Raw genomic sequence first — 576,716 nt, 5'->3', positions numbered from 1 at the left:
TTTACAGGTTGGTTTGTTTACCCTTTATATGATTGACTTAAAAGAATGGGGTCGATAGATATAACTCACCATACAGAAGGGACAACGTGATTTGCACCTGCGTCAAAAACTCAGATACACATTTTTTGACGGCAGATGTTTTAATTCAGGCGACCCTAATATATGTCAAATAATCCCCAACTACGATGTTGCCCTCTGGGGAGGAAACACTGTACTAATGCAGATGACACCATTCAACGCAGTGCCTACATTTTATTCAAATACTGTCCTTCTTTCAGACGCAATGAAGTTTAAAGTTCAATTTCTTTGTTTACAAAGTATATTTAATCAAACGTTATATTTTCCCTTTTAAAGTTCGTTATACCTGCAAAACTCTTTTCAAAACTGTAAATTTTATTTGACAAAATGAGCACTAAAACATCGTGATCCTTAGATGAAAATGTTACAGCATATGGTGTTCAATTTTTTCGACAATTTAAATATTACAAACACATCGTCAAAAAGTCACTTGTAAATTATTGTAAAACTTACGACCGCAGAATAAAATTTACAAAAGCATTTACTTTCGTAATAAATATATTACATAAGATATGTCAATGGCGAATATCAAGCAATCAGGCATGGTTGATGAGACAGCACTGTTTATAATAGCTTGAACCCCCCCCCCCCCCCCTCCCCCACAGACAATTCAAAAGGATTTCCAGTAATGTTCAGGGATTTCACAACATATTTACTGGTATTCATAGTAAATTTAGATATTCCCAGTAAATTTACTAGTATTCCCAGTAAATTTACTAGTATTCACAGTAAATTTACTAGTATTCACAGTAAATTTACTAGTATTCACAACAAATTTACTAGTATTCATAGTAAATTTATATTCCCAGTAAATTTACTAGTATTCCCATTAAATTTACTAGTATTCCCAGTAAATTTACAAGTATTCACAGTAAATTTACTAGTATTCACAGTAAATTTACTAGTATTCAGGGCAGATTTACTGATATTCATGGTAAATTTACTAGTATTCATAGTAGATTTACTGATATTCATAGTAAATTTACATCTTCACAGCAAAGTGCAACACTTCATGACAAACTCCAACCTCTTGACAGTAAGATATCCATAACTTTTAAAAATTCTGTCCGATGCTGTCTGACCAACCATGCCCTCTTTTAATAAATTACAAAACTACTCGCACGCACCAACTAATACAGCAATATCTTGAACGAAGCAAGATATATAATTACGATTAACAACGGGTCTGAAATCTCTGTATTGAGAAATTCTATGGATTTCAGGATTTCACTGAAGTGTCCAAATTGTAAAATAATTACCTCGAGAGTCATTTTGTGCAGCCCGACATCACGTCATATTAACTAATCTTTTCAGCATCAATAACACAAAATTTTACGAAAAATTGAAAACAAAGTTTCAACAGTTATTGAAACTAACTATCCAGTAGTTCCCATTCTTCTCAAAAGAGGGAGGGGTGCACATCAATCCATGTATCAATGCATGTTAGTTTGTTATTATGGTGACCCTGTTCACCCTAATGAGTTCACAATTCGGATATTCGTGAACTATTTCAAGCAGACAGGGTCACCAAATGTGCTGACAGTGCAAAATTCAAAAGCACCACAATTATTTATTACTTTGTTAAACACTCAACTAATTATCCCAAGTTATCAATCTCTTAATTATATAATCAGGCGTAAATTATTGTTAGTCAGCAGTGTTATAAACAGTGGTCGCATGTTAACCCCTCCCAGTTGAAATCCACTGCAAGAAAACTGTCAACTGTGAAATTTTCGCGAAAATTTTGGTGAAAAATGCTCATTTTAAATTCGCTATAGACTAAATACCGCGCTGGCTCCCAAAATCAAGTTGAGTTGAAATGTTCACGGTTGTTATGTCTGTGTTTGAAAATGGGAAAATGTCCCGAAAATTTCACAGATTCAAGATTGCGGAAGTCGTCTGTTTCTGTTAAAATGTTAGCCAGATTTCGAAGTGTTACGGTTGCACTTTCCCCCATCCCATTATGGGTCAACCATGATACCCGGTACCTGTAGGTATTTAGTACTACCAACAAAAGAACGATAATTTACATTATAAAATGCCGTTTTCAATTCTAGAATCAGGTGACGTAGGCCTATACACCATAGCAATACATCACATACACAATATCAAAACCTCCAAAAAGCTTTACAAATACGTTTAACCCTCTAAGGACTGAGACATGAAAGTATGTTATCGATAAAAATACCAAAACTGGTCCTCAATGGGTGCAAAGCTTCCGTTCAGATCGTTAACCCCTTCACACATGTGAATCGTATGTAAACCCAGCCTGCTTGTTCAATGCTGTCAACTACAGTCTAGTTTAATGAGTAAAAGGACTTTACTCTTTGTAATCTTTGAGTAAAAGCCAAATTCTGAATTTCCCTGTCTCAGTCCTCCAAGGGTTAGGATATCCTTACAATAGGCATTCGTCAAAAATCTTGTTTACAAACACACAATTCTTACGAAAATGAATCAATGAATGCTTGATGATTCTTGTATTGTCCACAGGAGGCGCTGAACACCGCCCTTTTTAAGTTCGCACGACACGCTGGCTTATACTGCCAAGCATGCACCAATTGCATTGTCCTAGTAACCACGTAGTCCAATAGGTGGAGACACCTATAAAGTTTGGCACATCGCGCATAACAAATGCACTGTAATCTCGTCCCCAGGGTTCTCCTGCCCCTGCTGTCGAGGTTGTGACCCACATACTATGAACACCTTGGGACGAGGCTCGACAAATGCAAGAGTCCAAGTCGCAACCTCGTACCAAGGTCACTGAGACTCCTGTTTCAAGTTCATGTCTCATTCCATCATTTGGTTACAAAACGTCCTTTTGCGCTATTCCAACCTCGAATCCAGTTCAACCAACCTCACAAACAATCCAAGAAATGGAACTTTTTTGACGATTGAATCCAACGCGCACAGTTCAAGACGAGATTTTGCACACTTTTCAGAAGTTGATCCCTGATTTGCTAAACGGTCACAAATGACACTGCTAATAGCACCAGTGATTGTTCGGTGCCGTTTTCAGCTGGCCACCATGTTTACCTAATGAAATATGGTACAAATGGCACCAAGTTATTTGTGCACAGTTTCATGAGTATTTGAAGACATTTTGTTATTGGCGCTCATTTTTGCATTTTTTGTTGCGCAAGATCGCAAAAGCAAAGTTACATATTCCACGATGATTCTTTTGAATATTGCTCAGATTGTGGTATCGCTCAGACTGTATAGTAGTATCGCTCAGATTGTATTGTAGTATCAGCCAGATTGTATCGCAGTATCGCCAACGAAGTTCGTCATCATTCTTAGCGATTGTTGTGACTTTGAAGACAACCGATTGTGACTTGTAAAACTAAACATCTTTATGAATATGGCCATTGATTTAAGTACCCAAACCTTCCCATGACACACGGAGAGGAAAAATCACATTTTGAAATGTGATTGTTTAGTCCGGTGATGAATCAAGACTGTTTAAAACTGCAGTGGTAGGGTTGAATATGATTTCAAATGGACCCTAAGTATGTTTCCAACATTAGTCAAAACTGGAACCAGAAGAGGTGCGTCGTGAAGTTCCATTGATCAACCACCCGTAAGATTGTCCAAAATGCACTTTTGATGAATTCGCGATGAAGAAATGAACTGTAATGAACACGACTGTTGAATCCTTAAAGCAGAATGGTGAGTTTTTGTCGCTTGAACGAATGCTTAAAGGTGAACTGTCCATTTTCCGGCGGCTAGCATTCGAATTCTGATTGTGTGATTGCGTTCAGATCTTTCATGATTCCCTCCAAGTTAGCCATCTCTGCTGATAACTCCTCCGTGCTCGATGATCGCTGAAATCGACAAGGTATACATTTCATTTTCCAAAGCAGACAAAATATTCAAGACAGTAGAACCTCTCTATTAAGAACACCGATGGACTTGCAAATGTTATCCTTAATGGAGAGGTGTCCTGATAAAAGAGGTCAATTTGAATGGAAATACAGTACATCAATCGCTTTCTTCTTCAAATGAGACTCAAGCCGATTTTCTTTGCGTCTATGCCAGGGGAGACTGAATAGCTAGCACTGTGTGGGGTGGGGAGGGGGGGGGCAATAATGGAAGACCCACAAATACTCACAGGTAAATCCTCGCCTTTTTTATGATGTGATTTTATCGCGGCATCGGGTGCGCGTGGAGAGATTACGGGCAGAGGTGATCGTGACTTCATGGGACCAGATTGACCTGACGAGGTCGGGACTGTCTTCTTATATGGACTAGTGGCTTGTGTCGGTTTTACTGAAAATGAGAAGGAGACATTCCAGAAATCTTTGGTAAGAATAAATTTCAGATTATTTTGAGGGCATGGATGTTTTTGACTAGAGTGAGAGTCCAGTGTAAGTCTGTGTGGTTGCATTTTTGACTGCCAGATCCCATGTTAGCCCAGTTTTGTCACTCTGTTGGCCTCTTTAGGCTGTATCTCCATTACTTTTGCCTTGTGAACAACAGTTCTTTATGAACTTGTGGCATTCTTTCCATTGTCCTCTTTGCACATTCCCTGGTACGACCAACAAAGGCTTATTCTGTGTTTGGCAAATCACATCACAACTTTTCCCCAAACACCGGATCCTCACTTGAAACACATCATGTAACCACTGGAAGACCTACTGGAGTCTAACTTGGGTCTCTTTACATTGAAACCTTACTGGAAATACAGGAGAACCACTGGATTACCACTGGATTCTATCTAGGGTCAGGGGAGACGAACTTCTCAAAAGCTGTGAGGTGCAGGGCTACGCTTCTACCAGAGTGCAAAGTGCGGGTGCAAACCAGAACTTTCAACACCATGGGAACAGACTCACGATTTTTTATCATTGTTATCAAAAGCATGATCCAAATAGGACCTTTGATTTTTCAAAATTGCTTTTTACAAAATTCTCTTTAAAAAATGCCTCAAATGAAAATTCTTAATTGAAGAAATTTGAAAATATCAAAAATATTTACTGATTAAAAAAAAAAAAAAAATTTTTCTGTTAAATTTGGAAATTACAACAATAAGTTAGTATTTAATTTCAAAACTTGTTGAAGCATACCAATTGAAATCTGAGCACAAATTTATATTACAACATCGAGTTTGATCAGGATAACAATAGACAAGGTTCTTGGGGAAATCTATAGAAAAGGAAATTCAAGATGGCTGCCATAGCTGCAATTCAAAATGGCTGCTATAGCTGCCATATTGGAAATCCAAACTGGAAATGGCTGATTTCACATTGGAGAGGTCAACAATTTGACCAGAAATTTCACTCTGCCATAACTGAGTTGAATTTACAACACAAAATGGGTATTTGGGTCCTATACAATCTCGCAATCTATGCATCAACACTTTGACAACATTCTTTACTACTTTCATTCGATATCGAGTTTACGACTCTAAAAGCGTACGCTAATTCACTGTACAACATTGCTTGACACTGAGGAATGCTGGGAATATGAGTAATGCGTACTCAGTTCAATAAGTGAACCAAATCGGCCAAAACAAAATAATGTTAACCGCAAAATATACTCATTTTTTGGCAATTCGAGAGAATTTCTTCATACTGTGATCAGAGAAATGTTCACCAATTGCCAAAATTGCCAAATTCACGGATACAAATGCTCACAAAGATTTCACCATTTACTGCCTTATTAATTTCCTACCTAGACCCAAAGGATCCAAAAAATGCAAAAAAAATTTTTCTGGACATAAAAGGGACAGAAAGTTCCTTAACTTAGCCAAGGAGACACACTGAGTATAATGCAGCTGAGTCAAATATCCGCCTCAGAAACAAACAAAAGGTCAGAACACAAAATGATTAGTTAATTAATGCACAAATTGAAACTTAGTTCATTCTATAACACACCCAAAACAAGATGTTTCTGTCAAAATTTTCTATTCCGATACAAAAATTGTTCTGGTATGTACATACTCCCTACATTTTTGGTGACAATTCATGAAAAAATACACCGAGTGTCATTTTCGGAAAAAACCAGTACTAAATGTGCTTATCCCCCGATTCTAGGATTATACATGTCTAAATTAAATAGTTTATGTGACCCCCCCTCACTCCCTTCCCTTCTTGAGCATGTCAGTCACTGGTATTAGTGAAGAGTAACTCACAACTGCCAAAGGAAGTACATCTGCAACCAGGTTGGTACCGGAAACCCTTCCCCTGTGTTGCCCTGGAGAAGGAAAACCCTAAATTCTTTACGTAAGGTACTCTATCCTCATTGGAACTAGGGTCCCAATCTAAATAAGGTAACGGGGTTGGAACCAACCTAGGCAGCAGGTGTACAGAAGCCTTGGGATGAGGTTGTTTGAAATTGGTTCGCTGGAGCCTTAAGCTGAACTCGTAGGCGCGTATGCCGATAGTGAAAGTGCTTACGGCATAAATGTGATTACTGTACGGGTCAAAGAGTAGGAGAGATTCCTGCTCAGCTTCTCCTTCAAAGAAAACATGAAGTCAGTTAATACGACACATCCCCCTTTCTTCAAGTGACCATAGCACCACACAGTGAGAAAAATAGTGTTCATTTTCACTTTTAAATGTGTTATTTCCCAATCAGATTTTGCTGGAAGTACGGAGCCACCTATGTGCCTGGGAAATATTTGAAATTCACAGCCTATATGTTTATGGAATGCAGTGCTGTGCGCTGCGAGGAATTACTTATGAACAGAACAGTATTCAACCAATATATGAATAGTTTCATCGCCATATCCAGCAAATTCTTACAATGACTGATCCGCCCTCAAAATTTCAGAGGATTTTGGCCAACAATAAGACTTTTTGTGAAATGTTTTTAGTCAAAAGCAAGAACTTCCTAGAAGTGGCAAAAACAGATATATCTGGCTTTACGATGCAACTCTTATACAATCCCAATAGTTTTGTGATAGTGATTGCAAACTGTTGGACTGGTGTGATACTCGATATTTGAAACGAAAATCATACAAATTATTTACGAATGCCATCATGTTTTTCACGCAGAACTCAAAGATTGTGAGCTAAAGCGAAGTTGTGGCTTCAAGTAAGTTCTGGCCTAGAATAAAGACCACGAAGACCTTGGTCAATTGAATTTTCGATATTTATATGATTTTGAAAAATGATGGCATTTTTATAATTTGCAAAGTTCCCGTCACTCTATAGGTTGTAACTTTACATGATGTGAAGATTGAAATGTGAATTGTTTCTATTGAAAGGACAGCAAAACAGAAGACTGGTTTCGAATGTTTGACTTTAACAAGTTACGCAAAGGAAAATCGCGATGATTACATATACAATTTGGTCCAACACCTCGGCAAATGAAGTCGACGACAACTGACTTATGGAAAAACTCAATGCCAAGTTCCGAATACTGTTTATGTAGCCTAACTGTCAGCAATTTGTTGGCAATTTTTTTTGTGGTTGCTTTTTTTGCCAAAAAGTTATGTTGTGGCTGAAATAATGCCTTTCATCAACCGTACCGCTTAAAACGCATTGCGCCACCTATCAACAAACATCGAAACCCGTCTTCGAAACACAACAGTAGACAAAGTGAAGGAGCAATGAGTTGTAATATAAACAGGACCGGAAGGGTTGGTGTGGAAGAAGGACTCGGAGGAAGTGGAAGTTGGAATCTAAGGCAGCGCTCGATAGGACATGCATGCATACAACACTAGAAATCTGGATTAAGTTGATATGTTATTCTGATGGATGATTTTTGCTCTTGATGTGCTGGGGTGAATTTTGATGGGTCTTGAGGTTCAGCATGTTGGTTGGCAACAGCTGGTAGAAGTCTTGACAACATGTGCTGCCTGTCCTGACAACAGGGGTTGTCTATCCTGACAACGGGTGCTATCTGCCCCGACTATAGGGGCTGTCTGTCCCGACAACAGGTGCTGTCAGTCCTGACAAGAGTTGATGTCTGTCCTGACAGGTGCTGTCTGTCCTGACAACAGGTGCTCTCTGTCCTGACAACAGCTGCTCTCTGTCCTGACAACAGCTGCTCTCTGTCCTGACAACATGTGCAGTATGTCCTGACAATGTCTGTCCTGAAAACGGCTTCGACTGTCCTGAAAACAGGTCTCCTCCAGGTCTACCTCACAAGAGATATGCCGCAATCATGGACAACTCTCTGCAACAGGTATTGTCCAGCCTTATAGAAAGTTTTTTTCATCCCCATGACACATGTTGCTTTCCTGACAACTGGTATTATCAGCCCTTCACAGTGTTGTCGTCCTGATGTACCAGGTCTTTTTCTCCCTCCCTCCGTCAGTTCTCTCTGGATGGGGTTGCACCCCATTTCCACAATTTCTGGATCTGTCACTGTTTTTGCAGACCTTGCTCACATGCAGGTTTTAGTTCTCATGTAGATAAGTAGTCACAGACAGATGAAGTAAGAATTTGTATGTACATGATAGATTTTAGTATCATGCTCATGCGTGTGCGGTCTAGTTGAGTTAAGCCTTCTGTTCAATCAGTTGATTCATAACCAATTCTTTATTTCACAAATTCGATTTCATAAAACTGTTACAAAGATCCTCCGTTTACTTTTTACTTCACTCATTCTTATCATAAATCAACTGCAAAAACAAAAGGCAACATTCAAGAGCAAAAAATCATCCAAGATCAAAACCAAAATTTAGTCAGTTGAGTGACTGAAATTGTTTTCATACCTATATGTTTGGGTGTTGGAGTACCAGGGGCGCTACCGTTGGGCGGCCCGGGGACCGAGAACGATTTTAACGGGTGCCCAGGCCGGTGTGGTAGACTTTTCGTCGACTCCGTAGGAGTCGAAGAGTTGGATCCAGAATGGTTCGTCAGCTGATCATACGGAATTGGTGCTTGTTGGTTGTAAGGGCACGGCGATTCGGGCGAAACGGGGCCTATTTTGGGGAAAAATTCAAAAAATGAAATTGTTTATAAATTTTCTGTCATTATATGATTGACTTGTTTAGTTAATGAAAAATTTCAGTTAAAAATGTTGCAGTTTGTTTCTTATTTTTTCGGTTGCCGTGGTTACACTAATGTTGCTAGGTAACAACACAAGGTTGCTATTGTGATAGCTTTGTCTTTACACACCCAACTACGATTGCGTCAGGTGACTAGACAGAACAACAGTTGTCATGTTACAAGCACTGGTTGCTATGGTGAAACCAATGGTTGCCAAGGGCTTGTGGTTGCTACGGTAACACTCCAGCCATATTGAGGTGAGAATCAAACAAAGACAAGACGAGGACAGACAAAATGAACACTTCCCAAAAACTGGGTCAAATTGTCATAGTCAGCGTAACAAAATACATGACTGGCTGTGACAATTTTTCCTCTGTGTGAAGATACACCTAAACATTACCACATGTGTAGAGGTTTAAATATTTTGTCAGGTGCTTGGATAAAAGGAAATCATGGGTATATATGTCTGATTATGTTATACAATAACTATGTGCTCATTATTATGTTTCTCCACAATACTCAACAGGTCAAGGTCAAATATCAAATGACCTTCAGATATCAAAGGTTATTTGGTGAACCTTGAACTTATAAATTGTTAAACCTGATAACATGAAAACCACAGTCACAACCAACAGAACACCTCAGCTGAAAAAGAAATTCCCTAAACCCTCATTAAAGGCGAGTGCAACACTGTGATAAACAAAAATATCTGACCTTGAAAGGTGAAGGTCGTACATAATGTGACCTTCAAATTTTCAATGATCAAAACCTCAGAACATGTCTACATCTGACATGATCAGTTTTTAAAACTGTCTGACCGCATGACCTTGTGTCAGTCAAATATAACAACTGACCTTAGTCAAGGTCATTTTCGAGACAGTGGCATCGGCTAGCAGCAAAAGGTCAAGGTTAGTATGCTTATTGGGTCAAGGTCATAATGAAATGTGCTAGCCTAAAATAGAGCGTGGGGTATAATTTGGCAAAAGTTTCAATTGCAGATTATCAAAAGTGTGAAGATCGCTAAAATGCATTCCACAGAAGCTAACAACATAGTGATGGACTGTCAATTGCATCTACTAAACATTCCAAAACATCAGCTACCATATGGTGACACAAGGTGGAGACACTGTCACAAATTAGCCATTAAAATGTTAGAATAGAGAACCAACTGTATTTTGATGTCAAGGTCAAATACCAAATGACCTTCAAATACTCCAAGGTCATTTGATAGCAAAAGTTCACAATTTCACATTATCTCGACTTTAAAGGTGAAAAGTCTACAGTAGTCAATGCAAATGTCAAATTTGAAAGAGTTTTTGGAGAAATGTTTTTTGTTGTGACGAATGTTCCTGGTGAAGCCATACGGTAGTGGTCAAGTGACCGTGAACAAAGAAATAAGATTTCTACTAAACAGACAAGCACATTTCAATATATAACTGCTCCGGCCATTCGCGTTAGTACCCTCTGTCCTTCTGACCAAAGTTTTGGCCGCATTTTGAGTCGAGTTGGCTGTTAATTTGTAAGAAAGATGGGAAGGCATCAAGCCAAGCAGTATTAACCTTTCTGTTTTAGGTTGGTAACAAAGATTGTCCGCCCCTTTGGAAAAGAACATGACTTTTTAAATTTCTGAAGTTCCAAATTCTTTCTTTATCAATTCTTGGCAACATCAAATAAAACTTTGCAAACACAATCTTTAGGTTAGAGGGTAAACACACCAATGGCCGCAGCAGACGATAAGGCGTTTGTAAATAAACAAGGGCGGCACCTGATCTTAGACTGTCTCGACTCATATGACGCTGGAGGCTTCGGCGATCGAATGTGCAGCATTCATCTTTTGGGGGAAAAACAAAATCGAAAACGAACTTAGCAACGTAAAAGAAGCTGGAAATTAATGAGCCGACTTTGGTTTGGAAGGTGTCGTCATGTTTTGTGTCAAATTGTCCATTGCGCATAAAATTGGTTCCCAACTATGTCACTAGGGGTCGTGAGCACAAGTATGAAATGTCACTCTCAAAATCATATGTAAATCATGTTTAACTACCTTTTGCTTTCTATTCCCTTTGATCACAACAACAATACACCCAACTACACTTTTTTACAGCTAACAATTGTCAATATTTTGTAAAGAACTGTACAAAACTCGATGAATACCCAAAGAAAAACTACCAAAAACACTTTTTTCTTGGATTTCCTTGCAGTGATGGACAACATCAATGAAAATATTTCAAATCTTTAGTGAGCAGACGACACCTTCCAATCTGGTCTATTAGTGGAACGAACGTAAACAAACGGCGGGCAAGCCCAAACAGAACCTATAAGCAACATAACATTCTACTTGGGGCTAAATCCTACGCTCCGTAACCCTATGTACAAAAGGGTATCAAGATCCCAAAAGGTGGCGCTGATTTTCACTAGGATATGCATCAAAATGAGGCCAAAGCCATCTCTACCATGATTATCAGCTTTTATGAAGTGATCCTTTGATAAATTTGATTATTTCCAGGCAAAGAAATAAGGATGAACAAATAAAGAAAACCGAAATAACATTTTTGGAATCCCACAATTTTTCACTTTTGAATTCAACGAAAACATTTGTCATTAAAGGTAACTTTTTCGAAGTTAATTTTGTAAATATTTTCAAATTGAAATGAAAGTGTTATTTTCATTCAGCATTCCAAGCAATCTACAGCCCTTGAATCTTTTTTGAGGGGGGGGGGAGTGGGTACTTGACAAATACAAACAAACACTGGTATTCCAGCTAGTAAGGGTTAATAACTTGGATGAGGGGAGCAATCATTTATACAAAATCTTCACATTTCCATACCCCACCCTTGCAGGCAAAAATGGGCCATGCTTCACTTGACATTTTATGTACAATGGACAAGACCTATTCAAAATTTCAGGGGTGATAGGTGTTGTTGAAATCAATACCTCCCTTTTCAACTAAAATGGGCAATGCCCAACAGCAGATCTCAATCAAAATGGACAGAACCATTCAAAACCTAAGGGGTGTTTACCTGAGCTTGGCTGCGAGATGTCTCCTGCGTGAACACGTGGGGGAGGATTGTTGTACTGTGCGCTGTATTGGGTACGAGGATACATGGGTCGTACCGGCATGGTCGTTGATGATAACAGCGACCCGCCAGAGTCTATAATATGACCGTTAGGTATTGCAGTAGCAGTTGCGATCGCTAGAAGAAAACAAGTCCAATTTTGAGAACACTGTCACACATTATCTTTTTTTAATATATGTTCAGTTTTGCAGGAATTTTTTATACTTTCACCATGAATTTTGATGAAAGAACAAGAGGTGCAAAAGCCTGTCGCTCAGCTGATCAACATTTTGTTGTGGCACATGAGACTCAGCTGATCAACATTTTGTTGTGGCACATGAGACTCAGCTGACCAACATTTTGTTGTGGCACATGAGACTCAGCTGACCAACATTTTGTTGTGGCGCATGAGACTCAGCTGACCAACATTTAAAACAGTTAGTCAGGATTTTTCATTTAGCTGACTGATTTCACTTATGCAATAAAGGTAATCACCAGGTTATCAAATTAGTCTTCACATGTTATTAAATGGGGCATGGGGTCCCCAAGGAGGGTCACTCAATCATGGATGGGGTCCCAATAAATCCACAGGCTGTTATGTTAAGAAGCGAAATGAATTTGGTGACTAATGAACGTTGGTTAATTCTTGCAAAACTGAACGAAAAATTATCAATGAATGATTCATGCAGTTTAGTCCTTATTCTGGATGAGGATTGATTTCTGATTGTCCCACATGAGAAAAAATCAGACCATTGATAAAGATGATATGTGTGACGTCATAGCTGACAGCGTAAATAAAGTGACAGAGCCACGTCACGTGTGACATCTTGTGGAAATTCGACAGATGTCACGTGGAACTGTTGAGTTTCTGGACGCCACCTGCCATCACATCATATCAATCACCTATCGCCAAACTTTTCTGATAATATAATATAATGCAATATCCTTTAGTTATTTGGCAATACTGATAATCAAATTGGCCCTCTAGTGGGACAACCAGGAACCAATCTAAGTCTAGCTGGTGCCAGTGTCCTCAAATATATCTACAAATTACAGCTGAAATTAATAGAATTCGTTAATTCAAACGATCAAGACAATAATTTGAAGTCGTTGGAACAGTTCTAGAAAACCTCGGCTTATTCTTATTGGACAAAGAACGGCAATGTAACTTATGAATATGATTTTGCAACAATAGTTGAACACGATTCTCTTCAATTGTTACTTCCTTAGTGTTCAAGTTACTTTTTAGAGCTTCACTACAGAACCTGGCCTACATCTCTTATAAACCTGGCTGTCGTCTCATGAAGTGTTAATCTAAATTACTTCAAAAGTTGAGTATAATACTCAAGGGTTTAAAATAGTTGTGACGATATGTCTTGCCCGATGCAAAGATTTCAGGAAATAGAACACAGATCGTAAGTGATAAACCTGTACATTTCATTTGCGTTTTGAAAATGAAAACTCCACTAAAACTGAAAATATAAGTTTTTACAAATTATTTCACGATTTTAACGAAAAATTTTCACGTACGTTCTCGCGGATGTTGATCCACTGGGAAGGTGATTGGCTTACGTGGGACTGGTCGCCGATATCTGTCATCGTCATCCGACCGGTGACCATGACGATCTTGACTCTGCCGACGATCGTAGGATGAGTCACCTGGAAGGGAGATTATGAGGAAGAAATGAAGGACCGTTGATTGATAGTTTGAGCGGGACAAACCAATGTCACTTTTCATGATCCTGCTCTGCACTCACTAAGTCAGTATTGCTACTGATGATATCGGTCCTGTTTACGTTTGAGAGTAGAAGAAATCTGTAGCAATCCTCGTCTTTTTCTTCTAATCTGAGTGCTTTAATGAAGTTGATTCAAAGAGTTACAAATACAACACAAAAACTATACCTAAAGTGAGCTAATACTTTTTTGAATGAAGCCCATAGAACGATGATCAGTCATAACCAACATTTGGATTTAGGAATAAATAAATAAGCAATGAGCAGAAATAAGTGTTAAGAATTATCAAACATCGACATTACTATTCATCGGAAAGCTCTCAATGAGCACTTTCTGATGGTACCATTTGTAAACCTATTGACATGACCATTCATTCGAAAGCTCTTGATGAGCACTTTCTAATGGTACCATTTGTAAACCTATTGACATGACCACTCATTGGAAAGCTCTTGATGAGCATTTTCTAATGGTACCATTTGTTAACCTAGTGACATGACCATTCATTGGAAAGCTCTTAGTGAGCACTTTCTACTGGTACCATCTGTAAACCTACTGACATGACCATTCATTGGAAAGCTCTGGATGAGCACTACATGCTGGTACCATTAACTATACAATTTAAGGTCAAATAAACAAATAAATCAGCAAAAAGCATAAATAAATTAGCAAAATAACCAAAGTACACAAACAACACTAATAGAGCATTGTAACCATGTGTACCTGTGGAGTGTGTCGAGTACTCACTAACAAATGAATTACGTCTCTTTTCTAACGTGGAATCACCGCAGTTTATATCCTGGGAATTCCGCGGGATCGGCGTAACCGTCATTGATGGGTCGCCATTGCCTTTATCGATGGATTTCAATTCCATTTGCTCATGGTGGATCCAAAGATCGGGCGGTTTGACGTCTTTTTGCGGGATCATTTTGCCTTTTGTTTTGCTAGAGGGTTTGTAGCCCGACCTGAAAGAGTTAAAGTTTTAGAATAATCGTTTTGAAAAATGCTTCAAAATTTTTGAGCAAAATGTAAACAAAATTGTTTTTTTAGCAACATTCTGAGGTCTCAATGCTTTGGGAAGTAGAGTATCACAGGTTGGGCTTCCAAAGGAGTTACATTTTTCACTTGTCGTGATTCAGGTATCACTTGGCCGTTTTTGAGAAGGAGCATATCTGTTGAATGATTCACGGGAAATCCAAGAAGTGATATGAGAGATTCTACGGACTTTGAATTCTTCGACCTGGACTATACACTGATCTGGAAACTCAGCGTGGATCATAATCAAAGAACGGGCGAAGGATCAGGTTGGAAGGACCAAACAATGATGGCATCAAAACTGAATCATATTGTCACTTACTTTCTGGGCCCGCCACGCGTCGACTGTCGTCTTTTTATTATAACGGCGACAATCGCAAATATTGCGATGACGGTGACACCGATGACGCATGCGATGATGATCCATAATATATTTGGTGATTTATTATCTCCACCAGCTGAAATGATGAGAGTTATAGGTGAGAGATGTTATATGAAAGCAGGAAAGGTTACCTTCCAAATACTTCTTTAAACGAGTGGATTCTTACGTAGACATTTCACAAAAATCTTAATTTTTTTACTCAAACAGGAAATTTTCGTAACTCGATTGAAGTGCAGGAAGCGCGTAGGTTGTGTGTACATTGCGCGTACCATAGGAACATTTGGGGATGTCAATTGTGATCGGGACTGTAGGTTTTAATTTCATGCAGTAACCTCTTGGAACTGAAGTTGAATTAGGAGCCATGCCACAAATTACAACACATTTTATAACTACAACAGAACATTGAAAAATTTGGAATAGTTTGAGTTGACGATATATTCCAAAAGAGTACTTTCTAGAAGTTATCAAAAATAATCACAACAGAACCACGAAGGGAGCATGCTCACAACAGTCATGAGAGATTTTAATTGATAACGTCAAAGACTGTAATATGAATGGGTACAAGTCTGATCATGCAAAAAAAACTACTTAATGTTGTAAGAATTGAGATTTGAAGGGGAAAATTGATCGGCTGACAAAATCAGTTCAAGTGCGTTCATCTCCTCACAGAAAGTACATTTTCTTCACTTGAAATCTGATGAAGGAATGGAACTGTCAACTCAACCAGGAGCCATCACGCCTCTTAAGGAGTCGGCACTTGTCCTGAATGACTTTACAGTCCCTAATCTTGATTTGTTTATTCTTCTTTTAAAGGAGGAGTAGGCTAATTTCTTTGAGCATTGTATTTTTTCCTGTTGCAATTTGCAATAATGTTTCAGCAAGTTTTAGAGATTTTATTCATGAGTTGTAGAATATAGTGTTACATTCCACAGCTGGCAAAGAGAAAACTAGTTTACACTACCAGGACATCAGCTCACAACAAAGAGTCCGCTCGTTCATTTTTATATGATTGTTGAATGTAGTTGCCGGCACATTTTAAAGGACCACTTTACAATGAAGAGGTCAATAAGTCTACTCCTCCTTTAAGACACAGGAACAGAAATGAAAACAGGAAACAGGCAAGCCACATTACCACTGCATGCCAAGGTACATACTACTAGCGCTACCTTTCTCCGTTTGAAAAACAACAGTGGGTGACATCGGGCCGTAGCCCTTACTATTCCGGGCCTGTATCTTGAAATAATACGTCGTATCGGGATTCAAATCTCGGATGGTCGTGGAAAGTTTATCGCCGAGGACGCCAGCGACGGCCCATTCTCTGTCCTTCCGTGTCGCATCGATCGTATAGAAAACCAGATAGCCTGAAATTGGGAACGAAATATGAGGTTTTGTACGAATGATTTTTTGGTCATTGATATAAATCACAGAACCCAAACCATTTTCAAATCCTGAAGTTCTGAAAGTTAGTTTAGTTTAGATAAGACGTACTGGACACGACAGTTCTGACATACTATTTAAAACATTTTTGAAAACTTGGACGAGTTCTAGACAGATCATATTAACGTATACATTCCGATAAAAGTAGTACTAATATTGATAACATTCAGATTTAGCTACTTGAACAGAGAAAGGACATTCCTCAGAAATTATCACACAAATTCTAACAGTTATTGTCAACCTTTGTTCCTAACAAGAGGCCCAAGAGCCGGACACTCTGCTTGTAGATTATCGGAAGAATATTTAGAACACTTTCAACATAATTCTAAATTTACTTGTCAATAAGGCATGATTTTCAATTTCAACGTTCACTATTTTAGTCACAATGTTAGAAAACACCACCCAAACACACTTCTACCAGAAAATTGGACAAATTGACAATGTGTTCAACTCTCCCGCAAGGAGTCAAAGTGAAGACCTCAGAGTTGAAGAGTTGAAGATAAAAGTTGTTGTTGTTGTTGTCTAGGTGTCAAATATCTTCATTGTCTATCTGTTGTCAACTATTCTTCTGCCTTAGCTACCCTACCCTTATAATCTAAGGGCATGTGTCAAGGCCATCGAATGCATGCATGCGTCAAGGCCATTGAGCGCATGCATGTGTCAAGGCCACTAAGTGAGTGCATCAAGGCCATTGAGCGAATGCGTATGCGCCAAGGTCAAAGGTCCTTTTCAAGGTAATTTTTGCGCATGCGCCAAGGCCAAAGTAATTTTCAAGGTCAAAGGTCATTTTCTTGTGCAAAGTCAAGGTCATTTTGCGCATGCGCCAAGGTCAAGGTCATTTTTGCGCATGTGCCAAGGCCAAGGCCATTGAGCACGTGCGTCAAGGCCATCGAGGGCATGGATCAGTCCAAATTTGGTGTATTGAAATCTGGACAGATTCATTTTCAAAAGGTGTTAATAATTGTATGAATGAGATGTTCATGTCACTGTTTCTGTGCAAGTGCAGTCAATTAGGAGCAAAGAAATAGTGCGAAGTGATTGGCTGAAAGTGGAGGAAGTGCTCAGAAGGAGAGAGATGATTGGCTGATAGTTAGGAAGCATGGCACTGATTGGCCGATAGATTCGAGATATGATCTTTGATTGGTTGATGTTGATGAGTGGCATCCAATAGAATGTAGCAACACAGATGACATTGGGCTATGAGAATCTAACACGGTTTCTGATTGGTCAGTAAGATAGTAACACAGATTCTGATTGGCTGATGCCTTCTAACACTGATCTGTGATTGGATAGTTGATAGTTCAGAAGATACAATATCAAGAGTGATAGCCTTCGTGTTAACCAAATAACCTGAAACCGAAGATGTGGTATTGGAAATTTCAAAATTCAGATTTCTCTTGAATCAGAATTTTCCTTCATCCTAAATTGGGACTAATCTAGGGGAGGTGTGTGTGGTCCTGTAGTCAACTGATATACAATATACAGGGTGTCCCCAAAAATGTTAAACTATTTCTGCTTTGGTTACTTCAGTGAATCTGAACACGCTGCATTTCTTTTAGGCCTACACAATACCCTCAAAACATTCAGACTAGAATTCACCAACGCAGAAAAGACTTATGTATTTTCGAAACACCCTGTATAAATTGAATTGCAAGATAAATTGGTTTCAAGTATACGATGTAACGAAGTGTGAATTGTTTTTTCTATGACCGCTACACAGCACACAGAGACATAACAGATGGACGGACAGACAGACACGACCACAATTCAGGAGGAGGGTCGGGGTCTGTAGGGTGGTGCCCCCTATGGAGGAATGATGTACCTAAGGAGAGTGGAGGAGGGAGTGTGTAAGATAGGAATCTGACATGTCAAAGTAAATTTCATTCGGGCTGCTCGATTGAATTTATATCCATTTATCTCAATATTAAAAAAAATTCAATTCTAAATCAATTTTATACGTTTGCATTTGAAACCGGTAGTTAAATTCATTTAATAAATTTTGATTCTTACGGTTCATTTTCAAATTGACATATCATATCAAGGTCAATTTAAATTCCATTTTACGCAGTTTTTTTAGCTACTTTACTTCAATTATAGTTACTACTAGTACTACATGTATAATTTACTTCAATTATAGTTACTATTAGTACTACATGTATAATTTACTTCAATTATAGTTACTATTAGTACTACAAGTGTAATTTACTTCAATTATAGTTACTATTAGTACTACATGTATAATTTTTTAACTTTTTTCAATTTCACCAAATCAATTAATTCCTTTCGAAATTGAAGTTGAAATGTACTGGTGCAAAATCTGAAACAACAGTGTTTAGTATATGTGCTAGTGTTGAAAACAACATTTTGTGTTATTGTGAAATTTTTGTTTAGTATGTGCATGTGTGTATGTCATTAGCAACATTTTGTAAACTACATTTAGTTAGTTCAAAAGATTGTCTAAAACTTGTTAATGTGGAGGAATGGTTAATGCATTTGGATACAGTGTTTTTCAAATAAGATATTGGCACACGAACAGAAAAGTTTATTAGTCAAAATATTACGAATAGTTTTGTTACTTGAGTATTACCAAATATTACTCAAGTTGGAAAATTATCGTCTAATAAACTATTTGTTAAATCTATATATTTTTCAAACAAGAGAGCCATTTCAGTTCTACAGGAAGGTTTTAGCTTAGAATTGAGAATAATTGGGAAGCACTTTGAGAATGTTGTACACACTATAAAGCGCTATAGCTTAGACTTGAGAATAATTGGGAAGCACTTTGAGAATGTTTTACACACTATAAAGTGCTATAGCTTAGACTTGAGAATAATTGCAAAGCACTTTGAAAATGTTGTGCACACTATAAAGCGCTATAGCTTAGACTTGAGAATAATTGGGAAGCACTTTGAGAATGTTGTGCACACTATAAAGCGCTATAGCTTAGACTTGAGAATAATTGGGAAGCACTTTGAGAATGTTATACACACTATAAAGCGCTACATAAGAACTTGCGTTTATTTATTCATTTACGAGGAGTTCTCAGCACAAAGTCGATTTTGGTTGTAAACTATTTAACTGCCTGATCAAGCATACCTAAGCTTTCTACTCTGTCCGGAGCCTTCAAGTCAAGCTATGCAGATTAGGACTCTCAAACCCTCCCACAACAGGGACGGGCCGATACCGACTTCCGGAAATCTGGGACAATCTTCTTTCAGGCATGCGTAAGAAGTGATGCCACACTCTGATGAAAGCTCTTGATAGAGTTGAAAGCTTAGGCACGCTCCTAAACTTTTTATGCAGTAAAAATGGTTTAAACAATTTACCAGCTGTATATATGAAACTTTTCAAAATGATCTTTAATATTCGTTAGTAATTCAATAGGAATTTCTTTGACATGCAGACCATATCAAAACACACTCGACACTACCAAGAACCTAGTTGAGATGCCTATAATCGGTACAGAAATACGACGATCGCATTTTGTAACTTTTTTATCTTCTTTCACCGAAGAGTTCGTTCCTACCTGTAACATCTTCTGTAAATTACGGCAGCGTTCGGGGATAGAAATTAAGAACGCAAATTCGTTAAGGTGGGAAAAATGATTGTGGGGGGGATGTTGGGAGGGGTGATGAGATGACGAGAACGGAATTGGTCTAATGAGGCGAAGAAAAAAAAATTAATGAAAACTAATTAATGAAGAAAAAAATTATATTATAAGAAAAAATTTCAGTTGGGGAAAAGTGAATATTTCTTTTTAGAGAAATTCAAAGAAATGTTTTTAAAGTTAACTGTTAGCAGAAAACCTTCAAGATGGAAATGGAAAGACGTTTTCTTGTGGGTTAAATTCCCAGGTGACACATCGGATTAAAACCGCTTTCTCGCCAAGAGCCTGGCATTCGAGGTAGGAGTTTGGACGTAAACAGTGTCTCATGGGCCAAATCGGGCAGGCCCTTTCATTGGGATGACACTATAAACAAACTTTACTTTTGTTATACGTTTGTAAGTGTCAAATTTATTTTATTCTTTCAACTACTGCAATGTAGACCCACCCCATGAGTCATGCTCTTTAGACTGGTTATAGTGATGTGCAGATAACTATTCTATTTCCAAAAATCAGGAAACAATAAAATATCAGTAACGTTCGTTAGTTCTGTGAGGTATTGTTATATTTCCGAAAGTCGTGAAGAAAGAAACGATCATTTAGGATCAGAAATATATTGAAATGATTAAACACATAGACAAGAAATGAGAAGAATAGTTTGAAGCAAAAGGAACACATTTTGGGTGAATTATGAAAAATCAATGAACGTATTTTTTTGAAAACTATGCCAAAATGAATGTTGGTTAAAAATGGGTCTAAAGCGTGCAAGGCAGAAAAATAATTGGAACTATCGGAATCGAAGCGATAATGTGCTGAGGTCAGCGAAATTGTTTCGAAGTTGACATACATGGAAATCGGGTAATTGGCAGCCCAGTGCAAATATGGTTCTGATGTGCGAGAAATATAATCTGGATGCAATTTTCACAGGCAATGGGATAGCCAGGGATCATTCAATCCATTGGATTTCTACTCCATTGCCTGTGAAAATCATAGTTCTTTTCAGTTTCTGTGTTTAATGTGCCCAAGCCTTGACATTGGATTGAAGGCCGGTTTCCACTATAACGAGAGATCATGCTGCTTTCACAGGCGTTGGATTAAATGCAATGTAAGTTATCAGCTCTGGCCAGTGTAATTGACCACAAAGCCTGTGAATGCGGCAAAACTGCCACTTTAAACTGCTGTAGTGAAACCAGATCTGAACAAACACACAAGTGCCGTCACAACAACCCAAAACATAATTCCTAGTAGAAATCCAAGGCTACACAACCCTAACTAAACCCTACTGTCATGCACCTAAAACAGGCCGCGGTAAATTAAGTGCATCCGCGGTAAATAAAGAGTATCGGCGGTAAAACCAGGAGTATCTGCATTCCCTGCTGGTTGAACAAAAATATCCGGCATGCTGGTGGAGAAATGAAGATCTGGGTAGAAATGGATAATTCCGGCTGAAAATGTAGACAGCAGTGGATTTGGAGGCAGAGATTCTCTCTCAGGAAAGCTGGAGTCAAAGAATTTCATAGAGAGTTTTGAGTTCAAAAGGATAACCAGGTCAATCGCTTCACCGCAGTGAACCAAAAATCTGACAGTGCTTCCATCTGATGGGAGGGTGATGAACTGCTAATTGGAAAGCTCTTTCATCTTGTGGCACAGTGATGAACAGACAATAGAAAGTAGTTCTAGTTGATGTCCAAACCTATTTACATGACCATTCATTGGAAAGCTCTCGATGAGCTCTTTCTGCTGGTACCATTTGTTAACCTATTGACATGACCATTCATTGGAAAGCTCTTAGTGAGCACTTTCTAATGGTACCATTTGTAAACCTATTGACATGACCATTCATAGGAAAGCTCTGGATGAGCACTTTCTAATGGTTCCATTTGTAAACCTATTCACATGACCATTCATTGGAACGCTCTCAGTCTGCTCTTTCCAACTACACCACTCATTTCATGACTGACTGTATTTTTAGGGGGGTAAAATCACACTTTTTCAAACTTTTTTTGTTTCAAAACTGCCCGTTCGATGGCGAAGGTGACTTCAAATCTACTGCTGTCCAAGTAGGGTTAAGGTGAAAAGAATGATAACGTAATATAGGAGGTGAACTCAGTCGACAGGTGGAGTCTGAAAAGGGGAATTAAAACTGTTAATTGTTAATAAATTTGCAAATCCATGGAACAACTGGGCTCAGTTTGAGATCCTTTCATCGTAATGAGACCAGTTGTGTTTCATGATGAGCATTCCAGTAGCCAGTAACCAGTAACAGTTGTCTTTCCGAGCCTGTTCCTTGGTGTATTTGGTTGGCTACGGCTGTCTACGGGGTTGTTGGTTCAGACCAATGATGTATCATCATGTAGTCTACAAGGAATTGTGGTACTGTGCTTATTCACATCAACAGACTGGTATCTCAGTTCGTTGTAGCATGGATCATGTTGCTCCAGCCCAAAATACTGGTCTGTGGTATGGCTAAGTTCCCCAGAGTCATTCAGAGGCTGCCTCTAATGGCCAGGCCAGTGGCCTCTTGCCTGTGTCTTTTAAGACACTGAATTACACCACTCCACACATTACCAAGGTAGGAGTTGAAAGCATCCCATAGATACCCACTAACTTCTTACTTTCCCCAAATAATGAGGTACAGGTATGTGATGAAGACCTTTTGGGTTTCATTCTAAGACAAAGTGACCAGCAAGCCGTTCCATGTTTTGCAAACAAAATAAGAAAAATCAGTAAATATTTTCATTCATAAATGGTGGAACACATGAGGTCCTGAAAAAAGAATCACAGTAGAATCTGTCAAAACTAAGCCAAGCTAGAAGACTACCGTAAAATTTTGATAGGCATTTACTTTTCTCGCGTTGAGCGGGCATTTTGTAAAACTGTTTACGAAAAAGCTTGGTTTGACAAATTCAACTGTGTTACAAATTATCGCAAATCCATCTAGCATTCCGCATGCAGTTATGGGACAAAATCGATTCAAACACAACACATTTGTTTGTTTCACAACATAGGAACGGGTTCAATGATTATGTTGTCATGGTAATGATGACATGTTGCCATGGCAATGCTGATGATCCTCCAATCAGGTGACAGGATGATATTTACAATGAATGAAATGGTTGGTTATAAAATGATGGAAGGAGAGAAGGGGTCGAATCAGTGTCGAATGCCAAGCCTGTAGCTAGCTTCTTGGAGCATCTGAAAAACACTTTTTTGTGGTTGTGGGGAATTTGCAATTCTATTTGTCAAGCATATTCTATTTTCTGAGAACTTCACTGGTCTATGCTTTCATTCTCCAAAGCAGTATTCAATTATTTAAAAAGTTTGACCTGTTCAATGGATTTGAATTTCATGTTCATTGTCTATAGTTTCACCAGTGTCCGTAATGGCTTCTCCAGGACGTTGTTCTAATCTAATCTGGCACCTTCCCATGAGGAGACACAGCAGCTTAACCTGATGGCACACCTGGGACCAGGCAGTGAGGGAAATGCTGGCTAGCTTCTCACGGGAAGTTGCGAGATTGATGTGAACAAGACTAGTCCTGAAGAAGACTCAGTGGAGAGGGTGGCTTTGCCGAAATAGACTGGTAGCGTAGGTTCGAGTTCACAGGGAATGAGATGGGGTTTGTTCGTCACAGGGAATGAGAGAGCGTTTGTTCGTCGCTTGGGATGTACACCACAAGACATTGACGAGACATCAGCGGCAAGAGGGGGACAGGAACACAGGGGAGTGATGAAGTCGATGAAAATTGAAACCTAACCCTTTGGGTTTCTGGATATAATGAGAGAGAAAGCTAATTGACAGGTGCCAATCACCAAAACCATCTAAAGTGGATGCCAAAAATCGTCAAAGGATTTTAGTTTCAACTGTCGAAGGATTTAAGTTTGAAGAAGTACATGAAATATCCCATGCAATGAAGAAAATTGGTGCTTATTCCGTGCATTCCTGTGTTTTTGCCACTATTGCTTTCACCTTTTTACAAAACTCAGCAGAATTGGAAAGAAAACTTCATGGCCATCACTGTATGATGCTTCCTATCAATTTTGAAACGCCGCAGAATCGTTTACAAGATTCAGCAAATTGAAATTCAACCAAGATTGCTAAAATTCAACAAGGGCCTGGATTTTAGTGTTCAAATGTTCCACAAATTCCAGAGATCGATTTTTTTGTTTCTTTCCAATTCTGCATCATCCTCCCTCTTCCTGCTGAACATTTAACAAGACACACGGACAATCCATCAAAACGTGACAAGCACAATAACACTGAACATCCAATACATTTCACACGAAGAACATACATGTATATGGTCACATTATCGTCATGTGTTTCTCAATACTCTTTAAATTTCACATTCAGTAGAAATTTTCAGCAGAAGGTTTATGGTACCATCACATGGGGTAACTCTGACCCCCTGAAGGATTTGTTGTGATGAGAAACACCTGTAACTGGGTGTTCAAAGTCACCCCATGTGACGGCTCCCTAAAAACTATCACGATTTCTCAAATAACCTTCCCAAAAGACGCAGCTCAAAACTAATTTTCATATCCTGATCTTCCTATAAAAAGGGTCCGGAAATTATTTCAAATTACTGAGGAATCAAAAAGGGTTTAAAATATGGTGGGCACAGCACATCATTCTTTACACCACCAAGTTTCACTGTAAAAACTTGATCAACTAATTTGAAAAGTGCAATCAAATGCAAGGTGTGATCCAATTCTGTAAATTTTGAAGGAAAACACAAGAAAATCATTTTCTGGTGACCTACCCGTAATCTGTCCGTTTGGTAACCTTGGCGGCTGCCAGTTCAGGGTCACGGCCAGTGGCATGTCATCTATACCGATGGGTGTCAGGTCTCGAGGAGCAGAGAATGGTGCTGTAATGATAAAACAATTTCAAAGATAAGTATTCAAGTGATGGTGAGGTGACCTACTAAATCATGTTCTGTGTCTGCTCTAAAAACCCTGACAAGATTACTATCTTAACAGATACTGGGTGGAGAGCTTATCTAGATCTGGAGTAGGCCTACCCTGTCAAACAGAGCCCCCCCCCTCCCCCTCTCTATCACTTGAATATACCAGGACCAACAAGAATCCAACCCCGGACCTCGGAGATGACAGATGTTGTCTCCATTGTGCCACTGTGACAGCCCAAATCATCAGATTACCAGACTATCTTTTAACATAAGGCAACGGCATCAAAGACTTGTTGTGATCCACCCCTTATCAGCAAAACATCACCTCGGGGACAAATCTGGCCCAAGATAACCGGTGTATCACTACATATTGACATCCAAACTCAAGCCCTCAATGCTTTGGATCGCCCCCACTTCTTCCCGAACAAACAACTTAAGTTGCCAAATGAAGTAAGACTGGAAAGAAACTGTGGAGAACACTGCATGAATTTCTTCTTCTTCTTTGGATAATCCTGTCCGTCAGGCTTCACGCTTTTGAGGAATTTGCCCAGACTGCTAACTTTGTGACCTTTCCAGAAGTAAGAATTTGCGACGGCTAATATCAATGTTGAGAAGAAGTAATCAACATCGATCTTACCATCCTCAAAAGTTGCGTTAACGACGCTCAAACTCCATGTAGATTTCCTTCTCCCCTTGATCACTTTCACCATAAACTCATACTGCTGATTTGGCCGCAGATCATCGATATGAGCGTTCAAATCCGTCGAGTTGACGTATCTGAATTTGCGGGTGTTTACAGGCGTGTATCGGACCGTGTAGTAGCGGTTGTCGGTGATGTGCTGGTTGCGGCCGAGGGTGGTGTCAGACCATGTGACCAGGATCGTGTTTGGTGATAGGACGATTGCTCGGAGGCCGACAGGAGGGATCATTGGGGTGGCTGGCTCCGGTGCTGGAATAAGAAAGTAGGAATTAGTGTTTGTTTGTAGTAACTGGGTTCTTCATGCAGGCTGATGGTGAGGAGCCTCATAACCTAGTAGTTAACACTGCTGGCTACCACACAATATGGCTTGGGTTCGATCCCAAGGAGAACCAAGGACTGTTCTTCCCGAAGAATTCGCCCGACTTTAAAGGAAATAAAATTGCCCTTCAAATGAGACAGTTCCTTGTGTCTGGTGTCTCTACCAGGACAAGAACAAGACCCTACCAAGTGAGAAACGTGAGTAGCTTGCGTGGACTCTACCTCTGGTTGAACACAGAGTCACTAGGCCAATAAATCCAGTTGGCACAGAAAGGAGTGGCATGAAATACTGCACGGAAATACTTACTCGTTTCCTCCCTAGTAATGACTGTCTCGTATATCGGCCGGCCATCTCCAACTTTGTTAAAAGCTCGCAAACTTATAACGTATTCGGAAGCAGGTTCTGCAAAGACAAGGGAACGTATCTCACAGTGAAAGAGATTTGAAAGTCTGTTAGCAGGACAGGTGGACCATCAGGGCCGGTTATTCAAAGCTCTGTTATCTACTAACATTGGATTGGCGACCGCAAAACCACTGCTATCTCAGCGTGCTGCCAAGTTTGTACCATAAGGCTTAGCTGCTGCCAAGATAGCAGAATCTCAAGGACTTCGCCATAGGGTTCTGCTAAGATTTAGCAGCTCCCGAGGGTTCTGCCGAGTTTAATAGCAGTCACTAAACCTGAACGGCCGTTTAACTAAGCAAGATGTGCCTCAGCCTGCTGGATAGCATCGATACAGTTTATAAGCCTTCCTTTTTGATTCACCGCATAACAAATACGACACTTGAAACTTACTTAAATCTTCAATGGTGTATAATCTCTGCTTGGCATCAAGAACTTGGCTATAGACATCGGGGATGCCAATACCGTAGCCGAGGGTATACCCCCGCACTTGGATGTCAGAGTTGTGGGGCGGTGTCCAACTCACAACGATGGAATTGGTGAAGGGCCGGACTCGAAGTGAGCTTGGCTGCCCTGGAACTTTGGTTTCTGTAACAAATGAGATGCTTTAGCGGAATGCAAACTCTTGAGGGTTTTCCCATTACAGCGGGCGAGTGAAGGATAGAGTTTTGCGTGAGAGAGCAAAATGAGATCAAAACTCAGTATCAAAAAAAAAAATAAAAAAAAATAAATAGAATTTGTAAAGCGCTATTCCAGGTCACCCGGCTCAAAGCGCTACTTCCTCTATTTTTTGAAGTGAAGATTGAACAAGTGTGTTTTAAGAAGGGATTTGAATTGGGTGAGGGTCTTAGCAGATGTAATTGCTTTGGGGAGTCGATTCCAGAGATAAGGGGCAGCCACGGAGAAACTGCGATCCCCGTACTTTGATTTTGAGCGAGGTACAAGGAGACACTTTGAACATGATGTCCTGTCTCTAATACATCACTTCAATACCCTAGTGGCAGTCAGTACCATATAGCGATGGCTGAGTTTCCCTGGTTTCCTTTTGGTCATGATGCAACACTACACTCACCATCCCTGTCTGTTGAGAACGTTGTCGCAGCCTTCCAATCGGTGGCCGGGCCTGACCCATTCACGTTAATCGCGGCAATCTTTATATGGTACTTGGTACCGCGGTCCAACTCCGTCAAAACATACAAGCGTCGATTTCCGTCTGTCGTAGCGGACTTTGTGCGCCCTGATTTAGCTTTCTTGAACTTGATCTTGTAACCTGTGATGACGCCATTCTGGAATTCTTTTGGCGGCGGTTCCCAGCGGACTATAACGCTCTGAAAAGACAAAGAGACGATTACAATAAACTCACGGATGTATTGAGTGCATCGTCATCTTATTTTTGTTCATCTTATTTGTTGACTGGCACAGTGTGCCGCATAAAGTGGTGCCGTGTTAGACTTTAGTGTTATAACACGACATCACCCACAGCAGGTCACACAGTTACAGTCTATACAGAATTCACCTCTGTTAGCAGTACGACCTCTCAATTGGGGACTTGATTTCAGTTCCAAAAGGGTAGTTTCAATTTCACTTCTGTAAAAGGACACCTCACCAATGTGGACAGCATTCGTCATTCCCAAGAGTGTCCTTACTAGAGAGGTTCTATGACGTCTATACACAGGTACGCAGGATTAGGAGTAGGAAGCAACTCACTACTCCACAAGGAAATTAGTTTTGCCTGAACATCATCAACATACCATAGAACTAGCAGTCTCTAGTGTGACATTCATCGGCGTATCGGACGGTTCGGCCGAATACGTCTTGGCCGCGTAATCCTCGGTACTCATTCCTCGGCCGTTGCTATTATAGGCCACAATCCGAACATTGTATCGCGTGAATGTTTTCAAATTGGTCAAAGTGTACCCAGTGCCAGTCACATCGATATCTTTTTCTTCTTTGGCGTTTACTTCATAGTAGTACAGTTTATAATGCGTGATGGCGCCACCCTTGGTGTCAATTGGCTCGTCCCAATCGACACGGATGCTTCTGGGACTTTCGACGACCACTCGGACGTTTGCGACGGCGCCTGGGACGTGGACTGTTGGAGGAAATGTAAATGTAAATGCATGCAAATTTATGTTAATTTATGAAAATATATGCAAATATATGCAAATTTATGCAAATTTATGCAAATATATGCAAATATATGCAAATATATGCAAATTTATGCAAATTTATGATACTTGCTCATTTATGCACTTATACCCTACTTTAATCATTTTGGAAAAGCTGGGTAGCTGAGTGTCCACTTGGTGTCTCGGACTACAGGTGGTATGTACAAGATGATGGAATATTCATTGTTTGTGCGGAGTATTTACACCTGTTGTGTCAGGTGTTCCCCATGTAACGCCATGGGCATGGATGTGTTGATGTATGCATGGAACAGTGCCGTTCAAAATTAACTGCCATGTAACTGCTCTCGCAAAATAAATCTGAAATATTTCATCATGCTTTTTGTTGAGTACTGTTCATGCAGAGAAAATGGGATTGAACTGAATCTATCCCTGACATATTTCCTTCAAGAACTGAGAAGCTGGGCAGAGAAATATCAACTCTGGGGGACTGTCCAATCAAAACAGCCACATTCTGCATCACGGAGATATGAGCCAATCAGAAAGCTCTACTCTTTTGAAAATTGGTTTGTGGAAATTTCAACCAGTTCTTGAAGGTACATGTAGGTTTTTGGGACTACTGCAACATTTAGCACTTGGCAACAATGTCACTATCAGTCCATGAAGATTTAAAAAGATATTCTACTCTACTTTACAGGATAGAGGTCAATAATTTCAGATCTATCGACCTATTCCATGCATACACCATTCAACTTAGTAGTTTCGATATTGAGGAATTCAGAGGTTTATAAAAATATTTCTGCATGGAAATATATGTTAATTTGCACAAATATATGCAAATCTATGCAGATTTATGACACTATTTGCTAATTTATGTACTAATGCCCAACTAGTAGTTTTGATACTGAGGAATTTAAAGGTTGATAAGCTAATTTCTTTGTTTTGTGTAAAAAGGGCAGGCAAAACATGATGTGAGAAGTTGAAGAAGTATTAAGCCAGAGAACAACATAAATATTTGAGTTTTTGAAAACAGAAGTAGGCCTTGTTCTTGCAGGACTAATCACCTCTGAATATCCTCAACTGTTATTTCTTACAAGCAAAAAACTTTTGAATAAAACTGGGAATACTTTTTGTGTGTCTGAAAGAAATTACTGATATGAGTGGAATTTTGTGGCAGTATCTATTGTAGTGCATATGTGAGGTAGAGGATTTCTGGTTTGAAGAAGAGCGATTGCTTTTCAGGATGAGATGACTTTCAGGAGAGATGAAGATGCTGTCGAACTCTCAACAATAAGATTTAGATATTTCAATCAAGCCATATGACGCCAACATGAAAAATTTCAAATTTTGTTCTTTTTTCTTCAAATTTCATCTTCTCCCGAAACTGTTACAAACCTTCTGGTTGCGTCTCCAGCTGCGTGTTGGCGAACGCCGTCCCCGGGCCAAGGCGATTGTACGCCAAGACACGGAATTCGTACTTCGTAGCTGGTTTCAGATGCTGGATGTTCGCCTCCGGTGATGTAGTGTTGAGGACACGCTCCCTGGATAAGATGAGGCGATACAAGTTCTTTATCTTTTGAGAAACATTGGTCACTTTTGATGCTTCGGTGCAAATGGCGATCCGGTAATAGGATCCCAAAGGGTGCCGCTGAGTTTCAATAGGGTATGCATCAAAATGACATAAAACTCAGCCAAAATTGACGTCATGTCTCTCTCAGAACAATGAAATACCCTAGTGCCAAGTCGAGGTCGCTGTTATTTTGCTTGGGCTCAATTCTTGGGACAGGAAAGGTCCTACATGGAGTTAGTGAGAAGGTGTTTTTTCAGGTTGATGTCATCACGTCGATTGTTTCGTATCACTGTTTCTAGAAATACCAGATATGAAAGACACACCTTCGCTACATCATTCTCGTATCAAAATCTGTCTAGTAGGCCTACATCTTAGATGCCTGGATGACCGAAAGCGTACACTAGCATAACTAGACCTCTACTCACCTTGCCGAGCGCTGTTCCTTCCAATACACCGAATAGGCGATAATCTCAGTCGGCCCGGTACGTTGAGGAATCTTCCACGTCAACGTCACAAAACGTGTCGAGACGATCACCGGCTTAAGATCCATCGGCCCCGACGGTAGATCCTCCGTTTTGGCCTTGGTGTCACCTACATTATTTTCGGTCGTAAGGGTGGGTTGGGTCGGTTGAGATGTGTCTGTGTGTCCCGGGGGAAAACGAACGGAAAAACAACAAACTAAAACCAAGCTGACAAGCACATGCATACAGGCGCGCCTCCTATACCACCGTGTGTGAACTAGGGATGCTTCGCGCAGCAGCGCAGGTGGCTAGACCTAGCGTCTAGCTTTGATAGCAAACATCGCAGCAGTATCGACAGAATTAGATTTTGATAATTTTGGAATTTAGTTCCCACAAATTTACCCAACAATTCATCATCTCCAAATATAGTCTAATTGCATTTAGGAAACTGTTTATGTGTTTGATTTGTTTTGGAAGTTACTTCCTTACGAGTCAACCGAAAGCCGAGACCCCACAGGTTGAGAGCTTAAAGTGTAGAAACCTTCTCAGCAGATAACAAGTCGACTAATGGCTTCTTTTGGCCCATTTATGTTTCGCTGGCCATTCCCACCAAAAAAACCCACGCTGTCTATGAAGGTCGTCATTTACATTGTGTGACATCACAGGATTGAATATTTTGTGAGATCGACCTCTGTTGTGGTGAGTTGCGTCATTTTTCGCCAGTGCCTGACCGTCGGCAGACCAATGACGTCTTTTGGAGGACTAAACATGGTCTGTTTTCGTTAAAACCAATATGGACATGTATGTTTTGGGCGCAGAGACGTGTTTTTTTTCTTGAACAGACATATTTTTTGTATTGCTGTGTTTCTGTCTATCAGTCTTTGTCTAAAACTATTCTCGCTATTCTATCTAAACAATGCATCGCTAAGTTTTCAACAAGTTCATTTCTACATTCGTCTACCATTCATGAAAGGGTTAAAATAACTAAACATCGCATTCGCCAAAAAATTTTTTAAAGACGGTGTTGTTGTCATCATCTGATGACATATAAACGTAACCTTATAGGTCATTTAGGTTAACGATTAAATTAGAGCTGTGGTGCATTTAAAAAAGCCACTGCTTGGACTGCTGATGATAACAACACTGATGATGTCATAGGTCTGTGCACCAGAAGTGATGATGTCGTAGATTAACAACACCAAAAGTGCTGATGACATAGATTAACTAAACCAAAAGTGATGATGTCATAGATTAACTACACCAAAAGTGATGATGTCATAGCTTAACTACACCAAAAGTGATGATGTCGTAGATTAACTTCACCCAAAGTGATGATGCAACAGTTTTGTGTACCAAAAGTGATGATTTCAGAGGTCTGTGTGCCAAGAGTGATGTTTAAGATTAATTACACCAAAAGTGATGATGTCATTGATTAACTACACCAGAGTGATGATGTCGTAGAATAACTACACCAAAAGTGATGATGTCATGGAAAGTCGCGCAGGTGGTGTGTCCGCGGCGCTGCAGCGCGCACATATAAAGTACAAATATTCAAAATACACCGAGATATAAGCATAGATATGAGTCGCTGTGCTGAGGAAATGCACAATCATAACAGCTAACGATGTACATTGCAAATCTTGAAAAGGATGTGCAAAAATTGCAAGAGTCTGTCCTAATACTTCAGATGGAACTTTTGTTTCTAAATCTACTGGTCTCTATATTAACCTAATGATATTCCAAATAATCTTTAATCATACTTTTTATCAAAATATAAATTATGCAAATTTCGTAGCTCAACATTCTGCACAAAGAGGTATAAGCTAAGATTCCGATTCAGATCAAAATTCTAAATCAACTTAAAACATTTTTTTAAACAAAATTTCCATTTTCATAAAATTTACATTCAAAGTCAAAATAATTGTCTTTTATAAAAGTAATCAAGGGGGGTTTACGTGATAAGATCATATTTAATTTTTTTCAAAATTCAAAATTGAGGTCAGGATTCAAATGCAAATTAAACTTTAGGATTTTAAACTAAGGGGGTACTTTTAGATAAAATGTTGAAAATCTTGAAATAAATTTCTTTTCATGTTATTAACCCTTGTCAGTGTGTATGTGAGGTGCTCCGAACATAAAAGGTAAACAAAAAATAATTGAGGGTTAGGAAAATGAAATAAATAATTTCGGTCGGAATTCATGCATTTTTGAGAAAAAATACTATGTTAAGATGCAGCATGCAATGCGTGCGATTTTAACCCTTCCATGCCGACATGCAGACATACAAATGCAAATATCTGAGGAAAAGCCCAGGTTTTCAAATTGACTCGAATTGATTCTTGACGACCCAAATTAACAGAATCACTCGTTCTGCTATTAATGAGCTTACCTCAATTGCACAGAGCATTGCTTGCTTTTCAAGTTGGCCAAATGTTATGTTTGACAAGAGAACAGTAACTGAGCCCAAGATCATCAGCAGTCCCCAGTAACTTTATTCCAAGAGATTTGATGGCAACTTTTCCAAATTTCTACAATTGAAACAACCGACTCGCGATTCCAGTCCAATCTGTTAATTTGTTAGTAAATTTGTAAGAGCAATTCTTCAAGATCAAGCATTTGAGTCAAGTGATCTCTCAAAGATTATAGCACTGCTGCCGTGATGTTTTTAAAAGGCCTGCACATTTTGTGTCCATCGAATGAGGTCTATTTTTTCATCACATTATTTTTGTATTTTTGTCTTCGTGTGTTTGTAACTCTGAGCCCCGTTCAGCTTTCTTTGTCCGTCATTTCTTGACGCTGATGTTGCCTTTTTTTCCATGTTTCACCCACCACCAATGCAAGCTAGGTCTTATATGCATTCTACACCAACAAACTACGCACTTCAGAATAAATAGCAAATTTCAAAATACCCAGGAATAACTAGGAAAATATAATATCTGAACATGTTCATGTGGCCAAATATTGAAGTTCTGGTCACAATTTTCACCAAGACTCTCATCATACTAGAAGAAGAATGTTTTTCATTTTCAAAGCTCCTTACAAAATATCTATCGGTGAACACTGAAACTTGAGCAAGAGAAAATTCAAATTTGTTATATTTTTCCTGAAATACAACAATCTAAGAGGTTTTGAACACGTTCAGATATTTCAAAAAATTCCAAAATTTCAAAATATCGGTGCACAATAAACAAATACCAGTCCAGGAGGCAAGTGCAATGAAATCAATGGTGTGTATAAAACAGTACAACACTCCTCGGGCGATCCTGCCCGTGGGTAATGGTTGTGCTTGCCCACAAGACTACACCTTCAAACACTGATTGAAAGAAGCACAATTTTGGATTTTTTGGTTGATGGCAATGAGCGTGAAATGGCTGCACCAAACAACGCCATCTAACTGTCATCTCGAAACTGTGAATCATTCAAAGCAGCGCTTCAGGTGTCCAAGGTTGTGGGCAGGCACAATCACCGGAGGGGAGTGCAAATATTGGTGCGACACGACGTGTGGGTTGGGATCAGTCGACACTCCTCTAACCGCCATTAATACCCACAATGCATTGAGAGAGGGCTCGGAATTTGCTCATTTGTGAAACTCAGTAACACTACTAAGATCAGTGAAGATGGCCAGTGGGGTTAAGTTGGACATCTAGGAGCCTGTAATAGGATCCTGTTTGGTGATCAGCTTTACCCCACTGCCCAACTTCACCCCAGCCTGCAGAAATATTTGTACATGATGAATCATTTTACAAATTTTTCTTGCTGTTTTTGAATTTTGACTGAATAGGAAGCCCAATCTTAAAACATGATGGTACAGTAACAATTATTTGAAAGTAAAATGGTGATAAGCTCTACTACAATCCAAAATGTGACAAATTTCTGTTTAATTAAAACCAAATCTTCATTAATTGATATCATCTGTGATCATGCTGAGTGCATGAGTGACGTTTTATGAGTGCTGAGCTCAGGTGTCTAATCCTTGTGAAGTTAATACACTCCTCATGCTTTTCCTTGCCTAAAATTAACATATTTCCATAGCAACTGCCTGGTTGCTATGATTTTCCACTTAGATTTACATATTTCCTTGGCAACAGTGTGGTAACTATGGCAACCTTCAGTCACCATGGCAACAACACGTAAATTGGTGACATCACAAGATTAGGTGCGCACGAAATGATGACATTACATCAAATTAAGGGTTTGAATGACTACTTTTTGTGAAGGACAGATTGCAAACCAGATAAAACTGTAAGAACAAGAAGGGGCTTAAGAAATTAGACAAAGTTACCTTACAGTTTTTTTAGGAATATTAATAAAACGAGAAATTATCAGTACAAGGTTTCATCCAACAAACAGATAGTTTCAAAGAACATAAAAATAAATTGTTAATTAAGCATAATTGGTCTTCTTAGATGCACAGAGTCATCTGTTGTGTTTTTAATTAATTAGAAAGATTGTTAGTTTTAATTTTAATGTTGAGCAATAAGCTGTACTTTTTTACAAAATGTTATCGCTCAAACTGAAACTCAACAACAAAATCATACTACAATATTTGTATGTATTGGTGTATGACGTTTTGTAAATCGTATTGCTCAAGTTTGTTTTTAATATATATAATTTTCATGGCAAATTTCTAAAAAAATTTCAAGGCAAATTCAAATTCTTTCCGTTGGCGTCCTGATTTCTCCCACTCACCTTGTTGTACAATTATCAACTGAGCGCTGGCCTGGACATTTCCCGCGCTATTCTCCGCAACACACTGATAAATCCCCTCGTCCGAGTTGACCAAGCCAAGAATACGCAAACTCTGGCTGTCGATGATTTGGAAATAGTCGTTCGGGATGATGATGTCACCGTTTTTTATCCACTGGATGGTAGGTTTTGGATTCCCGCTGACTTCACAGTCGAACTGGATGTCCTTGTTGACTTGTGCGAATGTGTTTTGAGGTGATCTGATGAATTTTGGCGGCTCTGTAAAATAGATTATGGCTTTCAAGGAACTGAAATTCCTGGCTTTTTCCTGTCCTTTGAATGAGATATAAAACCAAGAGGTGCCATGTATCAGGTGTCTATGCTAGGGCAAAAGACCCACCAATTGAGAAACATGAGTAGCTTGCGTGGACTCTCCTAGGGCCAAAGACGGAGTCAGGCCAATAAACCCAACTGGCACCAAAAACCTCTCATAATGGAATTCAATTGTAATGACTCATGCATCATTTTGGAAGTTACATTCATACTAGCTTTCCACTCAGGTACTGAAAATGAAGGGGCATTGTACCAACAGGTAATATTCACTTAAATCAAGTGTCCGTCATATGTTCGTCAGAAGACCAGCGACGTTCCCCATGGAAGAAGGTCGGCCAATCCATACAAGTCGTAACTTACCGTTGACAGTTAAGATGGCGTCTGTATCCGTTGATTCTTCCAAGTTTCTCGCCCGACATGTATAAGCACCAGCGTCGGCGAGCGTGACGCCATCGATTTGTAAGCTGCCTTGGCCTACGATGCGGAACCGACTGTCAAGATGGCTGAAATGTAAAACACTCAGATTTAGATACAAATGACTTTTATCGATTCCTTAAAGTTTTGCCTTCAAAAGGTCAGATCAATAAATCCTGTTGATTGTAAATTATTGGAGGTAAAATTTAGCATGTGTAGCTCCACTTCATAAGATTAAGGAGGTTGCTCCCCAACAAAAAATTCAAGTCGCAGCTCCTGAGGGTAAAGATTCGGTTGGAACTTGTAGCTTCGCAGTAGAAGATTTAGGTCGTAGCTCTGGGCTGCAGCTCACCAGCCTAAAATTTGCATCTGGCAAACGAATTACACAAGATTTCAGTAGAAAGTTTAGCAGATTTGCTTTGAAGAAACTGTACTTACGACATATCAATAGTGGCGCCATCTTTTAGCCACGTTATCGTTGGCAGTTGACCCTGTCGATCACGACCGTTAGCACCACAGAAGAGTTTGACAGTACTGCCGACGAGGACTGTTTTATCACGCGGCGACATTACAAATAGCGGGTTGACCCCCTGGTAGGAAGCTGCAAGAAAATAGGTGGTGTTACTTGTATTTTCATTGAACATTTGTTCTGCTAAAGTGTTTTTCATATCGTTCTGGCAAAAGGTACTTACGGTAGTTGAACTCAGGAATGTGACAAGATCACGTTTACCAAAAGATAGTGGTGTTGCACAGCACTACATTGGCCTTTAAGTAGGCCTTACCAATTGGTTAGGGGGTCACGGTGATCAACTATGACACCGGCTGCCCAAGGCAGTTTACTTTTCGTGATCACACTTTAACAAGTTGGTGTCGGCGAGTACGTTCACAGTCCACACAAAAAAATAATGCGACTCTTTCACAGACAACACTGATCACTCTCAACTTAAGATTCACAACTTCGCACAATATCTGGGTAAATGAAAGAGCACAAGGCTTCCATTTTGATCAGTAGCAAGGGATCAAGCCAAGCCTAGCTAATTTAGTTGCTATCAGAGTGGGACAGAAGGAAGGGTGCGACTCTGACCCAGACACAGACCTGCCGACCTCAAAATTGATATAGGAGTACCGTCTTGGTGCAAAATCAACGACCTATGGTGTAAAATTACAACTAATGGTGTAAAATCACGATCAATAGTGTACAATTTGGTAACTTTTGAAAATATTGCATGATTTTCAAGTATTTTGGGGACAATTCTTTCAAACAGACTAAAATTTGGTGGACAATGGCCCAAAAAGTGTTACTGCAGACAGTCCTATCATGATACTGTTGCAGCCAGCCCTCCCCCACACACACGCACACACTCTACTCTTTTGACCCTTGGTCCCCCCCGGCCCTTGGTGCAGAAGAATAAAAGGTGAAGTGATACACTTAGATAGTAGAAAGTCACAATGTGTTGAGGAGGATTTCAGAAAGGGAGGGAATTGAGGAACAACACCGATATTTCAAACTGGTCATCCGAAGTTTCAAGACTGATTCAATTTTTAACCAGAATCAAAACATTTCTTGGATAAGTATTTCTTGCACGACCACGTCTGTAGGCCGATTGCGGAAGAAACTCAAATTTTCACTCTGCTGGCTGGTTATCAGATTACACTCATCTAGCTGGTTATCAACTAGCCAGCATTGCACTCCTCCAGCTGGTTATTGATTCACTCTTCCAGTTGGTTATCAATTAACACTCATCCAGCTGGTAACTTTTACTCTTCAATATCGTTAGTGATGATCAAAAGTGATGCTTCCTTTTCACAGAACAACAAAAAATCATTAAATCTACAGAATATCACTCCACAATTCAACTCTAACTAAACATTGGACTGACCAGAGTGGAGAGAATTTCAGACGGACTTACCCCCCTCCAGACCTCCTGATTACAAAAAACATGCAAATGCAATTTTTTTTAACAATTTCGAAGCATTCTTCTCAAAATCTTAAAAAATCGTTTCACAAAAATAACAGATAATGCATCAGCACAGGCCTGGTTCTCGCAGCTTAAACTTCGAAAACAACCACAGACTTTCATCAAATCTTCTGCTGAGTTAGCATAAATGACAAATCAACCATCAAACATTATGCCAAAAATACATCAAGTTTGAGGCATTTTAGGAGTAGATTGCCACCTCACTGTAGGTAGTGGTTGCCTAGCCAAATACATCTTGGGTAGAATTGACGTTTGGCCCAAACCTTGGCTGCCACTGATACAGGAGTCAATAAATGTGAGGAGTTTTTAGAATAGAACTTGATACCTCACTGTTGGTACTGGTTGTCTTACTAAACACCGCTCAGCTGTCGTGTAAACCTGAGTCAATGAACGGGCATTCTCACAACACATGACATGTGACAGTGTTTGTGACACGTGACAGTGCATGTGACAATGACAGTGTATGTGACACGTGACAGTGTTTGTGACACGTGTCAGTGTATGTGACACGTGACAGTGTTAGTGACATGTGTCAGTGTTTGTGACACGTGACAGTGTTTGTGACACGTGTCAGTGTATTTGACACGTGACAGTGTTTGTGACACGTGTCAGTGTTTGTGACACGTGTCAGTGTTTGTGACACGTGTCAGTGTATTTGACACGTGACAGTGTATGTGACACGTGTCAGTGTATGTGACACGTGACAGTGCATGTGACATGTGTCAGTGTATGTGACACGTGTCAGTGTTTGTGACACGTCTCAGTGTATGTGACACGTGTCTGTGCATGTGACACGTGTCAGTGTATGTGACACGTGTATGTGTATGTGACACGTGTCAGTGTTTGTGACACGTGACAGTGTTTGTGACACGTGTCAGTGTTTGTGACACGTGACAGTGTTTGTGACACGTGTCAGTGTTTGTGACACGTGTCAGTGTTTGTGACACGTGTCAGTGTTTGTGACATGTGTCAGCGTTTGTGACACGTGTCAGTGTATGTGACACGTGTCAGTGTATGTGACACGTGTCAGTGTATGTGACACGTGTATGTGTATGTGTATGTGACACGTGTATGTGACACGTGTATGTGTATGTGACACGTGTCAGTGCATGTGACACGTGTATGTGTATGTGACACGTGTATGTGTATGTGACACGTGACAGTGTGTCAGTGTATGTGACACGTGTCAGTGTATATGACACGTGACATCCTGGACTCTACATAAACGCAGCCTTGGACCCTTATGTCGTCACATACACCACATACCATAGCTGAATCTGGGTATAACAGGTGAAAAGGGGGACAACTTGTACAACACGACTGTAAACACAACACAATGAAGCTATGAAGCAGTCAAATAGATCCTGAAATCAGGGCTTTAAATTGACTTTAAATTTCAGAATAGTTTTTCAGTTTTCATCACTTTCCCCAAAGAATTGTATTCAGAGGGGGTCACAAACGCCTGTTTTTTAGGGCACTGGTATTTTGTTGAAGAGTGTATGTTTTGGGCGGGGAATAATTTTTGGGAAGGGGGTCTAAATTAGCGTCAAATTAAATACGCACCAACATCCGGATTCTGCCGCAGCGCCGCAAACCGGCTCGTCCGTATACGCTCAGAATTTTTGGCCTGGCATTTATAATTTCCAAAATCTTGAAAACGTATATTTAAAATTTCTAGCACGCCCTCTTTATGTATTCTAATGTTTATGTTCTCCTCTTCGGTGAGTTCCATTTCCTCCTTCAGCCATGAAATCTCGGCCGCCGGGACCGCGTCGACGAAACACGGAATCATGGCGGTGTCGCCAAGATGCATGACGAGGTCGGCAGGCTCGGCGGTGAATGCGGATAAATCTGAAATAGGAAGGCAACAAAATTGAAGAGGTTGATTAAACGAACTTTCATTCTTTTGCGGTTTTGAGAAAGTTATTGAGCATAAGATGTGGGATGACATTTTTGTTTTACTTTTCAAGGTGGTCACCAATACTGATTTATTCCAAGGATGATTTACACTCTTCCAGCTGGTTATCAGTTTTCAAACTCACACTCTTCCAGCTGGTTATGCATGTAGACAGGCCATCAGAATAGCACACTGGTAGGATGGATGTTCAAAATTTACACCAGCACCAGACACCACTGCGGTCCTCAGTCCCCCCTCCTCTCTCAAACCAGATTACCTCCTCATTCGGGCCACATCCTCACGAGATAGATAGGGTGACTCCCTCTGTCAGTGTAGGATTCCTAGGGGTACTTACATGAGATTTGTAGCGTGGCAGATCGTGAAATGATGGAGCCTAGCCCGTTAACGGAAGCCACGCATTGATAAACGCCCTCATCTGGTCGATTACCACGTGTGTGGACGATGGTCTCAAAATATAACGACCCATTTTGTAATTTGTGCCTGAAATAAAGTGAAATAGAGAAGCATAAGCCTTGTTGGTTCTCAAGTCGAAATATTAGTTCAATCAAACTTTCCTAGATGGCATCACACGTAACTCGTCAACATCAAACCCGGGCCCTATTGTGTGATAGCCAGCAGCAGCAACCACTAGGCTATGAGGCTCTTCTGGCTACGAGGCTCGAACAGTTAGCACGTACCTTCTCGTATCGGCGTCAAAATTCATAAACTCGCCGTCGCGAATCCATTGTATATCGGGCGTCTGTGTGGTGTGTTTGGCTGCGCAGTTCAGCATGGCTGCTCGACCCTTGTCCACCACGGTGTTATTGGGTTCGATGGTGAAAGTGAATGCGCTGAAAACTGGCGTGCCACTGACTGTAAAATAGGAAGATTAAAACGAGCATTAGTTGAGAATTGTCATTCTGAAATCACAGGTGGTAAGGAAGGGAAAGGGTTAAACACATTGGCGGGGCTAGGGGTGCTCCAGTTGGCGCGAATCTCTGCTGATCTGTCGAAAATCTCCAAACTGACGTTGAATTTTGGGAATCATTGTCATAATCTGTCACTGATCAAATATTTGCCTCGTAAAATCTCTTCCACTTCTAGGTCAATATTGTTACCGAACTGAATTGAAACCGCAACGAATCCAAACATCGTAAAATATGAATGAATCCAAGTGTACCCTTAGTCAGGGTCAAACCATTTAACGGCTGCGTTTTTATGCAGTTCGTCACTCTCTGACAACAGCAGTTTAACTAATGAAGTCGCGGCCACATGAGTAATCCGACTGGCGACGGCCGGCAATGACTTTATAGGATCTGTCACGTTTGTGTGGCCGTGGTGTGAAATATAGCGCTTTGCGGCAACGCGTTGCGTTATCGACGGCAAGATGACAACTTGGTCTGTTTTCTCCGCAAGTCTGAACGACGGACGACTAGCGATGAGTCTACGAATGATGAATGTCACTTTCATGATCTCAGTGTCGCTTTCATGAGCTCATATCTACTTAATGGCAATATACTTGACTTGGAAATTAACCCTTTGAAGTCGAGATATCCTGAATTATTCACAGATTTAATTTTCCTTTGTTTTCTTTTTTCTGCATTTCCTTCCTTGTATCATGTCATGAGAATTCCCAATGAGGAATCAGACATTTGATAAATCCCTAAAGATTGCATAATGTACCTTTTTTCAGAGTCCCAAAGCCCCCCCCCCCCCCCCCCCCACTGCTACCAACAAAGGGTCGCCTGCATCAGTTCCACTCATTCCAACCCAGATGACTCCTCCTCTCTCAAACCGGAGTACCTCCTCATCAACACATCAAAAACGAAACCATCAAATTTGTACAAGCCTGTCTTCCCCCCTACCAGCATAGCATCGATAGGATTATTTCCTCCCTCCAACCCTAATGACCCCCCACCCAAGGAAAACGAGTCCCTCAACCCAGATTACTTCCTCATTATCGCATCAAACAACGAAATCCCCTCCCCATCACAATCATCACAACTGATTAAAAATTCCATCTAATTTACTCGGAAAAGCTCGATACCTGAATACTGTAGAATGACTCATCGGCCATTTCTGTATTGTTCAAGTAAGTTCCGAGCATTCAATTCCACGTCCCTACTCAATTACTCAATCTCAATGGACAAACAATGCTATCATTAATTCATTTCGGTGCACGATATTTGTATCAAACTTCACTGGCAATATTGATATTCATTTCGTCCGAAGTCGGGCGTGATCTGCATGCATTTTGTACAGCAATGTGACACAATGTACAAGAGGTTTCTGCAAGGTTTTATTGAAACACACCCACCAGGAGAGTCCTACACTGTTAATTTGAATGTGCAAGGATTCCTAGAATCGTTGGGAATTTCACGCCTGTTTCATGGTGAATGGACCACAGACAATGAATCTGGACAATGATATTAATCGATTTGTTTTGAGATCCAATAATGTTCTGTGTATCAAAGATTCTGATATTGCCAGTGAACTTTAATCACCCTTAACCCCTTAACACCGAGTTTGCATTCTGAATCCAAAAAGTAGTCGATAAAGTTCCACAACATAGAACACAGCATGGAATTGAACCCATGACCTCACCGCCAGGAGTCCTAAATACAATCACACAACGGTGCCAACATATTTCTTTTTTAGGACAAGATCTCTCAGAAGATCATCTCAAAGAACGAAAGAAACAATGAAACCGAATCTGCCCTTAGAGTCACTGGGCCAGTTATACCCAATCGGTCCCTAACCACAACCAAGAATTCATGTGAGGAAATGTTAAGGAACTTCATGCCAGTTGTCAGCAAAGTTAAAGAGGCCCAGCCATAGCAAACGATACCCAGTAAATCAACAGCATCACCTAGCAATTGATGACAAACCATACCCGGCCCGCGCTGACTGTCACAAATGAACAGAGTAGCACTCTTTTTGTGAATTCAACCTCCTGCCGAAAGCCACCCTCAACAACACAAGTTTTAAAAAGAAAGAAAGTAGGCGAACAAAAAGAACACAACCAGAACCAACGACGCCCGCTAAATCCACACGGCACCAGTAGCATCACTCAGCAATTGACAAACTATCCCACATATTAAGAGGCTCTATGGTTCATTTTCTTGTGCGGGTTTTTATCTGACGAGATCGTAGACAGATTGCGCAATAATGGCGGCGTATGGCGATAGTCGATCTCCTTTCATTCGAGATGATAAATTGTTTTTCCAGCGATTGTGGCAGAGTTTCTTCTTTCGACGCCACATAACCTCTTAAGGGAAATTTGTGTCTGTTTTGCAGCTTCTTTATCGAGATTACATTTCGCTTGGCGACATGTTGCTTCATTGAAGGAAGAGGCTTTAATCATTTCCGAGCTGGGCAATGTTGAGAACATTTCAAAATGTAAATGTCTCACTTAACACTATATACGATCATGCCACAAATGGTACCATTAGGAAGTACTCATCGAGAGCTTTACAATGAATGGTCATGTCAATAGGTTCACTGATGGTACCATTAGAAAGTTCTCATCAAGAGTTTCACAATGAATGGTCATGTCAATAGGTTCACTGATGGTACCATTAGAAAGTTCTTATCAAGAGTTTCACAATGAATGGTCATGTCAATAGGTTCACTGATGGTACCATTAGAAAGTTCTCATCAAGAGTTTCACAATGAATGGTCATGTCAATATGTTCACTGATGGTACCATTAGAAAGTTCTCATCAAGAGTTTCACAATGAATGGTGATGTCAATAGGTTAACTGATGGTGCCATTAGGAAGTTCTCATCAAGAGCTTTACAATGAATGGTTATGTCCATAGGTTCACTGATGGTACCATTAGAAAGTTCTCATCAAGAACTTTTAAATGAGTGGTCAGCGTATATTTAACCCATACGGTATGTGATTTCAAGACTATTCGCAAAGGAGAAATCACATAGAACTGGTGCCACAAAGTCCAAGCAATTGGTTGCTCAATGTCCAAGCTTTCTGCATTGAATACAGAAACTATCAGCCAACCACTTGATGAATTGAACAAGTCATGGTCAAGTTTAGATTACTCAGATCACGAGATCTAAGTGAATATTTTTCAGATAATGACCAAGTGGACCTCGGAGATTCATCAAAGCAATCATGTCTTCCTAATATGGCGACACTGCAGCTTATCCAGACTCTGTCTCCGCCAAACCGGAGCCTAATCTCAGATTGAGATTCCAACCAACGCAAAGATGAGCATGAGAAAATCGTCAAGGAGATAACACCACATCCTGATGTGCCAAGGAGTCTGGGACCGAATGTACCGCAGTGGAGACAAATGGGTCTGAAGGATGAACCCAACGATCAGAGATGCAACAATCTGAATGTCTGATTGATTCCTCCGGCGCAACAAGTCGTTGCCGCGATGCTGAGTCAGCGTTTCTTAATTCGTATCTACTCGATGATCATTTTGTCCAATTCGAATCTAGCTCGGTCCTGATTAGGGAATGATTGATGGAATGCAACAGGCAGTTTGCTGACCCTTGATTTAAGTGGATTTAGCGGACATTGGATAGTTGGACATTAGGATGGATCAGGCTGAGACTTTCGTGCTCCTAGTTGAGGAGTTTGGGGATTCAATAAGCGATGAGAAAATCTCAGAATGTAACACGATTTCCCCAACCCTTGATTCAAGTGGATTTCGCCAGACTGGCTCTAGTGGAAGAAGCAAGGACCCAACAACATCAAGTACGATAGGAGAGGATTTTCAACCTTCAGACACCAGTAATGGTACCATGGGATCAATGATTGGGGAGGGGGGCAAGGAATACAGTGAGATGATGAAGAAAGTCAGCTTCATTACCAACACAGAGCTGAGGAACCAGCCAACATTACAATCAAGCAGCTAACAACTGAAGAAATCGACAAACTTTCCGATGCAACAAGTTGCACCAAAATCCTCAAAGTGCTGACTCAGCATTTCTTAATTTGTATCCGTTTAGTTCGATTGAAACCTCGCCTGGCCGTGATTAGGTTGTGATTGATTGCGGGATGCAACAGGCAGCGGAATTAAGGTCTAAGATACAACTTGTTCCATCTGCCAATCAGGAAATGGGTTTAACCGTTAAAGGACGGCCAGGCTATATTATTCAGATCATCAAGAATTCATCAAGTCATATTTTGCCAATCATGGTACAGTGGCACCCCGGTCGGACCCTTACCCTAACCCTGAAAAAATGTCGAAGTCCAAAAAATTTTTCATTTTTTTTTTTTCTGCTCAAAATGAAGCAACATCATCAGTCCCAAAACATTTTTGACTTTGAAAATTTTTCAGAATTTTGAACCATCTCTGAAGGATGAAAACATTTCTAAGTCCAAATATTTTTTTCACTTGTTTTTTTTTCTGCTCAAAATAAAGCAACAGCATCAGTCCAAAAACTTCGTTGACTTTGAAAATTTTCAGAATTTTGAACTTATGAAAACTTTAACTCTGAAGGATGAAAGGTCATTTTTTCATATCCTTCCACTTCAAATATCTCAATCAACTTGTTAAATTCCCAATTGTGACATTCCACCAAGTGGATAACATTTCATCAAGACCATCAGCCGTGATCTCACGCCCCACAACGACATTCTGTCAACTTTAACTCCTAGCGACAAGCAACTGCCTCGTTAAGAAAGTCACCATTACACAACAAGTTGTGTAATTAACGTCTTAATTACCCTAATTAGTAAAATCTATACAGAGTTTACGGCATCAGAATTAAACGTTAGATGGGCCGTTAAATGACTCAGACGCTCTGCGCCCGTTTTATAAGATTTACTTTCGATTCATGTTAATCTTGCTGTATTTATTCGGTAAACTTTGACTCAGTGTGAAAAAATGCCATGTCGGCAAATTAAGTGGATTTGCGTCTTGTCATGGACGACAGCGCGTGACTTCTGAAGAATTAATGGCGGAATCCTAACGGGACTTGTTGGAGAGAAGCGTCACGTCGAAAGCAAATCCAAAGAGATGCTTGCAAAATTCTTCTTTCATATGGTGCTGCACATGGTCTATTGGCTGAAACTCTTGGACAGTGATCAAGGGTCCCTTCTGTCGCGACCTCTGAGGAATCAACACAGGATTCCTAACTGGACTTGTTGGAGAGAAGCGTCAGGTCGAAAGCAAAACCAGAGAGGTGTTCGCAAAGATCTTCTTTCATATGGTGCTGTACATGGCCTATTGGCTGGAACTCTTGGACAAGGGGTCCCTTTTGTCGCGACCTCTGAGGAATGAACACAGGAATCCCAACAGGACTTGTTGGAGATAAGCGTCACGTCGAAAGCAAAACCAGAGAGGTGTTTGCAAAATTCCCCTTACGTATGTTGTTGTACGTGGTCTCTTGGATAGTGGTCAAGAGGTCGCTGGTTCAAACCGCACAGTTGCCTTGGGACAATAAACCTAAAACGTTATGTCTCATGGCCTTTGCTTTAAAACCTTTGAAATGGGCTATCAACGCTGTGAAAGCCTTCCCTCCAGTGGCCATTGAGGTTAATAGGCCATTAGAATTCCCTGTTTGACTATTTTGTTTTGAGAAATGATACTGCGACTTGTCATAGATGTCTTCATCGCACATCAAAAAGCTGAAAAGCTGCCTACACCATCATCACTTCAAACTCTGTTGGAGAGCGATCATAGTCTCGATGATATCAAAGATGGTGAAGCCAAGGACAAGGATACCCTTAAACCGGGACTAACCCAAACATATGTTCATGCACCATGTTTCGTGAAACCACTTTGAACAGCAACTCTATGAGAAATAGGAAGTCGACCTCCAAGGATCAGAAGAACCAAGGGTTAAGCTGATCATTTCCATATCAGTACCAAGGCCACTGACACCCTCACTCCCAAAGGGACCAGCCCGCCTCATATTTACATTTCAGTCTCCAATATCTATTCATACAATGTGGATGGGTCTCCGAGGGATTTGGTGGAAGGGCGATGAGTAGGCTGCCGAAGTGATTACCGCTCCTATGGTAGATCATATTCAGTATCTTATACATATGATATACAGCTTTGATTTGTGGTCCGGATTCTGGCTAAATGGTTATGAACTATGCTGACTGATATGGATAGGATTTCAGCAGATAAGAAAATGATGCGTAAATGTAAGTTTTCCGAACCAATTGAGTCCAAATCCTGGATTTCAAATTTTGTAGTTTGAAGCTGAACCTTTAAAATTTTCAGATATGTAAATCCATGTCGATTACAGATATCAACAAAATAATGTTCTTGAGGCTTTAGGAGGGCCAGACCCAAATGGGTTAAAAATGACACCTTTTCTAGAGAAAAGGCGGAAAAACTTGTGCAGGATCTCAAACCCCACACCAACAACAAAACTCATCTCACAGATCCCAGCAATTGTACGAATATGCGCCCATTTCGATTGGTCGAAATAAGATGCTCAAATACACATCGTCGATTCACCGCCGACGGGTAAAACGGAGAATCAATACCTCGTCGCGACGGACGATCGCGACCAATGATAAGAGGCTTTGATTGGGTTTAGGCCGACTGTACTCCAAACATCGGCGAAGGCACTCAGCAGAATTAATAATCCGGACGGGCACTTGCCCTTGCCAATAAATTGATAGTATGTTATTTATGGGTTGTGCATCCAGCTAGTGTTTCTGATACACGCATTGAGTGGCACAGAATATTGCCATTTTCATCCTCAGCTTCTCTGAATGAACTCTCATCATCATCATCGTGTTTACCAGCATTGTAATTTTATTGAATTTGAGTAGACTGTACGCCACTCTCTACATATGATGGATCTTTTACTTGTCCTAGACGTTGACTTAGTATTGGACACAGCACTGGCCAGCAGTGGAGTGCCAACTCTAGCCCACATACTTCAGGATTGCCACGATTTCTCAGCCAAACTTTGAAAGACGTGTCCAGAGGAAGCCAAACTGAAGACCAAGCTGTGGGGATCACTGGATGAACTTTCCATACCACCACCTCTGCGACTGTACAGAATTGAGAGCAACGTTGCCATAATCAAATGCAGGAGAAGAAGACCAAGACTTCTCAGCCAAACTTTGAAAGACGTGGCCAGAGGAAGCCAAACTGAAGACCAAGCTGTGGGGATCACTGGATGAACTTTCCATACCACCACCTCTGCGACCGCACAGAATTGAGAGCAACGTTGCCATAATCAAATGCAGGAGAAGAAGACCAAGACTTCCCAGCCAAACTTTGAAAGACGTGGCCAGAGGAAGCCAAACTGAAGACCAAGCTGTGGGGATCACTGGATGAACTTTCCATACCACCACCTTTGCGACCGTACAGAATTAAAAGCAACGTTGCCATAATCAAATGCAGGAGAAGAAGACCAAGACTTCCCAGCCAAACTTTGAAAGACGTGGCCAGAGGAAGCCAAACTGAAGACCAAGCTGTGGGGATCACTGGATGAACTTTCCATACCACCACCTCTGCGACCGTACAGAATTGAGAGCAACGTTGCCATTATCAAATGCAGGAGAAGAAGACCAAGACTTCCCAGCCAAACTTTGAAAGACGTGGCCAGAGGAACCCAAACTGAAGACCAAGCTGTGGGGATCACTGGATGAACTTTCCATACCACCACCTCTGCGACCGTACAGAATTGAGAGCAACGTTGCAATAATCAAACGCAGGAGAAGAAGACCAAGACAAGTCAATAACCCAGCTGAAAATTCAGCTGCAGATGTTCTTTTGAATGACATGACAGATTGTACCTTTCCTCTCATGAAGGAGTTGGAATGTGATGAGTCATGTGTCCCCCTGCCATGACACCAATTCAGGGGAGGCAACCATCCCTCCGTAATGCACCATCGCTTAAATGCGACATTAAATATTGATAAACTGAGTTCACAGCGATTAAGATGATGCACATTGATGACTACGTCAACCTTGGAACTGAAACGAACCCTTAACCTTTTCAGGGCGGACACGCGATGATGGAAACGACGGGTGGATTCTTCCCAACACTCGAGTAGAAGCATCAAGTAAATCATCCAGACGGCGCTGCAGTTATTGCAGCTGAATCGTGAAAAATACAATTACTACAAATCCTCATTAAGACAACATTATTTGGGCCATAACTCTTGCGTTATGTCTCCCTTGGTGGCAGTAGAGCGAGATGGAATTCACAACATTCGTTAAACTGTTCGTTCCTGAGTCATGCGCAGCAATAAGCGACTGTTGAATGCAAAAATGAATGTTTCCTGCAGCATGGTGTTAGACGGAACCAGCGCCTTATATTAGTTTACTTTTTACATTTTCACCACCTGAGAAATGGTACCTCCTCATTTTCTGACAAAAAGTCCAGCGCAGATCAGTCGGCCTGACATGCGGAGAGTAGGGCCCGAAATAGAGTTCCACTCACACACTTGCGTATGACTTGATCATCCATCAGTTGATTTGATACAGACTGAGGTGCAGGAAGGACATTGCAGTGCTTGAACGAAATTCGTTTCAACATTTTTGTATGCCAGATGTTTAAATCTGATGTGTACTTCTACATGAATGACTGAGTTAGAGTGTTCAGACAAGTTGAAACATCTAAACCTCTCCGTAATTTCAAAATCTCACCAAAACAAAACTTTAAAGTTTTTCAATTGATAAGACATCATGCATGACGAAACTGTCGTCTTGTAAGCTGTGTCATGTCACCAAGCTCGGCATGTGACTCACGAGATTCCAGCAGATTGTGTTCCAGAGCGGAAACTATGAAATGTGAAGGGCCACAGACTTGATGATGTCATTCGGGTTCAATGACTTCACCTTGGAAGAAGAATTTCACCCGCTGGCAGAACTCCCCACAGGGTTTTCTCAAGGTAGGGTGGTACCCTTGATATTCAAGAAGTTTTGTCAGTGTGCAACACAAGGTAGGATGGCCAGCAATTTGAGGTAGGGTGGCCCTGTAGAAACCCTTTACCTATTCTAGAGCAAAGGTGGGTGGCTGTTCCAAGGTAGGGTGGTAAGCTGCCAGGGTAGGGTGGCTCTTTCAAGTTAGGGTGGTAAACTGCCAGGGTAGGGTGGCTCTTCAAAGGAAGGGTGGTAAGCTGCCAGGGTAGGGTGGCTCTTCCAAGGTAGGGTGGTAAACTGCCAGGGTAGGGTGGCTCTTCAAAGGAAGGGTGGTAAGCTGCCAGGATAGGGTGGCTCTGCCAAGGTAGAGTGGTAAGCTGCCAGGGTAGGGTGGCTCTTCCAAGGTAGGGTGGTAAGCTGCCAGGGTAGGGTGGCTCTTTCAAGGTAGGGTGGTAAACTGCCAGGGTAGGGTGGCTCTTCAAAGGAAGGGTGGTAAGCTGCCAAGGTAGGGCGGGCCACCCTGACAAATGGCCTTGTGGAGAACACTGGGAAGTAGGTGACAACTTTGAGAAATGAATTTGCATTCAAATTCCGTGACTGAGAATCACACAGTGTTTCCCTTGGAGAAATTCCATATCTCCATAAAAAGATCAGTGACCCTGACTGTCGTATCGCAATGTGACTAATTAGATCAGCATTGGACTTGTCGTTATCTTTATCGGTATCCATAATCCCTCGTAATGGTTCGGGATTTATGCAGACCACGCAACATGTGTCCAGCTCCAGCACGGAGGGATTTCATTTCGCCAAGGCCACTCCATATCTCCGGCCAATCGGCTCTCTTACAGTCCATCATGCAATCTATGTCCACTGCAATATGAGTAATGAGATCAGACAGACTTGCCATAATCTGCATCTTAAGTCCATCATAATGGTGTTGGATTCATGCAGACCAGTGTCCGGGACGCAGACATATAGAATCTAAGTAACGCGATCACTACAGATGGACTTGCCATAATCCTCATCCTAATGACGCAGAATTTATGCCGACAATGCAACTAGTGACCAGCAAAGAAAGTGTCTGGAGACATAACGTCATCCAGCTGTTAGAAGGGACAGCCATTCTCTGGCATCCAGGAAGAAATGATGGTGTTTCTTTAGTTTAGAGAAAGAAGGGACAGCCTTACTTTGGTTTGGAGGAAGAAATGACACTGTTTCTCTGGTGTAGAGGAAGAAGGGACAGCCTTTCTTTGGTTTAGAGGAAGAAGGGACAACCATTCTTTGGTTTGGGGGAAGAAATGACACTGTTTCTTTGGTGTAGAGGAAGAAGGGACAGCCTTTCTTTGGTTTGGAGGAAGAAGGGACAACCATTCTTTGGTTTGGGGGAAGAAATGACACTGTTTCTTTGGTGTAGAGGAAGAAGGGACAGCCTTTCTTTAGTTTAGAGGAACAAAGGACAGCCTTTCTTTGGTTTGGAGGAAGAAATGACACTGTTTCTTTGATTTAGAGGAAGAAGGGACAGCCATTCTCTGGCTTTGAGGAAGAAATGATGGTGTTTCTTTGGTGTAGAGGAAGAAGGGACAGCCTTTCTCTGGCTTTGAGGAAGAAATGACACTGTTTCTCTGGTGTAGAGGAAGAAGGGACAGCCATTCTCTGGCTTTGAGGAAGAAATGATGGTGTTTCCTTGGTTTAGAGGAAGAAGGGACAGCCTTTCTCTGGCTTTGAGGAAGAAATGACACTGTTTCTCTGGTGTAGAGGAAGAAGGGACAGCCATTCTCTGGCTTTGAGGAAGAAATGACACTGTTTCTCTGGTGTATAGGAAGTGGGGACAGCCATTCTTTGGTTTGGAGGAAGAAATGATGGTATTTCTTTGTGTAGGGGAAGAAGGGATAGCCTTTCTTTGGTTTGGAGGAAGAAATGATGGTATTTCTTTAGTGTAGGGGAAGAAGGGACAGCCATTCTTTGCCTTTGAGGAAGAAATGATGGTGTTTCTTTAGTTTAGAGGAAGAAGGGACAGCCTTTCTTTGGTTTAGAGGAAGAAATGATGGTGTTTCTTTAGTTTAGAGGAAGAAGGGACAGCCTTTCTTTGGTTTGGAGGAAGAAATTACACTGTTTCTCTGGTGTAGAGGAAGAAGGGACAGCCTTTCTCTGGCTTTGAGGAAGAAATGATGGTGTTTCTTTAGTTTAGAGGAAGGGAGAGCCTTTCTCTGGTTTGGGGGAAGAAATTACACTCTTTCTTTTGAGGGAAAAACGCAGCGGTCAAGGACACCTCACACAGTCCTGTGTTGACTAAACCACTCGAGTTATCAAATCTCGCATACAACTTAAATCATGTACGACGGATCTAGGATGCAGATCACGGCAGGTTCATTTATGCTACGCCACGTGTTGCATCTAATAAATCCTGATTCTATTTGCGTTGGATTACGTCCAGAGATTACGGCAGATTTCATCCAATCTAATTATGGGAAATTGCGATTGGAAAACATGGCCGATCAGATCTCCGTCAATTTTTTCCCAATTTGTAAGTGCGTTTGATTTGATTGAGTCAATTTATGACAATTTGCAAAGCGAGGCTTTCCAATTTCCACGATTCGAACTGATTAGGCATAAAGAAGCACAAAATAACTTTTTCTGGATGTACATGAGCTGTCTAAGTCTCATCTTCAAGATTTTAGGTTTCTCTCTGCAACAGTTAAAGGCCAGATTCAATCAATCTAAATTTGAAATTGAATTTGAGAATATCACCGATGGAAATATGGACTGAATACAAACAACCATGCAGCACTGTGTACATTGATATAAAACACAACGCATGCCAAGTTTCAAAGCATTTGCTTGCATAACAACGGCAATGAATACAGCTATTTTGTAACTAATTACTAGCGGGACACAGGTAAACCCCGTAGACAAACAACACCTAGTGGGGAAATCAGGAACTAATATTTGTTCCAAAACAAAAAGATAACATTGCCATGTAGACGCTAATCTGGAATGCTGTCACTCGGGAGTAGTTTAAATACAGCCAGACGCATCATATTTTCTAAATCAAATCTGTCGCGGCGTAATTGAGTTATGTTATGCTCACTTATGGTAATTAATACATCAGAGAACTCCAGGGGGCACCAGTGCTGCTCTCGATGGGTTATTGGGTATGATAATTCAACAGTTGGTAATCTTCTTTTTTTTTTGTAATATATATTTTTATTTCCCTAGTACTTTCTTTTTTACATTTTACATTTTTCTTTTTTTGCTATATTTACATTTCATGATTTCATGAGAAAAAAACCTTTTTGTGGAGGCGGAGTATGGAAAGGGTAAAAGGATTATTAGTATTCTTTAAAGTCCTCAATTATACATAGGGAAAGTTTTGAAATATAAAAGTGCACTATTGGTGCATGTGCAGAGGTGCAGGTGCATGAACCATGTTTGTTTGTTGTTTTTTTAATTGATTGTAAGGGGTTGGACTCTATTTGTTTAAAACAATTTTTTTTTTTTTTTTTTTTTTTTTGGTAATCTTGTAGCACTTGATAATTGTAGATTGTTAGCTTGGTTTAAGACGTACAACAGACAATTTCAGACCTGGGCCTGATTGTTCAAAACAGGTTTGTCACTTACGCTGACATTACGCTGACATTACGCTGACAGTTAATGCTAGCATTAGCGACAGAAGTTTGGTTTGAAGAACTGGGCCCTGATTTTGAATGGAGCATTCTGACCTCAGCGTGAACACTGCGCTTGGCCCCAACGGTTATTCAGTTATCCCAAAATACCTGGTGGTGAGGTTGTGGAATTCCAATACTAATTTTTGCTTGCCTGTCATTTGAATTACCAAATACCCACTGGGGTAGGGCATAGTTTTCATGCAAACTTGGGCAAAATACCATCTAAATATCATCGTCCTTACCTGTTATCAGGAGTCCCAGCAAGAAATACGACACCAGCAGAATATCCATTTTTCTCCTCGTTCTATGCGTACACATCGGGACTTTCTTCGCTTTTACCACATATCTAGAAAGATGAAGAGAAACGGAAAATTATAATCTGATCTGAAGTTTTCATCACGACCTTAGACGAAATATGAAAGAGGGGTGTCAATAACTTTTTCAAATTGCCATACTGGCAGTTGAATTAGAATTGCCCCAAATTCAACACTGATTTGCCAGTCATAGGATTGGAAGATGGGGTATAGACTATTCATTCCATGCACCTTGGGGAGATGGGGGGAGAGGTTGACGACTTCATACCTGCAGATAAAGTAGAATCGGCCAGTCATAGGACAGAAGGACACAGGAAATAGAGAATGCAGAAGTAGCCAAAATTCAAATCCAATTTGTAATCAAAGGACAGAAGGACAGAGGCTGCCCTTTCCCAATTCAACTCTAATTCAACATACATGTACCTACACCCTAAAACTCCAAGTAGGAGAAAAGCAAATAAATTGTGTAAACATAGTTAAGGTCAACAACTAGAAACAACAGGACAATGCTCCTGAAGATTACAATGGTCTCCCCTACCCTCATACTCTGCCCTGCCCCCTGCAGTTCCTGGGACAATTGCAATAACAACACCCTTCTGGGAATTTTCTACTTATAAGTATTGGTAAACATAAATTCATAATCGTTCTTAAAAAAACAACAAATCTGTTATTCTTAAACGAAATGCTTCTGAAGGCCCCCCTACCCTGGTGCTACCCTCAGACCTGGCCCCCTTGCAGTTGCTGGGACAATTGCAATAACAACATCCCTTATAAGCATTGGTCCGTTCCCCAGATGGAAATCGTTTGTGCTGTGTTCAAACTGTTTGTACAGCTTTCTTATTGGGTTTATCCCAATCAAATCAACATCCTGTGTGAAAATCTTCGCATTTCTATCAGCTAAATCACCACAAAATCAAGATTCCGATTGCCATCTCTTCTAATGAATTCTTTCCGTGACTCTTGTTCCATATCTCGTTCAGAAATGCCACCCTCCACCAACTCTGCACCCTTATCATGAATATCAGGATTCCCCAATGTTCTTGAGTCACTTCCAATAAATTCTGTGATTAAGAAGTTGTTGCAAGGTTTGTACTCTAGAAGTTTACGTCGAGTAGAATATGACGCTTTGCATGTGTGATTTACTTTGGATGGAGGTTTTCTCGTACTGCCTTCAATAAACTCTCTGGATAAGAACTTGTCGCAAGATTTGCACTTGTTTTGAGTGGAAAATAGCACTTTTGCATGCACCACCCTGCCTAAGAAATCCTGGGCCCAGTTGTTAGTCAGCATGTAAGCTCGCAACTTCACATAGACATGTTTTGACATGTACATCGATATTCAATGTTGTGAAGAGCTATCAGGCTGTCTAACAACTGTGACCATGAATTCTTTGGCAGGGAGGTTATCTGGTGTTTTTGTGGTAAAATAAAGCTTCAGAAAAGCCTTGGAACATTTTACCTCCATCATTTTTGCCTGACGGCCAGAGCATGCAGTGGCAATGCTAAAACCAAGGTCCTGACGTAAAGATCAATTCTTAGGGCGCCCTTTTTGACTGGTGCTCAACCTTTGTATTTGAGCCACAAAGCACAGCCTTCAAATTCTCCTAAACCATCTTTCCAAGATTACCCTACAACGTTCAAACATCAATCACTCTTTCTATCTTTGTGCTTTTCTTTTACCAATTCGTGCCGTTTTTGAACCAGAAATAATCAGCGTCAGGAAAAGTCGCGTAAACTCCCATAAAACTGGCAATAATCTGACTCACCGCGTAGAATAAATCGCGAATGCTGTGAGCGGCCAATATACTGCGGAAAAAGTACCCACAATGCAACAGGCACGGCATGAAAATGGGCCGTTTTTGCATCGGGCAGCTTGTCAGAGTTATCGTTGGGTCCTAACGAGGTTAGGGAAGATATTGGTTTTATGCAGGAAACGTTACGACCTTGTGAGTCATGCTCAAAGTCAAAATGAAACGGACAAAAAGAGAGATTGCCTTACCGCCTTACTTTCTATAGTCTATTTCACCAGGAAATGTCATTCTGATCTTTCGGCGATTTCGCACAGAAAATGCAACATTTGAACATAATGTTCTACTACATTTGAAACATCAAATCCAAAAGTATCTAAAAATATTCACTTCGGGTGAATCGGACTCAGCATAACCAAAACGAGCCAATTAAGCGAAATACTGACAATTTTCTCAGCCATTTTGTCCTTTTTTGGTGTGCATGCCATTTCTTTTGAAAGGGAGTATAAACTGATTTACTCTGACATTCATAGACTGTGACAAAATCCAATAAAGCCATTTTGAACAGCTGCCTTCCAAAGAGAATTTGCATCATTTTCTCAAACTCAACTGAACGCTCGACACAACAGGCTAATGGACATGTGATTAGCATACTTCATTTATGGCGGAACCCTTTACGACCCAACCCATGAGTCACCGACATCGTGAGTTATTGAAGGCACCAACACTTGTGGAGTGTAAAGTAACAACTTCATTACACTCCTGGGACTGGAGTCAGGCGGAAGGTCTTAGAGCTGCCAATCCTTGAAGAGTTCGCATGAACTCTCTCAAAAGCATCCTTTTCTTCAGACTTTGACCTTCTTCTTCTTCTTCAGCGTTCGCTCTGCACTTGGAGGGGCCATTCCCCTAGGAGCAATCCTCCTCCAAGGCGGGATGAGCGTATCCTGCGTGCCACTAAGGTTAGGCGCCAATTGGGTTTATTGGCCTGGTGGTCCGACTTTGGCGAGAGAGATAGAGTCCACGCAAGCTACTCATGTTTCTCACTTGGTGGGGTCTTAGCTTGCCCTGGTATAGACACCAGGTACAAGGAACCTCGGTGTTGAGTCTCATTCGAAGGACTATGAAGAGCCAGGAATTTTAGTTCCTTGAAAGCCACGCCGGTTCATCCAGACATACGATCATGGGTTCTCCCCGGGATCGAACCCGGGCCCTATTGCGTGGTGGCCAGCAGTGTAAACCACTAGGCCATGAGGCTCCTTAGACTTTGACCAAAATATCAGTACTTTCAGTATCCTCACAAGTTACCTTCAGTACTCCTAATGGACATTCAAAGGACAATTCTGGTGGCTCTAGTGCCAATTTTACAAATATCAACAAATTCAGAACTACTGAGAGTACTACTGCGTTGACAGTCCTGCATTCCTTTGATAAGAAATTCCCTTCTGCTGCAGCGAGTCTTCTGAAACTGAACAACGAAAATCACTCATCTCTCAACCTCAAGAGACCTCTTCACTTCCATTCTCAATCAGCAGGAAAAATACACTGCAGCTCTTTCAATCAACTGTGCTGGGATTAACGTTCTTATAAGACAGCTGGCAGTGACGCTACCAGGTTGACATATCAATGCAACATGCAGTAATAACCATGGTGATTGGTGTACCGGTTGTTTCCAACCATTTTCTCCGCTTTTTCTCCAGTGTTTATTTTCAGCAGACTCTTTCTGTAAAGGCTCGAGTCTGTTCGCTGAGGAATGATGAGTCTTTTATATATCGCAATTCCGTGACACTATAGTTCTCGCTCAAAGCACTTTGGGATATCATATTATTACCGCGGTCTCCACAGAAATCAATCAGGGGTTTCAAGGAGCAACAAGAAGGTGCTCACTTGAACTCAACAAGTAGGGGAACTAAGCAGTGATTCGGCCGGGAGTCGAACCCACGACCTCCTGATCATGAGGCCGACTCTCTTCCACTGCGCTACCGCTGCCCCTGAACATATGGTTTCAACATCAAAGCCCCCGCCTGTTCCGAAAGAGGCACATTGGGACAGAGCTCTCTCAGGTCACGCGGATCTTAGCAAATTCCGCACAACTGGACTTGAACAAATTCTTCGACTGTCACCACCTCTTCCTCTCACGACTGGCAAGGTCAAATCATCCAAGACTAACCAGATCAGTGATATAAATCATTGCATCGATGGCCGTACTGATTAACTTTCCTCAGATACGATTCCAATGACAACTTGACTGCATCCCCCTTCCCAACGTGCTTTGACCTTCTACCCAGGAGGAAACTAACCCCATTTGTGATAGCGAGCATTGTGCATGAAATCAATTCATCGGTAACAGCAATGATTAGCTCTACAAGAATATTGATTGTGATCTCTTGGTGTAATTGAGATTACAAATCAATATCGTGATTGACTTTTATGCAATCGCTCACTGATTCTCGTAACAAACCAGCTTTGCTATACATGTACGTCTTTGAGTTGAAGTGAATGTATGTATTGTAAAACAGTCGTATAAATCCCACTGCTACAAAGTCGGTTTTACTGCATGTCAACCGCGGTACTGATTAGCTTTGGGATAGCATGTCTATCATCAAATTAAGACATCTGGACCAAGTAACACAGCTATTGCATTATGTTACCAACGCCCCTGAGCAATAGCACAATGGACATTTTTCAACCTGTTGCAACTGATATTCTCTGTGAAGAACAACCCTATAATCTTTCACATAATATGTAATCTAGCCAACTGTCTGCAGTAACATCACCGATAATGTCATTCGGTAATCGTATATTCAACATGTCACTTGCAGCAAAACGGAGATTACACGCGATTCGATTTTGCGCATCACGCTGCAGGAAATCAAGTTCTGCTAATCAGCCTTTGAATGCAATTTTCTAAACTGTCACTTGCAGTAGTTTGACGCAAGTGATAATTCATTAAATGTGTGAATTGTAAAAAGATTTGTCTTCAGCTAGTTGGTATTGTGGACGGTTACTTGATGCAGTTAGCCTGTCTTCGTTGCAGTTAGCCTGTCAGTTCCTGCCTCAAGCCGTGGGGCATTATTCAGGACTGATCAGCTTGTTGCTGCACCGACGTGCGTTTTTGCCCCTCGAGGCTTCACCAGGCTTGGGTTGCCATGTTCAAAACCACACTGCGTCATGATGTCATTCACAATGTGAACCTCGAACAAGACAGATGCAAGTCAACCCCAGCCACCTTGATGAAGCCTAGAGGGGCCAAAACAACGGACGGTGAAGAGCCAGGAATTTTAGTTCCTTGAAAGCCACGCCGGTTCATCCAGGAATACAATCCTATCCTGGCCCTATTGCGTGGTAGCCAGCAGTGTTAACCACTAGGCTATGAAGTTCTGTTGATGAATCCCTTCGAAAGCTTGAGTAACTCTTTCGGAAACCTTTTCATATATTCTCCTCATACAGGTGGAGACAAATATCTAATATCCTTTACTCAATTGCTAAAATGAGATCTGTGTACACTTTCGTGGCGAGAATATTAAATCATGGTTTGGGAAATTGAGGAACATTCTCTCACAATTTGACAAATTTATGACAAGTACCATCTAATTGGAAATTTGGGTATCGTCGAATTTCTGAGTAAGTGAATTTTGGGAATATTTGGCGAGTATTGCAAATTGAGTTCTGTGATGAAATAGGCCTGTGGCATCAGTTGATACCAAACAAATACAGATATTAGGCAAGAGTTTTTTACCTTGTTTAGCGAACCTTTTATTCCAAACTTTTTTAGCGGCTGTTGGAAAAAAAATGTAAAATTTTTTTTTGAGATTTTTTTATTTCACAAACGAAATTTTTTTTTCATGAACGAAAAAAATAATTATTTTCACAATTTTTACATTTCTACGGTGGCGGGTTTGATTCGCTAAGAAACCTGAAAAAAATTTTTTTTTTTTTTTTGTCATTTTCGTAAGCGGTGGGTTCGCGAAACAAGGTATAAAAAACTCTTGCCTCATCAACTCACTCCAAATATACCAGGGAATGATGGCAAAGTTTGCAGCTCAGTTCTTCCAAAATTATTATTAAACCAACTCTAGAAGATTTCATCAATCGACATCCGACAGTTTCGAAATCGAAAGTAATGACATCAAAGCTATATTTTCAGACCCAAAATTGAAAAAAATTTGATCCTCCATAAATGAGTATGATTTCAACTTCAAGAAAAAAAAATCTGCCGTTTCAGAAACCAAATAAGATTTTCAGGTAGAAAGCTATAAATCTGATATGATGACTATAATATAAATAGCAGATAACTGGTTTCCAATTGTAATAGCGAGTAATTGCAAATTTCAGACCTCATTGAATCCTCAATTTTTTATAGCCACCGCTGAGAACATTGGAGATCAATCCACAAGTTGGTTCCAACTTAAGTTGAAAAGATTGTGTACATCCATTGTGCAAATTGTGCACTGAACTACATAAGATTCCAGCCAACCTGTCATGAAATGAATTCTTAATTGGTTAGCCTCTATGGAGAAGCCCATGGATCGCAACGGCGCCCAACCGAGATGAACCGACAGATGCAAATTCTGACTCCATAGTTCCAAGCTATGAAAATAACGTTCAACGCTAGAAAAATATCACGGGATATAAGGTGTGTGTCGAGCATAGAAATTGAATTCTTGGGAAGGGTAGGGTTGGGTAGGTTCTGTGATGGGCAATTGAGTTGTACAAAGCACTTCTTAACTTGAGCAAGCTTCCTGAAATTCTGACGAGATGAGAGGTGCACATCTGGCAGGAAGGGGTTGCGTCACACTAACCAGCGATGTGTTCTTTCCGTGGGCCCACTGATATCGCCGGCTGTCCTGTGATGGGCAATTGAGCTGTAGAATGCAAGGAGTTTTCTAGACTTGAGAGAGGTTCCTGAAGATATCTGACCAGCTGAGTGGTGAACAGATTGGAGTAGTTATCAGGCAAGAGTATGTGGGACAATGATTTGATTAAGGTACAGGAGGGCACCCGTCCATTCACTGGTGTAGCCCACCATGACACGGGACTAACTAAAAACTGCTTGCCACACCGATAAACACTGGAACCACATTAACACAAATATCCATCCTCTGTTTCTAAACCACCAATCTTTTTCGATTCGAACATAATTCAACCACAAGCTTTGTTATGCTCTTTCACACCTGACCACTCGAACCTGCAGGTGCCTTCCGATAATATTATCGGGTCTGAAACCAAAATATCCCCCCTTGTGATCTTTTGAGATGAAGATGTTTCATTATCAAAATTCCGCTGAGCTATCAGACTCCAGGGGCGAAAAATATTAACACTTTGCAAAAAATTATATTCAAAGTGGTAGTTTCTGTGGTTCATAACTGCGCATCCCGCCACCCTGAGTCACATCTTATCAGCGCCACCGTACAGGTGTCAGTGATACTATTATCTAACCTGAATCCAAAACGTTCTCAAAACTGCCCATCAAACCTTCGAGATGAGCGCACTTAACATACTCTCGCAGATAGCGCCCAAGACCTGGTGCGAGTTGAGAGATTGCTTATCGTGGGAATGCGAGATGATATTTCAGTTGATCAGTTGAAGTACTAAAGTTGTTCAAGGCAAATGTCCGTAAAAAACTTGATCAGATCTAAAGCTTTTCAAGATACCACCTTTTCTTGGTGGTTGGGTTTCAAGATTTCTGTACAGTTGTTGGGTGATGCTGGTTCAGGATATCAGCAAGAAATGAACTGGAAAACTTCACTGACCCCATGCAGCATTGCCCAGTTGAGGAAGTACCGCAAACAGGAGTGTTCAAGACAAAGACAATGTTAGAAACTACAGTCATACTCAAAACAAATCTCGAAGAAGTTATGAGAAGGTGGCATTAGCGAGGAGTGGTGGTTGACCCAAACTGTAGCTCAACCTTGGCTTTGGTACGGCATTCACTACACCTGGAATCCTCTACTAATAAACAATCCAGAATGAATCACTTTTATATCAGCAGCGATAGCTGCGATGAGTTAATCACCAACAAGAACATAATCATTTTATACCTAGCTGGTACATCTGGTAGCTCAATGGCTTTTCTATGCCTTTTACTCTGAAATGCCTCGGTTTAACATTGCTGGAACATTCGCTTGTTGGTTATCCAAGGGTTATACAATATCTAATAGTCTTAGAGGGCGTAATCTATCAGTAACGGACTGGGAGAATAAGTGGAATATTTTCGAGGTTCCTCCAGAAGTCAGGTCATTTTGTGTCGAATGCCCACATAACAGGGCTACTGGAGGTAACTGTAGTGTTTCTTCTCAATGACAATAGAATGGCCGAGCACCCTGCCCCTAGAATAGTCATCAATAAATGCAGGAATACTCGTCCAGCAAGCCTGATATATTGATACCTCATATTCTAATATCCGCTATGATTAGTGATATCTATTTGATAGAATTTTGGAGATAAGGCAGGATTCTGTTCCGTATAAATCATGGATGACTAAATTGCCAGTTCGATACGCTATGATTTGGGCCTCGGGCAATTGGGCCCATGGGATGATGTACTAAAAGGGGTAAAGGCCTTCCTCACCATTCATGGGTTACGCTGTGTATTCCACTCAAAACCTCGAGTTTCTGCTCTGAGGGAAGTCTATAGGCATCAACCGAGGGACGGCACTGCCCCACTTCACCCTGACCTCTACCTGAGGGACGACACTGCCCCACTTCACCCAGACCTCTACCCGAGGGATGGCACTGCCCCACTTCACCCTGACCTCTACCTGAGGGACAGCACTGCCCCACTTTACCCAGACCTCTACCCGAGGGACGGCACTGCCCCACTTCACCCTGACCTCTACCTGAGGGACAGCACTGCCCCACTTTACCCAGACCTCTACCCGAGGGACGGCACTGCGCCACTTCAGCCAGACCTCTACTTGAGGGACGGCACTGCCCCACTTTACCCAGACCTCTACCCGAGGGACGGCACTGCCCCACTTCAGCCAGACCTCTACCTGAGGGACGGCACTGCCCCACTTCACCCCGACCTCTACCCGAGGGACGGCACTGCCCCACTTCACCCCGACCTCTACCCGAAGGGCGGCACTGCCCCACTTCACCCAGACCTCTACCCGAAGGACGGCACTGCCCCACTTCAGCCAGACCTCTACCCGAGGGATGGCACTGCCCCACTTCACCCAGACCTCTACCCGAGGGACGGCACTGCCCCACTTCACCCAGACCTCTACCCGAAGGATGGCACTGCCCCCACTTCACCCAGACCTCTACCCAAAGGACGGCACTGCCCCACTTCACCCAGACCTCTACCCAAAGGACGGCACTGCCCTACTTCAGCCAGACCTCTACCCGAGGGACGGCACTGCCCCACTTCCACCAGACCTCTACCCGAGGGACGGCACTGCCCCACTTCAGCCAGACCTCTACCCGAGTGACGGCACTGCCCCACTTCACCCAGACCTCTACCCGAGGGACGGCACTGCCCCACTTCAGCCAGACCTCTACCCGAGGGGCGGCACTGCCCCACTTCAGCCAGACCTCTACCCGAGGGACGGCACTGCCCCACTTCACCCAGACCTCCACTCAAAGGTCTGTTCATGCTACAATATGCAAATCTGAAGTCATTTCAAATCCCTCCTCTGAAAACCGATTTAAACCAACTTTAAATTTGATATCAACAGGTAATATTTCACCACACAAACTAAGCAACAAAAGAAGCCATTCATCTAAGATGGATGAATGATTGAAAGTTTTGATTAATTAAGATTTAGAATAAGAATCTTTTCAATTTCGCTAATGGGTAGCTTGTTGATTTCAAACATGGTATCACCTGCTGGAGCTGTGGGGGTTACGATTGATAATACAAGGAGTCCGATTACTCGGAGTGCTATTTGAGTAAACGCAGCGCCGTGTGAGACGCTAATAACTTCTTGAGAGTTATCTTGAAATGAAACAGATGCATTGGAGATTTTTATAAGAAAATATCGAAATATTTCAAGACGATGAATTTTGAGATGCTTGGTAGTGAAAAGAGAATGTGGCATAGTCGTTCTAAAAGGGCCAAGCTTATACTCTTGAGGTTGTGGGTTCAACTTTCTGAGGGATCAAAACAGTTCCATCTCAACCTTCATTGCCTTCTCCTTCAAATCAGACTTGAGTATGAGGTCCATTTACTGGTACCAAATAGCAAGCAAAAGACCTCATCTGAGTGGAGAGTGGCTAAACTGGTCTACTGAAACATTTCAAGATTTTACTTCTTGAATAAATTGCAGACGAAAAAGCAACCAACATTTCCAAACACTATACTCATCTGGATTGCATCAAAACACTCCACGCAAATGCGGTACTTAAGCTCTCCATCATGTAGAAAGTACAAGTGGTCACATGAGAAAGGCAGACACTGGGAAAAAGCTGCAGAATTTAGAGACAGAATAGCTCTCTGTCTGTGATGCAATGTGGAGCTTATCAAAAACCACAGAAGAAGGGCCTCTGGAACACATCAGCGCATCGCAACGAGAAGTGGTACTTCAGCTGTCTAGCACGCCGTGAGAGAACAAGTGGCCAATGAGAATCGCTGAGTGGTGGCTTGATTGAAAGAATGGTTCCCAAGATGGTATTCATTGCCGTAAAGTGTCATAAAAATGTCCTTGGGGGTGAAACTGTCGGGAAATCTTATTTGGGTCAAACTATGATAATTTTAGCCCATTGAGCCTCCTTTAATATCTTTTTGGACAGAGATTCAGTTGAAATAGAAGATTTACCATGTATGGTTCAAGTTGAAGGGTGAAAAGTACATCGGACAACTTCACCCCACTTTCGGCCAATGGCACCTTTTTACAGTAAATGATAACGCAAAACGTAGCACAGGAACTTTACAGAATGCAACACAGCAAAAGCGATTGTAAGGTCATCATCACTGGTACTTCTGTCGCCTATTATGAGGCAGAAGTCGAGAAAAATCACAAGCAACGAAATGACTTCCAGGTCAAAAGTGTCAAAAAAGTATACTTACAAATTCACAAATTCTGATGTCTGACAATATATTCCTCAGAGTTGCAGTATTCCTTAACAATATTCCTCAGTAATCAATCAATATTCTCTGTGTTATGAGAACCAGCATGATCCCATCAATGTATTCCACAGATGCAGGCAGAATATCACAAAAGACGAGGCTAGCTTATCAAAAGAACCAATATGGTATCACTTACAAAGGCCTACTTCATGACAAATCCTATATGAATCCAATGGCAATCCAGTAACTGCTTTGAAGTCAAATCCCTCTCCGACTATTCCAGCACTACAATATCATGTACCCAAATGTCCTTCTCTTTATTCAATTCCACAACACATGTACCCAAATACCCTTTCCTTAGTTCAATTACACAGCACATGTACCCAAATACCCTTTTCTTTATTCAATTCCACAGCACATGTACCCAAATGCCCTTGTCTTTATTCAATTCCACAACACGTACCCAAATACCCTTCTCTTTATTCAATTCCACAGCACATGTACCCAAATACCCTTCTCTTTATTCAATTCCACAACACATGTACCCAAATACCCTTCTCTTTATTCAATTCCACAGCACATGTACCCAAATATCCTTCTCTTTATTCAATTCCACACCACATATACCCAAATGTTTATTCCAGATTCACATCACCACAGTATTTTGAAGCCAAATGTCCCTATCTATATTCGATTCCACAGCAACACACCATACACATGTACTCCTCTTTACTGCTTCCTAGTAACTGAGCGCTAATACGACCACAGACATCTCGGCTAGCTATCGTACTGATAGTGGAAGCTTTATAGCCTACAGTCAGAGTCGACTCATCTCCTGTCCACCTGCAGTCAGCTGTGGAAACACTTCACCAAGCAGAGAGCGGCTGAGAGCTATCATTCCTTCATTGAGGATCCTTGACCTATAACGAATGGTAGAATAGCTCCAGAATATGGTAGAATGTTCCTTCAGCACAGAATGGCTGAGAGCTGCTCAAAGATGAAGTCCCTGAACATCATTTTCCCCCTGTTGATGAATATGACTTACCCAGAAACCATGGAGCGCACAAACTACACTACATTTGACCATTTCAGACCAGTTGAATGCTCCAAGTGGCACTGGTCGAGTGTCGAACCCATGTTTTTAGAATAGAAGGTGTTCATCCCCCTATCACCTTTCACGCTAACCTTGAAGAAATGAGATTGAAGGAATGAGACATGTCTCCATCTGCGCGCATCCTGGATACGGAAGTCGGGAAGCGCCACGAGTAACTCAATTAAGACCCAACGCAGAATGTTTAGACGAAAGCTTTCAACAATAACACGCCTTGGAGGCTTCGTGGCCAGATTTCATGGATGCTGGCGATGGACATTGGCGCTGGAGCAAGGTAGCGTAGCATCACGGTCGTGGATGAATCATGGAACATGTTTGTGGAATACTGATAGGGCCAGTGCGGAGAAATGGAGCTGAGTTGGTCACTCTCTCCTCAGTATGGGCATCAAGGTTCAACACAGGTCAACTCCTAAAGCAAGCCTGGTACCCACTTAACTCCAGGAAAGAAAGCAATACTGCGCTAGGTGTCTTGCCCAAGGACACAGAGATGAAACTGCACTGAACAAGAGACTTGATTCTCAAAGCTACTCTTGATTTCAACAGAAGTCGTCATCGAATATAAAATGTTCGAAATATCTTTTCCCTCAAGAATTTATGACAACAACCACCAGCTCTAACGAACAATACATCAAACTAGCTCGAACCAGTCAGAGAAGCACAAGAAAATATCTTTTAATATCTTCATTATTCAAGACCAATAACGTCATCCCCTGCTGTTATGAACAATCACCTTTCCACAGATCTCGAAATAGCGGAGAAAATAAAACGAGAAAACGAACCTAATTTGAATGTAGCGTCTTTGAATTTGACACGACTACCTGATGCTTGCGATGACTCAGACACGAAAATTGAAACTTTCCCTCGCTTGTCGCTATTTTATAGCGAGAAAAACTGGCTTTGAATTTTTATATCTCGAGTTCAAAACGGGAAAATGGCATGATGAAATTGGCTGGGTTGGCGGTCGATGATTTCAAAGTGATTTCGCGACTGAAGTCGGTAACTTAGAGATGAATTTGATGGAAAAATATCTTTATAACTTGAAAGAGGAAATAGACTTGGGGTTGATATTTAGATTTTTAGATATCTTACTAGATTGTAAACGTTTGAAGTGATGTTTGAGGTTGAATTTCAGAAGTAAATCTTCCAGTTGAGATTCCTCGACAACTTGAACTGACAACTTGAATCCAACATGCTTACAATTAGGCCAACTAAAGTCTCAATCAGTTTCAACCTATCTTTTAGATCAGATGCAATAACACATTGAACTGCCAATCCAACATCCTGACACTTCGACTCACTGAGGTCACAATCAGCTACAAACTACAGTGGAACCTCCCTTAGCGGACACCTCTCTAATATGGACAACCTCTCTAATAAGGACACTAGTTGTGGTCCCAAAGTGGTTGTTTCCATTCAATTTGACCTCTCTAATCCGGACACCTCACAAATAAGGACAGCAATTGTCAGTCCCGCGGATGTCCTTAATAAAGAGGTTCTACTGTATCTCTAAAATCAGATGCCTCAAAAAGTTGAGCTAAGAATCCAACCTGCTTACAGTAAGCCTATCTAAAGTCTCAATCAACTACAACCTATCTTTTAGATCAGCTGCCTCAACAAGTTGAACGAACTGACAATCCCACATGCTAACACTTAACAATCAGCAGCAAAAGCATGCAGGAACAGCAACCACATGTACCTCCTTGAGATATCTTTTTTGCACCAAAATCACCAGACAAGTTCAATTTGAATAACATCCATGGAAGTGACGGATTTTTTCAGAACATGTAGCCACTTTGGAGAGAAATCAGCAAGGAATTTCAATTTTCTATGCAGGTACCATTTTCTACTGCCCCCCGCTGTACCGATGAACGAAAGAAGTTGACAGAACAATCTGTACCTCCTACAAACATCTACTTTTGAAAATATCCACCAAAAATTATCTACAAAGTTAAAGGGGTTGAATAGCGCCTCCAGAAGCAAGCAACAGCGCCACCCGTAGCAGAAATAAGAACTGCTTAGTGACGTCATGGTTTCCATATACGGCATCTCATTTGCATATTTTTACAACCTTATTTACCACGAGTTATAAATATGCCAGTAGCACGTGGATCATGCCGGGCGGCGCTGTTAGGTGTTTCCACTATGGGTTACATAATCAGCTACAAAGAGGCCAGAATGTTAGTGTATGTTACGCAGTCAATAGCGATAGTAGTGAGTTGGAGAGAGGAGAAAATGGAAAATGGAGAGAATAGTAGTATGGATTTCGAGTCCCAAGAAGAAACTTTGCAAAGTTTTCATCAAACTGATAATCATATTCCTTCCTTCTCTGTCTCCAACAATTAAAAGTTGCTGCAGTCAATCTGATGCGTTTATCCGCGAGCGAATCGACGAGACGAGGCAGTTTTCAAGCATCCGAATGGTACCTTACAGATCCGCAAGGGGCGCGTTACCGAAAATGTTGCAAAAATCAATAACGTGATCGTAAATATTGTCATATTTTTCAAAATGAGAGTAAGTAAATGATACGCAGACGGTAAACCAATGAAAGGCCAGTATCTATTGAACCTTACAAGTGATTTGGGGGCCTTGAAACTCCTTATATTTATCAATGAAACCTTATTCCCGCCTAAGGTTTTGACCGGGCCGTCCAAAACTCCCCATTTTTTGACGGGCCATTCCCTTTAACCTATAGACTCAAGTCGCCTATCTAAGGTGGCTGAACACAGTTCCCTATCATTCCCTCCTTGAGCACCACAGGTGAAGATCTTATAGTGCATCAGCCTTAAGCACTTGGTACTATGCATGACCTGGCTATCATGACGAGTGTTATGTTACCACCGGACAGTGATTCCCTGTCATCACAAATGTGACAGTTTTTGAAAGCGGAACGCACTTTGGCAATAGAAAACCAGTAAAATGGTCGGTTGTGACTAATACACTAATGATTAAATGCATCAGTTTATCAATTTTTAAGACCTCTCGATCCTTCCTCACTTTTTATACCTCGATGTTAGAGCATGCTCAGTTCATTAGTAACACGTCGAACATGGTACGATATCGCATCTAATCACTGCAGAGACAAGTGTACCGTTAAACTACACAATGTTAGTGTCAGTTTCGATGATTCACCTGACAAAGTGCCGTCATAACCAAGCAAACACCTAATAACGTTGTGTTCTATACACTTACACAAGTTGTTTATCAGTGAAGCAAGTCAGCAACACATACAACTACTTTTTTATCACCTGCCGCCCTAAATGCTGGCAAAAATATGCTTTGGGGATTTCTGAATACTGATATCTGCGACCTTGTTTCATCGCATCTCTACAAGATGACATGACCTGCACATAAGAAATTTGAGCTCTTGCCATCTTTAGCCTATCCAACACCAGCAAGGTCAAACCATTTTTCTTCAATTACTTTCAATCTCGCTGTCAAATTACACATCTTTGGAGTCGATGTCAAATTTCATGTCACCTCATCTCCCAAATTATAGTAATCATGACCACATTTTGCATTTTGAACCCGATATTTAAATCGGCAACAGAATTCATCTAAGTGTCTCATCATGATAAGTTCACATGAAGATTCATGTATATTTCAACGTGGAAATGTACCTGTTACATTTGACGCGCTAACATTGGCGTTTGACTCTAAAAGCAACCCGATAGGCAAGTCAACAACCTTCCCTCACCCACTCTGATTTCAGACCCATCATCTGATTTCAAATCTGCAGCTCCAAAACTGTTTGAATCCTTTTTATCAAAGTCAGCTTCTGACAAACTTTTTGAAAACGGTGCTTCAGAAATTTCTATGAAATAAATTTCATCCCTGCAAAAAATATTCTGTCAAATTTGGTTTGAGATTCAAACGTTTACCCTTCTATCACAAAATTTTCCAAAATCTACAAAAAAATGCATACTTTATGAGTAAAATTTTCAAAAATCTACCAAAAAAATGCATACTTTATGAGTAAAGTTTTGCTCAACATAGAGCCAGTCAATTCACCTGAGCACAATGACTCAGAGAATATCATTACAGAACGCTTTCTTTGCTTTTTGCAACAAATGTACAAATTGGTTGAATGTCGAAGTTGTAGCAATTTAATTGGCTAGAACAAGCAGATGCAGCCGAGATGGCTAGCCGAGAATATTGCCGTCTTGGCTAGTTTCAACTCATCCAGCCGACAAAGTGCACAGAGTTGTGTACAATGCACATCAGTGCACACATGCACTGACAGCAAACTTAGCTGAGATGGACGAAAAAGTCAATCCATTTTAACTTTACCTGATTTCGTATGGTAATATGCACAATAATTCCTGATTTCTTGAATTCATCTTAAAGTGAAATGGATTTGATCTTTCTGCCCCTGGGACATTTTCAAAGACGACAACCCAAATACATTTCAGTCAGTGCATGTTCAATACTTCGATTGGCGACGCACTGATGCTCAAATGAAATCGACACTGGCGCTAATCGGCGTGAGTTTTTTCAAATGGAGTGTTTTCAACTCATAGCTGGTATCATGGTGTAGTTCTGGAAAGATGTTTTTATAAGATAGAACATTTTTGCTGCATGTTTTGAGATTTCAGCTCCATTGGTGGTTGCACTTGTTGGCCTCAGGCCATTATTTAGTTCATCATACCACTGGCAATGCCAGCAAGTCAATTTCTGATCCAACTGCACATGAAGTAAGAAGTATGTTTTGACTTCACTGTCAATATCAGACAATACAGAAGCTTTTATGAAAATACAGTCAAAACTCTCTCTAAAGACTCCCTCAGTGCTGTCCTTAATAAACAGGTGTCCTGATTAGAGAGGTTAAATAGAATGGATACAACCAATTTGGGACCAAAAACTAGTGTCCTTAATAAAGTGGTGTTTGCTTAGGGAGGTTCAACTGTACTGTAATACACCACCCCTTTGTCAGGATTTCTCAAAACTCTTGTTGATAAAGGGTTAAATAAAGCTGCCAGTCTTTTCAATTGCAGTCTCCACGGATACAAACAAAAGTCTATAATATCACAATAAGTGACACGTGGTACTATCGTAATCCCACAGATTCCAACTCATGCATATTTCGAATTGTAAAGACGTGTATCACTGGAGAAGATATAGTCGATATTGATCTTGGTTGGTTTGACTGGCGCCGTGGCGAGCCACGACATGAGGCGGGCGTCTGGTGGCTTGGGGTTGTCCTTACGGGAAGAAATGATCGTATCATAGGTCACACAACACTTGAGCATCATATTTTGGACTCAGAAAAAAGTTTTTCAGCTTCTTAAAAAGAACAGGCAAGTATAAAAACTGGCTTATTCTAGTAACAACTTACTGAACATTACACTAAAGGATTAGAGGACTGATGGCTTCTTGGTTTTTATTTCGACCGTTTTCCTGTCAATTAGATGACAATTTTGAACCAGTTTCAACACATGAGTGTTAAGCAACATATGTGATTCGCTCTACCAAAACTAGGCGCTTGTCGCATCTGAACTCGACAGGTTGATACGGACTTGCTGTTCATTTCCCTATTGTAGACCTTTTGTGAAATCTATTACAAACTGATTTGGTCACATTTCACAAAAGGTCTACAATAGGGAAATGAACAACAAGTCCGTATCAACCTGTCAAGTTCAGATGCGACAAGCGCCTAGTTTTGGTAGAGCGGGTCACATATTTGGTACAAATATATTTTAGTACCCTTACCGGCAGCACTGCTACTGGTAGTCATTTCAAATGTTCTGACGTTGTACCCAAGCAATGATCATCCCCATAAAAACTATCGACTTTGCTAGAAATTGTCGTTCTTCAGATTCTTCCGAGTCCTCCCGTATTGATCTTCTCAAAAAACATGCCGACTGATGGGATGTTCTTGAAATCTCATCTCGTGTTCAACACTGCAGGATCGCTTGTTCGACCTTGAGAGACTCCAAGGTCATGAATGAAAAACTACGGATCGAATGTATAGCGATGAGAGGAATCAGATGATAGAAATTGCAACTGTTTTTTGAAGATGTCTTTTTGAAGGTGTTTTTATGCGACATTACAATTATCTGCCTCCTGATTTGACTGTTGAGAATAAGGAGTTGATACTGAACTGGAGGTATTGGTTGTCTTACCAAACATAGCGAGAGTGGCGCTGAAATGTTAGCAAAAACAGAATTGGCAGCTGAGGTCTTGGACATTTCACCCACGCGGTGTTTGCTCAGACAACCATTACCGATAGTGAGGTATCAAGTTCTATTCTTAAACACCTCAAACTAAACAATGAAATGAGACTTTGACTGCGTTTTTACTACGTCTATATTTTGCACCGATTTCAAGAAAATCTCATCATATCAAACCTAGTGTCCATAACAGCTCATTTAGTATCCCTCCAAGGTGGAGTTGTAGGCCTTACTTCCAGCATGCTCCATCAACTTGTAGACATGAATCTGCCAAAGCATTGGTTTAGTTTAGTTTAGAGTTTATAGTCTGATATCAACTACGATACAGGTTATCATCTGACTTTCAGTTTAACCCTGGTTTGTACTGAAACCTTTCAGTAGACCACAGATGAGCTGCTCAACCAGCGCGATAATCTGTGCATTTCTGACCGGTACCCATTTATACACCTGGGTGCAGAGAGGCAAGTAAGACAGAGAGACCAGCCTACAGTCTCACGCCGACAGTGGGGATCGAACCTGGGACCTCTTGACCGCTGGTCGAGAGTCCAAGCCACTACACCACAGCGGCTCCCATTAGCGGCTCCCATTAGCAGCTCCCATTAGCGGCTCCCATTAGCGGCTCCCATTAGACCATGACAATCTGCAACCAGACACTCTCAACTCGCAACCATTTCATTTGAAATAAAGAATTTAAATCTCAGCATTCGAAACCAATTCCCAGACAAATCTTATGAAATCAGACCTGTCAACCACAGAATCTTCCTGGCGCCAAAAAACTTCAAAACATGAGAACAAAAACAATCGATATTAAATGCTAATGTCGCCAAGATAAAGTCACGGATGATGGTTCTTTCGATTTGGTTTCATATCCGGTTTGCTGAATGGTCTGGGTACTGTTGTACAACTTCTTACAACTTACACACCAAGACAGACAGAGTCATGAAGGACATTTCTTTTGAGTTATTGCTGGACACTGGCCTGTGCATTTTGAAACCAGCTGACTTGACCATATTCTCAAGAAGCTCTGTCAAAGTACCATTTGTCTTTTTGGTGAGTTTTTCATAACAAAGTTCTGCCAAAGAGTTCAACCTGGCAAAGCAACAAGTTGAACTTAATGGATGGATAACCTTTGTATCTGAGAGCACCATGTGGTTGAACTGTCATTAAGCATGCTCATTTTTCAAAACAGCCAACAGGGAGCGCAGTAATCTCTCCGTAAGTATAAAATACATAAGCTAGGAACCCACAATCGCGATTAACAGTCCCGAGGGATTTAAAACTAATATATTAATGGAAGGGCATGCTAGGTGCCGCACGACGCCTTTGAAGGCCTCTTGGCAATATAAAACATGCACATACTCATGTTAAGTGTTTTAACCGAATGCACTCTGAGGTGATGGCAGTAGTTTAAAGGCAGTATTCATCTGGCATATACCTGCAGATCTGCAATTAGCAGCACTGTCTAGCTGATCAGAGATTCAATTCAGAAACCCCTCTCATTTGATGGCAGTGCACCAAGCAGTGTTTACATAATGAAGCAGCTTCTATTTTGTGGACACTGCTTTTCAGCTAATTCATGGAACCTAAAAGGAAAGCAGAGCACTGTAGGAAAAGTGCAACGATCATTCGTTTGACAGCAACCAAACATGAGGATGCTGTGAGTACAAAAACTCTCAGCATCAATTCGGAAAATTATTTTTCATGCAATTTTTTTAGACTTTTTTAGACTCTGCAGCCACTGGTACAAACAATAGATGATGAATTGAAATTGACAGGGAAAACTCCATTAATCTTAACTCGACCCTCGGAGTACGGAACGCGCCCTAGACTGGCTCCTAAGAAACCCGCTCGCCTAATCAGAAGTCACACAACCATACCACAATAAAACGGATGAGTCCTCCCGCGGCCCTCAGGGACTGTCGTGCCATGCCGCCATAAATAAGAAGCAATATCTCGTCGGTCGGTGGTCGATATTCGCCAGACTTACTGGGACCTGTTCAACGTTTTTATAAGCGGCGAGGGATAATCTTCTGATCTTTTGATTATATGACTGCAGTATATGATATACGATCATTAACCCTCTGCGTCCATCTTGAAGAAATTCTGAAAATTCGTATCTCCTGAAAGAATTTCAATCAAGTGCTCACTGCAAGAGCTTTCAAATGAATCTAAGCTCATCTCGGCTGTTGAACCGGTACATCTCGAGTACTGTCATAATGGTCGGTAAAAGAACTAGGAACTGCAACTGTGAGTCCAGCAGATCACTTACGCAACTCCCTCTGTAAGCATGTGGACCAAACACTCAATGACAATTAAACAACCACCAGCCTCAACCTTGCAACTAAAAGGTTTCATTAACCGAACCCAAGGACAACTCATGAATATTTACGCCGATTCAGATAACAGTAGCTTAAAGGAGAAGTAACATTCCATTAACCTTGCGGCTTGACCATCTGACAAAGCATTCATCTGGTTCCCATGGTAACCCTCGGGGTAGGGCGGAAAAGGGAAAATAGTCATGCTGATCTCGTGACGATCGTCTAGGCGAGCATGGCTGAATGGAACGAAGTGGTGAATGGTGGTGTGGTGACAAGAGTATCAGACTGTCACACGAGAGGTCTGGGGTTAGAATATCTTCCAATTTGAACATGGCAGAGAATTCATCGAGGTTACTCAGTTATTTTCAGGGTAGGGCAATAAAGTTGTCAGGTACCTCCTGACTTTGCTCTGGTCCAACAGTTCAATTGGCACGAAATTGCAATATTTCGGTTGAGCCCCATATTGGCTCTCTCTAGCACAATCTTACTGCAGTGGAACCCTGGTCGACGACCACTCTTATGAATAAGTTCAACAACTTTGGCGGAAAAACTTAATCATGCATGTTGTCCCCAGATTTTCAACTTCACTAACGCGACCACCTTGGTAGTATGACCATTCCATCTCGGTGTCATGAGTGGTCGTGTTACCGGGGTTCCACTGTACAATGTTCCTACGATTACGGGGCAACTCGGCCTATTACCAACTCGGCCCACCAACTCGGCCTGGGTTATAAATCATCGGTTTATTGGCATATGTTTTCCTTATATTGTTTTTTTTCTGTTGCTATATATATAGGCCTACTATTTATTCATTCCTGGTGGAAATTTGAAGAGAATTCATCAAGATTTGGAGGAGAAATCCATGAAATCACAGTCATGAATGTGCATTTGGAGTGCTGCCGCGACTTTTCCACACTCGCCGCCGTTATTTCATGGATTTCTCCTTCAAATCCCAATAAATTTTCTTCAAATTTCCAACAGGAATGAATACATAGTAGGCCTATATATACCAACAAAAAACAAAAAAATATAAGAAAAACTTATGCCAATAAACCAATGATTTATAACCCAGGCCGAGTTGGTAGGCCGAGTTGGTAATAGGCCGAGTTGGTCATACACCATCAGCCCTCCCTTAGTGTTACTTCTCAATAACAGGCCACTTCCCTTCACCTTGGAAGGCTATTCCGTTTTTGACTGGAGGACGGCAAGGAGATCTTGCCAAAGTGTGTAAAGGAGCACTGGAGTCAGATTGAAGAGGACTGCAACAGCCCCAAGTATTTGTGGCCATACTACTCTTGACAATATCAAGTGGACAAGAAGGAAGTTTTTCCCCAACAATGACTGGAGGGATTTGGCAATTCACTGCCATTTTCGAAAAAGGTCATAGCCTTGATTGAGTGATGAAATAAGAGGCATTTTATCATGCTTATAGAGCAAACTTCAGTCATGATGAATGCGATAGTCATGCCGGTCTACATACCCTGGTTCTAAAGAATGTCTCTAAAGTGTTGAATCCTTTACTGAGTCGCTTCAAAAATGTGACTTTGTCCTCAGAATGAATCTCAAATCGATGGAAACTACAAAACCACAGAACTCACTTCCTAAATGTTAACATGCTCTAACAGTCAGTTCCTGAACATGCTATGCAATATGAATATGGACTTCTTACTGCCTTAAACATGTAGTTTCAGCTGGGGCAAGGGATGAATGTCCTTTTTACCAGGAGCGATGGGCAAACATTGATTGAAGACAATGCACACAAAAGGTGCAAACAACAGGGTCGTTATGCAAACTACAGGAAGCCATCAGTAATTAGGCCCTTTATCTGCAGGGATCCCTGGGAGCTTTGGCCACTTGAGCCTAGATAGACAATAAGTCTGCTGATCCACTCTAATCCCTTTTGTTCAGATCATCCTGGTGTGATAATCCTTACTCTCCTGATGATAGATACCATCAGGATGATTGGACCCAGAAAGTGCCCCCTCCCAGCCATTCTGCACCTCATGGTCCTGGCAGAAACCCTTAGCAAAGGGTAACCATATAGTTTTTGCCTGTTTAAAAATAATGGCCTCATTTTATGATCTGTGCACAGCATTTTCATAAGTTCACATCAAATGCCAACCTCCGCTAAAGCTTAAGCATGCGGTAACCATCTAGTTTTTGCTTGTTTGAAAATATAGTTTTATTTTATGACCTGTCAAAATATTATTTGTCTATGAACTTCCTTTTTCAAAACTTCGTCAAATGCCAACATCTACAATAGGCAAAGGGTAACCATAGTTTCTGGCGGTTTGACAGGAAGTTGGAAACCATCACAGAGGTTTGGCATTCATCTAAGGTTGTTAATACAAACAGCCCTGAGGCTGCATGATAAGGTCAATAACCAGACCAATGCAGGATTCATTGAGAAGTCAGAAACTGGTAGCTGGGACAGAAGCTCGGTGTTCATAGTGCCTGGTTATTAGATACACCACATGACCCAAGGCTCATCAGCAAAAAGCCGATAGTTTTGAATAACAAGCCCAAATGTTCGGATGACATTCAAAACAATGAGAGGATGACATCTTCATGCTTGGAAAAATTTGGCATGACATCTCAACTAGCTTCTGCGTAGGCCCGAGAATAGGCCAACTCAGACACGGAGGCAATATTGCCAAAGGTTCAAGAAATGTTGCCAAAGGCCTACTTATCCCCAATGAAAGAGTATCCACACTAGCTTCTGCATAGGCCTGAGAATAGGCCGACTCAGACACAGAAACAATATTGCCAAAGGCTAAAGAAATGTTGTCAAAGGTCTAGTTAATTATCCCCAGTGAAAGACTATCCACACCCATCAACACCTACCCCAACCTATTTTGGTCTTATCAACAAAGAGAAAGCTTTCTTGTTGTGGATGGGATGGTGCTGTGAAAGGCTAAACCAGAGCAACCCTATCAAAATTCTACAGAATTTGTCTCTTAAGGAAAGGAAATCCTATCTTAGGCCTGGAAAGAGGAGACTGAAGTAAGCTTATTAGGCGCCCACAGACACTGAGTCAGTCTCTGTAACCAAAAGAAAAGGTTTTTATCATAGTAATACGCCAATAAAAAGTGCTTTCAAAGGCTAACCAAAGCAAGCTGATCTTCTTCACCTGTTCCAGTAGGCCCGAGGAAAGTATGGTCTACTTTTAATAGCTGATTGTTACTTTCGTAATCATCTGCAGACTACTCTGAAAGAGTAACCAAAAGAAGGCATCAAAATGCCCAGAGTGACCTGTCTCTCCAATTGGATTCCAAACATCCCCAGTATAGGCTTAGAAGAAGATGGTGTACTTTTTCAAAGCTGACTGTTACTTTCATTGTCATCAGGGGAAAAACTTCGGCAGGGCAACCAAAAGAAGTCTATCAAACGCCCACAGAAAACTACTTTGGACTCGCAGACCAGATTCCAATTCTCCCCATTAGGCTCAGGAAAACATGGTCTTTTTAATTTTTCATAGCAGACTGTTACCGCTTTGTCATCTGGGGACAACTCTTAAAGGGCAACCATAAAAAGTCCATCAATTTGCCTACTGCTATGGTCTCTCAAACTGGATTCCACATCTACCCAGGAGGCCAGCACGGCGACTTCTCTTGTGGACTTTTGTACAATAGTTCACATGACCTTTCCCGAGTTTCGGTGGCATTTAACAGATCCAAAAGCCAATACAGGAAGCAAGCGAGCACCTTTTTTCACGAAAATGACACGGTTTCACGTCTCTAATCGACGCTGAAAGCACGATGATCAAGTTCCAGATTTCTTCTTTTCTCCATCGCAATAAGGTAACAAAAGGTCCCTGGTGGTCAGACAAGACTGAAAACAATAGATAAGCAAATCGACAGCTTTATATAGAGCTGAGGGAGCTATGATCAGAATATCAAAAGGCGCCAAGATGTCAAAAGTCATATTTTTTTGCTACATTTTTTCTTAGCAGGACAGGCAGGTGTGTGGAATGTAATGATAGATACATAATCTGATTAATGCTAAAGCGAAATATCGATATATCAATGCTAATTAACCATTTATTCTTCTAAATATTACGAAATGACAACTTCGACATAGTCTCAAAATATCAACATTTTTTGAAAATTTTCATCATGACATGGAAGATAATGTCTGTCTGAGTACTGAACCAAGATTTGGGGTGAAAACATCAAAGATGACAGAAACGAGAGACTGCCACTTTTTCACAAAAGCCCCACAATTTTCCCAATGCAATCTGATGACGCTAAAGACGCATGTTTCTGCTATCGATTTTTCTGCCAAATGTAATTTCATGCTAAGTTCAGCAGAATGCCATGTGCATTTCTATACACATGCCTGAACCGAATGTATCAAAGTTCAATCGAAGTTAAGATGGAACACACTCAACCAATTGATGAACCTAAGTTGACATGGTTTCCAAGTACATTTTACATACATAACTTAATGGAATGTACAGACGTTTGAGGCCAAGTAAAGATGACACAGACTCGGATGTAAAAGGAAGCCAGAAGTGCTGACTCTTTCTATTGCATGCTGAGGTGACCTCTAAACCTGTGCATTGCGTGTATAAATGAAATTAACATGGTCAGCAGAACATATGAAACAGAATGCACTTTGGAGCATGCAACAGGTTTCTGAGTTGCACAAAGGATCCGGCTAACATGAGAAGCGATGAAAACCAAACGTGCATCTCCAATAGTAATATCTAATTTCAATGTCAAAAGTTAGCCAGATACTAACAAGAATGATTCTCTCGTATGAATGTTTTGAATGCATTCTATCTCTGTTGGAGTAGATTGTGTATTTGTATAGGTTAACTGTATGCTGACTCAACAAACTTGTGTCATCATTAAACTTGGCTCGAAATGAAACTGACTTCTTTCTCAGATGACAAGTGAATGCCTAGCAAGGTGGTCTGTGCAAGCGAGTGGTGTGGGCAACCATGCCACGCCAAAACCAGTTCAGTTGCCGACTTCTGTGCCTTTTCAATTCCATCCTAAGATTCTAACAGTCTTCTTAGAAAGAAAATGTCTACTGGATCATAATGGTTTCCCTTATGACTATTCATTGAAGGAGATTACAAATAGGTCAACATGACCTACTTGAACGTGAATGGTGAAAGTATGTGCTCAGTGCTGTCCCAAGAGATGTGATGTCCTTGAAACAAACACACGATAAAAGTTCTCAGCCCTGTCTCTGAAGATGTGATATCCTTGAGAGCTAATGGCCTGGTGTTTACTATCCACTTCTGAGGTGCCGGACATCAAATACGGCCAAATGAGTGACCTTCTAGCACGGAAGTTGCGGATCAGATCACGAGGACTGACTCATTCCGAAAAAAAGTTGATTGTCAAAATATAACAACATGACTCTTCTTTGGAAAGTATTTGATGAGGACTATTTGATGGTACCAGTTGTAAACCTATTGACATGGCCATTCATTGGAAAGGTTTTGATTAGCACTTTCTGATGGTACCAACTGTAAACCTATTGACATGACCATTCATTAGAAAGCTCTTGGTCAGCACTTGCTAATGGTACCACTTGTAAACCTATTGACATGACCATTCATTAGAAAGGTTTTGATTAGCACTTTCTGATGGTACCAACTGTAAACCTATTGACAAGACCAATCATTAGAAAGGTTTTGATTAGCACTTTCTGATGGTACCAACTGTAAACCTATTGACATGACCATTCATTAGAAAGGTTTTGATTAGCACTTTCTGATGGTACCAACTGTAAACCTATTGACATGACCATTCATTAGAAAGGTTTCGATCAGCACTTTCTGATGGTACCACTTTTTTATGGTTTTGATGAGCACATATGTGATGGTACCAACTGTAAACCTATTGACATGACCATTCATTGGAAAGGTTTTCATTAGCACTTTCTGATGAAATAGGGTAAGGAGCATCACCAAGTCCGTAAAGGGTCAATACTGAAAGTATTCAGCCCTGTCTGTGGACCTGTGATACCCTCAAGAGCTAATGATCTTGTTTGTCGTCCCCTCCAAAGGTGCCGGACATCAAATACAGCAAAATGAGTGACCTCCCAGCCCGGAAGTCACGGATCAATTTCTCCAGGACTGACTCATTCCCAGCAAATAAGTATTTGGACAGTATGATGGGCTAATCAAAAGATAGGATATCCACTGATGAAATCTGTGTTTTGATGTTTGCTGGGACGGGGTTATGAGAATATGACAGTAACTTTACACCAAGTGGAGAACATTGGAGGTGTTATTAACTTGTGGGGAGGGTTGACTTGGTGCCGTGGTGAGAGGACTTAATGTCATTCTTCATGACAAGTGTCCTCATAAATTCTCTGCAGTTTAAACAGCCCTCATTGAGTACAGTAGAACCCATCCTGTTAAGGACAACCTTGAGACTCTTATACAGAGGTGTCCTGATTACAGAGATTAAGCTGCATAGACCCATTTGGGACAAATAACACAGTCACTATAAAGAGGGTGTCATTCTTAGAGAGGTGTCCACAAAGGGAGGTTCAACTATATTTCCTAATGGTAGGTACCGAGTGTTTCACCTGTCCGATTCATAATTTTGGAATTTTCTCAAAACTGTATGTCATGAAAGGGTTAACACTATAAAAGGAAAAAGATCACTTTCTCAATATCCAGTGGTTTCGCTAACACACCATGACATCACAATATCACCTCCCCAAACTCCACACCAAGTGCTCCACGCACCGCGAACACAATCCTAAACTTTTTCGCCTCTGTCCACTTCAGATCTCTTTCTTCATCCTCAAAGTGACTCATCGATGCAAAACCGCCACTAAGGACGGTAATTTCTCTGACCGTTAGATCGAGTTTCGTATAAATTGATTGGCGAGATGTGAGGAGGAAGTGATGTAGCCAGTGCCCCTTTCAACTGGACTCGGAATATTTTTTCCGGTTTCTAAGCTGCTTTTATACTTTTTCTCATAAGAGTGAGTCACTGTGTTGTGAGGGCTCTTCTTTGGAGTTTGACCGCCCGCAAACAGGCAATCTATATCCCCACGACCTGTAATCACGATCACATTTGACAATATTGCTGTCCAATCCTTTTGTCATTGGTGTTGATTTATCAGCAATAGACAAGACTCATCTGAATCAAAATCACACCATATCGCCAAATATCTCCACATATCTCCCTCGGACTCCACACCCCGTGGTTTGATTTCATTACAGCCGCATTACGCGGCCCGATTCAATCTTAACGTAATTATCGGTCTGGGACAGCGAATGATATGTTCACACCAGAAAAATCTGATAGGGAGAATGACTTGCTCATGACCAACGAGAATTTGACCCCAGTTGTTGAGCGCTGACGTATTCAGACAAAATCAATGTCGGACTGCAGACGATATTGTGAAAAAAACATGTATTTTTCAGAGTATTGGTCAGGTATAATGGACTTGCTGCTTTTTGGCCTAACGGAAGTGCTCGCAGTGCCAAAAGTAACATTTTCAGGACTGGTACAGATCGGCGACAAAAAATCGCTTGTTTGTAACTTAAAATGGGACTATAGGCAGGAGCAGAGGGGCTAATTTGGCCATCTTCAGGTGACTAGTATACACTGAAAGGGCCCCAGGTCATGTCAGACTCAACACTAAATCTATCCCGCGTACAATTATGAATCATTTTGACGTACTGTGAGATGTGGGAGACCCCTATTGGCGACTTTCTGTAACTTTATCTTGCCTGCCTAGCTGCTGCCTATATTGTTCCTTTAAGAGAGAATTTGACTTACACCAACCTGCAGATTTATCATTATTTCACCATCTTAAAAGTTTGCACATACCTGAAAAGATAAAAGAAACGATTCTTCAATTTATGATCATACATGTATGTGAGAGAGTAACATTTCAAAATCAACATTCGTCCTTAGTATGAAATACACCTCACCTAAGTTTAACTACAAAACTGAAAAACATCACATATTTTCCCCGAAAGCATCAATAATATAAAAGATGCAGGTTATTGAACCTCGGAAGCAAAAAGCCAGTCTAAAATAAGCTGCGCTTACACCACGAAATATTGGTGGACCAATTGCACTTACACCACCACATTGCCGCGACAAATTGGTTCGGCAATCCATTGCCGATACAAATTGCCGAGCGAATTTGTCCCACCAAGCTTGATGGTCCAAATTCGCCCGGCTTGTTAAAAGCTCGGCTTTGTCGTGGTGTAAGCGCAAATGGATCGGCAATTAGCTAGTTAGATGGTTCGGCTCCAGGCGGCGCTTTCGAAATGGCGCTTTCTGCCAAGGCTTTCCGCGTTCTGCTTATTGTTTGCGCGCCATCTGTAGCCGGATTTTATAACTAGCTGCAGCGCTGGTGTAAGCGCTTGGTGGATTTTCGATGGTGCGGCATTGGTTCCCGAACCAAGATTGGTGGTCCATTTTCAGGTGGTGTAAGTGCGGCTATAGGCTCTAAGTGCCATAAGAGCAGTAAACTTAACAAAATGTCAATTCCTGCAGGCCCAACACAATCTAAAATGCAAAACATACACTCCCACATTACGATTTGAAATACACACTCCTACGTTTATCGTTGAAGTGCACTTAATTGAGAAAGAATGGTGACAATATATTACAGAAAAAAATCATCGAGTAGGAAATTCCAAGGTTTCTGAAATCGATGATTTTTTAGTTTCCGTATGGAAGAAGCTAAATTTAGACGGCGTACTGAACTTTTGAGATAATTTCAAAAATAATGTTATTGAGCTCTTGTTTCTCATCAGGAATTGATTCGAGATTGCAAGTGACCAGCAAGTTCAAATATCCAGCATAAATGCAGAAATTCTACTGATGTGATCTCGGAGTCTTGTGCGTCAAGATGCTTACTACATCATGTAGTAAACTACATAACACAAGTTAATCCCCAGGCACGAAGATTCAGATGAATCCGAGTCTTACAAGAAATAATTTGAACTTTTTCACGCACTCCCTTAATTAAATTAGTAATACCAAATATAGATCAAACAGGCGCATCCATCATTGATAATACTTATACCATCTTGCCACGAAGACACTAATCCACTACCAAGAACTAATCAGCACAAAATTGAAAGTCACTAATTAATTAGATAATTTTTCATGTGTCCTGACATATTTTTGACAGATTTCGTACCAGTATGTCAAGACTCAGACACCAATTGAATACAACATTACTTTACGCTGAGCTCCACGCAAACGAACCACTCATACAAAAAAAAAAAAAAAAAAAAAAAAAAAAAGTTCAAATTTAGCAGTGTTCTCTTGGTGTTTCAGCTAAGAACTTTAGCACTCATATAGCAGAGTTGACAGGAGTTCTCCAATGTTTCAGCTGCCCCGGCCTAGCACCCTGCCTTTTTTCAATTTTCCCTTTTGCACTGCCCTTTTTCAAAAGTGGCTAAGCATTTCCATAAAAGCAGGGTGCTACACCATGTCTGTTTCTCGATTTCTTCCAGAAACACGATTCCAACAGGCCCTATGTCTGGAGTCTCATGCAGCCAGATCTTGATCTTGACATGTCAGCCGATTGACTCTGACATCCATCCTTGCCCCTCTTCCCCGAGCATGTCCAAAAGAGTTCTGAGCACACTACTATAGTGACCATACTCATCTTCATTTGAGTCGGTACCTATCTGATCTTTCCCGTAGAAGTACCTTGCATCATTAATCAAAGACACTCTGCTTCCTAAGGACTAAATCAGGAAACAAAATGCACCATCCCACGCAAAATAAATCAGTTCTCGAGTAAATCTAATCGCCCCAATGTCAAATACGAAAAGCCGACTAATTTATTGTTTAATCACGAAATGAGGAGCTCAAGGACAGGGGTTACTGAAATGATATTTACCGCACATTTTGGACGATGAATGCTATTTGTAACAAGTGAATGATAACATATTGACGTGATTTACTATACTCAGTGTTTTGCCTGAATCAAGTTTTTAACGAGTCTGACCTTCCTGTACTTTATCACATTTCTGTGTGGACGCTAATTTTGTCGGTGATTTGAACCCAAGTCACCATCGCTCTCCGCAAAATTTATCATCAGTTTTCATTGATGAACCGACCACTTTATATCAACGGACATAATATATCAGGGCAAAGTTTAAGCCATATGATAATATTTTCAAGGACATGAGCACGCTTTGATAGCGAGTTAAGAAGTAATCAATACTTTTCAATCAAAGACAGCATTTCTGAATCAAAAGTGACTTAATATGAAATCTGAACAAGTTGAGGGATTAATAGGATATTTAGAGGGGGGAAATTTCTAATTGCTGACATCAATGGTACACAGACCGGTCAGGCACGAGATAATATCAGACTGGCATCCCTGAGGATTTGAGTAAATTCAAGATGGCTGCAATGTCGGCCATCTTGAATTGTGTACCTGGGAAGCGACATGCTGCAGATGGTAATGATTTCTCTTCCTCATCCCCATCATCTGCTACCTATAATGAGCCTTTCAATATGGATTCTCATTGCGATACATGCTACCATATCATCACGATATATTCTTTCATATCGCGAATGGGTTCTTATCTCATAATACATTTCTTCCGAAATCCCTGATGTGCTGCCTGGCTGTATTCAGATTCATTCTTTCGTAATCCTTATGTTTTCTGGCGATGTTTGGATTCACACATGTGCAGATACATGAATTAGTTGTTAGTATTCATGTGCATAAGTCTACAGAGCAAATATTACATCATGAAGAGTGAGGTCTATAGTCATTCAAAGGTTTCAGACTCACAATCCAAATGTTGTAAGTTCCATACCCAAAGACTGACACAGTGTTTGTGATCTGGAGCAAGTTACTTTACTCTAATAGCTTGTTCAAAGGTTTCAGACTCACAATCAAAATGTAAGTTCCATATCCAAACACTGACACAGTGTTTGTGATCTGGGGCAAGTTACTTTACTCCAATAGCTTTGTCCTACGTGCGCTATCGACTGAGCAACAAAACGCACTACTCATTACTCCGACTCGTGAGAAATCGTCAAACTTTTCCCCGGCAAACCTTTACCATTTGTTAATAACAGATCAAGTATGTTAGTCACGGCAGCATAAATACGCAAATTACGAGGTCAATTAGGAAAATATCGGCAAAAATATCCTCAATAGCAACTTTTCCTTTTGTTATTGAAATGTTATGGGAAGAGATCCCATGCTTCTTGTTTACTCTGCATGTGTTTTATTTACAAAGTTCTCTCAGCTTATTGGTTTGTTGACTTTTTGGTCGCAAGAATTGCCTGTTGCACGATTTCAGATAGAAATCTGGACAAATTAAACGGCACTTGAAGTAGCATGAAATGATCTTCGTATCACTTGAGTGATCTTTCTCCGACATTTTTCCACTTGCTGCTCTTTTTTGATTGGTTGACGCTAGTTGTTGACATTACTACTAGCTGCGAGCTGTCGTACGTTAATATCGAACAACCAGTGAGAAGTCATCTTGACCACAGAGTTTTGACTCCACTCTGCCGACACAGACTCCATTACTCCACCGTATCAGGGCAGGTTATGGACGGAGGACCTCTGATGGTTCAGAATGGTGTGACAACTATCCCTTTGCGGCTACATATACTTTTTTGTGTAGTTGTCAACATTGATATTTGCTGCTAGCCGTCGTACATTGATATTTACAAGCAGGGTGAAGTCAGTCAGGTTCCATATTATGCAAATTCCTTCCATTATCACAGTGAAACACTGAGAAAATGCATCTCTCCCTGTTATTTAGGTGACCTTGACTGGTGAATCCAAGGGGTTAACACAATCTAAACAAAATGGTACCAATACTCCTCTCTCTCTATTCAGATGACCTTGACTTCAGATGACCTTGACTTCAGGTGACCTTGACCGACACCAACCACCACCTGATTAGCATGTAACATGAATGCACTCTGTTGTATCAACGCGATTGCTCTCGTTGTCTTAATATCATGATCGATGATGCTTCAATCCTCCTATCGCATCATCCGTCATACTTAGCGATGCACGGAGAACGCTATCTTGGCACGGAGAGCATCTTATGTAAATGGAGGGTACACTTGTTGGGGAAAGTGCAACGTCAAATACCGTATCATATAGTGGAACCCCGGTCGGCGACCACCCTGTTATGACGACCAAGAATCGCCAGTCCCGAATGGTTTCCTCTCTAATTATCATTACAAGGCCGCCGGTAACACGACCAGCCCGGTACCCAGACCACGACCACTGGATTGGGCGGTCCCTATGACTAAATTCACCCCTCTAACCCGACCAAAGGGCCTAATTGCCGTAAACGGTAAGGCACCAATTGGGTTTATTGGCCGTGTGACTCAATCTTTGGCCAGGTCGTTATCAGTTGCAAACCATGGCGTATTTTCACACTCACAAACGCTTCTCAACATCCAAACTTTTTTCTCCAGAAATCGTATCCGCACCCTAACACCACTTTCAACAAATTGTTCTAAATGAGCCGTACTCAGCAGAATCAATCCACAGGGCGTTAATCTCACTCAATCTTTGCTTCCATTGACTGAAGTCTAAGGTGAGACTTTTATGAGCGAACGTACCGGTACGAAATCTCAAAGGAAGATTTTCAAGATTTTCAAGTAGACGCGCTGGCACCTTAAACGTTTGATAAGGATGAAAGATTACTTTAACGACCGACCCAGCATGATGTTTAAACCATTCCGTTTCTTAAACAGTTGTTTTGAACTTAACCTCTGAAGAAAAGTAAAGTTACATTAACAGCGACTTAGTCATAGGGAGTAACAGTTAGCACTTCCAACAGACTTGGCAAACACACAAGTAGGCTGATTTTCAACTTTATCAATCAGTTTTTAAAATACCACAAATCCAAATATTACCAATGAATAGTACCAAGTTTTCAGTATTCGATTGATAGTAAAACTCTGAATTATCGGCTTTACCCACAAACGTGCAATCATTTTACCACTCATTACAGCGATCGCGATAATTGTCGCAGCGACAGAATTTATCCGTTTGCCGCGCTTAGATTCTGGGGTTCAGACAGGCGTTGCATAAAGACGTGTCCATGTACGTAAATCCAATCTTGTTACTTTAAACTCAAGCTTTCTTAAGTTAAAAAATCTTCCATTAAAATTCTCAAATATTACTCACTCTTTTCTGTCCATCATCACCATTCACTCTCGGTTGTCTATCATGGCGACTGGATGGCGTCGGAACGCATAACTTTCTTTCAATGTTGTGAGTCACTTGTAGCGATAGCCCAGACCCAGGGGGTGAACAGTGCGACCAGACTGTTATGAACTTCTTAGCGTGATTTTGCAATGGAACATGTTGAAACTTTTTTGAACCTAGAATCCAACAGCCTCTTGGTCGGTGATTAGGCAATCTCAACAATTCCATCCAGTGATTGATCTATGGTCTGTGGCCGCGTCTAAATACCCATATTTCAATATTGCCATCCGTCAATTGGTGCCAGAATGGCTAGGCCAACATAAAACAGGCAATGTTTCTTCTGACCAATACAGTTGAGTTCCTCCTCTCATGTATGATCGATGATTTCTGGTCCCATTTGAATAACCATCTTTTGACAACCATAGCCTCATATATCACTTGGTGCCAGTTTGGCTAGGCTAGTTAGTCACCCCTACTCAATATTGATAAAAGCATTTTAAGTATTTGGGTACGAAAACAATTTGGCAATACTTCAGAATTGTGACTAAATGAGTATCATCCGGTCAACACTCCAGACGGGTACAGCATCAACATTAACCTACAGCACTACAATTGATCACCTTCAAAACTCCATAAACAAACAAACAATTAGCACCAAGGGTAAAAAAAGTCCTGTTATCTCCCGACGGAAAATACGACCCGCTTCGATTGTAAGCTTTTTCCTGCTGGTTTCATCCAATTAGTTCCGAGCTTGTTAGAACATGCTGTTTTCAACAGCTTCTGTGCAAAGATGTTAGGTTGGATCTATACCAGTAGATTCTGTTAGCGCCAAGCGATATTTTTCTGTCACGGCTGGCCAAGATAGCGAGAGGAATTGTTATCTGATCGACAAAGTAGCATGATAACGCGATGGAGTTAGTGTGACTGGGAATGGTATAGGGGGAGGTGCACTTGCTTTTAGCGCCGTGTGATTTAAATTGCTGCCACCTGCACATGGGAGATAGATCGGTAAGGTCCCTAAGCAAATACCGGTAAATTTATAGCCAATGGTCTTCATGGAACTTCTGCAATGACTCGACCAACGACCGCCATCTCATAGTATGATAAATGTTGAAGAAACCTGACTAGAATGGTAATCCAGGTTTTACGGGCTTGGTATATCATGATCATGACTGCGCAGGTCTCAACAAGACCATTTGTCAGGGTGGCCCACTCTACCTTGGCAATTTTACCACCCTACCTTGGAAGAGCCACCCTACCTTGGCAGTTTTACCACCCTACCTTGCAAGAGCCACCCTACCTTGGCAGTTTTACCACCCTACCTTGCAAGACCACCCTACCTCCCTCTAAAATATCGTTACGGGTTTCTATGGGGCCTACCTACATTAAATAGCTGACCTTGAGAAAAACTGGTGGAGGTTCTTGTCTCACCGAACTGCTTCAGCAAAGTCATTCCATCAAATACCAATGTGTTAATTATAAAGTGCTGAATTCAGGTAAAATATGGTTGTTTTGTCTCCTGTCATCCAATTAAGTTGCTGTTGTCAAGGGAGCTGCCTGGCAACAATGCTCTGGCTAGCGACAGCCGACAGCCATCTCCCAGCCCAGCCCATCCATCTCAATACAATTTTTTTCTCCCCAATGTCACATTAACAGCTCACTGCTCGCTGGATCAACAATTTCCTAATGGCTAAAAAACGCACCCAAACTGATGTGAGCGACTCTGGCAGAAGCTTATGTGTACTTCTACGCCGTTTAATTTGCAATGAGGAAGAGTCCCTGCTTATTCATGAACCGTCTTAGCGAGGAGAAATCCTGTCGTCGTAAATTTTTGCCGAGGATGACGCAGCCTTCTGGCTCTTTGGGTGTTTGTAAAACATGTCCCCGGTAATCCGTCTGGTTGATATTGGGATTAGTAGGGTGACGGCTGAGGGCTAGGGCACAAGAAAATGAATCACTTTTTAACCCATTTCTTTTCAGTTGGGGAGCTTGGAGACCGAGTGGAAGGATGTCACATCCCAGAAGGCAGGCCACAATTTTGACAATCATCAGAGCACAAACCAACTGACATGGTTGTGTTTGGTAGACTGGTTATGTTTATGCCCAGGCCTTTCAATTACATGGAGACCTCTACACCCTGTATTTCTTTAGCCTATTTTGGGGACATGTTTTTTTTGCTTTTAGCTTAATTTGGGGACATTTCGTCGTGCCAATTTGCCTGAACATCGACGTCCTTATTGACTGACATTGTCACATGCACCTGAAAACTCATAATTTTAGGATGAAAAGTATCAAATTAGGCCATTTAGGATGAGATTTGGTCATTTAAGGTGTCAAAAAACGCTTCAGGGGGTCAATTACCCCTTAAAAAAAAAAAAAAAAATTCTTTTTTTTTTTCTATTTTGGGGACATTTTTTCAGGGCCTAATTTGGGGACATGCCAAATTTCCTACACCGTATAGCGGTGTGAAAATGATGTAATCGAAAGGCGTGTATGCCCTGGAAGGATATTCATCTAAACGCTTGGTTTATTCCCATTGAACTCGTAGATGTGCTTTAACTGCTACAGTGCCTAACAACAACAAAGGAGAGCTGAATCCAGAACATAATTTCCATTTCAGTACTGTCGAACTATCACTGTCTATTTTCATTCCACCTCATAGGAGCAAAACAAAAACATTCCATAGCAACATTTTCTAAGCGCATTTCGCTTTCACCGCTAATTAACGAACCACCGAATAAAGATACATGTCATGAGAAACCGACGTCTGTTTCTCGAGGTGGTTGACACCGGTTACCATGGCAACGCGAGAAGCTGCAACTCCCTGGAAGCTGTACCTGTGTTTCTTAAACATACGATGCGATGATTGAGATACGTTTCATGAGAAGATTGAGTTGTGTGTGTGCACAGGGTTTCTTCTAGTCTCCTTGCGCTGGACCGAAACTCTATATTTGATCACGTGGTTCCGTCCCTGCTTGAGTTGGCCACCATTGCCGTTGATGTAAATGGTATCTTCAATGTTCTTTCTTAAATGGTTGAAGGAAGCGACACCAAGTGGAAGTGTCGGCTGTCTCACCAAATACTGCAAGAGTGGAGTTCTAGGCCAAGACGGAGGCAGCTGCTGAATGTCAGCTCAAAGAAATAAGCCAATAGCATGTCAATTTCACCTGTTGACGACATGCTACCGCACGCTTTCATCGAATATCTACTTATCTTACATCGGTTATTGGATAAAGCTTAGCATGCTACTAAAGTAAAGCAACGTGACTTGGTTATTTTTGCAAACTCCTGCTACACGGGAAGCATTCACCACGTGACTTTGTCATTTTTCAGATAAACTTGAGCATGCTCCGGGTAACCTCAAATTGATGTCACCTTTCACATTGATTAGAGAAGTGTGACTTGTTTTTCTGCAATTCCCAGGGAAGCATTCAATTCTCGTATTTCAGAAAACCTCATATGCTGGGTACTTCAACTTGCTTCGCGTTACCTCAAAAAACTGTCTCACCTTTCTCATTGATTAGTTGATAATGTTAAGCATGCACCTCACTGATGCATTTATCCTTTTTTATGAACACCAGTTGAACTTCGTATTATCACATACTTCATATTACCGCGAAGCATTTTTTATAATGTGTGATGGATTAATACAGCCGAGCGCTTCATATCGAATATTCTTTCAACCAAGGTGCATGTAGAGCGGTTATTGGTGATTGGATAATAATGCAGCATGGAGCTGGAAAGAAAGTGATGGGTGTTTCAAGCAGTTTTTAGAGGCAGTATTCAACTACAAAACAAACCTGTTGCTGGCACACGCGTAGTGACTCTGATACTAAAGTTACTCCACAATTGTTGCCATTGTTATGAAAAGCGGTATTCAATATCAACTATTCCTTTAACCTGAAGTCGATATCAAGGCAAGGCACACGTTTGGTGGTTCAAGTCAAACGTTTGATGTGGGGAGGTTTGAAGTGACACGCCACATGTTGTCCTTGGTGTTGTATCACCAAAGGTTTGTGATGCTTCTGAGGCAAATCACTGACAACTTTATCAAATCTTTGATGGTTATTAATATCCGAGATGGTTGATGAAATCCATGGTGCTTGCTCAGCCGTTTCATTCACATGTTTGATGCGGGATGTCGTTTGAAAATGACACCGACTCATAACACATCATGCTACCACTCTCGTCCGACCGAAGCCACCTGATCCACTTCTTCCAACGACCTTGGCGATAATCGCTACCTGCTGTGGCCGCCATCTTGTATGCCATTCCGTGCGGCCACAAACACTTCAAAATTTACATAAACGAATTACGGGAAACATGAGTGGAATAACACGGACACAATCCACGAAATCTTCCCCGTTACCAAGGTTACGTGTTAATGCAGTTAGTCAGGATAATGGAGTTTGATAGAATTTATCCGGTGGTACCTTGAGTGAGTTGCGAGTTGCCACAGTGATGAGTCAATGAGCACCTGTGGCGAGACTCGTGGAAATACTCATCAGATATTCTCGTCGCGTTGAAAACGAAAATGATTTCTGTCGGAATGAATAGCTGCACACTGCGTGACATGACCCATCTTAAAGTTAATGGGATCCTAGGGAAAAAGATCGGGAAGACATTTTTCCTGGGATGACTCAGGCTTTCGACCTGTGGAGAGGTCGATCAAGACTCTCGTTGGGTCCAAGCAGGGTGATGTCCACCCAAATGAATTTTGATAAGGTTTTTTTAAGAGCATGACGCAGAGATCAAAGCACTTTCTCTGAGCACTTTTTATCATAATGCACAGTTGCTCAAGCAGGGTAATAGGGTGATTGAGATCAGGGACTTATCACGGATAGAAATTTCACAAATTTGTCCTTTTTCTACAGAGTTTTATCCGTATATGTATAATGATCTTTGATAAGCCGCTGTTCTCAACCACCCTATTGTCTAATGGGTTCAACTGGAGGAGATAACATAAGACCAGCAAAACCCTATCTTGAACAACCGCACTGACGAAGATTAAAAACAAAACTCAAATGAAGCAAATCGAGAGATACCAAGGAACACGATTTTATCTCCCAACACACACAAAGGCTGGACCCACTGGGACCTTCATCTCGACTCCTCAAACAAACCAGGGATACATCGGCGCCGTTATCAAACATGGATGCTATCGCTCGTCACGCAAATATCAATTTCATTTACAAACGGCCGACAGCAGATCAAACCGAATGATTGTGAAAATGATCGCATGTTGTGCGATGATTTTCATGGAGGTGGATGCATCCTCCTATTCGATCAATTGCATGAGTGTCGCACTGGCGATCCATGCTTTCACAATCATCGGGGCGGAATTGATCAAACTCATGGTCACCCTGAATCAATTTTAACCCTTTTTTAGTCTGTTTTGCAACAGTGTCAAGAACACAAGAAATAGACTGTAGTTCATAGCACACGGCATGAAAATTCACTGAAACTTGGTAGTTGCACAGTGGAACCTCCCTAAGCAGACACCTCTCTATTAAGGACAACCTCTCTATAAAGGACAACCTCTCTATTAAGGACAACCTCTCTATTAAAGACAACCTCTCTATTAAGGACAACCTCTCTGTTAAGGACAACCTCTCTATTGAGGACACTAGTTTTGGTCCCAAATTGGTGTTTTCCATTCAATTTGACCTCTCTAATCAGGTCACCTCTATATTAGGGACAGCACTTGTCAGTCCCGAGGGTGTCCTTAATAGAGAGGTTCTACTGTATTTGAATATCGGTCCAAACAACAGCATTGTTGAAATTCATATTCAGAGAATATGTACACTATTTTCGAACTCAACTCTAATTTGCCGACTTTGAAACAATCCGAAAGAGCTTCCCAAAGTGCTTGATTAGCACATTAATGTCAAATTCTAATTAACACATCTTTTCAACAAGTTACGATTTCTTTCAACGGTTTCAAACATTCACCAGGTGGACTGAGTCATTGTGTGACATCGCTATTCTGATGATAAAATAATGACGTTATTTTTTTATCATTTATTTGAGTAACATGCCCAGGAAAACATTAAATGCGTAAATTGTCATTTTCGTCCGATTCCATGTGTCATAATAGATTGAATGGGACGGAAGATTGCTTAATGGCGTCGTTAACATGTTGCATTGTGGGTACAAATGATGCATCGTGGGCATAAATGATGCATCGTGGGATATGACATGTGTGAGATTATTCGCATAAAATCGCCATTTGGCCGATTCAATATTTCATGATGAATTGAATAGAGATGAGCTAGAGGATATTTGTGGCGGTGTCATGACATGTTGCATTGTGGGTACACGGGCAGAGGTTTCCATCAAGGAATCTATGACGGAGCTTAACCCTTGAGGTTAGGGATCCAAGGGTTAACAGCAGCAAAAGCAATGCTATGACTCTTTGTCTCTCCACAAAACTATTCACCACTGGAAAGAGACTCCAATTGTTGTTAAGTGCCTTGAACAAGGCTACACAGTGACTCATAAAATCACTCACAATGGGAATTGCAAACACTTTGTGAAATCATTTAATGTTTCAGCGGGCAATATTTATTTTGCACAGACCCCGGGCCCTTTGCTCTCGCGGTGAGTCAACTCCTTGACCCTTTAATTAAGCAATGGCAACAGCCTAAATGACGATATTTCGATTCGCTAAAAACGATTGCAATATCACGCTATTTGTTTTGATGGCGGCCATGTTTATTCAGATGACTTTTCTCCTCCACATTGTGGAGAGTGAATACCAAATCGATACGATTTCCTGATCTTTTGTGAATGGAGATCTTCAGGTTTATTTATCCAAATAGTTTGTGATCTTAGACCGATTCATGCAGGTCCTTGGTTCTGATATTATCGGTTTGTAATGTGTCTTTTTCAAGCAAGATTCTACACAACATCTCAAGAGGCCCAAAGATCATAAATCATCTCGTATAAATGTCTGCAACGCAGAAAAGCGCTGTTCAGAATTGGCAATATCGTAACACGAATGTACTTTTTTGCCTTTTGAATAATTCATTGACAGTGAAGTGAAGAGAACGTCTAGCCTTTAGCCATGAAGCGTTTGAATAGCTAAGTTTTCTGATGCTTATTTTGACACCCGCAACCTAAAGGCAACTTAGACTATAAAAAAATGCCAAAGATTGAGCACTGGTACAGAAGAAAAAATCTTTTAATGACACCCTCGAGACTGACAAGTGCTGTCCTCAATAAAGAGATAGTTCAAATGGATGGGGAATCGGATGTGCTGTTGCTAGCTCTTGTCTGAGAAAGTCTGCATCTTTACTGGCTTTGCAGATGGGAAGCACACCACTTTGACTGTTGATTACTTTCATATGGAAAAGTGACCATCTGTCCTTCAAAGTCCACCTGCGTCAACCATGTACCAGCCATCATGTCGGACCAAATAGTCTCTTTGCTATCTCCATTCCATCTGTCTTGGTCCCATTAGCATAATGTTATGGCTGAGGTCTGTCCATTAAAGGAGCATGCCTGGTTTGTGTCAACCACATTCTGTCGCCAAAGTCAAACTGGACTAGATGCACGTCAGCCAGCATACTCAGCTGCAAACTAAACTAGAGGCACGTTAGCCAGCATACTCAGCTGCAAACTAAACTAGAGGCACGTTAGCCAGCATACTCTGCTTCAAACTAAACTAAACGCACGTCAGCCACCTTACTCAGCTGCAAACTAAACTAGAGGTACGTCAGCCAGCATACTCAGCTGCAAACTAAACTAGAGACACGCCAGCCAGCATACTCAGCTGCAAACTAAACTAGAGACACGCCAGCCAGCATACTCAGCTGCAAACTAAACTAGAGGCACGGTAGCCAGCATCTTCAGCTGCAAACTAAACTAGAGGCACGATAGCCAGCATACTCAGCTGCAAACTTAACTAAAGGCACGTCGGCCAGCATACTCAGCTGCAAACTAAACTAGAGGCACGTCAACCAGCATACTCAACTGCAAACTAAACTAGAGGCACGTCAGCAAGCATACTCAGCTGCAAACTAAAGGGTCAATTCGGACTAATTCAAGATCATGTTTACCATCTCCAAAAGTTGCCAAGCGTCTTTCCACAACATCACTTTCACAGCAGAATATCGCAAAGCTGAGAAATATTTCCCCATGTCTACCACACTTCATTGTTTAATGCCAACTTGACTTTCCATCAACTGTAGTTTCCATATAAAAACAACCACCCCAAGGCAAGTAATGTCACTCCATAATCAGCACTTTGAATCTTATTTTTTGTTTTCTGGAATGTTCACAGGGGAACACTTTTATCAATGTTTTAATCAGCGTTCGGTATGTATGAGAACGTGTGCTCAGGGCTTTTGTAATTTGGTATAAAGAATATTTGAGATATCTTGCCTCGCAAAGTCAGTCTGACTTAGTGGATGTTTTTTAATACAGTGAAATGTCTGCGTGAATAAGCAGTTCTTGACTCTACTGTGTATGTCAAAGAACTTGAACAATTAAGGGAGGGGAATTCCACCTCGCAATTTTTGACTTCAGAGACTGAGAAATAGGATGAAAGGCTATAATGGTTTTTCAGCTTTTGGTAAACATTTAGGGTCTTTTAGCCAAACCAAATATGGAAGCTCAACAACAACCTGTAGGGGTGTATCTCTGTTGGTTGAAAAACCCGTGAAGATTTCCCCAAACCCCTTATTTCTAAGGGTGTGAAGCTCCTCTAAAGTCTTGATAAGTTTAAAAGTCCTTTGTCTTACTGATTCAGTCTGTGACGACAGATGTCAAGAAAGTTCCCGCACTCATAACACACCTTTTTCAAAGAAACTTGGCCATAAAACTCAATATTAGCCAACCCATGCTGGGCCAACCTGCCCTTGGCACCAGTCACACATGGTAATTGCTAAGTTCCTGCACTTACTTGAAAGAAAACACCACAATTGGTCTCATAGGAAGCAGGAAGGAGTCAGTTGGAGTGTGGGCAATTTCGGCCCCCAATAGGTTTGACCTTTCATTCATATGACAAAAGTTTACGACCACGAACCACACTCCAGGAAGTAATCAGTTTTACTATCCTAAAACACCTTGGTTACAATGTTTCATTTTTATAGTGGGTTGTGTACAGCCTCGTTTTGATTAGAGAGGCTTTGGTGAGAGGAACATAACCTCTTGCGTTGGTGTAAGATTTGTCAAAAGGAGATTCTCGATGGATTATGCGTAAAATATATCAAGTTTGAGGTGATTTAGAATTGAAATTGATACCTCATTGTTGTTATTGGTTGTACGCCAAATACTGCTCAGGTGGAGCAGACGTCAAGGTTAAGAGCAAAACGACAGCTCAACCCGACTGATGCATTTAACCAGGCCAAGGCACCTCCCTTTAAACCGGCCACGCCCAATTTGATGAGACAATCAATACCTCCAGTTATCACATCCAGCTTGTCAAACAGTACTGCAGACTAGCGATTGTTGTCACATATGAAAAATATCGCACAACTGCGATATAGATTACTCATCTGCTGCAAGCTTGATTCGAGTTCAGCTTTCTGACACTTATTCCACAAGCTCCTCAATAAACTGGTACATGTTTGAAACTTGCATCACTTTAACAAAGTCAGTCAATTGTTAAACCAGACATTTGATGGAGGAGAGTTTAAATATTCACGATGTTGATGCAAGTTGGTTAACTTCAGTAATATAACTCCCCGCTTGTCAATATCGGCACAAACTCAACTGAACAATGCATGGAGGACTCCCGCTCACTTTACAGTTTATTACGACAGTAATCGATGAATTCGTACTCTTGTTGTGGGTGTGAAATGTTTTCACACCATGTACATTGTATCAAGAATAACATAAGCCCTTAGAGTACAGTAGTACCTCTCTATTGAGGACACCCTCGGGACTGACAAGTGATGTCCTTAATAGGGAGGTGTCCTTATTAGAGAGGTCAAATTGAATGGAAACCACCACTAGTGTCCTTAATAGAGAGGTTGTACTTAATAGAGAGGTGTCTGCTAAGGGAGGTCCCACTATAGTTGTGAAAGTTGACCCATACTAAGCCTTTTAGTCATGGGGGGAACATTTACTTCGACATTTCCCAAAAGTGCTAACGTGACGTGGTTAAGTCCTCTACAAAAATTGCTCAGGAATTTTTTCACTAAAATTACATTAAATTTGTCCTTGAGGAGCTTCCTTCCGCTCCGAGTCACTCAACGAGATTACAAATCATCCTTAATGAACATCGAATGGCATCCACTCCAATGAAGCCAAGATGGGGGAGCTACACTAAATCAGCGTAAAAAGGTCACAAAATCACTAAAAGGACTTGACGATTAATGACGCCTTTCAGTGCAACATCCTTCTCCGTCACTGAAGGTGATTACAAAACGTCTAATGAGCACCCAAGGTTTTTATCGTAAGGTGCAAAGGAAGCCATCGACGGTTGCATTCGTAAGAAGCTTTGGAACGTGACTCATTCCGAGCGATACTGCCGCAGACTGCTCGACGCCTGTGCTTGGCGGAAAACGTGAACGCCTCCTTTAATCATCCAATCGCAATCGCAATCGGATTTACGATGCACACACCAGATGATTATCAATTCCGATTGCTGGGTTCCGCGGCGTGTCTTCCGTGCAAGATTGAGATTTCTCACGACTTTGATCTCGTGGGCACTTGTACATTTCACTTTCTTAGATGCCGTTTCCTGATTCAGGCGTGCATAACAAATGGATTCGGCCACTTTGATCTCACTTATCAGCACTTCCTTCAGACAACGGGAACACACTTGTGCATTGCACTTTCTTCATCACCCCAGTATTCACGGCAACTCATTAAGATAGCACTGGCTTGACGAGTTCCATCAACGTCTTAATGAGTTCGTAATGAATGTGAAGTCTTGCTTGGAAGAGATAGTAATATTGTAATTGGTTGTGTGGATTCCTGAGGAGCAAAGTGATACATTGCGTTGAATTGAACTGCACGTTTTCATTCAACCAAATCCACTAAGTTTTTATTTTTTCTCGGGTGGAATTGAGCGAGATGTTATATCATCTCGAAAGTATGATATATCATACTCATGATATATCATACTTAGACAAAAAATGACAAGTTGCACATTTATATGAGAAACCACCAACTGCAAAACAATTTCGAACCCAAAACTCCCCACTACAAGTGATTCGAAGTTATCTACTTCACGAGCAAAAAAAATTCCGACATCTTAAGTGTTGACATTGCCCCAGATATTGTCAATTTCTCAAACGATGTCATTTGTGACATAAGGTAAGGAGTACATTTTTCACAACATATCATACTCTTAAGCTACTTATGCAGTTATTTGAATGCTATCAGCAGTTAATTCGAAGCAGTCTAGGCCCTTTGCCAGATACTCCGGTACCTCCTAGGGTCGGGCAAACAAACCATCTTTACAAGGAACTAGTTCAACAATTTTGGCAATTTTAAAACTTAATCATGCATTTTGTCCCCGGATTTTAAACTTCACTAATGCGACCTCCCCGTAAAGCGACCATTCAACCTCGGTCCCATGAGCGGTCGTGTTACCGGGGTTCCACTGTACATCTACTTCTAAAGCCACTTACATAACAAGACATCGGAAAATCTGTCATGTATATGTATATGCTAACTAAGACTTGTTGCATTTATACAAAGATATCTTCAGTTTGATATGTTACAAGTTATCATCAACACCACATGTTAATTATCTCCATCTCAAACTAATTGCCTCTATTGAATTGACAAACTTTCAACTTGGATGAAGATGCATCGTGCTTGTTGCTTTCATTATTAGTATATTGTTCCAGAAATCCACTTCAGATCGTCAAGGAGTTTCCTTATTAAGGCACCCTGGAGAATCAATACAAGATAGTCTGTCCGTTTTGGTAAGAACAAGTCGGCTGTCCTAGAGAGTTCCACCACAGAGCCCCAGAGCCTTGTGGTCAGGGTGGTGTCCTTTGGCCAGTGTTCCTCTCTGTTCTTCATTAGGGAGCAGGTCTGAAGCCACAGAGCCCCAGAGCTTTGTGGTCAGGGCAGTGTCCTTTGGCCAGACCTCCTCTCTGTTCTTCAATAGGGAGCAGGTCTGAAGCCACAGAGCCCCAGAGCTTTGTGGCTAGGGTGTTGTCCTTTGGCCAGCATTCCTCTCTATCTTCATAAGGGGGCAGGTCTGAATACACAGACCCCCAGAGCTTTGTGGTCAGGGTGGTGTCCTTTTGTCAGTACATGTACTCCTCTCTATTCTTCATTAGGGAGCAGGTCTGAAGCCACAGTGCCCAGAGCTTTGTAGTCAGGGTGGTGTCCTTTGGCCAGTTTTCCTCTCTATCTTCATTAGGGAGCAGGTCTGAGGCCACAGAGTTACAGAGCCTTGTGGTCAGGGTGGTGTCCTTTGGCCAGTTTTCCTCTCTATCTTCATAAGGGAGCAGGTCTGAAGCACATGAGCTGGAGCCAACTGCATCCTCCCAGACTGGTCTCTGTTCGAAAGCACGGCGGCGAACGACCTGGCTGAAGGATCAAAGCGTCAAGAAGAGAAACAGTAGGGAGTCAAGGAAGACCTTAAGGCCCGATTCGTGAGGTCAACCAACCAAAGTATTTGATACTGTCGTCTTATGTAAAGAAGTAGAGGATTGGATTCCCGTCAGTTTGCGATGTCTTCGCTGCTGGTTCTACGAATCAGGACCATGGAACTAACAGAGTTGCTCATAAGAAGTTCAAACTCATGACCTCTGGGTCACAACTCACTAGATATAAAGTGACGGTTCAGCTTTCAGGGCGAAAATAATTACAAGAATGATTTGACGTATTGGCAAGTTGTTGTCAGACTCTCAAAGGACGCTTTGTAATAATGATTGGGGAGCTGACAGACAGGGGTCCATACTGGTTCCCAACGGAATCATCCTAATGAAGTGATGATTGCTTTCCTCTAAACTTGACATGTTGACAAATTTGTCGATATTTAGGTATTTATCTCGAGGTAAGACATGCGAAATAACCTTTCCACCACCACATAAATACAAAGATGTTTCGAAATCACGATTTCCATCAATGATGAAAGGACTATGAGATATGACATTTAACATCAAACTGAGCACCAATTTGCATTTCTGCCTCACCAAATAGTCTTTTGGTAATTAAGACTTACGCAATGAATGAAGCCTTCCATCTCCCCGTAAAGACGGCCATGTCCCCAAATCACTATTTCCATCAACCATGATCAAAGTGAGGTGAAATCAAGCAATTTTAGCGAGCATCACGTAAAAAATATGGCTTCCTCTAAAAGCGGTAACGACAACCTCGTTTGGATATCAAAGGGGGCGTAATCTTTCATCTAGGGATGGAAAACCAGTAAATAATGGCGTATTAATTGGACGTCGGTGGTTCAGTTACAGACATATTAACACACTAGGGTGGGGCGGATACCGTTGTGGCTCCAGACCTGCTTCCTAATGAAGAATAGAGAGGAATACTGACCAAAGGACACCACCATGACCACAAAGCTCTGGGGCTCTGTGGCTTCAGACCTGCTCCCTAATGAAGAATAGAGAGGAGGTCTGGCCAAAGGACACCACCCAGACCACAAAGCTCTGGGACTCTGTGGCGAAACTCTCCAGGACAGCAAACTTCGTTATCGAAAACCGAGGAGCGAACTAAGAAGATGTTCCTTTTCATCCATCATCGCGTTCTCATTGGTTGGTGAGCAGGTGTCCCTGATCGATCCCTTGCGATGAAAATGACAACAAACCACCTGCTCATCGGAAGGAGAGAGATCTAAGAAGGCTTAATGAGGGGAACAGGTGGGAGGCAGTAGATCACGATTATGAGGGGTATCTATCGAAGTTCTTGGCCTTGGATTCCTGATTCTGGTATCATGAGTCCGATAACTGATATGGGCTCAAAGATTGTGACCGTTAACAAGTCACACAACTTTGAATGCCACATGTCGCGGACATAAGCCCGGCCACTCTAGACGATGGTTTGAATCGGTGGGTGGAGTTCAGGCTCTGAGCCTGTCCCATCCTATGACCCAGAGCAAGTCTCTGAGGTCTGAGGACAGATGTTTCCGGTGGATATCCAGTTATTGCCCAGAGAGGTCCAGAAGCAGGAGCTCCCTTGTCTAAGCGGCAAGGCTTTCCAATGAGCTTGGTGTTGACATTCAAGATGCCATGTTAGGTTCATTCCTTCTACATTCCTTTATTCAAAGTACTAAGAAATGGCAGTGCTACACATCACAGTCGAAGTACAAACGCAAAAGGAAAACACTAACAGAAAGCGTCAATTTTGTGATTGATCCACAAACGGTGACTCAAACCACACAAAACCTTCTCCACGAAGATCGTCCCGACCACCTGCACTCTCCCACGTTATTGGAAACATCTTCAACATAATGACGAGCGTAATCAATGTCATTCCATCACAGGTGACAGAACACGCATCTGTAGCATCTCGGGGTGACTCACCAATATTGGTGATTAGTGGTGACATGCAAAAACATCACCAAGAACATGAGAAATAAGTTTCCAATTGATCTTTTGCATGCACTCTGAGAAAAAGTGCATGTCAGTGTTCTTTCTGGTGCCTTCCTCCAGGACCTACAGTGTCTCCATGGGTGCCCACCGCACTGACACGACACTGACATTATCTCGTGTGACACCTCGATCTCCTAGGGCCAGAGGTTGTCAATATATTCAATCAAAGTGTGACAAGTTTTCTGGGGGAAATTGACGAATCTATACCAGTGCTCTAGATGCGTTTCACAGAAACCTGCCTCCAGATCTTCACTGACAAAAATACCACTTGAGGCACAAGCAATCCTTCCCCAAGAATACCTAGTCAAGCTCTGATTGGATGCACCCATCCCTCAGGGTTTATTTGATCGGATTCCCAGCGAACCGCTCTCGATGCCGAGTCGGCACATGTCTCGAGTAGCAAATGTGATTACCGAGTAATCAGCTGCGATGGATGCGCAGCCATGCGTATTTTTGATGACCCAAACCGAATTATTCCGAGCGATGCGCCGCTCGATGTAAGTTACGGTGATGAGATTGGCGCCAACTTGGCAACAACGTGAAAGCACGACTGCCTGGGTAGGGTCTTGCCATGGTAGGAAGCACTTTCCCCCACAGAGGTCGGAATTATTCATGACAGGAGCCAGTTCTGTTGAAACTATGAAAACGAATATGGCAACAGCCAAGAGGACCTTTCCATGAACCGCACCAGAGCACCTTTTTCAATGTTCTGTTTGACCCCTCCTGCCCTTTTCGTGCATAGGGGAAGATATATTTGGGTGCAGCTTTCCACATTCCAAGTTGATGTTGAATCTGCAGCTGCCACTCAGGCAAACGTCCTCTCGTACAGGATGGTTGAAGGGGTGAAGAAGAATGCTCGTGACCAAAAACAAGAGGGCCCTTTAGTTTTGAGAGGGTGGTTGAAGTTTCTTGAAGAAGCACTAGAGACTGACAAAGACCCTTCCGACTACAAGGACCACTGAAGGCTAGCTGTCACCAACAAAGACTATATTTTTGACCAAATGACAATAAAATGGTCGACGAATTCCATCAGATGATCTAACAGACAGGATGCTTGAAAGAAGATGCTCGAAAGAGGACACAGGACACACTGCTGACCGAGGCAATACGATATGGCCTTTGGTATCATTACGCAACTATGAAGAGATCTGGGACACTTTGGCTCCGGAGTAGATGATTTCGTAAACTGCTATATTTGTGGAAAGAGTGGACACAATGACAAAGAGTGTCAACACGCTGGAGTGGCACCAGGGACTGGCCTGAAGGACCCAATATGGGATGTATCATATGACACAATACGATCAGTTTACGATGTTGTCATATGACCCAACAGTGGTGTGGACACTGAGACAGGAAACTGTCTCATTTGTAGAAAGGGAGACCACTATGCCAAAGCGTGTCAACAATACGCCAGTGTGGCTCCAGGGTTGAAACCAAGGACCCCTTGTGGGATGTATCAAATGACAAGATACGATAGCCTTCACATGTCGATGTATTGTGTCATTGGGAAGAGGACTCAGACAATATGGCCCCTGCCAGAGCGTTTGGGATATTGGCAGTGAATGCGTGGAGAGTGTTTGGAAGCACTAGAGGTCCAATATAACCTCGGTATCAAGAGGACAAGGCTTTCCTCCCACAAATGCAGTATCTTAGAAATCATTCCAAATGGAAACGAAATGTGTAATTTTATAATTGGATAATGGGTCTGCGATGGTGTCAATGATACAATAAACAACACAAATGATTTCCCTTTTGACACGAACAACGATTATGTGCAATTTGGCCAATTGTCGAGACGTGCCAATTGGTACCCGCAGAAAATTATTGCGTGTTGGGAAATACTAGCGGTACGCTTTGAGTAAGGTTGTAGTTGTATGAGCTGTAGGCCAACATACAGTCATTTCACTGATTTAAGACCATTTCTGAAACTCAGTAACAATGATGGCACCATCTTTTAACCCTTGGTGCAGCAAGATCGATTGAATTGGAGTAGAAAAGAGAGAGTCAGGTGAATTACCAAAGGACATACCCAAAGGAAACTGCATCAGACTTTCATTAACTCACCTGAAAAGACAAAGAAGAAAATAACATTAGATTCATGAGGAAAGAAAATTCGGTCCTGTTCATGCCCTCTGATGGTTAATATCAGCTGTCATCTCAAATCACGTCAAACCAAACCCCATTTTCATCATTCAACGTGATGGCATGTGCAAACTGAATGCTTCGCTAGCATTCACCGCTAACCAACACACTCACTGTAATAGAACGAAACGCACTCATGCAATTTCGATCCTCGATTCATCAATAGTAACAACCATTCCAGATTTCATGGCCGATACGAGGTACATTTCCTACAAGGTCCACAGATATTTCAAGCCAATTTAGAGTGACATCGTTAAAATCACAACCAATCACTATTGACAACTTCAGACAAACCCCGCCGGGACATTTCAATCTAGCAAGACCGAATACAGTAACACAAATGGACCAAAAGATGTACTATTGTTATGTTACGGTGAGAAAATCCATCACTCCTGGAACCAAAGTAGCTTTGACGTTTCTGCATGCTTCATCAATAGGAAACTTTAGATTCTACAACTATGAAATAATTTTCCAATCGAACTTGGCAAAATGAGTCGACACAGGAATACGCTACAGTTTGATTACAATGTTTAGTTGGTAGACTTGGGTCTCTTGGGACTTGACATAAGTGGGTGTGCGTTTCGAAACTTTGCAAGCTGCTTCAGTAGGAATTGGCATATCCAATGCTCCTACTACCAGACAATTTTTCAATCTAACGAATCAGGTTCCCTGGGGATCAGACTCGTGTGAGAATGCTTTGATATTCGGTACGCTCCATCAGTACGAAGAACATAAAAGGGATGAATGATCAATGAATCTGATACTGACGATAACTATCAATAACGCTAACAAAATTCCTGATCATCCAGTGAGTAAAGGCGAGTTTTGATCATCAAACCTTACAGATGATGCAGTAGAATTTTGACTCATGTAAACGTGGACAGCTAATACCCTGGGGAACACAAACGCATGCAGGTTGCATGTTTCATAAATAACGAAAAAGCATCGAAGATCCACGAAAGATTTCATGCTAAGTTCATCTGACATCTCCATGTTGACTCTGAAGAATATGTACTACACCTCTGGGTCTAGTTATATGAAATCGACAGCCTGGGGATGTGTTGTGTGGAAGTATGCTGCAACATCTTCGCATGCTTGACACTTCTGAATACGATTCCACAATGAACTTGGCCGAAGTTTGTACACAAACACATCAGATGATGTACAGCAACTCTCACTCAACAAGCATGAAACGGAAATACCCTTGAGGATACTATTCATGTGAATGCACCATTTTTTCATCTTACGTCTCCCGAGTTTGTGGACACGCAGATTTGCGGAGACGGAAGAATACGTTTATGGTAGACCATGAGTCACTGGCCGGATTAGCGGGAGAAAAGGTTTCTGATTATCCTGTGTGACCACTGTCGCCACATATCTCTAAAGACTGTTTCAAATTTGATATCATCAGTTATAGGTTGTCACAAAACTCAAAACTCTACATCTTTAACCTCTTGAATCCCAAAACTTGAAAATTCCGGGATCCCAGGGTGGTCACGTGGTTGCGAAATTGGGTCTGACTTTCACGATGTATAGCGCCCGCATACAACTGCCAAAGTCCGGTACCGGGGCGCCATTTACCCAGGCATGCTCTAACTGACCCAACTGTACATTATACACGCTAAAACAAGCAATTAACTAGCGTCCCAGCTCAAGGGAATAAAAATATCACTGTGACTGACCTGTCGGTCGTTGGGAAAAAATTTATTTCAAAATAACCGACTGGTCGGTCACCGGGATTCAAGAGGTTAAACAAGTATTTTGTTGATGGCATTAACCTATTTTCAATTGGTGTTACTTCCTTTAGTTAAGTCCAGTAGACAGAAGGCCTAGTTAAGTTAACACCAGCAACAGCATCAAAACTTGCTTTGAACCACCGGGCCCCTGACTATTTTACAAGAGACACAGTAGAACCTCCCTTAGCAGACATCTCTCTATCAAGGACACTAGTTTTGGTCCCAAATTGGTTGTTTCCATTCAATTAGACCTCTCTCATCAGGACACCTCTCTATCAAGGACAGCACTTGTCAGTCCTGAGGTGTCCTTAATAGAGAGGTTCTACTACAGATTGAATTTGTTCAAAGTGTACTTTATGGACCTGTGTAACTCCTGACTTCAGACTCCAAGTCTACATTATAAGGAGCAAATTATCGCATAATGCCAGCCTGACCTGGGACTGCTGTTAATATCATAATAATACGGTTATTATGGAGAAATTATACAGGAATTAAACATGAGTTATCATAGTCCATCAATGATATTTAGACTGTCTGCGTATTGGTGGGAAAACACGCTTAGTGTAGAAGGCAAAACGATTGCAAATCTAACATTGTATATATGATTTTGTCGTATATTTATTCGTACGAGAAGAATGGTACGTTATTAGCAGAAAGTTGCTTTCTAATAGTCTTGTTATCCTCATCATCATCACAGAATCATTTCTAATATGATTCGATGCTTCCGTTTTATAATTCTGATTGACGTTTCTGGCGCCATCCAGCCGAGTTTAAAGTAAATACAGGAAACTTAACCCATATAGACTGGAAAATACAGACTGGAAGATTTTTGAGCTGTTTTAAACGTAATTTGCGAATATTTTGGAAAAAACGAAAAATGAAATTGGTGTAAGACATCAGGTTCAGGATGTAACTTCTCGAGCAAGGACACAACTGAGATTTGCAAGGAAATTTAAGTTCCACAAACCAACACTAGGTGGCGAGCCCTCAAATCAACAGAAGACGAAGACAAATGACAGCGGATACTCGGATTTTAAGGGTCGTACTAGAGGGGGAGGGGAAGGGCTGGCAAATGTGCCTCAAGAATCACCGAAAAATATGTTGATCAAGCTGATTTTGGGCAAATTGCAGACTGACGGAGAACAAAAGAGGTGCCCCCCCTCCCTCCCCCCAACCATAGTCAATTGATTTCTTTCTGGTGATCACCATTGTTCTCAATAGCGAATCAGGCCCCAGTACAAACAATAGTTTTTCATTCATGCTGAAAGAAAGACCCGGCTCAGGTGTGAAGTCCCTGTGGTCTAGTGGTAAGTGAATGGGATTTAGAGTCAGGAGACCCAGGGTTCAAACCCAGGAAGCCCCAAGGGATGTTGAAGAACCTTTTTCATTTTTTTTCTTCTTCTCATCAATTTTTTTTAAAGGCAGGAAGAAGTTTAAGTAAATTAACTTCTCACTTGGGGTTGTGCACTTGGGGTTGTGCACTTGGGGTGTGCACTTGGGGTGTGCACTTGGGGTTGTGCACTTGGGGTTGTGCACTTGGGGTGTGCACTTGGGGTGTGCACTTGGGGTTGTGCACTTGGGGTGTGCACTTGGGGTGTGCACTTGGGGTGTGCACTTGGGGTTGTGCACTTGGGGTTGTGCACTTGGGGTGTGCACTTGGGGTTGTGCACTTGGGGTTGTGCACTTGGGGTGTGCACTTGGGGTGTGCACTTGGGGTTGTGCACTTGGGGTTGTGCACTTGGGGTGTGCACTTGGGGTGTGCACTTGGGGTTGTGCACTTGGGGTGTGCACTTGGGGTGTGCACTTGGGGTGTGCACTTGGGGTTGTGCACTTGGGGTTGTGCACTTGGGGTTGTGCACTTGGGGGTTGTGCACTTGGGTTGTGCACTTGGGGTGTGCACTTGGGGTGTGCACTTGGGGTGTGCACTTGGGGTGTGCACTTGGGGTTGTGCACTTGGGGTGTGCACTTGGGGTGTGCACTTGGGGTGTGCACTTGGGGTTGTGCACTTGGGGTTGTGCACTTGGGGTTGTGCACTTGGGGTTGTGCACTTGGGGTTGTGCACTTGGGGTTGTGCACTTGGGGGTTGTGCACTTGGGTTGTGCACTTGGGGGTTGTGCACTTGGGGTGTGCACTTGGGGTTGTGCACTTGGGGTTGTGCACTTGGGGTTGTGCACTTGGGGTGTGCACTTGGGGTTGTGCACTTGGGGGTTGTGCACTTGGGGTTGTGCACTTGGGGTGGTGCACTTGGGGTGGTGCACTTGGGGTTGTGCACTTGGGGGTTGTGCACTTGGGGTTGTGCACTTGGGGGTTGTGCACTTGGGGTTGTGCACTTGGGGTGGTGCACTTGGGGTTGTGCACTTGGGGTGGTGCACTTGGGGTGGTGCACTTGGGGTTGTGCACTTGGGGGTTGTGCACTTGGGGTTGTGCACTTGGGGTGGTGCACTTGGGGTTGTGCACTTGGGGTGGTGCACTTGGGGTGGTGCACTTGGGGTTGTGCACTTGGGGTGGTGCACTTGGGGTTGTGCACTTGGGGTTGTGCACTTGGGGTTGTGCACTTGGGGTGGTGCACTTGGGGTTGTGCACTTGGGGTGTGCACTTGGGGTGATAGGCATCAAGAAGAAGATCCAAATGTACATCAAAACTCTTCCTGCGTTCTCGACATAGGTCTTTACTCTGGAAGGTACATTCGACCTTTCAGCTTTAGGTCAACTGGCTTCCTATGTAGAAACACACAACTTCCAACAATCTGATAATGACATAGCATAGAAAGAAGCAAAGATTGTTCCAATCTCCAAGAGCAATTTTAGTCTGGGATAATGAACACAGACTGCCAGACAAAATGCCAAAGTTACTTTTAGTTAGCAGCCGATTGATTCCTCTCTGGCGGTCAGCATTGTTCCTGACAGCGAATCAGGCCCCAGATCCAACAATAGCATTTCATTCATAGTGAAAGAAAGACGCTATTCAAGTGTGAAGTCCTGGTGGTCTAGTGGTAGAGTCAGGGATTTAGAGTCAGGAGAACCTGGGTTCAAACCCCGGAGGCTCCAAAAGAGGCGAGGGGAATTTTACTTTTTTTCTTCTTCTCATCAAATTTTTTTTTAAAGGCAGGAAGAAGTTAAAGTCAATTAACTTCTCCCTGCCTTGATCATTCATAGACAACCTGCTTATCATGCCACAGACATTTCAAGCCCATGGGGTGTCTTTTTCTGGAGTTGCAGTCTGGGATGTAAAATCCAAGATGGCCACCCGGCAACCATATTGAAGACTTTCCCTACACAGCCCCTTTAATTTCAATTTCAATTTCAAGAGGCAACAGACCATTAAAAATCAACTAATCCTTTTTTAAAAGAAGATAATCCAGAATATTCTGATTGAAAGAAGTCCTGCTTGCAAGACAAAGGCCAATTACCGTCCTGACGGCCCGGCTAGTCAGGTAACGAGCATGACTGACATGGTCTGGGGACTAATTGGTAAGAATAATTGGTCCACATCAATCATCTCCGCTGAATCAGATCGTGGGCGACTTAAAATGTGATCAGCGGGATTTATTTCACGGAGTTCTTTGGAGACAATTTTCGTTCGCTGTGAAGCATCGCTGAATTCTGGCAGGAGGGGCGTCTGAACCCCTCTAAACCCTCACAGATATCTACAGTAGAACCCCTCAAATAAGGACACCCTCAGGACTGACAAGTGCTGTCCTTAAGAGACAGGTGTCCTGCTAGGAGAGGTCAAATTGAATGGAAACAACCAATTTGGGATCAAAACTAGTGTCCTTGATGAAGAGGTTGTCCTTAATATAGAGGTGTCTGATAAGGGAGGTTCCACTGTTGTATGTGATTTGCTTTAGAAACGCTCCTTCACCCCCGCTCCCCTCATCTACCAACTCCCAAATGTTGGGACACGAAGGTACTTCTCAGCACCGCAAATTAGAAGTGAGAAATGCTGAGATGACACGACCCAGTATATACCTTAATTACAATTCATGATTCACGATAGGTGATCAGCAGGATTTATTCCGCACAGTTCTGGGAACAATAACATAAAGCATGGAACAGACAGTTTAGCTTGGGGCTTGAATAATAATGTATCGGGATTGAACATGGGAAGGAATTACGTGGGTTCCGGATGAATCAGGCTGGTTTATTGGCGTACTGATCCGGCTTTTCAAGCAAGGGATATCCCCCATTGCGTAATCTTTTGTGCTATTCTCAACCGTGCAAAAAGCCACGGGATTTCCGCACTGAATGAAAAATTGTAAGCGAGTTTGAAAAGGATGACGGGAAATCTATTGATCGGGAAAGACGTTTTTGAATGTGGCATTGTTTGTAGATTACATGACAATGACGCTGAAATCGACTACACACCAGACAGATACTGTGAAGTGTAACAATGCTAATCGCATTAGCGGGTTGCTGTATGAATATATATCGGTTAGAATGAAACTTTAAGGCTTGTGTTTATCAAAGTGATATTTCATGATGAAGAAAAGTATCTATGAAAGGGCGGTAAAGGCAGTAGATGATGGTGCTATCTTTTTCCGCGGATGCTGCCAAGGGGTGACAGAAATAGAAACAAGGCAGATTTTTGTATTATCCCCTTTCAGCAGCAGTGGAATGCTGGTTCTGGTATTAACCCAAGCATCAATCAACAGGACCAGGCCTCTAACCAGCAGCAAGTGTGCAGATGAAAACATAAGTCGTACTTCCACCTATCAAATGCCCGTGTCTTTTGCGCTTACACCTATGAATTGCCGTGTCTAAATAGACCCGTAAGTCAAATCCCCGTGTCTATTAGCCCCATCGAGCTCGATGGGGCTAATTTAGACCCGTGTTCAACACAGGTTTTTTGGTAGGTGGAATCTGAATAGACATGGCAATTGCAAGTTCTAAGATCCGGCGACAGATGGTGCGGTGTAGTTGCCTCGGTATTGCGCTTGTGAAATTCCCCCCAACGGGAAAGAAACACAGGAGAGCTCCCTGCCTACAGCGCACCTGTCGCTGGGGCTATTAACCATTATCTAACACCACTGATAGGTGTAAGTGCGCCCCGGGTTTTTTGACACACGGCGAAGACACGGGTCTTGAAAAAACACGGGGTTTTATGATAGGTGGAACTATGACTAGAGTCTCCTCAAATGCAAACTAGCCGAATTCTTATCTCCAGAATGCTGCAAATGAGGTCTATAGATGCATTCTTCAGAAGTAAACATTTACCTTACCAATCAACATAACTTCACATCAAAAGCAATAAAGTAGACTAGTTGTCTTCACAGCAACAACATGTCAAATTCCTACAACATTAGTATAGCCCGCTTTCAACTAAGTAAATTTCAACACAACGGTTCAATATGGTTCTCAACCAAACAGTATCTTCAAATACACCAAATGTTTCAAATCTAAAATACTTGTATATATCACTCATCAACAGTTCACAGCAGAATGCAACAAATTAGATGCTACATGTAGGTGATTGTTTTTGCCAGAAAGCTGTCAAACGAAAAAAAACGAATTTCGCTCCACAAGAAATATTTGAATATCACTCAATGGCAGTGCAGCAACCTGCCTGATTACAGAGCACAGCAAACTTTTCCAATTCATGAAATAGTTGTACCTCTCAACACTCACTACTGCAGTAAATATGCAAAAGATAAACAAGATGTTAGGTGGTTCTTGCCAAGTACAGAATAAAACAAACTTTGTTAACTCATGAAATACTTGTATCAATCAACAGCAGAGCAACCTGTCTGGATACAAACTGCACCTTAGTTTTTCATCTCAAGAAATAGTTGTACCTCTCAACACTTCACTGCAGCAGTAAATGTGCTTTGAATAAACATGATGTTCGATGGTTTTTTACACCAACAACCTGTCAATTTCTCATCTCCTCGGAGATTACGAAACTGTACGCATACAGAACTAAACCAACAATGCTAAATTAGCTTGAGTTAGCCAGTTCAGTCAACATCTGACTTCAACTACCCAATCAGCACCGACAATGTTAGGGCAGAAAATGTTAACTGCATTGATTGATGAAGATTTAACTGTAGAGACTTCCCTTTGGAATTGGGGATAGCAAAATTGAAACAATTTATTAGAACAGATTCAGTTTAGAAACTTCCCTTTGGAATTGGGGATAGCAAAATTGAAACAATTTATTAGAACAGATTCAGTTTAGAAACTTCCCTTTGGAATTGGGGATAGCAAAATTGAAACAATTTATTAGAACAGATTCAGTTTTGAAATACACCAAAACTGGCAAGGTTCTTGAACTTATACTTCTACTCGAAGCTGTTTGGATGTTATGACCCATTGGATGTTATGACGCCAGGATATGAGAGTGCTCAAACGCCATCTGTCCTACTCTTACAGTTAGCAGCCATGGACTATCTCCCAATCAGGCCAATTTCAGATGTCGTGTTATGCAAACAAGGCGCACCAATCGAACCATTTGGCGGCGTCTACCAAAACAATCGGACGCCCTTGAAACCAGATGAATTGCACTCGAGGGCAGCTGTGCATGCATGCCTCGTGATACGTCATTTCAAGTACACCAACTTCAATGTACATTTACTGTAAACTTATGACTGAAACTTATGACTTAACAGACCGATTTTCATAAAATTGTTATTTAGAGAATTTTCTTGGTTTTAGATGTGGGACTGACTATTCCTCAGTACTTCTTCACTTATCACAAAGTATTTTTTGAAGCCTTGCCTAAATTGAATATGACACCAGGCTATGGTAAATGATATGTAACCAGGAAAACAAGGCCACCAACTGTTTGAAAGTAAACAATTTGTTTTGCGCTAATTGGGGCTAATGGAACCGCTTAACCCCTTCTGATTTGTCACCGTGCATACAGCCCCCATGAAATATCAGATAGGCCTGCCCCAAAGTCACAAAAACAAATCAACAGACAACGTTTTGCAGAACTAGAAGTAAAAGTATTAAATCGAGAAAGTAAAAGTAAAAAATCGAGAATCACGCCTGCACCTGCTAAGTAGTTTGGTTCTGACGATTTCTACTTGTTTGAACTGAGAGAAAATAAATACAGCAAAGACCTAATTTCTCGCACATCAAGATATCTTTCAAGCTGTGTCAATAACTAATCACATTTTAAAATCCCCGAACAAACATATTATTTGTCCCGTCTTGAATAAACGACAAATCTACTCACAGTTTACCGCCGAACAAATAACAAATTTCATTTTGGTATCCGATTATCGTGAGCCCGGGGTCAAGAGTCATGTGACATTGTCAAAAAGTCCTTAGAGGAGAGACATCAAGGTTAAGATGTCGGGTCGGCCTGTTTGCCGATGACTAAATTCAGATTGCGACGACTGTGTCGTCTTTTGTAGCTGAGGTCTCAATGCTTTCGTTTTGGGTAAAGGTCTTTCGGTCAACAAGAACATAAGTTATTTTGGTAAAATGAAAAATACTTAATGGTTCTTGAGGTCCTGAAAAACCTCTACGTGACACATATATGTCTTGGCTGCAAAAATCATTCAAGGTTTTTCAAAAGCTGGTTTATTTGTACGATAAAATCTGTTGAACATACAATAACAGTGCATAGATTTTCATAAATAACTTTTTTCTGACTTGCGTGGACTGTAAATATAGCAAGTTTGGGAGAGATCTTGACTCGATAACTTGGCAACTCCGGCCTCAGACTATCAATCCGTTCACCATTGCACTCCACTGGGTAAACAAATCGTCAGCATGCAGCCGCTGATAGTTCGTGTATCTAAATGTCAAGGTCACAATGTTCGCTGGATTGTTTGGCAGCAACTAAATTTAGACAGCAAACATTCTCTTCTTCTATTGTATTTCATTTTGATTGTCTGGGTGGCATAATGTCCGTGGACAGACGCTTCTGTGTACATCTCATTAATAGTGTCACTCCAACTGTCATGTGGCCGACTCCGCATGTTAGGTAACTTTGCATAGAGAACCCATCAGGCCCGAGTACTGTCCTATACTGTCCCCAGTTTCGCAGCTGGTCGGTGTACATCTCAAGCATCATGTCGCTCACAGTGTCATATGGGTGCAGACTCCAGATGTTAGGTACCTTCGCATAGTCCTCATTAACCCTTTAGGTTCTTGGACTGAATGTCCTACATTGTGTACTGTCCCTGTCTAACAGCTGATTCTGTGTACATTACTTCCTTGCATTAGAAAAGAAATCGGCTTGATCAAGAAGTCACAAAAGGGATATTAAATCCATTTCAGAACAAAATCAGGTCAAGTCGATTCTGTCAATTAATTCATGGGAAAGTCGTATATGAAGTACTCTTGAAGTATTATACAAAATTACTTCTTCCTGTGCAAGTTTCCTGACACTTAGACAGGGAAGTTGTTCACGAGAATCCATTTCCTAAAAATAAAGCTCCCGAGAATCCATTTCTTAAAAATAAAGCTACAACCCCAAATATAAACCAGTGGACTTGCCATATTTTCCTCATTTCAACTTTAGTGGGAAAGTCCACTCTGCTGAAATAGGTGTACCTGAGTAGAAAACTTGACCTAGGTTTCTTGGAATCCAATTCAACAAGTGCTATTAACTAATGGATCAGACTTTTTAGATTTTATGAGATTTTGAGTTTGACTTCGAAGCCGTCTATTTTGCTCAGAGTCATATGCCGAAATAATAGGAGAAATTAGTGAGAGCTTGCTAAAGATTTCTAAGTGTTTAAAGCCATTGTACAGACAGATATATCAGGAGCCGTTCTGGTGTAGTGACTTGGGTCTCTGACCAGCCGTCAAGAGGTACCTGGTTTGATCCCCATTGTTAGTATGAGACTGGCGGCAGGTCTCTCTGCCTTACATGTCTCCACCAAGGTCCATATGAAATGCTCAAGTTGTAGCACTGATTGAGCAGCTCATCTGATTTCCACTAAAAGGTTCCAGCTTCGACCGCGGAACAGCAAGGATTGTTACTTCCGGCCTGTACTGTATAGAGTAACAGATGGTTATGATAAGTACGACAAAGTACAGTCTATAAGTAACGTGCTTGCTATGCTATCCTCCCACCGAGTCAAAGTGCAGGCAATTTACAAAACAACAAGGACAATATACTTATGACCAGTACTGTACATACAGGAACAGATGTACTATTTCAAGTTAACTACAGTAATATGTCAGCTTTTGTAATAAATCAGATAATATTTCCCCTGAACAATTATCTATCAATTTACCTAAGCTGAAAAAACATGATTTATTACGCCATTTTGTCTCAAAGGTAGATTGAGTAAATGAGTACATTACCGATGTTTTTCACGGTTCATTTGGAAACCTGATGAGAGAAAGGTACTAACGGACACCTCTCTATTAAGGACACCCTCTCTATTAAGGACACTATTATTGTTCCCAAATTGGTTCTTTCCATTCAATTTGACCTCTCTAATCAGTACACCTCTTATTACAGAGGCTTGAAGGTACGGCAGCAGAGAGTACTACCATCCAAAAAATTTAAACGATTGCTTTTTTGGGGCAAGTGCACACACAACTCTTCTTCACAGGCGCCGTTGATACAGTTTTCCAATTCCATTCTCTGTGGAACTGCCTTTCCACTCAGCTGGCTTACCCATCAACTCCCCAGAGATGCCAAACAGCCAACTATCCCTCTGAGGAAACTGATACTAAAATACTCCATTAGCAAAGCTGGCTGGGCCCGGTGCCCAAATACCTGAGTTGTAAATGTAAGACTTTTTTTGCAGACACTTGCATCGCCACAAAACTATGTTTGGCCCCAGCGGGTATTTAGTAATGCAAATTGCACTTTTGCCTCAAAAATCAACATGGCCGCCAAAATTCAATATGGCCGCCAAATACAAATACCTAAAACTGAATATTACAATATTTTGCAATATTTCCCAAAATCATCTGCCTCACAATAGTTAAGCTAACATAAGGCTATAAGTTAGTTAAGGATACAGCCTCAGGCTACCTGTTAGTTTGCTAGGCCTACTTGTAGAGTAAACAACCCATGAATAACTATATGTTACTTGATGTTAAGTACACATGTAGTTGTTTGTACATACATTTCTGACATCTTTTTTTTACCTCGTGTATTTTGCTTCCTGAACAACGTTTCATCAGTTACAAACCAATGGAAGGGATTTGCGGCAGGTTGCAGAAGTTGCCAAGTCTATTAGCAAAGGCTTTGTTAGCATTAGTCATTAACATATTTGCTAATATCTTTTTCTGTGGTTTTTTGGAAGTACGCCTCTGAATAAATTGCTGAAAAATACAGCAGAACCTCTCGAATAAGGACACCCCTGGGACTGACAAGTGTTGTCCTTAAGAGAGAGGTGTCCTGATTAGAGAGGCCAAATTGAATGGAAACAATTTGGGACCAAACCTAGTGTCCTTAATAGAGAGGTTGTCCTTAATAGGTAGGTGTCCACTAAGAGAGATTCCACTCTATTAAGAGGTAAATTTCGTAAATCAAAAATGAAGATCTTGGTTAAGTAGGGAAAATTGGTTTCACAGTTTGATAGTTTGAAAACATGTTCATCTCTTGTGGTATTTGTGGCAGCCATTATGAAAGATAATCCACATCGTCTGTGGAGAATAAATTTTAACACTGTCAATGTCTATCACTGTTCTTGATATGCACTGTGTTTGATATGCACATGACTGAAACTTATCGATCATGATACAACAGAAAGTCGGCCAAAATCCCTGCTAATCGGGGAACATCTGGCCTGACAATGCCCCAGCCAGACAATGAGTCTTCTTGACACCTTTCCACAAGCTCAATGGCAGCTCAGACATGACAATAGGTTTCAGCGCAGGGTCAGGTTCAACAAAGTACATGACCAGCATCATTTTATGCACGTTCGTTGAATGAAAACGATCTGTGAAGCAGAAAAGGTGACAGTTCTCTGCACTCTTGGGAATCGGCTGCAACATCTCTGAGGATCTTCCACCTCTCCGAGTCATGGCCAACCACCTCTCCGAGGAAATCAAGCCTCAAAATGAAGACCAACTATAAGCAAGGATCATGCACTCTTTGCTTGGACAGAGATTTTTTTGATTACGCCGTGGAATGAATGCAATTGCAAAGTTCTCAGATTTGTATGTTTTACAGTATAAAGCACTAAAAGAAGTTCATTTAACAACCATTTGGTATCCCACACGCAACTTCAAATCGATTCTTGAAAACAATTGAATCGAACTCTAGTGCAAATCCGTCATTGGCGCCGTCACTGGCGCCAAAACTTATTTCTCTTGACCTCGATTCAAAAGGCTTTTCAAAAAGGCCATTAAAACGATAAAATCAACTAAAAATATTCTTTATCAACTTTTTGAACTATATAAAAACGAAACTTGGAGCAAAGACTTCACAAATATCGAAACGTAAGATTATTTTGAGGAGAACTATTTTGCCCGATTCACTCTGCCACTTGCGCGACCTCGTCACAATTGTCATGTGGTGACGATTTTTCGTTATGGCGACGCCGAATAGTATAAGAGGGACCACGTCTGTCCCCTAACCTCACCGTCCCCAGTACCCCCTCTAATCTTAGTGTGTTCATACCCAACGTCAAAATATGATGCCAAATCAATCTTACTAAAATCCACACAAGTGCTGCCAACTCTAAAATATCAAGATTCGATCAATTGATTCTGACTCCGCAGCAAAAGCTTGCATTATTTTCTTTTAATTTCCCTCACATGAAGGATAGACGTACACATTCCAAGCATCAAGCATCAAACAACTTACAACAAATTTAACATAGTTCTGGCAGACTACCAGACAATCTTACTGAAATCCACGCAAATACAGCAAACACTTCACGCTGAGATTCGATCGATTCGATTCCCAACTCCGCAGCGAAAGCTTGCATTGTTTTCTTTTCATTTCCCTCACATGAAGGGTAGACATCTACACAATCGAACCCCAGCATTGAACAAATTAACAGAGTTCTGACAAAATTTGACAAGTGAAGGGTTCTTGACAAGGAGCAGCACACAATCGCAGAATTCTTCCTTTGTTTTCTTTTAATTTTCACAGTGGCAAAGGCCGACAGTTTTCGCATTGAACTCGTCCCCTGACGTCTTCCAAAGCCACAGACCACTGAATCTTTTGTTTTCATTATTAGTCATAGGGTTCTGAGGGATTTTACTCTGTCAACCTCTACAACGCAATATCACCAGGGAATTTATAATTGATTCTTTAACTTCAGGCTTTCCGTAGTTTAAAGCAAATTTCGCACAAGGAATATTACAATGACCTTAGCAATACGATGCCCTTTTTGAACCTCAGTCAGAACCAGAGCAAGTGATACATCATAGTCATCCTACTATGGAATTTCCATATGTGAGTTTCTAAATGGAACCCTCTTGTCCACATGTTCAGCAAGAGGAATCTAGTTAACTTATTTGGATAAGACTTTTGAACAGGAAATCAGAAGGTTGTACATTATCTCGATGGTGAAACCATTGAAAGTTGGCTAAGATGGCCCTGGTCATGTGAAATCCCCTTTAACAGTCAACAGTCAACAAACTGCCATCACTTCCCAAATTCTTTGGACTTTATGATATTTCAAGAATAAAGCATGATTCCCCAGACGGCAAACTACCAGAGATGGCACAGACAGACCATACACGATATCTTCTGCACCGACTGTCAAACCTCACATGCATTGCACACACACAAAACACTGCTATCTTTCCAAGCAGTACAGCACGTGTAGGCAAGCACTGCCAGCCTCCAAGTGCATACTGTCTCACTCCCATGACAACAGAGCACGCATCACTCGCAAACAAAGCCACGCACAATGTCGCTACTTCATTAATTGGCTCCGAACAATGGTGACTCCTGCTGGCCAATGATCATGCTACTTCAGGTTGGATACCTTCTCCTTTGATGAGAGGCCACATGATGTTTACAGAAAAATAGCGATTGTGACGATTTCTGAGACGCGGTTGGCCAACGTCGCAAAAGTTCGTTTTGAATTGTGCGTATAATTTGCTAGGCGTCCTTGTCAGGCACGTATCCATGGAGGGCTGACTCCAGCGAGGCAAGTCTACAGGAAAGGCACTTCATTTCTTGTCCTTTATCTTGTAGACAGCCAATTAGGAGACATCAGGGGTCCAGGACCAGTGTTTACAGAGAAATCAGAGCTGCACTGGTTACACTTCTGGCATCTTGACCCTCAATGTATTGACATTGCTCAAGTTCGAGACAATGTGCGTAAGGGGGGAGGCTACGGGGCAATACCGCTGGAAGTTCGGTATGACTTTCGGAGGCGATGAGACAAGTGTCAAGCAGTACATATGTTGAAAGTAGGTCTACTGCGGTACAAAAGTTTATCATTTTCACGGATCTCAACTCTGCTCTATGAAACCTGTCCGGATGGAGAGACCAGAGGTGGTTCGAAGAACTTTCGGAAGAGGTGTTTCAATCAGGGCTGTCACAGAGAAAATACTTTGCTGGGTGTTTTTCGGATGAGCTATGGAGTGCCAGTCCAGTGAGGAGGCTCTAGCATCCAAATTATCACTGTATCACGGAAAATGTGATGGCCAAGTTGAAAAGCAACATACTAGTGATTGGAAGGTCATGGGTTCAAGGCTAAGCCGGTACCACTGTACTCACAATTGGCCTGAAATGGTCAAGTCCAGCACAGTACAATTAGGTTGACAAGAACACAATGCCAACATTAACTATTCCCAACGATGAACGGTTAATCGCCAGCAAGCATGAGAACCACCTCCCTTCATGACTGAGGTATCCGTCAATTCCCTCAGGGAAAATCCGATAAATTTTATTCCGAGATATTCCAAATACGGCGTAGTCTGTGAAATATGATTAGGACGGATAGCGCTCGAGGCTATAGGCCACATGAAAGAATGTGAAGAATGGGGTTAACCCTCTCAGAGCCAGGGGCGGAATTGTTTGCATGACAGCTCGCTAAACTAAAGCTTCTACAAACCCCGCAGGTGTCATTTCGACCCTCAAATTTTGGAGTTCACTTCGCCACCTCAGACTTCGTTGCACCAACCCGAACTCGACATTAAGATTTCAGTGATGTGTAATCTTAACTGAGGAACAAGATATGAGAGGATTTTTTCTGATATTCACTCGAAAAACACATCTTTTAATTTCAATCTGATTGTCAATCAGAACAAGTCGGACAGATGACAGGCTGTTCGAACTGCCATTCCGATGGATCGGTATAAAAAATGGAATCGCAATGGTTGGATATAAAAAGTGGAACTGCGGATAATCGCTACGATGAGCAACAAGCTGTCAGATTTATACCACCCGGTGTCTTCTGGGGATGGCGTAAAATGTGGAATCGTGACGGACGGGTATAAAAAGTGGAATTACAGATAATTGCTGTCATGTGCAGCGCTTTAGATTATCGTGTTGGTAGTCTTTTAGCGCTGTTGCATAATTGGTGGCTTAGCTGGGATTGACCTTCGACAGCTACTTTTTGCTGAGGTCAGCAAAAAATTGGATTATTATCTAGTACTGTCAGTCAAGGTGACAGATTGTTATACAAATTGTGCATGTTTGGAAGTCTGACAAGGATTTTTCATGGATGAATAAATGTCACGTCAGAGGAGGCTTTAGATGGTGCTGGAACCACAGGCCATTGAGTCACATTAAGTTCAAAGTGTGTAGCATATCTGTGTTGGTTGAAAAACCTTCAAAAATGTTTATTTTTAAGAGTGTACATGCCTATCACTGCCTAACTGTCAATATTCACAACCAAAACATGGCAGAGTGACGAAGACCAGACCAACGACCCCCCAGCAAGAAATTAAGTTTTTGCTGAATCTTTATAAATATTATATATTGTGTCAAGTAAAGATTTATATAAACTTCATATGTATAAATCATTGCCGTTTGGCCGAAAAGGCTGCGGTAACCTAATTCCTTGTTTTGGTCAGACCAGCACTGAAATTTGCCTCTTTCGTGATCAGCGCAGATCGGAACTCTGTTGTGAGAGCAACAAAATGGCCGACTTATGAGGTCAGCTTTTGATGTTTTCGAGATTACGTCAGATGTGACGTCCAAATTAACAGCCTGACCCGAACTGGGCAAAAATCTCCACGCCAAGAGGTGAACTGGGCTAAGGACACCAAGCAGTTGCCTGGCTCATAACCCAAAGAGTTAGGAATCAACTCCTGGAAGGACCACTAATGGATTCAGTATCCTTGAGCAAGAGACTTAACCCTGTAGCTGCTTCACTCAACCCAAATGGGTAGGCCTACCCGTCAGAAAGGATCAAGTTCAAGTTCCGCATGAAAAGTTACAGGAGAGCAGGGCTTTTGCCAGTAAAGTATTTTTTGTCTTGGATATGGCAAATGACCTTTCCAAGATGTTTTTTGTCCCAAACACTCTGTAAATTGGCTCCGAATGCTTCAATTTTGACATCACAAAGCATGGAAATTTCTATTCAGATTGTGAAACAGACTTTTGTCCTCAAATATATGAGTCCGACATCCCCTTGATTCATAAGTAACTACGTAAAAAACTCCACATTCAAGTTTTTAATAACGCCGAAGGACCCCTGGCTAACAAGTAATTTGTTGCGGCCTAAGTAATTATTAGATACCTTATCTCGCCAAAATCTCGCCTCAGACTAAATTATATGTTCGGGGAAATACCACGTTTGCCAAGCGTTCAAATCTAATAACATCACTTTGAGGCACCTGAATCGTAGCGACACGTCTTGAATAGCTCGAGAAGAAAGGACTACCGGCGCCTACAATGGCACTGTATGTCACTCTCCTTAGCGGCACCGCCGGTGAACATCTCGGGTCGCTCGAGCTTTGTTATGGTGTAAGCGGAGGGCACACTGGCGACAGATGATAGCACGTCTGAAAGGCGTTTCTGTGAGGTAAATGAAGCGTTCGATCTCAAGGACCAGATAATGTCGCTGGGAGCTCTTGAGAGTTCGTTTGTGTGGGGCAGGCGGGGCTTGCGAAGTAAACACATACATTGTGGGCTGGTAGCCAAATCAATGCCTGAGACTGAAAAATATCCTTCTGACTCAACCTGCCAAATGTCAAGGGACAAAGGTTTTGTCAAACCGAGAGGGATCCCAAATCCTCCTCACTAATCCTCCTCACACCTGTACAGCATCAGTTAGGTAAAGATGCCATGTCCACAGGTTGCAAACAGCTCCCCCCCACCACAAGTCAGTTCGGTTGGACTTGGAAGTTGACTGTCCAAGACTTGTGTTAATACTCGGGACATTTTGTAGCAAAGTGCTCCACAAAACAATGATTTTTGCCCCTTCGACAAAGCCATGACGATTGTCACTGGAAGTCAGCCACCAATTTGGTTGAATCACAATCAATCGTCATATTGAAATGTCATTGCACCGACAACAGCAATCAGTGTTCTCCACAGGGTTATCTCAAGGTAGGATGATACCCTTGATTAGCATGACATTTTACCAGTGTGCAACACAAGGTAGGGTAGCCAGCAATTTGAGGTAGGGTGGCCCTATAGGAACCCTTTACAAAGTTCTAGAGCAAGGTAGGGTGGTAAGCTGCCAAGGTAGGGTGGGCCTCCCTGACAAATAGCCTTGTGGAGAACACTGCTGATTCATTTTGCAAACTGAAGAGAGAGCTCTACCTTTAATTTGGTATGCGACTTGGATAAGATTCAACCTAATTTCCTCCCGGAATGATATGCAGTTCCAACGAAAACAAAGTACTTTCCCAATCACATTACATGATTGATATTACTCTCACTCAATGTTACTATTAACTCTGGTCAGAGTTTATGAAAAACTTATCTCGGCATTTTTCCGTTGTCTAAATGTTAGCGCAGCTCAAGTTCCGGTATAAATAGCGGGCACTCAGCGTGGCGCCGAACGTCTGTGCGTCTACCTGGGTGTGTATAAAATGGGGGCGAGTATCAGTGAAATGGACGAAGGTTAGCAAAATATCGGCTTGACTCGGACGGTTTTGTCTGAGATGAGTCAAAGAGTTAAGAACAACCAGATGATAAATTGAGCAAAGTTTGTCTGAACTTTAGCTGACTGTTTGGATAAAACTGGTATCACTTCGTCTGGTACAAATGGGTTTCCATCTGTGGGTGTAAAGTTTCTCTTGGGCCTTTTTTTCAACTGAAGAAAAGCTCCAAGTAACCTGCACAGAAGGATTGCCAGACCCGGCACACTGGTACCAAGCTGTTATATATTCTGCCTGGAGCCTACAGCCCTATCTCTGTTGTCATTTGTTGACTCCACGATGGTTGCAGCGCTAGAGAAGATTCTTAGCACTGCCTATTTGTTTCAACTCCATGCAGTTGCTTCCCTCATTTCAGCAACATATTTGACCTGTTCATCACGATAGCCCAAATGCAATTTATCGGAATCATTATTTTTTGCCCTGTCTCAATCAAACCAAGAATCCCCTTCGACATTTATGATCCTTTCTGTGTCAATGGCAGAGATTGCTTCCACATGCCAATTACATCGCTGATGCCCTTTTTATAGCCATCCAGTCTCTCTTTTTATAAACAACCGTACATTCCACGGAAATTGGACAAAAGTGGAAAACAGATTGTTTTTTCTGCACTGTGATGAGATTGACATCCAGACATTGCCCATCAGGGCCGACCAAATTGAAACTCCGATAGTGCTGACAGGACCTAACAGAGTATAGTGTAATGGTTAAATACTTTACACTATTCTCTGTTAGGCCCTGTAAGCGCTATCAGTGTTTCGATTCGGTTGGCCAGCAAGAAACTTTACCTCAACTTGACTGATGGGTTAATTGGAAAACAATGCTCCCAACACAAGCACCCCATCTGACAATAGTGTGATGCTGACAGAGCATACTCAATATGTGACTAATGCCAATTATACTCTCACTATGATGATAATTCAATTCTAATAAAATATGTGGATGCACCTGTGATTTTGAAGGCGGCATTTTAATTACAGACAAGATCGAACAAAGGATTTGAATGTGCACAGATGTTAAGGCTGTCAGAGCGGTAGACGAAATCAAAATTTATATCACTAAATGTCACCTTGGAGGCTCAGTTCCTAATTGTCCTGAATGGGGACCAAGGTTGATAAATATTATACACTTACAGTCCCTTGAAAGTTATTTGTGATCATCATCAAAGATTCTAACATGGGTTATATGATTCTTATCTTGACCACCAAGGTTTTTGCATCTTAGCAAGATATACCCAGCTACGTTTCAAGCGAGTATAGACCATGACATTCAGGATATATGCTTCTAATACGCAAATCTTTGCAGGCCCACCTGATTGGATTCAACCATGATGCTCTGCTTATGAAAGCATAGGCCTTTTTAAACCGCCCCAAAGCCATTTCTACGCCAGGATCAACCTGCTTACCAGCTGAAGCTATAGTGATTGAAGTTCCCCCAAGTCAGGCTGTAACATCTTACAGGCTTACTGCAGCTTTGGTATGATGTAACTTGATATTATCAAGAATAAATAAAAAGTCATCTTTATGAGCTCAAGTTTGAATGATATATCGTTCTTACTTTTGGTTCCATTGGTGCTGTTTTGATACGAAAGAAAACCACGTACCTGCAAATACACAAGATGAGAAAGTATGAATATAGAGAAATGACTGAAACATCCAAAATCAGTTTTCAAGTTATATTTTCGAGTTCAGACCAAGTTTGCGGATCCGAGGATGAAGCAGACCAGCAATCTTTATCGCACATCAATCACTCATCGCGTTTGGTGTACGCCAAATACAGCAGTTCAGCTTAAATCTTCGAGAATGTTCAGAGTCAACAATGTGAACCCAATCAGTTTAATTAATCAATGTGTTTGGTTTAAGCGGTAGTTTAATCCACGGGCCATTGAACCTAATGAATTCATGATCTTGTGGGATTAGGGTTGTTATTGATAAACAAAGCCCATGGTTAAGATCGTTAAATCTAAAGGCCTATGTAAGGCTTCTACCGGTAGCAAGTCTTGTATGTAACGAATATAAACGGTATTACGTTACATCATAACAGGAAATAGCGGTTGGTTTAACATAGGTATGCGCTTCATTTTGTACAAGGGTGAGTGTGACTTGTCACACCTTTTGACACAAATATTAGGCCCTTTCATTGACCCTTTTAAGGCTAGGTTCAGGGCCATTTTGAGGAAACTCCCAAAATGGATGAGTTTACCCCTTTTACTCCCCTACATGACTCGTCATTACCCTTTCAACAATGTTGGCCAGTGTCCCACAGGGTGACTCATGACTCGTGAGGGCTCACAAGTTCTACCATCCCTGTCGTTCGCGTGGCTTTGTTCCCCGCAGTTGAGCTCAAGTGGGTCGCACAGTGATTACAGTGACAGCTTTATAACCAGGCTGCGCAGGTTCATCTATCAGATCAGATCAGCACTATTTCATCATTGTGTCCTTGAGCAGGGCACTTAACCCTACTTGCTTCTTTCCACCCAGGAGTAAATTGGTACCTCGGTAGCCAGATGTGAATGTTGACCCTCAAGGCTAAGTGGTAGCTCTAGGTAGGACTTATTCCAAGAGAGCGGAGCTTGAGTCATGAATGCTCAGGCCAACGGCAACAAAGCGCTTTGAGCAATGAAACCACACTTGATAAAGTAACTGATATCAAACTTGAGTTATTGGTTTTCTCAACAAACACTAGCCGTACGTACACCACCTGAAAATGGACCACCAATCTTGGTTCGGGAACCAATGCCGCACCATCGAAAATCCACCAAGCGCTTACACCAGCGCTGCAGCTAGTTATAAAATCCGGCTACAGATGGTGCGCAAACAATAAATTGCATGCGCAGAAAGCGCCATTTCGAAAGCGCCGCCTGGAGCCGAACCATCTAACTAGCTAATTGCCGATCCATTTGCGCGTACACCACCACAAAGCCGAGCTTTTAACAAGCCGGGCGAATTTGGACCATCAAGCTTAGTGGGACAAATTCGCTCGGCAATTTGTATCGGCAATGGATTGCCGAACCAATTTGTCACGGCAATGTGGTGGTGTACGTGCAATTGGTCCACCAATATTTCGTGGTGTAAGCGCAGCTTATGTGAGGTTGGAGATAAAATGTTTACCAAAACCAAGATAGCAGCCAAGGTTTGGGTGAAGTGAGAGCTTAATTTGAGAAGCCACCTCCCAAAGTCTATCGGACAGAACCAGCAGTCAACCACAATCAAAAGCAAAAGGAATAAATAAACTAAAATTCCCCATAACAATAACATTAAATGCAAATAGTAAAGGCCTGTTTGCGTGGTTAACGACGCCAGTCTGTCTTTCAAGTATTTGTCGAAAAATCTTGGCGATTGTCGAGTTATGTTTTTAGGACATGACCCTTGTAAGGAATTCTAAGCTACAGGGCCTAAGGTTATTGCAAACGCTACCAGTATTGTCCGACCAAAGGTATGGCTAACAGATGGCTCCTGGGGAGCTTTTGAAAATGGTTAGAAAACGATAATATTTGTGTGTTAAATGTTGTTAGGCTTATAATGGACTACGCATGTTTATCTGCATGTGTAATAGGCATGTTTTTGGTGAGAGAGTTAGCCAAGGCCTTTGGAGGTGAAAAGTCTTAAGTGGGGAGTTCTAAGAAGTTTTCCTTTCTTCCAAAACTATGAAATATTTGGTCATTTCAGTATGTGATGTCAGCATCTAATGCGACAGTTCAGCTTTAAGAGTTAGTTTCAAAGGTGGCACCATCAACCAGTTTGTGACCTTGGACAAGTAATTTAACTATAATGATACCCTGGTACACAAAAGAAATCAACCAAGTTGACAGTATCTTGTAAAGAAATCCTCCAAGACTGAAGAAAGGTCACTAGGCAGACGACCCCAACGGCAGTGGCACACCTCCCAAGAGAGAACATTCCTTTTGTCTTTATATCGTAAAGAATTGTCAATGCCGTCAAAGGGTTAAAGAATAAATGATCAACGACTTATACCAACAATGCGAACATCATCTTCCGTCGACATGTGACTCCGCCCTGCAAAGCCTCATGGGATAGCAATGGCGGATTAGATTGCGATTAGTTGTCGAGCACGTCCTTTGTGTGGTTCGTGATCGCTGGTCTCTCGTGACAGGTTGTCAAGTTAGAAACGCCAGAGCGTGATTATAAGAGATGAAACGGTATATATTTACGTGGAAATGTGCATGATTCTGAGCTATCGGTTACTTTCTATGAAGCATTGCAATATGGTAGTCTGTGGACGAGGTTGATTGTCGAGGTTCATTTGTCCACAGGACCAAACAACTCATGTATACCTGTACGTTGAACCTGATCACATGGTCTCAAACCAACTGAGCAATTCAGCAGCTTTTCAAACTCACAACACAAGCTGCATTGTCACTAAGGTTTTGTCACTGCATCACCAGCCACTGTGGTACAAAGCTCTAGCCAATAGCTTGAACTCATTCTCTCTTTTATGTCAGTTGTCTCATGGTGACCCAACTAGCCACTTCACTAGCTCTTCAAACTCACAACTCAGGTGTATGGTGTATTGTCCCTAAAGATTATCATCGCCCTCTCCCGGGCCTTGGTATTGTCACTGCATCTCCAGCCTCCGTGGTACAAAACTCTAGCCAGAAGCTGAGCTCACTTCCTTTTATGTAAGTTGTCTCATGGCGACCAAACTGATCACTTCACCAGCTCTTCAAACTGACAATAAGGTTGCATTGTCATTAAAGATTATCGTCGGGCTCTCTTGTGTACTGCCAAAGCAACGCCAGCCAGCCACCATGGTATGATGACTAACCATCCTTTTGTCATTCACAGACATCTTTATGCAATGATTGAATTTCCAACTTATTAATTTTACTTTGTGCGGCGTATTGAGTTTTGGATAGTTTTCCATTCTCAATTAGGCAGCAGTTATTGCCGAATTCAATTACCAGTATTTTATGCATCATTCTATTTGGATTGTTTTCCAACTCCAATTAGAAATAAAATTCATGACAACAAATTTCAAAAGACCTGCCTTTACTCATAACGTATAATTTGCTTGATTTTCAATCCCAAAACTGAAAAGGAGGTGACAAACCTGAGATGAAAGTTGTTATGAAATGACACAAAGCATCATATCTTTGATGTGGCAGACCAACATTGACTGCCACATCTACATCAAACTGTATGGCTTCTGTCCCTTGTGGCTTTCCATGCCAACGGCAACACAAATTACGTCGTGCTGATTGCAGCAAACCAACTTGATTTGGTGACTATGCGACATCACCGACTTCAATCAGGGTCCCCAGCGTGATGACAGAAATTCAACATTTGAGAAGAACGCTTCCATCTATGATCGATCTCTATCTACAAAGAATGGCATCCCACCTCTCTACCAAGTTATGGCACGAGGCAATAAACCTAACCAGATGAATTGGAAGCTGTGCCATCTTCAAAAACAACAAACTCAAGGTCCCAAGCCCCATGCAGTGCCTCTCTGCATGATATTATCAATCTCTCTCTACAAAGAACGACAACCCAACCTCTCTACCAAGTTATGGCATTCTCCACACAAATTCAAAGTCCCAAGTCCCTCTCCGCACGCTACGAGTCTACGACCAATCTCTCTTTACAAAGAACAACATCCCCACCTCTCCACCAAGTTATGGCATTCTCCACACAAATTCAAAGTCCCAAGTCCCTCTCCGCACACGCTACGACCAATCTCTCTCTACAAAGAAGAAGATCCCCACCTCTCTACCAAGTTATGGCATTCTCCACACAAATTCAAAGTCCCAAGTCCCTCTCCGCACGCTATGACCAATCTCTCTCTACAAAGAACGACATCTCCACCTCTCTACCGAGTTATGGCACGCAGCAATAAACCAAATCAGATCAATCGGAAGTGGCGTATAAAAGCTCTGTGTCATCGTTGTTTAACTTATAAAACCTGGTCATTGTCACAAAAGATTATCGGAATTGTCTCGTCTCCAGTGGAGGAATGACTAAGCGCTCCTTCGTGTTTCTGGTGAAGAGGACATCATCGCGACATCTTGGCAATATGACTGTTTACTTTGCGGCATCAATTTTCTTACCAACTTCTCAACATTGTTTTCAGCAAATGAATCCCACCAACTTGATATGGCTGTACTGTCTGAGGACCTGGTCCGCGGCCTTGAAGCATTTTGCACTCCTCGAAGCGGTTTACATTCATTCCTCAGCCTAATCCCAAAACTTTCCTGCAGAAAGCGCGCACACACTCGGCAAAACATGGCCATTTCAGGCCAGTTGAAAGTACCAATTGGTCATTCAGCCTTGAACACATCACCTTCCGATCACAAAACGGACATTCTTCCACTATGCTTCCCTCAAGAGAAAGAACCCGGGAGCTTCCGACGAAGACCCAGGGCCTTGGTTGTTCAAAACAAGTTGTGTCACTAACCCTGGCATTAATTTAACTTGGCCTTAAGGGCTTAACTGAAGGAGACAACGTTAAGTTAAGTTAACGCCAGTGTCGAGAACACAAAGCACTCAACTATGCAACCGCTCATCAAGCGGTTAAAACGTCATCAAATCTTATCGCCGTCACTGAACATATTGACATCTTTTCATATTGTCTCCTTCGACAATGACTAATCATCTCTGGACATCTTCAAGCATTGATTGAGTTATCATAAACGACGATTTCCGATATCAAATTGCTCTTCGCTCACAAGGATGAGATAAAGTTTAGTCACCAATTTATAGCGTGGAATCACCGGTGTGGTCTCACAGGAAAAAAATGGCCGATATAAATTTACGACTGGATCTAAACATGATAAACTCAATTTGTTTTCTTTCCAAATGCACAACCTGCAAGGTGTATTTTGGAGGAATCAAGTCAGGAGGGAAACTTACATCAAGTTCAAGATCTGATCACAAACAGGGACACTACTATCGATGTACACTTTCATGCACTCACATTTGCCAACATCACATTCATAATCATAATTACACGTAGCTATGGGACATCACATCCGAACGTATCTCGGGTCCTTCTCAATCACACTGAGAGCATGTCAGACACTTCTGCGGTGACAGCCTCCGGCCACATACCTCTATGACTAACCCAAATCAACGCACTATTCGTACATCCGTGAGGCAAAAATCAATCTACATCGCGACAGTGCAATTAGATGCGAGGTGCAAACAGACAAGATTTCTTGCGGGCAACGTCAATGTTGTCATTGTCAATTCATGAGGCAATGGCGATAGCGATGTGAGAATGAACATATTCAAGTTTTAACCCTTGGAGCTGTTCAGCTCATCAGCAGCGAGAAGTGAACATTTTGAAATGTCAACCCTGGTGTCTGTCAACACTTGTTCAATTCCCAGTTCGAATCGTTCGTAACATGATACTGATAGAGAACCCTTCTTCCCGATAACGCAAGTTTCTACTGAAGGATGCGAGGAGGACCGAAAATGAAGAATTACAAAACATAAACTCAGCCTTCTAAAGTACGGTAACCCAATCAGTCACTACTACTTTTCAATTTGTTCAGGAAGTTGAGTTGCTGGTGTTCTTTCTTTCTGCCAGATGTCTACCACTTCTCAATTTGTTGAGGAATCTATACCACCAAGTTTCTGGCATGCCTGATTTACCTTTGAGATGACTTTGAAGGGAAGATGGTGTCTTTCTTTCTGCAAAGATGCATTAGACAGTCTCCACCACTTTTCACTTTGTAGAAGAAACTAATACCACCAAGTCTGCCATGAGTGATGCACCTCTGAGACGACTTTGAGATGAAGATACTGCTAGCCTGAGGACATAGCCTACCGCCCATGACTCAAGAAGCCTCTCATTTAGCCCCAAGAAGAGATGATGAGGTGGGCAACATGAGAACCAAGTCAGACAAGCTGCGAGGTGGTAACTGCCACAAGAAAATGAGGATGCCAGGTGCTTTTTACCTTCTCAGCTGGCTTAGAAGTTGGAGGCTAACGTTAGCTTGTAGCAGTTAGAAGTACAGCTATCCTGGCTGCTTCCTACATGATGTAGCGAAGTGTATCCCGTCACCTGTCTTGGAGAGTAACTGGTTGAAATGAATGCTTTGCTGGCTACTTCCGACATGATGTAGCAGAGTAGGCCTGTTTGTGTATTGCTGGTTGGTCAGCATAAGCCGTAGACAGTACAAGGTTGAGAGCAAAGCTGCAGTCAGTTGCTTTTGAAATGTTCTCATATCAAAAGAAATGAGATAACCAGATGAGGTATAAGAGATGACCAGCCATCCACTCTGGGAGGAATTTCCTTCATCACCTTTGTCATGTAGTTGTGGTTGATGTCCTCAAGTCAGCCGAAGCTCCTAAAGGCCCATAGCTAGAGGGGGCAGGGGCAAATGCCCTGTCCAGGATTAGCAAAAACAATTTTCGCCACGCACCCAACTGCGATCAAAAGAAAATCATCTCAAAGCACAAAGTCTTTTTTTGCGTTTTAACCGACACCTCAGGAGCGAGAGAAGAAATATCGCCAGTGATTCCCTCAATTTCCTCCGAAACCAGACAATGCTAATTTTTTTCGCCAATTTGCCAAAGAACCTCACTGCTAGGAGTCTCGGATGAAACCCAACAAAAGATTTGAAAACAATGGGGCAACATCAAAAAAATTTCTTGAATTTTTAAGATTTTTAAAACAAATTCGGTGACATCAAAGTACGGAAGTTGATGGCTGTCTCGCTGAATCTGAGATAATTTTTTGATATTTTTTTCCTGAAAAGTAGTAATTCCCTTCATTTTCTACCACTTCTGATAGCCCCTTAGGTGTCTTGAAAGAAATACCCGGTACCACAAAAGCTCGGATCACAACGGGAGACCAAACTTCAAAAGTCAATTTCTGGAGTAGCAATTAGATATCTCGATTTCACAGAATCCTGCCGCGTCCTAAGTCTCACCTTAAAACTCGGACACAATCTGGCAGCATCAGCATTCTGGATCTTTTGTCCACGGAAAATCAGCACTGAAAACAGCAAAACAGTTATGTTTTTGCAATCCACAAAATTACTGATAAAAAATAAAGTTTTCAATCTCCATTTCGGTGGATTACAAAATTGCCTTGGCTTTTCAAATAATTTTTTTTGTCACGATTTTCATTTTCGAGGTCATCATGAAATCTGTGAAAAAAACACCGGGAAATATTTGGTATTTAACTCTTATGATAAGATATTAAAATGACTGCATCCCGTGATCAGAGATTTCAAAATCATTTTCTGGTGCCGAGTATATAATTAGAGGAGATTTTAATCAAAAAATCGACTTATTGGTACCCAACGTACTCTCACCATGAATTGTAATCACACAAAATGTGGGTCATTTCAACTTTACTTTTCAATGATTCATTAGATACCAGTCACTAAAATGAGAAAATTGCAGGTTATTGCACCGTGGATAATTGTTGTGTTTTGAAGAGTTCGATGAGAATGTGACGCCACCCGATATTTGGCTGCAAGTTTTATAAGGTCAACGGAAAGAACTCGGTCACCTTAAGCGCACTGCAAACAAGAAATTACTGCTGCAGCAACCTGTAACAATTGTTGCTGCAATGTGCGATAAAAATATCACTAGTCTCTATCTGATGGTAACCGGTAATCGCTGAGTTAGATATTGACCGCAAGTCGCAGCGATCGCTGATTCTTGTCGCAGATACCAGGGATGACCATCGTAAACAAGAGATTTTCGTCGCAAATGATCAAGATCGCAGGTCGCAGCTACGATAGTTTCTTGTTTGCGATGGTGCTTTAGATATGTTACGGAATAAACAGAGCAAAGTTTTGTCATTCTATAACTTTACATTTTCAGCAGGAATGACACAAACCCACAACATAAGTTTAGAATGTTTTGATAGTCTGACATCAAAACGTGGGAAAAAGGTGGAAAACAGGAATTAGGCACAAAGACACGACAGACTTCCGATTTCATCCTTGGACGGTATATTTCAAACTTGACAGCAGACGTCACCAGTCTGTCATAGCGTTTTGGATGCGTTGCACTGTGGTCATCCGACTTCAGCATGCTATTTAACCCATAGCTGGAGATTGGATTAGTGAGTGCCAGGGCGTGTCCACATGCCAGTGGGCCTGCACACTGCACTTCTGGGGCTCCAATCTGCTCCGAGATCCCCAGCAGATTCTGCCTGGAGCCGCAAGGTGTCCAGTTACCGCAGGCCACCACGAGTAGGTACTGCTGGAGTCTTGATAGAGGAGAGGCTGTGTACTGGCAGGAGGAGACTTACGCCACCAGTTAACAGGGTTAATTTGGACCCTTTACTATTGATGAATGTGGCAAAAGTACCTGGCGTATCCACTCCGATCTTACCAATCAATATCCACCACTCGTGAACCAGCTAATTCATGTTCATGTAGCTACGTAGCAAGCAGCTAGCGCTGGATTCCTATATGGACGATGGTAGCCATCATTTAACACTAGCGCATTAGTCAAATAGTGTTGAATGATGATTTGCACCCAATGGGTTGCTTAGCAAATGTATTTTCGACCCAGAGTGCTTTCTAATAGCAGCACTAGATCATTAAGTATGACATCTAAAACACATTCACAAATCATGCTACATTGACTGAAGCAGTATTGATTAGCAGTTACAGGAGTTGCGGAGAGACAATGCTAATTTCTTCTCAAACCAAGCGGTGGGGTAGGACAGTTGTCTTTCCAGACTCTCCGTCAGCTGTTTGGAAGACATTACAAAGGAGTTTGTTTCAACCCTTGCCAAAATATTTGCCAAAGCAACCTCTAATTTTGGACGCTAACAAATTATTGAAAAACGCCCCATCACTAGGACTCTCATTCTGCAATAAATATAGTCCCCAAGCCCAACTCAACCTATTTCCATGCAACTCAAGCACTCTTCAAACTTGGATGACTTTTTAGAAATCATGCTCGTCGTGCACGGAATCCGTGTTTAATAATGCGTGTGATGTGCATAGGGATATTCTCCAATGTGGCCGCACCACTCGTGTTATTGTATTTTTTCCATTTCTGAATTTTTGTTGCTGTTGAATGCATAAGTTGTTATGGCAAGGTCTTTGCAGTAGTACTGTTTGTTGCTGTTGAATGCATGAGCTGTTATGGCATGGTCTTTGCAGGAGTACTGTTTGTTGCTGTTGAAAGCGTGAGCTGTTATGTCATGGTCTTTGCAGGAGTACTGTTTGTTGCTGTTGAATGCATAAGTTGTTATGGCATGGTCTTCACAGGAGTACTGTTTGTTGCTGTTGAATGCACAAGTTGTTATGGCATGGTCTTCGCAGGAGTACTGTTTGTTGCTGTTGAATGCATAAGTTGTTATGGCATGGTCTTTGCAGGAGTACTGTTTGTTGCTGTTGAATGCATAAGTTGTTATGGCATGGTCTTTGCAGGAGTACTGTTTGTTGCTGTTGAATGCATAAGTTGTTATGGCATGGTCTTTGCAGGAGTACTGTTTGTTGCTGTTGAATGCATACGTTGTTATGGCATGGTCTTTGCAGGAGTACTGTTTGTTGCTGTTGAATGCATACGTTGTTATGGCATGGTCTTTGCAGGAGTACTGTTTGTTGCTGTTGAATGCATAAGTTGTTATGGCATGGCCTTCGCAGGAGTACTGTTTGTTATTTGAATGCCATCAGCATCTTGACTACAGTAGAACCCCGGTCAGTAGCCACCTCAGTAACACGACCACCCTTCCATGGTGACCAAGATTCTCCCGAATGGTTTCCTCATTACCATTAACATTGTTTCCCGATTCTCAACCTCACTAACGCGACCACCACAGTAATACGACCATCCAACCTTGGGCCCATGACTTGTCGTGTTATGGGGGTTCCAGTCCATTTGAATTTAGAATCAGGAACTAGAAATGAAAAAGAAGAACAGTCGACCTTTGACCTTTAGAACTAATATTGGGAGAATTGGTACTAGGACAGAAATCGCATTAAATGGCTTAAAAACAGCGCCCATTGAAATCAACTTCAAACAACTTGCCAGGTGTGTAATGCTACTGCACCTTCCTTTTACAAGTTTCATTCCATTCACTTTACCCAGACCAATATAAATTTTCAATATGTCAGACTCCTGGAAGCCTGGTCCTCCATTGGGTGACAGATTCCAGTCTCTTGCCCCACTCGTTAATTACAATACCACGTTTGATCACCCAACCAGACGACAATGGGCCAGGAATTATCAGCTGTCAAAATCTCATCCAGTATTCACAGTAATATCCCTGTGTTTTACTCAATGTTAGTCACACCGCCTCTGGCCCGAGAACAGCCATTCTTCTTATGAAAACGTTGATTTGACTGCAATTGTGGAGTATGCAGATGTTTTTATGGTACGTATGGGTTTGTTACAAAGAACTTCCTGCTTCAGGGCTCCATGTAGGGAAAGGGGCAGAAATCAGCCAGTCATGCTATGAAAATGTTGATTTGATTCCAGTTGTGGACTTACAAAGGTGTTTTCATGGTGAAGTATGAAGTTGCGCACGGCAGGCTCAAAGTACATCCTGCTGGAGGGCCAGTGCACGGAAATGGGCAGAACCGCTCGGTCCTCTAATGAAAATGTTGACACGACACCTCTGTGGACTGTATAGTATATGGCACGGCTTAACCCGCCGGCCATGAGGGAATTCCTTTATGGCCCAGTGGTTGGCGCGTTGGCCCCAGAGTGGAAGTTGAGCAACGTTGAGCGCGGTCAACCTTTGGATCGGTGACCGGCGCGTATAATACATGGACCAGCAGATGTTTTTTCAGTCTGAATGCGAATTCGTGCCGGTGATGCCAAGGACTTCCTACCTCAGGGTTGGAGTCAGACACTGACCAGATATGTAGCTAGAGGGGGAAGAGGGGAAAATGCTCTACGCGGGTCACCAAAAACGAATTTTTCATGCAGATCTTAAGCGTTTCTGATAGAAATAGAAGGATGCAGCATACTGCCCCTCTAAGCGTCTTCAGATGAGGTGCATTCTCCATTACAGACAGTTCTTCACTCTGCCCCTTTTCGAAGTTCACCATCCCTTTTTCTTAGCCGATTCCCAAATTCCATGTCTTTCAAAATTTCCTGAAGAAATACCAGTTTGGGCCGATTTTCGGAGTGACATAGGAAAAAATATGTTCTGCAGTCTTCTGGCAAAACCCCTGGACATGCAACCAGCTTGGCCGTCTACTATTAATTGATTCTTGAAGAGCTGTGACTTCCCAATAAAGAGAGCTCTAGGCTGTCATGTACTGGTGTGCAAGTACATTGTCCAATGTAATTGGGATATGAAGCCATGCTGAAGTAGGTTGAAGAATTGAGCTTGGAGTAGGTTGAAGTATTGAGCTGGTTCTATTACCATAGCACAACATGATATTGAAGAAATATCCAATTGCATAGGCCGTGGCATAAAGAATACAGGGTTTTGGCCACACTGACAAACCACAGAGGATATCAGTAAGAATGTGTGGTGGGAACTTCTTACAGCAATGCATACTGGGTCTTTGCATGATGGTGGCGTAAGGGCATGGACCTATCCATCCCGACGTGAAGGGGCGAGATTCTGAAAATCTTAAACCACATCATGAACAAACCCGAAACCTACATTCACCCGAGGCAAATAATGAGGATGGTTCACAGGGGAATTACCACTATATACAGTGGAACCTCTGTTAGCAGACACCTCTCTATCAAGGACAACCTCTCTATTAAGGACAACCTCTCTATTGAGGACAACCTCTCTAAGGACAACCTCTCTATTAAGGACAACCTATCTATTAAGGACAACCTCTCTATAAAGGACAACCTCTCTATTAAGGACAACCTCTCTATTAAGGACAACCTCTCTATTAAGGACACTAGTTTTGGTCCTAAATTGGTTTTGTCCATTCAATCTGACGTCTCTAATCAGGACACCTCTCTATTAAGGACAGCACTTGTCAGTCCTGAGGGTGTCCTTAATAGAGAGGTTACTGTATTTCCAAGAATACTGTTTTAAAAGAAAGTGTCACAACAGCCTTGCACTATATCCTGGCAGGCTCAGGTAGATGACAATGGGTCATGAACTCAATAGCTATTTACTGCACCATTGACATACATGTAGCAATCACACCTTACATATGAATGGTGCTATGCTGGGGGTCAATGTGAGTAAGGACCCTAAACCAGGAAGTCCTTGTGGAGAAGACCTTTTTCTCCTATGTTTCCTGAACATACAGGCAGTCAGCGGTATATGACTGCAGAAAGGTCTCCACAAATAACAGCATGGAAGATCAAAAGCTGTCAAACTTTGAGAGATATCAAGCATGTACAGTAGAACCTCTCTATTGAGGACACCCTCGGGACTGACATGTGCTGTCCTAATAGAGAGGTGTCCTGATTAGAGAGGTCAAATTGAATGGAAACAACCAATTTGGGACTGAAACTAGTGTCCTTAATAGAGAGGTTGTCCTTAATAAAGAGGTGTCGGCTGAGAGAGGTTCCACTGTACTTACATGTACTTTAGGCCTTGGCCCCATGCAGTAACTCCGAGAAGCTCTTCGCTGCTGGAAGCCCAATTTTTTGTTTTTATTGGATAAGCAATCTATGTCAATAAGGTAATACTATGCAAGCAAGGATACTGAATACTGAATAGGCTTGACCGACTTGAGTACAGGGATAGCTTTGAAACCTGCAAAGCATTGAAAACAGAAAAGACTTTCTGATTACCAGAGGAAAGAAGTCAGAAGCAGGTCATCTTGACCCCCCACAGGATATACTCATTCCGCCAAAAAATGACTGACCATAAAACCACGCACTACCAACATTTTTTTTGGGAGTACGGCAATGATTTGGTGCAATGCAAGGATACAATCGGCATGTTTTAGCATAAGTCTATTTTCTCTTTTATGGATGTCGTGCAATAATATAGATGACATCTTTCAATGAAAATGGTCTTTATTCGCACAATATCACATATCCCACTACACTCATTTAAAAGTCGGGACATGCAAGTTATAATGGAACAGTGTTTGACGTTCGTGCTTCAACAATGAGACGGCCTTTTCTGACATATTTGATAAACAAGCCAAGCCAATAACACGCATCTCGATGCACAAAGCTCCGAAATTGCAAAGTCCCTAACAAACTCTCGCGAATGCGTGCGAGTAAGGAGGATTTCGGAGAAGTTTGTTTGGGTGCTGATCAGTCATACGCGAAGGGTCACAGTGACTTCGGACATTGTCCGAGGTTTACTTAGGCCTACTGATGTGTTCCGAGTGTGCGTATACAGTAGAACCTCTCTATCAAGGACACCCTCGGGACTGACAAGTGCTGTCCTTAATACTAATAGAGAGGTGTCCTGATTAGAGAGGTCAAATTGAATAGAAACACTAAAACTAGTGTCCTGAATAGAGAGGTTGTTCTTAATAGAGGTGTTCGCTCAGAGAGGTTCCACTGTATCTGTTTTTTGTGCCCTGGTTTGTATTTGTCGAAATGGTCCATTATGGGAAGAGCAGTGCTACAATGGAAGAGTGTTCGACTTGTGATCGGAAGGTCGTGGGTTCAAGGCTCGACCAGTGCCACTCGGGAGTGTCAACTGGGCTAAAACAGCCAAACGGGATGCAGCCCAAGTTCCTCCACCAAGCCAGCCAGCCAGCTCAAACTGAGATACTGGGCCAATGGACCTTTTCGACAAAGACAAAGTAGGGCCAAAACATTAAACAAAACAAATGAGCACACTCAGAACAGGTGGGATGGCTTAAAGTGATATGATGTGATTTACAACTTTGCGGAAATACGTCCGTTTTTAATTGTTGATCACAAATGTAAAGCTCAAATTTTTCATTTTTGATTAGATTTATTATAAAATCGCTGAATGTAAACCACCGCGACCGCGAAAATGTTCATGTTGTGACGTCATCAACAAAAACGGCATCGAAGCGAGCCGTCCGGGCGGGATTAAACCATCAATTTCTAGAAAATGTGCATTTCGATTCGAAAACCTTGCCGATTTATGAGAAAGTGACGTAGTCATTTGTCAAAAACAGCTAAAACATTATATGGTGAAATTTGACACGAGTTACCCTTTAAGCCAACTTTCAACAATCCCATAAGCCACTGTGAGGCTTCGTTCCAGGTGAAAGGCATGACTGGGAGCGCCCTAACAATCTTCTTCAACATTGACGGAGCTGGCCATATCAAAACGGGATAAGACAAGTTTATTCATAACTGGCGAAAGGAGATTGACCCCAATATTCGCATCAGGGAAGGATAGAATTGAACAATTGAGGCCTCCCACCCTCTGGCAGCCAGACAGTATTGAGCTATTTTAGGAAACAAATATTGGAAGAACCCCATGCTCAAATATCTAACAATCTCTTCTATCCGTTACCAAGGAAACGAGGGATATATAAAGTTGATCTAGTCCAAATTGTCCAATTTATCCATGGGATATGAACTGAGATAAGAACTTGTGAGATTTTGAAAAGTTTGAGACATTATTTACAATACAGAAAACCAGGACATTTTCGGGACAGAACAGAACAATTTCACTTTTTTTGTCAAAAATTTGCTGCGTTTAAAATTTGGAACGTTTCAATCAATTTTACAAGGTCATGGTCTATAAATAAGCCTCCCTTAGCGGACACCTCTCTATTAGGGACAACCTCTCTATTAATGACACTAGCTTTGGTCCCAAAATTGGTTGCTTCCATTCAAATTGATCTCTCTAAGCAGGACACCTCTCTATTAGGGACAACCTCTCTATTAAGGACAACCTCTCTACTAAGGACAACCTCACTATTAAGGACACTAGCTTTGGTCCAAAATTGGTTGTTTCCATTCAAATTGACCTCTCTAAGCAGGACACCTCTCTATATATTAAGGAAATTGAATTCGGACATTTTGTGCTCTGTACGGTTTGTATCTCGACCAATCTGGATGAAACGTTCAGGTTATTAATTTTTGTGTCAATCAAAATCATTTGACAAGAATGAATGAGAAATATCCAGAAACAAAATAAGGCGTATCCAGGCAACCCACAAAATGACCGTTGAACTTGGGTGAAGAAATTTTTTTATTTCTGCATTGAGAATCCTCAACTCCTAAAAACCTGTTTTGTTTTGCTGCAAGGATCAATAAAAACTAAACTTCAGAGAAATCCATCCGGTAGTTCGCCCTCCAGAGCCCCAAAGGCTGTCCTTAATAGAGAGGTTTTACTGTACATTGTGTACGCTTATCCACTATCCACTATATATTTAGGCTTGTGAAAATCTACTGTTTTCTATCACACATAACTCCATAGCTAATGCATTATATAGCATAAAATTTACATAAATCTATCTGAAATTGACGTGGCAATAAGATAATTCTGACATTTCGCACTGAAAATGAATTTGACGGCTCTAAAATAGGACATTTATGGCCAACGCATGAATTTTTCCCACCCGTTCTCGGAACAAAAGACACACGGATTTGAGAAAACATGCGTCTTAAACTATCAAATTTTACAAAATCAGAGCAAAGACTCACTGAAATAAAACATACATTTAATAAATGAGACAATATTACATTAATATATGCTTAAAACTATTGGAAAATTTGTTGCAAAGTCGAGAAAAAATGGTGTGAATATTACCTGAAAATTTTCCCGAGGAAAGAAAACCGCACACTAAGCGAGGTAAATCCAAGAATTTGACTAGCGCGCACCTCCAACTTTCAAACCATTTGCACCCATGGCGGGTTATCTTCGAGAGAATTTCACACTCAATGTTTGTCCAGAATTCATAAGGCTGTGATATAAAATTTAGTCCTATCCGAATATGAGAAGATGGCTAAAATCGGGGTTTTAATGACAGTTTCCGCACACATACAACACCGACTTCCAACACACAGCGCGAGCGCAATGCATTTACTGTATCGTTTTCCATATTAGGAGGCTCATTTGCATACGTAATTGTCAGGACAGGCTGATAGATGGCACTTTGGCATAAGCTACTTGCTAGTGTGTATGAAGTGATATAAAATGAAGATTAGCAGTGGTCGGATTAACTGACCCTTTTGTCCTATGCTTGATAATACTTCGCTGCAGAGAACCAACATATTGTTGTGGTCAATCAATTCATACAAGGAAATACAAAATGAAGGTTTTATTTGATAATTGATTTGACAATGGTCAATATGAAGAATTAACTCTTTTAATTCTGGTCAAAATTTATGATTGGTTTGTTTGGTCCCAGCCGCTTTCGAACAACAAAATTGTTAGTTGAGCACTTTCTCCTCAACAGACTTTTTGAACAATGTCATCCCAATGGTCTTGATCAATGCGTCTTGTACCATGTTTCTGTGAGAATTTTCCTCTCCTCCATTGAGAACGTTAGAAAACAGAGTGAATTGTGCCATATTGTGCGTCTCTTTACCTATGGCTTATACCAATGTGGTCACATTAACCCTATTCCCGTTCAGCGCTATTTCTTCCCGTGAAACAGCATTTAGTTTCTTTAACCAATAACTCCGTTAATATCTATCGTATAGGTAAGTGGTCAAGATGATTATGATGAATCAAGATTGGTGCATTAAACCATCAATTTATCATGTAATTAACTCAAGTTCTACTTGACTTCATTATGACCAATAATTAGCATTATTTAATCTTGCCATTGTCCCGAGATTGAGGACCGTGATATAAATATATCAGAGAGGCTGAGTCATTGTCTTAGCATTGTCATTACGGTACCAAAGTTACTGGGTATGACTACCAATCGGACCATCGAAAACTATATGAGGCAGTTTTTTTTCAGCGGAACGAAACAAGTCGAAAGCGAATGAGCGAAACGAAACAGTTATTTCCCTGGGGACGCGATACTAGCAACATAATTGCGTGGAGCCGTACCGATTGGAGACGGGCATGAGTTTCCAACGTATTCGCTCAAACGTCTGTAGATTTCCTAAATATTTCGCCCAGCGCAGTCAGTCTTTCAACCCGGCAGACGGCAAGGTATAGCTCCGGGAGAGTTTAGTCAGACAAGTTTTAATCATATCTGAAACAACGGCGGAAACATTATCCAGGTTTGCAGCCACTCATTTAATCTTTATGTATGCGAACCCATTCTACCAATATCATTTAAAACAATCCAAAAACAGACAACAATGGCGATTAAGAACCTATCGTCTGATTCATTACCAGCTATTGCGGGCCTAGCCAATTAAGCCAATTAGTGCACCTGCTAAATTGGTCCTGGCAAGCCTAATGGAAAATGCATAGGAAATATCAATAAAGTTGGCTTTTTGGGCGGGGTGTTAAAATAATCCCAACTCCCGACTTCTGACACAATTCTATATATGTCTAGGTATTTACTGGCAAAATTTGGAGTGATTTGGATGGAAATTCGATGTGTCCATCTATAGGTTGAAAATTTTGGTAAATCTCTAATGCTTCACTCGTAGCCCGTAGTGTAAATTCCTGAGAAAGTGGGTTTTGGGGGCTTTTCTAGCTGCGCTAGCTCCGAAACTATACATTTGATACAAACTCCCGACTTCAGACGTGGTTGATATAACTCTTAGGATTATATTCCCAAGATTTCAGCTTTATTGGAGAAAAATTCATAGTGTCCATAGGGGGGTTGAAAATTGGAGGATTTTCAATTTTTTTCCCAACAAATATGCGAAAAATATTACTTTCCACCTAGAATTAATCAAAATTTCGCAAACTATCATAAAGTACTTCCTTGCAACAATCATTTGTGAAGCTTTCAAAACTTTTGGCTGATTTATTTGACCCTAAATCAGCAAAAACCAAACATTTTAGTGTTTGTATGCACCAATGCACAGGAGGCTAATTGCCAGATTAATTCACACCTTTCCAATCTCAAACAATAGGAATGATGGAGTCTCCCTCTATTCAAAACAGAGTGTGCTAGGCCCGCAATAGCTGGTAATGTGATTAGCCCCACGTGACACGGGTCACGCAACAAGATGGTACTAGCATTGTTGTAATGGCAAGTATCGTCCCCAGGGGAGTGAACTCTTTTGCCATATGTGTATTTGGTGTATGTGTCAACTCTTGTCTCAGTCCTTAGTGACGAGGATGACGGCGGATTGCCTCGGGCCAGATTGAATCATCGGGATTACGGCACCTGCGTTGATTGTTTTAAATGATTGATGGCCACTTCTCATGCAGACCATATTTTACGACATTTTATGGAGTCATAGAAATGGCAATGCAAATACTTTGAGAACAAGGACAAAGAAATTTATGACGTGGGGTAAAAACCCCCATCCTCGAGACAAATTCGAGTACCTGTATACATGGTGTCCCTCCTCCCTGTTCTTGAATTAGCAGGACGAGCATTTTCTTCTCGAGAGCTGAGGAAAAGTGCCTACACTTGAAGTGGGCCGTGTCTCCCCGCGTCATAAACAACCGATCGACAGCACAACCGTTCCGGCTGACACAATCTTTGCAACCCGCTAGCCGCATTGTTTATCATAACAACCAAATGAGTATTGTTGATGCGATATTGAAATGTTGAAACAATTGTAAACTTCAGCCTGACATACACGATAATACCCCACAAATGCATTCTGAACTAACAGAGGTACTCCGTCCGTAACCTCCCCTCGGGTGTAACGGAGTCCGGAGTGGGTCCAAAACTTGAGGGTCAAGATGCAACAACCTTGACAACGTCTTGGGCTTCGCACAGACCCGGACTCAGTAGCTACGGACGGAATAGCTCTGATTGTTCCGAATACTCTGGCCACTGCCACAACGAAATTAAATTTTAATACGGAGCTATTAACGCGGGTCATTAATTAGTGATTACGACACGCCTTCAAGCGTATTGTCGTCTGCCGCCGACGCAATGGCGCCAAAACTTAGTCATTTTATGTTTTATGGACATTTTTATTTCAGTCATTGTTTGGATTAATGACAATTGCGTTTCTGTGTTGTCGGGGAGGATAATTAATTGATACTCGTTGGTAGTGAGATATCGAGCAGTTGTCAAGTTGGTACCCGACCCGACATCATGCAAAGCGGCCGCACTTTACCGTCGGTATTTACCACCATCTTTTACGCCATACTGTGCCATATATGCACCCACTTTTCTGTACCACCCCCCCCCCCCCCCCCAGCTTGTCCCTCACATTGCATGGGAATCTCTCTACTGGTCTAATTTCGTCACATTGCCATGGTAGTGATACCGACGCGCACCTGACAACTCGCGCACGGTGCGCGGCGGAAGCTTCTCGTTCTTCTCCCATGTTTTTTCCGGGAGTTGAGGCCTCTGCTGCGCTGCGTACTCCTCTCATGGGGGTTTCTGTTCTACTGACGCCCTTTCAAGTTGACGCATCATTGGCCATGTTCCACATCCTGGCACCAGTTGTTTTCAATAGACTCCACCTATCGATATTTCAAACTTTTGTATACGACATAGGAGCAAAAAACCGTCTGATCTCAGGATGGTTTCAACCATGATTCGCCCAGACAACAAAGGAATGTCAACCAAGGCACGCCCGCCAGTGTTGGCATCAATCTCCAAGCCTCGTCATTGATAACGGTTGCTATGTGATACTTGCATCGTATAGTAGCTTCCGGTTTAGGAGGCAATGTACTCGCACGTGAAGTACATGTAGTCCTCCTCTCATTGGGCATAGGGACCCGGTGTGACGGGGATAGTAGTCCTAGGGCTGATAGTCCGTGTAACAATAGCCCGCATTGCTAAATGTTTTGGTTAGGGTTAGCGGTACAATAGATCATGCTGCTTAATTGGTCAAATACAATGCTACCGGACTATGACTCCAGGGGGACTATATCCGCTGTCACACCGGCATTGTGATATAAGCTTCGTAGATGGCGCTCGTGAATGATAACTGGGGCATGCGCAATCGTGAAGACAATAAAAACAAGCTTTGACTAGGATTGATCAGGAGGGTTGGTTCGACTCAGGAAGACTCACCGCTGTTGCCTACGGCAAACAGTAGTCCGTAGATGATTCGATCCAAGTAGACACCAGCTATAAGTAAAGATAGGCGGAGCTTTTCATGACTTTTGGTACTGACCCGAGCAGGGCAAGGCCGTTTCCGACGTCGATCTGCCTGGTTTCGGGTGTAGCTCACAACTTCAAGCTGGTTTTTGAACCAAATTAACTGCACTGAAGGCAAAGCGAAAAACATTTTCGGTAGTCAGGATTTTCCGCCCGATCAGGCGCACAACGCGAGCCGCCAAATCGAGAAGGAACTGGTATAGGTCTATACGTCCGATCGGGATCCAAAGGCGATGTTAAAAAATCATGATAGTAGAAATAGTTTAGAATATTGCTTGAGGTAACTGTCCACAATGTCTTTACAAGGCCTTTATTGGCTACAGCGTCTAAATTTTTCGCTTTATTAATTGTTACAGCGTGAGCATTTGCATTCTAATTGTTTTGGCGGTGCGAGCGTTAGGCCCGATCGGAAAAAGACAATTGTCAGTGTCAAACCAGTAGGAAACAGCCAGTTGCATCTAATTGGTTTGAATACATTTAATAAAATGTCCATGCGTAGTAGATACTGTGTCAGCTGGTTATTTATTAGTATGTAAGTTGCGCTGTTGATTTACATAATGTTGCTGTGTCTCGTTGACCATTAGCCCACTTGCTGCTTGCAGATGTTGGTTCCGGTTTTTAGAAAACGGGCAAAGTGTATGATTTTCCTGATTGGTGAGACGGGCTGTATACGAATTACTTGTGTGCGAACTTTAGGTCAGTGCCCAAGGTAAGTTCTCCGCTTCTTTTGTTCTTCGCTTATCTTGTAAGCTATACCTAAATTAGTTTCTGAACTTCTCACCCGACAAAAATGCCCGTCAAATTGATAGCGAAGGGAAATGGAGCTTTTATGCACATTAATTTCCTGCATGTATAATTTGGTATAATGTAACTTATTTGTATGGTTTCAGTTCTGGGACACCACAGTTAAATGGAGAAAGTGAGATAGGGTGATTATGGGATGGGTCTACCATATAGGACACACAATTTGATACCGCCACTATAATATCGAGATGCAATAAGAAAGAAGGACAATGAGATATATTGAAAATTAAACTCCTGGGGCAGTCCATGCCTTGCGTCAGTGATGCGGTAAATTAAGTAGGCCTACATTGGCCTAATGCTTTTTTCTCGATGGTTTCATATGCTAATAGAAAGAAGTGTGTCATTCAGATTGCTGCTTTTGAACTGTGACGTACAAATGACATGAATTATTATCCTTTTTTGACAGATTACATGAAAATAGGGCATTTTCATAACAAATTATGTCTCATAGTGACGTTTTCAACCGGCCTATCCTCAATATCTAAAACAATAATTGGAATACATAGCAGGCAGATGAAATATAAGGTTGTCATGGTCACAATCGGAGCAACATTGGACCATCCTCGTACATAAATGAATCAATGTTGCCGAAGGGCTTGTACATTTCCCGCCATTTGAAAGGTTCGATTGTCGACTTGGGTGTGGTTCGAACGCGTTTTTCCGTATGGCAGCGTCATTTGGCGGTGGACGAAACTCGAAAGGAAAGTAGAGAAGTGTCAATGACGAAATAAGGCACTCATCTTTTCTGGTCACTTTTAAAACTATAAAACATTAACTACGTCGAAAAAAACTACTAGATATATGGGATTTGTTGAACACCTCACCGTTTGCTAGAGCTAGAATCAAATTATTTGACATATTCGGAGTTGATGTTATTCCACTTTCTGGCAGTTCTCCAAAAGTTTATCACGGCGCTAAATTTGATTTTGAAGTTTTTGCTTCATTATCATTATCACAATTTCTGACTAGTATGAACTGTTTCAGGTAGTTTTTGAAAATCAAGAACTTAATGCACACAATGAAGAGAATTCTATGCTGGGGAAGATGTTGGTTCCATCCTGGGTTAGTCAAGAATTCGCCTCGAAGAGTGAGTTCAAAAATATCCGTGCTTTCGTATTCATTTCAGGATTTTGCATGCAGTATATCATTATGTACACTGATACACTAGGCAGATTCGTGAACCTGAAAGACTATCACATACCTTCAACATTGTTTACTGAACCCTGATTTGGACTTGATATAAATTAGCAAACAACAGTTTTCATTTTATTTCAAGAATTGGGTTTCAGACTTGTAAAAATTCACCCAGTAGGCCCTATCTCTAAAACTCTTCCCCTTCTTAACATTAAACATGGAGGCAGAGCATCAAAGTTTAAAAACAAAATACTTAGGCATATCTTATCTGATCTCTTTAAGAGGGCATCAACCACTTCTTCACAATGGCAGAATACCCAGCAAGTGTCAGAAAATTATATGGATCATGTGACTAGCCCAGTGGAACAGTTGGATCCCTTGATATCGCCAGTTTGGTCCTGCAATGAATGGGACCCGTTGAAGGAGGTGATTGTTGGACGACCAGAAAATGCCACTGTGCCAAAATTTACAATTGAAGTAAAAGTAAGTTGAATGTAGTCGACCGACTCCCGCCCTTGAAATTGGCATTCACTTTGTTTTGAACGAGTTCTAATCGCTTTAGGATTTCAAGATCTTGCCCAAATGGTGGTGCCTACAGTCAACTCTTAGAATTCAGGTATTGTACAGGGGTTCCATTTAATAGCAGCACCCCTCTTACATATCAAAGCCGCCTCTCTTAAGTTAAAATGCCAACCAATGCGTTCAATGAACCTTTTTCACCCCTCTTCGAGTCTTGTAAAATTTCCATGGCAAACACACTTTCAGACCGTATTTTATTTTCAGGCAAATACCAATGAGAAGCATTGGCCATTCTACGAACAACATGGTGGTCGTCCTTTCCCTAGCGAGTTTATCGAGCGTGCAACCAAGGAGATTAATGAATTTTGTCATATTCTGGAACAAGAGGGCGTGAAGGTGCGCCAACCTGATGTGGTAGATTTTGGATCTGAATACGAGACACCAGATTTTCAATCTCGTGGTAGGTCCCCTTTTTGCTCAATATCTGGATGTAGCCTCAAGTAGCCTCATAGCCTAGTGGTTAACACTGCTAGCTACCATGCAAAAGGCCCGGGGAGAATTCAGGATTGTAGTTCTGGATGAAACAGCATGGCTTGAAATTAAAATTACTGGGCATGGGTTCACTGATCTTGGACCACTTGGTCCAACAATATTTGCACAAAGGTCCAGGCCATGGGAGAATTGGTTTTGCCAAACCATTCCCTGTCCAAATTGAACATGTTAACTGCACCAAAGACCACATGCTCATTTTGGAGCATGACTTGGATATTCGAAGTGGTCTTATATCAATGAAAGCAGAGTGGAGTGATAGTCGAACTAAATTTCAACCTCGATTCCAGGTTTATACGCTGCAATGCCTCGAGACATCCTGTTGGTCATTGGGGACGAGATTATCGAAGCACCAATGGCGTGGAGATCGCGCTTCTTTGAATACCGCGCTTACCGTAGTCTGATGAAGGAGTATTTTCTCAACGGCGCAAAATGGACAACTGCACCGAAGCCAACTATGTCGGATCAATTATATGATCAGGTTCGTATCGATATGGGCCAGTTGACTGAGAAGACTAGAGCTTGCAAGGGCCAAAATATGAGCCATATTGTCTTGGGTAAAAGGGCTATACAGTAGAACCTCCCTTAGCGGACACCTCTCTATTAAGGACACCCTCTCTATCAAGGACACTAGTTTTGGTCCCAAATTGGGTGTTTCCATTCAATTTGACCTCTCTAATCTGGACACCTCTCCAGTAAGGACAGTGCCTGTCAGTCCCGAGGGTGTCCTTAATAGAGAGGTTCCACTGTATTTTCTCACACACCACTGTAGATAGATCCACATGTTGTGAAAGTTTTGTGTGACCTTCAAACTCGTGAGCAGCTGTGAATAATGACATTGCGCCTGGATGTAAGGTCACAGGGCAACTGTTCACATAATGTTTTTTCTCTAGGGAGGTGCTTGGATTACAGATGGTCATGTAATTATTTGATATGCAGTGGAACCTCCCTTACCAGACACCTCCCTATTAAGAACAACCTATCTATTAAGGACACTACTTTTGGACCAAAATTGGTTGCTTCCCTTCAGTTTAACCTCTCTATAGAGGATACCTCTCTATAAAAGACAGCTATTGTCAGTTCCGAGGGTGTCCTTAATAGAGCGGTTCTACTGTACTTGTATATCACCACCATTGTGGGCAACATTTTATAATGATTCCATTTGTTCCAGAAATACCCTATTTCTTCAGTCACTGAGCGCAACAAACTTGCTGCCAGTGACAGATTTGTGACAACAGAGTTTGAGCCATGTTTTGACGCTGCTGATTTTATCCGCGCTGGCCGTGATATCTTTGTCCAGAGGAGTCAGGTAGGTTCTCCCTCTTTGATCACACTGAGTCTCCTTAGAGACATGATGTCTCCTCAGAGACAAGATGTCTCCTCAGAGACAAGATGTATCCTTAGAGACAAGATGTCTCCTCAGAGACAAGATGTCTCCTCAGAGACAAGATGTCTCCTCAGAGACAAGATGTCTCCTCAGAGACCAGATGTATCCTTAGAGACAAGATGTATGCTCAGAGACAAGATGTATCCTCAGAGACAAGATGTATCCTCAGAGACAAGATGTATCCTCAGAGACAAGATGTATCCTTAGAGACAAGATGTATCCTCAGAGACAAGATGTATCCTCAGAGACAAGATGTCTCCTTAGAGACAAGATGTATCCTTAGAGATAAGGAGCCTCTTTAGAGACCAGATGTCTCCTTAGAGACAAGATGTCTCCTTAGAGACAAGATGTATCCTCAGAGACGAGATGTCTCCTCAGAGACAAGATGTATCCTCAGAGACAAGATGTATCCTTAGAGACAAGATGTATCCTTAGAGATAAGGAGCCTCTTTAGAGACAAGATGTCTCCTTAGAGACAAGATGTATCCTCAGAGACAAGATGTATCCTTAGAGACAAGATGTATCCTTAGAGATAAGGAGCCTCTTTAGAGACAAGATGTATCCTCAGAGACAAGATGTCTCCTTAGATACAAGATGTCTCCTCAGAGACAAGATGTATCCTCAGAGACAAGATGTATCCTCAGAGACAAGATGTATCCTCAGAGACAAGATGTATCCTTAGAGACAAGATGTCTCCTTAGAGACAAGATGTCTCCTTAGAGACAAGATGTATCCTCAGAGACAAGATGTATCCTCAGAGACAAGATGTATCCTTAGAGACAAGATGTATCCTCAGAGACAAGATGTATCCTCAGAGACAAGATGTCTCCTTAGAGACAAGATGTATCCTTAGAGACAAGATGTCTCCTTAGAGACAAGATGTATCCTCAGAGACAAGATGTATCCTCAGAGACAAGATGTATCCTTAGAGACAAGATGTATCCTCAGAGACAAGATGTATCCTTAGAGATAAGGAGCCTCTTTAGAGACAAGATGTCTCCTTAGAGACAAGATGTATCCTCAGAGACAAGATGTATCCTTAGAGACAAGATGTATCCTTAGAGATAAGGAGCCTCTTTAGAGACAAGATGTATCCTCAGAGACAAGATGTCTCCTTAGATACAAGATGTCTCCTCAGAGACAAGATGTATCCTCAGAGACAAGATGTATCCTCAGAGACAAGATGTATCCTCAGAGACAAGATGTATCCTTAGAGACAAGATGTCTCCTTAGAGACAAGATGTCTCCTTAGAGACAAGATGTATCCTCAGAGACAAGATGTATCCTCAGAGACAAGATGTATCCTTAGAGACAAGATGTATCCTCAGAGACAAGATGTATCCTCAGAGACAAGATGTCTCCTTAGAGACAAGATGTATCCTTAGAGACAAGATGTCTCCTTAGAGACAAGATGTATCCTCAGAGACAAGATGTATCCTCAGAGACAAGATGTATCCTTAGAGACAAGATGTATCCTCAGAGACAAGATGTATCCTTAGAGACAAGATGTATCCTCCGAGACAAGATGTATCCTCAGAGACAAGATGTATCCTTAGAGACAAGATGTATCCTCAGAGACAAGATGTATCCTCAGAGACAAGATGTATCCTCAGAGACAAGATGTATCCTTAGAGACAAGATGTATCCTCAGAGACAAGATGTATCCTTAGAGACAAGATGTATCCTCAGAGACAAGATGTATCCTTAGAGACAAGATGTATCCTTAGAGACAAGATGTATCCTTAGAGACAAGATGTATCCTTAGAGACAAGATGTATCCTTAGAGACAAGATGTATCCTTAGAGACAAGATGTATCCTCAGAGACAAGATGTATCCTCAGAGACAAGATGTATCCTTAGAGACAAGATGTATCCTCAGAGACAAGATGTATCCTCAGAGACAAGATGTATCCTTAGAGACAAGATGTATCCTCAGAGACAAGATGTATCCTCAGAGACAAGATGTATCCTCAGAGACAAGATGTATCCTTAGAGACAAGATGTATCCTTAGAGACAATGGCTGATATGAATAAAGTCTAGCAAATGCTTTTACTTCAATTTTGTACAGAAAGAAAGGCCGAGTGTAAATGTACACGGAGTTTTAGATAAAAGAATTTGCTAGTCTTTATTTAAATCACCCCTTTTAGAGACAATATGCCTCTTAAGATAAAATGTGCCTCTTTAGAGACAATGTCTCTGTGCCTCATCAGAGACAATGTCTCTATGCCTTTTTATAGACAATGTGACTCTTTAGAGACAATGAGTAGTATATGTCTGTAATGTCAGTTTCCTTCTTACCAGGTGACGAATAACATGGGCATAAACTGGGTAGAGCGCCACCTATCCCCAAAAGGAATACGCATCCATCGTCTGAAATTCCAAGATCCCAATCCGATGCATATTGACGCGACATTCAACATCATTGGTCCCGGCCTTGTCATCGTGAATCCTGATCGCCGATGTGTTCAATGGGACATGTTTGAAAAGGCGGGATGGAAGTTGATTGAAGCACCTAGGCCTGTCATGGGGGACGGTAAGTTGGAGTCCACATCTCTCCAAGCTATGGAGAACAGAGGCAGATTTTTGGCACACTGCCATGTTCTTGAGGACCAACAATGTTAAAGTTTGACCAGTCAAACGCAATAAAAGACTTGACAAGCTCGGGCCTCAATCGTGGCAGTAAATTCATTTCTTTATTCTTCAGACCATCCCTTGTGGATGTCGTCAAAATGGCTGTCAATGAACATCCTCATGCTGGACGAGAAACGTGTCGTCGTTGATGCAGAGGAGATACCGACACAGAAGATGTTCGAGAGTCTTGGAATCAAGTGTATCAAGCTAAGCATCAAGTAAGTTCTGAGGACTGTGAACATGATGAATCAGCGTAGATGCTCCAACCAGAATATCTGTCACGAGTGACATGCCTTGTCTCATTAGTGACAACTGTTGAACACGACTCATAGTCATACAGATTTCGGCCCTTCTGGCATAAAAAGTGGTGCCCCCCCCAACCAAAAAGTTAAATACCGCCCTGCTTTCCCCCCCTATTATTATTTTCTTTTTTTCCAGACATGCCAATTCATTCGGCGGAGGTTTTCATTGCTGGACTGCGGATGTTCGTAGGCAAGGGATGATGGAGTCCTACTTTAATCTGGAGTAGATTCAGTCCCGACTTTGTGTTCAGATGTTAATGAGATTGCCCAAATAGTTTGGTGATATTCGAAACAGAGTGATTTAAATCACAGCCTCCGGTTCAAATGACCATTAAAAAAGTCACTGTATTCAATTGTTTCACTAGTTTCTTACCACAAGCTATAATTATACTATACAGTACAACCTCTCTATTGCGAACACCCATGGGACTGGGCGTTGGTGTCCGTAATGTAGGTGTCCTTAATAGAGGTTATACCATTATTGTCCAAAAAGGATATTCATGTGTATGAACACAGGGTTTGTGAAGCCTGCATATTCCATATTCCATGTGGATTCATGTGTATGAACATGGGGGTCATGAAGCCTACATATTACATATTCCATTTAATTGTAAATATTAAGTACTTCAAAGAATTTGATACCATTTATATGCAAACTTGAAATTACTTTATTGGCATTTTTTAGTGGACGTAATATTAATTTGCCAACATTGATATATGCAAGTTGTGTTAATTAGGAGAGCACCGGGCACTAAATTCATTCCACCATGTAATTAACTGAACTTAGTGTGGATTTATGTTCATCAATTACGCAAACTTCCCACCCAATTAGGTCAAATCGACTACCTAAATGGACTCGGGAAGCCATTGTTTGCGTTTACTGTCCGTAATTGCGAGATAATTGGATCAAAAAGCCACCTTGGCCGTAGTTTTGCCATTTCGGAAAGGACTGGACACCGGCACACACCACAAAAGGGTCATTCAGCTGAATTCATCCACCAATGGCACGAAGACAACATATCTTATCGGATCTTAATTTTCAACACAACATTTTATTAAAACCAATCATCATTTGAACATCGAATTTGATTTACAAACACAATCGCAAAAAACACCCCCCACACTGCAGTTGGTTGTACAACTGTTAAATCAGCTCCATGGCTGGATACCACAAATTGTGAAATGTTCAATTCAGCATCTCAATGGAATTTTAACCAGGACATGATAATACATTTTTATGATTCATTGCAACAATACCGGTACAGAGTCCGTTGACAACACACTTCTAAATGATTCCTCAAAACAGGAATCTTTTCTAAATAGAGCCAACCAGCAGCTCACTAAGACATAGGTGCCTGCATCCACACATAATCTTCAATTCCAGGGAGTGACCATCATGCCGAGTTTCAACATTGGAACCTCCCTTAGCAGACACCTCTCTATCAAGGACAACCTCTATATCAAGGACACTAGTTTTGGTCCCAAATTGGTTGTTTCCACTCATTTTGACCTCTCTAATCAGGACACCTCTCTATTAAGGACAGCACTTGTCAGTCCTGAGGGTGTGTCCCTTATAGAGATGTTTTAATGTATTTACAAACAGAATTTCTAGCTTCTGGAGACATTGCCATGCAATTGCAACAAGTCTTCTCATTTAGAAATTGGTCTGTAGGTCCGTACTAGAGTCCGTCACATCATGGCCAAATGATGTCAAGGTCATCATGAATTCTTGACACAACCTCAAGATGTCATCTCACCAATTTACTCCCAGAATATTAGGCCCGCAATGCAACAACCTTGATATACACAAACTGGGCTAAAATGGAATATGTCGTATTGTATAAATCTTATGGAAACAAATTGTCAACTTCAAAAATGTTCTCCTAATTTCCCCATTCTAAAGCCTTCACAAATTCCTCTTCTGAAAACTGCAGCATCTTAGCAGCCTCTATGTGCATCTGAAAATAGACAACATTGAATCATTCTCAACATGTATTGTTCTTAACACCTTCAGCGCCGAACCACGTAGATCTACGTGGCCCAAATCCCCCTCCCCTTTGAGCTGGTTATCGGAGTCTCATGGACTTCATGGAAGAACTACGCCATCGCCATCTTCAGGGCAAGACAGGAACCAAACGGTCCTTTCAGTTCCATTCGTGCCCTGAAGATGGCGATGGCGTAGTTCAGAACTTTAAATGACTTCATGAAAGAACTACGCCATCGCCATCTTCAGGGAAAGGTAGGAACTGGAAAGACATCTTCTTGTCTTTTCAGTTCCTGTCTTGCCCTGAAGATGGCGATGGCGTAGTGCTCTCATGAAGGAACTACGCCATTGCCATCTTCAGGGCAAAGTAGGAACTGGAAAGACCTCTCTTGTCTTTTCAGTTCCTCCCTTGCCCTGAAGATGGCGATGGCGTAGTTCTTTAATGAAGTCCATGAGACTCCGATGACCAGCTCAAAGGGGAGGGGGATTTGGGCCACCTAGATCTACGTGGTTCGGCGCTGAAGGTGTTAATAGCCGCAAGTATTCTAATTGAAACTAATTTTCAAATTGACTGTATTCCTCTGTTGGTGTTCAGGGACCTGACAGGGTCAAATGACATAGGGACCACTGGACTTTTGTTTAGACTACAGCTAAGACACCCAGCTATGATTCTACCGCTCTGATTTTCCGTAGCGCTGTTGCACTTTCCGTCACGAGCCACCTGTTTCAACAACACAGCCGCAACAAAGCCTATAACGTCACAACGTCATTGAAAAACCTCCCTGCGTCATGATGTCATTCAAGCAGTAAAGAGACTACATTCTGTCATGATGTCATTCTACCTGTGAACTTCAAACAAGGCAGATGCAAGTCAATCCCAGCCACCCTGATGAGGCCTAGAGGTGCAGAAACGTGCGTCCGTGGAGGAACAACCCAACAAAAGGGACCACTGGACATTGCTATACACTACAGTTATGGTATCCAGTTCACTTCAACTATTCAAAAGACACAATGTACCTTACCAAGAATGAAATATTCCACAAACTAACCTTTTGTCGTTTGAGAATATCGATCAGTTTCAACTGCTTCTTGAATCCCGTCATCAGCTCATTCTTCTGTTTATCAAGGCGTTTATTTTCTGCCAACAGCTGCTCGATTTTCCTTTTGTCTAGTTCGGAAGTATCCTTAAACCAATAAGAGACAAATTATGCACAGGCCTATCAATCATATCAGGTGTGTTGGGCTTGAACTGACTAAATTTAAAAAAACAAGACCAGACTTGGCTTAACTCATTCAGTTCCAATTGCTACTGTAAGACGGCAGCACCAATCTGAGTTTTTTTCTCTACAGGGTGTCCAAGAAAACATTCCCCTCACACAATCGATACGCAACAGAATTCTATTGTGCAAGGGAAAAGTTTTCTGTGCCACCCTGAAGAGGCAATGCAAACTGTCACACACAACAAACTCGATCGATCCTTTAGACAGGCTAGAAACATTTTGCACCACATTTTCTTTTCGGTTCCTTAACTTTTACTATTGGATAACTTTTGCTTGAGTACATTTTGGGGAACTATGGGAGCCGTAATGCAGAATGGATGAAGTTACATTTTGTGCTTGTGAGCTTTGCGGATCAGGTCTGACAACATTTTTCTGGATTACTGTTACTGTTACCAGTAACTTACTTTTGTTGATGATTTAAACCTCGTCATCTGCTGTTTATATTTCTCAACCTCCTCCAACGCTCGGTTCAGACGGACCTCGGTCGCACCCTGACTGGAAACTTGTTGCTTTTGTGAACGTTTCAGACTTTCAAGATCCTGGAAAGATGAAAATATCGTTAGTCCAGTTCGAAAAACAAATTGTTAAGATAATCATTTGTGAGGCACTCCACAAAAAGCTGACATTTGGAGCCAAAGTTTGAAAATGAGTTTATGATGGGTCAATTTTGCAGGGTTAGGGTTAGGCCATTTTTAATCAAAAGAAGAAAATACCTGCCCATTTCTAATCCTGGCAGAAGCACTAGGTTTATTTATTTTGTACCCATGTAGGACAGGATATTACATGGGTAACATTTACCCAGGAAGGGTAATTTGCTACCCATTTTGGACAGGGTCACTTCATGGGCCACATTTACCGTGGAAGGATATTTGGCACCCAACTTTGACAGTATCTTTTCATCGGTCACATTATCCCAGGAAGGATATTTTGATTCTTTACCTTCTTATTAGAATTCAACTGATTCTCCAATAAGTCTGCCTTAGCCTTCGACTCCTCCGATAACTTCTTATATTTTTCAATCTGTCCCTGTTGCTGGGATGCCGTGCGACTGAATCGTAACCTCTCATCCTCGGCATCTTTCAGCTTAACCAGCAGAGACGAGTTCTCTTCATCCTGAAATCGAAAATTCTAAGTTCTACAGAGAGAGCAGAGCCATAGACCTTTCCATTCCTGCTGCCGAATTAAACCCTTTTTAGGAGGAGAAAAACCTTTAAGATTCCTTGGAAAATCATGTCAAAAGATTCAGTTTACGGCAAAAGCCGTTATTTTCAAACAGCATTCGGCTTCATATAAGAGATTTTCAGAATTGTTCAGAACAAGTTATGGACCACTCCTCTCAGAAAGATAGGGGGGTGATCACAGCCTTTTACCTTCTTCCCACATTCATGAGCTAGCCTATCGACCTCCTCCTGCATGACTCTCAACTTGGCTTTCAAGAAACGAATCTGGGCCTCTGGAATCCACAAAACAATTACTTAATTGATCAGAAATTCTGGACAAGCTGTGTAACCAATGGCCGTTGCAGCCAGCAAGGTACCCACGTGATCCTGGGAAGAGAGAAGCAAGTAGAGTCAAGTGCTTTTCTCAAGGCCACAAATATGAAACAACTGATCTTTCCGATCACTAATTTGACATGCTATTATAGTGCTTTGACCTGCTCTTAGCAATGAGGCTCTGCCTCTAGGAAAAACTTTTGCATTCCTACCTGTTCCCATATCTTTTGCAGCAGATGGCAGAACATCGTCATCTTCCAACTCCCTCGGGTCGAATTCCCCTTTATCCAACTTCCCTTCTATATTAGATATGGTCTTCTTCAAACTGTAGTCTCTAAACTCTGTCACAAATGCATCATCGGGGACAGCAACGTCATCTGCTAGATTTGACTTTGTTTTTTTGGACTGGGTCCTTAAAAAAGTTGAGAAGACAAAATATTGTAACGAAGGTGAAATTCAACGACGCAAAGTACAGTAGACCTCACTGATCGGAGTACATTCGGAGCTAAAGCATGAAGTGGGGCTGTGCTATCATATTGCGAGTTTAGCGATTCTGCTACACTCACCTCGAGGATGGCCTAGCTTTTGCCGAGATTGGACGTGCGGCGGTCGTCGGCCGACTGTGGTTGCTAACTTTAGATGGCGGACGGGTGCTACGTTGAGTTGGTGGCCGGGACTCCTGCCCCTGATCCTCGTCACTTTTATTTGACAACGACTCCTCATCTTCCCAATTCCTGCAGTTGAAATTCATTGGAAATTAATCTGGAGTATATCTACCTGTACCTCATGATAATAATTCGCATCAAAATATCGCATCCAAGACAAAAAGGGGTAGTCTTTGGTAGACTCCTCACGTCATCAAGCAAATACTCAAGTTCTTCCTTCTGCAGGTTTTACTCTGTACTTGGAGATGTTATTCTCCAGGGAGTATTCCTACTCCAAAGCGGGATGGGCATTTATTTACCACTACGGTGAGGCACCAATTGGGTTTATTGGCCACGTGACTCCGACTTTGGCCAGATGTGGAATCCACTCGGTCGGGTCCCTCACCTGCGAGAGATCACCTGAACAAATACACACCTGAGAAAATCATCAGCATTTATGTTGTCAAGGAGGGACGGCCTGGACAGGGCGGACTCTTGCCCTTTCTGAAATTGGAACAAGAAATACTGCAATCAAAGACACCATTTTCAAACACCCTACAAATCTAAAACAAGGCCATTATCTATATGAATGCACCGAAGGAATTTCTTTCTCTTTGGAACTTAACTTTTCAGATTCAAATTCACCTACAACTAGTCTTTCTCTAACTTCAGATTACCGGAATACGCATCAAGGTAGAGTCTTCCAAGGAATACTAGCAGCCACTACTTGGAGCACTCAAGAGACTATCAAATTAACAAGAACAATCTAAGTGCCTCAGAAGAGATTTGACCCATGACCTCTTGGTCGGTTGGCTGAAATATCTTTCTTCAAAGTCCAATCCTTCCTTACCATCACTTCTTCAGCTTCATTTAACAGCGATGCAGTCTTTGCTTCCAGTTCAGCATTGAGACGTCTGAAATGTGACAAATATTTGTATCAACACACGTACACTCCATTATCTGGAATAATTTTGAAGTTATTAGATGCATTCAAAGACGTTTGGGTTTTTAAATGGTAGATCGCATGACTGGCCTAGGACTATGGACCATGTGGTGGAAAATTGCCACCAATATTTACTCCTATACATGCTACCCGAAATTGGTGGCTTGCATTGGAACTAAATTTTTCCCCTTGTCCGTCATTAAAGGCATTCAAGTGTGTTGGTCAACCATGTCTATCTCCTTTGTCCCTCCACCATAAGGCCTAGTTTCCCCTTATGACATCACTATTTTGGACACTTAGCGCCCCATTTCTGGAAAGGTGTATAGTATAGGCCTTTTCGAAGAAGACGAATTGGAGTCTTAACAATCAAATGCGCACACTCAGAACATGTCAGAAGGCCTAAGCCGACTTCGGACAATGCCATAAGCCACTGTGTCCCTTTGTTCCATGTGAAACGCACGACCAAACCAACATCTTCGAAAAGGTCGATTTATTTAAACATACTTATATTCCTCCTCCTTCCGAAGGAGATCATTGGACGGTTCCAAGTTGTTCCTGATGTTGGTAGCAGACTTCCTTCCACCTGTGGCAGGGCGTCCACCACGAGACTGAAAAAGATGTCATAGTTACTGTGATTAATGTTTACATCAATATTTCACCAAATACCTTCGCAAGCATAGAGACTAGAGTTGAATCTACTACCCAGGGCAACAAAATCCACATATTCCTTATGTACAGGACCTTACGACACAAGCAATGAGAATCTCTCAATGCTTGTGGCTATGTCTGTACACGTGACCTGGTGACTGTGACGAATTCTTCTTCGTGAGATTCTTTCATCATCATATTGTCTATTGATATTTACAAGGAAACTGGGTTTTCAGATGGCGTCGTCCATTACGTCACCTTTATGTTATGCATTTGCATGAGCAGCCAGAACTGTCAGTGACAGTTTCATTGTTGCTCACCATAGGCATAGGCCTACTCATCATTGCAGTGAGTGTGGGCCTAACTACAGAATAGCCGGGACAGTAGTAGCTCTGTACATTATGTACACCCTGTCCCTCTGTACATCACATTATGTACACATTCCTATCATTTAGCACAGAGTGTCCCGGGTATTCTGCAGTTGCTCCGCAGTGTGTTGTGATGTGATGGGGGGTAGGCCTACCTAGCCTACCTCTAGTTAATAGTTTCATTTTGATTTTTGACACTCCATGATTTTCATTTACTGAATACTTCTGCAAATACAGGCATCAGAACTTAATTTTATGTTCTAAACGTTGGTGTCATGATCGAAGGCAGTTCATCAAAAAGTCATATATATCAAAGTTAACTTAAATCATCAATTAAAGCACAGAAACCTGAGAATTTCTCCCAAAATTTGATTGCTCCGCCATGGCAATTTCGCTAAAGTTCCGATTTGCACCAATTTTGTGGGGAAAGTATTTTCTCATTAAATCTATTTTTAGACCCAAGTCGGGATAATGTGACCTGAGCGCCACCATCGGTGCTGATATAAACCAGGCAGCTGAGTGAGAAATTGTTCAAGTTTTTTGGCGGGAATAATTTGAACTGCGCAACATGTGGTCATGAGTGAATAAGAGAGTTTAGTTAACCCGCCTGGTTAGTGTCCGTTCTAGGAGTGGGGTGTGCGTGTGTGTTTGGGGGTGGGGTGCAATCACTGTCATATAATTATGGATTTATTATCTCTTTATTACTGCATTAGGGGCAAGTAACTTAAACTGTCTTATTATCCCGGCATCTCAATTCAGGCACAAGTTTTTGGGGGCGGTGAAGGGGTGGCATATTCATATACCTGGATATTCGGAGGTAACGGAGCAATCACCTGTTGGTCAAGATGATAAGGCCCAGTCAATCACTAGACAAGTATTAGACACTGAGATTCCCCATCAGATGCATCCTGACATCAGGTTTTCTTCACTCCTATGTCGTATTTCGAGAGGCGGAGTATATTGAAAATGAAATGGCCAGGGCCATTGTGCTCACCTCATGTGGAGGAAAGATGGATGAAGAGCATGGTATTGTGTCATGTAGTGTTAGGCAAGGACAGACGCCTCTGAACTAAGCTACTGGTTTGACAGTGGATTTCTGAATTAGATGACTTTGGTTAGTTTCACAACGCATGGTGGGAGCAGTGAGTTTCTACACATCGTCAGATGCCATTGTTAGTGCAATAATAAAAAGACAACAATATTTGGATATAGAGATTTTAATGATCAAATAGATACGAAAATGATGCCAGAAACACAAATACATGTACAGAATGGACTGGTTGACAAGACTGGAGCAGGTTTCACAGGCCAATGTTAGCCAAGGTTGACAATTACTCGCGAGAAATACTTGGATTTGACCACAACAATCGACATTACCCACAAGCTAGCACCCAGGTCGGAGGTGATTGAAATGGAACACTGGTTGGTATGATCAAATTATGCCAACAGCCTGTAAACCTGTGTTAATGTGCCCTAGTGTCAAGGACACGGGCCATTAGTCCATATCAAGTGATGTACATTTCATTCAGCTTTCCCCGCGGACGAGCTAGTGGGTAATGTTGATTGTAATGGCAAATCCATTGAACTACAGAAAAACCTCCTTGAGGGCAGGGCATCTTCTCTCCTAAGGACACTTACTTTGGTCCCCAATTGGTGTTTTCCATGTGTTTCATCAGTGTGCCCCTTACTGCGGAGTGAACCCTTATCAATCAAGCCCTATGCCGCCAAGATCATTTGTGGCTAGTAGGTTATGTAGCTGCTCGTGCTTAGACTCCCTGGGCAGCCCATTGCGTCATCCTTATTTGGTCTCCTTATGGTGAGGAACGAGGCCGGTCCACTGCGTCGGGAGTGTACTCATGCTGAGTACAATGAGAAATAGATCATGTTTGCATTCCAAACTTGATTGTTATGATGGCGTTAAGAATGGACCAAGCCCAGCTTCACTTGACAACAGGTCCAACAGAAGAAATCAAAGTTGGAAATCGAAATCAAAAATTTGATCACTGAAAACTTCATAACCTCTGAAGAAAATTGATCATTTGGACAAGACACATTTTTAAAAGCGTAACAATTTTGCATTGCAATCCCAACATACACCTGAGATGCAATGTAAACCATTTTTTCCCTATTTTTGAAAAACGTAACCCCTAAAGCCTACTGTGCAAATTAGTTCAAAATTTTAAAATGAATTACATAAATCTACATATCTACATATGCCAGTTTATTTGCTAGAAGCACTTTGATGGCTGAACAAAAATGCAAATTCACAATCCCCAGGTCCAGTTGACAATGAGCCTCATTCACAAAATGAGAAGTGAGAACAGATATTTCTTTGAAAATCTGTTCAGCCATCAAAGAATTTTTGAAGTGACTGACTTGATACGGTGCCATACTTTACCATATATATAGTTTTTACATATTACAAAAGCACATACATTCATTAACCCATCCACCCTCTGAACTCAAAGTGGACCATCCCATTTACAGTTTCAGGAGAGTCTACTCAGTACTATAGGGTACATTAAGATCACCATTTGAGCAGTTGCTAAGGCAACCAAATAATCAGTCGCTATGGAAACAAATGTTGCTATGGTTACATTGACTTTTTGAAAAATTATGCGCCAAACTTTTGAAAAAGATGAATGCATGATGAAAATTTTGGACCAACGAAAGGAGTTGAATTGTATATCAGACAAAACTGAGAAAAAAACTGAGAAAAACACAACATAGGCTGTCAAAATTGAGAACAAAATACACGGCTTACAATGAGTTTGAAAGTTTCCGGAATGTCAGTCTTGTCATGGCGTTCGGATAGGGTGAAATCGACAACGGCCCAAAATTTCCACATTTGGAAGACGCACATAAAGCACAGCATTTACAATGTATTTGCTCCAAAATGAAAACAAACCTTGCCCCACATCCTAACAATCAACAGATCTATGTACATTCTCCTTGATTATTTATCACCTGAGGGTGAGGTTTGTTTTTATTTTTCAAAATGCGCTGTAGGCAAAGCAGAGATTATGAATTGACGATATTATGAAATTACATTTTACACCTTCAGTACTGAATTTGGCATTGACCGACAGAATGAATCGACCTCCAATGGAATTGACCACAACTTCAAATATCTGAAACTTTGTTGATTTAAAGGAATTGTACCTCAAAGCATCCGACAAAACCATGACTTTTAACCCTTTCGCTACCCAAGACGTGCATAACCTGTCATGCCCCACCAAATTTCAATTCAACAGCACTTGGTCGACCCTCTCTGAACATGTCTAATACATTCAGGGAACATTCGTTTCAGCCTCATAGTATAGCTGGCAACACTAGAGTAGAAGGTACTGGAATAGTTTTGGTTGTACAGATTTAGAAATCTCATTATTTAGTATTGATATTCACTGTCGGCACAAGATGACACTGGCCAAAAAATGGCTGCCTCAGCGAAAAGGTTATAGTCTTCAACTCTTGAAAAAAAAGTTGGTGCACAGTTTTCCCTTTGCAATTTACGTTTGGATCTCCCCTTTAAAAATCGTTTACAATTGGTTTCTTGGTTGATTCAAGTACTGCAACATGGCCGCTTCCTGTCCGAACTCGAATCCGTCAGCGGAATTATGGGCTGGCTGTTCGAACCCGGCGATTCTGTGTCGGATCCATCACGGATTTGTTTCTGTGAGACTATGCGATAGATTTCTGAAAAAGAAACAAGGGATGTGATGTTTAGTCTGTTTGCGAAACCAGGCCGCAAGTCATGCAAGATCCCTCTAAATCTTTTTTAAAAGTTTCCACGACCCAAGATTGTGAAAATTTGAGGCAATCCCGACATGCAATACTTTCAAAATGCCCCCTTATTGGCAAACATGAGACCCAAGTAAGAAAATGTCCACTCAAATGTGAGACAGGCTCAGGCTAAAGTAGGCACTTTCGCCAAAGACAGATATTGAGTTATTGACAAGAGCAGACCATGCAATAAATTACCTTTAAAATGACATATGACACTTGTCAGTTGCTTGAGAATGGATTGAGATAGACACGAAAAAAATTTGAGAATTTTGTTTTCTAGTTTTTACTTTTTTCTATTCTTTTCATGATGCAACAGGCACCTAAACTTTTCAAGGGTTTGGTACATTACTACAATGGGTGAATCTAGAGCAAGGACAATGCAGAAAGTTGTAAAAAACACTAAGGATTGAACTAATCTACGTGCATGCTAAAAGCAAAGACTAGCAGGGGAACAGATGGTAACAAAATTGACATGACGGCTAGAATAGAAGAGGAACTTGTCATTAATGTCAATTTCTACAGCTAACATTATGGCGAAAACATAGTGCAATTCAAAGCAAAGCAAAGGCTGCCTAGCGATATCTACCAACACCGAGCCATGCGCCACGTCAGAAAATTCTGAACCACTGAAGCTATTCGGAGGAAAAACACAGACCAATGAAAAAATCAAATGAAAAGCTCAGACCTTGTTTGGATGGACGGTCCATGGCTGAAGCTCCATGAATAGGACGATTGTTTCCTTAAACTGTCATTGCCGAGTTCCTCCAAGCATTGCTGCATAACTTGGGGTGGAAGGGGGGAAGGTCGACCGGACTGGGTCAACTTGCTAATGGGCTAAATTCACTTTCTGGTCCTTAACTAAACATGCTTCCTCCGTTTCTAAATCTATTAGAAGTAGGAATCTCACCAAAAAGACGGGCTATGATTCAAACTTCTGACATTCTGACTTCCACATTTCAGTAGACCCTTTCTTGTTCTGGGTGAAATCCAATGAATTTCGGATTCCTTCCTGTTCCAACTTTCAGACTGCCGTCGATTGTTTTCTTTTGTAGGACATTTATCGCCGAAGGCAGGAAAACAAGGCATTCTGAATTCCATTCAATTCAATTATTTATTATTACACTAGTATAAGTCTGTACATAAGGAAAATAACACTGTTCAGTGCTGCCACCAAGCAGAAATTGGTGGCACTGTGCTTCACCTAGTGGGTAAATCAGAAACTAACAGGTCTTATTTTGTCAAAAGTTGGATTGGAATAACTTCAGTGTGATGTTGCGTTAAGACGGATCAGATGTGTTCAATACTTCTGACTACAGAACAAAACATTCACTTCATATGTCATCGCAGACTTTCAAGCATAAAATCACAATGAGGTTATTATTCAAACTACTTTAACAAAGTCAATTTGGTTCCATTTAGTGGCAGAGAACGCCTGATGGGGGGGGGGGGGGGGGGGAGGAGGGTGTCACGGAATGATTCCAGTGGTCCCAAAAACAAAGCCTACCAGAAAATCCGTCATTTTCCCCAACTACAGAGCTTTACCACTAGGTGGCCAACTGATGCCAGTGTTAACAGTCGTGTGGACACAAAATACAGTAGCTAAGAACCTAAATTATATTTTTCTTAAAACAGCAAAAAATTCAGTGCAAAATTTTTACAAATCACAGAGCGTAACCCAGAAACCAGATAAGTTTTATTTTATTTCGAGGATGAAAAATTAACCCCCTCAGGACTGACTCCCTTCTTGTATGAACATTGTCTTAAAAATTTCTTTCAAACTCTTGTAAATTTTACGCAATTCTGAAATGAATAACAAGCCCAATAACGTAGGTATTCATTTCGAAGTGCTTGGAATGAATAGAAGCATGGTACTAAGTTGATCCTAATTTTGTTACGTTTTTACCAATTTTTTTTTTGGGGGGGGGATATCCTTGAAAGCACACAGTCCCTAAAGGCCTCTAAGACAAAAACAAGCACAGACAGGGGCTAATCCTAAACTTTCAAGAGTACTAGCAATTTCACAAATTAAATAAATATGTTACAGCCATTTCATAAAAATCACACATCACCGCATATGACATTAGTTTGCGATGATGGCGCAAGTTTATACAAATGAAAAATCGCGTACAGGATTTCAAGCTTTTAGCGGACACTAAATCAAAGTTCACATCACCGCCATTAACATTAGTTCGCGGTGATGGCGCGAGTTTATACAAATGAAATATAGCGTACAGGTTTTCAAACTTTTAACCATTTCATAGCCAAGACGAAACTATAGTGGCAAAGTGTGATTGCCCCGCTGTGCAAAATTGTTAGACTGCTTGACAACAGCCTAAAGACAATAGTACAGTGTAACCTCCCTTAGTGGATACCTTTCTATTACGTACAACCTCTCTATTAGGTACACTAGTTTTGGTCCCAAATTGGTTGTTGCCATTCAATTTGACCTCTCTAATCAGGACACCTCTCTATTAAGGACAGCACTTGTCAGTCCCAATGGTGTCCTTAATAGAGAGGTTCTACTGTGGTGTAGTTCAGTGTTTCTGTAAAACTGAAGCAGGTCTGAAGTGCAGGAGTGCATACTTCAAATTCTGGCTATGAAAAGACTAAAAGGTTGATTTGATACAATTTATAAGCGTATTTACACAATGTCTGTCCGTATGCAAAATGACTTTATGATGATATGTCGCCGTCCCAGCTTTCTTCTCAACCAATCAGATTACACCAGCAATGCATTCTGGGATGTTAGGTTACAGTCACTTTTGAAAATGTCCAGATTTTGCAATCAGTTACGCATGCACATTGATAGGTAAACAAGCCGTAACTATGGATACATGCGCATGCATATAACAGATGCAAATTCTGGACATTTTGTTCCAACTTCTGTTGACCGTGTTGGCTGGTTATGAGTTTGGACAACAGATGGCACGGAATGTGACAAAACACACAAGAGATCCACATTTTCCACACTTAATAGCACATTTTCTCTTTTCTCTTGTTATTAATCCATACCCTGCAATTTCAAAACACATCACATATCGCTGTAGCCATCTGGTGTCAAAACCACAAACCAACAAAACATCTTCAGCCAATGCAGAGCAATACACAACCAGGCACCCCTTAGTTCCCAAAATGGACCAACCAAACATAAACAAATGATTTGATGAGGACAAAACCACTTTGTAGAATAGGGGTGTCACAAACAGAAACACGTTGACTTGGAATATAAATTATTGATTATAAAAAAATCATGTTATATTACAGAAACTTTCTTATTCATTCGGACAATGTGCCACGCGGATCAAACAACCAGCCGTTTTATCTTTCTGGTACAATTTCAAAGTTTGTTTCGAAAGGCATCTGCGCCAAGAAACGATTCTTTCAAATACGAGGCAAGGGCTGTCGGCATTGGCAAAGGTGACATCTACACCAGTCACCTCTGTGGCCCTGCGTTCAATCCCAGTACTGAGTACACTAACATTACAGGAGAGACTCTCTTCGACAGTGTAGTTTCCTCCGGGCTACCCAGTTTCCTCCTACAGTATACACTGCACGACTAGTGTCTTAAGAGACACTATGGAGCTCACACTATGTTACCTCATATGCTCACAGCCAACTTTTTTTAAAGCAACAAATCATCTGTTAAATGGTCTTTGTCCATTACAATAAATTAAAGGAGTTAGATTAAAATCGACTGGTGAGATAAGGTATCACCGACAGCAAAGACAGGACCTTAAAATGGGATGGCATCTTTGAGCATGCTTTTATGTCAATTCTTAAAAAACATTTCTTGAGGAAAAAATTTAAAGGAAAGGAAAGCTGTATGGAGTAACCTGAGCAGATGTGAGATCTGAATGAAAAGTTTACCGATTTGTGAATTCTCAAAAATGTTCTCGAAAGATGGCGCCCATATGTTTACAAATGTCGATCACTGCTGTTGCCATGGTAACCAAAACCCAGCCACATAGCGAGTCCATATCACACTCACCCTTTCTGCATGGTTATCTATTTGATCTAGGTTAAACTGTCAGCGCCCCTCAGACCTTTCAACAAGTGTCGAATTTGAAAAACCCACCCCATCTCGACCCGACGTAGCTGAGTGCCAAACAAAGGTTCTTACAAAAATTTCGGGCAGAAAAAAGCAGATTTTAAATGACGGACACAACTTGGTTCCAAAAACGGTCAGTTTGTCAAGTTCGTGACAGAGTCAAGCGAGCCAAATTTCCCTGGCAGAAAATCCGTCTTCCACAAATCGTGTCCTTGCACTAATTGGTTACATTCAAGTCAGTACAGTCCCAAACAAGTCTTCGATCAATCGCACTTTTCACACACATCATCAATCCAGTAACTGCTCTCCTCTGGGATTTCTAAATGGCGCCCCCTGTCTTCAGATTATGTACTACAGCACGCACGTTTTTGGCTGCCGCCCGGCTCGGTCGGTTCCACTTTAATCGGTTGTACGCTCGTGCTAAGCTGGTCGTCGTCGCCTGGTGAATCGTGGATTTGCTTCTGAGAAACAATCCGGTAGATCTCTGTCACGGGACGAGAAAAACAAACGCATGCAGAAGATGGAACAAAAAATTTGAGTCAACGAAAAAATTGTTGGAAAAAATTTGATCAAAAATATTCTATACCAAGTAGGCCTATATCAAGGGGCGCTATGAAAATCATTACAAGTAGGCCTACATATTTTGTGATTTTAAATTCCGAGATTAAAAAAAATCTGGGTGTCTTTTATAGCTCATGTGTTTTCCCATATGGAGAATGGGGATTCCTCTGAAATGGCATTGCTAAGAAGACTTGTCAGACTATTTCAGGATGGATATTTTTCGACGACCAGAAAGTTTGAACGTCGAAGTTTTCTTGGGAGAACATGCAATCTCCAAAGGTGGCGAGAAACAGAATGGGGAATCCCGTTTATAAGAGACAGCAAACTAATTTAATAGGACAGAAAGCCTGAATACTGAGCTAGTTCCCTTCAAGGGCTGTAGTTTTGAAATCTCCCAATGAGGGCGTTACTTGGACACCACAGGAATGTTACTTTTCAGTTTGACGATGAAATGTTTTTGCTTCGGGATAAATTTTAAAATTTCAGTCCTTGAAGGGCGAGGGTTCAAAGCATAGGATGCAACTCATAAAGAAATGCCACGAATATGGTTAGAGCCTTTATGCACATAATACAGGGTTATGCACACATAACACTCAATTCATTCCGAATTAACTCTGAAATGCACAAATTTCAAGCAAACAGCGGAAATTTCACAAATTTACAATTTTTTTCTCTCGAGCGAATTTTACATGCAGCATGGATTTTGTTAGTAACACGCCAGGTGGTCAGTAATAACTGCTCAAATGTAGTTTATTTAGACTACGTGCAGTGCTGCTATTCTCTACCCTCCAAGGACTGATATCACTATTTTCTGACAAAATATTTTATTCAAAGTGTTGTAAAGTTGAACAAGGACTTAAGGAAAGGCCATGTAGGCCCTAGTTGGTCAGTTGAGCATCTACATTGGGGCAGGAAGGCCTACATAGCTAACAGAATTGAGGGAAAATGTTGAAATTTCATCTCAGAAAATAGAGCCTCCAGTCCTTGTGGGATTGCTTCAGGAAGTATGTGAATTTCTGACGGCCATCATAACTCATACACACTTCCTGTATAGAGGGCATTACTGGGTCCATCAGAAACATGACAGATCAGGTGAGGTGCTACAATTACAGTCTTGGTGCAATTGTAGCTCCTCAGTCGACCCATCTGTCAATCACCATTAGGTTAGCTCCGCCCATCTGTCAATCAATTTATGTCAGTTTCCATGTCAATCAATCAACTCACCTGTTAAGATATTCTGGAAGGCAGCCTCTACATTCGTGGAATCTAAAGCGGAGGTTTCAATAAATGATAAGTTATTCTTCTCTGAAAAAGAAGAAGGGAAACGTTATAGATTACATTAGAACCTCTCTATCAAGGACAGCCTCGGGACTGACAAGTGCTGTCCCTAAGAGCGGTGTCCTGATTAAAGAGGTCATTGAATGGAAACAACCAATCTGGGAACAAAACAAGTGTCCTTAATAGAGGGGTACCTGCTAAGAGGGGTTCCACTGTACAAGTACAGGTGAACCTCTCTATCAAAACTAGTGTCCTTGATAGAGAGGTTGTCCTTTAGAGAGAACACTGAAGTAGAAGTCAGTTGGGAGGGCAAGGATATTTCTTTCAACATCGACCACTCTCACCTAGGGGATCTGATTGTGCAATATCTGCTCATTCTTACCGGCAAAAGCACGAGCCTCCTCTGTCGGTACGGCGCGCAGATGGCGTAAATCACATTTGTTTCCAACTAACATAATGACAATGTTGTTATCGGCGTGGTCGCGTAATTCCTTCAACCATCGCTCGACGTTTTCATACGTTAAATGTTTGGCGATGTCGTAAACTAATAACGCCCCTACAGCTCCTCGGTAATATCTGAAAGGACAAGATAGGGAGTTAGACACGCGTCAGAGGAATCATTCCAGGCGGACATCTGCGACCCTTCAGAACAAAACCAGGCACAGGTTGCTCTGCCTCTGATGAAGTCCGAGGATTCTGCCATTGTCTCCCGGTGTCATTTAGGCTCATCTTCTGTGCGACATGCACCTAGTTTTGCAGTGACCAGGTCACACATGCGATGTAATTATGTCAGAAAGTTGTCTATTGGGTTGGCCTACTCTTTAAAGAAACAGGTGGCTTGCTACTTCGGACAATGCCTACAGACATGGCAATCCTCTGTTCAAGATGAAACGCATGACTGGTCAGCACCAAAACAAACTTCTTCGAATTCGTCTATACTTTACAAACTTGTTAGCTTGATATCATTTTTGTCCGCTGTGTCCCGTCAGATCTTGGCTGTGATAGTCTTACAACCGTGTACAGGGTGTCACATGATACTTACGCACTAGTTATAGCCCGATATCGCTCTTGTCCCGCTGTGTCCCATATCTGGGCTTTGATAGTTTTACAGTCTACTTGTATACTCCTGAAGAACAAGATACAAAACAATTCATGACGCTCTGTATAAGGAATAACTAGGTAGACACTGAACCACAGATGGAGTCAGAAGTTTGCTTATTGACTGCATTCGGGAGTTCTTCACTACTTCACGACATCTAGATTTCTCATGAACTGAACACATTTACAGTAGAACATCTCCATTAAGGAGGACATCCGCAGGGCTGACAGGTGCTGTTCGCAATAGAGAGGTGTCCTGATAAGAGGTAACATTGAATGGAAACGACCAATTTGAGACCAAATCTAGTGTCCTCAATAGAGAGGTATCTGCTAAGGGAGGTTCTACTATATTTACAGAAGAATTAGATCAATTTGGGTGAGGTGCACCTCAAACAGAGGCAGATAAGATAGCATGGATTTTTTCCGAGGTCTAAGAGGAGACTCCAGAGGGAATGCCTAAGGATGTTTAGAATGGTTCGGACGTAGGGCTGTCAGATAAGCGCAGGAGGACGATATTCCAGGGAGAAGGCTTGAAGCATAATGCAAGAGTACCCCCTAGTGGTGGGTTCATGAACTAATATCAATCACTTACCTAGTTGCAAATTCTACTCCTATTGTGCTCTTGCTCTCCAAGTTGAATTCGTTTCTCGTAAATCTGGACAATAGATTACTTTTGCCGACACCAGAGTCCCCTATTAGCACAACTGCAAAACATAACGGGAAGGTGGGATCAATCAAGCGTCACTCGGTAATCATGAGGTATACCCCTTCCGCTTGGGGCAGAATAAAAGCTATAGAAAGAGGTGGGATTGTTCAGGAGAAAGTGACAGGTGTCGGGTGTCAAAATTCCGAATCATGTGACATACCGAGTACAAAAATCAACGCCAATTGTCTTTTTTTTATTATCTGTTTTACAAAACTGGTGGATGAGGTCTGCTTTGTGAGTACCAGTATCGCCAATCACTATAACTGCAATAGGGAGAAATGATTTAAAACCCCAGACTGAAATCCAAAATGACTGTCCTTCCAACGTCACTGCTCAGCCTAAATAGACACTTCACTTTTATTAGGTTGGCAGTGTTCTCCATAGGCCATTCGTCAGGGCGGCCCACCCTACCTTAGAAGAGCCAGGCTGCCTTACTCTAGGAGTTAGTAGAGGGTTTTTAGAGGGCCACTCTACCTTTAATTGCTGGCCACCTGTTGTGTTAGACACTGGCAAAACTCGAATATCAAGGGTACCACCCTACCAGAGAAAACCCTGTGAAGAACCCTTCTATGGCCAGGCACCCAAAAGAAGTTTGAAGTCCCTGCTCGCGAACTCGCGTACCTTTCCATATCATGTGATAATCCTCATCACAATACAGCTGGTTCGCCGTATAACGTGTCGTGTAATCCACCATTTTGGTTTTACGCAGCTGTTTTGGCGAGACGTGTTTGCTGCGGACTTGGTGATAAGTCGAATTGGACAACATCAGGAATTTTACAGTAACGAACTAATAGTTTTTCTTCGAAGGTCAGCTATAGTATACTCTATCCACCGAAAAAGATTTTCCCTCAGAAAAATCGCTGGAACCCTGAATTTAGTTCTTGAAATTGAGCAGATATGATCTCATTCTCAAATCATAAGAAATGCTGAATTCAAAATCTCTATGTCTTCGTCACAAACTTATCAAAAGGCAACATGTGATGTAGGCCTCTGTCTAGGAATGATGAAAATGATATTTCTGTCCTACCTATCTTATTCCCTAACACACCCTGTCCTCTGAATGATTTTAGAAAATCACAGGAAAAGTGATACCAGATTAGTGGAGCACTAATTGGCTTTGATTGACAGTCAATTATATCCTTGATTGACGGCCAATTGAATATAATCCAATTAGTATAGTATAGTATTCAATGGTGAAAACTAATTGGTCATTCAGGTTTTGATCCACAAATAGAAGAGGAGAAATCCTGGGAATGTTCAAGTACTGAAGTGGTTCAAGTACTGAAGTGGTTCAAGTCGGCCAGATTACAACACACCACCAGTCGGGCGGGGGGGGGGGGGTCTCGAGGGGTCTGGGGGGTCTGATCTGATCAACGGAGACCAGCAAAAAGGTCAACTAAAATGTCCTCACAGTGAACTCAAACCCGAAGACCCAAAATTAGTGCATGACTGTTCATCCAAGGCGAATTTCATGTTAAAATCCAGAAAGGAATGGCACAACTGGATCCAACCTGAGTCAGCTGTCTCAACTCAAAAAGGTGAAAGCAGTGGAGGTGATGGCACACTACGGAAGTGGATTTTAAATGTCAATATCCACCACAAAAAATGTCTAACAATGTGTTGTATACACAGAGAAATATTAATACATGTAGATCCAATGTCACTTCAGTATAATGAATTTTCCTGAGTTACAAAAAACATGAGTGTCTCCCGACAGCAGTTCAACTACATGAAGAGTATCACCATACTAGATGCAAGTGTAAATTACACAAATGTCCTCTCCATGTGTATCCCGTGCTGTGAATCTATAGCAAATATCAACGGATCCCACGCCACATATTGCAACTTCGATAAGTTTTCAATGCAACAGCTTTATAAAACACAGCCCATTTATACGATCAATAACGGATCGTATGCCATCAGAGCCGTATAAAGCACGATGTCATTCCAGTTTATCTCAATCTGATTCATAAACCAATACGCCACATGGAGGTGTATTATTTCACCGACAAAAATCCATATGACTCATATTTGTTGAACAAAGCTTGGGGCTGATTATGTTTATACCTGCGATGTTGTACCTGCCCAAAAGGGGGCAGCAGGGGACAACTCTGTCACAGCCCACTGGCACTCGGTTGTCCCATTCACCATTTTCTTTTCAATCAGTTTCGTCCAAGCAGTGAACAAAAACAGCAGAACCTCTCTATCAAGAACACCCTGGGCCATTGGATTGACAAGTTCCGTCCTTAATTTAGAGGTGTTCTGATTATAGAGGTCGATTTCAATGTAAACAAACAATTCGATATCAAATGCAGACGCAACTTTCACCAACATGATGAGTGGATGGCATAATCACGTTCAACTTCTGATTGAAAACAGGTGACATTTGTTGACATTTGTAGTTTGACAGCCAACAGACAGGAGCAGCACCCATCATTCAGAAACAGGTTCCCACCCAATCCATCGGAATATGTCCTTGGTGCAAATAGATGAAATACACTAACAATTCCTGGATTCCAATCATTCAAGTAATCAATAACACACTGGTCACCGCCTGGTTTATGAATATCAATACACGCGTACCACCTTGTTACAGCTAAACATAGCGTTGACAAATAGATTCTTTCAATCAATCTACATGTAGTTCCAACCTGGAAGTTTTGAGTTGGGTTCACTTGACGAGTCCATACCATGACTCATTGTAAAGCACTAAAGCCATTGTTTGGCAAGTGGTAGCCTTTTGTACTTTTCAGACCTCTATTTTTGGAAATTACAGCAATATTATTTTTAAATAGGTCAACCAGTAGTTCACTGAACCAGAGCATAAGACCAGCCATGCAACAGAACTGGACTTACTGATCAAATAAACACCCGTTTGAAGCACCTGGCTTGAGGACCTTTGCTAAAATGATCCATGTAGCAGCCTAACTTGCCCTGCCGCGCAAAAGAACTGACTGTGCAAATCACTTCTGCAACCCAACCTGAGGGCCAATGCTCGAGAAATCCTTGTGGGAGCCAGACTAGCCCTGCCATGCAATAGAAGTGGCAATAGTCGTCTGTTCAAAACCACTTAGATGCAGTATAAATGCAGAACAATTGGTTCAGGAGCCAGACAGCCCTGTCACTCATGCAATAAAACTGGTGATAATCACCCGATCAAAGTGCAGAACATGAGAAAACAGCCTGTGCAGCATCAAGACGAGCCCTACTATGCAATAGAACTTTGATGATTGTCTGTTCAAAAACAGATCAATGCAGAACAATCGAGAAGTGGTAAGACAGGCTGTGCGATGCAATTTGAAATTGCAACAGAAGTGGTGATAATCACCCGTTCAAAAGGCAGATTGATCCATCATGCAAGAATCCAATCGCATCCTAAAACATGTTATATCCATGAATCACACCTGTTGATGAATCCAGGGACCTGTACGACCCACACACCGACATACATGATACTACACAAGGGGTTAGGAAAGAGACTGCTTTTTAATCCGACAATACAATACTAGACTTCTGATCATAATGCCTTGTCATTTGAGACATGATTAGAACGCATCTTCCAGGGCTGGTGCTGGGTCGAAATTCTGATTAGCCACAGCGACTGGGAAATGCAGTAGCCTTTAAATTCATGATTAAACTTTCAAGCTCCACTTGAGTTGGGTGTCTGTATCAATTACAGGTCTGAGCTGCAGCTACTCGCAATCGGAGTACAAACCGCAATCACCAACCTATACAAACTGTACACAAACTGAACGGACCTGAAATTAACAATACACCTTCCTCCCCAACAGCCCCACAGAAGTCTGAACTGGAAGTCATACAGACATAAAGGAAGTCGTACATACAACAGGCTTGAGGACAACCTTAAGATCTTTTTATTCTTTGCAAGTTCATTTCAAGTTTTCCGAATACATGTCATACATGAAACATGACACATAAACCAACATTAAAACAAACAGGGAAGTAGGCCTACATGATGTATTTGGTAACATTTCGACAGCCTCAAATGCTAGATGAAATATCATGGGTCCTTGTTTGTCTTAGTAGGAAAGATCAATGGGCAATACATGACTGTTTATCAAGCTGGCAGGTCTCGAGGCCAAAGGCTGTCAAGACACCTCAGATGAGGAGCTCAATCAGCGTTACTCAATCGCCCTTTTTAGGCAAGGCAATGAGTCTCACGCCAACTGTGGGGTTCGAAACAGGGACCTCTTGACTGCTACAGTCACCCGATCCACTGAACCACAGTGGCTCTTGTACTTACTACTGCAACATGTCACAAGTACTATTACACAAGCGCTGATTGAAGGACATGGGCAATGATTCCACATTGTTACTGTACACAATTGAATTAATAGTCAAGTGTACGGCATTATTAACTGTGCCTGCAGGAAGTATGCAAAGCATGCAAATAAATTAGGCCACAATAGGTCTATATGTAGGGCTATCAACTTGAAGTAAATGGAATACAGTGTACAGCCGTCAGTGTAACTGGATTGACTAGGTCTGCCTGATATTGACAGAGGTTCAATCCACAACACTATGATCGATCAGTCGTATTCATGTGTATGACAGTCAACGCTCTCCACCACAAATTTCTTTGGCCCAATGTCTCATACGCCATCGGCCATTCTGCTACTGTGCCTTCATTTTAGTTTTAGTTAGGGTTGTGAGCAAAAATGCTCCCTGGATTTCATCCGAGTTACTAGAACTATGAAACCCAGACTGGATGACTATGATTCAACTGTCTTGAATGATATGATAAACAGCAGGAATTAGTCAGAAAATTCCATTAGACAATGACATCCATCAAGATGTCAATTGATCAGATCAGACATCAAATGTGGTAGTACGCAAATCTGAGTGCAGTCTGACGTCTTGTAGATTTCACTTGTTGTATGTATTGTATAGATACCCTTTATACAGGGTGAAGGAAGCCACTGCTGACCACAACAAACAAGCAGCAAACAAAAGACTACATTGTTGCACACCACATGATCTTTTGTTCGTTTTGCCTATACTATACCATGTATAGGCCTAGGTTTGTTTGGGCTAGCAGCGACTTCCTCTGACTGATGTAAAGTGATGTAGGCCTATGAAGCAGAGCGGTAAATCATTATAATACGACACTCAATCAAGAAGATGGCCTGGGAATGATTGCATCCTCGCTTTGCCAGCTGGCAGATTTCACATTTTAGCAGTCTCCCATTGTCTAAAGTGTACTGTTGCAACTTCAGCGCCAACTTCTTATAAAAGTGTCATACCCGTATAGGCCTATTGCTAGGGCCTATGCGATAGCCAAAGTATAGCAGCTAGCTACTATCCAACTTTGCTGGAGTTGAGGAGATGTTTTACAGACATCGTCTATTTTCAGCCAGTTGTCTGGATTTGACCATTTCATTGGACTTGTTGCACGATCGTCGTTTTATTACTCAAAATAAAATACAAACATTTTTTTTGACACTGCGACTGACCTGACAGGGCTTCCGGATGCGTCTAGAAACTACAACAACTTCGCTACTGAAGCACATCTTTGACAGAAACATTGATAGCATTCATAGAGGCAAAGTTGCTACCATTTACATTATGATAGGGCGTCTATTTTATGAAAAAACGCGACGCCAAGTCACCTAACTCACCTTTGAATAAGTAATCGTATTCGTCATCCTTGGTGCCCATTTTGTTCAGTATCCCAAATCTATGGGGACCTCTGAAATTCTAGCCTCCTATAGAGGATGTTTTACACAATTGGTGGCAAAACTAAGTCTTATGATGGATAGAAAACTACTTCTTGTTTCACTTTTTTGATTCAATTTTACAATAATCGCCAAGATGACGGTGATATCCAAGGATTTATCGGAGTTACGAATAGCAAAACAAATCCCCGGAAGGAACCAATATGGCGATTATAACGCCCCTCCAATCTGCGCAGGTCCGTGACGTCATTCTGCGCAAAGACGGAAGTCATTTTGGATTAGTTCTCTCTTCTGAGGAAAGGTGGCAGCCAACCGTCACTAAGGTCTCGTTAGGGAGTTTTTCCCGAATGTACGCGATGATGACGTGCCCCATTACCAGGACGTAACATTTATTTTATAATGCGTTTCCAAAGTGATTGCATGAGGACAACCCATTTGTGTCGTATATCACTGGAAACGCCCGATTCCCCTGATTCTGCAGGATGTTAAATCAGGCATTTTATTTGTTTAAATAAATCATAAGCTCTGTTCACCATCCCAAATGGTAATATTGCCAAGATAGTTGCTTTCGCTACACAAAAATAATAAAAAATCGAGGGTCAACCGTTGAACTTTTGAGATATGTTGAATTTTGCACAAATCAGCGAAAAACCCACCAACTGGCACTGTGGACGGCATTTCAACACGGGGCCGAGGCACATCCCAAGTTCAGTGTACACATACGTCGGCAACAACAGTAAAATGCGTAGTTTCTTGTTAGCCGCCTATTAAATAGCACTCTAGGTTTAAAAAAACACGTCTTTGCCAAAACAACTGCTAAATCAACACTGGAATATTGTGAGGACCAAGAAATCAATGATTTTTAAGGAACTACGGTTAGCTGCGCATGAATACAGAAAACTCCCTAATGAGACCTAACAAAGGGCCAAGAATTGTTCCAGTTCCATGATTTAGACCTTATGTCCGTTAATACCCCATGCTTCGATCAATAAAGCACACATTACATTGTAAATCAACTAACTAATAACTGTTAATTACATCTGGACTAATTAATCCTAATTGGTTGTAGGATAACTATGCCTTTAATTGCACAATGAACAAACACGTGCCGTAATGTTTACGTGCTTAGTTCATCATCGTTCCTGAAGGTGGCAGCATCGTAGGGTAACAAATTTTCTCTCAGCTGATGAGTAACACATTTTAAAACCACTAATAATTCGATCGGAGGAGGACAGTCTTTATTGGCACGTGGTCAGTTCTCAAACGATTATTATAGAGACGTAGACACCAGAAACTCTGCGTCAACAGACGTTTAAGGGTGAGAAAAATCCCATTATCAAATTCCTATTTGTGTTTCTGTACTTACTGTATGTAGTCAATGTGTAGTGTATAGGTATACAATGTTTCCCTTTTCAAGGCCTGAAGGGGAAATTCAAATGGGTACCTGCTCGCCACCCCGTCGTAAAAAAGGGGAGTGGCCTCATTGCGTTTCCTGATTAGCAGTATCAGCTGACTCCTGACATCCTCTTGCTCTTGCTCAGCCTCTGCTTGTCCCGAACCCAACAGCGACTGAGGGTAGTAGTTCCAACTGGTTGTGGCGTATCCCAAAAAAAACATTTTCCTCTACTTCTACCGCTTGTTTGAGGAATTGATACCAAGATTGTGGTCATAGGTTGTCGCATCAGGACCGCTAGGATAGACTTGAAATGCAGAACAAAATTTGAAGCGGCAGTTGAGGGTTTATAATGGACATACAATGGGACCTCCCCTCCCCTAACACCTCTCTATTAAGGACAACCTCTCTATTAAGGACAATAGTTTTGGTCCTAAAGTGGAAGTTTCCATTCAATTTGTCCTCTCTAAACAGGACACCTCTCTATTAAGGACAGCACTTGTCAGTCCCCAGGGTGTCCTTAATTGAGAGGTTCTACAGTAATTGACACACCAGTAATATCAATAATTTTCCATAAGAAGGGGTGCCCACACCCCAAGCCCCCCTCCCTCGCTTGAACCATGCCTTGCCAATCTGACCTCATAATCTTTCAACATCTCAATATGATTAGGATAGACGTGGTGTTCTCCCCATGCTCCAAGAAGCCATCAACTCAACAGTCTAGCCGAGACAGTATGAGTCATGGCTTACATGTATTTATACTATCGCTAAGCCTGTCATGAATACCAAGGCAGCGTCTCTGTGAAATTCTGAGATGGATCAGTCGATACAGGCATCATTCGCATAATAATTTAAAGGCACAGTGCTGTACGGTTCTTTGACATGCTGGAAGGCATAGAATACACCGGAGTTCTTCTCGACAGTAGACCTCTTTGTGAATTTTAAGGAGTGGCTATAGCCAGGAGCCAGGTAGGTCAGATTATGTTACACAAACTAGTTAATAGGGCCTCTCCCATCTGACAGTACTATGTTATTTTTTCAGACACCAATTCATGTACCACAAAATAGAAAGTGAATGACAGCATAGCGTTGCAAGACTAGTTAGGAAATATGGCTGCAGCAGGAGAAAAACCAAATGTCCTCATCCTGGGTGGTAAGTTTTTTAAAATGAAGTGGCTCTACACAGCCTATACTGCCATTGCAGAGGGAGTAAAATATGTCAAATTTTCTTATTTTTGTTTCCCCATACCTCTCTTGTGTTGCAAAGGTAAACCAATTTGTTTATTCATTGTTTATTTAATTGTTTATTTAATTGTTTATGTGTTTATTTCAGGAGTTGGGTTTATTGGACGAAATTTAGTCAACTACTTGGTCAAGAATGACTTGGCGAATAAGGTCAGTTTTCGAAATATTTTGACATCATAAGTCCCCCCCTGATTATGAAATGATATGCATTCAGTATTAATGCCCTGAGTGACATAGAATGTAAGTGTTTCTTCTAAGACAGACTTGCTTGAGCAAGTTTGAATAAACTATGACAGGCTGTAAGCAGTTGAACCTCCTTCAACCAAAACCTCTCTATTGAGGACACCTCCCTTTTATGGACTCCCTCTGTGTCAAAGACACTAGTTTTGGTCCCAAATTGTTTGTTTTCATTCAATTTGACCTCTTTAATCAAGACACCTCTCTATTTAGGACAGCATATGACAGTCCCAAGGGCGTCTTTTTATGGAGGTTCAACTGTGGCTCCATTTTGTTCTGATATTCTCAAGTTCATTGAGGGTTTCTGTATGAATTGAAAGTGAGAATACTAAGAAGGTGGCTTGGTTTAGTCTGATAACACTGTTTGTTGACCCTGATGGCCTAAGAGTACTTGAAACAAGTCAATTAGGCCATTGATACTATAAATCTCAATTTTGATGAATTAAAGCTGAACTGTCAAAAGTTTAAAACTGATGATTTCTTACCCCTTTAAAGATGAACTTGTGTTTCTTGTAGATTCGTGTAGCAGACAAGGTCCCCCCCACCATGGCCTGGCTGAATGATGAGCAAAAAGCCGCATTTGAAAAAGTGGAGTTCAAACAAGCTAATCTTATACAGGAGAGTAAGTTAAAGAGAATTCTTGCAGTTCAGCTTGCCCACAGGGTAACTACAACCTCACATCCATTTCCTTGGCATCCAGTATGGTGTTCTTTCAAGTAGTTGAACAGAATAATCTACCATCTGTCATACTCAAGGTCATGACGTCAAGGGACAGGTATTTCTGTCTAACAGAGCGTGCATCATCACATGTTGGACCGAAATTCTGATCGACGATAGCGAAAGTGTTTATAATGATTTGTTGTCCTCCTTCAGGTCGAGTCGAGAATGTGTTCACAGACGAGAAGCCGTTTGATTTTGTGATAAACCTCGCCGCCGAAACAAAGTATGGACAGGAAGAGTCGGTAGGTCAAATATTCTACCTTCAAGATGCCCTCAAAGGGGTACACCGTTCGTTATTACTCCAGCTGGGGCTGTCATTTCACCCTCGGTTGCCTCAGTTGTGATTTACATTTTAGCTCCCCCTCGTGTTTGGAGAGCAAACCAATATCCAGTTTGGTATAATTTGACCTGGTCATATGCTCCATTTCTTGACCCACTCTCTGCACACCGTGGACATGTTAATATCAGCAGCAGTTGATAAAAGGCTGTATTCATCTGGCCTATGCCTGCAGATCTGCCCCATCTGCCTGAGATGATATTCTGTTTATAATCCCTACTCAGTTGATCCCAGTGCATCAAGCAGTGCTTACATGATAAGGTCGCCAGGTTTGAGGCTGCGTGGCCTTTCAGTTTCGAATTTATTTTTCAGATATACGAAGATGGCGTCTACCGTCTCAGTGTCACGTGTGCTCGTCAAGCCGCCAAACTCAAAACCAAACGCTACGTTGAATTATCGAGTGGTCAGATGTTGTCGTCTGAAAAGGTACATATAATCCAGTTATTTCCTGAAAATACTGAAAATATATTTTCTTAACCATGAAAATGAGAACAAAGCTGTGCCCAATTTTACAGCAAATGTCTGATTAAAAATCAGGAAGTTGTTATCTGGGTTAATAGACTTGTTTGGGGCGGTTCTCTACAAGCTGTGGTTGTGATTGTTACTCTAAAAACATGCTACACTTAGACATAATTGTTATCCTGAACTCAATATATTATTAATTCATAAAAATATTACACATTATCAATGTGTTCGATAGCTTTTTAACCTACAAATCATACCCATCAAGTATGTCCAAGTTTGAATTGGGTTGTGTGAAGTGGGTCTCCCATTGGCATGGTTTGAAATCAAGTATCAGGTTTACGGTAAAACAACTTGTTAACCCTTTTGCTGCGGGTGACGGCCCCATGACGTGCGGTTGACATACACAGCACGTCATACCCTACGGAAATGTAAATTCACCAGCACTTGGCCGCACCCTCTCTTAAGATGCCGAACTTCAGAGGAATATTAGTTTCATCCTCACGGTCGCAACGCTTTTGAGTAGTTTCGAGTAGTTTCGAGTAGTTTTGAGTAGTTTCGAGTAGTTTCGACTGTTCTGATAAAAGTTAGTTTTTTGTTCATTATTGGTGTCCACTGTCAGCGCAGGTGACACCTGCTGAAAATGACTGGATTAAAACCCTGCTAAGATGTTCCATCTTTCTCTAGTTCGAGTTCAAAGTCCTTAACGGAAGAATCCGAGATGGCATAGCACTTTTAGCAAGGAACTGTCAATTTAAAAGTCCTTTCTCAGAAATCGAACTTTTCAATTCTTATCGTTTCAGTCAGCGTTCGCAGAAGACTCTCTAAAACTTGATCCCTGGACTCTTGTCGCTCGTTCAAAGTTAAAGGTGGAACAAGAATTGTCAATCATCGAGGGTCTTAATTACGTCATCATTCGACCAGCAATTGTGTACGGAATCGGTGATAAATTGGGAATAAGTGAGTGTTAAATTGCAACAAACAGTAGGCCTACACTAGAACAGAATGTTCAAGAAGAGCTACCCCAAATATGTAAATTTAGCAACAGTTAGCATTCTTTGTAAAAGAACCTGTTTGGTGGCAGTGGTAGCGCATCCTGCTCGAGATCGGAGGGTTGTGGGTTCAACTCCCAGCTGAGTCACTTCTCAGTTCGAGGTCGACTTCTGTTTTGTCGAGTTCGAGGAATGCTTTGTAGATGCATGCTCTTCGAAAACCCAGTTCTTATTTGGAGACAGCTGGTTAACAGTGATCCTTAAAGCGCTTTAAAAGATAAGTAACTGAGAAGCGCTATGTGGATGTGTGACTTTGTAACTTTTTTGTTAACTTTTTTTTCCAGCCCCTCGATTAGTTGTCGGTGCCATCTACAAACACATCAAGGAAAAAATGAAGATGTTGTGGACGAAGGATTTGAAGATGAATACGGTCCACGTGGAGGACGTCGTGAGGGGGATCTGGCATTTATGTTCCCATGGCAACAGTGGAGAGGTGTACCACCTTGTGGACAGAAATGAAACTAGTAAGTATCATTTTGGGATTCAGGAAGGGCCTGCTTCAGCACTATGATGCAGTGTGTTGCTGGAGACTTTGCTTGCCCTGGTCTAGGCTCCGGGTACGGATTATCTCCTTCTTAGTCTAAATGATGTTGTCTTCGTCTGCGCAGCCAGACATTTACACTTCCAGCAATCAAAAAATTATGTTGCTTTCTTCTTTGGTGGCAGTCTTTTACCCTTTCAGCAATGCCCAAGTGATGTTGCTTTCTTCACAGGCAGTTCTTACAGTGTCAATCACACCTAAACGGTTTCATTTTTTTCCACTTTCAGCTCAGGGTAATGTGAGTGACTTGGTGTGTGCAATTTTCAACATAAAGCACGACTACGTTGGGTCGCTTGTGTCAAACATGGCCAGGGTAAGTTTTGACATCTTCTTCTTCCCCTTCTCTGTGTTCACCAAACACTCATTCCCGATCTGCTGATGAATTCAGCTATTCCATGTCTCTTCCCACTCATCTTATCATTCAATTTTATTTCTGACTATGCTACAGAATCAGGCCTATGCTCTGAAAAACCAAGCAGTCATTTCTTGTTCCTAACTCGATCCCCAGAGCTTTGTCTCGATTGATGCACCGTATGACCACGTGGCCAGTCTCTCGGTGTCCCAGAGTGGGCTGTTCTGGAGCATCGCAAGAGGATCACACTGTAAGAACCAGGCCTATGTCTATAATAAACCTGACTGTCGTCTCTTGTTCCTCCCTTGATCCCCAGAGCTTAGTCTCCATTGATGCACCATATGGCCACGTGGCTATTCCCTCGGTGTCCCAGAGTCGGCAGTTCTGGATCACATGCTCTGGTGTCTGATCAGATATGTTCCACTCGCTCGGCCCAATCTCAAGTTTCCTCGGGCCAAATGTTGTTCTGAATAGATTTCCATTTTGTTTCCAGCTCAATATGTCCGGCGTCGTCGACGATATAAACGATAAACATCTTTTACCGTGGGCCGAGCTTTGCCAGGAAAAACACATCGCAAACAGCCCCCTTACACCGTACTTAGACCAGGAGTTGCTATACAATAAGCATCTTTACATGGAAGGGTCCAAGATCGAGACAACAGGGTTTGAATACCTGTATCCTCACGTGACTAAGGAACTTTTGACAGAGGTGAGTTTTTTTTGCTATCATATCCTTGTCTTCTTTTGCATTCGCTCTGCACTTGGAGGTGTTACACCCTGAGCGCCACCGTAGAATCTATGATGGCCCATGGTACACTCCTGATGGCCAGGGATAGGCCTAAACATTTAACAAGCCACTTCAGCTTGGCGCAGTTGGATTTATTGGCCTAGTGTCTTCGGCCATAGGTATAGTCCAGAGTCCAGAGGTATATGGTGTGGTCTTTTATAGCTTGTCTTGGCATAGACACCTCATACAAGAGGCCGCAGTTTTAGTGTCATTTGAACGACGAAGCATTTAAGGGTCGAGTATCAAGGACACACAGACAAAACAGCGGTGATCCTTCCGAGAGTCGAACCCACGACCCGAGTATGTTAATCAACACTTGACTCACGAACCTTTCGATTTGACTTTCCCGTATTTTCAGGTTCTAAATGACTACATCAAGATGGGGATTTTCCCGGATGAGAGTTGACGTGTTGACTTCCCCATGCGAGGTCTCACTCGGACAGGTGGTTGACCAACACCAATGCAAACGGACGTGACCTGCAAGCAACGCTTTAAGGAGAAGCCAAAACATTGCCTTCTGATTTCCATGTGCTATTGCTATTGTAAACTTCTAAGTCACAATTTCGTTTTTGTCTGGTTTTGATGACAGTGCTAACCCTCACAACCTTTGGATTGTTGGCACCCCGCCTGATCAGATGTTGTTGATTTGTGTACATTCCTCAAAGTGGTAACCAGTATTTATACATGTTATTCTTGTGAGGGTTCATGTTCTTGAAAGACTGGTGAAAAGTAACCGACAACAAACAGGACGCTTTAATGACAGTTGTTGTGAAGCACCATGGTCAGTGGAAAGCGCTACGATATATAAAAAATATCACCACTGAGTAACATGAACATGTAAACCTTTGTGTTGGGTTCAACCCGCTTGCTTCCATTGTTATCGCTATTGTTAAACTTGGATCACAAAAGTCTTGCCGATTTTTAGTTAAAGAGAATTTCGCAGGAGCAAACTTATGCCCATCCTGCCCCTCAGTCTGTATCGGAGCAATAGATACAACATCAAGTCATACGCGGGTTTCTGGATGGAGCCCTATTGCGGGCCTTTTGCCTACATGTTCATCAGGCCAAATCTAGCTAACTGATTTGTGCCAGACCTCTAAACAGGAAATGATAGGTACATTTTCACCGCCCGAGAAAAAGTAAATAGTAGACTGAATTGATGGTGTGAAATCCTCTTTAATCTGGGTTCAACGACTTGTATTGTAGCTGACATTATTTGGCAGACTTTGCCATTGCTGTTTAAAATTCGTAGTGTTCCCTGTCTTATTTGTAAAACCTATGCATAACCAGTGAATTATACTTAGTATTACCAGTGAATCAATCTAAGCATAACCAGTAATCAAAACTCAGCATAACCAGTGAATAAAACTTGGCATAACCAGTGAATGTAATTGCGCATAATTGAGTCACAATATTGAGAGCATAATTTGAAGAATCAAGCTATTATTGAGAGATGTGCAGCGCTTGTGTTAAAATTTCATTTAGGAAATGTACTTAATTTGAAACTGAGAGAGGGAGAGCTAGAATATAGGCACCTGAACCATTTTGGCATCGGGTTTGTAGCGGAATTTGATCTCCACCAAATGGTCTCACTTTTAGTACAGAGGCCTACAGTGTGGTGTTAATTTCGATTCTATCACACCTAAACTTTAATGAGTTATCTGTACAGAACATATTGAAAACTCTTGTTTTGACTTTGTTCTGTCGATCCAATACAGCACATGCAACTTCATCACACTGTCTATGATATGTTTATCGAAAAATCTAGACCAGTGGTGCAAACCTGTGTATGAGGCATTCCACATTGCAATCGTGGTGTGCCTGTTCAAATGTGTACAGGTAATCATTGTTATTATGCATCAAAGATAACACTCGATGCACTATGCAAGTGTGTGTCACTGAAAATTTCCGCTAAAGAGAAGAAATACCAAAACCTATTGACATGACCATTTGTCTGAAAGGTCTCAATGACTGCTTTCGGAGAGTGCCGTTTCTTTAAATTTTGGACTGCTATATATCCTCTATAAAGGGTTAAGCCTATCCAAGAATGATCTCACTTTGTTTTTCGGTGATGACTTGATTAATTTGTTTTGATAATTAGTTAGTTAATTAGTATGTCTACTAGGTGACCATTTACGTTTCCAAAAATGATGTGCAGTGTGGGTTTGTTGCAAATTATGTCTTTTTAAAAACTGCCATGAAATTGTGATAAAGCATTATTGAAAAATTACGATCTCGTTTAAGTTTAGAAGTTTTATTGATAGTTCGAGAGTGCATAATTAAGTTTATGTATAAGTCACATGTCACCCATGATGTGTAATGCATGACCTGTATGTAAACTGACCTTAGGCTTACATATAGTTTTAGGTATTCCTTCAGTTCACATTTGACCTTTTACACTTAACGCATGACCTGTATGTAAACTGACCTTAGGCTTACATATAGTTTTAGGTATTCCTTCAGTTCACGTTTGACCTGTTACACTTAACACATGACCTGTATGTAAACTCAGCCTTAGGTGTAGATAAAGCTGTAAGCATTTGTGACCCGCTCTACCAAAACTAGGCGCTTGTCGCATCTGAACTTGACAGGTTGATACGGACTTGTTGTTCATTTCCCTATTGTAGACCTTTTGTGAAATGTGACCAAATCAGTTTGTAATAGATTTCACAAAAGGTCTACAATAGGGAAATGAACAACAAGTCCGTATCAACCTGTCGAGTTCAGATGCGACAAGCGCCTAGTTTTGGTAGAGCGAGTCACATTTTATCAATTCACGTTTGACCCGTGTTGCACAAAACATGACCTGTATGTAAACTTGGCCTTGAGCTTACATATAGTTCTAGGTTTTCCTTCTGTTCACGTGTAACGCCTGATGCACAACACGTGAAACTTGGCCATAACTGTTCGCACGTAGCTGTAGGCATCCATCAGCTGTAGTGCAGATCCCACAGAACTCTTCAAATACATTATTGTATACTCTCATAGCTTCAGGTTCTATTTCTAGAGAAGGCGAGTTTAATTTTGACATTTTCAATTCTTAATGTGTCATAACAGGCGTTGCGCAGACCAAAGTATGATCCATACCACGTAAGGTAAAGTGGTACAATTATAGTCCCTGCTTAATGTGTCATAACAGGCGTTGCGCAGACCAAAGTATGGTCCATACCACGTAAGGTAAATTGGTACAATTATAGTCCCTGCTTAATGTGACATAACAGGCGGTGCACAGACCAAAGTATGATCCATACCACGTAAGGTAAAGTGGTACAATTATAGTCCCTGCTTTGTTTAAAACGGCTTCAAGTACACTAAATGCACTCACAGGATAAAGTGCTGTTCAGACAGATCTGGCCCAAGGTATTTGGCTTACCTCTTGTCACTGATCTGTAAAAGTGTGATAACAAATAGTAATGTTACACAGCCCTGGGTAGCCTGTGTCATATAGTTGACCGTCTTCAGTTGACACAGAGAAAGACTACTATACTCCTTTTCGAAATCGGAGGTAGAATATTAACCAAAAGTTGGAAACGAAAGGAAATTACGATATGAAAACCACTTTATAATTGTACCAAGGCTATTTCTTACTTAACTGATTCCATTTTCTTTCATTCCAAGTCTAATGATATTGAGGCTTCTTTTGCCCTTGCTATCGTGTTCTGAAATGTGCATTCCATTTGAATTTTGTGCAAAAATTCTTTTAGACTTGTCTTTCCAACATTCAAGTCCGATTGTCGACTACTCAATGTGAAATTTACTTCACCTTATAAACATTTTAGTATCAGCTATGGAGCAGACTTGAAAATTTGGATCACGTATTAAATTTTATTTCCTGTATTTGTGTGACCTAAATTGCCTAGAAGTGAAATATGGAAACATGAACTCTGGTGTAAAACCACTTATAGGACATTGTTTTTTGAACACCCTGTATATTGTGCTAATTTGAAATGTATTTTCTTACCAGTGTCTATTGGACTAATTGGCAAACGTATCAGTGATATGATATCAAACAGTTATGTGCAAAATATACTATAGTCCTTGTCTCTGTTTGTACTGTAAAATCGCCCAGGAGTCCTCATCATTACAGCAAGTCTTTTTGGTAATGAGGTCCTCAACACAGTTGTTCAAGTCCCTTCCTCAGGTTTAGCTACCAAATAAAGGCCTTTTGAAAATCAACAAAGTTGGTAGACAATGGACCCAGGGGAGGAAAGGGGGCATTCTCAAAACAATGCGTAGGACATCCTGGAGTTTTTGATAAACCCTCTCCAGCAGGCACAAAAGCTAGTTTCAAATGCTTACCTGCCTGTTGCTGTTGGGGAGAGAATGGGTGATATGAATAAAGACTAGCAAATGCTTTTATCTAAAACTCCATGTACATTTACACCAGGCCTTCGTGTACAAAATTGAAGTAAAAGCATTTGCTGGTCTTTATTCATATCATCCATTGTGACATGGATGTGACAATGATGTGACGTGTCTTCCACCCAACCTGTGAAGAGGTGCTGTATTTCTACACGACAGCTAGCCTACTTCACCGGGCCAAATGTGAATCAACTAATATGGCCCTGCACTAGGAATGCAGACTCAACAAAAGGTGGGACATATTCAGGGGAAATTTTTGCATGACGGCCAGCCTATTTTCACCGGGCCGAATGTAACTTTCTTTAAATAAACTAATTATGACCCTGCACTTTAATAGAATGGTCTTCTACAGGCGGCGACATATTCTATATGAAACAATCACAAATAAGGAACCAAGTTACCAAGTCACAACCACCTCGAGTTGTCTCAGTCTAGGCCCAGAAGGTGCTGCCTCCTATACCAAACCAGTTGAACTGACCCAAGTCCCAAGAAAATTTTCACATGACGGCTAGCTTATTTTTACCGGGCCGAACTTTCTTTAAATAAACTAGTTTTGGCCCTGCGCTATAGGAATTAGGACTTCTGCAGAATGTAGCGACATATTCTCTATCAAAGGACAAGTTAAGAGTACATCATCACCTGAAAGACCAACCTATCACAACCAACCCATGGTCTCAGAAAATAGGTCGAGGGTGCTGCCCCTATATAACACAGGCTATACTAGCTTCATATGGGCGGTTATTTCCGCATTAAATGGTCCTAAAACGCGTCTTTATAACTGGCAACTCGTGTGTGTGTGTGTGTGTAGAGCAACCCGTGCGTACAGAGCAAAACGCGCGTATCTAAACTCGCGACCCCTACAAAGAACATAACCCGAATGTATAACTACTGTCGCATAAACGTGCCGTCGGATAACTAGTGTCGGATAAGTGCTGTCGGATAACTGCTGTCGCATATAAGGTTCCTCAGCCTCCCGCATCGCGGCGCTCTTGTGTCTTGATGATTATTGTTTTTGCTCTAAGCGACATACGATTTACCAATTGGTAACTGTGATGTAGTAGGCGCACTTCAAATGGCCTTGCTTTTGCACTTAGCAGACCGTGTTAAGCGCGTTCTCGTTGAGGTGGAAATATGTATAGAACGACAGGTAAATTTAGAGGAATCTGTGATTTTCATGGTTGAATCTTTGGCTAGAGACTGTGCTGAAATATGCAATCACAGATTCCTCTAAATTTACCTGTCGTTCTATACATATTTCCACCTCAACGAGAACGCGCTTAACACGGTCTGCTAAGTGCAAAAGCAAGGCCATTTGAAGTGCGCCTACTACATTACAGTTACCAATTGGTAAATCGTATGTCGCTTAGAGCAAAAACAATAATCATCAAGACACAAGAGCGCCGCGATGCGGGAGGCTGAGGAACCTTATATGCGACAGCAGTTATCCGACAGCACTTATCCGACACTAGTTATCCGACACTAGTTATCCGACGGCACGTTTATGCGACAGTAGTTATTCATTCGCGTTATGTTCTTTGTAGGGGTCGCGAGTTAGATACGCGCGTTTTGCTCTGTACGCACGGGTTGCTCCACACACACACGAGTTGCCAGTTATAAAGACGCGTTTTAGGACATCATTTAATGCGGAAATAACCGCCCATAGCTTCAAATTACAGGTGCGTGAACTGCAAACGTTTACCCTAAAATAGGTTTAATCTGGGAATTCGCCATATTGAAAAAAAAGTCTACGGCCTTTTTCCACTTTTGGCGCAACGATAAAGCAATCAGATCCAGATATAGAACACGTGACTCGCTCTTGACACTAGCCCCTTGTTTTCTGCACAAGAAGGGGCACACTGGGCTCACCCTGGCCTATCATTCCTCTTAGATCAGTCCAACATCATCCTGGCACCAGTTGTTTTCAACATACTCCGCCTCTCGATATGAGTGTCAAAAACCTGTATCTCAGGATGGGAGGTATCATTTTGACAACTTGGTAAAATAATGGAGGAATTTGATAAATATATTTGCATGGTGTGAAAATAACACTATGACTTTTGGTCTTATCCATAATGCTCAGACTTTTATCATTTGCTTCACCTTAAAAAGCAAATATTAGTATCAAACCGTGACGCAATCACATACAGCATGAGGTCACACGATAAGCAATTAATCGTGACGTAATGTAAGCTGAATTCAACTCAAAAGGAACTGATCAAAGCCAGGTGATGTATTTCGATTGAAACTCAAGCGCAATCATGTTTTTCAGCAAACTTGCGGGTAAGTCAACACCATTTCAATTCACCATGGTGAGCTTACAGCATTTCAGTGAATCCAAGATCTTTTTCGTAAGAGGCCTGAGCCTGCCACCATTCGCCGCCAATTGTAGTTTCCACTGATGCTGATCTCTGATGATGATTTTCACCAGCGTTGCAAGCATTTTTGGATGTGGGTTTAGATAATTTCAGCCAGGCTCCTGGTTGCACCCCGTACTATAGTGCATTGTTTAGTGTAGTTCAGTGATTTTTCCATTATACCGTTTGTTTGGAGAGGTCACGGTCCTGCTGGAAGTGTTTTTGTAGGAAAAACCAACATATCTCCTGCACAAGTGGCCCCTTTACGGAATAATTCGGCCTCGAAGACATCACTGGTTTTTCCAGGCAAAATCTTGCAGACCAAAGGGTCCACTGGTACTGATGCGTTGCCTATTGCTAAATGCTTTCACTGGTTTCACAGCCCGTTATGTGTGTTTCAGGCGTCCTGGCCCTGGCCTTGGCCGTCAATTACTGCTCCGGTGCTGTTGTCCTCACGCCCGAAAGGAAGTAAGTTGACTTTCAATATACCATAAATGAATAACTCGTAAATAGACAACTCGATTTATGACGGGTAATATTCTTCAGTTACTCACCACGTCATACTTAAAGGGGGATTGTGAGCAGAATCCAGGGTAGTCCGATGTTCGATCGGTGCTCGTGCTAGCTCTAACTTGCCTATTAAAGGGACAATATAGGCAACAGCTAGGCAAGATAAAGTTACACAAAGCCACCAATAGGGTTCTCTCACATCTCACAGTAGCTTGACAATAGTGACACCTATTGGATCTCCGTCTAACTCAATCTGGCTAACCTGGCTCCCATACCCTAACTGCATGAAATGTCGTTTCTGTTTTTGTAGAGACGTGCTCAGCAGCCTTTCTAACGCTGCCATCTCGACCTTATCCTCGTCCCTACCCTACCTCCAATCTGTCGTCCAAGATTCCGGCAAGTTTATCGGAAGTGCCGTTGCAACTGTCTTGTCTTTTGTCAGTGATCACGATGGCGACGTAAGTACATAGCATGTCAATAGATGTCGCTTTAAGGGAAGATAAAAAATAAGTTCTATCTGAAGTATTGTATCACTACGCATTTACGGGAAGGACCACAGGTGTAAAATGCTGTCTGGCGCGTAAGATCTCATTACATTTTCTATAGAGGATAGCTAGCATTAGCTTCGAAGTCTATCGCTAGCAACCGTTACCGATGGCGATACTTGGAGGTTTCTTTATATGCGTCCTTCTTTACAGATTAACATCCCAAATTATGGTTACGTCAACTACCACCTTGACGCGTGCACACTGTCATTGGGTAAAAGGGAGGAAAAACGCTGGTTAGGGTCAGTTTGGAACACCATCAGTGATGTAGTCGACACGGTAAGAACCTTCTCTGTTTTCACCTTTCATTAGGCCAGTGAAAGGAAATGATAAACGGATGCCAGGAAAGCAGATTAAGTTGCACGAAGGCGCCGATAGGGGTCTTTCCAAGCTCACGGTACTTCAAACCTGTTTCCGCTGTATACGAAGAATACATTTATCGCAAAACCAAACGCGATTCAGTTTCTCCTGCTCCATGTTCTCTGTGACTTACTTCCTTATCTTTTGACCTCTCCATGGACCGTGTTGGTGCTTCACACTTGGTCCTCGACAGTTCTTGGCAACGGTGTTCACAGCATCAGCTGCTATGGATCCATGCTCTGGATGCGATTGCAGCAGCCCCTGCCGGCTTGTCAGTATAACACTCATCTCACTACAAAGCGCCTTTTGCTAGCTTTAAAGACACAACTGGCGTGGGATTTACCTGGCCAGCAGGATAATATACTACTTGCCACGCACCATAAAGTTGTGGTATCACACTAATGCTGATATCTCATGCCCAAGTTGTCCCTTTTATAACTTCGGATTCGCATTTTCGATTCTCATTTTTCTTCAGGTTGTTGACACTGTCGTCCCCGAAAGGAAATGCAAGGCTCGTGTCTCAGACCCTCTGACTGGGTTGAGCCGGTCCGCCACCAAAGGCTCTCCCGAAGACGCCCTGAAAAGCGCCCTCACCGGTTTGTTTGAAGATATTGTCAAGCTTGCTCAACAGGTCCAGGGATAGACCGAGGTTGATTTGTTACCAACCTCTATTCCCAGGGGTCAAAGCGCACCCCCACTTCCGGTGCTCTACCGTGCAGTCATGTTGACTTGCTAATCAAAGTAGTGCCCGGATGTAGAGGTTAGATTTGTAACTAATTTCGAACTTTTTGTTTCTTGGTCTACTCATTCCAATAAAAATAGGCACGGTATCGTTAAAATGCGTAGCTCGTTTTTTTTCTCTCTTTCGAATGCCTCGGCAATCGTAGAAATCATTATACATGTACATACTGTATTCAAAGTCTTCGCAAGATTCCACGAAACGCCAACGTGATCGCCTATCTCATAGTTCGACCCCACGATTAAGATGACGATGTCGAACAAAGGGATAGGTGTTCTCGTGGACGTTTCGGGGGCTTTGCGAAACTCCCCATTATTAGTGGACAGCAATCGGATCCTCCTCCTCGCGCAGGACCGCGACCGGGACTCTATTTATTGACGAAGTCGGCCGTCCCTGCTTGAATTGATCGCCATCTTCTCATTCTCCAAGCAGAATGTCCTCGACTATCAGTCGCTTGGTGTCTATCATGTTTCAAGTGCAGTTGGTCGTTTGGTGGTCGGGCGCTTGTGTTTTCTAACTTGGCCGTAAGGGGTCTTATGCATGCATGTTAGCTCGTGGACGTTTACTTTCTGGAATGACTGTACTCCAGAACACGAGCCTTCTGGGCTTCCGTATATACTGATCCGCTCGGGGTCCAACTCCAGATCACGCCCAACTCGGCCGCCGGGGACGAAATAAAACGACTCCACACTCCACGCGGGCATTATACATGTAGTATCAAAAGCTCCAAGCAGATATACTAATATACTAATACTATAACTTTGGGTCTTGCCAGAAAAACTTGGTATTTTTTGGTTGTGAAAAGGTCTTCCAACCTCACAAGATGTTCCATCGTCAGTCCTGTGGGGGTCTCCCTTCATGTCCCTCAGCATTTACAATACGGGGACATAGATGAAATACATGTATAATAATTTTGTCGCCCCCCCCCCACGCAACACAGGGTAACGAAATCAGCGCCTCTAGTGTCAAGATTGAACGTACGGGCTCACTCATTTCAGTTCCTCAGATTTCCTGCAGATAGCAGCACTATGTACAGCCTTGGGATAGCTATCAATGATGACCAATTTGAAATGAATGGTACCGCAAAATCTCCGTGATCTTGGTGAGGTTACTTTTATGCGTTTTTTTTTAGAAAGTGAAATTCATTTCCACAGCCCACAAAATTAGTCTCCCCAGGCTGCCTAGTTTCGTCATCATATTCGTACTGACTCATAGGGGAGGGGCGAAGACACCCCTGTGTTCAGAGTATAAATACACCTCGAGTGATATCAACATATCTGGATAAGAACACTTTAATGCTAATCCTAATCTCCATCAATGTCATTGCATCTCACGGTGCCCCCTGGGATGAAGAAAGTGCAATGTACGACACCTGAAGACAAAAGACGCGCCAACGAGGTGTCAATTTAATGTCGTCTGCTCAATGTCACGTGATTCGAAAGTGTCATCTGCTTAGAAGACAATAGAACAACAGACGAGAGATAATTAAAATGGCGCCGACGAGCTGTCTTCTAGGGTTTCCTGGTCTCTTTTCTCGGTGTAATCACGCCAGGTCGTCATGGTGATTACAAAAACAACACCCTGGTGAGGAGAAACACAATGGGGCAGGATCTAATCGCTGTTCGCCGAGATTGCGTCTTTTTGTACCTGGATAAGGCGAGTAGTTTTACCAGCGTTGTCTTAAAGGCGGTTTGACATTGCCTTCCGTGCGACCCTTCTCGGAATTCTGGACATGTCATCGGGGGTCGATGTAACAGAAAGCCTACTGATAGATCTTGCCAAAGCCCGCAACCGGTTGCCATTGTTTTGGTCACTGCCTCAAGCAAATAAACACGGAACGATGGAGACAGACCATCGCCGCACAGACGGCATGGCGGCTGACATGGACGGTTGGTTATATCAGAATAATCGTGCTTGGAAAAGACAATTAATCAAATTAGGAATATTTGATCGGATGTTCTGGTCATTATCAGTTGGCTGGGTGCATGGGGTTACTGAGTACAATCGTACTCGCAACAATCGGACTAGGCCCTGCTGGACATCGGCTGCCGTCGCCTCCTGGGCCTCTGCAAGTCAATGGTCTCCTGTCGTGCAAAATTGCTCCAACATAGGGCGGGACGGTCATGCGGCTCCTATTTGGACAGTAACCGGCACAATCTCCACGACTTGCAGACGACAACTCTGCGGGGGGCAACAAACGCCAAGCGAACAGCTGCGCATTGGGCTCATAACCTTATTGTTTCAACATAATCATCTTGTAATTCCCCTCCCCCTGCTAGTATAACGCCACCTTGCAGCATTTTTTACCCTTCCGCCAGCTGCTGCCCGATAGGCCTATGTTTTTAATGATTTTCCGCATGGCCGATGGACTGGCTTGTCGCGTGCCACAATGGCGCCTGCACGCGCGCCAATTGCGCCATTCTGGTCTTCGTGGCGCCTAAAATTAGTGGTTTTATAGACATGAACAGGAGCAGAGGCACTGAGGGGATCAACATCAGTGAAAATCATATACACTAAAATCCAGTGACATAGAAATCGAATCCCGGAATCGCCGAATTGGGCCCATCCTGAAGCTCAGACGACCGAGCTTACGTAGGGGAGGAGGATACGACTGACTCTGGATGTTCTGGGATGGATTGGCCCCTTCGGCTCTGGTAATCATGATGAGTAAATGCGTTTTGTTCGCACTTGCCTGAGGTCATTCTCGAGAAGAAATTAAGCGACTGACAACCAGCGCCGGGAATTCGGAATGGGACATTTTTGTAGATTCACAAGCCATACTCCAACCCAGTGATACTAGTCGTGTGACGAGGCGGTCCCATGTATGATGTCTTGAATATTATGTCTGCTTGGAGAATGGTTCACAGGTTGAGCCATTCCATGGAGGTTGGGTTTTGTAATGACCATTGGGATGAAATCACGTGACCCCATGTCATCACATTACCCCGTTGTCATAGTCAGTTCGATCTGTGAGGTTTGTCAAGGTTCTCCTTGGGTTTATACACCACCCTGGATCGACCTGGGGTCAAAATGACAAACATTTGTTTATTCATGAATTCCTTACAAAGGAATTTAAATATACATGATTCGTTGAATAATTTGCATGATTCTGAATGGCTTGGCTACACGAGGTCTGCATCCCGACGCGGCACTTGCTAATTTTTGCAAATTGTACTTTTTGTTTCGGACATCTGGGAGTCAGTGGCGCCGTATTGTAGTGTTGCTCGACCTCGTCCCGCGGTTAATTTATTCATCTTGCAATATATTGATACAATGATATCTATTGACTAAATGTACCTAGGGGCCGAGGTCCATGTTGAACCCTCGTATTCAGACTTGATTTCTGCATTACAATGCATGGATTTACGTGATCTATAAGGTTCCTTGGGCGAGGTCGTGATTTGTTCTTATTCATTATGTAACAGTACACCGGACCTGAAGGCCAACACTGGCAGAGAGAAAATACGTGAATATCGTGTCTGGTTTGGAGAATGGAACGCATTGGTAACAATGATGCGCGTTCATGGAGGGTCGCTCTCCCACATAAGGGACTTAGGTCTTCACCCTTGACGTTATCCGAGTTGACAGGCTTTGACATCCCATCTACTTTTGTCGGCTGCTCCGCTCAGTCCAACAATCCGTTTCGGCGCCAAGGTGATGACACAGCAAACTTAATAGTTTGTCCAGCTGTTTCACTTCCAATGAAATTCGAAAGGCATTTCGCAGGTGTTCCTGGCACCATGGCCGCGCCGTTGCGGGGATAACAGCGACCAACTACCCACGCCCATGCCCATAGGCTTGTTTTGAAATACCGAGAGTATATCCAGACTGGTATATCGGAACAGCGCCAAGCTAGATTTCGTCATCTTGGTCGTCATGACGACAGGACGATGCCGGTCCACTGTGTCCGGAGTGTACATCCAGCGTGCGCTGCTAGCGGACGGACAGACAACGTCATGCGCATACACCCATGCACATTCGCAAGGATGGACAATCACCTCGATGACTGATTTTACCCGCAGACAAGAAGTTGTTTTATCGCTCGTCGCAGCGGCGATATTTATCACAAGTCGCTGTGAGTGTGTTTGCGGGAGTTCTTTATATACTTGATTCCTGAGAAAAACGAAAGAGTCCCATGGGTCTGCACTACTGACGCACTGGACCGGCCTCGTCCCTCACCCATAAGGAGATCCAATTTGGATGACGCTCGGAGTGTACACCAGCCTGGCGCAGCTTCTGGGACTACGTGTAGGCGTTTTATCACGAGATCTCTGGTTCATACCATACCGGCTGGTCCATGTCTTGATTGTTGGACGCGACATTAACAATAATCAACAATGTTCTCACAACAATCACAAAATGATTTATCGTGTTAACAGATTGCGACATGATAAAATCAGTTTTAGACCGGACAATACGTATTTTTGTGTACATATTTTCTATTAAATCCCAAAGAGTTGAAAGTTGCATTGATCGAACAGTTTTCATGACAGTGAAATGATTTTAATTCTGAAATGGAATGTGCGGGAAAGAGAGAAATTTAGGCGCCAAATATCCCGATGTCATCTTTGGTCGGAACACGTACGCCTGAAACTCCCGGGAAAACTACTGGTGCGTTCGGGCCTATCCCAGGCCACTGTTGCGTATGATTGCTACGGCCCATCTGTTGCATATTTGATGAGATTTGTTCAATATTTTCTTTTATAAACTCGAGTACAATAATCTTGTCCCGGCCGGCCATTCCCTCTCGCTGCGACATTTTAGACTCCGAGGCAGTCCATCGCGTCACCTCAGGTTGAGGGACGAGGCCGGTCCACTGCGTCCGGAGTGTACTGCAATTGCGTCAAGTCAGTTGACGTGAGTGCACACCGTATACGCACTCTCACTGTCAAGACTGCGTCCGGAATGTACTCTCACAAGGACCAGAGTATACATTGGTTCTCATGTATCAGCGGTCCCTGGTGAAAATGGCAAGGAGTGAAAAAAGCTCCTAAATCTGATATGATTTGAAGGCACTACGAGATTGTTTGTTTCGGTGGGGTCGGCGCGAATTCCTTGCCTTTGCTGGTGGAAACCGATACTATATTTGTTATTTCGGTATTTGTGTTGATTGAAAACTGTCTGCAGAAAAAAGGAATCGATGAAATATACATTCAATTAATATTGAAATCGGCAGACGATATTGGCGCCATCGAAAATAAAATTAACGCGGGAAAAAATGCAGTAACAATGGCGTTCTCAAATTCTCGTCCCAAGGGACTATTGGGGATATCACTATGCATATTTCAAATACGTATGTTGCGGAAAAATGGCCTGGGGCGAGGCATTGGATATTTGGGATATATATATATACATATCTCGTTGGGACAGGAGACAGGTGTCAGCGACTTTGGCGCCTTGATTGTCCGGCGGCAGAATATATTTAATGTTATTATTCCTGTCAGGAAAATATGTCGCAGTTATTGGAAGGCACGCGCAAATACTGATATAAAGTCACCAAAACGCAAAATAGTATTGTCGTGTTAATTTGCTTATCATAATCAAATAGTTTGAAAACGGTTAAAATTTGAATAAAATTCAGAGTTATTTCCATGACGTTGCCGGCGCTGCTGCTTTGAAATGAAAGCCGCCGCACCTCCTGAATTTATCGTGGCGTTTGGAGAGACGCCGCCGCACGGAGCCACTCCAGAAGGAGCAAAGCGGAAGTGCGTCACTACGGAATTCCTCGTGTAGACTTTACGTGACAATTTTTAATGGGATTAACTTAAAAAGAAACAAGGAACCTCGGTTTAAGTCGCATAACCGAAGATGTAGAATAGATGAGATTCTGGTGCGAGTACGAATGGTGGAGTGCTGTCAAACTATTCCAGTTTTTACCAAAATGGCGGCTATAAATACGGTCACTTTTCCAATATGGTCGCCACGGCAGCCATCTTGTTAAGACGATCGTTCCGTCTGAACGTTGTCAATCATACTTTCTGTTGGTGTGCGGGACGTTGCGCTGTCAGTTTTCATTGTGATTAATTATAATTAGTTAATTAGCATTGTTTAATTAGCAATTGATCCTGCCAAACATAAGATTAGTTGGTCACTGCCACCAACTCTGTGTCTGCAACTGTGAAGACAATCATGTTGTCAATCAGTCTGTTTTGGAGAATGCCCGCAAAACTGACGAACCTCGTATGAAATATCGAGAGGGGGAGTATATTGTCAATCACTGGTTACGTCAGGATGGAGCGCTTCATGCTGTCGTTTGTGCGTAAATCCATAGGATACTTTATAGGCCTGATGTTCACCGCCGATATTGGCGATGTGTCGACATAGAGCGCTCAGGCATATGGTATGTCAGGGACAATAGTTGGGTTTTCGGGCCTCAGTACCAAATCCGGCCCTTCCCTGGGAATAGGTCGTAATGGGTTAATTCTGAGCGGGCTAGATGACAGAGATACGCTAGTGTGCACCAGCGCCATACGAAATCCGACGCCAATGCATTACTCCGTTGGTTTATTCTCGTGGACAATGTGCCACAATGTATAGGAAGGACGGGCCAAGATTTCTAGATAGCATTGACAATTTTGCCCCGAGCAATTTCTGCCATTGTCGTCGCGTTTTATGGTCGTTTTGATGGTGTTCGAAACATGGCAATTCAACTGGAAAGCATTTAGGTTCGGAGCGCACAGTGGGGCGCGCAAAACCCGCAAATAACTCACAGAGTTAGAGAAGTTTTGGAAATTCTGGAAGAGGGGTTGCATTTTCTAAACTTTTCTTCGAAAGTTTCGCATTTTCTTGAATATGTTTTGTGCGATTTGGGATTTGTACCCGGAGACTCAGAAAATGCCTACCGCGCCAAAATGTCTAGACCAGTCACGTGGGCTTAATTAGCCAATCAGCGTAGTGGTTCTATTGCAGGGGTTTTAGCGTGTTTAGGTTCTGTCATTATTTATGCAAAGCGTCCAAATTAAGGGGTGTTTGGTTGTGAGTGTCTTCAAATCTGACTTGTCCATTTCCTCATTGACAGCTAACGAAATGTTTCCATGCTGTCAAAAATTCGTGTAAAACAACACCCCTTGCGACAACTGCTTTAAAAACTCTACCCCGTTACGCGAAACCCTTGTTCGTGTGTTGTGACAGCCCGCCACCCCCATGAATAATGGACCGGTCTTTCAGTAAGCATTACAGCCTATCAGGTATACTATGGTCTAGACTGGTGTCGGTGCTGCTGTCAGGAATTTTGACAGAAATCATCTAATATCTCCAAAACGGAGAGGCGGATTACCATGTCAACAAGCACAATTGGAGTATATACATAAACTATTGGATACATGTAAAAATTTCAGCAAAACTTCGCCATTTAGTAGGAAAAATTCCAGGATATTTGCAAGCGCCAGTGCAGTGTTTAGGTCCGCTTATCTCCATACTGCTGGAGCCATACGGCTTTTAGTGTATTTGTACACACTCCGCAATACCACATCGCAAAGAGCAGTTCATGAGTTAGATTTCTGTGCGTAAATATACGGATAGCGTTCCACTTTATTCAATTTGTCTCAAAATTTGTGGAGTTATTTTCGGTTTTCTTTGTATATTTGGAATACAGAGTATATCAGCTTTACGAGGATATGTTTTGGGGCCGAAAACCTCCGGATAAAGGTTATTTTTAATGGTCTATGTTTCGGTCCAAACGCACTATTCTCTCGAAAAAGCTTTGGCGGTTGAGGGTCCATGATGAAGCCAGGAGTGAAATTGAAAACGAAAAAGAAGAAGACCAAGAATTAAAATCGACGCTTCACTCGATGCTTAAGAGATTAAAAGAACACCAGTTGGAAATTTTATTGAATAGTATAGAGGGACGTGGGGGTGAGGTTACCGATTGCGTCCTCATGCCGAAACAGGAGATGAAGATTGGACGCCGCTCTGTTGAGCCGCATCTTTTGATGTGCGAGGTTTTTCGGTGGCGGAATTTAGCCCGAAAACAAGACGTTGGGAAGCTGATATGGTGTACTAAAGCTGAACAGGGACATATATGCTGCAATCCGTATCATTATAGTCTTATTATGGAAATAGGTAAGGAGGGGTTAACATTTTGTTTGCTTTTGAAGCTACACATTCTTCGTTCAGAAATTTTACATCCATCTTTGTGTTTATAATCCTCTCCATTTATGTCAGCCTTTTCGATTCAACTTTAATTTTATTTGTTAACATATGATACAGGTTTGAATTCAATATTTATAGATCTTTTAACTGAGCAAGCGACGGCTAAGAGGACGCATTTCTTGAAAATTGTCAAAAACCATCACAACATTTTGAGTTGTAAATCAAAAACAAACGCACATGGCTTGGAACTTTCATTCATTCATAAAATTCACAAATAAACACAACACATCCCGTCAGCTGTGAGTACTACGTGCTTATGGTGAAATTCTTCCATTTTACTATGAGCCAAATTGGCAAACAACGTTCAAAGCACGCGCTGGTGTTAAAAGTTTGTGTATTCCGAGCTCTTTGCCCTCAATTTGCTTTGAAAAAGAATTTCTACTATGCGTGTACAATGTGTACTCTCACTCAATACACAGAGGCCATCTTTTCTGCTCCTGCAGAATTCTGTGACCGGCGAAATTTGACCACTTTTCAAATTGATATTTCTCAATTAAGGAAAATGCTATTTTAAAATTAAAACTGTCAGTAATTAGAGCATGGTCTGTTAGTTTTAATGGTGCAATTGTTTTTTAAATATTGCAAATGATTTTTGTGTATTTTATGAAACTTAAGACCATGTTTTGACTTTATCTGGTGCTTCTTATGGTGTGGTTTGCCTGTGGTTCCTTTAACAATAAAGGGATGTTATTTTGTTTTGGTATGAGCTTGGGAAAGGTGTTGTGGATTGTACCCTTTTGCTGTGTACATGTATTTAGACTACAGTGCTGTTTAAAAGTTACATCCCTTTTTGTGACGACTTTTGTATTGACGATAAAGAAGTAATGTTTGTGAAAGTTGGTGCTGTACTGTCCAGAAGTAACAACCCATTGTTTTGTCAACGACATTTGAATATGCAATCTTTTCTGGAGTCTTTTTTTCACTTATAAGACTTGCAGGAATGCTACTCTTTACAATCAAATGTACACGCGAATGCATTGTGTTTTACATTGTACACACAAATTCAAAACAAACCACGCAATTATATCAAAATCATTTGATAAACTAAACCCCGAGATAATATTATAGCGATCTGGATACATTTCAGTCCAATTTTTCACAGGTTACTGATTCCCACTGGGACAGTGGAATAATGACAAATTATTACTCCTGTTAATGCGAAAATTGCACTTGGTTTGAAAGACTTGATAACTTGGTTTGTTTTACTAGTGAAATGCCTTAAGTAATCAGAATTTAGCGGGGCCTTTAATTGATACAGTAATCGGCTTTTCAGTAGGGACTGGCCGGTGACCCTTTGATGTACACTCGACATGTGATCAGGGCAGATGAGGTCGTTATTATTATATGTGAAAATCAACTCGTGTTCAAAAACCCTGATATAGACCTAAGTTTTTCTAGAACACATGTAGAGGTCGCTAAACTAGTGACCACCCTACCTTGTGTTGCACACACGCAGATCATCTTGAATATCAACTGTGCTACAGTAGAACCTCTCTATAAGGACACCCTCATGACTGACCAGTGCTGTCCTTAATAGAGAGGTATCTTGATTAGAGAGGTCAAATTGAATGGAAACATCCAATTTGGGACCAAAACTAGTGTCCTTAATAGAGAGGTTGTCCTTTATAGAGAGGTTGTCCTTAACATAGAGGTGTCCGCTTAGGGAAGTTTCACTGTAATCAGCATTCAAACGTCTTCTCTGAGCCGATGTCGCACCAGTGCTCGATCTACCAAATATTATACACAATAAATGGTAAATACAACCAAGCAGAAAGTCATTTTTCGTTTATAGAGATCTTGCAGAGGTCAAGACGTGACAACGAGGGGTAGATTTAAAAATCATTTTAATGTCATTTTGTCTTGGTCAATATTTACACGTGGTGTTGAATCTACATGTAAGCCAGAAGAACTGGGTCAGACCCACTTCAATCATGGCTCTAATTGGAGTAGGGAATTTCTCAAGATCGTGTCTAACCATTTTGTTAGGTTTGCCTGAGCTTAGAGACCTGAGGGGGGCATGTGTTACCCACCGTGTAACCTTGAGTCTGCATGAGTTACCGGGAACTTGTCCGACCCAAATCAGTGATGGCTTTATATAAAAATAATTGAAAAGAGATGAAATCTTCAAGTAAGGGTAGGCCAGAGGGTTCACAAGTAGACAAGCGTGGATCGGGATATCAGACCCTTTTGACCTGACCATTCATAAGAATGCTCTCAATGAACACTTTCTGAAGAAATCATTTGAAAGAGCACTTTCAGTTTCACCATTTATTGGAAAGCTCTCGATGAGGACTACCTGATGGTACCATTCATTTGTTGAATAGGGTGAATTGAACATTTTCGACCATTTTTGGAAACCCCAGCACTTAAGGGGTTAATGCCATTAAACTGTCAGTGTATTATGGTCTATACATGCGTGCATTTAATGACAGACAGAGCACTGTCGCCAAAGAGCTGAGATAAACCTTTGGATGGTTGGGGTTGGCGCCAGTCGACATTTGTGCCAAACAATATGACTGGCTTGTATAGCCCAAATGGCTACATGCACTATTGCTTAGAGGAAAACAAAACTGGTATTGAATTTTGTGTGGTGCATTTAGTTCATTATCATACTTTGTGTTTGATAGTGTGAGATATGGAAAAGTTGATAGGTAGATTTCTGCGGTTATACTTAGGCAAGATAAAGTGTAGTAGTACTAGGTATTGGTTATAGTAGGCAACTTTATATACATGTATGCCTACATATCTCAGGTGTAATACCAAGAATTATAAAAAAGGACACAAAATGAACTTCATGGTCAAATAAAATGCTGGGATTACCACTTAAAACCAGAAAAAACATGCAGAGTATCTGATAAAATAAGCTTTGAAAAAACCGCCATATTTGCATCAAGCACTAAACTGTACAGAGCAGTCCAGAAGTATTCATTTCAATGATGTGAATATGCCACGCCACTCAACTCCACTCAGGGTGCACAACGTTACATTTTCAATTCGATACCTACTCAGTGCGATTCGTCAATAACCCGCACAGTATATTCAATACATTGTATGCACTGCGGACTGGTCTGTAATTCTTTAACCCTTTGACTGAGTCTGAGAGTGGCCTTGGTGTAGAAAACCTTTTAGTTGTTTTTGGCTGTTTAGAAAAAGATTTTGTTAATATATATTAAAGGGGTATACCGTTCGTATTCACTGGTGGTCCAGGAAAATAGAAATGCAGTCATACACAATGCCATAGGCAGTTATCATGCATGCATGTTTGCTGAAACTTGGTATCTAGACTATAGTACTTGGATATTCTGTCTACACAATAGAAATGTTAGAATTCATATTCAGTTCGTATCTGAGCATAGATATTTTCAAATTCTAGTTCAATTTTCAAATTTTTGAACAAACTGAGTTTGACTTCATAAATAAAGAAGGAATAAGGAATGTGTGAAGCTGTAATTGCTTTGTTGATGAAGTTTATTCTAAATACTGTCTTTCCTCGACAATTTCAGACACCCCCACTCCACCGATGTCAGATTTGGATTTAGAAAACTTTTCTCGGAAAGGTAAGACGAAGTTGCCAAAAGCATAGCAATTGTGGCTCAGTGTTTTAGCATACAAAATGTACTGAAATGTACATAAAGCAACCTTGAACTTGGAACAAGTTGTCCATTGTGCAGAATGTTACTTCCAACCAGTACAGTAATTTTGTTGTTGCCCTTGCGTCTGTTAAAAAGTGTAATTTGGAATTCACCGGGCTAAATTCCCTGCAAGGTTTGATCTGCCTAGTATTGCATACTGAAGACAGAAGGTGGTGTAGTGCCTCAGTTCTCCGACTGGTGCTCAAGAGGTCTCGGTTCCATCCACATGGCCGGCTTGTCTCTTTGCCTTACATACGAACTCCACCAGATAGGTCTATAAATGGGAAGCGGTCAGAAACACTCGGGATGTAAGGGTGATTGAGCAGCTCATCCGAGTTCTACTGAAAAGGTTTCATTCTGCTGGGGAATAAATATAAATTTAGCACTTTGAGAATGTTGTATTGTAAAGCGCTATGTAAGAAGTTGCATTTTATACATTCTAAACCAGATGAGGAACATGAATTACTGTAAGCCAGCACTGGTGATGCATAGTAAAACATCTCTGTTACTTGTGAATAAAAAAAAGTTATAAATTGTGTAAATAATCCGTATTTCTCTCTTGCAGAGTCACCGAAGGAGCCTATCTCCACAGAAACGGGTGGAACACCTTCATACCTCCGTGCCATACAAGGTAAGCGCCCTCTTCTTGTAAAACTTGTTACTATTTGAGAGTGAATTTCTGTCGCCTGTTTTCATCAGAGCGGTTTTTTCCATCAGTCAGACAGAAATTTTTTATTTTACTGCAATTATATATTCAATGATACGATATTCGTTGCAACCCTGATTGTAAAATGATGATTCACACTTTTCGTCATAAAAACAGTCTAAAAACGGTTATAAACATTTGGCCGAAATGGAAAGCAATGATGAATTGTCAAGGTAAATTGTTGTTCCTGAAACAAATTTTGATGATTCTCCTGATTGCGCCATTTTGCAACCTGATTTCAACAGCATGGAGCTATTATTTCCAGCAATTATGCAGCAATTATACAGCAATTATGCAGTAATCAGCTAATGTGTGTTGCAGTGTTAATTGAAAAACGATCGCTGTTCACACTATTTTTCGTTAGGACTTCAGCCATCGCCATTTTTAGTGGAAGGTAGTGTTTCTGTGCAATTTTCGCAGTCTTGTCCAAAAAATCAGGAAATAGATTTCAAAGATTGGACATTTTGCACTTTGGATTGGACAGCGTTCAGGCCAGGACAACACATCGGCAGCGATTCGTGACTCCATCTTTGGCTGGAGGAAGAGTCCCATGAAAGTGACACCTGTTTCTCACTAAGCAGATTTTTTGCTTGCCCTGGTATAGACAAGAGATAAGCGACCTTGTTTTTACATCAGATTTTGCTGTGGGGAGCCATGATTTTTAGTCCCCTGCAGGTTCATCCAGAAATACAATCCCGGGCTCTCCCTCGGATCGAACCTGGGCCCTATTGCGTGGTAGCCAGCAGTGTTGACCGCTAGGCTATTTATCAGGCTCCTTATTTGTCCAAGCGGTTATCTAAGGTACTCATGCAGTAATAAGTATTTCTCGTTGTAACCACAGGCATAGATATATGGATAAGATAAAAGTGGATGGTGGCAGTGTCCAAGAAATTTTTTTCTAAAATTTGATGAGTAAAAATTTAAAATGATTGGTGTATTTTGCAACCTGATTCGAACTGTTTTGAGCTATTATTTTCAGCAATTATACACTGATCAGCACATATTTGTTGCTATGTTGATTGAAAAATATTGGTAATTAACACCATTTCTTGTTTTGGGACAGCAGTGGTCATGGATCGTACATATAGGTAACATAGTTGCTGTGCAATTTTCTACTGATCCAGCTTAAAAAGGATTCTTTGTCCAGATGTCAATTTTGTCTGAGTAGTGACACTATTTCGATATCCTGGTGAAAATCGCACCATCTATTGGGAAGCCAATGTATCCTATCAGGGTGTGACGTTTGTGAGATAATGGAGTTTCTCGAGGGAGGGGCACTCTGTGTTGCTAGGATCAACCAGTTTTCATGCGTAGAAAGCAAAATTAAGCCTCATTTTCACCAGATTTCCTGTCTGGTGAGTGATGAAGATTGTCTTGGGTTGTCTTTAGAGGTGACAAATTGTTTTCACACCAATCTTAGAACGCGATTGGGTCATTGTCCTCATCGTTACTTATTTCCTAATTAAACAAAGTTGTGAATTAATTAGCAGTATTAACACCTCAGAGGTGAGACAGATCAAAGAGAGTGTTTTTATTACTGATCAGTTCGTGTTAGTTTTGATTGGGTGGGGGTCTTAGGGGTCTTAGGGGTTGAGTGTTGGGTCTCAGGGGTGCTGGCAGTCTCTCTTTGTTACTGTTAATTAATTTTCATGACTTCCATACCACGAATTTCGGCAGCTTGTGGAAAAACCAAAGAAATCAGAACCCACAAGAAACCAATCAAACCACTATAAAGTATCAGCCAATCAGTTCCTCTGAGACAATAACAACAATTGTTTCATACGTGTGAACTGATTGGTCAATCAATAGCAAATGAATTTCTCACGACTGTGGGAAAACGGGGTATTTTACGTTGAACTGAAAGTTTTCACGCATTGCTAGACGCTGCTGTGATGTTTGTCGCTGGTTTGTTGATTCGTTTGTTTTGAACGTAATTATGTTTATGTCTACTGAGTGTTGCTGCCCGAACTTTCCTTAGGCCTACTGGAGAATAAGGCTTGTTACCAAATGTCGGGTCTACATTGGCACCTCCCCTAGCGGACACCTCCCTAATAAGGACACCCTCTCTATTAAGGACTTGGAGAGTTAGGCCCCTTTCAAGGCTATATATAGCCTGGTGTTCCTAGTGGTGTTTTGTTAACTCTTCACATTTGTGTTGACATTTATTTGGTGTGGGACATGCTTGTAGATCGTTTACAAGCCCGATGTCGAAGAATGACACATCCTAAATAAACTGAATCTCGCCGTAAGAAAACAAACCACGAGCATTGATCTTGTGGCATTTACACTGGACAAATCGCCACCTTCTGACGTAACACGGTCCCCTAAATTACCCCTTCAGAAAGGATCGAAGACCATGAGGGTTTTCAGTCTTTTCTTGGTTTCTGATGTGAGAGTGGCCATTGTGCGCTGAGGAAAACATGCTGTGAGGCTTACAGAGAACTCTAACTTTGTGGCTTGGTGTGGTATGCATTGAATGAGGGTATCGGGAAGAGGCCTACTCGAAGATTTCTTGGCTAGGGTGCTCTCAGAAATGTCAGATTCTGTCAGTGTGGAATCCTCTTTCCCCAATAAGTCAAGCCCAACCTTTGTGACACGCAGGCTCGTAAAGGGACTGTACCTTTTCAGAGCATTGTGTCAAGATTGTGTGGGGTTTTTGGGGGAATTCGGTTGTAAAGAAGCTCTTCAAATGAGATTGACAAAGTTTTGTCAAGGCAGTGGGGCTCAAAAGTAAATAGTATCAGGTTTCACTCAGATTTCGAGGGGGTGGAAGGGTCAGGTTTCCTACTTAAGCCGCAAGGTCTTTTGAGGAAATGTAGTCACGTATTACATAACATTGCATTGGTACATATCCTTGCCCAGTTTGAGGAAATGTGGTCAGGAATTACATAACTTTCCATTGGTAGATGTCCTGACATGGTGTCAGCCAAGATGAGGTTTCACGTCTATCATTCCCAAGGGGAGATTTTACGCGGAAACATCTTCTTTTTTCGAGTGGCCATGTTTGGCTTGACGCTAAGCTGTTTCAGTTGGGCCTGGCGTCCAATTTCAGTCTTGACATTTTGAAGATTACATCAGTACAGACACTTGTTACGAATTCAAGTGTGCGCCTCTAAGACGACTTTCTGTAGGGTGTTTAAAGGGTGTTGTCATTAGATCATCATAGCTTTTCGTTTCCTGGCTTTGCAGGATGCTCGTCACTTCTTTTTCACGACATTTTTTTGAAGCATCCTTTACAGTTCTTCTGGAATACGTAGTTTTCCTTGGGATGTGATTTATTGGGGATATTGAAGACCACCCAGGCCTCAGACCCCTTGAAGTTTCTCTGTGAACCGTTCATGGTTTCTAATAATGGTTTGTGTCAAAAGTTCAGCCGCCTCTTAGTGTGAAACACATTTCGTTTCTTGGACATTTGGGGTTCCTGTCTAAGGAGGCCTACTGGTCGGTAATGTCCTGATTCAGCAGTGTTACAAGTTCCTGTGGTAAACATCTGCCTTGCCTTAAAGGCCTTCGCCGTTCGTTAAATATTTGAAATTTGTAATTGAATTTGAAAATTTCTATTTGTGTAAAACATACTGGATATGAATTTCATGGCATTGTGTATAACTGCATATTCTATTTTCCCAGACCATCAGGAATATCAACACAACACAATATTTTAGGCCCGCTTCAAAATTGGGAGACTAGTCCCACCCATCTGTTTTGTCAGTAACGTTTCACTTTAAAAGGGTTAACAAACCATTTTGAAGTTATTCTAGACACAATGCATCAGAAATCGCAACAATGAGACCAAAATCGCAACAATGGAGGTATGAAAATTCCCACTATTCTAAGATATTTTCTGAATGGCGCGATCTTGTCTCCCGGTGGCCTCGGCAGAGATGGCGCTATTTTCGGCGATAATTGCACGGGTCGAGTGTCACGAAGCCTTTGGCCCTCAGTGGAAGTTCTTATCAAAACTGCGACATCCTGTCGCGAATTTCTGTTAGACTAAAAACGTCGAATCTAAACAAAGAAATATGAAGAAATCGTGCAGGTTTATCACTGGATGTCTTGAAGTGACCAGTGGTGTTGTGGTCGATCCTCTGAAATACCCTGGATACACTTCAAAATACAACTTCTTCATCTCGCTGGACAATTCCACTGGAATTGCACTAGAGTTCCACTGGAATTGCACTAGAGTTCCACTGGAATTGCACCGGAGTTCCACTGGAATTGCACCGGAGTTCCACTGGAATTGCAGTAGAGTTCCACTGGAATTGCAGTCGAGCTCCACTGGAATTGCACTAGAGTTCCACTGGAATTGCACTAGAGTTCCACTGGAATTGCATTAGAGTTCCACTGGAATTGCATTAGAGTTCCACTGGAATTGCAGTCGAGTTCCACTGGAATTGCACTAGAGTTCCACTGGAATTGCATTAGAGTTCCATTGGAATTGCACTAGAGTTCCACTGGAATTCCCTTTAAAGAAGGGCAATGTTAATGTCAAATGTTAAATGTTAGATGGATTCCAACAACCACGTGAATGATATCTAGCTTTATCGAATATCTAGAACTGGTCTTATATTTGTGAATCTTAAGTTAAGATGCATTTAGGAATATGACTGCACATTTTAACTGCTTTATCTTCCTATGCGAAAAGAACAACCTTTTCTCGCAAAAAATCTCCTGTGTTAGTTTAGGAAATGTTTTTAAAATTGGCCTAATAGGTACGATGTTATTAGTGGTGCACTTTAAGGTGCGTGCCGCCATTTTCCTGATAGATAGGTAGCGTCCATTTCAAGGTAAATTGGAATCTCCAATGTGTGGAGGTATGGGTTTTATTTAATGTATGCTGCAGGTAATTCAGGCCTACTTGGGTGGATTCTACTTTGCAATGATTTCAGGTCGAATTTGTAGAATATACCTGTGCATTTCGGAGGTAAATGTACATGGTTTTGCATGCGGTATTCGGTCAGCGTAAGACGGAATAACAACGTAGCCAGAATGTCCGTGAGTTTGACATACTGTTGATGTGTGCATCACTCGCAGGTTTATGAGTGTTGCAGGGAAAATGTGAAATTGTGGGTATAGGTAATGACGCATGTTTGTTTGTTCGAGAGTTTCAGAATAGTGGTGTATTGGTGATTAGCTGTTTCGATGTTTTTTGTTGAGTTTTTTGATTTATAAAGAATCAGACGATGGTGCTTCGAAAATGTGGATTCAATTGGGAATTCTATCACGTATTGCTGTTTTACTCGAAGACTACCAATAATTATTGTTCATTGCAGCGATTAATATTGCATGATGTTACAATAAAAATCACCTGTGTGCAAGTCCATACTGCCATACTACTTTTGCGAAAATTTCGGGAAAAAAAAGATTTTCAATTTTTATTTTGGTTTTTGATCAAAAGTTATTTTGATATAAGCAATTTTTAGTTTTGCAATTCGAGGTCATTTTCAAAATCAAAAAATATAAAAACATAAAAAAATTGCAGCGAAAAATATGGTGGTTAACGGTATATCCTAGTATCACCACTAATAAATCCATGTTACATAAATTTGACGAATCGCTATTTTATTTAGATTTATGGCGTATTTTATCAATATCTGTTATTTACTTGTGGGTTTATTACATGATTCAGAGATTGTATCAAATTAACCCTTTGATTCACGAAATTCTTTGAAAGAAAACTGCATTATATTTTCATGTGTCTTTCGACAAAGATCAGGATGTAAAGATGTATGCCACTATTGTCCCTTTAAGACCATTACGCATGCCTATATTGTCCCTTTAAGATGACTATGTGTGCAGTAAAAAACTTGATTAAAGCTTGACGTTAAATGGTCTTTCAAAACTTTTAACACAGCTTCATGCCAACTGTCAAACCGCTTGTTGTATTACGAAACTTGACCTAAAACTTGTCCTTCAAAACTTATGACAATGCCTCTTGAAAACATCAGAATGTGAAGAGGTATGCCCCTATAGTCCCTTTAAGACAATATGCCTATACTATTGATACTATACTCCCTTTAATACAGCGCTGTGTGTTAAAATTAGATCTCTCTGTGATCCTCGACCTCTCACGTCATTTAAACTTAATGTATCCTGAACCCTTCCTCATTGAGAGTCAAAATATGCGAAGTTTGACCTAGTTTCAAACTCATTTTCAAAAATGAGGTGAATGATTCTAAAGAGTTTGGCCTTGGCCTAGTCATGTTATTTAAGTGGCCGAAATTTGGTAACTTTATGTTTGGGGGATTTCGAACGACGGGAGGAAGATGTGTACTTTATTGACCCAAAGTCACGTTATGAAAAACAATTAGTAATGCTGTTTGAATGTGGATACTATCCCCTGTTCATCCCAAATCCTATATCTGTTGAAAGGCCTATCTCCCAAATCATATCATCTTTATTTAACCAGTGGTTTTCAATATTCTCTGCCTCTCGATATTTCAAACCCCTGATGAAAATGTCCCTTCAGACGGATTGTAGCAATAGAAAAAAGCACCCAATCAGAGCGTCGCTTGGATCCGATTTTCAGAACTTCAAAAATTGTGATGACGAAGGAGTGAAAAAACCTGAATCTCGGGATGAAATCGTATCTGAAGTGCATGTCACCTGTTCTGTGAGCACTTTTGACCCACTAACGTTTATCGAAAGAACGATCACAATTACGACCAACGACACCCAGTGGAGCCCTCCATGATCAAATATCCTAACACCGACGGATATGATAACAATGCACTGAGCTATTATCGCCGAAATTGACCAGTGTACGAATGTACCTTAAGTACACCCCCACCGTAAACACCATGATCGTACGCAGATGACCCACCATCGAACCGATTCACCGTCGTAACCTTGGTCAGTTGATTACCCACAATCCATTGAGAAATCTCGCAAGTATCGGACGTTCTCATCGACGATAAAGAGAGGTCGTTCTCGAGGAGAGTCGTGAGAGTCTCGAGCAGAGATGAAGAATATTTATGGCACCTGATCGTTTGGGAGTTGAAGTTAGTTTTGTCTGTCGTAACTCTTTTAGACTCGTGACGAATTTCTGTAATGTTTGAAGGGGCAGTGGGTCTTTGTACCTTGTCTCAGAAAATTTGAAATTGTCAAAACCAGTTCACCTGACCATTTGTTTCGAAGCATTTGTAGGCAGGGAAGTGTCTTGAAGAAGAGAAATCACAATTTCCCTTCGAGTTCTGCATTGATCTGTACCCCACCTTTGCCCTGTTTTTGCTGTTCAGGGACAGGCTCCCTGTCTCCACTGCAGTCATGGATGACGTTGCTGGTTGGTCCTTGCCCGCTGAGCTTTCTCTGTTCAGGAACAGGGACCGGTCTCTGCAGCCCTGGATAAGGTCCCAGGTGGTCCCTAGAGGCTGCCTCTTTCCCCAGCACTGGTTTCCTGTTGGTATTTCGATGATTGTACCTTGCCTTGCTGGGAATTGAATGCAGTTCTGGCTGCTGCTGAAGCTGCTGCAGACATCTGCATCTTCCATCTCTTCCCCTCCGGGCAGGCTGATGAAGCAACACCAAGAAACACGCAAAGTTTGTGCTAACAAAATGAACATTAGTCTGAGCAAATAAACAAAGTGGGGGTCTTTTGTAAACGGAGAGATTTGACATACAGGCAGCAGTTACATTGCTCTAACTCTGTTTAGTTTATATTCATGCATAGAATGATAATTTGTTTCGAAGTCAGTTTCTGTTCTCCATTTGGTCAGAGGCGGGCCAAGGAGGATACCGCGGTGACGTCACGGCTTTTCCAAGATGGCGCTGCATATTGTAAACAAACTCGATCCACGGCCAAGGGAAAATCAAGTCATCAAAAAAGTTAGATTTTTCGCATCAAATCAGAGTTATTAGTACTTTTCTGCTATGAAATAAGTCTTCAGACAATAAGCTATCATTTGAATAATGAAAAGTGCTGTTTTGATGGGGAAAAATAGGGTTTTTTAAACCAAATAGCCGGCACCGATCTTCCAAAATTAGCGATGGTTTCAAAACAGTCTCCCAGATATGGGGCAATCTCTTCATTATCATAATGGGATTTGGAGGCATGTTTACAGATTTTACAAGTTCGAGACCTGTAATACCTAAAACTCGCATAGATCCCCATAGATCCCCTCTATTTGTCGAGTTAGCGCCCCTGTAAGATCATGCATTTTCGGACACTAGAACGAAATCTTCCTGCGGATATCGCGGTTTCGGTGATGATTTAAGGAGAAATTGACTGTTCTTAGAGTTGTATGGGACAGAAATGAGTTCATACTTCATGAATACATGAATATATTATGATATGGGCGGGCTTCTAAGTCAAAACAATAACAAACTCAACTGCATCTCTACCGTGTATCGCGTAGTGCATTGCCTAGTGTATTTCGTAGTGTATTTTAGCGGAGACATTATTTCCCATTATTTCCGCACTTTGGCCACGCCAAACGTCTTTTTTATTCGTGGAAGTTAATCTGCTCTGTAAATTTTATTCTACACAGGAAGAATCCATACTAGGTATTGCAATATTTCATGTCTATTGGTGTTTTTGTGCACAGGAGCGCACCAGACAGTGAGACGTGGAGATGTGTTCAGTGCTGGTGCTGTCAGTAGACTGAATCTGATTGGCCATAGCGATCACTAATATGGGTCGGGATCACGTGATGTGACGTCACCGCGGTATCCTCCTTGGAGGCGGGCTGAAGTCCTGCTGCCCTAGGTGACCTTCAACAATGAAGCTATGGGAGTCTGCTGGCGTAAATCAGATTTTTGCCGACCTGTAGCTAGCTAAATGGTCATGAATGGGCAAAACACCCTTTTTGCCCGCTGGCTCTGCCAGTCTAAAAAACAGCCAAGATGTGCGTGAAAACATACTTTTGATGGGCTGCGAACGCCCCCTGCTCCTCCCCCTCCATATCTTCTGCCCTGTTCTGTTGTCTGATACTAAAAAGTAGCATTTTCACAGTTTCGTGGAGTTCCACAAGTGCCCTCGGCAAGGTCTTTGCGTCATCTTGATGAGTTGTATGGTTTAATAGAACTTAGGAGCTGCCGCTAACAGCTTGGCCAACATTGTGTTAGCTCTGTTAGCATGCATCAGTTATCACAGAGCAAAACAAGACTACCATTGTAGTGCTACCTGTACTCCAACTACCAGCCCATTTTCCAACGACCCCATCTCCGTGTATATTTCACCACTAATCAGTCTTGAAGGGTGCGTTTCTTTCAGCCGCGAATATTAACCTGACGACTTCATCAACTTTGCGGAAAAATGCCGCAGAGGCAATGCTGTGCCAGGGAAGTTATGGAAGTGCATAGACCTGGCGAAGCTTTCACGTTTTTCTCCCTACAAGATGGACGGACACAAATTGGAAGAAGTCGGCTTATGTAAACAGCACTTATGGAGGCTATAGTCTGTTACAAAATCGTTGCAGTTGTTGTTTTTTAAGTTTGGTTTTGTTGCTGACGTTCATAGCGTCACATGGAGCTAAACTGCGTAAACAGCCACACATCTACGCACTGCATTCTACGTGGACGCTGCCCTCCATAAGAAACGTCTCATTTTCACAGCCACTACAATGTATTCACTTCAATCAAAGCGGGAAGGACATCAGCGCTTTTTAAACAGCCATAAACATGTGTTGTTCAAAATTTGACATTTTAACTTGTATTTGAATTTTCCAATTCTTTAAATACACCCTGAATGTACAGTACAGTGTACTGTTGTTATTAGCACATACATAACATAAACATGCCAAGTTTCATTGCCTTATCTTGTTTGTTTACTGTGACATGCTTTTTTCTGTGGGCTGCGTGTGAATAAAGTACACAGAGTCACCGTGCCTTTAAGACAGCGTAAAGTCCACTCTAATAGCCCTCAGAACGCCGTGCACAATGCCTAAGTTGTCACTAATGATGTCCGCATTCATCGAACATGAAATTGTGTGCGCCGTGGGTTTTCACGATAATACCGGTCGTGCAGAGGCGCAACAATGGCGGCACAATAGTGCGGGTGGCGCTCAGAGGAAGTTTGACAAATCTTTAGAATTTGGCGATTTTTCTTTCGGGCAGGGTGGTAGTTATCGCGATAAAAATAGGCCAGTTTGACGGTGTGATGTTTTAGATTGCGATGGGGTGTGAGATATGTGGACTAGGATTGGTGTGCTGTACCCCCTTGTGCTTGTGAATGAAAAATGTCGCTTCGGAGCTTGAATTTGTTGGAGTGAACTTGCCATTTCCCAACACCCTGAATGTGTAAAGCTTGTAATTTCTGTATGCGATCAAACTCGACATATATGAATTGGAAAAACGTGTGTGCAGGTCTTTGCTTGCCTCCCAAATTGAAAGTATCACAGACGTTGCGTGGTGCAGCTGGCTCATCAGTCTGGCAAAAATCCAATGAAATAGTGTTGAAATTCACTTTCCACGTGTCGATTGAGAGTCCTTTCCCCTGTCTGCTTTCTGGTGGTTGGACTTGAGTGCATAGGAGAGTGTTCATCAGTCAAGGTGGGCACTCAACAATACAACTACCCAATCTTAAAGGCCTACCCCGTTTGTCAAAAATTAGAAATTTCTAATTGAATTTGAAAATTTTCAATCGGTGGAAGTTTATGGCTTTGGACGTGTCTGCGGGCTGTAGCTATGAGTGCAGAACCGATAATAATAATGAGAAATGTACAAGCTACCTGGATCCGCAGCCTAGATACTGATCGCTGATTTTCTATGTCAATTTCAGTAGGATTCATCTGTAGATTTTCTGTTCAGATGTACATGTTCTGTAGCCGGCTTAAGCCAGGTTAGCCTACATCTGACTGGCATATTATTCCCGCGCTGATCTTTCGAGTTTTGTTATTCTTGGCCATGCAGGATTGGCCGGAGTATTGCGGCTAAAAAGTGCATCCTTGGTTGTTCTTCTGGGTGGGATTAGGGGAAGATTACAGTTGCTATATTGGTTGCTGTGTTTGATTCTGGTTGCTGCATTCAATTCTGGTTGCTGCATTTGATTCTGGTTCAGTTGCTGCTGAAGTAATCATTGTCATTGACAGCGAAAAGACAATTTGTAAAATGTATTTTGAATTTTTATCGCAATTATTTTGCTCAGATCGGTCATTTGACATTTAGTTGCCAAGTAGTTGCCAGTCTCCAAAACTAGTGTCCCTAATAGAGAGGTTGTCCTTAATAGAGAGGTGTCCGCTAAGGGAGGTTCCACCGTAATTGAAAAAATGCATTTCAGATGGAAAGTTTTCCGAGCAAGTCGCACCTTTCAACAGCTTGAGAACAAAATGGCAACTATCAGTTCTTGCCTGGGTGCGTTTCTTATCTGTGGCTTGTTTAAGTACCGGTGCCTGAGTTCTTCTGGTACGTCGAGCACAGGGACAGCGGGGGTGTAGCATCTCGTGTTTGCCATTCCGACACGGTACTGCTGAAGGTTTCCTGACTACGATTTTTGAATAGAACGAGGTTGTTGATAACTCGGTCAAGTTCGAGTGAGCGCCTTCTGGTTGCTCCTTGAAACCCCTGATTGATTTCTGTGGAGACCGGGGTAATAATTTGATATCCCACACCTTTAACAGTTCCATTACTGAGGAGCGCTATATAAATGCGTGACATTATTTATTATTATTAGCGAATCCATGGGCCCTGTGTATTACTTTGCAATGAATCCTAAAAGTACAATGATACGAAAATAGCCCCCTCGGCAAAATGTGGTATTTTATTTTGCAGCTCTCGGCTTTTTTGTGATCTTGTGCAAAGCACTTTTGTGGTGTGCTGTTACGCACAGCTGTGGTCGCTAGTTGGTTCTTATCATTATATCGTATAATTGGTGCCCAACAATAGTGCCACACAAAAAATGCTCGGGAGGAAAACTAGGAGAATAACACATCCATTGCAGAGCGAATGCCAAAAAAGTTTTTCCAAACCTTACGTCGGTCTTCTTAAAGTGGTAACACTAACAGCGTCAACGATTTGGCGGCGACCCGATCAAAGTTGTCAATATATGATCTTAAATGACCATTACAATGTACAACTCCCACGACGCTAAATTGGCTAACTTCATATATGGTGCTAGCCGCCCTTCTTGGCTCCAACTGACGGAATCACAGATGTCTGATGACCGGAGCCAGAACTCTCGTCCACAGCTAAACGCAATCGCCACGGTGATACAACAACGATTATGAAATTAGCCGGAGACACGAGACCTAGACGAGATATGGTAGCGTCGTCGTATAGCATGCTATGAAAGATCACTTCGAGTTAGTTAGCTGCCGAGCTGTCGCTGGCCGACAGAGTTCTGGCTGCTATTTAATGAGGCTCCAGGCGATTAATTTGTCAATTCTCCTTAACCTTTGTAGCTGATCGTTAACACCAGGTTGGGAGAATTTGGAGTTGAAAGTTTGGCTCCAAGCTAAACAGGCAGAGGATTGGTAGATGGCGGCTAACATTCTCCGGGAAAATTTGACCGTAGTCTTGTTTTGCTGCAGTCGTCAATGGCTCTCAAATCCAACTGATCAGTTATTCAATTCTCCCAACATGATCCAGCGGATCCCCAAACTATGTAAGGAGAATTTAGAGTCGCACTTTTGGGTCCTGGAAAACAGGGTTTAAATCCACTTGATCGAATATCCAATTCTCCTCACCAACTCCAGCTGTTCCTTATCATCTGTTGGGGAGAATTTGGAGTCATGGATCTGGTCTTCTTGAATCCATCAGAACGTCGTCTGCAGGATTATTGGTTCGAGATCAGAAGGGTGCCAGATTGTGATGATGGAGTCACTGAAACTCATCGCTATGGAAACAGACAAAAACAACCAGTCGCTCATTTCCTGTGCTTTCTGAGAATCCTGTTCAATTCACTCAAAGTGCATATTTTCGTTCGATAAAAATGCGTTCCGTGTTGTTGAGTTTGTTGACGTTGATGAATAGGATGCCAACTTTCGGAAATAAATTTCATGGCTCGAAATCCGCCACTCTGAAGGGTATCGATGAGAAATTAGTACGTTAAACTCACAGACGCCGGCAAAGCTTTATTAATTCTCGCCGATTGGGGCATATTGACTTATGGTCCTTCGTTGATTGACCAAGATTTGAAAACAGCGACGCATCCATCTCCGGGTGGATTGACTAGGCTCCATGCACGGTTTTCACGAGGATTAAAAACGTCTTCGCGAGACTGTTTTTGGAAACCATTAAAACTGGCTGAGTTATATAATTTTTATAAACCTTCTCGAGGGTTAACGCCAAGATTTTGTTGATCATCCGCCGACTAGCTTGCTCTCCCTTGAATAGACAATACTGGGTGTATATGAATCAAACGCACAGCCTTTCGGCTCCGGCTTAAGACCCGAGCCAAATCAACTGACAATTTGTATCCATTTCCTCTGCAGATTGCTCGTCGAGCCTCGTGTCTAACGAGGGCCGCCGTATTGTGGCTCCGTTGTGATATATTTGTCCCTTGTTTCATGAACCATTGGGAGACTGGGGCATCCTGGGAGCTTTCGCCGTAGTGGATCGTCGCCCCGAAACGTGACTTGATTGTAAATTTGATGAAGCGGTTGAGTGCTGCACCAATGAGTGATTTTAATTGCTGCATATTGCAATTATAATCGCTGCTGTCTGTGACAAAAATATCTCTTGTGTGCAGGCTGCGTTGACTGATTCTTGTCACAGCCACCAAATAATCACATTACAGGTTAATAAAACTTCTCAGACATCTTCTAAATTGGATTTCCGATGCGAAAATCTGAAGCGCAGTCGAATAGGGGCTTTGAATTTTATAACATTTGTCACTAAGTGAGGATAAGTTGATTCCAGATCTGAGTAGTAGAGGGATGTTGTTTAGGAGAATTAAAACATTAATCAAATTAGTTCAAATCTCATGTACTCTTATGCCATGACAACGGCTTGGACTCATGCATTACACGTTACGTCTTCCGTGAATGGTTTGGACCGCTAATGGAATGGGCCATAAAACGACGTTAGTCGCGAGAATTAAAACATTAATCAAATTATTGCTGTCGTGTTCAGAATGTACTTTAATGCCAGTCACAACAACGTGGGCCAAGAGTTATATAACATTGTCTCCGCTGAAATGAAATGGATTCATGCGACGTGAACCGCCTGCCGAATTGTCCGTAAAACCGCGCTGGGAGTGCGTCGTAAAACGTTAATCAAGTTATCACCGGTGCGTCCCGAACGAATGTACTTTAAGGCTAGTCGTAACAGGTAATCAATGCATCGCATATTCCGCCTGTTATGCCAAGTCACATTTTATAATCAACCATCGCCAATCTAAGATTTGACGTTAAGTATGAGTTATGACCGTAGGAGACGGTGAATTCCTGGATCGTGACCCAATTGAGAAAAATTGATGTACTTTTACGATTTTTGCTTCTGCGGTGGGTTGTTTTGTTCAGGTGCATTTCCGGGTTAACGACGAAGAGAATTCATCGCCCGAGTGGGAATTGTTCGGTGTTGGATGATCAACCTTGTAGGTAGAGCGCCGGGCTGATATTTCGGAGGTTGTTGGTTCGACTGTCGCAGGATCATTGTTGTTTTGTCATTGTGTCTTTGAGCAAGGCACCTGAATTGAACCAGGTAAATTCTGGGGACGTGTCGTTCCCTGGGGGGGGGGGACATTACGTCACCCCCTCCATTTAATGCAATGTCTCCACGATCTTCTTCTGCAAACGTCTGGTTACACTTTCACATTGATTTTCAAGAAAAATTGCTTAACGCGCTACGTCCATATTTAGGTCTCTGCACCAAACGGTTGCTTTCTTTTCCTCGGACAAAAGTACATACTTACCACCCGAAGTCATATCGGATGTACAAATATCATCTATTTCTGAACGCAACGAGAAAATCTGACTGCATCTCCATTCTTGGCAAAAGAAAAACCGTCAAGGACGTCATCCTAACGCCTCTCTCAACTTGAGGGTGCTTTCGTTCGTTGGTAAGAGGTTGGGAGGAGTGTGTGTATAGTTTTAAAAACATTGTCGATTGCACGCCGAGAAATGGCCACCGAAACTGATCCGCTGGATTCGCTGGCTGCATCTGTTTTCTCTCTCATCGTCGTCCCAGGCATGAACGTGAGATGTCAGAGGGCATTGCCGCCGGCTGTATCCAATGTTTCAACTGGGGCAAGGGTTAAAAATACGCCTCGGACATCTTCATTTGGTATAGACAGCAGTATATTAGTGGCAGTATTCATCTGCTTGTACCTGCTGCTGTACCTGCCATACACCTGTACTGATGTCATCTATAGAAAAGCTACAGGGAAGGGCCCCGGACTTACTCATTTGTTGTGGTCTTGAGGGTACAGACAGCAGTCTAGACGCAGTATACATCTGCCTGTATCTGCTTTTTTACTCTATCTATAGACAGTTAAGGAGAGAGTGGCACTGGCATTGAGGGCTGGTCAATAGGAAAGGGTTAAGGGTTAGTGTCACAGGTATTTCCCTAAACATATACCTACAAGGTATACATTTGGCTGTGTCCCAGTGTCTAAAGGCCTGAAGCACCTGTGATTGGTCTCTGTGGGTCTAATCGCTGCAATGAATGGTGCCCCAGGAAAGACTAGGTGGCCCAGAGAATAGTAAATGACCCAATTATTCATGGCCCACTGTGTTTTCATTGACATTTTAACCCTTGGTGTACTATGACTTTGTGGCAGTTTTTGGCTGGGTCGGGTTCTGTGTGGGATTTGTTTGGTTGCGGTATACTGGAAAGCTGGTTGTACCTACTTTGACACACCATGATGCTTCCATGATGGGCTGTTTGAGAGTGTTTCCTGTGTCCCACTCCCACAGCTCTTGGTGTCAGGTGGTTTAAGCGAGTTTTTTCCCTAAAACTTACAATAATTGTTTCCACTTGACAGATGAAGACATTTTTAAAAACCATATAGAGAGAATCAAATGAATTATGTCAAACTCTGCAGACCCATCCGAATGATGAATTGTGCAATCTTCCAAAAAATAACTCAAGTTATAAAAAGTAATAAAAAATTGTCCACAAAAAAGCTTGTTGCGTTTTAATATAAAAAGTTATCAAAATATTTAAACAAATATGTCAGCTTTGACACAGAGACTATAAAGTTGCTTAAGAAGTCTCCAGACCAATACACCACTTGAAATAGTGCAGGTCCGCTGTCCAAATTAGACTAAGCTCGCAAACAATGCCCCTCCACGGCCTGAACAATAGCCCGGCATGGCCCGCACTATACGCTCAGTCTGCCCGTCAACAAACCTCAGGGAATTATGGCTATTCACGGACCATGTTCTACGGATTTTTGATCCCAGAGAAGATAGCCCCCATTGTTATTTAGAAAATCCTGGAGACTATAAGTCGCTGGGTTTTGTTCTTTCGGCGCTACAGGACTTGGTGGCTCCATTTTTGATGTCCACCATTTTTCTGTGGTGGTGCGTGATTGTTTCGGTCAGACTGAGTAGAGATTGTTCAACTGATTGGACGGAGGCGACCTCCGTCTCAGAATAAAGTGCGTGTTTCCACACCTTCTTCTGTTGAGTTAACCCTTTAAGGCCTGTGATCTGTGGAACGAAATGGGGGACACAAAAATTGTATGAAAATTTTAGGAAGTTTTGAACCGATTGATGCAGCCATTTATGTGTCTAATTTGGGAAAACATGTTCATTCAGGTTAAGACATGTTACCATTTAGGCCCAGAATCAGCATATTCACTAAAAATACAGTGTTACTTAAAAAGACAGTGTGGCTCAGCCATTTCAGAATCATCAGAGCATTATGTTTCGTAACCAGCAAGAGAGTTGAAAAGGGTTAATCCATCCTCCAAATGAGAGATAACTCAACGCCGACCTATGCCTGGAGAGTGGCTCATTAACTGTACTATCATGGAGAAAAATGTGCCTCTGTTGTACAATACCATTTAGACGCCACATCATTAGACTGGCACCGCGTCTGCGAGTACTGGCTGCATCCAAAACATGGAATCGCAGCTGAAACAAAGTGGCCCATCCAAGAATTACAATTTATCTAAACCGCATGGATATAAGTGTACAATATCGGATATTACAACCGTGATCCAATAATCTTGCTTTTTGTCTAAATTGTGGCACCCATTATCTGGTTGTGTATAAAATCTGGCCGAGTTTGTTGACAGGCTGGTGCGGTGCGTCTCAGGTAAACCTTTTAAAAGTTTCTCATTTCCACTGAACCTCGTCCCCAGGGCATTGACGTACGCGGAGAACCTGAGTTCGAAATTCCGCCTAAGATGCGGATGGAATTACCAGTTAGTTGTGATAGTTAATTGCTCGTGGCTCCAGAGCTGGCTCAAAACGTCTGAGAGGCAAGCATCACTTTTTTCCGCCATTTAACTGCAATAACGTACTTACAGATTTTTCAGCAGGCAGCCATAGCTGAAGTCACCTGTTGTGTACACAGAATATTTTTCTGTTGATAAATTTTTTTTGATATTTGGATAAAAATCGCTGGCGCCTGTAAAAGTGTCATGCTGCTTGATAAAACGTGGCTTTGCAAGAAATAACGTGCGGGGGGGGGGGGGGGGATCCAAGTCCCAGCCATGGTTCCTGAAAAGCACTTTCAGTTGAATCTGGATGCAAAAATTACAGTTCATGTAGAACCTCTCTATTAAGGACACCCTCGGGACTGACCAATGCTGTCCTTAATAGAGAGGTGTCCTGATTAGAGTGGTCAAATTGAATGGAAACAACCAATTTGGAACCGAAACTAGTGTCCTTAATAGAGAGGTTGTCCTTAATAGAGAGTTTGTTCTTAATTAGTTAATAGAGAGTTTGTCCTTAATAGAGAGTTTGTCCTTGATAGAGAGTTTTTCCTTAATAGAGAGTTTGTTCTTAATAGAGAGGTGTCCGCTAAGGGAGATTTCACTGCATTTTCAAAAGTGGTCATCACCAGAACTAGGCCAACATGCTGATTTTGAAGAAATGTAACATACATGTATTTTATAATAATAATGAATACGGACTTGTAGTCTATTAAGGACAGGATCTATCAGGTGTCCTTACTAGAGAGGTTCTACTGTATTTTCCCGATACTCCCATCAAATAATGTTAGGTGGATTCACCTGTTCACTAGAAACACTCCGCCATTGATTAATGGGCGAGAAGTACAATGGCGCCAGTTGAAGTCGCCACAGAATTGATTGTGCTTTTCGATACAGGTTGTAGGATGAAAGAACATTTTGCAGGAAATAAAGCATTGTTGTGCGGAAATGATGAAGTTTTAACAACTGAAAAGACTTAAGAAATCGTGCACCTCTGAATCAGCATATTGCTACAGATGAACATAAGTTTGGATCAAAAACTCTGTATTGTGGGTAAAAATCATTGTATTTTGGATTAAAATTATTGTATTTTTGATTAAAATCTTTGTATTTTGGATGAAATCTTTGTATTTTGGATGAAAATCTTTGTATTTTGGATGAAATCTTTGTATTTTGGATGAAAATCTTTGTATTTTGGATGAAAATCATTGTATTTTGGATGAAAATCTTTGTATTTTGGATGAAAATCTTTGTATTTTGGATGAAAATCTTTGTATTTTGGATGAAAATCATTGTATTTTGGATGAAAATCTTTGTATTTTGGATGAAAATCTTTGTATTTTGGATGAAAATCTTTGTATTTTGGATGAAAATCTTTGTATTTTGGATGAAAATCTTTGTATTTTGGATGAGAATTATTGTATTTTGGATCAAAATATCGTATTTTGGATCAAAATCTCTGTATTTTGGATCAAAATCATTGTAGTTTGGGTGTTCTAAGCCTCGAAAAGTCCCTCAACATTAAATGATCTCGCCTCAACTGTTGACTTTGTGGTCTGCGAATCCTCCTCCAGCACCACTTCTCACCCCCAATATATGTCTGCAGACCACTCTTCGGCGACGCCGAGAGCCATTCAAATATTTCCCGTTGTAAAGTTGCATATTTTTTGTTTGCGTGGATTGTGTTTAGTGGACCTAATTTTCAGGAACAGCTCGTCAAACAATGTGGATCCCGTTTTACAGTAGAACCTCTCTATTAAGGACACCCTCGGGACTGACAAGTGCTGTCCTCATTACAGATTTGTCCTGATTAGAGAGGTCAAATTGAATGGAAACGACCAATTTGGGACCAAAAGTAGTGTCCTTGATAGAGAGGTTGTTCTTAATAGGGAGGTGTCCTAATTAGAGAGGTAAAATTGAATGGAAACAACCAATTTGGGACCAAAAGTAGTGTCCTTAATAGAGAGGTTGTCCTTAATAGGGAGGTGTCCGCTAAGGGAGGTTCCACTGTATGCATAAATATGTCCATAGTCATGTACATATGGTCTCTGGGCTAACGTCTCTTGCAATCAATTGCGCATAAGAATCCATCTTTCACAACTAGAAAATTATGAAGTTGTAGTAATTTGTTCCAAATTAAACTTTTTAGTCGTTTAATTGAAATAATCCATCTAAAATTCATTGAGACGGAAAATATAAAAATCGTTTTCTTGACTCTGATACACTTGGTAGAAAAAAAGTAACCCAATTTTTGTTTCATCTCTTGTAACACTGCTGCACCCCAATTTTGGTCACCTTCCAAGTGCAAATCCCCTTCTAAGTCAAAACTAGCGAGAAATCATGTTCATGGCGCCGAACTTTGAAAAAAGTTTCCGAGGCCTTTGTGTTGTGTCAGAATAATATGATGTATATAGATCTGTTTCTCACATACCATGCTGGCTATGAATGCATGACATTGTATGGCCACTTTGGCCTGGTTCCAAAAACAAGTCGGCCTTTAAAGCGGGTATTATATTGATACACTCTGACGCCAAAATTAAAAAAAGGGAACATTATGATAGGTTTTTGAATACATTTTGGCTTTAAAGGGACTCAGCAGGCAGGAGTTACTAGGTAGGCAAGATAAGGTTACTGGTACATGAAGTCACCGTAGGGTCTCTCCAATCTCACAGTCTGTCGAAGTGATTCACGCTTGTATGAGGGATACATCAAGTGAAATGACCAAGAGCCCTTACTCTGTATACTAGTCACTTGAAGATGGCCAAATTAGCCCCTCTCCTCCTGCCTATAGTCCCCCTTTAAATAGGTACAGTAGAACCTCTGTTAGCGGACACCTCTCTATTAAGGACACCCTCTCTATTAAGGACATTAGTTTTGATCCCAAATTGGTTGTTTCCATTCAGTTTGACCTCTCTAATCAGGACACCTCTCTACTAAGGACAGCACTTGTCAGTCCCGAGGGTGTCCTTAATAGAGAGGTTCTACTGTATTATCGTAAGACGTAATAAAAAAATGGCCAGGTAGAAATTAAACCTCTTGAGCCACGCAGAACTAAGAGAAGAAATGTGGGTTCACGCCTTGTCTTGATGATGCCGTCCCAACAAGAGACGCCAATAACAATGATGTACTGATTAGCTGCGATATGCTTGGCGATATCCCGCGTATCATAGAGAGATATTCGATAAGAGAATCGCGTCTGGCTCCGCTAACAATAGGATACGCTTGTTTTGTTTCATGTGCGTGTTGTATTTCGATAGATATGCCATGTCGATTACAGCAATGACCCGAGTTGCACTTTTCGCTGAGGTCGATCTTTGCAGAGTTTCTCTGAATACTAACTCGGGTTTTATGGTGATGCTTTATGGTTACAGCTATCGTCAGCATCATAACATCTTATCCCTAAGTGCTTAGTCTAGGTACAGCGATAGTAATAGTCTTATATTTAGAAGGGCGTGCACCCTGTCACCTCTAGTGGGCGCAACTGTGCCATTTTTACTCCCAAAATGCGCACCCGAAATAATGTTTTTGAAGCCAAATGTTCTGACCCAATATATAAAACAAAAACAAAGAATTCTTTTCATGTTGTAAATGTTGTTTCAGATACCCACCTCCACAGAATGAAAAGTATCGTTTTTGAACTGCTTCATATTGAAGCTCGATAACTCGACAGTTTTCGAGCACCTATCGAGTATCCTTCAAGTTGGCGGGGTCCATTGCGCTGAAAGACGAGGACTCAATATCGTTTTCAACATCTGTGATGAAATCAAAACGTTGTGTATGCGCACAATTGTTTCATTTGAAATAACATTATATTGAATGTGACCGTGACAGGCTTCGTGGCAGAAGCACCATTGACTCTGGTTTTCTGCTGTGCTGTAACGTGTTATATCGCAATGAGTGTATGGTGGTTTTTGTTGGCCATGAGAGGTGTTTAGTCGTGGTTCTAGGGACATCGGTGTGCAAGCTTTATCATACTCCATTGATGCCCACTGGTCCACCGCTAGAACCGCCAACCATCGTTGAAAATTTCAATATTGGCCACTGTGCTTCAAGCTTTAACATGTCTCCATTGATGCCCGCAAGCCCACTGCAAGAACCTCCAACCATCGTGGAAGAAAATTTCAATATCGTAACTAAACACACAACCATTCAACAACTCATACTTTAGTACATCAATTTCCTCAACATAACAACCAAGGCGATTCATCCCAGCAGACTCGACCCGTCTCGGTATACATCCACTGGCTCCAAAGCCAAGTCGGCCCGTATTTTCTTATAGCGGTGATCGCTATCTCAGCTGCTCTACAGTACGGAGTGATCCATGTAGAACGGAGAGATCTATGCCTCGCCGAGAAAGATATGTAGATCCGATAGAGATATGAGGTTTAATATAGCATTTTGAGGTTGGTGAAATGTTTGGTGCAGTGGTATAGGAGCGGTGTGTGTTTTATGAGTTATGTTTTCAGTCTCTGTGTGTAGGCTCTTAGTTGTTTTGCAAGTTGGTAGCATTCTTAACTCATTGGGGAAGAAACTTGCCTTCAGATAAGATGTTTCCTCTCTTTCCATTACCAACTTGACTGGGATGAAATGCCTAGGTATGGGGCAGCGGTAGCGCAGTGGAAGAGAGTCGGCCTCATGATCAGGAGGTCGTAGGTTCGACTCATGGCCGAGTCACTGCTTAGTTCCCCTACTGGTCGAGTTCAAGTGAGCGCCTTCTGGTTGCTCCTTGAAACCCCTGATTGATTTCTGTGGAGACTAGGGTAATAATATGATATCCCAAAGCGCTTTGAGCGAGAACTATAGTGTCACGGAATTGCGTTATATAAAAGACTCATTATTATTATGTATTTCTTGGGGAGTAATTTGGAGATAAATATGTGTAGTTCTTCCCTTGACCAATAGGGTGTGGAGAACGTGTTCTCTGACTTTGACAGTATGTTGCCCCCTCCTCTCAAGATGGCCCAGGCTATTGGTCAATTTCACCAACTAAGCGTGGAACGAAATTGAGAAGATTACTACGGGACTTGACAGCAAGATACCGTGTAAAATGCGTTCATATCTTGTAGTTTTTTGTGGACACCTCAACTTGAAACCAAATCTCAATATGATTTCACGTGAATTGACCAATTGTAATAGCGCAAATATGCGTAAAGCTAATTATTTATTTGGCCAATTTAACTTGGAACTGAATATCGACATTTCGTTAGTCATTTCTATTCCTTACACCTTGACGTGTGAACGCCATTGTCGCAAAGTCACGAAGGGAAATTCTAGAGAACAGGGCGCAGATAATCGAAGAGTACTTAGCGAGGTACGGAATTATTGATGTCGCAGGTAGACTTAAGCAACGCAAGGGAAATTCTAAAGAATAATCAATCGGCTGTTGTCGCCAGAGATTATTTTTCACACCTTGTTATGAGTTGTGTTGTTGGCAGACGGCGGAAGGGAAAATGTGCAGATGAAATGGGGGACTGGAAATTACTTCAGTTTTTTATGTCGGCTGTATAATAGGTCTATACTGTAGACCCAGAAATCATGTGCATGCTTTTATTTTAGCCATGACAACATGATTTTGTGGTTGGAGTGCGGCTGCCAATTGATTGAATTGCAATGGTACTCGTCATGTTGCATGTCGCATGTCGCAGTGACTAAACTCGCTCTTTGCGTGATGCTTAAGTTCTCAAAGAGTTTAGAAGTTCAATTTTCCAAAAAGATCGTGGTCAACGCGTTCTACTGTATCTTCTCATAATGCAAGCAGCGCCGCCAAACATGACCTCTTGTATCGAAACCTTGCTACGCAAACACAACCCACACGATATGTTACACGCTACACCTCGCTATTGTATCCGCCTCAAAGTTCGAACTACGTGTGAAGTAGCACCCATTGTTAGCAAGAATTTCAAGAGCGGTGCAAATTCCACAATTTATAGCCAACCAAAGCCGTCATTGTCACTCGATATGGGGATTTGGCGGAGGTGAAAATAGAAGCATTATTCAAACGAAGACGCTGCACTCGCGGGTTTCAGAGGCTGGCAGAGTTAGTTTAGAACGGGCATTTGCTTTATGAATTAATTCCCAAACTTTTAGATGAGATTTTTGTGGAAACAGATATGTCTTGTTTGACTCTACTGTAAACCACAGAATTTTCACGAGCATTTTATTTTGGCCAAAGACCATCAAAGGTCTTTGAACATGTTGAAAGGAGCCTGCTAGGATGCCTGAGTTCTAGTGCCATGAGCAGCTCCTTGAGAGCTCATGCCCAGAACGTCACTGCAGATACTTCAATACTTGACAGCTAATAGCACTTTAGACAGACCATGGTCAGCTTTGTTTGAGTTCCCCCCTATAATCAAGGGCTAGCTGAAGCTAACATGGGCAAGCTCTGCCCACACAGGTAAGCTCTGCCCACACAGGCAAGCTCTTACCACACAGGCCAGCTCTGCCTAACATGGGCCAGCTCTGCCCACACGGGCCAGCTCTGCCTAACACGGGCCAGCTCTGCCCACACAGGCAAGCTCTGCCCACACAGGCAAGCTCTGCCCACACAGGCAAGCTCTGCCCACACAGGCAAGCTCTGCCCACATAGGCCAGCTCTGCCCACACAGGCCAGCTCTGCCCACACAGGCCAGCTCTGCCCAAACAGGCCAGCTCTGCCCACACAGGCAAGCTCTGTCCACACAGGCCAGCTCTGCCCACACAGGCAAGCTCTGTCCACACAGGCCAGCTCTGCCCACACAGGCCAGCTCTGTCCACACAGGCCAGCTCTGTCCACACAGGCAAGCTCTGTCCACACAGGCAAGCTCTGCCCTCACAGGCAAGCTCTTGCCAACACAGGCAAGCTCTGCCCACACAGACCAGCTCTGCCTAACACTGGCCAGCTCTGCCCACACAGGCAAGCTCTGCCCACACAGGCCAGTTCTGCCCACACAGGCCAGCTCTGCCCACACAGGCAAGCTCTCCCAACACAGGCAAGCTCTTGCCAACACAGCACCGTGATGTCTGAAGCTGCATAGAACACACTCTTGATGTCTACACAGTGTATCACAAGTGTAGTCAGCTAAATCAATGACGGCATCGCGTCTTTGTTAAACTGTGGCGCCATAGAACCTGAGTACGGGGCAAAAAGAGCTCGACCTGTCTCCTCCAGGCTGGTGGGTGTTGAGTCCAGGTGAGTCAGCTGGCAAAGGCAGCGACTAATTACGCCCTATCTCAGGCCGTTTTATGTGGGGTTTGATTTGGTTTGTTTTCATGTTGTTGTGGTCAGAGACATTGTTTATCAGTTGACCACTTTGATTATTTTGATTTGTGGAGTCAAGTAGGCCTAAAACTGTCACTATCTTGAGGACAAGTATGAATTTTTATAGCCATTGCAACCCCATAACATGGGTATTCATTTTAAAGGTCTTAAAATTCCCAGCCCAGTGGTGTTGTCCATTTGACCACTTTAACCCTCCACAGTTAGAAATCGCAGTTGAGTTAAAAAGTGCTTGAGCTCTCTCATCCTGTGACGACCACTTCTTTATGGTTTTGAAGTATGTTCTGAATCATTTAGAACTTCAGTGTTTGAAAGTATGTCATAATCATGCATCGCATTTCAATAATATTTCCATTATTCTGTTAATTAATCAGTCATAATTACCTTCCATCACCCCTCCACTAAAATAGGCCCACCCACCCAAGAGTAAATACAACTCAAGTCAACTAGATATATTTCGAGCACCTGCAACCTTGCCCCCAGGAAGACAATTTCAAGTTTCTGTGTCAATTTCTACAGAGTAGCTATTCAGATTTCATTGAATGAGGTAGATGTTTTGTGAAATGACGCCAATTGCCGTTCCCTTCCTCCCCTTGGCCTCTGTTAGTCCCTCGTCAGTCTTTTTATTGAGTGCCACTATAGTTAGGCACCAATTAGGATTATCAGTCTGGCGACGTTGTCTTTGGTCAGAGTCGCGCGACGTAGCGTGGTGTCAGCCGAATGCTAACCTTACATCAGCGTTTCCTCAATCATAGTTCAAAGAAAGGCATGAAGCAATTTTTCCATCAGTCCGATAAACTCGAAAATAACCTTAACCTCAATATTTTGAACAAGTCACCTGGTATGAGGTTGACTGTGCTCCATCTTGACCTCTCGCCAAGTGGACGCGATTTGTTGACGAGCGCAGAGCGTTGAAGTATGTACACAGGAATCGACTTAACTTTGCATATGATGATCATGAAGTTGAGGGCTTTGCCTTAGTGCAGAACATTTATCGTAGCAGAAGTATCGCTAGTGTCTGTGGTGCACAGGTTAACCCTTTGGTGCTGCAGTGCACACTATCAGCAGTTCATTAGAGGTAGTATACATCTGGCCTATCACTCTATACATCCTTACGAGCACGCGCATGAGTATATTGTTACATCATTGAACATATTACTCGGAGACAGAAGTGTTAAATGAGTTTTGAAACACCCAGTATAAGTTAATATGTTTTGAGACAGGGAATAAAAATTCTATAATATTTGTAACAACTCCATTAATAATGAATTAATTGAAAGATCACATTCATATGATTATTCCATAAAGTTGGAAAATATTATTCTAGACCAGCGCTGAGTGGTCCTAATTGTTCCGAATCAAACGAGATAGGATATACGGTTGTATGCTTGCGGCATCCACCAGGGGGCGCTTAATTGATACATTTCCGATGCCTCTCAGTGACGGAATTTCGTCCCGCCTGAAAAAAAGCTTTGTTTTGTCTTTTGGCGTCTGCTGCGATGGAACTCTGGCGTCGGCATATTTTCAAAACAAACCTGGTTTGTTTTTACTCACTAAGTATCTTTTTGTGCTCGTCTGAGCGAGGACTGTGGTGGGTTTGATCAAAAATGTGGAATTCATTACCGACGTTACGGCACATTACGTTTCATTGCACGTTATCTTTTCATCATTACAAACCTTTTTGTCTTGCTAATGGCTGCATATAAACTGTCGAATGGAATGGGTGGGTATAAATTATGGAAGCAGTGGGACGACGCAGTCATTCATGATCTTTCAATGCAATACATTTAAACAGAACGCCTTGTATAGAAATTGTTATTTAATGAAATATATTAATTAGACGTCGGTGCTCTTATTGTTTTTTGCAAGTTTGGAGCCGCGGATGGTCGTCCGTTTGTCCCGATGGAGACAGTGACTGGAGTCGTCGTCTGTTGCATTGAAAAGTTTGAAAGGGCAGGACGGACGTTTGGTGCCAACTAATGCTAATTATGCTGAGTAATCAGAATTTGAACTGATTTACAAATTTATTACTTACGTCTCTGAAAGGCCAATAGTTTTGAATACATTTATCAATAATGCTGTAATGGGAATTGACGAGGTCTTATGATGAAAACGATTATATGGTTTGAAACAGACGTCACTGTTAATTTTTACTTTGAAAAGGTTTAACCCTTTGCTGCTGGTGACGTGTGTAGTACTTCATGTATGTGTACCTGTGATGTGTGGGGAAAGGGAAGGTCTTGTCATTGATGAAGAGGCAACTGTTGTTTTCAGTGTGGGAACATGGCATCAACCTTTATTGATCAATTTCTTTGCCCCGACGTATCACTTCCATTGATTCAAATTGCGATTCACTCGACAACCATGCCGTCGCCATCAACAACACTTGTCAATTTCAACGACAATTAAATCAGACATGTTTTCAAATTTTGAAACTGAGGTCGATTTTTCCGCGCCATCGGATTTCGTCAGGTGGTCGTAAACGTGAAGATAATTTTAAAATGTTGGAAATTGTACGAAAAGATGCAGTCACAGACTCTCAAAGCTAGTCTCTAACACTTTTGTTTTCCAATTTGGCAGATATCTTAATGATTTTTACGAAGTTTTATTTCCAGATTTAAGATTTTTCTGCAAGACGATTGAGAAACAGACACTATGTTTTCGTTTGTCTTATGGACTTTTCGTGCAAGATATTACCAATGTCGCTTTTTATGAAAACTCACGATTCCGTATTTTATATCATTCCAGGCGACAGCCAGTCGAACAGCGGACGGTTGAACTACTGGTGCAACGTTGCATACTGGGAGCATCGACAGCGCGTAGGACGTCTGTTTACCGTCACCAACGACTACGTCAACATTTTCCAGCAGCTTGCGCACGGCGATGGAATGTCCCTTGGCATCTTACAATCAGACGACCAATGTTTAGAATCGGTCAAACGAACTCGAGAGAAAATCGGCTTTGGTTTAACGCTGAGCCGTGTAGATGAAGCCGTTTGGATGTACAACCGGTCGGATTTCCCGATTTTTGTAAATTCACCGACTTTAGACGATGCGTGGTCGCGGACGTTTATTGTGCATAAGGTACCACCGGGGTATTCAGTGAAAATATTTGACTATCAGCAATCGTTGATTTTAGAACAGACTCGTGATCGGGGGTCGTTAGATGGTCCGTTCGACCCAAACGCAATACGGATTAGCTTTGCCAAGGGTTGGGGCACAACGTATTCACGACAAATCGTGACCTCATGTCCGTGTTGGTTAGAAATTTTATTACGGACAACAGATAGGTGATAGTGGCTATACTGGCACCATCTTTGGGTCAATATTGGAATCAACGGGTTACCTCATTTCGATCATGTGACAATCACATGGCATGGTTTGTGGCAGAATATGGCATTGTGCGACAGAATGTGTACAGAGAATAATGGGTTAATCAGAGTGCCACCTAGTGCAAAGATGACAAACTATAATAATTTGGATTTGAACTTTCTTGGATTACAATGATGTTTCATTCTTGATTTGAGGGACGTTTCACGGAGCCTCACTTGGGATGTGGAGCCTTGCTATGGATTGCAAGATAATGGAAACTTCCTTCGTTTCTCAGGGATTGTAGAAAAACTGGAACAGTCGAAAAACAATGATAAACGGAATAAATTGACATGTTCTTGAATCGTCGTTTTGTAGCTATGGTAACCGTTTCCAAGGACTCTATCAGCCATTTTGAATTTGTGGTCTGTTGTTTCAGACATTTGCTGTTCTAGTCTTATTTGTGGCTTTTAAGGTTTCCATGGAAACGGTTGTTTAACCCTTTCAGATTTGAATGGAAACTAAAAATAGAATGACCGAGAAAAAAGTGATCTTTCAAGACAACTTTCTTTGTTTTCTGTTAAATCACTTTTTTGATTGATGAAGATTTTTGTCCGGGAAAACCTTTTTCATTGCTATGGCAACTCAGTTGTTGCAGTGGTAGTGAAATTGGTTTATATGAAAACAAATGTTAGTAAGTGCCTTGTACTCCATTTAGAACAACTAAGGAGGGGAGTAAATCTATGCATACATTTCATTGGTTAGTTAATCGACCAATCAGAATGTTTGTCTTCACCACATGATCTTTCTGTTTGTGAAATCCTGGACTTTTATAGCAATGCAATGTATGTTCAACCTCAGACCCAGGTGAACTATGAACTGAGGTTTGGGTATGAGGATGGCTGCAGCAGTCTGATTGAGCAAGGTCATAGAGGAGTATAGAATCAGATGTTTAAAATCAATCACCTGAAAAAATTGGTGAATGTTGACATGACTATTTGAGTTTGACACTAAAAAAAAAAGAAAAGGGAAATATGCATATGATTGGTCAAGCGAACTGTTGCACCATGGGATCCCCAATTGAATAAATTATGTTAATGTTCCAGAAGATCAAACCTGTAAATAGATGTTTTAATGACCATCAGTAATTAATAGTTCCTTGTCCTGTCACTAGAGGGCCAGTATGATCTGGAGGACAATCTCCCTTGAAGCAGCGTAGCCCAAAAACATGTCATTCAAACATATGAGCAGAACAACTGATCAATTTGATTTTTGTCTGGCTTATTTTTGGGTCTCTCTGTAGAGTGTCAGACACCATCTATTGTGTGCAATGTTTAAATCTCAACCTCACCCAAGGGGTTATTCAAGTATAGATGTGAACATTGTCTCTATAAGCAGAATAATCCCTTGGGACCGAGGTTGTATAAATCTCAGGTTTGTGCTGCCCTCATTCGAGCTTCATAGGAACTATAATGTGTAGTTCTGTAAATTGTATATAGGGGGCGCTATGAAACCTACTTGGGTGTTCAGTGTGACACTCAAACTTCTGTGCTTTGACCAGTGCATGTGGCTTAATTTCAATCACTTGTCAACCAATGGCAGCTCAGGTCAAAGGTCAAATTGCACACGGCGGGTTAGATTACGACTTCACTGTGCGTCATCATTTTCAAATATCTGCCCGTCGTTTCATGCGAAATTTTGCAAGATGAAATGTAAAACAGGGGAAGATTTGGAAATTTATAATGAGGAGGTATTTCAGAATGATTACAATCGTGTGATATTGGTGGTGTGCACGGCTTAACACTGCCCTTGTGGATCTGGTTTTATTATCTGACATTTTGTCCACCGAGTTGGGTGGGCAAAGTTCAGAGGTCAGGCCAAACCCTAACCGAGCTAGTTCACAGCCCCACCACCAGGGGTTGCATCATTTCGTTCAATTGTTATTTTGTCCAAAAGTTGAACCAATGTTAAAAATTGATGAAAGAATTCTTTGAATTGATGCCAGATGGCGATTTTAAGTTATTGACACTGTTACATGAAATTCAGTACCCTCTTTTATACTTACTTCATTGATGGTTGAATTCAGCGACTTCTTTAGTTCTAGACCTTGCCATAGGGGGCACCATCCCTTTGAGATTACAACCCAATTCAGAAATGATGAAATTACGCAACAGTGTGCTATGATTTCATTAATAATCGTAATAATGATTATAATAATCATGACTTTATTATTACTATCAATTACTGATGCATGTATGTGTACATTTTTTTGAAAGTCCAGAGTTTTTATTGCAAGGGCTTTAATGGATTATTTCTGCTGGTGTTCATGTTTATTTGACAATCTTTCCAATCTCGTATCCAGGTAATTTATTGCGACAACAACCTCTTCTTGCCATTAGAATTTAGGTCAGTAAATAGTCTTTTTAGGTATGAGGTTGGAAATGAGGCACGTGAGTGAATTATGCACAGTTAAGCCATTTTTATTGTAGGTGTGTGATTATTCTTGCAATGAGCAATAAAAAAATTGCATGTCTGCAGGTATAATCACTTGTTGCAGCGATGCGCGATAAATCAAACAAGTTTCATATTTATTGCGTGTCACAGTTTTGACTGATTTTTGTCGCATGCAATAAATATTGCACATCACTGTGATAAAAATTGCCTGTCTGTGCACTTTAGATGTGCTGGAATATTAGGATCTATGAGGGGGATTGGAGAACGGTGCATTGATGTTAATTGTAATATGTTAATTTCAGTTGGCGAATTCAATTCCGAGTAAAAATTTTTGTTCCGAAAAAGAGTTCTGTTTGATAAATTCTTTTTTAAAACCTTGTGATAGCTCTATTTAAACTTTCAAAAGATGAAATGAATTTTTGAAGATGAAGATTTAAATTATTTCAATGAATATGAAATGTCAGTGTACGAATAATTCCAAAAGCTTATGTCTTGTTTTTGGGGATTTGATTGATAAAGAGGCCTATTAAGGGCATTTTCTGTCAGTTCTAGAGCATATCCATGACTGCATGTGTTGTTCAAGGGCTCCTAAAGAGATTAAGAAAATTTAGAATGGCCAAAAATTGATATTTGGAGAAATTATTCGGAACGAGTGCTTTCGAACAACGAGGTTGCTTGAGTTTGAATGGGCGTGACAATTCTTATTGTGACAGCATATTTTCTTCAAATACCCATATCTTTACTGTTGTTAAAAGGCATGGGTTAGTTGAAATTCAGGTTATCAAAATGCTGGGACGCTGCTTATGGTACAGTTGTCACCATTTTGTTATGCTAAAAACAAGCTTCAAATCTGAAAACCTCTTATTTTGTCAAAAGTCGGCCATTTGAATGAATTATACTCCTCTTAATTTCGATTAGTTTCTTTTGAAGTAAGGTACAGTGGTACAATTACAGCCAATATAGTGTTGGGACTATGATTGTTCAACCTTACCTTACAATTAAGTTTTCCAATTTCAAGCAATTTTTTATGTTTTGGCACCACTGTTCGTCCCTCTTTGATGATATTCGATATGAGGACATGAAACATGTCGCTATCTATTGTTTTTTCAAAGCATTTTCATAAATTTCCAGAATTATGTGACATTGGAAATAGGTAATATAGTTTCACAGCTAACATTTTGAAAAAACTCCTGGGCAATGAATCTTGACTATATCATTACTTCTGATAGAACTGTAACATTTGTCTATATGGTAGTTATCTAAATTGTTTTCTGAGGAGCTTTTAGTAGAATTTGCGTCTAAGGCCGAAGTTACATAGACCTCATTCGTTCATTTCCCAGGACTCATTTTCCCCTTTTGCTTTCTTTCCCCTGTGAATGCACGGCCTTGTGGCGTGCATTCACCGAGGAATGAAAGAAAAACCCGGAAAGTGACTCGTGGTAAATGAACGAATGAGGTCTATGTAACTTCGGCCTTAGCGCTTCCTTCCAAAGGTTTAGGGTTAAAGACATGACTTGTTCATACTTCCTGAAACAAGATAGAATAACTATCGTCTGCTCGCACGAGACGTAGAGTGACTCAGGAAGTCGTGTCTCCTGTGCATGTTTTGGCTCACGGCTACACGAAGACGGTGCCATCATGGCTACTTCCTGCCCCCGGAGAGTCTACAGCAGATCTGACTTCAATTTTCACTCTGTCGTTTATTGGGTAACCATGGTAACAAAATAACCCTTAATTGGAAGACAGGGCCAGAAATTATGAAAACGGTTGTGGATAATTATGGCGATGTCAACTTAATTATTTCAAGTTTTTTCATTTCGTGTATTCATTGAGTTAATTTCTGTTCTTGCAGAAACAGGGATAAATTGTTGACGTTTAAAACAAGAAGATTTATTTGAATACTTATGGCATTTGATACAGCAGTCCATTTTCACTGCAAGATTGGCCTCATTAACTGAGGATTTGCCTACAGCATGCTACAAAAAAAAAGGTATCTTTATCTCACTTGAACGGAGGAAAACTTGATACCCAAAGTTTACTTGTAAAGATACATTGTTTTGACAACAGGAATTTGATACTTCCCGAATTTTATCAAACGCAGCGAAGTTTGTCGAATACAACAGTGCCAAAGGCAGTAAAATAAACAATTTCTTTTGCGTTTATTTTTCAAATTATTGCGAGACTAAATTTTGGCCTTCTGTCGCCTGGCTGCTGCTAAACTGTGGAATGAAATTACAGCCTGGCACCTGTCAGATGGAATACATTTGAAAACGTACACCCGATCGTTCGGGTTTTTCTAACCGTTGATGTAAATTTTTATTTATATTCCCAGAATGAAATTGAATATTTTGAAGTAGATTAATTACTGTCTACGATAATGGCTATCACATTGTCTGCACTCATACAACATGCAAAATTAAGCTAGGTCTATGCATATATTGTTTAAAAACGTCTGCTCATATTTCATTTGATTGAAACTTATCTGAACTTCTCTCAGCGCTGTGGAGAAGCTTGTCATAGATGTACCGTGCTATACAGACAGGATGAATAGTCCAATGGCTACCTCCTTTGTATTCATGATGAACAAGTGCATGTTTTGATGCCCCCCAGTGTATAGCCGATATGAAACACACTAGAATGAAATTGAAATACCTTGCATAAAAAATAATGTGATAAAAAGACTTTCCTCCTTGGGTGTATAGCTGGTACGCTTTTACACTGTGCTCGTGTCATGCAATGAGCTGCGATAGACTGGTATGTTGTTCTGACGTACAGTAGATCGGTCCCCTGACGTCATGACGCACTTTTATACGAAATGCATTGTGGTATAATGTTTGTCATTGCCCCAAATAACATAGATGGAATAACATTTAGGAAATGGTAAACTCTGCTGAAAACTACTGAGCGTAAAACTTGTAACATGAGTAAAGTCAGTTAAAGGAAGAGGAAGGTAATTACAAATGAATCCAGGAAGTTGCGAACTTCAGGAACCTTTTGATTGAAACAGCAGGCTCCATCCTTGTCTAACAGCTATAAAAATCACGAAAAATTTGATCCCTGATCATGTTTTCTGTACATTTTTTTATAGTTAGACACAGGCACTTTACAAAATTCCCCGAAAACGTTAATGGCTGTTACTTCCTGATCACGCTCTTGAGATAATAGATGCCATGAAAGATGATGGTAGCATCCTGGTTGTGAAGCTAAGAAAGAGGAATTCTAACAACTCAGATGGGGGGGGGGGGGGCTCCATTGCTACCCCAACCCTTTGACCAAGGCCCCTAGGTTTTTTAGTATTTTTCATGGAACGTCCAAAAAGATTATCCTCCTTCAACGGAAAGTAAAATTGAAAAACATTCACATGAACAATGCAAACATGTACAATGAAATACTACCCCATCCATCCTGATGAAAATAACATTGTTCCGACAGCCATATTAATTAATCACAAGCCTCATTATCATGATCGAAGTGCGAAGTTTGGCGCCAACCAGGATAAATGATCCCAAAACATGTCAGATGATATGCTTTTTCCTGCAAAAGCTATCACAAGCTCTTGCAACAGTCTAACAGACATCAAAAACATCGCAATTTGATCTTCTTTATCTTCCGTATTGGTTTTAATTAGGATCATTTTCCTTCTTGATTGGGAACACAATAAAAAACTGTTGCTGATTGTTTTCAAAGTTTATGTCAAGAAAAGCCTGTTAAGGTTTTAGACTCCTCAAGCAGTACTGTAGTCGATAAAGGACACTGCAGAGGAGCGACTATTTTCACATGCAATTTAAATTGCAGATCACAGTGACTTGCTCGTGTGCGGGGTGGGATTACTGTCATATTCACTTTGAGGAAAATGTTACCAAAGATTCATTGTTCAAGCTGTTGTTTCAAATTGCACAATGGGTGTGTGAACTTATACACTGTAATTAGGAGGGGTGGTTTTTTCTACATAATGTCACATGATTCTGGAACAGGGGTTGTATGGGAAGTGGGATTGAAGCAATACATTTTGGCAATAACCATGAATTGCCATGGTCTTGTGTAAAGCAGTTCATGATTGGCTGAAAATCTGCTGTGTCTGCAGAAAATTTCAAAATCAGCCAATCACTATGCAGCTAATATCAGGTAGTAATATTATTGTGTAAATTGTAAATAAGGAGGCGGACGTCGCCTCACTTTGGAGGTATCCAATGAAAATGCATTTTACATTTTCTATTTGTACGTTGAAGTAAAAGCTGCAATTTGATTGGTGGAAATTTTGTAGCTTAAAATGTGTACAGATTCTACATAGACAAGTATGTACAGGCCCGGAACATGAATAAATAAAGAATTGTAAAAAATTGACTTAAATGAACTTTTTTTGTCGTAGTTTTTGATCCGTAACAAATTGACATGGAAGCAAATTTGCATTTAATTCCTATGTTTTTTGGGAAGATGATGTGTTTCGAGGGGGATAATTGTCTTGCAAATGCTAAAAAGACCCCCCCCCCTTCAACAAAGGGTACAGCCCTGGACTGGACACCATTAGAAAGATTCAGCAAGAGGGGTTGGTATCATCATAGATGGTAGTACATTTCAGGCTTTTCCCTAGCATTGTCCTAGCTTGATGTTAGGACAGAATTGCCCCTTCCCAGTAGAATTGCCCTCTCCTATCACCCCCCCCCCCCCATGGCAGTGTCCTGTGATAGGTCTAACATGTCTGTGGTCTCTATAGCCATAGTGTGAGGTCATCAAACCCAATATCATGTACTGCTTTTGCAGGCAAGTTGGCGAATGAAGAGCCATCTGTTGAAAAGCATAGTAACTAAAGGAAGACATGGGAAATTATATTGTGTGGAGGTCCCTCATCTTCAGTTGTGCCACACCACACCCATATAAGCTAGCGTGCACTCCAAGATCTACCCGCTTTGGGATGTTTAGGGTTAACAAGTAGTAGAAATATTGGTCTCGAATGAGTCAGTCATTTGCTATATTTGGAGGCAAAGATAGTTTGCTTTTTTTGGAACACACAGTAGTGTCTTCAGGGCTCTCACGGCGTACACGGAAAATTAACGACGACCATAACAGAAAAATGGCAACCTTTCAAGAATTCGGGATTTCACCGGCTCTAAAAATGGGCAAACAACACACTATGTAAGATATCTACAGCGGTGATTTCGGCGTAGATGCTTAGATTATGATATGGCTCACTTTGAAAACCCATTTAGTTGGTGATAACATTTCCAGTTTTTTAACAAATCACCTTTTTGTCATGTCGCATTCTGCTTTGTCATGTTGTACATGCACATGGCATGTAGTGTGCTTCATGATTTGGAACGAATTTTCGCCAGTCCCCTAACCCCAACATTGTTGACCAGAAATTGGGCGTGGAAGTATGGAGCGACTTGACAGTAAATGAAGTGTGCTCTCAAAATGTAGCTCTCCAGACCAAGCACTTTGCGGTTTAATTTTTCAAATGAGAATGAGAAGCCCGGAAAGCCTTGGATCCCATCCTTGTGTTTCAGTTTTCACATTTGATTTAAGATGAAAAATATAATCTCTTCTAACTTCTCCTTCCTCTTCAGGAACCCCATGGTGACTGCAACGTCGATGATTGGCGTAAAGTTCGATGGGGGTGTGATGATGGCCGGTGATATGCTGGGTTCTTATGGCTCCCTTGCTAGATACCGCAATTGTCCTCGTGTGATGAAGGTGAACGACTCAACCATTCTAGGAGCGAGCGGTGATTATGCAGATTTTCAATTCCTGCAGGAGACAATTAAACAAAGAATGTGAGTATGGGTGAATTATTTCACCTGACCTCAGTGTTTACAAAAGCAGGTTGTTAATAGCTCAGCCGACTCTGATTTCTCTAAGGCCATGGGAATTATTAATCCTGTTTACCGTCCACCTCCCGCGTGGGTTCTGAGCAAACATGAAATATTTTCATTATTTTTTTTAAAATCTTTTTATTTTATTGTTCCCATAATTTTTTTATTTAAATAATCTTTCCAGTGGTTTATATTTACCTTAAATGATTGAAAAACACAATAAAAACTTGGAAGGGTAGGCTCTTCATCATAATTATGTCATTTTTTCAATGCCTCATGTTGATGACCGACCTGATTTCCATTTACTGGAACTTGCTGAATCGCGTGTTTTGACCAGTAAATCAGACTGTAAACCGATAATGAATAATGAAAAATGAAAAAAAGCCTCATCATCTTTTTAAATCTCTCGGACGGTAAACAGGATTAATCATTCCCATGGCCTAACTTTGATTTCTTTCAGTGTTGATGAAGAATGTCTTGACGATGGCTTCACCTACACGCCCAGATCTCTCCACTCCTGGCTGACACGCATGTTATACCACCGCAGATCGAACTTTAACCCGTTGTGGAATACGATAGTTGTGGGGGGGATCCAGGACGGTACACCGTATCTTGGATATGTTGATAAAATCGGCACAGCATACACGGGTAGTACCATAGCAACCGGTTACGGCTCCTACATTGCACTGGTAGGTTGCTTTGCAGATTGATATACAGCAGAACCTCCCTATACTGACATATACCGTCTTTATTAGAGAGGTGTCCTGTTTAAAGAGGTCAAATTAAATGGAAAAACCAATTTTGGACCAAAACTAGTGTCCTTATTAGAGAGGTTGTCCTTAAAGAGATCCAGTCGTGACTCAGATTTTGCTAATCTTGAAATAATACGTATGCGAAAATTCGGGGTTTACAGTATTGCTCCAAAGTCTTTTAAGGAGAATTCCCTTAACCAGATTTAATCACCCTTTCTCAAAATATTGCCTAATTTTTGTCGTCTCGATTTCCAGCCTTTGATGCGAGATGCGGTCGAAAAGAATCCAAACATGAGTGAAGCCGAGGCGCTTAAACTCATCGATGACTGCATGAAAGTACTTTTTTACCGCGATGCTAGATCATTCAATAAGGTAAGGTTTGCACCAATTGATTCCCGCACCAAGGCACCTCTTATCTTAGTAGTCAAAGGGATTTCACTCCACCATTTGCGCAACCTAGTCACAATCATCATGTGGTGACGCCTCGGATAGATTTTTCATAATGGCGTCGTCGAATGGCATTTGAGGGACTACGTCTGTCCCCAGTAGCTCCCCTAATGGACAGTAAGCAAAAAATAAATTTCGGCCATTTTGCAAACACATTTTCACAGGCGGCGTAAGTTTCCCAGGACATAAAAGTCATGCTTTAAATCAAATCATCACCAAAAGCATTCAAAATATCATGAACATTGAAAGGCATGGACAACTTCAAGTAAAATGCTTGAATCAGGTTTTACATTTAGCTCACCTCTTTTATGCCATGGTATTGGTAAACAAACGTTGCCTGTGAAAAGGGTCGTTTCAAAATGGCCGATATTTATTTTCGCCGGGTGTCTGTGTTAGAATGGAACTGAGCTACATAAATTTTGGACTTATTTATCATGACTTCCTGTTCGTTTTTGCTAACTTCTTGATATTCATTCCAGTATCAAGTAGCAATCTGCACGGCCGCTGGAGCAAGAATCGAAGGACCGATATCATCGCAGACAAACTGGGATGTAGCAAATGCTTCGCAGTCAGTATTAGATTTTAGACCAATGGGAGTGGAGATTGGGGTGCCATGACGGTGGAAGAATTTAGATTGTGCGAGGGTCGGGTTGGAGTAACTGTCAGATTGGAGTATCAGTGCTGTTAACTGGAACCTTTCTATTCGCCCTTGCGTTGAAAATGGGACAGACCTTTTTCGAAACCGTTTGAATAATATCCTTTCCATATTGTTTCAGGGTACAAGATTAATGACTGCTTATTCCAAAGTGGAGAACGTCGAGAACTATTCAGAACGCTGAAAGGTTTTTTTCGTAGAATGGATTTCGACACTGTCTTCAATTCTGAGGAGAAAGACTTGAATGGAACAATGTTTTTTTAAAAAAAAACTTTATATGCAGAAATGTGCTGAAAAGTCTGGAAACTGGAGTATCACTTATATTTGAATGGACATAAAAGGATGGGGCTGCTTGGAAAGAATTCTGAAGAAATTCTGTTACTGTAAACAAGATATCTCTGCGGGCATTTGATCTTAACAATCATTCAAGTTGATATGATCCGCAAAATTACCAAGCAAATTGCATTTTTGTCAATACATTGTGGATTGTGGATTAGTTCTGGAAATCTATGCTCGCAAATTGTAAAGTTTTGCAGTAAAAAGTGGGCAAACGCAGTAAATCTGTTATTGACCTCACTCTAAGGTTGTCTCGCCACACAACAGCTCATTCATGTTTGGCTCACCGTAGGGGAGTCGATACATTACCGCTGCGTCTGTCGTCGTTGTCTGTATCCTGTTTTAAAAACAGTGGCACGTATCTGAACCACTTCAGCGATGAACTGTTCTCCCCTTATCGACTGCAAATGACATGCAATAACATTACCCGAGGTGAGCACAAGTGTCCTGGACCATTTCATCACGTTGAACATGAAAATCCCCAACCTAAGTGAAAAAATGTTTCTTTCGATTTCAAACCATTTTGAGATGATCTTGTAAGGAATGGTCATAATCATATATGTAAAATAGATTTACCTGATACTGATAGTGATGTGACCAGACAGACTTGCTATTTATCAGTAATAAAAAGTTATAAAAAAGAACGAAAAATTGTTGAGTGTTTTCAATTTCCGTGGACTTGAAACAGGGCCCATATGATCAAGTATACAGTGAACCTCTCTTGGCAGACACCTCCCTATTAAGGACAACCTCTCTATTAAGGACGGTAGGTGATAAAGCTTGGAAACAGTGAAACCTTGGAACCAGTGATGAACCTTGGAATCAGTCCTAAAAATGCATAAAAACATGAAAAAATGTCATTGGTGGTTACGAATCAATATTTGGAGATTATTTTTACATGATTTGACGGTAGTTTAGAAATCAGTCGTATATCCGATTCAACAACAACCCAGTCGTACCTCGCCTCCAGTGTACAGTACTGATCTCCCAAATATGGGCATGCATATGACGACACGCCCACCACACACCCATGATATAGACCAATCAGCGCTCCGCTTACTACGCCACCACACGGGCTCTATTTGAACTACGAAGCGGTGTGATCATACAGGGTGATACAGAAAAGATTGACTACATCATGCAGTACCGGCTGGCACTTATCCGTACATCATCTTAAACATGACAAGAAACGTAGAAGGTTTTTTACCGAAGGTTTTAGCCAGGTTTGGAGATGATTTTTTTGATAAATTCCTTCGTCGTGAGCGATTTCGTACATCTTCATGGACACGAGTATTGAAGAAAAAATGACCCTGAAGCCACTATGGATATTCCAGCTGGCAGAGGTAAAATTACAACTAATTTCAAATTGATTGAATCTCAACATAATTTTGTGTACAACTTCCTGACAGTAACACGAATATATCCTGTGAATTTCAGCTCAGAATTTTAAGTTGTTCATAATATTTTGAGGTATTTAAAAAAAGACCCTGAAGCCACTATGGATATTCCAGCTGGCAGAGGGAAAATTACAAGTAATTTCAAATTCAACTTTGGTTTGTTAATGCACATTAGTGTACCGTATGAGGATCCAGGAAAAAATTTTAATTGAATGATCAAAACAAAATCTACAGATATTTTTCTCTGAAGTGGGCGTCGCCGATATCACCTTAACACCTTCAGCACCGAACCAGATATCTACGTGGCCCAAATCCCCTTCTTCGAGCTGGTAATCTTCATGGAAGAACTACGCCATCGCCATCTTCAGGGCAAGAGATAAACTGAAAATACCGTTTGGTCGTTTCAGTTCCTATCTTGCCCTGAAGATGGCGATGGCGTAGTTCAGAACTTTAAATGACGTCATGAAAGAACTACGCCATCGCCATCGCCATCTTCAGGGCAAGATAGGAACTGGAAAGACCTCTTCGTGTCTTTTCAGTTTCTACCTTTCCCTGAAGATGGCGATGGCGTAGTTCTTTCATGAAGTCCTTGACACTCCGATAACCAGCTCAAAGGTGTTAAAGTCAAAATTATCGGATCTCTACCAAATTCGCTATGCGAGTATCTGATGTCAATATAAATGCATCCCGTAAGTTTCAGTCAAATAGGAACACGACTTTTGGATTTATGGCATCTCAAAAGTCAACTTGTAATTTTCCCTCGGCCAGCTGGAATATCCATAGCGACTTCTGGGTCATTTTTTTAAAAATACGATATATTAGGCTCTTTTATAGGTTTCCAATGTCTTTACTAGTTGTTACGATTGTGACGTAGGTGGTATCAGACAGCATTGACTTTCGGCCAATGAGACAGTAGTGCACCATATCTCTTCTGGATGTGCCCAACCCTTCAAAGCTCGCCATGTTGCCAGAGAGTGTACCAAGTCTTTGCTGGATATGCCATGCCCCTTCGCTATGCGTTCTCTTCCCAGGAAGGATAGAGGCCCAAGTCTGAGTGCCCTTTGAGCATTTCGTGATATGTTTCCCGGTGTGACAGCCGATATAAGAGTATTAGTCCGGTAGCATTGTATTTGACCAATTAAGCAGCATGATCTATTGTACCGCTAACCCTAACCAAAACATTTAGCAATGCGGGCTATTATTACACGGACTATCAGCCCCAGGACTACTATCCCTTGCACACCGGTAAGTGGCTTGACGAAGGTTATATTATATCCAGCGGTCAAGCCATATTAATAAGCAAACATTGAGTCAATATTCTTAAACATGAGAATCTGTAAAAGAATCGAAAATTGATACTAATTTCCAATTCATAAGCCCAAGCCAAGCCTTCTGAACAACGAAAAAAGTCAGTCCAAAACGTAAACAAGAACACGTGAGTATGATCTTAAAATAGATACTAACACGATAATGAACGGAATTCCATGCCTTGACGTCATTTGGACCGACGAACGGCCATGTTTGATTTCCCCACAAAATTGGTGGACAGCGGAACTTCAGGGAAATTGCTGGAATGCAATGCGCACGCGCACCTGCCAGGTATCGTAAGTGGCCCAATCGAGTCGTAAAATGCTGGGAACTTGAATACAAAATACACAAATACCAGTGTTTTGGAAAATTACAAATCTCAAGTTTTTCCTGCCATATACTACCTTTATATCAAGAATCATCATCAGCATAAATTAGAAATGGCTAGGTTTTAATTGGTTGTCGTAGGTGTGAAGTCGCTTTGCTTTCCGCTTGATTGATGCTCGTCCCCAGGTTAATTGGCGACCTCGCGCAGGCATCGCTCCCGTGTATATTTGGCTGACACCTCCTGAGAGCGCGGTTGTATACTGGCGGTAGATTTGCATTCATTCAACATGTGTAGAGAAGTGTAAAGTGCAACCGTTGCTCGGAGAGCAGGCAGAAAAAGCCGAACTAAATCATGGAATCGCCACCAAGCGCGTTAGACTTGGATGCTACGGACAATTTTACACAAATGGACCATGCTAGTGAAATTTCAGGACTAAAATCTCTACAGGATGCTCAAAATAACAATCCGAAAATTTCCAGTGCCCAAGATTCAAATTTTGATAATGTTGACAAAGTGAAGTCGGAACCAGAATCTGACCCTCCGACTCCAACAGATGAAACGCCACAAAAAGAACGCCCGTCAGGACATACGACAAGGGTAGATAGAATCCGAGAAGGACTAGAGAGTGCCATAAGGTATGTTTTTAAAAATAGCATCTTTCATTTTTGAGAAATATGATTTTGAAGGTGGTAAACATTTGAGAAAATGAGTGGGTTGAGAAGTAGGTCACCTGGTACCAGGAAGAGAGATGCACCTCAAATTACCTTCTCATTCCAGACCTGGTATGACCTCAATATTTCATCCCATGCCCTATTTTTGACAGCTTTTGACTATTTTAATAAATTCTTCAGGTTTATTTACACTTTATCTGTCGTGCTATTTAAAACTTTTTATTTGTAATGTTACGTAATTTGTCATTCAAAAGGTTGAGTGAGGAAGTCCGGTCTCAAAAGAAACATGTCCCATCTGAAAAATCTTTGCTATTTTTGAATTTCTTTTATCCTCAGGGTTATTTGCATGGTTATTTTCCAGAAATTTTTGAAACCCTTTTTATGGCGGTTGATATTTTTAGATAAAAATAATCCATTTTGACATTTTTGATGCCGTTTTAAAATGACATGAGATTTCCTTCAAAATCTATCTGTGATTTTTTCTCAACAAACCTTTAAATGCTCAGGAAATGAATTACATTCTTCCTTTATTTCAGTCGCAATATTTCAGACTCTTTTATCAAATATTTATCTCCCAGGTTGTCTTCAACTCCAACAGGAATTGAGTCCTTAACTTCGTCTGCCTGGAAAACCATTCTTGGAATACTTTCTCAATACAAAAATCCTTTCCAGTCTAGACGTCGTCTTGAAGCTACTATTCTTTTCATAAAGCCGTAGCCTTCAAAAGTCAAGAAGCCAGCTTGTTATAAGTGTCTAGCAAGTATTGGAAAGAAGCCTAAAGTAATATGAGTACATCATTTGATTATCTAAAATCCTGTGGTTTCTAAGCTAGAAATCTTCATATTGAAATGCACAAATTTTCTTGAAATTCCTGAAAAACACTGTTAGTGTTGTGCCATTGTTAATAACAGAGGAACAGTTGTGAATTATTCCCACACAGTCTTAGTATTACTATCCCATGTTACTCTTGAACTGGACCCCAGACAAAGTTTTGAACCCCAAAGAACAGTGTGTGTATAGAAAATACCTCTTGGCTTATACATGCCACTGCTTCCTCTCTGTTAAAGCAAGGGTTATACCACCTGGTCCAGGCCTTTCATGGGCACTATAGGCTTCTGTTGCACCCCAATGCCCAGCAATCACACCTTGATTTGTAAACAATGAGGCTGTATTGTGATCAAATACAATGTCAATGATAAGCATAAGACCAAAAGGCCAGGCTGATTACATGAGGCTAATTGCACTATAGAATTAGTATCTGGTATAACACACAGAGGCATGTCTATACACTGTGCTGATTACTTTGCTAATACATTTTCAAGCCTAAATGTTAAATGAATATCTTATATTGATCAGCTTGGATTCTTGATGAAGGTATGAAATGGCCTCTATTTTTGATTGATTTGTCAAACCATATATTGTATGATTGTGTCTGGCGCAGTTTTCAAAATCATTGATAATTGTTATGTACGCTCCTTGTTGTTTCTGAATCAAACTACCATAGTCCCTTTAATTTCTTGGATTATTTCTGAGAAAATAGTGCTATAAGCCTGTACATCCTGAGTAAGGGCTAAATCAAGAATTACACTTAATACCGTCACATGTGTGTGGATCATTATTTCATAATTATGTCCAGATTCAAGATTCTAATTGTAATATGCTATCCTAATATTATGATAGAGCTGACATACTAGTCACAATTAGCCCTCACAAAATCAGAGCATAAAACACCAAAATTACTCTGTAATAATATAAGAGGGACCATCATGAATGATTTGTTGACCGACAATCCAAGGAAATGCAGTGGTTCGAATCCCATTCAAGGCAATTATATTTCTCTGTACTAATTTCATTGTACCATCATAAAAAATGCATTATTTCTGATTTAACTATGCCTACTAATGGTATGCATAGTCACAGTGCAGTGGTTACACAATTATACCATATTTCAGGCAGGGAATTTTTTTTATTTTAGAGTAATGACCAGCTGATATCACTGACAATGGCCCCTTGAACAAAATGACTAAATACCTGTGACAAACTTTTGTTCTGTTCCCCTCCATGATTCCAGCTGAAGTAATCACATTCTATCCCAACAATAAAACTATAATGTGTTTTTAACGATAATTACTAATTAACTAATATCAAGGATTGGAACTAGTATAACCTGACCGAGTTAGTGTTTTTTCAAGGTTTATATCACATCAGAGGAGACAGAGGGATATTGGTGTTTTTTCAGCAAAATATTTTTATTTTTTCTGTGGTTGAGGTTTTTATGGGACAATATGGACTGAAACACCTGATTTTATAGCCATTAATCTCCTGAAGTTCATTAATTGAGCCTCATTCATTGTATTTTGTCAGTGATTTATAGAAACAGCGGTTTCGGTCTTGTAATCCTGCATAGTGCGAACTGGCTCCGGGTTCGTTTTTCCTTGGCAAAAAGTGGGGTGAAATTATTGTCATACATCTTGGCTAATTAGCTATTTCAGCTGACTCACCTTACAAAAACATATAAAACTCATGGGCTAATGTTATGTTATATAATCAACATATATCATAGTTTAAAATATCATCAATAGAAATAAAGGCAGTGTGCCCAATTGATATGAGATGGAGCACCAGTGACGAGTGTTACTCTACTATGAATTATGAGATGTTATGAGGCTATTTTAGTATGTCATTCTTTCCTTTGGGTATGGATCACGCTGATACACTCACTACAGGTAGACTCACCAGATCCCCCAGTAGATAAGTGTTCCAAATTGCCTCTGGGCCTGATCCTCAACACAGGGGGTTAATCTTTATCTCCAGATTAATAACTCTGATTTAACAGTCCTGTCTACGTTGTATGCATAACTATGCATCTGTGTTCTATCTCCTGTTGCACCTGGTGTATTACTCCCAAGTTCCTACTCCCGTCATGGAGGGGGTTATTTTGCCCCGGGCCTTGGCTGGGTGAACCCTTGGCTGACATCAGTAAGCTTTTCAAAATGGGGATAGGAGAAATTGCTAAACCTTGCATAACCAAGATAAGATTTAGATGAAATATCGCTAGGAGCAGCAATCACGGCTGCTGGGAGTAGGAAATGCTAGTTCCTAGTAGCTGAGTGATAATGAAAATTGCCCCAGGAATGCTAGGCGTCTTTTTGGCAGCGGCTTGTTTCAAAATTTAAGACAGACATTGCTAAATATAGCGTGGTGTAACATTTCTTGCATCCTGAACCTCAGTGCAACACTCAAGCTTGTGTAACATAAGAATACCTCTTGGTTGTGTGAGTAGGCCAACTAGAGAAGGGGAAGGGGGGTACCCAACTTCAGGTGATAAATGAGTCCTCTCCTCCATCAAAAAATGAGAGGTTGCAACTTTGTTTCAGACAGGTATGGTAATATTTCACATGGTGACGGTGCTTGACAGGTAGTGTTATTTTGTGGTCTGAGCGTGATAAGGCTAACTTATTGCTAAGTACCAGGCTAATGACCAACTCTTAAAACACTAGGTACGCTTTGATATCAAAGAAAATATGTCTCCTCATCTTATGGTTTGCAGATTGTGACTTCGGGACGACGTTTCCAGGTGCGTTTTCACTGTCATTTATGTGTTCTGGTTGACATTGGGCAGCAGCAAGTCCTTCAGATCAGACTATGAAACTTCATGATCTCTTTGAAAATGTGTCTTGATTGGCCATTGCATTGATGAATATGACACCCTGGGTGGGTTGAGGTGAAGTCATTGAGGCAGAGTATGATCTTATCTTCTGACATCTATAACCTGGCTGTGGTGACTGTCCATATTTGATCAAAACTGCCTCATAGCATAAGGATCTGATGAAGTATTCCTGTTCACTCTAGTCATTTAGAAATGCCGCTGTCCCAAGTTCTTTATACTTTACATTTCCACACTTTTCAAACCAATGCTGTTGCATCTTCTAAAAAACACTGACAAGTTTGTCCATTGTGAATGATATCTTGTTCAATAACAATCAGAGTTATGTTTCCTGATGTAAAACAAGAAAGTTTATTTACCAGGTAGACGCTAGAGTTTTGTTATATGTAGTTGCCAGCCTCTGATATTCTTGTACGGTTAACGACCCCTGATTTTGAATCTCACCGACTCCTGAAAGTGCAGACGCGAAAAAAGTTAATCCAGCCAATTTGGCTGAATGACGATTATATGCCGAGTAGCGTGTTCGGAAGCAGAGTAGAACGCTACCTGGCTCAGTTGCAACACTTCCTGACTTCAGGTTTGCGCCGACAAATCTGGAGGAACTTTGTACAAATGATGAAATGATTAGTCGACGAAGGTCTTTGAAAAAACAACGACAGACTCTGTTTTGGATGGCTTTCAACACATTCCTACAAGTTTTTTTTAAAAGTTCTCAAAAATCTTTCCAGTATGCTTTTGTTCAGGCGCAGCAGCTGGTCAAAGTAATTTTTCCGGTTTAGCGTGCGGATGGATTCATGGGGCCCTTGGATTAGACAGATATTGCTGCCAACTGGTCAACACTGACATGAAGTCTAAACAGCACCCGAGCAAAGAAATTTGTTGCAAAGAACTCTGGTAGCTGAGCTAGGCAAATTCATCACACACAACTAACTAGCTACCTAGTTATCAGTCTCGACACTCCATATGACCCCTACCCCAGGTGTAGAAAAACCTGAAGCCACTTATAGATAAACTGGTGAAAATAGTTTTCACATGCTTCCAATCTTTCGTATTTCCCACTGAATCCGATGTTTATGTTTTTCTACGATCTGATTGGCTGCTCTTGCCATGTGGCACGTTCTGGCATGCGTTGAAGAACATCTGTCTCTGGTTGTATAAATATTGTTACGAGATTTATCTCGAGAATGTCTGCACCTTTTGGGGCTGTGCACATTTCATTTGAGAGAGGGGTTGTCACAGAAGTAACTTGTACTTGACTGATAGACAGACTTTGGTAGTGGAGTTTGGGTCTCGGAAAGATCACCGCATCTCGTCTTTGTGTCCTTCAGCAAGGCACTTAACCCTACTTAATCTGAATGTACAGGTCAATAGCTAGGGGTAATAGTGAAGCTCTTTGAGCGACAGAAACCAGTTGGATTCAGCACCATACAAAATTCTCCTAAAATCTAATTATAAGCTGTTTTCTGATTCCTCATTTCGAAATTTTGAGAGACATCCTTGGTTAGCACCTTTTCTGTCCTAATCCAATACCAGACATTAGCCGTTAGCTCCTCCAAGGTAAATAACTTAGGCAACTGGTTATCTCACAAGTTACTGGTTTACCTGTAGAATTTCAAATTTTGAAAATGCATACATGTAGGTTATATATTGGTTCATTTACATGGTAAACGCTCAAGTGCCCAGTTTAAAAAGTTTGTGGTGCAACACATAGTTTGACTAGTTAGCATCCAAAATTGATCTGCAGTACAATGTTTTTGTAGGCCTATTGTTGGCAAAATCCAGAATAAAATGGAAAAGGGAGGTTTGTTTTGGTTCATGGGTGAGACCAGGATGATCTCTAGAACCAACACGTCAATTATAACAATGGAAACACTGGTCTTTACAAACTGTTGTCATAACGTTGACCCGAAAGATCCTCCCTCAGTCCCCCTACCAACAACAACATGTATCCATACGTTTCTAACTCCCTGGGAAGTCAGACCCGAACAAAAACTTTTTTCATCCCAGCTCCTAGTGTCACCCTAACACCAAACTGGAAAAGGTACGATCATGGTGGGTGTACCTTCTCAACATCAAAAGTATAGGCCTAAAGATCAAGACCTTGGCGGAAACCCCCCTACAGGCCTAGCTGCATGGGTCATCACAATACAATCACATCAAAAGGCCTTACTCGGGCTGACTCCATGGGTGCTCATCAAGTGAACCTATAACCCTGGTCGTATCCACCCCAGTGACCCTGCCACAAACTGTCAACTGAGCGCACTTACATGGGTCCCTCCCCATCCAAAGGGGGTCCCATCTTTCCCTTTTGGCCTCATGTTCAGTTTTCACACTTTCTAATTGCCCCCACCCCATCGGAGGGGGTCCCATCTGAACTTGGTCTTTTGACCAAATGTTTAATTTTCACAACTTTTTCATTGTTTTCTGATCACACAGGTGTTTGTTTGCACACCTTGTCCATTGGTCAAGAACCATTAAAAAATGTAATCACAAAAATCAAATGGTAATCAAAGTGTAATTAGAAGTAAACCAAATTATTTTAATATGATCCAGCTGGCCAGTTCAAAGACATGGTTCCGGGATAAATGTGCTTGTAATACCACTTTGCATCAGTGTGTGCTTTGACCTCGACTTGGCAGGAGCCAATGGATATATGCCTATTTTGACCAGGATTTGGGTCTTTTGCTTCAAATGTAGTGTGGTCCTGTCAGCGAGCCCAAGATCGCTGTGAAGACCTCCTGTCCTCACTGTCAGTGCTGACCATGGGCATGGCGCCTAACAGTAACTTCAGCACCCAACTCCAAGATCTCGAAATTGAAAACCTGCAAGTATTGTTTTTCCGAATATAGCTAACCTAACATTCACTCCATGACCACAGAGGTAGAGGTTCTCACAGTGCATCAGCCTTATGCATTATGGTATCATATTGTGCTACCTGGATATGTCATATGTTGCCCCCTGGTAGCAATTGCCTGCCTTTTGATTTTATATCAATTTGACATCAAATCTGACATCAAGAGTTGACTCAATGGCAGAATCCAAGACAAATTCACAAAATAAGTTATTACTGTCAAGGGCTGTCTTGCTTGTCAGAACCAGGCCGTCAGAACCTGCCTAGAAACCTTTGTCAGGGATTCTGCAATCAAGTTCGAAGCGAAAAACCTCCTGAAAGGCACTGGTTTTCTACGCTCAAGGACAGCCTTGTCTGATTTGTGAACAACTTTTCCTCTTTAACACCCTAGCTATAAAACTGTCTCATGTAAACTGTTAGTATGTGACAAATTGAACAGCCATCCCGAGCTGATCACCGAGGTCTAAAGTTGTAACGGGTGTAAAGCCCTGTCAATAACATAACATGTTGTTTATCTAGATGAGTTACTATCTAATATTTTAGCTTGGGTATAGAGATTGCTTGAATTATATACAGCAAAGCTAGCTCTACTGTAGATGAAATGGCTTGGTATGTCTGATTGCCATCCAAATTGATTTTGGTTTATGTTAATATTGGTAAGCTTGGGTCGTATTTCCAAAAGAAACAGACTAATGTCTGATCATCAGATATAGCTTGGGATAGATTAATTCCCGTTTGCAAACAGTCTAGACAATCAAGTTTATTTATGACGAATATTTATTGTTGATAAGTTGGCTTTCATATCTGATTAGCTTTGAAACATTGTCATTGATCAGTGTGAAGAATGATAAAAATGACTGTAAGTGTAAGGCAGAAAATATTAGCAAAATTTCAAAATGCATAAATACGTACTAAATATAAATTTCAGTGATGCCCTTGTGTAGACTGATAAATGATAACTTTAAATATCAAGTTTCAGCAAATTCGTATAAATTAAAACTGCACTACAGCCTTGTGTATAACTGGATTTCTATTTTCCTGGACCACCAGTGGTAACAAACGTCGTACCTCTTTAAAGGGTTAAACATCCCAGCCACCTGTCACCCTTCCACATAACTTCACATCTGTACAAACCGTCCTCGATACCCGCCTCAACCATTGTGCGGCCATAGTAGGAAGTCAGGCGTCCAATCAGAATGCAGCGTCGACATTAAAACCCCTAATAGCGCTGAATTCAAAAGCTCGGATGCTGGCCTATTGTCGGGCTGTCGTGACCAGCTGGTTTAGCGGGGAACAAAAGGGTTTGGGGTCCCGTGCTATAGCATGTAGTGTCCTATAGGTCGTCCCAGTTGTGCTCTTTAGTGTGTATTCTAATGCACGCATTCTGATAGTGTGTCGGCCGTTCTGTAGTGCATTGAAATGAAGTGGCGTTGTTCGATATTCCTTAGCACATACCATCTATAGTACATTGAATTTTGAGACGGGGTAAATATTTCATGAGATGCAATTCTACAGGGTGCATATTTGAGTTGGCCAAAAATAGAAGACCATAGATCCCTCTATTTCTAAGAGAAAAATATAACATTCACTCTTCATAACATGCTGTCTCAGAAATCGTGGAGACTTATGGTATCTGGAAGACTGTGCGTCATGATTGACTTCAGATGACAGGGATTATCTTAAATCCACATAATCTTGGCCCTTAAGGCCCTTGTACACTTCACACCAAAGTTCTCGGGGACAGTATGGGGTAGTAGAAAACACAGGGTGTCAGTTCCAAGATTAGTAGGATGTTCTCCTATTCTTGTTCTCACTATCCCTTTGGACTCGGCACTTCACACTTCACATCAACTTCCAAGGGACAAAACTCCCACAAAAAAATAAATCTGGCAGTCATTCACACCCTAGTTGTTTACATCTTGAAGAAGGCAGATGTCTAATTATGACCTGCCCCTCTGCAGGGGTCCGGAATAAAGGGCCCAAGTGGGAGGGTTAATCAGGGTGGGAGCTAAAGGGTGGGGGCCACTCAAGTGAAACAGAAGGCTACATGCTACAAAATATGTGTACCAAATTTGCAATGTTTTTGTAGGGTCAATCACGTGTAACCAAGTAAAGCTACAGGCCACGTACAATGTGTACTTTGTATTGTGTTTTTGTGTGTAATTTGCGGTGATTGTTGTAAACATAAAGGTTATGTGTGTTTACTGTAATTTCTTTGAAGTTGTACCCCTTATGATAGAAAGTACAGGCTTGCAGCCAGAGACAATGCATGGAGAGCGTATTGGAAAGATGTGATGGCCCATTTCCAGCTAAGAAAACTGCCCAAGTGGCCGATCCGAGTATCCAGATTGCACGAGATGATTTTCTGCGGCCTTTAAGCTTGAGACAGTGTGTTAGGGAGACAAGGGGGCATGGTGAAATGAGAAGTCATAGTTACCCTTTATTTCATAGGATAATGTCAGTGTGGATGGCTTATGACCCTCAACAAGGAGAGCAAAATGGTTGTAGAAATGTATGACTGTTAGTCTAAATTGAAAAAATAAAAATCAAATTTTCTGGATAACTTTTTTTTGCTGCTCCCCTCAGACCGTTCTCTCAAGTCGGAATCTGGTGGAAAGCCCGACAGCCTTGGCTTTGTTGACAGTAACTTATTTAATGGTACCGTACTGAATCCAGGGGCTTTCGTCTGCCTTCCAGATTACAACTAAAGTACCCCATAACATGGCACAATTCAGGGCAGATTACACACCCCTTAAAGGCATGCTTGGACCCTTGCAGATTTTCAACAATCAGGGCCCATTGTAAAAAAAATCCAGGGTGAAATCTATTCATTGGTTTATTCATTTTTTCACAAAAGATTTAAATGTTTCGTGGTGGATAAGATGGCCAAAGTGTGCTGTACTGGTGCTTCAGTGTATCTACACCAATGTGACCCCCTTAAATAAGTTAGATTGCCACTATGGGGTGTATTTTGTAAGTCATCAAAAACTGTCCTCTCATAGTTAAGTTGAGAACGTGTTGGAACAAGAATTGGGCCACTTTCAAAAAGTGATGAAATTTCTTGGAATTTCCCCCAAAAATGAAATTCCATATTGAAAGGTTTCAATAAAGCCGCCCCGAGAAAGTTATCTTCCCAATTGTGCAGATCATAGACCCCTCCAAAAAATCTCCGACCACAATAATCGGCTAAAAACATATATAACAAACACCAGTGATTATCTAAAGTTGTGATTCGGACCATGAAGTTTTAACGCAGGAGTCTGGCCAAACGTGTTTTTAAAATAGTGGCACTCGGCCAAAAATATACCTGTTTCGGAACTGATTCTCTCTCAGAGCTTGTGTTGTGCTTGAGTAAGTTTTGACTGTTGGGGTCAACAGGGTTCACTACAGCGATTGTCCCTCCGTCTACGAACGTGAAATCTGCGCTGCGTTGGATTCAGCGATCATAATGGCCTCTGACCTTGTCCCTGGGGGCTACGATTGTTGCGTTTGAATCATGACATTTCTCTGCTCTGCGTTATGAATTTCCCCACTGCAGGTACCTTTGGGAAACCACCCGTGGGCATTATGATCCTATGATTGGTCGGGTTGGAATCTTGATTTGATGTTTCTGGCACTTTTGTGATCAAACTTTCAGAAAAGTTGATAGGATATTGTAAGGAGTTGCAAAACTTTTGGGTGAAACTTCTCGTTCGTGTTGGTTGAAACCTGCAGACAAGAGAGCCTTTCATTGCGTATTGCAGAAATTGTGATGGCAGGGAGCTGCAATTTTCATCGCTTGTCTTCGGGATGCTTCACACAAAACTTGTTAGAACTGTGTCTCCTTGCTGTGGACCTGAAATTCTCTTAAGGAAAGAAATCTTATACCTTGTCGAAATGAATCTTCCCCAAATTGACTTCGTTGCGTGAACTTGTAAATCAAATGATTTAGTGCTGATTCTGTTCCTGTATAAAATACAATAATCAAAATAGAATCAAATTCCTGCATTGATGAAAAAACTTCCGAAACGCATGCAGAGTGCGAGTCTACAAGTTGAACAAAACTTCGAATAAAAAATGCCTACAGCCAAAACTCTTCAAACTTGTTGCACCTGTAAAGCACTAGGATTTCAGTTCACCATCGTAATATCCCCGGGTGAACTAAATCCCATAATGCAACCCTGCACTATTCTTAAAACGTTCCGCCCCACCGACCTTCAATAAATCAAACAGGTTGACAATCTCCTCAAATTTGAATCGAGATTTTAAATTTTCATCAAAGGTGAATTTTTCATAATTTTTTTCTTTTGTGTATGTTTTCTTTTGTGTTGTTTCAGACTTTTATTGTGTGTCTTCACAAATGAAAGGTCCGGTGGCTTTATTTATCTTTTTTTTGTTTATTTTCGAACGGTGGTTGATAACGGCGTCCATCGACCTCCTTCTCAGTTTTCATCTCTTGTCATTGTGGATGCTTTCTGACATTCACCTCTGGTTGCTCTTTAGAGTGGAGTTACCGTGATTTACGATCTAAACGTGTAGGATTTGATCAAACTTTTCAAGTCGCATTTCTACCTTTGGCAAGTCACTTAACCTTGGTTGCCGCTTCCTTCAATTGTGACATAAAATGCTATTCATTTTCCCTTTTAGTGGTGTGAGTAAACCAGAAAAGTGAAAGCCCCCCACTGGGTAGTAACTTGCAATTGATTTCTGCCTGCTCCCCCAATATAATTCATTTCACAAGTGACCACACCCCTAGCGGATTCAATAAGCCACGTCTCATAGATAGCCGCAGCAATCAACGGAAAGCAAACAGTCCCAGAATCTTCTTTTCTTCCAGTTTGACAAAACAAAAGTTTGCTGCAAGTGAACCAAAATGAAGACTTTTTCCCTTTCAGATTTTGAAGTCTTGTCAAGGAATATGACTCATTACTTATTATATTTTGCCTGAAAAGTCATTTTGCTGACCTGTGATATCATTCTATCTTTGCAGTGATGAAGCTAAATCAAGAATCGAGTCCATACTGGACGATGTCCGGCAACTCTCAGATGTCGAGAAGTTATTATTGTACCTCAAGCTACCGACGGGGACGCGAAGTAAAGATATCCCTGCACAGTAAGTAGTCCCCTGAAAAAAAATCAGACCCTTGATATTTGTGCATTTCTTCGCCATACATTGGTAGAGTTGAGGAAGCTGATGAACAATGTTGCTGATTTGAATAGCCTACTTGAAAAAAAATCAGATCGAGGTCAAAAGGAATAGTTTTTGGCGCCAATGATGTCATCAATGGCGGATTTGGTCTCAGTTTCGAGTTGATTCTCTTCAGGTATCGAGTCGTTGTTGCGAGTGAGAGATTACCGAAGAATGTGATGTATGTGATGCAGTCTTAGAATTGCACATTTTGAAAACGTCTCAAATATTTGTTTGTTATTTTCAGGGGTACCCCCTCGTCATCCCTCCATTTATCCAACCTCGAACATGCCCAGGCGTTCACGTGGATACAGAGCCACCTGGAGGAGGACACAGAAACGTGTCTCCGCAAAGATGAAGTCTTTGACGATTATCGGTACGTACATGTCAACATACACACGCCTGTTCACCATTTCGAAAGACTAAGGCAAAATTTGCCACAAAGAGGTTAGTTACAGGAGCTGTTTGAAAATGGCAGCACCGTTAGAAGAAGCACAGTGTAGGCCCTTCTTAGAAATGATGGTCGAAAGCAATGGTCTGAAGGTTATTGCTTCCCCTTAACAAGCGGCTGGTCCCCGGCCATTCGAAACCCGGGTTCATTGATACGTCTGGCTGAGGTCGGTTGTATCTTCTGTCTCTGCCATGACAAGTGAAAGACATTTCACGGATGGATGATAGCCCCTAGTGGACTTGCACTTCGTTACCCTCAGTCCAACAGGCTAATGTCTCCAACCTTAATAACTGATACCGCTCAACGAAAGTTAATGAGTAAATCTTACCTTCCAGGGCCTACTGCCATACCAACGGGATGAAACCTCTCAACACCGCCGACTTTGGTAAAGTCATGAAACGTGCCTTCCCAAATGTAAAGCCTCGACGCCTTGGACAACGTGGACAGTCGAAATATTGCTACAGCGGACTCAGAAAGAGGCTGGAGCTCCAGCCACCGTCGTTACCTGATTTGGCAGAAGGATTTGACCAGGCTGGAGTGGTACGTTGTAAAACTTGGACACTATTTGAAGTCTTGTCTCTGTCTCGAAATGTGTAGTTCAAATCATTTTAGGCTCTGTACTTCAAATTGTTTTAGGCTCTGTACTACAAATCATTTTAGGCTCTGTACTTCAAATTGTTTTAGGCTCTGTACTAAAAATCATTTGAGGCTCTGTACTTCAAATTGTTTTAGGCTCTGTACTACAAATCATTTAAGGCTCTGTACTTCAAATCATTTTTAGGCTCTGTACTTCAAATCCATTTAGGCTCTGTACTACAAATTATGTCGTAGTCCGTGAAATTTACAAAAGAATCTCAACAAATCTTTAATCCTCTTTCAGGACGCTCAGAAAACTCATGAAGAAGAATTGATGCCCGAGTGTATCGCCCTGATCTGTGAATGGGCGGAGAACCTTCTTGGTCGCGGCTTCACGAACATCCGCGACCTCGCAGAGCATCTCCTTAGCAACCTGTACGTCAATAGTAAATCGACGGCAGCATTTGCGCTAACGGCCGCCATGCAGAAGACGAAGACTTCCGATTCCAAAGGTAAGATTTAAAAGAGGGATCCAGAAATGAGACGTAAGGTTGAGCTTTCTCTACCTGAGCCAGCCTTTCCAAGGGCCCGGTTTAAAAGACACCAAACGTGAAGCATTTTCAAGTGTTACTTGTGCAGAAAAAGGCAGTTCTAAGGTCAACATTTAAGTCCATGGAAAAGTTGTCAGCCTTTCTTCCTCTGAGTACACCCAGCTACCTTGCTCTTGTGGAGACCGTCATCAGAGGAGGAAGAACTTCTTTTCTTTCTGTATTTTCCCCCTGAGATGGACAGTCCTGTCCTAGCGAGTTTTAATGCTGTGCAAAACCTGATTTGATGTTTTACTGTGGCCAGCTTTCCTACGATCTGTCTCAGTTCAGCTTGAAGTGAGATCGTATCAAAAACTTCTTAGAATATAAATTGTTCAAACTTGTTTCCAGTTGCTTGATGTTCAACTCTGTATTCTTCCATTCCAGTCCCCGTCTCATCGCTATTCGCCAGCAAGCCAGGCGGCGGCAAACACACTGACACACAGATCCAGCTGCAACGCCGCATCCAAGAACGTCAGCTCATCGGCGAGCAGAAGAAAAAGATACAACAACAAAGGGAAGAGATCGGGAAACAAGAACCTGCCGAATTGGGCAATCGACGCCGATCGATAAAAACGAAACTCTTCAGTCCACCGGTTGGAACGTTTTCATCAACGCAAACGACAGGGACGTCTTCAGTTTCGCAAGCTGGATTCGGACCTATGCAGGCTGGGCCTGTTGCGACAGACATTTGTGATTTCGGTATGCAGCCGAAACCAGGGTCGATAGCCGGTATGCCCGATGCTATGCTTGGCCAGGACTGGAAGCAGTTACCGTCTTGCACGCAGAATTTACTTCAAGGGAATATGCCATCGTCTGGTCCACCTCCGTCAACGCTAGCTATGACACGTTCTCATTTGGAATCATCGCCATCTAGTGCCTTCATGCCGGTCGCCGGTAGTCCGGTTGGTAAGGGGAAACAAAACACTAGTGGGACGAGTACGTTAGAAGCGCTACTAAATGACAATCCGATGAACAAAATGAAAATGCACCCAATGGACCCTAAACTGATGGGCCATCTGCCGCCCGGACAATTCCCACCTCATATCAAAATGGAAGGCAATATACCAATGGGCCACATGCCACATGGACCGATGCAGGGACGACCGAATCTGCCAAATATGTCGATGGGACCTGGTCATGATATACGACCGCCGATGTCAGAGGCGGGAATGATTCGTGGACCTGGCGGAATGATGCCAGTAGCCCCACACCAGATGCATCAACATCCCATGGCGCCTCACCAACAGAGCAGCGCCCGGGCGCAAAAGTTAAAATTCACGCCGATCAAACCTAAAACGCCTTCAGGACACGCTGGAAAAACTGTTTCGGAGATTCTTAAGGATGTACGCGGTTATGGACCTGATGTTATCGATAGTCCGTTCTACAGTGATATGCGGCCTGTGAGTACGATATTGAAAGAATCACGTGATAAGATGGGTGGTCCAGCACCACCTGGTATGCATCAAATGACCCCGGCAATGAAGCGTTCGCGGAATAACAGTTCGGACGATATTCCGTCGCAAAATGTTACAAAACGCCAAATGATGGAAAGTTATGGTGAACATTTACCCACGTCAGCTGCTCAGACGTTATCCGGACGGGTACTCGATGACGTTCATAATCTAGAAAATGATGCGCTATTGGACTATTTAGATTCTCCTGGGGACCAGGATGTCAATCACCCGCCACCTCCTTATCCTGGCCGCCCATTATCTCAAAGCAATATGCCTCCAATGCATCCTGGGAACTTTGTTACGCCGCAAGGACGTGCGATCCATCGGCAACATTCGACTGGGAGACGATCGCCGGATCCTCATATGCAAAATCCAAATTTGTTCATGAGCCCTAAACCGCAGAAGATAGTCCGCAATCCTGGTAATATGCCGAGCCCTGCACCTGGACAGCACGCACCAAGGTCATCAGCCAGTTCCTTACCCTACCAAGAACATCCACCGATACAGACGGGATCTATGCCGCCCAACTTCCCTAAGAGTCACGGCATGCCATCTCAAGATCCAGACGCACAGTTTGAGCTATTCTTGAACCAGTCTCCACAGCGGAGCCCGGCAAGACGTAACTTCCCACCGCTGCCAGGTGATCCGATATTTGAGCCGAGGAGTCATTTTGATCCGCAGATGCACCGAGATCAAGGGATGCCCCGTGATCATCCGTATCCAGGACCTGGGAACTTCCCCCCTCCTCCACATTCGACTCCGCATCTGAGTTATACGCAGAGCGTCGCCAGCTACACCATGACGCAGTCGCAACCTAGTCCGCACTCCAACCCGTCGTCTCAGTCTAGTCATAGCCTCATCAGTCCACGGCCGGAACCATCACCGTTAGCGCCACCTAGCACCAGCCCGCCAACACCATCGCAGAGCCAGCGGAGCTCAACGTCAACACCACCACCATTGAACTCACCGCCAAGTCACGCCGAACGTGGCAACACGCAGGGACAGAACCCGAAAAAATTCTCAAATGTTCCTACGTCACAAAATCAGCAGTGGTCAAATGTGAATGTAGATTCGCCATTCAGTGGACCACGCGGGCAACCTTCGACAACATCTGCGCCTAATTTGACATTTACTGACGTCATGCTCCAATCTAAGGGCCTTGTGCCTCGTACCCCTATCGTACCACCCCGCCCACCGGTGTCATCTTTCGGCATGCATAACATTACTGATAGGATTAGTAACCAGATATCGAACATTGGGAACCAGATCTTGTGTATGACCACTCACGCGCCTTCAACGCCCGGAGTACAGCACTCGACGTTCTCACCGGCGCAGCACGGCGGTTGTGGCATATGGCCGAACATTCAAGGTGCGTATAGACAATTAGCGACAGCTGTGACGCATCAACCGCATCATCCAATGATGCCGCCCACAATACGAACCGGTTTAACGCCGACCGGACTAACACCGCCGTCCGTGAAACGCAACTTGGGAGAAGCATTAGACAATTCAGCCGAAGGTGGTTTGAACATAAGTGATGACTTACAATCGACTTTAGACGTGCTGCGTGATTTCGATACGCAGTATTTCACGCAAGGTGAACAGGACAATGATGGGAATAACTCCGGTTCAAAAGGACCGCATCAAGGACTAAATATACCAAACAATCCGCTAAGTGTCGATTTCTCGCCGGGTATCGCCGCTGAGTTCCCGAATATTTTTGGTCACGAGAAGCGCTCGACGTCCGAGAATCAAGTGGTCCCGCCCGAGGGGATGTCGCTGACGCCGGAAAGTGACATTTTGTGTTATGATAACATCGGAGTGCAGAAATTGGCGAGAGTCGTGACGACGCATTGACGCAAGCCTTAGACTGCTTCATGAGGGACTTCAACCATCATCGGGATGAAATTCCCAGCCTTGGTAATACAGATCGTGAAATCTCCAGCTTCCTTGTGTAGAAATTGAAAGACTTTTCTATCGGATTTCAAGACATTTCGATCGCAGCTGTAGATTTTGATAACGACTCTGAAGCAGTCTTAGAGTTGTTGTTTTGGTGTTCTGTTTTTGGTAAGTCAGCCATGAGGAATTTCATATTGAAATTTCTTTTGGGTGCTATATTTTTTGTGACACCCAGTAATGGCTGAATCACCTCAAAATATTGTCATATCCTTTTTACGACTCTTTCTGAAAACAGAACAGCACTCCGATGTATTATTTGTAAATATTGACTTTGAAAGTATTTTTTGTGCTTAGCGACCTTCTTTGCAAGTATTTAGACTTGTGATGAAACGTTGTAGAATTTGGTAAAAGAAAGTGTACTTATGAAAATGATTGATGGGAAATTTGAAATTCTCAAAAGTTCGATAATTTTGAGGATTTATGAAACACCCCTTTAGTAGACATTGAAACAAACCAAGAAACTGAGATAGTTAAGTGTCTGGTAGATTCCATTCAAGCAAAATAGGAGGATAAGGTTTTGTATACTTCAAAACCATTCCCTGGTACTAAAAGTGGACAGAAATTGGGGATTTGAGCTGATAAAATTGATAACAACATATCAGAATTTAAAAGCTGTTAGGACAGTGATTAATATTCAAATATATTCTGAACTTTTTTCATGCATTTGTTGCATGTAAGGTATTTTTTTATTAAGGTTTGTGAAACGGTCGTATTCAAAAAATCGAAATGAGGAGTGCTTAAACTTTGACATTTCTAAACACCATTCAAAACTTTGGACTTGGAGTGCAGTGGGTTTGTATCACAAATTTGAATTTTCAAATATTGGGTGCTTGGCTTATGAAAGTTGGTTAATCATTTGATTAGGAGTTCCTTGTAAGTTATATGACCAAGAATTGATAAAGAACAGTCTTTTTCAATTCTTGGTATGAGGGATCTCAAATCCGGTTCTTTGGAGTGCATAAGGTTTGTATTAGGAATAGACTTTCTGAAACAAAGGAGTGCTTTACAAACTTACCTGATATCTTATAATGAAGTGCTTGACACGATTTGGAGTGCATGTGGTTTGTATTAATGAGAAAAAGCAACGTCTGAACCAAAAGGAGTGCTTGTTAAAACGGAGTGCTTTTAGTGTAAGATGTTCTAAAAACTGGAATGCTTGTATTGAAAAATGTTGGTGTCTTGTCTGATAAATGATTAATCAGCCAAGTATTGTACCAAGACAGTTGGTAATTTTTTCCCATCCAGATATGCACCTTAGCAATGTAGTTACCTCGGTAACATTGTCCAATATTTGACTCAACAAATTCGCAAGAATCTTGATATTTCCTGTACTAAAAACATGACCATTCTTTGAAAATGATCTCTGGTGACGCTTACTTTTTTCCAACTGGTTCCAAACTTGTTGAGAGTGTAGAAATACTTTCAATTTTTCAAAGATTTAAAACAGAAAAAGTTCAGTTCACAATTTCTCAAATATGTTAATAATTCATGCACCCTTCTCAACACTCTGAAGAATTTTCTTCAATATTTCGACATTTCGATTTTCGCTGATGAGAAGGGTGTAAAATGTTAAGAAAAAAGATTATTCATACCATAGTTTCTATATCAATATCAGGCCTTTAAATCTTGTCTTCTTTATTCTGAAGTTATCTTCATTTTCGAACATGAAGAAGACAGATCTTTATTGGTACAAATTAGCTTATATATTTTGTAACTTAAACTTCATACTGCTACTAGGTGTTTAAATATTCATGGGGGGGGGGGTTAAAACATTTCACCTCACTTGCATTCAATCTTGCCTTCTTCAATTTCGCAGATCTCACTTTATTCATAAAGTTAGTATCTTTTCGCGAAGAAGGCAATTATCAAATGTTACACAACTTAAAAAACTAATTTAATTATATTTTCTAACTAATGTATGGCCTTCTTCACTTTCGGTGTGATTTTCTCACATTTTATTTTCGGGAAGAAGGCCTACCATAATTTAGCATACCTAAATGATAATTTTAATTTAATTTAAATTAATTTAATTTAATTAATCTAGTTTCTACTAAGGTCGCATTGGGGATACATCTACAGTTAATTTAATTTAATTTAATTTAATTCAATTAATTTAATTTAATTTAATTTAATTTAATTTAATTAATCTAGTTTCTACTAAGGTCGCATTGGGGATACATCTACAGTCTCTTCTTGAATATATCACTACACAGTTTAACTTACGCACAAATTTCAGTAGTTTCGCTTTAAAAACTTTTCTAAACCTCATGAAAATACTTATTCTTAACAAATTATGAGGCCAGTAGTTAGAAGCAAATGGCCCCTGAGAAAACTTTTCAAATGAATGGTCATGTTATTTTGTTTCAAGGAGTTCATATTTTTTTAGTGTGATATGTTGTCAGTTCAGATTCAAACTGAAAAGGCGCAATTATCTGTTTGTGAAAGGTTTGTGGCTGTGTTCAGTAAACTTGATTGATTGAGGTGCTCCGACTAAGACCCATTCCAGAACAGTCGCGAAATTTCATGTAAAGTTTATTATTACTTGATAAATGTGACTCGCTCTACCAAAACTAGGCGCTTGTCGCATCTGAACTCGACAGGTTGATACGGACTTGTTGTTCATTTCCCTATTGTAGACCTTTTGTGAAATCTATTACAAACTGATTTGGTCACATTTCACAAAAGGTCTACAATAGGGAAATGAACAACAAGTCCGTATCAACCTGTCGAGTTCAGATGCGTCAAGCGCCTAGTTTTGGTAGAGCGGGTCACAAATAGTTAAGTCCTGGCTTCAGAAGACTGTGTATTTTTGATTACTTGCATATGTCTGATGATATCTCAATCAATGTTTCGTTCGCCAAAGTTACTTACGAGTGTTGGCCCGTTTGACAGAAGTTTGGTTTTGAAAATTCAAAGTGCAACGATATTTCAATTTGTGTAAAACTGAATATTATCATGAAAACTACATATCCTGTAATGACTATGTATTTTTCAGGTTATCTGATTCTCCATGTCACTGAGTTTACTTCTGACTAGATATTGACTTATTTAATGACTGTGAGTTTTCCATTTTGGAAACCATGTAAGAAATCTCACTTTCAAACATCATTCGTGGTGTTGGTGTAATGAAATGGTAGCCTAATGAAATATACCTGTTTTCTTATTCCATTTACAATTTTATAACTTTGTCTTTTAGCGATGATCACAATTTATCATTTTAATCATCATTTTTTGAAGCATTTACAAACTGTATAAAACAAATATGACATGATGTGTTCAAGTCAATTCTCACTGCCTATTAATCAATTTCTTTTTGCAGCATTTTTAAGTAAAATTCAATTCGATGTATTTTCTAATCAATTTAGACCATTATGCATTTATTCGATAATCATGTTTGTCCATTTTATACCATAATTTTCGGAAACATTTACATTTGAGACTTAGGAGGGTTGTATCATGTGAATTGTATACCAGAATGCATTTAAACTTTTACCACCACTTAGTTTTACTTTGCTGTATTTTGTGTAAGAATCTGTTGGTAAATAATGCTTTTACAGCTCATATTTTTGTATCAATTTAAACCGTATTGCATTTACTATCAAGATTTTCGTCATATCAACCAAATGACTCATCCATGTAATCTATTGATGCATGATACATGTACCATTATGCATCGACTGATGCAAAATGCTCTACCTTTGGTGTTCAAGGAGGGAATGATAGGATGTCTGTGTTCAGAGATCCCTTACCTTTGGTGCTCAAGGAGGGAAACTTGATATACGACTGGAGTCTTTAAGATACGTTTTCCAACTAAAGCTCCTTCAACCCTATGACGTTAGAATGGACTTGCCCACTTTACACAAATCAATTATACTTTGGTTTGTTTCATTGTATTCAAATAGGGATGTTGGGTTGGTCTTGGGGGAATTTGATCATAAACTCTTTGTGAATTCACAACGAATATTTATTATTTAGATACAATTTACGTCTAACGTTCGAACATATCTTGAATTAGTGTAAATTTATACAAAATATTAAAGTTTGTTTAATATAATTTGTATCAATTAGAAAAGCAGTTTAGAATTTAAATACAACTGCAAACTCTTTTGTTCTCAGTATTTAAATAATGTTTTGCAATTTAACTTATTCTAAATTTGCGTTTCTCTCTCCAGAATTTTGGTTTTAAATCATATCAAGCTGTGTAGGGTTTTAAATGACACTGGGTTTCAACACTAAATGGCCGAAAAGTATGGAAGAACCTTTCTACTTATCATCAACGGTCTAATCAACAAAGTAAACTGTATTCTTATTCTAAGTACGTCGACTCTTTTTCATTCAAATTATCATATGTATCAAATGCTTCAACCAATTTATTTCCAGGTGACAATGTTATATTTTAGGCGCCCCCTTGATGTTTGTCTTAAATTATTGCGTAGTGGTGCTGTACATACTAGTTTCATATACTCTATAGTATATATGTTGTAAATAGGTGGCGTAGCGAGTCTTGAAGAGAAATATCGTCCAGTTTGTGTCGGTTTGGTGAATTCGTCCGGATGAGTTCCGTACGATTTTAAAACTAAAACATAGGGGGCGTGTTTGTATATTATGTAAATTGCTCGAACCAGTTTTCTACTTTGTGTCAAACTTAAGGTGCAGTGCGCCTTGATGTACCTATCATGATGTTGATAAAATTCGGGCCAGGGATGGAGAAGTGTCTACTATAAAACGTTACCAATGCTCATACAGGACTGTCTTCTGAGTTATATTCTGGAGGCGCTATCCATTTTTCAATCATTCTACTTTATTCATATGTTACAATTTTCATGTTGAATGCATTTTATCAAGAATCTATAAAGACGAGTCTATTGGACTAAGTTAGTAAAGACAAGACTAGTCTTTCTTAGACGGAGTTAGCAAAGACTAAACTTGTCTTTTTTGGACTATTAGTAAAGACTAGACTTTATTGATTCTTGATGTGAAATTCTTGTGAAAATTGAAGTGGCATTTTCTTATTCTGTGCCCATCCATTGTAAATATCATCGAAATGCTCAATCATTTTCATATCAATTTTCAACTGAAGTGAAATCGTCCTTTCAAATCTGCATCTTGGATTCCAGTTTTAACATTATTTGTTTTTGAGTGACTTTCTTGCCATCCTGAGGAAGTCAGGGGTTGATGTTTGCTTCCCCGACCCTGCAAGAAGCAAACATTAACCCCTGATTTCCTCAGGATGCTTTCTTGCAGAATCTGGCGTTTTAACTTTTTTGCTCTTGTTGTCGTTTGAGGGTCCACATTTTGCCAGCTTTCTGTAAATTTTGAATCGTTTTGTAAACATCAAATCCGAGTTAAGCTCCAAGGAGCATTTTGTTCCACTCAAACACACAGTGTGCGAACACGCCGTGTGCGAACACACCGTGTGCGAACACACCGTGTGCGAACACACTGTGTGCGAACACACTGTGTGCGAACACGCGGTGTCTCACAAAATGTCCCTATTTCTTTGTAAAAAGTTGATGAAAGTTTGGGACATTTTGTGAGACACCCTGTATAACAATGTAATAGACCACTCTTGTTATCTGCTTTTGAGAGAAGATCACATACTTGACATCACCTAAAGTTGGACAACAATTCCTATGCAATTATTAGATTCACACGCAGGATTTTGGCATCAATTTTGGGTGAAATGCACAAGCATATCATTATTTTGTACAGTTGTAACGTGTACATAGTTTTACCAATATACTCAATAAATAGATAACATTTATAAGTGAATTTGTGTGTTGTCCAAGTATTGTAAACCCCTACGGGCATATTTAAAATATAATTGAAAGGGACACAACAAGGAAAAGAGACTTCCTCAGGTTTGACTTGGGATGTAAAAGCGTTAATGAGTCAGACCCTGTAAACTCCAGTGCAACACAATTCCCAGTCCAATGCAGTGGTCAAGATAAACCCTGTACCCCCCCCCCCATGGCGAGATGAGTGATGCATTATGGATATTCCAGCTGGCAGAGGGAAAATTGCAAGTAATTTCAAATTGATTGAATCTCAACATAATTTTGTGTACAACATCCTGACTGTAACACGAATATATGCTGGAAATTTCAGCCCAGAATTTTAAGTTATTCATAATATTTTAAAGCATTTAATAAAAGACCCAGAAGCCACTATCGATATTCCAGTTGGCAGAGGGAAAATTACAAGTAAACTTTTGAGATGCCATTAATCCAAAAGTCGTGTTCCTATTTGACTAAAACTTACAGGATATATTTGTATTGACGTCAGATACTCGCATAGCGAATGGGATGCTGTGTCACTCAATACAGCATTTCTTGACGGATAGTATAGTAGAGACCACTGCCTTAAAGACTTGTTTCTGAGACGTCCTGTACTGTATTGCCCGGCTTTTACATCAATTACAAGGAAAATCTCATTTGAAATATTGATATATGATTGATATTGTAAACTGACTGCATTATAAATTTTTTTGGTAACGTAGATGATGATTCCAATTGAGAGTTTCCAACTTTAAGATACTTTGGGGAAGATGAAGCTGCGAGAAGATCATTGAAAGTTGGAAACGCAAACCACAAGAGAGACACACTTAAGCTTGTATAAGTACTAAGAAAGTTTCAAGATCTGGACATGCTCCCTTTCGGTCTCTCGGCCTATTGGCTAAGATTCAGTTTGGAAAGCTTGGTTCAGAAGTCCTGCTCCATCTTGGTTTCTCGGCCTATTGGCTAAGATTCTGTTGGGACATCATGGATTTGTCATCTCAGCTGCATTCTCGGCCTATTGGCTAAGATTCGTCTGGGATAGAATTCTTCCTGTGGACCAAAGGTCTGTTGAAGCTGAAAACATTTCATCATCAGCTGTGTATTTCCAGCATAATGTGTTGGATGGGAAGAATAAAAGTTGTGGAAATGGAGCAGTACAGGAATTTTTTATTGAAAAACAGTATGGATGTCCCATGCAGCAAATTTTAATGAGTTTATCACCAGAATCTCACTTGCTTACTTGATATGTCACTGATTGAGACCTGACTGCATAAGAATGAGTACCTTTTTTACTGATAAACAGTATGGATCTTGACAACTTTTCTGAAAGTTAAGGGGCACCTCTTGGATAGTCCATGTAGCAAAATTTAATGAGTTTATCACCAGAATCTCACTTTTAATTGCTAACTTGATATGTCACTAATTGAGACCTGACTGCATAAGAATGTGTAACATGATGTACCGCATCCTTTCCATATAGGAGACATCTGTATCTCATCTATTAGAGGAGATGAAGCTGCAAAAAGATGATGGAAAATTCAGAAATCAACACCAGGGGAATAATGAATTGCTGCGGTTACTTCGTAAAGTTCGCTGCGGTGGGTAAGGGTAAGGGTGGGGTGTCAGCTACTAACGTTCTTAGATGTCTCTGAAATGCTACCAAAAAGGATAATTTTTTGGGTTTTTTGATGATTTTGATAGAATAATAGACTTGACAACTTTTCTGAAAGTTAAGGGGCACCTCTTGGATAGTCCATGTAGCAAAATTTAATGAGTTTATCACCAGAATCTCACTTTTAATTGCTAACTTGATATGTCACTAATTGAGACCTGACTGCATAAGAATGTGTAACATGATGTACCGCATCCTTTCCATATAGGAGACATCTGTATCTCATCTATTAGAGGAGATGAAGCTGCAAAAAGATGATGGAAAATTCAGAAATCAACACCAGGGGAATAATGAATTGCTGCGGTTACTTCGTAAAGTTCGCTGCGGTGGGTAAGGGTAAGGGTGGGGTGTCAGCTACTAACGTTCTTAGATGTCTCTGAAATGCTACCAAAAAGGATAATTTTTTGGGTTTTTTGATGATTTTGATAGAATAATAGACTAACATAAGTATAATTTTCTTAAAAAGGAGTGTTTTTTGGGATTCTTAAAAAGAGTGTCGTGGATTCGCCTTGAAACTATGCCAAGGTATCTGATCAGACCGCCAGGGGAAACACACCCACAAAAGACAAAAAGCAAAAGCCTTAGTCTTCTGTACAGATCTGAAAATAGTATACCTCGGCCTTCTCGGCCGTTATAACCGATCAACCTAACACAAAGTGCCACTTTTACTTATTCATTTGGGTTTTTTTCTTTCGCGTGGTTTAGGTTTATCCTCATGTAGGTTTCTTTTTGCATCTTCATCATCTCAACGATGACACATAATGAAGTTTTATTCAATGGAAACATCTTCTATTTGATCATTTATAGTTCTTATGCAGTCATTTTAATAAAAAATTTGAGATATCCATTTCTATATGATGCTTTTATTCAATTTGCCGATAAAGAAGAAATTATCATATTATAATAAATTTGATCTTTATAGGATTAAAATATCATATCAAACTGTATGTCAGCAGCAACAGGGGTCATCCAAAAAGGAATTCCGATGGCTTCATCAGGAGCAGGAGAATACTACCCAGCAGCAGTCTACTCATAGTATCCAGTATCTTCTTCTTCTCCATGGTTTTCAAAGCAGCTTCCACATCTTGTCGGTATCTCTGTCAGCTCTAACACGCCATGCTATCAAAAGTTGACAGGAGGAAATATCACCAACAACACAAATGCTAATTCTGATGTTCTTTAATTTATTTTGACAATCTCAGTATCACATCATATTGATATATGTGTATCATCAGACAAATGAGAAAATAACAATGAACCATAAAGGACCTGTTTTTTGAAAGAGATTTAATTGCTTTTAGATTCCAAGTTCTAGCCAAAATGGTGGTACCTATAGCCAACCCTCGTGTCCATTGGACTTTATGCCAACTAATGCTGGTATTAACGTAACTCTACACCATCTCCTTCAGTTAATAATAATAATAATAATGATACTGGTAATAATAATCATGAGACTTCTATAGCGCTCAATCCAACTTGTTTCAGTTGTTCGAACTTTACATTATTACCCCTAGCTATTGGCCTGTGCATTCGTGGTTCAAGCTCTACACTCTGGGAGTATTACATCATAATTTCTGCCAACTAACCGATTTACTCCTGCGTTAAGAGAACCAAGTAGGGTCAAGTGCCTTACTCACGGACACAAAGACGAAACAGTGGCAACTCCTCCGAGTTTAGAGGGGCCCCAAGTGCACAGTTTGTTGATATCGGTGCCCATATACTCCCATTTTCACAGTACTGCAGAAATCTATTGGCCACCAGCAAACCTATGACCACAGCTACGTGGTGTTGGCTGTCAGTAGGACATTACAAAAAGGCCTTATCGCCTCAAAAATATCGATGTAACAATGGCAGGCGCCTGTGACGTCCATCAAACCATCGTACCATAGTGACAGCCAACACCGCCTAGCGGATGCCAATATCATAGCCTTACATTTCATTTCCATAGCAACAGTTTGTTTCCACAGCAAAATTTTCCTTAATCAGTTCCTTAGCAACCGTCGCTTTCCATGGCAATTATTTACAGCATGTTACGAATCATGTAGTTAAGAATGCCACCGTTCCTGAAGTATTCCAGTTCCACTTCGGTGTCGAATCGAACGAAATCTTTGAAGCTCCGTCCATCGTTCACCTAAAATAAAGAATATTTAGTTCATATAGTTATCATTTTAAGTGTCTGGTGAGTCTTCTAAACTTGTGATGTAAGGTTGTTTCAGCCGCAATCTTTTTATCACTCATTGCAGCGATATTGTGCATCAAAGTGACAATTATTGCAAGCCACTGTGATAAAAACTGTCTGCATGGTTTCGTGCCATGTTCCAATAAGGGATCCTGAAGACCAATTTGCGAAACACTTAAAAGAACTTGGTATTGAACAGACATATATTTTTCAGTTATTCCAAGGCCCAGTTGTTCAAAGCCAATTTTGTCACTATCCCCGGCGTTAACTTTACTTGGCGTAAAGTCTTAAGGGCTTAGCTGAAGGAGATAAGGCTTTGTTGATGCCAGCGTTATGGACATAATTTGTTTTGAACAACCGGGCCCTGGCCTTTGATGCTGCCTTATGGCATACATGTGTCGGCAACGTATGACCAGGATGGATTTCACCACTCGGAAGAATACCAACCTTGACTTCGTATATCTGGGGTAGGTTTCAACTTGTCTGGCAGCGTTATCGAGAACTGCTCCTTGCCGGTGAGTCCGTGCGTCTCCACGGTCTCTCCCTCGAGGTACTGCAGCAGCATAATGCCCATTCCGACCAGGTTGGACCTGTGGATACGTTCGTAGCTCTCCGCGATGACAGCGCGGATATTCTGTAAGAAAGGAAGCAAGGATTGAAACGTATGATATGATATAGATGCTGTCTCACCTGACAGATACTGCTGTTGCATGAAACCTATCCTAATATCCTGGGTTAACCACAGTCAATGTAAACCTATACAACGATGACAGCCTATAATTTTTTTACTGAGGAAAGACCGACTAAAATAAGACCAAAAAATCCTCACCAGCATCCATGGTCCTTTGGCTGGCCAATCTCTCGATGATCCTGAACCATACTCCGTATATCTGGGTAGGTTTCAACTCGTCTGGCAGCGTTATCGAGAACTGTTCCTTGCCGGTGAGTCCGTGCGTCTCCACGGTCGCCCTCGAGGTACTGCAGCGGCATAATGCCCATTCCGACCAGGTTGGACCTGTGGATACGTTCGTAGCTCTCCGCGATATTCTGTAAGAAAGGAAGCAAGGATTGAAACGTATGATATGATATAGATGCCGTCTCACCCGACAAGATACTGCTGTTGCATGAAACCTATCCTAAATATCCTGGGTTAACCACAGTCAATGTAAACCCATTACATGATGTACTACTCAACAGTCAACACAGTAAATCCATTACCCCAGAGAGTTGTACCGGACTTCAAGGTCGTAAGTGTCCCTTAGTTGAGGGTTCCACCCAGGTTTAAGAGTCGGTTTGTGTCCCAGTACCACGGTTACAAGTCTGGAGAAGTGTTCTGTTATAGCTACTAGATACCACTGGAATTATAATGTCTGTATAATAAAATAAGCTGTCATAACGAATGTCTTTTTTGTATTTTTGTTATCATCATCATTATCATCATCATTATAATTACTTGGCGAATGGATCTACGATGGCCCATGGACATTCCAGGGAGGTCCATGCATGTATGAATATTTAATCACCATCATTCATAGATCCATGCATGGACACTTTTGCCTAAGTATGAAGTCGATATTGCCTTATGGCATACATGTGTCGGCAACGTATGACCAGGATGGATTTCGTCACTTGGAAGAATACCAACCTCAACTCTGTATATCTGGGTAGGTTTCAACTTGTCTGGCAGGGTTATCGAGAACTGCTCCTTGCCGGTGAGTCCGTGCGTCTCCACGGTCGCCCTCGAGGTACTGCAGCGGCATAATGCCCATTCCGACCAGGTTGGACCTGTGGATACGTTCGTAGCTCTCCGCGATATTCTGTAAGAAAGAAAGCAAGGATTGAAACGTACGATATGATATAGATGCCGTCTCATCCGACAAGATACTGTTGTTGCATGAAACCTATCCTAATATCCTGGGTTAACCACAGTCAATGTAAACCCATAAAAGGATGTAATACACAGTAAACCCAGTACAGGATGTAATGCTTACCACAGTAAATTCATTACCCCAGAGAGTCGTACCTGACTTCAAGGTCGTAAGTGTCTCTTAGTCGAGGGTTCCATCCAGGTTTAAGAGTCGGTTTATGTCCTGTTGCCACGTTTACAAGTCTGGAGAAGTGTTCTGTTATAGCTGCTAGATACCACTGGAATTATAATCAATGTCTGTACATAAATGCTCTCATAACGAATGTCTTTTTGGTATTTTTGTTATCATCATCATTGTCATCATCATGGCGAATGGATTTATGATGGTCCATGGACGTTTAATCACCATCATTCAATCATAGAGATCCATGCATGGACACTTTTGCCTTTGTATAAAGTCCACTCTTGGCAACTGTGTAACTCTCCACGTATGCTGGATCTTTTGTTGGTAGGTGATAAAGATTTGAAACAGTAAAACCTTGTACAAGTACCGCGTGAAATCGGGTGCTTCCTTCCAATCTCGTCCCAGCTGACTTTATTGATAGCAATTTGCCAGTAGTTCCAGAATCCACCTTTTTGTGGAGGATGACGTCATCATGGAATGCATTGGAAAATACGTTGTTGTCGTTGAAAAATAAACTTATATTCATGACGGGCCGCAATTGCAATTCTAATTATTTCACTTAAATGAAAGCAAAAGTAAGTTTTTGTGATTGTTTTGTATTCCATATACTAAAATAAAACATTTTTATACTAAAATAAAACAAGTTTTTCGTAATATTTTGAAATATTTAAAAAAAGACCCAGAAGCTACTATGGATATTCCAGCTGGCAGAGGGAAAATTACCAAGTAATTTCAAATTGATTGAATCTCAACAAAATTTTGTGTACAACATCCTGATAGTGACACAAATATATCCTGCAAATTTCAGCTCAGAATTTCAAGTTTTTCGTAATATTTTGAAATATATAAAAAAAAGACCCAGAAGCTACTATGGATATTCCAGCTGGCAGAGGGAAATTACAAGTAATTTCAAATTGATTGAATCTCAACGAAATTTTGTTTACAACATCCTGATAGTGACACAAATATATCCTGCAAATTTCAGCTCAGAATCTTAAGTTGTTCATAATATTTTAAAATATTGAAGAAAAAAATGAGCACGCAGCCACTAAAAAAAATGAGCATGCAGCCACTAATATGTAAAGAGCAAGCTCTAGTGAACTCACACAACTGTTTGACATGGGCCCCCCAAACCCCCTCCCCCGTTCTCTGAAAGTGACAGGTTTTAGTCAGTACATTGGGGGGAAAAAGCCCCCCCCCACCCCCCAAATTGGACTCTAAAATAGAGTTCCTTGGAGACGCTGAACAATAAGGCCCAATAAAGAAATAGTCCCCGCCCCAGTAGCTGTCTCATATCTGCGGACAGAAGCAGCTCTTTGTGGTGAAATAATAATTGAATTTTCCACCTGCTACTGTACCGGAACCAGAATTGTCATGGGTCTGCACAAATTTTTCAGATTCGATGGACATGATGGATATATGAATTTTGTTTACACTTTATACATACGTAACCATTACACTCACCAAGTTGTGCGAGTTAATAAGACACAACTTGGGGGTTTTACGGGCCCTTTCTGTACTTGCATATACTAGGCTTGTTAATAGAAGCTAGGTCTGCCTATCAGACAAGACCATCAAGCATTAAGCAATGATAGCAAGACCTCTTTACACATTTGTGTCACATCTGAGGACCAGACTCATGTGCAGTCCATTCGTCATCCCGATTGTCCTTCCTTGATGTATCAGGTACCAAGGCCAAGCCAGTTCATTGCGTCCAGAGTCTACTTGGAGCTGGTTCCTCAAAAGATTTTTATCAACAGGCGCTGGATTTGGGTTGGTGGACATACAATGCACAGCTAGTAAGTTGTCTCCATTCCCCGAAATCTAGACTGGGCAGATCTGGGACAATTTGAGCCGTCTCAGTTTGTTGTGTTCCGCAGGTATTCTACACCTAAAATGCAGTAACAACATTTTTATCTTATTGCTTCGCCCATTTTCATCATATTACTTCTGCAGCGTCAATCCTATAGAGTCATGATGTACAATTAAGCAAACAAGATGGTACTTATTGCAGTTTTTAATTCCGATAATAACTAAATTTACAATGAAAGCGGCATGGCTAGCTTTTAGATCTTTAGGGGGCAAAATAACACTTCTTCAAATTTTTCTACCGAAATCGTGGTCAAAAACAAACTTTTTGGTGACGTCTGGAGGGGGGGGGTGGGCATTTGCCCTCTTCCACTAGCTATGCCCCCGACAATGCTAGAACTTGTAGAAATGCATGGTGCTCATGGTGGATTAGAATCACAGAAACTATCCTCAAATGAGCCATTGAATGTAACATGTAACAAGCAACACTACTTTACAATGGACGTGAAAGAGTTAAAAGTTTGACAGGAACACCACATAACTATCAGGTACTGGTGACAATCAGACTGGCGATGTCTTACAACGTCATAAATGGTTACATAATATATTTATTTTTTATCAAGTAGGGTACCTGTAGGCTTAGGATTCCCAAAGTTTCATTAGCCTAAACTTTTCCTTTGGCTCGGGGCTTTCCTGGCAGCACTTAATTGGCTCTTTAACAGCGTCTTGGCTCTTGGCTCTCAGATTAGGGCATCCCGCGGATATTCCATTCTACAATCTTTACTACAATAACCAGATTTACAACTTTTTATATCACATACTACAGAGCACAAACTACACAGTTTAGGTTTTAATGGGCCTGCTCATGGTAAAGTAGAATCACAGAAACTATCCTCAAATGAGCCATTGAATGTGACATGTAACAAGCAACACTAATTTACAAAGGATGTGAAAGAGTTCACAGTTTGATGGAATGCCACATAACTATCAGGTAATCACCCTCTGAACTGGTGACGATCGGACTGGCCTGAAATTCTCATTATCGTCCACTCCTCAGTAAAATCCAACTAAAATGGGGTCATTGTATACAGTGGTACTGTATTACCCCGATGAGAAGCAAGTACGTCCCCCACTCTCAGCTAAGATATTTGTGCGTGCACCGGTTTGACTACGGGCTGAAGTTGACGATGTACTCCTGACGGAGCCATTGGGTTCTTCGCCCGCTCATTGACCAAGGTGTGGTGACCTGGAGACAGTGACCGGGTTAGCACTAGCTGGTCGAAGGACATATTCTAAGGCGACCATTCGCAACTTCTCATCTTTCAGGTACAACCTATTCACGTGGACCAAGTCTTACCCAGAACCTCCCCTTACGTAGCGTGGGGTACCAACCCACCGCAGATTCAAGAGATGTGTGCGTGGTAACCAGATATCCTACACCACCCCCAGATCTCAGAACTGGTTGTGATGCTGCCCATTCGCAATAGGTTTAACCGCCGTCATGCCCCTTTGATTTTGCCATTCAACGCCACCATCGGGACACAGGCCTCAAATTGAGGGATGGGCGACAATGATTATTTCAGACCGATCAGAATGTCACAAGCCCAGAGCGAAATCACCAGACAGTTATATGGAGTTACACCAAAAGGCTGACCCCTCACTTCATTTGTTAATAGGTGTTGGATATTTTTGTCACATTTAATGGACCCAGTCCAACAATCTCTGGAGGGACCTTCAGTGCGGCAAATCGAATAGGTTTTTAAAAGTGAAAACAAAAAGGTCACTACACAGTAACTAAAGAATACCAGGTGTGGATATTGGGACACCCTAATCCTAGAGCCAAGAGCCGCAATAACCGTCGGTTTTTTTATAGTACAGATAGGCAGAGTACCGCTATCTCATTACTTGAATTGGCAGATTTCAATCAAGAATTTACAAATTTGAGCAATATCATGCCTTTTTAAAACAATTTTGATTGAACTATTTGCGCAAGGCTACATGATACGACAGGAATGACAAACAAGTGCGATTAATGTACACAGTGTATGAAGTGCAGACTCATGTACACTGTACTTGCCCTATTGTATTGACGGCATAACAAGAGTACAATAAAAAATCCTGGCATGGTAGACTGTGAACCATATAGCTATCAAGGTGGTGATTTCTTACAATGTCATAAATGATTACATAATAAATTAATTTTTTATCAAGTAGGGTACCTGTAGGCTTAGGATTCCCAAAGTTTCATTAGCCTAAACTTTTTCTTTGGCTCGGGGCTTTCCTGGCAGCACTTAATTGGCTCTTTAACAGCGTCTTGGCTCTTGGCTCTCAGATTAGGGCATCCCGCGGATATTCCATTCTACAATCTTTACTACAATAACCAGATTTACAACTTTTTATATCACATACTACAGAGCACAAACTACACAGTTTAGGTTTTAATGGGCCTGCTCATGGTAAAGTAGAATCACAGAAACTATCCTCAAATGAGCCATTGAATGTGACATGTAACAAGCAACACTAATTTACAAAGGATGTGAAAGAGTTCACCGTTTGATGGAATGCCACATAACTATCAGGTAATCGCCCTCTGAACTGGTGACAATCGGACTGGCCTGAAATTCTCATTATCGTCCACTCCTCAGTAAAATCCAACTAAAATGGGGTCATTGTATACAGTGGTACTGTATTACCCCGATGAGAAGCAAGTACGTCCCCCACTCTCAGCTAAGATATTTGTGCGTGCACCGGTTTGTCTACGGGCTGAAGTTGACGATGTACTCCTGACGGAGCCATTGGGTTCTTCGCCCGCTCATTGACCAAGGTGTGGTGACCTGGAGACAGTGACCGGGTTAGCACTAGCTGGTCGAAGGACATATTCTAAGGCGACCATTCGCAACTTCTCATCTTTCAGGTACAACCTATTCACGTGGACCAAGTCTTACCCAGAACCTCCCCTTACGTAGCGTGGGGTACCAACCCACCGCAGATTCAAGAGATGTGTGCGTGGTAACCAGATATCCTACACCACCCCCAGATCTCAGAACTGGTTGTGATGCTGCCCATTCGCAATAGGTTTAACCGCCGTCATGCCCCTTTGATTTTGCCATTCAACGCCACCATCGGGACACAGGCCTCAAATTGAGGGATGGGCGACAATGATTATTTCAGACCGATCAGAATGTCACAAGCCCAGAGCGAAATCACCAGACAGTTATATGGAGTTACACCAAAAGGCTGACCCCTCACTTCATTTGTAAATAGGTGTTGGATATTTTTGTCACATTTAATGGACCCAGTCCAACAATCTCTGGAGGGACCTTCAGTGCGGCAAATCGAATAGGTTTTTAAAAGTGAAAACAAAAAGGTCACTACACAGTAACTAAAGAATACCAGGTGTGGATATTGGGACACCCTAATCCTAGAGCCAAGAGCCGCAATAACCGTCGGTTTTTTATAGTACAGATAGGCAGAGTACCGCTATCTCATTACTTGAATTGGCAGATTTCAATCAAGAATTTACAAATTTGAGCAATATCATGCCTTTTTAAAACAATTTTGATTGAACTATTTGCGCAAGGCTACATGATACGGCAGGAATGACAAACAAGTGCGATTGTACACAGTGTATGAAGTGCAGACTCATGTACACTGTACTTGCCCTATTGTATTGACGGCATAACAAGAGTACAATAAAAAATCCTGGCATGGTAGACTGTGAACCATATAGCTATCAAGGTGGTGATTTCTTACAATGTCATAAATGATTACATAATAAATTAATTTTTTATCAAGTAGGGTACCTGTAGGCTTAGGATTCCCAAAGTTTCATTAGCCTAAACTTTTTCTTTGGCTCGGGGCTTTCCTGGCAGCACTTAATTGGCTCTTTAACAGCGTCTTGGCTCTTGGCTCTCAGATTAGGGCATCCCGCGGATATTCCATTCTACAATCTTTACTACAATAACCAGATTTACAACTTTTTATATCACATACTACAGAGCACAAACTACACAGTTTAGGTTTTAATGGGCCTGCTCATGGTAAAGTAGAATCACAGAAACTATCCTCAAATGAGCCATTGAATGTGACATGTAACAAGCAACACTAATTTACAAAGGATGTGAAAGAGTTCACCGTTTGATGGAATGCCACATAACTATCAGGTAATCGCCCTCTGAACTGGTGACAATCGGACTGGCCTGAAATTCTCATTATCGTCCACTCCTCAGTAAAATCCAACTAAAATGGGGTCATTGTATACAGTGGTACTGTATTACCCCGATGAGAAGCAAGTACGTCCCCCACTCTCAGCTAAGATATTTGTGCGTGCACCGGTTTGACTACGGGCTGAAGTTGACGATGTACTCCTGACGGAGCCATTGGGTTCTTCGCCCGCTCATTGACCAAGGTATGGTGACCTGGAGACAGTGACCGGGTTAGCACTAGCTGGTCGAAGGACATATTCTAAGGCGACCATTCGCAACTTCTCATCTTTCAGGTACAACCTATTCACGTGGACCAAGTCTTACCCAGAACCTCCCCTTACGTAGCGTGGGGTACCAACCCACCGCAGATTCAAGAGATGTGTGCGTGGTAACCAGATATCCTACACCACCCCCAGATCTCAGAACTGGTTGTGATGCTGCCCATTCGCAATAGGTTTAACCGCCGTCATGCCCCTTTGATTTTGCCATTCAACGCCACCATCGGGACACAGGCCTCAAATTGAGGGATGGGCGACAATGATTATTTCAGACCGATCAGAATGTCACAAGCCCAGAGCGAAATCACCAGACAGTTATATGGAGTTACACCAAAAGGCTGACCCCTCACTTCATTTGTAAATAGGTGTTGGATATTTTTGTCACATTTAATGGACCCAGTCCAACAATCTCTGGAGGGACCTTCAGTGCGGCAAATCGAATAGGTTTTTAAAAGTGAAAACAAAAAGGTCACTACACAGTAACTAAAGAATACCAGGTGTGGATATTGGGACACCCTAATCCTAGAGCCAAGAGCCGCAATAACCGTCGGTTTTTTATAGTACAGATAGGCAGAGTACCGCTATCTCATTACTTGAATTGGCAGATTTCAATCAAGAATTTACAAATTTGAGCAATATCATGCCTTTTTAAAACAATTTTGATTGAACTATTTGCGCAAGGCTACATGATACGGCAGGAATGACAAACAAGTGCGATTGTACACAGTGTATGAAGTGCAGACTCATGTACACTGTACTTGCCCTATTGTATTGACGGCATAACAAGAGTACAATAAAAAATCCTGGCATGGTAGACTGTGAACCATATAGCTATCAAGGTGGTGATTTCTTACAATGTCATAAATGATTACATAATAAATTAATTTTTTATCAAGTAGGGTACCTGTAGGCTTAGGATTCCCAAAGTTTCATTAGCCTAAACTTTTTCTTTGGCTCGGGGCTTTCCTGGCAGCACTTAATTGGCTCTTTAACAGCGTCTTGGCTCTTGGCTCTCAGATTAGGGCATCCCGCGGATATTCCATTCTACAATCTTTACTACAATAACCAGATTTACAACTTTTTATATCACATACTACAGAGCACAAACTACACAGTTTAGGTTTTAATGGGCCTGCTCATGGTAAAGTAGAATCACAGAAACTATCCTCAAATGAGCCATTGAATGTGACATGTAACAAGCAACACTAATTTACAAAGGATGTGAAAGAGTTCACCGTTTGATGGAATGCCACATAACTATCAGGTAATCGCCCTCTGAACTGGTGACAATCGGACTGGCCTGAAATTCTCATTATCGTCCACTCCTCAGTAAAATCCAACTAAAATGGGGTCATTGTATACAGTGGTACTGTATTACCCCGATGAGAAGCAAGTACGTCCCCCACTCTCAGCTAAGATATTTGTGCGTGCACCGGTTTGACTACGGGCTGAAGTTGACGATGTACTCCTGACGGAGCCATTGGGTTCTTCGCCCGCTCATTGACCAAGGTATGGTGACCTGGAGACAGTGACCGGGTTAGCACTAGCTGGTCGAAGGACATATTCTAAGGCGACCATTCGCAACTTCTCATCTTTCAGGTACAACCTATTCACGTGGACCAAGTCTTACCCAGAACCTCCCCTTACGTAGCGTGGGGTTACCAACCCACCGCAGATTCAAGAGATGTGTGCGTGGTAACCAGATATCCTACACCACCCCCAGATCTCAGAACTGGTTGTGATGCTGCCCATTCGCAATAGGTTTAACCGCCATCATGCCCCTTTGATTTTGCCATTCAACGCCACCATCGGGACACAGGCCTCAAATTGAGGGATGGGCGACAATGATTATTTCAGACCGATCAGAATGTCACAAGCCCGGAGCGAAATCACCAGACAGTTATATGGAGTTACACCAAAAGGCTGACCCCTCACTTCATTTGTAAATAGGTATTGGATATTTTTGTCACATTTAATGGACCCAGTCCAACAATCTCAGGAGGGACCTTCAGTGCGGCAAATCGCATAGGTTTTTAAAAGTGAAAACAAAAAGGTCACTTCAGTAGCTAACCTACAGTAACTAGAATACCAGGTGTTGGATATTTTTGTTACATTTAATGGAGTCACTCCAACAATCTTTTGAGGGATCAATGCAGTTGATCATGATTGCTTTGTAAACTGAAAACAAATGGGTCACTAACACGGCCTTAAGTTACTGTGGCAAACACGGCCTTAAGTTACTGTGGCAAACAGTTACAATCCTGACTCCAATCTTTTCAAATCACATACTACAGAGCACAAACTACAGTTATAGGCCTAAAGCAGGCCCAGGGGCTTTAGTCCTAACTTGAAAAAAGGTCCTTCTCAGCTGAAAAATTGAATGTCCAAATATTGTTTGTGCTGTCTTTCAGAATATTCTTCATGCTCAGGATGTTGTGTCCAAACTTTACCATCCGAGGACCTACTGGTGAACCAAAGCTGAAATAATGATAACAACTGATTAAGAGTGAAAGAAAATGAGGGTTACCCATTCAATTGAAAGGTGTCCGTCAATCATGATGTTTACAAGATGTTGTACCGAAAGATATCAGTCATATCGAATACTCAAATTACTTTTGTGGCATTATCACGGGAGACTGGTTGTGACTTTGTCCTTGAATTTTTCATGGCAGGAAATTAGAATCATGTACCACAGACTATCCTTCCGTGCAACAATGTCATCATTAGGATGATAGTTGCAGTCACAGAAGGGTATCCTGAGCTTGCCTAGGCCTCAGCCAGATCAGCCATATTTACACCTATACCGCAAAACACAAGTTCTGCTATAAACAATCAACAAACCTTGGTAGTCAAAGACACAATCTTGCATCAACATTGTAGATTCCCTCATCTTTGTCTTCAGTAAGATATTGCTGCAGTCCACTGATCCCAGCTGAGAGCATTGGTAGTGGTGTTGGAGGGCCAACCCTCCCCATCTGGATTGGTCTTAGCTTGTTAACCAGGAGGACGATTGTGCGGTATCAGTCTTGATCACCTGTGCTATTTTCCAGTCTAGTTCATGAGGTGTTGGCTGCTGGAAAGACCAATAGTATTCATTTAATTTAGAGTTTTGAATGACCAATCCTCGATTTCCGTTTCTCTGAAATTTTGAAAGGTCATCCTCTCCTCCCTTGGTTTTTTTATTTCTGAAGATAAAATCAAAACTCAGCCACCTTGTAAATTTGGGACAATTCAAATTCCAATTTAATGCTGCAAGGGAGTCTTGGCCATAGCCAAATTCCTTTTAATCTTCTACAAACATTGTGTAACTTGGCACAACCTACATTTTACCACAAGGACTTCTTGACTGCATCCAAAATTATGGTCTTATGGTCTGGTGTCATAACTTTCAACGCCAGTCCTTCCAAAAAAGCAACCTCAGCGTTTCTATTCATAAAGCTGGGTGGAGTTAAACAAGATAGACAGTGACCTGCCACAGGTCTCATGCCAACTTTAAGGTTCAAACGATGGGCCTCTGGAGTTCAAGCAACTAATCCACAGAAGCTCTGGTACATATGTTGATGTGTCGTCTTCCCAACCTGCTGTCACTGTCTCACAAAGTGCAATGATTTGAAGCCCTAACTAGCACACATCACAGGCAAATGGAATAATTTCAAAATGCATGCTTACAGCAGAGGGTACCTGTACTTGTCACTAAACCACATGTCCTTTTACTGTGTGGTGCAGTCTCTCTTGGACAACCTCAGGGACAAAGTTCATATTTATTCAAACTGAAAACTCTTAATACATTTAAAAACTTACAGGAAAAGCCTTTAGTTTCCAATGGATCCATTTTCAGTCCTGCCATTGGTGACGTTGGCAACATGATAGGGATTGTCAATAATCTTAGCTTGGTTCAGCCCAAGCTCTTGTTCACAGCAGGCATTCCAGGGGTGACAAGTGTCTCCGCGCATCCATGCAACGTGATGGTTTCTCCAGGCCCCCGTGACACCCAAGCCCAATGATCTTGAAACCATGCTGAAAAACAACACGAACCATTTAAATAATCATAAAGTTGACAATTTTACATAAAAATTCGGACACTTTGACATCTGGAAGTATCCATCCTATCATCGACTGGCTACTGATATCTCATCCTAGCAATTGCTAGGTAATTGCCTAGCTGTGGTGGTTACCTCGTAGATATGTTCCCAGGCGGCACAACCCTAATTTCTGTCCCTGTTGATAATCTTTCACTATCACAAGTCCAATTATCACTATATGAGCAGTTTTCACTTCACCTAAGATCACAAGCAAGCACTTTTTAAACTGCAGAATTACAGCAGAATGAATGTCACTAAACAAAGAGACAGGTAACTTCACGGCACATAGGCCTCCACCTCCTTTGATGGACAGTTTGCCTGCATACTTGAGCCACGCCAAACCAAAGTGCTCCATCTACCTGATCAAGTAGGTTGCTGAATCTCCCTTGGACAGCCTTCGTGGGAACCATGCCCTCTGATCTTGCTATTAGGCTGAAAAGAAACATCAAGATTTATCATAATTAATGCAGGCTATTACCGCATGCAAGAGTCTTTGATATCTCGCTAAGCATACATCCTTTGATTGACTGCTTTCCAATCTCCTCTGTTTGAACATCATCCTCATTGTCTTGCCATGGGAGAGGGTTTGAGCCCTGTTGGTATCCTTTTCTGATACGGCCAGTGGTTAGCCACTAGCTTGATAAATAAAGTGGGTACAGATTGCCTCCTCGCCACGCACTTGGCATGTAAGAAAGGAATATAGCAAGTAAGGAGCATCTCATATAGCAAGTCTGGCTGGCCCATTCTTTATGGGTAACACAATTAACTTTTTCTAAAGTTGTTTATTACATCATCAAATATCATGCAGATTCCACACCAACCTTGTATCCCAAGACGGATTCTTCTCGCAACAACATTTCCAGTTCAAATGGTATTGTGGTCAGCAAAACCCAGCCAATGTCGCAGCAAAGAACAGTGGTCCTTGGTAAATTTTGTTAACGGGCCATGGCTTGTCAGTAGAATGACGATGCCATGCCAAATCTGAATGCCTTCATCTCCTTCCCTGTTAATGTGAGTCATCAGGTGGAGGGGCTGAAAAAGATAATGGTTCTCACTTAACTTTTGATTCTGAATGGTAAATTCTCCACGGCACTCGTGGCAAATGGTAACCCAAAAGTTATGGGCCTGGCTGCCTTATTCTAATTATACAGCCCCAGTTCTTAGGCTCCGGATCCGGGTGTGCATTGCCAGGAGCTCCGCAATCACTCTGGCAGGGTTGCTATGCCTAAAATAAGCTGAGGCAAATTTGTCTTGGGCAAGGGACAAATTGTTGTTGAGAGGCCTCTACCTCCACAGCACTTTTTTCAAGAAATGCTTTGGAGGCAAAATCCTGAATTTTGAGGCCCGAAAACTAACAGTGAGTAGAAACATTGGCTTTCCACATCAAGTTCTTCTGCCAAAGATTAAGCTTTATAAAATCAGAAGAGTCATTTAACACCAACAGCTTTGAAGTAAAGAATTTCAAGATTGAGGTCCAAGGCCAAGTTTTATGTTTCAAAGGACACATATCGAACTCTGTGAATTAAGACAAAATTAAGAAGCAGTCATCCCTCCAGTCCACATACCAGAGTTTCTGGTTGTTTATGATCACAATGACAAGGATATTGTGGGTTCAACTCCCACATAATCTGCGCCACCTCATCTCGTTGTCCTTGAGCAAGGCACCTAATACTTCATTGTGTCGCCCAAAGATTGAGGACACTCAAAAATCTCTGTCAATGTAAACCTATGTCAACTCATCCTGATATTTTGATGAGGAGACCCTAGGCTTCCACTGATCAGCACATCTGGGAAATTTTTAACTATGGAAGCACAAAAAGGGCCTTGTCCAATCCCAGTTTGATTATGAATCACTGTATGAAATATCAGGTGGGCCAAATTTGGTATTTATTGCAAATTGTCAGTCAGGTACTCATCTGGAAATACTGTTTTTTTCAGTTGAGTGATCCCTTCTTGGCTTTGTTGCTCTCCAGGCTGGGAACCACCTTCCTCTAAGCAAAGCTTCCTCCGCAACTGTGCTTTCAGGCAACAATGGGCATCACCAATAAACTTGATCGTTTAATTGCTATAATCAAGAAGATGGAAGAATATTTACAATGGGTAGTCTTGTTTAATACATCCAAGACCTTTTCAACTTTTCCTTCGACCAAGCTCATTGCTGAAGACTAGAGTGTCAGACATTTTTAAGAATAGCACAATACTCAACATCTTCATCTTGATCTTGGGTAGGTGGACATTGGGGACTTAGCCCTAAATCTTGTGAAAGTAAAAATCTGACAAGGGGGGTCTGAGCATGGGGTCCCCCAGAAACATATGGGCCACATATTTTTTCCTGACATCTGGATTCCAATAAATACACTAGGCTGTAAAACCTTTGCCTATGCTGCTGCTGGAATATAGATGGTTCGCGAAAATATTAAATATCAGCCATTTTTTTCACAGGAACTTGAGGAAGCATAGTTTTACAACGACAATTGACATCACCCTTGTCGAAAGAGTAATTCTTCTAAATAGCTTTTAAAAGTCGACCTCGAAAGAATTGTCTTCCTCTAAATAATAAGAAATATAGGCTTCCAAGTCTATTTCCACATGGATGGGCAGTATTTTAATGTGGATGGAGGGATAAGCTACAGAGCATCACAATGCACTGAACTGAATAGTGAATGCACTGAATGATGCACACATGATGCACATATGATGCACAGACATTCAAGTTTTTTAAGAGTTTTCAGCTGCGAATTTCAAATGCCACACCTACATTCTCTCCTCAAAATCGACGAAAAACAGAATAGAAATACGAATGTTAACTGCTTACCAATGGTTATTCTGTGTGTTAATTCCTGAACAGTTTACTTATCCAATTCGATCTGCGATTTCCAGGAGGCGAGATGCCATTTCAGCCACAAGACGGCCACGAGAAAAACGAAACGTGTCACGGGATAAGCTCGCGAAAAACCGTTGTAAACGGCAGATTTCAACCTGAAAATCAAAAGGAACGACTTACAATTACGAACAACAAGTTATATTTACTAGTTATCAAGTTTGGAGCTGTCAAACCAGGCTGATTTATGATCGAAAACGACCATGAAATCATCATCACTGTTGCGCGAAACAATGTATTCATCTATATCAAGAACTTGCCGTCGTTCGAAGTTACCGTTTTCAAAAAACCCTTGTATATGATATCGTACGAATACTTTTTCACAGTATTTGTTCCTATAGATGTAGAAATTCACAAAGAACCTCAAAATAAGTATTATTGGTGCTAATTCACAAGGATGATGAAGGATTTGATCGGTGTTTCGCGGCCGATTTTTGCTCTGAGCATGTGACGCGAACTGGCGAATTGAGCATTTCGAGAAAAAAACATCACGCTAACTTCTCCGACGGAAAAAATAGGGAACAAGTTGACTAAAATGAAAATGATTGGGCCTGTTATGGACACGAGATCATAAACAAGAATTCGGACATAAAACTTCTGTTATTTACCCAACAAGAACTGTCTTTGAGGACCAAAAATAACCACGAAATGTCAAAAGCTTCCGAAATGTATATCGTCTGCGTCCACGGCGTGCAGGAGTGCGGGCGTCACGTGATAGCAATGACGCGATGTCGTTGGTTGGAAACAACCAAATATGGTCCTCAAATTTGGCGGGGTATTGGGTCCACAAACCAACCCTCAAAATGGCGTTTTTTGGCTTTACAAACCACGTATAGGTCCTGAAACTGACTATGAATTTAAGATGATGATATCTCTGGCAAAGAACGCTGCAATGACCCTGTTTTGTTTTGTTTTGTGAGAGTTCATTCACCCCTACCCCCCTCCCCCAAACCTCATTGGACGGGTCCATTTTCCCTTTCCGTTGCAGATGCGAAAGCTATAAAATGGGATAGGAGCCGTATCGGCTTTCCTTCGGCAGCAGATGGAAAAGCCATAAAATGGGATAGGAGCCGTCACGGCGCCATTGTTTATAGCACATCCAGAAAGAACATCTGCATATAGGGGTTGTCAAGCGGGTTGGGGTAGTGCGGTGCATAGGCCTACTCATGGATTGTTTCATGATATCTTTTAAAGTCATTACATCAAAACCAGGCGAAAAGATATATAAATATATAAATACGCAACCCTATTGAACGAAGGACAAGAGAGGAAGACATTGTAACAATCTTACTCGGCCACAATTGTTCGGTACTGTCGCAACCTTAGTGTCTCAGAAAAGAAGGAGTATTGCCTCAAATGACTGACATGGAGACATTTTCACAACCTACCTCTTTCAGAATTATAAGACATGCGATTGAAATCTGCGCCTTCGCCTTGCAATAACAGAATAAGGTTTGTATAGACTACAAAGGATCATGGCCAGAAACAAAAATACATCGTCACAACCGAGCTTTTCAGTGTATACTGTTGCCTTCCTATACAGAATGTCTCTGAAAAGGATCTGCTGGTTGGCATACCGTTGCAATCGTTTGATGTTTCTCTCTACTTATTCTTGCAGTCTTAGACTGTCTCGTCCCAAATAAGCCCCATCTCGTCAGGCTCATGAGCTGCCATCATCTTTTGCCGTATGGTCCAGAAAATATATCCATAGTGCCTTGTTCAACAAGGGCTCAACATGTGGACATCCTCACAATCGATGCCTCTCGCATCATTGAGACATGCTGTCCGCTTTGCTATGTACAGGACATCTCAGAAAGGATCGACAAGGCTTTCAAAACCAAGGACTTGACATGGAGAAATCATCACAACCTAGCTCTCTCGCACCAGTTGTAGACGTTTTAATATTCCTTGCTACATACAGTCCTGGTCCATCTTTTTCTGTCCCCATATTCATCGCCTGCTTGTACACATTACCAATCTCTAAGAAGCCAGCCAGTGTGTCGGGAAGCTAAGATCCCAGCTATTTCTTGATCTTGCGGTGGTATGTTGGGACTTGTCTCCTCGAGGTCCATCTATGTCTGTCCCCGTAATTGTCGCCTGCTTGTTATCCCCGTGACCAATCTCTCAATGAGCCAGCCAGTGTGCCAGGGAACTAAGAACCGATTTGCTCCGTGATCTCGTGGCGGTATCTTGGGACTTGTCTCCTCGAGTCTGTCCACAGTTTCGTCGCCTGCTTGTCCACATGACCAATCTCTGAAGGAGCCAGCCAGTGTGGCAGGGAACTTTGGAACGAGATGCTCCTTGCTGTGGTATGTTTTGACTCGTCTCCTCGATGTCTTTCTATGTCTGTCCTCATATTCGTTGCCTGCTTCTAGTCACAACTGTGTTTTTGGGACGTCTCTTGAGCAGGAATGGGGCTACTAACACATTGTGCTCTTAAAGACAGCCACAACCCTGACGGTGAAGTCCCTGGATGTGACCCAAGATATAGTGCCACAATCAAGTCAGATCCACATAGCATCTTGTCCCAGATGTGCCATAAGCTATGGAGACAGAATCAAGTCAAGTCAGATCTACACACACAAGGGAGAATGATTTTTGATGAATTATCACCAATGTAATGAGGGGACATATAAAAGTTACACTTTTTGTAGAATCGCTTGCCAATCTAATGCTGCCAGCTGGTTAGTGCCCTAGGATCAACTGGGGATGATGTTTCACTGTAATATATTCATACTGGAGAAAAAACATTCTCATGTGCTAGATTGTCCTCTCTTCTCAACTGTTGATGCTGATTTACTGTTATGTATTCATATTGAAGAAATACCATTCTAATGCCACAGGCAGTCTCTGTCCAGTCAAAAGTCATATATGTGGTGTTGCTGTGCGACTGACATGTTCATACGGAAGAACTGCAGGGCAATTACTATTCAAAACATGTATTTGTATGATTTATTACTTGCAAAATTTACACTTCATGCAATATCATTGAACCGACTAGAATGCATATGCGAACGAGAGAGATCAAAATACATTTCATTGATAATCAAAAAAAGTCCTGCATGGTGTGGAACTGATTTTGCCCCCTGGACAATTATTCCTACCACAAAATAAGGTTCGTTGAGGAGTGTAGCATCAAACATGATGATCCCCACCCGCCCTGACCCACACCGACTGACCCCACCTGGAGCATACGATATCAGGTATTGACTGGATATCAATTTATCTGTGATACAGCACCCTCTGAGTACAAAGCAATGTTTTATCACTGTATGCGCAAAGCCCCTAAATCTTGGCTCTGGTCAGACTTTCATGTTCAGCCTAGGAGAAGGAACCCCAGAGAAATACGCCAAAGACCAAAGCCATCACTGCACTGACGTCGACGAACGTCTTCCATTTTGGATTCTCCATCACGGCTAAATTCCGTAACTTCTCCTCCATTTTGGATTTGTCTTCCTCTGAAATGTCATCCTCTTCTTCCTGTAAACCGCACACCAAGTTCCAGGCTTTTCTCAGTTTAGATGTTGGACGAGCCTCTGCAAAAAAGAAATCGAAAACAGGAGAGTTACTCAAGTTCGCAATATCATAAAGCAATAATGCTGTAAAGAAGCTACTGTACAGTGCTGAGAACGATAGGGTACTTGATGGAAAGTTCCCTTGCCTGCCACCAGGAGAGAATGCGAAACATACTAACCAACAGTGAGACATTCTTCTGAGGATGTCCCCGCCGCAGTTTCTTCTACGAACTCGTGCACTGCCGCGTGCATTTTCTGGGGCGGTCCATCTTCGGTTTCAGGGTCAACATTCTGTATAATGTTGCCTCGCCTTCTCGTGAACAACGTCATACCCTCAAGCTGAAATCTAAAGTTAACTTTTGAGATGCCATAAATCCAAAAGTTGTGTTCCTATTTGGCTCAAACTTACAGGATACATTTGTCTTGACGTCAGATACTTGCATAGCGAATTTGGTAATGATCCGATCATTTTGACTTTTAGGTGATACTAATATTTTTTGCACTTTTTCGCCGACTTTCTTGGCCTCAAATTTGGTTTGTGAATGCATATAAGTGTACCGTATGAGGATCTGGAAAAAAATTTGAATTCGATGATCAAAACAAAATCTATAGACATTTTTCTCTGAAGTGAGCGTCGCCCGAAATCACCTTAAAGTCAAAATGATCGGATCACTACCAAATTGGCTATGCGAGTATCTGATGTCAATACAAATGTATCCTGTAAGTTTCAGTCAAATAGGAACACAACTTTTGGATTTATGGCATCTCAAACGTTTACTTGTAATTTTCCCTCTGCCAGCTGGAATATCCACAGTGGCTTCAGTGTCTTTCAGGGTCTTGTTTTGGAAATCAGTCAAAATATCATGAACGACTTGAAATTCTCAGCTGAAATTTGCAGCATATATTCGTGTTACTGTCAGAAAGTTGTAAACAATATTTTGTCCAGATCAGATAATTTTGAAATTTAGGTGATTTATGGCAATTTTAAAGTAACAAAAAAGGGGCGTCGCCAAAATACTAGTATCACATAAAAGTCAAAATGATCGGATCACTACCAAATTTGCTATGCAAGTATCTTATGTCAAGACAAATGTTTCCTGTAAGTTTTAGCCAAATAGGAATACAACTTTTGGATTAATGGCATCTCAAAAGTTAACTTGTAATTTTCCCTCTGCCAGCTGGAATATCCATAGTGGCTTCAGGGTCTTTTTTTCCAATACTTCAAAATATTATGAACAACTCAAAATTCTGAGCTGAAATTTGCAGGATATGTTTGTGTTACTATCAGGAAGTTGTAAACAAAATTTCGTTGAGATTCAATCAATTTGAAAATACTTGTAATTTTCCCTCTGCCAGCTGGAATATCCATAGTGGCTTCAGGGTCTTTTTTTCCAATACTTCAAAATATTGACTTTCAACACGTGTTAAATTACTTGATTCCCGTATTCGAGGAATTTCTTTGGGCTCCATTAAATGATAGGTGTTAAAGCTTGGAAATGGTAAAACCTTGGAACCAGTGATAAGCGCGCAGATGCTTAAAATGGATATAATCCCGAATTAATGAAGCCTGAGACGGGGGCAGGAGTTTCGAGAAAAAAAAAATTATTTTGAGATTTCAATAAAACTTTTGAACGAATTCCACATGGGCCCTGGTGGGATCCGAAGACACCTTGAGGAGGAATGTATGTTTTTATGGGGTACCATTGGTTTTGCAGATCTTCCGTTTTTTTCTAACGAATAATCAATATTCGCTAGCAGGCTTTTTATGCTCCCAGGTATGTAGAGGGTTCTATGTTCCTCAGGTTATTTGTTCATCAGTCTGGTGTTCCTCAAGAGTCAAGTGTCTTCCAGTCTCTTGGCCTGCAAAAACCCTTTCCAACCAATTTTTTATGCATTAACCATTCGGCAACATGCTGGTAGGGGAAAAACCTGATCCCTGACTCCTTGAATTGATTGCCCAGGTACGACCACAAGCAGTTGTCTCAAGGAAGCCACCAGTACGACCTCTTGGCAGTCTTGCCAATATCATGCAGTGAAAAGGAAGGGTAATGACGGTTGAGGGTTGGAGTTAGGGTACCATCAAAGGAGTACCTCTTCCTCGCTCTGGGTTAAACGTGTCAAAAGACTGCACCATCATGAAGGTTTGGGGGTTCCACTCGAGCACCCCGGGGTAAGCAGCTCGGAAGGACTTATTGAGAGGCCAATAGGGGGTTTGAAGGGCCTTCCCCCGAATGCACTGGCTAAAACATGTCAGAAGGACGGGGGGGGGGGCTCTCCATGTCGACATTTGCGCGAGTTCAATAGAGCTTGCACTTTACATTCGAATCTGCCAGAGTGCCAGACTACGATAGTCCGGACACCTTTCGGGGGGGGGACATTTTCCATTTCTTAGCCGGCTATCATGATGATGGAGTTGAGTTACTGCTTAAGAGATACACGGAGAAAACTGTCTATCAAAACAAAAAATTGGCGGAAGGAACTATAGCAGGTTCCCAACCAGGGGGTTTAGGTCCCCCCCCCCCCCCCCCCCCCAACCTAAAGGCGCTGTGCGCTTACGAGGGCACTGCACTGATAATATTAAACCTTGGAATAGTCACTGGTCACTCACTGATCAATAGATGTTACGTCATGTTAATGGTGCACGTCATCATCGCGTACATTTGGGAAAAACTCCCTAACGAGACCACAGTCACAACAAAAGCACATGGCTTTGTTTACATTTTCGTAACGTGGTGGCGCCACTGTAGGGTTGAACTCGCAGCCATATTGGTCAATTTTCGGGGTGTGCCGACAAATTTGGAATAAGTTTTTGGTAGGTTTGACAGAAACTAGGCTGTTGAATTATCAAGTTTTATACATGGATCGATAGGTTATTTCATACAAATTCGTACTGTGTTGATTAAATAATGTGTTTGTGCTTGAAAGAAGTTTTATGCAGTTGCAAAGTTGGCCGTCCCATCTAGAGATATGGGCCAATGCTTTTGTGTACATAATGTACAGTGTACATTTGCATGTGTATTTTGTATGCTTGGAGCTGTCAATGAAGGAAGTAAGCTTTTCTCGGTCCTGTTGTCCTAAGGATACATTTGCATGCTTTTATTCAAACTTTTGCTTAGAAATCATGTCTTGGCAGATAATGATAAGTATATTTGTGGTGATTTGTGTCAAATTCAGTAACTTGGCTTTTTAATCTTTGATTGCCGAAAGACATCGTCACTGCGCACAAAGTTACACAAAGCCGCCAATAGGGGTCTCTCACTTCTCACAGTAGGTCGAAATTATTCACGCTTGTACGAGGGATATATCTAGTGCTAAGTCTGACATAACCAAGGCCCTTACTGTGTATACTAGTCACTTGAAGATGGTCGAATTAGCCCCTCTCCTCCTGCCTATAGTCCCCCTTTAACGTCATGACCTTACTTCTATTTCTAATTTAATTTCACTGATAAAATGTGTGCCGTATTGACGACATAGCCATAAAGGGTGCGAAATGTTACTTTGCTGGGTGGATGGTGTAGCGAGCGAATGCAGAGAGTGCTTGAGTTGCCAGAGAGGTGTTGACAGATAGATGACTTGCGGGCGTGAAGCCTGTAGGAATGTGGTGGCAGAGTTGATAAATGTCGAGTTGCAGGCGAGAGAGAGTGACCACCCGAGAGTGACCATAGGTGCAAAGTCCTGTGTTTAGGGCCTGACAGAGATGCGTCATGATGTTTCAGTTTTACTGGAATCAGGTGGGGAGAAACCTCGCGATAATTCTATACCTGTGGCTGGGCAACCAAGTCGAAATTACCTCAAACGACAGCAAAGACACTCCTCTATTTGAAGAGAGAGACTGTGTAAACGAATCACAAGGACCGTTTTTCTGTTTTCTAAGATTCCCAGCATTTCATCAACTGGGACAGTGTCAGTTCCACAGAAACCACTCGGAAGACAGAAGTGCAATAAGTCTGGTAAATCTCCAGTGGCTTGGCAACCCACTTGTTTGCAACGCACTCCATCAACTGACTCTGCCACATCCCAGATGCCTCGTTTAGAGTTCATTATTCAACTCGGTTTACTGACCTCGATTTTTGCCGCTACTGAATACATGAATACTTGGGTCACATTAAACTGTGATGGCTTCTGTAGCCAATATGAAAAACCTCTCTAAAAGGACTGTGAAGACATGAGACGCTGCCCCTATAATGAGGCCCAACAAGTGGTTCAGTTGGTTGTTAACCTCACTTTACTTACCTCTCACTCACTAATAGCTTTATCCTTAAAATAGCAAGAACTGGATCATATAAGTTCGATAGGCGCTATCGATTTTTAAAGTGCATCTTATGTCTAAGGTTTCAAATTTTAAATGCCTTAGTCGATGTTATTGATTTGGAAAGTACAGAGATCGATTGTGTGTGGCAATTCATAAGTCCGACTTTCTTGTTAAAAAAGTACTTGAACACTATCTTAATCTATCCTGTGTGTCATGCACTTTATTAAAGCGTTCCAACTAGAATGGCGTATCTCCATTCTCTTGCAAACAGGGCCTACAACACAACTTCTCCCTACGCATGTTTCGGAGGAAAAAGTATGTATCGAGTGAAATGGCCTGATACTATCTCCTACTGGCGGCGTGATATAAGATCAATCGCTGATGCATGGAATAGGAAAAGACAGAAACAACTGACCGAAAATGCATTTAACCCCTTGGTGCAGAAGACCAGTGCATTGTGCGGCATAATGACATTTGATGTGTGATTGCAGTACTCCCATCGCCGAGATTGAGATTTTTGGGCCTACAATTTTTAAACCGTAGTCGATAAAGGGGCGTGTAGACCATGTAGTTAGGCCTTTCATTTTCAAGGTGGGTCACAGTGTCATGTAAGATCAACAGATTATGATATTTCGTTTTGGTTTGTAAACAAATCCTTTCTGGCTGACAAATGTGGGACGTGATTCTTGTTATTGCCAACTGAGCCAGCAACATAGAGGAAAATATTAATTCTACTAGGACCCAGTTGCTTGATAAGTGCTAGAGATAAATGCCAGCGTTATTTCTACTACCACTATCCCACCCAAGAACTAACAATTTTGCCTGTGGCAGTAGTAGCATCCCTTACATTATGCTGTACACGATTACTTTAGCTCCTTGTTACATCCGTTCTGCGTCCTGTTGCCGCATCCCGTATTCTCCAGGAATCAATATCGATGAATGCAACGCTGTACGCGGTTATGTTTACACTGTTCTTCAGCTCTTCTGCACAACTGTGATTTAATGGTGGGCCAATAGTCATATTACTATACGAGAGGCAAGATTTTCCTGTCGGTGATCGTGGAACACTACCGCCATCTGTTATGCCTTGCTTGAACTAGCGCAGGTCTGTGATGTCATCGTATCAACTGGCACGATTGGCTATGACGTAAATGACGTCACAACGTCGCAACCTTGTTGCCTCCCAGATGTCAAGCCTTGGGTAAATTACACTAGAGTAAATTACACTAGAGTAAATTACACTAGAGTAAATTGCACCAGAGTAAATTGCACTAGAGTAAAATTGCACTAGAGTAAATTACACTAGAGTAAATTACACTAGAGTAAATTGCACTAGAGTAAATTGCACTAGAGTAAATTACACTAGAATAAATTACACTAGAATAAATTACACTAGAGTAAATTACACTAGAGTAAATTACACTAGAGTAAATTATACTAGAGTAAATGAAGATTGGATGTTCTAACTGTTTTGGGTCGACTTTTAAATAAAGAGTTGTCATATTGTCTCCTTGTAGGTTTCCGAGTGGGTAGATGTTCTTCAATAATAACCTGATGATTTCATGACAAAAGCATAAAGATATAAGGTAGGTTTTTGCTAGTTTAGTCCCTGGGGATTTATTCCAATCAAATCGACCTGAATTTCTCAGTTCCAGGGGTGTCCTCAATAGAGAGGTTCTACTGTACGCTGCTCGTAAGGTGAACAGAGTTTTCGTATATCGGAACTAGGATTTGATGAGAGAAATTGAAAAACCAAAGGGGCCCTTTAAATTCAGCTTGAATAGGTCAATATAAATATAGTCTGGGGCCTGCGTGGGTTAAATCAGCTGGAACGAAGTCAAATTCTCGAGGGGGTCATGTCCCAATTAGTTGTTCCACCCATGAAGACTGTGTCTGTTGTTTATTCTTGTCGCTTAAACCAAGGTGTACACAATCAGTGTCAATGAGCCCAAGATGGCTTCCCTAACATGTACCCTCAAAGGATTGATAGGTTTGTTCTACAGGTGCATAATATAGCCTAATGGCGCAATCATGCTTTTAATGGCCTGCTCTATCCATTCAAAAAGATTTGCAATTTGAATTTGAAAATTTGTAATTTACACACTGAGTGTAATCTTTAACAATGCCATCATGTAGACTTGTATAAAAGTACTTTAAAATCCCAAGTTTCAGCAAATCTGCATGCTGAATGATCACTTAACCACTAAACTGCAGTGTCCCCCCCCCCCCCTGCACATGGATGGATCCAGGATGACTCTACTGTGCACCCACCAAACGCCCTGAACCATCGTCCTCGCCACACCCTCTCATCCCCAACTAAACTTCCGCTACCCGCTGCAGAGGTGAACTATGCAGTAGTGTACACTCCTAGAACACTTTACTAATCGGAATGCAATCTCAGTTTAGCCAAGATCTTGGCCAAAAATAGCTGGGTGATGCACTCTAGGCCATAACTCATCTTTGCTCTCAAGTCTTCTCGCAACCCCCCCCCCCCCCCCCCCGAAACCAAGGCAGAGTCATCACATGCTCCCTGCCCTGCCCAGTCCGCTACACAAATGAACTTTGATACAGTCTGCACTCTTACCAGAACTCAACTTATCGGAACGCAATCTCAATTCGGCCAGGATCTTGCCAAAAGTAGCTATGTGAGCAGCTCTCGGCCATGATTGAATCTCATCTTTGCAAATGACCCCCTGAAACCAAGCTGTACTGACCAAATCACAGTCATCCCTTCCTTCCCAAGCCCTGCCCAAGCTGTACAAATGAACTTTGATAGCCTGCGTTATTACCAGAACACAACTCATTGGAATGCGATCTCAATTTAGCCAAGATCTCCGCCAAAAATAGCTAGCAGACGTGAGATGAGTAATGGTAAGGAGCTTCTGGGATACACTGACTGGGAGGATGTTACGCTAGAATTCTAAGGAGGAAGTTGTGAGAAATATTTCACATTCAGTGCAACTCTGGTCTTCTTGGTAGTAAAAAGTTCTGGATCTATCTTTCGGCTGGATTTTGTGGATATCTTCGGATTATCTTGTTTGTTGCGCTGGAATATTTCGTTCTTCCAAAAGGTAAAAGTCTGTTATTGAATATTGTATGTTCTGTTTCTGTATTGGTTCAGCTACTCTCTGTAGAAGCCTTTGAAGAAGGAGGCCAGTCTTCCTAAGCTTCATAATCATTTTATGGGACGTGATATTGTGTCTTCGGTCGAGTTTTATTCAGTGTTTTTGTCTTAGGTGGGCAAGCGTAGACTTCCTGGTTCGATTTCAGACTTGTTTCTCCGAAACTGGTTGCCTACCAGGGCTAATGTGGCCAGTCTCCCCAAACCTCAAAATTATTGAACGGCGTGTAATATCACGTCTTTAGAACACTGGACAGGCGCTCAATTATCGAAAGACATGACATCCTTTCCGATAGTTCTTGGAGAACTTTGAATCTGCTCCACGATTGGCAGAAGTTGGCAGATTTGCATCCGGTTACGGAGTTCCCATTTATGCACATGCGTAACCAGATACAAAATCCGAAAGTTTAGTTCAAACTTTTACAGCCATGATGTCCCCATCATTTTGAGGTAGCACTGATTCTTGTCTCCTAATTCACCTTACTGAGATTCAGACCGGAACTGATCTACAACAGGTCTAGCAGTTGTACCTGCCCATGTTTCATCATGAGTTTACCAATCCAGTGCTCGGAAGTAGAATATCAGCGCTATCTCTTAAACAATGATGTTAAAAATGTTAGTAAATTCTTTGAAAAAACTGTTGATTTATCCTTACGTTGGTTGGTCTGAGGTTTATCTTCAGAGTTCTGTAGATCCGTTCCGATAGTTTTCAGCACAGAACTATTCTTGTATTCAGAAGGTAACCTCCTGTGAGCTAATATTAGCGCCATGTAGCTTCTGCTATGCTGACTAGGCTATCCACTCCTTGAGTTCAGGCCAACCAATGCTTCTCCTTTGCTGGCTAGGCTATCCACTCCCAAGAGTTGAGGCCAACCAATGCTTCTGCTTTGCTGGTCAGGCTATCCCACTCCCAAGAGTTGTGGCCAAACAATGTGAGGATTTGTTTCTAGCATGCCGGTGGGTCATGTAGGTAAACTGTTCATTTCCAGACCTTTGGTGGCTAAATCAGTGCAAGGAAAGCACTTTAGCACCAGCTATTCATACCTTGATTGCAGTAGAAATGTATAGGGCCTAAACCTTGTGAATTCTGCTGGGCATAAATCCGATCAGGATTCAGTACTCCAGCGATCCAAGGGCCTGCTAACTGTTATCTGAGGACGTGGTTGATGAGAGTTGAACTTTGGTCAACTCATATCTCATTGGGCAATGGTAGCGCAGTGGGAGAGAGTCGGCCTCACGATCAGGAGGTTGTGGGTTCGAGTCACTGCTTGGTTCCCCTACTGGTTGAGTTCAAGTGAGTGCCTTCTGGTTGCCCCTGATTGATATCTTTGGAGACATGGTATATTATTATTCAAAAAGAATGCAGTGATTCTGGGCCAGTATCTATCACTGATCAGTCGGAGCCTGTAGTAAAAATCAGCCATGGTCAAGAAGCAACATGCAATGCAAGCCATTTCATGAACAGAATTCTTTTATGTCTTGTACTGTGGGACCTCATCCTGTGATGTTAACTCAACCAAACCAATGTTTTTGTGGCCCAGTTATGCTGCCTCTGCTTCCAGCTTCCCTTAGTATCCATCACATCTACCAGCTTCCATTGCCAAACCAAACAGGAACATCGTGGATTGCTGCGTGTCAAACTTTGAGGAATCTTGTCCTCGGAGGTGTTCCCTTCCCTGGATTTGTAACAAAATGATATCAATCAATCTGGTGCTTGACATGACCTGAATACCAGCGACTAAACCCGACATTCTGTGCGAAGAAACCAGGCTTCTATCCATGAAACAAACTAGGCACAGCTTTTGACTCGTTTGACAGAACTAAATAGTCTGGCATGTAAAAAATATTTGTGTAAATTAACTCCCATGTTGAAGCCATGTTGTTGAATACTGGAGCAAAGGTTACACCATATGTTGTTGTATGTTAGTTCCATCAGTTTGAAATCTCATTCCATAAGCCGCAAGGCCTAGTGGTTAACACCGCTGGCTGCAACGCTATTGGGCCCAGATCCGGATCGGGAAGAAGAAATCACACTCTTAGGTCTAAAGTCATCTGTAGTGTTAAACTCAACACCCTTAGTGTTAAACTTAACACCCTTAGTGTTGGGCTGTTTTCCTGCACATTGGATGAATCATAGTGTTACTCAAACAAAACGCCAGATTGCGTACAAAACGCTGGGCCATAAACTGACAATTATTCCCCGTTTGTGATGGATGAATTTATATCTAACGTTACCCAGGGGAGCATGCTGCATGGAGAGCGTTTGAAGTAATTTAATTTGTCACCAAGATAGACCGGAGTTATGATCAACACTAAAATAGAGATTGGGGAGTTGTCATGGGCTGCTTGCTCCGATTCTCGCAAAAGATGAGGCACAGCAGCCCTGACCTGGCCCATCTATGCTTCATGTTGTTCAGTCTCTCTCAGTCTTGTCAAGTGGTTCCCCAGAGATCTTACCAAAATCACCTTCTTCCCAGCCTGTGTACTCCACATGGTCATTTGCCTGGGAGGCCACCCTACCTTAGAAGCAGCCTCCCTACCTTGGAAGAGCCACACCCTACCTTGCTCTAGAATTTGTGAAGGGGTGTATAGGGCCACTCTACCTTAGATTGCGGGCCACCCTACTTTGGGTTACACCCTGGCAAAAGTCCCTGACTATCAAGGGTGTCACCCTACCGTGAGAAAACCCTGTGGAGAACTCTGTTGGCGCAAGATAAGTGCATCCTTCAGGCAATCTGACCGTAGAAAGGTAGCGATGGACATGGCCTCCTTGAACCCTTACAATACAGACTGCATGACGTTCACCCTAGGTGTTCCAGGTGGCCCACTAGGTAGGAAGGTCTGACTCAGCGCGTGGGGGCTCGAGCAGAGGGGATTGGGGCACAGGAAATTGCAATAAAAATGGCAACCAACACTAGTAACATCGGTTAGTTTCTTCACGAGGGTTTTGTTTATGACGCGAGTGAAAAACCTTGAGTCTCAGGATGGCTGAATCAGAATAAGTTGTTGCATTCATGCTAGCTTCCTTGTTGCATCCTGCCTCATCCACCCAGCATCCCTGTCAAGTGCTTGCTTTCTTTCATCAGAAATCTTCAAGGACATCCAAGCAAAATCGTTGAAAGTTAGGCCAATGGAAGTTGATTTTACGGTTCTCGTCAGTCACTTTCAGGAAATGGTCGGTGGTTTCCTTCAACTTTCCATCTTCGGCCATCATTGGAAAAAATGGTTTCTTGGTCAACTTTGATTGGCAAGAATTGGACAGAATTTTGCCATCTTAATCCACAAGTTGCAGAAATATCTATATCTAGTATCAAAAGCAACATGTATAAATCTGGATAATTGTTAGATGAAGGCAAGTTCTTGCCTGCACTCGAAGCACTTATCTCAACTCGGTCTAGACCACCAGGCCGCTGAAAGTACGTGTGACTCAGCGCCACTTGAAATGATTCCGATTGGAAGGCCAGGAAGTGGCAATGTTGTGTTGCTGCATCCTGCACTGGGTAAGATTTTGGTGGGCTTCACTTTCATATTGGGTAATAGCTTATCCAAGATGGCCACCATGGTGGCCATATTGAAATTATTCTGATAGGAAAGATGGGAAATTCAGCTGTCAACTCAAGTTTTTTGTCCTTTTTCCAGAGTCTGGCACCTTTTAGCCTCGATGTCAATGAATCCACCATTTCTAAGTAAGGCAGTCTGAAAGTTGTTGTGGCAATTTTTTCTGTAATGGGGGTGCCTATGTCTGTGTGGACTTCGTGGGACTAGCACTTTTATCTGTCTCTGTGTCCTACCCTGGTATGTTAATGATGATGTTGATTGAATAGAGCAAGTGGCCATTTTTGACAATTATTGTCTATAATTGTTGTTATAATATTCTACTCATGGCCCGTTTCGAAATAATTCGCATGTGATATCTCCTCGTTTATAGTCCATTCGTAAAAGTTATGCCTGCATGATTTAGGGCTGTGAAGGACCAACTTCTGGTCGGATTTCTTTGAAGTTTGGTCCTATTGAAATTAGCTTCAATACTTATTGCATTCCTGATTCAATTGTCCCTGCGACAAGTATCAAACCTACGATGATTAGTTTTTCCATAGATGAGGATCTTCGGAACGAGTTTACGATTTCCGATCACAGCCCAAAAAAGGTCATCGATGACAAAATAAGTGCCATTATTCAGTGGATATGATGAATGCAGTCAAACTACATCATTTCCGATTGGTGATAGTAAAACTTAACTGGAGCTTCTTGTCACAGTAGTATTGCATCAGTTGCAGCAATAAAAATCTCCTGTTTGCAGGGCTCTCCAGATACCGACTTAGGTGGTGGATTGCCATCGGTTCAGCTCCTGGTGGTCTGTAGAGCTCTGGGTTTGAGGGTTAATAAATCCACCCGAAACCAGGAACCACGACATTCGTATAAACATAATCAAATAAATCTGTGATTACTCCGAAAGTTGCTTCCAAACATGGCTGACCCAATTCCTACGCAATCAGTTGCGTAAATTGAGGAAGTCCCGACGATTACATGGCATCAAGTCGATGTTGACTGCCATAATTGATCAATCAGGCTCAGCTTAATCATATCACTGCATTGTTTTACGTTTTAACCCCTTTTAGGTTCATCCTCTTATAATTAGTGCTTAAATTATCATCATAACCATTATTAACATATTTGGATCCTTTTGTATCTTCACTCACATGAAATTGGTTGCTGACAAATTCAAATTGGAACTCTGGTACAGGCGTGGATCTAAGGAGGGTGCATTCACCAAATGCACGCCTGCCCTATTTCATAAAAATCTTTGAAATTGACCATTTTGAAACACACCAGGAATTTTGATGAGAAATGCAGTGTACTCTTTTTCCAGCTCCAGGACCCACCCCTGTAGTGTCTGAGATGTTGTCGCCGGCAGAAATGCATAAAAAGGGAGGGGAAGTCGTCTGTAACGATTTTAACGGCACATCAGACAGTTCTATAAAAATGATATTACGCCCAGCGATGTCCATTTTACTGCTAGCCTCCTGCATCACAGGATGAATGTTCGATGTTATCTCAAGATAAGCATTCATCAGGCTAATGTTGGCCTCCTGGAAGTGGATGGTGACGTTACTGGAGGTTCATCCAGAAATTATTGGTTGCACTTTATGTTGATTTCAGTCGTAGATGAACGTCTGTGAGTGACTTTCTGACAAGTGCGACCTAAATACGGGTACTCTGCATTCATACCATTGGTAGAGTGCATTGAACTGTGCATGGACCATTGGTATGTAGAGTGTATAATGAAATCCGCACGGACCATTCGTAGAGTGCATAATGAACTCACCATTGACCATTGGTATGTAGAGTGCATAAGGACATCCACATGGTCCAATGGTAGAGAGCAGAATATACTCTGCATGGACCATCGGTAGAGTGCAGAGAAATGCCTCATAGCCTAGTGGTTAACACTGCTGGTTACTATGCGAGAGGGCCCGGGTTCAATTCCCGGGAGAGCCCAAGAAGTATAGCAGGATGGCAGAAGAGTTCAGCGTGTCAAGTACTAACAGGCCAGTTACTACAGAGTAACTGTACTGGGAGAACGGAATGGAGGCCTCTGTAGGTGAATGATTTAAAGAGCGCTGGACCTGACAGGTAAACTGATGTAGCGAAAAACGTCCAGCACCTGTACTATGCATCATGTGGATACTGTCTATGATTACTGAAAGGTTATGAATCATGGGGTTAACCATCGGTGAGGGGTTCGTGTGTGTGTGCATCCGGACAAACCACAGGCCCTTGAAGATGTAGCAGAATTAACATCCAAACCACAGGCGTTGAAGATGTAGAATCAGTCAGTCAATCATAAAAACAAACGTGGTTGACCGTCATTGGCTCAGTTTTGCAGGGGTTGGGGTATCTCAAAAACATATGGTATAGATGATGGCAAAGTCTGCAATGGCCAGATCGGTGGTGGAATACGATGACCTGCTCTCTTCTGCCAGTTCTGGTGAGGTCGTGGCTCTCCTCTGCCATTTCTGGTGGGGTCGCAGCACTCTTCTGCTAGTTCTGGTGAGGTCATGGCTCTCCTCTGCCATTTCCGGTGAGGTCGCAGCACTCTTCTGCAAGTTCTGGTGAGATCGCAGCACTCTTCTGCAAGTTCTGGTGAGGTCATGGCTCTCCTCTGCCATTTCCGGTGAGGTCGCAGCACTCTTCTGCAAGTTCTGGTGAGATCATGCCTCTCCTCTGCCAGTTCCGGTGAGGTTGCGGCTCTCTTCTGCCAGTTCTGGTGAGGTCGCAGCACTCTTCTGCAAGTTCTGGTGCGGTCACAGCACTCTTCACTTCTGCCAGTTCTGGTGAGGTCGCAGCACTCTTCTGCCAGATCTGTTGAGGTCGCGGCACTCATCTGCAAGTTCTAGTGAGGTTGCGGTGGTTGATTCATCATCGGTTAATTCTGAAAAATTAGTATGCATCGAACGTGCCGAATGTCGGAATGAGAGTAATCAGCCCACCGCCAAAGTACGATCCAATGAAACCTGAGATGGAATTATTCTGTCGTTTCAATAGTTGAGGGTCATTAAAATGATAATAGCATCGGATGATGGATCAACGGCACCGTTTATCTGATTGTAGATACTGGAATTACTATTGTGAGTCTTCGTCGAGTAGAATGATGGGCCAGTCCTTGGTATTGTAGTGATTGTCATCAGTGTCTACCAGGGAGGTTTCAAGCTGGTTAAGGGGTACCACGTTCGTACTAACTGATGGTCCAGGAAAATAGAAATGTACAGTAGAACCTCTCTATTAAGGACACCCTCGGGATTGACAAGTGATGTCCTAAAGAGAGGTGTCCTGATTAGAGAGGTCAAAATGCATGGAAAGAACCAATTTGGGACTTAAATGAGTGTCCCTGATAGAGAGGTCGTCCTTAATAGAGAGGTGTCCGCTAAGGGAGGTTCCACTGTAGTTATACACAATGCTGTAGTGCAGTTATCATGCATAACAATTTGCTGAAACTTGGTGCTTAGAGAATTTGTTACGTCTACACAATTTGACCTCTCTAATCTGGACACCTCTCTATTAAGGACAGCACTTGTCAGTACCGAGGGTGTCCTTGATAGAGAGGTTCGATTGTATACTCTGTTCAACTGGTTATCGATAAATAACAATAAAACAGAGAGGGTTCAGAAACTCTAGTAAAATAAACAAACTGTAGTAACCAGTGGATGTATTTCATCAAACTGATTGATTTGGTCCTACAAAACATGCCAAGGTCAGTTTAATACCAGGTGAAAAGGAATTTGAGGTGAATGCAAGGGAAATCCTAGGCTGTAGGGCTGGTATAGTCCCAGTGATTCTCTTCTCCTCTGGTACTACCCGATCTGATCTTTATGCTGTCGAGTGGCGCGCTGGATTAGCCTCATGTTCATGATAACACAAGCCCTTCCCTGTCACCTCTGGTTGAGGACTCAACTCCCTCTTTGGGACATCTACATGTGGTAGATTGGGAGACTCCCTGGCAGTGTAACTTTCCTCCCACATTACATTGATAATTGCCCGATTTTGTTAAGAGTGGTATAAGACATATGAAGCTGTGTGCGATGAGCTTTTGGCCAAAAATAGAAAAGTAGCAGAATAGCATTTGACCTTGGAAGAGGCGGAAAATCAAGGTTCTGCATCACACCATCCATCCTGAGATCCAGGCCTTATTCGCTCTCACCACCTCTGTAACATAGCGATGGTATATTAAGTGCAAGAACAACTCCATGAACTCGCAATGCAACTCTTCCCCACTCAGTAATGTATACATGTTACTATTATGTGATCAGCATTTACTCTAGGGGCTATTAGCTACACCTAGGCCGAGAGAACGGAGGATATTCCTGAGGTTCAGCCACTGGGAGTTTGTGGGAGAGTTTTTGATACAGAAATAAAGGTCATACAGAAAGCGTAGCAGTAGAGAACGGCAGTGCTGTGCGCCACACAGCACTGGCTGCAGGGAAGACTGTTTCAATGAATTGTGGTCCCCTGAAATTGACACAAAAAGCCTAACAAAACTTGATACAAGGATCATTACAACTATGAATTGTGGTCCCTTTACACAAAAAGCCAAACTCCTAGCCAGAAAAGCAGTACCAAGTTGCTTCAAGAAATCTTGCTTCAATTTCCAAGACTTTTAATTGCTGTGTTGCAATCAATGTTGTGAAATTAGAGACGCTTTTAACGATCTCGTTAGGCCACAACAGAAACCAGATGCCAATTAGTAGGTCACATGAGACGTCAATTGCACAATATTGCATGGCAGTGACACACAGACCTGTCAATATGTGGATATCGAGGCGATTCAAGTAAAGTGACTAATCAAAGATTATGAGTTGACCACAATCACCACCATATCTTATAAAGTTAAAAAGTTAAAGTCGGCTCAGCTTTTTCCCAAGCCAAGGACGGCTCAGCTATTGCCCGAGCCAAGGATGGCTCATCCGGCCGGAGCTTATCCCGGTTTTGGCATAGCATTAAGCGACTAGGAGTATTACTCCCCCTGGATAGGGTGCTGGTCTATCACAGGTCAACTTCCCTGGCAAGCCTGTTACCCATTTACTCCTGGGTGGAGAGAAGCAAGAAGGGTAAGTGCCTTGCCCGAGGACACAAAGATGAAACAGTGCTGATCTGTCTGAGTGTCAAACCTATGACCTTGTTATACCCTGGTGCTCTAACCACTCCACCAGTGATCCGCTAAAATCGACATGCCATCTAATGAATTGGGCCATGTATCCTCCTTCAAGATTCAATATCGTAGTAACACAGAAGTACTGCACTAATATCCTTGCTGACGTTACGCTAACTCTATAGACAGACCGATCAAATGTAGCATAATGTTATTGGCCCATGCTACTGAGGTATTTGTTTAGCAATGCAGCATTTAAGACTTGTTGAGCTTTGAGGAGCCTGGTTGGGTAAAACTTGTGTGTGAACATAGTGTGTCACTGTAACCAGACTTATGATACATTCCATTCGTAAACTGAAAACAGTGATCAGTGGCAGGATGGGTAGAGCGCCGGGCTTATAACCAGGTGGTCATAGATACGACACTCAGACGAATCAGCACTGTTCATCTTTGTGTCCTTGGGCAAGACACTTACCCAACTTGCTTCTCTCCACCCAGGAGTAAATGGGTACCAGGCTTGCCTGGGAAGTTGAACTAGGGGGAGTAATACTCCTAGTCGCTTAATGCTGTGGAAACTGGGATAAGCTCCGGCCGGATGAGCCGTCCTTGGCTTAGGCAAGAGCCCAAAACTGTGAACATAACTCTAGTCTTACTTGACTGTTGCAAGTTTTCTATTTCGTTACCCTGGTGATTGAGAAACAGACAAAAAGGTACAGCTGATTGGCATCAGTAGTGTATTGATTCATGCTGTATTGATACTAATTGCAGTTAAGCAAGATATCCGCCGAAACCATCCCAGGAATGCCATATCCATGATATTCAGCTTTCGATATCCCTTGTAAGACTGATATGGTTGCCGCCTGTATTGATTAGAAATCTCCGGTGAAACAGCTTTATTTTAGCAAAGAGGTGAAGTGAAGGGGTGTGTCCTGAGGAAATCCTGGTCAGTAGTCACTTCTCCGGCCCTGCACACAACCCCCTGAGACATTTCCCCCCCAACAGCTGACCTACAGGCACCCTGATTTGGCGCAACTGCTTCTGTGCTAGAACTTCAGGAATTGAGGGGTGTTTCAGGGTTTGTGTGCAGGGGCAGAGAAGTGAACGTTAACCCCTGATACCTCAGGACAAATTTGTGTGGCCTAGTCGACATAACGCAGCCTTTCACTTGCCTGTGATGCTTGGTGCATGGTAGGCCCATCGCTTTCATCCATGCACAGCAAACCTTTGTACATCGTTCAAACCTACTGTTGAAGCACACACTACCTACATGTTCAGTACACACTCAACCAATAACACAGTCATGTGGGTTGTTTTATTGTTTTAGTCGGTGATTCATATTTCCTGGCTAAGATCCTTGAAGATCTCACCTGGAACAGTCAAAGGGTTACGCTGTTGTAATTACTTTTGGTCAAGGAAAATAGAAATGCAATTATACACAATGCCATGCAGTTATTATGCATACGAATTTGCTGAAACTTGATAATTGGTTGCGGCGATTAAATAGCTTGGTTGCGGGGCGCGTTGTGCGTCACAATGTGCAACGTGTGTACCAATGGCTACCGCTGTGATGTAATCGATAGATGCCACCTGGGCTAACACCAATGATTTGAGAGCAAAAGAAAATTCAATGGGCTGATAACATGTAAAAGTGCTCAACTGGAGACTGGTGTTTACCAGCGAAAACGCAGTTGTTGATATCTGCAGCTAGATTCCAGAGGCAGACGTTAGTCAGATTTTCATTGAATATTGTCGTTAAAGCAACCATTTTCTTAATCATCCCTTACATTCACCATATCATATTGGTGGGTAGTTCAGAAGAACCTCTGTTTAAAATCTGTGTGGATTCCACGTAAAACAGCGGTAATTCTGTTTATTGGCCGATGCAGGTGTGTACTGTACCTCCTACACTGTGTAAGCAGATGGTGAAACGGATATGAATGGTAAACAACCACTTTCTCAGCAAGTGCAGAAGACGTTTTATCGAATGTTCTGAGCCAATAACGCTGCAATCTCAATTTTTCAAAGGAAATGACTCACCTCCGTTTCTTTCCTCTTTGAAGTTGAGTTCAACACTGTTGCCAACTATGGGCCGACATGTCAAAAAATACTTTCAAATATTTCATTTCTATAAGTCATCATCTTAAAATATCACTTTTTAAGGGATAAAATGACAAAATTGGGGTCGGCTCAAAAACTGATTTGTAACAGATCTCTGCGTTTATTTTTCAGATTGACATCCAAAGACTGATACGTTAAGAATTCAAAATGGCGACGCTGTCGCTGAAAGTGGGTGTGGTCGGTACCAATGGCACCAAAACGATGCAATTTGAGCCAACGTGCATTGTCTACGATGCTTGCCGAATCATCAGGGAAAAGATACCAGAGGCATCGACTGGAAATCGTAAGTATATGTAGCCATGTGATTATTTTGTTGCAAAGAAAAGGCGCGGATCAACAGGGGGCATACCAGGTACACCCACACCCCTGAATTCATAAAAATCTTCAAATATGACCATGAAATTTTGGAACACACCAGGAATTTTGATGAGAAATGGGGTGCACCCCACCCCTCTTTTTCTCTCTCCTGGATCCGCACCTGAAGAAAGCTAAACTTGGCGTGACTTGAGCTACAAATGTACGCCGAGTTTGCGTGAAATACTAAACTACTCCCGATCCAGTTCAAACCATATCCGACCTGCTCTTTGAGAGAAACTCGGCCAAGCTGTCCCAGTCCAGCATGACATTTACAGGAAGAGACATCTATTGCTAGAGTATGGAACTGGTATAGTCTCCAATGTTTGGCTGTGACAAAAATGTGGCAGTAACTTCTTAAATTACTTGAATGTTGTCTGCCTTCTTCACATGCTCACTAAGGATATTCGAGAAGACTGGAACCTGGAGACCAGGGTGAGACTTTATCCAATTTTTCATCGAGATTTGTTCCTTTCGAAACGTTTTACATTTGATCACCATTGATTTCTTTGATGTTGCTTTCATTCGGTTCATACCAGGTCTTTCAGTTCAGCAAAGTTCACAGCGTAAATCCCCTGCGCTCAAATTAGACATTGGGGTGAATGACCCACTCTGATGCATTTTTGGCCTCCAAAAACCCTCAAATATGCTCAGATCCTAATGTCATGAAATATGAAGTCATCAGAATGAACGAAAATGAAAAGTTTGTGGAGTTTTTTGGTGCGAAAGGGCAGTTTTCTGAGCGGTGACCCAAATGACAACACGAGACAATGCGCTCAAATTAGCCGAAGTAAATGTGATTAGTGGTAGCAAAAGAAGGCACATGTCGTACCGAAGATGGGCCTCAATGACACCACATACTGGAAGAAATTGATGATTTCGCAAAAGGCAGACATGAAATGAACAGCCAGTCTGTCTCAACCTGCAAAGCTCAACCTGCAAAGCTCAACCTGCAAAGCTCGGAGCGACATGTCCTTGTTTGCCGTGAACGGTTACTTATAGAAGCTGTGACAAGACTTATGCAATTGAAAGGCCTCTTATGTTCTGATTTTAGATGTTGTAATATCGTGCTACATTCATTGCAGCTTTGTTTGATCCTGTTATAATTTGCTCTTGATTGGTTCAATATTCCACGGTATAGGTCGGTAAATGTTAGCGAGTTATCAGGAATCCTCTGAAACGCCAACGCGAAAGCCTATCCCATTGTTTGATATCATGATGAGGAGCTCGAACGATGGGATAGGCTTTCGCGTTGGGGAGTCAGGGGTGTTGCGAAAACTCCCTATTGTAGTTTCGATAGGTGACAGAATGGGATGAGATGATCGATTACATCTTCTGTCATCACCCTGCCGTGATTCTCATTGGTTGTTGCAAAACAGGTGATGTTGATTTAACGGATTGATGAGTAGACTTTACGATTTCAGCGCCCCGCACCCCACCGGTCACTTTGGCCGTGTCATCTGAAGGTAAAGGAACGTTGTGGTTGAAACATCCACGGCATATTTCATCCCTAAGCGCCTCGCAAACTGGTGATTTCAATCACCGCAACCTGCAAGTGACTCAAGTTTCGATTGCTGTGAAAAATCGATGATCATTATCTCCGAAGTCATGTTGACGACACATTTGAGGTCACATCATGGCTACATTGGAGGTCCCTCAGACGGGTGTTGGGATCATGATCGCAGGTCGTTGTGATTTAAATCGTTAGTTTGCGGGGCTCTTCACCTGGTGTTTCATGGGTTGGTGATAGGTGTTTCACGTTTAGGTGTTTAGATTTTACCAAGGTTTGGAAGGGTTTGAAGGTGATAAATGTTAGTTCTATATTCTCTCACCAGGACATGTCGCCACTGGTCATAGCAGATAGTGCATCAGCCTTATGCATTATGGTACTTTGCATGGGTAATCCAGCTGGATGAGTCATATGTTGCCACCCGGCAACGATTCCCTACCTTTAACCTTGCACATGGTATATATTGCACCAGTAACATAGTTCTCCCAAGAGGAGTAGCAATCCTGAGTTGGTGACAGAAGGTTCCTCCAAGTCATTTCTTTCAGGGTTTTTACGGTTCTGATTTTCCGGTGGTGGATTTTTGTCCGTGAAATGTTGGTGCCCTCACCCTTTAGTTTCTCCCTGGTAGGAAGTCCTGTATTTTTACCAACCCAAGATGAGGAGTTTTCTAACAGTAACAATTTTTGGTACAGTTATGAACTGCAAGTTACAAAAACGATTACACATGTATATGAATTATCTTGACTGTTATTTCAACATGCACTGACATGGAAACAATAGTCCTGTCTCCCAACCAATGTCACATAATACCAGATATGGTATTTTCGTTAAAAAACCCCCAAAATTGTCATAAACAATCTGATGGTAGCCAATTTTTGCTGCATTAATTGCAAGGTGCTGTTATTTTCCGATTGTTTGAAGAGATAACTGCTCATCATAGTCCATAATATCGGCCGGCAATCGGTTTTGTTGAAATGTCGGATAATTACGGACATGTCAGCGATGTGTATAAAGCTGATATTATATGGTTTTATGATCCGGTAAACCGGGGAAATTCCATGAAGCTGAAAATTGGCCAATTTGCTAATTTTCAGCAAAAATAGATGGCACCATCATTAGTTGCTGATGGTAAGCTTTCTAATGATTGGTCTTGTCAATAGGTTCACAGATGGTACCATCAGAAGGTACTGATCAAGAGCTTTCCAATGAATGGTCATGTCAATAGGTTCACAGATGGTACCATCAGAAAGTGCTCACTGAGAGCTTTCCAATGAATGGTCATGTCAATAGGTTCACAGAAGGTACCATCAGAAAGGGCTGATCAAGAGCTTTCCAATGAATGGTCATGTCAATAGGTTTACAGATGGTACCATCAGAAAGGGCTGATCAAAAGCTTTCCAATGAATGGTCATGTCAATAGGTTTACAGATAGTACCATCAGAAAGGGCTGATCAAAAGCTTTCCAATGAATGGTCATGTCAATAGGTTTGGCAGGCACGCCTCTGTTGCTTTTCTGATATTCTCAAAATCGCCCCACTTCTGCAAGGGTTAATAAGCTAGACCCTCATAGCCCATTCCAGTGTTAATTACCATCTAATATAAATCCTGCAGTGGAAATTGCCACTAGATGTCAATTATTTACAATTATCTGGAAAATTTCAGCGGGCCTCCTATTATACTGGTGCTTGTGTGTTCACAGGTGCTTCCTACACCAACTATTGTTTCCAGACAAATATCACAGACAGTGTTATAAATTTCACCCTGCTAACGTCACAGGACATCTAATTGCCTTTCCAATGAATGGTCATGTCGATACGTTTACAAATTGTACCATTAGAATGTGCTCACTGAGAGCTTTCCAATGGATAGTCAAGTCAATAGGTTTACAAGCTGTACCATTAGAATGTGCTCACTGAGAGCTTTCCAATGAATGGTCATGTCGATAGGTTTACAAATGGTACCATTAGAATGTGCTCACTGAGAGCTTTCCAACGGCTGGTCAAGTCAATAGGTTTCCAAATGGTACCATTAGATTGTGCTCACTGAGAGCTTTCCAATGAATGGTCATGTCGATAGATTTCAACTGGTATGGTTCATGCTTTAATTTTTTGCCATTCATGTTTTTTTTTCTTCAAACAAAACCTTGAAATGACTTACAAACTGTCAATGTGCCTCCCGGCCCCATGAAAGCAAGTTTTAGCCTCTGGGGGAAAAAATGATTCCAAGTGACCCAGTTTTATGAACTCATCAAAAATGAGAGCTGAAATTTTGACGTCTTGTTTTCTCATCATTTAACATCATCAAGGTTAATTATTCATCATGTTTAGTGCTCATTAATATTCGAGAATGAGTTGGGAATACTTTCTGAATAATTACAGTTTAGGATGTGTGTCCTGAATTGGTTCTCCATCATCCAATTTGCCTGATGTGACTGCTGTCTCCCAGTGGAACCAATGGTTAAAAGTACTTTTTGGGGTGGGGTGGTGGGGAATCCTTAATCCCAGTGTTTAACAGATTTTGGGTTTAAATGTTGGGGGGGGGGGTCTCCACAATGTCGATTTTGTCCCAGGATAGGTTAAAAGGAATTCACTTGAAATGATTCTTGATTATAATGAGGTGGCTGGTCCATTCAGCTAGGGGGGGGGGGGGCAATGACTCGTATATATTTTCATGGCTCATGAGAAGTTGATTTTAGTAAAATAATCTGTAATTTGATACCAACAGTGTACCCCTTTAAAAGAACGGTTTGTGTGAAATCTAGGGGACACAGACCAGGGGGACTGTGTTTTTATATGAGGGTACAGTATACTCTGCAACCTGTGGGCCCAATTTATCCCCAATTATCTCGATCATTGACAAATTGTCCGTCACAACCCTCATGTGGGCCAGCCAATCAAATTAAACCACAAATAAATGCTCTATGACTCAGTATATAGAGGAGTACAGTCTGGTGCAGAAGTAAATATTCACACCCTTTTGGGCTTTTGGGTTAAAACTACTGGTCAGATTTCTTCAAAGTTTAGATTTTATTTCATAGAATTTTGGGTACCGACATAATTTTCTCGTGTTCAGGAAAAAGGACACTTGAAGAAATTAAAAAAGTAATTTTCCACTAAATGGGACAAAATAAGGCCGACATTTACTCCTGAAGTGGACAGTAGGACTGGGTATGTATAAAATTGGTACTGGAAATGGCATTGACATTTGAATAATTTTTCGCTGCTTTCATTAATATTTGCATAGTTGTTTGTGAGAACATCAGAAAACGGCATCAAATTGTTGTAAACGGTCTTGTCGGCCTATAACGATGGTCCCCATTTAGACGATGCAAGTTGTAATCAGCAGGAAGTCGGTGTCGGCTTGAACTTTGAGCGCTCATTTGGACGTGGCTAGCCTTGGAGTAAAGATGGGAATGAGCAGCTTAAAAAAGGATGGAGTGTTTTAGCAGTGATTTTAGCTTCAATGCTTATATTGAGGTAGGTGGTTATCTTTGCGAGTTTTTTTAGCGAGATAAAGCTTGGTAACCTTTCTTTGGGCATCATTAGTAAGATTTTTCAGAATATATGAAATTTGCATTAAATAGCTGTAATCGGTTGAGCGGCCTATCACATGTTGCACATATTACTGACTTGGTTGCCAGACCTCGTTATGTGCAGGAAGCCGGTGCGGTCACAGAGTTTGAACGCTCATTTGGACTTCAAGGCTCGTCTTGGAAAAAGGATGGAACCCATTTGGCTATAACATGATAAAATGAGGAAAACTTGTAGCATTTATTTGTGGGTGTATTCCAATATTGAGGTATGTCGACTTTTGTCCACTTTTCTCTTTGGGAGAGATTTCACGGTTTAGGAGTCCATCCTGCTTTATGTGTGATGACTTTGCACTTTGCAGACTGGAAATTTTAAAAGTGCCAACTTTTATCTCCGTCGCTGCTTTAACATGTGCTGCTGGTTTTGGTAAAACATCTACTCTAAAGCAGTTGCAGTAATCTTACCCCGTCAAAGGGACTTGGCATTCTTGAAGCCTTCTGTGTCAAGATGGCTCTGGTGGGCGGGACGGACCTACACATGCTTCCTCATTGGAACCAGATGCACTTCAAGGGGGCATGATTCAACAGTTTCTTATCTCGCTTGGCATGCAGGCCTACTTGAGCCTTGGTCCTGATCCTAGTTACATCAGTTCATTTCCTTGAGTGTTTGAGTAGTTGTGTTAGGGTTTGGAGGAGGTTGGACATTCCAGTTCTTCCAGTTGTTCATTGTGGATACTCAAAAAATTCTCATCCTATCTCGCTGTGTTACAAAATTTTCCTCAAACCTTTTGGAAGCCATGGTTCAGGCAGTCCAAATTTAGGAGTTTGGAGGACCAAGGGGACATTTCGGTTCTTCTGCTGCTCATTGTGGATACAACTAAGGAACAGGCCATGACATTCTGAGTGACCTTGGCAGTGTGTATCACTGCAACCCATAATGCAGGCCAGTTACTCCCCTTCTTCTTCTGTGTTCCATATGTGCCATCTCACTCTCAATTCTGTAGCACTCACAATGGCGGTGGTGCGGGTAAGTTGTTCCAGCGATCCCCACTGCTCAGTCTTCAGTTTGGCTCCCCCTTGCCATATCTTCGTGGACTTAGTCGAGGTACTCCTGCAGTGTGTGGGCTCTGTGTGGCTCACTGACTTTGACCAGCACTGTATGACTGGTCTTACACTGCTACTTTGACCGAGGAAGGGCCCTGGTGTGTGAGAATTTGAATATTTGATTGTTGAAATCCCGCTACTTACATTTGGGCATTGTTTCTTTTCCTGGGGAGTATTCCTCCTCTAAGGTGCCGACAACAATCGGGTCGGTTGTCTAGTTGAGCACATGTTCAGTGCATTTGGGTCGCATGAACTTTCAAGTCGTGTCTTCCGTCAGTCGACTTCCTGAGTCAACTTCCTGAGATGGTGAAATGAAAATTCAAATCGTGGTGCAAATTGCAAGGAATATCTGGTCCAGTGGGTCACTATCTTAGTGCAGTATGATGAGACTTGTTGAGTATACTAAATTACGCTTGTGTATTTCTTTGACTTTTGTATGTGGACTTGCGGCAGGTGCAAGGTGGCCAAATAATTGACTTCATTGCCAAAAGGTGGCTGTAATAATTAGCGGTTGGAACCTTTTGTGGAAGCAAAAGGCAGATACTAACATTTGGACCAAAAGTGTCGCTTAAATCCTTTTGCTTTAGTTAGGGTAAAGATTTGGTTAATGCATAGCTGTCCCAGGGATCTGGTTTCCTCCTACAAACCATAATGTAATTGTATGTCATCAGCTCATCTCTTCGTTATTTCTATTTTCAGCGAGCGACTTTGGTTTATTCTTGGCAGACGAAGACTCGAAGAAGGGCGTATGGCTGGAGAGCGGACGAACCCTGGAGTATTACCTACTCAGGAATGGGGTATGTATGCTATAGAGTCTGCGAGAGATATTACCGAGGTTTTACTCCGTCCCTTTTCTGCGTATTATGTCACCAGATAGCGAGTAGTTTTCAGAGTGGGAGTTGGAAGTGGGTGTCAGGATGGTGCGCAATATATTCGCCTGGGTGTTTTTTGAGTATTACCTACTCAGGAATGGGGTATGTATGCTATAGAGTCAGTGAGAGATATTACCGAGGTTTTACTCCGTCTCATTTCGGCGTATTATGTCATCAGATAGCGAGTAGTTTTCAGAATGGGAGTTGGGAGTGGGTGTCAGGATGGTGCGCATTATATTCGTTTATGGGCGTTTTTTGGGACACCCTGTGTAATTGACAGACAAGTCAAAGATAGCATTACAGTCTTTCTAAGATATGATTGGCATGGCATATGAAATTTGCCAGGCATCGAGAGGAATACTTCCTTCCTTTTTTTAACGATGAATAGTGGCATTCTCCACGCGACCATTTTGAAGGATGACTCACTCCCTAATTGGCTCAACTGTCACTGATCGTTATAAATCGTACATTTATTAGTCTTGCACTTCCATCTCAAGCACTTCCTGCACTTAAAGGGTTGTTGCTCGTGACTGCCATAATCTGCAACAGGCATGATGGTCCTTGAGCAAGACACTTAACAGTCGTCTATCAGACATCAGCTAACACAGTTAGTATATTGGCTTGATGAGAGTCATCTTCCACAGCCAACATGAGCCTGATAACAATCATTTGAAAATAAACACTTTATTAGTTCGTCGTGTTGAATATTCTTTTATGAAACAATAATCATCGAACAATGAATTATCTTTCGAAATTCATCGCCAATTCCCGACACAAAATAGGCCCTCTAGTTTACTCATATCAAGATAATGACAACTAAAATGTGAATAAGGTCCCGGACCAACAATCACAATCGAGTAATTTCGGAAAATAATCACGGAATTGTGGTTTTTATGATCCATGCTATTGCTATTTTGGTTTCTGTGCACAGGGATAATTGGCTTGAAAAACAATGTATTAGACTGATTGAGTGCGCAATTGGGCCACTAATTGTTGTAGCCAATGTCTGATGTTGTGTGGATAATCTCCATTATACCAGGGGCATCCCGACAAAAGATAATTTCGAGCTGCTGCACCATTCTGGCAGCATGGACATATAACACGGCCACTCCCTTCCCTGCCTGTCTGGATTTCCTCAGCATTACTTTCGGTGACACCCTGTATGGTGACAAATATGACTATTTTGCAGCTATTGACAACCCACAGCCGCAATCAGTCCTTTGCATTTGTCCTCGGCCACTTGACCTTGACATGGTACTCTACAACAATGTATAGGAGCGCCGTGCAGAGGAGCAATTTTCATCATTGCGATGTGCGACCATGACAACTTGAACAAAAATCTCTCATCTGCGGTGGTAGTCCAGTGATGATGGCGTTTGATCGTTTGAGCAACTGGGCCTAACTTTTGCGTTCTGTCGCTTCGTCCTTGGGCTTTCAACCAGTGCGATTATTATCGCAAGAATATAAAATCTCTCATCTGCGGTGGACATAGGTGGTAGTTGATCTAACACAGGTGATTGTGTCTAATGCCCTGTGAGCTGCTGGGCCTACTTAGGCCCAACTGCTCTGTCCTCTCATGGCCTGTCATCTTACTAAAGCGTGGAACTCTTGTCCTCCCCAGTAATGGAAAAGAGAAAATTGGCTTCTGTGGATATGAAATAATCAAGCAATCGTCCATATGACCCACATCGATCCAACATGCACAAATTTACCACCAATTTTCATTCCAATATGGTGGGAAATGTTTCACGCTGGACTTTTATGGCCAGAGTAAAGTTATTAGTGGAGGGTTTTAAACTCGCCAAAAATCGCAATCCGACTGAGAAAATACTGCTGTTCTCGCAACCAGTTTGGCTGGCTAAAAAAGTAAGAAACAATGAAATCTTAGCTTGTCAATGTCTTGTGGTAATCAGGGTTTGTGTTGAGCTTTTGCCGTTATGACCCACAGTGGTGACGAGAAAGTTGTCATCCGTGATTTTACACGAAAATTCTAAAGGGCATGAACATGGAATTGATTTTGTCTGATGAGACTATAAGCCGTGGTCCCCAGAGTGTCTATGACAGGGCAAGTAAAAGATCCCGGGAAAAATTCAATAGGGTGATGCCGCCGGTAATGATGATGATGATGATGACGATGATGATAATGATGATGATGATGATGATATTCTTCTTTGTGACGTAGAAGTTGTCACATTCGTTGAAAATCTCACGATTGTCAATTTCTTATTGTACCATGTTCGTCATCTTTTTTCGTTTTGGGAAATTTGGACATTTCTGAACTTTTTCCCAAGTTAAAAATGCCTGAGACTATAAAGGGTTAAATGATGAATTATTATCAGTATTTACCATTCGTATTGCCGCCCATAATTGCCTCATCATCGTGCACTTATAACCACGGTAAATTACATGATAATTTCCACGTAACCTAGATGGAAATTAACCCATTGTGTCTGAACACTGCCACATGGATGGAAAACACTACAAATCATCTTTTTTGTCGGACTGTTTGTCTTAGAGCACCTCGCAAACATGCGATTAGAATTGCGACCTGCATTTCAAATCGCATGCGACAATATTTGGCATTTTCGGTGGTCATCGCGACGATGGTGAGTCAGTATCAAACTAAGCGATTTAATACCAGTTTTACGCGCTGAAGATTCGGATCAGACTTCAGATGAGCGATCCTTTAGTCGCATGTTGCAGCCATCATAGTCGCAGAGCTGCGATTTTAATCGCTAGTTTGAGGGATGCTCGAATTTGAGAAACTCGCATCACTGACAACAAAGGGCGAAGCAAGTGTGCGTTTTCTGTAGCGATGGCTTGTTGAATTCGAAGATTTCATTTCGTTGTATAAAACTCGCAGCATTCCCTGCATAATTAATCGCCTGTAGAGATCATTATATGATTAACGCAGAGATAATCTGATATTAGATTCCGTAACCTTGGTAACGGATGCAAACAGATGCACAAATTGTCAATTTCATATGGGTGTTTTGTTATACGGACGACGTATCATAAGTATATGTCCCGTTGGGAGTTTCTAAAATATGGCTTCTCCCATTTATGAATTTATGCTGATATTTGAAAACAGATGTAGAAATACAATTTGCAGTCTTGCGAAAATAAAAGTCCAGAAATTTTTTATGTTTTTTGGAATTTTTTCCAAGGCTTCACGAATGATCTCGATTTGAAAAAATAAAAATTATTTGAAAAAAAAATTTATAGGAAAAAGTTAATGAATTTGCAATCTTCAAAAAAATTCAAAAAAATTTAGTTTTTCAGAAATGTTCGCAAATTGCATGAAGCAAATATGGTTGCTGGAGGGGGGAGTCAAAAAAAGAAGAACTCTTGTATTATTTTACCAGTATCTATATCGTATTTGAACAATGTGCTGAATATATTTTGTTGTCAATGAAGAGTTTTAGAAAAAAAAAAAAAAAAAAAAAAAATCGGTTCCCCTCGATTCTCCATGAGCATGTTGTTTAGCTCTTTCTCATCAAGATCTCCCTCCTTCTTTTCCAGGACCTGCTGGAATACAAATCCAAATTCCGTCGTCTTCGCGTGCGGATGTTGGACGGTTCCGTCAAGACCCTCCAGGTGGATGACAGTCACACCATCGCCCAGTTGATGGTCACAGCATGTTCGAAAATCGGTAAGGAAATGCTGTTGTACCTCTTTAGGACACTGTTTGGACTTACAAATGCTATCCTTAATAGGGAGGTGTCCTGATTAGTGAAGTCAACAGTGCTGGTAGGACTTTGATAATCTTGAGAAGTTGACGCTCACAAGAATGAAAATCACATAATAACGTGACGTCACCTAAGTCCTATAGTCTTACCATCTTACAAAGCCCAGGAACCAAACAAGATTTGAAATTTAACTTTGACATTTTTCTCCCCTCCAGGTATCTCGAACCATGAAGAGTTCTCACTGGTCAAGGAGTTGACGGACGAGGAGAAGGAGAAGACGATGACGTTAAAGCGTGAACGGACGCTCGCGAGGGATCAGAAAAAACTCGAAGAGATGAAGAAGAAGTTACACACGGATGACGAGCGTAAGATTCTGTTCTCTCATTGAGAATATATATATTCTCTTCAATCCCACTGCAGTGCTGAATCATTCATATGTTTTGCCTACCGAGAGTAACTCTGTTGGTGCAATCATTTGGCTGGGTATCCACAGGCTAGGTGTCATCCCATTTCGCCTACTCTCATTTCGCCTACTCTCATTTCGCCTCCACCCATTTTCGCCAGCTTATAACTATGCCTGAGCAGGAGGCTTTGCCCGTGTAGGCGGCCCCCCTTGGGGCATGAGGCTACTCCCAGGCAGGAGGTGAACCTGAGTAGGAGGCCACCACCAAGCATGAGGCTACACCCGTGCAGGGCCCCCCTTAGGGCGGTAGGCTACTCCCAGGCAGGAGGTGAACCTGAGAAGGAGGCCACCACCAGGCAGGAGGCTATGCCCAGGGCTGTCCTACTTGCATTGAAAAAGTACAAATGCTTGCAGCACCTCCCTGGAGATGCAGCATCCTTATGAAATATCTCCATGGAGTTCAGGATGTTGTATTTGTGTGATAAACATTTCACAAACGTGGCTAATTGACTGAAATTCTCCAAAATTCTAATTTCAGTGAACTGGCTGGACCACGCAAAGACCCTCCGTGAACAAGGCATTGACGAAAACGAAACTCTTCTCCTTCGCCGCAAATTCTTCTTCTCCGATCAAAACGTCGATGCTCGTGACCCTGTGCAGTTGAATCTTCTGTACGTGCAGTCGCGTGACGCCATTTTGAACGGGACGCACCCTGTCACGATGGAGGAGGCGGTACTGTTCGGAGGAATTCAGTGCCAGGTGCAGTTCGGAGATCACGTTGAGCACAAGCATAAGACTGGATTCTTAGAGTGAGTAAAAAAGTCACGAGTTCCTCCTATCCGCTTGCTTTTGGCTGGGTGGGCAGTTATTTGGCGGCATTTTAGTACCAAGTTCAGAATCACATTTAAAGAAGACGCCACCTGTCAAAGATGTCGTTCCTGATCGGAAGATTTCTTTGTGTGACAGAAAAGGTGGCTCTTTTTGACAGAGATGGTTCCCTCTGAGAACTCTGTTTTCCTCCTGCATATAATTACACCATTCAATAAACTGCTGTGGAATTAACATCCTGATTGTTTCATGTGCAACATTTTCTCATCTTACAGTCTCAAAGAGTTCTTGCCGAAAGAGTACATCAAAGTCAAAGGAATTGAAAAGAAAATCTTCCTGGTAAGTTTGGAAAAGTAGTCCTGTCATCGGATTTGTAAAAATGTTTGATATACAATCAAAGAAATATCAGTCATTGTAACCACAGTTCAAAGAGAACATTCTTTCTTCACCAGTTCTGTTATTGACTAAATTTGTTCCCAACCCGTTTCAACCTTTACTCTCCGATAACATGCTCTTGTCTTCAATTCCAGGAACATCGTAAGCTGATAGGCCTGACTGAAATCGCCGCCAAACATCGCTACACAAGTCACTGTCGCTCACTCAAAACATACGGCATTACATTCTTCTTAGTCAAGGTGAGTAACAGATCTGGTCTCTGTATCCAAGGCTGCCCAAAGCTTTCCTACTCTACCATGGTGCGGTGCCAGGTGTTCTTTGGCTGTCCACGCTTCCGTGTTCCTTGCAGGGCCTATTCTGCGCCACTTATGGTGTGCAGCCTGGTTGCATTCTCAGTCATCGGAATCTGATCCGCCAAATCTCATACTGGATACATTCAGTACGGGCCTTTAGAGTTTTCCACAAGGCCATTTGTCAGGGGGGCCCACCCTACCTTGCAGCATGCCACCCTACCTTGGTAGCTCACCACTCTACCTTGGAACCAGCCAACCGACCTTGGTAGCTCACCACCCTACCTTGGAACCAGCCACCCGACCTTGGTAGCTCACCACTCTACCTTGGAACCAGTCACCCGACCTTGGTAGCTCACCACTCTATCTTGGAACCATCCACCCTACCTTGGTAGCTCACCACTCTACCTTGGAACCAGCCACCCTACCTTGGTAGCTTACCACCGTACCTTGGCAGAGCAACCCTACCTCACTCTTGAATTGTTTAAGGGGTTTCTATAGGGCCACCCTACCTCAAATTGCAGGCCACCCTACCTTGTGCTGCACACAGGGAAACGTCTTGAATATCCAGGGTACCGGCCTACCTTGAGAAAACACTGTGGGGAACTCTGCGTCTTCTCATGTTCGTGATCTTACCTGACCAGAAAACTTCATTCTTTCATGTAAATTTCAGGAAAAGATGAAGGGAAAGAACAAACTCGTCCCCAGGCTTCTCGGCATCACCAAAGAAAGTGTTGTCCGTGTTGACGAAAAAACCAAGCAGATTCTCAAAACATGGCCGCTGACAACCGTACGGAGATGGGCGGCCTCACCGAACAGTTTCACGCTCGACTTCGGTGATTATGCGGAGAATTATTATTCCGTGCAGACGACAGAGGGTGAACAGATATCACAGTTGATTGCGGGTTATATTGATATCATTTTGAAAAAGGTATGATTTGTTTTCTTGCTGAGGTCCAGGACTCGGGCTCGGTGTGTCCATGCTGACGGGCTTATATGAATTATAAGCTGTGGTGTTCTACTTCCATGTCTGTTCCTTCCCCGGAAAGAAATATTGTGTGGAAACCAGAACACACTCATTGGAAATCACGGGAAATGATTGTTTTTTAACTGTCAAGAGGGCCACTCTGCACCAAATTCTTCCTAAGGAGTCCAGTTCTTCAAAATTTATTTTTGACCTTGTTGGTTCATAGATGCTATCGTTCTGAGTGAGTCGGCCCAACTTGTTTAAAACAGTTGGGTAAAACACAAGGAAATCCGATATCTGGACTCGCCAATTGAGATTTTCATCTTTTGGTGTTATATTTCAGAAAAAAGCCAAGGATCATTTTGGCATTGAGGGAGATGAGGAATCGACCATGTTAGAAGACAGTGTTTCACCTGCCAAGTAAGTTGGTCAACCAGCACCCCCTCCAGTTAGAGTCCTAAGGGGCAGGATGCACATTCTAATTTCCTCTGGAAAGGGGCTCAGTTCAAGTTGAAGAAACGTGTGTAAAAACCCTAAGAAAGGAAAAAGAGAGGTTGCTTCTTGGAATAACTCTTGCATCTTTTCAAAAGAGGTTCATTTGCGTTATAGTTGCAACCAGTAAAGATAAAAAATTTAAGAAAAGTCCATTCTCTTTTAGGGCTACGATCATTCAGCACCAGTCATCGAACGCCGGACAGGCGCAGACTGGTTCCGTGGCCATGCCGGCCATCCTCAGGGCAGGGGACCAGGGTAACGCACAGTTCTCGACTGGTTCCATGCAGCAGGCGCAGTTTACCCAGGTTTCGAATCAGGCGCACAGCGCCCATTTTCCGCCGTCGGTGAGTATTGGGATATTTCGGTGCGATATGGAATGATGTGGCATGTTGTTTGTTTTCATTGGAACATTGTAAATAAGGATTGTAACGAATCATGCGTCGATAAAGATGATAGTTTGGACGGGACGAGTGTCTCACACCCAACATAATCCACTCAAACACCCAATTTATGACTCCACACGTCATTCACACAATCAGAACAGTCACAGCTGGGTCGGTTTTCCCCCTAGCCTCGTACCACACAATAAAGATATTTCTATGATGATAACTACTGCCTGTGTAATCTGGAAGTAGAGTTTCTAACTTGGAAATATTATTGGCCAGAAGGCAAAAAAAACTGCTATTCTGAAATATTGTTGTAAATGGGTGAAGAAAATGAATAGTTTTCGGGTCGAAATTTGAACTTGTAGATTATAAGGTCGAATTGCTGTTGAGGTCATAGTCTTGGAATTGAAATTTGAACGTGAAGATTATAAAACTGAAACGCTGTCAAAGTCTTAAATTATCAGTAATCATTGTTCTCTTTCCTGTGGTGCATGTACCGTTACGACAGTTTACACAAGTAAGTGCATGGATGGAGAGATAGGGGGCGCTTCCATGCTGGGCGCGGAGCTTTGGCTTTCTCTGTCGCATTTGGCATCTTTAGTATTGTCACATGGGGAGACTTTGAACAGTGGGGTAACTTGGCCCCCCTCCTTGGCTCAAGGACGGGGGTAACTTGGACCCCCCTCCTTGGCTCAAAGACGGGGGTAACTTGGACCCCCTCCTTGGCTCAAAGACGGGGGTAACTTGGACCCCTCTTTGGCTCAAAGACGGGGGTAACTTGGGACCCCCTCCTTGGCTCAGAGACTGCTGGGTCTGCAAGTGACTTCCTCATGTGATGTCTGCCGAAACACTGGTGTTAGGCTACAATGGATGAATCCAGTCTCCACACCTCATGATTGCTATAGATGCCATATGTGATGCAATGCTATTATATTGCTGCACGGAGTTCACCTGTTCATAACCTGTTTGCTTCATTGCAGTTGCTTAGTTCATTCAGATTTGTGGTTCAAGGATCACACTTATGACCGCGGCTTTAATTCTCAAAATGGCCTCTCTGTCGACCCACGAAATGCACAATATGCTTATTTTTAGGAACTTAGGGTTTCTAGACGGTGTTAGATTTAGCTATGAGGACCTTCGAGGGGTAATGAGTATTTAGTCTTGGTGAGATGCACCTCATCTTTAAGGATTGGGCGACGATGCTGTCTTCCTACCTGTGCCGAGGACTTCTTTTTCAGTAGGCAGTTGTAGCTGGCAGTGGGTGTTGCAAATGAATTGACTCGACTTCGCCGGAATAATGGTGTTAAAGGTTCAACCCAGGTTTGGTGCTGGAGCTTTTAGTTTTGGCCCGAGGTATATTAGTCCCACATTGAAACCGTCTGGTTTGGAAATGGCGCTATAGTGTTAGGCAGCTCTCACATTAGATAGCGCAAGCTACATGATAACTGCTATGGGTTGGGTCACAACGACACATAACCGTTTAGCGGCCATCCTAGCGTAATTTGTGGCTATCCTTTCCTGTCTGTAATATAGCACATACACATTAGCAATCGTATGTAATGTTGTATTATATGCGATAGCTTACTAAGGTTTGTAAATTATCGCTAGCGCTATAGCTGTTATAGGTTAAGTACTCGAGCAGTTGAAAATGCTCTCGATGTACATTGATGTCCATGATTCTTGCACAACGAATAACTGGAATACTGTGCCCTCACTTGTTTTGGTGGTAGTTTGGCTTGGCCTTGATTACAGGCAAAAAATTGTCTAAAAAATGATACTGAAAAGTGAATTCTACATAAAACTCAACTATTCGGAAGGGTTTTCGATTTCTTGTCTGGGTTGAAATTCATATTTAAGGCAGCCAGTCCTGAAAGAGTGCCATTCAATAGGAACACAGCACTTGAACATTGACGGAAATTATTAATTCATTGGCTGGCTCTATCGTTGATATTCATACTGGTAGTACTGAGTGTGTACTGTGACTGAACTGTTAGCATATTTCAAATTTCATGCCACTTACAATATCGTCGATTTCTGTGAGAATTTGAATGCATTTCTGTAAATTTCTTGCCTTTCTCCAAGCAATGGAGTTCCGTGAGATTTTGAACGCATTCCTGAATTCTCATCGAGATTTTCATGCCACTTACAATATTGTTTAGTTCTGTGAGAATTTGAATGCATTTCTGTAAATTTCTTGCCATTCTCAAAACTATTGAGTTCCGTGAGATTTTGAACGCATTCCTGAATTCTCATCGAGATTTTTACGATTTCAGGGCAAGAGCCCTCAAGTCCACGGCTTAGGACAAGCACAGCGTGCATTGGTGGGAACAATCACCATCGGATTAGACGATATTGACAACGCTCGCAATGACCTCAACACCAAGGCTGATCTGCCGCCACTTGGAAATGACGCAGTAAGTTGGTAAACCAATTTTTATGGATTTTGCGAAAAAACTTTGACCGTGCCATTTGCCCAGATCTTGGCCTACATTTTAGCTCCACACTGGCTCTGTTCGGTGAGAGAACCCATACCTCCACTTGACATCAATTCCTTGAAGATAACCTATTTGGGCAGAACATATAGTAGATCTTTTGACTGTTTTGGAACTTCAACTTGAATTTTCTGACCTGTCATTTTCTTCTCCAGGCCGCCAAGAAATGGAAGGAGAACACCTTGGACGTTTCCCGCCAGAATATCAACTCGCAACTGTCTGCGATGAATGCTGGTACGGCCCAACTTGTCACACTCACTGCTGGCGGGCCTGATGATACGGACTTCACAGCTGTAGGATCAGCTGTTCAAAACATGTAAGTTTCAAATTCTGAGTTCTGTTGCTTTTGTGTAGTGGTTAGGACTTGTGGCAAACACGCAGTAGGGCCGGGGTCCCGGGCCCACAGTCCTTCGAATGAGACTTAAAACCGAGCTTCCTTGTATCTGGTGTCCAAAGTACCCTACCTATGAGAAACATGAGTAGGCGTGGGTTCTACCTCTGGCCACAGTCGGAGTCACTGGGCCTATAAACCCATTTGGTACCTCACCGTAGTTGCGTACAAAAAATGCTCATCCTGGCTTGGAGGAGGAATTCTCTCTTGGGAATAACACCTCCAAGTGCAGAGCGAACGCTAAAGAAGAAGAGGACGCTGTTGATGTGAGACATCATTTGTGGAGATATACAACTTTGAGATTAATATTCCAATTTCAATTCCAGCACAACCAACATCACCGAGATGTCTAGAGATATTCGAATGCTCGCTGCGTTGCAAGACTCAGACGACGATGGGGACAGGCTGCTCGGAGCTGCCAAAAAATTGGTGGACGCTTTCGCGACAATGCTGAAGGCTGCACAGCCGGACAGTAAGGAATCCAGACAGAATCTTCTGTCGTCTGCCAGCAAGGTTTGTTGATATTTTGCTCATGAAACTATTTTGTTTTGTGGTAGTGCTAGGCAGTGTTCCACCTGGTTCTGAACTGAGATGGAAAGGTTTGATACACAAGTCCAGGTTGATGTTGCTCGAGAGTCAGTCGGTTTTCAGCACCAAATATGACTGTCCTTGAGAGTTCCACCACAGAGCTTTGTGGTCCGGGTGGTGTCCTTTGGCCAGTATTCCTCTCCATTCATCATTAGAGAGCAGGACTGAAGACTTGACTCTGCGTTGGTGATACTCAATTGGATTTCTAAGTACTCAGCACTCAGCACTTTGAGTTATAATTACCGAGGTGTGTATTATGTGATCTCATCTATAATCTTGTAAATTCTTCTTCCTAGGTTGGAGAACTGGCTGGAGATTTGATGCGTGAAGCTATGATTTACGAAACTACGGAAGACATGGACAAGGCCTTCCAGGACACGCTACTCGGCCTCGCGAAGGCGGTGGCCAATGCGACGGCTGCGCTCGTCCTCAAGGCTAAGGGCGTGGCGGGCAAGGTTGAAGATCAGGCCCAACAGAACAAGGTCATAAGCAGCGCAACGCAGTGTGCATTGGCGACATCACAGCTAGTTGCTTGCACTAAGGTGAGTCACACGTTTACTATCTTACACAAACCCTGTACGCCAAAAGCCACATTGCCCAGCGTCGTCTGCCGTGTGATGAAATATTTTGAAAAAATTTGTAGAAACTTTGTTTAGATGGTTAATGTGATGAACTTTTGTTCAAATATTTTCCCATCCGTACTACAGTTTTTGAGAAAGTTTGGATTTAGTGTGACGTCTGCTCAAGTTTGTTTCAAACGAAAAACTTCTCACTGATGTTTTACTCCACAATCTGGGATCAAATAAATACTGACGTGAATACTGTGAAAATCAACATGTGGAGGTTCTTTCATTTAGAAATCCACCAATTTATGGATAACTTGACTTTGAAGGTAACCAGTTTCACATCTTTTCTAGGTTGTTGCACCCACAGTGAGCAGTCCAGCCTGTGCAGAACAACTCGTCGAAGCTGCCAAATTGGTTGCGAAGTCCGTTGAGGGCGTCGTTCAGACGGCCCAGGGCGCATGCTCCGACGATAAGGTGTTGTCAGAACTTGGTGGTGCGGCCACGGCAGTTACTCGGGCGCTGAATGACTTGTTGCAACACGTCAAACAAGGGGCCACTAAGGTGGGTGTTTTCAGTGCCTTTCTGCCACAAGCTTTGAGATTCAACAGTTTGTTAGAGTCAGTTAGATTTGTTCAAATCCCAGATTTGTACATGTACTGGCATTGACACTAAGAAAGAAATATTCCTGTAGCAACGACTATGCCTGGCAAACTACAGCGTCATTCGGCCAGTGACACCAGTTGGCCCTCGGGCATAGGGACAGACAGTAGACACTTGCTTAAGATCTCACACGGATTGTTAATAAGCAACTTGCTGCTCATTAAAAAGTAAAATCCTCAAAATGGATTTGGCCAGTGACATTGTCACTTGGCCAACATCGCAATGCGTTCGACCACACAGATGAAGAAGCAAAGTTTGAAATGAATTCGACTCGTCATGTGTTTTGTTTTTTGTTTTCAGGGTATCCAGGCTGATGCGACCGTCGACACCATTTTGACGGCCACAGATCGTCTGTTCAGCAGTATGGGTGACGCCCCAGAGATGGTGAAACAAGCGCGTGTTTTGGCCCAGGTGAGTAGAAACAGAACGAGATTATCCCCGAGCGGGGGCCAAAAAAGGTCATCAATTGAGGAAACAGGTCCAATTGTTAAAAAGATTTATTGTTAAATGTGATTAAACTATGTCGTTTCCGATCGGGGATTGTAAATTTTAACTGCAGAAACTTCAGATTATGCCTTATGTGTCCAGCTTTCTAGGATAAGTGACCATTCTTCCACGAAACATGACAATCGAAATATAGTAAAATAGGGTTCTTTTGCCCATTTGGATGATCAGATGTCCTACTTTATAAAACCTCTTTGAAGTTTGTAAGTTTTTGGAAGATAAAGAGTAGGGATAAAACTCGTTAGATTTTATTTCCAGCATCAGAGTGATATCATTGAGGTTTGTTGGTCGAGTGTCGAGAGTGTGAAATTAGAGGGGTTTAGTTAAATGTGCTGAGAACTTGCAAGAAAATCTAGCACGAAATCAACGCCACTTGACTTAAAATTGTCCTAATGTGTCTTGACTTGTGTTTCGGACAAGAAAAAGCAGAGAATATTTTATTAGTGAGATGATTCCGTAAGATTTGAAGTCAATTTTGATAGGAAGTTTTGTCTGTTTTGAAAGAACAAGCACCTAATTAACAGTGGAGTAAAGGTAAAAAACAATTTTTTCGTGCTGAAAATATTTTTCCTTAATTTTTTGCACATTTTGCAAGTAGACTAGATGTACACAAATGCCAATGAAATGAATGAATTTTGGTCAAAAATGTAAATTTTTTTGCTTAAGGATGCAATGATTTAAGACTTTTGATACAAATTAGTCAATTTTCTTGTATGTTTTCAGCACATGGTAGGGCAAAAATAGTTTTCTTTTCATCAAACTAGGTGTAGAACTTCGATTTTTGACAGTTTCTTCCGAAAATATTGCGTGGGTTTGGTAGACTCTGTCCTAGATATATTTCAACTGAATATAATACGAAATGGAAGTTATTCCAATGTTGATTTCATTCAGAGGAGAACTCATTTCAGTCCTAGTTTGTTTTCGCTGTAGCTTTCAGTTATTTTCCAGGAAGAGTTCACTCTCAAAGAGGTCGGTTCATTTCTTAGAAGAGATTTTTTTATCCGGTCTGGGGTGCGTTGGTGACATCGTTTCATCTTGCGTCAAACTTTGGTCAGAAATTCCTGTCGAACTGGGTGCGAGAAGTTGTGAGCGCTATATTTTGTTTCTCCTATCCTCTGGTATGGATGAAAACTCCTCGGTGTCTGCATGGACTGAAAAAAGTCAGCAGGAGTTTACAATCAGAGAGGTTGTTTTTTCTTCAAGATATTTTATCCGGTGTGGTTTGGTGTTTTCTCTTGCGTCCAAGTTCGGTCAGAGAATCCTGGTGTGAGAAGTTGTTGGGATCTATTTTGTTTTTCCTATCCTCTTGTTTGGATGAAACTCCTCGGTTCCGGCATGGACCCAGTGAAAAGTTAGCCATACTGGTAGTGGGATAAATTGTTCATGATTTTTCACCAAACACGGCAGATAAGTAGCGGAGGGGCTCAAAATTAGTAGGTCGTAGGTTCAAATCATGGAAGGAACAGTGTGTTCCATATCCCTGTCCTCAAGGACTGTTACAGCGGTCTTAATTTCTTCACTCAAAGGCGCGTGACCGCATTACATAACAGGAGCCTTAACGACCTCAAAATGGGCGCGAAGCACTTGTATGAAATGAATAATTCGCCTACACAACTTGATCCATTCTTATCATTTTATCACAGGCGACATCGCAGTTGGTAAACGCCATCAAAGGACAGGCAGAGACTCATCCAGACCAGGAGATGCAAAAACGCCTCCTAGCGGCTGCTAAGCAACTCGCCGATGCCACTACGAAACTGGTAGAAGCAGCAAAGGTAAGTTTTGCAAAAATTCTCATATTGGGCGGCAGGTTGATAGAAATAGATACCTTGATGTCGCTGATGAATCGTCACATCGTGATGGGACGTAATAAAAAAGAGCGTCACTGATGTAATCTTGAATCTACCATAGGAAAACTGTCTTTTAAGGTCAGAGTTAACAAGTTTGAAGGTTGATGGGATGAGATTCTGTACTTGACAGGTATAATTGGCATGATCTCCTCCGAGTGATGGAAAACTGTTTGATCGGGAGGATGTGGGCGCACTCTAAGTCATTTGATTAAGTATAGGAGAGGTGCTGTATGAAATAGTGTCGGAACTTATTTTTGAAAAAATAAACGTAAATTTTAGTTTTGTTGAATTTTCTTCAGGGCTGTGCAAGCAACCCTAACGATCCCGCCATGCAACAAGTCCTGAAAGAAGCTGCCGAGGATGTGCGTTCAGTTACCAACACTGCCGCGGCCAACGCACTCAAAAAGAGGCTGATCGCCAACTTGGAGAATGCCGCCAAACTGACGGCGTCTGCTTCGACCCAACTCATCAGTTCAGCCTCTGGAGCTTCGAAGACGAACAGGAATGCTTCATCACAGCAGCAGCTAGTCACCTCATGCAAGGTACGTTGGAGCAGACGTTTACGTTTCTACGCCGTCTGCTGGGAATTTTCTTCAAAAGTCTGCGATTTCCTTTGAAGTATTTGAAGAAAAGTTGTTCTAAGTTTTGCTTTTGGATATTGAAGATGAACAGAAATGCATTGCCACAGCAGCAGCCTAACATGTCATGCAGAAGATTTGGAGCAGACGTTATTGTTTTGATTATTGTCTGCTGAAACATTCTTGCAGCATGTGGAGAGATTCGAAAGGAAAATTTGAAGAAATGTTGTTCTCATTCACAATCACAATCTATATCAAGACATTCTGGAACATTTTTTGGAGGGAAGTACATCCTTTTCAAGATCTTAAACATTCTGAGGTGAGGAGTTGGTTGTTATTAAAAGTACACGATTTCTTTTTCAGACCGTCAGCGAGTTGATCCCCGCCCTTGTCCACAGCATCAAGGCGACCTCAAACAGTCCCGAGGATGCCGCTGTCCAACTTGCTCTCATCAACGCTTGCCAAGACATCCTGCAGCCGAGCAACAAACTCATCGCATCGGCGAAAGCAGCTGCCCCGACCGTCGGCGACCAAGCAACGGCGCTCAGCTTGACCAACTCCACCAAGAATCTTTCAGCAGCCCTGGCAGAGCTTCGTACCGCGTGCAGCAAGGCCCAAGAGGCGTGCGGATCTTTGGAATTGGACGGCGCTCTCGGACAAATAGAAGAGCTGGAGAAAGAGTTGGATGAGATTCTCGCTAGCGCTGATTCGAAGAACCTTCTTCCGTTGCCTGGTGAGACTGCAGAGTCGTGCGCCCTGCAGGTTGGAGCCACGTCCAAGACGGTTGGATCATCGATGGCCCAGTTGCTGACTGCTGCTACGCAGGTGGGTTGAGATTGCAGCCTTGATTTCTCGTTTTGCATCTAATTGAGGGGGCATTGTGTCTCATCTAACATATGTCTGCCAACAGACTTGATCAATGTTAATCACTGCGCCAGTTGGAGTCAGACTCCTCTCCACCTATAAAGCTCTCCTTTCAGCCCCTCCTGAAAAGTTGTCTGTCAACTTCTGAAATATTCAACCTTATAGGGCCCTTCTCAAACATCCCCTGTCGCAAAGTTGTCCGTCAACTTCTGAAATATTCTTTCAGGGCAACGAAAACTACACCGGTATCGCAGCACGCGACACGGCCAACAATCTCCGCGTACTGACGAACGCTGTCCGTGGTGTCGCAGCATGTTCCGGTAACCCAGACGTGCAGCACGCCATCGTGGAGAGCACGCAGGAGATCATGATAAAATCGGCCCTCCTGATCGAGGAGGCGAAAAACGCCGTCGCGGATCCCAGCAACCCTGATAATAACCAACGTCTGGCACAGGTTGCCAAGGCTGTGTCTAACGCCCTCAACAACTGCGTGAACTGCTTGCCCGGACAGCGCGATGTCGACAATGCCATCAAGCAGATCTCGACGTACAGTCAAGAGATCAACAACATCAGTCTGAGTGGAAATGTGAGTAAACAAAAATGTCTCTCAGAAAATTTAGAACTGAAAAAATTTGGTGCGCAAGTGTAGCACCCTTGGAGGAGGGATATTATGCTGTTGTTCTCGATGTTACGTCATTTGAGCTCAAAATAGAGCAATTCATACATCTCATCTGCTGCCGCATTGTATCCCTCTGTTGTTCCTTACACTGCCTGAGATCGCCCACCGTGGTTCCAGGAGTTGTGGTAGCTATCAGACTTCTAAGGCAAATCTTGGCAAAAAGTGTTGCTATATCGCAAAATATGTTTGCATTTGATAAAATGGGCGTTGAGGTGTTGATAGATCCAGGTTTCTCATCAGAACATCCTGTGCCCAAATAACCCTTTTAAAACTTTTTCGAAAAAAAAACATTGAGAGAAAATTTAACTTATCCGTTTTGTGCTTCTCTCTAGTACCCACCTACGAACAAGACCTTTCAAGAGGTCCAACTCCAGTTGAACAACTCGGCTGTCAACCTGAACCAAGGTGCTTGCGAGATCGTCACGCATTCACGAGGCACGCCACAGCAACTGGCATCGTCCTCAAACCGTTTCAGCAAATCGTATGGCGAGTTCGTCCACAGTGGCTTGACGATGGCGGGAATTACGAAAGACACGGAAGTGAAGTCGTCGATCGTGACGAATTTGAAAAGTACCTCGATGGTGTCTTCGAAACTCCTACTTGCCGCGAAGTCATTGCACGCTGACCCGAATGCACCGAATGCAAAGAACTTGTTGGCCCAGGCTGCAAGGTTTGTATCTCTTCACAACAATTAGTGTCATAAAGGATTTGGCTGCCCTAGGGTTGACTGGTTTATGCCCAGTTTCCTGCATCTTCTTCTTCTTCTGCATTCTCGATCTAAGATGGACACTTCTGTTCTGGTAACGAATGCCGTCAGTTTCAATTCATACTGGGAACCACACAGCTGATCCTTGAGGCAGGTTCAAGACAGCCACAACTCCTCCCTCAGTAATGCCAGTGAAAATGGGTTTGTACTCACTGCAGTCCTACTGTTCCTGCTCCTATCCTTTGGGCCGGCCCGTGTTGCTAGTCTCCTTGACTTCCTACCCTTGGTATAAAGTTTACTCCTCCAGAGCATATATTAGTTGTCTACTTGACTCGATTACACAAACTGAACTGACCAACTAACAAAGTCCACCTGTTGGTCCTCTGTAAAACTACACTAGTCTCACCACCTGGACTCAGGTGGTACTACTAAAAATTAACTGAATATGTTCCAATAACAGCCAGTTCTGGGCATTTTGTCTGGATGCGGTTGACAGTCATTGGCTCATTGTTACCGGGGCAAAGGTCTTTCTCTTGGATTTCCCTTGTGGTGCAGATAGTCTGCAGTGCCTGGCCTATCTTATTTCTCAAGGACAAATGTGAAACAGACCTGCCACAGTTCAATAGCGTCAACAGAGTACCCCCTGAAAACCTATCGAATGAGTCTTTACGATTCTCTCACTCAATCTTATCATCTTTCAGGGCAGTGACAGAAAGCATCAATCACCTCATCAACATCTGCACGACGTCTGCTCCAGGACAAAAAGATTGTGACAATGCGCTCCGCCAGATCCAAATGATGAAGAACCTTCTTGACAACCCCAACGAGGCTGTCAGCGACGGTTCCTACTTCGACTGCCTGGACGGCGTTATTGCCCGCTCCAAGGCGCTCGGCGACGCCATGACAGGAATCGCCGATCACGCCAAGAAAGGCGCCTTGGATGAATTCTGCGTGTCTGTTAAGAACTTTGCGGCCGCCGTTTGTGGTTTGACGGAGAATGCGTCACAGGTGAGCAAGTTTGGCATGAATATTTTTTCAAGGGGGCGGCCGATGATTAGAATTGAAACCGATTAGCAAGCTTTACTGCGCTGAAATGAAAAGCTGTACCAGAAATAGTCATGCTTGCACTAAAAAAGTTCGGCCCATCTCCACCAATTGCAGGAAAGGCTGGGTCTTACATTTGAGTGTCTTCCACTTTTGAACTCAGATTTGCCTTTGATTTATTCCAGGCTGCCTATCTAGTCGCCATTGCTGACCCCGCCTCGGAGCCCGGGCGTCCAGGTTTAGTCGACCAATCTCAGTTCGCCCGCGCCAACCAAGCTATCCAGATGGCGTGCCAGAGCCTGACGAATCCCGCCAGTTCACAACAAGAGGTACGTGTCAAAAGTCTCAAAAGGTGGCGCTGGGTGAATGAGTCGGCTTTTGGTGAAATGGTTTGGCTGGTGGCTTGAGAGATTCAGTTGAACCTGACCATGTACAATCCTGATCATATTTAGATAAATATTTTTTGAGACCTTTTTTGCCCTTCCGTACCCGCCCTTGTCTATAGCAAGTAATTGAAAGTCCTTGGTTTAGACTTCATACTTAGCTCCCCACCTCAAACTCCTTTTGAATTTAGATTCCTGAACAATGTTCTGTTAGAAGTCAAGGGAGAGTCAAACCAGTTTGATAAAAATTTACAAACTGGTGTGTAAACATAAAAGAAAAAAAAAAGGTTAGCTTTTGCCCTGTGCGCAGAACACACCAGCTGTGAGATCCTAATGAAGGATACCAAGTGTGCAATTTTGTCGTCCCACCAAATTCGTTTTTTTTAAAAATGCATGATTTTTCCTGCTTATATAAGTAAACTTCTCTAGCTGCTGTGTCGCATGTTTGTGCTTAGATTATTCTGTGTCGGAAATTAGTGGCAATTTTTGCACGATTACTCAAAATTTTGCCTCCATGAAATGAATGAGTTTTAGCAACTGATCGAGCAAAAGACAAGATGTCGGTGGTGAGAAAAAAAGATTAAACATTGTTCGAAATATTAACATGTCATTTTCTGCGCATGTACAGGATCGCCGAGCAACGGTAATGTATCATCACCATGGTATCTATAGTTGCTACGGTAACCATGGTCGCCGTAGTTACTGCTACTGTGGTTTCCATAGCAATGTCCTGGTTGCTATGGATAATGCATTTATGCTTTGTACACACCTTTGAAAATGATGCCTCATTCTTGACCTAAGTTTTAAGTCAGATTTTGATCATACTGTAGTATTTTTGGTGACATCTCGTCTCCGATGTCTGTCAAGGAGATAATCAGGGGTTTTGATATTCTGTGGCTCTCCTCTTTGTAGTCTTGAAGCTGCAAATTGTACTGTTTCTTCCTTGCAATCAAATTGGGGGGAGGGGGGAGGGGGGAGGGGAAGGATTTCACTATCCCCGATCATGACAAAAACAAAACAAGTTATTGCCAAATAAAACGTGCCATAGTTGTCGGATGTGTGGCGTCTGTTCAGGAAGATTAACCCTCTTCCCTTGATCAAAATCTGACTCCGTTATCCCCAGAATTGTAATATCTTTGTTCTTCACCTCAACCAAAGTAGATCAGCGATGGGCGCTTATTCTATTTTTGGCCATGCACACCCCGACTCCCCCTTGGGGGCGCTGTTGTACCAAGACTTCAGGGGGCGCTGTTGTATCACTGGTGTATTATGGGAAATCTTTCTTAGAATCTCGTGTCGTGTTAGTGTAGTACACTTCGGTTGACAGATCGCTGATTGCATTTCTAGCACAGCTTTAAAGGGACACTCTACCCTGCATTTTCTCCGGCCATGGCAGATGAAAAATTGTGACAGATAGCTTGAATGATAGCTGCAGTGTTTTTAAAGGTGGCTCACACCATCACCAGTTAGACGTCTTATTTAAATCGACAAAGAGTTGACAGGGTGTTGATTTCATCCTTGTTCAAATTCTGTGTTTGACACTTTGGCCCACCTAATTATGTTCTTAAAAATGGAGGTTTTATCATTTTTTTGTGAATTTCATTCATTCTTTTATTATTCATTGTTTATTATATTACTATTAGAGCTTTCCTTGTTTACACTGTTGAGCAAAATAACCCGTTGACTATTTTGCTCAACATGTAGACCAACTGTGACCTGTCACAGCAAAACCACACGCATGTCGCACAGAAGATGAACCTAAATGACACCAGGTGCTAATGGAAGAAATTGATGTGCTCATATTTCACAAAAGGCAGACAACAGAGAAATGAACAAACAGTCTATCTCAACCTGCCAAGCTCAGTGCGACATGCGTCAGGTTTTGCTGTGACGGGTCACAACTGTATTTCATGCATGTTGTCTGCTTTTGGAAATGTTTAGCCCCCTTCTCGAAAATATGAAATATCCTCAACAAATTTGCTAAATTTTGTTGCATTCTCGATAACGGAGAGCAGTTTTATATCAAGGATTGCTAAGCATCATTTGTTGTACATTTCACTGCAACTCTGTGCAGTCTTTAGGTGACACCCCAGGTGCTTTTCCATTGTAGTCAACACTTTTGGTGACGGCAATGTACTTGCACGAGAACTTCTGTGGACAAGACGACGCTTCTTGTTGCTGAAATCTATCAAAAGTTGTGGAATCAGTACTAATACACAGAAAAGAGGTCGAAAGGTCATTATGATTAAAGGTTAAAGTAGGAAAATGGAGATTTGATTTGTGTGCTTTTGTTTTGATGTGCATCGAAATAAATGTTGTGACCCCCTCCCCCCAAATGCCTCTCTACCTAAAACAGATGTTAAAATCAAAGTCTGTTTTTGCTGACCCAAATGTTGCATTTGATGTCACCTCGCTAATTTCCCAACCTCGTTTCCAGGTGTTGTCTGCCGCTACTGTCGTTGCCAAGCACACGTCTGCGCTGTGTAACACGTGTCGTACAGCCTCGTCCAAGACGTCGAACCCGGTCGCCAAGAGACACTTTGTGCAGTCGGCAAAAGATGTCGCTAACAGTACTGCTAATCTAGTCAGAGCTATCAAGGTGAGAGAAATATTGGAGGAGAGAGGCTGTGGGGACTGGCCTTAGGACTAGTAGGCAACCAGTCTTAAGAGAGACTTAAAGGAAATCAAACCAGGTAGTCTGGGCTCATCAGCTGGAAATTGCAACCAGACTGGGAGACGGAAACTCCAAAAATAAAACCGGTAGACGGAGCGCACTGGTATTACTGACGTCCAACCGGAGGTGGATGCAAAAACAGCCAGTTATGCCTTTACAGGCCACTTTATGCCTTTACAGGCCACTTTATTTCGTTTTGGCGGCCGACCTATGGTTTGTCAAGAGTTCTCCCTTACAGGACTGAAATTATAGTTTAGGCAAGGTGAATGCAGTAGAGGAAGAAAGGGCAGAAATCTCTCCAAAATGTGCTGTCTATGAAACCAAGATGGCTTCCATCTTAAGAACAATTTGAAACGAAATCACTGGGCTGACTAGTAAATAGTTCTGGGGCAAAATCACCTTGATATTTGTGATCATGGGCAAAGAAGATGAAATTGACCACAAAATCAAATTGGTATTTACAATCACAGGTGAGAGGATGAAATTGACAACAACTTTCTCTCTTTCAGGACTTGGACAGTAACTTCAGCGATGAGAACCGCCAGAAATGTGCCGCTGCTTCCCGGCCACTCATACAGGCCGTCGACGAACTCACGACGTTTGCGTCATCGCCAGAATTTGCCAGCATACCTGCCAAAATTAGCCACGAGGTGAATACTCAGCTACATCCTCACTCCTCTTCGTCCCTGGGACCAGAGACCTTCACCACCTTTCTAAATCTTTCCGTGTCCCTTGCGACAGTTGCCGCAGTAACCCAAGAGAGGCCAAGGCTTCCAACACCATCGTTGTACGGCGCCAGACACATTGATAAGTAACCGCAGTATCCAAGCTGCAACCAAGGGATGACTAATCGTGTGAAAATGTTCTGAATCAAAGTCTTGAGATGTTGTTTTTTGTTTGAACTTAACCCCACTGCCGCTACTGATTCGGAGTCCTAAGCGAAATATGAAAGGATGATAGTAATTATGCTCACGTATTTCATTTTCAGGCCCGGAAAGCCCAGGAACCTATAACCAACTCGGGTCGTGCGATGTTAGATGGTGCTTGCAACATGGTGCAGGCCGCGAAACAACTTGCCATCAATCCCAAGGATCCGCCGACCTACCTACTGTATTCAAATCACTCCAAGAGCGTCTCAGACGCAATCAAGAAATTGGTGTCTTCGATAAAGTAAGTATGGAATCGTAAAGAAGTTTCAAAGGGAAGTAGTCATTGGGTGATATGAATAAAGACTAGGAAATGCTTTTACTTAAAACTTCACGTACATTTACACTAGGCATTTCTGTACAAAATAGAAGTAAAAGCATTTACTAGTGTTTATTCATATCACCCATTGTCTTGGGCCTGGCTGTGTCACCATCTCTCCAGGCTCTATGGTCCTGAGGCGTCCGTGCTGACACCTCTCTTGCAACTCCAGTGCTCTCTGCATTGTGGGCTACCACATCCATCCAGCATGTCGAGCATCGCCCCCTTCGATGTTTGCTTCCAACGTTCTCCGGTTGCCAGCCCATCATCAACTTGTTAGCTTCGACACACGTGTCTAAATCAAAATAGTCTGCACCTTTTCACCAACAGGGAGACTGACGGTTGGCCTGTCCTTCTCCTGATCTCAGTGGTTCTGATCCCATGGAGGTTCTTCAGTGGGGCAACCTCAAATCCAGAGGGGACGAACCATTTTCCATACAGGGTAGTTCTAAGTAGTTCATGTAATGTAATGCATGAGCACTGGCCAAGGTGACCCCCCTATTGGGTAATACCCACTCACTTGTGACCAGGCCACAAGTGCTACCTGTTTAAAGTATTCCACCTGAACACTCAACCCACCTTCGCAGAAAGTCAATAGTTACATGACGACAAAGATATTTTAAAGCCTTGGTATCTATTTTCAGGGATGCTGCACCAGGGCAGAAAGAATGCGAAGAAGCCATTGAAAAGATCAACAGTACGATCAAAGAACTTGATCAGTCATCGTTGGCTGCCATTAGTCAGAACCTCACCCCCAGGAACGATAATACTTTACAGGTAATGTTGTTTAAAAACTGACTATTGTGGAATCTCCCTCAGCGGACACCTATCTAATGACACCCTCTCTATTATAAAGGAAACCTCATTTGGTTCAAAATTGTTCAATTCTTTCAACCAGCTGTAAACTGTTAAGTTTTTGCAGACGTTTTGTTTTTGCCAACTTTTCAAAAACCCAAGATTCCGAAAAATTAACACCTTCAGCACCGAACCACGAATGTGGCCCAAATCCCCCTCCCCTTTGAGCTGGTTATCGGAGTCTCATGGACTTCATGAAAGAACTACGCCATCGCCATCTTCAGGGCAAGGCAGGAACTGAAAGACCTCTGAGACAAGGGAAGGTCCTTTCAGTTCCTATCTTGCCCTGAAGATGGCGATGGCGTGGTTCTTTAATGAAGTTTGAAAGTTCTGAACTACGCCATCGCCATCTTCAGGGCACGATAGGAACTGAAAAGACCTCGGTCTATTCAGTTCCTACCGTGCCCTGAAGATGGCGATGGCGTAGTTCTTTCGTGAAGACCGTGAGACTCCGATAACCAATTCAAGAAGAGGGGGATTTGGGCCACGTAGATCTACGTGATTCGGCGCTGAAGGTGTTAAGGTCATGAAAATATTTACTTATTGGAAAAAACAGGTAGGATATTCATTATCTACTGAAGTGAGAAAAAAATTCGTCATCGGCATTTTGAAAATCTTTGAAAATTTTTTTCAGAAATGTTTGCCAATTGCAAATATGAAGTATGAAATTGGGCAAATGACAGTAGCATGTGACCAAATTGTTTCTGTATTTCCGCAGGGCTTCCAAGAACAAATGATTGGCAGTGCACGTGAAATCATGGAGAATATTGACTCCATCCAAAGTGCTGCAAAATCAGAAGCGGAAAATCTCGGCCATTGCGTTACCACATTTAGCAGTTACTTCGAGCCGCTGAGCCGCGGCGCGATCGGGACGGCGTCGAAAACGATGAACTCGAAACGCCAGATGGAGATCTTGGATCAGACGAAAACGGTGTCAGAGTCCGCAATGCAGTTTATGTACGCTGCTAAAGAGGGCGCAGGGAACCCTAAGGTATGCGTGTTAGCGATTTTGAACATGAAAGGAATAAACTTTACCATTATAATTTTCAGATATTTTTTCCGCTGTTTTCAGTCAAATTTGTTACAATTTTCAGAGACACACTGTAGATAATCAGGCGAGATATTTGGAATTCAACATAAATTTTCATTAAAATAGAAGATATCGCTAAAAATTCGCCTTCTCTTAGAATTTTGAGACTTGTTTTGTTACAAGTGTTGTAAAAACATTAGATTTAGTCCACCCGTTTATGGTGTGAGCATGTATTTGTCGGTGTTTAGATAGAAAACCTTGGCATGGTTTATTTTCTCAAGTGTTATGACCTTAGAGTTTAGAACTTTGTCTCAACCCTTCCTTTAATTCATTTCTGATCAACTTATAACTCGATAAAGGGAAGCTGTCTACTAACTTTTTCTCTGCCCCCGAAAATGTTGTTGCGAATTCAAAACTGAAGCCCCTCATGGATTTTCCCCATGACCTCGCCATGAAATAACCGTCATCTTATGTACTATTCTCTCCCCTCTTCGATACTCTTCCTTCTATGTAATGTCTGTGTGTGCATGCAAGTAGAAGTAGTTAACTAACATATGTCCTCGTTCGTCTTCCTACCGAACTCCGACTCATCATCCAGACATTCCAGGCCGTACATACCCACAATGCAATAGACGAGGGCGCCGAGGGAATGAAGGATGTCTTGAAGGACTTGCTCGAGACTTTGGAAGAGGTCGTGTCACAGGCTGGTAACGTCACGAGTATGATCACTGGAATTACGAAGAATATCTCTAAGGTATGAATTGTCCTAAATGGAGGCCTATGCATGTCCTTTCCTCATCATGAGGACCCAGAGTTCTCCACAGGGTTTCCTCAAGGGAGGGTGGTAACCTTGATATCAAAGAAGTTTTGCCAGTGTGCAACCCAAGGCAGGGTGGCCAGCAATTTGAGGTAGGGTGGCCCTGTAGAAACCCTTTACAAGATTCTAGTGCAAGGTCGAGTGGTTCTTCCGAGGTAGGGTGGGCCGCCCTGACAAAAGGCCTTGTGGTGAACAATGAAGGCCTGTTCTTACCTCATTTTGATGGATGAATTCAGGTGTAATATAGACCACATACATGTCTTTCAATCCTGAGAAATTTGCTGGAATGATTGAAGAATGCCGTTGATAAAACTTTGATAAATAGGCCACCTCCCACCCACTTTAAAGAGGTTTTCCTTATAACGGCTCACTGCTCAGGAGCTATTCTTTGCACAGGAAGATTTGCTGGCTCAATTTGTCCAAGGGTGTGATTTCCATTTGTGAAGGAAAAGGAACAATTAAAGTTTGAAAAACTGATTGTCTATCTGAAGATTGAGTATTTTTCATCCCTGACGATTGCCTCTGACCTATCACCTTTCACCTCAGGTTGATGAACCAATGGCACCAAATGAGAACATCTCGTTCGTGGATTACCAGACCAACATGGTCCGCTTGGCCAAGCAGATCGCCCACAGTTCACAGGATATGGTAGGTAGACTAGGGTCTGCGTGTGGAAGCCTCTCATTAATTTCACCAATAGCATTCCGCGAAGTTACTATTTATAGCTCACAAGGTCATTTGAATAAGATATTGATGACGTTTTAGTCACGTGACAGTCGACATCGACACTTATTTCTACGCATTTGAGCTTATTTCAAAGTCAATTATCTTTGACCCTGCATTGTTTTTAGCATGAATGATACCATAGAGTCAGAGAGAGAAATATTCAGAACAATTATGAGTATTTCCAACACTCGGACTTGTGCCAGATTGAATCTAACTGCCCTAGTTAGAAAGCCTGAATCCATTACGAAACCGCATGTTTGTCCGACATTGCCTGTAATTCATTGATGGGGAAATAGAGGGCAGCAGCTGCAGTGACGTCATCTTCGCGGAATGCTATACCAAGCTTTAGAGTGCTAATTTGGAAGAAAAGTAACAAATATATCAATATTGATGAAAAGACACATTAAATGTCACTTATAACCATTGCATGACCAGAGCCGGTTGGCCAAAACAAGCCTTGTCACTTACGCTAGTGTTAAGATAACTTAGCATTATGTCTAATGGCTTAACTGAAGTTGATAACGCCAAGTTAGTGTGCGCTAGCGTCCGTGACAAATTTGTTTTTGACGACAAAGGCCTTGTTCTGCAAGTTGCCCAGTGACATCGCAAACGAAAACATTTCCGTGAATACGATACCCTACCGTCATCTCAACATCTTTCATTCTCTCATCTCAAGGTGGTTCGTGCCGGTATGAATATGCCGGCCGGGGTAGGTAGTCATGTGATCACCTCATTTGCATGTTCACTATGCGTACCATCTATCGCTTGGACAACAATATCACCAAACCTCGTTCCCTGGGAAATAGCCAATTTACTGACCGACCATGAACCTTAAGCAAATCGCAGACAAGCAATATCTGTTGTTGCGACAAGCGACATATCATGCAACTTGACGATCGATTGTGCTTTGACAAAACGACAGCTGCTTTTCAGCCGAAATCCTCATGTTGTCAGGGCTGGACACTGACCGCTGGAATAGAAATCGCTCGTTTGTAAGCCCTATGTAGGTTCCTATCCCTCATTGGAGGTCACTTGGGGGAATTTACTGTCTCTTAACCAATCGGCAAAGAGTATACCCTAGGGAATTGACAGTCACTGGGAACGAGGTTAACATTTCACTGAATTTATAACGTGCCAACACTCTGAGTTTTGGTATGATTTCGACGGCTGGAAGCGAAACGACTTAAGTCGAATGGTCATTGCATAGGAATTAGATTGTTTTGCCTGGGAACTTTTCATTAAGTGTAATGGTCTTGTCTTGTTTTGCACCAATTTCACATCAGTTCGTGGAAATTAGTATTTTCTTTGAAGTTCACGTCAAGGACATGTTTTAGCATGAATTTTTTTTGACTGGCATTGTTCTGCAGTAGATCTGCAGAAACTGACGTCTGCTTGCATTGTTGACAATTTGAATAGATTAGAAGTGCATCTGATTGAGAATGGAGCACACAAGTAGTTCAGGCTGCTCAGTTTTTGAAATCAAAAAATGACCGTTTTAGAGTCTTATTTTGCAAGTTAGCGCCATTCCGATGATGGCATTTTCACATAAAATTTTTTTCATTTCTTGTTGCTTAGGGCACTGCTACACCCTGATAACTGCATCCCTGACCCTGTCACAATAAGCGGCATAATATCTCTGCCATTTTCCTATTTTGTATTCGTTAATCCAGCAACAGATCTGGAATAATGGGGAGAAAGTTGGTGAGCGAGAACTGAACTTGGCAATAGGGTTTGCCAACGTTAATTACAAAATATTTTTTTACAAAGGGCCAGTTGCTTAAATTCCTCCCTGCTTATTAACCACATTATTAACAAACAGCTCTTTTCCCCTTATAAAGGTCCCTTCTATGCTTTGTTCTTAAAAAATTAGGTGTACATTAGGGAAAAAACGGTTAAAATATAATCTTTGGCATGGTGGTTTTATGTTATGGCGAATGTCTTGCCCAAAAATTGATGAAAATGTTAAAAAAATTTTGTGCACCTTGATTTGATATTGTGCTTTTAGTAGTGGTTGATTGTAGCGGTTAGTGTGGAACGTTTCATATCAAAATTGAATGAATTATTGCATATTTTTCGGGGGAAAATTTGATATTATTTGCCTATCGTATTCAACACCTGTGCTTGGCATGAATTTAACGCACAAAAAAACGTCTGCCACGATTTCTTACGCAAATTGAGTTGAAGTATGCATCAAAGTTACACTCATGTTATAAGCAGACGAGGCCATCACTTCCATCTTTTCCCTCACGCTCCCTATAATCTCCGTCATAAAATCTGCCTAAAAAAATCCTAACACTGGCCACGATAGGACAAGTCGAGCCCTAGATTCCCTTCCTGTGCTTTAAAAAGGCAATTTCTATCGTGAAATTGATCAGTATAATTTCAATTTCAGCTGAGTAAATCGCCCCAAAGTGCAGGCGATCTTGGAACACTTGCAAATAACGTCACACGCGACTACTCCAATTTGGTCCACGACTCCCGAGGGGCGGTCGGGGCAACGGCGAATCCAGAAGTCGGGAACCGAATCAAGCTGTCAGTCCAAGAATTAGGCAACGCCTCCATCGACCTTGTCAGGGATGCTGGAAACCTCCAAGCCAACCCAACGGATAGTTTTGCAAAGAAGGACTTGACGGACCATGCTAGGACTGTCGCGGAAAAGGTTCGTATTGTTTTCTGGGCGATCAGTGCCAAATCTTGGAAGATATTTGAAGAAGAGTTGTCCATATGATGGCAAAGATTGACTTTTCTTGAAATTTTCCCATTGAATCTGGACAATCTTCAAAGTAATCCAAAAGAAGCGTTTCGGCTGCTCAGACGTATTGACGTCTGCTGTTGGTCAAAGTGAACAGCATCAAAAAGAAATTGACCAAATATAGTTTCTTTAAGAATGTAATCATTAGGAGAAAATCCAAGGAAACTGTATGGTGGCCTGACAGAAAGAGACTTTTGCTTGTAGCTGATTTGTTTGAAAATTCCTAAGCCCATTCTCGGCTTTTAGAATTTGGATTTCAAACATTCCGACCATGATCAGGTAGCCCTTTCCTTAATGAAAAGGACATTTACTACTGATCTTCTGTAAATATTATACTTTTCTACTATTTGTAGGTTTCCTATGTTTTGGCGGCACTGCAAGCAGGATCACGAGGGACCCAGGCCTGTATCAACGCTGCCAGCACAGTGAGTGGAATCATCGGTGATCTGGACACGACCATCATGTTTGCTACGGCCGGAACCCTTAACGCAGAAACGGATGAGAATGTCTTCTCTGATCACAGGTATGAGGTCCTTATTTGATGATGCGAAAAAGTGGTCAGAATTTGACATGCTGAATCGGTTGAATGATGTTGGGCCAGGGGCCCACACAAACAGTTTATGTTGGGCCAGGGGCACACACACACACACAGAGTTTATGTTGGGACAGGGGCACACACACACACACACACACACAGAGTTTATGTTGGGCCAGGTGCCCACACAAACAGTTTATGTTGGGCCAGGGGCCTACACACACGGTTTATGTTGGGCCAGCGCACACTTGACACAGGGCATGTGGCGGGTTGTGTTGGTCTCTGTTCTACGAGATCCTTCTGCCACCATAGGAGCAATTCTTCTTCATCTATCATAAAAATTTGGCACTGATCGTCCAGAAAATGATCAAACTTGTCATCACTGCACCAAGTGCTGTCTAAACTAACGTTAATTTGTGATGTTTCTTTTACAGGGAGAGCATCTTGAAGACTGCCAAGGCCCTCGTGGAGGACACCAAGACCCTCGTCGCAGGTGCCGCCTCTAACCAGGAACAACTGGCCATTGCTGCGCAGAGCGCTGTCAAGACAATAACTAATCTGTCGGAGGTTGTGAAGAGAGGTGCTGCTGCCCTGGGCTCGGATCAGCCAGACGCACAGGTAACGATTTCATTGTATCAATTTGTAGGGTGGCGGGAGGGGAGGGGCAAACTGAGAGTGGGGGAACCATTTGCCTTCACTGTAAAGAGCGCCGTCAAGACAATGACTAATCTGTCAGAGGTGGTGATTAGATTAGCCAGGTAAAGGATCACTGAAAAGAGTGGGAAATAAAGACGTCTCAAATCACAAAAATTTCTGGTAAAATTGTAAAATGTCCAAATAATGTTATTTTTGATGAACCTCACACCAGGATCAGCAAGTGTCCCTGTTGCTCTAACTGCCGGGTCCATGGCTCCCTGCTAGACATTGGCTGAGTTGCGTAACTGGACCATAATTGGCATCAAATACAAACCGCAAATATTTTCTCCGATTCCTAGGTCCTACTCATCAACGCCGTGAAGGACGTTGCCTCGGCCCTCGGTGACCTAATTAGTGCCACCAAGAATGCCTCGGGAAAAACTGTGCACGATCCTGCTATGACGAATCTTAAAGACTCTGCTAAGGTAAATGATGTGGTCAAGGTAAGTATAAGATGAACTTTGAACTGTGCACGATGAGTTCTGATTGGCTGTCGCAGGAGTTGCCGTTATTTGCTTTTTCGTCAGACGTTTTGTTTATGTTTGGATTTGTAAGTAAATATTGATTAAAATTTGTAGGAATTTGTCCTCAAAATTCACTAGGGACTGCGCCGCCCACCCTCTGCGTAGCTTAGCACATGCACCTTTAATCACACTGCTAGAATTCAACACATTCTTGTTAAGTTCTAAAATTAGCCACCGACTTAGAAAGATGCGTTTAAGTGCATGATAAACATTAACTTCCTCATCTCTCTGAAGTTGCCCTTGTTCTGTCCAGTGTGTCCTTTAAATAGTTTGTCATTTCTTTAAAAAAACGTGTAACAAGTTTGATTAAACTGCCTTCCTAGCATGGAGAAAGTACCGAACAGGTGTGGATCCCCTTTCAAATGGATAACGAAATCACAAATTTTAAAAAAAGCTTTGAATTTTACATGAAGCTCTGAAAAGTCGCTGTTTGGTGTCCACGAAACTACTCAGATTTTGAAAGAGAACTTAATGCGACCTTAAGTTTTTTACTGGGCCATTTAAATCTTCCCTGCTTTTAGTCTCTTTTCGCCTTTTTCACTCAGGAATCATTCTCCTTTTCGTCCCCCCCAATGACTGGGCCCTCATTGTTTCAAACTCATATAACCGCCTGACCTCCCCCCCTGCGATGCGCTGCGTTAAATCGTGCCAGAGTTCATAGTTCATCTTATACTAATTAGTTCAGCACGCACAGAAAACAACATGGAAGCCTGGGAAACATCGAAATGTTTGTGCTGTACATCCATTGTGGCTGACTTCGTAACAGTCAGAGGTGGCTGTTCAGAGCCAAAACAAACCTAAATGTTGGCAGACGGGCTAGATGTACACTCTCTTGAGAAGCCCCAAGCCCTTTTGTAGGGTTTATCCAATGTGATCTGTCATTGTTTGTGTCTTTCATATACTAAGCAAATGTTTGGAGAAAGGTCTCCATGATTTTGTGTCAGATATGCGGTCAGTCACCATCTGAATGGGGGACCAGTGTGCAGTGATGCTTGAATACTTGTGGAAGAAATGTAGTAATCCAAATGAGTCGTTTTCTGTGCCTGTGTTCGGTTTTAAGTTTCATATTTTTTTCTCCAGGAGTTGATGTTATGTTAAATTCATGAAGTAGTTGTGGTGAGACTTCTAATCTAGACTTATATCGTTCAGTAACCATTCTAGGAGAAAGAAAATTCAAAAAAACAAACCCATGTAGATGCCCCTCATCAGAATTTGATTGCAAGACATCAAGGAGAAGGAGACTCGAAAATCGATGTTTGTCCAAATGTGTAGAAAATACAAAGAATGAGATGTAGAATGTGTATCTGTTATCCTTGGTGTAATCCTGGAGATCTGCTCTCTTGAATTTCTAGGTCATGGTCACGAACGTCACCTCGCTACTTAAAACTGTTAAGACTGTAGAGGATGAGGCTGCACGTGGGACCAGGGCCCTCGAGTCCACCATCGAAGCCATCAGTCAAGAGCTGCGCGCCTACGAGGCGACCGATCGCACAGAGGTCAAGGCGACGGCCGAGGATCTCATCCGGGCAACGAAGCCTGTCACCATGGCAACGGGGAAAACGGTCGCCGCTGGAAATTCTGGGAGGCAAGAGGATGTTATTGCTGCGTCAAATATCGGGCGGAAGGCTATGTTTGATTTACTTCATGTCTGCAAGGTAAGAAAAAGAAGAAAAATTTTCTTTAAAATTTTTTTGGGGAAAATGTCAATTTTCTTGAGGTTTGTACTGGAAGTTTGAGCTACACAATGCAGAGCGAATAAGATTTAAGAACTCTGGTACCAATTGTTTGAATTACCTGAGTGCGGTGATACAATGAAAGAGTGCCTGACTACTGTCAGAGAAGTCATGAGTTAAAATCCCTTCAAAGCCAATTTGCTCTTTCCTCTCAAAGGGGCCAAGGTTCAAGAATGAGATGAGAATGTTTAATACATAACTTAACAGGGAAAATTCGGTTTTATAAAGTGTGAGCAAGATAGTTTCGAATCTGTAGGGTTTTGATTGTATTTCCAGGCAACTGCTATGACTGCAGAGACGAAGGAAATTCGAATAAAGACGATCAACTCGGGCCGTGATTGCTGCGTGGCGTATCGAGAACTTATGGAGATGCTTAATATTGTAAGTATGTTTCCATCAGCTGGGCAAGTTCTATTCGACATCACCTTACTTCAGAGCAGCGCTGTACTGAACAAGTTTGAACATGCCACTGAAGTCTCACCTAGGCCACTACAGATCATTGACCCTGGGGAAGAGCGCTTGAAACATATTCAGTTGAGAGCTGAGCGTCAACAAGGACATTATTAGCTCTGTAAACAATACTTGGCGATTGTAATGTAGGTAGGAGGAAACCGGAGACCCCGGAGGAAACCTATGCTGTCGAAGAGAGTCGTCCTCTCTATCACATGAGTGTAACAGGACTGACTGGGAATCGAACCCAGGAGCTTTGGTTTTAGGTTGACAGACTTATCCAACCTTGGTAGTGGGTTGGCATCGGACAAATTTGTCTGTTATAGGCTAGTACTTGTAGCCCCAGTTTGACGAGCAAAAGTTGATTCGAATAGGCCTCCCATTTATCAATCTTGGCCACAACAGTCCGTATCATTTGTGGTTTGCGTTTTCAGACTATACAGAAACCATCGCAAGAAAACAGACAAAAGATGGCCGTGATTTCAAAACGCGTCGCAACCTCGGTCACAGAGATCGTTCAAAGTGCGGAGATGATCAAAGGTAAGGTGTTGGGCCTTAGGTACGAGGTTGGCTCCGGTCAACAGCCGTTTCTGTGGATTCTTACATCGGTATGTGTCGTGGCAGATATCTGTTCTTTCAGATCTCTGTCATAGATTTAACATGTCATATATCACATCATCTCTCATCGTAATATCATCATGATTTAACCCTTTATGGACTGGGCTATTTTGGGAAACATCTCAGAAAATGAATAAATTTCCTAAAAAACAAATCACTTTCGAAACTATTGATACTATGAATTATTTGAGAGCTTTCAACAAATGACACAGCAGTATTTTCTGTTCGCTCTAAAGTCGTTCAGTATCAGTTACATTTTCATGTTGAACAAAATATGACCAGTCCTCGGTTAAGTAGGCCTACCAGATCAGGTTGGATAACATTTGTTTCCTTGCCACAAGTGTATATGAATTTATACTTCTGTGCAATTTTTAATCAAATTCTATTTCAGAATAAATATAGAATGTTTTTTTTGTACCTTTGTCTCTCTATGTAGATGGAATTCTGTTGAAACGGATTTCTGTGTAAATGGATTTCTGTGTAAATGGAATTCTGTGTAAATGTCAGCACTGCCTTTTACACCTTTAGCAGATTTAGTTTAAACTATCGTTAGTTTGACAGCACTGACGATTAGTTTAGCACTCGGAGTGCACCAGTTTTGTTGGACGGCCTTTGAAATCAGTATCTGAGTTCAGAGGTTGCGCACTGGAGCCCCACTTGAGGTGATTCCCTTTCCACATATTTCATCATCAGTTGATGTGAGATTTTCTCACAACCTCGGCAAATTCTGTTATGAAAACGAATTGATCACCTTCAGAAGACTTGCTTCTCCAGATGTAGAAGCTAGGATGTTGCTGATCTATAGTCTGTTTCAATATCTCTAGGATGTTGCTGATCTATAGACTGTTTCAATATCTCTAGGATGTTGCTGATCTATAGTCTGTTTCAATATCTCTAGGATGTTGCCGATCTATAGTCTGTTTCAATATCTCTATTATGCCAGCTTTGCATTCCAGGATCTATAACATCAACTGCTTATCTTGCAGAAGTAGATGACTCGTCTGTCTGGCTGTTCGAATGTGTTGCTTAAAAATTAATAATTTTCCTTCCCTTTGAGGGAAAAATCATTTCATGCCCCTGTCCCCCAAGATCTATGGGCAATCAACTAAAATAATGGCCTAATAAATCATATCTTTCCATCAGGAAATACCTGTAACTTTTGCCTTTAAAGGAGTGTCGTCCACCTACAAAATAATCCAACTGATAAAAGCTCATTGCCTATTTGCGGTATGCAAGCCAGGACTGTGTCAGGTTAAGTGTTTTGCCCAAAGGGGGTGCAACACAGTAAAAGAAACAGCCAGGCAGCCTCTCTCTCGCTAGTATTAACGGCTTTCTTACCTTCTTTTACGACAGAGACCGAAGATGACGAGTCGAAACAACATCTTCCGTCGCCGTTAAATATTTGCGGCGTTCAGGCGAATATGTTGCGATGCAAGTGTCCAATATTAGTATAATCCTATTGGCTGGGGCTCGGGTCAAAGGTCATGCAGAGTCTGGTGAAATGTCCTGATAAGTCAGTTATTGAAAGTTTATGCGCAGCGCTGAAATTAGTATTTGTCGCAAGTACGGCCTCTCAATGGATATGGTTGTCAAATATGGCCTCTGAACTATTATTGGTAGCCTGGTATGGCATCAAAATTGACTTAGTTATCATGTATGGTCTCTGACTGGCCTTGTATGTCATCGCAATTGGCCTAGTTATCTTGTATTGCTTCTAAATTGACTGCATCATCAGGTGTTGCCCTGAAATTAATTAGGCTGTTAAGTATATGGCCTCTGAATTGACTTCTCATGACTATTGACTCTGATTCTGCATCCAAATGACCCCTCGTCCTACAGTTTTATCATCTGCATTGTGCCTATTTATGTGTTACTTGGTGAGGCGAACTGGGGTCAAAGGTCAAGGTCCTTCAGGTACTTTCAAGGTTAGGAATGTTTTTTTCAAGAAATGTGGTAATTTTATGAAAACAACAGGTGTTTTCTTGTTTGTGATCATTTATGTTGAGCAATTTTATCAGAATTGCATCCTTCAGAAATGACTTTGGAGGGGTCAAGGGCAAAAAAGGTTGACGGTTGTAATTGCCTAAAGGTCGATCATTTGAAGGTCATACCAATCTGACCTTGACCTCTGGTCCTCACATTGACATTGCTTATCTTTCGGTTTCAGGTTTAGATAATTGTTGTCGTAGAAGTGTTACCCCTCCCCTCTTCTCAAAAATTGCCGAGTCGGCAAAAAGTTATGATTGCTTGGAATAATCTGTGACCTTATTGTTTACCGCTTGATGAGAACATCGGTGGTCGCAAAAGCTGTTGAAGAGTTTCAGCGCAAACTAGATATAATGGTACTTCTGTTTTGTTATTTCAACTTCCGCTTCCATATTTTATACGAATCTAAGCGGAGATGGTTGTAATTGGAAAACCACTGCAGCAAAAATGGACAAGGACATCATTTTTGGTCCAAAGAGTGTCCTTGATAGAGAGGTTCTGTAAAGAACTTGTCACAGATTGATCCAATGCCACTTTGTAGCACGTTTCAAACATTTTGATTTATTGTGATGCACAGCTCTTTATTTCCCTGTAGGTTTTTTCTGTCTCTTTAATTTTCACTAAACACACACCTGGAAAAAGCATAAGAAGTAACTTGATCTGTAGTTTAGGCCTTCACCTCAACTTCAAAATGTTTTTCAAGAGCACAATGAATATTATTCAAACAATTTTGAAATAGAAATAAAATAGAATTAGAAAGCCTCAAGATTTGAACCATCGACCATTATCGGCTTGAAATGATTTATCATTAAGATTTACCATAATCTGCTTGAAATTAGTATGGCCATCAAGTCTTATGTTCTAAGATCGTGGCATGCACCTTTCGGCTTGTAATACGGAAATGAAACTAATTTCTCTGACGTTGTCTACCCCAAACATCTAGGGAGGTCACAATCCCAATATCGGTCTACCCACTCCCAGACCCGTATTACCAATGCTAGGGTCAGCAGACTACGAGGTAATCACAAATCTCTAGTAGCTAGAATCATTTCACAGGAAAAACCCACCAGTTTGCTGTTTTGATAGTACACGTCAAATTCAAATCTATCGAAGATACTTTTATTTGAAACTCCAATTTTCACATTCAGTTCAGACAGACACAAGTTTGAGCAAAACCGCTGCAGTGGAAGGTAACATATTTAGAGCCTCGCAGTAAATTTCACTCCTTTAACACCTTCAGCGCCGAACCAGGTAGATCTACGTGGCCCAAATCCCCCTTCCCCTTTGAGCTGGTTATCGGAGTCTCATGGACTTCGCGAAAGAACTACGCCATCGCCATCTTCAGGGTAAAGCAGGAACTGAAAAGACAAGAAGGGTCCTATCAGTTCCTATCTTGCCCTGAAGATGGCGATGGCGTAGTTCTTTCGTGAAGTCATTTAATGTTCTGAACTACGCCATCGCCATCTTCAGGGCACGGGCGGAACTGACAAGACCGTTTGGTTCCTTCAGTTCCTACCTTGCCCTGAAGATGGCGATGGCGTAGTTCTTTCATGAAGTCGGTGAGACTCCGATAACCAGCTCAGAGAGGGGGGATTTGGGCCACGTCCATCTACGTGGTTCGGCGCTGAAGGTGTCAAAGATGATGAGTGACCAACACTATTCTAATTCCACTGATTGCAATTTCTGCATCTTTTACCCATCACATTAGTACTAGTTTTACACATTGGTCGTTTTCTGCAATTCAAACACGCATCAGTCAAGGCATTCAAAATGTAGGCCCTTTTTGCCAGGAAAAAAGTCAAGAAATTAAATTTTACATTTTGTTCTTTACTAATGAGTCAAATAGTAGTGTTTTTGTTTATAATAACTTTGCACATTTTATTTGGTGTGGTGTTGACAGTTTTCTTTAAAATGCATGCAAATAATATTTACACATTTTGCATGCATGTTATAAAAAAAAATTAAAAAATTTCAATAAATTAATTTTTTGATATCACAAATTTTAAATTCAGTGTGATTAATATTGCTTCAAGTTTTATAATTCATAAAACCTAAAAATAAAACTTTTATTTTGTAAAAATGTGTGATTAATCATTATTCTAATCAACAAGTTTTAACTATAATTTTGATCACTCTTTATGTGTTATCAATTAATAACCACCAATTATTCCCAATTAGTAATCATTTTTACTGATCAATAACAGTACTTAGCGTTTCAGATTAAAACAATATTTGATGCTTATTTTAGCATGAATTTGTTGCTGGGACATGTTCCATAGTAACCATGCTTGTTTCCATAGCAACCCATGAAACAACAATGATGATTTGTTGCTAAGACATGTTTCCGTAGTAACCATGCACCCTGTTTGTTTCCATAAAAACTGATAATGTTGCCTTCCATTTCAATTTCTCCTTCATGACTGATAATTTCATGCTAACTGTTCCAAGTTGCATAGAAACCAGCCTAGTAAGACATTTCATCCCCATAACAAGATTTGATTTCCATAGCAACAGTTCTCATTTCCCTAGCAACAGTTAAAACCTTTGTATTTCAATAGGAACAGCTGATGTCCAGGCTTGCTTGGATGGTGGTTGGATGATAACCCCCAAAAAAGGTGTTCCCTGCCCTGTCTCTCTTCAGGTGGTGTTCCATTCTATCTTTGGTGTTCTCCGAAATTCATTCTTCGATGTCTCAGTTAAAAAGGCTTGAATCATCAGTTTATCATTGTAAATGGGTCATCATAACCATTTGATATATCATACACATCCTTCTAAATATCAAAAGTGCTTCTTTCTAAACATTTTTTTCTGGTCAATTCATTTAAAATCCTTTCTTAAAATCGAAGTTGCTGCATGTACTCATAGATTGCTGAAATTTTATGTTCTGTTGTGTTCCACACTTGCATGCACTAAATTATTCGTTAGATGTTCTGAATGCCAAAAAGTTTGTCGATCTTTTCTGAAGTAAGACATTCAGTTGTTGTTGACATGCAGTATTGAAATTAAATTGATCGTTAAATATTGAGACTCCCTTCCCTTGATTAGTACATCAAAGTCGTTTTGCTTGAGACTCGTTTGATCAACTTGATAGAAACTCAGCTGCGTGAAAAATGTGTATCTGATCTGGTTGAATTTTTGAATCATCACAAGTTTGTTTTTTTTTTTTCCCAATCCAATAGTTTTAATACCCCCTCCTTAGCTATGAAAAACTTGTCCTAAATTTCATGAATTAGATATTTTAAATATTTTAAATATTTTAAATATGTTTAATATTTTATACTTGCGCTTTTTTGGTATTAAGACGTTTTCATTTTGATGTTTTTGAGTCTGTGAATGTTAGCGACTCCTCAAGTTAAGTTGACTGTGTGCAAAAAAATCTAATTCAGTCACAGAAACAAACCATAAGATAAAAAACAATTTATTGCATGCAAAAAGTAATTTTCTGCTGTTGTGTTTCTGCTTTATCATTGTCAGTCTTAGGAATTTTACTTCGAACCATAGCAACGCTGCACTTTTGTAGTATCTATAGCAACCATAAAAATATGGCTAGCAACCATTGGAAAATGCTTCTTTGTGAAATATTCGTTCACGAAACTGTAGTATTTCCATGGCAACCTTGAAATTTCCTTTGCAATGATTGAAGTCGCATAGCGACTGTTGAAATTTCCTTGGCAAGCATTAAAATAACTGATCGCAATTTCAAAATTTCACTCGCATTTCTACTGAGGTATTCAAATTGTCATTATCAAAAGTTGAAATTTGACTTTTGGTGCACAATTTTCTATTCCTTAAAAGATGTGCTTACATCTGCAGGGAAACCACGCTTTTGTAATTTGCACTCTTTTGTCCTCATTTTCGTAATCCAACTTTTTCTTCGTTTCCCAATCTCTCTAATGTTCTTGCTATATTTCCTTCCCACAGACAGCTATAATGGTGTAGAAATGTCCGGGAATACGAGTGACCATGGTAACCAGAAAATCCAAATTTTATTCGATTGACCTTCTTCACTTTCTGTTGTTTTGAATTTCTGTTGCGATATTTATGTAGTTCTCTAAGAACTGCCCAGTCAGAATAGCCTCAGTAGCATATCATGGGGTTGCCAGAATTTCTGTACAAAAAATGTTCCCCCTCCAAACCCTCCACCCTCAACACAAAAGTAACTCAGAAAGTTGTCACAGCCCATACACTGGTATTAAGTGTCAGGCTAGGATGAAAACAATATCAATCATTATGGAAAGTCCCCAGCAACCTTTCAAATTCAAAATTTCCCTAGCAACTGTTTGAGTTTCCTTAGCGACCTGATGAATTTCCATAGCAACCATTATATTTTTCTTCGCAACTATTGGAGTTTTGATGCATAACATTGGAATTTCATAGCAACAAGAAAAAAATGGAAAGAAATGATCATTCATTTTGAGAAGTATGCTTTTAGCTCCCTTTGCCTCCCATAATCTGGCAACTCTGTGCGCTGTTTTTGTCCAAATTGAAGATCTTTTGAGTCGAAATGTTTCAGCGGAAAGATTTGGGTCGAGATCGCCAATTTCGCCGAAAGACTGCAATGGCCCGTGTTGTAAGCAAGTTTTGAGTAGATGAGAGAATTTTCGTTTGTCAGTGGTGCAACAGAGATTTTGCATGCCGTGCCGAACCAAGCAATTCAGTATCCAAGTGCCTGAGTTCAGTGCGGTGCATTCCATTGTTCGAGGCTTGCTTTCATGGAAAAGCTCTCCATGTTCTCGAGGCCCGTAGCTCATCCACAGAAAACGCAAAAATAATGCATCAAAATCACAATGAAAACTTAAAATGTCTGCTTCAGTTTGCCAACGCTTTCAATTCTTGCAGTTTCAGCCATTTCATTGCGATCTTGATGTGTAATTGGGACATTTTCTGTTGGTTAGCCAAAGTTACACGGTGACTCGAAAACTTGCTTACGATATGAAGGAAGTATCGCCTCTAACTAAAGCTTTCATCATCCACGGCACTGAACTCTAGGACTTGGTTACTGATATGCTGGGGTTGGAGCAGTTGTTCAGATAACTGGTAAAAATATTTGGATGAATGTGATAAGAATTTTTGGTGATTCTCAAAAACTTCATGAAAAACAGCAGTAACAACTTAGATAGATCTAGAAATCGTATCAATATATCGTATTCATGCTCTGTAAATGTTGCTTTTGCTTCTAAAAAATGCATATTTTGCGCTCAGCTTCTCAGTTGAATGATGAGGCCCATGGCCGAGGGGATACCAGGACTCGGAAGTGATGATAATAACATCATGATTATTGACATCAGTGCGAAAATTCAGGCAAAAGCCAGTCAGTGGCTCAAGGCCCCACTGAATTAATTCTTAACCTGTCCATTAAAAGTCGACAGGTGTCAGTTTAATCTCTGTTGTACCGTTAGTAGAAACCACTTGTCTATGTCCTGTTTGCAACGCATCGTGACATTAGTGCTGCATCTCGATAGTTAGATCGAAATTTTATCTGCATTTTGGAAAATTCAAATCTTTGAAATTCTGATTATTTCTTTGAGTCTTCTTTTGTTAACCCTTCGTTGGTTTGATTCTCTCATTATTTTCTTAACTTCATACATTCACCTGTTTGGGGCCCCTCATTCCGACTTTCAGTACTTTTGATCAGTTTCCATTGGACATTTGTCTCCATTTGGGACCTCTCATTTGGGTTTCCTTAATTCTGATTTATCATGTTTATGGTCCATTTAATTTGATTTCACAGATTGTCACCCTTTTTTGGGCCTCTCTCCAATCATGCTTTCATGTTGATTTATTTCAACACCCCATTGGGGGCCTCTGCCTTCATTTCGATTCATTTCAACACCCCATTGGGGGCCTCTGCCTTCATTTTGATTCATTTCAACACCCCATTGGGGCCTCTGCCTTCATTTTGATTCATTTCAACATCCCATTGGAGCCTCTGCCCTCGTCTTGATTCATTTCAACACCCCATTGGGGCCTCTGCCTTCATTTTGATTCATTTCAACACCCCATTGGGGCCTCTGTCTTCATTTTGATTCATTTCAACACCCCATCGGGGCCTCTGCCTCCTTCATACATTCTTGATAACATTATTTGCGTTAGTTACATTTGTTCTCATAAATTCTTTCCCCAGAAATCAAGATCTTCACCTACATGGTTTTCTTTCACCAAATCCCTAGTTCTTATCCCTGTGAAAATCTAGTTTTCCAGTTTGTCCCTCTGTCCAAGGTCGGTTGTGATCCTCCTCTCTTTGTAATTGAATCCGCTCCCAACCCCAATTGACCCTGTTTCTTGCGTCTCTGCCTGGTGTTGAAAGTGTTCTATCGCACCCAGTTTGCTTCCCACCTCAGCCTGCTGCCCACCCCCCAGACCCTCTGACATAGCTCAGCTTCTATCCAATAGGCCGCTGCAGACATGCAATTTTTGTCACTTTACTGAATAGTTTCTGGTGCAGTAAACAACTGAAGCCTTCTGCCAATAAAAGAAGGGTAACAGAAGAAAAAACACCAAGGTCCAGCTGGGGTTTGAACCCGGGACCTCTGGGTTACAGTAGCTTGAAGTGACACCAAACCTATTATAAACAGCAACTCGATTTTGGTTATTTGTTGCTGTTGCTGTGCGCACCAAACAGCAGTTGCTGTCTTGACGAAATTGCTGCATCTGGTGACGAAAATCGCCCTTTCTGCTGCTGGTTTGATCTTGGCGCTGCTTACAAAGTCTCGGCCTAATGTAAGATGGGGTGACATTGGCCTAGAGTTGGGTGAAATTGTTCCATGCATACTTCACTTGAACCAAACATGGTAAATGTTCTATTTTAACTGAAAGATAAGTTGATGGGCGAAACTTATCATAATATCCAAATAAAATTTTAGGAGTGGGGCAGTTTTACCCGCAGGGCCAATTTCCCCTTCACTTTCGGTAGTAAAGTCTGGTAGTCCTGCGTCTCTCTCTGCCTGGTGTTAAGACATGTTTTCCTGGTGTTGTGATATGTATAAATATTTGGCCTGCCCCCCTCCACATCTCTGTCTGAATTCGTTGTTTGATCATAGTTTCTGGTTGCATTGTTTCAGAAGGCTTCTCCTTCCACGGTGTCCATTATCTAAAGTAAAGAGTTTCAGCAATAATCTGCTCACAGGATAATATGTAACGCTACTGCCTTGGGCTGTAACATAACAACTGTTAACCCAGAAATATTTGCAGCCATTTTACTTTGCGGCTTAATGAGATTGCCATTTTGGTATATTTTGAATTTAGCGTCTTGACGATTTGGTGTTTCATGGCCGTATGTTTTCATGTTTTTTTGTAAACACGAAATAAATATGCAATCATTTCCGGGTTAACGGTATTGCTTTAACTAAATCATGCTATTTTAACTCATTAGAAGCTTTGCTTTATACACTGTAGGCCTAGTATGGCTTCACCTGCAACTCCATTATAACAAATTGTTCGTAAAAATCTTGGACAAAACTCCAAGGATGGAATGACTGTTGGTAACAGGAATGGGCAAGCGTAGTCAAGGCTCCTGGGTCATAGCTTGGTTTTGCTAAGCATCGGTCAGTTTTGTGGACATGACACCACTCTTTCTTGCATATATAAGTTTTTAGAAATTACCAAACTATTTCATAAATAAGAGTTTTGTCCAAGCAAACTTCACCCAAAAAATTGTAAATTCACTCAATTTTGTGCAAGTACACGACTGACAACTGACACCTAAGTACCCAATAACTCGACCATAAATACTAAAAAAAGTGTAAAATATTTGTACAAAATGTAATGTACATCACACCATATACGTATGCTTCACCCTCATCGTCATAGCAACCACCTGTGTAGGGATCTGCACCCGGTGTTGGGAACTATATCTTCCCCAAGGTTTTTGGGACGCCAAATTTACATATTGAAAACTCTTTATTTTCACGGCCCTATACATTGGCAATGATATCCTTTTCAGATGTTACTGCCATAAATTCTCAAAAAAACTTCATAGCGACTGTCAAAAATCCATAGCAACCTTGTGATATATTGTTAGGTTGTCATGGCAACCTGTCTCCATGGTGATGGTGCACTTGGTAGTATGCAGGCAATATTTGAAAATATTGTATTTAGGCAGTTTTGTTATATTTTTGCATGGATGATAGACTTCGATATCAGCAGTGTGAAGTCTGGCATATTGATTATGTATTAGTTTACTTGAAGCAGCCCAAAGAAATTTGACGTCAGTGAATTCAGTTTCTTGAAAGATTAGTTTTATTCCTTTGTTTCTTGTAGTGCAGTTTCAAATAAAATTTGTAAATTTTGATTTTGGAACAAAATTTTAACAAACTTTTGTTGCGTAATGTTGTACTGATGTTGTATTTCTCTTTCTTTAGACTCGGAATGGATGTTCAAACGTTACGCCAATCAGGATCAGGCCGCCAAGGCAGGCGGCCATTTTACGACCACGTACCACCACACAGTTAAAAGTAATAACCGCCATTTTGTATTTACCTGTTTTGTTCGTTGGTGTTTGTTATTTACAGCGCATGCATGCATTGAATACTTTCACTTTTTGATGGACATGGGCACCAGGTTGGATAGAGAAATCACCAAACGTCCTCCTTTTTAAAAAGTCAAAAAGTTGAAAAAATCTTGAAAATATATATGGATAGAATGGTTGATGGAGGACTTTGAGTTTTACCTAAATTCTAAACGAAGCAAGTATTTAGCTTCATTATGTTATAACATTCTCCATTATCACGTTATAGCAATTTATAACCATCCTCTTGCATTTGTTGGTGGGAGAGGAAAGTCATGGGTTTTGACACAACATTAGTCATAAGTAGTATGCGGGCCACTTTGGAACTGTTGACCTACTTTCATTTAGATGTTTTCCTAGTGGCCATGTCCTGTACTAATTTCAGCTTCTAACACCCCCAGTAGATGTATAGATCAGTCTGGATGTCCATGTATAGATGATTGTGGTGTTGGGAGTGGATCAGTCCATTTTCTTGTCTTTAGGGGCGAGGGAGAGCTATGTGCACAATCACCATCAGAGCCCATCACACCTGTACTTCATGGTTGTTGATAGATCTTTGGACTGTACCACTTCTGGAAAGGTTGTCAGGAAGGATTTTTTCGACCTTGCTCCCTATGGAAACTATTCTTCTTCATTCCCTCCTCTTGAAAGTATGGGTTATACCCTTATACCTCCTGTAGGTGTTTGAAAGCTTTACCTGGGTCTGAAGTTGACATTCGAAGTTGAAAGACAACATCTCAATCAGTTTGCAATTGTGAAATCTTCAAAATGAAATTGGATTTGGTTCGGCCTGGTTTGTGAAACTGTTGGACTTGCCTCTGAATCTGTGTATGTGTGTCTCAGTTAACAAAAAATGTTCTACTGGTTCTGTCAATTTAGACTGTTGTAGTTGCTTGTTTCACTCACATGGCACCAAATTTAGTTGTGTGGTGTGCATTTGTGTGTTAAGTCACCTTTGTGTTAATTTGTTTCACAAGTCATCATGCACCTCACAAAAAAAACTCTGTTTTGGAGAGTGTTCACCTCAAAACAACTAAATTTTTACATTGAGGTATGGAGTATTGCATTGGAGCCACATTGAAGGCATGTTTTAGTCTGAAAATTTAAGTTGTATGGAATTCAATAGTCCATGGCTGCTTGGAGTTTGCATTTTTTGTGTGGGTTACCCCCTCCCTCCCAGTAGTGTAAATTGGATTCACCCAGTATGTGCAGGAGCATGTGATGGGCTGGTCTCATTCGGATATTGTAGGGGTGTTTTGGAGTTGAAAGCATCATGTTCCTGACTGATGTGTGCATGAAGTTTTGCGCATTTTAGAGATGTACATTTTATTTTATTTTATAACTCGGACATCTTGTTTTCCCCCATATTTGCAAGTCAGTTTGGTGACTATCTTTGTTTCCATGGAGACTGCACTTGTGTCGCCATGGTGATTAGGTAGCTTAGCAACATGGGAAGGGTAGGCATGACAGGTTTTAATGTTATGTGCTATGAATCAATGTGGTTGTCATGGCAATATTTTCATCAGTTTACCAGCAGTTCCCTGTTGCTATGTTTTGTTCAGCAACTAGTTGCCAAAGCCAGTTGTCAAGGTAACCAGTAATATTCGTGTCATCCGGCATGGTTTTAAATAAATTATTTTCTTCAGTTCTTGTTGCATTGTTTTCTCCTCAGAAGTTTTTATATGTAAAAATCCCTGTTTTGTGCAAAATCACCCCATTTTGTGTGAATGTAGTGTGAGTTGTATGTTCGTCATTGCTTGTGGTCAAATTATCCAATTTTACTCAACCTGGTTCCAAGTATTTCTTCACCCTGGTGTTCCAATGTGTATTTATGGTAGTTGGGTGACTGGGAACTAGAATGGTATTAAGATTGGGAATTTGAAATATATGTGTGAGTTTATGTAAATGTGTATGTAGTGTCTATAGTATGATATTAGAATGTATGTAGTAGATGCTGTGGATGTGCTTTTTAGTTCACCATAATAATATATAAGTTTCTGATGAAAAAAGTTGATCATGTCTTGATGGAAATGAAATGCCCTTATTTTTTGGCACCTCCAAGTACAATTTAAATCCTGAGACCAAACCATCTCTTCAGTATTGGTTGCCCAACAATCAATTATACTGCATTTTGCTGTAGCAAATACGATAATTTCTTAGGTCATAAGTAGTAAGTAGGCCACTTTGGAACAGTTGTGACCTACTTTTGGTGTGACCATGACCTTCAGTTTTGCATCGTGGCCTTTCGGGTATTATTGGTTCAAATCTCAAAAATGAAATCAATTTGAGTAGATATCTTAATTCAAATTAATTCCACCGTTAGTTTTCACTAACACTGCACGCTTTTCTTTGCTTTTAGAATTCTTGTTTTCCGTGAAAATATCTTCTGATAGCCATTTCTAAACTCTATTGTCTTCTTTTCCAGATTCGGAGAATGGTGTGTTGTTCCCTCTTTTGCTTGAAATCTAATTATGTTACTGAAAATAGCTTAATCTCTTTGTGTTGTAGTATTGTGTTGTTTACCCTACTTGAAAATGGAATCAACCGTTTGGTACTATATCATGTCTCGTTGGTTGGTTCCATTGATAGTCACATGGGGTGTTTTTGTAGTAAAAATGTTTAGTTGGTAAAATAGGTAACCCATATTCTAGAATGTATTGTACCATTTTGTATATGAAGCATAATGTTTGATTCAGGAGTTCAGGTTCAATCATTGGGATGATTGAATGTTTGATTGCCAACCTTTTAGGAGATCTGATCCATTCATATGCTCTTCCCCTAATTGATACTGACACCTGACCCATAAAAATCAGTCAGAACAATATAAAACAAGCGAAATTGATAAGTAAAGAAAGGCGCAATTGGCACCTTACCATAGTGGCATGTAAAAAAACACTTATCTTGCCTTGGAGGAGGAATACTCCTCCGAGAATAACACCTCCAAGTGCAGAGCGAACGCTGAAGAGGAACTCCGAAAAACAACATCTTTGGCGTAATTCGTGCTGGTGGTATTGTGTTTTCTTACCTTATTTCTTTGTTTTTATCACACTCACTAGTTTTAAACATCTAAGTGTTGTTCTGCATATTGCATATTTTGTTGTAAAAAGTGTTTAAAGTGTTCTGTTTCATCTAGAATTAGTTTTGTTACTTCATGTTGTAGGAAAGACTAAGATGTCTTTTGCGCAGTTTTAGTTCTCATGCCATAGTAACCTTCTGCGTTTGCCAACTAACAAAAACTGTCACTAACTTAAAAGCATAGGCAACCTGAGGAGATGTGATGACCAAAGTTAAATTGAGAAGAGATGACTGTTTTAAGTTTCTTCCGATCTGCACAGTATGCTTCCATCTATCGACCTGAAGTGATCTCGACAAGTAGCCAGTCAGGCCACTTAGGATGTCTGACACAAAAGACATGGCAGTTTGGCGGCCAGTTCTGGTTCTCTACAGCCACTTTAAAATTTCAAGTAAAGACTTTGCCATGTTAAGAACATTGGGGAAGTTGTCTACGAGGAGGGGGGTGGGGGCTACTAGTTGTGGTGTTAAATGTCCTTTGTGCATGACCAGAACATTGTAAGCAGTATCATTTTCTCAAACATATCCTGACGATCCCTTTTGACATCAGTGGGATTCCTTATTTCATCAGTTTGGTAATGTCTCATTCATCGTAGATTTTCATGCAAGAAGTTCAGCCCTGGTTTCAAAGAGCTTTGACAGAGCAGGGCAAGGTGGTTGTGTCAGAATCACCACAACCGTTGACAATCCATTCCCATCCCTCCTAGATATGTTTGATATAATTGGTGGTGAATCGAATCCACCATATATCAGACATATATTAGAGTGGTGGGGCAGACAACTATCAAAAAAATACATCGGACAAAATCGTGTGAGACACCACTGTCTTCGGGTTGCCTATGTTTGTTTGCTCAGTTCATCTCATTTAGTTGTGATCTGTTGAAAAGAGTGGATGTGATGACATGGATGGATTTGGGAGCTAGTGTCCAACAGATACTTCTGTGAGCTTTCCTTCAAGCCTTATACCGGTAACGCATTGGGCAGGGTAGCAATTGGCAGGGTATTATTGCTGAAGCTTGCAGTTTTCTGCAGGAAGGCTATTCGTTGCAGACATTGGTGCAGGAATGTTCTCAATACTTTTGGACGTGGGCCTGCTTTGTCCCAAAGGTTCATGTTCATGTTGAGAGTTTGAGGTTGATCTGGAAGACTTTCACTCAAAATCATCTTTTATGTGGTCGATTTGATTCTAAAAGCCACTCGTTATAAGAATTCGAAGGTGAAATATCCTGGTGAAACCTTGACAGCTGTCTATGTAATACTGGTCAAAAGAATTTGACATAGGTGTTGAGTTCATCCATTCACTCTTTTCAAACAGATCACAAATCATCTTAACATCATCATCAACATTACAAATGTCTATCAAACCAGAGGGAGATGTCCGACCTTGTAGGCCAAATTTGGGGGTGGGGGCGGAGGTAGGTGGTATATTCATATCTTGGACATCTCTCGATCCATGTCCGCCACACTCTTAACCTTTGACCTCTCATTCCAGGTTCTGATTGGGTGGATCCCGACGACCCGATGGTGACTGCCGAAAATGAACTCCTGGGCGCGGCCAACTCGATCGAAGCTGCGGCGAAGAAACTAGCCATGTTGAAACCACGACAAAAAGCAAGGGTGAGAGAAAATTTCTTTGTTCATCTCCTGGATAGAAATATTTTATAGTTTGAAGCTATTAGGCTAATTTTATTAAACCCCCATGAGATGTGAACCCAAGATTCCAAGTATCTGATGGAATCTGCCGGACAGATCCATAGTTCCTAAGTTCCACCATGATCTGGTGTGTTGGTACAGACCTGCCTCTGCCGCCTTCTACCTTTAGCTCCCAGAAGACCAGCACCTGATTCAGGGTCACTGATTTGCTACAATAAGCTACATATATCTGGCATCAGGTTTTGTGACTTCATCAGAAATATCTGTGGAACTATTAAACTTTATACCAAGCCTTCTAATTAGCCTTCCCAAGTATTTTAGGGATTAACTGAAGGAGATAATTCTAGATTATGTGACAAAATTTGCTTTGAACAACTAGGCCCAGAGCAGTTGAACTGAACTGACTCCAAGATGTTCCCATACCTCCAAGATGTTCCCATCCCCGCAAGATGTTCCCATCCCTCCAAGATGTTCCCATCCCTCCAAGATGTTCCCATCCCTCCAAGATATGTTTGATATAATTGGTGGTTCATCAATCCACCATATATCCGACATATCATGGAGTGGTGGGGGAAACGCCAGGTTCTAGTTCAGGAATGGAATGGAAGAATGATCAGCCTGGATGTGATGAGACAGCTACCACCATCGCACCACCAGAAGGAGGATACCATCTGCTCAATGTGAATGTTGTGCTGGAGACCAGACTCCAGGTCATGTGCTTCAGACCTGCTCCCTTATGAAGAGTAGAGGAATACTGGCCAAAGGACACCACCCTGACCACAGAGTTCTGGGGCTCTGTGGCTTCAGCCTGCTCCCATATGAAGAATAGAGAGGAATACTGGCCAAAGGACACCACCCTGACCATAAAGCTCTGGGGCTCTGTGGTGGAACTCTCTAGGACAGCCAATTCATTTTCGTGTGGATGTAGGGGAGAAGTTATAGGCCTATGATGATAGAGACAAGTAGAACTATTTCGGGATAATTTGCCCCATTAGTCCTACAGTACATCACAAAGGTAAATGAGACTCCGATTAGGAGTATTTCCAATTATCTTGAAGACAGCTCCCCTCACAGGCTGTGAGGAGCTTTGCAGTTACGTTGATCTTTCGAATGCGAAAACAGCGAAGAGTTTATGTGGGTATGAAAACTTGTGCATTCTGAACAACTTCATGATCGTGGATTACAAAAATAGCCACTTGCTCCAGATATTCAGATAGGGCAAATAAATTTATCAAAATTCTGACCGATCTTTTTTTGTGAATAATTCAGGAAGCAGACGACACTTTAGAATTCGAAGACCAGATCCTCGACGCTGCTAAATCGATCGCCGCTGCCACTGCAGCTCTCGTGAAATGTGCATCCAGCGCCCAGCGCGAGTTAGTCCTCCAGGGAAAGATTAAACCATCGTACCACAGGGATAGGATCGACGATGACGGACAGTGGTCACAGGGTCTCATTTCTGCGGTGAGTTTTTTTTCGAAATTTCAGAAATGTACAATTTTTGACCAGTTTGTTTAATCAAGATGCAAACAGTCAGATCAGGTGGTCTAACTTGTTGTACAACTAAGGAATTAAATTATGCTGTAAAATAAGTTCTCTAGTTCGTAAGGAAATTTGTTTACAATGGAAAACTTTGTGGATGGATTCGAAGGGTAAAATAAGGGTATACGTACTTGAAGTCTGCCTGAACTCATATCTCTCGGTTGTAGGCCCGTATCGTAGCGGCAGCGACCCACAGCCTGTGCGAGGCCGCCAACGCCATGATGCAAGGACACGCCAGCGAAGAGAAGCTCATCTCATCGGCGAAGCAGGTGGCTAGTTCCACGGCGCAACTCCTGGTGGCGTGCAAGGTCAAGGCGGATTCCGACTCCGTAGCAATGAAGAGATTACAGGTATGAGAATGGACCCACCTGTTCGCCTACTCCTACAGAATCGGTTAAAAGCACAGTTCAGTTGGGCTACAGCCCCGACTTAAACATCACTTAACAATGATAACAGCATTTAATAATGGCCCTGGATCCAACTGATAGTAGCTGTTCCGATAAGCGACAATTCGGTGACATCGTAACAAGATGATTATTTTGCTCTAAAGTGGTTATACTTACCAGCGATTCTTGCTAGTCCAGTCTGCGTGGCACGAACCCATCGGGCCACTTCAACCTGGGCTTCAGTTCCTTTGGCAGTTTCAAAATGACTCACAACGTTGAAACTAAACATGAAACTCTGTATTTCAGTCTGCGGGAAATGCTGTCAAAAGGGCGACAGATGCTCTCGTTAATGCAGCACAGCAGGCAAAGGATAATATGGATGAGGCGAACATCTTGACTGTCAACAAACGCATGGTCGGAGGAATGGCACAGGTGAGTGGTTTGTTTAGTTGACGCCAGGGGCAGGAATCGTCATTGACGCCCCAAGTGGTTGTCAAAGGTTGGCTTGGTACCCAGGCAGTTTACTCTGGGGAGACCCAATCCGTGTTTTTCTGCTACATTAGTATAGGTTTATGAGAAGTCGGCCGTGAGACTGATGCTGTGGTAATACTGAGACTTGAAATTAAGATATCAGGTCGTTGGTTGGACTCCCAGTCTGATTACAATTACATCTTTATGTGATAGAGGGACGCTCTTAGACATCATAGGTTTCCTCTAACATCTCTGGTTTCCTCCTACATTATAAATCACCCTATTGTTCATAGAGCTAATAATGTCCTTGTTGACATCGTATGTTTACCCAAATCCTTACAGGCCTACTTTATGCAGTTTTACGAGATTGTGTATTGTGGCACGTTGAAGGGCTTGGCTTGTACACCTATTCTGACGTGTACCATTGTCGCTTTCAGATCATCAGTGCCCAGGAAGAAATCCTCCGGAAAGAGAAGGAATTAGAAATGGCACGGAAGAAGCTCGTTACGATTCGACAAGGAAGGTACAATAAGCAATCGAGCACTGACGAAAACGGTGGTTCTTCTGCGTTTTGAGAAAAAGACGATTTGTAGTTAGAGTCATGGTGCGAAAAACTAACTTTTTCAATGAAGACGAATTCTTGGATTGATGAAATGACATTTGGTAGTGAAAGATTTCTTTGCTTTTTTGCGGACAGAATAAAATTTCTGGTGGTTTCAAGAAATTCGGTCCGTCGAGGGCTGATCATAAAATTTACAGAAATTTCTAAAAGATCTCATTCAGAAATTCAAAAATATTTTCTAAACTTTAGCAATTTTTATCCAGAATTGATATTTTGTGGACATTTTTTCGGTGTTAGTTAGACAAGATCTATGTGTTAAAAGGTGATAGTAATTTGTTGTAAATCTTCTGACTAGCTCTCGATGGGTTTGTAAAGTGTCACCCTGAAATTTTCAAATGAACTGATCTGTTTAAGATAGATACATAGGACTGGATTCTACCAATATGATTGTTACTCATGAAAAGGGGTGATAGGTAGTAGATGAAGTAAACTTGCAGCAACTATCAGTATTCCTTGTCGTCTTATGTAGCTCCCCCTTTGAATCATAATAGAATTACCTCCATTATATTTCTAATCAAATGGCGGTTTTTATATACATATATACGAAGATTTGTAATGAAACCTTCCCCTTCACACCACTGTTGTAAAATCAAGTAATCGTAATATATTTGGTGCTTTTATGTCATATTACTTTCTTTCAAACACGTTGCAAAGAAAAAAAAGCCGGAGAAATAAAATGTCAATTGAAAAAAATGTCATAAAGAAAGGCATGGACACTGAAAAATACTGAAGGATAAAATCTTTTTAAGAAGTTTTTGGGCGTAATATTGATACAAACATTTGGTCTTTCACTTAAAATGATGTTATTCCTCTCTGGTGAATTTGATCATCCACTGTTTCAGTGTGCACAGCGGGATCTTAATCTAGGTGGACAAAGGAATTGAAAAATAATATTCAGTAATCTGACTAATTGATAGAGTAAGTGTCTGCATCCTGACACCCCCTCATGATTTATTTGCATCAAGAATTATCTAAGATTTGTCTTTGATTCTTGGTCACAGATATACACCACTCTGAAATGAGTGCTTAATCCATGGCCCCACCCTGCACTAGTCAAATCATTGTATAAAATTCAAAATTCATGTCACAATTTACATGTAAGTCGCATGGGACGCTTCTATGCCTGTATATGTATATAGATCCACATGTAGTGTGCTTATTTGCATTAATTAGATGAATCACCTTAATTAGCCTTATGTGAATATGTCATCTCCAATAGACTTGGTGATTATGACAAAAGTATAAGTGAAAATGATTTTGAAAAGTGCACAAGTTTGTTTGATTGTGTCTGTTAAATTGTCTCTGGTGCTTCCAAAACTGCTCCATAGAGGGCACTGCTGTACTATATACTGCTTTCCATTCATCCTTTATATTACCTAACACCCCCCAGTTGTAGAATGAACAGAGAATTTGATAGAAAGGCCACCGAAAAAATAGCCCAACATCCCCCATTTCCAAAATGAACTCGTCTGATTTGATTTATCTTTGCAGGACAGTTCATTTTCTTTCAATGGGGGATAGGTAATAAGGCTGCTGATATTTCTTTTGACTTATACTGTGTGGCTATTTCGCAATTTTCTGTGTTTGTAATACTTCAGATTTGTACTTGAGTTTTCTTCACAGCTCTCTGTGGACAGAAAGTCAACTTTGTTCAAAGTCAGTTTGGATTCATTGAAGATTTTGTGACGAAATTCCTTTCTTGAGATACGTATGAAATCGTCAACAGAAATTAGCATATAAATGAATCATTCTTACCTAATTTTGCCATTTAAAGGTTAGGTTCATCCGTACATTGATTTCCTGTTGCCCACTAGTAGTGTTAGTGTTAATGTTTGTCCGCAGAACATGACAAAAAAAGAGAAAATAACATGCACTTACCAATTAGTGCTGCCACCTTGTGGCATTGATTTACATGAGTAGTTCCAGAGAGACACAGGCAAACAATGTACTTAAAATAACCAGGCCTTTAAATGTGGATATACTTCGGAAAAATTTCACATTGATACAAAATTTTCCTGCGTTCTATATCTCTACATATCAGTATATGGGAATATTTATTTAACATAGTGCAATTGACTTATTGAGTGTGTTTAGTCTCTGTTAACCTTACTCCCCTACTTTTATGAATGGCCTCTTCTGATGCATTTACTGGAAGAGTTTATGCAGGGAATTGGGGGTGAAATGGTTAGGGCAGGTTCATACTTGGATGCATGGCCATCTGGGCGAAAGGGTCATCAAAATTGCTTTGAATACGAGTGCATTTTAGCATTGAGCATTAAAGGTCATGTGTTCTAATGTCATGTCGCGAACATTTATGTGTCGAAGCATGAATCCTGCTTCAAAAGAGAGGTAATGTAGGAACTGAAATGCTTTGGGAAGGAATTGTTTTGACATAGTGATTTGGTTCCAAATTATCTCACTAGAGGGCTAATCAGACTGAAGATTTGGTTCCAAATTATCTCACTAGAGGGCTAATCAGACTGAAGATTTGGTTCCAAATTGTCTCACTAGAGGGCTAATCAGACTGAAGATTTGGTTCCAAATTGTCTCACTAGAGGGCTAATCAGACTGAAGATTTGGTTCCAAATTGTCTCACTAGAGGGCTAATCAGACTGAAGATTTGGTTCCAAATTATCTCACTAGAGGGCTAATCAGACTGAAGATTTGGTTCCAAATTGTCTCACTAGAGGGCTAATCAGACTGAAGATATCAATTAGTGCAAAACCATCATTCTTGAATTGTAGTACAGTCAACATAGCTTAATATTTTTCATGAATATTACAGAAAAGATGCATAGTCAGCACTTTCTGGACTTAGACTTAGCTTAGAACTTTCTCAGTAGTTAAGATTTGTTTGTAGAATAACAGATCTAAAACTTGAAATATTGAATACAATTTGAAATGTACACATTCAATTATTATATAAAACATGAATGGCATTTTAACAATTAGTTAAATGTAATAAACTATTATTTCATGAATGATATCTTTTTTCCATTATTGTCCTGTTTGTTAAGCTTGATTGTCTCGACACCTTGCAACAGACGCGAAACCACCTGTTAAAGATTTGCTGTCGCCCGCAATCTGGCGGTGTCTTTGGAACAGCCCTGCTGATGAATGTCTCCTTCATTTCCGAGGAACACAGAGGCAAATGGAGGAAGAATGTCCTGGTTCTAAGGAGGAGGATGCTGCGTCACTCAATACAGCATTTCTTGACAGACAATACAGTGGAGAGACCACCAGCCCAGATGGGGTTAATATCGCCATAAAAGTTATATGCTCTCTCTCCTTAATGAAGAAAATTCCTACAAAAAAAATATTCCCACGGTCTGAGCAAAACGGGCTGCGGAGATGCCGACGAGATTTGGAAGCTGCTTTGAAAACCATGGGGAAGAAGAAGATACTGGATACTATGAGCAGATTGCTGCTTGGTAGTATTCTCCTGCTCCTGATGAAGCCATCGGAATTCCTTCTTCGATGATCTCTGTTGCTGCTTACATACAGTTTGATATGCTATTTAAATCCTACAAAGATCAAATACATTATAATAAGATGATTTCTTCTTTATCAGCAAATTGAATAAAAGCCTCATGTAGAAATGGATATCTCAAATTTTTATTAAAATGACTGCATAAGAACTATAAATGATCAAATAGAAGATGTTTCCATTGAATAAAACTTCATTATGTGTCATCGTTGAGATGATGAAGATGCAAAAAGAAACCTACTTGATGATAACCTAAACCACGCGAAAGAAAAAAACCCAAATGAATAAGTAAAAGTGGCACTTTGTGTTAGGTTGATCGGTTATAACAGCCGAGAAGGCCGAGGTATACTATTTTCAGATCTGTACAGAAGACTAGAGCTTTTGCTTTTTGTCTTTTGTGGGTGTGTTTCCCCAGGCGGTCTGATCAGATACCTTGGCATAGTTTCAAGGCGAATCCACGACACTCTTTTTAAGAATCCCAAAAAACACTCCTTTTTAAGAAAATTATACTTATGTTAGTCTATTATTCTATCAAAATCATCAAAAAACCCAAAAAATTATCCTTTTTGGTAGCATTTCGGAGACACTTTAGAACGTTAGTAGCTGACACCCCACCCTTACCCTTACCCACCGCAGCGAACTTTACGAAGTAACCGCAGCAATTCATTATTCCCCTGGTGTTGATTTCTCAATTTTCCATCATCTTTTTGCAGCTTCATCTCCTTTAATAGATGAGATACAGATGTCTCCTATAGTGGAAAGGATGCAGTACGGCAAGTTACACATTCTTATGCAGTCGGATCTCAATTAGTATATATATATATCAAGTAAGCATGTGAGATTCTGGTGATTTACTCATTAAATTTTGCTACATAGACTATCCAAGAGGTGCCCCTTTCATTTTAGAAAAGTTGTCAAGATCCATACTGTTTTTCAGTAAAAAGGTACTCATTCTTATGCAGTCGGCTCTCAATCAGTGACATACCAAGTTAGCAAGTGAGATTCTGGTGATAAACTCATTAAATTTTGCTACATGGAACATCCAAGAGGTGCCCCTTTACTCCATACTGTTTTTCAATAAAAAATTCCTGTGCAACTGCTCCATTTCCACAACTTTTATTCTTCTAATCCAACACATTTTTTATGCAGGAAATACACAGCTGATGATGAAATGTTTTCAGCTTCAACAGACCTTTGGTCCACAGGAAGAGGTCTATCCCAGACGAATCTTAGCCAATAGGCCGAGAATGCAGCTGAGATGACAAGTCCATGATGTCCAAACAGAATCTTAGCCAATAGGCCGAGAAACCAAGATGGAACAGAACTTCTGAACCAAGCTTTCCAAACTGAATCTTAGCCAATAGGCCGAGAGACCGAAATGGAACAGGTTTAGAAAAGGAAACTTTCGTATTACTTATACAAGCTTATGTGTGTCTCTCTTGTGGTTTGTGTTTCCATCTTTCAATGATCTTCTCGCAGCTTTATCTTCCCTAAAGTACCATACAATTAAAAACTCTTAATTGGAATCATCATCCACGTCACCAAAGAAATTTATAATGCAGTCAATTTACAATATCAACCATATATCAATATTTCAAATGAGATTTTCCTTGTAAATGATGTAAAGGCCGGGCAAGACAGCACATGATGTCTCAGAAACAAGTCTTTAAGGCAGTGGTCTCTACTATACTGTCCGTCAAGAAATGCTGTATTGAGTGACACAGCATTCTCCTCCTTAGAACCAGGACATTCTTCCTCCATTTGCTTCTGTGCTCCAGGTCAATGAAGAAGGAATGTTCTTTTAAACTTCAATTGATGGGCAAGGTTTCCATCACACAGAGCGTGATCCACATTCCATGTGACAACCTCACATCAGAGAGACAGCAAGAAACACACTTTTTCACGGAATGATTTGAAACTTGGTTTGTGAATGCTTATTGATGTACCCTATGAGGATCTGGAAGAAAAATTGAAATTTTTCATTAGAACAAAAATTATGGCAATTTTAAACAAAAAAGGGGGCGTCGCCCAAATATCATCACCTAAATTTCAAAAAATTATCCGATCTCAACAAAATTTTGTTTACATACCAAGTTAGCAAGTGAGATTCTGATGATGAACTCATTAAATTTTGCTACATGGAACATCCAAGAGGTGCCCCTTTACTCCATACTGTTTTTCAATAAAAAATTCCTGTACAATTGCTCCATTTCCACAACTTTTATCCTTCTAATCCAACACATTTGTTATGCAGGAAATATACAGCTGATGATGAAATGTTTTCAGCTTCAACAGACCTTTGGTCCACAGGAAGAATTCTATCCCAGACGAATCTTAGCCAATAGGCCGAGAATGCAGCTGAGATGACAAGTCCATGATGTCCAAACAGAATCTTAGCCAATAGGCCGAGAAAGATGGAACAGGACTTCTGAACCAAGCTTTCCAAACTGAAACCGAAATGGAACAGGTCTAGAAAAGGAAACTTTCTTAGTACTTATACAAGCTTAAGTGTGTCTCTCTTGTGGTTTGTGTTTCCATCTTTCAATGATCTTCTCGCAGCTTTATCTTCCCTAAAGTATCTTACAATTAAAAACTCTCAATTGGAATCATCATCCACGTCACCAAAGAAATTTATAATGCAGTCAATTTACAATATCAACCATATATCAATATTTCAAATGAGATTTTCCTTGTAAATGATGTAAGGGCTAGGCAATACAGTACAGGATGTCTCAGAAACAAGTGTTTAAGGCAGTGGTCTCTACTATACTGTCCGTCAAGAAATGCTATATTGAGTGACACAGCATTCTCCTCCTTAGAACCAGGACATTCTTCCTCAATTTGCTTCTGTGCTCCAGGTATATGAAGAAGGAATGTTCTTTCAAACTTCAATTGATGGGCAAGGCTTCCATCACACAGAGCTTGATCCACATTCCATGTGACAACCTCACATCAGAGAGACAGCAAGAAACACACTTTTTTACGGACTGATTTGAAATTTGGGTTGTGAAAGCTTATTGATGTACCCTAGGAGGACCTGGAAGAAAAATTGAAATTTTTCATTAGAACAAAAACTATGGCAATTTTAAACAAAAAAGGGGGCGTCGCCCAAATATCATCACCTAAATTTTAAAATTATCCAACTCGACAAGATTTTGTTTACATTTTTCTGACAGTAACAGGAATATATCCTGCAAATTTCAATGCAGAATTTTAAGTCGTTCATGATATTTTGACTGATTTCCAAACAAGACCCTGAAAGACACTGAAGCCACTATGGATATTCCAGCTGGCAGAGGGAAAATTACAAGTAAAAAGCGTAAAACACTTTTTTCTCCAAATGATTTGAAATTTGGTTTGTGAATGCTTATTAATGTACCTTATGAGGATATGGAGAAAAAAATTGAAATTTTTCATTAGAACAAAAATTATGGCAATTTTACCCAAAAATTATGGCAATTTTACCCAAATACTAGTGTATCAGACAAATGTCAAAATGATCGGATCACTACCAAATTTGCTATGCAAGTATCTGACGTCAAGAAAAATGTATCCTGTAAGTTTTAGCCAAATAGGAACACAACTTTTGGAATTATGGCATCTCAAAAATTAACTTGTAATTTTCCCTCTGCCAGCTGGAATATCCATAGTGGCTTCTGGGTCTTTTTTAAAATATTTCAAAATATTATGAACAACTTAAAATTCTGAGCTGAAATTTCCATGATATATTTGTGTCACTCTCAGGAAGTTGTCCACAAAATAATGTTGAGATTCAATCAATTTGAAATAACTTGTAATTTTCCCTCTGCCAGCTGGAATATCCGTACTAGCTTCAGGGTCATTTTTTTCAATATGCTTCAAAATATTATGAACAGCTTAAAATTCTGAGCTGAAATTTGCAGGATATGTTTGTGTTACTATCAGGAAGTTGTAAACAATTTTTTTTGAGATTCAATCAATTTGAAATTACTCGTAATTTTCCCTCTGCCAGCTGGAATATCCATAGTGGCTTCTGGGTCATTTTTTTTTAAATACTTCAAAATATTATGAAAAACTTGAAATTCTATGCTGAAATTTGCAGGATATATTTGAGTTACTATCAGGAAGTTGTATGCAAAATTTTGTTGAGATTCAATCAATTAGAACGACCTAGTCGAACCTTGCCTCATTGAAGTGTACAGTACTGATCTCCCAAATATGGGCATGCACGTGACGACACGCCCACCACACACCCATGATATGGACCAATCAGCGCTCCTCTTACTACGCCATCACACGGAATCTATTTGAACTACGGAGCATTATGATCATACAGGGTGATACAGAGAAGATTGACTATATCATGCATTAGCTTGCACTTATCCCTAAATCATCTTAAACATGACAAGAAACGTAGAAGAAGGTTTATTACCGAAGGTTTTAGCCGGGTTTGGTGTTGAAAAATGTGAACAAATTTCTTCGCCGTGAGCGATTTCGAACATCTTCATGTACACATCAAGATCAAGGGATGTGGAGATCTTTTCGTGATGTCACCAGTTCTAAGGTCTCATTAGGGACTTTTTTGTATTCATACGCGGCCAAGCCCTAACCATAGTTTCTAAGAAATCATTAATTTCTTGGTCCTCACAGTATGCCAGTGTTGATTTAGCAGTTGTTTTGGCAAACACATGATTTTTTGAGTTTCTGAAACCTAGAGCGCTACTCAATAGGCGGCTAACCAGAAACTACGCATTTTACTGTTGAGTGTTGTTGTCGACGTATGTGTACACTGAACTTGGTATGTGCGTTGGCCCCGTGTTGAAATGATTTGTGAAAAATTCCACTTATCTCAAAAGTTCAATGGTTGACCCTCGATTTGTTTTGATTTTTATGCGTAAGCAATTGTCTTTCATGGGAGAATGGTCACTATAAGAATTATTATGGAAGAAATGTATAATACTTGGGGTTTTCCGTGATTGTCCGACCCAACAGAGCTCGGAGCAAATGCGACGCTTATGATTTATTTAAAGAAATAAAATGCCCGATTTAACATCCTGTAGAATCAGGGGAATCGGGCGTTTCCAGTGATATACGACACACATGGGTTGTCCTCATGTAATCACTTTGGAAACGCATTTTAAAATAGATGTTACGTCCTGTTAATGGGGCACGTCATCATCGCGTACATTCGGGGAAAACTCCCTAACGAGACCCAAGGTTTCGCTGTTTCCAAGCTCGAGTGACCGGCGGCAACCACGGAATGAATCATTGGCAAACGACAACAATCACAAAATTGTCTTTTCATAGCAATTAGGCCCTAGCATGTTTTCAAAGTCGTTTTTCTTCTATCTCTGAAGGAGCCATACTCCTAGAACAGTGTTGAAGAATGAGCCAAAGATCAAAGGTTAATATAACGATGAACCATAAGATGTAAATACATTTAGTCAAATAGAAAAAATGAAACGAAGTTGGACGTCTCATTTGTAATTTCTGACAGGCAGGGTGTTCCAGAAAAAAACGAGAAGCGAAGTCATGTGTCTTTCATTCTACTCCTGATTCCATTGTTGCAGTGGCAGATCTGTCAGGTTTTTTGGTCTGCAGAATTATATTAACACTTGATACAAGGAGACGGACGGAACTTTTTGTCTATGCCCCCCCCCAGCCAACCCTGCCCCCTCCCTCCCAAGCCAACCCTGCCCTCATCATTGGGAATTTGTTATTGCCTGCTGACCAACTTGGAGCTGTCGAAAGTGTGGTGTGAAATGTGGTTTTATCAAAAAACTTGGAGCTGTCAAATGTGATCTTTTTGCAGGTTTTGTCCATCTTCAAACAGTTGCATCGAACGCGGCAGTTGGTGTTTGAAGGAGATGAAAGAGCATTAACAGGTTTGTGGCATTCAGAGGGCCTTTTACGCCTTCATCATATGTGACCCGCTCACCAAAACTAGGCGCTTGTCGCATCTCAACTTGACAGGTTGATACGGAAATGTGACCAAATCAGTTTGTAATAGATTTCACAAAAGGTCTACAATAGGGAAATGAACAACAAGTCCGTATCAACCTGTCGAGTTCAGATGCGACAAGTGCCTAGTTTTGGTAGAGCGAGTCACATATGACCAAAAGGTTCTGAATACAGCCATGGCACTGGCAGAAGCACCTCTCTGTTAACCCTTGGGACTAAGAAAAGTTGTAGCTCTAAGAAGGTGTCCTGATTTAAGAGGTAGAATTGAAAAGAAATTACCAGTTTGTGACTTTCACCAGTGTTCTTAATAGAGAGGGTGTCCTGCTAAAACTAACAGAGGTGGTCGCTGTATTTCTCTGGTTTGGATTTCTTCGCCGCTGTGGTGCTCAAGGATGGAATGATATTGATAAGGAGATTATGGTTCAGACACATTTTATAAGACTTTAGGACACCTTTGGGATTGACGAATACTGTCCTTAATGGTAATCAATATGATTATCAACTTTGTATGTTTTCAGCTGGTCGACAAAAGATAAATGAAGATTTCAAGACGAACAAAGGCTTAACGGAAGCTGAGGAGATCAATAAGGTAACCTGACTGGTCTGAATTTCACTACGACTGTTCATACTGCTTGTAACAAGTATCAGTGATTGCAGCAGCTGACAATCGTTACCAAACACAGCAATTACCAGTTTTACCCATAGACAAGAGTCATTTTTGTCAGACAGAGCAGCGATTACGATTGCAGATAACAACAATGAAAATTGTTTGTTTGCACAGAACTTTAGTTATGTCTCGCTGTCCTGTTTTCAGTGCGTCAACACAGCAGTTGAAGCCGAGACAATCCTGCGTACAGAAATCATCCAGGGGAAACCATCTCCTGAAGCTGAAGACACTTTTGGTAAGGGCCCAAAATTTCCTTGCCTGAACATTCCCTTGTGGCAGATTTGTTACTTGTGGGAATATTTTGGTAATGCTAGCAAGAGAAGAATTCAGATACTGTAAACTTTGTGATGTACACCTTTGACACAACACAGCTCACAAAAGTCAAAGTTTTTAAACATAATCCAGTGTACTTTGTCAGTGTGTGCTTACATGATTTCAAAACATGGTCCCAATTTGAAAAGTTTCCTAAACAATTCTATAAATCTGTTTCAGTTCTAAACATCCATAAAGACATCAGGAAATTCGACAATATTCCATACCAGGAGATGCCGGATCCGCCAAAACGTGCAAGACGCCGAAAACGAGATGAGAAAACTGAGCCTTAAACGCAGTCAAAGGAACATTTGTTGTGACTTGACAGCCTCTGATCGAACTTAGAGAATGGTTGTTTAGATTAAGCATTTGATAACGAAATTAGCTTGAAGAAGTCTGAAGTAATTTCTTTGTAGTTGGACAGTGTATACATATATTGATTAACTATAGTGACCAGTGTGTGTACATTGCTTGAAAACTAGTTAGAATTTGGTTTGTGAGTGCATAATGGTGTACCATCTGAGCATCTGGGAAAAAAATTGAATTCTTTATTAAATGAAACGACTTGCTTTTTTTATGAAAAGAGGTCCGCCTGAATATCACCTAGAGCTGGCCTGTAAAAACCACCCAGTTCAGCCATTTACTTTGGGGGCAGCAGCTCCTGGAGTTATGCTGTGCCTGTTGGGAGACCGAATGTCACCTAGACTGTAAAAACGACCCAGTTCAGCCATTTACTTTGGGGGCAGTAGCTCCTGGAGTTATGCTGTGCCTGTTGGGAGACCGACCCTGGTTTGGTTGTGACTAGGGTTTGTTGATAGAAAATCAGCCCATTGAAATATACTCCACTGAACAGCAAGCTTATGTGCACTACAGACTCGAAAAAGGCCTGGAATATCAGGCCTAGGCAATTTAGCCTACTGCAGAGATGGAGACCCTAGCTCTGTTGTGCCCTGGCATGGAGCTGTTTTCATTATCGCTGTGTGGATAGCACAACTATTATTAAACTCCTGATCCAATCCCAAGACTGGATTATTGCAACAGCCTCCTTGCCGGCATTACCAAGAACCTAATGCACAAACTCCAACTTACACAAAATCATGCAGCCAGGATAATAACTCGAACTCGTCGTGACCAGCACATTACACCCATGCTCAGGAGGCTACACTGGCTTCCTATTCCTCAAAGAATTGACTTCAAGGTGTCACTCCTTTTGTTTAAGTGCAAAGCTGACCTTGCCCCATGCTATCTATCAGATATTGTGCCACTGTATGAACCCAGCCGATCCCTGAGGTCCCAGAACCTAGGTTTGCTCCAAGTACCCAGGTACCGCCTGGCATCATATGGTGGCAGAAGTTTTGTGGTGTATGCTACACAACTCTGGAACAGACCAGACATGAATGTGCGAAATGCTCCAACTGTGAGCACATTCAAAAAGGTGCTGAAGTCGAGATTATGGTGACTTTGTTTTCAAAGCGCAGCCGAGCAATCATACGTTATTGGATAATTGCGCCATATAAGTCTTATTTGAATTGAATTGAATTGAACTATTTGCGGTGACGACCTGGCAATAACTAGGTGCATGTCGAACGATATTTTTGAATCTACCAATCGCTGCGCGTATGGTGTTTTGTGACGTCAGGCATCAGATGGAAAAAATTTAGGTGATAAAGTTGTTTACTTTCAGCTTGGCGAATGAAACTCCACAATTTGAAGCCCAACCCTCTTATCATAGAGGGAGGAGCTTCGTTGATCTACTCGTAAATCTTTTATAATGTGTCCCAACTTTCAGTGGAGGACCACTGCTGCTTAATTCGTGTGAAAATAGGCCAACATTCGAGCTGCAATTGACCCAGAATTCAAAGGGACAGGACCTAGACTGATATTTGTCTTCAACAAAGGAACAACAGTGCTGACGAAGGGTATGAGGTGGTTGGAAAATTGTGACAAGCATGGATGTGACCAAGTTCATTTCCACCTTTTGAATGTGACAACTGTCATCATTAGGGAATCCTCGAAAATATTCTGCAGGCCAAAAAGAGTCAATTAAAAAATAAAGGCCTCATGGGTCAATGAGTCAATTTGTTATAATATGACACAAAGGATGCAAGTAACAATATCGTTATCTCGGATATATAAAAATATATATTATGGTGTGCATAAACAGTAGATATTACTCTCATTTCGATTATTGCCATGTGTTACTTTCAGGCCAACCTCAAATGATTCTATAGCTCAACTTGCTTTTGCACCCAGCACTCTCGCCTGTCAATTTACGTTTGTGGGCAACATAATGTACCTTAGTACTCTGTGCCCACATTAATAAACTCATTAAATAAAAGGATTCTAAACACCGAGCGGCAAGTCATTCTGACCATGACTGCTCCCCATATACGTCATCAGTGACGTAACTTCAACAGACCACATGCTAGCTCTTCAACATCATGAGTGACTTTATTTGACTCGAGGTGTTAGAAGCATTTCATGTGGTAGAGTTTTTATGCCAAGGTCTTGGCGGTCGGGCTGGAGTGAAGTTTTGAATGGATAAAGGCAGCAGGACAGGACATAAAGATTCATTTGAAGTGGGTTTGTTGAAATAAGAAATGAGAGTGACATGCAAAATTCCTCAAAATCCATAAACAGCAGTTCATTTGGAGTGCAGTCTGGACGGTATGCTCACTTGTGGGATGATGTGAAATGCAACGGACTGCTTGTACTATTTGAAATAAAAGGGGAGGAATAACATATAGTTACCTGGCCCCAGAGGTTGTAAGTGCATAGCCTATTTGGTTAGAGATGTAGAGCACAAACTATTGATGGTCATCGCAGAAGTAAATGTAATATTCCTGCACAAATGGTGCAACAGATATATAGAATGTTTGTGTACAATTTAGGATATGAATGCAAAGGGGACTGACCAGTGATAGAAAGAAACAAGAATGGGCAGTTGACAATATAACTATATAAATATACTAAACTATGTAAGTTTTACTTATTTTCATGAATAAAGAATACTTGTACACTAGAACCTCTCTATTGAGGGCACTCTCAGGACTGACAAGTGCTGTCCTTAATAGAGAGGTGTCCTCCGCTAAGAGAGGTAAACTTGAATAGAAACCACCACTTTGGGACCAAAACTAGTGTCTTTAATAGAGAGGTGTCCGCTAAGGGACGTTCCACTGCATGTAACATATCATAATTGCATAGTGGCAATTATTCTCGGTATATGACAGATATCATCTCAGGCTAAGGTTGAGATGAAGTTTTGTATGTTCAGCATTCTGAAAAGCCAGGTGAGGGAGGATGCCAACATAAGGCACTTAAAGCTCTGTGACACTTCTCTTGTGCTCTTTGGCACTGTGAAGCTTTACCCTGAGAGATTCTAAATGTTGCCTCATCTCATCCTGTTTATACTGCAATTCACTCAGCTGCTCATGATATTCATAGGTTTTTGTAGGAAACATTGCCAACCACCCAATAAGGCTGCATCCGCCTGCCAAAAGTGCGGTCGGCTTATTTATAGACCCATCGCAGTATTTCCCGTAGAAATAATATGCAGTGAGACCAAAACCTACAAAGCGGAACCCCCGGTGGGCCCACCGGATTGAATTTATTTTGAACGACAAACTTCTGATATTCTCACTCGCATTCTCAAGACGTTTATCACAGGAGCGAATTGCAACATTCGCCTCCCGTACTGCATTATCGAACTCTCGCGTTATTGTACGGAATTCGGAATGGTTCTCTTCACTGTCGCACAATTTGATGATCTGACTCAGCAGATCACTTGCTGTTTTGACTCGTTCTGAAATATTGTTGATTTCGCTTCCCACTTCATCCAGCGACATACGGACTGCGTTTCTCTGGGCCTCGAAAGGTTCATCTGGTGCATCTAGGTACTGGCAGGCCATCTGGATAACAGCAATGGAAGTAACCCTCTGGCTGATATCTGGAACAAAGAAAATGCGATAAGAAGAGCAAATGTCTGTCCTGGATACTAGTACTTGTACATGCAAAAGAAATTGCACCTTGAAAGTTAGTCCCAATACAACGGAACCTCCATCAATGGACAAGACATTCCATCCATTAACCGCACACCCTCTTTATTTTTAGAAAAGACACTGATTTTTTGCTCAAGTGTTTCATTATCATTCTGCAATCAGGACACTTTTTCCTTAAAGACCATATTCCTGTCCCTGGGGTGTCTTTGATACAAAAGTTTCACTGTGTAATGAAATTTCAGATAAAAAAACAAGATGCATAAGAAAATAAGATACATTTTAAGACAGACATTGACAAGCACATACCTGTCAGTAGAACCAATCCTCGCAGAACCCCTTCCTGCTTCTGCCTGTCTTTCATGTTTTTCACTTCCTCCATCATCGTCTTACTGTGGTGTTCAACCCAGGTTAGTGTAGCATCGATGGCATTTGTTACTGTTTGAATACAATCAGTGAGCTTTCTCCAATATACCAAATAAGATGATTTCTGGACATCTATAGAACGCATCCGTTCTTCATACTGCCTATTTATATCATTGCCCAACTCCATTAACTCTCTGGCAAGCAGGACAATTTTATCATGCTGGGCTACAGCTCGGAAGTTTGGTGGTCTGTGTAGAATGTATCCCTCAGAGCGAGAATGTGCTTGGACGTAATCAGGACCACCCTCCGCACCACCAGTCGGCCTCAACATTGATGACGGGTAAGGAGCAGAGAGAGATCTCTGCACGAGAGCTGGAGGATTTTTTGCAGGACTTGGTAGTGGTTCCAGGTGGTCTTCTCCACCTCCAGCATGTCCAGCACCGCCACAGGCACTGATACTGATAGTGATACCATGGATACCCGATTTGGCACTGCCACTGTGATCAGAAGCTAAATTCGGTTCGGGTTTCCCAGCTGCAGCGTCTCCAGATGTAGGAAGACAGTCGGCGACCACGTTCTCACATTCATATTCGACATCACCATCATTTTCACCTTCTTCAGCACGTTCAGGTGAATCAGGATGAAAATGCTTTGCAACTCTTTCTACACTTTGTTCATAATACAAATCATATTCCTCTGAAAACATGTCAGACACGAGAAAATCTTTGTACAAATCGTCTGCCATATATTCATCATCACTATCTGATCCTGAAGCCATGTTTGTTGAACGGAAAGGTAGTTTATTCAGATTTTTAGAGACAAATTTCTGAAAACCTTTTCCTCCTTCTGCCATCTTGAAAAATTTTGTCGGGAAAAATTCATAACGCAGACGGCGATTAGCCAAAATTGCGCAAGATCCTTTCGAAGAGCCAATCAAAATTTAGTTAACTTTTAGGGACGGGCACCTGTTTCTGGTTTTCCCATACCTCGTCCTGCCGAACAACTACGCGTGCATATCCTGTACAGTTAAGGTATGCAATCTCGCCAAGGCACCGAGGCTATCGCGCCAAGTTTCAAACTTCATTTCCGGGTTTCCTATTCTGAAAAATTGGCAGGAAATTCCTTGCAAAATGTCCGCCTGTGCTCTCAATAAAGGTTTTCCCTTGAATTTAGTTGTTGCACGTTGTCCCTCGGGGGGTATAGGCATAAACGGGAACCTGCCATGGAAACTAAAGTAAGTATTGGAACAAAATAACCATTAAATCCCGATCATCATGTTCATGGCCAAAAAAGGTCATAAAATAGACAAAGTGCCAATGTTCAATTTCTGCAACCTGCCCCAAGAATAATGCCTTTCTATACCTAAATTCACAGTGACGCCGTCCCCTAAAGCCCCCCACCCCCACCCCCACCAACGATATGAGTATATTCAGATCCTGAGACAATCATCCTTCAAATATTACATCATAATCCTCAAAACTTTTTCAGAGGTGACATGGCTTTCTTCAAACGGATCACCATGGAAACCAAGGATGCAAACAAACAGAATGTTGTGATCATGGGTCGTAGAACGTGGGATTCAATCCCTGCCAAATTTCGTCCACTTCCGAATCGGATTAACGTGGTACTGAGCAAAACGCTAAAGTGAGTAAAGATAGATTCATGTAAAAGACATGGGCACATAGCCTGGGCTGGTACTGCTGGCCTCAGCTTTCAGTTACGACCGCATCAACATGAAACAAGTGGGTCAGGATCATGATTAGAGAGGTCAAATTGAATGGAAACAACCAATTTGGGACCATAATTAGTGTCCTTAACAGAGAGGTTGTCCTGAATAGAGAGTTGTCCGCTAAGGGAGGTTCCACTGTATTATATTACAAAAAAATTCCCTCGTAATATTTCAGAGAAGCACCAGCTGGGGCGAGCTTAGCCAGCAGCCTTGACGCAGCCTTGGACCTCCTTGCCAAGCCGCCATTGGCCGAGAAAGTCGAGGGTGTCTTTATCATCGGAGGGCATTCCGTCTACAAGGAGGCGCTAGAATCAACGGACTGTCATCGTGTTTATTTGACAGAGGTTTTGAAGGAGTTTGAATGTGACACATTTTTACCTGAGATTGATGTGGAAAAGTTCCAGCTTGTAAGGTGGGTTTTGTTTTTAAACTAGAATAGAATAGAAATTGATGGGAGGGCTTTCCAACGAATGAGCAGCTTGCTTGATCACTCAGCTGAACCATGGAGCCCAGGAAAACAGCCAAGCTGCCTCAAGTCTTTTCACATTTCGAGGAGGATGAGTGCAAAGAACAGAAGAACAGGCAGAGATGCTGTTGCCTTGTTGATGGCCTGTGTGCCGTTTGGCATCAAAAAGGTTTGGCGGTTGACATTGACACAGCTGGCAACACACATCTATGATCTATGCACACAGAGACTATAATGTATCTCACATTTATACCTTGCATGGTGTTTAAGAGCAGAGGAAAACATCATGTTTAATTTCAATTGTCTTTCAAATTTCAGTGACCCTACAGTGCCATCTGGTGTTCAGACTGAAAACGAGATTGACTACAGGTTCGACGTTTGGGAGGAAAGGGACTAGTAGTGGTACACAGAGGTACAGATGTGCCTGATGTCATAGGGTCAAACCCACACTCGAGCGAGATGAACTGTTGGTCAACCTCAATGGTGTAAATGCTGAATTATTGAGAACATGAAACTGTTGGAGTGGACTTCAATTCAAAAATTCCTCATCAGCCCTCTGGGCATTTGTCTAGTTTTCAAAAATGTCAGCCTTAAACATGCTACCTCACAAAATGGCAGCTGGATATTGTCACTGGAGAATGAATTGTGAAATGACGTGTGTAGATAAATAGCGACGATATAAATTTGTCATCAAAAGTTTGAATACATGTATGTGGATGTGCCCAAATTGTGATTCAATTGGAAATGCAGTAGAACCTCTCTATTAAGGACACCCTCGGGACTGACAAGTGCTGTCCTTTAAAGAGAGGTGTCCTGATTAGAGATGTCAAATTGAATGGAAACACCCAATTCGGGACCAAAACTAGTGTCCTTAATAGAGAGGTTGTCCTTAATGGAGGTTGTCTGATTGAGCTGCACCCGTGCATCTGAGACGCATAATAGGCCTCGAGTGGCTAAATAGCGTCAATGAAGTATGTGATTTTCAGTCATACCAGTCGGCATTTTAGCAATTTTCTTGGTGTGTTGATGAAAGGCTTTTCATCAAAGACTCTCCGTCTCGAGTTTTTGTAATGACTTGCCTTACTAAAACCCACTGACTCCACCAGGAGCATATGTCGTTCACATTCTTTCACCACCTACAGTCATAGCAAATGTGCTTGTATGTTATTGTTTGAAGTAATTAACAAATCGGACCTAATGAAAATAAAGATTGTTATCATTTTTTATACAGGATTTTATTTCAAATGTTCTTTTTGCTATAATGCTGTCAACCCAGAAATATTCTCATGAGATTTTTTTGTATTTTTCGCATTCACAGATAATCAGAAAATACATGGCTGCGAAAAAAGAAAATCTCATTGAAAGCACTGATACCAGGTTGTACGTACAGAAAACGGCAATCTTAAATTGCTGTGAATATTTCCAGGTTAACAGTACTGTACCAGACACTGGGGTTTACAAAAATAGAATGTTCTGACTACGAGGACATAATACACACAGGTTCATCAAAATAGATATGCTGGTTACCTAGGTTACGGGCCACAACAGGCAAACAGGCTCTCTTGTGGCAGATAAAATGAGGCAAGAAGGGAACCAAAGTAATGCCGTTCAACCCTAGAAAACTTTGTCGACAAATATTCCGGCAAGTAATCTCAGGTCTAGAAGTGGTACTGTATATTTATTTTGAGAATCGGTGCAATATTATAAGCTACCTGACAGTAATTACTGGAAATGCCGGAGGCAGAGGAGACACCAGTAACCGAGGAAAACCACCACCGACTAGCCTGACAAAGGGTTAATTTACCAGGAATACCCAAAGACGCATCCAGCATCTGAGGATTATTGGTATCCTTTTACCGCTGTTACCGTTGTAACATCACAGAGGAAAAACACCAAGGCCCTGCTGGAATCTGACCCCAGGACCTCTGGCACAACCGAATGAGCTAAAGGGAATTTTTCTCAAGCCTAGGTCATTAGGAGTGATGCCACTGCTACACGCGCGCACCGGCCCATCCCACTATAAGAGGGATACGAACGGAGCTGGAAAAGGAGGGTTTTCATTGGCCAAGCCGAAAGTAAAGAACATTTACATTTATCTATTCTCATAAAACCTGATGTCACACATCGCCAAATGCTCCGCGATTGGTCGATTCGAAAATACATGGCATGCAAGTGGTTGTCGCTAAAAAGGGCTGAAATTGTCAAACCACTCTCCAAAAAGATATCCTTAAAGCTCCATGAATTAGCATTACATAGCAAAATACATCAAGGATGAGGAGAGTCACTTTTACACCAGGCGGAGGTAGTCACTGCTAGCAAAAACCAACCTAAATATACTGGTAAGCACAACCAAAAGAACATGCGATGTGTGTTCATGCGGTCTTTTGCTTGCTGCTTGTTTGTTGTGGCCAGCAGTGGCTTCCTCCGCCTGGTGAAAGGGCCTCTATACTGTCCGCTACTCACATGTTTTCAGACCCCACATGCAGACGTATCATCGTCAGAGTCTTCCAGCCGTGAGCTACATGTAGGTGTGATGTAGCTGTGTCATCCAATGTTGTATTTGGGCACTTCCAATCATGTCTGTCGTAAAGTGTTTTTCAGACAGATCTGGCCAGAGGTTGACCTCGTCTCACTAAACTAAAACAGTGTGGTCACAAATAGTAATGTTACGTATCCCTGGGCAGCCAGTGTTATGGTTGACATCGTGAAAGCTCATTTGTAAGTCCCAAAGGGTAATCTAGTGTTGTGCAATACCATTTTATCTGGGTAAATGTGGTCACATTCCCAAGTTAACGAAGTACCTTTGGCCAGAACAATATGAAAGACACTATACCATTGGTCGATCGGGAATAACCAATCCAGTCAAAGGATGCATATGAACAGCATGAGCCCTACCCTAAAGAGTTTACTGCCCTACATCCTCCCCTCAGGGCATCCTGAAGAAATATGTCACTCTGAGATGAAATGGCAATAAAATCTCATTGAAATAATAACAAATTATAAATGCTTTCAAAATCACGGCACCACGTTTGATAAAATAATGTGGCACCATCATTAATCAATGATGTCAAACCCAACGAATACTGGTTTTACCCGAAGACGAGAGATGTTTTTGTTGCACATTGCAGTGATAAAAATCACAGGTCTCAGCAATGAAAATGAATTCATAGGCCTTCCCAAGTGACGGGCACCTTTTCTTATTTTTTTACAGAAAGTCTGAAAGAGCAGCTTTACCGAAGACTAACACACACACACACACAGGAAACTAAAAATAATTTCATAATTCATAAAACATTTGATATTCATCGACTTGGCAATATCTAAAATCTAGAATCATCGGTGGACCTTATACAGTAGGAACACCAACCTCATTCCCAGGGCAACATCAACGATAAGGACCTAGGAAAGAGGTTGCGTCGTCTATCAATAAAATAAATTATACATCTTTTAAAATTTGACAATCATTCATTTCAGTGTTCACTACAAGGCATTTTAGAAGGGCGGCCCGACGAGTCAGAAAAGCACGACAGTATTTCTGAAAGAGGGGCTACAATTCCTAATTTAAGGGTCACGAAAATGCTTTGATATCAATGGTCTATTAGTGGAAAAAGGATCTTGCAGAGACTGGCTGCCCTGCTTAAAATGATATGTGGAACACGGGTTTATAAAATGACAATTAAAATGTTTTGACATTGAGTAAGTTTTATCATTCTGATGGAATTTCACCGCTATCATGAGGAGGGAGCATGAAATTTGTCGGCAGAATAAAATATCTTACAACATCTCAACGAAGATGGTAACAAGAAGCAGGACATTATGCAGAATCAACGTGCAACTTGTACTCCCCCTCCTCAAGCTCACAAAGATGAGCTGCGAAAAAATTGAACGATTAATGAGTCAGCGACTTTGTAAAATGTTAAAGTTTTAAACATGCAGTCTCATTGTACAGAAACAGCAGCCCACTGCAGTCCACCACATGCAACATCATCGATAATTGATGACCAATATGAAGCATTACACTACAGCAGCTTCCACTTATAGAATCTCCAATCAAGACGTCCGAGTACCAGTCCTGGCAAAGCAACCTGCCAAGTTTTTTGCCACACTGAAACTTGCAGCAAACTTGAGATGTAACAGACAGATTGACTGCGTCTGCGTCCTCCAAACATGTGTCCGTCCGTTCAGCAATCCGGACACGACTGTTGAATGGATAGAGAGACAGTCGACCTTCAAACACATACGGCCATACATTCCACACCGAGGTGATCTAGATTTAGGAGAGAAGAATGTCTGTCTGTAACACATGTGTCCACCTGTTCAGTCCAGATAAGACTTGACTGTCGAAAGTCAATACACAGAGGGACAGTCGTCTTTCAAATAGATACAGGCCATCCACACCACACTGGAGTGATCTTCACCAGTCCAAAACACTAACGAGAGACGAGAATGTCCGTCTGTGATGCATGTGTCCGTCCGTTCAGTCCATACAAAACTGTCCAGCTTCTGTTACCAAAGCTGTAATCAGTCCATGTCACAAACTACACCAACTTCTTGACTGTCTGTCCATCTGTCCTTGATTCCGTCTTCGATGAAAGCCTCATTTCATAATCTTTGCAACCTGCGACCAATCTCATCAGTATTCAAAACCGCATCGGTTACACATCCACCCCTTTTCCTCATAATGGAATGTCTCATTTTATAATAAATGAATGATATCTTATGGAAGAGTCCACTCTCTGTGGATAGAGAGGGAAGAGTTTTTGATTGAATTGCACCATTTTTATTTTGTTTTCACTTTCTTCTTCATACTTTCTTTTTCTTTACGTTGCTGCTTTAATTTCTTCTTCTCTTCTTTGGCTCGTTCTTTATCTCGTAAACTTCTGACTAATTTGTATACAAAGAATCCTGAAAGATACAAAGAAAGAAATATATGAGCAAAAATAAACACTTTTATATTTCCTGCAACAGACAAATACTGAAAGTAATAAAGATGAATATGATTAGAGTTGTTTCCTTTTAAAAACACTTAGATTTTCATCAGATGCATTTGCTACATCCTTTTTTCTGAAAAGTAACTAAAATTTAGAAGGTGCCACCAAATTGACCTCTCACCCTCTCCCCCTCCATACAGATATTACCCCGACAAAGAGTTGCACCAAATGAAGAATTGTCTTCAAGACAAACAAGTGAAGTTTTCACTTGAGACAGTCCAGGAAAAACCTGATGACTGAACTTTGCCTCAGGAGGAGAAATGCTCAAGGAGAGGGGTCCTCCAGCAAGGCACCGGCATGAAATTATCTGAAATGGTAGTGCCCCCCCCCTGCCCAGACAAGGGAAGAAATGCCCCCTCCCCACAGACAGGGACGTCCCCAAGAAAGAGGTGTGCACTGAAAGGAGTTCGCAATTCGTAGTCACTGGTGGTCCAGGAAAATAGAAATGCAGTTATACACAATGCCGTAGTGCAGTTATCATGCAGACGAATTGGTTCAAACATGGTATCCATAGAATTTGTATATGTCTACACAAAGGTAACGCTTAAAGTTAATTGGAAATTTTCAAATTCAAATACAAATTTCAAATTTTTAACGAACACCGTTTAAGATCAAACCTACCAAGCAAAGCGATCGGCAATGCTCCGTACAAATAACTCAAATAGTGCCACCCCGCAATCCAACGCTTTTGACGTGCCACCAACTCGTTCAAGGTCTGCATTATACCCTCGTACTCCGTGCTGACCTCCGACCCTTCAGTGCTGCCACCTGTTGGGTTGAGAGCCATCCCCATGTCTGACGCTGCCTTCATAAGATGATCAACCAAATCCTGGTCCATTTTTACGAAATGTTCTTCCAAAAAGCAAATTTTCTCACAGTAGGTTTTTTTCGGAACCTTAAATTATCAAATTTTGGCTGATTTCGAGTTTTTCTGTAATGTAATTTTGGTCCTTTTTCTGCTAATGAAAATGTAACATTAGTTAGCTATCCACATGCGAGTCCACCATCAACACGTTTCAGTCTAAAAATGACAAAGTTTCACAACATTCCCAGTCTGACTGGTGTCTTGTAAAATGGGGATATTTCCGGAGCCAGGGTGTGGGTTCTCGTCAAATTTACCCTTAATTTTCAGAATAGACTTTCCAAGAAGTTGAAGTGATATTGAAATGGAAACAATCAGGAACAGTCCATTTGTCAAAGTAGAGGGTTCAGGTGGACAATCTTATCAAAGGATTTGAATCTGAAAGCAGCAGGTGGAGATTGGACCAATGATGTGGTATTTAGATATCGTGGTATACATCAAACTTAAAGGGACCATCGCATTACTAGGGTCAGAAAAATCCATATTTCCGTCGACAAAGAGCTCCATTGGATGAATATTGTCCAGATGCTGGTGTAGGATTGTGCAGGATATTGAAAATTATTGATTTTTGACGAAATGTTTGAGAGGGACAACATATGTTAGATCAGTTATCTTGTTTCAAAATATCTCATTTATCTGATGGCCGTCACAACAGTCTATTTCACAAGAAAATGACACTGTTTTTTTGTTGCCTCTTCGTAAGCACTACTGAGTGACCCAGTGGTTATTTTACCGCGAAATTTAGTAAATAATTTCCTCAAAAATTGCCCGAAACCTTTTTAAACGTACCTATTATCAAAGCAGGAATCATGATACATGTAAAGAAAAGCCATAAACTCGGAAATGTCTTCTTTCCTCCTGGCTTCGTGTCCGAGAACAGGCCAGACTCATTACTGAAATTGAGGCCAAACTGATTGGCTAGTTTCTTTATTTCCTCCATGGTGGTGCTGAGGGAGATCGAGTGGAGGTCAAGGAAAAGACAAGAAACACTTTTTAAACTACATTGTTTCTGGAGTCTTATATGCATAAAACTCCATAGAAAAAAGGACTATTAGTTTTACTAATACTGTTGTATACATTTCTATCTGTGATAGGTCCCTGATCTCAACCTCCCTAAAGTCTCACAGTACCATAAAATGCATAGGCTGATGCACTATGAGAACCTTTGCCTATGGTACTCAAGGAGGGAATGATAAGGGATCTGTCTTAAGGCTTCAAGCTGTGCAGACGACAACAAAGATCATGTACAGCATGTGTACATGTGGCAAAATCAAGCTGCCAATGCATTTACTACAGCAATTACTAACACCAACTGTTGAGCTATCATGCGTGCCATGTGGCGGTATGAGACAGTAGCACCTGCAAGTCTAGGCCTACCGTACAATATCTCAGCACAAGTCAATAAACTGGAGGCCAGATAACAGATTATCAACATTTTAGACCACATCTTTTTCAAAACCACTCAAAAGGATACTGATATGACTCCTGGACAGGAAATATGATCCACAATATGGATGAAAATGAGAGAATCCAAGTGAGAACGACGTCCCTGGGTTGATCAAAAATGTGGATCTGGGCTGAACATCTGTTCATGTGTACTTAGTATTGATTAAATGTAATTCATTAAAAGGAAGACTCGCATGAATTTATGACAGCCGTCACTGCTTCAGTTTATAGTAACACGGTAGTACACTTGTACACTCAAGGTGTTCATGATGAACCTAATTGTTACATTATAATCAATATTTCTCTTATTATACACAACTAAATCAAGAGGGTACCAGTGCTTTGCCTGATGAGTGATGTTGTTGCATCTCCTTCGAAGAAAACACTGCATTACGCTCAACCTACTTGATTTGCAGTTGAGCCCTAGGCAGTGTTTTCTTTGAAAGAGTTATGCATTAGAGGTCATGTCATTTACGCACAAACTATAGGCCTACAAGTACAAGCGCCCTTAGGGCTATTGGCATCGTCATATATCCGTGACCGAAGCTTCGTATGGACGGCATGAGATGAAATATATATGAAATATATCTGTTCGCATTGTCAACAGATTAAGATTGTGGCAAGATCCCGCATATCAATAAAAGCTCTTCACATTGACATTACATTGCAATGCAGAGGTTAACTTACCACAGGTAAAATACACTACAAATTCGTGTACAAAATGTACAGTGGATTTTTTTGTCAACTGCCGGCGTCCAAAAACACTTCTTTTACTTACCTACTAAAGAAACTATTATTATACCAGGGAGTATAAATATTGAATTATCTATTCCCTCTCTGTAGGGACTGTTTGGATCGCCGAATTCAACCATTATTGGCTAAAATATGTGAAGTTTTCTCAAAAAATTCTCAAGAAAATTACCGGAAATGCTCACTGACAGCGGGGAATTCTGGGGAAAATCTACAGTGAGTATTCATTTCGATAGGTGGCAGCACTTTCAGAATTTTTTAGATTTTGTGTAGTAATTTGTATTTTTCTCGGTAAGTTTTAGGGCAGTTGGTATATATGCTTCATTCTTATGTAAACATGTATATTTGTCACATATAAAACTTCATCTGGCAACTTTTCATGGCCGTTTTTGGATGAAAAACTTCCTTTGAAATCGTGGTGTACAATGGCAATGTATTGTAATCCAGTAATGTATGTAGGCATGTACATGATGTACATCATACTGGCATACATAATATAGTTTGTGACCAACTACTATGTTACTTTAAAGGCCTAACCCAACGAAGAACACAGCTAATCCTCGCAAATCCTTTACAAATACAAGCCTCAAGCACAACAAAATATCAGACCCAACCCAACGAAGTTCATAATTCATGTTATATAATGTACAGTATTATCAAGTATTAGATAAGTTCATGAAGTTATTTCAGTTCAGACACAGGGCATTGCATATTTATTGCAGCAACAAAAACCACTCATTGGCGTGGTGCTTAAGATTGCCAAGTGACTGAAAGTACTTGAGACCTAAAAAATCTCACGTTTATTCTGTTAGGCCTAAGTATAAGTCTAAACTTTGTACACTGTTTTCAAAAATATACCACAGTCAGAGCATGCATCTGATTCTGAAGGTTGTAACAGAAAGGTACCATGGACTATCGATGATGGCCACTTTGGAATATATATCAGCATTGTTCATCTTTTGTTCTATTTTCAGACTGGCAATGTGATGTAATGTACAATAGCAACGATCCCAAAGGCAAGCCAAGTGATGCATCAATCAAGACAAGATTGATTTTCACTGTTGTTATTGATCTTTTCCGTGGACACTGGAGTTTTACAGACTGCTGAAGATATTGCTATATAAATATTTGGAAAAAAGTTTTTTGCTTGTTTTTAAAAAGCAATTGAACTCAAAATGAGCTACAGTATCAAATCATTCTTTGCCATGCTCCTGCCAAAATTCTTTTGGAAACGGTACAAATTCACAATCTTATTCGGATCGAGTATCGTGACCATGCTATGGCTCCTCTCAACTTTAAAAAACATTGCGAGCTTGAAAAGTGGTGATGTGTTCTCCGATCCCGTACCAGTGCAGCGTTTTTTTGGATCGCAGTTCACAAAATATAACATACGGAAACCAATTCCTGAGACGTGGTTACAGCGGACTAAATGCCCGGCATGTTTCGGGGAAGACTTTTGCCAGGCGATTAAAAGGGAGGAACTTGTGCTGACTGTCGATAAAATGTTCGTTCCAGAAGTAGCAAATTTTGCTTTCGGGACTTACAGGAATGAAAACGTGGTCGTGAAACGTCTGGGAACGAATCATTATTTTGATGTTTACGATCAGTTTATTTGTGGGAATACTACGAAAGTTTCGGAGGGATGTGATGTCGGGGATACAGCGTGGCGGAGTTATATCGGCTCCCAGAATGCAATGTTGATATCCGAGCTGGAGACAGCGTATAAGTTTGTGGGGAAGCCCCCAGGACATTTGACGTGAGTATATACGGTGAAAACAGACGATTTTCGCTGCAGTAAATTTTTGTGATCGCCTGGAGGATGGACACATTTGCTGCAGGTTGTTTTTGCAAGCCAAAAGGTGCTGCAACCTGCCATTATAATCGCTGCAATGTGCAGCAAAGATCTCTCCTCTGCAGTAAAACCAATTTAGGTTTGATAGTGATTGCAGGTCGCTGGTGAGAATTAATGCAGGCTGCTGTTGACAGATGACATTGGCGAAGGACCTTTCCATCCTGTTCACTTATACGGCCTAAACCATTTTGTTACTAATTTGAAATTAGTAATTGAATTTGAAAATTGTTGTTGTTCTTTCAGTAATAACCTTTGTCTGACTCCCAAGCTTCTAAAGGAAATGGAACACCTCTACAGTCGTTTACGAGATAGTATTACTGTGCAGGAAAGAGCTGTCATGTACACCTCCATGCTAATCAACTATGAGGCTATACTTGGAAAGGTATGTACGCAAACTTTGAATTTACAGCAGTTACGAGAAGGGTTGACTCAGTTGGTGTCCAGAGTCAATACGTTCTCCGGGATCACAAACATTCCCAACTCAAAAGTCCTTTCACAAAACTAACTTTAGGTTAAACTCTCTTTAAAATCAGGTGCCCGCAATAACTTGGGTGGCTTGTTTTGACACGAGTTCTCCCCAACCTATTGTCTCAGAATTAGCCCCCCCACCACCACCTCCGTGTTTGATAATAAGTTGTTCCTGACGTCGTTCTGCCATTGCATTCTGGGAATCGTCTATAGGCTAAAATGGACTTGAGCTAGCCCTTTGCTTAGATTGGATGTGATGATGGGGCAGTTTCTTTGGCCAAGATGAGGGGAAAGATACATTTTTAGTGATGCAGGGTGGGGGCAATTGCTTTGCCCCATCCCTTGCTTGCTGTGGGCAGGACATATCCGGCATGTTTATCTTCTTAAAACTTCCTGTTTATTTCCATATTTCAGTACCTAACAGCAAAACACAGCGACAAATGGAAATTCCCAATGTACTATGGCGCATGCGGGCGTATTGTGATCGAAGAACATGGCGGGATCCCACTGGCAAGATATACCGCAGCACCGTGGAAAATGAGAGCGGCGCTCGGTCTCCAGCTGCTGCGAATGATCGAGGACTTTGTGGTGGGTATTCTTAAATCAGTCGGTGATCAATAGCTGATTCATTGATTGATCGATGATTGGTTATTGCCGATAATCGATATTGGTTGATTCACCGCATTGTCAAAATAATGAGGTGTGGAAAATTGGGCGGTTGACACCAGTGTCAGGTAAAAAATTTAAAGAAGTACTTTTGATTGCCATAGAATTAGAAGTATGGGCCAATGTTTGAACAACTTTCTTATGTTATTGTTTTGAAACATTTGTTTCGAGGAAAGTTACCAAAAGGCACACCTCACGCAATAGGGCCTGGGTTTGATCCTGGAGAGATAAAAATGATGATGATGATGATGATGATGATGATGATGATGATGATGATGTTGATTTTCCAGGCAAAAGATGCAGAGTGGTTGATCATCTACCCAGATATCCGTTACCCAAACTTCGCCGTCGACAAAGACGGTTACGTGCTTGCAATCGATCTCGACAATGTTATGATTATTGATAAGAAAAACGTGGAGAATTGTGAGTGTGTTCTTCATTAAACCTTTGTAGGCCGAATACAACTGAGTCACCATGGACTTCTTCTGCGTCCACAATCTGAGATGGGCAGTCCTGTTCTGATGACAATTGCTGCTGTTTTCAAGCATACGTCAAATTTGGATTTGAAGGGATAAACCTTTCCCCCTGCGAAACTGAGCCGCAACATATTCACAAAATTCAGCTAATTCTGAAAACTGTTCTTTTAACAAAAATCAAGTTATTTTCAAACATTTTTCAGATATTAAAAACGTAGAAGTCCCCGAATACTGCAACGGTGATTGTTTTCGGAGCTTGGCGCAAGGTTTCCAGTCCGATCTCAGCCAACGTCCTCAACATTGCGCAAAAGTTAGCTTGCTAGCAAAGGATTTGATGTATGCTATGCTCTGCCAGAAGATTTTCTCCGACTCGAGTGATCATAAGGGATATCATATGTTCGATAACAAGAAGACGTCCGTCAGGCAAGAAAGTAAGTTTTCTGCAAGTACCTTTATATCATCCTGGGCCCTGTTGTCAGAATGTAAAAATAAAAGTTAGATGGCTTGAAAATACTTTTACGAGCATTTGCTATCCGGGTTTTATATCATAGTTTTCCTTCTCATAGACTGGTCCCCCCCAAAACCAGTGATTACCAGTCTAACCTGCCAGCAACCCGTAGGTAGCCTAGCCTGGCCTGAGAGGAATATTCTAATTTAAAACTTCACTGCCCTATTCTTTCAGGGGGATTATTACACAGCCCACCAGAGGACACGGTCTACTTCCAACAACTTCTAAACGAGTGCGTCGCCCAGACGGGCCCCGACGGACGGCACGAAGCAGTCTCGCAGATAAAGTCGTTCTTGGAAAAGTTTGCGTTGACGAGTAATTGAGCCTCTCAGGAAACGTCAATGTTGTTCTATCCATGTGTGCATTATCAGAGCTAAGAACTTCATGACAATAAGGATTATCGTTTTGGACTGTGAGTTTGATTGTTGACAAATCCTACCAGGATAAATCTGCTCAGGTGCAGAAGTGTCGGAAAGATTTAGTGCCTACTGCGAATATTTGTACAAGTATCTAACGAGATGAAACAAACTGGAAACGTATTGGTTGATAGAGTTACTCAAATTCAAAAGTATGCAATCTTTTTTTTATCACTTAGTATATTCATTCCTAGTCTTCACCAGTGAAATCAAAGTTTGTATTGGTATATTTTTTGATAAGTTTTATAATTGAGATTAAATCTATTTTTGAAGAAGTTGTTTTTTAAATTTGTTTAAGGATAAGTAGGGGGAGTTACATAGCTGTAGCGGTTAAGAAACGTGCCACTGTTTTTGAAACAGGATACAGACGATGATGACGGACACAGCAGTATTGTATACTCGCCTACGGTGGGCCAAAAAGCCTGATCTCAGGATGTGCCATGGGTATCGTTACCAGTGAAATGAGGCTGTCCTACTGTGATTGGCCGTTGCAAGTCTCAAATTACAGCTAAAGGAAACCAAACAAGCAAAGTGCCAAAATAAAAAACACTGCAAACCAACGTTATTTTCTGCAAATTCTGCACTTTTATTATTCTCGCACCGAGGGAGAGAAACTTTCATTCTTCACTAATCGGGGGTTAAAATATGTGCCATTCTGGCCTGCTTGGATTGACGCAGATCGAAATGGCTTATTTAACCCCTGATGGGTAAAGATGAAAAATATATTGAACTAATGAGTTTGTTTCTCCTTTAACAGACGGAACTCATTGCCCCTTTAACAACATGCATGAGATCAATCTCTGCAGACAATCATTTATAGTTCAAAATCATAAAGAGAAACAATCATAAAACTACCTCTGGCCAAAAATCCCTGAAAGCTGCTTATAGTTATCTTTTATTATATCAGACAACTTGGTCATCGCTATGGTGACAACTCATTAATACTTAGAAGCAGCATTTCAGGGAGACTGCTTGTTAAAATGTATACCAATTTGATAATAGTTTCAGTCAGTTGTCAGGATTTAGGCCAAACAAAATAATTATTTGCTTTTGTTACTTATTGCTTCATCGGTGACTTTTAACAGGCATTAAACAAGAAAATCATAAATGCGGAATGTCGAGATTAGATAAGAAGTTTTTAACCACTTTTTCAGCCAAAAAAATAAAAATTTTGGCCTTATCATGACTTCAGGTCATAATCTAAAGAAGCAGAGCAGCAAACATTACATCACCTCAATTATGGACAATACCACACTCTGAATATACATGTAGTATGGGCGGAACCCCATCAATCATCTAAATTTTAGTAAATGCTGGCAAGCGGGGATTTTTACACTTTTTTTTGTGCCCGCCAGCATTTACAAAGATGAAAATAGCGTAACTTCCCCAGTACAACTAAGGATCATGGGTAATTCGGAAACGGCTCTGTCTGGTGCGCTGAAGAACAGGTTTTTCTGAAGTTTTTTTGCGTCCTCAGAACATCCGGCAGGGCAAGAGATGGAGATGTGCAATCCAAATTTTGTTAAAATCCAATAGATGTCATCCTAAAACTCGTCAAATAATGAAACTCGTTAAATCGACAGTCAAAAGGTGTACCGTTTCTTAACAATACTACAGAGCTTGGGTTTTCTGAAGTTTTTTTGCGTCCTGCATTATTTTAAGTAACGGTATTATGTGGTCATTGAAAGGATCTTTCCAAACAATTTTTTTACCATACACCCCCTTGATAGGGTACCCTGGAGGTATTCATGAGAGTTTCAATGACGTGATTTCAGCAGCTACAGCAAAAGCTACAGTGACAGCAACAGAAAGATTAGAATGAGCGCAGATATGAAGATAGAATACTACCAGTTTCGCACTGCTCAGCAGCAGAATCTGGAAGTTTGAAATTTGAATTATCCATGATCAAAACTTGCACAAGTACTAGTCAAAGATGATAGGACATGGTTCCGTTAGATTCTGTTTAATGCGTTCACTATGATGCCAACTGAAATACTGGGGTTTTCTGAAGTTTTTTTGCGTATTTCAGCCTGCTTTATCAGTGATCGCGTCCATCTCATATTGCAAAAATTCAATGTTCTTTTGACGATTTCGGCACGTCTGACTGAAAACCTGTAGAGGGGGTGTTTCAGCCAAACCGAGACCAGGACTGAGGGTCTATCAAGACTTAAATATAAAAGATAATTATCGCGTAGATGTTCGCGTACCCAACAGTGTCCGATGGATGAAATTTTCAGTAAAGCTTTTTATTGCTCTAATTATTCTTTTTGAAAATCCTGAAATTGTTTCAATAAAGTCAACGTGTGTCTGTCAGTACCAACTTTATTGACAAAACACAGATTCAGGGAACTTTTGACCGTCCTTCCATCAGTAAAGCTTCTGCATAATCATTTGGTAAATTTTTCATGAGAAACCCATCTCAACCCTCAGTCCCTTGAACATCATATCCTCCTCTTCCTAGGTAAACTATTATATCTATACTGAAGGCAACTAATGCATGCTGCTTTACCCTACCCTTTTACCCTCATATCCGTGTGTAGACTCTTCCACTTTCATGCAGTAAATACATTAGATGAGTCCATTCAGGAAATAGAAGGGGTGTAAAGGCTTGGTCTAACAAGAATTTCTACAGAGCTGCTGCAATGACAAAAACTTCCAACTAGAATTTTCAGAACTGTTTTTGTTTTTTCTTCACGGGAACCACAGATTGAAACTACAGTACAACCTCTCTAATGCGGACACCCATGGGACTGGGCGTTGGTGTCCGTAATGTAGGGGAGTCCTTTATAGGGAGGTTATGCCATTATTGTCCAAAAGGTGTAGTCATGTTTATGAACACGGGAGTCGTGAAGCCTGGATATTCCATATTCCATTTAGTTTGTCAAAAGATGGATTCATGTGTATGAACATGGGGGTCATGAAGCCTACATATTACATATTCCATTTAGTTGTATAAATATTAACTACTTCAAATAATTTGATGCCATTTATATGCGAACTTGAAATTAGTTAATTAGCATTTCTAGTGAAGGTAATATTAATTTGCGAACATTGATATATGCAGGTTGTGTTCGCACGCTACATATTACATAGACAGCGTACATCATTATAGTAATACTTGTCATTAGAGCACAAGGGGACAAACAGCTCAAGAAGCCATTGTTTTTGTTTACTGTCCGTAATTGCAAGGTGATTGGACCAAAAAGTCACCATGGCCGTGTCCGCAATTCGGAGTAGAGAGGTGTCCGCCCTACCGAGGTTTTGGTTAAAGCAAATGACTTAGAAAAAAATCGGGACTGAACGAACATGTCCGTAATGCGGAGGTGTCCGCCTGGCAGAGGTGTCCGCAAGGGGAGGTTCTACTGTAGTTCCAATATCTTAGTCAAAAGTTGATTAATTTAGTAACTTATAATGTCGCGACGGCGACAGGATATCGTGAGACACGATTGGTTATGACTGTTGTCGTTTTATCTCCTTTGTTGTTTTTTCTTGGATAAAAACTGACCTCTTTTATAAGCCCTGAAAGGGTACACGATTCACTGCGCCACCTAGCGGATTGGTTGGTCAACTACGCCATTGCAAGCACTCCGTAAAAATTCAAGATGAACCTATTCATAAGACAAATATAATCAAATTGATACACCTGACAAGCATTCCTTTAGACACCACCATTGTGATGGCCATTGTGATGGCCATTGGTAACGCCATTCTTAAAACCATTGCTGATCATGCAGTCATTGCTTGAGACTTTTAGGCCTTTCAGCTGGTCTTCAGCGATGTTTAGGGTAGCCTCGCTCTGAAAAAAAAACACAACACCATAAAATCCTTTGTTTCTGTGACCGGAGATTCAAAGTCAAAGTTTAATTTCGGCGCATTCCTGTAGTGCTTTTCCAAGGCAACCCTGCTCAAAGCACTTCCGACATCCCGGAGTGCATTGGGGATGTTAAGGAGGCTGCAGCTAAGCGCAGCTATATAGCACAGCTGTGTATATTAGTCACCTAAAGATGGCCAATTTAACCCCCTGCTACTGCCTATAGTCATCCTTTAATAGAGAGTTTCTTCTGTAGTCCAAGAGTTCATATTTACCTTCACGAAACAGATTCTGACGTAGTTCTCTCCGAGGTGTGAGTTCTTTGCGCTGTAGAACACTCGGGCTGGCGCGATCCCAAGGCCCTGAAATGTTTGAAAGGATTAGTGTCAGTCCACCAAAATGTGCATCTGCTGAGCTGGAGGCCAGACTACAGCTCATGTGCTTCAGACCTGCTCCATTTGGAAGAATGGAGAGAAATACTGGCCAAAGGACACCACCCAGACCACAAAGCTCTGGTGCTCTATGGCTTCAGACCTGCTCCATTTGGAAGAGTGGAGAGAAATACTGGCCAAAGGACACCACCCAGGCCACAAAGCTCTGGGGCTCTGTGGCTTCAGACCTGCTCCATTTGGAAGAGTGGAGAGAAATACTGGCCAAAGGACGCCACCCAGGCCACAAAGCTCTGGGGCTCTGTGGCTTCAGACCTGCTCCATTTGGAAGAGTGGAGAGAAATACTGGCCAAAGGACGCCACCCAGGCCACAAAGCTCTGGGGCTCTGTGGCTTCAGACCTGCTCCATTTGGAAGAGTGGAGAGAAATACTGGCCAAAGGACGCCACCCAGGCCACAAAGCTCTGGGGCTCTGTAGCGAAACTCTCCAGGACAGCCGACTGTTCGCGAAGATGGACTGACTGTGGAGATGCTTCTCAAAAATTCCAAATACACAAGAAGAAGACCCCTCCCTTGAACTTACCTTCTCCTTGCAGAGCCACAGAGCAAAGTTGGACGCCTTGTCCCCAGATCCCTGGCAGTACTTGTCTGGAAAAAGAGGCAAAACTGTTAGAGCATAAAAGCCAAAGTTTAGTTTAAGGAGCATCATTGTTTAGTGCTTAATACTGCTGCCTACCACGCCGAAGGGCCCAGGTTCGATTCCAAGGAGGACGTAGGAGTGTATTTCTGGGCGTATCTTCCTTTTCGGTCGGGGGAGGGGGATCAAAATGCTAACTCTGGAGAAGCAAAAGAGAATTTTTTTGCAAAAATCATGGACAAGGACACATTTCATGGCGACTTCCAGGGGGGGATTTCCTCCGAGAGCTACACCCCTATTCTCATACAAGTATAGAATCCCTCTTACCGTCAACCATTGAAACGTCGGCGAATATGAAGTATCCGCCCTGTGGGGCGATTGGCTCCAGGCCAATCCCCGACATGATTGCCATGACGTGATCTCGCTTCGCCTTCAATTTTTTCGGCAGTACTTTGAAGAAACAGTCGGGCTGATCAAGGCGGTTCAATTCATGACGATAGGTACGGGCGTACCCCTCCTGTAAACAAGAAAGTTGATGCATGTAACTCAACCTTAAAGGGACAATATAGGCAGCAGCTAGGCAGGCAAGATAAAGTTACACAAAGTCGCCAATAGGTGTCTCTCACATCTCACAGTATCTCCGCCTTGAGGATTGTTTTGCAAACATACGCCAGTTGGGTTAGGGTACAGGTGAGTTCATGCAGACAAGGGGGAGGCAGAGTATTGAAGAATAAGTGTGATGTACAAAATGGACTGTCCTATAGGCATAGAAACTAAATTGTCTTCTGTCCTACCTGTAAGGCTGTGTTCATGGGGTAGAGGACTCGCTGTAGATATTTCGCAATCAGGTGCTCCGCTCCGATGACGAAGCCTGTCGCCCAGGCTGTCATGCCGAACAGTTTACCTACGCTACCAACGGTGATGGTTCGTTCCCACATGCCGGGGAGGGTAGCTGAAATGATGATACATCAAGTTTAAAGGGGAGCGACGTTTGTAATTACTTGTGGACCAGGAAAATAGAAATGTTTTAATACACAATGTCCTAGTGCAGTGATCATGCATGCAACTTGGCCATCTTGAATTGAGGAAAAAAGTTCATTTCATTCAATTGCAATAAACAGTGCTTCGGAACAGAATCTTACCATAGGCCAACCTGAAATTCACAGGCCATGTCTCAACCATTCTCGCAAAACTAGTGACAATCATTATTAGAAATCAGCATAGGTAACACACAGATGCTCTTGATCACAATACATAAACATCTCACTGCTAGACTTACCCATTCTGATATGCTCTTGGTCAGAATACGTGAACATCTCATAGACTTCGTCAGCAATACAAATCACATCATGTTTCTTGCAAAGGTTGGCGACAATCGTCAATTCTTCTCTTGAAAACATCTGTCAAGAAAATTCATAAAAGTATTAAAGTACTTGGTAGCCATTTTGAATTTTGGTGGCCATCTTAAATTGAGGCAAAATGATGATCTCTAATTCTTCTTCTGTAAATATCAAGTTTGTTGGTATTTCCTAAACATTTTTGGGTGGCCATCTTGAATTCAGAGACAATATCAGCTGAAATCCAAATGATAGATATTTGGAATCTAAAAAACTAAGAAGCCTCATGGCCTAGTGGTTAACACTGCTGGCCACCACGCAATAGGGCCCGGGTTCGATCCCGGGGAGAACCCAGGATCGTATGTCTGGATGAACCGGCGTGGCTTTCAAGGAACTACAATTCCTGGCTCTTCACAGTCCTTCGAATGAGACTCAAAACCGAGGTTCCTTGTACCTGGTGTCTATGCCAGGGCAAGCTAAGACCCCACCAAGTGAGAAACATGAGTAGCTTGCGTGGACTCTATCTCTCTCGCCAAAGTCGGACCACTAGGCCAATAAACCCAATTGGCGCCTAACCGTAGTGGCACGCAGGATACGCTCATCCCGCCTTGGAGGAGTATTACTCCTAGGAGAATGACCCCTCCAAGTGCAGAGCGAACGCTGAAGAAGAAGAAGGAATCTAAAAGGTCTTTTCTTGTGGATTGTGAGGTCTACTGCATACAATGCTATATAGAACTAACCTTTACATCAAATACAAAGCTATACAGAACCAGCTTAACTTTACCTTTCCTGTTGGATTGTGCGGGCTGTTACAGACCAGCATCTTGGTTTTCTCCGTGAATGCTGCCTCCAGTTCCTCGGGGTCGAAAGTGAAATCGGCACTTGTTGGTGGCGTGCCATCTGGCGATTGATTCTAGAACAAATATGTCGAAAATGAGGGGTTGATTCAGAAAGAGTGTTTAGCCATAACAAATGAGGTCAGGGGCTTGCTGGTCGGGGCTTACTACCTTTTGTAAGATGCAACTGGTTATCTGCAAATTTTATGTTTAGAACAAATTAAAAATTTTAACCATGACCTGAGTTGATATTGATTACTTTTGGGGAAGTTATTAGTAATTTGCTGAGGACGGCCTTGTTATCTTTATCCAACACCCCCCCTCCCCACGTTATTTTGACAATAATAGCATTTGCCAAGCACACCAAAGCTGACCTCAAAACCAATCACCTCTTTTCTCTTTACCTCATTTTTAAGAAAATCAAAAAATAGGGAAAAACAGAACTCCAGAGTGAAGTTTGATCATTCCAAAATGCACCTTCCTTCAACCATTCCGCATGCATTCACTCTTAACATCTTTCACACCAGGTGCGGGGAGACAGAAGTCGAACTTGACCGGGCTTTTCCAACTCTGTTAGAGACACTGTCCCAGCACCTTGCCAAGCAATAACAACCATAAAGTCATTTGCAAACAGCACACCAAAGATGAGCTAAAAACTGATTACTTCCTTTTTTTCTAAAAAGAACTTCTGTGAAAACCACAACAAAGAGAAAAACAAACACCAAATGCTTTCTCACCTTACCTCATGCATTTACTCTATTAATCATTCTCACCAGCCGCAGTGGGACAAAAACTGTACTTGATCCGGCTTCTTTTGCATAAGCTTGATACGGACAGAAATACGGCTCAAATACAATGACCTAAAAGTATAATTATTAAAGTAGGATTTTTTCGTTTTTCCAAGCGTAATGGATATGTTACAGTTTGGCTACGAGAGTTCCTGTAATGAATGTAAGCTTTCTAGGATGGTTGAAATAAAATTACCTGAAAAAGCACAATTTACATTTTATTCCTAATTTTTTGAATGCTATTGATTATCAAATCTACATACTACATATGGTTCACCAGGGAGGGATGGGTTATGCTTATTGACATACATGTAATTATATTCATATTTCTATTGTTCATTTGGTGGTGACCAACATCTACATGTAGGATGACATATTAGGCCTACCCAGCAGCTGTTGAATTCCAAAACACGGAAACTATAGGCTTATGCATGCTCATAGATGAGTTTCAGATTGTACAGGGTGTGAAAAAATAGCATAACAACTTTTTAGAATTGAATAATATTTTTAAAAATACACTTTTTAAAAAACGGTTTTCAGGAATAAATTAAAGACTACTTGTGATCGGCTTAATGTTGACTGCCTCGATTGATATTCACTTGACTTGTTACCCTTAAAGGGACAATATAGGCAGCAGCTAGGCAGGCAAGATAAGTTACACAAAGCCGCCAATAGGGGTCTCTCACATCTCACAGTAGGTCAAAATGATTCACATTCAGTGCTGAGTCTGACATGACCAAGTGCCCTCACAGTGTATACTAGTCACTTGAAGATGGCCAAATGAGCCCCTCTCCTCCTGCCTTTAGGGTATTTCGCAAAATCAACATTTCGGCCTTTTCACATTTTCTTGGGCGGTGAAAATGAACCTTCTCATTTCCTGTTTATAAATCTGGTGCAGATCAGTAAGCTAGACTTAGCCTGATGAGCACATGGACTGAGTAGGCCTGTGCAGGTCGCGTACCACATGTACTTGATAATGCACCAATTGCTATTTGATACCGACTGAGGTGCGGTGAGGGCATTGTATGGCTCGTGCAAAGTTTTTTTTCCACTTACCTCGTCCCCGGGTGATGTAAATGTTCTGAATATCTTCATTAGTGCACCTGTCGCTCCTACTGATGTAGCCACATTTTTGACTGGGTCCAAGGTCTGATTGAACAGTGGGGAGTAGAGATCTGAGAAGGCCTTCAACAGCGGAAAGTGACCCTGGAATTTCAAAACAAGGAAACTGTAATAATCCAATCTTTTTTGGGGGGAGCAGGGCTTGTTTGTCAATCTCGAAATTAACCCCCCTGAGAATTGCCAATTGAGACCCCCCTTACCACAGTTACCATAACCTACATGTACTAATGAGATTTTCCGCTGATTTCACGGAGAAATTTTCAAAATTCTGAAATCGGATCAGGGAGGGTGGGGGTTGTGTTGCGGGAACAACTCTTGTATCCGTTCTAATCAGACTTTTTTTATTCTCTCTACCCACGTTTCCCCTCGAGTAATACTGGTTCAGCATTATATCCTTGCCACTAACAGCATCTCTGACATTGGATCAGGGAGGTCGGGGGATGCGTGTGTGTGTGGGGGGGGGACTCTTGTAATCGGTCTTTTTCATTCAATACTTACGTTTCCCCTCGAGCAGTACTGATTCAGCAATATATCTTTGCCACTAACAGCATCCTTGATATTATCGATCAGATGCTGTGGAGGATTATAGTCCGGGAAGCCCTGTAAATCAAAGGAGGAAGATCACAACAATTGAAAATAATACATTGGCACCTTCCTCAGTGAACACCTCTCTATCAAAGACAACCTCTCTGTTAAGGACACTTGTTTTGGCTACAGATTGGTTCCATTCAATCAGACCTCTCTAATAAGGCCACCTCTCTGTCAAGGACAGCACTTGTCAGACCCATAGGAGTCCCTTCTTCAGACTTTGGTTTTTTTCTTAAAACTTGTGCACAAAATGTCAGCTGAGTGCCAGGCCCTTGGACCTCTTGTTCTTAAATCTACTTGGCCATCAACATTGTTTCAGACAACCCAGAGCTGATCTTGACTTACCAAAATCAAGCTGGTCGACTTCGACTCACTACACATCAGCTCCAAATCCCTAAAACGGAAGAATATTTCTTGACATCAATACTTTCGCTGATCAACTCGATTGGCCTTCAATAGCATTATTATAAAGTTGCTAATGTTGGTTCGTATGAGGAAAGACAGGGGAACTCTGATTCCTTTTCCTTCAAATGAGGTGTAAAACTGTACCTGGTGTTTATACCAGGGTAGGCAAAAGGCACCATCGAGTGAGAAACAGGAGTAACTCGCAATGGACTTGACCTCTGGCTGAAGACAAAGTCACTAAGCCAATGAACCAAATTGGCTCCTAACCGCAATGGCACACTTCTTCTTCTTCTTCTTCTTCAGCGTTCGCTCTACACTTGGAGGGGTCATTCTCCTAGGAGTAATCCTCCTCCAAGGCGGGATGAGCGTTTTCTGCGTGGCACTACGGTTAGGCGCCAATTGGGTTTATTGGCCTAGTGGTCCGACTTTGGCGAGAGAGATAGAGTCCACGCAAGCTACTCATGTTTCTCACTTGGTGGGGTCTTAGCTTGCCCTGGCATAGACACCAGGTACAAGGAACCTCGGTTTTGAGTCTCATTCGAAGGACTGTGAAGAGCCAGGAATTTTAGTTCCTTGAAAGCCACGCCGGTTCATCCAGACATACGATCCTGGGTTCTCCCCAGGATCGAACCCGGGCCCTATTGCGTGGTGGCCAGCAGTGTAAACCACTAGGCCATGAGGCTCCTTGGCAATGGCACACAAAAATGCTCCTGGTGAGCCAATTACAAGTGTGGGAGCCAGTTCTTCGTTTTCCTGAGAGAACAGCCTCCCATGATTTAAGTGAGCATTCAATTCATTTGGGAAGAGGTCTAATAGCTTTAGGATTTGGAGGTCCAGCCAAAATGGCCATATCTATGTCAACCCTTAAAGACACAGAAACTAAGTACAATATTACAAAAGAGATCATTCCTTGCAGCTATGATAACCATTAGGATGTGAGACATGAAGGGTTTAAAAAGGATATCGATAATTGACTAGTTGTCAGTGATCGACACATCAATGAGGGCAGGTGGCCAACAGGCAGAGTATTGAGTAATTACTGACAATAAAATATGATGTTAATTTTGATCGACTTTCTGATTAGGACAAAATAAGCCTCATTAAAACAGCATAAACCTGGGCAGTGTCGTTTCAGCAAAATCTGGTCTTCGGGAAGCTTCCGTTCCGAAAAAGTCCTTATTGAACTATCTCTGATGGATTTTTTCCGTGGGGGTCTGTAAAGGGGGTGTTTGGGCGTGAAAGTAGGGCACTGAAAGTGTTCAGGAGGAAATATTTGGGTTAAGTAGCGGCTTACCACAGACAGTTTCCCTTGCTTTCCACCTTTTGATCCATCCTGGAAATTCTTGATCAGGTTTCTAATTTCGGAGCTCTACGAGATGACCACCTTCTGACGTCTAGCACTGTCAAGCGAAATTACAAATAAACTTAAATATGCGTTGACAACTGTTGATATAGGCCCTATCGAAAGGGAGCGATTCATTAGCATGATATATGCATTGGTTAAGCACCTGTTGTGCTGAAATTACCGTAGAACCTTTCTATATAGGAGATCCTCGGAACTGACAATGCTGTCCTTAAAAGAGAGGAGTCCTGACTAGGGAGGTTAAATTGAATGGAAACAACCAATTGGGGATCAAAACTAGTGTCCTTAATAGAGAGGTGTCCACTAAGGTGGTTCCACTGTACTCCTAAAATACCACGACAGGGTCGGAATTTAGTTAGAGAATGCAGGTCAGTTGAGGGTCACCTGATAGGCCCTAATATTATGGGATGCTATCGATTATGTAATTTTATCATTGCAGGACTCTGTCAGGGTGTTTGAAACATCATTGTCCAATGTCACATCTGAGCCTCAAAACTAATTACTTTTTAGGCAATGAGTTTTTTCTAGCGTATGTATTGAGAACTATTGCATAGCGATACTTGTATAAGACTGTGTATTTGCATAGTAGGTCATAGTAGGGTCAGTTTTGGGAATATGCATCTGTGTTGAGAGGTGAAAATGGTTAGGCCGAGTGCTGTACATTTATGCAATATTTAGCCTGTGAATACTGTTCATGGCCTAATTTCGCAAATCTCGTTTGCATAATTAGATCCTTAATTTGCATATTTAGATTCAATTATTGTTACATCTGTCAAACTTTCAAAACTGACAATTGTCTTTTTAAAACTTCAAATGTCCCAAGTTTCATTTCAAAATATCTATTTAGTGTTGACTGCCTTACCAGTGGTGGGTACAAGATTTGCATTGATGCCTGGCCGGTGGGGGTGGGGGTGGGGGGGGGGGGGGGGTTATAGGATTGGACTGAGACTGACCACAGCATAAATTGGTACATAAAATAACAAACAAATGCTTCAAATACTGTATAAATATTGAATAAATAAGAACAGACTTCTACACACAAACAAACAAAACAATTGATTTATCACCACTTGTCTTTTCCTGATATAGGCCTACTGATCAGAAATAATGTACCTTAGCGTAAGACGCGTTGCAGGCAGTATCTTCATGGGTTATACCCTTGACTGCCTGGGTGAACACTAGCTGTTTATTATTTCATTGTGTCTACTAGTATATATAGCTCCTGAAGACAGTGTAAGCTGAAAAGGGTCAGGCAAAGAAGTACTAATCTATCAGACACATCTGCTACCATTAGGTCTGACCACTATTTCTTGCTAAAGCCCGCAGCACACTAGCCGCCGACTTTGGCGACAAGAAGCGTTCAGCTGACGCCTCTCGACGCCGAAGTTGGCGGCTAGTGGATCCCGGTCAGAGCACACCTGCCCAGAATCGGCGTCCAGTAGCGTCTTTTCCACCACTTTAGTCTGCCATTTTGAAATCATGTGACATCAAGACGCATACTGATTGGCCATAGCCTCGCCGCCGACGCCAATTCAGGCGGCAATCCGTAGCACACCTGGCTTCTTCTTGCTTTCAAACGCGGCGACACGCGTCAAAAATCAAACATGTTAGATATTTGGCGTTTAGTTGCGGCAAGTGGCAGCAAGTCGCGTTCGCCGACGCCGTTCATAGCAGACTAGGGATTTTTCTGGCGTTCAGGACTCTTGCGGCAAAAAACGCTTGTGAACGCCGAAGTTGGCAGCTAGTGTGCTACGGGCTTAAAGGACAGAAGGCCTTACGTAGGATTCCAAGCTGGAAAGAACTAGGAAATATTAACCAACTAATGTTGTTGTTTGGGATTGTTAAAAAGCTTGAAGTAAAGACTAGGAATGAATCTAAAAGACATTGCTTATGTTGTCCGCAAAACTTTAAAACTCACCTATCAAAGTATCGAAGTATAATTCAATATAGGTAAGGATAATTTGCACAAATGACAAGATGATAACACTGAAAACAATAGCAGCTCTATTCACTTTTTCAAGCCAGAAGTGTACGCAAACTTTATAATTTGTCTGCAGTTGTCATAATCATCAGAACCCGGCTGCCTTCACACAAGTCGTGAACTTGAGCAAAACTCAAAAGTAAAAAAATTTGACACCGTTTTCAAATTTTTGTTATTAGACAATAATATTCATTTGAATATTCCAAAACATATGCTCGCTGATACTTGTGATATTTATTCTACCGTGATATATATCGGAGCATGCACTTTTTAAAGGTTTAATTGTTAAATTATGCTTAACTCAACACAGATCCCGAGTGGGTGGTCTAAGCACCTGCGCCCAACTTAATTCATAAAATGGAAGAAATCTGCATCTAATGCACCAAAAGCAACATATGCATGAAAACCAAAGGTTTCCAAATAACCATTCTTGGATATTAATCATTTTGAAATGAATATTAAGCTTTCTGGTGCACCTTCAACACACTTAATGCCCTCCAATCTAATGGCGATATGATGCTAAACTTTGCGATTTACGGTGATGTGGAGCTAAACTCATGTATATAAACGTTGTCTATCTGGGCTAACTGCTAATTTATACCAGAGGGTAAGTAACTGACTAAATCCAGGTGACAAATATGAGCCACTCCCCCTAGGATGACTACTGGCCTAGTGGACTGGTTCGGGTCACTTGAGCTCATTCATTCTTGTAAAAGCTATCAGAATTCAATTTGCGTAAATGATTTTGCAATATGCGACAAATTTTTACATAAAATCCCACTTGGCCTATTAATGCTGAACATAAAATTCATGAGGTCACTAATGATAAGAATATACCATTCGGGTTGGGCCTCTCGTAAAAATTTGATAATCCCATAACCAAAAAACTTAGCGGGGAGGGGGGCTATGTACAAGTGTCCAGTGAGAGCCCATGACTGACAGAAATTAACGCCCCTTGGCTGCCAAACCAGGACATTGATTTGCATACTTCAGATCAGTAGGCGAGTTCCAGACTCTAAAGTTTCACATAATTTAACTCCTGGGCCTACGCCAAACTCTTTGTGGCCATTCATGCTAAACTAGTGACGTAAATCAGTCATTTAAGCTCACTGTAAACGTGAGCATCTGGAAACTAATGAATTTGAAACCTAGTAAATCATTTGCGTGTTAATATTGACCTATATACAAAATCTGAATATAAATACCGGTGTAAAATATCAACATAGAATCCAGGCAACCTGTCATCAACCTCGGACCCATTGGCGTAACTAATGGGCGATGCAGCCCCTCAAAGATTTTTAAAATATCACCTTTGTAATCCTTCGGTTGTTTAAATTTGTATAAAATTTGCATAAAGTAACTGGTGCTGCCCCCTTTGTACACTGAATCTAACCGTGTGTATGTTTCAACAGAAAATATGTAAATATGATAAATCAACATAAGTACCTAACAATTCCAAGCAAAAAGTTTTGTGTGTATATCAGTAAAAGGGTTAATAATTGTAAATTACTACGACAGCAATCACGCTTCAGCAATTTAGCAATAACCATGTTTCCATGGTAATATTAATATTTCCATGGCAACTAGCTTCAGGTCAACAAACATTAACAATAAGTACAAGTTTTGATTTCAGGATGCTGCAAGATAATGCATAGATCGTTTGGCAATAACTCTGACTGACATGGTAATATAATAATAAAAATTCCTTGGCAAGAATGTTTAAGCACTGGTTGTCATGGTAACACAGAAATATCATGCATAGATTTGTTTTGGCAATAACACTGGCTGCCATGATAAGAATACATTTATGAAAATTTCAACAGGAATATCCATAATAACAAAGTTTCTATAGCAATAACGTTTCCATAGCAACTGTGTAAGTATATCACCATTGTAACAGGTGAAATCATATAGCCACTAAAGTACCCTTGGTAACAAGAAGGACTCAAGAAGAGAAATGCATTTTTGTCCTATTTCAAGTCCTTTCCTGAATCAAAGGAATTACATCCAATCTTTGTTGTATTTTGAAATCATCCAAGCTAAGTTTCCATGCCAACAATATGATAATAACATCAAAATCCATAGCAACTGGTGCTGCTTGACAACAGTTTCCTTGGTAACCCCAGATTTGGAAATTGGCTCTTGCTTTTTATGCAAATTGGAGAATTTCTATCCAATTTCCAAAGTAAAGCAGTTCCTAAAAGAACCATAATGTCATGGGAACTCCTTCTATTAAGCAGTGCATCCTTCCATAGCAACAGTCTCCATGACAACCATAATGTCATAGCAACAGCCTCCTATAACGAACCCGTCCTTAGAAAGTATGATATCGCCTCACTGAACTTGAGAATATCCAGAAAACTCAGACCAATTTTGTGCTCAATAGTCTGGTAATAGTACTGAGGAGCCTGAAGAAGAGATGTTTGAACAATTTCAAATCACAAATTTTCATGGAGTTAACAGGAGAGGATCGAATCAAAGCTTATGGAATTGATACTGAGCAGGAGGTATTGGTTTTCTAACTGAAATGTAGGCAAAAACCAAGTCAGATACAAGGTTTTTACCAACATTTTTGCTTCACTCCTGTGGTTTTGATGAGACAATCAATACTGACTGAGTAAAATCAGATGAGAAACACCTCCCTTTGTTTGGCCTGAACAAATAAACCTACCTCTTTTTTCATCTCAATGAGGCCACACCAATGATGCCCATCAAAGTCCTTGAACTTTGATTTACAACTGAAAACCAAAAAATGAATAATTTTATAAATTTTTTCTAAAATATATCAGCTTGCCTCATTTTTTATTTGAATCTACATAATATAACATAAGATAATCTGATCTGAAGAGGGGAAATATACAATTTCGTGATGCCAACTATGAACTTACCTCGAAAGATCGTTATCCTCCAACCACCTTAAGATGTCAGCACTTGTCCAATTCCTGACCAAAAGTAATGCATCATCTTTCTTTGAAGATTTGTGAGCTGTTGGTGTCGATGACTGCGTCGAGTCTGAAACGAAATTGAAAAAAGATATGAGTTACTATTGCTTGCTTATCTAAAAAAAAAAATACGGTAGAAACTCTCTATCAAGGTTACATTGGATTAACAATTTGGGACCAAAACTAGTGTCCTTAATATAGAGTGTTCGCTATTGGGGAGGTTCTACCAGACCCAAATACCAAGTTGCCTTGGCTGTGATTTGAACCACAGATATGTGACTCGCTCTACCAAAACTAGGCGCTTGTCGCATCTGAACTTGACAGGTTGATACGGACTTGTTGTTCATTTCCCTATTGTAGACCTTTGGTGAAATGTAACCAAATCAGTTTGTAATAGATTTCACAAAAGGTCTACAATAGGGAAATGAACAACAAGTCCGTATCAACCTGTCAAGTTCAGATGCGACAAGCGCCTAGTTTTGGTAGAGCGAGTCACATATATGGATCGCCGGTCACTGCCGGTTTACTGCAATTGAGATTCCTTGTTTTTCTACACTGAGTGACACCATCAGAACCAACTGTCGAACTGAGATTTTAACGTCCATACAACCTTACATATTTGGCCACAGTTGAATTTATACAGTATTTCCAGGTGACTTACCCATGCCCTGTACCTACCATTATGCACCACAATCTTGATAACCTCATCCCCTCCTCCTAACATGTTCATCTCCTTCAAAAACTTCTCAAAGATCTCGTCAAACGGAACCTTCCCCGTAAAATTAAAGTACAACTTTGTGCCGAGGATGATTCCAAGCCAGCCGTCCGGCGTGTACCGCTTCTGCATCATCAACGGGATGACCGGTTTTTGAAGTTTGAAGGCGTATTCTGCCTCTGAAACGGAAAAAGAGAATCTGGGACACCATCATATAACGAAAGACCTAATGGTCTGGCACTGCCGTAATAGCAATTTTAATCATACAGATAGATATCTGATGACATCACAGGGAACTTGTAAATACCATGCATACGCGCAATCTCTAATCTATTCAGCATGGTTTTCAAAGTGAAAAACCGTCCTCCTCTTGATAAAAGTACTATATCTGATGACATCATGGGGAACTTGTAAATACCAGGCATACACGCAATCTCTTATCAATTCAACGAAGTCTTCATTGAGAAAAGTTACGACAAACCGTCCACCTGTTGATAAAAGTACTACTGGTACAGATGGGAGGGCGCACTTGAACAGGACTATTTTGCCTGGAAAGTTGCGCCATAGAAATGACAATATGATTGATTGATTGATTGATTGATTGATTGATTGATTGATTGATTGATTGATTGATTGATTGATTGATTGATTGATTGATTGATTGATTGATTGATTGATTGATTGATGATTGATTGATGATTGATTGATTGATTGATTGATTGATAAACCCTACCTGTTCTACAGTTTGGACTTTCCTTGTAAGACTCGGACATACACATTAGAAATATCGCAGAATCCTCAATCCCCTGGGCCATCGCCTGCAAAATGTTCTCCTTCATCTGCTCATGGTCGATCCAGATGTTATAACCAAGTTCCTGAAGATAAAACGATGAGATAAGAATCACTTTGTACGAACTTCCAGTACTCCACAAAGCTCTGGAAAACATTCCAGAGTTTCTCCAGGATAGTTCCACGTCATACAGCGAGACCTCCTAAACCGGACATCTCTCTATTAAGGACAACCTCTCTCTAAAGGACACAACTTTTGGTCCAATAGTGGTTGTTTCATTTTAATTTGACCTCTTTAATCAGGATACCTCTCTAATATGGACCGCACTTGTCAGTCCTAAGGGTGTCCTTAATAGAGAGGTTCTACTGTACCTTGAGCCTGGCTGCAATCTTCCGCACTTTTTTCTTGTCATGCCATGAATAGCTGATGAATATTAATCGGTCTTTCACATCTTTTTGTTCCTCCAGCGTCGTCTGCCGCTTTATTATAGCTCTTCTGGATTCCGCTGAAATGGAGGGAGGAAAATAAGCATCACAACAACGAGCAAATCAACCTCGTTCCCAGGACTCATTGCACTAAATCTTCATCTCCTTCTGTGTTAACCACAACAGGAACTTATTCACACTTACAGCGTTCCACCAGTTTCTTCTTCAAAATCCAGAGTGCGCCGAGACAGCTGAGTTTCACGTCCTCATCCGAACTCTTCATCGATGCTTCCAGATTCTGCATGATTTCTGGTTCGTCCAAGATGGCTCTTCGCGAAACTTCGTCGAACGCGAGCGACCATATTGCCTGGGCGGCAGCATGTTGTTCCATTCTGTCATGACTTTTTAACATCTCCTTAAACACTGGTAGAGCACCGGCCTGAATGATCTGCAAGACAGAGAAAAGACAGGAATGAGGATTGCTATATACAGTATAACCTCTCTATTAAGGACACCCTCGGGACTTACAAGCGCTGTCCTCAATAGAGAGGTGTCCTGATTAGAGAGGTCAAATTGAATGGAAACAACCAATTTGGGACCAAAACTAGTGTCCTCAATAGAGAGGTTGCCCTTAATAGAGAGGTGTCCGCTAACAGAGGTTCCACTGTACAATGGAACCTGACACCTCTCTATTAAGGACACCCTCTCTACTAAGGACACTACTTTTTGTCCGAAAGTGGTCGTTTCCATTTGGCTCCACAGTTTCATCTCTGTGGCGACAACATCGCAGATCACATGAGGAAAGAGGAAGGAGCCATTAGTATTGGTCGGCTAGTATGATAAAACATACCTAATCAATCCCTCTCCTTCTGAAATCAGCAAAAAAACCCACAACACTAGCGAGTTTCCGCATCGCTTACGATTATGATTACGATTTCAAAGTCGTAATCGTAATACTCTCAAAACCGGCATGAACCAGAAATTTTGTTTCCGCATTCACACCAACGACTTGGTGTACTGTAGTATAGGCCCTATACTCTGCTCTCATGCTCTGGGTGCACTTTTCTCGGCGCTAAAACATGATCAAAATCGCCGTTGATCAAATTAAATGCAGTTCCTATGTTTGACAGATATGTTCTAAAGTATTCTTCAATAAATATTTCACCTTGAATTTGATATGTAGCGTGGAAAATAGGCTTTTCGCTAATCCATGTAATCGTTTTTCGACTTACGAAGATCAGCCGGAATCCTCGTAAGAACGAGACGAAAGTACCATCGACGATTTCGCTGGGGACGACGTAGCACCAAAAATCGATGACGTCAAACACAAATCGTAATCGTAATCGTAATCGTAAGCGACGCGGAAACTCGCTAATACCTTTGATTTGGCGCTATCTTGTGCTGCTAATTTCGCAAGTCCATCGGCCAATTCTGACGCCATGAATCCCCTGAAACGACGCTTATCCGACCTGAGCGCCTTTTTCATACAATCGACTATGAAGTCGATCGCACCAGTGGCTGAAAATTTGAAATTTGAAATTGAATTTGAAAGTTTCCAAATGCGTAAATGTGTACTGAACATAAATTTCAACTGGTTTTGGTACAACTGACCATATGAATACAGTGGAACCTCTGTTAGCGGACACCTCTCTGTTAAGGGCAACCTCTCTATTGAGGACACTAGTTTTGGTCCCAAATTGGTTGTTTCCATTCAATTTGACCTCTCTAATCAGGACACCTCTCTATTGAGGACAGCGCTTGTAAGTCCCGAGGGTGTCCTTAATAGAGAGGTTATACTGTACTTACATTCACTTCCAATATCTGTAAACGTACTCAAATCATCTGCGATATTTGCAAGCGTCAAAACAGCCAAGGCCTGCATGAAGTCGTTTTTCGTTGTTCCCTTGAAGAAAGGCATCAGAGCTTCTTCTGTGCGGAGATCTCTAAATGCAGGGGAGGTCCCAGGTGACCTGGCCACATTGTGCATGATGCTCAAGGAAGACTTCACAATGTACGTGACGTTCTGAAAGGAAATGAAGCACATGTCAACCCCAAGAGGAAGACTCACGTAGCAATCCTTGAATACAGGGCCATATCTACCAGGGCAGGGAGAATTCCCCCAAGGCATCACCGAATAACATGCTCATACAGAGTTGGGATGAAAAGTCATATTCTCTCCCCTAACCCTACGCCCCTCCCTCGGTCAAAACATGATATATGACCATAGAAATGATGGGCTTTTCTATAGGACCATTTCAGGTAGCTGGGTATCTGTTTATAAGCACTTCCGACTAATCATCATCTCGGTCACCGCAGAAAACTTTCGGGGGTTTCAAAGAGCATCTACAAAGCAGGCATTTGAACTCGACCAGTAGGCGAACCAATCGCATACAATGGTCCGTCCTTTCTTTCTAACATGTGGCTCTTTTTTGCTGACTTGATGTTCATTTATCTACACCCACCTTACTGCTAAGATTCTCGAGGTACGGCTTGTGTGAAATATTGGCTACAAGAAGATCAAGCATCCCCACATCAGCAACATCCTGCAAATGAAAAGAAGATGAGATGCACTCTTCCAGCTGGTTCTCCTTGACTCTTCCAGCTGGTTATCAAATGATGCATTTTTGACTTTCAAGCTGGTTCGTATTCAAGGTATTCTGACTCCTCCAGTTTGTTATCAATTGAGGTAGTGACTCTATCAGCTGGTTATCAATTGTGGTATTTTGCCTCGCAAAGCTGGTTATCTTACCGTTGCAAATTCTGGATTCGAATCGCTGAAATTCCAGACCGTGTTCAGAAAGTAGTAACTCGGAAACCAAATGCTGTCGTTTCTAAACATTCCCATATCATTCAGGGTCTTCAGCGCATGGGTGGCTAATGCTGAAATTAAAAAGAGGAATATGTTGACTTGGCTAACGCTGGAGGGGTAGTGAAGTAGTGTTCCTCAAAGGTCCATACAACGATACAATTCTACTTTTTCCTGCTTGAAACCAAGCATAGTCCCACCATGTACTGAGGTTACGACTAATACGCTGAATGTACAAGGACATGAAATTCTGCTATCCAAACCTATCGACATGACCTCTTGTTCAAAAGCTCTTGACGAGGACTTTCTGATGGTACCATTTGTGAACCTATTGAAATGACCATTCACTGGAAACCTCAAGCACTATCAGATAGTACAATCAGCAGCATAATTTTTGAGCAAATGTAAACTTTCAATTTTTTCAGAAAGAAATTGACAAGTTTCCTTACCAGCGAAGCCCTCCTCACAAAGAACCTGTGCAATTGCCACCCTATATGCCTTTCCCCTCCAGTACGATTGGCTAATCCCCTTCACCAGTTTTAACGTCTCCGGATTATCATACGTTTTCATCTGCTTCAGCTGACAGACATAATCGCGAACAAAATCACACAATTCCTTTTCTACGCCATCAGGTTCGTTTAGGACTACTTTATGATTACCGTCTGCTGCCATAGGAACACTGTCGCTCGCTGCTGGAGCATCAGTTATATGCCGACTCGTTCCACTGCCTATACGTTTATCGTCCCCAGCGCCATCAGGAGATTTTTCACGCGATCTTTGAACAGATGTTGGGCGATCTGTTTGGTTTGTTGTATCGCCACCAGGTGACGTCCCTTGCTCGTTTTCTTGATCGAGCATATTCACATCCCCTTGATTACCGTCCAAAGTGTCCGACACTCTCTCACCCTCTCCCCGCTGGGACTGGGCATCAATTTTCGGCGACACCGGCTTTTCTGGCTGCAAAACCTCAGATTCTTTTTGTTCATTCACTTCATTTTGTTCAACCTCGGCAACAGGATGACTACTTTTACTACTTTTAGGTTCCGGAGTTTTAGAATTTTGTTCTGTTTGCTCAAGATTTGGCTTTGGAGAATCCGCCTTTTGACCAGATTCAATTTGCGGTGTTTCAGCCCTATCACTTTTTTTATCATCTGACTTTGGCGTTGGGGTCCGTTTTGGCATTGATATCTGATTTGGTGATGGAGTTCTTTTTCTGGCAGTATCAATCTCCAATGGTTTTGGCGTCGAGTGCCTTTGAGGGAGACTGTCATCTCCATCCTCCTTGGGCCGATCCTGTCCCACACTTTCCGACCCTGCTTCAGTCGGACCCACATCTTCTAGTCGAGGAGATGACGCTCCATTCACAACTGGCGAGTCCTTCCCTAAAGTTTCTTGGCCATTTTCCTGTGGTACGTCTCCATCTGGTGATTTCGAAGATGGTTGCAACTTGTCAGCAGTACCTCCATCGACCGGGTTGTTTCCGTGGACTTCACTCATAACTCAACCTTTAAGTAGAACGCATCAACTTCAGCAACGCATCAGCAGAAACCATGCATGTGAGAGCACATATATGGATTATCTACTCTAATCCTATCTCTATTCAAATACACAACACAGCAAAACATAGATTAAGTATTCAATCACCGATTGCCAATCTATAAATACTTCTAATTTCCCTCAAGGGTTTCCTTGCATGACAAAGACATAATCTGCTGAAATATTTAAAGGTCAGTGCTGTTGATATTATTAGTCTGCTGAGCTGCTGCCCCAGCCACCAGGGGTGAGGCCAATGCGCCTTTATGCGGCAATGGTAAATGGCTCATCCATCCACCGGAGGCAGAGCCAAAGCTGATCATGGTTTCTGTTGCCTCAAGCGATGAGGACTCTGGCCTCAACGCTTTATACATGGTTACTCCTGGGTAAAGAGAAGCAAGTAGGGTTAAGTGTCTTGCTCTGGGACACAAGAAAAAAATGTGATCCTTCAGAAAGTCGAAACATGGGCACTTCCAGGCACTGTTGACCCCATCAACACTGGCCACAGTGCCTGGAAGTGGAAGTGCCCATGGGCATGATTGGCAGTAACACCAAGAGACGGTGCATCAACGGAAACAAAATAAGAACAACAAATTGACTGACACTGACATGGAGTGATAGACTGAGAGTAAATTTAAATTGAAGTAAGTTGAATTTCATGTCAAGAACAACACAAATGATCCCAGAAACGTGCAAAGTTCGCAAGTAGTCATCCAACTCCTGGAAAATAAATCTGTGTATAAACCACATATAGTTTACTCACCTGTAAAACTCCCTACCCCGAATTAAACAAGTATTTTGTTCATAAAATTAGCTGTCAAACTGAGTTGAGCTGTCATGGTTTCAATAAACAATTGGGCCAAGGTCACATAGTCTTACGCATTGTAACTTTGAAACCATATTAGAAACTGACTTGCGCAAGATTTAAATAGAGCGCTATGGTCTCACTAGCCGGTGAGGAGGCCAGGCCTACCTGCCTCCAAAAATGACGCGACGTCATTTCATGCATACCCCTGTTCCAGCGGCTGTAGACTTGGCAGTACCTCACTCTCACATAAAGCTATACATTTCTGAATAGCTTGTCACTTGTAGAATACACCTCTGGCCAAGTTTCAACGTCGTCTAGACATACAGTCATGCATAGACTGATGCTGCACAATGCATGAGACACCCTGTATGTGATGTTAAGGCCAATTTGAAAAAATTCACTTCTATGCCTTATAACTTCAAGATTAACAAGGATGGTGAAAAAAATTGTCATACACATCATGACATCTACTCATCACCTTGAGAAAGCCAACTGACGACTATTCAAATCTTTTATTGTTTTTTGCCCTCGAAGTTTTTTGCCCTCGAAATTTTACCTTGAGAACATTGAGCTATAAATAGCATGCGGGACCTGCTCACCGCGTAAGTGCAAAGAAGAAACTGGTATTTTCCTCAAATAATCGTCAAAGCTACCCCTTCACAAAAAAATTAGACATTTACATTTGAACAAGTAGCAATAGGGATCGAGTAGGCCCATCTGTATCCATGGTAATCACTCGAGATTGAAGAACTAGTTTTTTGGCCCGACCTGATCACCACTGGCTAGTGAGACCTATAACCAGCTGGAAGAGTCAAAATACCAGAGATAACCAGCGGGCCGACTCTGAGGCTAAACTTTAGAATTACCGATCGGATGTTCCTCCGCACTATATAAGTTGTGAATCGGTTTAAAGGGTTAGGGTTAGGGTTAGGCTACTTGTTCATTATTCGGTATTCATTCGCGCCTTAGACCTATACTTCCGATCGGGAATTCTAAAGTCGTTCCGAGTCTGATTACCTTCCATCCAATTAGCCTCCTTCCGTCATGTCGGCACTGTTGTCTGAGGCAATGTCACAACCAGTGATGGTTCTCCAGCAGTGAAGCATTTCATGCAGATTGTGACGTCCCAGCTATGAGTGGTTGCTCCAATGGTCTCTGCCACGAGACCAGACAGTCTGTGCTGCCACCTTTTGTATCAATGTTACACTGCAGGGGATCTGGGGAGGGTTGCTTGTACCCATTCTCCATCAGTGTCAAATGCCCTCAAGTACCAGTCTCTGTAATGAGTAAATGGAGGAGACTGGTGAAAGAGCCTATGTCGAGTCCGACAGGTCGTTATCTTACACAGGATGGTTTATAAAACAAGAGGCCCAAGGGCCTGGCGCTCAGCTGAAATGGCTAGGTGAAGGCAAGGGCCAAGTGTGTGTCGGTACCGTTATTATGAGGCAACGTGAAGCTATAACGTCTAGCACGCAGAAGTGCTGATGCGAAAGACCTTCTTGCTATATCAGTGCATGCTGAAGTACTGAGTTGACGTCACCCTGCTATTATGACGTAAAGTCATTTCTATTGCCGTTGCAGTAGTTGGGTGTGTGATGACGTCAAGGAGTTGTGTGGTACGTGATGTCAAAGAGTGGAGTCCTTGTCTTCATGCAGCGTAGGTGGAACTAATAACATGCACATGGACACAAGGTACATAATTATTACAGTGTATTTTGTGAGGTGGGGCCTGGTGCTTTACAATGGTCAAATGAACCGACTGTTGTCTGGACATTGATGAAGTGGATGCAGCCAAATGTTTGGGACGGTCTTTTTTGTATGTGAAGAAAAGAAGATAAAGAGTTGGTTAACAAAATGAACTTTATTGGTGCGGCAGATATTTGATGCCTTTCGGCAGATATTTGAAGCGCCTTGCGGCAGATATTTGTTGCCTTGCGGCAGATATTTGATAACGCTCTCCGGGAATGGAAAGCAGTAAAACGAGTAAGCACACCTAACTCTGAATGTGGGAACAGCAAGTGCTTTCCTGGACTTGAAATGTGCCAACGACTCCTCTTGCAATAACCAACAACAGTTAATCTGTAAAAAAAGAGAAGAGAAATTAACACTGACTGAATAAAAAAGGGTGACATAGACGGGGAAATGTACACCACCGGATACAGTCTGTGCTTGATCAGGCATCGGTCAGATGATATCCTGAACAAGGCATCCATGGAAACAAATCCAGAAAGAGACTTAACCTTCGAAGGGCACACTTATTACTCAGTGAAAAGTCAGTCCTGTGGGCTGTTTTCCAATTCAAAATAAAAGTGTAACCTCTTTAAATTAGTCTCACAGACTGAACCATAACACTCAACAGCCAACCGTGCCCACATGATGTGAGCCGAGAGCTGGGCTTAAAGATGAGCGAGTGGTGTACTACATTTTGAAAATTGTCTATCGTCTACGACATGTGACAGAACAGGATCTAGTGGACTTAATGATGAGGTACTATCAAATAAGGTGTCCATCAAATGAATCATGAGGGCCTGTTGAGTTATACTCTAAGCCTGTCCTACAGCCTTATAGGGCTAGGCTATGGTTTTTGTCTTTTTTACAGCTACAGTACAGCCATGCACAGCGCAGTGTACAGACAGTACAGGATTGCAAACCAAAAACATGAGCATTGCTGCGTAACGAAACTGCAGTGGAATTCATACTACGATGTCATAATGTGACTTTCAAAATAATTGTAAACAAACGTAAATGGCGAAATTTGTTGCAAAATTGCCAACCACAACAACTCAGGGACCGTAGCCAAAATGGCCGACGGCGAATTCTCCGGTCGCTAGCGCAGTCCATAAACAAGCATCAATTTTACCAACTTTGGGCGCAAGCTTGGTCATCAAAGTTACAGAACTGTTAGAAATACATCCAAACAACATATATATACAGTTAAAAGTGCATAAAAATCCCGTTTCAACCTCCGGGCGCAACCTTTTTTTCTCCGCCAGACGCCGGGCCCTACCGGTCGTTATTTAGTGCGACCGCCACCAGAGTGTTTATCAGAATATCACGATCTTTCGCCGTTTTAATAGCGCGTTTTAGGCAGATTAATCAATTATTACATGCATGCATTATATATCACCGAAATGATAATTGCGTAGGCTATTTGAAACTAAGTTCAGATATTATTTTTGATCTTTGAATTGAATTTAGGCGAGTGATTTTTGACACCCGGTCGACATATCAGGACTTGCAAAATTCACGCGAGATCGCTTGCATCATCGGCACGTTTGAAAACCGAATTTCACAAATTCCACAAATATTTATCACATACCATATGTATCACCACAAAGGTAACTCTCTAGACTATTTGAAACCAAGTTCAGATACTTATTTTCACAAAAATTCGAAGCTATGCAAGCGATTTTTCAGTGGTAGAGATCGACGGAAACAAATTTCTCGCTCTAAAATGACATGAGACGAGCACCAACTTTCGCTAATTTGTGCACAAAATTTCCGCAATATTATAAAAAACTATCGATAAATCTGAATTATATAGACTCTTTTCAGTACCTAAACAAATTTCAGGTACATGGTCATGTTGATTAAAAGAGTATCAACCGATTGAACATGAGAAAGTTCACTCCTCTTCATTGAAGCAGCGACTACCGCCATTTTTAAATGGTGGCATCTCTTCTATCGATCGGCCAATCAGCGGCACTGCTTGCAAAAAGTTGAGCCACCGCCAAATTTGAAATCGCCAAAATTCAGTCAATGTGCCTGCAGCGCCAACTGGCGGTGAAAACTATATTAATTCCATTAAAAGTAAAAAATGAAAAAATATTTAAAAATATTCAGCCACATTTGAAAACAATATTTGCTCTGTGGACCGAGGTACAAAGGGAAAGAAATCTAAACGCGAAATGACCTCATTCTCTTAATACAGGTCGGATCGCGCTGATTTTTCGTGTTTTGAGTTCACCTTGGGCAACTCCTAATTTAGCACCGTCAACGAAGTGGCTAGGCCTTCCCAATCAGAAATGTCCAATTTTGTCCACAGATGGGTCCCTAGATGGATGGATGGATTGCAGGACGGACACCATTTGAACAGCTATTCTACTAGCTCCGCTGACTTTGTCAGCTGAGCTAATAAGACAACACAACAGTAAATACCATGCAATATACCTTTATTGGTGCATTAAATTATTCGTACAATAGGATCTGTGTACAAGAAAATATACATTACAGGGTAAAATAAATAGATTCATGTTACGTCGTTATGTTATTGTTGGTCATTTTGGTGAACATAAAGGAAAAGTAATGCTGTGTATCACCATCTCTCTTGACACATACCAAAATCAAAGTTCACTCACAGTCAAGCAAGTGACTTTATCATACTGGGGAAATGAATGTTCAATAGACCATGAGCCGTTGGAAGCCAATATAATTCTAACAATCGATACAATTTATACATTCAAGAAATGCACAAGAGACAAAAGATGCAGCTGTGCGCATACTGGTCCTCCACATTTAAAAAACTGTCCTTTTACAATGTCGCAAGCCTAGTTCGGGGTCATAGGCCTAAGAGGGGAGGGGGGCTGTCATACACCCCCAAAAACAGCAGCGTCGTTCACTTATCAAAGTATGTCTTTTATTACATGAACATGTGGAAAGAACTGAATCCTTATTCCCACACAACAGGAAAATATATTCTAGCTCCAACATTGTCCAATTTCTCTGAGGTAGGGCACCCCCAAAATAGGTTTATTCACCGAGTTTCACAACTACACGTACAGCTGAATTCCACCTGCCCATGACCTGCAGTCCCCCCCCCCCCAAGGCTCAGCCTACAGCTTTGTCTTGTCGCTGACAAGAATACTACATCTACTTCACACTTCCTGCACAGATATTCACAAAATATCTATGGACTTTCTGAGGAAGCACCCGAAAAAACCGGTACACTCATGGGAGGCAAAACACCAGGACCAGCTTTTGCAAAATCAACAAAACTGTCAGCAACAGTGCTTGTTGTAATTCCTGGAATGCCCGATACGGGAACATATACATTTGGAAAATACCCAGAATTCCTGCTTTTAACAAAATCGCCCTTCTCGAGCGTTTTTGAAATTTTCGCTCTGTCCTCATGCGCAGACTTCCGACAATGAAGACACACCCCGGCCCGCAAACTCGTATTGTACATAAACGCCCGGTGACATGTTGTACAATTGAATGTCTTCTCCCCCTTGTGGATGTTTTTATGCGCCATCAATCCGCAGATCTGCTTAAAGCATTTCCCGCATTCTTTACATTCGAATGGTTTCTCACCCGTATGCACCCGAGTATGCGCCTTTAAATGATTCGCTGTCTTAAATGCCTTCGGACACATATCGCAAAAAAACGGCTTCGTCGAATCGTGCGTTTTGACATGTTTCGACAAATATTTCTTGACAGGGAACTTTTTCCCACAAATTCCGCACGGAAAAATTTCCCCACCGTGCTTGACTTTTTGGTGTTCGGACATCATGTACTTACTAGCAAAACCTTGCCCACACTGGTCGCAAATAAAGGGGCGGTCGTTATTATGGACGCGGATATGAATTTTTAATTTCGTGCCGTTTCTGAAACTTTTCCCGCACATCGAGCAAAGAAATCCAGGGTTGACATCTCTACCATGGACAGACTTATAATGCAATTTCAACTGCTTTTTTTTGCAGCATTGAAAATCACAAGATTCGCATGAGTAGCGATTCTTGTGCGTTCTCAGGTGATAGGATAAATTGCTTTTTTTGGTTGACTTATATTTACAACCCGCATCGACATGTGGACACAAATACAGGGTGTCGAAAACATCAGTGTCAACTTTTGCTTTTTTCGGTTTCGATTTAACAGCACTGCCTGTAGGTCCCAATTTCCCCTGTTTAACTTTCGGGGCCCTTTTCCCCACCTTTCTTGGTTTGTCAGCATCAGCTAACAATTTACTGTCCAATTCGTTATCTAAGTCTTTTTCTGGTGCAATGTTTGGACCAGTATCTAAATTTGCATCCAGAGCAAATTTTTGATCCTCTCCAACTTCTGATGCAACCCAGAAGTTTTTCTTTCCAACTATTTTGCTCTTGGCTGCTATTAATCTCACTTTTGGAAGTTTCCTCAAGCTAGGCCTATTGGTGTCAACTAAGGTTACATCACAATCAGTTTTCTGTTTTACTGCAGTGATGCCAGGCTCTCCTGTCGCTTCCATTACAACTTTATTCCTCCCACACTTTCTTTTCCCGTTCAATAATGTAATCTTTGTACCTTGGGCTGTTAAATCCTGAGAATGGGCACAAACTTTATGCTCCGATAACTCACGAGTGTTCTCAAATACGTCCCCGCACTCGGAGCAAAATAACTCTGCCTCCACAGATTTCTTTTTTGGATGAAATGCCTCGGAGTGTTTAGCCAATGCTGTGTCAGACTCGAACTCCATGACACAGTCGATGCAGTGAAAACGGCTGACAGATCCCGAATGCACTTTTGTGCAATGTTCCGACAAAGCATCCATATTTTCAAACATTTCCATACATCGATCGCAGGGAAATGGCGTCGTTGAGCCGCAGAATTCCATATGGCGTTCCATGCAAGAATAAGCAGATGTACAATAGACACATCGCCAACACTGGTACGCATTATCTAAATCATGAACAGCTTTATAATGCCCATCCAACACAATTGGCTCCATGAACTCTTTCTCACAAATTCGACAAACCATTGGTTTTATGATCGTTTCCAAGTTTGTGCTGTCTTCGTCATCATTTCCCAGCCCACTTTGTTCAGAAAGTTTACTCGCCATAGCTTTTGACTCATTTGGCTGATTACAGTCTGAAAGGGATTGAGAGCCTGTATTGCAAGATTTCCCATCATTTGATGATGACTGTCTGAATGCAGTATCAGACAAGAGGGCGCCTGAGCCTGACTTTGAAATTAGTTCCATTTCCATGCTGATCATTTTGTCATTTTCATTCAAAGATAGTCCCAAGTTCTGATCAACATTAGCAGCTTCTACAGTCATTCTTTCATAAGACGCCGATTCCCCAGACCGTTGCTTGCCAACCTCACCCCCAGTTGCAACTGGGGGTGAGGCCGTCTCTGTGTTTTGTAACTCCGGAATTCCAGCAAGCACGACACATTCGTTTGCCGGATTTTTCTCCAAATTGGTGAGTTCTTGTTTTATAGCAAGGAACAAGTTCTCGTCTACTGGCGGATCCATGGCACACCATTACCTAGAGTAAAACGAGAATCAGAAAGATATAAAATATGTCAATGACTAATGAGGGAATTCATACAGTTGACCCTTGCTTGCACATGTCTATCCTCCCCTCTGTATGTGCAGACTCATGCCTAATGGCCAAGACAAAGTTGACTTGAAGCCACCACAACGTTTTCATCGACCATAGGCCTATTGTCATAATTATTATACGCAGCCTGGACTGGACGCAAAGGGTAACAAATTAAATGCACACAGCAGTTAGTGTAAGCTGATGTACTGCATACTACTGTGTACCATGTCATGTATACTACATTATAATACACACGATACATTACAATTATGTACCAACAGTGTACTGATACATGGGGTGTGGGCGCCACAACAATTACAAACAACAACCATTTCAATTTCAGCTTGTCATGAATCCACAACATTTTCCAGATGCAAGCGTTCTAGCCATTACAGTATTTCAAATTTGAACTATTCTAGACGTCGTAATGAACACGATGTGACGATAGAGAAGTTTAGAACGTACTTTTTGAAGATATGAACAGGGAAAATCGACAATAAATGGAAATAATTTGTCAAACTTTTCCAAAAATCGATGGTACTTCTAATTTAGCTGGACGCGAAAATCGTCAGAGTGACGGCCAGTCTCCAAGCGTCGTCAAAGGTGATCTTCCGCCCCAAGTCTTACGCGACCTACTGACTCTTCCGAAGCGGCCGATCAGCTGACATCGAACGACGGAACCCCAGCGGCAAATCGAAGAACTAGAACCAATATTGTATATTGTGGCCCTTCAAAGCGTCTCGGAAGGTCTTATTGAGGGGGTGGGGTGGGGGGGGGGGGGGGGTTAAAATGATCTAGCATGATGCCTTCGCAGAAATTCCACTACAAGCAGCCTAACAGCAACTTCGGGACCAGAGTGGGCCTGGAAGAATTTCCTTGCCCAGTGACAGTGTGGAGTACCCAAATAAATCCCTTCAAGCAGTGAGGCACCACTGTGATGGTCCAAGATAAATCCATTCCCCTCTGCTAGTGTAAGGCCATGTATTTTGATATTATACCTCTATGGTGAGCGTAGGGGGGTCAAGTTCCAGGCCCGTTTTATTTGTAGACAGGCCAAGATATAGTCGTTTGCTAAGACAGTACCATCTTTTTTTTGGTTGTGACATTGTCCTCAGTTTGGTCTGATTTCGACTCCAGTTCAATCGGAGTTGACAGGGTTCAGGGTAACCGATATGACTGTCCTGGACTTTTGTACTGGTGTAAACTGGTCGCCCTTTGTCAAAACTCCATTTCCACAAATTTTACATCAAAATATCCATCTTTCCTTAAGTGACTGACGACGGTTTGTTTTTCCACCAGTACGGATACATTCAAATGAAAATGTAACAAATTTATTTGTTAGTAAATTTTGTGATTTATTTGCATCACTTTCACATTATTTTTATCTACAAAGGCATTGAAAAAAAGCAATCACAGAATTTTTCTTTTGATTATCAGGAAACCGATTTCTCAAATTTGTTCTACAAAGGCATTGAAAAAAAGCAATCACAGAATTTTTCATTTGATTATCAGGAAAACGTTTTCTCAAATTTGTTCTACAAAGGCATTGAAAAAGAGCAATCACAAAATTTTTATTTTGATTGTAAAGAAAATGGAATCTCGATTATGTCCTGCAAAGGCACTGAAATAGAGCAATCACAGCAAGCTGCGGAACTGATTCTCCAGGGTGAAGGAATCACAAGTCCAAATTAACTTGAACAATTTCACACTTACAGTATCTATAAAATGATAGTTAATTTCACTAAAATGGACTAACATTTAAAATTGCATTATTATACAGTGAATCTTCAAACGTGTACTTTTAAAAATGGCTGGTTACATAAAATATATATCAATATATATCAATATTTATGCATATTATAATATCATCATATTTACATTTTTACTGTGGTACTATCGCTGGCTACTACTTAAAAACAAGTGAGTTAATCATGTTAACAGTACTGCTATATAAGCACATCAAAATCAATATTTACAAAATACAAGAAATATGATATGTCAAAAGTGAGATTAAGCAGAATATTTCAGTTATAATCTATCCATAATTACAAATAATCAATTCACATGCCATGTACTATTTAGAAGTAAACATAATATGTAATATTGCAAAAATAGATTTATGTAAAAATACATGTATTTATAGGAATGATACTTTTGTGGTGACCCATCCATAATTACAATGCATCAGTTCACTTACCGATGTAAAATTTTTAAAACACATGGAACATGTAACAACGAAATGGGACTCGTGTGGAAATACGGCAGATCTCATAGGAATGATATTTTAGTGGTGACCCATCCATAATTACAATGAATCAGTCCACATGTCAATGTACAATTTTCATGATATGTCGAAAATGAGATTCATGAAGAAATACGGTAAATCTCGAAGGAATGATATTTCAGTAATAAACTTGTACACAAAAACAATAACAACGTTTCAGTCCACATGACAATAAAAACAACATGCCTTAAAACCGTGAATTTACAGCAAATTTGAAATAATATCTTTTTACTTTATTCCCCCATCTCTCATCCAGTCAACTGAATACTTGTGTGCTTACCCTTACACCCCTAGTTTTTGAAATGAACTCTTCTAATGCATTTCTGGGATGAGTCCATATAGAGAAATGGAGGAAAACGGCTAAACCATAAAAAAACTTGCGCCTTACATTGGAACAATGTCTCAAGACGTCATCCATTTAGGCATCAATATCATTGGTTAAAGACCGACGGAGAGTGATACGGGGGCTATCATACTGATCATGCCTTGGTACCATATCATACGGTTCACGGTTTGGTACCGTATCATACGGTTCACGCTTCGGTACCAAGTCGTACGGTTCCGGCACGTGAGCTTCCACAGTCCCCTCAAACACGATATCATCCATATCTTCAGGTGCAACACTGTCGGTCCGCATCGGTGGTTCTGGTGCTGCCCTCTGGGTGTGATCATAAGCATCACGGTACGGGTCCTCGGCTGCTGGATTCGGGACCTGGTACGCACTTTCAGTTGGCATTTCAGGAAGTTTGGGTGCATTTTCACGGGATCTTGGTGGAATGCCCGGTTTCTTTGCTACCGGTGGTTTCTTTAATCTCGGCGGGGCCATCTTCTCATACGCACTGTGGTAGACGGGATCAAGGGTCTTCGGGCCGAGGCTGTACGGGTCGACATAGGTACCTGAGATAAAGAAAGCTATCATGAAACTTTTCGTCATGATCATGATCATCATTCTCACCAGCGCCATAACCCTATGAAACTTTCACTGGAGGTATGGAGTCCACTATAGGCCACTTCCCACCTTCGGTATGTGAGATCTTTCACTAAGTTACAAGGGGACACTGCTTTTTGCCTCATCCAACACACCGTGGAAGATACCTACATTGTCCGTGTTGTGAAGCGCCTGAAAAATTGAGTTCTTTCAAATCCAAGCCGCTTCCTCCTGAGTGAAAAACAGCCCTGGGTTCTCTCCTGTGCCGTACCTCATGGTAGCAGCAGTGCTAACCGCCATGTTATGTAGCTTCATTAGCGCATGCATACGAAAACTTAAGAAATCTTAACATCACCTTGTCCGACATCTCAATGTAGCTTGTCGAAAGAACAATATTTTTTATTTCGTCACTCGCAAACGACGGACGAATTGATGTGAACAACACTTTGTCTCACGTCTGCCGTAGCTTGAAAGGCAGCGTCAGCCGTTCTAGACTAATAAAACACCAAATAGAGGGCGCCCCTTACCAGTCGGCGTTCCAGTCCCCTGGGGCAGTGGTTCTGGTGACCGACTCATTGTCAGGTAGCCACTGCCGGGCTCTGTGGAGACTGTTTCGGGTTTGTTCAAGTCTATCGCCATGTTGGGAACCTTCTCATCAATGTTGTCATAGATTTTTGCTGAAATTTATAGATTTCACGATTATTTCTGATGATACGGTTGACAATAAACTTTTACAGGGGGCACAAAGACATATTCGTTTCTAAAATTTGCTAAAAACTGCCCGAACAAATCCACGAATACTGCACCGCACGTCAGAGGAGGTAAAAAGACTAGCACAATGTGACCCACATACCTTCATCGTAAACGTTCACATCCGGCTTGTCATTACTTCCAGTTGGCAAGTCATAAGGGTCGTACGGATTTTCGTCTGTGTACCCCTGTTTTGCCGATTGCCCGAGTTGATTACTGTACGTCAAGTTATTCTGGGCAGTGACCGGCACTGGCCCGCTCAAGCCGATGACCATGGGATCCTGTCCATCTTTGCCAATGTATGTCGGATTATTTATACCCATGTCTGTAACATAGAAACGCTTGTGAATTCCTCACCAGCCTTACGAAAAAAGGCTCAACGTGCTTTGCCAAGTTTCCATCACCAAATCTCTCTTATCATTCATCTGATCAAAAAAATACTTCACAGACTTCGAGATTATTATCTTCGTTCGAAGATGTGGCCATGCAGGCTTACCCACGAGGTAATATTCTACAGAGTGTAGACTAATTTTACCAGTCCTGCAGGAGATGCGTGCAAAGCTATTGCGCGGCGATAGCGGTCTTTTGTAGAGTATCAGGTGTGTACTGTTCCAGAGCAGATAACAGTATACATGTATATATTATAATGAGTCTTTTCTATAGCGCAATTCCGTGACACTGTAGCTCTCGCTCAAAGCGCTTTGGGATATCATATTATTACCCCGGTCTCCACAGAAATCAATCAGGGGTTTCAAGGAGCAACCGTAAGGCGCTCACTTGAACTCGACCAGTAGGGGAACTAAGCAGTGACTCGGCCGGGAGTCGAACCCACGACCTCCTGATCAAGAGGCCGACTCTCTTCCACTGCGCTACCGCTGCCCCAGTAAAGGGGCCTTATATGCGTAGGATTTAAATCTCGACACGATGCATAAATCTTGCTGATCAAGGTGGGGAGATTATCATTCATGACGGGCAAGATCACTATACCTCTATTCTCCAACGCCTCGTCACGCATCGCGTCCGAAATCTCCTTCTGTTGTTTAAGATTCACCATCTTTTTCTTGAAGTAGAAAATCAAGGCGATCAAGATGACCAGAACGACAGCAGCAACAACGGCAACGATGACACCGGCGAGGCCGCCAGTACTAAGTTCTCCACCGCCGCTGTGACGACCGGAGATAGGTGATTTTGAACCTTCATTCCCAGGCTGGGTCAAACCTGAAATAAAACAGAGCATCTTTGTCCATATTACAACAAATATTGAAAGTGTCCCCAATGAATTTCCCCCTATGAAGACTATCAGTCCCAAGGTCTTCCCGGCCAGGGGTCTGCCCTCTGCCATGGGGTGATTTTGTACCACGAATTGGTCAGCGGCATGTACCTTAAGCAGTCTGGACCCACCACCAGATGAAACGATCTTTGAATGAGCTGATGATGTTTGATGAAACAGTTCAAACATCGTTTGATCGACTGATAAAACCGCGATGCAAAATTTGCTATCAAACTATTTTGGTCATCGTCATATGCAACGAAAGCTTGCACAGGCTACTCAAAACTTCCTTCTGCGTATGATGGGAGGCCAGTGCGTATATACAGCTTCTTGTTCCTTGTCACAGGGTAGACTCAGCAATGTAATGCACGAGTCTGCACACGGCAGACTAACTTACACCCAGCCTTGTGGTCGCACATCTTTGAAGGACAGGTCTGGTCACACTTCTTGCTGCAATTGAGTCCAAATGAGGGATAATCGCATTCTGAAATATGAATTATTGATAGCTAGCAGTGGGGGTCCAGAAATTTGGAAAGGGAGGGGCAGCAGCCCCACCCTTAGATTGCTGAAGGTACAATTTTGGAAACATGGGGCTGGAATTCAAGTGTCAAGTGTGCATTTTCTTGGCATCGTAGGCTAAAATTGGACGTAGGGGAGGGGAAAATTGTCTCTAAAGAAAAGGCGTTTGCAAGCCTCCCCTAAATCTACCACTACCAGTGAGTCACTTCGGAACAGACCATTACCGTACATTGAGGGCGTTTTAAACTTACTTATGTCACACATTATACCTTAACTCTATCTTAACTAACCCCAAAGGAAAAAATGGAATAGCCTGAAAACATGAAAACGAAGTCAATTTGGATGAGACCATCATTGTACATAAGGGGTGTTTTAGACTTACTCATGTCACACTTTTGTCCTTTGTAGCCCGGACTACAATCGCAGGTGCATTTTTCAATGTTGCAGTGTGCGTGTTGTGGACACGTTGGGCACTTCCGCGTGCAGGACGGGCCACATGTCTCAGACATGATCGAGCACCCTGAAATGGGAAAGTGACTCATTCAGAACGATACCAGTACCGTCAACAGAGAACTTGTTAAGAACTGATAAAGGACCTTTCACTTTCAGACAGATACGCATCGTTTGCTGACAATACTGACATCCCCCCCAATAGAGAGTATTGTTATATATGTCACAGGCACAGACATATGTCACAGGCACAGACACGGGGCTGAAGATGTCAGCAACCCCCTTTTGGAAAAAACAGACCAGGTCAGAACACGTCAATCAGACCTCTGCCAGCTTGGTTTGCAGTACCAGAGACTGGTGACCATTTTACAAGAACAAATGGCATTGACCTTTCATGACCTTCCAATCAAATGACATTGACCTATACTCACTCTCATCACACTGCTTCCCATCAGACCGCTGCCAACCTGGTTTGCAGTAGCAGAGGCCAGTCACCATGTTACAGGAGCCACGGATGCTTCCGTCGTTGTTGCAATCACATTTATTCATGCAGTCCAATCCATAGTAATTCTCTGGACAACCTGCAAGTGGTTGGAAAAGTCTGTGATATCATCAAAATGAAAAATAACCCCAAAACTGTCTCATCATGACACCAGTTGTGTGATAAGAATACACCAATGGTACCATCAGAGAGTGCTTACCGAGAGCTTTCCAATGAATGGTCACGTCAATTGGTTAGCAAATGGTACCATTAGAAAGTGCTCATCAAAAGCTTTCCAATGAATGGTCACATCAATTGGTTAGCAAATGGTACCATTAGAAAGTGCTCATCAAAAGCTTTCCAATGAATGGTCAGGTCAATTTGTTAGCAAATGGTTCCATCAGATAGTGCTCTACAAGAGCTTTCCAATGAATGGTCAGGTCAATTGGTTAGCAAATGGTACCATTAGAAAGTGCTCATCAAAAGCTTTCAAATGAATGGTCATATCAATAGATTACAAATGGTACCATTAGAAAGTGCTCATCAAGAGCTTTCCAATGAGTTGTCATGTCCTATATTAGTTGTTTCTATTCACTTTGACCTCTCTAATCAGGCCACCCCTCTGTTAAGGACAGCACTTGTCAGACTTACGTTCACTGCATTTAGGACCGGTGTATCCGGCCTTGCATTCACAGAGTCCGTTGCTATCACGACATGATGCCGCCCCATGGGTGTCACACGCACATGTCTGTGAGCATTTGATACCGTACGTGTTAGGAGGACATTCTAGAATATAAAGATGAAAAAATATAGACGTACACAGACAACGGTAGCCTTTGATAACCTCTGTTTGAAATGATTCAAGCGCTACGCTAACAAGGAAATTAAATAACAGCTACTAGCGATTATCATTGCAGAAAGTGCGACAAAAGGATTTCTTGTCTGTGGGTAAACTGGGTGTGATATTGCCTCATAAATCGCTCATTTGGCAGGGCACTTTATGTCTGTAAAGTTTAAACTACGAAAGATTAACTAGATGTTTTAGGTACATGTTTGAACCAAATCACGGACCATGTTTTTATTTTTCTGAAGAAGGAACAACGAACCAACCTGATTGACACTGATCTCCTTTTCGTCCCGCCGGACACAGACATTTTCCGTTGCTAGGGTCGCACGTCAGAGTGAAATACTGCGTCACGGATTTGCCAAGCTTGAAATCGAAGTACTTTTTCTCGACCTGTGGACAGACAGTGCTGCACTTTTTCGAGCAGGTCACACCGTAGTAGCCTTTGGGGCAAGCTGGAGTTGGAGAAAAAAGTTATATCGGAACAAGAAAATAATAAGAATACAAAGATTTCAACAAAACTTGGTTACACCTCGCCCTCCACCTGAAGAATTTAGGGGTGCTCCGTGAGTTTAGACTGACTCTCCCTATCTAGGTCAATTAAGCCAATTTTTAATCCCTATCCCTATTTACATTCACCATCTTCTGCAGAAAAGACACTCTGACCCACTTTTTGACAATTTTCTCAGGAAGAGCTCTCTAAGCCAGCGAACAGCATACAATATCGAGCCGGACATGAGAGGAAGAAAGACTCGCTAGCTCTCAGGGATCAAGAAGTGAGTTTATACTTGAATTCTTAATACTTACATCTTTCACAGAAGTATCCAATGAACCCTTGCTTGCATTTGCAACGACCATTGACCGGGTCGCACTGTCCAGCAAGTCCACCGTACGAGGTGCAATGGGTACACTTCTGGTTGCAGCCGAGGCCAAATGAGCCGGTTGGACATTCTGAAGAGAATATAAAGTGATCACGTTCAATTCTCACAGCCAAACAACAATTTATCACAGGTAATTTAACCTCTCTTTATGAATGATGATAATGCTAAAATATGGCCTGTTCTGCTTGCAGCCAGAACCTAACAAGGTCTTTAATTTCGACAAACAATTGGGTCCACGATTCACACCAGCTGGAGAAGATAGAAGGGAAATACGTTGGGAACTCTTGCACCTGGCCCAACTTACTTTCTGAACAAGTGGACCCAGTATATCCTTGGAGGCACTCACAATCCCCAGTCGTCATATGACAGCTCGAGTTCCCACAGTTACAAGACTTCTGACAATTCGCTCCCCATTTTTTCGCGGGGCAAGTACTAGTACATCTGATGCCTGAAAGGTAATGATTCGAAAACATAAACGCATGGTGCCACTAAAGCGCTTTCATGCTGCTGTAGGAAAACTATCCTAAATCAAAGTGGTGCTTTTGCTAATGGGAAGTTGAAGTCCTTAGGGATCAGAAGAATTGTATTTGAGATTTTTCAGTTTTTCTCAAACGGGGCTGGATATTCAAAACCAGATTTGTCACTATCACTGGCGTTAGCCTAACCTGGCTTTATGTCAAAGGACTTAACTGAAGGAGACAAAACTAAGTTAACGCCAGCATTAGGGATATCATTTTTTTGAACAGCTGGGCCCAGATGGCGAAGGATATTGAGAGATTTGCATCCAACTCATCAAATTTACCTGAAAAGCCACTTTTACATTGGCACATCCCCTTCTCACTTTGACAACTCAGCGCGTTTGTTGCATTACATGAGCAGTTCTGTCCACACCTCAAGCCATAGGTATCAGCCTGAAAATAAACAAAATTATGAAATCTTCAGTTCTAAATGTTCCTTGACCCCTCAAAGCCATTCTGGACGAATTTTAATATGGAATTGTGTACCAATTCAGACTCTCTGATAGTCTGAATTCAGATTCCGAATTCCTAAAGAAATTTTGAGAAAACCTTAACCCAGAATCCTTCACTAAAAATACAATCAATCAGCTTACGAAAACAATTGATTGGATTGACAGCAGGGCATATCAGTTTCAAACTGGGGGGGGGGGGGGGTTACACATGTAGTTCCCATCCACTGGAATACACCGATGTCCCTTTCTCCCCACCCCTTCCAGTTTTGGAAACCGACTGTACAGGCCAATACTCACTGGACATTCCTTATTGCACTTGGCCCCGGTCCATCCCGGCTGACACATGCAGGCCCCATCCATCGGATTACACCCATGTCCTTTGCTCTCATGACAGTCACACTTCCCGGTGCAGTTCAAGCTGTGCGTACCAGCCTTACACGTCCGCTCGCACATTTCACCAGTCCATCCTACAAAAAAAAAATCACTTGATAACTTTTTTTTCTCGCATATCTCCTGCAAAAAGAACTGTCACAACTTGTGGGCACTTTGCGAGCCACCGCAGTTGGGTGCTGAGTGGAGCCATCAGCCCAGTGACTGGGACTTTGACGCAGACCATATTCTCGACACTCAGTATAAACATTGTTACCATTTTCTGGATTATCCCACCAGAGAATATCTGTCACATGATACACTGATAGCAGTAGTTTAACGATTAAATTTCATTCTGTCACCTACCGTTTTTGCACGTGCATGCTCCAGACTTGGAATTGCATGTGGCGTCATTGTAACACTGGCACGTCTGTCCACATCCGAGACCAAATTTACCCTCGGCGCATGGATGCTCACAGCTGAGATAAAAACGATGATAAAAATGACGAACCTGTGTTCTGAAGAAGACGCAAGATGGCGCTGCAAGGAGCCACCCAAGGTCACGACAAAGATGATACCAACAAAGGGTTTCAGAGAGGGATGTGGGAAGTGATAGACAGGAAACAGAAAATCCTTCCCTCAATACCAGTTAGAGCTAGTACCAACCACTTCAACTTGTAACACACATCTAATAGATTCGAGTGGTTTTACTGATTTTCAAAGCCATTCCAATTACAGTCGATCCTCTCTTAGCGGACACCTCTCTATTAAGGACACTAGTTGTGGTCCCAAGTTTGGTTTTTCATTCAATTTGACCTCTCTGATCAGGACACCTCTCTAATTAGGACACCTCTATTAGGACAGCACTAATCAGTCCCGAGAGGTACGTTCTACTGCACTTACGATGTTCCTCTGAATCCCAGCTGACAATAACAGTTTCCAAGAGCTGGGTCACAGTACGCGCTGTTGGAACAATTGCACATCTTCGAGCACTGCTTCCCATAGAACGGAGGTGAACACGGGATCTCGCATTTCACGCCTTTCCAGCCAGCTTTACAACTACATGCGCCGGTTATGGAATGGCATGAAAATGCATCACCGCTGAAAAGAGGAATCAATTGTTTAAAGTCGCCAACATCGCTCTCGTTTTGATACTTGTGTGGTTTTTAGAATACCTCGAATGAATCTTGACATGAAGTCGCAAAGGTTTAAACGATTGAAAACTTCTCTCTGGCAACTGCTGTCTTGAAAAATGCTGAAATAAACCGCGTCAGAAACGCTGGCTTGCAAAACTTGTACAAGCTTCAGTGCTTGGACCTTGTTGTTGCTGTGACATAGACCAAAGATGGCCGATTGTGATGACGTCATGGATTTTGTGCAACGAAGTTCTGATAAACTTACGTTTCAGTGTTTGACCACTCACACTTGCATTTCGTATCACAGAGTTTGTTTGTGCCGTACACATCAGCACTGCCACAGTCTGAAAAAGATGATCATTGAAGTTTAGAGAGTTTCATATTTACACTTGCCTCTTAACACCTTCAGAACCACGTAGATCTACGTGGCCCAAATCCCCCTTCTTTGAGCTGGTTATCAGAGTCTCATGGACTTCATGGAAGAACTACGCCATCGCCATCTTCAGGGCAAGAAAAGAACTGGAAAGACCTCTTCTTGTCTTTTCAGTTCCTACGTTGCCCTGAAGATGGCGATGGCGTAGTTCTTTCGTGAAGTCCATGCTACTCCAACATGTTCGGCGCTGAAGGTGTTAAGTTCTGGAAATAAATCGGGTGCGAAAATGACCCAGTTAACAGTAGCCCAAGTTACTTACATCTGTGTTGGCAGTACTGACCATAGAACCCAGGGTCATTACACGTACAGTTCCCAGTCACCGGGTCACAGAGTCCACCATTTTTGCACGGGCAATCACTCTTGCAGTCCTGGCCATATTTCCCCGTTAGGCAAAGTTGGTCACATCTGAAGAAAGACGAACACAACACGACTTGGAAATGGGCGATTTTAGATTTTTACTTTTGTGGCCTCAAATAGTTGGTAAAGATCAAATGTTTGTTGTAGAATGTTCAAAGTAGGCTAATTGGTGATCTGATATTTACAGAATGTTTCTGACAGACAAAGTATTTTATTACATGCCGACCTACGACATTGTAGAAAGATAGGTCATTTTCGACCTCGATTTCAGTGACATATTTGGATGCCTATAGTTTGCGTACATTACAAAGTCAAAGACTCTTGGACAAATGATGAAAAAAAGGCCAGTATGAACGAAATTTAAAGAGTTTGAACCTTATGAAAAAATCTTCAGTGCATGTATATGCCAATACTCTAATTACACCAATATAAGATCAGCTGAAAATTTGCTTACTTCACTCCCATGTATCCAGGACGACATTTTGTACAGTTCCCCACAGTTTGTAAACATTCCCCGCCATTGCAATCACACTTTTCCGCACAATTTTTACCCCAGGAGAACAATGGACACTTCTCGGAGCACACCTCTCCCTGAAATTAAAACAAATGTTTGAAACCCTTCTGGAATGGGGTAAGAGTTTTGAGAATATATTCAGAAAATATATAGATGACAGCTTTCCAAGGAATGGCCATGTCAATAGGTTTACTAATGGTACCATTAGAAAGCCAAATTGAGAGTTTTCCAATGAATGGACATGTCAATAGGTTTACTAATGGTACCATTAGAAAGTCAAATTGAGAGTTTTCCAATGAATGGACATGTCAATAGGTTTACTAATGGTACCATTAGAAGCGCTGATTGAGAGTTTATAGGTTTACTAATGGTACCATTGAAAGTGCTGATTGAGAGTTTTCCACTGAATGGACATGTCAATAGGTTTACTAATGGTACCATTAGAAGCGCTGATTGAGAGTTTATAGGTTTACTAATGGTACCATTGAAAGTGCTGATTGAGATTTTTCCAATGAATGGACATGTCAATAGGTTTACTAATGGTACGATTAGAAGCGCTGATTGAGAGTTTATAGGTTTACTAATGGTACCATTGAAAGTGCTGATTGAGTTTTCCAATGAATGGACATGTCAAAAGGTTTACTAATGGTACCATTAGAAGTGCTGATTGAGAGTTTATAGGTTTACTAATGGTACCATTAGAAAACGCTGATTGAGAGTTTTCCAATGAATGGACATGTCAATAGGTTTACTAATGGTACCATTGAAAGTGCTGATTGAGTTTTCCAATGAATGGACATGTCAAAAGGTTTACTAATGGTACCATTGAAAGTGCTGATTGAGTTTTCCAATGAATGGACATGTCAATAGGTTTACTTATGGTACCATTGAAAGTGCTTGTCAAGAGTTTTCAAATGAATGGACATGTCAAAAGGTTTACTATAAATACTAATGGTACCATTGGAAGTGACGATTGAGAGTTTTCCAATGAATGGACACGTCAATAGGTTTACTGATCAGTGCCATCTGTTGGCTCGTACAATAACTTACCTTCCATCCCGGGTAACAGGAGGAGCACAGTGCCGTCTTCGAATCACAGACACCGTTCTGGCACTTACACTCTTCACATCCAATTCCACCAGTACCACTGGGGCATTTTTTCTCACAGCTGAAGATGAAAGGAATAGAGTATATCCGACTCTCAACAACTCTACAAGGAGCCGGGATACAAAAGGTGATTGTTTCATTCATACCTTGAGCAGTTTCGTCAAATTTGGATTCAACTAAAGGACGAACTACTGATAGTCCTAAAGAAAACAGAAAGTTTCAGAATTACACTTACTAGGGTCCATAGAAGCCGGCTGTACATGTACAAGCACCAGTCCTGTAGTCACACGCAGCACCATTTTGACACTGACATTTGCTCTTGCACCCTATCCCATAATTCACATTCGCTGTACATTGTTCATTACACGTCGAACCCTTGTAACCTAAAAAGAAACATATATTTCGTTGTCAATTTCTTCAGGATTCGTGTGAACCTTTGTAGGGGGACGATATTTGTACTTCATCGTGGATCAGGAAAATCATGCCGCGAATGTCAATACTAATATCTCCTCCTTTTACCCCACAGCGGGAAATCTTTCAGACGCACAATTATAAGCGGGTGGCCAATGAAATTGCTCGACACAAAGTAACTGAATGACGGCCTGAAATGATATTGCCAACCTCGCTTTATGATCAGTTTACCTAGGTTCTCTGTTAATCGAAATACATGTAGTTATTTTACTGGTTAGTATATTACCTACTGTAATAAGCATGCAGTTGTTAATCGGTGCCAAATGGCAAAACCAAGAATGAAGCTGAAATAAACAAAATAACTAATGTCAATTTGTATTTTCGCGTTAGAATTACACTTTAACTCTTTCAGCCCGTAACTCGTTTCACGTGATTTGATCTGAAAACCGAGGCGAATTTCAGAAAATCAGACTTTCAAAATCAGCAGACGATAGCCCAGATTGCAGCGCCATCTGATGACTACCAATCCAACTATAATCGCTTGAAAAGATCGTCAACGCATTGTCATATGTTGCTTGAGTCACCACAAGTGTATTTAGGGTGAAGGCATCATGTGACAGTGGGGGAAATTTGAACTTGAAAAACCGTGAGTATACGGTCAGCGGCTGTGAAATCAAACATGGCAGACCGTGTATATACGGCTTGCGGGCAAAAAGAGTTAAGTGTGCAGTGTTAAAGTGTCAGGCATGCCATTATTTCTTCAGCATGAAATTTTTATTCCAAGAGTGTGATAGCAAAATAAAGTGTGCAGCTATAACCTAATAAAAGGGCAACAACTTGTTAGTTTGAAAACAGAGACCTCACATAGTATTACCTTCTGCTACTGCCAGTGTTAGTGTGAGCACTATACAAGCATGCAAGTGTTAGGTGCTGTAAAGTGGGGTGAATTTAGCCCGAGGGGGGGTTGAAATTGCCCCACCTCGTATAATCTTATTTCGGCCAGATGATAATAACATTTGCTCACAGACAAAACATTAGCCCACTGATGTATTTTTTAGCATAATTTTGCACAAGCATTCTTGAAATAGTAAGGTCAACCATGCTAAAGGCTCGAAAACGCACATGCTAATTTCACCCCGTTATACAGTACCGATAATGAACCAAGAGTAAAGGTATTGGTTTACCTCTGCACCACAATAGAAACAAGGCGCTCTAATTACAATGTTGGATGGGTACAATCGGATGAAAATAATAAACACAGGCATTATGCCCCTCATTATGAACTTATATTTTGTAAGTTTCAATTGTGATATCGTTTCCTTTCGAGCAGGTATTTTTCTTTGGCAAACCGATACCTTGAGCCACAGTGTGAACTAAAGAGATAAGACATAAACGCATTTTGCAATAACGTCACTTACCTGCTTTACAAAGGCACCGCCCAGTCGAAGCGTCACATTGGTCAGTTCTAGCTGTGATACAGCTACACGAACTTAAACAACCAGGGCCATATTTCCACGGCGCGCATTCTGCAAGGCCAAATGTGAAACTGAATCGAAGGTATCATCGTATATATAAGGCTAAATCAGTTTAATACCATGCTTAGCTGGGCCACCGAAAAAACTTTCTTTCTCCAGTATGGAGAAAGAAAGGTGTAATTTTTTATGTAACAGGTTGCTATTCATGGTATTAAATTGTTTTAGCCTAAGATAAGGACTGCATCCTTACCACTCTTTCTGGATTCATACCGTTCTCAGTTTCAGGGTGATGTGGATTTAGAAAATTGTCTTTTGATAGAAAAAATGTGTCCCAAATCATGTTAGTGAGAGGCCAGCGAGTAGGCCCCATAAGGGCACCGAAAACATTGGGACTTAAAGGCGTTCAGTTTTAATTATCATTTTTAAAAAGGTACACACTTTTGTCGCATTGGTGGCCGAAGTATCCCGATTTACAGGTGCAGACATTTGGAGAGGTGCAGTCGCCATTTCCACATGAGAAGGAACATGTAGCTGAAACGAAAATTTGTAAAAAAGATTATTATCATTGTCATTTTAAAGGGACAATATAGGCAGCAGCTAGGCAGGCAAGATAAAGTTACACAAAGTCACCAATAGGGGTCTCTCGCGTCTCACAGTATGTCGAAATGATTCATGATTGTACAAGGAATAGTGCTGAATCTGACATGACCCAGGGCCGTTAGTCACCTGAAGATGGCCAAATTAGCCCCTCTGCTCCTGCCTATAGTCCCCCTTTAAAGGGACTACTTGGGAGGGCACTTCAAGTAGTTGGAAAACAATATCCTTCAATGCCACCAGGCGGTGTAGGATGGCAAAATAATGGCAGTATGCTTGTTGACATTTTGATGTATTTGATGATGAAGGTACACAGTTATCATCATAGATGGCAGTTTTCATTGAAAAACCTCTTTTGTGAGCAGGGCAAATGCGTGCCCATCTTTCAACGTGAAAGAATGGGAGTACTGCAAATTTACCAAATATAGGAACGAAAAACCAATCTGCTTTGTCCAATATCAAAGACGTCATCGGCGATGACCCAAAGCAGGCCTATTCATCACCAACCACAAAGCAGTATGTTTCAAGGACTTCCTTAACGACAAACAGGTCTATAATATAACAGCCGATATACGAGTCTAATGACACCATGACTATATTCAGCGATTTACAAAACACTGGATCTAGGTCATACAACACCGCCTTTAGCTAGACTTCAATTCGGTTGAATATTGTTTGAATCATTGCTTAACCATTCTGTGCAGTGTCTTTTTTCACATTACAACATGAAATTTTTCACCTCTAGGGCCTATAAACTAAGTATCATGCTATGAATCATTTAGTCGCTGACGTCAAATATTTTTTCAACATTGAGTCGAGATCACCTAAGACTAAGAGTCTAACTGGCTTATTGTTGGTTCTTTAGATAAGATTTGGACGCTTGGAACTGTAGGTGGAACTTGGGCAAACTGGAGAAAATATACCCATATTACAAAGAAATAATTGAACACGTCAAGGTTCGTAACACCCACTTATGCCTCATATAAAAACTTTATTTGATCACGAGATATTTCCCAGGGTATATCATGATTTATTTGATGACGATGACTCCATTGTGATCCAAAGTTGTTCATAAACGTCCTATTTAAAACGATTGATAATTCGTATGAGAGGATCGACGTGGTTCGATGGCTGGTGCTTGATTCATATACAAACATTGTGGGCCTAAAAGCCAATACAGCACACTGTGACCTTGGACAACTCACTTTATTCTTACCACTTGGAGCGAGACCTAGCAGACAGAGACACCTCTCTATTAAGGACACCTCTCTATTAAGGACCCAACTTATGGCATGAAAGTGGTTATTTCCATTGAAATTGACTTCTATAATCAGGACACCTCTTAATCAAGGACAGCATCTGTCAGTGTCAAGGGTGTCCTTTGTCCCTCCACCATAAGGCCTAGTTTCCCCTTATGACATCACTATTTCGGACACTCAGCGCCCCATTTCTGGAAAGGTGTATAGAATTGGTGCATATACCAGGTGAAGAGAAAGTATTCATCAAAGTGAAGGCTTGAATAGCTTCAGACAAAAGGCTGAAAAGCTACATACCAAACTAGAAACATTAGAACCTCTCTATTAAGGACACCCTTGGGACTGACAAGTACTGTCCTTAATAGAGAGGTGTCCTGATTAGAGAGGTCAAATTGAATGGAAACAGCAAATTTGGCACCGAAACTGGTGTCCTTATTGTCCAAATTGTACGACTGCAATTGGTGTATGCCCCAGGTCAAAGAAAGACTTCATCGAAGTGAGGAACATAAATCGCTAGGACTAAAGCTATCATTGTGTGATACGCTTTAGACTTTGGTGGTCTGATCAATTCATTGGTTCAGCGACCTCAATCATAATATTATTCTTTATTTAAGGTTCTAACATAGTGACGACTCTTATGAGGAAAGCGACATGGTCTGAAGGCGTTGTTTAGACAGACATGCAAATACTATACATACCAAGTTTCAGCAAATTTGTATGCACGATAACTGCACTACGGCATTGTGTATAACTGCATTTCTATTTTCCTGGACCACCAGTGACTACGAATGGTGTACCCCATTTTAAAACACATTTAATAGAATCGTCATTAGTGGCTCTTGAGAAGGGTGACTCATCAGGTGGCCGAGGAGTTGTATTTTTACTGGTGACCTAATCATCTTGTAAAATCTAAAGGAATCCAGGTCATGGAATTATCTGTCAAAGGGAGAAAAGGCTGATTCCTCATCAAAAACATTGGCTTGATTTTATTACTCATATTTCTAAATTTCTAAAAATAGCAAGTTTAACATCGAGTCTGCGTGTTCGTGGTCACTGTATACCATTACCTGTCGGAATGTGTTGAATTCTCAATGAATAATTCATGAATTCATTGACTGGGTAACATACACGAAACACAGCAGAGATTTTGATTTTATTCAAGCAGTGCTGCACAGGGAGTGGGCTGGGGGCATGCGGTGATGATGGTGGTGGTGTGATCACTTTCCAGTGTTTTCCCCCAATTCATCAGTTACAGAATTGAACAGTCAAACTTTGCCACAAGACGACCCCCCTGTATGGAGAATCTGCTCGATTTGAATGTTGAGCTGGAGACCAGAGATTCTAGCACATGTGCCTAGACCTGCTACCTTATGAAGAATAGAGAGGAGTTCTGGCCAAGGTCACCACCCTGACTACAAAACTCTGGGGGTCTGTGGCTTCAGACCTGCTCCCTTATGAAGAATAGTGAGGAGTTCTGGCCAAGGACACCACCCTGACCACAAAGCTCTGGGGCTCTGTGGCTTCAGACCTGCTCCCTTATGAAGAATAGTGAGGAGTTCTGGCCAAGGACAGCACCCTGACCACAAAAGTCTGGCGCTCGGTGGTGGATCTCTTTTACGTCAGCCGAATCCATTAAACAAAACAGACAGACTGTCTAGCGTGCATCTCAAAAATTCTAAAGGCAGGGGAAGAAGAGTATTGCAAAATAATCCATCTTACTTGAACAGCCAAGTTCAAGAGCTTCAAGATATGTACCTAACCTAGTTTGAAGGGGCAAAGCACTTTAATTTGACAAGTGGTGCTTCGGTCAACATCCGTCTCCATTGGAAGTTCAAACATGTGATTTTGCGTCAACATTCTTAAATTTCATGAGGAAAACAACATGTTTTCCACTTCCTGAAAGCAATACCATACTCACGTTTGCAGACGCCAACAACCTCATGGTAACCACGGCAACACTTGTACTCAACCCTCGACTTCGTGTCCCAAACCTGTCGATACGCAGTCCGGTATCGCATCCTATTTAAAAAAGAGAGGCATCAAAAGTTTGACGTCTGTCTTAAACGTTTCAAAAATACACTACTCAAACTTTCAGCTGCTGTGGATTGGTTGCCAAGCTGGCTTAAGGGTTGCCATAGGTTACCACCAATTTGGCTAGAACTTGAAATGCTTAACCCTTTTGCTGCCAAGCAAATTTTTTTTTTTTGAGTCCTCAGTGCCAAGCAATTTTAGGTTAAATTGAAAAAAATTGATATGATCAATTTAAATATTTTTCCTGAGAAAACTATTGGAGATATGATAAAACAATGCACATGGAAGTTGTTCAGTATGACCTGGACTTCAAATTAAAATTTTTAAAAAGTAGGTCACGCCCTAATTTGCATGCCGCCATCTTGAATAACTAATGAGAATTGAAGATTTTGTAGAATAAACCACTGTAATTTAGAATAAATGTAATAATACAACTAATAAAACTATTTTTATGCATCTGCATGTTTCTTTACTCTTTCCTTTCTAAGTCCATAACCTTGTAAACCCTGAATTTGTATTGCTTTGTAACAAAATTGCCAAGAAATACCGATGCGTTATTTACAGAAATCGAGCAAAATTCTTCAAAATTCAATGATCAGCCATTTACTTTGTAGACCAAAAATTACTACTTATGGTGATATGTTGGGACTAAATTACATACCTTCACTCCCTAGAGCTCCTTTTTAGTGCTACCAGAGAACTAATAGCAGATAGGGGGGTCAGGGGTCCCTATGGAGGGGGCCTGGTATAAAACAGCTAAAATTCAGGGTTTCCTCAACTAAACATGAAAGTTCAAAGTTTCTCAGCCAAATGTCCTGTCATAGAATGTATGTAGCAGTCAGATAACTCTATTCTAATAATTGACAACTGCTTGGTACCTTTCGAAACAGTTCTTTGAATCATGCATGATATCCAATTCATCGAGTACCTGTGATAATGACATCCGATTCGCCATTTTGTGAACTTTTGGAAGTGATTTTCACCCGAAATCTCAGCAAATCGATATATAACATGTACAGTAGAAACGTAGCGTGGTAACTCCTCTACCACGCCATCTATAGGTATATACCATAAACGACGCTAGCAGACGAAAAATCAATGTATTTTCACCACATAGGAAAATTTCGCCAAAATGCGAAGTTGGCAGCAAAAGGAACAAAAGTCATTGTGCAGAAATGCGAAGTTGGCAGCAAAAGGGTTAAGCAATAGAACTCTTTCAAAACAAAGTGAATGTCAATTTCAAGGCTGGGAGTCAGTTCTCTGTTTTCAACACCCCCTCTTTTTCAGCAACCTTGATTCACCCATGAAATGTGTCTTTATTTCGCCACAGACATGATACTTACAAGTAGTTGGTACATCTTGGTGGGACGGCCCAGCACCATGTGTAGGTTTTCACCCTGTATGGCTGGTTGTACGATTCGCTCCGAGATGCTTTATAACTGGACAGAAAAAGAATAGGCATTTAGATTCTTTGATGCGTTAGCCTGCTGTCGATCAGTTCGATTTTAGTTCCGTGAAAGCCATTATGTTCATCAATAGATATGACTGGGTTCTCCCCTGGATGGAACCTGGGCCCTATACGACACTTCAGAAGTTGGCCCAGAAGTGGCAATGGTACGGTTTAGACAATGGGAGACTGCTAAAATGTGGAAGCAGGAATGATTGCATCCTTGCTTTACCAGTTGGCAGATTCCACATTTTAGCAGTCTTTCATTGTCTTAACCGTACCGTCAAAACTTCCGGGCCAACTTCTTGAGTGTCGCATTGCGTGGTAGCCAGCAGTGCTAACGGCTGGGCTGTGACGCTCCTCTACATGTAGGACTGAGCTGATCAGGCTGTCAAAGAAAGCGACAATGTTGAACCACCTTACTGTAAGTGACATTGCTGCCTGATTATTGAATCAATGAGAAGGCATCGATGTTATACTTACTATACTGTGTTGCTGCAAACATTAGACTGGCCGGCGGATAGTGAGTCAACAATCGAAACATCGAGTGTGACGAGGATGAGGAACGTTAGAACGATGGACGGATTCTGGAAGTCAAAATTCAAGGGTTAAAGTAAGTAAGGGACACAACCTAAGGTTGTGAGATATCGTATCGCCAGACGGCACTTCTGTGTGGTGACGCCATTTACGTTAATTTCAATTAAAAATTGACGACATGACGCACACTCTTCTCTTAACGTGGCAATACAATATCGCACAAAGTTACATCATTCATCGTGACATGGAGTGAAGCTGAATAAACTGTGACATATACTGACAACGGGTTTACGCCAGTCGTCGAGGGATGCCTGGCCTTGGCCTGCTTGAAAAAAGTGAGAGGGAAAACATTTATCGTCTCCTCAGTAATGAATGAAGTTAACCCTTGCTCCCCTGATCCTATGAACATGGCAAGTACCTGAATACACATAAGCACATACTATCATGACATAGTGTTTACCCGCGTGCTTAATGATCCGTGAATAATGCATTAGGCCTACAAAACGTAAACAAAATTTCATCAGAGCCAATTCCAAGCTCCGCAAAGTACTTTTAACTTCTATGAATTCACAAAAAATGGTACCAAATGTTTGGAAATATACTTACAATCAAAGTATTCATATTTGAGAACTTGACTTTATTCACATTTTATGTCACAACGTCCTGTGTAGTGTCAAAATCATTACTTCCGCGTCGGAACTTAGTTCTTATGGGTAATGGCAGGTGGCAGCATCGCATTGACCAAAATTCAATCTCCCGGGCGCCGGGCCAAATGTCCAATTTACATGCACCCGCTGAAATTGTCACAAAGCGGCAGAGACAGTAGGTCGAGTAAGTCTTGACGACAATGATCGTCATTGACGACAATGATCGTCATTGACGACAATGATCACCATTGACGACGCTTGGAGAATGACCAAAATTGAAACGGCCAACGGCTAGGAGCCGTCCCGACTTTCTTGGCAACCCGCGTCCCGGAATGCGTGATGATTCCATTCAGAGGCAATTATGAATATAGTCTTTGACTTTAGTCGGTCCGGCGTACGGCACAGTTGGTTGATCTTCTATATAGGCCTACTGTGCGACTATTGCCTAACGGGAACAAAAGGGGACTTCATCTACTGTCTCCCCACTGTCTCCATCCGGGCTGAACCTAAGGCCGAAGTTACATAGACCTCATTCGTTCATTTACCACGAGTCACTTTCCGGGTTTTTCTTTCATTCCTCGGTGAATGCACGCCACAAGGCCGTGCTTTTACAGGGGAACGGAAGCAAAAGGGGAAAATGAGTCCTGGGAAATGAACGAATGAGGTCTATGTAACTTCGGCCTAAGACCAACACTCGGCACTAACGACCGAGCTTATATATGTAATGTGAGCGAGGGGGGGGGGAGCATAGGACTGACTCTGGTTTTGAGGATGCACTGTCTTGAGCCAACAACGCCCCGACTTGATCGTTGCACATCCTGGGCACATCCCGACTCTCATGCGTTTGCGTCACCACTATCGAGCGATCTTAAAATATTGCGGGTCAAGATGCACTCCCCACGATTTTGGCAGGTTCGAATTTCACGGTTGTAATCTCGGCCTCCGGACTTTCACGAATGCCGCCAATACAGGCGAAGGCCTCTCAACAAATATATATAAAGACAGTTCGAATGAAAGAATTCAGAAATGGTGACGGATTAGGATAACCTCCCGTTGATCCTTTTGATAATAGCGGATTAAACCACTCCAAAACAATGGAATTAACAAAGGTTGGTGCAAAGATTAATTGTTAATCTCCAATTAATATAACCATAGTTATATTTGTCAAAAGATAGCTTCAACTGATCATGTCGAATTTTCTACGACGCATTTCTAAGAGGTTGTCTGATAGCTCGGACACGCATGGTTAAACACTTTTAAGCAATATTTTTCTTTGTGAATTTGTCCTGTCGGACGACACCATAATTTGGCTAGACCTATAACACCGAAATACAAGGCATTTCCCATGGTACAGAACGAGGAGTTTTGATTGAATGAGATTCTTGCGGAGACTGGGTCTCTTGTGTCCCTTCCCAATACACCAAATTGGTGCCAAATCGTAGTGACATGAAAGGCGCTCACTGTCCTGATGGTGCAATACCCATGCAGAGCAGCTAAAGGACTGACAACGGAAATCCTTTAAATTTAGAAAAAATGCCCTTCCCTCGGGAACAGCTATCTCCCCTCTGAAACCTGTCCGATTTTACCTATAAAACCATAAATGAATAAGACCAAAAAGGTTTAACTGCAAACTGAACTATCCGCCAATAACTTTCTCTGCAATTGCACACCATTAAACAGTTCTTCACGATTTTTCCTTTTCTTGGCATGATTAGGTTGGCTATACCTTACTGGTCTTCCCGTTGTTGTTTCTTGCCGTGGAAGGGCTGACGAAGGGCGATTCGAATGTCTGCGAAAAAGTACAGTAGTAAGTTTCGATTCATACATTGCTGTTCATTCATTCTCCTCAAGTTAATGTGTGCTGCAAACAAGTCAGGAGCCGTCGCGACTTTTGATATTGCAGAACCACAATCCTAAAAGGCCATGTCACAAGATATGAATGTTTGATATTGGAATTATGCCTCGTTTTGATAGACTCCCCGGGCAGCCCATTGCATCATCTTAGTTTGGTCTCCTCAGGGTGAGGAACGAGGCCGGTCCACTGCGTCCGGAGTGTACGTTTTGATCGCAGCCATGGACCTCTAGCTAATAAGGTTTACATCTAATGGCCAATGTCTTCTATGGGCCCTTTTAAACCTTGAAAGACCCAGTACATTTCCCGCCCTTTTTCTTGCAGTGTGACGAAATCGCGGCATGCGTCTTTCAGTGCGGCGTACACAAGCAAGTACTACTCGTGGTGCAGCGAATTTCCATTGTTTCGATGCACAAGATACAGGTCAATATCCGTCAATCTTCCCTGGTGGGAGAATTGGTAACTAGTAGCCCGAGTTTTAATACCCGAGTCAAATGGCTATCCATTAACCCGAGTCATGTCTCGTTCGGCTGCTGACAACTCTGCATGACTTTCAAATGCCGAAACTATGCGCATTCGGTAATGAACGATCACAACACGATTTGTTTCAATTGTTTGCGGCGGTGTCGGCATGTGATATGTGACTCGGGTGAATGGATAGCTTCTTCACTCGGTAAAAGTGATTGCAGCTTTAAAACTGGGGCCTACAGTTACTAATTCACTCGCTAGGGTGAAATCTCTAATTCTCCTTTTCCATACACGTTCTCTTCTTACTCATCAATTGTCAAATGAAGTACACGTACGTGTACTTGCAACACTCCGTTGAGGACTTGCTTTAAATCAGCGCCACGAACGGCAGAAGATGGAAAATATTCAAATTTGTACCCGGTTACGCCTGCGCATAAATGAGTATCACAGAAGACTATTAAAGGGGAACCATGGGCATGTATGCGCAGGAGTAGGGGGTCAAATTGGTTATCCTCAGTAGACTGATGTGCCTTGTTCGAGGACTGAATTGTGTGTGATTGAGCGATAATCGACTACATTCCTCAAACAGCATGAACAGTTTCGATATCCCGAGATGAGAGAGCCCCTATCGGCGGCTTTGTGTAACTTAATCTGACCTACCTTGCCCCTACCTCATATATTTTTGACTGGTTCTTGAAATATGGTTTTCAGGAGAAGGTATGAAACAAGATATAGGGTGGAGTACTTTCGGGACACGTGGAAGACGTATCATTGCTGCCAAGGTTTTTCTGAATACAACGGATGGTGTGATGACATCAATGAGTGCGCTGATTGGTCGAAAAATGATTGTTACATGACCTGTATCAATACGCCTGGGAGTTACTACTGTAGGTGTGAGGCGGGCTATCAGGGGGAGGGGAGGTCGTGTACTTTAGTTGCGACTGCTTCATCTTCGACAGCGACAACAACTTCAACTTCATCTACATCTTCAACAGGGACATCAGCTGTATCTTCAACAAATACAACTGCTACTTCAACTTCTACAGACACAACAACTTCAACTAGGAACTCAACCTCATCTGGGACAGGAACAGGGACTTCAACTTCAACGGAAAATCCCAGTTCGACAGGGTCCATTCGGTCCAATTCAACAGGGAATCCCAGTTCTCCAGGGTCCACTTCATCTTCAACATCAACATCAACCGTGTCTTCAACTTCAACAGAGACTAACACCTCGACGCCAACAACTACCGGTCTGTTTTCTTTACTATTTCTTGACAGTTCATAGCCCAGGCCTACATCAAACTGCGAATTCCTTCAACCAGAGTAGAATACCGAAGATTGTTTTCAATTAATTCAATGTCAAACAGAGTGATAAATGATTTTGAAAGAGGTCAGGAGAAATGCTTTATGGTTGTCTCTTGACCAAAAGTTGTTATCCTGTGAGGACACTAAGGCCTATTTGATATTTGCGTGACTTAAAGGTTGAATGACTTTCTAGGCCGTGCAAGAATAAAACTCAACGAACTGACGCAGATCAACGTCAGTGCCCCCTTTTCCATACATGCTCCCTGCAGATACCGCAGTATCATAAAGATGTGCGGGCATGGTGGAATTTCAGTGCTATTTGTGGGTGATGTCGAGGGGCAATTTCCCAATGAGAGGACAGTTACTATTTGCTCCGCAGCACAAAGTACGCGAGGAGACGGTGCTGGTCTAACACTGAGCAACCGTTTCCAATGGCGAGAGTTGGAGATTGATCGAGGAGATCAGAGGTCATGCCACCTTGTTGTGAATTAACAGCATAATGCTGAAAACTGCATCTTTTCCAGCCTCTACAACCACGACGACCACAAGGCTCAGCCCTTGCATCGCAACAACATGCAAAAATGGCGGGAAATGCTATGTTGTATCGGACAAGAAATATCGCTGCAAGTGTCCAGTCGCATGGGAGGGAGAAAATTGCGAAAGAGGTGAGAACGCCATATTGGGAAGCGCGAAATGGCCCGATTCAACTGGAGCGTTTCCTACTGTGGTCATCCGAACGCAAATATCAGTCATTGTTTGACATCCTGGTAACGCGATTTTGCATTTGCGTTAGTGTTTTGGGGGCTTTTCGAAAACTTTGAAATACCACGGCGTCGGGAGGGCAGCGAACTGAGGCTACGGGACGCGAGTTTGGCCCCATTTTCGGCCGAGGCGTTTCTGACCCTGATTCTAATCGTTCCAGACGTGAATGAATGCGCGAGAAAAACGCCACCCTGCCCCGGCGAGAACGTTGACTGCATTAACCTCGACGGGGGTTACACATGCCGCTGCAGGGAGTACTTCCTCAAGGATGGGTCTGGCAAGTGCTCATTTGAAGGCGAGTATGATCAGTATTCCTTCTCTTTGAGAAAGACGCCATTTAATTGAATCCTTCCCATGTAGCCTACATGTGGTTAATGTAAATTTCAAGCATCAACCTCTGCGGGGGTTACAGATGCCGCTGCATGGAGTACATTCTCAAGCCGGGATGGTAACGGCCATCGCTCCCTTGAAGGTGATTTTACTTTACCATACAAGAAACTGATGAATTCGCACTTCGCAGATTTCGCCAAGCGGAATTTGACGGAACTAACCCAGCAATATAGCCTTCTGATTGGCTCGGTGCAAATGATCCCGCCGGAGAACCAGAATTCGGCACTTTTGATTGGACAATCAACTTTTTCTACAAAGGTTCCGAATTCCTGATTGGTCCTTTAATCATTTCAGCCAATATTCGCTACGTATTGAAACTAGCTCTTGACCAAGAGTTTGACGAGAGGTTGCGCGATATGAGGTCACTGCAATTTAAAGACCTTGAGGAGAAGGTGGTCATAAAGGTATGTCTGTTTTAAAAAAATTCTAAACTTCCAATTCCACTGACGCATTTTCCGCAGTACAAATGGACATTCTCTATTTACACCTTGTTCCAGATCGACGCGATCCTGCATTCTAATAGAATATTCAAGAAACTGGCCGGATTCTCTCAAATTCGCTTCTTTGACGAAGGGAGCGTCACTGTCGACATGGCGCTTGGATTCTACACAGTAGCGCCTCTAGCGGACCCGAAGAACTTCACCACTGATTTGCGCAATTTCTTCAATGGTGTGATCAAGAAAATGGGAAATGTCTGCCACCTGGAGGGAGTTGGAAACACTGTTTGTTCCAAACCTCCAAAAGTTGAAGGTCAGTTTCCTTGGTTTCTAGACATGTTGCGAATCCCGAACTGACGCGAAAACGTATACCCAAACGCTTTGTTTCAGTTCGCAGCCATCTCATCGATATTATCAAAGTAGGCGTTTGCATCTACGTAGAACTTAAGAAATCGAAACCTTTCTTTTCGCGATGGATAACAGAAAAATTACATAGACCGATATTTTGTTGTTTTCCCTGCACACTGCAGACCTTTTCAGGTCGTGATGTGGTATAAGGCCTTCAGGTGGCAGCACCGGCCTTACGCGAAACACGGAATTTTTCATCGTGTTTTCTCTCCTTTTTTTATTTTAGATTTTGAAGAGTGTCGGTACTTCTGCAAGTCTGAAGGAACAAATTGCACCAACCTCGAGGGAAGCTACCTGTGTAGTTGCAGGACTGGTTACTATGGCGAAGATCCGACCAGGACAGGATGCACAGGTCAGTCGCAGACTTTGCGTTGTGTTCGGGTATTTTCTGCAGTGCCCCTGGCGGTCAGAAGGGAAATAAGAGTAAAAACGGGTCCGGATCTACTCGACCTTTAGAAGGTTAAATCGGACAGGGATCGATGCGGGTCGGAATATTATCTTAACAGGTTAAGCAGGTCTTGGGAGCTGGTCCGGACGTAACCTGCATTAGATAGAACCGGATCAAGACGTAACTGGTGCCCGGCCGCCGTTGCCCTTGAAGCTAGATTTGACAGAAGCGACAACCACAACACATTTGTTTGGTCTAATTGATGTCACATTTTTTCTTAAATTCCAGTTGAAGGTCCAAACTTCGGCGAAATCATGATCTACGCGACAATGTCATTTTTGGCCATTCTCTGCCTTATTGCTTTTGTTGTTGTCACCATATTAAAATGCCGCAAGCAAAATAGTACCAAGAAAACAAAAATGAGCGACATGGATACATCCGCGGTGGTGAGGAAACTTGCTGCGGAGGAAAGCATTGGTGCTGAGAATTACTACAATTATATTCAAGACGAAAATGACAACAAGCCGAGCTTCAAAACCGAAAATCTCCCACCAGATCTGCGGGAAAACACGGAAAAGTCCGAAGTTGCTCGGCGGATGTCGGGAAGCAGCGATGCGATTCGACGCGATTCGGCTGTTTCAGATTCCATCCAGAGCCACCTGTCTCCGTTGGAGGCAGTGACGGAGGAAGCATCGTCGGAATCTGCCGATTCGTGGAAAATGGCGGATTCTGGTGCGTTTTCATTGACGGATGCATCTAGCGCGCAACTTTGGTGAACCTAGATTGTATATAGCACATGAACAACTAAATCAATGGCGACAATCGCAACAACCACGTGTAAAAACTAACATTGTGTTCGACTAAAATGAAATTTGCTGTACGTCACTCTCGATTGAAATAGAACGAACCACTCTTTTGTGTGTTCTATTTGACGACAAATTGAGATATATATACATTGTATATTGTTGTTATTGTTATTGTTATTTCATTCTGTGTTTGTGGTATTTGTATAAACTTAAGACTTAGCTGGAGAAGGAATCGAAAAAGTGGTAAAAAACCGTCGATAAAATGCAGATCTAGGCGAATGACCATGTAAGTCCCCGTTATGTGGGAACAAGAGATGTTTCAGGCCCGCTACACAACTGGTTTTCATGTTATCTCGTGGAAAACAAAGAAGGCAGCCTGGCAGCCATATTGGATTTTGCGTCCGGTCATGAATCGCTCAGGAACCTCCACTACATAGGCCATCACATCACCGAAGTTTCAGGTCTGTCACTCAACTTGTCCTTGAAGTATGATAGGATTCAAAGAAAAACGATGGCGGTCAGGAGGTCAAGCAATGAGAGAGGCGTTCACGTTTGAGTTTCGGGGATTTGCGAAAACTCCCAAAACTTCCGTACGTCATCACATCACAGAAGTGTCAGGTATTTCATTTGCGTACTTCATGCCCTAGCTCGCAAGGGTTGCGAAACCTGTATAATTCAAAATTACTTGCTCTGAGATGACAAGGATTTGAATAACAATGATGTTACATGACATTTAACAACCAAAAGATAGAATACGATAACGAATTTAATTCATCACAGATAATGACAGTGATATACATGGTTTTGATACTGGCATACACGTAAGATGATACTGTAAGTTTTGATACTCGCCTATAAATAAGTTTAGTTTGCCGACGATTTGTCTTCCGCTGGAACCAGAGATGCAATATCGATTTGAAAACCTACACATTGCTATTGGCAGTTTAGGCATAGCCTCGCCACTGTGGAGGAAGCTGTCACCAGATGTAAAGACGATAATACTTGACTTGCCAAACTCAGCTCGACGCCGAACTGCAGTGCCACTCGCGGACAAAGATAGAACAACTCGACATTTTTTTCACCGGTTTTCTCGCTGCGCATGCGTACCAGCGTCATCTTTTGTTGATTTCCGCTGGTACGCATGCGCAGCGAGAAAACCGGTGAAAAAAATGTCGAGTTGTTCTATCTTTGTCCGCGAGTGGCGTTGCAGTTCGGCGTCGAGCTGAGTTTGGCAAGTCAAGTATTGAGGTGAGATTGTGCCAGAATTTTCCATGGCATGCGGCAAAATATAAGCAATACAGACAAAGAAAGCGATGTGAAAAGGCTAACGGATCGGGGAAAGGCTCTTATTTGAAAACCGGTCTCTTCCCTCGGCAATTCACCGACGGCCTCTCAAATGAAGGTAAACATTGGCACGAATTCAGAACAGACGCGATACAATACGACGAACAAGCATAAGAATGACGTCATTGTCGTTAGTCTCGTCACCGTTAGATGAGGCAACGTGATTACGGCGAGATGCGTGATAAGGTAACATCGCTTGCATGGGATTCGGCCTCAGTACAGAGATCCAGCCGGTTATGACGTCATCACTTTACCTCCTCCGAGAAATTTTTTGATGTGGCACGAAATTATGGTGCGTAACAAATGACAAGTATAACATCACTGAACAACACAACACATCACGATTACAATTGAAAAATACATTATTTCATTTGACTAACTGGCTATAGTATATTATACATGTACTGTGGACTCGCTTAGGAACAGTCTTGGCGTTTGATGGCAGCACTGGAATACGTCACAACGGACGTGCCATCAAAGCCGTACTGACGGACTCAACACTTATTTGACGAGGTACATGCATGATTATCACTATCGTGTATTTTCAAACTCCAGCAACGTGATTGAAAGATACGTCTATTACATGTAGTTAATCTCAAACCAGCGTTTTTACGCCGCCACTGCTTCGAGAGTGTATGATACTTTATGCACACACTTCATGACCGCAGTACGTGCAAATCAACCGATGGCCGTTCAACTTCTCAGTGGCGCCATCTTCAGTCGGTGATTTTATCGACCGTTGCCGGCGCAGTGGACTCCGACTTTGACTCTCAAAGCTTTGAGAGCGCGCACTATTTGTGACGTCATCGCCAGCCTCGGAACTGGACTCTGCGCTGTTTGACCCCTCTTGGCTGGTACTCGTACCACTATTACTGTTACTATTCTCATTATTTTCATTATTCTCGAAAATCTCTTCGATTTTCGAATCCAAGGAACTTTGTTTGAATTTCGATTGCAGTTGCGGTTTTCGTGCAGGCGCACTGATCTGCAACACGCTGGCGTCGAGGCTATATTGCTTGCCCTTCGACTTCAATTTTCTGCGGGGCGACATGATCATCGTCGGCCGCGAGAAATCTCGATCGGCCAAATATTTCGCAAACTCGTACAATACCTCGGTGTTATCAAAAACAGCTGCGAAACTGCCGTTAATGAACCTGGGAGACATGGGGACATTTGATAAAATCAAACTCAACCCAAACTCTTTCTTCAGCATCCCGACCCTTGCAACATGTTTGTACATACTGTGCGGAACGCTCGGTTTTATTTCCACTTTTCCATTTTCGACTATTTTGTCCTCCTCGTCTAGATTTTCCTTGCCTTCCTCTGTGTTGGAGAGTTCTTCTTCCTCTTCCTGTCCGAGTACCACACACGCCATCTGGCGGATGATATACCAATCGCGTTCAATGTCTTTGTCGGTTGTTTTATTTGAGGTGACGGTGAATCTGATGACGTATCGTCCCTTCAGAGAGGCTGGGACCATGTGCACTTCGCCGCTCTTGTTTAGACGCTTCAGAAGCTCCTCTGTCAGAAGATTTTCACCCTGGAGAAAAGTCAATAGCTTTTTATACTTCGTCTTTGAATACTTTTTGCTCCCGTGAGTTGGGGTATCCGAAAAGATTAACGGAAACGAGATGATCTTAGATAACGTTTGGGTGAGGGGGCGGACATATGCCAGCAACATGTGTAACATTCAGTCTGGTATCAAATCGAAGCGAAACGAACGAAATGAAGACAACTCACCTTTAACCTGAACACCACCATGCCGAGCACTCTTTCCGCTGATACTTCAAACCGGGGGTCCGCCCGGACAAGCATTTCAAACTTCTTGGCTAACCGCACTCCCTGAAAAAGACGAGATTGTTTCAACAAAACCGCGATTACAATACTCCCCAATTGATGCCAAATAGGCACGTGTACTCCTCCATAAGAACTACGACTGGATCACTTAAAATCGAAAAAAATGGCATGTGAACTTACACCTACATTTATGTGCGGGTCACTAAATAAACTAATGCGGAAACCGTACCTCTCGAATGTGTTTTTGAAGTCCCTGTACTCCGAATGACCGTATCACGAACCAAAGCTTCAAGGCCCGGAACCGTTTACTCAGAGGTATCTGCCAGTGCTGAAATTATAAACAATTTGTCGACGTTACGATTGGGGTTGCGAAACCTGTCAATTGACACCGAACACCGACGAATTTAAAACATAGATAGGTTGAGTTTCTGAACGTAGAGGAAAACGTATCGATTATCATGGACGGAAGCGGTTGCGACGCCGTCATCTTCAATGTGCGGCCCCTGGCCAATCAAATAGGCAGAGTAATTACTATCTTAAACGTGGGCGATTCCAGTATCATACATACCATGTAGTCGATTGCCGCTCCAGAATTCTCATGTTTAAGGTAGAGTGGGTCCACGTTGAATGTTCGATGGAGGGCCCCGCTATTTCTTACCCTGTAACGATATAGATAAGCTGCATAATATTGATGAAAATTCAATCCCGGATTTGATCTTCCTGAAAAGTACAGTTGCAGGTGTCGTGAAGTTTTCGCAAATTCCCCGAAACGGCAACGTGAACGCCGATCCCATTGTTCGTCATCGTTATTCGCGTTGACGTTTGGGGATTCAGCGAAAACTCCTTGATATCTTACCACATTGCGGTGCAATCGAAATGTACCATCATCCATTTCGAAGGGTTGAAGGCAAACGAGTGGCCATGCTCGATGCCTTCCATGTAGCTTCGGAATTCGGGACAGATGAAGGCTGTGCCCGCATAGGCCGCGTCTATGTGCATCCACATGTTTTCCGCATCGCCTGAAAAAGGAAAAACCGGAAAATCCATTAAGTTTAGAAAAAACGCGGAAAATCTCGGATTAGGGCGTATGAATATTTTTGTTCGAGGTTTAAGCATGGAAGCCTAGCGCTGCCTGCGTAGCCAAGTCTAAAAACTGTAAATTTCATAGTCCGCGAGTCACCTTAGCAAGAAGAACAATGTATTTCGTACTGTTGGTCAAACTATATCTATCTCCTTTTTCTAAAGCCAGGCGACACCAGTGGTCAGTCATTATGCATGCCATATTTTTAGATTTACAGATTTTCAGATTGGTTTTACTTACATATTGGCCCTAACTCCCGCAAATTATCAAAGGCACAAGACCCTGTTGTTCCTAACGTGGCGCATAGCTGCAATGTAGAAAGCATTTAAATATACTATGATTGAGTAAAACGACCATATTTAAAAAACTTCCTGTCCAATTGGCCAATGGTAGCGTTCAGTTTTATTTCACCGGTGCAGCCTTGAGGATTGGACCAATCACGTGCGTGTGTGTGATCGAGTCACGCTCTGCTGACTGGAAACATCTCAAAGCATTTTGGTCTAGCTTGACCGAGTCACTTACAAAAAAGGGTATAAACCCATCCTCCTTGTCTTTAGTAATAGCCTCTTTCAGTGTCTCTCCTCTGAGGCTGAGTTTCTCATCTGCGGGTAGAAAGTGCATTTTCACCATTCCGATCAGGCCTGCTTTTTCAACCGATGAATGTGCCTAGAAAATAGACAGTTCAGCTTTAATCATTAGACTAAACTGATAACTGTGCGTAAAAAACAGACGATTCAGCTTTAACTTGCATGTTCAACTGATGAATACCTCTGAAAAATAACAGTGCAACTTTAAAGGGACGATTTGGGCGTATCATTAATGACCAGACCAGGAGGCTAGTACCCCTGCTTGCCACCATGCGGCGCCACTTGTTGTATCGCACAGACGCCGATATCTATGGTTTTCACCAGTGTGGCGAGGCAGTTTTGGACATGGCTTGTAAATCTAAGCCAGGCCCATGGTTTCTCATCGTTCTTCAGCATTGTTTATTTCAATTAAACGATAATTCAATTAGTTACGGTTCTACTGGAGGCCACCAGTGAAATCCGCACCCATCCATAAAAAATACACAAAAAATTAGGTAGTTAAAACGTGGTGGAGCAATTTCAGCACATTCCGATTCAATGGCGGCCAATGCGAGCAGTGACAGTAGGACCACCTCATCGCACTACTACCGCTGCGCCGGAGTGTCGAGACTACAGACACGGATTTCAAAAGGATGAGAAAGACATTTGACAATACGCAGTTAATTCAGAGAAAAGACTTGGTAATTCTGTTGAAGAGATTTTAATACAGGGGTTTGAATCATCGCCTCTATCAGAAAGTGACACATCTCCGAAGATGATACAGTAACGGGCCGATGCCACTCATTCGTTTTCATCGTGATAGTTCATCCGCATTTTTTGTATTTAAAGCGAACTTTAAGCAGGCGCTATGTCAATCAGATTAAGTAACTCGAAGTCGACTTAGGCACTAAATGATGTCAACGAAGTAGCAGATGGAAACCTTCATGCCAAATTCGCCTCAATGTCGAAACAAACCAAAAATAGATGCGCGCATTGCTTCGCTGCGAATTACTCGTCACCAGTCACAGCCAGTAAGACAATTTACTAGTTTAATGTCAAATCAGCAAATCAGCAAAGACTTTTTAAATTCTGGCTTTGACTGCGTTTGTTCGCAGTGACTCGAATAAGAAGCTGTTTCGTTTCTAGTTTTGAGAACGCTGGTGACTTGGTGTGGTAAGAGGCCAGACTTATTACCGTGAGGTCGTAGGTTCGATTCCCTTAGCAGGGTTATCATTTTCCTTGCGAGGTATCCCACGCCCATGTTGTCCCTTTAATAAATCGATGAAGTTGGAGTAAATAGAGAAAATTACAAAAATCTCAACTCACTTGGTCCGAACAATAGGCCACAAGTCTGTTGTTTATAAACGCATCGCTAAGCTCCCTGTTCTTAGCTTTGTACCTCCTGAGGGCCTCTGTTCTCGCGGCCATCAGAGCGATGAAGGTGGATTCGCTAGCAGTCGTCTGAAAAGATAATTGAACGAATTGCCAATTACATGTAGAGGGACATCAGTCTTTGCTTTAATACAAAATAACGTCATTCTGACGCAAGGCATTCTGAGGTCACGCATTCTGAGGTCACGCATAAATTATGAATATATAATTATTTTTCATGACCCGTTTTTTTTTCATCCCCTTTTTTTCGTCTATGCCAGATGGAAATGAAATTGTAGTGTGAAAACAACAAACTTGTTTGGAACAAATCTGTTTTCATTTCTGGCATTCATGAAATGAAAATCAGCACGTTAAAAAGCTGTAAAAGTATTCTTTGAAAAAAAGCTTTGGGAAAACATGTTGCTACACCACCACTTTTCAGCCTGACCACAACCTCACCTGTATTACTCCTCCACCCATCGTCTGTTCGTTGCTATGGAGGAACTCTTGCGGAAGTCCGATCATCTTACCCAGCCAGTCCATCACAATAGTTTCCAGCTCTGTGCAGGCTGGGCTAGACGCCTGAAATAAAAACCCCACAACTATGACCCCTACAGACCACAACTATGACGCCTATACGAATCACAACTATGTCGCTTACGAACCACAACTATTAAGCCTACTAACCATAACTATATGACGCCTAGCTTTTTTTACTGATTCTTGAGGATCGGAAAAGAGTAGAGATTCAGTGATTTCTCTTTTCAAACATCTTCTAATTTTTCTTTCAGGAGGCCTAAAATGGTTAAACATAGTTTAAAAGACGATTAAAAAATCTTATAACGTGTTATCTCCAAGTTTTAAATTGGCGAGATTAGTGCAGTGATAAATTAGACGAGTCGGAATCTGTCCATGGAATCCATCCACGTGAAATTGTTCATAAACCTTTTTCAATGGCATTCTGTGACCATTTACAAAAACACAACCCAGGGGTCAATGCGCGCCCACACTTCCGGTGCAGCCATTTTGAATTGCTAGTCGAGTAGTCCCCGGATGTAGAGGTTGACAAAACACGGCATTCTTAGATGACATGTGGCCGAATCATTGGCTTTTCAAGACTTATTCAAAACTAAAAGTGTATGATGTTTTTAGTGTCACCTAGTACGCTTACACTCATTAGAACTTAAAAGCAGATTAACGCCGTTACACTCTAATTCATCTGCTATGATAAATTTTACCCCATGTCAGTTTGGCCTTAGATTATCTTCACTGTCGTCTTCGCAATTGATGGTGCCTGAACTTAGCTATGGAATCCAGAACTTTTTTATCTAATGTGTGGGATATTGTCGAGTATGTCTAGGCTCTGGAATATCTTATAGTTTAATCAGAGTCCTTCAGAAGAATTCATTGAAAGACTCTGGTTTAATTTCCATTCAACGACGGGTTTTGAGAAAAAACGCTTAATTAAAACACGCGCGCACTCACGCACGCAGACAAGCAATGACCCTGAGAAATGCGAAAGTAACGAGCTCCATGATTGGTCAGTAAAGAACGCCTGACATGATTTTAACCAATAGGAATCTATCTAACCTGAAGAAATGATGGGCATGGCATCGATACTGATAAAACGATTGCCCTGATTGGTCAGTTAAAGAAAACCCTGAAATATCAACCAATGCTACAAATACTTACCCATGTGAAACCTAAACAATTGATGGCGTCTGCAAGCATGTCGCCCAGGAGGGATGGATAGGAATTGAGGGCTGGGAAGTAGGCGTGCATGTAGGGACTCTGCCAATGGGTCACCTGAAATATGCAGAAACAAATATTCTACAGGGTGTCTCAATGTTTACGGTCTGCTTTGAACAAAATTTCACCGTTTTAAAATCAACCTTTCTTTTTTCTTTGCATATTCACACATAAGCAGTCGTAGGCTTGCCTTCATTCTAATGGCGGTTGGAAAGTCCGGTTTTCGTCCAATATCGGAAGGGATAGGTTATTTATATATCCTGTAGTAACCATTTATAGTCATGCACATAGAAGAAGAAAAAACCCACTTCTAACCTTAAAAAAAAAAGCAACCAAAAAAGAATACCTCTTCAATCCCAACACAAGTTAATGCGTTCATTTCCAATTTGCCCGTGCACTCTTGCCGAAAATAAAGCGGCTTCGCCATGACAACGTCAAAACACGAGTTGCGGAAAGTGCCGCTTTGCGACAGTCATGTGACAGTAATGCGAGGGAAATTGACAGGAACGTTTGATAAATACGTCGAAGCGTGCTCAAAGGTATTACACATGTAATTTCATTCAATGAATAGTTTTTAGATTATGGATTAATTGGGCTTAATGAAGAGCGAAATGAGATTAGTCATAGGTGGCTAGTGAAAAGATTTGGGATGGATGGATGGGACTTTTGAAGTTAAAAAAGTAGATTTTTCGCAGAAGCTGGTTTCGCTGGTTGCCTGGATAAACTTTTTATAAGACTGAAGAACATTTGGACTGCAGGCCTAAGTGCGAACAGGCATTGTCTAAAGACAATAGACCGCGTATTGGACTTGGCCTTAAAACAGCGAGGTAAGTGGCAAGTGTAATGTCGGCCACAAAATCTCAGATTTGATAACTTACCCCGGGCATGATGACCCGCTCCACGTCCTTAAAGATGTCGTCCCATTCCTCTCCCGTCGTGGGTGCAGATTCTGGCAATAGGGGGCGCATATATCCTGGAGATACATCCGGGAACACGCGCCTCGTTCTGATGTTTTCGAGGTAGTCTGCTATATAGTCCACCATTTCTTTCCCTAAAAGTAAATAAACAAAACAAATACAATTCAAATTCAGTTTCGGTCGGTCGGTACAAGCATGACCTGTGATATAGTAGAGACTCCTACTGGCGACTTTTGGTAACTTAATCTGGCGAACCTTGAACCTGCTGATATTCGCCCTTTAAAAAAGATCTGAAAGAAAGATGGGTCCCGACAGAGTAAGACCCTTACGTCATGTGATGTTATTTATGCCTTTGTCATAGGGTGAAACCTAGGTCATGTTCCGGTTAAAGGTCAAGGTTAAAAAGACGAAAAGAGAACCCGTGACGTCATCAACCAATTCTGAGTACGAAATTTATAAATCGAGTCAAGTCTCATACTTTCAATTTTCCTCTTAATTAATGCAGTCGATGTAATTAATTGAATCAATGATTGATTAATAGACTGGAAGATCTTATTCACAGGTTTGTTATTTGCGCATCTGACAGATTCAGGAATACGTATACGTTCATGGTCCTTGTCGCTTTTTGCCTTTCGACCGCCATGAACGAAGGGGTAAGGCTAACTTTTAAGTGTGTGTGCGGGTGACACATATTGAGTTTTTCCGGTCAAAACTCATTTTTGGTGACTTTTTGCGGGGGAGGGCCCCTACCCCCCTCAAGCTATAACCCTGAAAGCTGTTCCATGGGGGTCGATGTCATTAAGTTTTGCCAGGAAAAAAATATTAGAACCGTTGGAATGCCTGCCGATAGATGGCGTCATGGCTGACGAACACGTGCTACTGTAAATCGTACTAGGTTATCCTAAATAGACGGTAGCTAATAGCACATAGACTCCCGGGGCAGTCCATTGCGTCATCCTAATTGTGTCTCGTTAGGGTGAGGAATGAGGACGGTCCACTGCGTCTGGAGCGTAATGGCGCACCGCGTTTGGTTTGGATGTGGGTAATTTTGGAAATGCATCATGAAAAAAGTTTTTTAAAGAAAATTTTCGTGACCCCCGAATACGATAGGCACGGCAATTGACGGTTTACAGTATTCGGATGGCGTATCATGGCTAATGGATAATCATATTGGTTGGCTCATCCAGGCCTAATTACCTTAATTACCATGCACCCCTAATTATATTGGTGATCAATACCTGATACAATCATCAGGACACGATAGGCATAAATGACCCGAGCCAATCATCGGGATTTATTAATTTAACGAAATTATTAATATCATTTTCCTACCCTAAATCATAGATCCATTGCAATACGCAGTCTCCGGACGAGGTTATTCTATCGAGGTTGGTTGGTGCGCAAGACAGCAATATTTTGGCCGCCTTCACACCTGTACACATGCGCTCACTGTTGAACCTGATTACAATAGTGAAGCGATACATCAAAGAGTGCAGTAAAAGGGCCATTTCTATGACAATTGTGATATTCCAATCATCTTTATTTATGAAAACAACATAACTGTATGTTTGTATGCCAAAAGCAATGACGGAGGCACCAAAGGTAACACGTTCTTTTTTTCGCAAACTCCATGCTGTCATCACCGGACAAGAAATTCAAAATGCGCCCACTCCTCATTATAAAAATAACAAAATGATTTACTGTCAATTGAAGAATTACGTAGATTAATCAGAGGCATCTAATCCCCAGAAACTGTAGCGGATTAATCGCCCGAGCGTTCGTGAAGGATGAACTCCATTTTGTTCATGTAATGACTACAGGTTGGGTGTAATTACATTGAAAGCTGCTGCGACACGCGAAAAGTTCCGGATGTCTTGTTGGCGACGTTTTCGCATGAGCTGTAGTTCAAAGTTTTCGAAGTTAGGGCCTTTCTCTATATTCGCCTTGTGTTCAACGCTATAAGCGACAATTCTTGTCAGTGGTAACGCGGTGTCAATAAGATTGAGCGAACTTCGCAGCGTAAAACGCAAATGTGGAAGACGTTCAATCAAGTATAGACGCAAGAGCTCCGATGATCCTTGAAAACTGCTCAATCTTTACTTTGTTGGTCAAATATTTATTTCTTTCTCTTAGAAGGCCTCAGTCAAGCTTCTTTGGGGCCGTTGGTGACAGTGTGGGTGGGGGTTTTGATTGGCCAACACAGACCTGAAGTCTTACAAATTTTGCTCAAAAAGAGTGAATGTAAAGATGGGTGAGTGGTTGCGCATGCGCAGATCTTGTCAACGAATTGCTACGGACCGATTCAACTCCAGCAGACGTCATCAGTTGAGTATAAAACAGGAAATTGGCAAAATCCATCTTTGCTATCTCACAGAATCTGGCCCTGATCAACGCGGCGTTATTCCATGCATCATGGTCCAATTTTTCATTGCTGGTTTCTCACCATGAAAGGTAAAAACACGCGATAAGATTTGTGGCGGGACGTGTGTCCAGCAGGCTGAGTAATCGGTGATGAATCGAATACATTTCCTGGTTTTAGGTGACGGTGTTGGACCTTGATTAATGATCTTGTGCACTTGTGCTGATTATGTTGGTTCCCTTTATAAGTTCGGGGTACCAAAGCAAAATCCGGGCCAAAATAATTAAAGTTTTTACATCTAAATGTGTTACGATACATTCACTATATTTAGTTGTAAAGTATGTGCTTTTGATCTCGGTTTTCTATTGAAAGAACCGGCATGTGGAACAAACGTTTGAACTACGTCGCCGCAGGGCTTGTTCTGCACTTAAAAATCTCAAACGAAAATTGACACTTCCAATAACTTGTGTCATTTCGAAGGCTTTCCGCGCACTATAAGGGAAATCTTCTTGAAAACAAGATTTTCGTCAAATTCGTCCAACATTGGAGACCAGCCCCGAGATGGTTGATGTTTGGGTGTTTAGTTACACACGAAACTAACTTGATTCAAGATAACACACTCTTGCCGTCTCTAATGAGATTTCCTGCAATCAACGATGTTACGTGGACCGAATGCCATTGTCATAAAGGAATGGTAACCTGGATTATTAAAGGAAGACTAGGGACAGGAGTCAGGTCGGTCAAATTAAGTTACAGAAAGTCGCCGATAGGTTCTCTCTTACCACGGTGTGCAGAATTATCTGTAATAGCACGGATGTAGAGCAACACGGCTCTACATCCGTGCAGGGTAATAGTTAAGCAAGAGAATTGATACCGAACTGGAGGTATTGATTGTCTCACCAAAACAGCGAGGGGGTGCTGAAATGTTGGCCAATGTTGGCCAAATGTTGGCCAAAACCGAAGCGGAGTTTGCTGCCAACATTTTAGCTCCACACGAGCGGTTTTGGTGAGACAATCCGACAGCGAGGTATCAATTTCTATTCTTAAACATCTCCAATCAAGCAATGAATTTATAGTGTGATTTTACATTCTTTTTAACAGTTCCATATTTTGCACCAACCCAAGCGATTCTACTTCTGACCACAAAATGTTATATATTCTTCTTCTCCTTACCTCTGGAGCCCAAACGGCGAGGAGTTTTTAATGACATTTGACTCAAACATCAGTTAGCGAATATGAACCAAAATGGCCTATGTCCTTTTAAACATTGATTACGTATTTTGCAAGAAATCTATGGTTTTATGGCTTATTTTGACAAATAAATCGTTTCCCGACAACTCCTTCATGACCGCTTGGCTGAGAGCACTGCATCATCCAGCTACTTTCCGAGATGTTTGGTGATATGTTGAAGTTGTGCATGTAGGATGGATTTTTTCAGTTGATACGTAACTAATACGCATAATAATGAGCTCCATTGTTTTTTTACCTCATTAGATCGCAGCTCAATGTTACACAGCACTGGCCGGTCATTGTTACCGGCTTTAGTCGAAATCGTCATCGTGAAAGAACTACATGTATATACACTGTATCTAAGTCAGGGGTAGAATCTTGGCTAATAGTGGGACTACAGGTTTGCAAACGGTGTAATAAGGGACAGTCAAAACAGAAAGCCGAGAAATTTGAAACAGAAGTATTACCGCTCAGGATTGGTTAGGCCTAAGGATAATCTAGTGTTTTGAATCACCACTATCTTTTGGTAAGTCTGGTCATATTCCTAGTTCAACTAAATGTAAGTACCGTCTGTCAGAACGATATAAATCATACTTTTTTTAGCCAACAGGAATTAAAAAATTACAAATTGTATGTAAAGTATTTGTAATTACGCACTTAATGTAAATTTCAAAAAATTCTTATTAAGAGTGACTACACTACGGCATTGTGTATACCTGCGTTTATTTCAGCTCGCCAAAACTGATCAAATGAATAAATAACTGAATATACAAATAACATGATAAAAAACATTCGATATTGCAGTGCCAACTTCTGATCAGCTGTACGACGCCACGAGCAAAAAAAAAGTTTTGAAAAAGGTTCAATATCTTTTAAGGAAACACTGTACTTACCTCGTCTTCTGTATTCTTCCGCGTCCATTTTTTGACAAAAACGAAAGAAATCCAATGTTTCTCGAAAATTCCGCAACAAACCAACTTGGAGCTGAGTAAAGTTTACTGTCACACCAGTTTCTTTGACAGGGCTATGAATGAATGATAAGGAAACAGGAGGTCGATCGCCTGATATCTGCTTGGAGCTTTTGATACTATAATGCCCGCGTGGAGTGTGGAGTCGTTTTATTTCGTCCCCGGCGGCCGAGTTGGGCGTGATCTGGAGTTGGACCCCGAGCGGATCAGTATATACGGAAGCCCAGAAGGTTCGTGTTATGGAGTACAGTCCTACCAGAAAGTAAACGTCCACGAGCTAACATGCATGCATAAGACCCCTTACGGCCAAGTTAGAAAACACAAGCGCCCGACCACCAAACGACCAACTGCACTTGAAACATGATAGACACCAAGCGACTGATATTCGAGGACATTCCGCTTGGAGAATGATATGATGGCGATCAATTCAAGCAGGAACGGACGACTTCATCAATAAATAGAGTCCCGGTCGCGGTCCTGCGCGAGGAGGAGGATCCGATTGCTGTCCACTAATAATTGGGGGTTTCGCAAAGCCCCCGAAACGTCCACGAGAACACCTATCCCTTTGTTCGACATCGTCATCTTAATCGTGGGGTCGAACTATGAGATAGGCGATCACGTTGGCGTTTCGTGGAATCTTGCGAAGACTTTGAATACAGTATGTACATGTATAATGATTTCTACGATTGCCGAGGCATTCGAAAGAGAGAAAAAAACGAGCTACGCATTTTAACGATACCGTGCCTATTTTTAATGGAATGAGTAGACCAAGAAACAAAAAGTTCGAAATTAGTTACAAATCCAACCTCTACATCCGGGCACTACTTTGATTAGCAATTCAACATGGATGCACAGTAGAGCACCGGAATTTGGTAACAAATCAACCTCGGTCTATCCCTGGACCTGTTGAGCAAGCTTGACAATATCTTCAAACAAACCGGTGAGGGCGCTTTTCAGGGCATCTTCGGGAGAGCCTTTGGTAGCGGACCGGCTCAACCCAGTCAGAGGGTCTGAGACACGAGCCTTGCATTTCCTTTCGGGGACGACAGTGTCAACAACCTGAAGAAAAATGAGAATCGAAAATGCGAATCCTAAGTTATAAAAGGGACAACTTGGGCATGAGATATCAGCATTAGTGTGATACCACAACTTTATGGTGCGTGGCAAGTAGTATATTATCCTGCTGGCCAGGTAAATCCCAAGCCAGTTGTGTCTTTAAAGTTAGCAAAAGGCGCTTTGGAGTGAGATGAGTGTTACTGACAAGCCGGCAGGGGCTGCTGCAGTCGCATTCAGAGCTAGATCCACAGCAGCTGATGCTGTGAACACCGTTGCCAAGAACTGTCGAGGACCAAGTGTGAAGCACCAACACGGTCCATGGAGAGGTCAAAAGATAAGGAAGTAAGTCACAGAGAACATGGAGCAGGAGTGACTGGATCGTGTTTGATTTTGCGATAAATGCATTCTTCGTATACAGCGGACACAGGTTTGAAGTACCGTGAGCTTGGAAAGACCCCTATCGGCGCCTTCGTGAAACTTAATCTGGTTTCCTGGCATCCGTATATCATCTCCCTTCAACTGGCCTAATGAAAGGTGAAAACAGAGAAGGTTCTTACCGTGTCGACTACATCACTGATGGTGTTCCAAACTGACCCTAACCAGCGTTTTTCCTCCCTTTTACCCAATGACAGGGTGCACGCGTCAAGGTGGTAGTTGACGTAACCATAATTTGGGATGTTAATCTGTAAAGAAGGACGCATATAAAGAAACCTCCAAGTATCGCCATCGGTAACGGTTGCTAGCGATAGACTTCGAAGCTAATGCTAGCTATTCTCTATAGTAAAATGTAATGATCTCTTACGCGCCAGACAGCATTTTACACCTGTGGTCCTTCCCGTAAATGCGTAGTGATACAATACTTCAGACATAACTTATTTTTTATCTTCCCTTAAAGCGACATCTATTGACATGCTATGTACTTACGTCGCCATCGTGATCACTGACAAAAGACAAGACAGTTGCAACGGCACTTCCGATAAACTTGCCGGAATCTTGGACGACAGATTGGAGGTAGGGTAGGGACGAGGATAAGGTCGAGATGGCAGTGTTAGATAGGCTGCTGAGCACGTCTCTACAAAAACAGAAACGACATTTCATGCAGTTGGGGTATGGGAGCCAGGTTAGCCAGATTGAGTTAGACGTAGATCCAATAGGTGTCACTATTGTCCAGCTACTGTGAGATGTGAGAGAACCCTATTGGTGGCTTTGTGTAACTCTATCTTGCCTAGCTGTTGCCTATATTGTCCCTTTAATAGGCAAATTAGAGCTAGCACGAGCACCGATCGAACATCGGACTACCCTGGATTCTGCTGACAGCCCCCCTTTAAGTATGACGTGGTGAGTAACTGAAGAATATGTCATAAATCGAGTTGTCTGTTTACGAGTTATTCATTTATGGTATATTGAAAGTCAACTTACTTCCTTTCGGGCTTGAGGACAACAGCACCGGAGCAGTAATTGACGGCCAAGGCCAGGGCCAGGACGCCTGAAACACACATAACGGGCTGTGAAACCAGTGAAAGCATTTAGCAATAGGCAACGCATCAGTACCAGTGGACCCTTTGGTCTGCAAGATTTTGCTTGGAAAAACCAGTGATGTCTTCGAGGCCGAATTATTCCGTAAAGGGGCCACTTGTGCAGGAGATATGTTGGTTTTTCCTACAAAAACGCTTCCAGTAGGACCGTGACCTCTCCAAACAAACGGTATAATGGAAAAATCACTGAATTACACTAAACAATGCACTAGTACGGGGTGCAACCAGGAGCCTGGCTGAAATTATCTAAACCCACATCCAAAAATGCTTGCAACGCTGGTGAAAATCATCATCAGAGATCAGCATCAGTGGAAACTACAATTGGCGGCGAATGATGGCAGGCTCAGGCCTCTTACGAAAAAGATCTTGGATTCACTGAAATGCTGTAAGTTCACCATGGTGAATTGAAATGGTGTTGACTTAAGGAATTGAACTCGAGGCGGAGGACCTTGGTTGAGTTACCAAGACACTCGAGGGTGGAGCTAAAATACAGTCCAAACCCGAGCCGATAGGCGAGGGTTTCAAATTCCTCCATTATTTTACCAAGTTGTCAAATGATACCTCACATCCCGAGATACAGGTTTTTGACACTCCTACCTCGCGTACACATATCGAGAGGCGGAGTATGTTGAAAACAACTGGTGCCAGGATGATGTTGGACTGATCTAAGAGGAATGATAGGAAAATTAAGGGTACCCTGTGTAACCGAGTGTTTAGTTCGTCGGGCCTCTCTGCCGCCAATGTCCTGTTTGTAAATCCAACATGTAGGCCTAGACGTATCACCAGGGAGGAAAATGGAATTGTCGATTCGGTAAAAACCTTATGTGCCAATCTAAACCGGAAAAGCCATAAACTATTGAAGCCTAGACGTATCACCTAGACGTATCGCCTAGACGTATCACCAGGGAGGAAAATGGAATTGTCGATTCGGTAAAAACCTTATGTGCCAATCTAAACCGGAAAAGCCATAAACTATTGAAGCTTTTACTTTCACCCTTTTGATCGCTTTTTTTTTATTCGTTCTCTGTGGATGATTTTTATTGCATATTTGTGTTGTCTGCTCCTTATTTGGAGGTTTTTTACAATAAATTATTATAGGCCAGGGTGAGCCCAGTGAGACCCTTCTTGTGCAGAAAACAAGGGGCTAGTGTCAAGAGCGAGTCACGTGTTCTATATCTGGATCTTGATTGCTTTATCGTTGCGCCAAAAGTGGAAAAAGGCCGTAAATTGGGACTTTTTTTTCAATATGGCGAATTCCCAGATTAAACCTATTTTAGGGTAAACGTTTGCAGTTCACGCACCTGTATTTGAAGCTAGTATAGCCTGTGTTATATAGGGGCAGCACCCTCTGGACCTATTTTCTGAGACCATGGGTTGGTTGTGATAGGTTGGTCTTTCTGGTGATGATGTACTCTTAACTTGTCCTTTGATAGAGAATATGTCGCTACATTCTGCAGAGGTCCTAATTCCTTTAGTGCAGGGCCAAAACTAGTTTATTTAAAGAAAGTTCGGCCCGGTGAAAATAGGCTAGCTGTCATGCCAAAATTTCCTCTGAATATGTCCCCCCCCCCTCTTCATGGTGATGATGTATTCTTTCAGCTGTTAGATAAAACATAATGTACTCGCCTTCTGTAAAAGTCCATTCTCTATGGTGGAGGGCCTTACTTGGTTGGTTTAAAGCAGATTGTCGCTGTCATGGTTAATTTTTTGGTATCACATTGTAGGATTGGAGATGAAAAACAAATGAAAGACAGAAAAATGCTTAATAGGTAAGTGCTTCAGCAAAATGTTTTGGCGCTTGCATTTAGCAATTCTTAGAAATGCCACCCTACACTGATTTATGTAGAATAGGGCTTGTCCCATCTTGAAATGGACTTGGTCTTCGAATCTGGATGACCAGATAACCAGCTGGAGGAGTCACATTGCCTGCTGCGATCCTTTCTGGTTTGCATTGGCATTGTCGAAGTTGTCTTTGTTACTAGAGTTTGTTGTCATCTTCTGAAATAGTCAATCATTTACAGTATACAGGGCCTACTGGTTGAGTAGATTGTGTCTGCCCAGTGAAAATAAGCTAGCCGTCGTGAAAATTTTCTTGGGACTTGGGTCAGTTCAACTGGTTTGGTATAGGAGGCAGCACCTTCTGGGCCTAGACTGAGCCAACTCGAGGTGGTTGTGACTTGGTAACTTGGTTCCTTATTTGTGATTGTTTCATATAGAATATGTCGCCGCCTGTAGAAGACCATTCTATTAAAGTGCAGGGTCATAATTAGTTGATTTAAAAGAATTTACATTTGGCCCGGTGAAAATGGGCCAGCTGTCGAGCAGAAATTTTCTCTGAATTAAAGGTCTGTGTCTCCTGTGTAGTGTAGGAGGCAGCACCTCCTGGGCCTAAACTAGGAAAACTCGAGGTGGTTGTGACTTGGTAAAATGGTTTCTTTACTTGTGATTGTTTGATATAGTTATGTCGCCACCTGTAGAAGACCATTTACATTTGGCCCGGTGAAAATAGGCTAGCTGTCATAAAAATTTCGGAGAAATTTTTGCATGACAGCTAGCCTCCTGGGCCTAAACTGAGACAACTCAAGGTGGTTGTGACTTGGTAACTTGTCTATCTTCCGGTCTTCGGTCCGTCTGTCGAATTTTACATGCACCCGCTGAAATTGTCACAAAGTCAGAGACAGTAGGTCGAGTGAGTCTTGCAATGATGATCACCATTGATGACGCTTGGAGAATGGACAAAACAATGGCCTGATTGGTTTGCTAGCCTTGTGACGTCAAACTTTTTACACAGAGGGGCTTTCCTGTTTTTTCATCATGGTTTTAATAAGCTAGGCTCGATAAGCGTTGCGGATTGAGACTATAATGGGAACAAAACCACCCCTAAGTCCCAACGAGCGAAACGACTACGATTTTGATCGAAACGACTGGGTGCGAATAAAATAGGTCATGAAACGAAACGACCATCGGCGGAGATCCAGTGCTTAAATATCGATTATCAAACATTTGTATTTTCAGAGACTTTGTGCATTAAAAAAATAATTTATAAATATAAATATAAATAATAAATCTTTAGACAACTATTGATATTCTGAAAAACACAAACAGATCTGACAATCGGCGATAAAGATCAAAATAATAATTTCGTTTCGGAGTCGCAGTAAAATTTCGTCTGCTTTTTACAAAATGACGTCAGGCGAGCGGCCTTGACCCGATGACCCCAAATTTACTTCCTGCATCACGAATGATCACAAACAAATCTTTATCTTTTTGATCGTAAAATAAACTGAGAAATTGGACCTTTCTACCTAAATCTGGCTCTCAGGGATTAGTAGAGATGTTAATCCGGGAACTGACAGCATTAGCGTTCCTATGTCTGTGGAACTTCTCACACGGCGGTAGGTCAAAAAATCGTTTCTCTTCAGCTCAGAATTTTTGGCCCTGCCCTGTGTATGTAAAATTGTACAGGGACAATGCATTATGTACACTGTACATTATATGTATTGTGTACAAATGTTTTGTACACAATCTTATTTAGACACACCCTTTCAAGCTCTGTTTTGATATTTTAACCTAACGAGCATTTTTCATGTGTGATTACTTGATTTAGATGTCGAAATCGCATTATTGGAAAAGAATAATAGACCGATAATGCAGTGCAATGATGGAATTAGGGAGATGCAGTTGACAAGTTGTCATTATTTTTGTGATGAGTCATTAAAATCATGGACGAGATACTTATGATACAAATGACTGCTTGGATGACATGATTATTATCTTCTGACATTGTGTATTTTTTGTGTTTGGAAAACGATGTAGTTGTTTGTAAAAATTGATCGTAAATAAATATGTGTAATATGACAGTTCATAACTTTGGTCCCAGATATGACGATTGTACGGTTTGCGCATAACTGACCAATCAGCTAACAGAGCCAGCAATGACGTCGATCATCTGATTTTACGATTATGCATGATTTACGTCATTTACTGGCTCTGTTAGCTGATTGGTCAGTTATGCACAAACTGTACAATCGTCATATCTGGGACCAAAGTTATGAACTGTTGTATGATACATACATGTATATAAATAAGAATTCATTGATTGTAGTAAGTTGTGGAATCGAATAGACTTAGGTAATGGAGTCAACTGTCTTTTAGTTTGACTGTCAAGACGCATACAAAAATGTTTGTTATCACCTGCTGGCCGACTTTTTAATGTGGTCTAATATTGATTGAGTGAAGTGGCCCTCCAAAAGTTCACTGAAGACATGGTTGAAATGGATATATTGGTAACTGCCAAGAAGAAAATGCAAATTTGGAGAAGCATCTTCTAGAGTACGTTCATATACACCATATGATTACATCCATTTGCCTATAAATATTATGTACTTTTTTGCATTTCTGGAACACCTGGATAATATATTCTGCTTAAAATGTACTTTTAAGTTGAGTGAATTCCACTGTGGCACCCAGTGTAGTCAATCATTTGCATACAATCTCATCGCTTGACTGTACTTGGTTTTAGTTCTTCAACTGATGGAATTCATGATGTGCTTGTGGCAAGGCCATTCCCTGAATTCAAGCACTCGGTGCACATTTGTTCTACTAATGGAATAAATATTCATAACAAGAAAACATACGATCTTACAATGCTACTGAAGAGGGCGGTCATGCTAATTCCCGACCTACCCCGCTTTTCCCGACATTTCCCGACTTGCGGAAAATGCTGCCAAAATATAGTGTATTAATCATCAGAATATTTATATTTGTACTGTTTACATACATATACAGCACGTCTGTTAATTTCAAGACTTTTGAACGATGCTAAGTTGAGCAAAGCAAGTTACATCTACCCAACCGACCGCAATTTTTCTGCAGGTCGGTAATCTTGGTTAGTTGTGGTTGTCGCTTCTTGTAAACTGTACATGCATATGGCCTTGTCTGAACCCAGCATAAATTAATTATTGGAGTTGATTTGCTCAACTTAGCATCGTTCAAAAGTCCTGAAATTAACAGACGTGCTGTATATGTATGTAAACAGTACAAATATAAATATTCTGATGATTAATACACTATATTTTGGCAGCATTTTCCGCAAGTCGGGAAATGTCGGGAAAAGTCGGGGTAGGTCGGGAATTAGCATGACCCTGAAGAGGGAGTGCTTTGAGCATGGGCTTAGTTTCACGGAACTTTGCGCTGTACAAAAGACTCATTATCATTATTGCTATTATACCCCCCCCCTTCCAGTGTTTCAGCCAGAAATCTGAAAAGGCAGGAGACTGCATTTCAGTTTTGTCCATGTCGGCAACAAAATTTGTCTGGGTGCTCAAGTCCAGCAGTAAAACCATTGGCAGTACCAACTTCATGAATCTGTCCGCATCATACATGTACAGTACTTTTAAAGTGCTGAAATAATATAAGCCATGCATATACAATTACAATAAAAATACGGTACACTTGACTTTCAAACAGGATAATGTACTTCATTTTTTCAACCAGCCATCATCAATTATCGTGACTCTACTAATCATATCACAGAGGTAATCATATCAGATCGTGTGTGGCGTGTCCTGACTTGTTTTTCATCTTTTTTTTACCAATTAGCATAATATAATTACATTGTACATTCTATCAGTGGAGCATCTTAATTTTAAAACTACAAGCATAGCTCATCCAATTCATAGTTGTAGAGGAGATAATGTAATTGCCCCGCCACTGCATCGAGGATATCCAACCCAAGATACGCATGGAAACAACAGAAAAAGGCCTTCTCCAGCTGGAGCATGGTGTGCTGTAACTTTTCCCTGAACCTGAAAAAACTGCTTTTTGTCTCTGACAAATCATTACCTAGTATTATTACACCTTCTCTGAGTGTCTACAAACTTGCTCTCCGTTTACAAATATGCGGCATTGCCAGGTAAACAAGAAATGTAGATCAGTCAACTCTAATAGAGTTGATGTAACTTGTTTATCTGTGCCTTTTACTTGCATTTATCGATGGTTAGACCAGGAAGCAAGGTGGCAAGGTACTGGTAGATGAATTGTACATTGTACATTGTATGTTGAAATTATGATAAAGAATTGATATGTACTTGTACGTCCTGGTGAGTCGATTACAATTGGCATACATGTACATGTTCATGCACATGCTTCTAAGGGCTACTCAGTTTGTTCGTAAATTAGAAATCTAATTTGAAAATTTCCATTGTGTAAATACTTAGAGGAGACTGTCCACGCTTGTGTTTTGCCTCGCGTTTGATTGGGTTGGTGGTGCTCTCCATATATTGCAGGAATGGTGGACACATTTGCTTGAATTCCTCTCTCATATTGCAGCCCATGTCTTCAGGTTTGAGGAGACGACCTCACTTGAGTTTTGCCTCACGATCGGGTTGGTTGTCCTCTCAATACATTGCAGTGATGGAGGACAGACGTCCTAGTATTCCTCGAGAGAGATTGTCCTCTCTCATATTGCAGCCTATGTCTTCAGGCTGGAGTCGCATCTTGGAGGAGATGACCTCACTTGAGTTTTGCCTCACGTTCGGGTTGGTTGTCCTCTCAATACATTGCAGTAATGGAGGACAGACGTCCTTGTAATCCTCGGGAGAGATTGTCCTCTCTCATATTGGAGGCAATGTTTTCAGGAAAAAGTGACAACTTGGAGGAGATGACCTCACTTGAGTTTTGCCTCACGATTGGGTTGGTTGTCCTCTTAATACATTTCAGTAATGGAGGACAGACGTCCTTGTAATCCTCGGGAGAGATTGCCCTCTATCATATCCTACGTACCGATCTCGATGGCCTAGTGGTTAAGGCGCCCGCCTCGTGAACGGAAGGTCGCAGGTTCGAAGCCCGCTGGTGACCTCTTTCCGATGCGGCCGGTTGGTTAGCCGCCAGCTAGTTAAATATAGGGTACAAACTGCCTTCTCGCCAGGCGCCAGGCATTAGAGATAGGAGTTTGGAAGTGAAGAGTGTCTCATAAGCCAAAAAGCTGGCTGGCCCTTTCATTAGGGGTGAGACTATAATAAACAAACTTTACTTTATTGGAGGCACTGTTTTCAGGAAAAAGTCACAACTTGGAGGAGATGACCTCAGTTGAGTTTCGCTTTAGGATTGGCTTGTTGTTGCTCTCAATACATTGCTGGAATAGAGGACAGGAGTCCTGTATTTCCTGGGTGGTTATCCTCTCTCTCATTTTGGAGACCAGAGACACATCTTGCTGTTGGAACTTTTTTTAAAGTTGTCTTTGTAAAGTGACAATAAAATCAAATTGTTAAGATCACATGCATGTACGTCACCACCATTCCAACAGGGTGAGTCGTTTCTACTCTATGTGGACAAAGAGATTGGTGTAATGTTAAGTTCGGGAAGTAAGCTTATTTACCTTATACACCCACAAAAGTTAATTCATGTGCTTATGTGTGCAAGTCTGTATTGAATTTTCTATATGCTGTTACATGTACAGTGGAACCTCCCTTAGGGGACACCTCTCTATCAAGGACAACCTCTGGATTAAGGATGTTAGTTTTGGTCCGAGATTACAATAAATTTTACCTCTAATCAGGACACCTCTCTGTTAAGGACAGGACTTGTCAGTCCCGAGAGTGTCCTTAATAGAGAGGTTCTGCTGTAGTACCAAGACACGGAGGATCATGCCCTACATTAAGGTGCAGTTGTTCTCCATACGTACTAATGTACACATTCTTGAGACTGTCAGTCACTGCCACATCCTACGGCCAGTCACGAATATCATGAATTTTCATCGGGCCTACCCAGATATCACACAAGTATCATATTACATGTGTGGAATAGCATTACGGTAGTTATCAGAATGGAGGCTCTCTCTCATCCACTTCCGACAAGCAGGCAAAAATATGACTGGACGTTAGTCGATAATAGTGATTTGAATTTCATGAGATGACGCCGTGAATGACCCAAGCTGATCTATTGTCTGACTCTGAGATAGCAAACGATAATCATGGAGTTGGCACATGACGTCACATCGATGTAGCTCTGTCATACATGTAGCTGGGGAACAGACTATTTGGTGGTTTGTAAAACCAGTTTTGGTGAGGGTGACCCAACCCTGCTAGGTAGAATTTGGTAAAATTCAAAAATTAGCTTTGGGAGGTGACACCTTGGTCCGGGGGTACTGTACTCTTTCCTTTTTTTCCCCTCTGGATAAAAATTTAACTGTTGAACCTCTATTACCGACATCCTTTTGGACAGACACATTTTCTTTTTTTTTAAATGACCTGATTCGTTTTATCCACCTTAAAATGCTACATTACCCCCCAAATGCCTTCAAAGTGCTTCTGAAGTCCTTGAAATCTTACAAAATAGGACTTTAACAAGATTTTAAGTGCACACGAAAACGGAAAACATTGTTAGATTACCCCCCTCTTAACTCAAAGGCTGTGGAGAACACTGATGACTCTATCAAATGATCGCTGATACACCACACAATATCCTACATGTCCCACCATATCCACAACAAACATAGTGAGTAGAACGTATTGATTTTCTCTTGAAGTGACTGATCATGCTCCCCCCATGAAAAAATCGTAAAAAAATGAATGGGTTCATTGTATCCACGCTGTTATTATCAGAGGTCAATCATTCAGCGTGGCGGTAAGGTCAGATATGTCACTATGTCACTATATCAGCAGATAGTGCCATTCCCTGTTAAAGGGACTATATAGGCAGCAGCTAAGTAGGCAGGATAAAGTTACACATAGTCCCCAATAGGGGTCTCTCACATCTCAAAGTACATCAAACTATTCACGCTTGTAAGAGGAGTGCTGAATCTGACATGACCCAGTGAACTTACTGTGAATATTAGTCGCCTGAGAAGTTGCCAATAGGGGTCTCTCACATCTCACAGTACGTCAAAACTATTCACGCTTGTACAAGGAATATATTTACTTTTGAATCTGACATGACCCAGTGTCCTTACTGTGTATATTAGTCACCTGAAGATGCTAATTTAACCCCCCCTTCCCCCCGCTCCTGCCTATAGTCCCCTGTCAATCTGTGTTACTCTTAGTACAGCACTGGTCCCCAACAACATTCATGAGCAGAATGTCAGAACAGGCAGGAAGTAGCCTGTATTTGTTTACCTGATAGCCATCCCAGCAAATGAAATGTGTGGTCAATATTTATAAAATCGCTGTGGTCGATTATAATGCAATCAAGGTGTTAACAACAATCTGCAAGGGACCATTAGCTGCGATCACTCAACAAATGAATGATTTTTCATCAATGCCCCTGCGATCGTGATTGCCTGCAACAAAAATCTTGCCTGTGTGTTCAAGTGAGTACAAACATCCCTATTTTTTATCATTACAGGTTTACGACGGCTTAATGACTATGTAATGCACTATGAGGGGTTAACGTACAGCACCACTGACCTTCACGATGCCCACAGCCGCGTGAAAAGGTCGATTTCCACCGATGCGCATTTAAATTTCAATGCTCACGGACAGTAAGTGGTTCTTTTAGCTTACACTAGGGGGCCCCAGGGAAATCCTCTCGTTGTCACTCGGATTTGAGGGTAACAGTATGAGCAGCACTCTCTAATGGTACCATCTGTAAACCTATTGACATTCATTTGAAAGCTCTCGCTCGGCACTTTCTGGAGGTACCTTTCAATTTTCATGCAATTATCAAGCTATTCTGAAGTTTTTCGAATACAGCCAAGTCGATATGTTCAAATAAGAGGTCTCTGAACTTTTTCTGACTCATCCTTTTTCTTCCAGAACATTTTCCCTCCGCCTCAGCCCCGATACCAGTATTTTCTCACGCGACGCCGTTATCGACCGCGGCCACGGGAAGGTAGAAAAATTAGATACCAGTCATTTATATCAGGGAGAATTAGCGGGTATGTATTGTCTTGTAAAACAGTTAGCGAAAAGTAGGTTGCCGCATCAATATCCAAAATGGCTGCCTTCCGGCCACTTATTAACGCGGTATCTGTAGAAGTCGGCGATGTGTCAAAGCTTGATTTAGTATTTGGGTACATACAGACTCCAGTAAGAGTAGGACACGGCGTCAAAATCCAAGATGGCCGCCACCTTACGTGTTGATATGTCGTGAGTGCACTTGTGAATGCGTCATCTGTAGAAGTCTGTGATGAGTAAATCGTACACAGACGAGTGTTTTGAATCTTAAGCTTTCAAAACTTAATAAATTGATTGTTTTTTTGTTGTGTTTTGCAGGCCAGCCTGGCTCCAGTGTAGTTGGTGCTATAATTGACGGGACATTCCGCGGTTATGTGAAAACGTTAGATGAAACATATTACATAGAGCCTTCTAGCTACTACTTCAAGAGTCCACAGAAGTTCCATTCCATTATCTATGCAGACAGACGCGTGAAAGAGAGGTATGTGGTCCCCAACCCCCATATATAGCGCCCCCCTTTGTGTTTTTTTTGCATACATGTAAGGCCTTCTAGCGACTACTTCTAGAGACCACAGAGGTGCACACACACCTGGTAAAGAAAGGTACCTTCCCTATCGTTTCGGATTGGTGTAAAGTTGCAACAGCCGGTGAATTTTTCAATCCGGGTCCAAAAAAGGTTCCAGTGTTGACTTGACAGATTTTATAATTCTATTTCGTCTTTTCAGAGTTAAAAGAGGTGAACCCCATCAGCCACACTGTGGTCAAGCAAACCCTATCACCAAGGAATGGATGGAAAGCGTACAGAACTCAGGAGTAGTGAGTATTTTGCTACCAAACTCATTGACTGGTTGGATGTTGGGGCTATCCACATCCTTCAGGGGGAGAGGGTGTGACGCACGAAAAACTAAGACTTATCTTTTAACCACAGTCCCTATACATGTTTTTTTTTGGGTTGGTTACACCTGAAAAAACTGAACTAAATGCATCCCTCGTCCATAAGATTGGGTAATGCCAGCTCTTTCACTGTGAAGCTTTTCCTAAGCCTAATTGGGATCCAGGCCACCCTGTCTATACCAGATGTGGGCAGGGGTTTGGTTCACTTAAAAAACCTGCTGTAGCAAAAAAGTTAAATGTCTTCAAAACGGTTGTTCCATTTGTAGGAACAGCCCGATCGACCGAAGCGCGGCACAAACTCATTCTCGGGGCGAGATAATTTGTATCATAATCTTTACTCCGAGTCCTTGAATCGTCAAAAGAGGGCGCCAGCGAGTAATGCAAAAGTTTGCACATTGTTCATGCAGTCCGACCCGATGTTGTGGATAGAGCTCAGAACTGAAGGAAAGGTAAGTGTATAGTACCCCCAGGTATATGGCACGGCTTAACCCGCCGGCCATGAGGGAATTCCCTTATGGCCCAGTGGTTGGCACGTTGGCCCCAGAGTGGAAGTTTAGCAACGTTGAGCGCGGTCAACCTTTGGATCGGTGACCGGCGCGTACAATACATCTGGCAGACCTTCCCACGCGATGCGAGCTCTGGATTTGTAGTTCGGTACTGAGACGCATGAAGCGCTAAGTAGGATCGCGGACGATCCATCTCTGTCCGAAGGGGGGAATGGTGTATAGTACCCCCAGGTATATGGCACGGCTTAACCCGCCGGCCATGAGGGAATTCCCTTATGGCCCAGTGGTTGGCACGTTGGCCCCAGAGTGGAAGTTAAGCAACGTTGAGCGCGGTCAACCTTTGGATCGGTGACCGGCGCGTACAATACAGTAAGTCTTATTTCTAACTGTTCTTAAAAGCATGAACAACTTTGTTGGGCACAGAATGGTCGTTTGAGTTTGGTACGCTGTGGGCATCTGACCATAGTATTATTGCCTGGTTGTTCAAAGCCTGGTTAGTTTGGCGGCCGCTACAAAACCTAGAGGATTCCTACTAGGCAGCACCCCTCGGGAAAACTTATAAGGTTCCGCTAACTTGGTGGTGGCCTAAGCGTAATGGTGCAAAATTAGCAGCCCGCTAAGATAAATGTGGTTAAGCGGCCGCGAAACCGGATAGCAAAGCTTTGAACAAACCGCACCCAGGGGTCAAATAGTTAAGTTCGATGACACCTCTGGCGTCATTGATTTCAGAGAGTCAACCCATACCTTTCAGAATCTCAAGTCGTTGTTTTTTTCCACCTTGTAGGATGCCATTTCAATACAGCGGGAAATATCTGGTATTTTCCTCACGCACGTTGCAGGGCTGAAGAATATTTATGAGGCGACCACTTTCAAGAATTCCGACAGCCCCGGGATTAGTTATAGCGGTATTACTTTTCAAGTAAATAAAGTCCAGGTAAGTCGGATTCCCATAGTGATTTTGAAGCCTTAGAGGCCGTCACACCAGGCAGAGGAAGCCACTGAAGGCCACAACAAACAAGTAGCAAACAAACGACCGTAACGTTGTGATCACTCTCGTTCTTGGTGATGTCAGTAAAAGGCAAGCCGTGAGCGAACTGATAAGCGGCTGGCCAATGAAATGACGAAGATCTACGTCAGATGGCGCTGAAAGTGTTCACGTGTTCTCCTGCTTTAAATCTTCATCTTTTGGGCTTCCAGATTCAGAATGATTCAGCCTGCAGCCAGGTCAACACGAATCAGTTCTGTAACCCGTACATCGACGTCAGCAACTTCTTGAACCTCAATTCCCTCGCGAACCACGACGACTTCTGCCTGGCGTACATGTTCACGTATCGTGACTTCAGCCAGGGGACGCTGGGATTGGCGTGGGTTGGCGCCAAGGGAAGTAAGTAATAACCAGAATTTATAAATGATTCTTGGTCAAACTTATCATCGTGATGATAATAGTGAGTTTTTATACAACGCTTTTCACTCTTAAGTGTGAAAATTGGAAAAAAGTTGTTTTGAAATAATTTTACTAATTTAAGGACATTTGGCCCTCTTCACCGTTAATCAGTGTGAAAAGGACTGCTCGTAGTGGTCTCATGTTCTTTCTCATTTCCATTTTCATTTCTCTCCCCGCCAATAGGGGTCAGCGGCGGCATCTGCGAGCAGTACAAAGAATACAACGAAGGTGGCAAGAGAACGTTTAAAAGTTTGAACACCGGCATCGTGACGTTTGAAAATTACCAACAGCGTGTGCCGACCAAGGTTTCAATATTGACATTCGCCCATGAAGTCGGTCATAACTTTGGATCACCGGTAAGCAGCAAGTCAAGAATCCCCATTTTACAAGTAGTTGCCAATTGGAGGATGTTTCACCCCTCACACCCGCAGAATCGACTGCTACCCTCTTGTCCAAGTCGCGTCTGCTCTAGCAAGATTTATGCCTTGCCCCAAGGTTTAGCTGTGTCTAAAAATAGATTTGCGCTAGAAAAAGCATGTGTGCATGTCCTTGTTGATTTCATCGATGAATTCCCAATTTGCTCTGTCAATTGGTTTAACACCACGTACAATTGGTAAGATTTAGCAAGATATCGTTGGCATGGCAACATCCAGCCATTTCCATGAAACTCCTGCGATACAATAAGTAATAGCTTAAGAAATCTGACAATCTGCAATTCTGTGCTCGTACGATGGGATTAGCCACACTTTGCGTTGCCCGCGTTTTCAGCATTGTTGTTGATTTCAGCACGACTACCCTGCCGAATGTATGCCCTATACGAAACTGAAAAACGATGCTGGAAATTTCATTATGTTCGCCCAGGCGACCTCTGGTGACCGGACGAACAACAATCAATTCTCGCCATGCAGCCTCAACAACATCTCGCTAGTCCTCGATGAAATTTTCAATCAGAATAACGGAAAAATCAATTGTTTCAAAGGTACAAATTTCCGTCTTTGTCGATTTCCCATCCTTCTTTAATTCACGCTGGTAATTTAGTTTGGAGCATTTCGCATCCAGGTGCCTTATGCCAATCAACAGAGGGTGACGTGACATAACCATTTCTGCGTCCAACTATCTCATTCTACATTCACTTGCATACACAGAGATTTTGACCTCTCTAATCAGGACAACTCACTACTAAGGACAGTAGTCTCATGAGTGTCCTGGATGGCTTGACTCTACTCTACAAGAATTGCTTAATTTTCTCCACTTTTCCTGTTCAGATATTGGAGTTGCATTCTGCGGTAACATGCTTGTGGAGGAAGGAGAAGAATGCGACTGTGGCTATGCTGACCAATGTCAGGACAAGTGTTGTAATCCTCGTCCGGTTGACGCAGGGGCAGATGCGTCCGAAGCCTGTAAATTGAAACCAGGCTATAAATGCAGGTTTGTGGATAAATCTTTCAGGAACTGGCTAGTCTGTGCGGTCAGTTTGTATTTTTAGAGAAACTGAAAGGTCTGCGTTTTCCTTGTGATGTTGTGATTGTGGTGTGGTCTGGAATTGGGTGATGACACAGCGCATTAGGCTCTGTTGAGTGATCCGATAGCCAGGCGCTTGTAAACCCACCTAAATCAGCTCACCCAACAATTTGTCTCTGACTCTGTGGTTCAATCCACGGCAAACAATTCGTGAATTGAATCAGTCCTGACTTAATTGGCGCTGTGCAAAAAGTGGTGGATTTACTCAAGTTAACAGGAGCCTTCGCAGAAGTGTTTATTTAGCTTGAATGCACATAGGGTGTACACTTTACAGAATTCTGCTGGAAAAAAAAGAAATTCCGATTTACTGACTGTTTCGTTCTTCCATTTCAGCTCTGCAGATCCATGTTGTAAAAACTGTCAATTTGACGACGCGACGAGGATGTGTTCCCCTGAAACAGAGTGCAGCAATGAAACGAATTGCAAATATCCTTTTCTATGAAATCGTTTTGATGTTTTGACAACGCCACTGTCGGGAGTGGCGCAGTGCGAACATCAGCGCCTGTCACCTCTGAGGTCACAGGTTCAATTCCCAGTCGGTCCGGGTGTGCTCTTGTCATTGAGAGAGCAACTCCCTTTGACAGCGTAGGTCTCCTACGGGAACTCCAGTTTCCTCCTACCGGGGACTTACAGTACAGTATTGTTTATAGAGCTCATAATGTCCTAGTTGACGCTCAGCTCTCAATTCAATATTTTTTACGTCTCGACTCACTTGCACATTTCAAAAGCAAATGCGATGTTGATAAATTAATGAGGGTCTGTCGGATGATACTTGGAGCGGTGGTCCCTTGTACCTGAGTGGTTAGGCCAGGGCAAGAAAATTATCCCACATAGGTGGACTGTGGCCTTAGACTGAGCTAAAATCCAATGGGGTTATGATGCCGGTAATGGAGATGCTGATTATGATGATGATGATGATTATGACGACAATGATGATGTTGATGACAATGATATTGATGATAATGATGATGATGATGATGTCGATGATGATAATGATGATGATTATGACAACAATGATGATGTTGATGACAATGATATTGATGATGATGATGATGATGATGTCGATGATGATAATAATGATGATTATGACAACAATGATGATGTTGATGACAATGATATTGTTGATAATGATGATGATGATGTCGATGATGATAATAATGATGATTATGACAACAATGATGATGTTGATGACAATGATATTGTTGATGATGATGATGATGATGATGATGATGATGATGATGATGATGATGAATTGTTCATAGTTTCCTTAACCCTCTTACTGGTGTGGCTAAAACCTGCCCGAAGCCTGCTGCAAAGGAAGACTACACGCCTTGCAATTCGATGACCCAAGTCTGTAGGGCCGGGGTAAGTGCTCTCATTTCAGTGGTTAATAGTAGGGTTGAGACATTTCTGACTTATGGAGCCTTTTCATTTTTTTCCTCAAAAAAAATTCAATTCGGCAGCAGAAATAGAAAGATCTTTGCCTCGGCTCTCCGGAGAACTTTAAATTTTCTAAATCGGACAAAATGAAAGTATTTCAGAGGCATGTTTCACAAGATTACGATAGCAGCTAGTAGTAGAGTTTCAGTACAATAAAATTTTAAAATGGGGCGTGGCTGGTGTAAAGGGAGGCAGTGTGGTTGGATTTGGCCGGATTAAATGCAAGTGGGTTAACAATGCTTATTCCTCCTTTCAGGATTGTAAGGATTCTATATGTCAGCGGTTCGGTTGGGAGGAATGCTCGTCGACGTTAGAACAAGCAGACTCCACGGAGCTGTGCTATATCTCCTGCAAAGGTAAGTGATTAACGGTGGTGCTAACTGCGGGCACTGTAAGGACCCGGTAAAAACCGGGTACGGTAGTGAAAAAGTTAACGGCAAATGCCGTTTGTTAAAAAAAATGTCCATGAGTAACTGCTAAAAATCTGTGAAATTGCAGTAGTGAAAATTGTTTATGGTTTAGTTATTGAAGAGTCCTTCTTTAGACGATAAAACAAAAATACAGTAGAACCTCCCTTAGCGGACACCTCTCTAATAAGGACACCCTCTCTATTAAGGACACTGGTTTTGGTCCCAAATTGGTTGTTACCATTCAATTTTACCTCTCTAATCAGGACACCTCTCTATTAAGGACAGTACTTTTCAGTCCCAAGGGTGTCCTTAATAGAGAGGTTCTACTGTACTTCAATGTTTTTTTCTTTCAGCCAATGGTTCTGCCACCGCCCCCTGCATAAGTAGTGCAAGTCTGACGCTAGCCGCAGATGCGCCGAAGTTTAAAGAAATGATAGATTCGATAAATGGAGGTCTGGCTATTAGGAAGCCAGCTGGTAGGTCTAAGGTTAAAGGTCAACATGTTGAAGGTCAAGGTCAAATACTTCAGGATGTGATTTCAGTCAATATCAAAGAGATGTCTCAGAGTACAGAAGTAAATTTCGTATTCCATGTGGGGTTTTGATGAAAAGCTTCAAAGAAAAAACACTTTTAAGAAATTTGCCGGGTTTTGACACGGTTTGGGCATATGCAGGGATTATTGTGAACTCGCTGATTGGAGAAATCTAGATTATTTCTACCTTCTATGAATACTATTGCAATGATGAACCAGTTTACCACCCTGCTCCAAGTGTCATCATCTTGCATTCCACATTTTCCAGGCTCCCACTGTGATAACATGCAAGGTTACTGTGATGCCTTCTTCAAGTGCCGTCGCGTCGACGCGGACGGTCCGCTAGCTCGATTGAAAAATCTTCTCTTCAACCCAGCGACGCTTAATACTATCAAGGAATGGATTGTGGTGAGTAGGGACGAGGTTTTAGTCGTTTAATGCATAAGAGATCCTTGGTCCCGGTAAAAGTAGAAAAATCTCCAGGCTACCTTAATCTGGAGTGGTGAAGCGGCCTTTGTAACAACGCTTCTGATTGGCTGATTTGTTACGAGGAAATACTAATATAGAATGGCGATTCCAAATAATTTGAAATTCACTCCGTATTTGACCTTTCAGGTTCATTGGTGGGCCGTCCTGCTGATGGCGATAGGGTTAATCCTCTTCATGGCCTTGTTCATCAAGATATGTTCAGTTCACACTCCAAGCAGCAACCCGAGTAAAAAGCCCGCACGCGCCCTTACGTTGCCGCGGAGACGGCCGCGTGGCGAGCAGCCGCAGGCAGCTGAGAGACGTCCACAGGTACCGCAGGGGCCGCCGCCACCTTACGGTGCACCATCAGCACCACCTGGTGGCCCACCGCCGGGGAAAGGCAAGAAGCGCCGGGCAAAGGACCTGAGGTATCAAGCAGATATAGAACTTCATCCGCACCAGAGAGTATAATTTTTTGTATACATGTAAGTTTGGGTTGGTAGGGAGTGTCTGTGTATTTTGCAGGGATGTCAGATTGTCGATTTTAGGCGGATTTCAGACTTTTTTTCCTCTTGTTAATTGCTAAATGTGATAGCTTGAATGGAAGGACATCTGTCTTGACTCTCCGTGGAGCTTTGAATTTTTAAAATTGGTTCAAAAATAAACATTTTAGAGGCATTTTTGTGCGTGTACGTGCTAATCAAAAGACAAGAATTTCTGCCAAAATGGCATCTTCAGAACTTCTTCTCTGCTATAATATACAGACATTTTTTGCTCGCTTAGGAGAATTATGTGCAGGCAAAATTAACATTCTTGCAGCTATGCCTTATTGGATATGCAAATGAGGGGGCAGGGCCAGTGATTGATTTTGACAGGTGGGAGCTTGACACCTGCAACACCTATCACAGTGTGGTTTGACCCAAAACTCTATGGTTGGGTGATACCATATCTGTGTTTTGGGAGTGTAGGGTAAAGAACTCACTTGTTGAGTGAACACTGCCTCGGGTGTCTTCAGCCATTTTGTCTGATTCAAAAATCAGCATTTTGTGGACATCGATTTTCTAGGAATGTTGATATTTCAATCGGACTCGAGACAAAAATATATTATTTTAAAGAAAAGTGTAACATTTTGTAAAAAGATTTTGTAAAGAAATGTTATTTACTAAATGCTGAATGCTTTTGGATGGATTAAATAGTAAATGTGGACGATGCATGTACAAGCCTTGTTCCAATGTGGCTGTATGATATATATGTGTGATTTATTTCTTTAATGATCTCTGTAAGGTAAAGTGGTACACTTATAATCCTGGTACAGTTATAGCCTCTTCAGTACAGAAAACATACACATTAACATTAATGCACAGTACACATGCATACAAAAGCTGTAATTAAACCCAGGTTATAATTGTACAATCTTACCTTACTTCGTAGAAAAGATGGAAAAAGCAGTGGTTTTGAGAGAAAAGGTACATTTAAGGTAGTGTTATTTTGTGCTAAGGTAAAGTGCTACAGTTATAGTCACAGTACAATCATAGCCCTGCAGTGTAAAAAGCAGCTGTGCTACACATTTTTGCACACCGAGTGTATAATTGTTCCAGGGCTAAGATTGTTACACCTCGCCTTTTTAATGAAACACTGAAGGTTATACCCAAGGTCACTAGAATATTAAGGTTGCAATAAGTCAAGGTCGTTACAAGGTGAAGGTCACTCCATTTGAAGGTCAGACTGTCTTTAGAGTGGCCTCTATGAATTGAACTAGGAACTAGGCCTAACTTGGGATGAGCTAGAATATCAAGGTCGCAATAAGTCAAGGTCGTTACAAGGTGAAGGTCACTCCATTTGAAGGTCAGACTGTCTTTAGAGTGGCCTCTATGAATAGAACTAGGAACTAGGCCTAACTTGGGATGAGCTAGAATATCAAGGTCGCAATAAGTCGAGGTCGTTACAAGGTGAAGGTCACGCCATTTGAAGGTCAGACTGTCTTCAGAGTGGCCTCTATGAATAGAACTAGGAACAAGGCCTAACTTGGGATGAGCTTCCTTCTATTCGTATGTTGGTGACATAAATCTTCAGATCTTTACTAATTTTTTGCCAAGTCACTATTAGAGTGCCCTCTTTGAGTGGAACTAGGTACTGAGGGTGCTGCCCCCTGGTGCTGGATTCTTAAAGTAATAATTCTCAATCTCTTTGTCCATAGTTTAGATACTTTTGTACTTTTCAAACTTCTGCTTTTCTTCCTGTTTTGAGATTTTTGTTTAACCCTTTGGGGATTTAAAGGGGCACTGTAGGCAGGAGTCAAATTAGTGGTCTTGGGATGATTAGTATGCGCAGTTGGCGGGCATCTGTGATGTTGTTTTTGTAGAACAAAATAATACTTCTGTTTGTGTAGATCCTGTATTATAACCCAGGCACTTAAGAAAAGGCATCGTACTTTTGCAATGGCTAGTCGCAGCGATTTTAATCGCTGTTGTGTGACAAAAAGATCTTTCATCTGCGTTCAAAGCTGGTAATTCCTGAGTTTCATATTCATGGCAGGTCGCTGCGATAACGGATTCTTATCACAGGTGCCACTGCAGACGTTTTGTGTTGTTGCATCCGATCGTGATCGCATGTCGCTGTGATTTCGATCGTATGTTTTTGGCACGATTTTGATCGCTTGTTTGCGGGGCACTTAAAGGACTACACCGTTCGTTAAGAATTTTGAATTTGTAATTGAATTTGAAAATTTCAATTGCGTAAATACATACTTAATATAAATTTCAGCATTGCCTTTCTGTAGACAGATCTACAAATACAATAAGTACCAAGTTTCAACAAATTCGTGTTCATAATAACTGCACTATGGCATTGTGTATTAGTGCATTTCTATAGAACTTGGCCACCAGTAATTATGAACGGCGTACCCCTTTAATACCATTAACGCATATGAATAGGCCAAGAAACAAACTTTAGAAATGTAACGACGTTTCTGATTGGTCAATTTATTTAGTTAGTGTTTTTAAAACAGCCAATCAGATTTGAATTTTGTCACAACCCACATGCTTAACCTCAGCATTTGTTTTAACTTTACATTGTATATATTTGTTGATACTAACTAAAGGAAAATTTTATACAATCACTTTGGCACCGTTTTTTAATCATATTATTTTGGCACATGTCTTATTTGATCACATTGATTAACAAGTTTTATCTGCGAGGTGTTTGGAAACAGGTTTTCCATACCAAAGCCAGGCATCGGAATTTATAAGAAACTAGAGGTATTGATTGTCTCAGCAAAACCGTGAGGGTGGAGCAAAAATGTTGGCCAAAAACGAGCAACATTTCGGCTCCATCCGAGCGGTTTGGGTGACTCAATCAATACTGACAGTAAGGTATCAATTTCTATTCGAAAACGTCTCAAATTAAACAAAGAAAAATGTGGTTTTAAAAGCTTTTTGACAGCTTCCGCATTTTGCACCAACCCAAGCGGAATTGAAAACGAGGCTTCGTTTGCGCATAGTGCATTTACACTGTAAAGTGCGGTTCGTTCTAAATCTAGATGTTTTGGAATATCTCGCCAATCACCAGAAGTGTGGATCTGAAGACTCCTCAATAATGCCTTTGAAATGTATTTGTTTGTTATGATTATGATTTCATTTTGTGCGTCTGCTTATATTTTGGAGGATGGGGTAAAAACGAATACTGCAAACTGGGAAATGTTCGCAAACGTTTCATTTTCAAATGTGCATGTACTGTCAAAGGCGTACCTAGAAAGCATGTTAATTTATAAACTGTAATGCATTAACCCTGTGAATTTTATCAGCAAACACAGTATTTAATCTATCACCAATTGAAAATGAGCAATTTTGCCAACTTTTAGCGCCGCGAAATTTTCACGGTTATGAGTATCGTACAAGTTCTCAGGTCTTTGTAACTTTACTAATCAGGCGGATTTGAAAATTTTGGTTTAAATGCAAGTTCATGTGCTCAAATTAATACAGTATTGAGATGAAAATTACTTAAAATCGATTAATCATTGTTCCTCGTTTTATTAGAACTGATGCAAAAAAAATTCTTTTTGAAAAATCTTCTTTCAAAAAAAGGGTTTTTACCCATGCTGAGATGTGTATCCGAGAATATTGTAAGCTTAAGGTTGAGGTCAGGTTGAGGAATTGGAGGTATTGGTCAACTCACCAAACACTGTGAATGTGGAGCTAAAATGTTGGCAAACCCGAGGTGACGGCCAAGGTTTTGGCAAAATGACGAATAGTGAGAAGTGAATCATATGTAACCCAGGCTGAATGAGGTATTGTTGAATAAGTAACAAGTGAATTCTATGTAGTCCGGCCAAGGAGGTATATAGAATGAGTGAGAAGTGAATCATATGTAACCCAGCCTGAGGGGTTACATAGAATTAGTTACAAGTGAATCGTATGTAAACCAGGCCAAAGGAGGTAATGTAGAAGAAGATGCAGAAGATCATGAAATTATTTCAAACACACTATTTATGTATGTGAATATAATATAATAACAATTAACTTGTGCGCTGAATATTTTATTCAGTTCTTTTGAGACAAAAATTGGTTCAATATGGGAAAATTTTCCAAAATCATGAACTTTTATAAAAAAACCATGGTTTTGACAAATTTTTGCTGGAATTATCCGAGATATTTTTATAGCTTGTAAATGTTTGTATATAAAATGGAGGAAGTGTTATAGTGATTTGAACACTGTCAAGGGTAATTTCTTCTGAAACGGCTATTCCATGCCATCCATTAGTCTTGATAAAAAGCCCGAAAGGTTTTAAAGCCCAAAAGATACTGTTAGATTCTTATAAGAATACTTTACCAGCAAAGTTTTATTGGGTTGTACACCAGGCATGTGATGTACACCATTGCAATTAAGGTTGGGTCATCGTAAAAGGAGAACTGAACTCTGAAATACCCCTGACAGCAGTAATTGAATGAATTGTTGGCCCATCTTTGTACTTAGCCATGTCAGTTTCAGATTTCGCTATGGGACAAGGGTTGTCCAACAAATGCACAGAGTTGTAAATAAAATTAACCCCTTTGTGCCCAAGTTTCTTTGGTTTAAGATTGGACTTTGTGAAAACAATCCAATTTTGGAAACAGTAGTACCATTAGAAGGTCAGACTCGAGCACTTTAAAATAAGTACCTATTTCATGCGGTGTAGTGTTATGGTACCATATGGGAGCCTGTCTCGAGCACCTCAAAATATGCGCCTATGTGCACTTTTAGAGAAATGGTACTTTGAAATGTTGTGCGTTTATTCCTTATGGTACCATATAAAAAGTTGTCATAGGGCTACGCAATCAGTTCCCATGTTATGAGTAGGTCCCAAATCTTTAATATACCAGGAATCTTGGCCATGAAGGGGTTAATTGACGAGTATAATTTGTATTATGTCAGTTGATTGAATTCCTGAGACTTTGTATAGATTTGCATCAAGCTCTATTAATAAACAAATGAAATAAAAGAGTGTGTTGTGTTGTTTGTCTAAATTCAAGGCATGAAGTGGCTTGTTTCGTTTCTGCAGACAAGGCCGTTGATTCAAAGGCCTGAGAGGGGTATACACTCTCCCGGTCCTAGGTCCTGTGACACTCCTGTTCCTCGTCAATGATGTTTACCAATAACACACCTGTAGAATGAGGAGACAACTCACGTTTATGACAGGCCCTTGATATGCATACACCTGCTGGGTTGATATGATTATGAATAAGTCTTGTAAATGCTTTTACTTCAATTTTACACAGGAAGGCCTAGTGTAAATGTGCAGTAGAACCTCCCTAAGCGGACACCTCTCTACTAAGGACAACCTCTCTATTAAGGACACTAGTTTTGGTCCCAAATTGGTTATTTCCATTCAATTTGACCTCTCTAATCAGGACACCTCTATTAAGGACAGCACTTGTCAGTCCAGAGGGTGTCCTTAATAGATAGGTTCTACTGTATATGGATTTTTAGATAAAAGCATTTGTAAGTCTTTACTCATGTCACCCCCAGTCTCCCATCTTTGACTGACGAAGACTGTATTGGATCTGGCAGAGTCACTGTCGGGTGGTAATATAAAGTGTAACAACAAACCTTATTAATCATATCAATAATTTTATTATGAAAAGACCACATAACATACAGTTGTAGACACAATTACCAACTATGGTTTATACCTTGTATAAAGGGGGGCAACAGTTGCCAAAATAGTTTTTTCTTCAAGAAAATGCACCTCAATTAAAAGATTATTGAAAGACTAATAACTGATAGTTTCAGTTGAATCAAAAAAGATATGACAATTATTCCCCAGCCTAAGAAAGTGAGATAAGGAGCCTGTTTGATAGACTCGAGGTTACCTTGGAGGAGGAATACTCCCTAGAGAATAACATCTCCAAGTGCAGAGCAAACGCTGAAGAAGATGGTGCCTGCCAATTCACTTATTTTAAATCGCAATCCCTGTAAACTGGTTATCTGACGTTAATCCCATCTTGCAATCTCCTCCCCCACCTTGCTTATACAGGGTGTTTTAACAAAAGGAATTCAAGATTAATTTGTTCATGTCTTAGAAATAGCTAAATATTTTGGAAATTGGCAGCCACCATTTATTACCTAATAATGCCCTCTTTCTTATGACACCAAGAAATCCAATTTACTCTCGCAGATGACCGAGCACGAAACAGTTTCCTTTTTTTTTAAACACCTTGTATATTGGCACGTTTCACATATACATTTGGCATGAAGAAAAGTAAAAAAACATGACCTCTCATTTTCCGCATTTAAGACAGCTCACTAAGATATCTCACTGACACTCTCACCAAAACCACATGTCCTTAGTTACTGTTCTCTCCAACAGATGGTGTCACCTGCGACCCAACAATCTGCCTCAAACTACACAACGCGTTTTGCATGTCTTCATTACTTTCACTTCCGTTCAATGTATCAAGTTCGAAATGCAATGATTGCAAATCAAAGCCTACACTCTATTTCACCAAATGTACATAATACCACGTCAAACATTTTGAACATGCAGCATCAAATTTGCCCTTGTGATCCTAAACCACATGTCCTTAGTTTCAATCGTTGACAACAGGTGGAGACACCTACAAGTGCACAGTATGTTTCATACCATACAACTCCGTTTGACGTTTTCACAACTTTTCCAAAGCTTCCTTCCAATTCGTCATCCTCCTTTTACCGAATGCAACAATCATAAATTCAAGTCTCCACTTTGTTACATTTGATTTCTAAAACCATACAGTCCTCCCGGGATACCGCATCATGAGCATTAGTTGCCTATCCTAAAGCGCGTGCTCTCAATTCTCAACAACAGGCGGCGACACTCTCGACTGCACAATCTGTTTCATGCTGCACAACTCCGTCTGACATTTTCGTAACTCTTCCAAAGCAATGTTCAACTTTCTCTCGCGTTCGTCATCCTTTTTTTCAAAATGCGACAACCGTAGATTAAAGTCTCCGTTCTGTTTCTCCAGACGTACAGTCCTACCGCGATACCGCGTCAAATCTCGTTTAACACGCAGCATCTCAAGTTGTTGGTTGCGTACCTGTCGTTTGAGTTGCGTCTGTTTGTCTTCCTTGTCCTGGTTGCCTTGGTTACTGGGCGGGGCTGTTGAGGGTGCCTTCGGTGGTTGTGCCGGCTTGTCGGTTGGTGTCCGCAGGATTGGCGCTACACCTGTGAGTGAAGCTGAAATAAATCAAGAAACATTCAAACTTCAAAGTGACAAAATGCGAAAACTACACAAGTAGCCCGTTGACTTACTGAAGTCTGCTTGGCTCAGCTGAGCTGAACTATTTATCAGACTGAGCCAGAACTTGTCCTGATTTCCAAAGCATTTTAAGGTTAGCAACAAGGAGTATCACTCCCCTACACGAAAATAGGACAAAGGACCAAAGCAGCTTAAGAACTTCCAAGTCTACAAACGACTCACATTTAAATGTATTCGTCAAATCTGGGAATTCCGTTGTGAAGTAATTGACTTCTGGCAGTGTTGGTTCGACCTTGTCCTTGAAATATTCCATCGCCATCGTTGAGAGATCGAACAATTCGTCGGTGACTTTGTACGCTCGGCCCAGGTTCGATGTGGTCTTGATGTAATCTAGGATGCGGTAGACCTCATCAATGATCTGTAACACACAAAATAAAGTTCATTTATAAAGTTATGAGATAATTCATTAATTGTATCAGTTAATTGATTAATTGATAAGATGTTGCCTAAAATATAACTTCAGCGCTGTGGTAGACCAGTTGATGAACCATTAACGAAATAAAGTGGTCTATATAGCCATTATTGGCTGTTGTTCCATGCACCCGGTCGGACGCCAGTATGGCTGATGCGCTCGGACTCCAGTCAGCTTTTATTTTGGAGTTTCAGTCTCCTTGTCAGGTTGCCATTGCCGGGCTGATGGGCCTAGATTTAACGTTGTAGAATTTGTAGTTTCTCTCCTAGACTGGTTGCCGACCAGGGCTGAGACCAGTCTCTCCCACGAGGATGGCTGAAAAAGCCAAGATGGCCGCAAATTGGAATGAAATGATTAGAAAATGAAACTTACGGCACCAGGGAAGAAACAACAATGGCGCCTGTCGATATGACGGCCAAATGTCATCTGAAGTAACGTCAGGCGCATATGCACCGTCTCTATGATGTCACATTCCCTCGCCAGGGGGTGCTTCCTTCGTGCAGACTCCCGCCGCGGCATTTGAGACTTGATCGCTTGGAACCTGCCCTGCATCTTTGACTGTAGCCGGGAAAATGCACGGTTGAGATGGTCGCCACTGGTGTTTCTAAACCAGCGTGAAACCTAAAATAGAGAACCAAGATTATGTCTGAATAAAATGCTTCAGTCCAATAATTTCAACTCATTCACAAGTTTCATATATTCATGTTTTATAGCTCATGTAACCTCCTTCCAATTTGTCAATAGAAAGTTGTCAATTACGTTTTGTTACATACAGATACTTACCCCTCGGACCTTTGAAACCTCATCAAACGTCATGTACTCTTCAAAAATATGTGACACTAATTCTGTTGGAAGTTGAAAGAGTGGACAATCCGCGTTGATGTTTTCCACCTTCTCCACCTCCTCAGTTTTCTCACCACCAGGCGGCGCTTTATCCTTCTCATCGCCGTTTAAATTCGACGGATCCGGAAAGTTCATTTTGAATTTCTCTTGGATCAACTGCATGACATTCGTACTCGGGCCGAATTTTGGCACATACGTCGAAGTTTTGATCGTTGTAGTTTTCGTCGCACCAGATGTTGATGCAGATGTTCCAGATGCTGCTGCTGCAACAGTTTTAGAGGACGCTGCTGTACCAACAGCTGCTGCTACGTTTTTTTTCTTAATGGTAGTTGTAAAATACGATTCCATCTCCTCGAGGGTTTTGTCCGTGAGAGAGCTGATCAGCGACCCTGACCGCAAGAGGGGGTCAAGCGAGGGCATTGGTAACCTTCTGCTGGTGGCGCCTTCATTTTCAGGTTCAGGTGTGGGCGACTTGTGCGCCCGTGTACGACGTGATGACGCAGAAGGGCGGCCATTGTCTTTCTTCTGCTTCTTTCGACTTGGCTCCATGGCTGTTGAACGACTGTAATATTCAAATAGTAAAAAATAAAATATTTCAATACCAGATAAACTTTTATACAGTGCGTTCGATGTTCAGATGCACTCTTAACAAATGGAGATGAAGTAGTTCCATGACTTGCTAAGTGCTAAAGCAATGAAATCAAGCAAAAATTGCAAAACACATCCGATAATCGATCTCATATGGTGATTTTTACAACTTCTGTACAAAACAAAGGTAAGGTGTCTGTTTTCGGACGCAATTCAATTAACTTTTTTAGCATTTTTGAAGCGACCAGACAATTCTTTTTCCGGTCAATATACGGGAAGGCTATCTAAGAAACTATCTAACCCTTTAATTATCAGTGAATTATTTTGTTTAATGTTTAAATCGTTATTTTTCGAAGAGATACAGCCTCGTAACTTTCACTGTGAGGCTGCCTATAAAATGAAACCCGGAATAAATCGTAGAAGGCGCCGGCAAACCGAGGGTGTATTCGCCTCCCCGTTCTCTAGCGTTCCGGAACACTAAAAAAGGGAATAGGCTGACAGCATTTGAAGCCTGCTTCCGCCGATGAAAAATATTTAAAAAACAAACAAATATCAAGCCACCAAATTTAGAGGACCCCATCAACATTTTCATCAGCAATTTCATCAACAGTTTACACCTTCCCAAACTACACATTCTCCAAGTGTCGGCAATGGTGATTATTGAGGCTAGTCTCACTCAATCTACTGTCTCTGCCACATGTGAGAATTTCAACGGGTGTATGTAAAATCCACATTGCCCAGCGACAGGGAGACGAAGAACCACATCTATGGCAAGCCAAAGCGGAATTTATTCAAGACTTTAGAATTACCATTCAAGAAGTTAAATATAAGTTCAAGAAGGAAATATATGTTCAAGACTAAAATATGTTCAACCTTGAATCAAATGTTTTCAACCTTGAATAAAATATGTTCAACCTTGAATAAAATATGTTCAACCTTGAATAAAATATGTCCAACCTTGAACAAAATATATTCAACCTTGAACAAAATATATTCAAGACTCACGTGACCATATTCAAGACGCACGTGACCACAAAATTGATGACGTAGTTGCTCATGTTTTGATGCTTTACGGACTTTCCCGAACCCGCGTCCAGACTTTCCCGAACCCATGGTACTTGTGTTGCGTTTCGGAGCTCGAATTGTTCGCACGAAGGTTTTGACACATGGTTGTACACGTACCTAGCCGCCTACACCTGACATGTACTGTAATCCTACACATCATGACATGGATGCCGAGTGAATGTCAGAGTCGATACATGTTTCACAGACATATCAGGCAAATTATAGGTTCAAAATGCGCAATGCCTCTCACCTTTCATACCACTGTATCGGATTCTCGTTGTCTTTTGACATGTTTGAGTGTTAAGGCTATACAGGCAATCAATCACGTCGTGAAACAGAACGCATCAGAAGTACCACAGATTCTACGCTCTACGTCATCAATTTTGTGGTCACGTGCGTCTTGAATATGGTCACGTGAGTCTTGAATATGGTCACGTGAGTCTTGAATATATTTTGTTCAAGGTTGAATATATTTTGTTCAAGGTTGGACATATTTTATTCAAGGTTGAACATATTTTGTTCAAGGTTGAACATATTTTATTTAAGGTTGAAAACATTTGATTCAAGGTTGAACATATTTTAGTCTTGAACATATATTTCCTTCTTGAACTTATATTTAACTTCTTGAATGGTTATTCTAAAGTCTTGAATAAATTCCGCTTTGGCTTGCCATACATATGGCAAGCCAAAGCGGAATTTATTCAAGACCGTGGAATTACTATTCAAGAAGTTAAATATATGTTCAAGACCAAAATATGTTCAATCCTGAATCAAATATTGTCAACCTTGAATCAAATATTGTCAACCTTGAATCAAATATTGTCAACCTTGAACAAAATATATTCAACCTTGAACAAAATATATTCAAGACTCACGTGACCATATTCAAGACGCACGTGACCACAAAAATTGATGACGTAGTTGCTCATGTTTTGATGCTTTACGGACTTTCCCGAACTTTCCCGAACCCATGGTACTTGTGTTGCGTTTCGGAGCTCGAATTGTTCGCACGAGGTTTTGACACATGGTTGTACACGTACCTAGCCGCCTACACCTGACATGTACTGTAATCCTACACATCATGACATGGATGCCGAGTGAATGTCAGAGTCGATACATGTTTCACAGACATCAGGCAAATTATAGGTTCAAAATGCGCAATGCCTGTCGTGAAACAGAACGCATCGGAAGTACCACAGATTCTACGCTCTACGTCATCAATTTTGTGGTCACGTGCGTCTTGAATATGGTCACGTGAGTCTTGAATATATTTTGTTCAAGGTTGAATATATTTTGTTCAAGGTTGGACATATTTTGTTCAAGGTTGAACATATTTTATTCAAGGTTGAACATATTTTATTCAAGGTTGAAAACATTTGATTCAAGGTTGAACATATTTTAGTCTTGAACATATATTTCCTTCTTGAACTTATATTTAACTTCTTGAATGGTAATTCTAAAGTCTTGAATAAATTCCGCTTTGGCTTGCCATACATACACATCCTATGGTGCTGCCACCTTTATGCCGCGGATTATTGATGACCTCTTCATTGATAGCCAAAATTAAATCCATCCTTTTATCATTTCAATGATTATACAAAAAAACGACTTTTTATACATAATCAGTTTAATTGCATTGATTTGAAATCATTTAAACCGATATTTGAAGCGATATTTTTGTGCACTCTTTTTCTGGCAGAACATTCATTCATTTTTCATGTGCGTAAGCAGGCTTCAAATGCTGTCAGCCCATCCCCCTTTTTTAGTGAGATTTGTTCTGAAAAGTTTCCCGATTTTTGCAAAGTGCATCATCTGAGTGCACTGGCAAGCCATCAAGATGGTCTTTGAGTCCATCATTGTGGATTTGCTTAATAAATATCTCGGTGATTATGTCGAGAATTTGGACAAATCGCAGCTGAAGTTGGGCATCTGGGGAGGTAAATCTTTCTGTCTATGATTATCAGTAATCACTGTCATTGACATTGTGTAGCCATTGTATATGCCTCTATCATCTGATCATGTTGATTGTACATGTATGTTGTTCTGTATGCATGTAATGATGATGTTGCTGCTATGGCAATGCAAAGGTAATCAAGGATATAATAAAGCTGATGAAGTCGCCATAAACCATGACAGAGTCAGAGATGTCAGACAATCGCCCTACTTGAGTTAGGCCTACACAGATTCAGAAGGCTCTGTCCAGCATGTTCTGAATGTAAAAGTAAAACACTATTTTTTCGTTGATAGTGGATGCCTACAACATTTGCCACTGACAGAGCAGTTCTCTCAATTGTCAGAGACAAAGTCACAAGCTGAACATATGTCAGAGACAATGTCACAATCGTCTTCTGAAGTTCCAGTCAGTAGTCACAACCAGTATGTCAAAGACAATGTCACATCCACAGGAATTCATGTTCTATTCTTGTGGTTAAATTGACAAGACTAAGTTACAGATTGCCATCGTAAATAGTCCGGATAAAGGAAACAAATCTTTTACTCTGGTCATCGGGGTTCTCAACAGAGATTTCTCCAGGCACAGTGGTACCTGTGATAGTTAGGAGATAGATAGAGGGTAAGACTAAGAGGTTTTTCATCACACTGATTTGACCTCAGTCATTGACCATGACATAAGGGAATTCTGTAACCTTTATAATAATCATTATAACACGATACGTGCAATTGGTTTGGCCATGTTGACAATGACACACATTTATAAGGGAATTCGGTAACTAAACTTTGTCGTGGTAACGCGACCATTTTCCTAAAATGTTTCACACCCTTCTATAATTTATTCCTTGATGCATGCTTTGCCCATCATAGGGGCAATAGGCTCAAGATTGCGTGCACTTTTCAGTGGACAAAAATGCAGCGTCAGAGGGCCGTGCTTGACAGGGCATAGGAGACATTAGCCCTGGCATTCTACTGGTACTATTACATGCACTTTACCAGTACATTCAGTCCTGTTATTGTAAACTTTAAAGGGTCAGACGATAGAGGTCTGATCTCATCTACTGATAGCCTTCTAATGTTTTGGCCAGTGTTTGCGATTTTATCCCTTTTGTGTCTGTTTTAGTTTGCATGTTGATTTGGAAATGCTTTTGAAGTCCTTGATTCTGAACTTCCTCAATGAATATCTTGGAGAATATGTTGAGCACTTGGACAGGGCCCAACTGAAGTTTAGTATCTGGAATGGTAAGAATTTTATGATACGGCAAATTGTCATATCATTCCATCATTTGTTGTCTGTGAATGGCACTACTGAGCTGAGAAATGAGGACAAAAACGTACCCGGTATCGAGGGAAAATCATCTTTCTTAGTGTTTGATATGCTTGTTATGGCTCTTCTACACACAGGACCAGGCCAATGGGTGATATCAATAAAGACTAGCAAATGCTTTTACTTCAATTTTGTACAGAAGAGCCTAGTGTAAATGTACGTGGAGTTTTACAAAAAAGCATTTGCTCGTCTTTATTCATATCACTCGTCTCTAACATGTTTAATAAGAGATGGACCCCGTCATGGCTTGGAGTCCAGCATGCACCAAACCAGGCTTTCCATAGGGGTCATGCCACATCGGTCTACTCTAAAGTTATAGTTGTATTGCCATACGAATCATTAGTTTGTGTGGAGATCCATTTGGGCACCTCGTAGTACTCATAGTATCAGTATGACTGATGTCCTCAGTCTTTGGCGCGTGGTCTAGTTTAGTCTGACTTCTCACCTGAGATCTCTGTGGGATGTGAGAATCTTCAAGGCAGTACAGCTCCTGATGCACCAGATACATCAGCATAGACTCTATTGCCCTCGCTGCCAATGGTTTACCAGGTCGGAGTATGGTACGCCTACAACTGTAGTCTGGTTTAGTAGATTCATGTGAGCATTTAAGATTTGTAACTGAAGAATTAGCATTCCTAGCTGTTCGTGGTCTACCTGATGGTGTTGGCTGATCGGGGTGTAAAAATTCATCGATATGCTTTGCCTCTACTTTTAGTTCAGTTGTGTCTCAAATGCTATAGAATGGAAGTAAAATTGAAAGAGAATTTAATGTGCTGGGCAGAACTCAATGAACACATCATCTGCAGTGTTTGCTGAGTGTTGGTTCTTGGTTAAAGGTCACGCTGTTCTAAAAATTTGAGATTTGTAGTTGAATTTGAAAATTTGCATTAAATAAGTACTGTGAGTGTGAATGTAAATTTTAACATTGGTGTTGTGCAGATTAAAAAATACTATACATACCAAGTTTCAGCGATGTTGCATGTACAATAACTGCTCTACAGCATTGTGTGTAACTGCATTTCTATTTTCCTGACCCTGATCTAAATAAGGCGAAGTGTGTCCTCTTGATATAATGAAACTCCTTGGGAAAATTATATTATTATTAAGATCTGTTGGTGCTTTCCCTTAAAAGTTCAATTAGGTTGAATTTTATCAACCACATGATACATTATTAGTTGTCAGCAGGCCTGTGTACATGAATCTAGTCATTCTGTTATTGACAGACGGGTAAGGCCAAGAGAAAGAATAATCTGGTTGACGTGCCAACAGATTTTGAAAAAATTGGTCATTTTATGCCTCGAAGTTGAATTTTAAAGAGTTCTGTGATGCTTTATCCTCTCAAATCACGAAAAATAAACAGTTGTGTGCATTACCAGTTCAGAAAATCAAGAACTGGCCTTGGATAGATAACTTTTAATCGACTATTAACAGAGTGACAGCTGTGGAATGAAATGGTATGATAAGTAGTGATGCAAATAATATTCTAAGCAGTCATGTGAGGTGCACTCTTGTGGTATGGCTGTGTACAGTGCAATATAACTTCTCTAGTAAAGACACCGACCTGACTGACAAGTGCTGTCCTAATAATAGAGAAGTGTCCTGATAAGAGAGGTCAAATTGAATGGAAATAACAACTTAGGGACCAAACCTAGTGTCCTCAATAGGGCTGTTCTTAATATAGAGGTGTCTGCTAAGTGAGGTTACACTGTAATTGTGCTTTCATCTATCCATCAGTGGTGCTTGTATAGAACCTCTCTATTAAGGACACCCTCAGTACTGACAAGTGCTGTCCTTGATAGAGAGGTGTCCTGATTAGAGAGATCAAATCATGTGATAACTGATACATGATCAACATAAAGCTCTAACGAGTGCTTTGGATAATTAGCAAAAATGGATAAATTCATTTGGTCACAAAAGAACTGTGTTGCTCAAATGACCCGTACCATTGATAGGTTGAGCTTTTTTCAGTCGGTGCTGAAATGATCGAGGATATTAAGTCATTTATTGACATATGTTTTAAAGGGGGACTAGAAGAAGAAATGGACAAATTGATCGTGACCATTATTGGTCACAAAGTGGCGCCAGCCGGGTGTTGAACCCGGGACCTTCCGAACACAAGGCTGACGCTCAACCATTGTGCCAAGACCCCGCTCCCCGAGAAATGGAGCAGACAACCCAGTCGACCCATTCCCTTTCCTGGTGCAGTGGAACCTCCATAAGTGGGACACTCTCTATTAAGGACAACCTCTCTATTAAGGACAACCTCTCTATTAAGGACTCCAGTTTTGGTCCCAAAGACAGTGGTGGTTTCCATTCAATTTGTCCTCTCTTATCAGGACACCTCTCTGTTAAGGACAGCGTTGTCAGTCCAGAGGGTGTCCTTAGTGTACGGGGCTCTTCCTGATATAAACGTCTTACTCAATGCGTTATTGTCTATTATCATTTCAGGCGACATCGTCCTTCAGAATCTTGATGTCAAACAAAGTGCCTTGGTAAGTAGATTATAGGCCTTTTCAAAGAAGACGAATTGGAGCCAAAACAAATCAAATGCGCAGACTCAGAACACGTCAGAAGGCCCAAGACGACTTGGCCATCAGCAACTGTGACCATTTATTCCAGGGTAAACCATGACTGGTCAACGCCCAACAAACCTCTTCGAAAAGGTTGATTCTGTTTGGATGCAGACAGACTCATTAGTTGTAACGGTACAGGGGTCCTAATCAGGAGGTCACGAGTTCAACTCTGGGAAGGATCACTGTTTGATTACTCTCAGTGTCCTCGAGAAAGACGCCTAACCCTACGATGTGTCGTTCTTCGAATAAGTCAGCCAGTCCAAATGAAAGATGCAATCTAAGTGGACAGTAGTTGACATGGAGCTTGGCTACTCTTTAATAGTTCCAGGCTAAAGTTGGGAACAAGTTTACAATCCCCGATCACACCCCAAAAAAAGGTCATCGGTTGACTAACCAAGCACCACTGTTCAATGGATTTATAGTTGAATGCGATCAAACTACGTCATTTCCGATCGGGGATTCTAAAGTTTAGCCTAAAGTTGGAGTCACCAAACCAGTGAACCCAATTGGGGCCCTTCTGTAGTGGCATCCAAAAACAACTGTAAAGGGGGACTCTAGGCATGGACTAGGGGGTCAAAGTGTCTCTTAAATTGGGGTGAAAGCCAAAGAAGACCGGTGTATTTGCTAATCACTTGTCTCTTTAATTGCAGGATGATCTCAATCTCCCAGTCACCATCAAACATGGTCACTTAGGTAAGCTCAGGCACTCTTCATATAAAGTGCCTCGAAAAGTGCATGTACAACATTTCAAACGGAAACGAAAGTCCGGGCCTAATTTGAGCTCTCTGTGCCAGCTTGTCTGTACTGCAGACAGTCCTGCCACCACCCATTCTAACTCACATCACTATGATATCATACTCAATTATATATTGATTAATCCCCGAGAGAGATCGTTTGGAATGTGTCAGATGGCATACATGCTAGTACAGTAGAACCTCTCTATAACGGACATCCTCGGGACTGAAAAGTACTGTCCTTAATAAAGAGGTGTCCTGATTAGAGAGGGCAAATTGAATGGAAACAACCAATTTGGGATCAAAACTAGTGTCCTTAATAGAGAGGGTGTCCTTAATAGAGAGGTGTCCGCTAAAGGAGGTTCCACTGTAGTTGAACACTGGTGGTACTTGTTCGAAATGAAGGTCTTGGCAGTGCAAACAAAAAGTGCACTTCTGCATACATGATATGGAAATTGTGGAAATGACTGCAAAAACTTTAATGCAATTGTAGGCGCTTACCATACTCTGGGAACAAACTTGGTTCAGTTGAAACATTTGGCTGGTTGGTTTATGTTTTCACTGCTAATTTATGTGGCCAAATGCCCCGAGTACTGGACAGCTCACATGGAGGTGTCAAAATATCTAAGCCCATTGTTAACTTATAAATTACACAATATACTAGTAATTAATACTGTTAAGTTAATGACCCTGGTCAGTTTCACCAGTGAGTTGTACTTACAATGTCAATGGGGCTCACAATGGGGGTTTTTCACTCTGATACAAATAAATTACACAATATATACTATTAATTAGTACTGTAAAGTTAATGACCCTGGTCAGTTTCACCAGTGAGTTGTACTTACAATGTCAATGGGGCTCACAATGGGGGTTTTTCACTCTGATACAAATAAATTACACCATATACTTTTAATTAGTACTGTTAAGTTAATGACCCTGGTCAGTTTCACCAGTGAGTTGTACTTACAATGTCAATGGGGCTCACAATGGGGGTTTTTCACTCTGATACAAATAAATTACACAATATACTATTAATTAGTACTGTAAAGTTAATGACCCTGGTCAGTTTCACCAGTGAGTTGTACTTACAATATCAATTGGGCTCACAATGGGGGTTTTTCACTCTGATACAAATAAATTACACAATATACTATTAATTAGTACTGTTAAGTTAATGACCCTGGTCAGTTTCACAAGTGAGTTGTACTTACAATGTCAATGGGGCTCACAATGGGGGTTTTTCACTCTGATACAAATAAATTACACAATATACTATTAATTAGTACTGTAAAGTTAATGACCCTGGTCAGTTTCACCAGTGAGTTGTACTTACAATATCAATGGGGCTCACAATGGGGGTTTTTCACTCTGATACAAATAAATTACACAATATACTATTAATTAGTACTGTTAAGTTAATGACCCTGGTCAGTTTCACAAGTGAGTTGTACTTACAATGTCAATGGGGCTCACAGTGGGGTTTTTTCACTCTGATACAAATTTCACTTGTTCTATTGGGACTTGTGCATGGTCTCCAATCTAAGACAGATTATTTCATTCCTACATGATATTGCTCTTGCTTGATTAACCGTGGTGATTAGTTATGCAGTTGTTAAGGCAATCAGCAGGGGTAACAGCATTTTATGTGATCACCCATCAACCCTTCCGTTTGCTAGATTGACTGCGAATGGGACAACCAAAATTAGCTATGCATGAGTGAAATTATGTATGAATAAAATAATTTTGTCTCAGATCAGATGCTGTGTTGATGTGGCCAAGTCCCTTTGCCTAACCAAGTTAGAGTTGCACTGAAAGATCTCCAATGGGCATGGTTGGCAAAATTAGAAACTTTCAGTCAAATTGCCCACAAACTTTTAAAGAAAAAATGCAATCCCTAACATATCATTATCGAAGCGAGTTATGTATTGAGTGATCCCCATAGACGTCACGTAATAGTGAAATTGACAACACAACATACGCGTACATTCCATATGAATCATATCATAGTTTTAGTATTGTATCAGCGCAAGAGATATGTTACGGACAGAATTGGAAAAAAGTGAATTTGATGGCAAGTTAATAAAAAATGAGTTCCACGATATAGAGTTGTCATAGTTAATTATATATTGATTGCTCTGGAGAGAGATCACTTTGGATATGTCGGATGGCGTACATGCTAGTGGTTGAGGCTAATGGGAGCATACACTGCTGGTTAGCGTTGAAATAAAGACACCATTTCTATATGGTACAGTGGAACCTCCCTTAGCGGACGCCTCTCTTTTAAAGACAACCTCTCTATTGAGGACAACCTCTCTATTGAGGACAACCTCTCTATTGAGGACAACCTCTCTATTGAGGACAACCTCTCTATTGAGGACAACCTCTCTATTGAGGACAACCTCTCTATTGAGGACAACCTCTCTATTGAGGACAACCTCTCTATTGAGGACAACCTCTCTATTGAGGACAACCTCTCTATTGAGGACAACCTCTCTATTGAGGACAACCTCTCTATTGAGGACAACCTCTCTATTGAGGACAACCTCTCTATTGAGGACAACCTCTCTATTGAGGACAACCTCTCTATTAAGGACACTAGTTTTGGTCCCAAATTGGTTGTCTCCATTCAATTTGACCTCTCTAATCAGGACACCTCTCTATTAAGGACAGCACTTGTCAGTCCCAAGGGTGTCCTTAATAGAGAGGTTCTACTATATTAGGTTGCATTTGGCGTTGGTGTAATGAGACAGTATTTTGCAGGTAAACTGGTGCTGAAGATTCCATGGAAGAATCTTTACACAGCTCCAGTCATAGCAACAATCGATGGATTGTATGTCTTGGCGGTACCAAACCTCGGTGAGTACTCACATCTGTTGACGGCTGAATATACACCACCTGGAGGTGTCAAGAGTAACCACGAAGACAAATTATATGCCATGACCGTCAAAACTATGGATCTGAACCATCAAAACTATGGATCTGAACATGAAACACCTAAGTTAGCCGTATCGAGGCCTAATTGTCCCAGGACAAGACATTTATAGCATATCAGTTACGACTGCCACTCCAACTTTAACTTTGATTCGGAATAACAGTCGTCTAATGACAACTTTGATTCAACTGAATTGAGGAATGTTTTCATATTGTTAAACTATGGTCAATTAGGTTAATTAGGTTAATCAGAAGTTATCACTAGCTGTTGGAGTTAAGTTTGAGTGGGAGTCGAAAGTATTCAACCTCTTTATCATCAAGAAACCTGAAGTAATCGCTTTAATTGTCTTGTCAATTTCGTCTTTTCCCTTCCAGGAGTGAAGTATGATGCGGAGAAAGAGGAAAAGTCAGCGCAGGAGGCCAAGCAGAAAGACTTGAGGAAGATGGAAGAGGCTAAGCAAGCGGAGAGGGAAAAAGGTATGGGTTTGCCTTGAGAGGGAGAGCGGAATCTCCCTCTCCAAGTGTTATGGAATAGCGACTCTGGCTGTACCCGGGGCTACCCTTGGAAAATGAACCTAAACTTCAGTAAGAGGTATTGACTGATGGATTTTAACTGGATATTTGAGGATTTTTTGGCCCGTGTATTCCGACCTGCGCCAAATTTAGTGTGATTGAATGGGAAAATCTGTCCTTCGAATATTCACTATTTTCATAGTAAATCAGTGTGAATATCAACTTCAGCATTTTTGTTCTTTTTCGTAAAATATCTTACAAATGCTTGTTTTGTTTTGCCTCAGACGTGTCTGAACAAGACATGTCTGAAGAAGCTTCACCTGGGAAAAAAAAGAAGCACAAAAAAACGAAAAAAGGTATTTGCACGGTTTCAGTTTGATGTTGTGAGGTAGAGACTGAGGGCTGATGTAACAGTGAAGTCAACCATTTACTAGTTTATTGATATTTCAAAGTGTTTATGATATGGAGTCAATATCAGTCGGATTCATCTTGGGCCCTCAGTCTTGAGTGTATGAAAGTTCACAGAGATAAGTCTTTTCATAGAATTGTTAGTTGACGACTTCAATTTGGTAAAAAACAAGTCAAAATTGATCAAATTTGTTTGTGCGGCATTTTAAAATTATTTTGCCAATGCATTGTTTATACAATATTCTCACGTTCTCAACACATGTGTCTCAACTTGTTCCAAATATTTTCAAAGTTTGAAAGATCAATCTTTTAAGATTCGTCTCTGTGCTTATGAAAAATAGAGAGGTTTAGATTTTGATCCGGGAACGAAGTTATTTTTTTCTCTGATTGACATCGTGAGGTCGATTGTTTTTGGACATACCCGACATTGAAGACGCACTGTTTCAACTTTCATAGCATTTCTGAAAACAGGCAACGCAATTTCTGAAAACAGGCAACGCAATTTCTGAAAACAGGCAACGCAGTTTCTGAAAACAGGCATTGCAATTTCTGAAAACAGGCAATGCAATTTCTGAAAACAGGCAACGCAATTTCTGAAAACAGGCAACACAATATCCGTCATCGAAATCCCTCTCTGATCAGAATCTTAACCTCTCTATTGTTAGATTTGTCAGTGAGAAAGTGTTTAGTAGGATCGTAAATGTATGCACTGCAAAATATACTGTATAAAATGTGTATATCTCCTGCACAAGCCGTTTGATGTCTGTGTTTTCTTCGCTAATGGACATACAGTGGAACTTAATACAGCAGAACCTCTCTATTAGGGACACCCTCTCTATTAGGGATACCCTCTCTATTTGAAGCAATTTCATGTATTTTCTGTTCATTCATTTGATGATTTTTCCACAGCAAAAAAGAAGCAGAAAAAGAAGGATAAAGGTATTGCATGTCCGCGGTGGAAGAACATTTTAGAATGTCATCTATCTTTCTGTGATGAGGGATCTTCTCAAATTTGATTGAAGCGGGGAAATACAGTAATATCCTATTAACATAGTTCAGAAGACTGAAAACTGGAAAACGTAGTTCAGAAGACTGAAAACTGGAAAACATAGTTCAGAGAACTGAAAAATGGAAAACATAGTTCAGAAGACAAAAATACGGAAAACATAGTTCAGAAGAAGAATGAAAACTGGAAAACATAGTTCAGAAGACTGAAAACTGGAAAACATAGTTCAGAAGACTGAAAACTGGAAAACATAGTTCCGAAGTCTAAAACTCCTGTCTTTATCAGCTTCAATCTTTTCGAGAAGATCCCAAATTTGCACTAAGCTGTCCAGGATGTATGAGGAAATGTTAGCCCATGTTGTTAATCTATCTAAAGGTTGTGTCTTATGTTGAGCAAAATTAGTGAGAGAGTAAATTTGTGGCGTAAAAGAAGTGCCTTAAACTGTTTAAAAATAAATGTCACTGACACAAGGTTTTTGACCAAGTAGTAAAGATAGGTTTAGAAGTAGATAAAAGTCACTGTCCTAAGTTTGTTGATGTCAGAGATGTTTTGCCCCTCCAATCGTGTGTAAATCCTACAAAATTGCTGTTGTTTATATAGAAACTCCCAGAAGAGATATTGTTTGCACAATTTGATTTATTTTACATGTAGGTTTGATTGATTGGTTTTAAAATCCGTTGTGAGCAGTTGATTTACAAGTCATATGAAGATCTGAAGTAGCTCCAATCAAGTTAATCATGTGTTTAAATTTTGTTTCCCTTTGAAACGGAAAATGCTGTTCTACACGTGTGTGCAAGGCTGAACGACAGTGCACCCAGTTCTAAAATATCCTGTTTTCAAGATGTTTAAGCTCTCTGTTCTGGAAATTATGAGTATTCAATCATGTCTTGTCATGGTGACTTAATACGGCATCTGTGATGCACTGATGTGACATGACGTGGTGCAATGATTGATTCTTTCTTGAGCTGGAAGTTCATTGGTCCTGAATACAGGATATTTTGGCACTGGTTATCACTGCATGCAGCCTTGCATGAGAATGGCATGTATCATGAAAAGTGATGTGAGAATCTAGAACTCATTTCAGTTACATTTTTTTCTTCAGTGAAAAAGCCAAAACCTGAAGGTAGATGATACCAGTTGCATCAAGACATTTCTTTTGAAATTGACAATGATGATAGTTCCGTTGTTCGATGGCATTCGGGGGGGAGGGGTCTATTTTATGCAACTGGCATATGGGTTGAAGAAATGTGGGGAAAGAGTTTGTTTTATTTTAGAACTGCATGCATCGGTAAAGGTTTATTTTTTACTTTTGGATAGAGTCCAAAATGGACAACCTGCTTGAAGGCTCTTCTTAATGGGTTTCAGGGTTTCCGCCAGGATTAAATTTGAGGGGGAGCAAAAAAAAAATTTCTAAAATTTTTTTTTTCTTAAAAAGGGTGTATGACCCCTCCTGAGACGTTTTTTGCCCCTAAAACCGTTACAATTGGCTCCCAAATGCTCTAATTTTACATATCAAATCATGAAAATTACTCATTTGACAGTAAAACAAACTTTAGAGCTCAAAATTAAGGGGGGATATCCCCCCTTGAAATATTTTAGGGGGTGATGAATCCCCCCATCCCCCCTCTGGCGGAAACCCTGGGTTTACATATGATTCACTATGTCAGGTGTAACAGGTCAACTGTCACAGATAGAACCAACTGGTACTGAGGCTGTTTGTCACACATTACCCATGTTGGGTGAGAGAAAGAACAAGCCAATACTAATCCTTCTTGTCACTTTTCACCCTCATGTCATGTCATGTAAGGTTTTCAAGTCTGAGTCCATAAACTCACACGTGTGACCACGTGCCCAGCCTCATGCTGTTTGTGACGACTTGAATTCTATGTAAGCCCAACCTCGTATGGTCATACACTGCTGGTACTGTATATAGGATGCACATATTGTAATAAGCAGAGACTATCCTGGAACTGGGATCTATCTGTTTCATGTGTTTATTTCAAATGGATTTCTTTTGTATGAGGATTATATTTGAGTATTCTATCGTTTCTGTATCTCTTCAAAAAAGTGGGTTATGCAGCTTGGATTGGAAGCTACTGTCAGCCATGTTATATAAGCTGTACTGTTCTCGGAAATAGAGCTGGTTTAAACAACTAAGCGTTATCTCCTTGAGTAAATTTATGAAATTTCAGTTACAAAACCAGCATCAGTTCTAATGCTGATTGAGTCAACAGGGCCTGAACATTTGAGAAAATCAAATTTCCTTCGAGATAGCTAATTCAGTGTAGAAAATGTTGTCTATCTTGGACTCTCATATTGCTTTTATTCCAGTTTGTCATCTTGTGACATGTTCAATATCACGGCAGCTTTTTTGTCATCACGGGTCAAACTCCTTTAAATAAGCTTGTGAGTTGGCCAGGATATTGCTGCAGCCACCAAATCCAAAATGGCCACCAAATCCAAAATGGCCGCCAAAATATTAATGCTCTCAACTTTTCAGCTGAAAACAAGCCAAAGGAGGACACATTTGCGGAGAAATTGGCCACTCAGATTATAAAAAATCTGCAAGTACGTGTCAGCAACATTCACGTGAGATACGAGGACAGGTTCACCAACCCCAAGAAGCCGTTCTCCATCGGCGTGACGTTGCATGATCTCAACTTCCAGGTAATTATTAAGTTTTGGGTAGAAGTAGTATCAAGTTAGCGACGTCATGCATTCAGTCCCGCCATCTTATTTGTAAATATCAACGGTTCAAAGCCCAGGGTCTGTGTCATTTGCACAGCGCTTAAGTTGAAAATAAGCTGAGGAATCGTTAGAAGGTTGTACTTTTGGACATGAAGTGTTTCTGATTTAAGTCCTAGATAAAAGTGTTGAATTTCTGATAGCTTTATGATGAAGTGCATATGCTCTCCATAGATAAGGAAACCAGGTGGTGTATTGTCAAAAGCAGAATGATGTTTTCAGGTTCATGCGGGAATTGTTTATCCAACCCAGAAAAAAATGACCTCTTGAAAGATTTGAGGAAGTCCGGTTGGGTCACTGTGTCAGATTCAATAAGTACAGTAGAACCTATCTTAGCGGACACCTCTCTAATAAGGACAACCTCTGTATTAAGGACACTAGTTTTGGTCCCAAATTGGCTATTTCCATTCAATTTGACCTCTCTAATCAGGACACCTCTCTTTTAAGGACAGCACTTGTCAGTCCCGAGGGTGTCCTTAATAGAGAGGTTCTACTGTAGTAACTGTAGAACAGAAAGTTTTCCCTGCAGGATAGTTTCGCATTTCCTATAGGACATGCTCGCCAAAATATTCTGCCGCGAAAATCTCTATCAAGAATTCAATGTCATTGTTGCCATGTTTCCACAGGCATTGCCTCCGGCTAGGCCACATGTCGAACTCGGCTGTAGTAAACATATACCCTGTGTATTTTAGCACTTATCATAAAGCGAATATTTTATGCCGGGAAATGCTCTGATCACCAGTAGTTGAGTCTATTTTTGGCAGCAACAGCTGTCTACGTTTATAAAATTGTCTTGCTGCTCGGTAAAAGGGACAACCTGTCCTCTAGAAATCCAGACTAGGCCTACTAACAAGTCATGCTTTTGAAATCAATGCATCAGCAAAATGTAGAATATAAAAACCTGTGTTTTTGCAACTAATTTGCAAGTCAAAACAATACTGAAAAACATGGCATGCATAATGAATAACAAATCCTGAATTTCCTATTCAGTATTCTGGAATTTTAATCTATGACAGGTGACGTTCTAATTTGAAATTCATTTGGTTGTACAGTGGACACCTCTATAATAAGGACAACCTTTCTACTAAGGACACTAGTTTTGATCGTCTTGGTCGTGTAATAAAGAAAGTACAGTAGAACCTCTCTATTAAGGACACCCTCGGGATGGCCTAGTGCTGTCCTTAATAGAGAGGTGTCCTGATTAGAGGGGTAAAATTGAATGGAAAAAGCCAATTTGGGACCAAACCTAATGTCCTTAATTGAGAGGTTGTCCTTAATAGAGAGGTGTCCGCTAAGGGAGGTTCCACTGTATGGGCCTTTTCGGCCAATATGAACTTTTTTTTCCCTCGCGATGTGGTATTACATCAAACTATCATATCATGCTGTTCAGGGGGTGATGTTCTAAACTAATTTTGTCACGAACGCTGACGTGAGTTTAACTGGGCGTAATATCCTTCGAATTAGCCCTTAGACTTGTTGATGCTAGCATCAGTGACGTTTGTTTCAAACAACCTGGTCCATAGTGTTTTACAGATTTGACGTTTTGACGTTTCATTGTAATTTTCAGACGTGCGATGAGAATTGGAAGTCAACGATAGTGAAGGAGTCCGTCACCATGATCTTTAAGATGATCCAACTTGATAGCTTGGCGCTTTATTGGAACTCGAAGACGGAGTTGATAGCCGACCAGCCAAGAGAGTTACAAACAGTATGTAAACTCGTTGATTATTCCCGCATTTAGTGTCAGTGCACCCAGACTCTGGAATGAACTTCCAAGGAACATCAGGGAATCAGAGTCTGTGGACATTTTCAAAAAGAGACTAAAGGGACACCTGTTTTTGTAGACGTTTGTGAACTTTTTAACAGCGCCTTGAGCACCATTTCCATGGTGGATCTGGCGCTATACTAGACTCCGTATTGATTGATTGATTGATAATGCTGCTGGCTATCACGTAAAAAGGCCCAGTTTTCAATACCAGAGAGGAGGAACAAGTTGACTATGAAGGGTAGTGTGTGCACCATATTATCGCGAATCAAATTTATTTCCAAAAGCCGCAAAAAGCAGAACACCTGCGAAAATTTGTTTGTTACAGAAATGTCAAAACTGTCGTTTTTTCTTTTAGGAGCTGTTGAAGAACATGATAGCCTCAAGTAACAACAAGCCAAATCTCAGATATCGTAGGTATTCACTCCAGGAACGGATTACGAATGTTTTTTGATCACATGTATGTCTTTATTTACAAATATTCATGAGCAGAAGACGTCACCAGTTTACAGATACTAAAGATACTCCAAAAGTGACTATGCTGGTTCTGCCATGACAATATTGAAAGTGTCGTAAAGTACAGTTTATAGTGATAATAATCCAAACAAAAGCGGAAAGTTGAGAATGGCGGATGCTACACCCAAGCCGTCTGCTACAGACAGCATGCCGTCTGCTACAGACAGCTTGCCGTCTGCTACTTCAGAACCTCCTCGGACATGTGCAGCACCGCACCAGGTTCAGTGATGATGTCGTACTAAAAGGCCTATGTGTGACAGATGCAGCACGACTGGCTTAAACTTGTCAACACAGTAAATATCTATGACTTTTGTTCGCTTCTTTCCAGTGCTAAAGCCGATCTACTCAAAAGTACAGCTGACTCTTAACACAAAGCCGGAAAATCAGGACTATTCACTGCCCAAGGTCTTCCTAAATATAATATTCGAGGAAATTGCCATTCACTTAGGAAAGTTACAGGTAAAATTTGCTAATTATTAGTACCAAAATAAGTTGTTTTTTTATAGAGTTGTTTTTGTGAAAATGTGTGTCGATCATAGGACAAGATTTTTAAAACAAGAAGAAATTTTCTGTCTTTAGGTGCCCGAATTAAGAGATACCAATGAGCTAAGGAAAAAAAACACTTTTGTTTTTCAGTACCATGATGTCTTGGAGATGCTTGAATCATTCGAACGAATGGCACTTGTTGGGGTGTATCGAAAATACGGCCGCCCAGTCGGTCAGTATCACGGTCAAGCCAAGCAGTGGTGGCGCTATGCGCACAAATGCGTCATGGAAGAGACGGTACGGCGACGCCGGAAGATGTGGTCATGGATTTGTATACAAGGTCATCGGAGGCGACGACGAGAATATAAAGATTTGTGGAAGAAGAAAATCTTGAATAAGAAATTCACGTCCGAGAATACAAAGCAGTTTGAGGTGTGTTTTTCTGATGATAGGTGGCGTCAATTCCCCATCGCATCAGTTACAGCTGAACTGATAGATTACTCATTAACTTCACCAGTCATGATATTTCTGTGTCATGTGGCGCGTCTCTCGGACCTTGATCATGACAGGATGACCTTGATCGTGACAGTTTCCTGTGGCTGACCTTGAGGATGACAGGCTGACCTTGATTGTGACAGTTTCCTGTGGCTGACCTTGAGCATGACAGGCTGATCTTGATCATGACAGTTTCCTGTGGCTGACCTTGAGCATGACATCCTGACCTTGATCGTGACAGTTTCCTGTGGCTGGCCTTGAGCATGACAGCCTGACCTCGATGGTAACAGTTTCCTGTGGCTGACCTTGAGCATTACAGGCTGACCTTGATCGTGACAGTTTCCTGTGGCTGACCTCGAGCGTGTCTAAAATACATTTGAGCACTTGGATAAGAGAAAAATTGATCCTGAAGTTTGTTTATTCCATTCTCATTTTCGTTATTTTGATCTTGTTTCAGGAATTGGAAGCAAAACTGGACGTGTTCAACATCACGATGGTACGGCAGCAGGCAGAGATGGAAGCCAAGAAAGAGGCGAAGAAGTCGAAGGAGGGAGGTTGGTTCGGCGGCTGGTTTGGCGGCGGGAAAAAGAAGGAGGCAAAAGCGGCAAATGAGATTCGTAAGTTGAAGATTGAAATTCATCGAAGTTTGTTGCAACAGTGGAAAAGCCTATTGGTGCAATTCGTATTGTGAAGAATCGTCATGCATGTTATCAAGGAATATTATTAGAAGTTGCGGAGAATTATATTCACACTTTTTAACCTGCAGAATGGGCAAATGGGTAACGCTCGTGTTGTCCATGTAACACTGATTGAGCAGCTCATCTGAGTTCCCTTCGAATGTTTCAGGATAGACGAGAGTAGAAGTGTCAAGTCTGGTGATATACTATAGTTCTTAATATCGGAACCCCAAACTAACTTCATATCGGAACCCCAAACTAACTCCTTTTCGACACTTTTGATACAGGGATTTTTAGTTTCAATCTTCTCAATTTTCAGAAGAGGAATTCTACAAAGCCATGACATCAGAGGAAAAACAGAAATTGTATGGTGCTATTGGATATCAGGAGGGTAACCAGGGAGATTCTACATTGCCCAAAGATGTGAGTATCACAAAGAGAAAATAAAGTCTTGTCACCCAGGCATGCACATGGCGACTCACCGGCAGTGAATGTCAATCCTAAAGTCTCCTCCCTTCACCGCTGACCCAATAGGGTGGGAAATCCTGATTGGTATTATATTGCTGTCATCGCTTTATGATCAGGTTACCCTTCTTCTATACAACACGCACAGTGCATTTGTGGCAGGTCAGCACGCCAGGAACCAACCAAGCAATAACCTTATGACTCATTGAACACCTGGTCTTCAAGCAATAACCTTATGACTCATTGAACACCTAGTCTTCAAGCAATAACCTTATGACTCAAGCAATAACCTTATGACTCATTGAACACCTGGTCTTCAAGCAATAACCTTATGACTCAAGCAATAACCTTATGACTCATTGAACACCTGGTCTTCAAGCAATGACCTTATGACTCAAGCAATAACCTTATGACTCATTGAACACCTGGTCTTCAAGCAATGACCTTATGACTCAAGCAATAACCTTATGACTCATTGAACACCTGGTTTTCAAGCAATAACCTTATGACTCAAGCGATAACCTTATGACTCATTGAACACCTGGTCTTCAAGCAATAACCTCATGACTCAAGCAATAACCTTATGACTCATTGAACACCTGGTCTTCAAGCAATAACCTTATGACTCGAGCGATAACCTTATGACTCATTGAACACCTGGTCTTCAAGCAATAACCTTATGACTCAAGCAATAACCTTATGACTCATTGAACACCTGGTCTTCAAGCAATAACCTTATGACTCAAGCAATAACCTTATGACTCATTGAACACCTGGTCTTCAAGCAATAACCTTATGACTCAAGCAATAACCTTATGACTCATTGAACACCTGGTCTTCAAGCAATAACCTTATGACTCAAGCAATAACCTTATGACTCATTGAACACCTGGTCTTCAAGCAATAACCTTATGACTCATGCAATAACCTTATGACTCATTGGACACCTGGTCTTCAAGCAATAACCTTATGACTCGAGCAATAACCTTATGACTCATTGAACACCTGGTCTTCAAGCAATAACCTTATGACTCAAGCAATAACCTTATGACTCATTGAACACCTGGTCTTCAAGCAATAACCTTATGACTCAAGCAATAACCTTATGACTCATTGGACACCTGGTCTTCAAGCAATAACCTTATGACTCAAGCAATAACCTTATGACTCATTGAACACCTGGTCTTCAAGCAATAACCTTATGACTCAAGCGATAACCTTATGACTCATTGAACACCTGGTCTTCAAGCAATAACCTTATGACTCAAGCAATAACCTTATGACTCATGGAACACCTGGTCTTCAAGCAATAACCTTATGACTCAAGCGATAACCTTATGACTCATTGAACACCTGGTCTTCATCACTGGCGATGGGTTTCAGTGTGTGTCTGGTGCGACACCCACGAGTGTAATGTTAGTGTTGGCGCGATATGGACGTGTGGGAAATGATGGGAGTGCATGGAGACTACCAATAATGTAGTAACAGCCCTTCTGACAACCGATCAGGGGGAGTTTATCGGCGGTGAAGGATGGATATACGCTCAACAACGTTAGAATAGATCGGCATGGGCATGCATGAATCTGCTCCAGAACCTAATAACATTTCAAATGTTCTTCACTTCCAGTATGTTGCCCATAAAATCGTCTTCAAACTCAACCAGATGTCGTTGTCCTTTGACGACTCTGCCAGGAGCGAGCCGCAGATCCTACAACTCATGCTCCATGACGTCTACGCCAACATTGGGCAGCGCCCGTCGGCGGACGGTCTCCGAGTGGACGCAAAAATGGATACGTTTTCTGTGACAGGGTGCCCGATTGGCGGTGTCGCACCAGCGATTGTATCGTCGCAGAATTCCGAGGCTGATCGTATATTCTCGTTGTTGGATCTGCAGGTTGAGGTGAACCCGTTGGATGGTGGGTGCGATACGAGGTTACGGGTATCTTCACGGCCGCTAGAGGTCGTTTATGATGCAGTGAGTATTAGGTCCTAAACCCTGATAAAAATTATCTTTAGATGTGCTGTTCTTATTGTGTTTTGAAAGGATTTGGGAGAGGGTGTAGTGTTTCGGATAGAAATCTTAACAGGTAGGCCTGGAAATGCCACAGCCTGAAAAGGGCATGGTACAGCACCCTGCTTTAAATGTTGATGTATAGCCTCTTGTGAAGACAGGCAGCACAAAAGGAGAAATTGAAATTGAAAAAAAGACAGGGAGCTGTGCCCTTCTTGAACTTTTTAAAACACTGGGGTGGCTAAATTATTTGCTATAGTCAGTTGGGAACTTTCGCAAAGAGCAAAAAAGGCCTTTCAGAATGTATGTATTGAAGGAAATAGGTGACTTCATGGGTCCTTGTGAAAGTAACAAGGGTCCTGTGGAACTATGATGAGAAGTGAGAAGGAGATGCTGAAATTGACAAGTTGGAACGCACGCTGGGTTGGACTTTGTCTTGAGTGACCCCCCCCCCCTCTCCCAGGTAGTCATCCAATGTGTGTCTTAAGCCCTTGCAGATGTGATATGAATATTTTCATTTCAGAATACTATAATCAATATTGTCGAGTTCTTCAAGCCGCCAGAGTCTGTGAGATTGAAGCAGTAAGTACAAGTGTATATCCTCCTCAGACATTTGTATGGTTTTCTCTGAGAAAATAGATAGCATTATACCTTAGACTATAGTCAATACGCCTTAAACCTTGGGAAGCAGACAGTGATGGGGTTCAAATCCCAACATGGACAGGCCCCAGCAACACCTAACGGAACTGATTCCGACATGCAACCCAGCACGTGATCTTAACTCAACTGAAAAGATCCTTCTCTCCACACCGAGCTTCAAGAGGATGAGCCTCGGTGCTAAGGCGTTCGGGGTCGCAGCTCCAGTGCTCTGGAATAGTCCAGACCATAGTATATGCCAGATGGACACTCTGGGCAAGCCCACAAGGCCCTAAAAACTGACCTATTTAGGAGAAACCTTTTGTACTTAATTGACTGACAAGTGGGGGCGCTCTTGAACATTTGTACAAAGGTGGAAACGGCGCCTTATGAATTTAATTTTACTAACTTACTTACTGAAAAGAAACCCCCTTCACTTCCCGTCCCCCATCTTATTTACGACACATTTCTTTCGCTGTTTTATTGAAAATGTTCTGTTTCAGGCTCACTGCAGCGGCGATGTCAAAGTTTGATGAAATCAAGGAAATGTCTGCCACAGGGATGCAGCACGCCATTGAAATCCACAAATACACCGATATCAGCATCGATTTGAAACCTGTGCACGTTATCATACCACAGGAAGGCGTTTATAAGAAGTAAGTGTCTGTTTGTGTAGCCATCAGAGGAGTTGCGGCTCTGGCAAAATCACTGGGCCTTCTCCCTACAACAAGGCCATCAGCGCTACCAGTCCCCTCCGTGTCATTGCTCCTGTCTTCAGTTGTGTGGCCGGCTGTCAACGGGTCCCTCGCAGGTGACACTTGGCACCGTACCCTCTCTCTGTCACCCTCTCCAGCATCCTCTGTAGAACCACGTTGACCTTAAATCGAGCTCCTCCCTATGTATCCAATTTTTTGTTCCAGTCAGAAATTTCGCCCGAACGGAATGGCCGTGTTGGACCTACCAGCCTTTTTTGCACCGATGCCAATTTCGTTGTTATATACTCATATTTTGACAGTTTCCTGGACTTGAGATACATTTTAAAACCAAGGTACCGGTCAGTAAAATAAACATATGATGATCGATTTTCTGTTTTCAGGAACGCCAACCTTGTCATAGTTGAGTTGGGCAGCTTGAAAGTTTCATCGGAGAAGAACGAATTCAAGCAGTATGATGGCGTAAGTACTAATTGGACTCTTTTTATATATATCCAATTTCAGGCAGATTTCAGACAGATTTCAGACTTTTCCCTCTCACTAAAGGCCGCCTGCCATTATCATCCCATTGTAAAAATTTGTTGTAACCTGTTAGATCTTTTCTGTCAAATAGCCACTAACTACATTTCGACTTACTAACGACTAACCTAAAGTGATTGAATTTTCTCGCTAGAATCCCGTTTCGAACCCTGCCCTTTCTCCCTTGCAAAAGATCAGCGCCAGTTTAGGCAATCTCACAAAACTCACCCAGAAGGTAAGGTAATGCCGAGCGATAAAAAAGTCGGCAACATTTTGACAGGCGCCCCCTATCAAAGAAACCAAAATTCTTTCATTCTATGAATGTGGTTTGGATAATTCTTTACTAATTAATCTAATTAACTAATTTGCCTAATTGACACTTCATTGCATGCAGGATGGACTGACGGAGATCGAACGTGAGGTTTTAGAACGGCGCGGTTCTAAGGTATAAATGGTGTTACGATTGCATGCGGCAGCGCCATCTTTATTTCTGGTAGCGTGAACGAGTGACGGAGGTATCTAATTAGGGGCTGTAACAAAACTTAGTGATTTCTCGCTGTACGAACAATGATGAGCACATTGTTATATTAAGTACAGTCGAATTAGTTTTGTTCCTTGAAAGCTATGCTGGTTCATCCAGAAATACAATCCTGGGTTTCCCCGGTATCAGACCCGGTGTAGAAGTTTAAAATGTCCTAGGATAAAATGTCCGGGAACAAAGGATTCTATTATGCGCTGAGCTATTGACGGTCATTGCCTCTATAGAACCACATGCCATAATCTGTCAGAATACAATAGGCCCGGACACTTTTTCTAGGGGGGACACTTTTTACTTTTACACCGGGACCTGTTGCGTGGTAGCCAGCAGTTGTCTATGAGGCCCTTATGCTGAATATGTATATGAAAGAAGTGCCTATTGGCTCTGCTTGGGCCAAGAAAGCGACGCAGTCCTGATATTCGGCTTCTATGGAACTTCGTCACTTGTTGTTCATTTCTTTATGGCTTGGAATACAACATCTTCTAATCTAGGTTTCATGGAGAGGTTCAGGTGCAAAACAGACACACGCCATATCCTACTTTTTGGAGTTGGAGGGGTATGGGGGGAGGGGTATTGGCCATCAAATGAACACTCTATCTGCCAAATTTCATATTAATCAGACATTCACTTTCATTTCACAGTCGATAATGTGTGAACATTTCTTATGAATTTCCCTCTAAAAGTGCGTTTTCAAATGCGTTTTTCTCGAAATGAAAAAAAATGTGATGTCGGTTTTAGCATCTGAACTCCTAATTCTTTTCTGAATAATTTTTCAATCTTTTTACTTTAGCAATGCCTTCTTTTATCTTTTTAAGTGTGTAACTGTGAATGGCAAAAATTTTGTTGTCATTTAATTTTTGTGAATTATAATTGATTCTTGAAAACGAAAATTGAAAAATTTGAAAAATGTTGTGATTGGCCAAATTTTTTATGAAAATTGAAAAAATTAACGATTGGCCAAATTTTGAATGAAAATTGAAAAAATTTAAAATTTTTGCGATTGGCCAAATTTTGAATGTTTTTGCAAAATTCATGAGATTTAAAAAAGGCATGAAAATTTCATCATTTACAGCATAAATCCCACATTGATCACTTTTTGGATGCAGGCCTCATATATTTTTGTTCAACGTTAATCTTAATCTTTTGGTTTCAGCATAGCCTGGTTTTTTCTCGCCTTTTTTTGTTTCGGTGTGTTTTAATTTGCGTCTTCAAACTTTGAAATAGCTAGTTTCTTAATTTGGACAGATTAACTAATAACTGGATATTTGTAAAAAGTTACTCTGACAAGCTTGTGGGTTCTCAGGCCTTTCGATTACATCATTTTCACACCGCTATACGGTGTAGGAAATTTGGCAAGTCCCCAAATTAGGCCCTGAAAAAATGTCCCCAAAATAGAAAAAAGGGGTAATTTGACCCCCTGAAGCGTTTTTTACACCTTAAATGACCAAATCTCATCCTAAATGGCCTAATTTGATACTTTTCATCCTAAAATTATGAGTTTTCAGGTGCATGTGACAATGTCAGTCAATAAGGACGTCGATGTTCAGGCAAATTGGCACGACGAAATGTCCCCAAATTAAGCTAAAAAGAAAAAAAAACAGGTCCCGAAAATAGGCTAAAAAAATACAGGGTGTAGAGGTCTCCACGTAATTGAAAGGCCTGGGTTCTGCTGACGAACCCTCGGTCACATGGTCTTACCTGTGGCTGTGAGGGTCGTCTTAGGAAGGAGATTCAAGTACGCCACCTGGAGGCAACACCGTCCAAGTGTTCATCAGCAGAAACGGAGAAATGTTTACAAGTATCCCAAGTTATCAAGTTACATTCTGGCAGTATTACCATTCACATGGAAGATGAATGTGCATTATAGCAATGGTTTGATTCTTCTCTATCTTTTGCCAAAGAAGGAGCATGAATATTTTTGTTGTATGTCTAATAAAGGTGTTAGCCCAATTTACTGCCTTTCCTGCCTGAGTCCTGAAAGAGGAGACCCAATAAATTTATCGAACTAATATTTCTTGAAAAACGTCAAAATAAATACATGATAGCAAAAAATAGCATTAGTTTTGATAGAAGACTGGAATTTGATAGAATCGAAAAGTGAGAAAATTTATAACCTTCATGGTGTAGGGTAGCATGGGGTAATGATAGCCCCTGCATTGTTTGATGCATGGGGATATCAATTGATATCATAGGCAGGGGCTACAATTAAACAGGGGCTACAATTACCCCATTCTACCTGACTGACCTGAGAACGTTTTGGCTCGTCATCCAATCAAATCTCGGTATTTTTTACAGACGGAGACCATTGAGGAGGTCATGGAGCGGGCATACGACAAATTCAACGTCCAACTCAGCGGCATACAAGTGCTGTTCGCTCATCCCGGTGACTCCTGGGAATTCGCCAAACAACAAACCCACACGCCTATGCACATTTTACGACCGATGAGTCTCGATCTAAATATTCACAAAAGTATTATTCCGAATGATACGCGGATGCCCAAGTAAGTAATTCGTGTAGTCGGGGATGAGATGTATTTCTGTTTTTCCCTCTCAAAAATGGCTTAATTTGACAGCAGAAATGGAAAGGTCTTTCTCCCAGACCTCTGTAGAACTTTGAATCTTCGAAATCGGACAAAAAATAACCATTTCAGACTCATATTTTGCAAATTGGGGCAGTTCCAAGGACACTATTTTCACAAATCGTTCAGGTGTATGCTCTGGGCACTCTCATATCCCTTTAAGTTATTTTTGTAGTATATGCAAATTAAGGTAATTTGCATATCTTGGTATTTCGTGTTTGGACTTGACCTATCGTCAACAATAAATCTTTCCAGAATAAAAATAGGCGGCGAACTTCCCCTGTTGAGCGTCAACATCTCTGACCGTCGCCTTGAAGAACTCCTAGTCCTCGCACTAAGTATTCCGCTCCCAGAACCACTGCCTCCGGACGAAACTGTTACGTTTGGAGACGACGATGCGATCCCGATAGTACAGATGACGAGCGCCGTAGCCAAGGTCAAGATTCCATCAAAAGGTGGCGACTCTTCTGATGAGGATGATGCGGATGGGGCAGGGAAGGTTGGGGACACAGAAGAAGCTGCCATGCAGCAGTGTACCGATCTGGAGTTGAAGTTTGAAGTCAAAGAGGTACGTAGTTGAACTCAGGAATGTGCAAGATCACGTTAACCAAAAGATGGAGGCGTTCCACAACACTAGATCATCCTTAGAGAAGGCCTAACTATTGCTTTAAGGATACTCAACGTTACTGTAAGGGATGATGGGAATTTTGTGCTTTGAACGGCCGGGCTCAGAATTGATAAATACCATAACGTCATGACGCAAGAATTGCCTGCCACAATGTGTCACAAATTCCAATTTCCTTCCAGATTAGTTTGAATCTGTCCCAAACGAAACAAGGAGTCGATGTCCCGACTCTAAAACTAGTTGTGGAGTCTCTCGGGACTATGGTGCAGATTCGGACGTTTGACATGCGCGTGGAGGCCTACCTAGGAGGGATGTACGTCCAGCATCAGCAGTTTAAGGCCTTGAACGACGGCCCGTTAGTGAATCTGGTGAACACGCCCATCACGGATGATTCAGCGTTCAGGTTGCTTCTGGTGGAATTTATCAAGGTGAGGCTTTGACTCCTGAAACTAAACAAGAGAGATGAGACATTTCTGATATTTTGAGGATATCATTTTTTTCCCTACTAAAAAGGGTTTAATTTGACAGAAGAAATGTAAAAGATTTGTGCTTGACCTCTCTGTAAACTTTGAATTTTCGAAATCGGATGAAAAATAACCATTTGAGAGACATTCTTGTCCCATCTTAGCTCAATCGGCACCTAACCATAGTGGCATGTGAAAACTTTGCAGCCGTTCAATTGTTTTCTAGGCAGATAGAGCTGGACCAGAATTCTCGACCGTCTACCATAATACGGAGCAGCAGATTAACGTACAGTTTACTGCGCTCGAGATTCTTCTGCATCAGGAGGCCATCTTGAATATCAAGGATTTTGCCGAGGCGATCGTTGAAAAACTTGAGGTAGCAAAGTCGATGCCAAAAACGGCGGAAGTTGGCAAAGATGCAAAGACAGAGCTAACAAAAGATGTTGCACCTGTGAGGAAGAAAGGTACTTAAACACCCCTAATTTCCAGTTTAGACTCTTCTAGTTAATGCATTAGAAAAGTCCATTTTGAAAACTTGGGGTGTAAAGGTCAAATCCTGGGCTTAAAGTTTGTTAGACTTCGGCGATGGCTATCGTTTTGTCGGATGCAAAAACTACTTTCTGTTGTCAGGCTCTGAAGAGTTAAAACATTGATGTCAGTCCTAATGTATGCGAAGTACCCGATAGTTATATACAGACATGATTTTCTAAGATTACAGTTCAACAGACAGTCTTTCAGTTTACGTTTTTGAAACTCGACCCAAATCTCAAAATAAACTGCTGTACAAATTTGGTTTCTAGCCCGACGTATGCGCAAACAGGACGAAGGCATTATCCAGCTGAAGGTGCAGGCCAACTTGGATAGCTTGTCAGTCTCTGTGTGTAACATGGAGCTCAACTTGACTGATATAAAAATCAAGGGCCTCGATGCACGAGTCGCGCTGACTCAAGAGAAAACGGACGTAAAAGTTGCGCTGAAGGATATTACGGTGTTGGATCCGGCGCACGGGACTGTCTACCCAAAGGTCAGTACAGTAGAGCCTCTCTATTAAGGACACCCTCAGGATTGACAAGTATTGTCCATAATAGAGAGGTGTCCTGTTAAGAGAGGTCAAATTGAATGGCAATGCCATTAACCAATTTGGGTCCAAAACTAGCATCCTTAAGGAGGGTGTCCACTTAGGGATGTCTTAGTGGAGAGGTGTCCTTCTTGGAGAGGTCAAAGTGAATGGAAACAACCAATTTGTGTCCTGAATAGGGAGGTGTCTGCTAAGGGAGGTACCACTGTATTCTCTGTTTTTGACTTGGGGCAAGGGGGAACTGCAAGGAGAGATGTATAAGGCTGCCTTACACATCATACAAATATGAATCATTTGCATAAAAGTTAAAAAAATTGTCTCTCCTATGAAATTTCTATGAAATTTACGTCTTATTTCAGATTTTGTCAATAGCTGACGGTGAAGTCTTGTCGATGGGGGTGACGGTCTTCAATGATGGAACAGAGGGGGACAAATATGAGTTAATGCAATGCGTGGATACAAAGGTTACTGTTCAAATTGGATGTATACAAGTCGTCTTCCTGAATAAGTTTGTTGCAGGCCTGCTGGTGAGTTGATGAAACTGTCTTGTGTAGGTGGGGGAGGTCCAAAAGTCGTAAAAATCTTGTTGCAAATTGTAACATCAGAAAGTGCTGATTGAGTGCTTTCCAATGGATGGTCATGTCAATAGGCTCACAAATGGTAGCATGCTCATTGAGAGCTTTCCAATGAATGGTCATGTCAATAGGCTCACAAATGGTAGCATGCTCATTGAGGGCTTTCCAATGAATGGTCATGTCAATAGGCTCACAAATGGTAGCATGCTCGTTGAGAGCTTTCCAATGGATGGTCATGTCAATAGGCTCACAAATGGTAGCATGCTCATTGAGAGCTTTCCAATGGATGGTCATGTCAATAGGCTCACAAATGGTAGCATGCACATTGAGAGCTTTCCAATGGATGGTCATGTCAATAGGCTCACAAATGGTAGCATGCTCATTGAGAGCTTTCCAATGGATGGTCATGTCAATAGGCTCACAAATGGTACCGTGCTCATTGAGAGCTTTCCAATGGATGGTCATGTCAATAGGCTCACAAATGGTACCGTGCTCATTGAGAGCTTTCCAATGGATGGTCATGTCAATAGGCTAACAAATGGTACCGTGCTCATTGAGAGCTTTCCAATGGATGGTCATGTCAATAGGCTAACAAATGGTAGCATGCTCATTGAGAGCTTTCCAATGAATGGTCATGTCAGTTGGCTCACAAATGGTAGCAAGCTCATTGAGAGCTTTCCTTTGGATGGTCATGTCAGTAGGCTCACAAATGGTAGCATGCTCATCGAGAGCTTTCCAAAGAATGGTCATGTCAATAGGTTTACAAATGCTCCCATCAGAAACTGCTTATGGAGAGCTTCAGCCTGTTAATGGTATTATCAGAAAGTATTCATCGTGAGCTTTCCAATCCCAGTTGGTTTTGACAAAGGCTAATATCTATATTATGTAAAAAAGAGACATTAAAATCTCCCTTTACATTCTCATTTCAGCTTTTCGCCAACAAATTCCAAGAGGCGAAAGACAAGATTGCTGAAGCCAGTGATAAATTGGCGGAGACTGCGCAGGAGCAGGCGAAAAATCTTCACGAGAAAGCCATGCGCATCGGGCTTGATGTCACCATGAAGGCGCCTGTGATTTTGATGCCCCAGAATTCCACCTCCGCGGAAGTCTTGTGCATAGATTTTGGCGTTTTGACGTTGAATAATACGTTTGCCGTGGCGGGGCGGAATCCGTCGAACAATTCGCCCGCCATCTTGGATAAGATGAGGATCGAATTGACAGAGTTGAAAGTTTTGAGGTGAGATAGAAATTTAATCATCGGGTCATTTTGCCCAAACCCAGTGGTGTCTGACCAGGCTGGATACCTGCAATTTTTGTTCTGCAATGAGAATTGCAGTCACTGTGCACTACATGTACACACCCTGCAATTTTTGCAAGATTTCTTGTCTGTGTGCTTTGTGCAGAGGGCAGTCCTGAAGGGTTGTTGTCAACGGTCCCGCATTGCAAGAAAATTGGTCGGTGCCTCCTGTTTTGTACTTGTGGAATAGGCGGTACCGCATCCTGTTATGACCGCTTCTAAGTCAGAAGGTGGTGACTTGTCCTGCCCTTGTTAGCTGATGATAGCTCTTCTGTCGATCGTGGTCCGCTTGGTTCTGCTTCCGTGCCTTCTTGTATGCTGCTCTTATGTTGCTTCGCCTCCTCATAGGATTGGGTAATATTGTCTTGTTCCATTTGACCTCCTTCCTTTTCAGAGCGGTAATTGAGCCAGACGGAACCAGATCAGAAGTCCAACTCCTGCAGCCTGTGACGATAAATATATCAGTTATCCGGAATTTGTCCGTCGGCTGGTTCCATGATAAGCCTGAGGTTGAGATATCTGGGAGGTTAGCGGCAGTCACGGTAATTTTTTGTTCTATTCTTAGGGTTCTTACGGAATGACAAAAAAAGGCATAAAAGGACGGGAATCTTTGACAAAAAAGTTGGAAATGTTTGGAAATTGTGAAGTCATAAAATATCAGAAATGTTTGAAAACCAATAATTGTATACAAAGTCATAAAAATTGTGTACATGTAGTCTTAAAAGTTTGGAAATTGTATACAAAAAGTCACAAATGTTTGAAAATTGTATACAAAAGTCTTCAAAGTCAGAAAATCTTTTGCAAATAAATAAAATACAGTAAATAAAATACAGTAAATAAAATACAGTAAATAAAATACAGCAAATAAAATACAGTAAATAAAATACAGTAAATAAAATACAGTAAATAAAATACAGTAAATAAAATACAGTAAATAAAATACAGTAACTCATCTGTTTCATTATTCCAGTGGGTACCTGTAGGATTCAGACATTTTGTCACAGTATTCAAATTTCAATTCTGATAAAAGTTTTGGTGGGTCGATCCGTTTCTCTCAGCGGCACCTTTTTTCATCTTAAAAAAGTTATTGGCACATCTTTGGTGAATTGTTTTCCTAAATAAGAAAAGGTCTCAGTTTTCGTCTATTATCATTTTATGTTGTGATTTCGATTTACATTTATTCAATATTTTCTCTTTCATTTCTTTCAACTGTTTTTTACAATTTCCCGAGTTTTTCTTTCCTTCTTCTTCAGCTTGCTCTGAGTGAAGGCGACTTTGCTGGCATGATGAAGACGTTGACTGAGAATCTGGCCGAAGGCGAGATTAAGCCAGAAGAATTGAAGCCTGCTGTTACCCCCGAGACGACAGAAGCCAGTCGGCCACGGACAACTAGTAAAAGTAAGGCCTTCTATACAGGGATGTCAAATTTCCGATTTTAAGTGGAAAGAGGGAAAGAGTGAATCGGCATTGCCCAATAGGGGGGCACCTGTATCTGTAGTACTGATGCAATACATTACATGCACTGCCAGGACTCCCCTGTCTCGCCAATGGTTTTGCCCGTCAGGTGTTTGGCTAATACACTTGTTTGACGTTACTTCTCTGATAACATGTGGCATTTGGTTACGTTTCAGTTGAGGAAAAACCAAAGGAGACGGTCGCTGAGGTTGTTGAGAAGACGGAGGCCTATCCCAAGATGGCGCTCAGCTTCACCCTAGAGAATTTGGCGGTCGTGTTGTACACAGGTGACTCATCATTGGTGAGTTCCTCTTCATTTTCGTAATCGTTTAACTCTTTCGCTACCGGACCCGGTATTCGCCGGGTCTACGCTTTGTACTGACCCGGTGAATACCGGGTCTGTACACAGCGTACTATTGGCCCACAGTAATCTGTAATCAGATTAAAGTCAATTGAGTTGCGACTTTTTCTCAGACTAGGAACAAATTGCAGACCATTTTTTTCACAACAGTATGTTTTTAACATTATCTTTATTTCCCTCTCCTTCCAGACGAGTGGCCTAGGGGTCATCAAACGCGACCCCTTCAAAAACTTCGCCAAGTTTCAACTTGATTGCATCATCGTTTCCATGGATATGAAGACAGATAATTCAATGAGCGCCAGTGTCGACCTTCACACCTGTCTTTTGGATGATATTCGACCGGGCGCTGAGAATAAGATATCTAGGTAAGGTCAAAGGTCAAGGTCATGGTGTGTTGTCGAGTTGATGGTCATAGTGGGCAATTTGAGTTTGAAGCCAAAGCATGTGCTGTCAGTTTTCAAATTTATGGTGAATGTCATGGTTTGAGTTAGCGTTGGCATGGTAACTGATGGTTCAATGTCATTGCATGGTGACCTTTGGGGAGATGAAGGTCACAGCAGATACCCTCATGGAAATTTCAAGCTGGAATGATGTGTGTGTCTCCAGAATAGAAAAAAATCACTAATGAAGGGTTTTGCCTGTCAGAATTGCATTTTAGTATGACTAGATTTTATGTATTTAAGAAGGAAAAATTTGTTTCGTAGATCTGCAGAGTTACTTCATCATTCCATATACAAATGTTGTTGAACTTTGTTGGCTAACCATGGAAACTAGCCATGGAAACTAGCCATGGAAACACTGGATTGATTTCCATCATAGCATTATTGCCGGACTAATCGAATGTCATCTTAACGCTTTGCAGTTGTCTCCATTTGTAGGCATGTTTTAGGTTCCCATGGAGACGGTGACGACATGTAATTTTGGTTCTTCTTCTTTTTCTGGAAATGTACACCTGATTTCTTTTGCTGTCCGCACCTAAAATCACCTGACACCTTAAGAACTGATGAAGCTATTTGCATTTGATACGTCATCTTTCCTGACATTGCCTCTGAAAATCATGTGATTAATCAGCGAGGGCATTCCAAAAAACAGTTGTGTTTGATGTTTCGGCCAATTTTTCTACTGGCAATTTATTCCCGATTACTCGGCAGGTGGTGCTGTCAGTCCTTACAGATTTTCCTTTTGATTCTTTTAGAAAACTTATTTTCTCCATTAGCCATTAGTCTTTATTTTCATAACATTTCCCTCTTTTCTACATGTGCCAACACCAGCTATTTGCTAATCAACACAGTTTTCTTTTATAAGCATTTATTTCTAATTTTAACAATACATCTTCTTGTTTATCTTGTATAACTAGTGAAGCTGAATGTTTTCCTTAACAAATCTTGTAATTTGTAATGATAACTATTTTAAAAACTTTAAGAGGGATTTTTCAAATTCAATTAAATTTTAACATCATGAACATCGTGGAATCTATCGTAATTATCCCCGTTAAAGATTCTGTGGAGGAAACATTCACCTGTGTAACTCTTTGTCGAAATAAAAAAATAATTTTCTAAATAGGTCAGGCTTGGTGGGGGTCTCTAATATTCAGAATGGCAAAGGGTAGTGACAAATGATGTTTTATCGCTAGGTCAACACTGCATACTCACCTGCAAATAACCACATTTTAAATCCATTTCAGAATGATTGAGCGATCGCTGGGCAAGGCACAGAGTATCGAAAATGCTCCCACGAAGATGATCGAGGTGCTCTTCTCACAGACTGCGACGCTCGACAAGCACTGTAAGTTTTAACTTATTTTCATCTGATCCCGGAATATCTCGCTTAAAAACTCTTAAGAAAGAACTAAAAATCGTACTGTAACAGTTAACGGAAAAAGCGAGAATTTTCAGCTGTTTACAAATTGTCCTTTGAGAGGCTCCAATTCTTTTGATTCAAATCGTTCTCCAAGCTGAAATTTGAAGATTACTTTTCTAGCTGCTAGTTGATGTCGCTGGACGACTCGGATGAAATGCCAATACAAGGCACTTTTAGCAAGGACACATCAGACCTACGATGTAGAATATATTTTTTAAATGGTTTTTGTGTCTTCTTGTTTTCAGTGATCCTGAATGTGAACTGCCTGTACATCTGTGTCTGCTTAGAGTTCTTAGTGCGACTTGGAGATTTCTTCACCAAAGGCCTGCCTGCCGCACCAGCAAAGAAGGAGGAACCGGTTCCTGTAGTTGTTACATCAACTGGTAAGGACCTCTTTATTAGGGTCACCCTCAGGACTGACATTGATGTCCTTAATGGAGAGGTGTCCTGATTAAAGAGGTCAAATTGAATGGAAACGAACCTCTTTATTAGGGTCACCCTCAGGACTGACATGATGTCCTTAATGGAGAGGTATCCTGATTAAAGAGGTCAAATTTAATGGAAACCAATTTTGAGACCAAAAGTGTTATCTTTGGTAGAGAGGGTGTCTTTGATAAGGAAGTCTGCTGAAGGAGGTTCCACTGTGTACTATAGTCTGTGCACTGTGGATGTGCATTTAATAGTTAATCATTAATCAGTTGCATTGCGTAGATTCAAAATCCTGCATGGACATATAGTGTTACAACATAGATTTTTAAGATGCCGGGCAGAGTTTCAATGAAAAGGGCTCTTCAGGTTTTGAGCTTTGGTTCCCTGCTGAAAAGCTAACTTGAACAATTCAATCGGAAAATTCATTGGTGGTGTTGCCTTTTGTTCAGAAAGTGACCTCTTTATCACAAAAATGACGTTCTCGGTCTGTTTCAGCCGCTGCTCAGCCTGTCGACGCTGCTGTAGTAGCGCCACCTGTAGGTGAACTAGTCGTTCAGATGAAGGTCATTGACCCAGAGATCATTCTTATCGAGGACGCGACGAATATGAACACGCAGGCTTTGATTCTTGATGTGAGTTAACAACAGGCGTCTTATGAATTTTGAGGATTTTTGAGGAAATTTTGAAAAATGTCACTCTAAGGGTAATCTCAAATGATGTTGACGTGGCAATTTGGTGTCCACTGCGCCTGCATGACCGCAACTGAATGAAGAGATCATTCAGGGACTGTCTGACAGCTGTGATTGTTGACCCAACGTCGTAGGGTAATCACTCTGTAAATTATCTGTGAATCATTCAATGAATTACAGAAGAACTCATTCTGTTATTTTCTTCCCAGACACAAGCGTCGTTCCAACTCCGCCAAACCCCTGAGGTCCAGACCATGATGGGTTCGATCCAGCAACTCCAAATCTACACCGGACCCTTCGACAAGAAGAAACGGAAAGACGCCAAAATCCAGATCCTTAACCCCTTAGACATCTCGTTCAACAGCAGCGCCCCCTTTGGCAAGGATCATCACATGGCTTTGAATCTGACGGATGTCATTTTGAATATTTCGCCGAATACGATTCAGACGATGACGAAGATATCGACGGGTTTGGCTCCTCCTCCGGTGGGTATTTTGTGGCAGGAAACTCTCCAGGGCATGGTGTTGATATTGTGGAAAATTACAATCGTTTTAAGCCATCCAGGCAGGATTTTGAGTTGAATTTAGGCAATATGGGTGGGGATCTGGGACATGTCCAAATGCATGCTATCATATGACGTCTTGTTTTGTCAGTGAACAAATTTAGAAGTGACCAAAAAGGGAATATTTTTGTATCCAAAATTTCCTTCTTATTGTCATTGCATGATGTTAAGGGGTTCTCTTTGCATTCTAATACCTCCCCACTGCAATTGCCTTGTATCATTCTGGGGGCTTTTCAACTTCACCCCTACTTGGCTCATTGCTGAATGCCAATGCCCCGACTTGCTTTGAAGAATTCATTCTTTTCATTAACTAACCCTAAGATGATTTTGGCGGCTGAAATAGACTTGCTAATGGTAAAATCTGCTTATTCTCAGTTGCTATGAGATTGGGGAGTAAAAATCCCTACCATTGCTAATTTTTAGGGGGGGGATTTTGAAATTACCATTGAGTTTACTTGGTGAACCTTACCTTACATCTGTAGAGTGAAAACGTCGATTACAGAAATAGACTTGCTAATGGTAAAATCTGCTTATTCTCAGTTGCTATGTGATTGGGGAGTAAAAATCCCTGCCATTGCTAATTTTTAGGGGGGGATTTTGAAATTACCATTGAGTTTATTGGTGAACCTTACCTTACATCTGTAGAGTGAAAACGCCGATTACACTTTTCGTTTAGGGATTTGGGATTTACCGAGGATTTTACCTGGTGAATCTAGAACCCTTATCGAGAATGTATGGATCCTGGACTCTATACTTCTCCTATGCGCCTATTCCCTGCATGAATCTTCCATCCTTGTTGACTCTACGAATATTCCTACCTACTCTCGATATTTTGTAAAAGCAACATTCTTAATACGATTTTGTTATTGGAATTTTGTTGTTTACACCAGTCTTTCTACAATATTCATGTTGTACATGTTGTACTTGTAGTATCTATATTGTCCGAGCATGTAGATGTGAGCCCGTCTGTTAGCGACGTCAGAGCATGTTGACACTGTCGTCTGCGTGGTATCATTATTCATGATGAGAAGGCACACTGATTCTTATTTGCGAAATTTAGCAGTGGAAACTTTTGCAATCATTTTGCCAGAGTTGGGAGTCGAGCATTCATTATTTCTTCCGTGCACATTCCTTGTATTTATTGCCATGCAAACCACAAGCATTGGTAAAATAGTTTAGGGCATGCTCCAGGCATGGTCCATGAAAATATGTGCATGATCCATGCAGGTGCGTGCATGATCCATGCAGGTGCATTCATGATCAATGCAGGTGCATGCATGATCCATGCAAGTGCGTGCATGATCCATGCAGGTGCGTTCATGCTCCATGCAGGTACGTTCATGATCAATGCAGGTGCGTGCATGATCCATGCAGGTGCGTTCATGATCCATGCAGGTGCATGCATGGATGGTGCGTGCATGATCCATGCAGGTGCGTGCATGATCCATACGGTACATGCATGATCCATGCAGATGCATGCATGATCTATGCATGTTGATGCAATCCCTGCACGATCCATGCAACTTCTCGATAAGGGTCCTTAGGTTGCTTGGTAATGATCCAAGGGATAATTTGGTTTCAGAGCCGTATTTCTGTAGTTGTGGTGCAGCAGTCAGTGTACCCCCTCATCAGACGATCGACACTTGGTATTTTTTTTCCACGATCAGGATTTGACTCGGATTCACGATCAATATACTGGTTACGGGCCACTATAGACTGGCAGGTCCTGTGTGGTTAGTGAAATGTAGGGTCAAAACAAACTGACAAACTGACTGAAGTGCCTTTGACCCCTTTGAAAATATAATTGACAAAGATTCCAGCAAATTATAGTTGCTTGTAACCGTTCAGGTAATATGGTACAATTATTGCCTTTGTGTGCGCTGATGTGCATCGCCTGCTCTGTTCAACACTTGGGGCTATCATTGTACCACTTTACCTTATACTTATTTGAATCACCGTCGTGGAAACTGTTTCTAATATCTCGGTAACCTTCTGTACAATCTTTTGAAATGTCCATTGCGTGTTTCGTTTAGGGATTTAGGATTTTCGGTGGATTTCATGTGGTCAGTGCATGTGTACGCTACTTAGTTTTCATATAGCTGGTGGTAAGCTTCAATTCTCTTGAAAGACAATTCTTGAATACTTGATTGAAGATTTCCTCAATTTCAACCCTGGTGATAGGTAATATCTCTTCTGGTGGTCTAGCGGAGAAACCATGATTTTGGTCTGGTTGGCCTATTTTTTGTTCTGGTGGTATTAATTCTTCTTCTTAATAACAGCCTTCTATTGTCTCTTTATCTTTTTGCTGTCCTTCCAAACCAGAACTTCATCTCTAACAAATAAACAGTTTCTTAAATAAGATTTTTTTTAAAAGCTCTTTTAAACTAAGGGTACACCCGTATTTGTCATAAAAAACACAAAATAGTTCTGAATTTGCCCATATATTCAGAGTCATTCAAACTTTTCTGTTGGTAAAATTATTTCGGAGAAAATGTATTCGAAATTAGTTTTGTTTTTGATTGTTGATTATAGTTACATGTATCAGGTCTGGCCATTCCCGAAAACCTGAGTAGACCATCCCATCTCGCATTGCAGTTGTTCACACCGTCCCATCATGCATTGCAGTTGTTCTCAAATGCATGCGTGCTCAAGTTTTAGAGTATGGGCCATCATTTGTTATACTCAGGTTTTCAAGTACGGAGAGACCTGGTTTGAATGTTGAATGCCAGGTTCTAGCCTGGCGTTTTCCGGATGCTGGGCCATCACGCATGATGGGCCACTTTCACAAGTATGCATCAATTTGCCAGCACCATGCGTGAAGGTGGCGCCCCCTACTCAAAACAATCCTGTCTCGAGTCGTAGCCAGAATGCCGTGTAGTCATTTAATCAATGTTTTGTTTTTCATGTGTTTTTCCCTGCTTCACTCACTGCCTGTGTATACCTGCTTGTCAACGCAACACTACCCTCCTGATTTTGTGCAAACCCAATTTGTTGCTACACTCTTGATGTGTCGCCGTGGTGATGACGTAAACAGAATGATCAGGTTAGTATTCAAGATGGTTTCAATGCAACCAAGACCATTCTAAGCTTTTAAAAATATCGAATAAAACTAGGAAATAATCAACACTGTATACAATATTGGGCGATTTGTTAGGTCAAGTAGGAGGAAACCGGATACCTTGGAGAAAACCTACACTCGGTCTCTCTGTCAGATGAGTATGGGACATTTGTTTCTGGGTTAAGCTGCATGTCACTGCATGGTCGTTGATGCTTCACTGAAAATTTTCATGGAATTTATTGTCAGTTTAGTGGTGTGATTGTCATGTCTGTTTTAAAATGGTCACTTGTCCAAAATTTAAATGTTCTCCGGTTGAAACGTCCCCAGCAAAAGTCAAATCTTGCCCCATTTTGAAATTGGTCCATTCATGTATCTATTTCAACTTTTAACATTTATTTGATACAGAAGAACCTCTCTATTAAGGACTCTGTAAGCACCCTGTAGATTAGATATTTTTATCCCTATAACCTGCAATGATTATTCCAACGATTTCTGAGAGAAAAATCGCTTGTCTGCGGTTTGAACTGGTCATGGCTGGAATCAATATGTATCGCAGCTCGCACTAAAGACCTGCAAAAACCATTGCAGACAAGAGACTTTTGTCGCATGCAATAATCATTGCAGGCTGCTGCAATAAAAATCTCTGGTTTGCGGAGCACTTTAAACTGGCAAAAATATGCAAACGATTAGATGCTGGCACAACCTTCTGTAGCATCATTCCTTACGTTTTGATTGGCCGCTTTAGGATGAGGCTTCGCTGGCTGAATCGGAACACAACTACTTTGACCTCTGGGACAAGAAGAAGATCGCCGACATGGATTTCTGGTTTTTGAACCCGCCGTCGTCAGCTGACAAGATGACGCCGAATCTTGACGTCGTGCCGATGATGAGCGGAGGGGCCCAGGTGGAGACGAGACATGAACAGGTACGTTCAGATTTTGCCATATCGTCCATGGGGAAACGTTTGTTGTCTGGGTGTCATCTGCTGGAATCTGACATGGGACGTCTAACAAAATATTCTAGTGGAAGAAATTGAACAAAATATGCTCAGATGGGCAATATCATCAACTTTTCTTCAAATTTTTCCAAATCTATGACACAGTTTTTGAAATAATGTGGATTTCTTGGCTTTAAAAATTTTATTATTGTTATTGTTGTTGTTGCTGGTGAACAAGGGCAGAACCAGTTTCTACGTTACGCCAGAAGTGACCACCAATCAATCTGTAGAAGTACATGGCATATCGAATATCTACGACATGTTGGTTTTTAGAAATATTATGATGAGTACTTTTCGACCATTTCCAGTCGATTCTGAAATATCTAAACTTTTGGTTGAAAATGTAAACATTCAATTTTCAGCTCATGATGAGTATTTCTAGCATCGTGGTCAGAGTGGAAGCGGGAGTCGGAAAACGCACTGTCCCGATGCTGATCGTAGAAGCTGGCTTCAATGGCGAGGTCAAGGACTGGAGCAAGCAGTTGAGCATAACGGCAGAACTGAAATTAGAAGTGGCGTATTATAACGAGAGGATCGCGATGTGGGAACCGCTTCTGGAACCGGTTGAAGACGGGCACGTTCATCGCCCCTGGGAACTCGCGCTCGAAATCAAGAAAAATGATGACGTCATCGAGTATTATGAAGAGGAAGGCGAAGTTGAGAATATCGTCAGCCAACCGCCAAAGATGTCGATGGAATTGAAGTCCTATGATATTCTCCAGTTGACGCTGACGAAGTCGTGTCTGGAGGTTTTGACGCTTCTTGGAAAGGTAGGAATCTTTGGTGTCTGCTTCATCTCAAAGCTCTTCATTGATGTAGAATATGTTATGTAGATTATGTACACACAGATTTCAGTATAAAAATACATGAATACAATGCATGGATACTTCTGAAATGATGACGTTTTTTGATTTGACCTGCTTTTCAAGTTCATAGGGCTCAAGCTCTTAAATTTGTCTGATAAAGTGGCACGTTTTGTCATTATTTGTCCACGCGTCTTTAGGTTTGGTATGTATGCATGACATAGGCATCTCGATATGGTTACAAATTCGAGGTTGAAAGGGACCTGCCAGGTGCTTTCCATATTGTCTTCATTGACTCACGTATTTCAGCTGAGCCCTAGGCCCTCACCTTATATATTTTTATGATGCTGATTTCAATCTTTGGCATTCATTTCAGGCATTTGCTGATGCCTACAACTTAGTGGAGCCACCATCTAAAGGTGAAGATTACAGCGCCCCCTATGTCCTACTGAATCATAGCGGTATGCCGATCTCTGTCAAGTTAGATGAAAGATTCCAGGTAAAGCATGCAGTTGGATGCATTCACAGCAGCCAAAGCAAGGCCTAATACATTTGACATCGAAAACAATGATATATAGCAACCAAGCAGGTTCAGGCTAGGCTAGGCTACCTTCAGGTTCAGGCTAGGCTAGGCTACCTTCATGTTCAGGCTAGGCTAGGCTACCTGCAGGTCCAGGCTAGGCTAGGCTACCTGCAGGTTCAGGCTAGGCTAGGCAACCTACAGGTTCAGGCTAGGCTAGGCTACCTGCAGGTCCAGGCTAGGCTAGGCTACCTGCAGGTCCAGGCTAGGCTAGGCTACCTACAGGTTCATGCTAGGCTAGGCTACCTGCAGGTTGCAGGGTGCACTGGTACTGGTATCTTTTTAGTCAGCTCACCTGTTTTGGTCAGGCTCGGGTCAGGTCAGTACAGGTGACACCAGACCACATGCAGGTTTGCCTCAGGTTTGACTGCTTGCCACTGGTATCCTGTAAACCAGTACCTGCTTTTTCAGGGGTAGACTGGTCTCGTTAGCCCTGGCAGGCCACCAGTCTAGGAGAGGGAAAACTCTGAAATAAAACTTGGGCAGTAAATGACCCTAAATGGCAGGGTCCAGCCTTTGTGGCGTGGCTTAAAATCGAGACGCTACGCATTATGACAAAATGATTCATTCAAAGGTAAAGAAGAAAGCACCCAAGGTGCTTCGGAGTTCATCCCTGTGGTCAGAGTCCTTCAAAAGAGACTTAAAACCGAGGTTCCTCGTATCTGGTGTCTATGCAAGGGGAGGTTTTAAAGACCCCACCAAGTGAGAAACATGAGTAGCGTGCGTGGACTCAACCTCTCTCTAAAGTCGGAGTAACTAAGCCAATAAACCCAATTGGTGCATAAACATAGTGGCACGCAGAAAAGCTCATCCCGCCTTGGAGGAGGAATACTCCCTGGAGAAAATCACCTCCAAGTGCGTAGCGAACTCTGAAGAAGAAGAAGATCCCTGTGGTCAATTTCATCGTCTTTTCTTCAGATGCCAGCGCACGTTTCACCGGACAAAACCATCTGCATGCAGAACTTGGAGGTGCAGACTTTACACAACATGAAGAAAGTCAAGAAATTGCGGAAAGTTGAGTCGATCTGTCAAACCGCTCAGGATGATGAGGAGAGGAAGCTCATACTGTGTGTAAGTTTGAAAAGTGCAGACGCATTTGTGAAGCCTTGTTTTGAATATCACCAAACAAAGCTTGTAATTCTGGAGCAGACGACATATCTGAAGCAGATGTTTGTTTATTTTCTCCTCAATTTATGAGTTTCTGTTTGAAAAGAGTGGAGAAATCTTGTTGAGTCTTCATTTGCACTGTATATTCTGTCTGAAAAAACATTTTTTGAAATGCATAACATTGTTTGTTATGAAAAGCGTAATTTCTTTTCAGGTCGAAACATTTGCTGCCACTCGCGAGCTCTGCATCCAGAAATCTGAGATGCGGTCGTTCAACATCAACCAGCAGAGTTATCCTGGGGACATCTGGGCTCTGGTCTGTGAGACGGAGTCAAAGTTAGGCTGCAAGATCGTGACGATGCGGTCTGTCATTCAGGTACGTACAGGGCTGTTATTTGTGACAAGAATTGGGTTTGGATACATGGGAGGGGGAAGATGATACACCTGCACAAAGCACAATTGCAGATACATGTACTCCCTATGTGGGATCTTGAGCCTTCCCTGGGAGAGACACCCAGGGACAGATAATTTCAGTTTCAAGTCTCATTCAAAGGACTCCGAAGAGACTGGAATTTTGTTCCCCGAAACCCATACCAGTTCACCCAGAATACGAATCCAGGTTCTTTCCTTAGTTGCAGTCGGACCCTAATAATGAGTATTTTATATAGGCAATAATATGATATCCCAAAGCGCTTTGAGCGAGAACTATAGTGTCACGGAATTGCGCTATATAAAATACTCATTATTATTACCCTACTGGTAGCCAGCTGCGTCAGTCAATCAGCTCTCGATTGAACTTCTCATATTTTTTTCACCAGGTGAAAAACCAGCTTCCACACGAGATAGAGCTTTATTACAAAACGGAAGACGGCATTGAAATGTTTGGATCCGTCGCTCATGATGCGTATTTCAATATTCCACTACACGTCGTGCACACGGCACGCAATCATCTCTTCTTCAAACCGAAGGGCGACAAATATAAGATATCGAGTACCGGGTTATCGTGGCGGAGTTTGAAGAACCAGCATCCGGAGAGTGTAATGTGTGACGCAGAGCAGGCCGGGAATGTACCTTTCTTCTTCAACGTAAGTACATTTCTATTGGCGGGAAATAGATATGAAATTCTGAGTTGTCGTGGTGAAGAAGCAGTATACAGAGAGGGTTATGTGTGATGCCAAGTTTTTGGCGACTCTGAGCAGGCGAGGAACGTAACGTTCGTTTTCAATGTAAAATGCATGTATATTTGAAATGTTACAACGCATACCTTGGCAACAATTTGGTTACTTTATATCTTGTTGATATTTAGCATTTATGCAGTAAACAAAACATTAACCCGTCAAACGACCCATCTCGAGTTGCGCAGTTTTTACAGAAGTAACCACAGCCTTTACCTCCCAAGTTTCCACGGGAAACTCTTTCCATCACATGGTGCGTTTCAGCCATCGACTACTCTGGCAAACACTCATCCGCTTTCACCATGCCAGCACCCTTCGTACAACTAAGCAGTTGTCTTGACCATTTCCGAGAATGGATAGGACATGGGGAGGTTCCAAATGATGTGGCATGATCAAGAGTCCCTCTAGGCGGTAGGATGAACACCACACGATTTTTGCTACCATCTATTGTGCCAACCTTCTGACCTTGTTTCAACTCTTCGTCCTTCAGATTATTCCCAATATTGAGGACGTATTTTTCGAGGCCACGAATGAGAAGAATGCAAAAGTCTACACGATCAGTATCCATCCGACAGTCGTTTTCCAGAACCATCTTCCAATGGATATTGACTACATCTTGAAGGGCACTGCATCACAGATAACCTTGAAGGCTGGGGAGAGGACGATTCTTTATAATGCTTGTGCTGGGAAGTCTTCTCTTGAAGTCAGGGTAAGTTGGCTATGTCTTGAAAGGTACACTTGTTCCTCTCTTGATCCCCATAGCTTTGTTTCCATTGATCCCCTGTTCGACCATTCAGCCAGTTTGTCAGTGTCCCAGAGCGGGCAGTGCTGGAGCAAATGCTCTCGTATCTGATCTGTTGCATTGAGCTGACACCTTCCAGTCTCTGCCCAGTTCGGTTCTGCCCTGTCAATACCCAGGTGAGTGTGCGTAAAATGCATTTTACACTATTTGCTCATCTGCCATTGCATGATGCTTTTGTGTCTTCAGATTCTGAACTATCTCGGCAAAGACTGGGATGCAAAGATGAGCCTGGACCCGGCTGCAGAGGAACTCTCAGTGTGGACGTTCGAGGCCAAGGACGGATACAGTACAGTCACCATGGTACGTAGGGGATCTTACTTCTAGTCTACGGATCTGAGGGGGAGGGGTTAGAGATCGTAGGGGGGTTGTTTGTGTTTGCCTTTGAATTTAACCAAAGAAAAAACATGTAGAGAACTACTCGGCAACCGATTCTGTTGCGTTCTTTGCATGATATCTACATACGTTTCCCGAACTTTTCAGGATCTTGGTGTCCACATGAAGAATGCTGGATTCCTCGAGATGTCGCTGTACTCCCCCTATTGGATGGTGAACAAAACTGGGCTGCCGCTTCAATACAAGGTTTGTACGAAAGCCTAGATCAGGTTGCGTAAGATTAAAATGAATAAGTTCTGGCAAATTTGATGATATGTGCTCAGGTTGCCAACAACTATCTGCACAGTAGTTAGTCACTGCAGCTGTAATCTGCAATGATTGCATTGTAACGTATCACTGCAGCTTTTATCTGCGATGTTTGCGTTGTAACATATCACTGCAGCTGTTATCTGCAATGTTTGCATTGTAATGTATCACTGCAGGTGTAATCTGCAATGTTTGCATTGTAACGTATCACTGCAGCTGTAATCTGCAATGTTTGCATTGTAACCTGTCACTGCAGCTGTAATCTGCAATGTTTGCATTGTAACGTATCACTGCAGCTGTTATCTGCAATGTTTGCGTTGTAGCTTATCACTGCAGCTGTAATCTGCAATGTTTGCATTGTAACGTATCACTGCAGCTGTTATCTGCAATGTTTGCGTTGTAGCTTCTCACTGCAGCTGTAATCTGCAATGTTTGCATTGTAATTTATCACTGCAGCTGTTAAATGCGATGTTTGCATTGTTACGTATCACTGCAGCTGTTATCTGCGATGTTTGCATTGTAGCGTATCACTGCAGCTGTTATCTGCGATGTTTGCATTGTTACGTATCACTGCAGCTGTTATCTGCGATGTTTGCATTGTAGCGTATCACTGCAGCTGTTATCTGCGATGTTTGCATTGTTACGTATCACTGCAGCTGTTATCTGCGATGTTTGCGTTGTAGCGTATCACTGCAGCTGTTATCTGCGATGTTTGCATTGTAGCGTATCACTGCTGTTTGAAATACCTACCAAACGACTGACTTCGGTTTCAAAACTGCCCCCTGCATGACATCTTAAAAGTCCTGGTTCCACTAAGTTGGGATCACCGCAGCAGGGCAAATTTCAAAGGCTTAAGTGCCCCGCAAACAAGCGGTTTCTGTCTCTTCGACAATTATCACTGCGATGAGTGGGCTTAAGCCTGCCAAAGGCCCTTGGAGAAAAGAATCTAAGTCCCGGTCACAGAACTGAGGGCCAGGATATGCACGATGATGGACACATTAGTTCGTCGACAAGAACATAACTGCGTTTAAACCTGGGCTCTGCGGTTGACATGTTTTCCCCAAATCAAACTCTCTTTTCCAGCAAGATATGATGGAGGAGGTACAAACAATTAAAGCAGATTCTTTTCTAATAAATACATTTTTCTCTTCGTGTAGTTTTCATTTTTGCACTATCTCCAGCTAACCATAAAACATATACACCCTGGGAACTTACCTTCTGAGTTATGAGTTAAAAACTGGTCTTTTGTGTTGAGATTTTTTGAGATACATGCTCGACAATCAGTACATTTTTGGTAACAAAGTCATCTGTTCTAGAGAATGGTGTCCTTTGGCCAGTATTCCTCTCTATGAGCCGTTCTGAAATCTTCTGGGGGACAGGGGAGATGGAAAAAATCATAATTCTGATATGATATCGCCACATGAAATGATTTTACTCTTCCTCTCCTTTCACTTTTATCATTTCCATTTTAAATATCATCTCTTTCAGTAATATATACACCTTTTATATAACTCCTTTAACATATCTTTCTCATTTTCCTAATTATGTGTTTTTGTCTAAATTCTGATTCTGATATTCTGACGTATGCTGGGTTCTTCAGAGTGAACCTATCCATTTCCTTGCTATGACAGTCATCACTTTCCTGTGTGAATAGACTAGATGCAACTTTCTCAAAGCAAATTTCGTACCTGCTTCCCTCACCTCAGTCTGTATTAAAGCAATTCATGCATGATCAAGTCATACACGAGAATAGGCCAAGTTGGGGTAAGAAAAATGACCAACAAGAGGCTGATTTGGGGTAAGAAAAATGAACAACAAGAGGCTGATTTGGGGTAAGAAAAATGACCAACAAGAGGCTGATTTGGGGTAAGAAAAATGAACAACAAGAGGCTGATTTGGGGTAAGAAAAATGAACAACAAGAGGCTGATTTGGGGTAAGAAAAATGAACAACAAGAGGCTGATTTGGGGTAAGAAAAATGAACAACAAGAGGCTGATTTGGGGTAAGAAAAATGAACAACAAGAGGCTGATTTGGGGTAAGAAAAATGAACAACAAGAGGCTGATTTGGGGTAAGAAAAATGAACAACAAGAGGCTGATTTGGGGTAAGAAAAATGAACAACAAGAGGCTGATTTGGGGTAAGAAAAATGACCAACAAGAGGCTGATTTGGGGTAAGAAAAATGAACAACAAGAGGCTGATTTGGGGTAAGAAAAATGACCAACAAGAGGCTGATTTGGGGTAAGAAAAATGAACAACAAGAGGCTGATTTGGGGTAAGAAAAATGAACAACAAGAGGCTGATTTGGGGTAAGAAAAATGAACAACAAGAGGCTGATTTGGGGTAAGAAAAATGAACAACAAGAGGCTGATTTGGGGTAAGAAAAATGAACAACAAGAGGCTGATTTGGGGTAAGAAAAATGAACAACAAGAGGCTGATTTGGGGTAAGAAAAATGAACAACAAGAGGCTGATTTGGGGTAAGAAAAATGAACAACAAGAGGCTGATTTGGGGTAAGAAAAATGAACAACAAGAGGCTGATTTGGGGTAAGAAAAATGAACAACAAGAGGCTGATTTGGGGTAAGAAAAATGACCAACAAGAGGCTGATTTGGGGTAAGAAAAATGAACAACAAGCTGACTGAGTTTCTGAATGGAACCCTGTATTTCGGGCTCTCTTGTCCACATGTTCAGCAGGCCTAATCTAACTGATCTGCGATGCATTTCTCCTTGATGTTCACATCGTCACATTTTATAATTTCGCTTCCGTTGGATTCACAGATGTACACTAAGCACCAGGTAGGTTCCTAACATATGTCATGCCAAATTTTACATGTCTTTTTGTCCGTCGCGCTGCTATGTCTAGACAATCTTGTCAAAAAATCTTGCTGTCCTTGATAAGGAAGTGTCCTGATTACGGAGGTAAAACTCGATAGAAGTGACCAGTTTGGGATTAAAATCAGTGTCGTAGATAGGGAGGGTGTCCTTGTAACAGAGGTGTGCACTAAGGAAGGTTCCACTCTACTGTAATAAGCTGCTCAAAGGTTCAGCAAGTTGGATTGTTGACACCAAAATATTGTTCTCCCACCTTCTATTGAGGTGGTGTTGAAAAAAATTGGGATTTACTCAAAACCACACAACTTGTATTATAGAACACGTACTCGCAAACACTGGAAGTTTTGCGAGCAACAGCTTTATATTTAGATTTGCGAGCTAGCCATTAAAAATAGGGAGGTCAAGGTCAGCCCCCATCTTGAGAAAGAGAACGGTTTCAATCTCAGAAGTCGTGATGCGTATTTGTGGTTTAGATATTGGGCAAACGAAGTTGGAAGGTTCTCACAACTTGAGAACCTGCCTCTCTTGACGACTCGGGTCAGGAAAACCCGACTGATCAGATGACATCGCGAACAAAAGGGATCACTTCGTCTTCAATCTTGGAGTCTGGGCCGATCCTGCCACCAATTCCAAATGTCAGAAAGAGGGATCTTTTTTGGTGGTGGTGGTGCACTTCATTTTAGTTAATTTTCTTCTTATTTTTGTTTAAATTTTTACTTTTGCAGCTAGAGCTTATATAGTTTCTTTTGCTTAGACACAATCTTTATTTTCTAGGGTGAACTGTATTGTCTGTTTCGCGAGAAAACGGCACTCTGATTTTTCGTGTTTTCGTGCAGAAAATGCAAATTTTGAACAAAATGTTTTGATTTCATCTAAAACTTCAAGGTAAAAAGTATTCAAAAATACTTGCTTTGCCAGAAGTGAAGAAAGCATGACAGGAATGAGCCACAAGTAAAACTCTGACAACTTTTCATAGACAACAGTCATAGTTGCTGGTCAATCGTTATGATTCTGGTATCTTCATGTGCCGTGATAGTGACTGATAGTAATGGCTGTCCATGTTGACGGACACGGAACAAGTGCCTGTTTGGAGACGAGGACTTGCGGTGTTCCTTCTGAGTGCTTGTAATAATGTTGTCTCGCAACCTCTGCACTGCCGCACGTTTTATTTTCATTTTCACCTCTGTGTTTCTAAATCAATTATTTTGTCCTAATTTTCATGTATAGCTCTGTATAGATCAGGAGCGGTAGTTTCATTCTTTTGATGACCAATGGCAATAGGAGTGCCGCAGTGAAGAGGCCTGTCTCCACTTCGGTAGTTTACCGCTGTGGGAAACATCTTTTGACCCCAGCGGGTAATTGGTAATAATCATTAAAAGATACCCACCCCACCAAGACCGTAATATTCAATTACCATATAAACACTATGGTAAACTGAATTTTCACACTGATGACCGCAGGTGGATGATGCAGAGGAAAATTAAAGGTATCAAGTGTATCATTCCGTTGTCACTGTTACCATCTGGCCTGGCGAATAGCTGATAAAGTTGTGTCCTACCTATTATGCGCCCTCTATTGACATATTCGCTTACTGTTTCAGTCGACGGAAGAAATTCTCTTCGACCACCCGGAAGACTATACCAATGCGGTCTTGTTCTCCTTCAAGCCAAAGTCATATTTCTCCAAGAAAAAGGTGCGTAGAGAAACCCTTTGTTGATATGTCAGTATCCGATTACAGCAGGAGTTTGTGTGAGTGGTTAAGATATTGGCCGGGTCTATTTGGCAAGCCGCTCGCCGAACAGGCATCTTTTTTTGTCCTGTTTGGAGAGCCGCTTGCCAAACAGCACTAAAAAGCCACCCTGTTCGGCCAGCCGGGCTTGTCAAACAGGTAAAAAATCTACCCTGTTTGGCGAGCTGGAGACTTTACTTTAATATTAATGAGTTCGGCTCTCCATTCAGGACAAGAAAAAATCGCTGTTTGGTAAGCCGGGCTTGCCAAGTAGTCACTTCCTAAGAAATTACCCATATGCCATCAGTAGGAGGATGTTACCCAAGCTGCAGTAGGTATGACCAATGCTTCGTGGGCAATGGTTCCCCTGACAAAAGTCCCGTGATATTTTTCTGTCTTGTCGATTCAGAGTGATCGATTACTCAAACTGGGTCATCTGAAAATATCAATCACTCCTTCCTCTGTCGGTGTGTTGTGAAGTCCTCAGGGGCGTTACTCCCATAGAAGGGGTGTGCGCATCCGTGTCCATGGAAGTCTTTAACAGAGACCGTATATATACGGTTTGCCATGTTTGATTTCACTGCCGAAAACCGTATATACACGGTTTTTCATAATTCGAATTTCCCGCACTGCCTCTTTTGGCAGACAGGCACCGGCAGTGAGCAGCAATCCACACCCCTTTCAGCAGGGTAAGAGGTATAATCTGCCCGGGGACAGTTTTAATTTGTATAGGGCTGTTTTTGTTTCAAAGTCGGGGAATACCATGCTTCTCCTTGAAGCCATTCAGTCGAGACTATGCAGAAGAAGCACTTTAGCAATTCCATAGACATTGGCAAGCATGGCTCTACTAGATGGGCGCAGGAGACCTCCTCACATGGGCCTGCTGCTTAGGTCGAAATACCCACCCTTTGGCGACTTTTTCCTGGACACAGAAGTGCATACCCCTTTCTACAGGATCGAAGCCCCCATCTGTCTAACTGTTGAAGTCTTCAGTCTCCTATGTTTGTACAACCCCCTTTCCCAACCAAGTATTTACAAACAACCTGTTGCCGTCTGATAGGAAAATCGTGGAAATTGACAAGTGAAAACATATTCATGCAAATACATAATCAGTTGATTTCAGAATAAGATTTTCAAAACAGAACAGGTATGGTAAGGGGGAAATTTTCGGAGTTTTTTTTCCCCACGAATTTCAGGAATACTTTCAATTCCGGAACACAAAGCTCTGAAAAACATTTTTTTATCGGAATTAGCGTCAAAATGGAAGTCGTGGAAATTATCTATGATTTTGTTCAGAAAGTTTTGCAAATCACAAAATTGAACAGGTGCCATTGATTTGGCAGTTAACAGTGGAGGTTCACTCTCACAAAAAATCTCCAGGGTAAACTTTAAATACACGTGACGCGTCCAACCTTGTCCCTTGTAACCCTAATATTCTGTACCCCAGGTTACCTATGAGTCAGACGAGGAGGGCGATCAAACTCATAAAAACAAAGTAAGACTAGTGGCGACATCTTTACTCCAGCTTTTATCGTATATTTAATCTTAGAGTAAAGTAGCATGGTTTTGGAATGGTAGCACATATCCAGGTTGTGAATTTTTTTCCCCAAGAGTGTTGTTTGGTTGTTCAAAGCTCTGTTATCTGGTTTGGCGGCTGCTGAACCACTGCTATCTTAGCCAGCCACCAAATTTGCTCCGTTGGGCTTAGCAGCCGCTATTTTGTCATGGGTTGCTGCCAAGTTTTAGCAGAACCCTCGAGTTAAGTAGCGGCTGCTGAAACTTAGCGGTCGCTGAACTCACCAGGCTTTGGACAACCGGGCCCTGGACACCATATTGTTAAATCCGATGATGACATAAATTGTGTCCTTGAACTCTTGTGGGAAAACAATTTGCGTCCTGGCCAACTTCCATTATTCCATTTAATTTCCATTATTAACGATTTTATTTAAAGTCATTTTTCGCTACAAATTTCCACAGAAAGTATTCGTGCGATGATTTCGTAAATAGGGCCAGGAGGCATGGTTCTGTTTAGTAGTATAGCCTGGTCCATTTTCTTTTGTTTACTGACATTTTTTTCTAATTTTCCATGTAGATATTTTACAAAATTGATAAAAAATTTGCGATTGGTGCCTTTTGAAATTTGGAGGACTGATCAGTCGTTAAACTTCTCATACCTTTATAAGTTAACACTGAAACTATACAGAGTAATTTGCACTTCGGGAGATATGCAGCCAAGAAAATAGGCTGCATCTTTTTTCACTACATTCGTATTCTTATCTACAATGAATTTCCATTTTAAATTCTGAATAAATTTCTCTAAACATTGCAAGGTTTGAAAAAATACACCAATCCGGTCATGACACTTTTCCTTTTCTTTCAATTTCAAATTGGTATCTTTTGATGTCTCTCAATATCACCAGGGGCTTCATGAGATTATTATAGTCTTCTTCACGAGAAAATGGCACCCTGATTTTTGGTGATCCTTCACAGAAAATACAACATTTGAACAATTTTAATCTGAAACTTCCAAAGTCTAGAGCATTTGTCAGAATCGGACAAAGCCTGGCCAAGAAGAAGCCATTTGAAGAGAAACACCGACAACCTTTCCCAGCCATTTCTGCTCTTTTTGTAGGTAGTGCCATTTTTTCGTGAAACAGAGCATAGTATTCTATTATCTCTTCTCACACGCAGGTGACATTTCATTATTCATACACGAGTAGTGGTATCGTTGTGGTAAGGTCATTTTCAAGGTCACCCACCGATGTTCAAGGTCATACAATGTTGAAGGTGGAATAAATGCATGACATTTCATCTTCCTTCCAGTGTCCTCCTGCACCAGTGATGTGCTGAAAAGATTTCAGTATTCCCGAAATGTAGTTTATTGAGACCGGCCTCCCCATATACAGAGTGGTCTGTTTTTCCCTTAACAAGGTCTTCGCTCATGCATGACTAATCGTGATGATTACTTTTGCAGTTGTTCAGATAGACTGCAGGGGTAACGGTGTATTATGTAATCACCCGTCACCCCTTCCATTTGCTAGATTGACTGTAAATATGTCCGTTACAGGGTGTCCCACTGAACGGTTAAATGTTAAAATGTTTCCCCAATTCGTGCATGTCACTCATATTTGACCCCTTTTACCAAACAAACGACTCCTTTTTGTCAAAATCAGCCTTGTTTACACTTGTCTTAGGCCATTTTACACTTTGACTTAAGGAAAAATGTTAAAATCATCCTGTATTCAACACAAACCAGAACTATATTGCAATTTCTGATGCTGATATACACTTTTTGTCAAGGGTTTTTAATAAGACAAAGCTTGTGTCTGTGCATAAATATACATCAGATATAATTATACATCATATAGATTATGGCTTAAGTTTCGCAGACAAGATGCTCCCCAATTTTTTTCAATGAAAACCAACTCCCTCTTTTGCCAGGAAGAGAAGCAGCGTGAGAACGGTGGCGACGACGCGCCGCCCAAGAAGAAAAAAAGTAAACAACCGTGGAAGAAGTCGGGGAAAGTGAGCTTTTGTTTTCTGAAAAGTGCCATCTAGTGGTGTGATTTTGAACTATTGATGCATGTTGTAGGGCCAGATCCAGGATGTCAGAAAAGCTGTGACTTTTGCTAAACTATTTGAGAAAAGAATTAGCTCGTATGATGTCTTGGGTGTGGGAGTGGTTCAGTGGAATCATCATTGTCTGTCACCGCTGAGGCCCCAGGTTCAGTTCTCAGTTGGTGCCACCAAACTCATGATAGTGAAGGCAGTCATATTTCACAGCGTAGGGTCCTCTGGGTGAACTTGTCTAAATGTGACCCACCATGACAAAATGAGTCGCATGTCGCTCTGAGCTTGACAGGTTGAGACAGACTGGTTGTTCATTTCACCATTGTCTGCATTTTGTAAAATCGGAGCATATCAATTTCTTCTATTATGTCCTGGTGTCATTTTAGGCTCATCTTCTGTGCGACATGCGACTCATTTTGTCGTGGTGGGTCACAAATATAGTCTTACCAGCTAATGATGAGCTGTTTATTAAAGAGCGTGAGGTCGCTACACAATGTTTTTTTTTATAATTCATCAAAAAAGGGGGAAAAGAGCCCCTCCCTGGATCCGGGCCTGTATAGTGTTTTATAGTAAGCTGATGTTTTTTTGTGGCTGTAAATCAAATTTTTGTTGCCCTTTGCATGACAGATCTTTTCAGATACCTTGTCATGAAAAGGTGCACGCTTTTAGAATACTAATATTTCCGTGTAGTGCTTTGGTTGGTTGCTAGGCAAAACTGTTGCCTGGCAACTGGCCTCAGTAAATTGTTGCCTAGCAACTAAACACGTTTTGCCACTGCTAAACCTCGTTTGTTTATGCAAGCAAGCCCTGTATGATTTGTGGAATGCATGTATTTTTAGACAAACTTGAAAGTTATCAGTCATGATGGCAAATCAAATCAAAAGATTTCTCACTAATTATTTGTCTTGCTGTTTGCATGTTTTTTGTCTGCTCTTGTGTAAATAAGCCTATTAAACATAGATGTTCTGTCAACCGCAAACTTTTTGCCAAGTTTTTTTTTTGCAATTTGAAAAACAAATCTGAAAAATTGAAATTTTCACAACTTTTATCTTGGCAGACTTGACATTTCGTATGGCTTTTCCAATTACCATTTTTTGTTTTCATGAAGATTGCAAAAATTGAAAGGCTCACAAGCGGTTTGGCGGTTTACAGAATGTAAATAAATTGCTTGTCATGTCGTCTGCTTGTACTAACCAACCTTGTTCCTGTTTCAGGAAACCTGCTACCATTGTAATTATGTAAATAGAAATGTATTAGTATAATATGCCTGGGGACCGGTTTTTGTATCTTCTGATTAGGCAGAGAGAAATTGCATGAAGACTAAATGGATTTCTTTGTAATTATTTGAAATAAAACATATCATTGTGATGCCCAAAATGTAATGTCTTTATGAGCATGCCCAAAAAAATTTATATCCTATTATTCGTAAAAACTGCATCCGATGTATGATACTGGTTGTTTCCAAGTGAAAGGTTTGCCAGAAAAAGTGGGCATTTTCTTGAGGATACTGCAGTCTTAAAAAGTGCATGCCATCTTGTAATGCTTGGCAACCAAGTGGAATGTGAACATGGTATTCTGATAATTTAGCGAATCTAGGTGTAGTGTTGTTGTTGCTATGGTGGTTGCTAAGGAGAATGTTGGTTGTCATGACAATATGCAAATATGCAAACATGCAAATGTCCAGGGGTGAAAAATGAGATTGAATGCAAGGTGAAGGTTCTTAATCTTGAGATGCTAAGAGATAGGAATGTTGCTATGCAGAATGCTGGTTGCCAAGGTCATTCATAATATCACCATGGTGATTTTCTAAAAAATATTTCCAAATTTTCAGTTGACGCTGAAAGTCTGTGAGTCGGAATTCTCGGATAAGTTTTCTATTGACACGGTTGGAAGCTCGGGAACGATCTCATGCAAGTTCAAGAACTACACTTACGAGGTCGGAGTCAAAATAACCCTGGGCGGATCGGGATTGACGAAGATTGTTGTTTTCTCACCATATTATATGCTGGTCAACAAGGCAAAGGTAATGTTCTAACCCATTCTCCCTGCGCATGACCGAACTCTATTCGTTGGTGAGGTCGTTCCGACCCTGCTTGAATGGCCACCATTGCCTCTATTTGGCGATTTCATTATCTTAAGTCTTTAAGACACTGATCACGTCACACCAAAGTTTGTTACATTGTTCAAAACGTTTGGTTGTTTTTGATCAAATCGTTTAAGTTTTTCTCTCATATTTTGTAGTTCACGATAACTGCTCACGAAATAACGGACAATGCCCAGGCAACAGACTGTCCACCTCTTGACTGCGTACCATTCTGGCCAATCAACACGGGAAAGAAGATGCAAATGAGGGCAAAGGTCAAAGATCGTGACCTTGAGACGACCCCATTCTTGTTTAACGAGGCGCATTCTACTCTGATGAAGTTGGAGGGCGAGGTAGGCCCGCGGGGAAATTTCGTTGATGTTGAAAAAGATACCTGAATGGTTTTTAAAACGAGGAGCAACGGTTCAATCTGAGCAATTCCGCCCAGTATTCATTGTAACACCTGGGTGGAGTGAGGCATGTACGGCTGAGAGATCTGCCTTGAGCCTTGCGTGGCCGTGGGGGTTGACCAAGGGCCCTCTTGACCACTAGTAGGAGACCCGAGTCCTTTCACCATGGAGGTTCCTTATGCATTTCTATTTGTTGCTGCCCATTTTGGTGTGGTAGGACTCATTATCTTCAATTTGATTCCTGCTCTTTTTCAGTATGGTGGCATCAATGTCGAGTGCCAAGTAAGCGAGTCGACAACGATCGTCGTATTTGAGCAGTATAATGATGGGATGGCCAGCGTGCTCATCGTGAACCAAACACAGTGTGCCGTCAGCTTTAACCAAGCGTAAGCCTTACAAGCTATTTCACAATGAAACTTTTCCTAAGCCAAGTTGGGATCCAGGCTGCCTGGTCTTGACCAGGAGTTGGCCAGGGGTACAGTACACTTCAAAAACCCTGCGGTAAGAGTTAATGATTAACTATAAATTATCACATATTGGGATAGAACTCTTCATTTAGAGCACTTGGTACTTGCTAATTTTGGGGTTTTGATTCTCGTATTTTCCTCCACAGCGGTGTTGACGAGGAACTAAGCCTGGATGCCGGCGAGACGTGCTTCTTCACCTGGCAAGACGCGTTGGGAAAACGGGAGTTCCACTGGCGCTGCGGCGAACACAAAGGCAAGAACGAACTCTTAAAAGACGACGGTGGTGACTTCTTTGCCGATTCGGATTCGAAGATATATTGGATAACGTTCCTCGATGGATTACAGCGGGTGATGTTGTTGACGCAGGACCAGTCGTTGCTGAAGGCGGCCCGTGAGGTGAGATATTCTCGATTGTCATAGGCTATTGTCACATCTATTCGTAGACGAGGTAATGTTCATGATCTTTTTCCGTAATTTTGGAAGGCAGACACGACCCTAAACGTACGAAAATTCAAACTCGAAAGCAGCGACTATTCGATTTTGGTAGCAGACGCATTTTTTTACCTACCACTATTTGAAATGGGCAAATTCTCAAACTTTTGATGCTGCACACATTTCTCTGTTTACACTAGATTCGGGATTTCCCTTCTCAGATTTTGCATAGTAGGAGTTCGCTGGTTGTTTGCAGAAGTACACATTTTTGAAAAACGATTGTAACTTCACTGTACAACATTTTAAACACAGGTTTTCTTGGAAGTAGGACCACATGAATAAAGACTTGCATTTAAAACCAGCGCTATTATTTTGTATTTTCGAGTTGATACTTGATTTGCCTTATTCATTTTCAGCCCGGTTTTGCCGGTATTAAGAAAATCACTTATTATTTAGCAGCGGGAATGGTATACATCAACAAATATTTATCTTGTGTCATGAGTTCACTAACCGGGCAGAGTTTCTTCAATTCGACCTTGAGAAATTTGACCTTGAGAAATTCAACCTTGAGAAATTGACCTTCAGACTTTGACCTCTGAGATTATCTACCAACTTATTAATCAGAATCTACCTTAAACCCATAAAAGTTTAAGTGCCTTTTATTTTCGCATTTAGAGGTAATTCCAAAAAACACTTTCATATTTTTAGCTCACCTCTTAGCAGAGGTGAGCTTATCCCATACCGTGGCGTCCGTCGTCCGTCGTCGTCGTCGTCGTCGTCGTCGTCGTCGTCGTCGTCGTCGTCGTCGTCGTCGTCGTCGTCGTCGTCGTCCGTCGTCCGTTAGCAGGGCACGTTTCGTAACTGTTAGAGCTATTGAGTTGAAACTTGGTACACATGTACCCTTATGTAATGACACCTTGGAGACCAAGTTTCGGTCCGATTCGTTTCATAGTTTGGCCACCAGGGGGCCAAACGTTAAAAGTGAAAATATGCAATATCTCCCTTAATAGTAGTCGGGAAATTTTGAAAAAAATATGGTAGGTACTTCTAGCAAAGGTGCATCATATATCCTCCGGGTTTTTGATTTGACCTCCTTTTCAAGGTCACAGAGGTCAAATGGTGTAAATTGGCCGTTAGGATGTAACGATGGCACGTTTCTAAACTGCAATGACTATTGATACCAAATTTGGTACACATTTACCCCTTAGTCAGGTGATCTCAGGGACCGAAGTTTGGTCCAATATGATATACCACTTGACCACCAGGGGGCAAAATCCAAAAACCTTAAAAATGTGATTATTCCTTAACTTCTTGCCCGATTGCCACCAATTTGATATCATGGGTACATCTAACCACCATACAGTATATGTCACACAGGTTTTTAATTTGACCTTCTTGTCAAGGTCACAGAGGTCAAATGGCGTAAATTTGCCGTCAGGCCGTAACAATGGCACGTTTCTTAACTGCAATGACTATTGATCACAAATTAAGTACACATGTACCCCTTGGTCAGGTGATCTTAGGTACCGAAGTTTGGTGCGATCTGATTTGCCGTTTGGCCTCCAGGGAGGGGGCCAAATCCTAAATTCTTCAAAATGCCATTATTCCTAGTAATGACTTGCCCGTTTGGCACCAATTTTATATCATAGGTACATCTAATTCTAACAACCATTCAATGTGTCACCCGGGTCTTCTTTGATTTGACCTACTTTTCAAGGTCACAGAGGTCGAATGTACTGTAAATTTGCCATTTTGGGGAAATTGTAATTGCTTGGACCTACATCAAACCTAACACTACATGACACAATACCATGCTCTTTATCCATCTTTCCTCCACATGAGGTGAGCACAATGGCCCTGGCCATTTCATTTCGATTAAGTTGTAAGGGCAAAAATAAAAGTCACTCAAAAGTTTTTCAAATTTGCAGTATTGAATTGAAAATATTTATCAAAGTGAGGAGATTCTGCCACCTGATTAGTTTTTCCAAATGTTCAAGTATACCCTCATTTACTGTGTTGTTAAAGGCCAACACCGTTCATTAAAAATTTGAAATTTGTAGTTAAATTTGAAAATTTCTAAGGATCTTGCCTTTAATTAAAGTCATTTGGGGGTATACTTGGAAAATAGTAATTTAGCCGAACAGATCTTTGTTAGTTTTGTGACAACATCATGATTAGACGTTGCCACGATATTTTATATTGTTGTGATCTGTTGTACTATTGTATCAAGTGAGTTAAAGGCCTGCGCCCTTTGTTGAAAATGTTGAATTTGTAATTGAATTGAATTCTTACCAGTGGTTGACGTTTTGACATCATAGTGTTTAGCATGGTGTTGCAATCTGACGTTGTACATGATGTTACATCATGAAGGTCATGTATAAATCACTTAATCCGTGTGGCTAAATTACTCGTTTTGTTTCACAGCACAGCATGGCGTCTTGAAGTAGAAGTGTAGCATGGTGTTCTAGTTTGAAACAGTATCAAGCATTTCTTACATGTCTTAGCTAGAAGAAATGGCACAACCATTTGATGTTATTTGCGCCGAACCATCCGAGAATTTCCGGAAGTTTCATGGTAACTAATTTCACAGCCTTCTCGTGAGGACAGGAAGACAAGAGGAATTCGTCACGACAACCTGAATAAAGAAAATGAGTGGAGACCACTCAGAGGACTATATCTAGATTTAGAGTCGTTTGAAAGGCATTTTCGCATGACCACTATATGGTTTATGGATTTCTGGTGAACAGGTCAAGGTCAAATTTCCTTTTCAAGGTCAGCCATCCTTCCTGAAGGTCACTTATGTCATTCACATGCCAGAATACCTTTTCAAAGTCATATAGCACCACCCACATTTTTAGTTGACCTTATGCTTCAGTGAGAGTCAAGTACTGGTCAAGGTCACAGGATTGACCATGACCTTTGAAAATCCATCATTGGATCCTTTCTTCATTTCCAGGGATTACAATGTAGTGAGGTCAGTCTACAGCAGTGATTGGTTACTTTAATGACGAAGGCTCTAAATGGTTCTCTAATGGTCAACAACAACCTGTTTAACTCTCAAGGTCACTCTACCAAATAAGGTCAAGGTCATTTATCTGAAATCCCCTTCAATTTCAGCATGGCCAGTTCAGCAAGGTCAGTTCGACCAACCAATGTCCCAGGGGTGACTTTCATAATATTTAGCTCTGGGATCATTTGAAGGTCACCAGTTAACATTTCACTTCAATTCAAGGTCATTTAAAAGGTCAAGGCCATTCATTTAAAGTCATCCATATTGTTTATTTTCAGGTGTTTTGGTACAATGAGGTCAGTTTTGGCCAGTATGGGGTATTATACCATTTTAAGCTGAGGGAATTGAAAGATTGCCAGTGTTGAAGGGGGTGACTATGGGCTGGAGCTGTGTGGGCAAATTGGTTGTCTCCAGGTGACCAATATGCACGGTTGGGGAACTTGGTCTGGTTGACTCAGGGATTGAAACATCCTTGTTCGGTTTATGGTAAAAGTGTTTGAAAAATGTATTCCCTCCGTTCTCAAAATGGTTCATTTATGTTTCAATTTGATTCTCGGCATTGGTCTTCTTCTTGCTTGGTGCTGGGGCCAAAACTCGTGTTAAGATTATCAATTTGATATTTCGGATTTTGAAATAAATTGGCTTTTCTTAACATGATGATTTAGCACGATCAACGGCTGGTTCAAATCAAAAACGTCATTTTGCAAGGCGGTGTTGTTATCTGCTGTGATAGAGATCTCTTCTTAGTGGAGTACAAGGTCTGTTGTGTCTGGGAATGTCATGCATGGCTATGACTCAAAAATCAAACCGATAAGGAGGAAAAAATATTGCGTCTATTCTTGCCTTAGTACTCCCTTGACTGCTTGAGAATGGACTGTGCCTGGCATCTCCGAAGATTTCTAGTTAGTACCGATTGAATATTCTGTCATTGTGTAGAATATGTGATGGTGTTTAGTATGCATCCCAAAATATTACGGGCCAAATTCATAAAGGGCGTTTAGCTTAAAACAGCGTTTAACTACTGAATAGACAGATTCAGGTCCTTCATGTAAATTTTCACAGAACATGAATAGGCCCTGAAACTGATTAAGGAGAAGTTACACACGTCTAACCCTTAAACGCCCTTTATGAATTCGGCCCTACCTGTATATATATATATCATCAGGATATGACTTGAATCACTGACAAAATAAAATTTTAAAAAACGCTCTCGCGGCTGATACTCGTCATCCAGATTGCATCAGAGGATTTTTTGCTGTCTGGAGCTTTCAAGCCGGAGAAAACCATCTTTTGCCATCTGGTGACTCGAATCAGCCACTCGTAAAGTTTTCTTATTAAATCATCCGTGATATGTACAGTAGAACCTCTCGATTAAGGACACCCTCGGGACTGACAGTGCTGTCCTTAATAGGGAGGTGTCCTGATTAGAGAGGTCAAATTGAATGGAAACACCCAAATTGGGAGCAAAACTAGTGTCCTTAATAGAGAGGTGTCCACTAAGGGAGGTTCTACTGTATTAGTAACCTTTCAGATTTCTAAAATTGCCACTAAGATGTCAGAGCACCGGTCGTATCAAACGTGATAATAGATATCTTATTATTTATCTTTCAATTGTGATTTTCAGGCAGAATTAGAGCGTGTAGACCAGGACATCAAAATCTCGCTCCAGGGCATGGGCCTATCCCTCGTCAACAACTACAACCGAACAGAGGTGGCTTATCTTGGAATTACCAGGTCAGCAGCGTCCATGCAGCTTTCAAGTTTAACTCATGTTCAACTCTTCATTTTCTCAGCTGTTATACGCCAGCACTAGGTCAGGATTCGACCATGGCCAAATTCTAAAAGCTGGGATACACTTCTCCCATATTTATTATACCTAGGGGACCTGGGGACTCGATACCTACTCAACATCAATGATCAATCAGGCAAGATCAAAACAAGGCAGTTTGATTGTTGCTACGCTCAAAATTGCTTTGCTGTACATCTTTTCTGGATTGCATTTTCTAATTTGGCACAGCCTGTGTCCTTTATCTGACAGCCACATTTCATCAATGATAATCAATGTTAAGGAAAGTCTGTTACATTTTTACTTCAGTTCCATTTTGAACAAAATATGAAGAAAAAACCAACTTACCTCTTTTTCCAGCTCTGGAGTAGTTTGGGAAGAGAAAAAGAAGCGGTACAAGGCATTGAAACTGAAACATTGCCAGGCCCTCGAAGAGGCCTACCAGCGCTACCAGAATGAACTCCTCGTCGGTCGGAAGCCAACCCCGCGGCTAAACCTCGCAGAAAAACTCGAAGTCGACTTTGCTGAGTTGATGATGTATAAACCAAGTAAACGCCCTATACGACGGTCGTTTGAGAACGGTATTTTCCTGCAGTACCGGACGTCGCCGCATCAGGTGCAGATCCACGCCAAGGTTCATCGTCTGCAGCTCGATAGTCAGCTGCCGAGTTGCGTCTTTCAGACGATCCTGTCGCCAATTTCACCGCCAAAATCAGTGGCAGCAGAAAGTGGTACGTCACATCGCATTGGCATGCAAATTTCACGAAGTCCAAAATCGTTATTTACCTGACAAAATTACGATACAATTACATGTACATTGAACCGCTCTATTATTTTTATTTGAGATTAGCAAAATATAACTAATATCTGAATATGGAGTAACTTTCGTCAGGAGGAAAATCAACTGTTAGAATAGCACATCTCCACTAATCTTTACTGACAAAGCACTACATTATGCTGTTACTCCAACTGAGCCTACCCCCTCTTCGTGTTTCAGTGCCAAAACCATTCACAGAAATGAGCGTGATGCTTCGCAAGAACGAGCACAGTGACGTGATGCAGTTTAGATATTTCCACCTCCTCACACAGGAGATGGCCGTCAAGGTCGACCAAGGATTCTTGATCGCGATTATTGGGTTATTTGCGTCGTCAGTGCCGGAGGCGGACCCGGTAGGTTGGGCGATTGTCGCAAATTTTCGATTGGAAATGTCCGTTTTATGAGTGACGGGAGCCACGTACACATAGCCCCCATAGGATTTCTGAATAGATTGAGCATACCTATCAATTAGAAATTGCTTCTTCTCATTGCTAGCCTCATAGCCTAGTGGTAAACACTGGCTACCATGCAATAGGCCCCGGGTTCAATCCCGGGAAGAACCCAGGATTTTATTTGATGAACCGGCGTGGCTTTCAAGGAACTAATAATGTACAAAGTATGAAATACTAGAGGGTCTGTCGGATGGGCCTAAAAGCCGTGGTCCCTTGTACCTGATTCTGACTCCAGGATTTTTCAAGGGGAGTTGGGTAGTGCTGAAAAGGGGATCATTTTGGTCACTTTTGGTGACTTTTCAGCCAGAAAACGAAAGACAGCGAGGTGGCACACTAATCTTTCTCTGTTGATTCAGCAAGCTCTGGTTTGAGGAAGCTATTGCAAAGAATTTATTGAGCTATCTCTGTTAGATTTTTCCTGAGGGTCTGAAAAGGGGTGTTTGGGGGTGAAACTTAGGCGCTAAAGGGTTAAAGTGTTATTTATTTTTAATTTTCCAGATCGAAAAATTCAAGGAGGACGAGAAGATTATCAGTACGACGCTGATGGAGTCTGATGCAAGTTTAGTCATGGCGGGGGGAGTCAAAAACTTCTATGACGATATGCACTTCTCGCCACTTAAGGTAAGATCATTTTCTGGACCCAGGGTGGGTTGCATAGTTCAACTTTGATGGACATTGTGATGCAAGTTGAATCAGGACGGGTGATGTCAAAACATGGTAGACAAAATGCATGGATAAGACCAATTTCTATAGGCCGGGGGAAATGAAACTTGGATGTCGTCTGTCGTAAGATTAGTCACGATGGGAGGCATCACAAACTTCTAAGGCGGTATGAGTTCCTCTCCACTCGTGGCAGATAGACCAGGGGCTTCGGAACTGGAGAGAAATAGAAAGTACAATTCACACACGCTCATGACTTTTTCCCAGACTTAATCAGCGAGGAATGTTTTCACAGCCAAATAGATTCAATACACAATCTGAAATCTTCCAACCGCTGCTGACCATGGTAGTGTTGCATAGTGTGCAAAGTATACTGGTCCTGTATACTTTTGTGATTTGATGCGACATTCTTGGGATCATCACCTTCTCTTTCTTTCTATTACAGATCCACATAAGTTTCTCGCTGCAGGGAGACAGTGGAGGTGACAGACAAGCCGTCCCGATCGGGATGAATGTAATCAACCTGTTCTTACAGAGCGTCGGGGTTGTCCTGACTGATGTCCAGGACGTGGTATTCAAGTGAGTTATGGTTCCCTGGTCTCCATCCATGGAAATAATACAAATGCGAGAAATATTGGAAAATATTCCTACTATGACTCAGCAAAATTTGAACCAAAATGGTTCCTGTTCACAAAACCCTTTAAGATTACATTCCCCTCTACAAGGTGGCTTATTCCCTATCTTTTCTATTTATAAATGTAGAGTAGAACCTCTCTATGAAGGACACCCTCTGGACTGACAAGTCATGTCCTTAAAGAGAGGTGTCCTGATTAGAGAGGTCAAATAGAATGAAAACATCCAGTATGGGATCAAAACTAGTGTCCTTAATAGAGAGGGTGTCTTTGATAGAGAGGTGTCTGCTAAGGGAGGTAATACTGTAATATCAATTTTGTTTAATCTGTTTCAGACTTGGCTTCTTTGAACGAAAGTACGCGTTCTACACGCAGAATCAGCTCGTCGGGGAATTGATCCGTCACTATTCAAGTCAGGCCATCAAGCAGATGTATGTACTTGTCCTTGGTCTTGACGTCCTCGGGAACCCGTTCGGCGTGATCAGGGGAGTCGCTCAGGGTCTTGAAGATCTGTTCTACGAACCGTATCAGGTGAGTTTGAACCCATTGCATCGGGTTGTGCAAGGATTAAACCTTTGTGCGGTTTGACCCGAGCTGGCATTTGGTTACCCCCCCCCCCCCCCGAAGGTTCGCCCATAAGGTTTTGATATCCCAGTAACTTGTTCCCACAGATTTCTACATGCGATTCAAGAGATGCCCAATGGTCTTGGCAGAACGGTACTACCCTTAGTCCGAATTCTGACCAAGAAATGAAACAAAAATGCTTTATGGGGGGGTGGGGTACTCCCAAATCTGGGTATGTATTTTTGTGTCCCGGTTTTGACCAGCAAAGTGTGCTAAATCTCGTCTTTTGCTGGTGCTAATGAGATACATTTCCTTCAGGGTGCTATTCAAGGACCGGAAGAATTTGCTGAAGGTCTCGCTCTGGGCGTCAGGAGTTTATTCGGCCATGCAATAGGGGGAGCTGCAGGTGCGGTGTCAAGAATAACCGGCACTGTTGGGAAAGGCCTGGCGACATTGACGATGGATGATGATTACCAGAAGAAACGTCGGGAACAGATGAACAAGAAGCCGGAGAATGTGCGAGAGGGGCTCGCTAGGGGAGGCAAGGGGCTCGTGATGGGGGTGTTCGATGGTGTTACAGGTATCGTGACAAAACCAGTCAAAGGTGCTAAGGAAGCTGGTGTGGAGGGATTCTTCAAAGGTAAGTGATGTTGTCAGGGAGGGGTTCATGATGGGTGGCAAGGGGCTCGTGATGGGGGTGTTTAATGGTGTGGCCGGTGAGCTCTATTAAGAGGGAGGAGCTCACTAACTGCCGGAATATTTTTTTAATTTTAAAATTTTCATTACCTATAGCTTGAAACAGAGAAGAGTTAGATTCCTCGAAACCGCCATAGAAACGGTCTGCCACCTGCACGCCATCTATCAGTAGGTGGGAAAACTGCGGAGCAGACGATCTTTTCAATGAAACTCAATGGTGAATAACGCAAGGCGCTCATCGCAATTCAGCAACGGTGGCAGTTAAAGGGTTTGATTTTACGATAGTTGACAATAACGGCCAGGTACCCAGCCAAGATCAGCAGTTAGATCACAAACGGCTGTGCCCCTGGTCATATCCTGGTGACCTCAGAACCGGCCAGGTCAGGGCTTGTAATTGGCCACGTCTTTATCGTTGCATTACCTTGGCAGGTGTTGGCAAAGGTCTAGTTGGTGTGGTGACCCGACCTGCAAGCGGTGTGGTGGATTTTGCCAGCAGTTCGTTCGAGGCAGTCCGAAGGTGAGATCAAAGATTCGGTGAATAATTGAAGAGTTTAGGTGAAGAAGCCACTTAGCATGAATATATTTATTCCGCAAAGGATACTGCTGAGAATTTCACATTTCGAATTTCACATCTCTATCAAGGACACTAGTTTTGATCCCTAATTTGATGTTCCATTCAATTTGACCTCTCTAATCAAGACACCTCTATCAAGGACAGTAATTGTTAGCCCCAAGGGTGTCCATAATAGGGAGTTTCCACTGTATTTGACGATGTTTGTGATGCTTTTCAGAGTTGCTGATACGTCTGATGAAATCCATCGCCTCCGCCCGCCCCGATACCTACCACCAGATGGCATCGTGCGGCCGTACATGCATCGCGAAGCTGAGGGTAATAATATCCTACAGGAGACAGAGAAGGGCAAATTCGCCAATGATAAATATGTCGGACATATGGTCGCAACTAAGGATATGAAACACGTTTTGTTGGTAACAAATAAGTAAGCTTCTCAATTTATTGCTGGGCCTAGCGGATGACATGGTCATTTGGCCAATAAACCCAATCAGTGCCCAACTGTAGTGACTTGCAAAAATGATGTCACTCATCGGAGAATGATTCTGTACACTGCCAAATTTTGGCACCACTGTTTTTTTTCTTCGGTTCACAGAAAATTTACAGGATAATAAAAGATTTCAAAACCGATTTTCTCAAAATGACAAAGTGACTCCACCTGGATGCTCTCATCCACCCCCACGATTGTAATATTTCCGATCTCATATTGAAATCTACAAACGTTTTTCAGGCGTGTAATCATGGTCTCTAAAGGTGAGCTTTTCGGCCAATGGGACGCTGCCTGGTTCTACACATGGAACGAGCTAAAAGAGCCACCAACTATGACGCCGAAGGGCATCCAGATCGTTCTCAAGGTACGTTAACTCATCCAGCTGGTTATCCAGGAATCCCTTCTCCAGCTGGTTATCAAGGAATTCCTCCTGGTTATAGTGCCACTATCATTATCACTATTATAGTGATAATGATAGTGATTGTAGTATCATTATTATAGTGCCACTACCATTGCCACTATCATGATTATTGATTGATTGATTGATGAGAGATGTGGTTGCACTTTCCAAGGCAGTGCATGGCACATACACCCTAAACTAGTATCTGCTAACACAAGTAAGCACCTATTAACCCAGTACTATTTTTAATAAAATTCTGTATTAACTAAAACAGCTAGGGTTTAGCCATGTCCATAGTTACTCTGGTTGCAGTGTTTTTGTTTGACTGACATTGCATGCTTAAATACGTGAGTGTATCCTTCTGTAAGTGCATTTATTTTCACTTTAAGTTTTTGAAGAGTATTGTCAGCCTGTGTCTAATGGAGAGGCCTGGAAGGAAGTCACTCTCCATCCACCTTTACCGCTTGGAAGATTTTGTCTCTGTCCACTTATGCAAGTATCAATTCGTGTCTTGTACCCCCCCTCCTCAATGGTACGACACCTTATCACCCTATAACGACATAAGGCTCAAGCATCACCCTTTTTTCACCAATGCTACTTTTTCTTTCGTCAAGACATCACCATCAACAATATATCAGTTACTAGCATTGTACCTGTGGCGCAGGCAGGTTCAAATGGGCTATACCTTGAATAGATTGAATTGCAATAAACATCTAATGCAATATCAAAGGAGCCATATCGAAGAGACAAATTAAACCAACCATTTGTCCACAGACTCGAACCTAGCTGTGGCGTGCTGTATGCGTGCATATAAAAGTATATCAGTTGGTCCGATAGAGATGATGAGGCAATGCCTCGTTCCTTAGTCAGCAATATGCGCCTTTTTATACGGAGAAGAAGGAGTACCCAGATAGGCCTTCACATGTCGGCCTATAACTTTAAAATGCGTGCTCCTCCTACATGTAGCCAGGTCTCGGGCAAGGCACTTACTGGACAGGCAAGCTAGAAGTTCAGCACCGTGAGCAGCTCCCTGATAAGGCCATTTCAGGTTCAGCGCGCCTCTTCAGATCAAGTATTGAGAGCTGTGGTGAGCACATAAACATACCATGGTAACCTTCATTATCACGGGTTAGCTCTGGCTAACACAGCACCCATAAACAATAGACCACCAATTTGACCCCAGCTCCTTACTGCGGGAAAACCCAAGTCCAGCAACCGAAAGTACCAAAAATACATTTTTGTTTACATTTGAACTGCACACATACGTTTGTTTACAATTTCTTTCCCCGCGAAATCTCGAAGATCAGGTGACCTACAATCGTGGATTGAAAATAACATTAACCTTGGTTCAGCAGGTCAACGCGTGTACAGGCTGTTCCAATCACCCCCCTACAGCCAGCCGTTCAACAGGTAGTGTTAGTCACCCCACAGGGAGTGCAGGTGATTCATTAATCCCCTGCATAACTAAACAGCAATGACTTGGCTTCCGCGAGTGGTAAGGAGAATTGACTGTGTCCGATTAAAAATCCCTCATTACTGCTCCGCTGAAGTAAATTTCCGAAAATAAACATGACGTTGCATCAGGATAACATATCACCTGCAAACGTGCAAAATTTCGAGACGAAACACGACCCCCAAATGGCACTTTAGCGAGCCGCCTTATAGTATTATGATATAGATCACCGTCATATAAAGTAACCGGACTAATTTTACTGGGTAAGGCTGTATGTTCGACAAGACATCGACACATTAGCATCCTTATTCTTTCCAGTGTCGCCAAATTTTCACTAAAGGAAAAATAAATACTACTCAAGCATCGGCAAAGATTAGTGGTGATAGCTTAACAACCCTTGAGGAGGGGGGGGGGGGGTACAAGAAACGAATTGATACTTGCATTAGTCATCCATTACACCCATTCTGCATTGGCAAACACAGAATGCTGTCCTCAATAAATCTAGTTCTGGTATTTAGGGAGACTACACGTTTTCATTTACAGCATGACAGTGGATTCCTCGCTCTACCAACAGAACTCAACTGTCTTGCGAGACGTGAATCTGACAGCTTCGATAATATTCCCTCCCATCCCGAAACCGTCAATCCCAATCTGAATCGTCGTTGTTCTGAATCCATTAACCCATCCCGCCTGTCTGTGAATCCCGCGAACTTGGCGAGACGGTTTTCGGGATTTGAAGGAGCGAATTTAAGCAGTCTTACAAGGCGCCTATCAGGTGGTGCCATCAATCTCGCAAGACGGTTATCCGGATCAGAACCAGTGCATGTACGCCATTCATTATTAATGAACCGTTTATTCCATATTTTAAGTTTTAATATTCATGATTTGCCTTTGATTGTTTTCTGTACTTTCTAATAGTTTAACACCTTACGCGCCGAACCACGTAGATCTACGTGGCCCAAATCCCCCTCCCCTTTGAGCTGGTTATCGGACTTCATGAGAGAACTACGCCATCGCCATCTTCAGGGCAAGGTAGGAACTGAAAAGACGGACAAGAAACGAGAAGTCTTTTCAGTTCCTTCCTAGCCCTGAAAATGGCGATGGCGTAGTTCCGTGAAGTCATTTAAAGTTCTGAACTACGCCATCGCCATCTTCAGGACACGGGAGGAACTGAAAAGACCGTTCGGTCTCTTCAGTTCCTACTTTGCCCTGAAGATGGCGATGGCGTAGTTCTTTCGTGAAGTCATTTAAAGTTCTGAACTACGCCATCGCCATCTTCAGGGCAAGGCAGGAACTGAAGAGACCAAACGGTCTTTTCAGTTCCTACCGTGTTCTGAAGATGGCGATGGCGTAGTTCTTTCATGAAGCCCCTGGTTCGGCGCTGAAGGTGTTAACTTTCTCAGTTTCTTCCTTTGAATTGATGCTTATTTCAAGGGAGAAGAAGGCATGAAATTTTGAATAATTTGCCAATCAACATCATTCCCTGCGCCGAGTTGCTATGATGTAAAAGACCTTAAAGGCAGACTATAGGCAGGAGCTATATGGGCCAGATTCAGTTGTACCAAGTCACCAATAGGTGTCGATGATCTCACAATACAACAGAACTAATAATGCTTTTGCTGGGAATATATTTGTCATCTTCAAAGTAAACAAGCAATTTATAATTGCTGCAAGATGCAACAAAAAGATCCCTCATCTGCAAATATAACTGGTAATCGCTGGATTTGATAATGGTCTCAGGTCGTTGGCGCACACAATGATCCTCGCAGACAAGCGATTTTGTTGCATGTGATCAAGATTGCAGGTCAGACTGATCTATATTGCGGGTGCTTAAGTCAAATGAGACCCAGCCCGCTTAACTGTTCATCAGGTCAAATAGAGCTCCTGCCTATAAATCTCAATGCCATAGCAGCAAAAGTTGTAAGTTAAAAACAAGTGAGGTACCAATTCAATTGTATTGGTCAAAATTATCTTTTTACAATATATTGATTGTTTTTGTTTTCTAGGAGGACTCTCAAAGGTCCCCTATGTTTTCTCCCAAACAACTCTTCCAAAGGGTATAACAATTTCTAACTAAATGTAGTGCTTGTTCCCCTTAGTGACATTGGTGTTGTATCCTCTCAAAATGTTAGCGAGATTTTGTCACAAAATGTGAAAGATAGGCTTTCGTAGCATCGAGTTCAATGTGCCGTTCTGTAGCAACCTAGGGAGTGGCCCACCACACCTGGAATCCTTGTCAACTTCAGTTGCTATTCTTCGGGGATCATGTCTATCAACCTCGTCCCTGTGTAGGCCTTCTAATGATCAGATTGCCTCACTCATGCACTTAAACCCTAGGAACGTGGTGATATGGGTAAGATCTCAGTCAAACTGCTGCACAAACAGAACTGAAGATTGGAACTTGGCAATGTCCTGGTGATCCCTGAAACGAGGATTTGCCAGGTCAGGGCTTGGGCCTGAAAGGATTTCAGTGCACCCAATGGCAGAGTGGTCAAATTTTCCCAAGTTTTTGGATCACCTACTGTTGTGAATGACTTCACTCCTTGAAAACTGTGGCCGCAGACATTAACTCCCTCCCCGAAGCGCACGGTTTGTGCACACGTGAAAATGTTGATCCATATGTCACGATGTGAAAATATCTCTGTTAATTCTGTGAATGTAGCACCTCAGTGTTGCACCACGATGTCACGTTTTGTGAGGATGCATATACATGTAGTATAGTCAGCATAGTCACGCTGGAGAATGATTTCCCCAGATTGCCGAGACTTATCAGGCCTTCCAACTTACCAAGCAGATTGCCCTGTGGTAGTGCTACTTGAGCCTTGGGAGAATGGCTGCCTTGCAAGAAAAACTGCCGAAATGTACCCTCATTGGTAAATTTTCTAAAATAAACTAATGTCCATCTGGTAACATGGAGAATATGACATCATCATATGCACTAAATATCCAGGTAAATTAACCAGCAGGTTACTCTGTGGTGCAAGTGCAAAGTCAATCCATGCATATTCTCAAATTCGTTTGCTATCCATAGAAAAATACATGCAATTTCTTTATATTTGATGCAAAACATTCTTGAAGAACCTTATCAGCAGTGCAGAGGAAAAAAACACTATTTCATTGAAAGACTCCAACAACTCAGTTTTCCAATCCAACTGAATAGATTTTTTCATTCCCATGGTCAACAGCTCGGCAAACTGGAGGACCTGCCTGATTCTCGGCAATCTGGGAATTGATTCTCCAGAGTATTATTATGGACAATCAAGAAATTTTTTATTCATTTTCCTCATGGTTGTAGCTTCCAGCTGATATTGCACCTTTGTCTTCTAGTTCTATATAATAAATGCCTTTTCACGACTGTCTTCACTTCTTCCGATCCAGGACCAGTTAGACTGCAGCCCCATCTATACTGTCTCGCGGAAACTAGAGGAAATTGTATCTCATATTAATTTTCTTCGGGTAGGCCCTCCTGGTTTGGAATGATCTTACGGTACAGGGACAAGTGCTTCGGATGAAATTAACGGGGCTGGTGCTATTGATAATATCAAGAACTAATAAAGACTAGTCTTTATGTTGTCTTGATGATATTGGCGATTGTTCAAATTACCACTTGCCAAATGTGGTTTTTGTATGTGTGTGTTTGTCTTTAAAAGGTTTCCTTTTCGGGCGTTCCCCTGGTTGGGTGAGAATTGTGCTTAAGGTTTGAGGCATAAAAGTGGCCAAAGCATTGTTTCATCTTCACTCTTGTTTTAAAGAATTTGAATTTTAGGATGATCACGGCCTACACACACATCTTTCATTTTGGGTGTAGGCCAGGATTTCCTTATTTGATACATAAACATGAATATACAGTCCAAGTCACAATTGACATCCCGTAAATCGCGTCATTGATGCATCAGTGGTGCGTTATAGACGCACTACCGAGCGCGACGTGCGCAGATCGCGCATAGGTCGCACGTAGGTCGCACATAGTTTAGAGAGATAAGCACGTCACAGGTGCGTCATTGATGCACAACTCGCGCATACATTACGCGTCACTGACGCAAAGCAGGATGGATGTCAATTGTGATTTGGACTGTAATACTCAAATGATTTGAATTTTGGTAGATAAATGAGAGCAGCGTTCTTTAGTGACACTGCCTCTCTTGTTGATTAAAAAGTCAGAGATTTATATAATTCTTGGAGACATAGCAATCAGTTTGCATGACGTGGGACAGAATGCATTGTATAGATTCTATAAATAAAGTCATCAAAAATTAGTTGTTTGATTTTTTTCTAAGTGTTTTCAAAATATCACAACATGTGATCTATACAACTTCCATATCACGAAAAAAATGGCACGCAGCTTTTTGGTGATATTTCACAGAAAATGAAATATTTGAACAAAGTGTCATATTCCAGTTAAAAGTTTCAAGTCCAAAGTATCTAAAAATGTTTACTTGGCCAGAATTGGACAAAGCATGACCAAATATGGGCCAATTGAAATGAAATTCTGACAAATTTTCCCAGCATCTTTTGGCTCGTCTTGAATGTGGTGCCATTTTTTGTGAAATGGAGTATAGTATGGCTAATTGGGAAATATTTGCAGGACCTTTTTTTCTTTCACAATCTTGGCGTCGCATCGTAACTATCCTGGTCGCGGACTTGTAGAATCTAACGGGATTTTTTTCATTATTTCAGGAGAAGCAGAAGAAGTTGTTTGGAAGCAGCACAGTTGGCAAAGTCGTCCAAGCGCTTGATGAAAAAACTGCTGAGGTAAGCAATTTTTCTCTGTGGTCACTGAGCAACCAGGGACGTAGATCTACGTCCCTGGCAGTCAACCGTTGACTTTTCAAAACGTAAAATTACGCCACGGCAGTCAAAGCATGATAAGTTGACTTTTTAAAACGTAGAATAACGCCCATGGATAAGGTAGAGGAAACCTGACCTGGCCAGCGTGATAAATGATAAATTTTTTCATGAGAACGTCGATTTATTTTCAATTTTACTTTCGTTTTCAGTGGCTTGTCGAGAAGATTCACGAAGCTATGCTGAAATATCGCGAAGGACTGTAATCGTCACAAAGCTGTGATGTCATCACTTAGACTACCCAATCATGACAAAATTGTTTCCGTGGAACACGATTAAGACATGAAGATTCGTTGCTATGGAAACCATAGGGGTTGCTACAGTAAACAAACAGTTGTTGCTATGGACTATAGTCTTGTTGGCATGGTGAATTGCTGGATATCTTTTAAAAAATTTGGCTCTTGTAAATATTTCGGTATTCACACACCTTTGAGGTCTGATTATGATAATTCCGGAGATTTGTCCCCGATGGTCCCACAAGGGGGCAGCACAGAGGCGAGATGAGACGCTTGGTCATGCCTGCCATATTTTTAATGACGACACACGCTTGTGCGCAATGTGGATGTCACATGATCATAGCAAGTTCTCTCAGCCAATCAGCACTTGCTGTTTTAGCATGTGTCATGCATGTTGTGACCTTGACCTTCCGAGAAGAAGACTAACTCAAATAAGCATGTAGACATTTACATGAAAACATGGCAGACATGACTGATTGTCTCATTTGTCCTCGGTGCTGCCATCTGTGCGACTGTCTGGTTTTGGTGAAAAAAATAATGAATTTGTCAGTTTGGGATGGCTGCTGCTGACTTAAGCTATGCAGAATTGAGTATTTGTGTAATAGTGCTTCAGTTATAACACAAGCTTGTATATTTCAGAATATATTGACACCTAATTAAGTCCCTGATCAACTTGGAGAAAGTATGGTTTTACATCAAAGTGTCTCATCTAGTCTGGTTAACCAGGAAATACTCTAAATTCACCGTTGTAAGACTGCTTCATTGATTATTATGAAATCGACACAATGGTCAACCATAACATGACATCTTGACAATCGAGAAATTTGGTGTCAGCGGCATCAGATGACGATGTGCTCATTTTGGTGCCTGACTTGGAGATTAAGACACAGTCTTATATCAATGAAACTTGAGTATGTGCAAGGTATTGGCTAGTATCAAGAATTTATAAAGACTAATCTTGATTAATTATTGGTTATATGTATAATATGTTACCATGGAAATCACAAATGCTATCTTAGATTTAGTTTCCATGGAAGCGATTTGATTATAATGCGTTTCCATGGAAATGCTGCTATTTTTTCCATCACAATGAGTTTCCATGGAAATTCGTCTTCATCTTGATTATAAAACAGTTTGCATTTTTGTGAAGTGCCATTTTTCTATGCTCGACCATTCAGGTAAGCCAGGTTACCTTTTGTCAGTGCACGGTTGCACAGGTGTCTTCACGCTTTCTCTTTTACACTCCCATATGACAGATCGGTGGTCCCATCATGACCATGTCGTTCCTCTTGATGTATTTTCATTTTTATTTCAGAAAGCGTTTGAATATGCTTAGAAAGAGTAGTAACCAAGAGATGGCACATTTGTGCTACATGAAGTGGGAGAACGTTTGCTTATTGCAGCAGTTTATAAGTGGCAGTATCAATCTGGCCTATCACCCACACAGCTTTATGAGTGCTGAGATTAAGGATAGTGTCACATAGGTTTACCTGTTCTTCCCAGGTTCCATATGAAAATAGACGCTGCTGGAATTTGTAAGTGCTGTTTGGTGCACTAAGAAACACTCGGGTAGAAAGCGAGATTTGCCGGTATAGGGAGATGAATACTGCGGCCAATAAACTGCTGCGTCTTGAGGCATTTATTGCAGAATCTATCAATAATATTGCTCTGAAAACTGCGATTGAGTCGTTCTTGTTTTGGTGTTGAATTAGGGAGGGGATAAAACCAACGAAATCAAAGATGGTTTAATCGAGCACACACTTTTTCCTGTTGATCTTTGTCAGAGAGGTTCCACAAAATATTATCACAAGATCTAAGCAACACGGAATTCTTTACACTCTCGGCCTACCAGGGTATATCAAATGGCACAAGGAAGGATCACCGCATTTTCATCTCCATGGCCTTGAGCAAGACACTTAACCCTACATTGCTTCCTTCGACCCAGGTGTGTATAAAATTGGTAGGCTTGTCTCCAAAGGTAACCTGCGATGGATGTGCTTCCTTTGATCAAGAGAACACCAGTCTGTGGTCTTTTATCTGTCCTCAACGCGGCCAGGCCGTACGAGACCAGGCTGTCCCGACCGTCTTGCAAACGCGATGAGAAGACAGCTACTCCAGACCAAATGGACTCATCAGCCCTGGCAAACACGGTCAGCGAGATAAGCCATCCAAACCAAGATCTGAATCCTCTTCTATTGACGGGAGACAGTTGTGACCCCTACAACAAAATCATTCGGGATCGACTTTGCCGCTAATCTCCCTCACGGTTTTGGAGGTCCTTTGCGTGCCAAATCGTCGGATGGGTATTGCATGTATGATATACACTAATATATGTCTAACCCCTAACTCCGCAAACTGGTTGGTTCCGATGATTTGGCACTGGACACTGGTGTCATCATGGTCAACTTGATGACATGTATAGTGTGAAAGAAATGTCCCAATCACTGTCTGAGTCGGTGTCTGGACAACTCCCCCCCCCCCCCCCCCCCCCCCGGTCAATTGCCCCTTGACAATTCCCCCAGGAAATTGCCCCCTGTAAAGTTGCCCCCCCCGTAACATCACCCCAAGTAATATTGCCCTTATTTCATGAGATCATCCTTTAATTGATTATAAATTTCATGGTAGTGAAAGATCAGTTAATTCTCCACCATGATTAAAGGAATCTTTAGTTGGGTCAATAACCCAGTCGTACCTCGCCTCCAATGTACAGTATTGATCACCCAAATATGGGCATGCACGTGACACACGCCCACCACACCCATTATATGGACCAATCAGCGCTCCGCTTACTACGCCACCACACGGTGCCTATTTGAACTACGGAGCGGTGTGATCATCACGGGGTGATACAGAGAAGATTAACTAGTATATCATGCAGCTTTATCGGAGCA

The 576,716-nt window shown here is 41.6% G+C and overlaps 27 protein-coding genes and 1 long non-coding RNA gene across 88 annotated transcripts; 13 read left to right on the top strand and 15 right to left on the bottom strand.

Annotated features, from left to right (window-relative positions):
* Positions 1–670: 670 nt before the first annotated feature.
* Positions 671–140,506, bottom strand: LOC135498546 (neogenin-like). Of its 14 annotated transcripts, none has more exons than XM_064788809.1 (27): positions 140,253–140,506; positions 53,769–53,872; positions 40,748–40,922; positions 40,405–40,550; positions 39,716–40,003; positions 38,084–38,098; positions 36,612–36,774; positions 36,120–36,262; positions 35,430–35,705; positions 30,705–30,918; positions 30,105–30,250; positions 28,335–28,675; positions 27,656–27,911; positions 26,977–27,171; positions 26,491–26,586; positions 25,803–26,114; positions 25,019–25,126; positions 20,179–20,190; positions 16,370–16,576; positions 15,156–15,291; positions 14,522–14,763; positions 13,598–13,726; positions 12,032–12,205; positions 10,780–10,845; positions 8,738–8,947; positions 4,187–4,344; positions 671–3,899 (listed from the first exon to the last, which is right to left on the bottom strand). In XM_064788809.1, the coding sequence occupies exons 2-27, from the start codon at positions 53,842–53,844 to the stop codon at positions 3,801–3,803; spliced, it is 4,383 nt and encodes a 1,460-aa protein (XP_064644879.1). In that variant the 5' UTR covers positions 53,845–53,872; positions 140,253–140,506; the 3' UTR covers positions 671–3,800. The 14 variants fall into 14 exon arrangements, with proteins under 14 accessions (XP_064644879.1, XP_064644884.1, XP_064644882.1 ...); XM_064788814.1 differs by having other exon boundaries at positions 14,546–14,763; XM_064788812.1 differs by having other exon boundaries at positions 16,382–16,576.
* Positions 140,507–145,226: 4,720 nt separating this feature from the next.
* Positions 145,227–152,329, top strand: LOC135498922 (glycine amidinotransferase, mitochondrial-like). Its single transcript, XM_064789439.1, has 9 exons — positions 145,227–145,363; positions 146,443–146,545; positions 146,875–147,075; positions 147,376–147,571; positions 147,951–148,141; positions 148,832–148,969; positions 151,350–151,581; positions 151,753–151,897; positions 152,118–152,329. The coding sequence occupies exons 2-9, from the start codon at positions 146,468–146,470 to the stop codon at positions 152,206–152,208; spliced, it is 1,272 nt and encodes a 423-aa protein (XP_064645509.1). The 5' UTR covers positions 145,227–145,363; positions 146,443–146,467; the 3' UTR covers positions 152,209–152,329.
* A 183-nt stretch (positions 152,330–152,512) lies between these two features.
* LOC135498923 (testis-expressed protein 9-like) lies at positions 152,513–159,747 on the bottom strand. The gene is made up of 11 exons (XM_064789440.1): positions 159,690–159,747; positions 158,830–158,933; positions 158,233–158,296; positions 157,819–157,886; positions 157,305–157,472; positions 156,951–157,150; positions 156,616–156,698; positions 156,185–156,358; positions 155,650–155,784; positions 155,015–155,149; positions 152,513–153,939 (listed from the first exon to the last, which is right to left on the bottom strand). The coding sequence occupies exons 1-11, from the start codon at positions 159,723–159,725 to the stop codon at positions 153,865–153,867; spliced, it is 1,242 nt and encodes a 413-aa protein (XP_064645510.1). The 5' UTR covers positions 159,726–159,747; the 3' UTR covers positions 152,513–153,864.
* An 801-nt stretch (positions 159,748–160,548) lies between these two features.
* LOC135499213 (ras-related protein Rab-11B-like) lies at positions 160,549–176,725 on the bottom strand. 4 transcript variants are annotated; one of them, XM_064789877.1, is made up of 6 exons: positions 176,458–176,725; positions 170,705–170,816; positions 170,057–170,140; positions 169,397–169,590; positions 168,961–169,041; positions 160,549–163,037 (listed from the first exon to the last, which is right to left on the bottom strand). In XM_064789877.1, exons 1-6 carry the CDS (start codon positions 176,495–176,497, stop codon positions 162,904–162,906), a joined length of 645 nt encoding a protein of 214 aa, XP_064645947.1. In that variant the 5' UTR covers positions 176,498–176,725; the 3' UTR covers positions 160,549–162,903. The 4 variants fall into 4 exon arrangements, with proteins under 4 accessions (XP_064645947.1, XP_064645945.1, XP_064645946.1 ...); XM_064789875.1 differs by lacking the exon at positions 176,458–176,725 and adding an exon at positions 171,440–171,991; XM_064789876.1 differs by lacking the exon at positions 160,549–163,037 and adding an exon at positions 164,220–167,659.
* Positions 176,726–177,681: 956 nt separating this feature from the next.
* LOC135498900 (probable dTDP-glucose 4,6-dehydratase) lies at positions 177,682–184,784 on the top strand. Its single transcript, XM_064789417.1, has 11 exons — positions 177,682–177,832; positions 178,950–179,060; positions 179,241–179,302; positions 179,906–180,011; positions 180,263–180,351; positions 180,759–180,872; positions 181,712–181,868; positions 182,245–182,424; positions 182,729–182,814; positions 183,347–183,562; positions 183,999–184,784. The coding sequence occupies exons 2-11, from the start codon at positions 179,018–179,020 to the stop codon at positions 184,044–184,046; spliced, it is 1,101 nt and encodes a 366-aa protein (XP_064645487.1). The 5' UTR covers positions 177,682–177,832; positions 178,950–179,017; the 3' UTR covers positions 184,047–184,784.
* A 5,954-nt stretch (positions 184,785–190,738) lies between these two features.
* On the top strand, positions 190,739–192,604 carry LOC135499249 (uncharacterized). Its single transcript, XM_064789919.1, has 4 exons — positions 190,739–190,824; positions 191,177–191,324; positions 191,565–191,690; positions 192,247–192,604. The coding sequence occupies exons 1-4, from the start codon at positions 190,745–190,747 to the stop codon at positions 192,412–192,414; spliced, it is 522 nt and encodes a 173-aa protein (XP_064645989.1). The 5' UTR covers positions 190,739–190,744; the 3' UTR covers positions 192,415–192,604.
* A 7,110-nt stretch (positions 192,605–199,714) lies between these two features.
* Positions 199,715–239,617, top strand: LOC135498743 (mothers against decapentaplegic homolog 6-like). Its single transcript, XM_064789137.1, has 4 exons — positions 199,715–200,571; positions 204,165–204,218; positions 204,859–204,924; positions 232,260–239,617. Exons 1-4 carry the CDS (start codon positions 200,175–200,177, stop codon positions 232,802–232,804), a joined length of 1,062 nt encoding a protein of 353 aa, XP_064645207.1. The 5' UTR covers positions 199,715–200,174; the 3' UTR covers positions 232,805–239,617.
* Positions 239,618–240,325: 708 nt separating this feature from the next.
* On the top strand, positions 240,326–243,911 carry LOC135498828 (proteasome subunit beta type-4-like). Its single transcript, XM_064789298.1, has 6 exons — positions 240,326–240,406; positions 240,838–241,044; positions 241,544–241,772; positions 242,091–242,207; positions 242,762–242,850; positions 243,059–243,911. Exons 1-6 carry the CDS (start codon positions 240,345–240,347, stop codon positions 243,069–243,071), a joined length of 717 nt encoding a protein of 238 aa, XP_064645368.1. The 5' UTR covers positions 240,326–240,344; the 3' UTR covers positions 243,072–243,911.
* Positions 243,912–259,470: 15,559 nt separating this feature from the next.
* Positions 259,471–263,590, top strand: LOC135498721 (uncharacterized). The gene is made up of 3 exons (XM_064789103.1): positions 259,471–259,653; positions 259,994–260,201; positions 260,664–263,590. Exons 1-3 carry the CDS (start codon positions 259,471–259,473, stop codon positions 263,588–263,590), a joined length of 3,318 nt encoding a protein of 1,105 aa, XP_064645173.1.
* Positions 263,591–272,316: 8,726 nt separating this feature from the next.
* LOC135498805 (cytoplasmic aconitate hydratase-like) lies at positions 272,317–275,820 on the bottom strand. Of its 2 annotated transcripts, none has more exons than XM_064789267.1 (5): positions 275,312–275,820; positions 274,966–275,137; positions 274,150–274,367; positions 273,768–273,954; positions 272,317–273,272 (listed from the first exon to the last, which is right to left on the bottom strand). In XM_064789267.1, exons 3-5 carry the CDS (start codon positions 274,153–274,155, stop codon positions 273,187–273,189), a joined length of 279 nt encoding a protein of 92 aa, XP_064645337.1. In that variant the 5' UTR covers positions 274,156–274,367; positions 274,966–275,137; positions 275,312–275,820; the 3' UTR covers positions 272,317–273,186. The 2 variants fall into 2 exon arrangements, with proteins under 2 accessions (XP_064645337.1, XP_064645338.1); XM_064789268.1 differs by having other exon boundaries at positions 275,344–275,820.
* An 8,109-nt stretch (positions 275,821–283,929) lies between these two features.
* On the bottom strand, positions 283,930–286,827 carry LOC135499058 (uncharacterized). The gene is made up of 5 exons (XR_010449214.1): positions 286,567–286,827; positions 286,105–286,177; positions 285,465–285,680; positions 284,505–284,736; positions 283,930–284,141 (listed from the first exon to the last, which is right to left on the bottom strand). It is a non-coding gene; the product is annotated as an uncharacterized LOC135499058 (long non-coding RNA).
* Positions 286,828–291,792: 4,965 nt separating this feature from the next.
* On the bottom strand, positions 291,793–293,717 carry LOC135499109 (sodium/glucose cotransporter 4-like). 3 transcript variants are annotated; one of them, XM_064789772.1, is made up of 3 exons: positions 293,575–293,717; positions 292,321–292,487; positions 291,793–292,162 (listed from the first exon to the last, which is right to left on the bottom strand). In XM_064789772.1, the coding sequence occupies exons 2-3, from the start codon at positions 292,469–292,471 to the stop codon at positions 291,948–291,950; spliced, it is 366 nt and encodes a 121-aa protein (XP_064645842.1). In that variant the 5' UTR covers positions 292,472–292,487; positions 293,575–293,717; the 3' UTR covers positions 291,793–291,947. The 3 variants fall into 3 exon arrangements, with proteins under 3 accessions (XP_064645842.1, XP_064645843.1, XP_064645844.1); XM_064789773.1 differs by having other exon boundaries at positions 293,648–293,715; XM_064789774.1 differs by lacking the exon at positions 293,575–293,717 and adding an exon at positions 293,299–293,359.
* Positions 293,718–294,895: 1,178 nt separating this feature from the next.
* Positions 294,896–370,843, top strand: LOC135498559 (talin-1-like). 21 transcript variants are annotated; one of them, XM_064788841.1, is made up of 50 exons: positions 294,896–294,953; positions 297,911–297,979; positions 310,391–310,562; positions 312,058–312,099; positions 317,476–317,573; positions 321,171–321,300; positions 321,553–321,702; positions 322,279–322,549; positions 322,844–322,907; positions 323,099–323,203; positions 323,928–324,185; positions 324,565–324,641; positions 324,880–325,060; positions 327,376–327,516; positions 327,750–327,910; positions 328,312–328,498; positions 328,870–329,115; positions 329,491–329,700; positions 330,100–330,210; positions 331,252–331,272; positions 331,947–332,078; positions 332,453–332,695; positions 333,095–333,556; positions 333,822–334,181; positions 334,607–334,944; positions 335,682–335,988; positions 336,210–336,353; positions 338,845–339,006; positions 339,591–339,731; positions 340,070–340,251; positions 340,971–341,103; positions 341,900–342,172; positions 342,819–342,965; positions 343,575–343,676; positions 344,431–344,463; positions 346,147–346,413; positions 346,860–347,029; positions 347,476–347,659; positions 348,037–348,180; positions 349,614–349,916; positions 350,271–350,375; positions 350,879–350,984; positions 352,416–352,493; positions 357,562–357,618; positions 361,409–361,501; positions 366,119–366,243; positions 367,549–367,743; positions 367,989–368,171; positions 368,514–368,639; positions 369,116–370,843. In XM_064788841.1, exons 3-50 carry the CDS (start codon positions 310,427–310,429, stop codon positions 369,251–369,253), a joined length of 8,022 nt encoding a protein of 2,673 aa, XP_064644911.1. In that variant the 5' UTR covers positions 294,896–294,953; positions 297,911–297,979; positions 310,391–310,426; the 3' UTR covers positions 369,254–370,843. The 21 variants fall into 21 exon arrangements, with proteins under 21 accessions (XP_064644911.1, XP_064644912.1, XP_064644915.1 ...); XM_064788842.1 differs by having other exon boundaries at positions 342,810–342,965; positions 348,037–348,162; XM_064788845.1 differs by lacking the exon at positions 352,416–352,493 and adding an exon at positions 356,970–357,014 and having other exon boundaries at positions 342,810–342,965.
* A 7,174-nt stretch (positions 370,844–378,017) lies between these two features.
* Positions 378,018–380,235, top strand: LOC135499022 (complex III assembly factor LYRM7-like). Its single transcript, XM_064789640.1, has 5 exons — positions 378,018–378,169; positions 378,578–378,650; positions 379,245–379,315; positions 379,541–379,628; positions 379,886–380,235. The coding sequence occupies exons 1-5, from the start codon at positions 378,152–378,154 to the stop codon at positions 379,996–379,998; spliced, it is 363 nt and encodes a 120-aa protein (XP_064645710.1). The 5' UTR covers positions 378,018–378,151; the 3' UTR covers positions 379,999–380,235.
* Positions 380,236–381,771: 1,536 nt separating this feature from the next.
* LOC135498763 (uncharacterized) lies at positions 381,772–384,908 on the bottom strand. Its single transcript, XM_064789175.1, has 2 exons — positions 384,010–384,908; positions 381,772–383,651 (listed from the first exon to the last, which is right to left on the bottom strand). Exons 1-2 carry the CDS (start codon positions 384,842–384,844, stop codon positions 383,023–383,025), a joined length of 1,464 nt encoding a protein of 487 aa, XP_064645245.1. The 5' UTR covers positions 384,845–384,908; the 3' UTR covers positions 381,772–383,022.
* A 242-nt stretch (positions 384,909–385,150) lies between these two features.
* Positions 385,151–387,494, top strand: LOC135498796 (dihydrofolate reductase-like). Its single transcript, XM_064789247.1, has 4 exons — positions 385,151–385,300; positions 385,555–385,710; positions 385,971–386,207; positions 386,580–387,494. Exons 1-4 carry the CDS (start codon positions 385,197–385,199, stop codon positions 386,656–386,658), a joined length of 576 nt encoding a protein of 191 aa, XP_064645317.1. The 5' UTR covers positions 385,151–385,196; the 3' UTR covers positions 386,659–387,494.
* Positions 387,482–394,505, bottom strand: LOC135498797 (uncharacterized). 4 transcript variants are annotated; one of them, XR_010449140.1, is made up of 2 exons: positions 394,483–394,505; positions 387,482–391,166 (listed from the first exon to the last, which is right to left on the bottom strand). XR_010449140.1 is itself a non-coding variant. In XM_064789248.1 (2 exons), the coding sequence occupies exons 1-2, from the start codon at positions 392,088–392,090 to the stop codon at positions 391,042–391,044; spliced, it is 342 nt and encodes a 113-aa protein (XP_064645318.1). In that variant the 5' UTR covers positions 392,091–392,216; the 3' UTR covers positions 387,482–391,041. The 4 variants fall into 4 exon arrangements, 1 of the variants encoding a protein (XP_064645318.1); XR_010449139.1 differs by lacking the exon at positions 394,483–394,505 and adding an exon at positions 394,339–394,476; XR_010449138.1 differs by lacking the exon at positions 394,483–394,505 and adding an exon at positions 392,904–393,122.
* A 31-nt stretch (positions 394,506–394,536) lies between these two features.
* LOC135498888 (divergent protein kinase domain 2A-like) lies at positions 394,537–398,931 on the top strand. The gene is made up of 7 exons (XM_064789403.1): positions 394,537–394,601; positions 395,285–396,066; positions 396,406–396,544; positions 397,045–397,218; positions 397,587–397,719; positions 397,976–398,203; positions 398,455–398,931. The coding sequence occupies exons 2-7, from the start codon at positions 395,486–395,488 to the stop codon at positions 398,601–398,603; spliced, it is 1,404 nt and encodes a 467-aa protein (XP_064645473.1). The 5' UTR covers positions 394,537–394,601; positions 395,285–395,485; the 3' UTR covers positions 398,604–398,931.
* Positions 398,932–399,258: 327 nt separating this feature from the next.
* On the bottom strand, positions 399,259–410,038 carry LOC135498646 (kynurenine--oxoglutarate transaminase 3-like). The gene is made up of 12 exons (XM_064789030.1): positions 409,903–410,038; positions 408,549–408,597; positions 408,114–408,215; positions 407,550–407,699; positions 406,479–406,565; positions 405,654–405,782; positions 404,812–404,932; positions 404,327–404,484; positions 403,860–404,049; positions 403,479–403,543; positions 402,783–402,869; positions 399,259–402,492 (listed from the first exon to the last, which is right to left on the bottom strand). The coding sequence occupies exons 1-12, from the start codon at positions 409,938–409,940 to the stop codon at positions 402,355–402,357; spliced, it is 1,314 nt and encodes a 437-aa protein (XP_064645100.1). The 5' UTR covers positions 409,941–410,038; the 3' UTR covers positions 399,259–402,354.
* Positions 410,039–410,968: 930 nt separating this feature from the next.
* On the bottom strand, positions 410,969–421,135 carry LOC135498927 (uncharacterized). Its single transcript, XM_064789444.1, has 12 exons — positions 420,080–421,135; positions 419,574–419,704; positions 419,287–419,367; positions 418,631–418,847; positions 418,203–418,342; positions 417,029–417,272; positions 416,771–416,904; positions 416,343–416,484; positions 415,573–415,788; positions 414,841–414,964; positions 414,624–414,690; positions 410,969–414,360 (listed from the first exon to the last, which is right to left on the bottom strand). The coding sequence occupies exons 1-12, from the start codon at positions 421,125–421,127 to the stop codon at positions 414,250–414,252; spliced, it is 2,655 nt and encodes an 884-aa protein (XP_064645514.1). The 5' UTR covers positions 421,128–421,135; the 3' UTR covers positions 410,969–414,249.
* Positions 421,136–426,140: 5,005 nt separating this feature from the next.
* Positions 426,141–429,825, bottom strand: LOC135498791 (zinc finger protein 667-like). Its single transcript, XM_064789242.1, has 2 exons — positions 429,738–429,825; positions 426,141–429,215 (listed from the first exon to the last, which is right to left on the bottom strand). The coding sequence occupies exon 2, from the start codon at positions 429,200–429,202 to the stop codon at positions 426,878–426,880; it is 2,325 nt and encodes a 774-aa protein (XP_064645312.1). The 5' UTR covers positions 429,203–429,215; positions 429,738–429,825; the 3' UTR covers positions 426,141–426,877.
* A 789-nt stretch (positions 429,826–430,614) lies between these two features.
* On the bottom strand, positions 430,615–451,020 carry LOC135498650 (protein draper-like). The gene is made up of 26 exons (XM_064789031.1): positions 450,923–451,020; positions 450,263–450,366; positions 449,676–449,771; positions 448,220–448,320; positions 444,890–444,982; positions 444,395–444,502; positions 442,801–442,948; positions 442,509–442,626; positions 441,399–441,535; positions 440,847–440,992; positions 440,420–440,498; positions 439,922–440,119; positions 439,385–439,497; positions 438,947–439,116; positions 438,482–438,590; positions 437,984–438,127; positions 437,606–437,749; positions 437,065–437,253; positions 436,606–436,740; positions 435,905–436,054; positions 435,406–435,543; positions 434,902–434,988; positions 434,222–434,452; positions 433,338–433,559; positions 433,012–433,161; positions 430,615–432,453 (listed from the first exon to the last, which is right to left on the bottom strand). Exons 1-26 carry the CDS (start codon positions 450,935–450,937, stop codon positions 431,975–431,977), a joined length of 3,804 nt encoding a protein of 1,267 aa, XP_064645101.1. The 5' UTR covers positions 450,938–451,020; the 3' UTR covers positions 430,615–431,974.
* A 938-nt stretch (positions 451,021–451,958) lies between these two features.
* LOC135499062 (mucin-13-like) lies at positions 451,959–457,936 on the top strand. The gene is made up of 10 exons (XM_064789701.1): positions 451,959–452,072; positions 452,679–452,770; positions 453,140–453,238; positions 453,995–454,536; positions 455,116–455,256; positions 455,514–455,648; positions 456,038–456,147; positions 456,241–456,493; positions 456,815–456,940; positions 457,265–457,936. The coding sequence occupies exons 1-10, from the start codon at positions 452,058–452,060 to the stop codon at positions 457,750–457,752; spliced, it is 2,001 nt and encodes a 666-aa protein (XP_064645771.1). The 5' UTR covers positions 451,959–452,057; the 3' UTR covers positions 457,753–457,936.
* Positions 457,937–459,769: 1,833 nt separating this feature from the next.
* On the bottom strand, positions 459,770–471,207 carry LOC135498720 (histidine decarboxylase-like). Its single transcript, XM_064789102.1, has 12 exons — positions 471,090–471,207; positions 466,569–466,741; positions 465,634–465,747; positions 464,401–464,523; positions 463,897–464,031; positions 462,527–462,670; positions 462,245–462,311; positions 461,780–461,942; positions 461,492–461,582; positions 461,153–461,251; positions 460,867–460,968; positions 459,770–460,666 (listed from the first exon to the last, which is right to left on the bottom strand). Exons 1-12 carry the CDS (start codon positions 471,115–471,117, stop codon positions 459,770–459,772), a joined length of 2,136 nt encoding a protein of 711 aa, XP_064645172.1. The 5' UTR covers positions 471,118–471,207.
* Positions 471,208–472,055: 848 nt separating this feature from the next.
* Positions 472,056–473,733, bottom strand: LOC135498719 (uncharacterized). The gene is made up of 4 exons (XM_064789101.1): positions 473,640–473,733; positions 473,145–473,292; positions 472,778–472,903; positions 472,056–472,223 (listed from the first exon to the last, which is right to left on the bottom strand). The coding sequence occupies exons 1-4, from the start codon at positions 473,717–473,719 to the stop codon at positions 472,056–472,058; spliced, it is 522 nt and encodes a 173-aa protein (XP_064645171.1). The 5' UTR covers positions 473,720–473,733.
* Positions 473,734–476,982: 3,249 nt separating this feature from the next.
* LOC135498561 (disintegrin and metalloproteinase domain-containing protein 10-like) lies at positions 476,983–496,333 on the top strand. The gene is made up of 17 exons (XM_064788860.1): positions 476,983–477,150; positions 483,098–483,233; positions 483,508–483,629; positions 483,967–484,129; positions 484,374–484,464; positions 484,809–484,991; positions 485,833–485,982; positions 486,246–486,432; positions 486,676–486,848; positions 487,279–487,471; positions 487,758–487,920; positions 488,347–488,439; positions 489,294–489,378; positions 489,710–489,809; positions 490,217–490,339; positions 490,664–490,803; positions 491,011–496,333. The coding sequence occupies exons 1-17, from the start codon at positions 477,090–477,092 to the stop codon at positions 491,332–491,334; spliced, it is 2,487 nt and encodes an 828-aa protein (XP_064644930.1). The 5' UTR covers positions 476,983–477,089; the 3' UTR covers positions 491,335–496,333.
* A 637-nt stretch (positions 496,334–496,970) lies between these two features.
* On the bottom strand, positions 496,971–500,874 carry LOC135498772 (F-box only protein 28-like). The gene is made up of 5 exons (XM_064789195.1): positions 500,783–500,874; positions 499,834–500,455; positions 499,423–499,671; positions 498,801–498,996; positions 496,971–498,556 (listed from the first exon to the last, which is right to left on the bottom strand). Exons 2-5 carry the CDS (start codon positions 500,440–500,442, stop codon positions 498,168–498,170), a joined length of 1,443 nt encoding a protein of 480 aa, XP_064645265.1. The 5' UTR covers positions 500,443–500,455; positions 500,783–500,874; the 3' UTR covers positions 496,971–498,167.
* A 2,423-nt stretch (positions 500,875–503,297) lies between these two features.
* LOC135498956 (intermembrane lipid transfer protein VPS13C-like) lies at positions 503,298–575,506 on the top strand. 19 transcript variants are annotated; one of them, XM_064789517.1, is made up of 67 exons: positions 503,298–503,483; positions 507,272–507,315; positions 508,047–508,089; positions 510,891–510,986; positions 511,437–511,538; positions 511,859–511,930; positions 512,892–512,921; positions 514,091–514,111; positions 515,489–515,655; positions 517,301–517,441; positions 517,857–517,911; positions 518,343–518,473; positions 518,651–518,932; positions 519,453–519,612; positions 519,992–520,095; positions 521,765–522,112; positions 522,672–522,730; positions 523,288–523,440; positions 523,881–523,959; positions 524,411–524,461; positions 526,850–527,055; positions 527,389–527,701; positions 527,941–528,186; positions 528,449–528,686; positions 529,023–529,246; positions 529,660–529,827; positions 530,805–531,112; positions 531,567–531,714; positions 532,426–532,570; positions 532,804–532,928; positions 533,178–533,353; positions 534,673–534,773; positions 535,094–535,231; positions 535,773–535,909; positions 536,176–536,451; positions 540,332–540,511; positions 540,946–541,353; positions 541,763–541,885; positions 542,885–543,037; positions 543,288–543,449; positions 543,892–544,158; positions 544,739–544,957; positions 545,237–545,350; positions 545,531–545,629; positions 548,469–548,486; positions 550,123–550,215; positions 551,699–551,746; positions 553,693–553,776; positions 555,036–555,059; positions 555,653–555,844; positions 556,063–556,257; positions 556,570–556,700; positions 556,928–557,177; positions 560,502–560,519; positions 561,848–561,957; positions 562,370–562,740; positions 563,007–563,179; positions 563,777–563,899; positions 564,384–564,517; positions 564,906–565,101; positions 565,453–565,774; positions 566,260–566,347; positions 566,622–566,828; positions 567,132–567,255; positions 570,751–570,801; positions 573,422–573,496; positions 573,742–575,506. In XM_064789517.1, the coding sequence occupies exons 1-67, from the start codon at positions 503,384–503,386 to the stop codon at positions 573,793–573,795; spliced, it is 9,993 nt and encodes a 3,330-aa protein (XP_064645587.1). In that variant the 5' UTR covers positions 503,298–503,383; the 3' UTR covers positions 573,796–575,506. The 19 variants fall into 19 exon arrangements, with proteins under 19 accessions (XP_064645587.1, XP_064645582.1, XP_064645594.1 ...); XM_064789512.1 differs by lacking the exon at positions 560,502–560,519 and adding an exon at positions 557,630–557,680; XM_064789524.1 differs by lacking the exons at positions 511,859–511,930; positions 560,502–560,519 and adding an exon at positions 557,630–557,680.
* The last annotated feature ends 1,210 nt before the right edge of the window (positions 575,507–576,716 follow it).

Source organism: Lineus longissimus, chromosome 14 (genome assembly GCF_910592395.1).
Source record: "Lineus longissimus chromosome 14, tnLinLong1.2, whole genome shotgun sequence".
NCBI lineage: Eukaryota > Metazoa > Nemertea > Pilidiophora > Heteronemertea > Lineidae > Lineus > Lineus longissimus.
Note: the sequence above shows the minus strand (reverse complement) of the source record. Positions and strands in the feature narration are given on the sequence as shown.

What these genes read in the sequence shown, in the direction of transcription:
- LOC135498546 (XM_064788809.1), bottom strand. Translation starts at nt 53,844, where the DNA reads ATGTGTACGCATAGAACGAGGAGAAAAATGGATATTCTGCTGGTGTCG. An exon ending in GGATCAACATCCGCGAGAAC is followed by an intron (nt 12,206 to 13,597) that starts GTACGTGAAAAT and finishes GTTTTCTTCTAG; the next exon opens with CGATCGCAACTGCTACTGCA. An exon ending in TCCAACACCCAAACATATAG is followed by an intron (nt 4,345 to 8,737) that starts GTATGAAAACAA and finishes TCTCATTTTCAG; the next exon opens with TAAAACCGACACAAGCCACT.
- LOC135498923 (XM_064789440.1), bottom strand. Translation starts at nt 159,725, where the DNA reads ATGGCGGAGCAATCAAATTTTGGGAGAAATTCTCAG. An exon ending in ATGAAGCTGAAGAAGTGATG is followed by an intron (nt 157,887 to 158,232) that starts GTAAGGAAGGAT and finishes TTCCAATTTCAG; the next exon opens with AAAGGGCAAGAGTCCGCCCT. An exon ending in ATATTCTCAAACGACAAAAG is followed by an intron (nt 153,940 to 155,014) that starts GTTAGTTTGTGG and finishes GTCTATTTTCAG; the next exon opens with ATGCACATAGAGGCTGCTAA.
- LOC135499249 (XM_064789919.1), top strand. Translation starts at nt 190,745, where the DNA reads ATGTGTGTTTCAGGCGTCCTGGCCCTGGCCTTGGCCGTCAATTACTGC. An exon ending in TCAGTGATCACGATGGCGAC is followed by an intron (nt 191,325 to 191,564) that starts GTAAGTACATAG and finishes CCTTCTTTACAG; the next exon opens with ATTAACATCCCAAATTATGG. An exon ending in TCAGTGATGTAGTCGACACG is followed by an intron (nt 191,691 to 192,246) that starts GTAAGAACCTTC and finishes ATTTTTCTTCAG; the next exon opens with GTTGTTGACACTGTCGTCCC.
- LOC135498720 (XM_064789102.1), bottom strand. Translation starts at nt 471,117, where the DNA reads ATGGACGCGGAAGAATACAGAAGACGAG. An exon ending in GAGCGGCAATCGACTACATG is followed by an intron (nt 461,252 to 461,491) that starts GTATGTATGATA and finishes TTATAATTTCAG; the next exon opens with CACTGGCAGATACCTCTGAG. An exon ending in TTCAAAAACACATTCGAGAG is followed by an intron (nt 460,969 to 461,152) that starts GTACGGTTTCCG and finishes CGTCTTTTTCAG; the next exon opens with GGAGTGCGGTTAGCCAAGAA.
- LOC135498797 (XM_064789248.1), bottom strand. Translation starts at nt 392,090, where the DNA reads ATGGACCAGGATTTGGTTGATCATCTTATGAAGGCAGCGTCAGACATG. An exon ending in ATTGCCGATCGCTTTGCTTG is followed by an intron (nt 391,167 to 391,873) that starts GTAGGTTTGATC and finishes TGTATCTTTCAG; the next exon opens with GATTCTTTGTATACAAATTA.
- LOC135498719 (XM_064789101.1), bottom strand. Translation starts at nt 473,719, where the DNA reads ATGTGTGTTTCAGGCGTCCTGGCCCTGGCCTTGGCCGTCAATTACTGC. An exon ending in TCAGTGATCACGATGGCGAC is followed by an intron (nt 472,904 to 473,144) that starts GTAAGTACATAG and finishes CCTTCTTTACAG; the next exon opens with ATTAACATCCCAAATTATGG. An exon ending in TCAGTGATGTAGTCGACACG is followed by an intron (nt 472,224 to 472,777) that starts GTAAGAACCTTC and finishes ATTTTTCTTCAG; the next exon opens with GTTGTTGACACTGTCGTCCC.
- LOC135498796 (XM_064789247.1), top strand. Translation starts at nt 385,197, where the DNA reads ATGTCCGCCTGTGCTCTCAATAAAGGTTTTCCCTTGAATTTAGTTGTT. An exon ending in AACCTGCCATGGAAACTAAA is followed by an intron (nt 385,301 to 385,554) that starts GTAAGTATTGGA and finishes AAACTTTTTCAG; the next exon opens with AGGTGACATGGCTTTCTTCA. An exon ending in GTACTGAGCAAAACGCTAAA is followed by an intron (nt 385,711 to 385,970) that starts GTGAGTAAAGAT and finishes GTAATATTTCAG; the next exon opens with AGAAGCACCAGCTGGGGCGA.
- LOC135498900 (XM_064789417.1), top strand. Translation starts at nt 179,018, where the DNA reads ATGGCTGCAGCAGGAGAAAAACCAAATGTCCTCATCCTGGGTG. An exon ending in CGGTGATAAATTGGGAATAA is followed by an intron (nt 181,869 to 182,244) that starts GTGAGTGTTAAA and finishes TTTTTTTTCCAG; the next exon opens with CCCCTCGATTAGTTGTCGGT. An exon ending in TTGTGTCAAACATGGCCAGG is followed by an intron (nt 182,815 to 183,346) that starts GTAAGTTTTGAC and finishes TTTTGTTTCCAG; the next exon opens with CTCAATATGTCCGGCGTCGT.
- LOC135498561 (XM_064788860.1), top strand. Translation starts at nt 477,090, where the DNA reads ATGTTAATCCGGGAACTGACAGCATTAGCGTTCCTATGTCTGTGGAAC. An exon ending in TTCAAGTAAATAAAGTCCAG is followed by an intron (nt 485,983 to 486,245) that starts GTAAGTCGGATT and finishes TTGGGCTTCCAG; the next exon opens with ATTCAGAATGATTCAGCCTG. An exon ending in CCCAAGTCTGTAGGGCCGGG is followed by an intron (nt 489,379 to 489,709) that starts GTAAGTGCTCTC and finishes TCCTCCTTTCAG; the next exon opens with GATTGTAAGGATTCTATATG.
- LOC135499062 (XM_064789701.1), top strand. An exon ending in CTCGACGCCAACAACTACCG is followed by an intron (nt 454,537 to 455,115) that starts GTCTGTTTTCTT and finishes CATCTTTTCCAG; the next exon opens with CCTCTACAACCACGACGACC. An exon ending in GACCAGGACAGGATGCACAG is followed by an intron (nt 456,941 to 457,264) that starts GTCAGTCGCAGA and finishes CTTAAATTCCAG; the next exon opens with TTGAAGGTCCAAACTTCGGC.
- LOC135498763 (XM_064789175.1), bottom strand. Translation starts at nt 384,844, where the DNA reads ATGGCTTCAGGATCAGATAGTGATGATGAATATATGGCAGACGATTTG. An exon ending in AGGATTGGTTCTACTGACAG is followed by an intron (nt 383,652 to 384,009) that starts GTATGTGCTTGT and finishes TCTTTGTTCCAG; the next exon opens with ATATCAGCCAGAGGGTTACT.
- LOC135498805 (XM_064789267.1), bottom strand. An exon ending in CCCAGATATACGAAGTCAAG is followed by an intron (nt 273,273 to 273,767) that starts GTTGGTATTCTT and finishes TCTTTATTTTAG; the next exon opens with GTGAACGATGGACGGAGCTT.
- LOC135499109 (XM_064789772.1), bottom strand. Translation starts at nt 292,471, where the DNA reads ATGACGTTGTTCACGAGAAGGCGAGGCAACATTATACAGAATGTTGAC. An exon ending in AGAAGAATGTCTCACTGTTG is followed by an intron (nt 292,163 to 292,320) that starts GTTAGTATGTTT and finishes TCTTTTTTGCAG; the next exon opens with AGGCTCGTCCAACATCTAAA.
- LOC135498828 (XM_064789298.1), top strand. Translation starts at nt 240,345, where the DNA reads ATGGCAACCTTTCAAGAATTCGGGATTTCACCGGCTCTAAAAATGGGC. An exon ending in ATGGGCAAACAACACACTAT is followed by an intron (nt 240,407 to 240,837) that starts GTAAGATATCTA and finishes CTTCCTCTTCAG; the next exon opens with GAACCCCATGGTGACTGCAA. An exon ending in ATGCTAGATCATTCAATAAG is followed by an intron (nt 242,208 to 242,761) that starts GTAAGGTTTGCA and finishes TATTCATTCCAG; the next exon opens with TATCAAGTAGCAATCTGCAC.
- LOC135498888 (XM_064789403.1), top strand. Translation starts at nt 395,486, where the DNA reads ATGAGCTACAGTATCAAATCATTCTTTGCCATGCTCCTGCCAAAATTC. An exon ending in TAAGAAAAACGTGGAGAATT is followed by an intron (nt 397,720 to 397,975) that starts GTGAGTGTGTTC and finishes AACATTTTTCAG; the next exon opens with ATATTAAAAACGTAGAAGTC. An exon ending in GACGTCCGTCAGGCAAGAAA is followed by an intron (nt 398,204 to 398,454) that starts GTAAGTTTTCTG and finishes CTATTCTTTCAG; the next exon opens with GGGGATTATTACACAGCCCA.
- LOC135498743 (XM_064789137.1), top strand. Translation starts at nt 200,175, where the DNA reads ATGTTTCGGTCCAAACGCACTATTCTCTCGAAAAAGCTTTGGCGGTTG. An exon ending in AGAAAACTTTTCTCGGAAAG is followed by an intron (nt 204,219 to 204,858) that starts GTAAGACGAAGT and finishes TCTCTCTTGCAG; the next exon opens with AGTCACCGAAGGAGCCTATC. An exon ending in ATACCTCCGTGCCATACAAG is followed by an intron (nt 204,925 to 232,259) that starts GTAAGCGCCCTC and finishes ATATCATTCCAG; the next exon opens with GCGACAGCCAGTCGAACAGC.
- LOC135498791 (XM_064789242.1), bottom strand. Translation starts at nt 429,202, where the DNA reads ATGGATCCGCCAGTAGACGAGAACTTGTTCCTTGCTATAAAACAAGAA.
- LOC135498646 (XM_064789030.1), bottom strand. Translation starts at nt 409,940, where the DNA reads ATGGATCAAAAGGTGGAAAGCAAGGGAAACTGTCTGTG. An exon ending in AGCAAGGGAAACTGTCTGTG is followed by an intron (nt 408,598 to 409,902) that starts GTAAGCCGCTAC and finishes CTTCCGTTTTAG; the next exon opens with GGATTTGGAGCTGATGTGTA. An exon ending in CCAAGAGCATATCAGAATGG is followed by an intron (nt 404,485 to 404,811) that starts GTAAGTCTAGCA and finishes TCATCATTTCAG; the next exon opens with CTACCCTCCCCGGCATGTGG.
- LOC135498927 (XM_064789444.1), bottom strand. Translation starts at nt 421,127, where the DNA reads ATGAGTGAAGTCCACGGAAACAACCCGGTCGATGGAGGTACTGCTGAC. An exon ending in TTGTGAGGAGGGCTTCGCTG is followed by an intron (nt 419,705 to 420,079) that starts GTAAGGAAACTT and finishes TTTTAATTTCAG; the next exon opens with CATTAGCCACCCATGCGCTG. An exon ending in CAAGATTGTGGTGCATAATG is followed by an intron (nt 414,965 to 415,572) that starts GTAGGTACAGGG and finishes ATTTCGTTTCAG; the next exon opens with ACTCGACGCAGTCATCGACA.
- LOC135498922 (XM_064789439.1), top strand. Translation starts at nt 146,468, where the DNA reads ATGCACACAATGAAGAGAATTCTATGCTGGGGAAGATGTTGGTTCCAT. An exon ending in TCAAGAATTCGCCTCGAAGA is followed by an intron (nt 146,546 to 146,874) that starts GTGAGTTCAAAA and finishes GATCTCTTTAAG; the next exon opens with AGGGCATCAACCACTTCTTC. An exon ending in TAGGCCTGTCATGGGGGACG is followed by an intron (nt 151,582 to 151,752) that starts GTAAGTTGGAGT and finishes TTTATTCTTCAG; the next exon opens with ACCATCCCTTGTGGATGTCG.
- LOC135498650 (XM_064789031.1), bottom strand. An exon ending in CTGGGATTCAGAGGAACATC is followed by an intron (nt 439,498 to 439,921) that starts GTAAGTGCAGTA and finishes TTTTTATCTCAG; the next exon opens with CTGTGAGCATCCATGCGCCG. An exon ending in ATGTAAAAGTGGCTTTTCAG is followed by an intron (nt 438,128 to 438,481) that starts GTAAATTTGATG and finishes ATTACCTTTCAG; the next exon opens with GCATCAGATGTACTAGTACT.
- LOC135498956 (XM_064789512.1), top strand. Translation starts at nt 503,384, where the DNA reads ATGGTCTTTGAGTCCATCATTGTGGATTTGCTTAATAAATATCTCGGT. An exon ending in TGCACCTGTGAGGAAGAAAG is followed by an intron (nt 528,687 to 529,022) that starts GTACTTAAACAC and finishes TTTGGTTTCTAG; the next exon opens with CCCGACGTATGCGCAAACAG. An exon ending in GCTTATCTTGGAATTACCAG is followed by an intron (nt 561,958 to 562,369) that starts GTCAGCAGCGTC and finishes CTCTTTTTCCAG; the next exon opens with CTCTGGAGTAGTTTGGGAAG.
- LOC135498721 (XM_064789103.1), top strand. Translation starts at nt 259,471, where the DNA reads ATGAAACCTCTCAACACCGCCGACTTTGGTAAAGTCATGAAACGTGCC. An exon ending in GATTTGACCAGGCTGGAGTG is followed by an intron (nt 259,654 to 259,993) that starts GTACGTTGTAAA and finishes ATCCTCTTTCAG; the next exon opens with GACGCTCAGAAAACTCATGA. An exon ending in GAAGACTTCCGATTCCAAAG is followed by an intron (nt 260,202 to 260,663) that starts GTAAGATTTAAA and finishes CTTCCATTCCAG; the next exon opens with TCCCCGTCTCATCGCTATTC.
- LOC135499213 (XM_064789874.1), bottom strand. Translation starts at nt 171,584, where the DNA reads ATGTTGTCCAATTCGACTTATCACCAAGTCCGCAGCAAACACGTCTCG. An exon ending in TTATCACATGATATGGAAAG is followed by an intron (nt 170,817 to 171,439) that starts GTACGCGAGTTC and finishes TATGTTTTGCAG; the next exon opens with TTGTGCTAATAGGGGACTCT. An exon ending in CTTCCAGAATATCTTAACAG is followed by an intron (nt 167,660 to 168,960) that starts GTGAGTTGATTG and finishes GTCCCGTGACAG; the next exon opens with AGATCTACCGGATTGTTTCT.
- LOC135498772 (XM_064789195.1), bottom strand. Translation starts at nt 500,442, where the DNA reads ATGGAGCCAAGTCGAAAGAAGCAGAAGAAAGACAATGGCCGCCCTTCT. An exon ending in AGGTTTCAAAGGTCCGAGGG is followed by an intron (nt 499,672 to 499,833) that starts GTAAGTATCTGT and finishes TCTCTATTTTAG; the next exon opens with GTTTCACGCTGGTTTAGAAA. An exon ending in GTTGTTTCTTCCCTGGTGCC is followed by an intron (nt 498,997 to 499,422) that starts GTAAGTTTCATT and finishes TGTGTGTTACAG; the next exon opens with ATCATTGATGAGGTCTACCG.
- LOC135498559 (XM_064788838.1), top strand. Translation starts at nt 310,427, where the DNA reads ATGGCGACGCTGTCGCTGAAAGTGGGTGTGGTCGGTACCAATGGCACC. An exon ending in ACATCAGTCTGAGTGGAAAT is followed by an intron (nt 334,182 to 334,606) that starts GTGAGTAAACAA and finishes GCTTCTCTCTAG; the next exon opens with TACCCACCTACGAACAAGAC. An exon ending in TTACGAAGAATATCTCTAAG is followed by an intron (nt 342,966 to 343,574) that starts GTATGAATTGTC and finishes CTTTCACCTCAG; the next exon opens with GTTGATGAACCAATGGCACC.
- LOC135499022 (XM_064789640.1), top strand. An exon ending in AGATGAAAGAGCATTAACAG is followed by an intron (nt 378,651 to 379,244) that starts GTTTGTGGCATT and finishes GTATGTTTTCAG; the next exon opens with CTGGTCGACAAAAGATAAAT. An exon ending in TGAAGCTGAAGACACTTTTG is followed by an intron (nt 379,629 to 379,885) that starts GTAAGGGCCCAA and finishes AATCTGTTTCAG; the next exon opens with TTCTAAACATCCATAAAGAC.